The sequence below is a fragment of the Monomorium pharaonis genome, chromosome 3 (assembly GCF_013373865.1).
Source record: "Monomorium pharaonis isolate MP-MQ-018 chromosome 3, ASM1337386v2, whole genome shotgun sequence".
Taxonomy (NCBI): Eukaryota; Metazoa; Arthropoda; class Insecta; order Hymenoptera; family Formicidae; genus Monomorium; species Monomorium pharaonis.
In genome coordinates this window covers 22357979-22934694 of record NC_050469.1, presented here as the reverse complement: position 1 = coordinate 22934694, position 576716 = coordinate 22357979, and the positions used below count along the sequence as shown (strand labels likewise).

The 576716-nt window shown below is 36.6% G+C and overlaps 22 protein-coding genes, 4 long non-coding RNA genes and 2 pseudogenes across 46 annotated transcripts in view; 16 read left to right on the top strand and 12 right to left on the bottom strand.

The window, feature by feature from the left end:
• LOC118644877 overlaps nt 1–13950 on the top strand; it is a 59797-nt gene extending 45847 nt beyond the window's left edge. The window contains exon 2 of the mRNA XM_036284607.1: nt 13692–13950. Coding sequence (XP_036140500.1) covers nt 13692–13754 — 63 coding nt within the window. The 3' untranslated portion in view covers nt 13755–13950. The remainder of the gene's footprint in view (nt 1–13691) is intronic.
• LOC105835086 overlaps nt 1–83704 on the top strand; it is a 138015-nt gene extending 54311 nt beyond the window's left edge. For both annotated transcript variants that reach the window (XM_036284604.1, XM_036284603.1), the window contains exons 5-12: nt 69328–69498; nt 73877–74009; nt 75654–75880; nt 78056–78375; nt 79753–81294; nt 81850–82009; nt 82090–82258; nt 83130–83704. In XM_036284604.1, coding sequence (XP_036140497.1) covers nt 69328–69498; nt 73877–74009; nt 75654–75880; nt 78056–78375; nt 79753–81294; nt 81850–82009; nt 82090–82258; nt 83130–83316 — 2909 coding nt within the window. In that variant the 3' untranslated portion in view covers nt 83317–83704. The remainder of the gene's footprint in view (nt 1–69327; nt 69499–73876; nt 74010–75653; nt 75881–78055; nt 78376–79752; nt 81295–81849; nt 82010–82089; nt 82259–83129) is intronic.
• Nucleotides 83705–116686: 32982 nt separating this feature from the next.
• LOC105830683 (netrin-1) lies at nt 116687–344205 on the top strand. The gene is made up of 7 exons (XM_028189330.2): nt 116687–118846; nt 221876–222064; nt 287820–287969; nt 289414–289506; nt 336321–336389; nt 339571–339781; nt 340459–344205. Exons 1-7 carry the CDS (start codon nt 117412–117414, stop codon nt 340601–340603), a joined length of 2292 nt encoding a protein of 763 aa, XP_028045131.2. The 5' UTR covers nt 116687–117411; the 3' UTR covers nt 340604–344205.
• Nucleotides 344206–344409: 204 nt separating this feature from the next.
• On the top strand, nt 344410–347125 carry LOC118644978. Its single transcript, XR_004962745.1, has 2 exons — nt 344410–345541; nt 345646–347125. It is a non-coding gene; the product is annotated as an uncharacterized LOC118644978 (long non-coding RNA).
• Nucleotides 347126–353548: 6423 nt separating this feature from the next.
• On the top strand, nt 353549–356841 carry LOC105841037 (annotated as a pseudogene).
• Nucleotides 356842–359997: 3156 nt separating this feature from the next.
• On the bottom strand, nt 359998–363834 carry LOC105841036 (TBC1 domain family member 14-like). The gene has a single exon (XM_012688148.3). The coding sequence runs from the start codon at nt 363175–363177 to the stop codon at nt 361243–361245; it is 1935 nt and encodes a 644-aa protein (XP_012543602.1). The 5' UTR covers nt 363178–363834; the 3' UTR covers nt 359998–361242.
• Nucleotides 363835–365656: 1822 nt separating this feature from the next.
• On the bottom strand, nt 365657–373620 carry LOC105835721 (pre-mRNA-processing factor 6). Of its 2 annotated transcripts, none has more exons than XM_036284031.1 (9): nt 373276–373620; nt 373113–373172; nt 372904–373021; nt 369517–370064; nt 367807–368587; nt 367126–367338; nt 366701–367042; nt 366276–366616; nt 365657–366114 (listed from the first exon to the last, which is right to left on the bottom strand). In XM_036284031.1, the coding sequence occupies exons 1-9, from the start codon at nt 373368–373370 to the stop codon at nt 365835–365837; spliced, it is 2778 nt and encodes a 925-aa protein (XP_036139924.1). In that variant the 5' UTR covers nt 373371–373620; the 3' UTR covers nt 365657–365834. The 2 variants fall into 2 exon arrangements, with proteins under 2 accessions (XP_036139924.1, XP_036139923.1); XM_036284030.1 differs by having other exon boundaries at nt 367807–368590; nt 373276–373619.
• Nucleotides 373621–375507: 1887 nt separating this feature from the next.
• Nucleotides 375508–381099, top strand: LOC105828972. The gene is made up of 6 exons (XM_012667580.3): nt 375508–376390; nt 376474–376630; nt 377233–377401; nt 377542–377617; nt 377798–378555; nt 379240–381099. Exons 1-6 carry the CDS (start codon nt 375686–375688, stop codon nt 380558–380560), a joined length of 3186 nt encoding a protein of 1061 aa, XP_012523034.1. The 5' UTR covers nt 375508–375685; the 3' UTR covers nt 380561–381099.
• A 1718-nt stretch (nt 381100–382817) lies between these two features.
• On the top strand, nt 382818–388508 carry LOC105828973 (E3 ubiquitin-protein ligase synoviolin A). The gene is made up of 8 exons (XM_036284256.1): nt 382818–382946; nt 383047–383139; nt 383225–383377; nt 383514–383804; nt 384325–384539; nt 385924–386144; nt 386788–387181; nt 387563–388508. The coding sequence occupies exons 1-8, from the start codon at nt 382818–382820 to the stop codon at nt 387867–387869; spliced, it is 1803 nt and encodes a 600-aa protein (XP_036140149.1). The 3' UTR covers nt 387870–388508.
• Nucleotides 388509–388734: 226 nt separating this feature from the next.
• On the top strand, nt 388735–392536 carry LOC105840674. Its single transcript, XM_012687679.3, has 2 exons — nt 388735–391269; nt 391538–392536. The coding sequence occupies exons 1-2, from the start codon at nt 391038–391040 to the stop codon at nt 392245–392247; spliced, it is 942 nt and encodes a 313-aa protein (XP_012543133.1). The 5' UTR covers nt 388735–391037; the 3' UTR covers nt 392248–392536.
• LOC105840673 (epimerase family protein SDR39U1) lies at nt 392332–394835 on the bottom strand. 2 transcript variants are annotated; one of them, XM_012687678.3, is made up of 6 exons: nt 394392–394835; nt 394190–394296; nt 393844–394114; nt 393052–393317; nt 392714–392827; nt 392332–392645 (listed from the first exon to the last, which is right to left on the bottom strand). In XM_012687678.3, the coding sequence occupies exons 1-6, from the start codon at nt 394414–394416 to the stop codon at nt 392532–392534; spliced, it is 897 nt and encodes a 298-aa protein (XP_012543132.1). In that variant the 5' UTR covers nt 394417–394835; the 3' UTR covers nt 392332–392531. The 2 variants fall into 2 exon arrangements, with proteins under 2 accessions (XP_012543132.1, XP_028050747.1); XM_028194946.2 differs by lacking the exon at nt 394392–394835 and having other exon boundaries at nt 393844–394104.
• A 1222-nt stretch (nt 394836–396057) lies between these two features.
• On the top strand, nt 396058–399535 carry LOC105829662 (N-alpha-acetyltransferase 30). The gene is made up of 3 exons (XM_012668690.3): nt 396058–396731; nt 397128–397306; nt 397509–399535. The coding sequence occupies exons 1-3, from the start codon at nt 396428–396430 to the stop codon at nt 397824–397826; spliced, it is 801 nt and encodes a 266-aa protein (XP_012524144.1). The 5' UTR covers nt 396058–396427; the 3' UTR covers nt 397827–399535.
• On the bottom strand, nt 398845–400830 carry LOC118644674. The gene is made up of 2 exons (XR_004962420.1): nt 400740–400830; nt 398845–400606 (listed from the first exon to the last, which is right to left on the bottom strand). It is a non-coding gene; the product is annotated as an uncharacterized LOC118644674 (long non-coding RNA).
• A 35-nt stretch (nt 400831–400865) lies between these two features.
• LOC105829649 (ATP-dependent RNA helicase WM6) lies at nt 400866–406872 on the top strand. Of its 2 annotated transcripts, none has more exons than XM_012668680.3 (11): nt 400866–400995; nt 401888–402120; nt 402429–402649; nt 402915–403098; nt 403292–403410; nt 405090–405221; nt 405544–405690; nt 405802–405939; nt 406177–406294; nt 406375–406435; nt 406520–406870. In XM_012668680.3, the coding sequence occupies exons 2-10, from the start codon at nt 401919–401921 to the stop codon at nt 406386–406388; spliced, it is 1275 nt and encodes a 424-aa protein (XP_012524134.1). In that variant the 5' UTR covers nt 400866–400995; nt 401888–401918; the 3' UTR covers nt 406389–406435; nt 406520–406870. The 2 variants fall into 2 exon arrangements, with proteins under 2 accessions (XP_012524134.1, XP_012524127.1); XM_012668673.3 differs by lacking the exon at nt 400866–400995 and adding an exon at nt 401015–401428 and having other exon boundaries at nt 406520–406872.
• Nucleotides 406873–406985: 113 nt separating this feature from the next.
• On the bottom strand, nt 406986–409165 carry LOC105829642 (U6 snRNA-associated Sm-like protein LSm4). The gene is made up of 5 exons (XM_012668663.3): nt 409031–409165; nt 408914–408955; nt 408717–408815; nt 407770–407947; nt 406986–407510 (listed from the first exon to the last, which is right to left on the bottom strand). The coding sequence occupies exons 1-5, from the start codon at nt 409031–409033 to the stop codon at nt 407410–407412; spliced, it is 423 nt and encodes a 140-aa protein (XP_012524117.1). The 5' UTR covers nt 409034–409165; the 3' UTR covers nt 406986–407409.
• Nucleotides 409166–409447: 282 nt separating this feature from the next.
• On the bottom strand, nt 409448–420836 carry LOC105830826. Of its 2 annotated transcripts, XR_004962417.1 has the most exons (4): nt 420750–420836; nt 415771–420160; nt 411251–411585; nt 409448–410149 (listed from the first exon to the last, which is right to left on the bottom strand). It is a non-coding gene; the product is annotated as an uncharacterized LOC105830826 (long non-coding RNA). The 2 variants fall into 2 exon arrangements; XR_004962416.1 differs by lacking the exon at nt 409448–410149 and having other exon boundaries at nt 410555–411585.
• Nucleotides 410334–426384, top strand: LOC105830825 (plasmanylethanolamine desaturase). Of its 6 annotated transcripts, none has more exons than XM_012670437.3 (5): nt 410334–411280; nt 423688–424325; nt 424737–424948; nt 425030–425248; nt 425421–426384. In XM_012670437.3, exons 2-5 carry the CDS (start codon nt 424094–424096, stop codon nt 425679–425681), a joined length of 924 nt encoding a protein of 307 aa, XP_012525891.1. In that variant the 5' UTR covers nt 410334–411280; nt 423688–424093; the 3' UTR covers nt 425682–426384. The 6 variants fall into 6 exon arrangements, with proteins under 6 accessions (XP_012525891.1, XP_012525893.1, XP_012525892.1 ...); XM_012670439.3 differs by lacking the exon at nt 410334–411280 and adding an exon at nt 411594–413969; XM_012670438.3 differs by lacking the exon at nt 410334–411280 and adding an exon at nt 418003–418136.
• A 1680-nt stretch (nt 426385–428064) lies between these two features.
• LOC118644673 lies at nt 428065–432778 on the bottom strand. 2 transcript variants are annotated; one of them, XR_004962418.1, is made up of 2 exons: nt 432543–432778; nt 428065–431378 (listed from the first exon to the last, which is right to left on the bottom strand). It is a non-coding gene; the product is annotated as an uncharacterized LOC118644673 (long non-coding RNA). The 2 variants fall into 2 exon arrangements; XR_004962419.1 differs by lacking the exon at nt 432543–432778 and adding an exon at nt 431486–432153.
• Nucleotides 432779–434267: 1489 nt separating this feature from the next.
• On the top strand, nt 434268–438307 carry LOC105830913 (dihydroxyacetone phosphate acyltransferase). Of its 2 annotated transcripts, XM_012670611.3 has the most exons (7): nt 434268–434378; nt 434562–435417; nt 435631–436041; nt 436110–436623; nt 436709–436989; nt 437152–437405; nt 437494–438307. In XM_012670611.3, exons 2-7 carry the CDS (start codon nt 435105–435107, stop codon nt 437827–437829), a joined length of 2109 nt encoding a protein of 702 aa, XP_012526065.1. In that variant the 5' UTR covers nt 434268–434378; nt 434562–435104; the 3' UTR covers nt 437830–438307. The 2 variants fall into 2 exon arrangements, with proteins under 2 accessions (XP_012526065.1, XP_028046571.1); XM_028190770.2 differs by lacking the exon at nt 434268–434378 and having other exon boundaries at nt 434386–435417.
• A 787-nt stretch (nt 438308–439094) lies between these two features.
• Nucleotides 439095–441350, bottom strand: LOC105830917. Of its 2 annotated transcripts, none has more exons than XM_012670627.3 (5): nt 440889–441350; nt 440541–440817; nt 440156–440423; nt 439425–439591; nt 439095–439329 (listed from the first exon to the last, which is right to left on the bottom strand). In XM_012670627.3, exons 1-5 carry the CDS (start codon nt 440996–440998, stop codon nt 439186–439188), a joined length of 966 nt encoding a protein of 321 aa, XP_012526081.1. In that variant the 5' UTR covers nt 440999–441350; the 3' UTR covers nt 439095–439185. The 2 variants fall into 2 exon arrangements, with proteins under 2 accessions (XP_012526081.1, XP_012526092.1); XM_012670638.3 differs by having other exon boundaries at nt 440541–440801.
• Nucleotides 441351–441474: 124 nt separating this feature from the next.
• Nucleotides 441475–450727, bottom strand: LOC105834742 (serine/threonine-protein kinase D3). 4 transcript variants are annotated; one of them, XM_028189728.2, is made up of 13 exons: nt 450595–450727; nt 449168–449453; nt 448957–449088; nt 448540–448742; nt 448119–448398; nt 447884–448038; nt 447745–447806; nt 447359–447488; nt 447119–447251; nt 446780–446959; nt 445825–446580; nt 445603–445688; nt 441475–445523 (listed from the first exon to the last, which is right to left on the bottom strand). In XM_028189728.2, the coding sequence occupies exons 2-13, from the start codon at nt 449430–449432 to the stop codon at nt 445410–445412; spliced, it is 2496 nt and encodes an 831-aa protein (XP_028045529.1). In that variant the 5' UTR covers nt 449433–449453; nt 450595–450727; the 3' UTR covers nt 441475–445409. The 4 variants fall into 4 exon arrangements, with proteins under 4 accessions (XP_028045529.1, XP_012532884.1, XP_012532885.1 ...); XM_012677430.3 differs by lacking the exon at nt 450595–450727 and adding an exon at nt 450388–450528; XM_012677431.3 differs by lacking the exon at nt 450595–450727 and adding an exon at nt 450388–450528 and having other exon boundaries at nt 447884–448026.
• LOC105834741 (bifunctional glutamate/proline--tRNA ligase) lies at nt 450649–458693 on the top strand. The gene is made up of 14 exons (XM_012677429.3): nt 450649–450775; nt 451170–451399; nt 452025–452210; nt 452626–453098; nt 453185–453536; nt 453630–453801; nt 454251–454652; nt 454731–455184; nt 455267–455479; nt 455609–456178; nt 456257–456652; nt 456725–457116; nt 457198–457341; nt 458305–458693. The coding sequence occupies exons 2-14, from the start codon at nt 451357–451359 to the stop codon at nt 458465–458467; spliced, it is 3960 nt and encodes a 1319-aa protein (XP_012532883.1). The 5' UTR covers nt 450649–450775; nt 451170–451356; the 3' UTR covers nt 458468–458693.
• Nucleotides 458694–458860: 167 nt separating this feature from the next.
• On the top strand, nt 458861–463218 carry LOC105834737 (annotated as a pseudogene).
• Nucleotides 462293–522624, bottom strand: LOC105834740 (unc-112-related protein). The gene is made up of 8 exons (XM_036284759.1): nt 522329–522624; nt 468983–469216; nt 467126–467394; nt 466117–466536; nt 464865–465293; nt 464403–464615; nt 464070–464306; nt 462293–463958 (listed from the first exon to the last, which is right to left on the bottom strand). The coding sequence occupies exons 1-8, from the start codon at nt 522465–522467 to the stop codon at nt 463758–463760; spliced, it is 2142 nt and encodes a 713-aa protein (XP_036140652.1). The 5' UTR covers nt 522468–522624; the 3' UTR covers nt 462293–463757.
• Nucleotides 476588–485958, top strand: LOC105834739 (L-threonine dehydratase catabolic TdcB). 2 transcript variants are annotated; one of them, XM_036284760.1, is made up of 7 exons: nt 476588–478378; nt 478850–479236; nt 482543–482671; nt 483777–484147; nt 484545–484737; nt 484886–485163; nt 485336–485958. In XM_036284760.1, the coding sequence occupies exons 3-7, from the start codon at nt 482669–482671 to the stop codon at nt 485415–485417; spliced, it is 927 nt and encodes a 308-aa protein (XP_036140653.1). In that variant the 5' UTR covers nt 476588–478378; nt 478850–479236; nt 482543–482668; the 3' UTR covers nt 485418–485958. The 2 variants fall into 2 exon arrangements, with proteins under 2 accessions (XP_036140653.1, XP_028045113.1); XM_028189312.2 differs by having other exon boundaries at nt 476588–478949.
• A 1635-nt stretch (nt 522625–524259) lies between the features above and the next one.
• LOC105827847 (DENN domain-containing protein Crag) lies at nt 524260–536281 on the bottom strand. Of its 3 annotated transcripts, XM_036284755.1 has the most exons (19): nt 533556–536281; nt 532794–533393; nt 531977–532560; nt 531558–531798; nt 531226–531496; nt 531034–531125; nt 530691–530941; nt 530444–530614; nt 530240–530368; nt 529865–530111; nt 529639–529789; nt 529171–529374; nt 528551–528775; nt 528038–528133; nt 527638–527879; nt 527297–527555; nt 526811–527215; nt 526289–526458; nt 524260–525932 (listed from the first exon to the last, which is right to left on the bottom strand). In XM_036284755.1, the coding sequence occupies exons 1-19, from the start codon at nt 533881–533883 to the stop codon at nt 525796–525798; spliced, it is 4803 nt and encodes a 1600-aa protein (XP_036140648.1). In that variant the 5' UTR covers nt 533884–536281; the 3' UTR covers nt 524260–525795. The 3 variants fall into 3 exon arrangements, with proteins under 3 accessions (XP_036140648.1, XP_036140649.1, XP_036140650.1); XM_036284756.1 differs by lacking the exon at nt 528038–528133 and having other exon boundaries at nt 533556–536280; XM_036284757.1 differs by lacking the exons at nt 528038–528133; nt 528551–528775; nt 529171–529374.
• Nucleotides 536282–536422: 141 nt separating this feature from the next.
• On the top strand, nt 536423–537987 carry LOC105833119 (39S ribosomal protein L41, mitochondrial). Of its 2 annotated transcripts, none has more exons than XM_012674583.3 (3): nt 536423–536525; nt 536765–536934; nt 537529–537987. In XM_012674583.3, exons 2-3 carry the CDS (start codon nt 536775–536777, stop codon nt 537864–537866), a joined length of 498 nt encoding a protein of 165 aa, XP_012530037.1. In that variant the 5' UTR covers nt 536423–536525; nt 536765–536774; the 3' UTR covers nt 537867–537987. The 2 variants fall into 2 exon arrangements, with proteins under 2 accessions (XP_012530037.1, XP_028046384.1); XM_028190583.2 differs by having other exon boundaries at nt 536762–536934.
• Nucleotides 537988–539091: 1104 nt separating this feature from the next.
• LOC105833118 (serine/threonine-protein kinase par-1) lies at nt 539092–546816 on the bottom strand. The gene is made up of 10 exons (XM_012674578.3): nt 546427–546816; nt 544771–544998; nt 544519–544665; nt 544108–544428; nt 543840–543963; nt 543557–543768; nt 543170–543315; nt 541885–542429; nt 541373–541794; nt 539092–540526 (listed from the first exon to the last, which is right to left on the bottom strand). Exons 1-10 carry the CDS (start codon nt 546814–546816, stop codon nt 540407–540409), a joined length of 2655 nt encoding a protein of 884 aa, XP_012530032.3. The 3' UTR covers nt 539092–540406.
• Nucleotides 546817–576716: the final 29900 nt, after the last annotated feature.

Below are 576716 nucleotides of genomic sequence, written 5' to 3'. Positions count from 1 at the left end.
TATCACGCTCAAAAGTATTTGCTCACTCTAAGTTTTGTTATTTGAAAAGAGTTTTATATAATCACGCGAGAAACATCCAGCAATGAATAAGGCTTGTTTTTAATTGTTTTTCATATGTCGGTCTAAATTTTATTATAAAAATTAATGTTAAAAACGTTAAATTTCATCTAGATTAGAGTTTATATGTATACCGATAATATTTTTAATGTTTTAAGAAACATGTATTTATTAAGATAATATTTCTTATGTTTATTATTTCATAAACAATAACATTAAGAACAAATATTTAGAATGATAAAAACAAGCGTTTCGATTGTTCAGATACTGGTTCATTCAGATGCTTTACAACAAGTTCTTACTTTTCGAAATAATTGAAAAATTTTAATAATATCGTTTTACATTTCACAGTTAATTATAATATTAAATCAGTACATTGTGGTTTCGCTGCAAGTTACTCATGAGGGACGTTTACCTCACGTTACCGCTTTATATTACGTTAGCTCCAGATTCATTCTCATTAAGCTAAAATCAACTTCGAATTTACCAAGAAATCTCTATCTGCGGGAAAGAGAGGCTGAGAAAGCTCCGGGAGGTTTCGTGTAAACACGATAACAGGAAGGACAACAGGAAAGTACAAGAAGTGTCGCAAGAAACCGCGGCGGAAACGACGAGAAAGGGTAGAGGAAGAAGGGGGGAAAAGCTATTTTACTCTCGGTTTTCGGGAACATTACTGTACACGGAATTTTCCGTGAGCGAGAGGGAGTGCGTGCGTCATCCACCCTAAAATCGAAATCGTCCGGCTCGACGACGCGCGTTACGTGCTCGACGCCACGGACACCGTGTGGGTCCGCGCTTCCTACCGCGCGGTCACCCAGTTTCGCCGTTCTCCTTAGCGCGCGCGTTGCCTACGCCGTTGGCTTCACGCACGACGAAGAAGACAGACGTGCGCACGGCCGCGCCAGAACGGATGAACGGCGACTGGCGCGGTTGTCGTTGGCACCGTACACGCGCGCGAGACCACGGTGTAGTAGTAAAACGGCGTAGTAGCGCGTTGGGACGACGTGGACCGTCGCCGTCGTTCGTGTCACGACGTAGTAAGTAGCGTGGTGGTGGTGGTGGTGGTGGTGATGGCTGTGGTGGGATACGGCGGCAGATTCGTACGTGACCCGGTGCGGCAAAGCAGACGAGCGAGCAGGCAGGCAGGCAGGACTCAACCGGCGCTACTCGACTTTGCGAACGCACAGATCAGTCGAGTCGCGAACCTCGGAACGAGCTACCGTGTGCTCCTCTCTCGCTCTCTCTTGTTTGGCTCCTCCGTCCTCCGTCGCTCCTATCCGCAATCTCCCCGTGTGATTCCTCCTCTCTTCGTTCTCGTTGCTCCCTTCCGCGTCTCACCTGCCTGATGCCGCCTAGCCCCGTCTCGGTCACGTACACGGGCCGAGCACTTCGTGCTCGTCTTCCTCTCGCCCGCGGCGGCCGCGAGGCACGTACGGCGACCGGGGCAGCCGCGCTACGTTCACAGGACCCACCGCGAATATCACCTGCCAAACGCAGGGTGGACGCGTCGATTAAATGACGTCGATCGCCCCGGCGTGAGAGAAGGGGAGCACCACGAACGACGTTGACGACGTTCCACCCTCCGCGGCGATAACGAGGCCGGAGATTAACGAGGGGAGATCCCGGGGCGGCCTCTGCCTCATTCGTTCGTTCGTTCGTTCGTTCTTTCGCTCGGAAGACTGCGAAAGCCTGATGATCCATACCGTTTCTCCGTGCAGGAGATCGGCTTCTCTCTCTCTCTCTCTCTCCCTCTCTTTCTCCTTTGCTTTCTCTCTTTCTTTCTCTTTGAGCGCGGCATCTTCCAGGAAGCCATCCCAATCGATCTTCGTCGCGTAGACGATCCGTACAGTTGGCGCGGAGGTCGTCGTCGTCGTCGTCGTCGCCGTGGTGCGTTGCGCCGTAGCGTGTTGCACTTTTGCGCGTCACGCTGCTGCAGCGAGGCGTGCGTTTACATCGCGAAACTTTGATGCTAATTTCCCCGACTGTCATTAATATCTTTCGCCCCGATTGTGATAATGTCCCCGCGCGCGTGCTGATGCGCTACGTCTCGCGGTACGTTTCGCTCGAACAATCGACGTAGTTTATTAAAGTTGGCCGGTTTGCGCGACATCGCGCGATCGTTTATCAAAACTTATTTTACGCCCGAATCCGCCAGAATTACGCGGAACGTAAAAGTAATGAGAACCAACACCGCGCTTGTTGTTCTCGAGACACCTGAGCCGCATTCGTCGCGATGCCTGCGCGTAAAACTCACTTGCTTCTTTTTTTCTTCCTCCCTTCTCCTTGGCTCCTATACCATTTACATCAGTGATTAGCAGCACCGATATCTGAAATTCAAATCACGTTTTTTCATTGTAAATGGCCGAACATGTAATTTTTTTTGCGTATTTTTTTTTTATTCGAGCGCGTAGGTCTTATTTTATTTATGCGGACTCTTCCACAATCGTCCAATCACGGACGATTATTTTTTGTTAATGTAGTTAGTAGGAGGTCATCAATACTGGCGTGCTACTTTGTCTTTGGCTTGTAGTTTTTTAAACAAACAAAAGCTAAAAACTTTGAGAAGAAAAATGTAAACTAAAAAGTATCTTCCATCAAATGTTATAGAATTTTTTATAATACTGTTTCATATTTTGGAATGATGTTTTCATAAGATACCTGTACTCAGTATGGCCATGTACACAATTTGATATTTTCACGTTCTATTTCCAAATAGTTATACAACGAATTTTACAGATAACGCTAATGTATCGCCATTTATGCAAGTTAACCGGTCAATATCTGCTTTGTTATCTATGGCTTGTAATCACACTTTATTCAAATTGTGCTCTTCCGAATCTTTATTTAACTTATATACATAATTAAAATTAAAAAATATTTCACATATTTTTTTTATTTCGGGAGTTTTCTATTTTTAATCTGACCCTTATTTTTCAATTGCGTATTCATTAAAAATTTGACAAATTCCCAAAACTTAGGTAGACCATATTGGGTATAGATACCTAAAAATGAATGTCTAAGAAATTGAGTCCTGTTTTAAACAGGCATAGTAAGCTATATTTTTCTTCTCTTTTTCTTTAACACTAGTCATTTGTATAAAATATTCACAAGTTAATATACAGGTGTCCCAAAACATGTGGATCAACGCTCGTAAAAAGGTAGAAGGGATCGAGTCATAAAAGTCCAATATTGTCTTGAGTTAGGTTCACCAATAACTGAGATATTAACGTATAGAATCTGCAAATAATCTAATTAATTTCTATTGTAATTGTAAACAGTAAATAATAAAAGCTCATCATACATTCACGATAGATTTTTTCTTCCGTGTTATGGCTCGAGCGGATCTAGCTCTTCCCTCGGCGCGCTCTCATTCGCACAATTTGAAAAATTAATACCTCGATTATTGGTGAACCTAACCCAAGACAATATTGGATTTTTATGTTTATCTCGATCCCTTCTTTTTACGAGCGTTGACCCACATGTTTTGGGACACCCTGTATATATGAGAATTCCTAGAAGCCTTTCACTTCGATGTAAAACATTTTTTTACATGATTATACAAATATCTTATGCATACTGTTCTGCAAGACGCAACATTATATGTAGTGCGACTATATATAAAGGTCAGATTAAGTTAGATTCGATTTTAGTTGATTTTACACAGAAGAAAACCTCCGCCCCATGAATGTGGTGAAAGCTATGAACTGGGGGTTTTTACTATAAGCAAATTATGTTTTTATTAGTATTAATGCAATGCAATGTTTAGTTTCCAAAAAATAAGGGAGTTATCAAACAATTACTAAATAGCTTATTTTGTAATTCGAAACTGTTTCACCAAACTTAGTTAACCATCATCATCTATGTTTGTCTGATTATTATCATCAAACTTTTTTTCCCTCAGTGTAGAAAATCCCCTAGTCGAGGTTTTAACAAGTTAATCTGGTTTGGAGTTCGTAAGGTTGTTCGACTGATCGAGTCGTTCCTGGGACCATTTCCTCTGAAGAAGCTAAACCGCGCTCGCACGCCACCATCGCATCGCACGTCGGACGGGGGGGGGGGTATGCATTGTAAATTACCGTTCTTGCCGGCAGCCGTACTTAGGCGCACCTGGGCACGGCGGAAGGTGCAAATGGTCTCGAATTGCTTGGCAAGAAGGAGGTAATAATAGCGCCTACCATTTGATACCTCCGCGCCGCTTACCGCTGGTGGCTGAGAATTATAGGCGCGCGCGCGTCGATTCACCCGACAGATAATTTAACGTGTTATCCTTTTCTCGGCGCCGCCGCTTATCCGTTTTTGGTACGAGGTGTAAGGGAGAGGTGTCGTCTTTCGTTCGCCCCGCGACGTTCGCGCGAGAAAAATCCTGGGCGCTCTTGCTTGCATTCTCCGTTTACAAAATCAGCCGAAGGCGCTCGCGCGTTTTCTCTGAGGTCGATTGGATCTATCCGCCGATATTGAATCGGAGCCGCGATCGAGCATGATAGTCTTAGACACGCCGCATCGCAAATGTGATACGCACTATAATTTTGATTTTGTTTCTCCGCGGGCAAGCATTAGTTAACGTGTAGGATATGCGGCAGGGCAATAAGAGTATTTCTTTGAAAAAGCTGTACGCATCTTTGCATAAATCGAATTCATTTAATCATGTTAGTCGTGTTAATTTACATCGAGCTAAAAATGCACGTCATTTTTTTCAATGCAAAGGCTGTTAAATTATACATTTTACTTTTTCCGCAATGAAAGTATAAATTTTCAAACACTTTTTGGAACTTTAAATAAATAAAAAAGCAATCGCACTCGAAATATTTATGTAACAAAATACCGTCTTTTACATTCTATTGTAAAGGTTAAATTTTACAGTTTTATTATCAATTTTCTTAACTTATCTGTTAATTCACTTAAAAATTTTATAATCATCTCTCAATAATTTAGAGCATATCTTGGAGCTTTATGAAGCTTTTATATTGTAATAATAGCTATTGTGTATTTGTATAACTGGGGTTGTGTAACAAATTACTGAAATTTCATTGCCCATGTAGAGGAAGTGTTATGAAACACGTAGAGAATTTCACATCGGAACAATTAACGCGGGGTTGGGTCGTACGTTAGAATACTCGTAGGGTGTTACATTAGGAGGCCACCAATTAGGAACATGTTTGATTGCTAGTTAACTCGTTAGAAGGCACGCTATTCTGCTTGAACTAAGCTTAACCCTTTAACTGAATCATTTTGAAACCTTTGAAGGTGTTTGCACACTTAAAATCTAACGCAACTCTCTCATGTAAATGATACGACTGAGGATGAAGATTGTCGGGCAAATAAAATAATTAAAAAACTGAAAGCACAAAATAATTGTTATAAAACTGCAAGGAAAAATACAGAGGAGAAAATTATTTAAAAATTAAAAAAAGATTTCTTCTTGCACCAAGGACAGTTTTGTAATAATTGCATTATGCACTGAAAAAGGTTTTTGATAACAGAGGAGGGGAGGGTAGAGATTAATTAATATAAATAATTTTATTTTTGAAATATTTAAAAAGTATGAAATTTAATAATACTAAATATATTTAGGAAAATACTATTTTCAGTTATATTATATTAACTGAATATTTAACCGACATTAATTCAACATTTGAGCTGTTACCAAACTCATCAGTGTACAGCTGTATTTAGCAACGGCGATTAAAACCCTTAAGTTACGCCCAAGATCTTTTCCTAATCTATTCTTGTTGCACGGAGGAAGTCCATTCGCCAAATCACATTTCACGAACGCCCTGTATAGTTTTCAGCTCCGTAAGCGCGCGTTTGACGCGTGCGCGCGCGATAACCGGCAAGTTCTTTGTGTCGGAAAATGATGCAACTTGTTGACGCCGGCCTGTCTTTATATAAGTCCCGAGTGTGACGCCGCATTTATCTTTCACTTTAAACTGAGCGAGCTGAGCTCCGAGATATCATCGGGATACGGGGTATTTGCCGCAGGAAGCTGATCTCCGCGACTGAAAGTCGAGAAGAAGGTTCGAAAAACTTTGCGATGGTCAGCGCGCGAGTGGAGAAATTTTGCAAAGCGGCGGGGATCCGCGAGATTTTTTCGCGTTCGCGTGCCGCGTTCGTTTTATCGAACGCTTTCGTCTCGACATCTCATTTTCCAGAACCGCTCCTTGTTAACGCCGTTTAAGGCGTCTTCTGCATCTGAATCACCGCGGAGGATCCGCGTCTCGCCAATCCGGATGAGATCACGCCGCGCGATTTTGCTTTTCTTTCGCGCTGACGGTTTCGCGAGCGCGATCGCCGTCATCATTCAAGGACGACGAACCGTTAGGTGTTCGTTTTCTTAAGAAGGGAAAAAGTATGCGCGAGAGCAGCATGATTTATTAGTGTAGCATCTCCAAAATATCTTGCAATATTGCACTGAAAAAAAGGAGTAATAATAATCAAGTCTAAGAATTACTAACTTGTGAATTTTGATGGCATAATTTCAATTAAATGTTTGATCAATACATATCAAATAGTAATTGTTTAGAAATCAAGTGATTATTGTTATTATGTTTGGCTTTATTAATATATGTATTATCAAATATGTGATCATATTACTAAGTGTTTAGTTAAAATTATTTCATCAAAGCTTGATTATTGTTACTAAACTTTTTTCTTTCAATGATCTATTTGCGCGGTTAAACTTTGTTCAGATATGCGTTTGTACAATGTTGTTTGGCTTACTATATTTTTATTTGCGTAAATGCATTATTGAGAAAGCAAAACATATACACAAATTCGTTAAGGTTGACACAATCGATTTTTTATTGCATTTACTAAACAGCCAGTAGATCACATTTCAACCGAATTATTATCCAATAAATCAAATTTTTGTTTCGACAGCAAAATTCTTTTTTTCAGTGTATATTTGTCAACCGTAAAACAAAACGTTACGTGTGCACGATCAGATTCAGTTAGCCTGATTGCTCCAAAACGTCAAATCAAAGTTTTAAAGTGACGGATTCAATTATCGACGGGTTAAACGTCGAGTCGCACGTGTCTACTGTCGTGACAATAACGAAAGAATTGTGCCACTTATCGAGCAAGTGCTCCGGGTATTCCTTCAATCTTCCATTAGAAATATTGCCCGACAAGGGGGAAACGTATAGCCGCGCGCCGAGGGAGGCGTATCGCGCGCGGTCGCTCCGATAATCGTTTTATGACGAATGTGAAAGAAACACTTTGTCCAAAGGGTTCACCTCCATGCGCGGAACGGAAGCGTGACTCACGAGTGGCTCGGTCTTATCGGCTCCTCGGTACGATAAAAAGCCCCTGGCGCCGCCGCCGCCGTCGCCGCCACCGCCACCACCACCACCACCACCATCACCATCACGTTTGTATAAACCGTTGGGGTAACATGGGGTGGCAAAGTGCCACGGCGTAAGGAGGAAGTGCTTCCGCGAGCGACGCGAGCGTATTTTTATCTCCCGTCCTTCGTAAAGGCATGCCCCGGTGTCTAAAGCAGGAAAGTAAAACCCCGAGACGCGTAGCGTTGCGACGGCGTAGCCGGGTATCGCGTTGACATTTCATTTGCGTGACTATTCGAGGAGACATGATTTACGGTCGAGACGCGAGGTTGATTTGCGACGCGTTACTGAAACGCGCCACGGAAATATCGGAAGAGTTTATTTTGATTTGAATAATGGCCGAGGCTCTCTCCGTTAACTTGCGCGATTCTAACGCCCGTTTGGAAACGTAATTCGTCGGACCCATCGACAGGGAAAATTTATATCTTATATAATTTTTAGTGATATCGTTGCACCGCGAAGAGGACCGTGTCTAAATTAAATTATCTCAATTTATGTACCATGTTTTATTAGAATTTAGATTGATTCTGATTTTTATGCTGCCTCTTGTAACATCTTGCACGACGTCCCCCTTATTTGTACGCAGCTCACTTCACGGCTGAACATAAATCATCTTTTGATGTATATAAAATGTCGAAAAGAAAGAAATGGATAATGAAAGGCTATTATATCGTCAGCGCTCTCGTTAATAAGATATACAGTTTTCCCTATTCATTCCGTTTACAGACGGAGTGACTTATGGCATGGAGAGCCTAACTCGCGATAACGGCGTTAACTCACTTTAAAATTACATGCTTGCATATTATACACGAGGAAAAAGTTACCTACGTCCGCGCGATTCAGGCGTGGTAGAACGAAAGGGGATTTTAATGCACGCGCGCGCGCACGCGAGCGACAAGAGTCCGCCTTCTGCGCCGAGGGCGGCGCGCGAGGACCCATTGTCCTTATCGCCGTTAATAATTCATTTGAATTTTATTTGGTCGGCCGGCCGGCACGTCCGCGACGCGCTTTATTTGGGATTGGATTCGCATGGCGACGCATTCAAACGGATTTCTCGCGAGAGACCGTTGCCCTCCCCGTCACTCCGCGTGCGCGTTAAAAGAGAAAATCTCTCTCTCGTTAGCCTCTCGAAGCCTCTTGCCTCTTCCAATTATACTTTATTGCATAAATAAAGCACGGACTGCTGAGTCCGAGCGATCCTTTACCGGGGAGGACGAGAGAGATGGGGGGAGGGGAGGGGAAGGAAAGAAAGAGGCGGCGGTAAACGCAGTTTTGCGGATTAGCAATGCTAACGTAATCAAAGAGAAGCGAGATGTTTTCCTGTCGTGCGATTAAACAATGTCTTCGAGAGTCGAAAAACGCATTGCGGCTTTCGCTCTCGAAAAACCATTTCGCGCGCGCCGGTTAATTAACCGCCGACGAAAACCCCCAAGAAGTGTGATTTTACCAAGTAATCTGATAATGCCGTAATACAGCGGACTCCCTGCTACGCTTCTACTACTTCGTAGTGTACTTTCGACTTCAGTTTACCCAACTTTACTCAATCTTTAAAATCGTAATGGACGTTATCTTGCTCTCGCAACGCTAATTAACAACGATTTTATCAATTGCATTTGTGCAGATATTTAACCAAAGCGTAACAAGTTTTGTTATCTGTTTTAAGCTTGCGCTATTTCCTCGTTATATAAATGAAATAAATAAATAGGAATATTCTTTGCTTTTGTTTTACCTAACACTGACGCATGTTGATATCTGTTAATTTATCTGAATTAAATGTGTGCTCTGCTCATATTTTGAAACTGAAGAAATTAGATTTTAAACCATTTTAGGTGTACGTGTATTCATAATTGCTTTTTATAATTGACATCATTTTAAGAACAATCTTAAGATATTAAAAGCTAATCACAGAGCCAATATTATAAAAGAGACATTGCTTACATTACTAATTGTAAGACGATTTTGAAGTAAGAATTGACTATGAATACTTGTTTAAGAACTGAATAGCTGAATGCATGTTAATTACGAGTAAAAATTCTACTTTTGAAAATTACTAAAAAATAAACTTCTGTAGTTTTTTATATTTTTCTATGTAACCTTTAAATTTATCGATGTCCAGATAACAAAAATTGAATTATTGATTAAGCGTCACTAAAATAGAGAGGCTCCGAGCAAAGTGGCATTACCTTTAAACATCGCCATTTTTGTTTTACACTTGCTTCAATTTTGTCTACGGAACAACGAGGCTTGGAGTAAGAAGAGAAGGGAAAAGAAGGGAGGGGAAGGTTTTTCAAGAGATGGGAAAAGCGAAGTGAAGTAGATGATATCGCGGAAAGGCGGAATATAAAGGGCAAGGGTTTTATCGCACTTGCTGAGCTAACCGTTTCACGTTTCCATGCTTCGCGTAGAATTTCTTTTTTATTTATTCAAAATTAAACGCAAAAAGGCGCTCGATAGCACGATGTTCATTTTCTAATTGCATCAGCAAAGTGCAGCGTGCAATTAAAATGCATGTTTAGACCGTTAAAATATTTGCACTTCGATATTTTCCATTTTTTTTCCCCTGCATCAATACCTGGCGTAATGCTGACGTAATATCGTGAACCGTGAGTAATTTGACCAAAAGACGTAACTACCATGTAAGCCCAGCAAGAGCGAACGATATACGAGAGGAAAAATACATCAAAGTAGGACTTCAGTAGGCCACGTATATCAGTTTTCGCTATAGTCACTTTGCGAGAAACACAATGGTTGTCTGTGTCACTAATTTGTCTGGAATTAAGTCTGGAATGTGCAGGTGTGCAGCTATGCGCACTTTTCACCTTCTTTTCTGAGTTTACGCGGACAAGTCATTTTTTAAATTTTTTATTTTATTTTATACTTCTACATCTTAATGAGAGCTTTTGTTTGGACACGCTTAATTGTTTCGTAAGAAACAGCAATTACAAAGTATTATTTCAAAGATTCCAACTTGCTCTTTAATTCATTTAACGATGCCAAACGCTGGGGATGTTAGGATGTACTTAATTAGAGTGATATGATGAACAATTTGTCATATGATCGATGAAATATAGACCGACGTTAAATTTGTTGCGGGGTAACTGTCGAAAAACAACATTATTCATTAATTTTTTACCTTTGAAACGTTAAAACTCGATACGTGTAACCAATCATAGTTACTTTCGAACGTATGGTAGATTTATACGATTTGTTACCTTTATCGACATATCGCGGAAATACATTCGACCACGATTTCATGTTACCATTCACCACGATATACTCCAGCCCGTTTTAATTATTGACCGATGAAAACGAATATGTTTCATACTTTCCCGGGATAATTATAACTGACTGTACTCGCCATAAATTTTGATTGCAAATAATCGAGAAATGGGAATTTTTGTATAACCGGAAGAAATTTGTATTTTCACCGGATTGATTTATTTTTAGGACGACGATTTATCTTTAATTATTATGTATTAATACAAAGTATTTTGATGTATTATCGTGTTTGTGGAAATGATAAATTACATTTTACTTGCCAACAAATCCGTTGTTCATAATGAGAGATAGGACTAAGTGATTTAAAGCCAAAACATATTGCATCGGCATAGCTCCGCGAAACGGAATTTCCAATATTCCGTTACGGAACTTGGCCAAGGTTGTTCCTCCCGAGTATGTTTTGCTTCAGAAGAGCGTAGAGACAAAGAATAAAAGTCGCGTCGCTGTGTTTCGCTGTGTAACGCATGGCTTCCAGCTGTGATTTGTCCTAATTCATTTCTCTGTCAATGGTCTTTTTTTTCTCCCCTTCCCTCCCTCCGAAGAGAACGACCATATATCTTTTACGAAAATCGACATAGCGATTAATTACATGATAAATGTATTTCGTTTATCGCATTTTTTTGTTTTGTTTAATCGACATTTTTATATAAATCCGATCCTTTACGCATTAGCGAACAAAGGAACTTTGCTTCGCGAGAACCGATATCAGTGCAGTTGTGTGCGCGCGCGCGCGCCTCTATAGATTGAACGAAACCGCGTTCATGAATACTTTCATAAGCCACTATGCATTATAAAACTTCCCGGTAAATCAAATTGCGTTAAAATAATGAGCCGGAAGTTTCCCGGAGTTTGGTGAAACTCCGAAACTCCTTGACAGATACACTGCCCGCGCGCACTCGTCTCTCATTTAACATGGCTTTTTTACGCTTTGCCGTATGTTTCGGCATTTATTCTTCGAGCACCGAGGGCGTCTTCTTTGTCGTGAAACGTCGCCGAGATCAATTTCAAACCGCGAAGCGAGATGCGGTAACTTTTTCTCGGAGTTAAAAGGTCGGAACGCCTTTTGCTCGGCTTTTATATGAAAGAAACCGGAAAGCGCGTCGGTTTCAACCACTCCGACTTGAAGATTCCTCTGGTATCTACTCTTTCAGAAAGATTTATATAAAATAAACCGAGTACTCTCAGTTCTCGTAATAATTTTAAATTCATTTTATTAAGCAACTTTTAAGATTTTTACACTGACAAATGAAACTATTCTTATACAATAGAGGAATAGAGAATATACCGTCACATCTTGGAAGTCCATCTTTGAACTTGATGTAAAACGCTTTGTTATTACTTTTTTATATAAAACATCTAAATTTTTTACGCTTTTTTAAATTTGAAATTGATTCTGTTTGAAGAAAAAGTGATTGCATATTGTTTCTAATGTTTCTTGACAGTAAATTTAATAATAAATAGCTTTGCAACTAAATCGAGTTACGATTCAAAATCAAAATTGAATCAAATCCAAATAAAAGTTTAAAAAAAAAATCCCATTTTGCGCGACGATTCTTTCGTGCTCAAAAGACTCATTTTTGTTGGACAAAAAATCTATCGGAAGTACAGAACTATGGGATTGAAGAAAATACAAAAGTTCCTATTTTCCCGTATAGGACACGGACGCTTCTCCCGGCGAAAAAAAAAAAATCCGAAATAATTTTCGATTAACAGAAACCGTAACGGTTTGCTCTGTCGTTGACGGTCCGACGCGTTATGTCGATACACCAAGCGAGCAACAGGTACGAGGGCAGTATAAATCGAGAGCTAACAATTGAAGCGCATTAATTCCCGCATCACGGTCGTCGTCGGTGTTCGAAGAAACGAACGGCCAATAGTCGAAGGTCGATTCCGTGCCTCGATTGGTTCAGTATGAAACGCGAGGCTCGGAGACGTCGTCGCGTGTAGCGCTCGGTCAGTAGACAGATATTCCGCTGATAAGTCGTAACGTGATAACGAACGCGGCTGTTCGTGCCGCCGCAGCCGTTTCTGTCGACGCGACAGAAGAACGCGCCTCGCCGCGAATCGCCGCGCGAAAACACTCGGGGGAGCAAATTTGTCCGCCGCTGCTGGAAGTAAGTTTTATTTCTTCGTCGTTATCGTCGCGCCCATTTGAAACGCTCGTTTCAATTAGATCCGCATGACCCGTATCGATTGTCAGAAATATGATTTGCGCAAATACCAGGGGCAATCTCTCATTAGCGAGAATTCACGTTGATACGACGCGATAATTACGCGTGCAGACGCGTAAGAGCGTATGAAATAAATTGTCTCGATGAATGCCAATGGGGCCTGATATCTTTAGAGAAACAGCGCGAGTTTTATTCGGTTACTTGTTTAATCTTTGGAAAAATTTTTTAAACGTCGAACATATGATGCGAAGAAAACTTTCTTTGTATCTACAGTGCATCTAACATTGATTGACGTTAACGTTCAATAATTCACATGTGCTTGCAGTGTATCATTATGGTATGTTACAAACACGCGAATCTAGTAGTTAAACGCAGCTTGAAAGTTATATCGGTTTTAATATCTGATTAACATCGAGGGAAAGTTGATATCTTTACGTGCGTTCTACCAATTAGATTTACTTTAATCTCAGTTTGCATATTTTTTATCTTTTTCTAGTTTTAATATTTAGAAAAAGGTAAGAGTTACATCAAGATTAAAGTACATTGGTAGAGATGTATCTTAGAGGAACGTTGCGATTTTTATTTGCTACTTGTTGTTTGATCTTTTAATTGATGTGTCACAGACTTTTTCTATATTAGTTATATTTAACATTGATTAACATTAACGTGCGCTTGAAGGGTATGATTATAATGATCAACGCGAATCTAGCGTTAAAACTTGACAATTATATCGATTTTAACGTCTGGTTAACATCGAGAGAAAGTTCAGAAGTCTCCCCACCGTACGAGGTCTTGCAACTTTCTGTATCGTATAATGTATGATGTCTTCGTTTCGTTTTATCAGAGGATCGAGGGGGAAGAGCTGTGTGAAGTGCCGTGGCAGAGTGCGTGCAATCGCGCACAGTGATACATAGTCGTGTACAAATATATTTTTCTAATACCTCTCCCTCTCTCTTTCTCGAGAGAGAGAGAGAAAAAGAAAAAACTGTGTTCGGATCCTAACGAATCCCAAGTCGGGCGTGAGCGGTCGATCAAAGTGGCGCCGATTCGGGACAAGTTGGACAAGTGCGCGGTGGACACCGACGTGGGAATTAGTAGTATGACCAAGATTCGATGCAAGATCTGCGAGCTGCTCGGCGAGGATCAGGGCCTGAATCACGGGCTGAGCCATCCCTGCCACCTGACGAATCTGAATCAACTCAGGCCGGGGCTGAACTACAGTTCGCTCCCTAATATGAACTACTTGAACCACGGCTTGCTCAATGGCCTCTATCTTCCGCAGCTCAAGGACATGATGCTCGCCGCCTACTTGCTCAGAGGTAAAGATCAACGTCAAGATATATGCCGTACGCGACAAGAGACGCGCGATTCTTATTAGGCTGCAAGCGGTTTCTAATTTATTCGGCACGATGAGTTTACCTACCATCGACAAATACAGCAGTCGCGTGTATTATAATCGGAATTTGCTCAAAGGAGCCATATTGAAGCTTTAGTTTAATATTCGGGATCGTTTGCTGCAAAATTGAAAATTTGTTACTAAATTAAAACAAGCTTGGAATAATTACGCTACATTTTTATTTTATACTTTTCTATTTTATTTTATACTTTTAAAGATATTTCATTATTAAATTGCGGCAAAGTAATATATCGGACATAAAACATGCGGTTTAATTGGTGGCAAATTAGTAAGGCAGCACATAATTTATCTTATTTACTCGATGCATTACGATTTTGTTTAGTGGATAAATAGCTGATATTCCAATTTTTTGCGGCAATTAAAACTGAAAAGCAAAAACTGCATCACGACAAGATATATGCGGTTTTAACTGACGGCAACCAGCGGTTTAAATTGAGGAGTACGTCAGGCATGTAACTCAGTTAATTTATTAAATGCCTGATGGTTTTGTTCATCAAGAATAAATACACAAATTGACAATATAATCTTTTGCATTCTTTGCATTTTCGAATCGGGTTGATCAGAGCGATTAAAGAGATTTGTTCAGAATTATTTTAATAAAAAATATATCTTAGTCATATTCATAACTCGATTTATTGACGAGAAATATTCATATCCATATCTTACAGTATTATTAATCTGTGATAAATCAAAGAATTTGTATCGGAATGCGTCGATAATATAAGCGCTTTAATCAGTGGAAAAGAATTCTAATTATACGTGAATATATCGATCGCGTATTGTTGGCCTTATTTAATTACGGTTTTATAACTTTAATTAGATAGTTTGTTTCTCGATAATTGTACTTTTCTATAAAAACTGTTTCGGGATGCGACTTAAACAACGAAAAACTTTCGTCAACGATCGTGTTTAACTCTTTCTACGCACAATAATTCTTTCGATCAATTTTTCCTCTTTGTCATTTTATCTTATTGTCGTGGCGCTTTTTTAACAATTGATTTATTACATTATTGCAAATCACGCAACTTGATCAGCTTTAATTGAAAGCCTATGTAATATTATTATCGCAGCCGTCAATTTTATCAGAAAAAGAACCTAATTGTTCATTATTAACGTATCAATACATTACTCCTTTTGTGTTTTTATTATATCGGATTTATTACTGCGCGATATAATTGATACGAGTCTCAATATTTCTATATCGATAAACGCTCTTCTCTCTTTCCTCGCCATTACAGAATGCGTATCGTTATCATATTTCCAACAAGTTGAATTCACGTAAAACGAGCGCGTATCAATGGAGGGTAATCCCTGAGATGCTTTACCGCCAAGACGTTTCGTTTTTATTCTCGCGTGGCTGCCTTCGAGAGATCGGTTTATCCGCAACGTTACATCTGCGCGCTCGCAGGACAAAAGTGATATTTCACCGCGCTCCGTTTCAGCGTAAAAGCGCGGGACAAGAACTCTAAGTCACCGAACGTATGGCTGAATAATAAATGCGCACCATCCACGGTTCAATTTCGGACTCGCAATGATATATTTTTCACGCCGCTCGCGGTAGGACAGAATCGTATTTCAATGGTATTCTGTAACGTTCAGCGATATTATATTTGATACGATTAGAGTTAAAATATTTTTCAACGATGGTATTTATGTAATTCTATTAATATACATATGCAGTCCGAATTTGTGTTACTTGACATAACAGAGTTTACCGTAAAATCTGAATTTTTATTATTAGTCATATAACGGGAGAAATTTCAAATTAAAGTTGCAAAAAGGATTATTTTGTCATATTGTCAGACATTGTAATTATGATATGTAACGCGCTAGAGAAATTTTATTGCAATAAAAATTAAGTATATTATTCGGACTATCAGCCATTGAAAAGAATTAAAACGTTAACGGCAAAATTAACTTAAAATAAATTTAATGTTGGAATCATAACTTAAAAAATGTCCGGATTTTTGCAAAAATTTACGTTGAGAGGTCTTTTATAATATGATACTGAATACGAATCTAATGTTAAAATTAACGAATTTAAAATGATGGAATTTTATCTAATCTATAAAAATTAAATCATATTTGAATTTTAGCAAAAAATCATATATTATAGGGATTTTTCATTAATGTACCTCACATTTAATCATGAATCTCATTAACTATAGCATAAAAAAATTCTTTTTGTGGGCTGAATGTCCTAGTAACATATTTAATTTTAATTGTAATAAAATACGTTTAAAAAGTTATTTTTTGTAGAATTGTGTTGCCGCTAAATAAAAGAAGTTATTATTACGTTAAACAAGAATCTTCCGCGCAATAATAAATCAAAAATGATATTACGTTCCACGCTCTTGAGTGTGGAAGCGCGAAAAGAATGATGTTACAACGATGAAGCATCTAAAAATTTCACAAGATAGATACAGATCTGAAAATAATGTTGTGTTGAGTGATTAAAATAATTATATTGAACGTTTAAACTGATTGGTAGAATGTCAAAACTTCTTGCATCATCGCGCTTGAGTGTATATAACTTGATAGTTTTATATAATTATTTTTAGGTATCTAGCTAAATTTTTAGATATTTCGATAAAATTCTTTCCGTGTACAATATCTAGATATAAAATGCCCCTGATTTTTCTGTACAAACTTTAATATATTTTATGACGTAAAATAAAAAAAAAAATTGTACACGGACAGGTTCTAAAATCCTTTATTAAAAGTAAAAATATATAATATAATATTACAGTCACGTCGATATTTTGTATTCAATTCATTTCTTGATGTTACTTGCGTTCAATAAGCTTAATATTTACTATTTGAAACGATGCGGCCAAGCTAAACATCGAGACACACTATAAGTGATTCTGTGTTTATCTTGTCCGTTTCTTCTAATCGTGCTTAGTATTTGAAACGACTGAATACAATATTCCTCGATTACATCGATACCAAGCTTGTGTTAACACAGAACGGACGTCATTTTGAAGTGCAAACTTGAGTAAAAAAAACTTTTTTTTCTCACATTTCACATTTTTGCCATGATTTTTTAATAAAGCATTTTAGGATCTCTGTTTACGCGCGACATTTTTTTTCTTATTTTAGTTTCATAGAACACACTATTAAAGTTTGCGCGGAAAATCCGAGAACATACTATATTGTTCAACTCTTTTCCTCTTCATTGTTTTCTTAATGACGTAATCGAATAAAAAAACTAGAGAAACTTGGTGCTTTTTAAATGTTTACATCTTCAGACGTTTTGCTTTCACGTCATGGAACATTATACAACACTCGAAATATTGTACAATCAATGAATAATGCACTCAAGAGTTGGCTGTTATCCGTTAGAATTGATTCACGCAGTTTACAAATTAATTAGTTGGGTCGTACCGCTCGAAGGACAGCGCACAATCCGAAACGTGATCTCGCGCCGCGAACCGCATTGAATCCGCACAGGCACACTATCGACCAGCGGCCACGTAACCGTATCATTCAAATATTGACAGCTGCATTCTACGGGTCGCCACCGGTATTCCTCGTATCGCCAATTTTTATCGCGAACCACCGATCGATACCCCGGTCATGTCGGTCGAGGCGGCGGCGGCAACGACGGCTCCATTGCCGAGGATGTGCTCTTTCATTCGTCCGAGAAGTCGCTCATTTCTGCGCGCATGTCGGTCTGATTTTATGATAACGTTGGTCGGCTACCAAATCGCCGAGCAAATATAACATGCACGATACTGTATTCCAGCTCCCCCCTCCCCCCCGCCTCCGCAGCCCCATTTCCCGATTTTCCGCTCTCTCGACCGCATATTTTGTTTGCTCGTTGATCTTCGCGAATTTGTATGTACGCTTTTCCGCACGTTGTCGGGGAAAATGTATCGCGTGCACGCGGCGAAATATGGCGAGCTTGCGCGCACTAAAGCAAGGTCAAAATTTGCATCCATCTCCATTTATGGTCAATTCATCGCTCGACGCGTTACAGGCAGCATTTTAATGGTTAACGGCTCTACTTTACATCCGTATTTTCATGCGATTTTGAAGAGATACAAACCACTTTATCTTATCTCTATTTATGTGACGTATGAATTAATGAGAAAGGAATGGCAATCGACGCATCATTCATTAATTATTATTGTCACTCGGATCAATTAATCGCGATGGTTCGTTATCGCATAACTCTTGCCTTTATGGAGCTGCGAATGTTTCAACGTTTATAGATACAACATTGTACTGCATTTTATCGCACACACATTCCACTTTCCGTTTTCGTATAAATTTTATGAAACAAGTATCGTAAATGTAGGTTTACAACAAAGAGCATTAAAAAAAGATTACCAGGCTCAATAAAAAAAAAAGACAATAGAATTTGTTTCGGTCCTGCGAGCAGTACAAATTGTCGCGCAATATTATCGCGATTCGTATGCATTTGTATAATTCTTTGTTCCACGTTGTTTTTGTTATTAGACGCGTTAAAGTAAGTGGTTTCTTGCTCGCGATAGCACGACAGACATTCTCGCACATTATAGTATGAAATGGACTACGCAACATTAATTTTTTCTGCTTTTTTTTAAAAAAGTCGATCTAGCTCTACTTTGATTAAAGAAATATGTACACTTTGCACATTATAATCTAGATAATAAGCTGTTTTCTCAATTCTGTACGAAAGATGCGTCGATTTCTTATTAGTATCATTTTATGGAGCTGTACGCTGATCGTGAAGAATGAATTGTGTAAAGTTTGTGCGATAACGAAATAATTCGATGAAGTGTATAACTACGGCAATTGTGTGACTAAACGCTCTTGGTATTCGCTGTAGCGGGAAAAAACGTCGGGAAGTTTATGCGAGGCTGGTAAGAATCTTGGACAAAGAAGAAAGGCGAATTACGTGTCGGTCGAGTGGAAGGAAATTTCAATTCCTAAACGAAGAGTACAAAAGACCAGGTGACTTGTCATACTTGGCCAACTGTAACGAGAAATACTTCGGCTATCGAAATATTTTTCTTTTAATAAAACGATGTTACATATTTTTTCTAGGAGTATTTTACCTTCAGAACTAGACGAAGATATTCATTTTCGTTTCCCAATGCGTTAAATTCCTTTTTCGAATTTTGAAACATTAGATATACAATTTGTTTCTATTAATTCTTGTTATTATTACTCGAAATTTAGAATAATATACAGCCTTAACACTTATACATTATATATTTATACCTTTTTCCGGATCTTTATTAATCACTATAGATTGTTTGTGTTCGTTGTTGATTTTCATCATTTTCAGAAATATAAAAAATTATTAATCGACTTTTATATACTTTAACATTCCTAGAAATTATTTGTATGACCGTTTATTTAAAAAAATTATATATAAAACGTATGACTAATCATAATGCCACCAAGGCAGGCACATCTATGCCCAAAATCATAGAAATATAAGATTGCCTCGTATTAAGAAAGGTTCAATTAGTAAGCTTTCGTATCTTTAAACCGGACAATAATCTGTTAATTGGCGCGCCGATCTAAATAGCCGTTAATGAAAACGTGGGGCAATTAATAAGGCCTCTGGAAAGAGTCAACTCGATTGTCCTCGCCGGGGAATGGCGCTCGCGTTAAAATCAGCAGGCTGGGGTTTCCGTGGCGTTTCACAACTTTCGCGAGTCCACGTTAATCGCAAATTACGGCGACGGCGAGGAGGATGGCGCGCGCGCGCGTTCGGGTTTTATCGATAATCGCGTTCCCGTTTTGCCGCGCGTCTCGAGAGCGGTGGCTCGAGAGCGGCGCAATTTGCCGGGGCCGGAGAATCGACGGCAACGACGCCGCCGACGACGACGACGACGACGGTAGAAAATGTCTGCCTCGCGGTCTGCTGCCTCGCGACTATGACCTTGATTTACGATCTTTCGCTGACCCTAACGTCAACCGAGCACGGCCGGCCGCTCTCACGTACTGCTGCCGTCAAAACGATCACGTGTACGTCGGGGGGAAACTGCGGCGCAACGCGAGAATTTCACGTGTCCCGCATTCAAGCCCGATGACGTCGGCGAGGAGGAGGATGACGGTTTCCAACATATTCCCGCATAATTTACGAATACACCGCTTGTTAATGACGCGACGACGACGCAAATCAGCGCCCCCCGAGCACATGCGCCGATTCCAACAAATTAATCCGCACGTGCGTTACACGCCGAATAATACGCGCGATGTTAAGCGCGCGTATATTAAGCGTCGATACGCGAACGCGCGCTTTGTGCGAGAATTTAATTGTAGAGGTTTCTCGTATCGCCAATTACGGATATGACGTCGGAACGTACTGCGTTTAAAATATCCTCATATCGCGGCTTTACAATGGAAAATGGTTACATTTGAAACGGTTAATTTCGACACGGGCGAATGTTAAATTGCTATAACCGCTTATTAACTCGTTAATATACCGTAAAAAGCTGAAAGCTTGATGCTTTTTGACTTTCCGTAATGTTGTGTATCCGATAAGTATCGAATCGAAGGGACATGATTATAATTATATAATTATATGTAACGTTTTACCAACATTCGGAACATCTGAATCTGGTTTTAATTGGAAACGCAGGAAACTTCCTCCCGCGAGAAAATGAAAAATCGTCGCGATTTCTCTTTCGGCCCGAGATTTAATTTTAATGTCGCGAGATGATTATAAATATGTATAATTTATAGACTATAATTTATGAAATTCTCATTTTCCCAGCCACCCCTCCTCCCTCTTTCGAAGTTTCTCCGATTCGAAATATCGTTTTAATACATCAGCGTGTCGTTAATTAAACATCGCGGGTATCGTCGGAGAGATATATAATAATAATCGCCATAAATATTCAGCGCCAATTAATAAGGGGAGGGGATTTTAGTCCACGCGAGCTCGCGTCTCCCTCGTGCGATCACGCGTCGGCCGTGTCGAGGAAAGTCGACGGTGTCTTAACCACCGCGCGATCGTAATCAGCGATTACTCGATTCGCAGTGCTACGTGGCAGGAATCGCGAGCGGAGCGCGAGCCAACGAAGCCAACTAGATTGGACTCGCGGACGATCCGCGCGCGATCGTTGCGAAACGCGCGCACGCGTGTATCCCATGCCTCATGTGTGTACATATATCCGGGATGCGTAACGTCGCCGGGGCGGGGTTGTGCGCGCCGAGCGAATTTTTACTTCGCTTGTCACCGGAGACCGGCCGCGCGTTATACCAGCGCGAGAGCACTAGTTATGCTTCACTTTCTCACGATGGTTAGAGATTGAGATGTACAAACACTTGAGATCTCCGTGATAGGAATGCCGCTGTCCGACGTGCTGTCGTTCGTAGCATGTGAGGGCGCAGTCGGAATTTTTGAGCTCGGAAAATGTGATAAATCATCGGGCTGTCGCGAGCAACGATTTGCGTAAAAAGAATTAATTTATCTTTACATAAAAATGTATGCTTGAGGATAACATCGTTATTTCAATTAATTGCACCGAGAGAAAAAAAATTCATGACAACTGCAAATATTAAATGCAATCGAAATTATAGTAAATGTAACTATTTTTTAAACGTTCGTTTACTATTTACGTAGTAATAGTAACTATAAATTGCATAGTTAAAACACGTATAAATAGTTGGGATAAAAAATGACTGAATTATAATTGAAGAGATTTGAGAAAAATACATCCATATACAAATATTTATTCTGAAATCTCCGTTTTCCGTATTGCGGTCTTTGATTTTACTAACCTGACGGGTAACATATATAAGTATTATATTACCTTGTGCAAGGGATATGGCGGTAAGCCAGGTTCCGTTATGCCGAATCTACACTCGTAATCTCAAAATTGAAACTCGTGTACGAAACCCGACTGCGATTGTATATACGACCATGAAATTCTCCGTCGTCTCACAAATCAAAATTAGAGTAGGAATCTGTACGCATATTTGTTGGCATAAGCTCGAAACGGTGCAGATAAAGAGTGTACATAAAGTGGAAAAATTTGGGAGTTTTGATATATGGAATGTTTATTATCAGTTGATGTGCAATAAGAAAAAATTGGCTGATGATTAAAATTGCTTAGTAAAATAATTATAGTCAGGAATATCACTTTTATAATAATTATTATGTACTATAATTGGTAATAATAACCATGTGCTTATAGTAGATACTTATAATGATTGTTTTATGATACAACTCATTATATTAAAATCTTTATTTTAGTTATGGCAGCCATATTATACATTGCGTAGATCAATATTATGATTATGAGAATTTTATTATAGTTTAAAACTGTAATTTATATTGTTGAATAATCATAAGAATATAGTTGAAAGTCCAAAAAATAATTAGAATTATAGTGATATATAGTGATAATTATAGTTACAGCAACTAATTTTTTCTCTCGGTGAGTAAGACGAAAAATGGGCGGAATAGAAAAACATGCGTTATTTAAATAAAATGCTATTGATATTTAATTATAATATAATTGAATAAGTTTTACAAAATATATTATTAAATTATACTATAATTAAATATCAATGTCTATAATTTAGACCTTTATAAATACGAATAATTTAATTATTAACTTAAAAAGAGAAAGAATAAAAACATTAACAAATTTAATTTACGGGCTTTTTGTCAAATTTACGTATTATGCAATAATAATGACACTAACTTAAAAACAATTTCGTGATAGATAAATAAAATTAGATCAATCTGTGTTTTACAAAGTAAAAAACCAATAAATATAAAAAATGCTTAGAAGATACAAAAATATTTTTAAAAATTTCGAAAAGTGAAACTAATTGACATCATTTTTGTGCTGCCAGTTTGTTTCGTGCAACTGAAGCTCTAGGAATTGCCGCGTGAAAGAAAGTCAGTCGTTCTCAAGACTTTCACGAGTGGAGAATGGAGTAGCGAGAAAGAGTTCATCCGCGCTCGTCATCGATGCGATACACATCACGCGGATCATTTTACAGTAATTCCACGATTCTTTATTCCGTCCATGGTAAATAAAAGGGTCCGAATGGGTTAATCGAAAGACGGCGCGAATACACAAGATATTTGATAACCGATAACACAAATGGAATAGCACCGACGCGACGGTGTGTCACAAAGTGACTCGATTTGCGGGAGTAATCTTTTTTGAAAATAACCGAGAGTCTCCGCGGATTATTTACGGTCGAAGTTGGACGTGTGCGCGATCTATCGCGGTAAACTTTCAAATGTATGAAACTTCCGTGCAACTTGTTACTTGTATCGGTAAACAATGGAAGCACAGCCGACCGCAATACGCTGTTAATCATAGCAGTCTGTTTTCACATCGTTATTCCTTTGTTGAAACAATGTGGCCCGAAAATGATTCAAACTGCGTTTCTGCGTACACATTTTACAGACTTAAAAGATAAACGATTTCGAGAATGGTGGTACTTACACGAGAGGATTATATTCTACTGAATTTATTTTATGTATAAACAAAAAGCGATCTATCTATCTTCCGGTTAATATTACGGTTGTTATTGCATCGCGCAGTTTGCGTTAAATTTCGCTTATCACATGGAAATCTGTTTATATTTGTACGCGCTCGAATACGCGTACTTGTTTCCTGTGTTGTCTACATCCGTTAAAATGAGAGAAGCGGACTGATAATGCGCCGCTTCTAGGAAAACGAGGAAAAATCATGACGCACGTAATCGAGATGGAACAAAAATGGGAGGAAGGAAAAAGTGTTTAGTCTATTGTACCGTGCAAACGTAATGAGAATAACTTTACAACAAAATAGCATGAAGTTGCAGACATACAAAGTTATGTTATGACAGAAAGTCATAAAATAAATTTATAGAAATTAATTATTATTACTTATTATTCTATCTTTACAATCTATAATTCTGAGAGCTTTTAAGAGAAAAAAGTATATTTTTCTTATAGGAATATTATTTATTGGATAAAATAATACATGAGCAAACTGTTGAAAGAGATATTGGAAGTTTTAATAAATTTTATGTTTACGACGACTGCAACGATCACGAGGAAGACGAGGAAGAGGAGCGAAACAAAACGCTCGGAGGCTTCTCGTCTAATGTGCGAACAGCCGCGGCCGGAGAATCCAGTCGTTTTGCAAAAAGCACCTGACAAATTCCGCGCAATTTCCGCGGCCGAGTCGGTCGCGCTGTCGCTGTAATTATCCTTCCTTCATCAATTAGCTGCGATTATGAGTTGACACTTTAATACCGATTCAATGCCGTGGCGAACGCCGATCGGAGAGCAGTCGCGCATTGAATCGAAGGGTTCTTTTTCTTTTAATTCGATAATAGCTTCTTCATTTTTATCGCGAGGTACGATCAACTTTAATATAGGATGTAGAATATTTTTGTTCATCTCGTATAAAATATTTCAGGTATTCTAGTTCTCTCCTCTTTGAAGTTTATGCAAATACTCACCACTTTAATTTAACTGAGAAATGACGTTTTGTCGTTTACATTTTCGAATCTTAAATCGTTAAACATATTAATTTATTAATTAAACGTTGACCTGACGTTTTTCATAAAATCTAAATTGAGACAGAAAATCTAGGGTATCATCTACATTTATATGACTGCACACACAAGAATTGTCTAACATAAAATATTTCAAGAGAGAAATGTGAAATGTCCTGAAGACATATTAAAGTTTCCTTTATTTTAAGTGACTTTCGTAAAGTTATTTATACATAATGTACTATGTAGTTAAAAGTATTTCGTCGAAAATTAATGCTCTATTAATTATATAACATGGATTCAGGTTATTATGCAATGTCGGTTTATCAGATTATGTTCTTTAATACATACGATTTTCGTTGTACGCTTAAACTTACCCTTTTTAATATAGTTTTCATTTCGAAAGCAGTTTCCATTGATTTTTTCATAGTATAACTTTGAAAATATTTAAATGTTTTGAATAAGCTGACATTTTAAATGTTTTGAATAAGCTGACATTTCAAATCAAGATTTAAAAATTTTATAATATATCTTTATTTTATCTCTAAAATAGCACTGTGTTCTTCAAAATTTCGGTAAATCGAACTCGTTTCTTAAAAGAATAGATTTAAGAAATGCATTGAATATTTTAGCTGTGACAACGTTAATGAATTAAAATAAAATTTTTGTGAAACTGTGCGTGTGCATCTCTCATCAAAAGTTATCGTGTGTATTGGAAAAGAACGGATTATGTAACTCCTTCGTCGTACTGCTGATCTCCGATCGATTTGATACATCGCGAGAGCTAACAAGTTTAACAACAATATACTCCGATTGAACACCGCGATCCTCGTGGCTCGCCAAGAACTCGGCGATGTCGCGGTCTATTTTGAGAGCGGCGAGAAGCTGTATTACTGGCGGTGGATTCATAAGCGAGAGAGCAAGGCTCCTCGGAGCATATGCTGCTCAGTTAATCTCTCACGTAGTGCCTAACTCGTTGGTATTTCGCTGGAGAAAGTAACGATCCCGCAGTGGTGCGGCGCACCATCGAGGTTCTCGTGAGTCGTCGCGGCTGCGGATAAATTTCGACCACTCCGCGCTCCGAACTTGCCGGGATTATGACAAGTGCAGTCGCGTTTGGTCTCAATCAAAGCGCCGACAACCGTGAAATCGACCTTTTTAATTAGGTTTCGATTCGGCGATCGACCGATCTCGGTAATTATCGGGGACATTTGAGGCGACCGTTGCCTTTTACACTATGAGGTAATTTTTCTTGCACAAAAATCGAATCATTTTGTTGAAAACAGCGTGGGACAATGAATGGAATATCTGTCGAGGTGTACGGCAGATTATCCTTATCGTTTCAGTGGCCGTGTTCGGGCTGTTTTCCGCTTTAGGAAAGGAGAAATTTCCGTCCTGGAAAGTTAACGCTTTTATGAAACACTTCGCGACTTCAAACCAGGCTGTACCACGAGCGTTGTAGTAACTTCGTAATGCTGCTTTCTTACCGCTCGATGCTTTGTAGGACACTGCAGAGCAAGTGGCGAAATGCGGAGTGCATTCTCTCGCGAAGTATGTATTTAGGGAAAAGGTCGTTTAACATCGCCTACAGAGGACGTTTCGCCTTTTCTAAAGGAATTAGCATTACATTTAATATAAACGTTACAACATTTTCGTGATTCTTTACACGTTTTGACAATTATGTGCTAAGTTTACAACATGTTTGCCAGCAAAAATCTCCTTTGATAAACTTAATGATTTACAGTGTGTAGAACTTTATCCACGGGCTTAGGGAATCTTTCTCTTTTATTTTTAATTATAAAATTAATATAATTTTATTTTTGATTGTGAGTAGATTTTTGTTATAAAATATTAAAGATATATGTTATATTACTTCGGAAAATCATCGCATAGTTCTTTAATTTTGTATTTGTTATTAAATAATTTTCTTTGCATTATTTATCGTTGCATTTATTTTTTTAATTTTAGATTATTATATTTTTAACAACATTTGGCAATGGTTTTTATACAGGAAGTCTTTTCTATATTCTTATCCGAATTTTTTTTTACTTTTCTAAGGAAAATAATTATGGACATCTTGCAATAATAACACATTAGTAAGAATATTAAAGAATTATAATTTTGTTTTTAATTATTATATTTTACCTATATCTACTTTCTTCAGAGAAAAAATAAGAGTTAAGATTTACAAAATTTAATATTTTTCCCATTCAAAGTCGAGAATGAGTCATTCTATAAGCTCTAAAACATTCTAAAATTATTTATTAACGTAAAATTGACTATTTATAACGATAATAAAATTGATGGACCTTTTCTCTGTCCCCGAAAAACAATCTTAATGTACTCGTAGTTTTACGTTTTACGATAAATTAAGAAACACAAATTTTCATTCGAATAAATTTAGCCAGTAATATATAAATTGCCGTAAGTTCCGTGTAATAATCTATCCAACATTTATGTATACGCAACGACACTTTTCAAGGCGTAAAAATCAAATCGATTTACAATCGATGATTTACGATAACGCTCAGTCACGCGCGCTTAAATTCGGGGCGGAATTGATGGACTCCGTGCGCCAGATTAGATTGTAAAAGCGGAGTTACATGCGGAATCGCGCAACTGGATTACGACGTCGAATCATACGCCTGGAATGAGTTACATGTGCAACGTGTATCGGGGTCCGCATATACGAGCGTGCTGCAGATATTCCGATGACAGAGTCGCGCGCCGCATGCTGCTGCTGCTGCTGCTGTTCCTCCAAGGACGCGGTGCACTCGGACACGGAGTGAAACTTAACCGCGCGTGTGCCGCGGGGAGGGGCCGGGTCGCGGCCGACTTAAGGGACATTAATTTGGGGCATAAACGAGTCGTATGCGGAGGAAACGCGAAAATTAATTGGCGGCTGTCGTGTGTGTGTGTGTGTGTGTGTGTGTGCGTGTGTGCGGTCACCGGTTCTCGCACTACTCACGTAAAAACGGACACGTACTCCTGTAATCTACGTCGTCTTATCGATACGCGCGATTTCACGCGACCACTCGTTGAAGGAGAGAGAGACAGAGAGAGAGAAGTAAGAGGAGAGAGGAGGGGGGAGATAATTATTGCAGCATCGCGATCGCGTCGAGAAATATGCACGTTTACACGCCTCCTCTATTGCGACCGGTTGGCGATGTGCGCATGTATTACGACATTTTTAAGCAAATTAATTGAGTGCAATCCCGGTCACTTGTTTATCGTTTATAAGGAGAGTATACAGTGTAAATTTTGAGCATACGGTATTTTGTGTTTGTATTCTTGATGTACTTCCAATGCTGACATTATCGCCGTGTACGTAGGCAAATTTTACACGTACAGATTTCTTAAGTAAAATGTACGTATTTTTAGGATTCCTTTTTTACATTATTAAATATCTATTTCGTATTTATGAATATTTCTTTCTTCATGATGTTTAATATTTGTTTGTCCCCTTTACATTAAAAAAATATCTTTTACGTATTCGCGATCACTTTTTTCACCAGACTCTGTTTTACGTTTTATTTCTGTAATTTGATTTTCATTACGTGAAGTTATACCATTCTGTTAAGCGTTTTGCTTTTGTCACGATAGGCACAGTCTAATCTACAGTTTGTAGTCGCGCAGTGATATTTTTAGAAGATAACACTGAGAGAAAACATGTTTACAATTAGTACAACTTAACTGTAATTAATTATTATTATATTAATAGTACGCCAATGTTACACTAATTATATTCATAATACTATAATTGTGGTTGTATTTACATAGAAATGTTAATTATTTTACCATTTTTTTCAATATTTTTCCATGTTAATATTTGAAATTATCATAATTTATTGTAAACTATTGTTATAGTTAATAGAATTACAAAGATTATTACATCATAGCAGAAATAACAGTAAAAATGAATATTTTAACTATTATTATTTTACTACGCAATTATAGCCGCAAGTACCGAACACTTTTTTCTCGATGAAAGAATCGACATTTCGTCGATGCTAACGATTTTTGCGACCCGTTTAGCGTCGCCATCCAAGGCGACATCGATGCGGCAGCGACGGGGACGATTATTTCCATCCTTTTGAACATGAAAACAGTGTAATGAACCGTAATCGTCGGCCTCGCAAGCCAGCCGCATTTGCAAGTCGCGTTTCGGCACGTGATACTTTTCATTGGAGAGGAATACGAACGCTCCAAAGTCGCTCTCAGGAACGCGCGGGACATAACTGTCGCGTACTCAAAATGGATCGCGATAGATTTACTCATACGCCATTGCGTGTATTCGAGATCGCCGTGCGCTCCGGCGATCGATTATAATTATCTCTCTCGCGAGTGAAAAGCCATAATCGACTTCATCGACGGTATTGATACACGAATTACTTATTGCACGTTGAAACGGCGGTTCTCCATTTCTTTATCGACGCGTCCGAAACATGGGGAACGTAAGCGCGAGCTTGTATATTCCCGCGCGAGACTCCTGCGCTGGAAATCGCGCGATAAGCGAGGCTCGTAATGCGAAGTCGTGAAGTGATTCGGTCATTCTCGAATCGAGAGGTCGAAAACGAGAGGAAAAGAAAGAGAGAGAGAGAGAGAGAGAGAGAGAGAGAGAGAGAGAGAGAGAGAGAGAGAGAGAGAGAGAGAGAGGCAGATTTACCTGCTCCTCGTAATCCACGATACCTTATCGACGCAGTATTTCGCGCGAGGGGAAGGATCATTATCGCCCTTAGCGGTATGCGCTTGCAGCGACGCGTATACGCTTGTTTCTGGCGCCTCCGGAGAGCCCGTATTACCATCGTTTACCCTGCTCGTTGCGACGTGACGAAAACACGAAATGCGGCGTATTGCCTGCTGTTGCCGATAGCATTGGAGCCGTAATATCGGCGCAAAATGAAAGACACACGCGCCGAGAGTTTCTCGAGATGTCTCGTGCACGCTCAGCCGCGGGTTCGAGATAGTCCGCAGAACTCGCGTCTTATTAAATTCAGAAACTGCAGAAAGTAAAATTTCATAGGACTTATGCGCTTTAATTAAAGCGGTAAGTAAGGTATTCTAGTTTATAGCGCGATAAATGGCTTATCTTTGGGATTTTTTTTTTTTTTAAGAAAACTGCACCGCCCAGTTTCTATGCTTTCACATTATTTATATGTATATATACTGAGAAAAAAATGTCTGATATTTGTAACTATAATTGCATAGTGAAATAATTATAGTCAGGAATATTATTTTTATAATAATTATTACTACAATATTGGCAATAATAACTATATGCTTGTGATTGTTTTATGGGACAACTTTATATTACAATCTCTTATTTTGATTATAGCAACCACATCATAAGTTTTGTAAACCAATATTATGATTATGAGAAACTTCAATAAAGTTTAAACAAACTATAATTTATATTGTTGAATAGCTACAAATATGATTGGGTCTAAAAATTACTATAAATTATAGTGATTATGATTATTGCAATTATTTTTCTCTTGGTATACATATTAGTAAATATCTACAAATTGTAGTATGACTAAATGTTTACTAGTTTTTATACTATGTAAATTAAAGATGAGCGGCAGTTTTCTCGTACTTTAAACTGGAATAGCTCCTTTAAAAAAGTGGATAATGTCCGCATAATTTGTGAACTATATTTATATAAATCAGAATTTGCAAGTAAACGAGCGAGAGAGAGAGAGAGAGAGGACATGTATATAAATTTACAAGGAACGCACAAATGCGGTGAAACAAGGTTTCCCGTCGGATATTACATCTATTGCCCCGAAGCATTTCGCATGAACGATGTTTTGATTAACGTATAGCCGAGCGTGATACCGATTTGCCAGCACCTGCAATCGGGAGGGATGCAAAGGGAGAAAGAGAGAGAAGAAAGAGAGAGCCGGTAGCCGCATCTGGCAAACCTTCTCGTGTAAAAGGAGCAACGCGAGAGATCCGACTCCTTCCGACGTCGCCGTGGCTTCTCGCCGTAATCTACGATGTCTTATCGATAGCGGCCGACAGATAGCTCGGCGCTGGCTCGATCGATGGCTCGATACGCGCGACTGCAGCACGGGAAAGGAGAACTCAACTTCGACGACCGCGATACGTTATGCTCGAATTACGCCGCGAATATTGGCGGTGTACATCCATATTGAATCGCGTGTGCGCGCGCGCGCGCGCGCGCTCGATGGATGGATGTTGAGTTTCTTTCACTTTTTTTTTTTACACTTCGACGTTCGACGTATTGTACGTTGCTGTCCATTGTTCGTGAGTTCCCGCCGTGAACCATTATGCATTTTTCTGGAATGAAAAACTGGCGAGGCGTGTCGCGTTCGTCGAATAATTCTGTTTTCATCAAATTTCAGCAGCAAGCTATCATCGCACACATACACAGACACACATACACACACACACAGACACGTCGGCGAAATGAATAAGCTCGCGGTATGCGAGCTGAGAACGGCAGAGAGCTTATTTAATTATTACGGCAGACAAGTTTATCGCGTGTCGATACGAAAAATAGAAAATCCTCAGCTCGTAGTTCATGTCAAGTTATCGAACTTTAAGTCTGAAAAAAAAAAAGAACGCTTTAATGACGGAGTTTAATGAGACTTTGTAATAAAATCCCCTATGCTTCGCCCCTTCGATGTAAAAGAGAATAAACGCATTTTTACGATTAAAGGAAAAAGCGGACGAGATTTAAAGGAACTGTTGAATTGTAAAAAAAAAAAAAGAACTCGAAGAGAGAAAAGACATAATACGGGAGGACAAAGCGAGGCGTGGAAGCTCGGGTGGCATAAAGTTGCATGGGTGGGACAATTCATATGCACAATTACAATGACAATAAGCGCGGTCGCGAGAAGCGACGCGTGATGGGGAGAGTAGAGTTGTTATTGTCTTAGAGTCTTAGAGCTTAGTCGGAGATAGAGTTGGCGACGAAGGAGACACACATTTCCTCGAGCGGACGAGAGCCGTTTCTAGCACGCCTTGACCTTCCGCCCGCGGCCCGAAATAGCGTTTGTATTTTTAGTTGCGGCTTTTGAACACGTATACCACCCTCCTCTTTCGAAACACCAAAACCTCCTTCAGGACCCGCCGTGCGCGTTTCGACGCAGTCTCCTTCCGCTTCCTCGCTGTCTTCCTTCCATTAATTAGCACGCGTCTTTCTTTTTGCGCGTTTCGCCGAGAGCGCGCGAGCTTCCGAAAGGTCGTGTTACTTTTGCTCGCCGTCTCTCCACTTCTCGCGTTCTATTCCACAAGTTTGTAATTAAGTGTGTGTTTAAATATTTACTAATTTAATCCGGTAGATATACGACACTACTTCGTAGTGGTATTCGGAACATTAATTTCTGATTTTCTGTTTTTATCGGATTTTATATTAGTTTTCAAATCTGCTGGAAATCTCGCGTTTACATATTTTCTACTATACTTGTTAAATAAATGGAGCACAGTATCGTTACTTCGTGTCTCAGTCTTTTGTCTGATTAAGGTATTTAAACTCTTTTGATTTTATAAAAATTTTAATAAAATGTTATAAAAAAGGGTGCGAATTACATTCGGAAGAAATTTAATACGATTTCACCTTTTTATTTAATACCGTGAGAAAAAATTATGAGCATAATTTTAGAATTAAGATCTATATTCTTAAAGCAGTGGCAACTGGTGCGTTGAAAAGAATCTTTTTATTATAGTTTTTTTAGGTATTTTTATTGTTGAAGAAAAAATATCAGTTTAACAATCATTGTCTCATTAATAAGCAAAAGTGTTAAATTTTTTAAGAGTTTGATAATCTTAAATTTCAACAAAATAGGTTTTATTATAATAGAGTAAATCAAAAGAGCACAATATGATTGTTTTGATAGCATTAAGGATATTCTAATTCTTCGTTTGAGGCCATTGTCATTTTTTACCCAATATTTTTTCCTCTCAATTCAATGGAAATTATTATTGAATAATACTTTTTTCTCGATGAAATTGTACAAAATTTTTCATTTAAATAAAAGTTTATATATCTGTTCAACATTAACGAATTCTTTAAAGAAGATTTTATATTCTTGCTTATATGTGAGACAACGAGTGTGGATTTGAGACTCATTTCTTTTTCTACGCGGGAATATAACGCGCGATCCGCGCTACGGTCGCAATCGTGAGGCGTATTTTACATACGGCGCTGTTGCGACGCAGTAACGTCAAACGACGACGTATGTGCGCATAATCGTCCGTAAACTTCGCAGGCGCTCGGTCATGATACATAAGCGCTGCACTGACGCGCGTCTCTTGCGGGTGCCCGAGAGTCGCTCGTCCGCGAAATAGCTTCGCGCCGGTGCGCGAGCACATCGTGCCTTCATTATTTTCGGAATTTCCGCGGAGTAACTTCGGTCGCTTTGATCTCTTGACTTTTCCGCGCACTCGCGCCCGATACCGTTTCGTAAGAGGAAAAAAAAAAAAGCACACCGCGCTAACAAATTGTCGATTAACTCGAGCCCCTCGCTCTTTTTCAAACTCGAGAAACTCACGTTCGCGTCCGTCGGGTTTTTATTTATCCCCCTCGCCCTCCCTCAATGCGATTCGCGCCGGTATGAAAAACTGAACAGGAATTTTAGGAAACCTTGAATTCCTAGCCACGCGGTATTTCATCCGTCTCTCACGGCTGCGACGTTCCGTATTGCGTCACTGTCTCCTTTCGTGAAGCATTTTTTGCGTGTTTTGCATTTCTCTAACAATAGCCGCGAGAGATGGAAGAAGGATTGAAAGTCGCGGATTTATTTTGAATGCTTATCAATGAATTACTAAGTAGGTTTATTATTACGAAGAACGTCGCGCATTTTCGTATATGTGTCGTTCGCTCGATTATAATCGGAGATTCGCCTAAATAGGAGCTAAAGATATGAATAAGTCTGCATATAAATACGCGGAGCTTTGTCGTATGAATTTAGATGCCACTCTCTCGCTTTATGCAGCTACAAGAAACGTTCACAATACGCATAAATACTCGACGCTAATTAATGCTTATGTGTGTAAATACATGCGCTCTTTTATTTTTACATACACGTTTATACGAGAATTAACCGCCGAGCGCATTGTTCTCCATTTAAATCGTAATCAATAATGCATTTAATTCTTTCTCGTCGCTATAATTTTTAACTTGGCTCGTAAATTCCGCTACAAGTCTTCCCTGACATCAATCCACATTAAGTTCGACTGCGACCGTTGTTTCTGGTTTACGCATCCGCTTTCTGAACCGACAAACTGATTCTCCACGTGCCTTTCTCCTCCCATTTCGCCGTCCCCTTTATTATCGCCACCTTCTTCGGATAATTATCCTCCTTTCGCTCCGTGAGAATTTCCTTCGCGCGATCCTGTTTTCCTGTAAATTCGGTTCACGACACGAATACACGGTTTAATCAGTGCGTACTAAAGCTGTTATGGCTGTTTATGTGAATTACTGCAACTGTTTGACGAATCAATTATACTACTCCACTTCTCTTTGACGATTAAGACATGTTTACCGATCACGTTACACCTTACGAACGTTATGTCGTTTCCGCGTCGAATCGTTGATTGATGTTAATCCGTTTCTCCGTCGACGCAAAGGCAACTGTTACGATTGCCCGGCTTCAGATATCCGAATATAATTCAATCAAAATAAAATTACATGTGAAATACGTGCGAGGAAATGTCGCGACTTATCAGAAACTCGAATGTTAAAACCTTTTGTTTAATGAAAATTAATATTTGACAAATTTCATTTGGAATTATGACCCAAACCCAAATTGCTCGAAATAGACGTGAATGATAAGAAAGCACAGATCAAGAATTGACTCGACAAAATGTGGGGTACTGACGTCCCTCATAATTTATTAATATCATTATTCGTCATGATATTGATTTTTCCTTAGATCCTGCAATCGGATTCTTTTTCGCGCCGACGACGAATATTTGAATTACGCTACGCGGCGCATAAAATTAATTATATGTATGTTAGAGCCGTTTGAGAGACGACAAACGCGGATCGGGGACAAAATGCCGGGGCGAGCACAGGAGCAACGGCGGATGCGACGCGGCGCGAATCACAAATGCACCGCAGCCGGTAGCGTTTCCCTTCCCCCTTCCGTCGTCGGCGAGCGGCCGGAACGTGCGAGCGTGGAATTTGTCGGGAGGGCTTACAAAACCGAAACACCCGGGCGAAGTTAATTACACGTTGATTTCGCGTAATCGAAAGTACGCCACCACCGCCGCAACAAAGCGTCGCGCGCGCAAAGGTATAATGTAATTCGGCGCAACGAAATGCGCAGCCCGAACGCGAAGCGCGACCCCGACACCGAACTTAATTACTTAAGCTCACGCTTAAACTCCACCGTGAATCCAATTACTTAAAACGGGCGCGAACCTTGCCGCCTGCCTCCCCGAAGGTAATTCGGAATCTAGCGTTATCATCTTGCGTTTTCTCCCTCTTAAATGAGCTGCCGTAATAAAAGGCTGAATCCAATCAGTTATGTTTAAACGAAACATTTTGAATGATAGACGGAATTATAAGTATTACGATTTAATGAGTAGAAATTATGAATTTGTTACGCGCGCTTATGAAACTGATTTAAGGGTACGTGACACAGCTAGGATTTTTTCATTTTAATTGATAGAATATATTGTGCGAATTAAGTTATTCTTAAATTTAGTTATTCTTAAATTCTTTCTCAAGATTAGAATCCAAGAAATATTATATGAGTTTTAGTTAATCCTAATCTTGGATATTGTTTTCCGGCATCTTTTTCCTAAACGTGTGGGTCTATCTCCGATTGCTATTTCCTTTATTTTAAAAAGTATTCTACGTGTATCTATTATTCCATTATTTATTTTATCTATTTTATCTATTTTTTACTTTAAACAGAAGGAAAGAGTATTTTTTTTAATCTGAAGAAATTAATTTTTTTTACATTATACAGTTGAAGATTTCATAATTATTTTGTTAGACATTGTTTTTCAAATATCTTACTTTTAATGAAGCTTTAAAGCACGCGCGAATAATGAAATTTGCCCATTGTTCGGTATTTTTGTTTGGTAAATAGCAATGATACTTTTGTTAAAATCTTTAAAAAGACATTGTTTTGACAAAAAACAAACGTTTTAAATAAAACTGCTTATAAAAAAGTCACATGTTGTGGATCCACAACATCAGTACGAGACTTTACATACTCGGCATTTAGCGTGTATTGGACTTTCGTAATGGGACCTCGAGTCGCTTCCATCACTTCCTTTTTTTAAGGAAAGGAGAACGAGACAGGCAGATTGTCGGCTTTACAATTATGAACAGTTATTACTTTGTGTTGCCATATTCAAAATTAAAGTTAATTACCTAACTTGTAGAACTTATAAAAAACGTCAGGAAAATTTAATTATATTATTGTTTGAAGAGAGAAAGAGAGAGAGAAAGAGAGAGAGAGAGAGAGAGAGATGTACGAAAAAAAATCAGCGCTTCTATAATAGATTCAACAAATGAAAAGCAATATATGGAGTAAGAAAATATTATAAATTTTAATTTTTAGAATGGAAGATGGAGATCATTTAGATTGAAATGGAAACCTTATTTTTGCATTTAATCTATCTATTACGATCTCGTGAAAAAATGCACGTTGGGAAAGAATTTATCAAAGAGGCGTATCGGATTTCGCGGAACGGCTGCGGCACCGATGCGATTAACACTTTCACTACTGTTTGGCGTTTGCACAACGACCGTTTGTATCATCGGTGATACGTTGATGGTGAAAGTGTTAACATCGCCGCGTTTCTATTGCCAGACAATATTATTCAAAACGATCGACAGATAAAACGTGACAGTGAGCCACGCTCTACGAGCGCGTACATAACGCAATCGCCGTTGTGTGTTTTATGTACAATAGATGAAAAGTCATTGTTTACTTATTACATGTAGGAATACGAAAACTAGGGAGAAATCGTAGAATTTTTGATTAATTTACGTTGGAGTAAAAATTTTTAGCAAAAAAAAATAAATTTAAACTTGAATAGTAAATAGTTAATGATCCAAAAATAAAACTTCTAATGATTAGTCTGTTCTTTATAGCTGCACTGCTGAACTAGTGCAATAAATTAGAATGAGACAAATATATTTGTCTTATTTTAACTTGCTTTAGTTATAAAGAGCGAATCAAAGGAGATATTACGCTATCACTAAATTTGGAAGTCTGCTTATACAGTTATCAGAAAATGTTATAAATACCGACATTTCTTTCTTCTTCTTCTTTCAATTGTAAGATAATTTAGTTAGGAAACTCTTGTCGGTTAATATTCAAAGTCGAAAAAACTGTAAAGACTCTAGTCGGTCAGGGACTTATACATAGTAAAAAATTTTGTGTTTTTTTGTTAAAAAATATCTTGGTTAAAATTTTTATGTTAAATTTAACATATTTGCTTATTACTTTAACATATTGCTGTTGTGTTAATTCACGTAAGGTATTAAATTATTAGAATAACTGAAAAAAGTGTAAAAATAATACAATGTACGAGTACTTTTAATTTTACACAATAAATATGCTCATTATTATCAGTAATAGGATTTATCTGTTAAAATTGACAGAAAAAGAAATGTTAAGTTTACTCTATAATCGGGTTTTAACAAGGATTATTTCATTTCTGGGGACTTAACTATCATCTACTCCGAGATGACGCATTTCTCGTAAAAAAGTTTTTTTTACTATACTAGTATAAGCGACCGGAATAGAAATAAGAGCGGAAATTCCGAGTTCAAAGTTACCTTAACTCCTTAAAATTTTTTTGTTGCTTACACAATGATACTGTAAGTCCAAGTCCGGATCCCTTTTTTACATATATTTGAGATGCGCACGTAGTCCAGTGAAATTAACGCTGGTTTTGAATAGTTAAGATAAAGAGATTTTGAAGCATAAAATACTCTTGATGGGTTGCCATTTTATTGAGAGAGTATATATCAAAACGTTTTTAAAACATTATATAATAAAGTTTTTTTTAAGCTAAAGTTTATTAACAATTTTGAGATTTATATTTTGGGATATTTTAAATATTAAGTATAGTATCTTGTACGGAAAATTTACTGCTTAATTAATTGTAATATTTCGTTGAAAGTTTATTTTCTTTTTATGCTTTTATTATGATGAATATTGTATTATATATAATTTGAACTTGTTAAATTTTACATCTAAATATGTATGTATATTTAGGAAAATATGTAACTGTTTGTGTGTATGGATCTGCAATTTCAATATGAATTGTTTTATTAAAAATACAGAAGTTAATTATAGAAGGTATAATTTATTCATGTTATATTTTAACGTTATATTAATAATGGTCAACTTTATTTCTACATACAATTGTGAAACAAATTTATAAATTAATAATAATATTAAAATGCATAAATTTTATTATATTAAAAAATTTCTTAAACGTTGTTTGTAAATCTTGCATATTGAAAAGAGTTAGATTTAAATCTTACATTGTGTATGACAATACATTAAAAATAATAAAAATAATATATTTTATACTTTATATATAAATATCTACTCCGCTTTTGACATTAATTTAAAAAAAGTTTTATTTTTCTGCAATTTTGTTTGTTTCAGGTTATTTCCATTTATGAAAGTGTGAAAAAGAATTTTATTAAAAGCTGTTTTTTATTCTATAATCTGGCTAAATAAAGTCAACATTTTTTTTAGGAAAAGAAATATTTTTGTTTACACAAAATGTTGTTGGTATAACTTTTAATTTTATTGAAAAACACCGAGATAAAGCTGCCGCAAACTTTCGTGCAATGCGACCTTTCTAACAGATACGGCACAAAACTGCCACATCGACGACCTAATCGAAGTTAATTACATATTGATTTTGCATGGGCGGGAGCGCGCGTATATATGCCACGATAGATCGTGAAGCACGTCTCTTTGAAATTGCACACGTAGCGGCACGTTATATTCGGTTTATTTGAAATGAATTCATATGGAAGACCGTTGTAATGTTTCACATTTTATTAAAACTCACGATACATATAAGCGGTAACAATCCTGCAAATAACTGCATAATGATTTTGTCGTTTATTAATATTTTCGCAAAACAGAAATAGAGAGATCTCTGAATGTAATGAGAGCTATCGATGATAAAATATATATTTATAAAACATCTTTATGTAATTAATTTCACAGAATATTAGAGAGAAAGTTTATGTTTACTTTTAATAGGATGCAATTTTTGACAATTATTTTAATAAAGGCTAATAATCAATGAGATTTCTTATTTTTTTAATAGTTATATACTTTAAAATGAACATTTGATCAATGTTCAAATAAAGTGACGAATTATTTCAAAACAAGAATCTCAGCTTTTGCATGAAGCAAGTATTTATGTGAATTAAAAAGTACATTAGGATTGATTCAGATTTCTTTCTTCTATTTTGGATTGCGTGAAACATAATGATACATTTTTTTTAATCTACACGGAAAGAATTGCTAAAATGTATAAAAATTATTTCTGATGCAGAGCTGAAAATAATTATTTTGTTAATTCATAATTATTTCTAGATGTATATATTTCATCAAATTTTTATACAGTTCAGCAAAATAGTTCTTTTTTGAACATTCGTTTATTGTTGAAATTATTAAAAATTCCTATTAATTTTTCAAAAATAACATCCAATTATTAAATCAAAATTATTTATTAATTATTCACAACAATCATATTTTATACCTTTAACGACATTCACGAGAAGCGAAATGATTTAATTATGTTTGTGCACAAAAGAAATGTTTAATACTTTTATGAACGTACAGTTCTACCATCACACTCTTCTGCTAAGCCCAAGTTACAACGATAATTAGAGTTAACTGAGTCAGCTGCAACCCCGTTTTTCTATCGACTTATAGTACCATCTGTGAACTAGATAGAGGAGCAAAATTGAATTAACCAGGGTTAACACTAATCGACCTTGGTATTCCAAAGGGGCTTGAGAGCCAAATTCAATCCAGATCGCCGCGGTAATGTACCATGATGTACGTACGTGAAGGCTCACACACATCATTGACTGCTGTGACCCGCGGTTTCCGACATTGTACGCGCATCGCGGAATTTTCAATCTCGAGAAACGGCACGCGACATTTATGAAAGCTCACAGAAATTACGAGCCATTTGGCGGCTTGGCGAAACGCATCGGCAAGAGAACGCTTTCTGTTTGAGAGCTCCGTAACGAGACAGAACCGCGCGGCGGTTTCTCTCTCTCTTTCTCTCCCCGGCAAACACAGCGCGATGATCTCGGGTAGACCGGGATAAGCGCGGCAAAGCCAATTAGCAGAGCGAGAATACATAGGCGAATCGCTCCGGCTTTCACGGTAGAAGCGTGCGCGACGGCCTTGCGAGGGACGGACGCCGTGACGGATACGCGTAGGAATACTCGGGAGGTTTTTATTAACGTCGCGGCGTTTCAGCTTTACTTCCAATCCCCAATGTCTTCGGTATGGTATGTGTGGATATATTACCTTTTGATTCTCTCTCCTAACTGGATATAACTGGATATACAGAATCTTTACAGAGTTCGATCTGGATATGGGGAGGAATCGCGGGACTGGCATGAAAACTCGAACTGCACGACACGGGAAAATGAATCGGATTGCGTTAATTGGAAATACATATTATAAATAGATTTAACAATACGCATCTGACTTGTATCTTTCTAGTTGAATCTATCAGATTTCCAATTTGTGTAAACCAGATTCCTTTTTCCGTGCTGTTATACGACGAGAGAAATGCTTTGTATTAGTAAACAAAATTTAATTGATGTGCGAGTAATGAAATAATATCGTTGTATTAATTAAAAGGTTTGCTTGTCAAATCAAAATGTTTTGTTAAGATGGCAGAACTTTTTAATTAACACAACAATATTATTTCATTACTCACATATCGCCGTAGTTTGAATTTTCGAGCCAGTTTTGCTCGATCCCGTCCAGATTGAACTGTGAAGACTTTATCCAATTTTGCAAATTCCAGTTATAAAAATCTGAAATTCAATCATAAACTAGAATTCTGATTCGTAAACACCGGAATGCATTTTGTATTTATTTTTTGTTAATAAAAACATTTTTCTTAGTGCAAGTAAAAACGGTCGTGCTTGAAGTATCTAAAAATTTAGCTGTAGATATCGATCTGAAAATAATGTTGTTGGATCAAACTAATTTATGTAGAACATGCTCAAGTGCGATAAGCTGCAAAAAAAAATTTTAACATTCTACACATTTTTATTTTGATTTCTAACAAGAATTATTTCTAGATCTGTAGCCAGTTAAATTTTTAGATACTTCAGTAAAACCGTATACTCGGCACTGTAGGAGAAACGAAAACGGTAATAAATAATATAACACACATTATCAGAAAGAAAAGGTGTCAAATATTTCAAAACGATTACTTTTGCGTTTCAAAATTGTCGCGGGGTGTCTTGATAATTTCGAGACGACGTTTTCCCCCTCCCCCGAGTTAAAAAGTGGACGGAGGAAAGTTAAGGGCCGAGGATTTCGCGGGCTCGCTATGCGAGAGATCTGGCCCGATTAAGGTTACTCGGCTGCTAGCTGACGCCGATGGCGCAAAGCAGGCCGGTGCATTATTCTTACTGCTCGTTTCCTACCGTGTTGCGGCTTCCTAACGGCGCTATACGGTACCTCCCGTCGTTTCCCGGCGCACCGAGTGCACACGTACATACATCTCCCGCCTCCTCTCCCGAATCCCCACTTTCCACCTTCCGTTACAATCGACGCTACCATTTTGCTCGGCGACATTTGGCTCGGCCGTAGGGACACAACCACCGGGCGTTTTGACGGTATCGATGCTTTACACGTGACATTATCATTTTAGTCGAACAGAAATGCTCGCGTTGAGAATAGCGATGCTTCCATTCATTCGATGCTGGATATAAATAGGGTCGGAGCGAACGACACTTCACTCGGAGTATATTTCATCGGTATTTCGCGATTTTCTGGAGTTGGCGATAGAAACGCACTTCTTTGCGATAATTAAACGAGAGCTTGGAATTTGTATCAGTGTATTTTATATTCTTTCCCCATATATACAACTCTAAAAAAGAAAGGGCAAACCTTTACTTAGGGCCATTGTTACAAGATTCCTCAATATAACTGGTTTTTTATACATTTGGATCTCGCAGGGAACCGAGACAGTAAGATCTAATGATATTAAACAATATCTTATATCACATAATTGCAAAGCTGCAGTTTTTTGACTGAGCGCGACCATTGTTTTGCTAACGTCGCGGAAATATGACATTAATAAAATCAACACGTTCCGGAACTGCGATTAACTTGCAAGCACGTTAAGCATATCAACGTCTAACTCGGCAAACGATACCGCGAATATTTGTTGACGTTCGCTCATTCAAGTAATGTGCGAAGTGGGCAGTTGGATGTCATATGATAATTTTTCGCGCATACGCAGGACGCGTACACGTGCCGACTTCTCTTCTTTCATAATTTATTTTTTTTTACAGGTAACGTGATTTATAGCGTTACTTTGTCCCCACTGCTCGCTGCGGGTTTTTTAACATTTAAAATTCAAGATAGAAGAACCAGTCGTCGTTTTTCATCGATGAGAATATACGGTGTCCACGCGTGAAGTCAGAAATATCACGGATTTATTATCAATTATCCCGATCGTTGTCGAGCGAGACGATGCCACTCGATGACGCCGATCAATAACATCCCGGCCGGTTATCATCCGATAGGTCGAAACGCCACTGGCAGTTAGCCTCGACACGTGTTATAGCTGGAGCTCTCAATATCTCGCCGCCGCCGATTAGAATCGGCGGCCGTCATTTAAATGTCACCTGGGCGAATTGGGAATTTACACGTGCCGTTCGCTACGACCGGCCGATCGTCGCGTTATCCATCGCGGTGGCCTTCACGATTCGCCAACGGTGAAAGCTCGCGGCTCGACACGTGTCGGCGTTAACCCCTGGTAACCCCTGGGTATAGGTTCACGCTTATGCGCGCCTCTCTGCGCCTTGCGGCGAAAATTATTTCCTTCCTAGCTGACGGCGGAATTTCGCGCGGAATGCCGTCTTATAACTTTATCTGCTTCCCGTGTCAAATTCAATCGCGCGAATGCTTAAAAACGAAGATTTATCGTACGGAGGATTTGACAGAAGGTGTAATACTTGCTGCATGGAAATATTGCTTGATGTTCAGCATCAATAGGACAGTTTCTTAACTCTTGTATTTTTTTTTTTTTTTTATAATAAAACATGACTCGATGTCCCCTTTGAATGACAGTGATTTTGAAATATCCTTTTATCTACGATATTATAAAAGTTTTTATATGATTTTAGCAAAAATATTCGAGAGTCGCGTGAATTTTGTACTGCAAAAATTTTTATTCTCGACGGTAAGGATATTTGACGAAATTGTTTCTTTGACAATTTTTTTTTTTTTGATAAAGCAAAATGTCAACAATCGATTTGCAATATACATTTTTGTATAGGACTCATGAGTTTAAATTATTAAAAAATTTAATGACAATACATCTCGTTCTAAATTGTGACGTTCTGTGTTTAATTATTTTTTAAATCTTGTACTCTCGACAAATTATATCCGTGTATTTCGGACAGATCGTTATATGTTAGTTAATTCATTTTTTTCAGATTTGATATTTAAAACTCAAGTGGATTTTCTTTTATAATTGTATTACTAACATTAATAAGAGTTATAAATTAAATCTATTTCAAAGCCGCTTTAAAACAAATCTCTAATTTTACCTGGAATTTTGAATAAAAGTCAAACAAAAAAATATGAGAATTAGGGAATTCTGTTACAAAATTCGAGTAGAATGCCCTAATAACTGCTTCGAAATTTGTACGAGACAAAAATTGTCTCGTGCAGATAAAAATCAGCGGGGTCAATTTCAAGGTGTATAGCGCGCACACTCGTCAGATTTTGTTAAGGGAGAAGCTAGAGATGGATGGACGTGCTTTAATGGATTAAAACGACGGCATTGCCTTGTGACGCATGTCCCGGAGCTTCGCGTTTTCCCGTCCTTACGTCGCGCGAAAAGTCTTCGGTGCCGTGCTCCAGTTTCGCGAGACGAACGCCCCGTGATTCATGGTCGCCCACGTTTGCCACGTTCGCGACTTAACACCCATTTCGAATGCACCTTTCATCCGTGGTTTTACTCCGCCGCAAGTGGCGAGGCTTTCGCGGTACGTTAATTAACTCCACGATAACCGGGTTAAGAATATCTCGTGCTCAAACTTTTTCCTCCACAAACTATTTTCCCTACCAGAAACGCAGGCAGTGCAATAACTCCGTGGCGTACTATTAATCTTTCTCTTTCTCTCTCAAAAATGTTCTCATACCTTTTAAAACTTTTTTTCTCGTACGCGACACAATATGTAATGCTTAACATTCGAATACATATAAACTTGGAGAGGGATTTATTAAAATAAAAGTACTTTTAATGTGGTTACATTTTTTTCATTTATGTTCAAAAGATATTTAATTCGTGAAATTTGTATAATTATAGTAACATTTCTTTATTTATTGCGAGAAATTTTAAAAAATTGCAATATTCACATATATAGAAATTTAAAGGCTATTCATTAAATGTACTAGTAGTCTTCCTTTGTGAAAAAAAATCCTTTTTAAATCTTTTAATATATTAACGTTAATTATTAGAAATATTTAGAAACATACGAATTTGTTATTACACTTATACAGGAAAGTTTTTACATAAATCATAAAATAATGTCAAACCTGTACGGATTATTTTTTTTGATAATCAAAAAGCAAAAATATATTACCATACATAGCCAGATTGTGCATAGGCACAAATAAATATCAAATATATACGAATTAAATCATTGCATTATTTTGCAATTCTGACTTTTTTTAATAAAAAATAATAGTTTTTCTTAAATTAATATTTTAAGAGATTTTAGAAACTTGTCAATTAAGATAATGAAGATAATGAAAACAATAAAGATAATGAAACTATATAATGGACATGCAGCGTTTAATTTCTGTATTCATAATTTACAAATTCTGAAGTCTCCCAAAATATTAATAAACTAGAAAGATTAAATTACATTTTGTTAGAAAAGCACAATTGACAAAATAATATATATAACACGGTAATAATTTAAATGTTAAAAATCATGCATATTGAAAAATAAAAATCTACATACAGATCACGTTTTTCGGCAATCAAAAGAGGTTCCTCTGGTGCGAGGAGCCCATCCCTCTCCGCTTCAGAACAGCTCGCTACAGGCAATCAAAAGAGAAATTTATAACATTTAAATATTTGGTTAATAAACCAAAAATTTAATTAGTATTATTTTATTTAGTAGCTATTAGCAAATTCTTTTTTAAATGTATATTTTAATATTTATTTATATCACAAATGTTTGTATCATAAATTTCTCTTTTTGGTTATCGAAAAACGTGATCTGTGTGTAGATTCGACATTATTTTGCAATTTACACTTGGCAATCATCTCTTGTTAGCGCAGGGCTGACAAAATTTGATCCTATTATCTAGCATGTCCAGCTGTGATGCAATGTTAGTTTCACCGTGATTATCTACAAGCGTTACGCTTTATCATATTACGGACAGGAAAGTGCTTAATGCTGCAGATACTTGGCGTTTTCCTCCGAGTTACCGTGTTCATTTTACTGTACATCTCGTTTTACCTTACATTCAACACAACCTTATTTACGTAACTATACGGGGATCATATGAAAAATGGAGCATTGCCGTGATGAAAAATGACCGAGCGATTTACCGAGCTCAAGACGTATCTTAGGAAAACTCGAGGTTCCGCGTATAGTTTCTCAAACACGAACGAAGAGTCATCGTTGAATCAAAATCACAATCTGATTTCATAATCGATCGATTAGCACAGGAATAGTGAGAGATTTAATTATACGTCCGTCTGTGGGTGTATTAATACTTGTCGTAATTAATTAGGATTCATTTCCACTGATATAAATTTGACGAAATATATTAAAAATCCAGTATACAGAATGCATTGCTATATATATTTCACTATTGATTCGCATTACACTTAAAATTAATATATTTTGTTATATTTAACGAGCTGTCGATTTTACTTTTATTACACACTATGCTACGGACCGTCATATAATATTTTTGTAACATCGATTTTCACAGTTTGACAGAGACATGAATAATTTTAAATTGCCGAGATAATATTCGCTTCGGGGGCTGCTTGTGCAATTACGAAGTTGGAGTAAGCGCAGCCCGACGGAATAAAAGTCCGCCGCCGAGTTCCTTAATTGAGAGGGGAGCCTCCTGTGTACGCGGAAAGCGCGCGACCGCAGCCTACCATCTCGACCTGATATATCCGAATGGCGTGTGATGGTCGGTCACGTTATTCCGTTCTCTCGAAAAATCACCGCGGCTCGGCCTGCATTTCGCGCAGATTTATCGTGTCGCGGGAGTAATCTGTACGAGCGGCGGGAGCCATTGTATCGCGCGCGTGTATATTTTGCAGCTATTCGTCACACCGCGGAAAGCCACGTCGACGCTCATCCGTTAAGCCAGGTTTAGACTTGACACTTATCGCCTGATATTGCTATCGTACGTCGCGTGTTGCCGGGTACGCGACAAAAGAATATCCGTTGAGCGCCCGTGGGAGAGGGGGGGGGAGGGGGAGGATTGGAGGGGAACGGGGACGGACGACAGCGCTGTGCTATGCACCGCTGCATGCGGAGAACAGACTTCCGGCTGCGGTGCGGCGCGGTAAAGTGACGAATTTGCGGTCGACGTCGCCTATCGCTCGCTCTTTCGCGCATCCACGCGTGGGAAGTTCCCGCGGGCAAAAATTTCTGCGAGAGACAATCGGTCCTCGCTACGATCAGTTGCAACTGATCAATATTTGTTAAATTATTACACTGAGAAAATTATCGTTTCATTTGGAAACTTAATAAAATATTTGGTATTACTATATGTTTTTACTTGTGCCAAGTACACTGATAGAAAAGTGTGTTGCATTTGTGACTATAATTGCATAATAAAATAATTATAGTCAGAAATTTCAATTTTTATATAGTAATTATTACTATAATATTAGTAGTAATAATAACCATACGCTATATTTTAAAACAACATAATTTATGATACAATTTTTTCATAGTTTGCATCACTATATATAAGTGTATGGTTATTACTAATATTATTATCATATAATTTATTGTCAAATTTTAATATTATTATAATATTATTGTAATAGTTATATAAAAATAATATTCTGGACTAAAATTATTTGATTATCCAATTATAGTCGCAAATATTACTGAAACTAATTCATAGTTATTTTCGATCGATGGAAGATTAAAATCAATTTATAGCTTAATTTCATTTAATCTCTTTAATTATGTGTCCCATGAAGAATGCTTTCTCTACTGAAAATATAATCTTTCGACTAAATGCATAAATTAGGACTCGATGTTTGAAATTTACTACTCGAGAGCGAGATGTTGGAGACGTAAATCCGATCGAGCATTAAATCTTTTTTTGTCTACTTTTAAAAACTGTTTTGATAATAAAATCTTGTAAAGCAGAAAAACGTAGAGGATTTCTGTTCCTTCAGAATTTCTATTTTAGAAATCAATCTACTGTAAAAGTATGCACTATTTGTTGTTTCTAAAAGCAACTTTCGATAATAAAATTTTCAAATGTGCATCGTAGATCTTTCGCGCACACATTCGATATCGACACAATTTGTCTGGAAATCTCCAGTGTATCGTAAAATATGCGAAATCTGTTCTAGCACTGTATTCTGTTAGATTATATGCTCGTAATATTATCCGAGTACAGATCAAATATTTAAGCTTGAAATTATTTTGGATGCAACTAGCAGTTTAAATGCTCGAAAGTTTGGCATAAAATATTTCAATTAATTAATTTTTATATTAAAGTCACGTTGAATTGTACCGCAGATTTCAAGTAGTTCTTTAACTACACTTTTGTTATAATAGATGTGGCTTAAGGTGGAAAAATATTTATGTAAAAAATATTTTTGAACATAACAATTTGAAACAAATCCTGTTCTACACAATGAACGGGGAGGCGTATAAGGAATCTTCCACGAATCGCATCGTGAGTAAAGTGCACCATCAAAATATTTCCGAAGCGCGTATATGAACAGCGCGCTGAGAGAGCTTCGTGTAAAAGAGACTTCACCGAGGATTGGCACGTCCGAGAAGAGCGACGTCGACGGTCTCGAGAGCATCTTGTCTCGCGGAAGAGGATACGCGAGATGGCACGCTTTACTTGATCTAAACGATTTGTACTATCGAAGCGACGGCGCGGCGACGAGAGGGACACGTCTCGAAAGCGACGGCGCGTCTTGAAATTGATGAACGAGCGAGGCGCATTTGTGGCACCAAAAGACGCGCCGCGACGTCGTCGCTCGGGGTATTTACCAATACGAAACATATTCGCGGCGGTCGCACCATCAACCTAGTGGGTGGGTATTAAACGCGCCGAACGCGGTGAAAATAGAGCGCGAACGAGCTGGCCTGGTAACGGTAGACGCAAATCCTGCGGCGGTGTCGAAGACTCCGTATATTCTGACCGCGCATTTAGCACCATAGCCACATCTATATCTCTCGAGTACTTACTGCGGTATCCTTGCTATACATTATTGAGATGGACGTACTTAGTTAGAAAAATAATTAAAATGTCAATTTTCCTTTTTTTTTTTTAGAAAATAGTAAATTGCTTTGCGCACATTTTCGAGCTGCACAAAATGAACTTTGGATATCTCGGTATATCTAAAAAAGGAAAAATTAAACGTATGGAGTAAGTGATTGAAAGAATTAATTAAACAAGAAATAATTTTTTTTTTAACTGTTAAATTTTTACTTGTTTTAATATTACCTGGTAATACTCTCTAATTATAGTCGATTTAAAGTAGACGTAGAAGAAAAGTATAAATTTTTTAAAGAGATGAGAGATTGCGACGATAACATTAAACTTTTGAAGCTCGTCTGTAAAATTATTTTTTGAACAATTATTTTTTAAAGTTATCTTTTGCCTTTTTTTCCCTGGAAAGTATGGAATAAATTAGAATTCAATCGGCTGATTTAAAAAATTATAATTCCTATCAAAAATGTTACGAGTACAAAAGTTAAAGTTGCAAAAAGACTATAATGTTAAATCATATTTAAAAATCAGAAAGTATATTTAGGAGAAAAGTATTAATTATAAAATGTAGCCAATCATGTAAGAAAAAAAAAAAAATAAAAGGAACGCTCAAATATTAATTCAAGAAAGAAGAAAAAAGAACTCAAAAGCGAGTAGTTTTGCCTAATTTCGCAACGGCACGGCGCATTGCTTCTTAATGCTCCTTTATAGCGTATTTACAAAGTAACGGAGAAAGCTAGAAACGTCGGATAAAGTTCCCTTCTCTTTGCGCGTCCTGTTTGAAAGGACATAAATCGATTTATAAAAGTAAAAAAAAAAAAACGAGAAAAGAGTCGCAGAAATGGTGATGTACACGGAACATCCTGAGCATTTTCTGAGTAAGTACTCCGGATCTTAAATTTAGCAACGAAATGCGGAAATTGGTGAGATTTTACAGTGCCTTTCTCTCCGACCGACAGTTGAGGTGATCTTCAAGCGATTGTCTTTGTTTCTACGTAAAACCAAATTTCCTGTCTATTCTACTATCCGCGTCGTTAAGAAAACTGCATCTCCAAATGCACCTCGGCTTATTCTAGTAGTTCATCTCGGCGATGAAATCATCGCCAATTTCAACGTTCTGCTGATTACCTATTGAGACTTGGGCCGTGATAATTAATGGGTCACAAGAGGAATCTTATAACTAGTGATTTCCCCTTGGGAAATATTTTACAAAAGTAATATGTTTTTCAATTTAGTTACGGGACAAATGAAACGCAGTCGACATCATCTCTCGCAAGAAGTTGTAAATCGAGAGCGATTTTTAACTTTATATCGCTGGCGCGGCCGGTGTCGAGTGTTTTTACGAGCGCGAGAGCTTTTATTTTCTAAATGAAACTCACGGAAATGACAAAACAAGTATTCGTCGGATATTTCAGCTCCGCTGAATCGTTATATCGTGTATTGCGTACACGTATGTATCGTACGTACCGTGAAAGAGCTCGGGGAAAGATCGATGGAAATCTTGATAGTCAGGGCTTTTTTGATCACACACGTTACACAGAGAGGGTGCGCGTGGATTTACTGTATAAATCTCTCTCGAATGTGAACTGAATTATTTTACGACTATATATCGTTTACTTTTCGAATGCGATCGCGCGACTTGACACAAATCTGTCTCTTTCACCGAAGTAAAGTTTGTCTTAAATACGTCCACGCTTGAGTGTCGATAGAAACATGTTGACATCGTAGCTATTGTAGCTAGTGTAAAACGATATCTCTATACATACTTTTATGACAGAATGACTTGTGGTCAGATTTATGTAAAAAAAGTGACAAAAAATATTTATGTGTGTAAAATCAATTACTAAATGAAGAATAATATCGTATTTATTTTAAAAACACAATATATATTGATATATCAAGTGATTCGTATAAATTAATGATGAAACAAGTGAAAAATAAAGCACACAAGTAGAGCTCTAGATGTCAAATTGATAAAATTATATTTACTGTTACACTTTTGGTTTTATGTATAATTTATTATGCACATTTATCGACTGATGAAGACAGTATTGTTGAAATATTGTCCTAGATTTATAGTATTAAATAAAATAAATTTTATTAATTTGAAACATCTAGAATTTCCCCGCTTAATTGACTTTTTCACACTTACTTGATTGTTAAAATACTATACGGTAAATGATATATTTAATTACTTTAATATAACAGACGGCGAAATATAATATTATAATATTTATCTGTACATGTAGATTTAAAAATTAACTAAACTTTGCAAACTCTTTTTTTTCTTATTTTTCGTCTCGCGAATTTTTACGCTTTTAAAAATAATTTCAACAATATTATACTTATATATGAAAATGAAACGGGGCACAGCGTTTGACATATTATTTTAAAATGAAGTCATGAGCTCTTTGATTTCGCAATTACATTGATTTTATATATACACTCTTTTCCATTGCTCTTCGATCTACGTTCGTGAGCCAAGAATATGGCACTGTAGAAAATATTGTGGTCAATCGCGAGAAGATACAGGATGAAAGTACCATAACAGCGAGCACCCTCGGGAATACCCTTCACTCAGTGATCGGTTTTTCTTACTTTTCGATAACGCTCGTCGAACATCAAATAGAGATTAACCGCGGGTTAATTATGATCGATCGAACCCGGCGGCGCGCGGCCGTTAGTTTCTTTTCGGCTCTTAAACGCGCTCGAACGAGCTGACCCAGTAACGGCATAAACCGTACGGTAGTGTCCCGGCTTACAATTCTCCGCGGGTCGATAGTTACTTCTCGACGGCTTCTCTCTTGTTAACTGCTCGAACTTACCGGTGGTAATCACGATGATTGCAAGGAGGGGAGTCGCCTTTGAAACACGAAAAAGACTATATCGGGGGCGCGGATTGTTGTTTCGAAGTGTCCCTTTACCCGACGATCATCCCTACCCGAGGGAGGGAGAGAACAAGGTGAAAAAAGTCATCGCCATTGTCTTGCTCGCCGAAACTCGGAAACTTTGCGATTAATCTTTTAATAACGAAGTCGCCCCGAGTGAATCCGGGTCGAGCTACTTTCTGCACTTTGTTCCTTCGTCTCTCAGACACTCGGAAGTGATGCAATAATTAAGCAGGGGAGATGGATCATATCGTTGGAAATTTAAGAGATCGTAGAAAATAAGTCCTGCACACACTGGCAGTTTTATTAATTGTTTTATTTTTATCTGAACGAATATTTATTATTTTAATAAATATTTATTTATTTTAAAGAATCTAATGGCTAATTACGAATAACATGTAGCTGTTATTAATGCCTCTTGAGCTTACAGAATTATTCTTATCGTTTTTTGACAACTTCATACTGTTATTGTAAATTGAATTGAAAACTTTATTTTTAATTAAAGTGACCACGACTCGTAAAGTTTGTGTGACCGTTATAATTATATTGGATGTATTTACTTAACAAGTACTCAAAGTGAGGACCGAAACGTAGTAAAAGATTTTTAATAAAAGATATTTTCCAGCTAAAGTCGACTTACTTATCAATTCGTTCTAATTGGTTATTTATCACTGACGACAAATAAAGAACTTATAATAATTGGTTTAATTAAAGTATTTAATACACACAATTACGCACACAATTTCTTAAAAATTTGTCTTAACATTACATAATTCTTTTATTAGATCACAGGAAATTAATTGGCGCATGATCATTGAAAACTCACAATTTTATACATTTATTTATCTTAAATATCTTAAATATACATTTTAATACTTAAATTTGTCACGACATGCAAAGGTGCCGTACAAATATAAAAATTTAAGTAAAAAAGGAACGTTATAAATATTTTTTAATTATCTGCATATAAAATATCGAGAATACGATTTATCTCTCGCTGTTTTTAATTAAAAAAACGTAACGAGTAACTGTTAAGTAACTACCAAATAAATGTATTTAATTTCATCGAACGATGTATATGTATGCAGATGTGAAGAATCCCTTCGTTTTTATTTATCGGGGATTTGATGTGGGAATCGAGAGATGGAATTTTTATCCGTCATACTCTACCTGCCGTACGATAACATAGGTACGTACGTTTCGCCGAATACCACCGGATAAAATATGACGCGTACGAGACAGGCGATTCTTCCCTCCTTCCGTGTGAAATGAGCGGGCCGTGTCTCATTGCGCGCGAGTAGATTTAGCGAAAACGAAATATGTCCGCGTGAAAACGTGGCGTAGCCTGGCCTGGCGTGGCGTGGCTCGGCCTGGCCTACTAACGGCACAAATCCCTCGCGATGACGACAACCGTGTGTCCTCTTGCCGTGCTCTGTTCATTATACTTATCCGTACGTACCGCGCTCTAAGCCCAGCCTGCTCCCGTTTTATCAATTTTAAATTGCCATTTCATTCTTCGCGATACGCCAAATCTTCCTCCAGGGGTGACTACGAGCTTCTCAAATTGATCGGCTGATAGTGCACAGCGCGTACCGAAAGAGTCGCATTTCCTAATTGACAATTTTTAGATTACCTACGCAAATACGGAATTATGGGTTCTTTCCCCTCTCGCGAGAATCTGTATGTTAAGCTAATTATATTCAATATTAATCTTGTCAAAGCAGATTAAGCTGTTTGACGTCCAATTTGTACTGGATGACTGTTTATCTAACTGTCTTTGTTCGATAATGTTCAACTTGTTTAACATGTATAACTTTGTTCGGCAGTGGTGTTGAGCTTGCTTAAAAAAAGAACTTGATTTCTATAAATAATCGATTCCAGTCGGAACCACACGAATTTTCGCGATTGAACGAATTTGTTTTATTAGTCTAAATTCAAATTTAAAAATATTTTAAAACAGCGAGACAGTCTTTTTTACCTGTTCGAGTAGTGCTCTAATAGTTTTATGCCTTTTTTTGGAAGCTGAAAATTTTCAACAGACAATTTGACATCTCTGCAACATTAACGAATAAAAAATTGCGCTTTTTTTCATCACTCCCGAATAACACATGTTGCGACTGAAGTAAATGTTTTTATCCTTCGATCCGATATTAAAAAACCAATCGTACCCGTGAATTTTTTCATGATATACCGAAACAAGCGCCGAAGAATGGATGAAAAAAAAAAAGGTTCGATTGGTCGATCAATCATTCATGGTTTGCTGCATTGGGCGATCGTACGCTCTCAATTCGCAACTTCATCTCGCCGGTAAGTTTAGCGAGAACAAAATCCGCAGAGCGTGAAAACAGAACGTGGAAGTTGTTGACCTACTAACGGCACAAATCCCTCCCCCCCTCCCTTCCCCACCGGTGTCACGTGCTGCAGTACGCATTTCGATTGTTTGCATTCCGTCTGATTTATCTTCCTTTTGGCTGCTACATTGATCTTTTCGGACGAGTCCGAGATTCGCGTTTACGTCCAGCATTTAACGGATAATCTGATCGAATAAATCGACGTCGAAGTATACGATCTTACTTGAACAGCGTACTCAATGTTTAATTTTACTCAACATCATGAGCTTTTTAAAAAAATACACGATTTTGTATTACTTGAATATGGCGAATTCAAGTAATTAGATTTTACCATTTTATTTCTTTCTTATTTTATTTAGTAAATAAGTCATCTTTTACAGATTTCCTGAATTACTTTTTATTTTATTATGTTTTTTTACAGTTTACACACAGAAAGTCAATTGTGGCACGTAAAGTAGCTTACAATATTTATTTGTTTTAAAGTAAATGTGAGGATACTCTGGTTAATAAATTCTGACCAAGTAAATGTGAAGATATTTTACACGGGGGGAGAATCTTGTCTTAAAATTTATTCTCAAAACTGGAAGAGTCGTGCGATAACACGACAACGTGAAGAAGAGTTCATTTTACTGCAATTTTAGTTAAATTCTAGCAAAATTTATTTAGGTTTAGTAAAGAGAGATTTAGTTTTAACTAAACTGTTTTATATTATATAAATATTAGTTGTATTATAAAATAATTTGCTTAAATTTTACTAAAATTATAGTAAAATTCGAAGTCTGTTGTCCCACGACTGCCATAATTTTGAGGATAAACTCTAAAAGAAAATTCTTTCCGTATAGTTATTACATGGAGAGAATTTTCTCATAAAACATTTACCCTGGTATGAAAATCATGGCCGAGATAGAACAACTTTATTTTAAAGAACTTTATGTGATTTTCTCTGATTTATTAATATACTACATATAATTCATATTTTAACAAAATAAAATATAAAATATACTTGATTCAGTGAACTGTATAGTGAATTTTCAATGATTTTAAACTATTTTGAACAGTTTATGATTCTTTATTATTTTAAATAGAATAATAAATTGCTAAGTAGCGATAAACATAAACAATATCTTTTATAAATTTTACAATAGAGCATGACATTTTTAATCTAACTGATTTAATAGTCAGTCATGATTATTTTATCATACAACACGATAAATTGATTGAGTGTGATGTTTGTATTATAAACATTTAATAACAAACGAAATGGTATAGTACTTAAAGTAAGAGATTGATGACTCGGAAATTTCGGGTTTGAATCTTATTAAGGTAAATGTGTTTTTCAAAAGACTATAACATTAAATATATAAATATAGTTATATAAAAACATTTTTCATAGAAATTTGTCGCAATATAAGAATATTTTTTTCTCGAATTGTAAAAATTTAGAATAGAACAATTTTACACATTTTACATTCGGTATGTGGTTATTTTTATCAAGTAGTTTAGAAATAGCATATTGTGTAACGAGTACGGGAAGTCGGCTTTTCTAACACGAGTGCGGCGAGTGGACTCGCCTTCGGCTCATGCGTTCACCCGCACGAGTGGGAAAAAACTAATCTGCACGTGTTGCACCATATTTTTTGTTACCATATTTTTTGTGTCAAAGTGATGGTCCTTGAGTCTGTTGGGTTCTCGCAAATTGACAGATTAGCCAAGGCTAAGTTCACGAAAGATACGAAGCGTCGATCAATTCTGCGAGAGTTATCATATGCGTGCCGCGACGTGACGCGCATACGAGTGCAGAAATGATTAAACGTGCTGAAAAAGTCATCCTGGAATGTTGTTCGTCGCGATTTACGCTATTTATTAGACAAAAACTTTTCTCCGTGTTTTTACAAAGAACAAATGATAAGAATTATTAATAATTCTTTCTACAAAAACAATCAATATTGTTTTAAATAATAATCGTGAAATTTTTAAGCGTTAAGATAGTGCCAATTATAAAAACTCTGATCTAGCGATATACGCAATTAACAAATTTTCGGAACGCTCATGCCTCTCACGCAATGAGTGAAAGATCTTATCTCCTCTCCACAATTGACGAGATTGATGGGCGGTCCTTAGTTTCTGACAGGATGACTAGCTAATCTGTATCAACGTCAGAAGACCGCGTAAACGCTCCACAATCGACTGTATACATAATCATGGCGATTTATAACGTTTCGCCCGAGGGAGCCGTCGTTTATCACGGATCAACGAGAAATGGAGCGTGGACTATACACATTGGAGCAAGCCGATCACGCATCGAACTTAATCCGCGGCCGTTTTGCGTCACGTCGGGCCGCACCGTTGTTCGCACCTGAACGTCGCCGACGAGTGCCTTCACGAGTACGTCACTGCAGATTGTTATCGCTAAATGAAAGAGATGCGTACGCCTGATAGGAGACAGAAAGTAGTTTTAACAGCTCATAAAGAGAGAGAGAGAGGGAAGAAACTTATGGCGTTGTTTTATTAATCCTGGCCTTCGATCATTCGACTTGAAAATTATTTTGGACCAGTTCCTGTCAGAAGGATTTATCTTGAAATTAATCTACGGATTCGTAGACGAGTGATCTCGCGGAATTATCGCGTATCGAGGAAACGGCGGGCGTTTCGCCTCGCGGATTTTGCGCGAGCGAGCGAGCGAGCGAGCGAGCGAGAGAGTAAATGCCGGAGCGCGTAAATGGAACGCGCGCTGTGACGAGAAGTCACTGGCCTACTAACGGCACAAAATCCTCCGGTAGTGTCAACGTGTCTGCGTGACGAGCGTTTAATCCACCCGTGCAATATCTATCGCTTATGATGATATCCATACCTCGTGTTCGCGCGAGTTTCAATGACGTCCGCGCGGAGGCAAAGAAAAACCATTGCTCTCCACGGCTGAAGGCGGCGCGAATCCTTGATCCGATTTGTTTGCACGGTATACGACATGTGTAGATGGATATTATTACAAATATTATTACAAATAATTATTCTTAATCTCCGCGATCAAATTAATTGGAAGATGAAATCCTTGGCGTCTTCGGCCGATTCTACCGATCGATTTCTTATAATTGGTTTAATCTTCCGAACAAGCTAAAATCTGTAACACAGTTATTAACGCTGAATCTGTGAGACCGCATTTAATTTACGTTTACTAAAAAACAAATTGATTAATCTGAGGCAATCAAAATAACATAACTCGCAATCAAAATGACAAATAAAAAAGAAAATGAATACTAAGTTTATTTTAATAACAAAAATTTTATGATTGATGGATCCAGTAGACTCATCGTCACCTCCAGAGAAAGTTTATTATTAACCAAAGTTTAATTGTTTATAACTACATATAACCGAGTCTGCTTCTTTTCAATTATGTTATGTTTATTAAAGAGAAATTTTATTTGAAATTCTCACGTTAGTTTACATTTTAATTACATTTATCGGGACGATTTGTATAAAATAAAAGCTCTGCGTCGGGAGATGTTATGCTTATTGGTGAGGCGCGAAAAATACTGTGCACACCAAGCGTAGAATTGAAAGAGCGTTCTGCATTATTGGGACAATGGCCGCAACGAGAAAGATCGATCGAAAGGGGAAATTGAATTTAGTAGATCTGAGCGGAACGGAGCGGTGTATCTCCGCGCGGTGAGCGAACAAACATAATTAATTTCTTGAGTGTCTTCATCCTGACGCTGCGCAACTGCATAACGAAGTTTAATTGTGTTGAGCCCGGCGCACAGTGGGCTCAGAATGAAGCTATAATCGTACGGACAGCGCGGCTTAAACTGCACCCGAACTCGTGAATAATGAGAAATGCATTTCGCGGGCGCCCTTTCGCCATACAAAAGCATCACCCGCGTGCATCATGCCGTGCCGAAACCGGTGAGAGATAGTTGACTTCTAAAGTTTCCGCTCCGAGCGAAAACAATGCGATAGCATTTTGTGCCGTAAGAGTAATTTGCAGCGCAATAATCCGTGAGCCGTAATCTGCTGAATTAAATCCACCCTGAAATTTAAGCGGGGGGGCATAAAGCACCGTTATCTATTTACATTTGTAAAGCTTAACTCGCAAAAGCCCCTTTATTTTTTCAATCGTTCATAACTCGAGGGAATCGTTTCGCTATTAAGACGAAACGACGCACTCTCCTTTACCTGTATCTTAATTGATGGATTAAAACGTCGACGCTTGATTAATTTTTTTATTTTCTTCTTTGCTGATCGATAAACAATCGAAAAGATCACGGAACGGGCGTATACATTTACGTGTTTATTTATTCATCTCGTTTGAGCAGAAGAGAGCCGGCGAAAAGAAATATAGTTTGAAGAAAGACTCGGAAGAGATTTCGGTACTAAAAGATTACAATCGAGAGAACCTAATTAACCCCGAATTCTACGCAGTTCGACGAACGGCTGAGAACGCGCCGCGTGTCCGATTATCATGTGGGTATCCGTCCGCATATAGAAAAGAAGAAGGAGGAAAAAAATCGTCTTATCTGATGATACAGACTTCACAGTCAGCTCTCGCGCGCGCGAGAGGACGTAGCGGCGGCGGCGACGAGTTTCGGCACTTCCTGGTCTCGATACGTGGGCCCCGGCTGTTCGTCGCTCGTTCTCGGTGGAATATAATCCTGGCAGATGACTGACGTCATTGCCATCGGTCGAGGTGAACGGACGGCTTTCGTCGGTTCCGCTCGTGCCGGCCGCCAACCTTGTTTTTCCTTCGGCGTCCCACGCGACGATGAGGAGGAGCCATAATTGTCGACGGGCTTTTCAAATCCCTCGTCGCGAATCCTACGCACGTAAGTGCGCGACCATCGCCGTGACGGGACCTCGAAATCGCGCACGAGCTTTCGGCCTGTCTGCCCGGAATACGCGGAATTCTCAACGATCATCGCGGGCGCTCCTTACGCTTACCAGTGACGTGTTAAACGGCTAACGGGAGTACTTTAACAATGCGCCTGGGTGTATTCTTAATCACTATAGATATTGCAATTAGCATGTGGCCGCGATCGCACAATGAGTACACGCTGAAAGTCGGCTGTCTCTGCAGTGTTGTCCCGATTTCGCAGACCTGAAATGGAACCAATCTTGAGGTGAAATTGGAAATAAATCCGATATGAAATCTATAGAAATATCTATAGTTGGTTCAAGTGGTAGAATGTAAAAACGAGCTTTTTGTTTATTTTGTAAATTTAACAATAATATTTGTTGTTTAAAACTTTTATAGAGAGGTTATACAAAGCGATAAATATTGAAGGCAAATACGCAGACGTAAATGCAGAAAGAGAGGAGTGAGATGAAAATGCGCTTGCCAAAGAAAATATGGCGCGCGTTTAGGTGCTGCCGTTGCGATGTACCGGTTGACAGATAAATTACATTTTATAGAGAGTAGTTACATACTCTCGGAAAAATATGGCGGATTGAAGATGATCATAAATAAAGATGAAATATAGGATCAACTATTTTTATTAAGATTTCTTATTACATATTTAATGGAATAGAGAAAATAACGCGTGAGTGAATTTATACATTATAAAAATTGTTTCTATAAATAGTTTTAATAAAAAATAATACATATTTATTATTGTTCATGTATTAAGTCATTTGCGTGTGGTGTTACCGTATTGAAAGATAAAACAGAGATAAATGTCATTTGCCGAGTAAAATATTGCTTCGAGAATAATAACTGACAGCGAGAAAACATAAATTTAAATACAATTTATATTATTATGAGGTCGAAAGTTAAGATATGCGAATAATATTATTTTTAATTATTTGTAACAATATCCAAATTTGTTAGATTATTATTATATAACTGTTATTCGTAGGATTTTAAGTATAAAGCAAATATTAAAAAACAAGTTTCATTAAAGGAAAAACTCGATAGGTTTTTAAGGAAATAATATTTGTTTGCATATTTATATTCGCTTATAATATTTATTTTTTTCTGTAAATATTATGAAAAGAAATTATCTTTTTGCAAAAAGTTTTATAACAAAATATTTGAAATATATAAAGACATAAACAAAAAATATATATCTTTGATTTTATTATATTTAATTTTAATATTTAAGTATGGATTTTTGGCAAGTAAATAATGTATTTTCTTTACAGAATATTTTTAATTATATACTAAATTAATTTTTAATGTTTATTTTTATTAGAAATCTTAAAAATTATACAGCAATAGAAACTTTTTTGTGATTGCAGTCATTGATTACAGAATATTTTTTATATATTTTCAATATTTTTACACAAAAATACAAGTAAATTTGGAAATAATTATTAAGTTTTTATATTAAAACAAAATGTAATATGTAATATGAAATTGTATAAGACATAATTGTACAAGAAAAATGTTAACTTATGTTTATTCTATATTATGTTTTAAGAAACATAATGTTTGTTTGAAAAAAAAAATCATAAGTTTATTAATTCTGTTTATTTGCATTTTATTACTCTGATTGTTTTATTGGAAAATGTGTTTTTCTTACCGCATAACATTTAGATGCCGATAGATTAATAATTAATTGATATTAGTCAAGAGCATACTTAATGAGCCTGGCGAGAGACAACGAATGTCGCGACCGATCTTATCCGAAGCGCCGCGAATGAATTAACGTGCATTGAAAGTAAAGGGTGTCCAAGCGCGCGACGGTAATTGACGACTTGGAGTTCGATCGAAAAATTGATCCTTTCAATGAGCGTTTTATTGACCTTCGCACTTCGTGGGAAACTATATCTCTCGTTAACGACGCTATATTTTACAGCCAATTACAAGCAGTCGTCTTTAACTGCTTCTAGACAAACGCGTACAACTTTTAACTTAAATTGCCTTATTAATAGATTTATTTGGTTGTCATATTTAATCAGAGGAATTAAAAATATATACTTTTAAATATAGTTATTCATTAAAGCTGATATTCGCATTGTCTGGATTTCCTTTTTAACGGTTTATTTAAAGAAATTGAATTTGTACCGCTATTAAAATATCACCGTTGATCTCTTTTACGATCATTTTATTAATTGATAAAGTGCAATTAAATTTGCTGTGCATCAACTTATTGGTACACGAGATTGATAAAAGTGATTGATATCAGAAACCATCAAAAACAAATCTTAGGTAATAAATTTGTTGCGGCAGATTTTAAAAACTAGATTTTTATATACAAAGAGAATTAAAATCGTAATAAATGTTCAATTATAATTTTTAATTATCTTATATTAATTAAGAAAATAGGATATTTTTTTATAACGTTGATTAACAAAATTGAAAAGATTGCAATGAACTTTAATACTTAGGACAGTTTGATAATTTATAACACTTGTAGAAGAGAAGTTCCTACATTTTGGATACAAATGCATGTAAATTAAAACGTTGACGTATCATACGTGTTATTTCATAAGGAGATACGGAAAGATGGCTCTTAATATAACTTTTCTAGTTGCAACAATCATTAACAATTTCCCGAACAAAATTTACACGAGCATTGCTTAAAGTTTCGCCGCGTACAAGTTACGGAACTTTTCAAACGAAGTAAGTTTCCTCGATGTTGAATGTCCTCGTAATACACATACAACGTTCTTTTGCATTTCAAGTCTTCAATTATTGAGCGCAACGTCTCGGCGGCATTATCAGTGCCGCGAGCTTTCCCTCTAATCCAACGGAATCCACTGGATGGTTTTACCGCTCGATTTTTTAAACTCGGTTATAAAAAGAGCCGAGAATTAAATCCATTTTATCCACTTCGCGATCACTACTCCGCTCGCAAAAGGTAAGGAACAATCGCGGAATCTTTGCGCTTTACGATCGCTAACTCAAGTACGTATCGAACATCAATTCGCTCGATTTTTATCACAATCGAGGATACCTTAGTACCTCGTTTTTAAATGTCGGTTATGATTAAATATACAATTTCAATTCCGACTTGATTGCATAGAAATGTAAAATTCTGTAATACTGCACTTACAATCTGCTAATATTCATCTTTCATATTGTTTCACCATCAATTTAAATATCCTTCGTGTAACTTTTTTGCAAGCACAGCCTGCTAATAACTCCGTCATTAATGGTTCGCGTAAAAATATAGAGTATTACGCGCATTACACGCGATAATATTCGCATAATCGGTTAAAGACCGGACAATCAGATATTTGCATATCGCTGATCTATAGTCGGCGGCATAGCGGTCGTAAATTCTTCTCGTTCTCGAGTAAGAGATTTACATGACAATCAGTCGCTCTATATATATTTCATTCCATTAATTCTTCCGTACTTCCATCACTGCCAGTACACAATAATGTGTTACGTATGGTAAATTACAAAATGCAGCAATGTTGAATCGTTAATCGCGATAATTAAATTAGATTTAAATTCAGATGTGAAATCGCTAATTACAGTTGCAATTATAATTCTCCGAAATATTTCTCTCAAATATTTTAAAATGTTAAAATGTAAACCATACAATTTTCTATGATCTGCACAAAATTTGTTTTGCTGTACGTGCAATTCAAATTATAAATGTATAATTATTACATATTTATATTGATATAAAAATTCATAAGTGTTATTTGAATTGTGTAAAAATGTTAGTTAAGAACAGATACCGAAAGCTGTGTCGAGCAAGGTTATCGATAGCTATTAATATCAGAATTTATATAATGCTATCTCTCTTGGACGCATGATAACTTTATCACTCGATCCTTTTTATCATACACCGTCACAGTCCTTATCATCTAGCGCTTTCTCTCACGTATAGAAAAAAAAAGAACATCCTTATTTTTCTTAGTAGCATCGATTCTCTGTCGCGAGTCATTAAAACATTCATCCGAATCTGAATTGCAGTAGACCATCAGCCTCGCCGCGAACTCGTTACTCGATTTGCGTTACCGCAACGCGATCTGGGCTATCGACCCCTCGCGACGCATCGCCAGTCCATTCTGTCACCCTTATTGGGGCCGCTCTCCCCCTCCCCCCTTTGCCCCCCGTATCGTATGACGGCGGTTAAGAGCCGAATATTCGCGAATTATCGATCGCGTGCCGAGAGGTTTCGCGCGCGCGCCACCTCCGCTATTGCTGCCGTAGTCATCGTCATCGTCGAAGATCCCGCCATGGATTTCCGGTTCGAACGGGAATCCGTCGCCTTCGCGTTTCTCGTCGCAAGTTTCGGGGGAACGCGGACGTCGCCGTCCGTTGAGTCTTAGAGGGGGAGGGACCCCTCCTCTCCCCGATATTTCTCTATTCCGAGTCCAACGACACCGCCGTTGCGCCAGCAGCTACGTGCTCCGCGGGTCCTTGACTTCTCTAGGCTATGAACGCGCCGCGTCGGTTCGCCGTTCGAGACTCTCGCCGATACACGAGGATAAAACGAGCGGCAGTAGTGTGGGCCGCGGATCGGAGCGACTTTGTCGGGGCAGCAACGCGCGCCATCGGATCGCTATCGCGGTATTCTCATTCTTATTTACATTCTCACTCCTCGTCCGGAGACGCCGCGCCGGGTCGGAGTAGTCTGGCTACCATATCGCAATTTGTTTCCCCGATATCATGGATTTCGATATAACTTTTAGCAAAATTATTGCTAGACGTTGGGGATTATGTTTTCTGACAAGAGGAGGTCCATAACTATATTCGTAGGATGTAGAATTTTATGTTGTAAAGGTAATACGGAAATTTAGGTGCGAATGGATCAAAGGGTTAGGAGATTTTCAAGTTTTTATAATGACTATATGCACGACAATTTGATTTCGAACAGCAAAGAAGAAAAATTCTGTTAACTCCAACCCTAACTCAATCTGAATGTTGTACACTACTTTTTCACGTATCAAATTATTTATGATCTTAATATCGATTTATGATCTTAATCCTTCAAACTCCGCAATATCTGATTTCTTCCCTTAGAGCGTGATTTATTACACACATTACAATAATGTATGTAACGTTTATTACATATGTTATTCGTTATTTAGCGATTAATTGTTTGTTTATATTTTTGCTGGTTAATGTGCGTTTTATGCTAATTGAACTGCTTATAAGTGGAAGCGGTTCAGAGAACGGCGAATTGGCCAGATATTGGGCCGAGTGTTTACCATATCGCGCAATTAATTTGTGTATCCAAACCCAGCTCGATTGCACTTGCACACGGTGCAACGTCGATTTTGTTAACAAGCTGCACTACAGCTGCGCTACGTCACGATGACTCGCGAATTTATGATTATTTAATGCAGTCACGAGCAAAATGTGCCATCGCTCGCGATCATTTCATTTAGCCGTTAATGACCTGGATAATGTTGGACGATAGTAAATAAATTTCGACACGCTGGACGCATGTAATTGATGTGTTAACGAGAATAGCTTTACTGGCACTATCATAATTATTATTCTCAGTCAGCGAGCAGAAGTCCGAAAGCGTATTATATTTTAACATTAACGGAAAAAATGATAAATTCAAAGAGAAGCTCCGCTGTTTTTCATGGCAAAGAATTGGAAAAATTCAACGAAAGTCTTTACAAGTAAGGTATCTGTACCCAATATGGTTATGTACTCAATTTGGCTCCATCCTCTATTTCCAAATAGTTACACAACGAATTTCATAGATAACGCTCAGGAAGTCGATACGACGTATTTATGCCAGTTAACTGATTATATGTCTACTTTCTACGGCTTGTGATCACACTTTATTCAAATTGTGCTCTTCTGAATATAAAATGTCAGAGGTAAATTTTTGCTTTGTACAATTATCGTAGCAGTTCTAAATATCCGCAGTTTATATTATTGCAGTTCCTTATTTATGCTTTTTAACATTATATTTACTTTATATTTCTATTAAAACGTCTTGTTTATGTTTAAAGAAAGAAAACTTTATATAGTGAAACCATTATGGTCAGAGACACTACTAGAAATACCATATATATCTTATTATTATGTCAAAGTTAAAATTCTGTTTCTTTATTAAGTGTTTAATTTTTGATTAGTATTTCTTGTTTTTCTCTAGTTAGTTGGAGGAGTTTTTTTTGATAGGAAAAAAAGTTAAAGTAACGCCTCGTAATAAATAAATACAGTTTTATATTTAAAAATATTTGTGTGTGTAATTTTTTTTATAAGTATGTTAATAAATGCTTAATTAAATGTATTATTTCACATTTTTTAACAAATATTTATGAAAATGAGAAAAATATATAATTGAGCTATATTGAGTACATACTCTTTAAATTTCCTAGAGTGAAACATTACTCTAAAAGAGTGAAAATCGAACATATCTAAGTTCGAGTGATTTATCACTCTAATTAAAGTGAAAATGCACTCTATAAGAGTGCTAATTAGAATAAAAATCACTCTTATAGAGTGCACTTTCACTCTAATTAGAGTGACAAATCACTCGAACTTAAGATATGTTAAAGACTTCACTGAACTTATATAAATAATTGAAAATGTTTCATAATTTTTTTGGTTTCGGAAATTTTTCCTATTTTAAATCTGACCCTTATTTTTCAATTTTATATTAAAAAATTTTTTAAATCCTAAAGCTTAGGTGAGCCATATTGAGTACGAGTACCTCGCTTATATTCTGGGACGTATTGGAATTAGAAAATCGTGGTAATTGAAGTAAAGAAAAACAAAGTCCACCGAGGTTCCGTGGTTTCGACGATAAGGACGATTCGATCTCTCCGGGATCAATTTCAAAAGAGAGGCTCGCCGACCCCGACGTGGACCGAGAATACAGCACGCCTCGCGCGTTGTATCTGCACGACGTATCTCCGCCGCGCGCTCCCGAACCCGGCGACCTTAATACGCGTGTAGACGACGTCCTCGCGGTATCCTTGAATTGTTCCGATACGACCGCGAAAGAATCTGTCTCTCCCTCCTTCTCTCTTTTTCTTGTTCCGACAATGCTCGCGCCGCGTATGCCGGACCCCACCTTTTTTTCTCGTTATCCTCTTCGTCGACGTCCGAGGGCCGCCACGATGCACAAGTCGGTCGCGCCTCGCCCGCAATCCTCATCCTTGGCCCAGCTTTATCATCGACTTTGACCTCCTCGCCATCGACGCGACGCGCCGCGTCGCGTTGCGTCGAACCCACGGGATTACCCGTTAAATTAATTGGCTTGACGGTTAAAGCCGAATAAGTGCGCGGGAGTGCGTTCCTCGCCGCCGACGATACGGGAGGAAAATTAGTAACCTGTTGTTTGCCGTCTCTCTCCGTGTTTGCCGTGGCTTCACAGGAAACTCGGCTGCCTGCGCTGCAACTTGGAGTACTTAGCGAGCGCGGCGGCGGCGGCGGCGGCGCAAGTGGAGAGACCGAAGGTCGAATTGAATTAAATTTAACGGGGCGATTGTGCAAATGAATGCGCCAGCTAGCGTAGTACCCTCGCAGGCAGATTTACCTCTAACTTGCGTTATCTTTGAAGCAAGAAAACTCGATGCGAGGAGTGCTCTAATTGATAAAAGTGGAGGTTCCGTATCAAGCAGCCAATAAACTACCTATATCTAAAATATTTCCCGAGTGCATTCAAAGATGTTCCTCAACCGACCTAAATCTCAAACTTATTGTTGGAACGTGAATTTTCGCCAGCTTTTTCTCTCGTATTCTGTGATGAGATAACTGTTTAAATACGGAGGCAAAAGTATTACGGTTCATTTAATGCTCATAATAAATGTATCGCGCTTCGGGAAGATATTTACGACGTTACCACGTCCTTTTATTTTGTGCGACGAAATTGCGGCGATCCACAACGATTGCCGAAGAACCGTATTAAATGGTTAATGAATTCGACGGCAGCGGTTCGGCACTTGCCGCGTATCGGTGTGCGCAGCAATCGATTGTCGCGTGACGTCATTCACAGAGAGACCGGCATTCGTCTTCAACTTTGGCCTTTCGACGCCCTGATATTCGATTCATGGCTTGTCTACACGTGTCGGCTGCATAATTGCGTTTTTACGAAGTCAATTAATTTGAACAGCCGCAAAGTGTTACTGAATAAAATAAATTACGCAGTAGCTGGATTTTGTTTTTCAGCTGCATTATACAATTACACGGTTGCAGTTGAACGATCAGTCGCAGATTTATCTCTGAAGAGTTGTGCTTCAAGCGTTTGGTAATACAATTTACATTACTTTCCCATTTTATTTATTTACAATTATTCATTTATTTTCAAAGTTCATGATTGTATTTATTTGTTATAATATTAAAAAATTATTACCGTTATTATTTGTAATTACTTTTGCAATTAAAATTTTATTTGTAATAATTATTTTTCAAATTAATTATTAATAATAAATAACGAATACCGAGTTAATAAAATCCTTAAATGTCATATCAACTTATATAAATTTATTTCGTAAATACCATGTTTTAAAGTCTGTCGTTGTTCACCGTAATGTAAGCTCATCGACAAATTTGATTCTTAACATTGAGAGCAGTGTCTTTCTTTGTCTTAAACTTGCGTGTAAATATCCGGCGGGAATACTTGTGAAAGTTTACTTGGTTTGCGCGTTCGTGAACTTTGGTTTTCTACTTACGTATCTGGGGAAGGCGTTTATAACGTCGTATGATAAAATTATGCAACAAAATCGGCAAGTCGAATATCGACGCGCGTTATCAATGATCGCGTCGCGTGTACGTGCAACATATCGCGTAGATTTGCGTTAACGTAGCGTTAAACAGGCACGCCACAATTATAATTGTAAATGCATACTATTATAATTAGAAATCATAAGAATGCTTTATTTCAGTTTAGCAACGGTATTCTGCTACCACTGTTAAGCCGAAATTTACCCTCGAGCATTTCGTCTGTGATTTAATCGCCAGTTTACCAATTATGTTACGTCTACGTCTTGTTACACATGTTAAAGCGGATGCAGTGCTGTAATGCACATGCTTCTAACGATAATCAATAATCGCAATAATCACAATAATAATAGTAATCACGCTATTGGAATGTAGGTACAAGCTTTATCGCCAGATAATTGAGTATGCTAACAGTTTACATTGCAAACCCATGGAATAGCATAATAGAAAATAGAACAGAATAAGAGAATATAATACAGAAATATAGTATAATAGAAAATTGGAGAATTTTACGAGCTAGTGCAAGCGTCACGTATCAATCCGAAAGGAAAGAGAGGAGGAAGGCGAGAACGTGGGTAGTCAATCGGTCACGCTGAAGTGCGATTCTTTACGTGCAACAAACGCGTATATCGATCACACGGCGGCGTCTCAATAACGATTTCATAATTAAATACAATCGGCCGCGCGCTTACTGTGGAGAGGCAACTCGCGCGCGCTTTGTCCGGGCTCGCGAGGCCCCGTCGTCCGCTCGAAACGCCGGCTCCTCCAATCGGAGCGAACGCGCTCAGGGATGCTGCGCCCATCTCGCCGCGGCATGCGTGAGTACGAGGCGCATTTAACCTACATAAAGTGGAATCGTGATTGGGCGAAGTAAATGGCGAGCGATCTCTTTGGATAATCGATATGCAAAAGCACGGTGCGCTCTTCTCGCGCGGAGAAAGCCGGGTTTCGTTCGTCCATTTTTTTTTTTTTGTGCGGGGAAAAAGAGGAGCAGGTTATTGCGACGTGTATGGGCTCTAGCGCTATAGCGTTTATGGTGCTACGGCGATGCACACGCACGATCCTCTCTGGCTTTGCGCACGCACGTGGCAACCGCCTGTGAAAGTTTGATCATCTTTTTTTATTAATCGGTACCGAATTGATACGGCGCGGCAACGGCTATGTTGAAAAACGCGTAACGCAAAGCCGAGGGATAAATCTGAACGAATGGGAGGATTAGAGGGACTCAACGTGGCTTACTCGCGCGCTCTCCCACGATTATGAACTATTGAAGTATAACGCTTTGGCATTATCCTATCAACGGTGTGATTCATGCTGCTGCTCTCCCATTAACACCGTAACGCCGTAACGTATCTGAAACTCTCAAAATTGTAACGCAATTTCTGCAAATCAATCTGCAAATACTATCCTTGGCAATTATCAACATTGTAATCGGCGCATGTCAGAAGTCATATCGATTGACGGTGTACATATTATGTATAAATTGAACGATTGTTACGTGATTGGAAAAGTACGTACAAAGGATCTGAAAGGTTTCCAGACATTTACTATTATTGCACAATTTATTGATTATCTGGAAGCTATAGTGTTTGTTTTGCATTGCTAAGAGGAATATTGTATAATATTATTGATCGCGCCTAAGGGCCAATTTACTTTACGGTTTGCAATATTTAACGGCTACTAAACATTCAATAATATTTTTGATCTCCCTCAAACAATGCAAAATAAGCTCAACATAACTCTAGAATAATCTTACGTAACATTTAAATGTTATTTAATAATATTGAACGTTTAGAGACCATTTAAGATTTAGACAGATAATTTTTGGACAATAATTCCAGATTTGCTTTCAAATTATTGATTTACTTTCATGTGACTGCAATGAAGATAGTATTACGTACATATGCGAGTCACCTAAATATGCTTTCTGAAATATTTCTCGTTACAAAGACTCTGAAATTCACCGCCCAAAAGTATCTCTTGTAACGAAACGGGTACATACAAGGCTTTACAAGGCAATATTGCAAATTAGGAGTGGAGGTCGATCAGTTTAGGAAAGTGCACACGTTGCTCTTTTGTTCACAGGGTATTATCAGCCGGCTGGTCCACTGATACAGCACCCACCGCCACCACCACCAACCTTACCGCCCATTAAGGGCCCACCTCCGGAACCGACACCCACGCCTCCCCAAAACTCGGAGGGTTCGGACGATCTGGTCGCCACTTCCACGACTTCAGGAGGCACAAGTAGCACGGGTATGTTACTGATAATCAATACGTGATAACGAATTAAAAGATACGTTGCAAAAAGGGAAGATTATTTTCCATTATTATGTCTCCTTTTTCTTCTTTTGCAAAAATTTTATAATATCGAGATTTTACGTGCTATAATTTTTTAAACTTATTAATGTACGAGTTTCTACAAATTGTTTTTCCTTTTGCATCGCATATTTAGTTACAAAATAACATTAGTAATTTTAAGATTGAAAGAAAGGATTTTTTTTATCCTTGGGGTTTTTCAATTACAAAAATTGGAAATCTTAGAATAAAATTTGCAGTATCTTCCTGCACGTTCTGTAATTGCAAAACATTGTTTTAATCTTTTAGTTTCCAACAGTAATTAAATAACTTGATAATGATAAATTAAGATGGCAATTTCTGTTAAGATTAAACAAGTTTTGAATTTCCTTAGAACTTCTTGCAAAAGACTTCCTTCTTTGATATTGACAAATGAAATGCATTAATGATGTTTTCAAGTAAATTTTTGCCAGAAAAACAAGATAATTGTATAGTTGACGTTCAATTGACGTATATCTTTTTTTTTCTAGAGCAATCTCTGTATTTCGTATATATCAGACAGTTTTGCTATCTCGGTTTATCGGATAGATTTGCCGCCCGGGCAAATGTCGTCATACATCTCGCTAGAGCAATGTATCGCTAGATATATATCATATCTCGCATTTACATTAATGATTTTATCGTACAACGCTCAACGTAATGCGGTTATCTGTACTGGAAATGCATTAATGAGTGGCCGTGCAGGTGCATATTAAAACTGCACATAAGTGGTGCATGAAGGAAAACATCGAAAAAAAAAGGTCGTATCTAGCTCGACCTTCCATTCCTCCGTTTTCTTTTATTTCGCGTTCCGTGCTCCGTCAGCAGTTTTTAGCTTCTTTTTTCTTTCGCGAATTTCAGCGAATCGCGTTACCGAAATTTATGAAAATTCGCTGAAACGGTGAAACGGGATATTCGTGTGACGTCGCACGGGGTCTTAATGAAAATTCTTTTTTTTCTGCGCGTGCCAGAAATGGATTATGAATGTGTTATAAAAGCAGCACGCCGCATTAAAATGCAAAAAAGTGGTGTGCATTAGCCGTTTTTAAGTAGGACAAAAACGTCGCGTCGGTTTAAGATTAAACCACGCGAGCGTGTATTCTTCTGCGCTTTTTATGCGTGGAAATGGTACATGTCGCCCTACGATATTAGCGCGTTATAAGCGACTCTAAATCATGCGGCGCATTGACGTGAGCGCGGGGCTAATAGCGCGAGCACTCACGGGGCTTAATTGGACGGAGATATCAGTCTTCTCGATAATATAGTGCTCGCTACCTTCGAACGTTATATCAGGATCCCAAGTGTAACGCGCTGGTACAAAGATTGTCCTTCGGTACCGATAACTCGCGCTATCAACGTCAAATATGTATAGCTTGAGAGTCTATCATCCTTTAGATAGAGCTACTCTTCCGGCGGAGATCGATGCGTATAATAACTAAACCATTGAATAACGTATTGTACAATTTTAGTCACGTAATTTATTATACTTTGCTAAATATTTAAGCAGCTATTTGTCCGAGATTACTATCTTAACATCCTTTTCCATGGATTTAAATCTTTTGCGATATTTAAATGTTGATTAATATATAAAATGTTTTATAAGTGAGTATAATTTTAAGAACGAATACAGCAAGTAGAAATGACACAAAAAGTTGATATATTTATCGAGACATAATTTTATTAACATTGTAACGGTCGAAAAATACCAGACACTCATAGATTTATAACTTTTATCAGTAAATTTTATTATTTTTTAATAGTTTGGTATAATATATTTTTTTACTGAAACTTAAGCATGTAACACTATTGACATTAAAGAGAAAATACTTTATAAAAATTTTATATTATAATAATATTGTAACATAAACATTGGCCACTTTTCACAATGTTTAAGGAAAAGATGGCCATGGTATTATAGGAGAATTGGCCATACATATTTTATGTACATAACATTTAACACGTAAAATAATTAAAAATTTATAATTTTAATATTTAGTTTTATTGTCACATATCACACATTTAATTTTACTATATTTTTAAATAATTGAAAAATTTTAAATAATAACTGTTTGTGTAAGTTTAGTATTTATTTAACTCATTGTTAGTATTAAAAAATATCTATGTTAACTTTAAAATACTAGACACCACAGACGCGAGTTTTGTGCGCGCTAATTAACTTTTTATTATTTACTTTTTAAAAATAAATTGCAACGATAATTGTATAGATAACCATCTTTATACAAATTTGATAGCTGTCAAAATTCAAATGCAATAATAGTTACTCTCGCAACACGAAGTAAGCGCAGCAAGAGAACCAATTGGGGAAAACTGTCAACAATAAAATCGTTTACACGGCTTTTTAAAAGCGGAAATTAGATGCGGTAAATTCTAGTCTTTAATAAAATATATACACAAACACACCGAAAAAAATTATAGGCTATCTTGCCCAACTTTGAGAGAAAGACAGTCATAGTACTTATTTTAAAAAATAGAAAAGAAAATTAAAAAAATATAATTACAATTTACACATTGCAATTTACATACACTTGTTATGTATCTAACGTTAATTGTGACAGCTCGACTGTAATTTATTCGACGGTGTGGTAATTTTTAATGAACATATGAAAAACTCTGCAAGCAGTTAAAAGTAAAAATGTGATGTAATATGTTATTAAAACAATATTGTTATTTCGAATAGTGTACACACAGAATTTACAGTAAATATCGATTATCTTTGAAATAATTACAAAAATAAATTATTTAGCATATAGCTGAAGCTAGCAGCCAAAGGCAGCAGCCAAATACCGAGCAGCCAGGGCCGAACGTCATATAGGCGTTTCCAGGGAACACCATTCAATCAAATGTTAAAAAATTCCCTGGTTATGAGATTTTCATTCCCGATCGTTATTAATTGTTTAGTGGTTTTTTAAATTGTTAATTACGTTTGTCAGATAAATACAAGGAACGCTGTCTTCAAATTTCTACGAAAATATTTTTTGAAGTCTAGAACGACTTAGTTAACCGTATATGAGAAATTTTTATGAAAATGCATTTTTGCAAAACAGTTGATTACCAGAATAATGCAGCGATTTTTTTTGTAAAGTAAATTACAGCTTTTTGCCGCACCCAGAGCCGACGACGAGGACATAGCGGTTTCATAGCTCCAAACGATAAAAATTAATTAAAAAAATATTTATAATAATTAGGAAAATGCACGTCCTCTCGCGAATGATTGATCAGTCGATTGTACGTTACGGAAAGATATTTCCAGCCAAATTTGGAGGAAATCGTACATTACGTTTAGGTGTGAGGCGCAGGAAACAATAAAGTTTAATTTTTTAAATATTTATAACAATTAGGAAAATGCACGTCCTTTCGCGAATGATCGATCAGTCGATTGTGCGTTACAGAATGATATATCCAGCCAAATTTGAAAGAAATCGTATTTTGCGTTTAGACTTGAGGCGCGGAAAACGATAAAAATTAGTTAGAAAAATTTATAACAACTGGTAAATTACAAGGTTTGTCGCATATGATCGATTATATATTATAATGACTAAACTCAATGCAAATTTTTTAAAGTTTGTTAAAAATCTCATAACCAGGAAATTTTTAACGTTTGATTGAATGGTGTTCTCTGGAAACGCCTATATGACGTTCGGCCCTGGCCGCTCGACGTTTGGATGCTGTCTTTGGCTGCTAGCTTCCGCTACATTTATTTAGCAATTATTCGAGAATTTATAGCCATCTTTTCCGTATGGCCGTCATATCCTAATTTATTCTACTATTTGTTCACAATATTCATCTTCTGCTTGTAAACGTTCTTTTTCTATCATAGAGTTTTGTCATATGCCGTCAATTAATTTGCTTAAATTTAATGAAATTTTGAATAAGTAACTTAATTAGAAGAATAATATTACAATAAAAGTTATGAGGTAATAAATTTAAAATGAAAATTATAAAATCTGGTATTTTTTCATCTATTGTGATATTAATAAATTTATCAATATCTCAATAACTGAGCCGAATTACTGTGTATATGATCTTTTTGTGTTATTTTGTATGGCTTGAATTTATTACCGTAGTTATTTCCCCATGTTAACATCCTGTATAATATTCCCTTTTAGCAAGTAAATTATCTAGCGATATTCCTCTCTCTTAATGTCTCATGAAGTGCGGCGCCGTGTCGTTACTGTCAAACGAATATTCGAAGTTTATTCGTCGTCGTTTTGCGAAATCGATCATCGTGCATCCGACGGGGATACGCATGGGATGACTGAACGGTCGTTTGTTACAGGTGGAGGCTTTTATAGGACATATTGCCCGCAGTACTACGGCACCCCGCAGTATCCGGATCTATGTTATCCGCCGACGTATTCTCATCCTCACGCTCATCCGCCACATTACTACAAATACCCGCCTTACAGGAGGTAAGAGATTTATTCCCGTTCGACGCTTTGCATGATGACGCGAGCAAGAAAGGGATGCCACTTTGAAGAACGGCGTACGCGCCGTTTCCCCGCTGTTGTGACATTATCGAGAATTTGTTTGCGTTTAAATGGCACGACAGTTCTAAAGCCTACAATTATTACGTAATGTTGGTCACATATTGTTTCACTGAAGTGTCATTCGTACGAGCCTTTCAGAAACCAAGCTAATCAACTTTATTTTTTGTAAATTTCTTATTTACGAATTACGTAATTTTGCTACTAGAGGATGATTGATTATTTTATCATTTTTTTTGTAGTTTTTATTTTATAAAAATTGATTAGTTTAGTCTCATATATGAAAGGCGGTATTTTATTCTGTTAAAACGTCATCGGTCACCGGCCACGTTCTTCTTGCGTGGTGATAACTCGCTTCTTTGAGTAGATGTTTATAGAATTGATGAATATTCGTCGCAACACGGCTTATAAATATTGAATATCACGGTGTTTAATGTATAATAAATTAAACGCAAATATCCAGTTAGATCAAGCGTATCTTTTATTAAGCATTATTAGTAATCGTTTCACAGTATGAAAATCATGTTTTTTTTTACTCATGCTTATGAATAACCGCGCGCTGTTTTTAAACTAATTTTGATGGAAGAAATAAAGGCACTGTTCGAAATGCAGCGCATCCCATAAAATTCCGGTTTTAGTGTTTTTTTTTTTCAAATCCTCTGTTACAAAACAAATTGGTTACACATACGGTATTGACAAAACTGTTCGATAATACTGCGGACTGCATTATCCAGATTGTCTGAAAACGTATGTAAAAAAAGTATGTAAATTCAGTATTTCCATTTTGTACATACACAAGATATTTACGCATTATTATATTTTTAAATATCGTTATAATATTCAGTAGTTTTACCAACAAACGTATCCGCGAACGTTTTAGCAACAAAACAGAATATTCTATTACGTTGCAATACATTTGGGTCACAGATGCTGCTAACTTCCCGAAACCGTCGTTATCTCGTTTTTAATGAAGAAGTGAAAGCTGCAACTAGAGCGTGGCGGAGTTGCTTTTTGCCGCAAAAGTTGCGGAAATTAAATGGCAAATTTTAACGCATGCGGTTACTCTTTAATTATGTGTTATTGTCGCGAAAAAAATATTTTAATTTTATATATTTTCGTGACTTCTCGACTGCGAAATTTTGTTTATAGATGCGCCAAGTTTCAATTAGAGCTATTTAATTTGTTTGATGGTGATATTTCAAAAATTCACGTGTACATTTACAATCTTTTCCAGCCATTTTCAAATGTAATCATAAATGCCACGGTATTTTCGCTACAGAAAAGTTTGTTCCGAATTGATTGAAGTATCGATCGAGAGAATTCTGTCGGCTACTTGAATATCGCTTTCGATTAGATTTTGGATTCTTGCCCGCGATTGCACATGCAACTCAAATTGTCGAATCTATGTCTCTGGTGTATGTGTGGCATCGTTCTGGTAGTTTTCCTCTTGTTATCTACACACAGTAAAAACCGATAAAGACAGAGACCGGAAATTCGACGCGCCACGTGTATATTCGTATTTGCTCCTCGATTGTCAAGTGCATTTCGTAAGGGAGGGTATCTTTTCAGGCAATACTATGGGTATCAAGAGTCCGGTGGGGGTGGCGGACCACCGCCGGGCAGCGGGGCCGCCGGAGGTGGCCCTGGAGTCGTTGATTACCAGCCACCTCCGCCACCGCCCGGTGAATATCCGCTACCACCCTATTACGGGGGATATCCTCCGCCCCCCCATCCGCCGCCGCCACCTCCTCCGAATCCGGCATATCTGCATTCTCAGGGAAGACCTTTCGTAGACCGTAAGTATCATTTGCTAAAGAGGACTGTGTGACATTACACTGTGGGGAAAATTCAGATATTCTGCCTCATTTTCTTCTTATCCTGTTTCGCCTTCTTCCATTTTCTTTCACCTAGATTTCTTGGAATTTAGATTTATTTATTTGGTTAAGAAATTGCACCGATATGATCGTAGATATTTAATATGATGTGTGGTTTTTCCTTCACGAACTTTCGAACGTTTGAATTTAATAAAATTTAAATACGCCTTTTTAATAATAAGCTTGAGTCCTCTTCTTTTTAAAAATCAAGAGATATGAGAAATATGTTTATTTTTTCTTCATTCTCTAAAGTGCATATCCTACGGTAATTCCAATGCAAATTATTATTTATTAAAAATCATATACATGGAGAATATCGATTTTTCGTATCATAAATTCTACTCTGCCACTGCAAAATTTAAAATCATACATCAAGAGAAACGAATAATATTGCATACATATTTAATCGGAAAATAATTTGTGTGATAAGAAATTATGAATAAAGTTTTTCTACGAAATTCAAAAGTTTTATTATACAGTCAATCATGTATTAATTCTCGGTTTTTCAAAATGTAATCTTATTGTATTTTCGGACATGCATTATTTTAATGCTTTAATAGTTGAAAGTAGTTTGTAATAGTTCTCCATTCTTTCATAGCTATAATTCTAATTTCTATGGAAAGAAAAATTTCTAAGATTTTAAAGATTTGCAGATTCTCTAAGTAGATTTTTTTAATTGGAGATACGTTTGCATGTAAAAGCGCTTTGTTCATATTTCCTTTATTCAACTCTCGCGTGAACGCGTCTTCAATCTGGAAACAGGCCACCCTGCATGTCACCATCCTTTTGAAAGTATATTTTGTTAAGGTTGTAGTTCCGTGACTAATTCCGCATTTTCTTTTACGAAAATAAATCAAGAAAATACTTTGAAAAATCTGACGATTATTATAGATTTCTATATTTTGTTCGATTCTTAAAAGTTTGACGAAGTGTTAGAAAAAAGATGTATTTCGACAAAGGGTTTTGTCTTTCATTCTTCAAATAATAAAAATACCTATGTACAATCATCTCAGCATACGAAACTACTCGGCTATGCAGTAATTTCTCTCCGTGAAGTGTTATATGTGATTATTTCCGTTTTTTTACCGTTTACCATGTTGAAGAAAAGAGTAAAAAGCTTTGTAACTTTCGCTGATGAGCAAAAAATTAATAACATTTCCAGTAAGTCGACTCATTTCTCCATGCAAATATCCTTTACATATCAGTAGCTAACCATATCGATATATCTTTCTCTTTCTACCCTAGCGACAAACTACATGTATTGTGGTCTTTAAATTATTCGCTATATAAATTTTATCTCGATATAGCATGAAAGTAAATTAATTTTTAAATAACTCAATTTATCAATTAATAGTAATTCATTTATATGTATGTAATGTGAAAGAAATTATTGCAAAAGACGTGTTCGTCAAAATTATTTTGAAATAATTAAGATTTAATGTAACCTACATTTTATTTTTTCCTAATTCTTAGACTTAGGAAAAAGATAAAAATATATTAAACCTAGATAAAAAAGTTAGTCTATTAATCACATTAATGAGAAAAGGCAATAATCAGGTTGGTCAGGACGGTTAGAATTCTAAGTTTGATCTTGACCATTCCCACCACACATATATTTCTTAGGATAAGCTTAAGGATCTAAGGATATTTAAATCTAAAAAAAAAAAGATTAAACAATCTCATAAGACCGGTACACAATACTGAACTGCCTGAGGATAATAAACTAGAAGTTACAAGAGAACTCTTTAGATCTAGATGACATTTAAGAATACAGTTTTATTTTTATTACTACTAAATATAAATTTAACAAAGAATTATATATTATTCTATTTATTTCTTTTCCTGAAATAAATGCACAAATTTCGTCTCTAAGTTAAACCGTTGTACAAACCTTCTGTTTCTTATATAATTCCAAAGTAGCGGAAACACCGCTGGAAATATATAGGTACGAACGAGTCTTTGAAAGATGACATTAATTCAAACATACAAGAACTGTATATTTGAATGGAATTAAATTATATAATATATTTAATCGGATATCACGTGCTTCCTCATCCGTATACTTTTGATACTAATCGATCACATTTGATGCCGCAGCCTTTCAGAGTTGTCCATGCCCGATGCAATCGTGTCCAAAAAACGTGGATACTGGGGCCCTTATTGGTAATGGTAAGGGAGCGCCAGTGGTATCGGGGCCCGGTCTGTCATTGCCACCCAGTGCTTTGGTAGGTCCGCCCTCGCCAGCGAGGGGGCTAGCTGGGCTAGCTCCTCCTCATGGTGCCAATGCCTGGGATACGGATCGCGTCCAAATCAACACTCATCGCAACCTAAATCAGAACCAACCCCCCTCGGTCCCGCCGTCGCACAATCTAGTTGGTGGGCATAGTCGCCTTCAGAACCAAGACTGTAGGAGTAAGGTATGTGTGCTGTCGCTCTTACATTTGATTACGACATTTTGATTTGTTCATCGGATTATCTCAATTTTCGGCCGATTTTCAAGATGTAAATAGAAAATAATGCGAGTTTGATCGTCACACATGTAATTTAAATATATATACGTACATTAATATAAATATACTGTTGAATATTAAAGGGTCAAATATCAGTTCTTTGAATTAAATAACGTTTTGATATTTTAACTTTTCTATTTGATCGAAATTTATTATTATGATATTTATATTTTAATATAGCTAAGCTTAAAAAAACCATATATTCAATCGATTTATTTTTGTCTTATTGCTAAATTTTAAAGTAGTATTAATCCATCTGTATAAATAATAAATTGAGCCAAATTTAATAATTTTTTTTAAACTAAATTAAACTATTATTTCAGTTAAGGAGATATTCTCGCTTTTGAGTTTTAAACATCGATTTTTTTAAAGTATTTTGAAAATACTATTAATATTACAAATAGTCTGAATCTTGAGAAAAAGAATAGATTAAAGAGACTTGTAAAAGGTTTTATTAATGAATAAATTATTAATTTTATTATTTATACTATTTTGCAAAGTTATGATTTTCTTCTTGAAACATTTTTCAAAATTTGTCAAGATAACTCTTTTAGTTGTAATTTAATTAATTAAAAATTTTTACAAAATATTTAATATTTTTCCCTCTGATTCAAAGTACAATCAAATTTTAGTTTTTTTTTAATTTTAGATATACAACTCATTATTATTTAACTGTACAGCTGTATTAAGAACTGCAATTGATGACGATTTCCTTGATATTTCCTTGATAAAATGCGTACAATACAAATATTTTATTTGTATATTTATAATTTCTTGCAAATGATTTAAATTGATGTTACATATTTTGATAAAACTACACTGTAATTGGAATATTTATTAAAAATATAATTATGATTAAGCAAGAATATAATTATGATTAAGCACTGAAAATATTTTATATGCTTATAAGACTACAACTTTTTAATATAATAAATAATTTTTTTAGTAATAACTTTAGACAAAAGGATAACTTGAGACAAAGAAACTATCGTCTCTCAAACATTTTCAAGAATAGCATTCTATTATTGGTGCATGGATATTTTATATTTTATTACAACGTGACCTGCCAGTTTGAATAACTTGTAAATTTATCGGATTTTTCATGAATCGAGTAAAAATCAAACGTTTTATTTTCGTGTTGCAATATTGTCGTACTGTAACTAAAAATAATAGAGTAATTGAATCAAAAGATTCGAGAGTCTTTTTTTTTCTATGACTCGCGAACTTATCGCGCGATGACGTCGGAATGTAACCCGACGAATTTCCTTTCTGCCACCTCCGCAGGACGAGCAAAATTGTACGGAGGACACGTTGAGGAAATGTGGTTGTCAGAACGCGTGCACGTCCACTTGCGAGGTCAAAATAGAAACGTTATCGCCCACTGAGAAATTGTCCGTGGCGGCGAGCTGTCCTAGTAACAAGTATCACAATTTCAAGCTGGAGAACAACAATGTCAAATGCGAGTCCTGCAGTATGGAGATCGACGGGCTGCCGTGCGTCGCCAATTGCAATGTCGTCAAGTGCGAATCGGATTACAAGTGCGACATCATGAAGTGCGAGCAATGCATGAAGGAGGGACAGATAGCGATACTGGAGATGGACAAGGATTCCGGTATCGTGCTCGACGACAAGCTTGACGGTGATCCCGACGTGAAGGAGGAACTGGACGTAATTGTGATCGACAGCGACGAGAACTGGAAAAAGCCCGATTATGAGCCGACCGTGCAAGAGACCGTCGACGATAAGGAGGAGGATGAGGAGGAAGACGAAGAGGGGGAAGTGGAGGAGGAAGTCATGCAGAGACCGATTGCGACCAAGGTCGAGGCCGAAGCCGAGACCGAGGAACAGCCCAAGTGCCAAAAGGTGACGAAGAGGAAGCTCTCGCTGGACAGCTTGTCGGACAGTAGGAAGAAGAGAAAACTGAGCAAGAGGGCTCTGTCGGTGGGCTCGTCTCAGGATGCAAATAACGAGGAATCGGTCAATGTCGTCGCACCGATTGAGCCGCTGCCGAATAAAACCGATAACGTAAGAGCCGAAACGACCGCTCCGAAGAAGAAGCAGCAGGCGAAGAAGGAAGCAGGAGTTCGGGGTCCAAAGCGCAAGGCGGAGACGCCGAGCGCGAACGAGAGCGCGAACAAGAAGATGAAGAGCGCCGGCAAGCAGAACGTAGCCAATTGCTTGAAACGGACCGCCAGTGATATTTCGATAATGGAGACCATCGACAATGTGATACAGCAAAGTCTGCAGATGACGCAGAGGAAGGACCGCAAGAGCAAGAACTGCGAGCGCGTGGAAAAGAAGAGAAAGAGCGTCAAAGAGGAATCGTTGCCGGCAGCGAAGAGGCCCGCGAAGAAGATCGATCAGGTGAAGGAGCAAGCTATTGAGAAGGTGTCAAAGGCAGTTTCGAAGAACGGTCAGGCCAAAAGCAAGGCGGACGCCAAGCCGAAGTTAAAGGCCACTCAAGACGGCAAAGTCAAGGTCGGTAAAGGCAAGATAGGCAAAATCGCAGAGGTGAAGGCACAGGATGCAAAGCCTAGGGCGCAAGATGTGAAAGCGCGGGAGGGTTCGATGAAGAAGCGCGATAACGCGTCCAAGACCAAAGTAAGCGACGTCAGCGAAGATCTGAAAAAGAATCCAGCTGTAATTAAGAAGAGACGGAAGAGCGCGAAAAAGGTGGCGAACGTCAAGAAGTCGGGCTGCAAAGTAGAGAATTCCTCGCCTGGAAATGAGAGTCTGACGTTAACGAGAAAAACGTTCCTGAAACCGAAGTGGAACAACGGATGGAGCTGGGAGGGGGAGCCCTTTGAAGCCAAAGTTTATCTAACGGTAAGAATAATTAAACCTTGATATACTTCTGGTCTGGTGATTTTATTCGAACCTATTAATTGAACAATCAGATTTTTCTCATCATAATTAAATAAGATTAAATAAGACGAAAAAATTATTGATCGAATCATAGAGCGATAAATCTAGATTTTTTAAATTGTTTTTGTAGTAATTTCTTTTTGTTATATACCTCGATAAATTTAGGGAAATCTAATTGATAAATTTTTTGCACGATTTATACGACAGTTAGATTTATAAATAGCGAAAAAATATTTCGTTGCTGTATATGTAATCGATCTTATAAAATTAAGATTTGCGAAAAGTTTGCAGAAATAAATTTGTTATTTATTTAAATTAATATAATTAAACACGTGTCATTCGCTTCAAGATAAATTCAAAATAATTTGGTTTACATCTACAAGTGAATCGTGTTTTATGCGGAGTTTTGTATGGTACTTAATTTGATGAGCCACCATTTATTGGCTCGAGACTAGAATATGTTGAACAACGACCCGCTGATAGAACCTGATCGAATTTTGAAATGTATTACCATAGAACGAAGAAACGGCCATACGGCGATGTTACGCGAGTATGAGTCACGAGAGCGGCGACGTATTGCGGCCTCGGGATTGTGTATTGCTGAAGAGTGGTACGCGAAAGGGTGACTTGCCCTATGTAGCGAAGATCGCGGCGCTATGGGAGAATCCGGATGACGGTAGATATCCTTCCGCGAGAAACGCAGAATGCCCTTCTCCAAGTTTGATGAATTAATCCATCATGCCGTTTTGCTTTTAGGTGAGATGATGTTTTCGCTGCTGTGGTATTACAGACCTGAGCACACGGAACAGGGTCGTACGCCGCACGACAGCGAAGACGAGGTATTTGCCTCGCGTCATCGGGATGCAAACAGCGTCGCTTGCATAGAGGACAAGTGTTACATCCTGACGTTTAACGAATACTGTCGGTAAGTAATTCTCTCTGTTGTGGTACAAGGAAATTTAGTTTAATATATGTATATTTGGTATGTATTATTTATCGTTCCTGAAACCGGTCATACATCATATCACACCTATACTGCAAAATATATTACAGAGATATCTTGAAAATCTATATGTTAGGATATCTGTTGCAATACACTGTCAAGATATCTTAAAAATGTTTCTGTTAATATAAACTGTTAATACCGATCATATTATATGCAAATGTTGCAGATATTTTTTTACAGACAATACGTGATATCAAGTAATAATGCCAAATTATTTAAATGGAAGTAATTCTGCAGATATTCTTGAATATCTACCAATTAGATGTCTTAAAATTGATTTAAAATTGTAAGCACAAAGGTATCTGATTACATCTTAGATCTATTTTGCTGTATGGGTATAGTGTATTATACAATCTCTCATACTGTTTTATTCACATTTTTTCACTTCTTAATCGGCCTCTTATAAACAAATACATGGAATAAGGATTATTGAACTCGAATTCTGTCATTTAGTCTGCCGCTTCTGTACGAAGCCACATGTTACCCAAAGTTTAGTTTAATGTATTTCACGAATAGAGATAAAAAAAAACTTTTAATCTACTTTTTGGCGATTTATTTATGTAATCAAACTTAATAATAAATTATATCATTGACTACATGAAATAAAGTAAAAGAGTTTTTCAGCTTTTTAATGCATCTTCTTAATTTTCTACTAATAAAATAAGCTAATATTGAAATTGCTGTATGCAAACTTTTATTGTGCATGAAATTAATATTGAAAAAGTTTATTTTTTTCCTTTAACCAAGAAAAATCGAATTACCTGCATTGCATATCGTTTTTATGTGGCAGATATCGTAAAAACTTACGGAGGATTGAAGAGGGCTTAGAAAATCCTGGCTTGATAGTTCCGCCAGGGGACCAAGTGTATCCAAGGGAGAATCGGCAACCTCCTATACCCGTACCATCAGACATGGTGCTCTTCTGCCGACGTGTTTACGACTATCGTGGGAAAAAGCTCGTGAAGAACCCCGGATGACTCGAATTCCTGTAAGATGTAAACCGCAGGAAGCTTAGGTCACACATTGAAACTGGCCGCAGGTCTCCTTTCAAGCGTAATTGCGTCGCTGTTGATCGATTTGTCTTGATTTCAAGGAATGACAAGATCCAATTGTCTTTATAGCGAGATATTATCCGATTTCGCAAGCACACACAGCCTCTACTTCTTCCATTTTTCGAGACGTTACGTTTTATCTGTTTGTTAGAAGAACAACTTTTGCATGGAGAAATTCTGTGTCCAAAGCTGTTAAGAGAAAGTGAAAAAAATAGAGGTACGCGAGTGTTTCAAGAACAATTGGATCTTCTTCTATTCTTAAACGTAGGAAGATTCTTAGAATATCGCATGAAAGAAGATTCGCAGAAAAAAAGAATGGCACCTTATGTATATCTTTGTGTATATTGTAAGGCTATATTTATCGCGCCGCTTATATTAATCGGTCTTTCTATTCTGCTCATCTGCGATACCACAGAAATCATGATGAATCGTTCATTAATTCTGGTGATAGACGTTGCATGGAGTTCATGTCGGCAGATCGAATGAGACAGAAAGCGCGCCGAACGTTCGGGCTGAAATGATATAAATCAACTACCAGTTCCGGACGATATTTTTCCAAGGATGGCATTATCCGCATGTTCCTCTCTCTCTCGTAGGCGATTGCAAGCTTTCATTCCCGTGCTTTATATACGTCCGCCGGCACGAACGAAATCAATGTACAATCTCGATAATGTGTATAAGATGTTTCTAGGCAAGTTAGTGGAATTTGACAATTTTATAGAGAGAATCATATTTTTTGTGAGATAGCATTTTACACAACACTTAAATCGATATTTTTCACATAGGAGATAACAAATGTACGACGCGTAATATGTCGTGTGTCGGCGCCTTAACTTGAAGGGAACCTACGTACAGTTTCAAAGATAAGGAATCAAAAGCAGGGATGAAATTGCGATTATTTAGCGAGAACAGCGTTATATATATGCATATGTATAAGTGCTCTACCGAACTTTTCCGATTAGAAGGGCGAGGGGGCGAACATCAAGCGTGTGCAACATTACACTTCCATTGTCCCATAGTATGTTTGCATCTGTCTCTCGGGGACACGACTTCTCCCCAAAATTCGATCCGCGCACACATTGTCATCTTCATAAACGTAATCATTGCAATGTAAAATGCATTTTAAAAATGTTTCAGAAGTGGAAATGGCTCGATTCGTGTCAAAAAATTTAATTTACAATTTGTAGATGTGAAATATATCTCTCAATATTTTTCATAGATATTTGATATATTTTGAGATTATACAATTTATAGGTTTTTAAATGTTTTTAGAAATCTCTCTCTCTCTCTCTCTCTCTCCCTTTCTTTCTCTCTCTCCCTTTCTTTCTCTCTCTAGAACATTTTGCATTCCGATTTTTAAATAAAGTAATACAATTTTTCATATTAGTTTAAATCTTTGATTTAATAAACGGATGGATCATTTTGATGAAAATATTCATGGATTGAGCCATTTCTATCTAACAGGCTGCGTCTTTTTAGTAAAGAGATTTTTATTTGTTCGTTTTTTAACACAATGATGACTCCTTCCAAGAATACAGGAGACACAGACATTTAATTATCAGGGACGTTTGTGTTTTGACCTGTCACGCACCGCGAGTCGCGCTTCTACGTGCAGTTTTGATTTATATAAATATATATACGATTATTATTTTCATTTTTATTCGTAACGATCTCTAAGATCTATAATGAGAGAGAATTGTAGTTGTATATTATCGCCTATAACTTAGGTATTATATATATGAATATATATAATTTTGATTTATAAGGAATCTTATATATTAGCGTTTAGTAGTCAGTACTCGCGGTAGAATGCCAAAAACAACCAAAACATATTCACACGAATTATGAGAAACTTTTTTTAATGCAAACCATTAATATTATTGCAACGTACCAAAATTTATCACGAGATCATCGATAAGTAATTTCTATGGGATTTCCTCGAATCATGTTAATTTTATTTACATTTGTTGAGTGTAGCGGGTGGCTTTGTTGGAAATCATATTATTTAAAATTAATATATTGATATGGTTATTATTTAATATCTAATATATTGGATATAGGTATTAAGTTATTTTGCGAAAGAATAATAAGGGATAGAGTAGGAGAAAGCGCGCGCGTGTTTACAGTTGTATGTTGTGTGTAAGGGGGAAGAGAAGAAAAGAGGAGATAGACAATGAGCATTGTTATAAATGAGCGAGTAAATCGAAAACAGTAGAAAAAAGAGTGTGTGAGAATGTGCGAGAGGGGAAGAAGAAGGAAAGAGTGGGACAATGATGACAGATCATGTTTACGAGAAATTTTGCGATACCAAAACATTCTTTCACGTGCAAAATCTTTTCCTTGCGATTCGAAGTGCATCTCATAATATATCCGAATAGTCCTCGATAAGAGTGCGCTCGGCGTGTATTTCATAAGGGATCGATTTAGTCTTACGTAAACACATCGTGAAAACACAAACGCGTGGGTTTCGACGAACGCCGTTCCGAATCGAGTGTTGAAAAATGCTCCAAGTTCTTGCGCATCGCGCAACACTTCCTCTTACCTCCGTGTGCACATATCGGGACCGAGAGGTAGATAGATGTCTCCGTCAATATCTAACACAAAAATTCCAAAAAAGCAGCTCTGTGATAGGGCGCGAATTGCGGCGCTCGTCGACAATCCATGTCGAGTAATTCTTGCGTAATCCTTTTTATAGATAGTTTTATATTCCTTTTTAACGCGCAAAAGAGGAGATAAGAAAGAAACGGTACAAGAGATAGTTTTTCTATCGGGAAGAAAATGATACAGGTAGGAAAACAATGCGGTCCAGAGACGGAACAACAAGACTTGTCAGAGAAATATCAAGGATAGGGAAAAGAGATCAAAGGAAAACGGGGAGAGTTATACATTTGTGCGCGACTGTGTAGTGTCGGCGAAGCAAAGCGTACTCGCGTGAAGATCACTGAAACGAAACAGACGGGCCGTGAGTGCCCGTGTGTAAATATTGTGTATTCGCGTAATGTGTAATACCTAAATAAAAAAGAGAAGAAAGGATAAGGAGGAGAGGAAAAGAGGAGTAGAGGGAAAGAAAGACGCGCGAGAGAGAGAGAGAGAAAGAGAGAGAGAGAGAGAGTGAGGCGCGGCTCTCCGTCGAGCCGCGTGCGCGCACGGTGCGATTGTAATTTTCGGGAAACTTACCTACCTAACGACGGTTAACATGGGAACATTGCACATACACACACAATGCATATCCTCTGTTCATTTTACGTAGCCGACGTAACTTTTTCCATCAAGAGCGGTGAGCGGTGAGTCTCCTTTTAGTCGTTCGTAGGGGCTCGGCATGGTGCGCGAGGCTTGCGTTGCCTTCAACCCCCCGCCCGCCCTCGCGCTCCCTCCTCCTTGCATCCGCTTTAATCAAAATGCAACAAGTGTCGGCCGTGCGCGCTCATCGAGATCGGGTCGACACCGTGTCAGTCGCGCCGTCATATCGCTCGCTCGAAACGCTACGCCGATTAATGAGCGTGACTACTGATGAATTTGACTCATATTGAGTACTCGATCGCGAATGTATTTGTCATGTTAATCTTTAACTGTTAAGGCATTAAAGGGATCATGTACCTATAATACGAGATAAATAATAATTCACACCTCGTTGATAATGAGAGAGGGAAAAAATATTAGAGACACATATTTTTTATTACTTTGTAGTGCGCTTTTATCAAACGCGCGAGATATTGATCTTTTTATATGTAATACATTATCCGTGTAATCGTTTCTCAAAATGAAATATTGACAGAAAAATTGGATTAATTAATTTTTGGACTTAATTTAGTCAGAGACTAATATAATTTTATTTAAACAGATAAAAGTTAACCCAGACAATACAAATGTATCTAAAAAACGTCAATGAAATATTGTAAGACGTTTGGTGGATTCTTGTATTATTTGGGAGAAATAAAAGAAAAACATAAGCTAAACTTCTCCGTGATATATTTAAAATATATATTTGTTAAATCATTGATTATTGACGTTACAACAAAGACGTTACAACAGCGGATATCAATAAAATCCAAGGGATTTTTTGCAATTAGTCGTGTGCGAGATCGTTTACGATTATAATACACCGATAAAAGACTAAAACTGCAACTTTTTTGACGATAGAACATCATTGTGAGAGAAAAAAAGAATATTCCATTTTGGACTCTAACGTGCGAACCGCGATCGTTGCCCGATCTCGAGAACGCGACCATTAATTAAGAAACGATCGACCTGATGAACTTTCATGGCGCGGCGGCGTTACGCGGTTTGCCGTGCGAATGCACGATTTCTTCTAGTTTATTTGATCGGAACTGGAGACGCGCGATTGTACTTGTAGGCGATGCCTCGTTCTCGTAGCTGCTGCGAGACTTGTATATCCTTCTACATCGCATGTTGTCTTCTTTTTTTATTTATGTACTTTTTTAAATATGATATATCGCAGTGTGTTAATAAACCGCATGACATTAATAAATGCACGAATTTTTGAGATCATTGGATGACTTTTATATTCGAAGACGAGTTTAGGAGCTTAATACTAAAATGAATGTTTGGCCCTTTTTGTTCACGCTTTTACACGAAAGAAATAATTTTTTATATAACATTTTTAATAACAATTTTTGTTTGTACGTTATAAAACCGTATACATCTGTATCATTTTCTTATATCGGTATTCCTAATGCATGTTTCTAATTAATATTTTCTAAGAGTATTTGCTATGAATGTTACTTTGAAATGTGAAATAAAATTTTAATGTATTTGTAAATGCGAATGTAAATTATATATAGCATTACATAATTTTATTGCTCGGCTTAGAATATCATGACGTGAAGCCTTAATATGGGATGGAAATATTGCAAAATGTTTAACTCTAGGTATACAGTCTCTCAAACTCCAGTGAAATTTTGAAACTTTCTTATTAGAATTAATCAAGGTATCATGTTTTTTCAGAATTTATTATGATTTTAAACTACTTTTGAGTAAATAGACGTATTTTTTTATTTTTAGTTTATTTATAATTGGTACAAACATTAATTATAATACTGTGTTGTAACGTATAAGAAAAATAAATGTACACTTAGAGTTACATGCAATATATGTTAGCTTAGTTGTTCTCTAAAAAATAAATAAATTAATATTTCACGATCTATTATTATCTATTATTGTATGTGCTAAATAAACACACGCGTTTAAATTAATACAGTTACTCTCTTACTAATTAAATAACAAGCCAAGCAGTAAGGTTAAAATTGAAAATTAATATCTTTTTTTCACGTAAAAAGATTGCCTACAATTCTTAGTTTCTCATTTAAGAAAATGTTATTTACATAAATAATGAATTTGTGTAGACACGCGATCGATTTTTCGACGCAGCCATTGTTGTTTTGATTTGTTTTTAGAATTGTATATTTATCTTGTATCAATTCTTTAAATCAAATTTTGTATCGCGTTTAATGTATCACATTGAAATGTGTCGCGGAAAAGTGCGCAAGACTCGCAGGCGGATCACGTCCTTAAAGAAGCGAGGCACGCCTAGGAATTGCATGCTTATAATTGTATCTCGTTGATTGACAAAGCGTCTTGAGCCGAGAACTGTTGGCAAAAATAAACAAGAAGTCTAATTTACCAAGTGTCTTACTATAAAGTATCTATTTCGATTATACCAATAATTGATGGATACGGGTTTGCAGTACGACGGCAGAAGTGTCAAGTGATTCGACGTTTAATCGCATGAACTCTTGCAAGTCGCGAAATGTTCGAAAATATCAATTTTCGAAAACCTATATCTATTTATATCGTCATTACTATAAGGAAAAGGGAAAATTGTGTCCTATGATTAAACAAATTTACTCTTACTCGTATGCACACAAGTCTCTTATCATTAAAAAAAACCAAAGTATTAATTTATTTTTGTGACTTGGAGAGAAATTTGCGATGTTAATTTTCTGTTTAAGAAATTGCGTAGATTACACGAATGAGATGTTCTATATGTTGTTTAGATGCTTGCCACATCATAATGATTAATGGTTATTAGTCTTTTTTTTTATACACGTAATTTTATGTTGAACTTTTTCTGCATTTAACCTTCGCTGAGAACTTGCAGGCACACGACTCTTGTATGATGCGTGTTAAATATAATGCGAGTTTCTTTCTGTATTCAGGTTTTGAGAAAAAAAATGAATGAATGTTCTTTACATTAAAAAAAAAATCGCTTTCACCTTAAGAGACGCTAAAATTCTGGCGTTAAATATTTTTCCGCTTGAAATTAGTACCGATTAGGGATCGTTTGGGCGAATACGAACGGCAAACTGAGTGGCAACGCCACACAGGAGCATACAAATACAATAAAAAGAAAGAGAGAGAAAAAAAAGAGAGGTATTATTTCTACACGAAAACTGAGATAAAGGTATATATAAATAATATATATATAACACAGTATGTGTGTATATGTATATACATACACATATATATATACATACATATATACATATATATATACATATTTAGATAATTAGAATAAAAAATATATATGTATATGATTGAGAGAAAATGAATAATATAAATATGGCGTACACACACATACACACATGGACTCGTAACACGGCATACACACGTAAGTACACTCAAAACGCATACAAATTACACGGTACAGAGCAATACGTGATACTTCTGTGGAGGACAGGGAACAAGAAGATAATACAAGTGCCAGGGAGCATTTCTAGGAGAAACTCGTTGTTTTGCCGTCTATGGTGTTTTTCTTTCTTTTTATCCTCGGATGCGTATCTCTATTAGCGAGCGAATCGCTTCGCGATCGCGTAGGATCGTTCCTAAGTTATATCTTGTATCTGTAAAATTATGGAAGCGACGAATTACGCGACTCGCGTGGATGTAATTAGCACTTTTCTCGAGTGGAGAATCGCGAAGGTGTCAAGCGCGAAAAGTATCATCGCAATTCAATTACAGTTCGTCCACCCTAGAAAAATCAAACTCAGCAGGCTTTTCCAAAAGTAATCGTAATCAATATTTTACTTGTAAGAAAACAGCGAGTGCTCTGATGTTTTTTATTAAAAAAAGAAACTGGAGTCAAAGAACTCGTGAATTAAGTAAAGTGTAGATATCGCTTGCACTAAAAAATACATATTTAATTTTAAAGTATTAAAATGTTTTTTGAATAAGTATTTAAAATGTGTTTTAATTTTAAACAATGTTTAGATTTAAAACACTAAAAGCAGTTGGGAAATAAAATCTTTAAACATTTTAGCGTTTTAAAACATATTGTTTAAAAGTAAAACATTTCTAAGTATTTAAAAGAAGAAGACAGAAATGAAACATTTTTATATTTTAAAATTAAACCCTTGTTTTTTGAGTACAAATGTTTTTGATCAGAATGACGTAAGAAAGAGTTTGGTTAACATTTTTATATCGATTTGTGAATCAAACGACGTGTTTCTGTCTAATGCGAATGATAAAATGCACAAGTCACGTCTTCTTGTGTCGTTATTCTGAACTCGAATTCAAGTCCTGGTGTTACTTTATCATATGTCTAATGATACTCGAATAATTTGCAGATGGCTACTCACTATAATTTAAGTTTGTTAATATAATTAACTTGTCTCAGTCAGTTTCTTGCGTACGTTAGATAAATGAAGGTAAGACAGGGCAATGACAATTTAGATTCGCTGCAACATCAATAAACTTTAACGCATTTCATTCTTGAGGTAATATATCTCTGAGCGACGAGCAAAGATCGAGTGAACGTCGCATTGAAGCAGCTTGACACTTCGCGCATTTTCGCTCTCGACGAGAATTAAAGCTCGTGTAACTCGTCTCCATCTCGTACGAGAGAACGTTAGCGGTGCCACTTTGGAAGTTTCGGAAGCGATTCCCACTGTTAAAGTCGTCGCGCGACCACAATTCTCTACCACGTAACACGAAAAATACTAATATTATAATAAACGTTTCACCGGCAGTCGAGTGCTTCCTCGAGGTGTCACGCGTTACTTTCAACGGTATATTTCGTACAAATACTATACTACTTTTAGACGTAATTTGTAAGCTTCGTAGAGTGAAAAAAAAAATTGGGAATTAAGCGACGCGAAGGGATCGCGACGCGGACGAGCGCGATTTCGCACGACGAGGGGAAGACGGTGACTTCCGCTTCTCTCTTTCGCAGTGGAAAGAAAAAAACAAAAGGAAAAGTTACCACTGCGACGAACCGCGCGTGTTTGCCGTTTCGGGTTTTCGTTCTCGTCGTCCCGCACGCTCGTCCCGTCGCGGATCCGCGTTTTAGAACCGCAATGTGTTTTTCACAGACAACCGACATAAATATCTCGCGACCAAGCGCAGAAACCGTGGACGACGTGGTAGGCGCACGTCGTTGTCTTGTAACATTGTAAATTACTATAAAATGGCGAACGTTTAATAAATTATTTGATCAAACTCGCCGGACGTCTCTTTACCGTCCTGTATTTTTCTCCTTTTGTTCCATCCACGTTATCGAGGAAAAGAAATAATGCAAGTTCCTCAGTTGCGATATTTAACTCGGTCAATGTGATAGTTTGTCTTCTACAATTTTCTTATCTCTTACGTATAAACATTGCTCTTTGTCAACTTTCAAATTGATTTTTTTTTAACGAAGATACTGAAAATAACTTTTACAAAAAGGAATTATTCAAAGAGTCAAGTATTTCTTATAAAAAATATTACAAGAAAAAGTAGTCAACTAATTATAACATTTTTTTCAATTGTGTTCTACATTTTAACATATAATACTACTAAAATCTGAAGAAAGGGAATATACTGTTGCTTTGTAGAAGGAAATGACATGTTATATTGCAGATGAAGCATAAACAATATAGACGTTGCTCGAGGTTGCTCGTAATAAAATTTAAAAATAAAAATGCGTCAAAAATTCAACTGGAAAACAGTTCCATTTTATTTAAAAGCACATTTGTAATATTAAATATTTCTCTTATGAGTCATTCGAGCAGTCAACAAGTTGATTCAGAATGAGTCGAGTGACCGACCCAATTTAAAAATCAAAATGCCTCTCAAGTTTTTTATAGCATGCCCTACCTTTTTCTATTAAGTTTAAGATAGTCGCGAGTATAAATTAATGTCCCAGTTAGAAGAAAGGGACATTCGATGGGGCCCCCTCGTTCGGGGAATATTTGCATGTAGCCGGTTCGGGCGTCATAAATTCCTCGACTTCACGTGGGGTTAATCCCAGAACCGTGAATGTCGGCACGAACTTTGCTCGTTCCCGAGGATTACGCAAGATGAGCCATCCCGACTATAGGTAGATTCAGGAAAGCCGCCGATCGCCGCCTGGAAAAAAAAAGAGGCAATCATGTACATACACACGTTAATCAACCGAGGAAGATGAATCGTTCGCCTTCTGCGTTCTTTCAGCTACTCCAGAATTTCCGTGGGAACTCATTCAAGGAATTCACGAATTCGTTCTGTTGGTTCTCCCACCAGCGTTCTCGATCTCTCACGAGATTGAGAACTTCCGAGGTATCGATTTTACTTTACCTTTCATTTTGTATTTAATTATTCAAACAACATTTTGACCTCGATATTTTTATTCACGAAGATCCGACTTTTTGTTAATAAAAACTTGATCAAAAAAGCTTGAATTTTAACGTCATTTTATTTTTCATCGTTTACCTTGTATGTAAAATCATATGCATTTTTTATTCATAATTGGTGTGGCGCTTAGATAACTTGAAAATTTTATATAATAAAAATAAGATAAATCACATATAAATCACATCTTAAATAAGATAAAGATAATTTAATTTTAATTTATCTAAAAAGGTAAAATTTTATTGCTTCTTGTTCCTAATTAATACTTGTTAGATTTGCAAAAGTTAATTTTTCAACAATTCTTAATTTATAAAACAAATTTTAAGAAATAAGTAGGGCGATTTGTATCGCGGCAGAAACTGATAACAGTGCGTGTTCAATGGGGACCATCTACGGTCGGCCGGCACATGACTTCCGCGCGGCGGAAGCGGGATGAAAGACTCGATCCGTAGAAACGGAAGACGCACGAAGAAAGGATATCCTGATCTCCTTTCTTTCTCACTCTTTCTATGTCGCAGGCAGGACGAGAGGACATTGCGATCGCGGTCAGTGGCGGCGACCGACGGTGACGGTTCTCAAGTTTTAATCCGCGCGAGAGGGCGAGAGGCCTAAGCCGAAAAGCCCGCAGCCGCGGACGTCATCACGGCCGCTTCGTGCCCGTCCAGCCGCTCCTCCAGATTACATTAATTCGATTAATGGATGCCGTCCATCGTCGGTGGTGGCCGCGTCGCGCGTTCGCTGGATTTCTCCCCGGCTCGCTTCGTTCTCGCCGCTTGTCCGTCCCGAGGAAGATGGAAGATGACTTCGTGATCGAGACGGTAAGTCACCTTAAGTAACGAAAATGGTATCGATTGTGAAATATCCGAGAGAAACGCAAACTCGTTTACATCTGCTAACGGATGCGATATTCGGTAAGGATGTTTTGGCTCTACAACACCAGTTAAAAGTTATTGAAATTTAAAAACTGCAGGCTTCTTAGTATTTTTTTTCCTAACCAGCGATGAAAAATTTGAACTACAGAGCCAAATTTTAGGTCTGGAGTTAACTGCAAGAAAGAAAAGTTTTTGGCTTATAATTTTACTCGTGCACAGCGAAAACGATCATGTTTGTTGCAGTGGTAAATAGTTTTTAAACGAAGGGATCCAAATAAATTTTTATACGAATATTTATTAGAGTTTTATAAATATGTCTAAAAAATTTGATTTAATTTGTAATGCTACTTCGCCAAAATAATAAGCTACAAACGCTATAAAACATGACTTTATATGAGATTCAAGAGTATATAGACAATTCAATAATTTTCAATAAGAGAATTATATTTAAATTTTATTTAAACGTAATAATAGAAACATATTAAGTTTTTTTAATTTTTATACTTTGAGATATATGACATGTACATTTTGAAATTATTAGGTGACTTTACGTTTTCTAATACTAGACCACAACATTGCGCGCGCTTCGCGCGCGCCACTTAGCATTTTTATATTGAACATTGCACTTTTTTTTCTTCTGTAATATTACTCTCACACACTTTATCATATTTAATGCCCTTCTCTATCTCACTTTCTTTCTCCCACTCTCTAAATTATTAATTATAATATTAATGATATTAATTATATTATTTTCATATTGTTCAATATTACTCTTACACTTTACTTTCTTATTTAATCCTCTTCTTTATCTCTCACGCTCTCCCACTTTCCTCCCTCCTCCCCTCTCTCACTCACTAAACACAAATTAGTGATTATATTATATTTTCATGTTTCTTAATATCACTCTTACATACTTTATCTCCATACTTAATCCCCTTTAAATAAATTAAAAATTATAATATATTATATGTAATGTTACCTGTTAATTTTCAATCAATTTTCAAAACATTCACTTTCTGGCGAACTCTTTAGAAAATTATTGTACGCGTCCGGAACTATAGGAAAACTGTGTTAAAATAAATAGAATTCTCGATATTCGATTAGCATTTTCCGTCAACCCTCAAAATTCAAGTTTTCCGGAAAATATAATTGTTTAAAAAATGTTTTAATTAATTATATCACCTGAATTCTATAGCAAATTATTGTACGCGTCCGGAACTATGTGAGAATTTCGTTAAAATAAATAGATCAGTCGATATTTGATTAGCATTTCAGGTCTAGCTTTAAAAATTCAAGTTTTCCGGGCAAAATAATTGTTTAAAAAATGTTTTTATTAATTATAACACCGTAACTTTCCAAAAACTATTGTACGCGGCCAGAACTATATGAAAACTGCGTTAAAATAAATAGAACTGTTGATATTCGATTTGCATTTCACGTCTAGCCCACAAAATTCAAGTTTTTCGGGCAAAATAATTGTTTAAAAAATGTTTTAATTAATTATATTACCAAAACTCTTTAGAAAATTAATGTACGCGTCTGAAACTATATGAGAACTGCGTTAAAATAAATAAAACTGTCGATATTCGATTAGCATTTCACGTCTAGTCCTCAAAAATCAAGTTTTCCGGGAAAAATAACTGTTTAAACAATGTTTTAATTAATTAAAACACCGTATCTTTTTAAAAAACTATTGTACGCGTCCAAAACTATATGAAAAATGCGTTTAAATAAATAGAACTGTTGATATTCGATTAGCATTTCACGTCTAGCTCTCATAATTCAAGTTTTTCGGGTGAAATAATTGTTTAAAAAATGTTTTAATTAATTATATTACCGGAACTCTTTAGAAACTTATTGTACGAGTCCGGAACTATATGAGAATTGCGTTAAAATAAATAGAACTGTCGATATTTGAACAGCATCTCACCTTTAGCCCTTAAAAGTCAAGTTTTTCGGGCAAAATAATTGTTTAAAAAATGTTTTAATTAATTATAACACCGTAACTTTTTAAAAAACTTTTGTAGGCGTCCAGAACTATATGAGAATTACGTTAAAATACATAGATCTGTCGATATTCGATTAGAGTTTCAGGCCTAGCCCTAAAATACAAGTTTTTCGGGCAAAATAATTGTTTAAAAAATGTTCTAATTAATTATTTCACCTGAACTTTATAAAAACATATTGTACGCGTCCCGAACTATACGAGAATTACGTTCAAATAAATAGATCTGTCGATATTCGATTAGCACTTGTCGTGTAGCCTTAGAAATTCAAGTTTTTCGGTCAAAATAATTGTTTAAAAAATGTTTTAATTAATTATATCACCTGAACTTTATAGAAACATATTGTACGCGTCCCGAACTATATGAGAATTACGTTAAAATAATTAGATCTGTCGATATTCGATTAGCACTTGTCGTGTAGCCTTAGAAATTCAAGTTTTTCAAGCATAATAATTGTTTAAAAAATGTTCTAATTAATTATATCACCGGAACTTTATAGAAACATATTGTACGCGTCCCGAACTATATGAGAATTACGTTAAAATAAATAGATCTGTCGATATTCAAATAGCACTTGACGTGTAGCCTTAGAAATTCAAGTTTTTCGGGCAAAATAATTGTTTAAAAAATGTTCTAATTAATTATATCATCTGAACTTTATAGAAACATATTGTACGCGTCCCGAACTATATGAGAATTACGTTAAAATAATTAGATCTGTCGATATTCGATTAGCACTTGTCGTGTAGCCTTAGAAATTCAAGTTTTTCAAGCAAAATAATTGTTTAAAAAATGTTCTAATTAATTATATCACCGGAACTTTACAGAAACATATTGTACGCGTCCCGAACTATATGAGAATTACGTTAAAATAATTAGATCTGTCGATATTCGATTAGCACTTGTCGTGTAGCCTTAGAAATTCAAGTTTTTCAAGCATAATAATTGTTTAAAAAATGTTCTAATTAATTATATCACCGGAACTTTATAGAAACATATTGTACGCGTCCCGAACTATATGAGAATTACGTTAAAATAAATAGATCTGTCGATATTCAAATAGCACTTGACGTGTAGCCTTAGAAATTCAAGTTTTTCGGGCAAAATAATTGTTTAAAAAATGTTCTAATTAATTATATCATCTGAACTTTATAGAAACATATTGTACGCGTCCCGAACTATATAAGAATTACGTTAAAATAATTAGATCTGTCGATATTCGATTAGCACTTGTCGTGTGGCCTTAGAAATTCAAGTTTTTCAAGCAAAATAATTGTTTAAAAAATGTTCTAATTAATTATATCACCGGAACTTTACAGAAACATATTGTACGCGTCCCGAACTATATGAGAATTACGTTAAAATAATTAGATCTGTCGATATTCGATTAGCACTTGTCGTGTAGCCTTAGAAATTCAAGTTTTTCAAGCATAATAATTGTTTAAAAAATGTTCTAATTAATTATATCACCTGAACTTTATAGAAACATATTGTAAGCGTTCCGAACTATATTAGAATTACGTTAAAATAAATAGATCTGTCGATATTCGATTAGCACTTGTCGTGTAGCCTCAAAAATTCAAGTTTTTCGGGCAAAATAATTGTTTAAAAAATGTTCTAATTAATTATATCACCGGAACTTTATAGAAACATATTGTACGCGTCCCGAACTATATGAGAATTACGTTAAAATAAATAGATATGTCGATATTCAAATAGCACTTGACGTGTAGCCTTAGAAATTCAAGTTTTTCGGGCAAAATAATTGTTTAAAAAATGTTTTAATTAATTATATCACCTGAACTTTATAGAAACATATTGTACGCGTCCCGAACTATATGAGAATTACGTTAAAATAATTAGATCTGTCGATATTCGATTAGCACTTGTCGTGTAGCCTTAGAAATTCAAGTTTTTCAAGCAAAATAATTGTTTAAAAAATGTTTTAATTAATTATATCACCTGAACTTTATAGAAACATATTATACGCGTCCCGAACTATATGAGAATTACGTTAAAATACATAGATCTGTCGATATTCGATTAGCACTTATCGTGTAGCCTCAAAAATTCAAGTTTTTTGGGCAAAATAATTGTTTAAAAAATGTTTTAATTAATTATATCACCTGAACTTTATAGAAACATATTGTAAGCGTCCCGAACTATATGAGAATTACGTTAAAATAATTAGATCTGTCGATATTCGATTAGCACTTGTCGTGTAGCCTTAGAAATTCAAGTTTTTCAAGCATAATAATTGTTTAAAAAATGTTCTAATTAATTATATCACCGGAACTTTATAGAAACATATTGTACGCGTCCCGAACTATATGAGAATTACGTTAAAATAAATAGATCTGTCGATATTCAAATAGCACTTGACGTGTAGCCTTAGAAATTCAAGTTTTTCGGGCAAAATAATTGTTTAAAATATGTTTTAATTAATTATATTACCTGAACTTTATAGAAACATATTGTAAGCGTCCCGAACTATATGAGAATTACGTTAAAATAATTAGATCTGTCGATATTCGATTAGCACTTGTCGTGTAGCCTTAGAAATTCAAGTTTTTCAAGCAAAATAATTGTTTAAAAAATGTTCTAATTAATTATATCACCGGAACTTTATAGAAACATATTGTACGCGTCCCGAACTATATGAGAATTACGTTAAAATAAATAGATCTGTCGATATTCAAATAGCACTTGACGTGTAGCCTTAGAAATTCAAGTTTTTCGGGCAAAATAATTGTTTAAAAAATGTTCTAATTAATTATATCATCTGAACTTTATAGAAACATATTGTACGCGTCCCGAACTATATAAGAATTACGTTAAAATAATTAGATCTGTCGATATTCGATTAGCACTTGTCGTGTAGCCTTAGAAATTCAAGTTTTTCAAGCAAAATAATTGTTTAAAAAATGTTCTAATTAATTATATCACCGGAACTTTATAGAAACATATTGTACGCGTCCCGAACTATATGAGAATTACGTTAAAATACATAGATCTGTCGATATTCGATTAGCACTTATCGTGTAGCCTCAAAAATTCAAGTTTTTTGGGCAAAATAATTGTTTAAAAAATGTTTTAATTAATTATATTACCTGAACTTTATAGAAACATATTGTAAGCGTCCCGAACTATATGAGAATTACGTTAAAATAATTAGATCTGTCGATATTCGATTAGCACTTGTCGTGTAGCCTTAGAAATTCAAGTTTTTCAAGCATAATAATTGTTTAAAAAATGTTCTAATTAATTATATCACCGGAACTTTATAGAAACATATTGTACGCGTCCCGAACTATATGAGAATTACGTTAAAATAAATAGATCTGTCGATATTCAAATAGCACTTGACGTGTAGCCTTAGAAATTCAAGTTTTTCGGGCAAAATAATTGTTTAAAAAATGTTTTAATTAATTATATTACCTGAACTTTATAGAAACATATTGTAAGCGTCCCGAACTATATGAGAATTACGTTAAAATAATTAGATCTGTCGATATTCGATTAGCACTTGTCGTGTAGCCTTAGAAATTCAAGTTTTTCAAGCATAATAATTGTTTAAAAAATGTTCTAATTAATTATATCACCGGAACTTTATAGAAACATATTGTACGCGTCCCGAACTATATGAGAATTACGTTAAAATAAATAGATCTGTCGATATTCAAATAGCACTTGACGTGTAGCCTTAGAAATTCAAGTTTTTCGGGCAAAATAATTGTTTAAAAAATGTTCTAATTAATTATATCATCTGAACTTTATAGAAACATATTGTACGCGTCCCGAACTATATGAGAATTACGTTAAAATAATTAGATCTGTCGATATTCGATTAGCACTTGTTGTGTAGCCTTAGAAATTCAAGTTTTTCAAGCAAAATAATTGTTTAAAAAATGTTCTAATTAATTATATCACCGGAACTTTACAGAAACATATTGTACGCGTCCCGAACTATATGAGAATTACGTTAAAATAATTAGATCTGTCGATATTCGATTAGCACTTGTCGTGTAGCCTTAGAAATTCAAGTTTTTCAAGCATAATAATTGTTTAAAAAATGTTCTAATTAATTATATCACCGGAACTTTATAGAAACATATTGTACGCGTCCCGAACTATATGAAAATTACGTTAAAATAAACAGATCTGTCGATATTCAAATAGCACTTGACGTGTAGCCTTAGAAATTCAAGTTTTTCGGGCAAAATAATTGTTTAAAAAATGTTCTAATTAATTATATCATATGAACTTTATAGAAACATATTGTACGCGTCCCGAACTATATAAGAATTACGTTAAAATAATTAGATCTGTCGATATTCGATTAGCACTTGTCGTGTGGCCTTAGAAATTCAAGTTTTTCAAGCAAAATAATTGTTTAAAAAATGTTCTAATTAATTATATCACCGGAACTTTACAGAAACATATTGTACGCGTCCCGAACTATATGAGAATTACGTTAAAATAAATAGATCTGTCGATATTCAAATAGCACTTGACGTGTAGCCTTAGAAATTCAAGTTTTTCGGGCAAAATAATTGTTTAAAAAATGTTCTAATTAATTATATCACCTGAACTTTATAGAAACATATTGTACGCGTCCCGAACTATATAAGAATTACGTTAAAATAATTAGATCTGTCGATATTCGATTAGCACTTGTCGTGTAGCCTTAGAAATTCAAGTTTTTCAAGCAAAATAATTGTTTAAAAAATGTTTTAATTAATTATATCACCTGAACTTTATAGAAACATATTGTACGCGTCCCGAACTATATGAGAATTACGTTAAAATACATAGATCTGTCGATATTCGATTAGCACTTATCGTGTAGCCTCAAAAATTCAAGTTTTTTGGGCAAAATAATTGTTTAAAAAATGTTTTAATTAATTATATCACCTGAACTTTATAGAAACATATTGTAAGCGTCCCGAACTATATGAGAATTACGTTAAAATAATTAGATCTGTCGATATTCGATTAGCACTTGTCGTGTAGCCTTAGAAATTCAAGTTTTTCAAGCATAATAATTGTTTTAAAAATGTTCTAATTAATTATATCACCGGAACTTTATAGAAACATATTGTACGCGTCCCGAACTATATGAGAATTACGTTAAAATAAATAGATCTGTCGATATTCAAATAGCACTTGACGTGTAGCCTTAGAAATTCAAGTTTTTCGGGCAAAATAATTGTTTAAAAAATGTTTTAATTAATTATGTCACCTGAACTTAATAGAAACATATTGTACGCGTCCCGAACTATATGAGAATTACGTTAAAATACATAGATCTGTCGATATTCGATTAGCACTTGTCGTGTAGCCTCAAAAATTCAAGTTTTTTGGGCAAAATAATTGTTTAAAAAATGTTTTAATTAATTATATCACCTGAACTTTATAGAAACATATTGTAAGCGTCCCGAACTATATGAGAATTACGTTAAAATAATTAGATCTGTCGATATTCGATTAGCACTTGTCGTGTAGCCTTAGAAATTCAAGTTTTTCAAGCATAATAATTGTTTAAAAAATGTTCTAATTAATTATATCACCGGAACTTTATAGAAACATATTGTACGCGTCCCGAACTATATGAGAATTACGTTAAAATAAATAGATCTGTCGATATTCAAATAGCACTTGACGTGTAGCCTTAGAAATTCAAGTTTTTCGGGCAAAATAATTGTTTAAAAAATGTTCTAATTAATTATATCATCTGAACTTTATAGAAACATATTGTACGCGTCCCGAACTATATAAGAATTACGTTAAAATAATTAGATCTGTCGATATTCGATTAGCACTTGTCGTGTAGCCTTAGAAATTCAAGTTTTTCAAGCAAAATAATTGTTTAAAAAATGTTCTAATTAATTATATCACCGGAACTTTATAGAAACATATTGTACGCGTCCCGAACTATATGAGAATTACGTTAAAATACATAGATCTGTCGATATTCGATTAGCACTTATCGTGTAGCCTCAAAAATTCAAGTTTTTTGGGCAAAATAATTGTTTAAAAAATGTTTTAATTAATTATATCACCTGAACTTTATAGAAACATATTGTAAGCGTCCCGAACTATATGAGAATTACGTTAAAATAATTAGATCTGTCGATATTCGATTAGCACTTGTCGTGTAGCCTTAGAAATTCAAGTTTTTCAAGCATAATAATTGTTTAAAAAATGTTCTAATTAATTATATCACCGGAACTTTATAGAAACATATTGTACGCGTCCCGAACTATATGAGAATTACGTTAAAATAAATAGATCTGTCGATATTCAAATAGCACTTGACGTGTAGCCTTAGAAATTCAAGTTTTTCGGGCAAAATAATTGTTTAAAAAATGTTTTAATTAATTATATTACCTGAACTTTATAGAAACATATTGTAAGCGTCCCGAACTATATGAGAATTACGTTAAAATAATTAGATCTGTCGATATTCGATTAGCACTTGTCGTGTAGCCTTAGAAATTCAAGTTTTTCAAGCATAATAATTGTTTAAAAAATGTTCTAATTAATTATATCACCGGAACTTTATAGAAACATATTGTACGCGTCCCGAACTATATGAGAATTACGTTAAAATAAATAGATCTGTCGATATTCAAATAGCACTTGACGTGTAGCCTTAGAAATTCAAGTTTTTCGGGCAAAATAATTGTTTAAAAAATGTTCTAATTAATTATATCATCTGAACTTTATAGAAACATATTGTACGCGTCCCGAACTATATGAGAATTACGTTAAAATAATTAGATCTGTCGATATTCGATTAGCACTTGTTGTGTAGCCTTAGAAATTCAAGTTTTTCAAGCAAAATAATTGTTTAAAAAATGTTCTAATTAATTATATCACCGGAACTTTACAGAAACATATTGTACGCGTCCCGAACTATATGAGAATTACGTTAAAATAATTAGATCTGTCGATATTCGATTAGCACTTGTCGTGTAGCCTTAGAAATTCAAGTTTTTCAAGCATAATAATTGTTTAAAAAATGTTCTAATTAATTATATCACCGGAACTTTATAGAAACATATTGTACGCGTCCCGAACTATATGAAAATTACGTTAAAATAAACAGATCTGTCGATATTCAAATAGCACTTGACGTGTAGCCTTAGAAATTCAAGTTTTTCGGGCAAAATAATTGTTTAAAAAATGTTCTAATTAATTATATCATCTGAACTTTATAGAAACATATTGTACGCGTCCCGAACTATATAAGAAATTACGTTAAAATAATTAGATCTGTCGATATTCGATTAGCACTTGTCGTGTAGCCTTAGAAATTCAAGTTTTTCAAGCAAAATAATTGTTTAAAAAATGTTCTAATTAATTATATCACCGGAACTTTACAGAAACATATTGTACGCGTCCCGAACTATATGAGAATTACGTTAAAATAAATAGATCTGTCGATATTCAATAGCACTTGACGTGTAGCCTTAGAAATTCAAGTTTTTCGGGCAAAATAATTGTTTAAAAAATGTTTTAATTAATTATATCACCTGAACTTTATAGAAACATATTGTACGCGTCCCGAACTATATGAGAATTACGTTAAAATAATTAGATCTGTCGATATTCGATTAGCACTTGTCGTGTAGCCTTAGAAATTCAAGTTTTTCAAGGCAAAATAATTGTTTAAAAAATGTTTTAATTAATTATATCACCTGAACTTTATAGAAACATATTGTACGCGTCCCGAACTATATGAGAATTACGTTAAAATACATAGATCTGTCGATATTCGATTAGCACTTGATCGTGTAGCCTCAAAAATTCAAGTTTTTTGGGCAAAATAATTGTTTAAAAAATGTTTTAATTAATTATATCACCTGAACTTTATAGAAACATATTGTAAGCGTCCCGAACTATATGAGAATTACGTTAAAATAATTAGATCTGTCGATATTCGATTAGCACTTGTCGTGTAGCCTTAGAAATTCAAGTTTTTCAAGCATAATAATTGTTTAAAAAATGTTCTAATTAATTATATCATCCGGAACTTTATAGAAACATATTGTACGCGTCCCGAACTATATAAGAATTACGTTAAAATAATTAGATCTGTCGATATTCGATTAGCACTTGTCGTGTAGCCTTAGAAATTCAAGTTTTTCAAGCAAAATAATTGTTTAAAAAATGTTCTAATTAATTATATCACCGGAACTTTATAGAAACATATTGTACGCGTCCCGAACTATATGAGAATTACGTTAAAATACATAGATCTGTCGATATTCGATTAGCACTTGATCGTGTAGCCTTCAAAAATTCAAGTTTTTTGGGCAAAATAATTGTTTTAAAAAATGTTCTAATTAATTATATCACCTGAACTTTATAGAAACATATTGTAAGCGTCCCGAACTATATGAGAATTACGTTAAAATAATTAGATCTGTCGATATTCGATTAGCACTTGTCGTGTAGCCTTAGAAATTCAAGTTTTTCAAGCATAATAATTGTTTAAAAAATGTTCTAATTAATTATATCACCGGAACTTTATAGAAACATATTGTACGCGTCCCGAACTATATGAGAATTACGTTAAAATAAATAGATCTGTCGATATTCAATAGCACTTGACGTGTAGCCTTAGAAATTCAAGTTTTTCGGGCAAAATAATTGTTTAAAAAATGTTTTAATTAATTATATTACCTGAACTTTATAGAAACATATTGTAAGCGTCCCGAACTATATGAGAATTACGTTAAAATAATTAGATCTGTCGATATTCGATTAGCACTTGTCGTGTAGCCTTAGAAATTCAAGTTTTTCAAGCATAATAATTGTTTAAAAAATGTTCTAATTAATTATATCACCGGAACTTTATAGAAACATATTGTACGCGTCCCGAACTATATGAGAATTACGTTAAAATAAATAGATCTGTCGATATTCAAATAGCACTTGACGTGTAGCCTTAGAAATTCAAGTTTTTCGGGCAAAATAATTGTTTAAAAAATGTTCTAATTAATTATATCATCTGAACTTTATAGAAACATATTGTACGCGTCCCGAACTATATGAGAATTACGTTAAAATAATTAGATCTGTCGATATTCGATTAGCACTTGTCGTGTAGCCTTAGAAATTCAAGTTTTTCAAGCAAAATAATTGTTTAAAAAATGTTCTAATTAATTATATCACCGGAACTTTACAGAAACATATTGTACGCGTCCCGAACTATATGAGAATTACGTTAAAATAATTAGATCTGTCGATATTCGATTAGCACTTGTCGTGTAGCCTTAGAAATTCAAGTTTTTCAAGCATAATAATTGTTTAAAAAATGTTCTAATTAATTATATCACCGGAACTTTATAGAAACATATTGTACGCGTCCCGAACTATATGAAAATTACGTTAAAATAAACAGATCTGTCGATATTCAAATAGCACTTGACGTGTAGCCTTAGAAATTCAAGTTTTTCGGGCAAAATAATTGTTTAAAAAATGTTCTAATTAATTATATCATCTGAACTTTATAGAAACATATTGTACGCGTCCCGAACTATATAAAAATTACGTTAAAATAATTAGATCTGTCGATATTCGATTAGCACTTGTCGTGTGGCCTTAGAAATTCAAGTTTTTCAAGCAAAATAATTGTTTAAAAAATGTTCTAATTAATTATATCACCGGAACTTTACAGAAACATATTGTACGCGTCCCGAACTATATGAGAATTACGTTAAAATAAATAGATCTGTCGATATTCAAATAGCACTTGACGTGTAGCCTTAGAAATTCAAGTTTTTCGGGCAAAATAATTGTTTAAAAAATGTTTTAATTAATTATATCACCTGAACTTTATAGAAACATATTGTACGCGTCCCGAACTATATGAGAATTACGTTAAAATAATTAGATCTGTCGATATTCGATTAGCACTTGTCGTGTAGCCTTAGAAATTCAAGTTTTTCAAGCAAAATAATTGTTTAAAAAATGTTTTAATTAATTATATCACCTGAACTTTATAGAAACATATTGTACGCGTCCCGAACTATATGAGAATTACGTTAAAATACATAGATCTGTCGATATTCGATTAGCACTTATCGTGTAGCCTCAAAAATTCAAGTTTTTTGGGCAAAATAATTGTTTAAAAATGTTTTAATTAATTATATCACCTGAACTTTATAGAAACATATTGTAAGCGTCCCGAACTATATGAGAATTACGTTAAAATAATTAGATCTGTCGATATTCGATTAGCACTTGTCGTGTAGCCTTAGAAATTCAAGTTTTTCAAGCATAATAATTGTTTAAAAAATGTTCTAATTAATTATATCACCGGAACTTTATAGAAACATATTGTACGCGTCCCGAACTATATGAGAATTACGTTAAAATAAATAGATCTGTCGATATTCAAATAGCACTTGACGTGTAGCCTTAGAAATTCAAGTTTTTCGGGCAAAATAATTGTTTAAAAAATGTTTTAATTAATTATGTCACCTGAACTTAATAGAAACATATTGTACGCGTCCCGAACTATATGAGAATTACGTTAAAATACATAGATCTGTCGATATTCGATTAGCACTTGTCGTGTAGCCTCAAAAATTCAAGTTTTTTGGGCAAAATAATTGTTTAAAAAATGTTTTAATTAATTATATTACCTGAACTTTATAGAAACATATTGTAAGCGTCCCGAACTATATGAGAATTACGTTAAAATAATTAGATCTGTCGATATTCGATTAGCACTTGTCGTGTAGCCTTAGAAATTCAAGTTTTTCAAGCATAATAATTGTTTAAAAAATGTTCTAATTAATTATATCACCGGAACTTTATAGAAACATATTGTACGCGTCCCGAACTATATGAGAATTACGTTAAAATAAATAGATCTGTCGATATTCAAATAGCACTTGACGTGTAGTTTTAGAAATTCAAGTTTTTCGGGCAAAATAATTGTTTAAAAAATGTTCTAATTAATTATATCATCTGAACTTTATAGAAACATATTGTACGCGTCCCGAACTATATAAGAATTACGTTAAAATAATTAGATCTGTCGATATTCGATTAGCACTTGTCGTGTAGCCTTAGAAATTCAAGTTTTTCAAGCAAAATAATTGTTTAAAAAATGTTCTAATTAATTATATCACCGGAACTTTATAGAAACATATTGTACGCGTCCCGAACTATATGAGAATTACGTTAAAATACATAGATCTGTCGATATTCGATTAGCACTTATCGTGTAGCCTCAAAAATTCAAGTTTTTTGGGCAAAATAATTGTTTAAAAAATGTTTTAATTAATTATATCACCTGAACTTTATAGAAACATATTGTAAGCGTCCCGAACTATATGAGAATTACGTTAAAATAATTAGATCTGTCGATATTCGATTAGCACTTGTCGTGTAGCCTTAGAAATTCAAGTTTTTCAAGCATAATAATTGTTTAAAAAATGTTCTAATTAATTATATCACCGGAACTTTATAGAAACATATTGTACGCGTCCCGAACTATACGAGAATTACGTTCAAATAAATAGATCTGTCGATATTCGATTAGCACTTGTCGTGTAGCCTTAGAAATTCAAGTTTTTCGGTCAAAATAATTGTTTAAAAAATGTTTTAATTAATTATATCACCTGAACTTTATAGAAACATATTGTACGCGTCCCGAACTATATGAGAATTACGTTAAAATAATTAGATCTGTCGATATTCGATTAGCACTTGTCGTGTAGCCTTAGAAATTCAAGTTTTTCAAGCATAATAATTGTTTAAAAAATGTTCTAATTAATTATATCACCGGAACTTTATAGAAACATATTGTACGCGTCCCGAACTATATGAGAATTACGTTAAAATAAATAGATCTGTCGATATTCAAATAGCACTTGACGTGTAGCCTTAGAAATTCAAGTTTTTCGGGCAAAATAATTGTTTAAAAAATGTTCTAATTAATTATATCATCTGAACTTTATAGAAACATATTGTACGCGTCCCGAACTATATGAGAATTACGTTAAAATAATTAGATCTGTCGATATTCGATTAGCACTTGTTGTGTAGCCTTAGAAATTCAAGTTTTTCAAGCAAAATAATTGTTTAAAAAATGTTCTAATTAATTATATCACCGGAACTTTACAGAAACATATTGTACGCGTCCCGAACTATATGAGAATTACGTTAAAATAATTAGATCTGTCGATATTCGATTAGCACTTGTCGTGTAGCCTTAGAAATTCAAGTTTTTCAAGCATAATAATTGTTTAAAAAATGTTCTAATTAATTATATCACCGGAACTTTATAGAAACATATTGTACGCGTCCCGAACTATATGAAAATTACGTTAAAATAAACAGATCTGTCGATATTCAAATAGCACTTGACGTGTAGCCTTAGAAATTCAAGTTTTTCGGGCAAAATAATTGTTTAAAAAATGTTCTAATTAATTATATCATCTGAACTTTATAGAAACATATTGTACGCGTCCCGAACTATATAAGAATTACGTTAAAATAATTAGATCTGTCGATATTCGATTAGCACTTGTCGTGTGGCCTTAGAAATTCAAGTTTTTCAAGCAAAATAATTGTTTAAAAAATGTTCTAATTAATTATATCACCGGAACTTTACAGAAACATATTGTACGCGTCCCGAACTATATGAGAATTACGTTAAAATAAATAGATCTGTCGATATTCAAATAGCACTTGACGTGTAGCCTTAGAAATTCAAGTTTTTCGGGCAAAATAATTGTTTAAAAAATGTTTTAATTAATTATATCACCTGAACTTTATAGAAACATATTGTACGCGTCCCGAACTATATGAGAATTACGTTAAAATAATTAGATCTGTCGATATTCGATTAGCACTTGTCGTGTAGCCTTAGAAATTCAAGTTTTTCAAGCAAAATAATTGTTTAAAAAATGTTTTAATTAATTATATCACCTGAACTTTATAGAAACATATTGTACGCGTCCCGAACTATATGAGAATTACGTTAAAATACATAGATCTGTCGATATTCGATTAGCACTCATCGTGTAGCCTCAAAAATTCAAGTTTTTTGGGCAAAATAATTGTTTAAAAAATGTTTTAATTAATTATATCACCTGAACTTTATAGAAACATATTGTAAGCGTCCCGAACTATATGAGAATTACGTTAAAATAATTAGATCTGTCGATATTCGATTAGCACTTGTCGTGTAGCCTTAGAAATTCAAGTTTTTTGGGCAAAATAATTGTTTAAAAAATGTTTTAATTAATTATATCACCTGAACTTTATAGAAACATATTGTAAGCGTCCCGAACTATATGAGAATTACGTTAAAATAATTAGATCTGTCGATATTCGATTAGCACTTGTCGTGTAGCCATAAAAATTCAAGTTTTTCAAGCAAAATAATTGTTTAAAAAATGTTTTAATTAATTATGTCACCTGAACTTAATAGAAACATATTGTACGCGTCCCGAACTATATGAGAATTACGTTAAAATACATAGATCTGTCGATATTCGATTAGCACTTGTCGTGTAGCCTCAAAAATTCAAGTTTTTTGGGCAAAATAATTGTTTAAAAAATGTTTTAATTAATTATATCACCTGAACTTTATAGAAACATATTGTAAGCGTCCCGAACTATATGAGAATTACGTTAAAATAATTAGATCTGTCGATATTCGATTAGCACTTGTCGTGTAGCCTTAGAAATTCAAGTTTTTCAAGCATAATAATTGTTTAAAAAATGTTCTAATTAATTATATCACCGGAACTTTATAGAAACATATTGTACGCGTCCCGAACTATATGAGAATTACGTTAAAATAAATAGATCTGTCGATATTCAAATAGCACTTGACGTGTAACCTTAGAAATTCAAGTTTTTCGGGCAAAATAATTGTTTAAAAAATGTTCTAATTAATTATATCACCTGAACTTTATAGAAACATATTGTACGCGTCCCGAACTATATGAGAATTACGTTAAAATAATTAGATCTGTCGATATTCGATTAGCACTTGTCGTGTAGCCATAAAAATTCAAGTTTTTCAAGCAAAATAATTGTTTAAACAATGTTCTAATTAATTATATCACCGGAACTTTACAGAAACATATTGTACGCGTCCCGAACTATATGAGAATTACGTTAAAATAATTAGATCTGTCGATATTCGATTAGCACTTGTCGTGTAGCCTTAGAAATTCAAGTTTTTCAAGCATAATAATTGTTTAAAAAATGTTCTAATTAATTATATCACCGGAACTTTATAGAAACATATTGTACGCGTCCCGAAGTATATGAGAATTACGTTAAAATAATTAGATCTGTCGATATTCGATTAGCACTTGTCGTGTAGCCTTAGAAATTCAAGTTTTTCGGGCAAAAGAATTGTTTAAAAAATGTTTTAATTAATTATAACGCCGTAACTCTTTAAAAAACCATTATACGCGTACAGAACTATATGAAAACTGCGTTGAAATAGACATAATTGTCAATATTCGATTTGCATTTCACGTCTAGCCCAAAAATTCAAGTTTTTCGGGCAAAATAATTGTTTAAAAAATGTTCTAATTAATTATATTACCGGAACTTTTTAGAAATTTATTGTACTTGTCCGGAACTATATAAGAATTCCGTTAAAATAAATAGAACTGTCGATATTTGAACAGCATCTCACCTTTAGCCCTCAAAAGTCAAGTTTTTCGGACAAAATAATTGTTTAAAAAATGTTTTAATTAATTATATCACTGGAACTCTTTAGAAAATTATTGTACGCGTCCGGAATTATATGAAAACTGCGTTAAAATAAATAAATCTGTCGATATTCAATTAGCACTTCACGTCCAGCTTTCAAAATTCAAGTTTTCCGGGCAAAATAATTTTTAAAAAAATGTTTTTATTAATTACAACACCATAACTTTTTTAAAAACTATTGACACACGTTTAATCGGCATCGCGGAAAAGCGACAACAATACTTCGAGAGATGCGAGTATTGATGCCATGCCCTTTTTTAGAAAGGATTCTTACTTCTCCCCCCCCCCTTTCTCTCTTTCTCTCTCTCTCTCTTTCTCTTCCTCTCGTATATTTTTTATTTGGCTCTTTTTTCTTTTTCCCTGATTTCTTGTAATTATTTCAATCAGCTATCAAAAGTGACAGTTTGACAGCTGAAAATGACACGAAGTAGTTTGACAGCTGGGAATGACACGAAGTGAAGACAGTCACAACGCACTTAACAACTTTATAGCGAGACAGCCAATCAGCATCTCGGAAAAGCGGCAACAATAAATTCGATTCGATTTAACATCTCCTTTTTTAGATAGGAAAAAACAGAGTAATAATGATTGTAATTTATATTAGCCACGAATTAAAGAAAAATAAACTCTTTTAAACGAAGATAAGTAGTGTTGCGGAAAGTATTCTTTTAACTAAAAAAAATATTAAAAAATTTTATTACCTTAAATCTTTATTCCTTTTATACTTAACCGATTTGACTTATGTTTTACCTCGGAGGTAGGTCTTTGATTTTATTTATTTATTGGCGGAAACAAAGTTTGAAAATGTTAAGTCGTTTCTGAGAAATCTTGTAGGCGAATGGACAAACAGACGGCTAGAGCAACACTGTGAAATTATAAAGTAGTTTTCTACGCTGAACTACTTAATAAAAAACAGATTTCAGAATCTAAAAAAACTTGTTGAAATCAAAGTAGATATTCAGAGCTACCCCACAAAGAATTAAATATTGGCCCTCTCATTCCTTACTCATCGCGAGTGATGAATAATTAATGATAACGGCGGTAATCTCCGACTTTGGCAAAAATCTGTCAGTCCATTAGTCGAGCTAAATGAATAATTGATCGAGAGAGATCGTACCGCGACCTGAAAACAGCATTCAACGTTTTAAGAAGGAATATAACGTCGATATCGCTATTTTCGACAACCTATATTGTAATTTACATATGTTGCTCAACCACACGGGCGATTAGAACAAAAAATATTGCATGGGTGTCTTACGCGCGCATTTATATCTCGTGATTTGTACGGCAAAATTAATCGGTGCAAAATTGATAGTACAAACTGTAATCTATATATGTTTCCTTGTATAACGTCGTCTTTCTTTATGCGCAGCACGTTGCTATAAACATTATCGCGAAGGAACAAACACTAAATAACGTTTCTCTCGTATTTCCTGGTATTCTTCCGCATTTCATAATGTAGCGTAGCAAGAATGTGCGAGTACTCGTAAATGTGCGAGTCGAAACCGGGTTTTCAATTAAAAAATTGTTAATATCTCCACACGAATGTTTGTTACTCGTTTTAGTCCAGTCTCTAAATACACATCTAGTATATATATATCGAAGAAAACGCGTAACTCGCTCTCTTAACTCAGAAATATTGCTTCTGCACTTAAAAATATTAAAGGTCTCAGTAAAAAAACATTAAAGTTATAACGTTTAAAAGTGTTGATTTCATATATATTTTTTTTACGATTTAAAATAATAACTATTTCAAAAAGGTATTTTAATATGATTTTCTCGAAAAATTGTTGAACAGTTTTAAAAACGTTATTTTCAAGTTAAAATCGATCAAAATTTATTCATATTGATACAATAACATAACAGTGATGATTTTATATTTACTTTGGTATTATATGCTTCAATAAATAAGAAATATTAATGTTGGAAGTGTTGATTTCATATGTATTTTGTAAAATGTTTTAAAATAACAAAAGTTTTTTAAAACTATTTGACATATGACATATTTTTTTTTAAACATTGTTGAAATATTTTAAATACATTATCTCTAAGTCAACATTTCATATTGATGTTGTATAATACAATATATGGTAAATACGATATATTTGGGAAAACGTTATATTGAATATTATTGTAATAATAACGAGATAGTAATAGTTTTAAGCTTACTGGGTCATCGCGTTTGCAGAATTGCACGCGATATTTCGATTGCGACATTTCTTCTTCCACGAATGTATTATAAATGACAATGTGTGCGCCTCGAGAGAAAAATTGTCAAGCAATTGTGATCGGAAATGCGAATGAGGCTCTCGCATCCGACGTTACGTTATTAGGCGTCATTATTCCAATCGCGAAGTATTCCCTTGCGTGCGAGGACGCGCTCCCGTGTGCATACATATACGTCCCAAATAACATTCCCCTCCCACTCTGATTTTCGACGTTGAATGCGGAGGCGAAAGGCCGTCGGCCGCGCCGAAAGAAGAGCGCGTTTTAACGCGCGACGAGGTAGCGCCCCGTGTGAAAAGCATTCCAGCCACCACCTGCTTTCGTCCGTACGCCATAATTATGTTTCTTGTACGCGCCTGCTTCTGGTAGAGACGGAGAGCGCGTTTTGGATACTCTGCCTGGAGGACGGTCTTTTGGCGCGTAAGCGCCTTCTGTTAGACTGCAGGGCGCCTTTAAACGGTGGCCCTACGTTTTCACGCGCCTTTCATCTCGCGCGAGAGTGCGTGTCGCGCGCCGACGCGCGCGTTTGTAGTCGGCGCTTGCTTTGGACTTTACGGGTATTTAGCGTAGATTTAGATACACTCGACTACCTTCACGCGTTTAAATTTGACTCGGTATTCCTCGCTCGTCGAGAATACGAGCGACTTTTTTCAAATTAAAAAAAAAAGATCACTGAGTACTATAGAAACAAAAAAGAATTTGATCATAATAAGTCTAGATGATAGTTGCTTCGATAAAAAGGTACAGTTTTAATTACATATTCAATGTGACTAAACATTCAGTTGATAATATTTAGTAACAATTTGGCGACCGTCTAGTAATCGATTGGTCGCTATTACCATGTGTTTGATTACTATTAATATAATTACTGTAAACATTTAATTATATTAATCAAACATTTGATCTAAATTATTTTCCCAGAGCTTGAGCATTATTACTAAACGATTTCTTTCCTTTGTCCGCCGCAGTTTCGCAAATCAAGATTCCATTCGAGTAAAACTCATATTAATAATGAAAAACTTTTCTATAAAACTTTTCTGTGTAATTAGAATGAACTGTTAATTGCCTAGAAACTTAATATTATTTCTCACCGCATGTAAATGACATCAAGGAAAAACCATATTGAGAATTTAAAGTAATGCTTACAACGTAAAATTTCCGAATTGCGTAGATGCGGTGTAATTGACGAGCAGAGGTACACACAGTAATTAACCGGTCGTCTCCTGATTCTAGCTCAAGCGATCTCCTGACACGGAGGCGAGGCTACCACTTCTAAAAGTATACGAGCAGAGAGAGAGAGAGAGAGAGAGAAAGAGAGAGAGGTGCTGAAGACATGGTTATCACTTCTACCGATGCTAGAATCACCGCTAATAAAAAAAAATAGAGGCTGCCCCGAAACTGAGCTGCGTGAGGGAGAAAAAACTACACAGCGGGTACTTTGGAGATCAACCGGATTCACGCTCGCCGCGGAGAGAGATCTGCGGTTCTGACTTAATTCCACAGGACCTATATTTATCGTATCCGATACCAGATTTCGAGCCGTCAAGTCGGACGAGCCAACAAGGCCTTTTCACGTTGTGGTCCAACAGGAGTTTGCGTGACTCTTCTCTCCTTCATTCTCTCTCCACTCTCCATTCACTCTCCGTTCCTTCTCGCCGGCTTCCCCTCTGCCCTTTCTCTCTCCCGCTGATCTTCTCGTCTGCTTCTTTTTTTCCATCTTTCCTCCTCGACCGCCAATTCGACGGCGCCGACCAATCGAGCGGCAGAAAACTCGCTCTATAAGCTCTGCACGCAGGCGGACCGGGCCCTCTCTCGACAAAATCGAACGGAAGAGGTACCCCTCTCGCCCGCGGGGATCGCCGTGAAATAATCCGCTGATAAATTCCTCGAAGATCCCCGTCTCGCGGCGGAAAGGCGGAGAAGCGATACTTTACGATCCTGCTCGTGGCGGTCGATTCCTTGAATGAACATGTCCCATTGACGAGCGATACTCGATTACTTTATCGACTTGCCGTTCGCGTCTACCTTGATTAGTAATAATATTCATAAGAGATGTCCCATAATATTTCTCGGGATCGTACAACCAAGAATTAAAATGCCACTATCACGTTCAAGACGTGTTAAAACGACGTGCCAATAATTAAACGTTACGGGCGATTGCAAGGGAAGAATTTTGAGCGAATGAATCTCAGCATTTAATAAATTTTAAATAGAATTTTTAATCCCCATTTTTATCAATGCAAACTTCAATTTCGGTTTGATTTACTTTTCATTTTTTCTCTAAAAGTTCTAAAAATTAATGCAAGGTAAAGGATAAGTTAAACGAGATTAAAGTTGATTTATATTGATAGAATAAACATACGAAAGGCATAAATTGAGATCTCGACATCAAAATATTTTGTATGTTAAAACCTTAAAGAATTATGAGAGAAAAGAGAGCAATATATCTCCCCTTCAGGAAGATATTCATATCTCTCTAGAGAAAGTCATTTCTGCACATTTCTTCTTTTTGTACGCGAGACGTTTGAAATATACATATTCCCAATTGAATATGTATCTACTTACTTATTATTTAATCGGTTATTTGCATTGATTATCTAGTAGTAATAGTAGTAGCCAGTTGACTTGTTACAGAGCCCATTTGCATCTTTAGGATATTATACGTTATTAACGATATATCCTTATTGCAGCAACGAGGAGAGAGCGTTCTGTGGACGTCAACACCTTATATTTTACAATTTAGATCGTAATTCAGAAGTATAAGGCGAAACGCTAACTATATTCAGTTAATCAAGGTACGTATTACTCGACTATACGAATTAATCAATGGAGACGATATTCAACGGTGAGTTGCAGTGTAAATTGAAACGGATTACATCCAGCAATATTATGCCTGAGTATATAGAGGCGACAGCGGTAGAATGGGCGAAGACAAACTAATGTACGTGCGCTATGCGCTATACAGTAGTAAGTAGACAAACTAACGTGAATATGCATTATGCACTAACGAAGACGACGTGGTGGATTAACGTTATATAATGTTACGCGTCGTATACATATGTAAATCTTAATTGTGGAAAAATACTTGAGGACTTTCTGCATGCAAATGTAAAAGATAAATTATGTGAAACTCGCGTCAAGATGAACGAGGCGTTTTTGATGAAAGAGAACGTATAGGAAATTGTCGTCTTTTGTTATTAACGCATGTACATACAAAAATTTGTAGAATAAAGAAATACGATGTATATTCTTCTCGTAGATGCAACGACCTTCCCGAGCGCAAAATATTTCTGCCTGCAAAAAGAGACTGTCACACAGTTCACGTATCGGAGCAATCATAAATCGCCCGAGGGGATCTTATGACATCGTTATTCATTAGCCACTTCACAGCTGTCTCCGTTCTCAATTAGGAAACGGTACGATACCTCGTGCAATTCGAAAGCAACGAAATCCCAAACCCAAACGAGCCAACAGGTTAACGTTTGAAGCCGCCGAAACGCGGGCGAGGTAAAGGAAACGAGGGAAAAAAAAATCACGCCTGTTCTATCCTTCGAGTGAAGAGCACCCTCGGGGGAAGAGAGACCGGGGGGGGGGGGTCAGTCCACCGTTTCTGGTCCACGATAGCACGCGCAGCATCCCTCCGCGCTGGATCCACGATCCATGGACCAGTCTCGCCTGGGGTGGGGGGAGGGGGGCAATGCCTCGTCCGATTGGCTCGCGCGATCTCTCGCGAGCGTGCGAGCGAGAGTGACGCGTCGTTCGTCGAACGGAGACGGAAGGCCGGAGGGGGAGGGGAGCGGCACGCAACGCGGAGAGGGACTCGTGGCAGTTCGGATGCGCGTCGTGCGAGGACGGAGTTTCAGTTAGCGGCGAGCCGCTGTCGAGGTAGGGTCGTTTTGTCGCCGGTTCTGAATTTTTTTTCCCCGATCACACAACCGCGGCGATTCCCTCCTTCCCGTTCGCCGTTCGGACGGACCTCCGTGTCCCGTCGTTTCCGGGGAGATCGTAGCCAGGGTGAAGTTTGCGGATCCGTCTCCGAGTGTGAAAGTTAAATAGGAAAGAAAGAGGGAAAAAGAACTTTTTTTTCGAAGCGGGCAGTGAGCGACCCAAGAGCGGCGGTCCTCGGACAGCAGAGTCCGGTGATCGGTGTGAACAGTGCTGCGTATCATACGTTCATTTTCGCGAGACTAAAAGCGCGCACGGTTATAAATCCGTTTCGTCCGTTTTCCGTCGTCGTGTCATCTCGCGTGGCGTCTCGGTCGGTACCGATATATAATGTGAGGAGCGGTTGGTGAGTGACAGGGACGAATTTCGGAGTGACAGAAATTAAACGGCTCTCAACATGACAACGCGGTGCGGGGAAGCCTAGGAGTACGATCGCCGCGTCTCAGAGTGTGTTGTTTTTTTCTTGCCACTCAAGTGGCGGAAACAAAGAAGCGGAGAGGCCAACGAAAAAGTCCCTTGGTCAAACGTACGCGTCGCGCTAGATCGCGAAATCGCGGAGCGGCAGAAAAAGGAGGAGTGAGAAAGTGCAAACGGAGTGCAGCAGCATGACGGAGAAACGTAGCCGCTGCTGCTGCTGGCCGCCGTGGCTCGTCGTCCTCGGGACGATCCTGGCGGTGCTGCAGCACGCGGCCCGCGGCGAGATCTACACCGGCAAGATGTTCTCCAGCCAGCAGAACCCGAGCGACCCGTGCTACGACGAGGACCGGCCGCGCCGGTGCATCCCGGACTTCGTGAACGCGGCGTTCGGCGCGAGCGTCGAGGCGTCGTCCACGTGCGGCACCGGCGGGCCCACCCGCTACTGCGACGTAACCGACGAGCCCGGCGGCACCACCGGGATCGGCCACTGTCACGTGTGCGACGACAGCACGCCCCGCCGGCGCTTCCCCGCGAATTACCTGACCGACCTGAACAACCCGAACAACGTCACCTGCTGGCGCAGCGAGCCGCTCGTCAGCTCGCAGAGCTTCTCGGCGCCGCCCGACAACGTCACCCTGACCCTCTCGCTCGGCAAGAAGTACGAGCTAACGTACGTAAGCCTGCAGTTCTGCCCGCGCGCCGCCAAGCCGGACTCGATCGCGATCTACAAGTCCATGGACTACGGGAAGACCTGGCAGCCGTTCCAGTTCTACTCGTCGCAGTGCCGCCGGGTCTACGGCCGGCCGAACCGCGCCACCATCACCAAGGCGAACGAGCAGGAGGCACGGTGCACCGACAGCCACCGTTACACCGGCGGCGACGGCCTCGGCCCGGTCGGCAGGATCGCCTTCAGCACCCTCGAGGGCCGACCGTCCGCCGCCGACTTCGACAACTCCCCGGTACTCCAGGACTGGGTGACCGCCACCGACATCCGGGTGGTGTTCAACCGGCTGCACATGCCGCAACTGTCCGGCGGGGATCCCCAGGTGTCCCCCTCGCTCAACGGCGGCAACGGCGGGCCGTCCGAGACGGAGCATCACGGCGGCGTCGCGGCGATCGGCCTCGAGGAGCTGACCAAGCGGGAGCGGGAGCGCGAGGAGCAGCGGCTCAAGAGCCAGAAGAACGCCGCGATCCTGTTGCACCACGCAGCGGCGCAGGATCCCCTGGTGACCGCTCTGCCCTCGGTCCACCAGGTGATCGCGCCCCACCACCAGGAGATGCAGTCCAACGACGCGCTCGACGTCGCCGGGATGCGGGACATGGGCTTCGTCCCGGTCACCCTCTCCTCGACCACGACCACGCTCGCGAGCGTCAACTCGCTCAACGGCCTGGGCCCGGCCACCACCGCCACCATGGCTCACCACTACGCGGTCTCGGACTTCGCGGTGGGCGGCAGGTGCAAGTGCAACGGACACGCGGCGCGCTGCATCCCCGGCAAGGACGGCGAGGTCGTCTGCGAGTGCAGGCACAACACCGCCGGCAGGGACTGCGAGCGGTGCCGGCCCTTCCACTTCGACCGGCCTTGGGCCAGGGCCACCGCCAGGGACGCCAACGAGTGCAAAGGTTCGTCCGATCCTTGTTGTTATTAATCCAACGCGCCGCGACATGCCAGATTCTCGATTCAGGCCGCATTTTTTTTCATTGAATGAAGCTAAACCAGTTGTAGCATCTGCCAATTGGCTGCGTGTGTTTTGTGACGTCGTATTTGAGATCTGTTACCGTGCTTTGTTATTTCTTGTCCAATCTCTTTCACAAAATGACATTTTTTTAATTTGTGTTACTCAACGATTCAACGTTCGGTTACTATTTTTCGGATGAAAATAAATAAAGAGAACAAGTTTTCATTTCGGCTTCATACAAATTGAAAATAACCACAAATTCAGTACCAAATATCTCCAGGACATAAAACTTTTATAGCAAAGGAACCAACGATATACTTACAATTCATTCCGTTAAAGTTAAATCATTTTATTAAAATTTGTCGGTTTTGTCGAATAATAAGCTGCAATTGAAGTTAGTTATGCTTGAATAATAACGATCATCCAAATTGCGTGATATACAACTGCAATTTGATACCGAAACGGAATGCGGATTTGTGTGCACGAGTTGCGGATACACTTTCGAGAAGTCTGAGTTGAATTACGCGGATTTTGGTAATTACGCGTATTTCGATCGAAGAGAGAGAGAGAGAGAGAAAGGGGGAGGGAGGGTGATCCAAAGCCGAGCAGGAATTATGTGTATCTTCGGTACGTATATGCGAGTTTCGCAATGAAAGTGGACGCTACGAGATCTGCGAATGATTGATAGGTGTACCAATGTCCGTTCTGTGTGATTGCGTGAATGAATTGACCATAGTACCATTGTTATGGAAATTAGGACACACACTGCATTAACACAATATGCATCTAATTATATACCATTTTATTGCGTGAAATATATATAATGATCTTGTTTATTTTAATGGTTTATTCTATAGAATATTCCTTAAAATACTATTTTATCAAAATATATCATGTATCATATCATTCTGCAAAAAGTGTAGATTTTTCGTTCGTTTTTCGGTCCTCGATTTTGGAATCGAATTTTATGTCAATGAGATATTAATCACAGAAAAGTTTTACGTTGAAACATACGATTGGTTTCAAAGATACAGAGGGTCAAAGTAATTCCTACTAATTGTAAGAAGGTATAACACTAACAATGCTTTTATTATAGTATAATTTTTTGTTGAATATTTTCGAAACTCTGTACACAAAAATACTGGAATACATTCACTTCTATGGGAACTGTTATGTTGTGGTTTTTTTCGCGGGAGAGGGGGCATGTTTTTCTTCTCGCGTGCTTCGTTGGTGCGCGCGTGTCCAGATCTGTATTAGAATTACTTTTTTCACGTTATACGGAAACAAAACAACGTTGTAACACTTTCAACTGTTTCAAAGAGTTTTTATTTTTTGTGAGGAGTTAAACATGTGAGTGTGAGTTGTTTGATAAACAATGTAGTGTTTTTCTTTAACTAAAATACTCAATACTTGAAAACCGATAACTTCGGGTACTGAAATTCTTAGCAACTTTCATATTATTGGATGGTATGGAGAGTCACGGAAATTTTAATAAAAAGGCACGTCTTCGATGAAAAGGCTTTTAGAACACAAGTACATATAACAAATAAAACTATCATATTATCCTTTATGCGTTATGTAACGTGTCAGTTTGAATTTGATATTCTTTATAAAAAAGTAATTAAAAGAATGCTTTTTTCACTCAAAAATGGTCGTTGATTACTTTCAAAAATTTGATAGAAAATTTGTAATCAGCTAATTGAAGAAACCACAATGTAACAATTTTTGTAGGAGTAAATTTTTAAAAGATCAGATTCGTAATCAGCAACTCAAAAACTCCATAGGAATTTCGAAAAAATCTAAAAATTTGTGCTATAAAGCAAATTACAAAAATTTGTTAATGTCATATTTTAGTAGGTGATAACCACTTTGACTCTCTATATCTCTGATACCAATCATTTGTTTAACATAAAACTTTCCTGTGATTAATATCTAATCGTGAGCTATCATTTGGCGTAAGATTCAATTGAAAAATCGGAGACAACGGGTATTTTTTTGCGGACGTTCTTTCTCTATCTGACTTAGTTCACATCTTGCTGCATAAGAATTAAATAATGACATTTAAATCAGATTGCATTTATTGAATTACGCGAATATTTAAGCTATCACATTTATATTTACAATTATAACAAATCCAATATGTACAGAGACAATGACTGTCTAAATGTTGCTTTGTGACTGGCTAGGTTTTAAATTTTTTTTTTAACTACTGCTTGAAGTGAAATTTTATTTGCAAATAACTATTCTACTTATATTTTTCGCAAACTTTCTCGCTATAATATTTTGACTTGTGAACTTTGTGACACTGTATAATGCACGATTTAATTAAGATATTACTATACATTGCTCCCTTTTATACATGGTTGAATGCATTTAATTTAATACCAAGGGTGACTCGATATTACGAAATACTGAGCTAGAACAACATTAGCTGATCTAATATCCCTATTGGAATCGCCATGTTTGTAGTAGACTAAATATCTGAGTATCGTGTTTACGACTGCAAAATTAAATGGATGGAGATGGTGCGGCTGGCTCTAAAGCTGGGCTAATCCGCGCGTTGTAACTTCCGGGCAATATATTACTTTTGACCGTACGGCAACGGAGGAGAGATTGCCATGCACATTAAATTGGTATCTATCACTTTACGATTGCAATATCACGGTAACTAATTTTTTGCCCGCCGGCCGCACCCTATTTTTGCTCGTCGTCATTTTTCCGTAATTCTGACCCGTGAAAAGTAATTTCTGCTACACACGTAATACGTCCCGATGTATTGCTTTTCTAATTTTACGATCTTGCCCGGCATAATTAAAATTTTTCAACGTGAGCAGGTGATACTCTCCATAAAACAGACGCATGTTTTACTTAATGTTTAATCGTGCGCGCATGATTTCGAGTTTTTTTTTAAATCTCTAGCTCCGAAATTAGCAATATTCTGTGCAGTCGAGACATAAATCGACTCTTCAGAAATATCGTCGTCCTTCCTCGTTACAAATCCTTTTAATCGAATTCACAGATTTTTTTTTTTCGAGACAAAGTTTAACTGCTACTTTTTCGCAACTTTTGAATGCCCAACTGGATACGAGATCTCTCAAGCGGGATACCAGAGGCAGGCCTTTCAAATGGAGCCAGTGAATCTTTACAATTTCATTATTCGTATGGCGAATTCGATAAATATTCCGTTACGGGGTCTCTCTTTGTGTCGCGAAGCCCGCGTTTCAAAGCTCTCGTTAGCAGAGACGCATCAATTCGCGTTTTGCTTTTTGCTGCGAACATTGCTCCTCTCGCGATTCGTCGCGGATTTCAAGACTACGACAATAATCTCGTATCACGAGCCTCTCTCTTTCTCTCTCCCGAGGAACGCCGGCCGTATCCATCGCCCGTTATTCAACGGGGCCGTATTTATTGAATTTGGGATCGGGGACTCATCCCATGGGGTGCGCATCCGGCGCGCGTACGGCTCTCTCGAGAAGTAAAAAATAAACATCGAGAAGAGACTCTCGCTCGATTCCGCGTCCCTTCTTGTCTATTCGTCCCCTCCGGTCTCCCCTACCTCCCCCGTTCCCCCCTCCGCCCTGTCCCGGAGCGCTCTGTCTCTCTTCAGGAGTGATCCCCGGGTTAGGCCGTACTCTCGAGGCTCACCCCTTAATTCGAAGCGGCGAAGCGTTGCCCCCGGAGTCCCGGGTATCGCGGAGGCCGCCGAAATCAAAAACGTCGGAGGGTAAAACCACCCTCTCTCTAAAATCGTTTCGAATCGATAAGGGACGCCACCGTGCAGTCTGTTCGCGCGACCCGCACGCGCGGCGGCGGCGATCCGAATTCTCGCAGGTCGGAGAGGAAGGAGGAGAGGAGGAGGAGGGCCGCGGCGAAAAAATGTAATCGGATTTAATTGGACCGGCGATCTCGCGAAGAATCACCACCCTTGTTTATTTTTCGAGAGACACGCTGCCGGGCGCGGCGCCGGGCGGGAGAGGGACAGCGATAAATGGAAGACGCTACTCTGGATGCCGGGAGCTACGGGTTTTCGGGTTATCAGCGAGTACCTTTCGATGAATTTCAATCTCACGTTCGAGATTTTAAGGGGATTCTACTCCGGAGCGCGAAAAAGAATTCTTTCTCGGCGATTTTTTTTTTAAAGAGAGAATTTTTACCGCACGTGTTCTTCTACACATCTATTATAGATAAACAGAAACGTGTTGTTTTTATGTTTTGTAAATGTAATGCAAACACATTTTTCCAAGTTGATTCAATTTTTCGTATATGTAAATTATATGTCTGTCTATTGCCTGAAATAAAGATTAATAAAGAAATATTATACATTATAAAATGGCGCGGTTAAATTCGAAGTGCATGAAAAATTAGGCAATTGACAGATATCTTAGGTTTGGGTGATAAACATTATACAAAACTTGAAATAAATATGTTTAATTTTTAAATTTACGTAATATAAAAATTAATAAATTTAACTATATCAAAATTGTGTAAAAGTGTGTAAAAGCGTACGTACTGTCTTTGTGAAAAAAATGTCCAAAAATAGACAAACTTTTTTGCACTTTAGATTAAAATATTTCCTTCCTTTTAGCGCAGTTATTGCTTGCCTAAGTATGATTTTGAATTAATTTCCAAAACGATCTAGCATCAAATATTTAAGTTGCAAATATTTAAATATATTGAAATTTTATTTTATAAACACAAAGAATTAATTCACAATTAGTTAAACAAAAAGTAAACAGATCGTACACAGAAACAAATTTTAAATCGATATTCTACAAAGCACGATTTGATCGATGATATTAAGTTATGTTTTGTAGCATAATTTGCTTTCTTTCAATCGGAAATTAAAAATAATATTGACAGGATGAAACATATTGGCCACGAACGCAGAAACGCAAAACACTCGTATTTCGGAGTCTGGATTTTATAGGGCAAAAAAAAGCTGAGGAAATTAGAGCGCTGAACCAATGTAAACGCCAGAAACGCAAACGTTCGAAATATTTGATCCGTTTCCGATTCGAATTAATTAAATAATTGAACCTGAGCTAAACCGCTCGCTTTCTCTCTATATATTAGCTAACGCCAATGTTATCCGGGGATCCGCGGGGAAAAGGGGGTGAAACGGTGAATTGTGTCGGGTCAACGATAACGGCGATTAGAAACCGCGAATCGAGGTAATTAATTACGCGACAGCTGTCGCGCGTCGCGCGAATGCAAAGCGCGGAGGATTGATCGATGGGCAATAGTCGAATGCAAAACAAACGACCACGCACGCCACTTTCGAGCGATCGAATCGAATCGAGTCGAGTCGGCGAGTCCATCGCGCCGCGATCGGTTCCGGCCGCGGGTTTTCGACGCGATCGGTCATCCGTGAGCAGATTGTCCCGCGCGTGGCACTCGCGCGGATTTGTCGATCTCCTACGTCGTACGTTTCTCTCGCCCCACTTCGACATTGCGCTTTCACGCGTGTAGATAACCGTCGGTTGACTTGCTTCAAAGAGACAAATACGTATACGTATGTAGGAAAATCGTGGCAAACTTTGATTAACGTCCATTTCTATCAATATAGATTTATAACCGATTTATTTCTTCTCTTTCTCTAAATTCGCAGGACTCGAAAAAGGTAAAAATGCGAGTCACAAAAACTGATATTAAAGTTAATTTAGATTGGCAAAAATGGACACACATAAAATACTATTTTATTTTAATAAGCTTGCGAAGAATGTCGCATAACGTGAAACGTGTTCGGCATGTCTATGAAATTTTATCTATAAAATTTTGCGCAAATCATAAATTTTATTGCAAATATGCAGTTAGCGCCTAAATAATTTACTGTTACTAAATAGAACGCTCGTTTGCATACGTGAAAACGCATAATATTTAAATTGAAATCCTTGTATCTTTCTCAGTTCAAGAGTTATCTTGAAACGAGACACCGGAATGCAACATCGACTAACGCACCTTAGTAATTGAATTTCTTTTCGAACACGCGAACAATTTTTAACGAAGGGATTACTTTTCACAATTTCACAGCACAATTCTGCCGGTGTTTGCGATATCATTCTCTTGGGAACGCCAAAATTAATCTATCAGATAAAACAATTATATCGCCGGCCCCTGTTTTTCGAACCCGTAATTTCAGCCGACCCCGCCAGAAACATTTGCATCCCCCCTTTGCAGACGTCTGTCCGGATTATCGCGCGCAAAACGTTTTCCATTCGCCCCCTTCGTTTCGGGCACCGATGTTACACATATCCCGCATAGATGTATACGAGCGTGAGTGCAAAACGTCAACCGCGCGATAATAAATAAAAAAGGACGTCTTCCTCTCTCTAGCGCGTTACGTTCGAAGAAACGTCGTCATTAATTATCGTGGTTAATTAATTTCAGACACGGGAGAAACTGCGCGAGATCAGCCGCCAAATCGGCCTCAGGATCGACGCCCCCCCTCCCCCGAAACTCCCCCTTTCACTTCCCGGATGTCGGCTATCTTTGATTGACTCGTTCCGCGTTGCATCGGGAGAAAGAAAAAAAAAACGGCCCGACCTATCAATTAATACACGCCGCGAACGGGGCAATTTCTCTCCGTGCAAAATTACGCAAAGTGGCGTATACTTGATGAATCCCGTCGTTTCGTACTTTTGATACGAAATATTGATAACCCTCAACGGACATTCGCTTCCCCAATTCACAATGATTCGGACGATATTTGACACGATGCAAGATAGCCATCGTTTTTATGCAATAAAGAAGAAAAGTAAATTAGATAAACTAGGACCAATAAAAATATCAAATATAAAGATGAGTTTGCTTATATTGGATTGCAGCGAATCTTCGTGCCGCACAATAATATTGTGTGAATTATTACTATCTCCAGCTTATGAAAAGGGGAGGGAAAGGAATTAGGGGAGGGAAACGTTTACTTTTATGGTTTTTTTAACGTGTTGGCTCTATATATATTTTTAGATATTAATATAAAAGTGGTTAAGAGAAAATCTTGATACGAATCTCGCTACGTAAAGAAAATTATACTAATAAAGTTAGAAACGAAATTACAATAACGTTTAACGATTCTTTACGATACGGTCAATGGTAAGCGGGTGTAATTTCGCGAGTGGCCGTAATTGGCAATGGAATGAGGATAATTGAAAATGAGACCGCCGCTCGGAAGGGGGCGATCGCGCGCAACAATTATCTTTTAAGCAGCCCAGTTAAGATAATAAGAGGCAGGAGCGATGCTCCGGTTAAAAAGCTATTTGATTTAAGGCGATCTTTTATCGGCCGGTGTTACAAAGACGTTAGGATGATTAATACTCCGTTAGACCGCCGACGGAAGAAAATGGGGCCGCGTCGGGATTACGAAACGTAATTACGTCCCCGTGAGATTGTAACACTTTTACAACGGCTGCGCGAATAGCGTTAATAAAATATATCTTTACGAGCGTATAACGCACTTCGTTACATTGACCGTTTCTCCAGCAAACGATATAGCTTTAGTTTGCGCTCGACGAGCTCACGGGAAAGATCGACAGTCAATTATAACTGTCTTTGTAACGTATTCTGCGACAAGTTCCATTCTCATTAGAGAATTCTTTTCTGGCTTCTTCTAACCAGTTGATTATCAGAAACAGGTTCTACTTAGTTTCTATTTTAAGTTGTATGAGAGAACTGATTGTATTATTGCGTATTATTGATTGTTATAATAGTTTTGATTCAAGCTTTCGATAATGCTAAACTGAATTTATCGAATCCTCTCGTATCTTTCTCAAACGGAATAAAGCAAATCAAAGATTCAAATATAAAAATATCGTATAAGGAAACAGAAAGAACGAGATAGATTTATTTCGTTAGAGAACAAGCTCTAAAAGATCTGTCCGCGATTCATTCTATTGACACTCTACTTACCGCACACTCTGCATCGATTGTTTCGTCCGTTGACTGCACGCGTAAAAGTTTCATATTCAACACACGCGGAAGCTCGATAGTGTCTGGCTTCAAGTTTGTCCGAAGCATAGCAGCATAATTTAACAGCAGACACCTAGCGACTGCAACGGGGCAGCTAATGGAGCGATTAATTAACGTACAAATAGCACTAAATTTCGCGCGATAGCCGTAACTCCCCCTCCCCCCTTTTTTTCCCTCCGCGCGGCGATGTTAACTTAATACAGACGGGGGATGCGAGCGGGTTTAGGCGTACCGGCCGGTTTCTCTCCGGTGTAACGTATAAGGCTCGCTCTCGAGGCGCGGCGTTAATTTGACGCGGCGTGCCGCGGCGCCCGTTTACCGCAATGAGTTATGTTCTCGGGGGCACGTTTATGCGACTCGTGCAGTTGCACACGCGGCACGCAGGGAGCCTGTGCCGCGTGTGCTTTTCTTCCTCCTCCCCTCCCCCCTCCGTCTCTTCGTTTCTCTTTCTCTCTTGTTCTTTTTCGTCTTCCTCTCTCTCTCATTCTACTAATACGCGCGTACGAGAGCCCTCGGACTCCAGCGACATTAAGCCGACCTCGATGGCGATTTTACGGCGTTTTTTGCGATGTCAGGTGCCCCCCCTCGGGTGTGCGTATATTGTACGCGGGGTTTTACAGCGCGTTTTAGGACGTTATTTGCGTCACGGTGCCTTTGCGGTCGGGGAACGATATAGGCGGATATCCCTGTGGAATGTCCGCGTGAAGTCCATGTAAAGGGCGATTATTAGAATTTATTGCTCCTCTCGCCATTTTATTCAGTCGCGAAGGGGTATGTAATACGATGACGTGACGCGTGACAATGAATCGGGGTTTAGGACGAGCGGTACACTTCCGGGTGTGACTCGTTCGTGTTACATGTTCGTAATAAAAACAAATGCAATAAAGTGTATAATGTGAAATAATTACATAGGATAATGCAATGATTTGATTGTAATATAATGTCTAGTAATTGCAATCGAAAATTGATTGTATCAGCCTCAATGTGTGTTCTGTTTTCTCGATTATACATTTGCTTAACATAAATAAAAACCTAGCGATACCAAATACCAACTAAAATATAAATATTTTCTTTAGTTACAAATAAAAAAGGTTTTTTTTAGACGATTTACTTAAGAAATATTTGCGTTACAGCTAATTAATGTGAATTTTGTAAATTTTACTTTTGTGAAATAACAATGTATACAGTAACTGTTCGTATTTGTGTTAAAATTGTCCCGTGTAAAAAATTTTGCGATTCCTAATAACACAGATGATGTGAGTTATCATATCGTCTTATGTTATTCAGATTTTGTATGTTAAATTAATAGTTGTTTTTAAGAGTTCAAATAACAGAATTTATATGTAAATATAACACACAGATTTTTGTTAACATTTTATATATTGAAGTGAATAAACAGATTATGTTATTTTTTTTTTTATAACAGTTTCGTAAATTATATCAATTTAATTCTATCAAATCTGTAAATAGTTACCTCTTCCAAATTTAAATGACATTTTATCTTGACGTATATATGATGTTTCATTTAACATTATGTCAATTTAACATAATAAATGTTGGTGTATATCGATCAATTATTTTACATACAACAATCGACGTTTATTATAAGATATTTACTTTTCAATATTTTTTACTTTTTTAAAAGTACATTTTAATGTTTCACACGATAATCGAATTCGGAAGAGGCAGGGAACGTAGGTGGGCCCGTTGTCTTCGCGCCCTCTCCTGCTGTCACCCCTCCCCCCCCTGATCTCTGGTATTCGTTGCGGGAATTTGTTCCGCGCCGCGACGCGGGGGCACTCGACGATTTTATTACGGGGATCCTTCTCCAATTAAGCGGTCGCTATGGTGATGAGGCCGTCCGCGAGTGCTCGCCGGGACGGAGTGCACGTCGCGTCCGAGGCCGTGGCAAAAAAGAACGAGGGGGAATGGCGGGGACCCTCCGCGTTCTCTCGCTTCTCCTTCGTATCGCGACTCTTGAAGAAAAAAGAGGTGAGCGGCAGCGAAGGGCGAGGAGGACGGTAAAGTGGATACCGCGAGATTACAAAACAGGTCGCTGCCGGTGTTTCACCGGCGGCCCAGCAGTATTGCTGACTACCGGCCTTTGTGCTACTTTGTGCTACCACTAATTGCGAATCGAGGGATCTTCTTGAGCGCATATCCGTCAGTTTCCTGTATCTTTTAGTCACGTCGCGATTAACGCGAAAACGTCGGCGAAAATTTCTTAACGCGTCAGCCTTTTTTTCTTTATTCTTTTAGCAGGTAAGAAAGATAGCGGATTATGTGAACGTATCCTTCTCGCGCGGAAAATATATTCGCGAACACGCTCTCTCTTTCGAGCGAGCGGCAAACGACACTTTTACGCCCGCGTTCGGATCTCTCGACGTTCCAGAGCAAAAAGTCTCTCGAATGGCAAAAGAGGTGGCTTTTTTGCGCCGCAGGAACGATAATCCGCGTTCCAAAATCCACTTACAAGAAAGAGATGGAGAGAAGAAAAAAACTCTCTCTCTCTCTCTCTCTCTCTCTCTCTGAGAGCAAAGCGAGCTCGAGACGAGTACGGATAAAGAGCTCACGAGTGAAGGAAGAAGAGGGAAAGGACGGGACGGATCGTAGGCAGGGCGAAGAGGGAATTAAATTACGTTTTAATTTCGCGGCCATTTCGCAAGCGCGCGTCGCGCGACGCGATACACCAAATATCCGGCGCAATTTACATTTTAAATTGGAGACTTCTTGCGACAGGCTCAGGACTCCGTTGTCGGCGCCGGCATTGACTACAAAAAGCTCCCCCTCCCCCTTTCCTGTGGCCACGAGACTGCGTATTTGTTGCACGAAAAATCACTCGTGCCGGTGTTGCAAATACGAGGGTGTCGTTTGTGGAACCATCGCAAACAATTGTTAGCCGAGGTCGAAACTTTTTCTACATTTTTATGCGAGTCTTTGTATTATAAAGAGAGATCTGGATAAAAGCTTAGCAAATATTTATAAATTTAAAATGATGGAAAATGTCACTATTCTTTTAACAGTAATAATTTTTGTTGCGTGATAAAAGCATAAAAATTATCGGAATGTGAAAATAGGAATTCTTAAATTAAAGCCAGCTATAACTTAATTTAAATAATCTAGATCTTTAAAAAATTTGATATAAAAATTAGATTCATTTATAACGTATATTATAGTGATAGATATATTTTGCTCTCATTTTACTCTTTTTTAATGGATTTATGAAGTTTTATTTTAAATGTTATTACTCTTTATTTATTAACACTTAAGAATGTTTTAGTTTCTAATGATGTTTATATAGATTCAAAACACTACAATGTTTAAATGTGAAGTAACTTTAATCTCGGTTTAATTTACTTTTTATGTTTTTCAAATTCTTAATACTATAATATGATAAAAAGTAAAAGTAAAGATTATAAAGTTAATTTACAGTGGTGAAATGGACGATAGTATTTTGAATCTGAACACCATTTAAAGCCAAAACATTTTTAAGAAGAGATAATTCATTTAGAAAAACGAAGAGATAAGAAATAAACATTTTAATATCTCAAAATAATTTTAATATCTCGAATCATATTAAACACTTTGAGAATGTAAAGATTGTATTTTCTCTAGTCGCGCACAAAAAATTTTTGGTTGAAACCAGAAAATGTTAAAAAGAAATGAAGTAAACATAATTTTTATAACTTCTTCCACGTTTAAACATCAGTAGGAGTGTCCGCTGCGCTTTAATTCCGGTTTTGAGAATTCTCTCGTGTCGACTGTGTCCGAGCTTCACCGAGACTTGTTTCGCTGCACGGTGCTGCGCCGAAGTCGACATGATAGATCGTTTTCGCTCTTCGACGCCTCTTTTTCCCGCCGCGGAACATCGAATTCTCGAAGACGGGCCGAGGCTCGTTTTAATGCCGCGAATAGCCGCCACGTTCGTCCTCCACCTCCTCCCCGGCCGGTCGACCAGCCGTTCCTTGCCCCCTTCGTCGATTATTCTTCCCCGCGGCACGAGGGCGACGTGTTCTGCATGAATGGAAGTCCTCTGTATACCGCGAAATGAATGGCTCCCCTGCACGGAGATGCAGCTGATTCTCCGATACTTACAAGGTATCGAAGCTTGTAGTTCATAAACAAAATCCCGAAGTTTTCATAAGCGTGCCTTTCAAAATGCCCTCCAACAATTCTTAAGAGCTATAATATTAAATCTAAAATTCTGATTATTTATTTTGAGACACAATTTTTAATTATTTAAGAGGATTCTCAAGCAAATTGCCTTGCCTACGCATGTTATTAGAAAATTTTTGAATTGGTTCTGTACACAGTTTCAAATTATTTTATACATTTGAAATATGTGAAATAAAGAGAACAAAAGATGACATGATAGATATGACAAAAAATTTTCTAAAATTTATTAATATCTATTACAAAGTTTTAAAACTTTTTTTATTATTAGCATAAAATTATCTTTTGCTTTCTTTCTTTTTGGGTATACTTTAATAGTTTGTAAAAGAATTTGGAATTCCGTACAGTTAATTCAAAATCGTCTTCTAATAAAAAAAAATGTTGATTTGTTTTAGAGTTATCTTAAACAAAAAGTAGAAATCTTAATCACTTAAAATCCACTTGATTTTCATTTTCTCCAATTTTCCTAAATTAACAAATTCACCGTGGTTTAATGGTCGATTAGTTCTGTTTCTAAAACTGTCCCTTTCCGCGATCCATTTCTAAAATAGAGATGAAAGACGAGAGTATTGAACTGCGGTCGAACTTAATTGACTTCAAACGAGTCAGACCGTAATAGGGTGTCGCCAAGCACACTGGCCGCCGCAGACAACATGTCTGCGAGGTTTTCGACGGAATCCTGACCGACTCCAACTCCGTCCCGTGGTCGCCAGCGACCGCGTAGATACACACGCACACACGAGCACCCACATACGTGCGTGCGTGTACGTTCGCCGGCGGCGGTCAGGAGAAAACGAAGGGCTTGTCGCTTCTGTGGAAGCGCGCGAAAGGCGGCCTCGCGGATGTGCGGATAATTGCCGAAAATATGGACGCCGCGCTTGTGTTGCCAAAGTAATTTGCCGGGTTATTATGGGCGCGGGAAACTCGAGTAGCCCCAATGACGCTGTTCGTGTTTGTTGCATTTCGAGGAATATCCGGTGGAATGATAGAGCAACGTGTGTAATAGCCCGTGAGATCAGAGCACAGAGAGTTACAGCTGTTTTCCAAACTTAGATCCAGTTACACAGGTGTTAATTAGCTTTGCTCCGCGGCGAGTAAATAAATTACAGAGGGAGAACCGAGACTTCACTCCGCTTCATTTCACGGAATTGCGAATTGCAAATAGTTCAAATCACGAATCGGCTTGAAAATTTTTTCTCCATTTCTGTTTATTCTAACTTTCTTTGCACAGGATGTGAATCTCATGGCCCGGATTAAGAAGTAAATTCCTTTGGATCCTTTAGACAAAGATATCAAGGTGAATAAATATATTAGAATAGAATTCTTTTTTAGATCTTCTTCCCTAGAAAATATTTTGGATACATAAAGGAAGATATGCCAAAATTGATTAATTATTTTACAAGCTTTTAAGAAATAATCTATTTGAACTTAATAACGAATAAAATTTACATTTTTATTTTCCTGTAGAACTCAAATGGCATCGAGAATTCGAATGTTCAAGTTATATCACGCGAATTTTTACATCTCGTGCCTTTTAGCTGTCGGAAACTTGAGGACGTTAAAGCGCGAGGGTGACCAGTTGCACCGGGTTGCGGAAATGCGATTGAAGGCGGTCCTCACGCATACTTGCGCGCGTGCAGCATATACGTGAAATACGGCGCGAGATTTACTGGTTCGGACCTCGTTCTCGTTGAAAGCGCATAACCGCGCGACGTGCAGTCGCGATGCGCGCGGCGACCCTTCCGTTTCAGCTTCTGCTCTAAAATCACGACGTTGCAGCGTTGGTTTCATCTCACGAATAGACGCGCGACCTACCGTGAGGAGAGAGATCGGATTTCCTGGAGTGTGCTCTAGATGGAAGACGCGGTCGCTACATGTATACGTACGCGAAGATCGAATTATCTTGCGGTGAGTTGTGTGCGAGCGACTTTGCCGAAAAGTTAACTCCTCTTAAAAAAAAATAATAATGCAAGTGACGCGATACAAAGGCTACAAGCACCTGTCACAACAAGGTTCTCAATTCTAAACGGATTGTTGCTTTATTGAGTGCTGCAAGGAAAAATGTTAACTAATTTGAATGCCGCCGTGTATTTGCCGTAAAATTTGGCAATATGCCTATTCTAAAATTCTAACGACTGATTTTTCAGAAGATTTTCACGAGACGATAAGAAATTATGACAAGCGACAGGTGAAAACTTAGAAGAATGGGATTAACAGTAGTAGTCGCCGTCGAAAGGGTATAAAGTACGGATAAATGCGGTCGTAAATCAAATCCTCGAGAACGGAGAACGGACGATGCGCATTCGCGCATGCCGCACAGACTCCGTCATTATGCTCCAGAACCGCCTGATCGTCCGGGGCTCTAACGTATTCTAACGGTATCGCAAATTAGCCGCGTGTTATAGGCGAGTGCGCGCGCATAATTGCGGTTTCGAGCACAATGTATCGCATTTTTGCGGCTACCCCGGCACAAATCCGCGATTTACTATCCGGGTTACTCGAGGCACTTCCTGAATTCTGCCGAGGATCGAGCGCTTCCATTTGCGGGGAGAAAGCGTCGCTTAAAAGCTCGGAGAAAGAAAGTGTGTCTTCCATATGTATATTACAATGTATAACGACATATATTGCATAGCTTCACATAGATACGTCGTCTTTTATCAATCAGCTTCGCGCGCTCGTAAACGAGCTATCTCGCGTCCCGATGTCGCCCGCTTATTTCAAACGGCGTTATGTTTACTAAAAAGTAGGTGCTTTAGACGGGGTATCTCGGACGGCATTGGGTCACGAGATAACGACTGCTAGAGGGTTAATTAAATCGCAAAGCAAGAGGAGCACTTAAATTTTTATGTACATTACTTTGTAAATATTGTAATGTATAAGTCATCGCAGTACACCTTACAAAATTTAATATCCGTATTAAAAAAATGTTTATACACGAAGATAAGTGTATTTCTGGGGGATTAAAAAGGGGTAACGTATATGTATTACGTAACGGATGTAAAAACGATTGCCCGAACGTTGATTGGTTTTAGAAATATCTTGATGTTTTCCTTCATGTCGAAAACGATATCCTTCGTGATTAAACGGTTGATGGCCGGTATCGGCGGAATACGGGGCAGTGCCCTTGCGTGCGCGTACGCACACGCATGTATAAATAAATTTGTGAGCCGCCACGCGATCTATCCGTGCGGTTCTCGCGCGAGCGCGCTCTCGACATTCCGAATTACCTTATACATTGTCATTGCGTAACCGTTGTTGCGCTATCGCGCGCACAACTGTCGTGAATCTCGAGAATGTAGTAGCGTGCGAAACGTTCGCGTTTACCGCTCGCCAGATATCGGTTTCAAATTAGAAATTGTGCGCTCCGCCTCCGTGTGTTGGTTATCTCCCCAGAATTTTTGCCGGAATACGAATGGTTTAATAAACGGTTCCCGAGCAAAGTGGTAGTTTCTATGGTAGGCTTAAAAATCTTAAATTTAAACGTTACGTAAGATTAGCGTTAAGAGAGTTAATTGTGCGTTAAGATATACGAGTTTTGTGCAGGTATGCACGATGTTGTATCGAATTTGCACGAAATGCTCTTAAAGATCGATAATAACTATGTCGGATAACTCACGTTGTGACGCCAGAAATTAAGAAAGTGGCAAAATACTACCTTTAAATCCGCGAAATCAAAGCAAAATAGTTTTATTGACACGTTAGCAATTATGAGATAAATAATATAACAAGCTATTATATTAATTCTTACGTTAATATTCAAATATTAAGAGAGAATATTCTTTCTTTTTTTACAAAAAATTTTAATGAATCTTATTCGAGTTTCGCCAAACAGTTCCAAATTCTCATTGTTTATACAATTTTATGTGTATTGAAGAAAAATGATATTTTAATTTTAGTTTTTGTGACTATATATTATGAAATAATTATGATTAGGACATCTATTTTTATAATTATTACTGCTATAATAATTGTGAATATTTTTTCTCACAATCAAAGTAGACTTATCGATTTATTTTGAAATATAAAAATATAAAACATAGGTAAGAACTTTGAGTTTGTGAGTATTCAAACCTGATTAGTCTTTTCAATACGCAATTTGTGTTACAATAATAAATTAGCAACTTTCTCCGATTTTTCGATCTCTGACGTTAAGATATCTTAAATTATAACGTTAAGATATCTTAACGTCAGAGATCGAAGAATCGGAGAAAGTCGCTAATTATTATCTGTCAGAATCATAGCTGGAAATGGGATCGAGTTCAACGTGTATTTAAAAATCGTATAAAATCCAATAATCAAGTTTTTTTTTAAGGATTCGATAATAAAAAAATAATATTTCATATGTTGTACTTGCAAAGTAATCGATACCGACTTTCGAATTCTCGAATGAATACCTGCAAGGATTCAAAATATAAGGGTACTTGTGTTTTTTATCGTAAAGAAACAACTCTTTTACGAGTAATAATCGAACTCTAAAACTGAAATTGCTAATGAATAAAAATTGATTCACTAGAAATATTTTCAAGTAAAGTATTTATGAAGAAATTATATTTGAGTTCACTTGGGACTAACACCTTTTTTCAAGGTACTCATACATTCATTCGAACCTATTTTGTTCGAGTTTCCTTGAAAGTACCTGCCTTTATTTTTCGAAATAATCCCAGAGAGAATTTGAAACTGCATATTCAAACTCACTTGTAAAATATACTTATTCCTATCATTACACTCGTAGCCGACGCTTGGAAATTTTAACGATAAACTTCTTCATTGTTCCCCAATCGTTATTTTTTACGCGCCACCTTACTTTATTCTTCATTATCCGCTTCTTGCTGAGCTTGCATTGTTGAGTACATCGTGCGCGCGCTGGGTCGATTCCTCTCGGCGAAGATCCGGCCGCACCTTGCACCGGGATCCCGGACTCATGCACTCGAGAGAGAGAAAGAGAGGAAGAGAGAGACGCGCGGTAGCCGTGAGCGAGCCGCGTGTGCCGTTTACGCGCGCACGAGGGGATACGTATAAATAAATCTGCGAGCTGCCACGCGGTCTGCCGTCTCAGCGAGTGCGCGGGTCGCGCGCATTCGTTGCCGTCGCCGTGCTGTCCATTCGTTCGCGCCGGTAGCCAGCCGTTCTCGTCTCGTCTCGTTTCGTCTCGTTTCATCTTCAGCCACGTAGGACCCGGTGGACGCATTTCCTTCGCCACACAGGTGCTTCCGCGATCTCTCCGGGTATTCTCGTTCGCGCGCGCGCGCGCGTGCGCGTGCTTGAATCTCGCGATGGTTCTTCGAGGGTGGCGACGGGTTGGTTGTGATGTTATTTCACGTGGGAAAATACACCCGTTGATTTCTAAGTAAATTTCTCGGTAATATTTATGCATGAAAGAGGATACGATATTTTTATGTGTATAATACATAGAGCTGGGAAAGTTTTGAAAGCAGCTCGTTAGTAGCTTGATACTCGTTATCAAGTTGAAAAAGTAACCGTTACTTAAAAGGTAACGGTTCGCTACTTTTTCTGTTATTTATTTTTTTTTTTACCTTGACAATTCTAAAACGAAATATCGCGATATGACTAAATTCACCGAAAGAAAGATTTCTTTAAATTTAATAAATTGTTTTATTCGACTATTCCAAAGCATAATTTTTTTTTATTTTGTTTCAAATAAATTTTATTAAATCTAAAGAAATCTGTTTAAAACTTATTAAAACCAAAGAAATATATGCTTTGGAATCTTCAAACAAAACTGTTTATTAAATCTAAAGAAATCTTTCTTTCTGTGTATGAAAAAAAAACATTGTATAAATAGATTGATGCATAATGTTCAATTACACTAATTTATTTAGATTTCTTATGTTGTTACTTTATTATAAACTATATAACCGTAAGGTATATAAAAAGTTAGATTGACTAAATTAAAAAAGCTAAGACTGAAAATCTGAACGTTACAAAAGTAACAAAATTGAAATTAAAAATTGAAAATTGTCAGAATTAAAGATTTGTACGCAAACGAAATTACAAGCAAAATCTCGCCGTATTTAAAGAAATCATAATAAAGAGAATTGCCGTACATTAATCACGTAACGTGTATGAAATATTGAGAATGGGTTTTTAAAACTTTTCAAATTACTTTTCTGCTCCAAACAAGTTCTGAAGATGTCGGTAAACAAACCGTTTCTTCCGCACTCAATGAAAAGACAAGAGAGGAAAGAAACCGTAGAGAGAAAGGGATAATTAAACTTTGCAAAAGTTTTGCCAGTCTCAATGCATCCTTAAATAATTGTATAAATACAAAATTTTGAAATTAAATGTAATAAATAATCCTCTTTCTTATACGTAGAAAGCAACATTTGTATTTAATTTTGTTCTCGCTTTACTGTCGCAAAAAATTTTGATAGAAAGCGATCTACATCTACGTCTATTAAAAAATTGTGTAAAATTACATAAATAATATTAGTAAAATTACACAATTTATAGTGAAAATATATAACATTTTTTAGTATTTTTATTTCTAATTGCGTAAATATAACTTCTTGTTTAATATATGTATAAAGATATATATTTGCACAATTATAAAGATAAAAATATAAAAAATTTTATTTATTTTACTATCAATTATATGTAAGTTTTACACGTATTATTTACGTAATTTTACATACTTTTTAAAAATAATAACGCCAAATTTTGTATGCCATCTTGTCTCATTTTATAGCCAGAACCAATATCAGCAATAACAATAATGCCAACAGCAACAATTTCTGCGGTCAGCAGAAAAGAGGGCAGAGAAAAGAGGGGAGGGGGAGAGGAGGGTTCTTTTCGGTCGTCCCGAAATAAACTGCGACCGCATACTCGCGTCCATTCGCGACCGCGCGTCTGTTCGCTCGCTTGCCAGCTCGATTTATTCTCTCCCTCTTTATCGCGGAATCTTGCCTCCTTCTCCCTTCTTCTTTCCTCCCTTCTACCTCCCTTTGCGGCAGAAATTTTAGCGGCATGCAAACGGGACAGCAAAAGCCTGTGCACCGCTCGGATGTTGTTATTTTATTTATTGTCACGCATATTAATGACTGCCGGTAGGCAAAAGCATCTCGCGAAACAGGAGTTTCTCAGACCGTTCTGTATGTTGAAGTTGAAAAATTTTTAACGATACGATCGATTCGCCGAAAACGATAAACGGCGACAGAGATGGAGAAATTATCCCTTCGTTTGTATCATATGTGACATCGAATGTTTTTCGCGGACCGGAGAGTTTCAGCGAGAGGTCAGAGAGCCGGCAAAACGAGCAGTCAGCTCGAGGAAGTAAAGTGTGACTCGGGGGTTAAAGAGAAAGCGGAAGCCATGTAGTGAAAATTTATTCTTTTCATTTGCTTGTACGAAACTCGACGCGCGACGTCGGCTCCATTGTTTGCCCGCCACAAAATTGCGAGAGAAAGAAAGAGAGAGAAAGAGAGAGAGACTGTCGCGGACGAACGCAGACGACTTCATGAAATCGTAAAATGAATTATTACAGCCCCGGGAGTTATTCCCATGTGAGCCTTACAGACTTGTATAATGGGATAATCGTGCTTCTGGAAAGAGATTTATGACCGCGCACATTGTGTAAGAGAGTTATTTTCTTTTAATTAGTATTAGCGCGCTCCGAGTAAAGAGTATAACAGCCGACTAATAATCACCTATGTTACATGGCACTCTATTCGTTTTCATAAGACAAAGGGGGAGAGGAGTAGGAAACTAGAGTTCGAAATATAAATGAATCATAACTATTCAAATTAAAGACGGGAAAGCAATTTTTTATTTCAGATTAAAAACCAAGTGGAGAACCAGTTTCTCTAGAAAAAATGTACTTTTAATAAAATACTATAAAGAAAAAGATATATTATAAATTTATTTATTTTAATATTTACATTATTTTGATGTTACTTTTTGTATTATAGTTGCAAATCGAGACAGAAACGTTGTTGCCTAGTGAGTTGATGCCTTTTTGTTAATAAGAGAAAGAAAATTTATGTGTTTTTTATTGTATCTATTTATATTAATTTATGAATTTTCCTAGTGACGTATATTAAGTAAACATAAAAGAGATATATATTTGTTCTAACAACATGAGCTTTGAATTCTTACCTCTTTTAGCTATCTTTACACAGAAATATTTTAGATGAATGCGACAGATAGATTCCAGAACAATAATATGACAAAAGAAATATGCTACTCTCCGTTTTCTATTACTTGCTTTCTGCCTATTGTCCTTTGCCTTTTCACATACTATTTTATTATTATTTGTGTTTCGTATTACATGTTTCTCATCTCTTTCGGAATTTTTTCAACTTTTATTTCACCAATAACAAACAAAAAATAATAAACAGAAAGCAAACATTGTAAATTACCTTTCAGGACCGGAGAAAGAAAATGTTTTTTATTAGAAGTTTCTAATTTTTTTCGGTTATTTTTTTTTCTAAATCTAAGGTATTGAGTTAATAAATCAATCCTGAATATTTCTTCGTATACCTGAAGGGGATTTTCTATGTAATCTTAAGATACCGTTTGTTTAATTCAAAATTAAACTTCGGGATAAGACGTAAAATTTCCTTGCGATTTTGAGAAGCAAAAATCAACGTGGATATTTTCGTGGTCAGTGTATTCTATGAAAATGGTAGTTTACTTTCCGCGAGCACGAAAGATCTCACATTAACGGTACGTAGAGAATTTCGTATCGATTGTATCGATGTGGACCATCTCGCGTTACCTGCCAGTTCTATTTCGCAAGGCCGAAAACGAGAGAAAAATATCCGCGACGAGCACGTTCGCGAAACCAGTCGCAGGATCGACGTCGTCATCGGTGCCTTTGGCCAGGATATCCTTAAATGGCCCCGCCGTTGGCATCGCCTTTTAGTTCCATCCGACAGAACTTGTCTCTCTCTCTCTTACCCCCCTCCCTCTCTCTCTCTCTCTCTCTCTCTCTCTCTCTCTCTCTCTCTCTCTCTCTCTCTCTCTCTCTCTCTCTCTCTCTCTCTCTCTCTCTCGTTGTGGCTTTCCTCTTAGGTGCCTTCACCACGTTCCGCGTTTATTGAGTCTTTTTCTAGATCTCTTCTAGCGAAGCGAACTTTTCGCCAAGAACATTCTTCCAATCTAAATGTTTACTAAACTTCACAACGAAGAAACAACTTATCAATTGATAAAATTACTAAATTTTCTTTTATCTTCTGTTCGTCAAAAAAAAAAATAATTTCTTTGTTTTTTAAAATTCTAATTAATGTTATCAATATTATATAATATTATCGCGGGCGCGCGCGCGTTGTTTTGTGATTATGAATTTTAATGTTTAATTATCGTTAGATGAGCAATTCAAGCTACTGAGGCGATTTATAGCCTGGAAAATTAAACAGACAGCAAACGCAGGGGCCAATTAATTAGCCGAGAATTAATAGATCGAGACAGCAATTCTATCAAACGTATACGACCGAGCTACTTACCGAGCGTCCACTCGCATCGATGTCATCCGTCGTGCCAGCATATTAAATTAAAGACGCCCGTAAATATGTCGGCGCGCCGTCGGGCTGTGGTGTTTGTGCCTCGTTGCCGTTTCATTTTCCCTCTTGACACTCCAATCCCGGTGCTTCGTTGCGCGAAATACAAATTCATCTCGAAGTCAGAAGCGCCTCGGAAGGCGATGTCAGAAGGAAGCTTGACGGGATTTACGCACTATCATATTTTCCACGGCGTCCGATCAAATCTCTCCACTGCAGGGTGGGAGTCCCATCTCCTTCTCCCCCTCCTCTCGCAGTAAAAACCCGAGCACTCCGTAAATCCCCGGCGCTTCGTCGTATTGTTTGTCGAGATTCTCTCATCCAATTTTCTTGCTCTCTCTCTCTCTCTCTATCTCTCTTCCCCCTCTCCCCCTTCCCTCGCCTTTTCGGAAATATCGTTTCCTTCCGTATGTCCTTTTTGTGTCCCGTGATCTCATCCTCTTTCTCTCTTCATCCGTCTACCATTCGCGACTGTCCCTCCGGCTGCAATCTCGGACAATCTCGGCGAATAAACTTGCCCCGCTCTGTCTCCCTACCTATCGTCTCTTCTTCTTTCTTACGTACCCGGTGTCCCGTTCCATTCCGCAAAGATTGCGACGTCGAAATTAACTGGCGGGCCAGGTGGCCCGTAATGGAGTCGAGGAATTAGGAGCCGGCCTGGCGGACGCTCACGCTGCTGTGCGTTTGCCACATTATTATCGGGGCATCACCGGGACCGTTTCGTTTGCAATGCACGGGCGATTCCGCCGCGGAAAGACGCGTCGCGGAATGGCACATCGGGGAACGCCCGGCAGGGGCAATTATTATAGATGCGCTTATATTCCGCCTCATCCCGCCGTTGATTGTTCTCCCGCCGGCCGAGATCTGCCTAAGGATAGCCCGCCTAAATGGGTCGTAACCGCCGAATCAAACGGGATCAAATATTGTTGCGCGGCGCCGGTGTATAGTCGGCAGCTGTGGATGTGCGTCCAGTATCTCCGTGTACACAACTCGTTAACCGGTCGTTACTATATTTCCTCTTTTTTTCCCCACTTGTTTTACGGAGTTTCCTTTGGCGCCTTTGTCACAATAAGAAAACGAAGAAACAGCGACGTCTTAGCGAAAAATCTAGTGGAATCTAGAAAAACATTTTTATTTTTATGTTATTTGTTTATTTATTTCTGATTGTGTTTATTCTGTGCTTTTACAATGCATTTCTTTTAAGACAAATAACAAATAATGAATTTTTTAATTAATTACAATAAAAGAGGGAGAGAGAGTCGAATACGTTAATAATATTTTTTAACTATGAAGTTAAATTATTATATAAATGAAAAATTAAACAAAATAAAAATAGTAAAATTATGGATAAATTATTAAATTAATAGTATATAAAGTTAATGTAGTTACGTTAAAAATTGCATGAATAAATAATTCAAATTGAATTAATTAGATTTAAATTTATAAAAGTTAATTTTGTAAAGTATTATTTGTATTAAATAAAATTTATATAAAATTTTTAAAAATTAAATTACTTTAAACAACAAAAATAATAATTACAATATAGATCATCAAATAAATTTAGTATTTTATTTGTGAATGAAGTTTATGTGAAATAACAAAGAAATATTGTTTCTTATATATAGAAATGTATTTTTAATTTTTATAGATACATTTTCTCACAAAGGAAAACAGTTTAAGTTTATATATTTCAATAATAACTAGTTAAGATAAAAAAATTAACTTATTTTAAAAAATTAACCAAGTTATTAATTTTTTAACTTTATTATTTAATTACTCGGTTGATTATAACACGCGTTTCGATAAACTTTTCCATGACTTAAAGATGGCTTTGGCCTTCCGTCGTGCGCTTTTGGTATGCGCTTTGCATTTCACCAGATTTATCGTTTCCTACGTCTAACCGTAATAAATCAACCGCTTTTTTGTACGAGTTCGAGTAGAATTTTGACACCACGCGCGAGACAGACTCTTCGAGCTTTCCCAAACTTGTGGACCATCCGTTTCGTACACCCTTCTCGTCTTTCATCCCGTGAAATGTATCCTTACCTCGCGATTTCGAAAGACGCAATCCCACGGTTTCCTGCAGCTTCGGATTGCAGATACGCGGCAAATAATACACACACACGCGCGCGCGCGCACATGTATAGTGTCGACACGCGCGGCGTGTCATACCATACATTCTTGCGGCCGTATATGACACGGCGCGCACCGATAGATACGGAGATATCAGCCTAATCTTCGGAAATCACGGCTCGTAAACATCCGCCGATCACTGCGTAGGAGTCAACGAATTCGAACGGACGACGCCCCCTACGACGAGGGGCGCAGCTCTCCTTTGGGCGCGCGGCTCGCTTATCTAAATGGACAACGGCGATTATCGGATCTCGGCCCCGTTGTCTTCGTCGCGGCTCACCTGGCACAACACGTAGCGATTCCCGGGAATGTTTTCCGTCGGGACACACACGCGATGCGCTATCGCACGGGTGCGTATAGTCGATTCTCGTGGCGAGAGTCCAACCGAGACCAACGCGGAAACGGTGATGTAGCGCGTGTTGCAGCCTGCAGCTACGTGGACGGGAAACTCGGACCTCACGTCCTCACCGTGGCCGGTGCTAGTCGACGTTAACTTCGTCAAAGAGCTTTAACTTTATCGTGAAAATGCCGATAGGCGTGGGAGCCAAGAGTTCCTTGCACCGTTGCTGATGGGTCTTCGACTCTCTTCGGGTTCTCATCGTGCATCTAGGCGTTACACTCAAACATTATTGTACAAAGTAAATGTATCATTGAGAAATTATAACTTACGAATTCATTTAGATTAATACAATTTTTAGTTACGTTTATTACACATTTCAATCAAATTATTGTTCAGTGTACAAATTTTTGTTCCGATTATAAAATATGTATATATATATTTTTAGTATTTTTTAATTAATCGATTGATAAATCGTATTGCATACACAAAGGTACAGAAGAGAAATAATTTGTTACTAGCAGATTTCATGCTGCTATAGCAAAGATAATTTTGCTACAATAGCAATTTTTTTTTTCTATTTCCTCAACTTTTGTGGTGAGCAAAGTTGCATTTCTGTGTACAATACGATTGATTAATTAAAAGACTCGTGCAGTCGTTTGATTTGTTATTTTGTTTTGGCACCGAACGCGCTAAACAAATAAAACGCGGAACCAGCGCACTTAACAGCAAACGTGGCGTTAGAAATAAAGATGAGAATACGAAATTGCGGCGAGCCTGTATTTGTAGTCGTCAGCTAAAACTCATTCTTCGAGACGTGACACGGGTCAATAGATGAAGCTCGAAAGTCTACTTGACATTCGTGACATATCCGTCACGTTCATTGTTATGAAATGATTTGTGATTCAAATAGAAAACGTTTACACGCAATTTGTACTGCTCGACTCAATAACTTGACTTTTACAAAATGATAACGCGAACAATAACAGTTTTATTTTCTCTTTATCCGTTAATATTCGCTATGTATAATGTATTTTTTTTTCAAATTTTAATGAAGTTAGTAAATTATTATATTTATGATCATTTTAAAATATTGAAAGAGGGAAGATAAATAACAGAATTGTTGGAATTAAAACAGAAATTTTCAGAAATTACTTGCATTTATTATGCGCGGAGGGATAAAATTGTGTTCTTACTTACATTACCATCTCTCTCGGCGAATTTTATGCGCGGTAAAATAACAATGAACTTGCTGTAATTTACTTCAAAACATAATGCTTTGCACGGTACGTAGGAAAATGAGCGCGGCGTGGGTGCAAACTTATTTCGAGAGAAGCTCCTTTCGCTATAAAACATGTTTGTGTTCGAGCACGTGCGACCGCAAAATTATATAACCATTTTGTCAAGTAACGAGTTGTTTTCTATACTCTTCGCGTAACAAGTTATTTTTAAGTACAAACAGTTTGTTATTTGTACAAAATTATCCAGAAAATCTATATGAAGAAATAGCGTTATCTGATCTTTATCTAAATTTTATTAGAATGTATATCATCTCTAACTTTAGTGTAGATTAAAGAAATGTTATCTTTTTTTAAATTTACAAAGTTAATATAAACAACGAGTTTGTAATATTGTTTTAAGTTGTCTTAACAAGAGAATTTTTTGATTACAAATTTTGATACAAATCAGAAAATAATGTATATAGTAGCATAATTTAAAAACTATAAGTGATTTGAAAACTTTTGCAAGAAACTTTATCAAACATTACGTAATGTGAGTTACGTATTTCCTCTATATTTTTCAATTTTTATTTTTGTTTGCGTATTGAATCAAATAATTTTTTTTTATTATTCGAAGAACTCTTGTTTTTATAAAAATTTATAAATAACAATATAAACGTTCTCTGTTTGTGTATTTTAAATTATTTTGCTCAACAATATTATCTTAAAATTAGATAAAACAATAAGTAAATTATCTTTTATGTTTTAAATAAATTTAAAGTAAAAATAATCTAACATTTCATTTACATGTAATAATTGTCTAATATACATAATTTTAAGTTATGTAATCGCAACATTGAGTACAAATATGAACAAACGGGCAAGTACAAATGGCGTTAAGATGAAGCATTATCTGTTTTTTGAAAGCTTTGGACGGTACATTATATCGTAATGGAACTCCTGCAACTTTATGGCATCCAGGCTGCGGGGAAGATTCACTGTCGTTGCTCCGGTATTCTAAGACGCGATGTAACAAATATTCCCTCCCATCGTCGTATCACATTAATATGCCGTTTTTATGTTTGCAATAAAATTGCCAACGTAAGCTCGCGGGTTTCTCTTAGCGGGCCTTTCACCGTGCATAAATCAATCACGCTTGCCGCGTCGTTATCCCGGTAGTTCGAATCTCGTGGCCGGTAAAGTTTGCAGCGTATCTTGATAATCATACGTCATAAAGCGCGCCTGGATTTATCTTCGGTCTGTGCTCTCCGAACGGTCCCCGAGTTATTTAGAAGCCGATTTCAATACCCGCCTAGTTGTCCGAAACGAGTTGTATCGAATCGATCTCGCTGAACCGCCGCGCCGCCGCCGCCGTCGCTATCCAAAAAGGAAGAATGTACCGCTATAAAAGAGCTATCCGATTCGAATTGATTCTAATAAATTATCTTCTATCAATTAAGTGCTAATCGAAGCTTCCTATCTCCGCCTTCGATCGCGTTGCACAACAAGAAGCAAAACAAATTGCTGCCGCCTATAAGAAACGTGTAGACGCTTTTCTGCCTCTGATGTCGGCTTGGCGTTAATTAGCTTTTATCAATTAAATGTTAAATGATTATCTTCTATTCCGGTGCACACAACAATATAAATTTGAAAAATTATACAGCTTTATTATTATTGTACAAATATAATGAAATTTTTACCTTTTTTTTTTCGTTAACGAAATTATTAATACAATTAAAAAATATGATATAATTTTAATGCTGTTAGCTCACAGCTAGATTTACATTTATTTGAGAATCTAGCTATAATATTTAGTTCAAAATCCACAGATGTGTACAACAAGTAGCAGCAAAGAAAGTTACTTCTATTATTATATGCAAAAAAGACAACAATGACAAACCTGCCGTGTGGTTCGCTTAGCACAGAATATACATACGGAAACACGTATGCGGAATTGCACCTTGCACGTAAAGGGTTAACACCTCCTACCCGCTTCCTCGAGACTCGGATCGCCCTGTTCGCGTGGATCGAGCGATCTCGACGGATCCGCGTAATTGGATCTCGGGCCACGTAATGCCTGGAATCGCCTCGAGGAGGTGGGACGAGATGTGCCGGAGGATTTTTTGGTGCCTCTATCTGGACCGTCGCGCGATAATCGCTATTCGGTGCGAAGCGGAGTTCGATCACGGCCGGAGAAGTATTGTCTATCTCCTTGCGGTAGCGATGGAATTAAACGGAGAGCAAATCATATTTCGATATCGATATCAATACCATTTAAAAAAATGGCAGCAATCCAGATATCCTTGGTTTCCCTTTCTGTTTATCTGTCTCTATCGAGGTCTCTTTAAATTCGCCTTTCTTTAATAAAAGTTTGTATGGTTTTTCACATAAATATGCAAAAGTATATTTATTATATTGTGCACGTTTAAATTTATATCTCTTACGAATGCCAACGAATCTAAACAATGGATATAAATATTTCAGGAGTTAATGCACACCTTTTTCTTACATACAGCGAACAACAAAATTCTCGAGGTATTTTGATAAAATCCCAAATTAACATTGGCACCTTTTGTGGAAGCACTGAAGGTACGAGATGAAAACCACGAGTTGTGGGACATCCTGTACGTACTGTCTTGGTCAATAGAAAGCCGGCAGTCGTCGTTTTTCTACGACGACGCCGGGGATCAAGGCGTGCGCCCGTATACGTGAGGTTGTTTCGCGATCGAGTACGTGACGCGGTCGAAGTTTCGTCCGCCGTGCCGGCGCGCCGTGTCTTGCGAATCTCGGGGAAGAAAGTGCCGGTGCATATCGAGTTATTAACACAACGGGTAGCTAGTGGCCGCTATATCACCTTCGCACTTTGCCGTCAAGTAAATGCCCAACTTTTTCTCGCCGGCGACGAATAATCTTCGCGAACGTTCGCGCGGATTAAAAAAAAAAAAAAGATTAAATCTTGGTACGACGATCGTCTCGGCACGAAGCATCGCCTTACAACTTTATCTAGTGTCACTCTTGAGCCTAAAATGCACGAAGTTTATGATAATAAGACGTTTTTTTGTTGAATTCTGAGACGGTCTCTTTCTTTTTCGATTATTTAAGAGATATAAATTTGCGAAAGAATGATACGTAACGTCGGGTATCACGTTTAAGAATACTCTGTTGCTGGTCCCGGACATTACGAAGGAGAATGCTTTCTGACGAGTCGATTGACCGAGGTGAGCGGCGTTTAAAAAGGGACCGCCAAAATCTAGGCGCGAGTCGGCCGTATTAATCACACGTGCTATCTAATTCTTGACGTCGATATCAATCTTCGGTGAAGCAGTTTCTCTCACGTTGTTTCTCTCCTTTTGTTCGCGCGCTGAACCGTAGATTGATGGCTACCGAATTCGGGCTTCGGCCCGTAGGCAGGCTCTATCGTCGTTTCTACACGGTGTCGTAAGCGTCTTTGGCGAGAGAGGCGGAGGAGATGTATGAGGACGAAGATTAGTGCGGTCCACTTAAAAGGGACATTGCTTCCACAAGTCTTTATCGATTTATTTTTCTCCACTCGCTTTAAGCTCGAGATTTTCAGTCTACCGCGCGACAGCAGATAATACACGGGCGCGAGGTGTAATTTGCACATAAATTATTAAAATATAAAATTGTGTATTATAATATATAAGTTGCGTTTCAAAGAGGCTCTTGGGGGAAAGAACCACATTGGTTTTTTGAAGCAATAACGGTTTGGTTCGGCGAACGAAGCTCGTCTGGGATCGAAAGCAAATGGCATAAGAGGAAAATGGTAATAAAAAGAGTCTATGCCGAATAACTGGGAAACTTGGAAAGTCTTCGGTCCAACGAGTTCTTATGCCAAATCATTTACTGCTCTTGACCAAAGAAATGTTACTTTTGCAACTACAGTCCTGTTATAAAACATGAACCCCCATGCAAATTTTCTTGCTGTAATAACTTTTGAGTTTCTGAATATTTAAATCGCCGATCAGGGAAATTTAACTAGTTTCTTTCCGCGAGAATGCGGTGGAAACACATGCACGCTTCCCTTTCGAAAAAAATCAAACAGTTTGGAGACAGGTAGTCGAAATCTCGGCGATCAATAAGCGGCTCAGGGCTCCGAAGCGAATAACCGCTCGCGCGTGGATCCCCTCCCCGAAGTTTGAAGACACGATCAATTGAACTCACGGATTTGAAGAGAAAAAAAATAAGCGATCCTTTTTCATCCGGTAAACCGGGCTCGGGACCTGCAGATGGAGATCACGGAGTGGAAGGAAGGCGGGCGAAAAGAAAGAGAGAAGGTTACTGTCGGGTAACTAGGAAACTTGGAAACTCCACACCCCGGCACAACGAAAGATCTCTTACTTACAGCTGAAGGCTTTACGTTTTCTGGCCGACGAAAAATAACTTTTAGCGTGGAAGGAACGTCGCGGGAGGAAAGACAAACCATCCGGCGGAAACAGAATAGGTATCGGGAAGGGATCCTTCACGGGATAGAGGGGTGGGGAGGGGGGTGAACTCTTCTTCGCTCTCGGGACTTGCGCCAAGGAGTTTCGAGTTTCGCAAAGTCGTAGCTCGTTTCGGCCGCGGAGTTGGGAAGGAAGAAAGGGGACGTGAGAAGTTTCGGCATCGGATCGGCATCGCCGTTCCGCTCCCGCGCCAGCGAAACACGGGACACCTTCTTGTACGACGCAAGAATATAATTGGATAAACAGCGCGCCGAGTTATCGACAGTATGAAGTATATTTCAGGGCTATGCGGGAGAGAAAAGAAATGTACCCCAAGTAAAGTCACAATGCAGTGACATAAATGTTATTTTTTTGGCAGGGAGAGGGAGAGGAGAGTCGCTTACATTCACATTAATATAAAATTTTTTATTATTATTTCTAAACATACATTATACGTACACCGAAAAAATAGTTTTCTGTGGTATTTAAAATTTTAATTAAATACAAATCTAAACGTAATTTTGAATTATTAAAGTAATTACGGACATTCAAGTGTCGTGGGCAGTGTTGCGAAAAATTTTGTCATTCTAAATCAATTTGGGCGTTTTAAAAAGTAATTGTTTTGATGATCGATTTCTAAGGAAAAATTTTAAAGAGGAGAAAGTTTTTTGCTGCAATAAATAAATCTATTGATCTTTAACGCTGCTGAATACACTTTCCTTTTATGGAAATACATATTTATGTGTCTATTAATATAGAAAGAGACAATAAAAAAATCTCGTTCGAGATTCCGCGATTCTAAGCGGTTAATTATCGATTTATTCCGATAATTAACTTATATCTATAGCGGCTATAAATAAGGAGAAAAATGCTCGAGTGCAGAAGTGGAAACCGCAACGCGCGGTTTTGCGGAGTCGCGCGAGGCTGTTAGATTAATGCATTCTACTGTGATAATTTGCAGAAGGTCTTTGCGAAGTCTGGTTAGGCGGCAGCTCATTTCGCAAATAAGTTGTACGTGCCGCGATTAGCCGCGATAATCGGACATTATTGAAGGTTCGGTAGAAAATTAGGTGTCAGAGACGAAGGAGTGCCGTTAAATACGCGCGCGATACGTGTCAGCGATAGAAAAAAATGCACTTTCTCCAGCGCCGACGGTGTCCGTTGGTAATTAGGATATTTTGCAATTCTCTCGGTTTCATTTCATGCGGCGCGTCGCAAAAAAAGGATAAAAGTGATGTAAGTGATACCAGGTGCGGTATTAAAATGAGCCGCCTGGCGCATCGTACTGTAATATAGTGAGATATCACGCGCGCTTTGCATATTACACGATTCCGAAAAGAATTACACCCGCGACGAATGGATATTTCGTTGTTGTGTGCGCATACATTTTGCTTTAAATTCATATCGTCGTCCTGCGTCACATATTGCAGTGCTACGCTTATGTAATTTTATAACTGTAAAACATGAAAAAAGTGTTTATCATTAAGTAAATATTACACATATTTTTTAAGATCATAGCGGATATAAAAATTTAAAAAAATTGTACAAGTACAAAAATTGCGTGTGCAATATTAACTCTTAAGTTTATATCAGTCTGCGCATTGAAAATTGCGAATTGGAGATTAAAACTAATTCTCAATTCTCAATCTTAATCTTCCAAAGTGCTAATTAAATTATACATTTTATTTTTTCTTCATAAAGAAGCACAGATATTTTGTTCTAGAAATTTGAAAGTATATATAATGTTCATAAATATTAAATAAAAATAAATACAAACTTCTTTCCGATAATAAGTTTCGTGTAACGTCGCCACGGACGCGAACAAATTTTATTCAAGGAATTTCGCAATCACCCCAATCGGATATTACGGGACAGACCAATTTGCACGGAGTCGGATTCCTGGAGATCGTAATTCCGCCGATATACAAATTCTCACGAGCGATCGCGTTGCCAAGATATTTCGCCGCTTGAGGGGGCGGGAAGGGGGGGGGGAGGGAGGCGAGCGTTTCCATTACCCGAAAGAACGTGCGAGCGAAGAATTAAACGCCGTTTAATCGTCCGTGAAGCCGAGATTAAGTGCCCTGACAAAGGGCGTCGATTCACGTCATTACGTGGCGGGCGCGGACGGGTGGGGCGAAACCAAATTTGGTCGACTTCTCTCGCGCGGAGACTCGAGATTCGAATATCGGAGTGCCCCTCCTCCTTCGAGAGAAAGAGAGAGAGAGCGACCTACACGAGCTTCGGCCATTTCTTATCTTTACACGTGGACGCACGTGGAAGTTCGCCGTGGGTGTCCAATAAATTGGCCGAGTGGGCGGTGGCGCATTGTCTCGAACAGATTGACCGCTTAATCACGCACCCGCAGAAGAATAATTCAAAGACGGTAGGTAGGTGACTCGATAGATATGTAGCCTACGTAGAGAGTTTTTTCTTATAAAGGGTCGAGGGATCAAGGCAGGATTAATCGACTACATTTCGTCGTCGTTTATCTATGTAAAGGAATCGGCACCCTTTCTTTTTTCTCTTCCCCCCTCGAGTCTCCCAGTATTTTAATGTATCTACATTGAAGAGCGTGCCTGACAAATAAGAGCGAACTAATAACGTCGTACAAGCCAGCGACTGTAAAACTGATCTCAAAGGAAGGAGTACAGGTGCGGTGTTGCATGTCACTCTTTTGTCAAATCCTTAGAATTCCATTAAATGTCACTTGCAATAAGATGAAAGACAAGATCCCGCCATTTATTTGGTATTCTATCCTTGACTCTAGTTTCGGCTTTCTCCGAACGACGAGAGACGGTCTCGCAACGCAATCTAGGATTCGCAATCACGGCTGGTCCAGCTATCGGCCGGATGGTAAACAGTGTCCTGTCCGGTCTTCTTCTCGTTACATTGCCCACCCTAGGACCCCGAAGGGATCCCAGGAGAGAGAGCACGTAGACGAGAAAAAATAAACAGAGCTCGTTCCCGTTTTTCCTCTCCGCGAGCGCTCCGGGAACGGGACCCGAAAACGTTTCAATGTTTATTTTCTCACCTCATGCTGCGGTGCTCCTCGGCAATCGAAATGTTTCTCGTAATATTTCACGGCCCGCTTCTCTCGCCGTGACGCATCGGAAGAGTAATTCCTTCCTGAGTATTACTCATTGAGACATCCGCTCGAGGAGCTGCGAGCCGGAGTGTCTGATGAGAAGCGGCCGGAGTCCTTACAGAGGCGCTCTTAAACATCGACGACATATTCTGTAATCCTAGAGATTTCGAAAGCTTCCCAACCGAGCAAACTGTCTGGAACAGAAGGGCCATTGACAGTTAGAGAAACTGATTTTAAATAGATGATGGTATTTCACCTGAACTTCAACGTATGATCACAAATAATTATTCTTCTAAAAATAATATACTTATAATGAATTAAAAACAAATTAATATAAAGATCAAGGATGAGTAAACATAAATGACAAATTAATATAAAGATCAAGGATGAGTAAACATAAATGAGAAATTATGAAGGTTTAAGTGAAATCAAAACTTGCACTTATTTATACATGTGTCATTTATGTTGTTTTTAATTTGTTATTACAATAAGACGGACTTATAAAAAAATTACGATAAAAAAATTTTTTAATTTTATATAATTAAACAAATTTTAGATAATAATATTGAATTTAATTTAAAAAAGTGTTATCTTAGAAAAATAAAAAGCAATACCTTCAGAGCATAATTCTATAATTCTTTGGAAATTATATAATATAATGTAATTTTTATAATATTTTCAGCATTAAAAAAATTATGTAATTTGTTTCCTCTATATATTAAATCTTAACTTTACAATTATTTTCAACTAAAAAATTGTTTTTAGAATAGAGAGAGAAATTTTCAAACATCGGTATTTTTCAATTATTTTTTTCTATCTTAAAATAAACGTGGATCTTGTGTAGAAAACTTTTACAGATCCGCAAGGATCTATGTAAATCTCAGCGATCTGAGAATAAGATTTAAATGTGATATAGTGTTTAATAGTGTTAATAGCGATAATATGATTGTCGATTATATTATGTATCTCATCAACAATAACGTGCATCAAGAATGCTCGTTTGCGCGGAATTCGACACGTCGATGTCGGTGATACCTGGCGCATACTTCTTCATATGTACATGTGTTTGTGCTTGTGTGTCTACCGGTACGAGAGAACGGTGTGACCGGGTGATATGGCGCGATACGAGAAGCTCGCGAAGCGTAGGTGCCGGTTACGGGCGACGATAAGATCGGGGATCGGCATTCCTGAGCCTATCGGCCATTAATAATCGAAGCACCTTCGAGAGAGATCGAATGCGAAATTGTCTTCCTTCCTCGTCGGAAGAGGAGAGGCAGGGGAAGTCCTCGCGGATGGACAGAAACAGACGGTAATCCGCTTTATCGCCCGATCAAGATCGAGCAGAATAATTTCGGCGATCGAAGAGGAGGGACGGACAGGAAATCTAAATGGACGATATATTATAGAGACCGAGCGAGCGAGAACGTGATTGAAGTTTTTGATTCCTCGCGCGATATAAGCGTTAAAAATGCATAATGATATTTATTTCAGCGTATTTAGGTGCCATAATACATTGTTAGTAGAGAAATTCGTTTAAAGAGATTGCGTGATAAAAAAGCCCAGATATAATTATAATACAAGCATTACTTCGGACAATTTTTCATTTTTTGAGTCTATCATTTTAGAAAAGGTAAGAATACCAAGGAATTGATTTTCTACTCGTTACATATATGCGCGCTCCCGAAGATTTAATTAAATTTGTTTATCGATTTACTAATAATGTTAAGAAAATTATGTTGCAATTAATTAAAACCTGCATTTAACATGTATTTTTTGTTTATTGACTAAAATTAAGTGATTGATTACAATCAGATGGTAAATATGTATACTGAAATTCATTTTTAATCCTGGAATGTTATGCGTATGAATCTTCATTCTAATGCAAATTCAAGTCTTTGTTATTAAAATTCTGATAACATAAGAAAATTATTTAATATTTATAAGATTTTTTACATTAAAATAAAATAGAAAAAATATTAAATTTAAATTTATTTATCGATTTATTAACAACGTTTAAAAGAAAACAAATTATTTTACACTTAATTAAAAGCTGCATTTAACATTAAAAAAAATTTTTAATTACGTAACTTTTCACTTAAAGTAAATACAGAAAAGTATGAGTAGCATTTCAGAATCAACTATACATATTGTTTTAATACTATTTATTATCTAGATAAATTTTTTTCAAACTACTAATTTGTTGTATACTGATATATTTCTTAACATTTCCTTAGTGTTCACGTTAGCACCAAGTCATTTAAGAATTCGATCTTACATCGGACGATTGAGATGAACAGATAACTTCGTAAATTAGAATAACCAGTCGCGAATCGAGCGCAGATCGTCGAAGTCGCGATGACGTGGGCAACGATGACTACAGAATATGTATCTGCAACGGGACACTGGGCTTGGTTACTATTCAATGAGGTCTTGTTGCGCGGGACAAAAATAACGGATGAGAGGAAGCATTCATGGTTCAACGAGGATAGCAAGGACATTATGCCTCCACTAAATACTCCTCTAGTTGTCTATGCGTTTTTGCGGGGCGCGCGTGCGACCGTCTGACGTTTAATTTTTGTTCGGAACGGAATGCCAGAGACTCAGCTAATGTCAGCTTGATATTATCAGAGACCCGAGAGCTGTCGATTTTCCCACAGTGCAAATTTTTTGAATATTTGTCAAATGGAGGAACGTTTATTCTCTCCATTTGCGCTCTTTACTCTCTATACTTATTTTTTTTAAATATCTTGTGTTGCTGTCACGTTAAAGACACAACGTGAGATTTAATAACTGTAACAGTCGCGCACGTGGCCCGAAACGCCATAATTATAGCCATGATTAATGCCATCTATAAGTACGTATTGCGAAATCCCATTCGCCGGAGTAAAATACGCAGCAGCGCCGCGGGTTGACAGAACAATAGCACTCGGGGCGCGATAACAACGATAACGACCGCCCTTACCGCGACGGAACACGAGTCGCACCAACTGTTCCTCGTCATCTATCAAGCTTCCTCGACGTCGTAATTCGCCAAATTGGTCGCCACGCGCGCGCGCGCGCGCCATCCCTGGTAAAATATCTACCGCCGTGTTACACGTCGTACCTCAAGCGTCGCCGATGAAATTCTAAGCCGGTCAACAGTTGCCCTCGGGAGACCTCAAACAATACAAAACGATGGACGACGGTAGAGAAAATCTCTCTGGAAGGAGATCTCAGTGTCAAGTGCCATTGAAATCGGATGCTTTCGCAGTGCACTCGGTGTATAGTAAGCGGATTAATGGTATTAGTCGAGAAGCGTGCTTGTGGGTATAAGAGAAGAAGCCATAAATTAATATTTGCGGAAAGCATTCGTTAAGCGGGGAATATTCATTTCGTCGTACGCAGTGAAAGCCTTAATTAAATGAATATTATCTTGTCTATTCGATTAAGTGCAGTATTGCTTCAGCTGAATTTCGCTGGGGTTGAAGCGCCGATGAATTATCAGATTCCGAGTTCTTCCAGTTCATAGACACGTACATGCAAGAATTTTTAATTAAAAAAATTGTTTGTGCTATTAATTTTTTATAAAATCATCTGTATTACATTTTCCTGCTTTTACCATATTTCTAATATTATCTAAATTAAACGTAAAGGGGTTTTTTAAATCTAGATATAAACATTGCTTTCTGTAATATATAGAAAGTAAATTTAATAAATAAACGTGCGATTCAAGGAGCTTAGGGATTTCGTCTGCAATAAGAATATTTTTCGAACTTAATTAATATCCATAAAAGTCGAGAGAGCTATAAAGAAGTAGGGATACATTGTCTTCCTCTCGGCGACTTTGCAAAAGAACTCCACAACCGTCAGAAGGACCCCTAATTATCTTCTAACATTAAGAAGATAATTGAGCGGATACTTTTTCAAATACATGGGAATACCTTGAGATAAGGCGCCCGATAGCGCGGAGGAGCCTGCTAATGAAATCTGATCGTTCACCCGCGAGGAACAGCGCGTCCATCTCAACCGTAACCGACCGCTTCATCCCGGCGGATTATCATCGGAGAACTGCCCAGGTGCCGCTTGTCATCCGTCAAGCTTCCCTGAGACCGCGAGATTGGCCTTTCGCGAGGAGTTGCGCGCAACACGACGACGCGACGACACCGGAAGAAGCATATGTGCATATTTACGCGCGCGCGTGCGATAGGCCTGCCCCGCGCGAGAGTATAGGCGTGGGCGCATAACATGAACGTCAGGACGGCGGGACCACCCGTGCCTGCGGCCGAGGATGAGTCTCTCCTCTGCCGAGATGCCTCGTGTGCACTCGTATTTGCTTTCGAGAAAATTGAATTCTTTTCACGTCGTTCATACGCGGCAGGCGCAGCAAGGTCTTTCGCAGATCAGAGGGGGAGGAAAAAGAGGGAAAGGATTACGGGTCAAGGCGAGTGAGGGACAAAACGCCTAATACTTTTAATTATGAATTGTGCATTAATTATTAATTGTGATATTCACGTTATTGTTTATTATAACCTGTACATTAATTTATTTTAGTTACTGAAAGCATAAATCTGATGAATTAGTTGAAATACACAAAATGTTTAAGATTACTATACAGATATTACTGTACAGAAATCTAATAGACAATTCAAATAAGCATACACGTTTATTTACTATTTTCTATTTTTAATACGATTTATTAAATAATGAATTTGAAGTGCTAGTTCAAGTTTTAGTTGTATATGTTTCATCATTTTGTGAAAAGTTTTATGAAAGAAAAAAACTTAAACAACGGTGATATCGGCGATATGCATTCGCGATCTCTACTATATTTTTCATTTCTCATTGCAGCGCTTCTGTCGCGTTCAACTTTTTCTCTACATCATTATCATCGCCACAATCGATCCTTTCACAACCGCCCGCGACGAATCGAATTTCTTTACAGAACGGCAATCGTGCAACTATGCGTACGCTTCTCTAACTGCTCCGGCGCGGCGCTCTCGCTCTCGAACGTGATTTATCGAAAAAAGAAAGCTGCGCAGTCAACGCATGGAGCAACAATTTACAGTATGGAGCGCGCCATAACCCATATAAACCAACGTAGTGATTTACGACAACATCCGGGGAAAAATAACCGAGCAATAAACTGTCGAAGAATTTTGCTGTCCAAGTTCGTGCTACTATATAGCAAACGTTAACACTTACACTGAGATATTGTTTAACTACCGGATGTACCACAAAACCAAAAAAACTTTTAAAGCTGAAAAACTCTTGGAATTATACTTTGAAAGTGTTTCCTTTATTTCACTTTTTTTCACAATTACTGCCCTAAAGGATATTATGGCCCTTCACCAAAAAGTCTTGAAACAAAACTCGGTGTAATGAAAGATATAACTTTCTCGGGTAGCAATCCCCCCCCCCCCCCTCTCTCTCTCTCTCTCACTTCGTTCCAATTTTAAGTAACTTGTTTATCACGCCGTGTGGATCACCGATGATATTTTTAGATGTGTTTATTAAGGCCATTCTGCAACGTGTAAACGTAATCATAAGTAGTTGTAAACTGCAATTAATATTTTATTATTCTGCACATAAAAGTGCATTAAGATGTGACTATCAAAGAATTAATAGCTTACAGGATTTTTTAATACTTTATGTTGCAATATATCAGAATAAAATATAAAATATCTCGTAAAATAAAATTTCTTGATCCCTCTGTCTTAACTCTTTTATGCAGATGAATTAAAAGTATTCGCATTCTGTAAAAAATTTCATAACTTTATTAAAAAAGAAAAGATAATTTTTTTTTAGGTCTTCGCAGTTCTTGTTTGCGTTTCTTTTTAATTTGTTCCTTGCGCACTCTCTCTCTTTCTCTATCTCTCTTTTTCGATGCTAATAAGGGGGATCTACATGACAAATACCCGTGCTGCGTCGCAACCGAAAATGTTTCGAGCACGGTGGCCTGCGCGATCGACAACGGTCAATGTCTGTCGCTCCGACACCGCTTCCTGTCGATCTTCTCTGACTGCTTCTCTCGATCACGATCGATTCGATCTGCTCATTCGTTCGGCACAACTCGCCCGTCCCGGGCGCCGCAGAAGTTTCGATTGTCAAAGAGGCAGCTCAAGCTTGGCGAGACTGAATAGATCGGCGACCTGCGATTGACAGTGAATAGCTTTCGATCGTTAAGATATTCGCTCGAAGAGAGAAAGAGAGAGGGAGAGGGAGACTCGTTTTACGAGGAATTGATATTTAGAATCAATTAAAATAAATCTCTTCGTAATGAGAGACGTAATTTGACTAGAAGAAAGTAATCGACCTCTAACACTATGTTTAAACATTTCCGGCGGTGAAGGTTGTATCGATTACGATTGCCAAGAGGAAAATCTTGCCGCTCGGGTCATGGAATTTCAAAGGAAGGTCGGGAAAGTCCGCGCCCTACGGATACCCGGGGTACGATCGTATTTCAAATTCATAGGGCACGCTCGTACACAAAGTATCCGCGACGTCGCTGCCGGGAGTGTCGCAGGATGTTAGGGGGGTTTCCATGTGCGCGAGGGGCGAGGCATGGAATCGAAAACCGGCGGTCGTTTTCCAAGCCGAAGGTGCGAGGGCACCCCGGGAAGTCTTAGCCATTGTCCTCTCCCGCGCGCTCTCACAGAAAAGCCATTCACCACGCCGCCGCCGCCACCACCATAGCGCAATCACACACGTGGAAACCATATGAGGAGAAAAGGGAAAATAAAAATGAGAAAAGGGACACGTCGGGATAAGGCAGGCGGGAGAGTCCTTCGGGAAAATCCGTGTCACTGTTTGTACAGGCGGGAGGAGGAGGAGAAGGAGGAGGAGGAGGAGGAGGAGGAGGAGAGGAGGTCCTCGAGAACGTAAATTCGTTCCGTGGAAATAAACACGGGTGCTAAAGTCCGCGTTTAACGCCTCTTCCCCGCCCCTCCTCGATCACCACGACGATCGCCGGCGGTGTCGGATCCGACCGTCGTGATAGCCGACGATTTGGGATCGCGGTGTAGGAAAATAAATGCGCCCCTCGGAGACGCACGGTACGCGCGGAGAAATAGAGATAGAGAGAATGAAAGAGAACTTGTGTTTGGAGAAACCGCCGTCCACGTGTTTACCCGTGACGCGCGTTCCCGCGGTAACGCGCGGTCGCAGAGTCTGCCACGGGGACGGGGTGTTTTCGATGCGAGCACCTGCGAGAAGCCCGCTATCCGGGAGTGGAAACCGGAGTGGCGAGTATCTTGAGATATGGACGCGCGGCGTGGGTGACAGCGCGTAGTGAGGCAACAACACCGACTCGATTTCAGGAAAGCTATCGCCGCCGGCGTACGGACGATAACAAACATACTATACGCGGCGCGATGTTAGTGAATCATAGCACGGATAGCCGAAGGCCTCAATGGCCGCATTATCTTACGAGAGCAGCGCGTACTAGATATACGGATGATAAGACGGCGATTAACCGTGTTCGAGTGCCACTCGTATTTCTTCTTACATTACACTAACTGGGAAAAAATTTATTGTCACGCTGAGAAAAGCAATTTCTCATTTTTTAATTTTATTCTTTTAATTAGTAACGGTTATCTTTGCAAAGACCATCTGCTTAAGGGGATGCTGTTCTGTTTTACCGATTATTTTAATTTTATTTCCTAATTATTAATCTTTTAACTGTATTTGCAGAATTAAAAGTCCTTCTCCACAATCAAAGTACAGACGGTAACATTTTACGCACATAAGAAAATTAAAAAATGAGAAACTGCTTTTCTCAGCGTGACAATAAATTTTTCCGAATGTAGTGTAATGTAAGAAAAAATACTAGCGGCACTCGAACACGATTAATTAGCATCCCCTTAATAAATAGTCTTAAAACACACTCATCATTTACTTGAAACGAGATTTACTTAAAATAAACTTCTGTGTGCACACAGAAAAATATGTGCTTGAATTAAATAATTATCTTAAATAATTCATAAGTTAATATGTCCGCAAATCTATCATAAGTTCTCGTCATAAGTAACATGTTTATTTAAAATAGATTTTAAATAGTAGTAATTTAATATTTTAATTAGGAATTATTAAGTTAAAATAAAAATTTGAAGTGAAAAGATTCGACTGTAATCGACAATAAAATCGACTTTATTGTTGATTACATTTTTAGAAAGAGCAACTTTTTACTTCTAAATACTAATTGCAAACTAAAAATTTTGATTAAAATCCGAATTACAAGAATTTAAAGTAGTGCGTAAGGATGTATTTTTAAACTTGATAGGTAAAACTATCAAAATTTTAATAACAAAAACTATACTAAACTTGAGTTAGCACTTCGATAAAAATTTACTCGAAGCAGGCCTCCAAAGTAAACTTAAAACTTAAAATTGTACGATGGTTATGAAAGTTTTCCTAACAGACTCTTCTAAGAGGAAAACTTGTTGAAGCTCTTTTCTTACCTTCGAATTTCTACGTGCTACTTTTATCAAAACTCTAGAGTGCTGAATTTATCGTTTGTAGAAAGGAATCGCTTGTGCGTAGAGGCACAATAATTGTAACACACGCGCCGACACTCAGACGCGGCGCGCCGCGTTAAAATTACACTTAATGGGACGATATATCGACGAGTGAGACGTTAACGACGCGGGAAAGAGGTTTACCGAACGCGTGTAAATCACTGGAAGGTCACTGGCGATATCCCCCTCGGCACTCAACGGGGCGCTACTTTGGCTATCGGCATCGATAAATTGGAATTAATTAGCGAAAATAAACGAGAGCGCGCGATACTTGCCCGCGCGAAACGAGTGCGAATCCTGAATATTAATGAGAAGACGGGGGCACCGCGAATAAGAAGAAGAACTGCGATTAAAACGGCGTCGGAGTCGGCGGGCCGCTCCTCCGTCTCGCCTAATTTACACCGGTGGGGGCGCACCGGTTTTAACAGTAATTAATATTATTACGTCGACTCGGGGACGATTAGCGGCGAGCGATGTCGATTAGATTCGCTTAGCCGGAAATTTACGATGTCGTTTGCACAATAAGCCGGAACGCGCTCGTTAAGATCCCCTTGAAAGAATCGCGATGCAATTAGCGCGCGCGGCTTGCGCTGAATGAAGACACGATGTCCGATTAGTTATGTGTGGAAGCACTCGCTAATTGCGTCGCTTCTTTTGTTTATTAAGCGCGCCCGCACTTTTGCGTTGCCCGCGCTTTATACTCTTCGTTATTCTTCGCTAAGGACGTATTATGCAGTACCTGCAATGACATTCGGAATAGCCGGGAGATTATTGTACATTTTTCCAAGCATATTCTTACAAATGTCTTATAAGAATAAAATACCGCTACACCGTGTAAATAAGATTGAAACCAACTGTTGCGCCATTTGCACGACGAAACGAACAAACTTTTATACATCTCTTTGCTTCTCCAGCACGAATGAACGTTCGCGTCCTTCCGAAGATGCATGTCCATTCATGGAGCAACAGCGAAATCTCGTCGATACCCTTTCGATTTCGCCGTTCTCGTAAATCTTAAGTCGCTCGAGAGAGCCGCGCTTCTCGTTCCGCTTCTCTATTTCTTATTGCGAATTTTTAATCCAGGGCGACGACGGGGCCGTCCGCATTGGACACGACCCTAATATTTTTACTTTACTTTGTTTGTAAAGCCGCTTCTTTGATTCTCAGGTAGTTGCGACCATATAAAAATAATATTTGCAATATTCAAATAGAATCATAATTGACCTTAAGAAATCTAAATGTATAACAATGTATTTAGACAGTTGTATTACGTTTAAGGTACTATCCTAAGTTTAAATATAGCTAAACAATACAGCTTTTATTTTCTGTTCTCTAAACATGATGATGCAACAAAGTGCTGAAAAGTAGTTTAATGTTAGTAATATATATATTTAAATAAATTTTTTATGCAAGATAAATTTAACATTTTCGAATTTTGATGATAATACTCCGGAAACATAATTGACATATTTTTAAATGTTTAAATAAATTATTAGAAATTGTACAACATTTGTGTGTACGTGTGTGTCTTGTATAATGAATCGTTATACATTATTATTAATATATCTTTCTGATTGGTTATGGATTAATTAAGCAAGCTAATTTTTTTAAATGCCATCTTTTATCTGAAATTTTAATTGCGTTATTTTTATTGTTATTAAAATACATTTTTGTCACGTGTTTTAACATTGTATGATTACACACACAGAGTGGTATATTTTGTTTAAATGTGCCTCACCAAATCGCAACAAACTAAAGATATAACTTGGTTGTTCTAGATTAGTTTAATTTTAGCTAAAATTGTTTGAGTTTTAATCATAAAAAATATCACATGGTTTATAATAATCATTATAAACAAAAATAATTTGTAAAGCAAATTTTTTATTTATATTAAAAATGTGATGTTAACATATGAGTGGCATATTAGTGAATATGCTGGAATCTGAGCATGTAACTTTATATGCGCGCATTTCCATCGATTCAAATTTTCGAACTATTATGTTTTCGATATTAATGCTCAAAATTTTCAACTTTATTATTAATTATGGAAATATTCGCCTCATAATTAATAATACCTCTCGATACCTTTCTCACGTGAGAAATACAGTGAGATTGCTTTGATTTACGGAAACCACCGGGTTCTCTCGAGCAGCAACCCCGAACTCGCAGGCATCGATGTTCTTTTTATGCCCCCGATTATCCTGAATTGCAGAGTGGTCCGGATAATAACTTCGTGTTCAATTACCGGGCGCGCGTATTGACGATGCTTTAAAACGCTACACTAGCTTCCTTCTCGGAAACGATGCGGACCCGCGTAAAGTGATTTTGAAAACTGAATTAAGTGGAATTTTACGGCGCCTCGGACTCTCGTCGTTTTCGACGATTCTGATCCGCATTGCTTTCCTGTCCGTTCTCTCACTCAGACGCGCACGATGCGTCAGGTTTAATGGAGAAGGACGAATCATTTCCTCGCCTTTTATGCGAAGACCCAAACACCGCACAATCTCCAATTTATAACACTGTTTCTCGATGTCGAAGACGCGCAGGAATGCACGCACGCACAGTTTGTTCTCTTTATTTCGGCATCCAAATCTTTCCATTATTAAAATGAATTGACAAATAACGATGAGGATTTTATGACTGTTTGGTATGTGATTGAGATTGAATTACTGAGTCTTCGTTAAATCTCATGGTTGTTATTATTTTTTAAGGCGATCAGTTAAGTTGTTGCAATTCCCCTTTGGCCCCTTTTATGAGGGTTATCTTATAAGCGAAATTATCCGAATATTTGTCGTAAAATTTATGGCACCAAGTATAAATAGTATTTTTTATTTCGGTGCATAACACACACAAAACACGTACACTTTTATATTGACTCGATAGGCTAAAGGGCGAAAAAAGTTAGCCCTTGGGATTTATTTACGACAAATTACTGCAGAGAAAACCGATTTCATCCTTCCGTTCGATTTAACGCACGGTTGAGCGGCCCTGGGATTATAAATGCTCCTTTGTCGAGTGATTCGGAAAACGAAATTGAAACCTCGCTCTTCGCGCGGTGGAAATCCCTCGATTTTTCAAGTTTGCACGCCGACTTCCTCGACGTTTTCTCGATACCGGGCCAAATCGAGGACGGCGTAAGTGGCCGAATAAAAAAGGCAGTGAACCGTCGAGAAAGCATCGGACGTGCGCAATCTTGAACAATTAATCACCCGTGGCAAAAGGAAGGATTACGAAGTGCGACGTGGGCTCGAAACGATCGCGCTCGCCTCCGGGGGCGGATGGCAGACTCCCGCGATTCCCGAATGCACGTTGGAAATTTAATGAAATTAATATGAAACTTGTTATTACTAAATAGCGTGAAAGGAGGGAGACCAATAATACCAAAATAACAGATAATGTTTACTCTGACGCCAAGAAATTTATGCATCTCTTTCATAAGGTACGTTGAGATTCGAAACGTAACATGATTTTTTTATAAAATAAAGTAGATGCAACTGTATCAAGATTGGGTAGGAATTAATACTTTTTTCAAGTTAAATTATATTGAAGTTACTGGTTTATAAAAACAATTTAGTTACGTGAAAAATTACATGAACAAAAAAATCAACTTAGTTAAAAATTGTATTAAGATTAAATTGACATAAATTAAATTAAAAGTTTATTTTGCGAAGTATTATTTGTATTTAATTAGAGTATTTTTTTTTTTTAATTAAGCTCTTTAAAATAACAAAACGATTACGATGTAACTCATCAAATAAACTTAACATTCTACTGGTGATATAAGTTTATATGAAATAGCAAAGAAAATATAGCTTGAAATATAGTTTTTATATGAAAATGTATTTTTTCTTTTATCTAGATAAATTTTTAACTAAGAAAAAATAGTTAATAAGTGATTTACTTTAAATTAGTTGAAGTTAAAAATTAGCCTATTAAAAATTAACTGTTACGTTAAATGTTATTAATGTTTCAGCTTTATTATTTAATTCTTAACTAGTTCTTATCTTGATAAAGATATTTTACTAATGTATAGTTCTAAAAAATTTTTTCTTTAAAAAATTACCATTTTTATCTCCCAAGTCACTTGATTCAATCATCAAAAAATCAGAGATGAAGGAATCAAATATTATTATCAAAAGTAAGATATCATAAGCATTTCTCCCCATATATTTGGACGGTCTCGGAGCTGCGATGAGGTGTCGTTAATGCGCCGAAACGCTCGATCGCCGTTTGATAGTCCACAGACCCGGTTTCCTTAAAGCCACGGCGGGCGCCTTATTTGCTTTCTCGCGACGAGATTTCTCCGAAGCGAGATCGTCCCTGCTTTGAGGGAAGCCAGGAGGCGCCCGAAAACTTGAGAGGCAACGAGAGAACCTGGCCGGTCGCGAGATCGTAAAATTAATCCCGGACGCCTCTCCTCGCCGTCCTGGTTCCACCATTCTGCCCTCCGGCTGTTAGCGGATGACTGATGATCACCGTGCACGATATTTTCCGATCTTTCGATTAAATTCATGCGAGCCGTACACCCGACTCGTTCTCGCCACGAAATTTCACGGGTTCGCGGCCCACGGCCGCGAACAAATATTTAATTTGCAAAACAGTCTGCTGAACGGAGGCGAGCGCATCCTCCCTTTCCTGACTCGGATACAATCGCGTAAGTGCAATTATTATTGCGCGGCAACCTGAATGCGACGTTACGTGGAAACAAAGTTGAAGGGAGAGAGAGAGAAAGAGAGAATAATTGGTTTTACGTATTGTGTCCTGTTGATGCATCGCGATTTCAATCGAAAACCCTGTCGCATTCTATTTTCGAAATGGAGATTCGACTTGATTCAACTTGCAACTTTTCAATGTAATATCGAAGATGTTTGATACTTTTTAGGTTTTTCATGATTTCAACTTTTTTTGCTTTAAGCAGAACATATATAAATTATTTCTATTTCTATTTAAAATTTATTAAAGTGTATTATTTATTTAAAGTAGGTATAAGATTTATTTATTCAAGATTATTTGTTATAGGATAGAAGATATAAGATAAGATAAAAATATAAGATTATTTATTTAAAGTATAAGATATCTGAGCCTGATCCTGATGAATAAAGCCTACAATTTATTTTGTTATTTAAAAACTTTATTTATGGAAATATTAAAATAAATTAACAAGAAGTGAAAATAACATGTTTACTTCATTCATTTACAAAATTAAAAAAGTATATTTTTCATATAGAATATTTATAAACAAACCAAAAAATTAGTTCTAAATTATGCTTATAAATATTATTAAAAAAGTGAATCAAAAGTAAGTAGAAAACGACAAAAAAAGACATTAACTTTTAAATCGGTTTTAAAATGATTATCGATCGCAAAAACGCAATTCTTTAGTTTACGGTCAAACATGACAATTATCCTTAATTTTGTCTTTAATTAATTTTTTAATCTTTAATTTGAAAATTTTTAATTATTTGAGTGTAATCTTATATAGCTTTTTAAAAATTAGCATTGAAAATTATCTTCTGATTCAAGCTTTATCTATATAAATAAAAATGTAAATGTTTGTTCCTCATTTTTAAGATCTCTGTAAGTTTTTCACCAATTGCTTTGAAATTTTAACACAATGTTGCATTCGAAAATGGGAGTGTTCTTATGGAGTTTGATTTTGGATATACCGAGAAACAAATTAATTGAATACAGTGCCAAAGGCAATAAATAAATAAAGTAAGTTAGAAGTACGTGAATAAATGAATATTAGATTTATTAAAGATAGATAAATGCTTATTCAAAAATAAAATAAAAAGAGCAACAATAAAGCAAGGCTCTTGAAAGTTAAACAACGAAAGCAAAGAAAATTTGAAAAAAACGTAGCATAAGAATAGAGAGCCACAGCAACGCGTGGCAGGGCATAGCTAGTACATAATAAACAGATATGATAATGACTGTAACATATAAATGGATTTTGTTTAATTAGTATGTTGTTTTTAACAAAATATATTTATTTTAAAAATTTTATATAAATATGTCTACTATTTCCTATAGTTAGGAAGTTGAATACAATATCATAATATGGTTATATAAATCATAAAATAATATACCTTTAATAAACTTTGCAGTGAATTTTTATAAAAATATCTCATACTTTCACGTCATTGTTTTTGTTGCATTAAACAAACACGTCGTTAATTTTTTAAACCCTCTTTGTTTAATTCCTCTGATCTTTTACAAGCAATATTGTCGAAGTAAAAAAGCATTTTTAAGTGATAAATTCAAAAATAGACCTCATTTGGCTCAGGCATTCCGTTACCTTAGTATTTATGAACTTAGGAGTAAAAATAAAATAATTGACTCTCTTAATTTTTGAATTAATCCTACGTTATACGCGTGGACGCGTTATGATTATCGTTACGCTTTCGTCACGATTTTGAAGCGTACAGTGCATTCATGCTTGTTTTAATCGATAAATAACCAAAATAATACAGATCATAATATACGATTAACATGCACAGAATTATGATTAATTAGATTTCAATTAATTATTATTACAAATGATAAATACTATTCGCGTTATTATTGAATAATATTCAAAATATTGTGGCAAATGCGCATTAAACTGTTGCTGCAAATTGCTGAAAGATAGGGCTATTAATGGTGAAAAGGTATTCTTGAAAAAGCCGCATTATGTTCTATCACGCGGAATCAATGCGTCATTAATTATTCAACGTTCAGTATTGCAATAAAATCTGAATTAATTCCGCTATTAATTTGCAAATGCGGTAACATCTACGATTGAATGTCCCGGTCAAATGCAGGAGCCGGCTTTCGGTTTAATCCTCTTGTGCATTTGACCCTCACACGCGACACTAAGCCTAAATGGCAGGCCCCAATTTAATCTCTCAACGTTATAACGTTCCTTGTCCGAGGTGCTAAATTTCTTTATATCGATCCGCTCTTGCAGAACATCCTCGTGTAAAAGGGGATCTCTAAATAATCACGCGGGAAGTCTTTTAATTTTTCAAACGGCCGCCGCCGCCGCACCGTAGCTCTTGCTGTCACTTTTTACTTCCCATTGTGAAGAAGCTAACCGGCCAGCCCCTGGTCGCACCCTGTGTACACGGATAATTTTTCTCAATAACTTTTCCCAGCAGCACGTTCCGGCAGCGAGCGAGCGCCTTTCTCGCGCGTAAAGGGATTATCGTTCGCTTCTCTCCTTTGGCCGCGCTCTCTTCCGCGCTTTCCCATCCGCGTCCCTTTCGATTAACCGCGACAGACAAACGAACTTACCGCGAGTCCAAGGCGGAGCATTCGCCGAGACATAACAGTTACGGACAGGTTGGTGCGGATTGACGTATACGCCCGGAGCGCCGTACGTCTACGGGGTTGATTCGGTTTCCCCGCGGGACAGGGAGAGAGGGAGGGAGGGATAAGAGGAAACACCAGCAACTACGCGCGACCCGGGCACCCTCGTCGGGACTGGCCCGATATCGCCCCCCGTTGCACGTCAGGGCCACGTCTTTCCCCCGGGGGTGAAACTGGATTAGCGCTCCTGGCGTGGCAGGGGGCGAGTCTTCCTCGCCTTCCCGAATAAAGCTCTTTGTAGCTCGCCACGTGTGCGCGGCGGGCTACGTGCGCACGTATACACGGTGTACGCTCTCTCTCTCTCTCTCTCTCTCTCTCGGCGAACGAATGTTTTGGGATTGCAGCTCTCGCCCGGGGCGCAACCACTGCTCGCAACCACGGTCACCGACAGTCTAGCTCCGCTGGCCTCAAAGGGGTTTTTAAAACGCAATAGAGACGGAACAGTTAGACTTCTCGCACGTGACTATGTATACTCCTCGCGTCCTCTCTTTTTCCGCCTGAGGTTTTATTGAAAGCCTAATTTCAACTCTATACTTGGCCCGAGACGTTTCTGGAATTGAATGTAACTTTCAAATAACTGTCAAAGCCACTGCAAGATTTATGTATTGTATCGAGAGAAAGAGAGAGAGAGACAAAACACAATTTTGAAATATATACAATGTCCCTTTAATTAGGCATAATAAATGTAGTAGTGATTTAAAAGCCGGAGAAAACAGTGATGTGATTAAAATTGCACGTCCTAAGAATGCTGCGAGAATAAATTACGTCTCTCGTAATCGTTTCGCTCTTCCTCATTCGTCTGCGGATTTGCGCGGTATCCTTTGACGCGCCATTCAGCCTGTTGATAGTCTGCGTTTCCCTATGATAAAATGCCGATAGCACGAAATTTCATTCGCAGACACTCCCCCCGAGAAAATACGCGTCAAAGTAAGGCTCACCATTGGCACGAGTCAGGAAAAACATGCTTTGAAGCATGCGCGAGTCCGAGAGATGAATCTTTGATGTTTGCTGTGCCCTTTCCTCTCTCTCTCTCTCTCTCTCTCTCTCTCTCTCTTTTCTTGCACGACGTGATTGGAAGCGTAACATTGGCGATTTGCATTGCGAAACGCTGTAAAATGCAGCAGGAATAATCTCGAAGCTTGCGTCCCGTACTTGTTAAAATAAAATGCAGCGCGTGTAAAAGGTCGAAAGATGTTCCACTTTGATTATCGCATATAAAAAGTTATTCTTTTTACTGCACCGTTATTTCTTCTGTCGAAAATGTGTGGAATATATGTGTCCCTTTTTTATTTTAAAACACCCAGATATCTTAAGGAAAGCGTGACTGAATGGAGAAAAGATTTCGATAGCGTTTCTCGTTTGACGCGCGCGTTTTTCATCATTATCCTCGTATACTTTTATGAATCTAAACGGGGTTTCGTCAACGCGCACATCGGCTTTCTTTGTGCGCCGCCTGGATTTACGACCACGACGTAGTTTAGCGTGAATATTTCATTCGACATATACGGTTTTAGACGCCGCGCCGGCGTGTACGCAATCGGCCGCCAATCGTATATCTCTCTTACGCGACACTTTACATATAAAAATTTGGAATATCACAGTCGGCCGTTTTGATTACTGACAGGCGCATACAGGTGATAAATTGCACGTGCCAGGTGAGAGTGAACGAGACCGTGCCCAGACTAGGAAACTTGTCGATATCGCGGTGTTTTACTATCGCACGATACAATTTACAAATCTTTTTAGTCACGCACCGCCGACTTGCTGATAATTAATATAACCTGCTGATATTATGCTATAAGTAATGCAAATAATTTGATATATCGTTAACGCGAACAAATGGCAACTTGCAATATTATAACTATTATAAAGTATTAAATAAGCTTATAATAAATTCGAATGTATAATAATATATTTCGGAATACAGAAGATGTATTGTTCAGAATTATGATATTTACATTTATTAGAATAAGTTGTATCAACCGGTAAGCGTTGAGAAAATATGTTAACAATCAGATTTTACGCTTGTATAAATTTTGATTTGATTTTCCGAATTAATAAATCTATTAATTTAAATAAGAAATATTCATCATAAGCTGAAATAAATAATCGAAAAATCATTATCGATTATTTATTTCAGCTTATGATGAATATTTCTTATTTAAATTAATAGATTTATTAATTCGGAAAATCAAATCAAAATTTATACAAGCGTAAAATCTGATTGTTAACATATTTTCTCAACGCTTACCGGTTGATACAACTTATTCTAATAAATGTAAATATCATAATTCTGAACAATACATCTTCTGTATTCCGAAATATATTATTATACATTCGAATAAAAGGCACACCGATAAGTTACGCAACTTATCATTCGCTAGCCGCAAATTAGAATGCTTGCATAATATGATAATGCCTATTGTCTTTGATCCTCCAGATATTTTTTTTATTTAGTGAAAGTTATGTTACATGAAGCATATATCATACTACTATCGCCATTGTTGCGTATATTTGCATACATGCATTATATTGGAACGAAATTAATCGCTGAATACGCAGCGCACTCGAATAATAATAAAATCGCAATTCAAAAAAGAACACTGAACATATATACTAGGTTCTATTATGTAAGTTTAAATATAACCCGTCATTAAAATTCCAAGATGCGAAATAAAAATATAAAAGTGAGGGAATTAAATAAATTGGATAAGTATCCAATTTACTTAATTCCGGTGTCGCGCGAACGTGACATGAAAAAACTGTTGTATTGCAAAATACACAAGATCTGCATAATTTTACGCCTAATGCTTTCCGATTAAGTGAAACGTTATTAATGGAACCGTTTCTCAATGGCTTCGTCACCGGCAACGATCGTTATTACCATTAAGTGCCGTATACGATAGTATTTATGGGTTTCCTCATTTGTAATTTAAAATTGACAAGTGTCGTTGTGCACAAAGTATGCAGACGGGGCGCACCTCTCCTCTCTCGGCTATTTCTTGTAGCACCTAGCCGAGCTAATGCGATTCGCAATGACTCGCGCGAGTCGTCAGACGACTGCGTTCGCGCGCATTCCGCTGTTTCGCACCCAGGACAAGAAACGTATCTTATGCGAAACATTAAAGCCCTGCTTCGTCTGCCTCTCTTTTCGCCTCCGCTTCCGTTGCTTTCTTTTCCCGGTGTCTTTCCGCGCCGCACCATTCGTTCTGCACCACGCGCGGCTCGCGTTCATGGATGAATGAACTTTTAGAATTTGATATTAGGAGAGAGATGTCAAATGTGCATACCACTTAAATTTTTTTTTAAAATTTTTCCCATTTGATACCGATTTATATGCAAATAAACATTGGAAATTACAGCTTGATATTTTAGATATTTATTACAACAATATTTAAGCTTCCTTCAATATTTATTCAACAAATAAATTTATTATAAGCCTTTTAACAATGTGCAACTTATGTTGTAAAAGCTACTGTCAAAAAACCAGTTGTCTAAATCTTTGAAAGTGTTGAATTAATGAATTAAGATAATAAAAAATATAAAGAATCGTTAATTAATATTTATATTATTAACTATTTGTTGAAAAAGGGATCGGATATTTAATAATTAACAAATGACTAATGAAAAGATAAGGAAGTCTAATAAAATTGGCACAAATCAATGTTTGTTTTCAATTATAATATTTTTATTTATATATTATATATTTATTTATTTTTTATTTATCTTACGCTAAATGTGTAACTTCAAAACTTAAATATTTTGTGAATAAAATCATTCTGCGATTATTCTCTCTTTCTAGCTCTCTTAATTTCTTACTCTTACTCCGCAATTAATAATTCACCTAGGTTGTTCATAAATCGCTCAATAGCTGAGAGCGGAAGCTCAAACCTCGTTGGCTTCCCCAGTAGATACCATATCATACATCCTCCATCGACTGCATCCGCGTGCGTACTCGATCACGTGTGCGCGCATAAATATGTATATGCTAGTTTATGTACTTACGGTTCGACCCAGAATCGATCGCATCGATTCGAGAAGCGAGAGAGAGAGAGAGAGAGAAAGGGGACGGGATAAAGAACACGATTACACTCTTCGTGGATAAACAAATCGATAGGGCGAAAATACGATTCCCGTCACGATCCTGTATTTTTAAGGAAGTCACCTGCGAATCGGAATTTACGTGGGTTTCCTTTGACTAAGCGACTACACCGAGAACCGAGCTACTGAATTAATCGGTGCGAATTCACAGAAAACGGTATCGAGTAAAAGAAGATTAAAGGGAGAAAAAGAGAAAAGGCCATAAGATAACAATATAAAATGCAAAATTCAGTTTACAATGTCCTGCAGTGAAAGATGAATGTTCGTCATCGATCTCCGCATTTCATGTCGTTCCGTCAATGAAATATAATACCATTCATAAAAAAAGATTTTATTCATTCGCATTTATATTCATCTTTGATATAATACATCGGATTTTGGTGACAGATTGGTAGTAAAAAGTTGCTCTACGATTGTACACCGCGATGAAAGTGAAGAGCCATTTATCTTACAGAAAAATTACAATAAAATAAAAATTATCTTACATGATTATTATTTTGCGTAATTTAAATGTTATGTTTAATAAATGTACATTTGGCTCTTATTATTGAAGGCTTACTTTTAATATTATAATAAACATAGTTTAACTAATCTGTAACGAGAAATTTGTTTCTTTTTATTAATTCGTAAATTTTTTGTGAATTATGATATTTGATAACATAAAAAAAAGAAAATGTGAATTTAAAATATTTGTACATTTGTGTAAATAGTTTAAATTTACTTTTTTTAAATACTTTTGAATTTTTTCATATATTAACTATTATATAATTTCATATATTAACTATTATATTATTTAATATTTTAAATATTAAAATATTTTACAGAATTCTTTACCATACAAACAAGTTAACATGCGTCAAAAAAACTGCTTTTTTATTTCAAAATTACACATAATTCAAAATGTTTACGGCATATATAAAACGTGATTCAGAATTGCGTTATTGCATAAAAGAATATATTCATATATTACATTCACTGCGATTCTGTTTAAAAAATTCATAATCGCAATCATAATTCTGTATATCGTCGTACATCTCTGACTTGAGAGACATAAGAATTAGATAAAACGCGAACGAATAGCCCGGTAAACCTGGCGATCAAGACAGAGACTAGGAAACTATATAAAAGCTTTTCATATTTGACTTTTCGTATTTGACTTTTAAACGTCTCTTCCCCGAGAAATTTTCTAATTATCGGAGAGATAGTCTCTTCGCCGGTTCGATATCGCACTCTCCACGGGACATTATAACCCGCTTGCATAAGAGCACGTGAACGCGTGGGCGTCGAGGGAAAAACAGAGGCGTCGAATCGTCGTGTAAGGAATTACGGTTGTCCCTCTTTCTTTGTCGCATCCGAGATATGTTCCACGATGGGCCACACACGCGCGTGGACACGTGTGACACGTCCGGGTCTTATCGGTGTGCACGCTCGTAATGGCACGCGAGAGACACGGGGGAGATAATAATACCGGAAAGAAGAGGAGAAAAAAGGCAGGGAGATTTGCCTCCGACGTGGATGAACCGCGCGGATTCTATTTATATCGTGTCGTGAAATTAGTGGCTTTTAGGCATTTTTATTGCCGTCCGTATTCTCGCGTGGGTTATAAGAAGTGACACGTGACGTCGGTCACGAGATACCCGATTGCGTTATATAACTAATTGAAATTCAATTTAGAGCCAACTGTGACAAAAATTTACAAGGACAACATTACAGATGTTGTAAATTTTTTATTTGCTGATAAATTTAAACAAAGGGAAATATTCTAAGAAAATATACATAACTTTAAATATAAGCAACTGAATAGGACACTATTTCAATGAAGTGTGAGAAACTTTATTAATCTATGTAATTTTCTACGATTAAGTTGGGAAAATTGAGACATAAATGAAAAATCAGTTATTTATTCATGATATATCTGTTGAAAATAATCAAAAATTTATTTGTCATTTAGATACATTGCAATGTTACAATTATTTACGTTAATCTTAAATAAAATATTACGTGTGACATACAAATATATAAAGTTTTATTTGAATTTTATTCGAGATGGACAAATAAATTTTTATTCGAATAAATAAATATTTTTTATTTTCATAAATAAAGCCTATTCCTTATTCGAAAAATTGCTCAACTCTGTTCGTGTAATCAGGAATTATCGAAATACATATAATGAGCTATAACCGCAAGTCCACGCCGTAATATATCGCCCAGGTTTTTGAATAAAACCTATAAAATCATCGCGCAGATTGAAACTAATTTAAAAGCGGTAGTTTAACTTCCTCTGTATATTATAAACTCGCGCGCGGTGTAATGAAATTCCTGAAAGCGCCGCGCCGTCGCGTGAGAAAATCCGCGGTGTATCTCGCGGATATATCTATTTAAACGCGGCAAAATCGCGCGACACGTACGCCGCCGGTCCGGCCGGGTCGTTTGTTCCCGGGGCCGCCTTTATCCTCTCGCGCGCCGAACACGGCCAATAAAGTGCCCGACCGCGCTTTTTTTTAGCGCCGCATCGTCGTTATACAAGTCGCGAACGTACATCGGCGCGTTCCACGTTTCCGGCCGGTCGAATCGAAAGGCGCTTAATATCCGCGGCCGTAAAGATCGCCTGTCATCGGCGAAACAATGGCGATACACTACGGACAAAAGCTGGTCAAGCGCGGAGCGCCGCAAACGCACCGTCGCGATATCGCGGTATTTAATGACGTCTCTATAAAACGCGAGTCGCGCATAACTCGCGTGTTCCCGGTCCCGCAAATGGCAAGTCAGAAATGAAAACGAACGGCGCGCGCGCCTTTCAAGCGTGAAGAGGAAATGCCATCGCGGCCTGGAGGATAGGGCCGAAGACACGGCGGCAAATTAGGATCGCTCCTCTCTGGACGAGGTGGAGCCGCGCCTTCGTCTCTTACGGCGATCGCGCCGTTAAGTATGCGCGCTGCCGCATCTAAAGACCGGAACGCACGATTCATTAACTTCGGCTCGGCTCGTCCTACATGTGATTTATATTCGATCTGTCGTGCGTGGAAACGCGCGCGGCTTCCACCTCGGACTCCCGAAGTTATGGCGCAGCCACGCAATACGGTCATACCAGGTAATAACGGTGATGATGATAGTCGCGCTATGATGGAACATCGATCTTTTATATTAGCGCTTTGAAGGAAAATTGAAACGATAATGCTTTGTTACGGTGAAAATCCGAGCGGGATTTGTTGAAAAATCCATTATTCTTCCTTTGGATGTAAATACAAAATTTATCTTCTTCATCGAGCAAGTAGGGTCACTGCACCAGCCAATGAAATAAAAAATTTACGATATATACGTGTATTGTGAACTATAGTGCGTATATAAAAAAGAAAAAAATTACTAAATAGTAATAATTGTATATTTATTCTCTAAAAATATCGTAGTTTTGTTTCATACATTAAAAAAAAATTATTTATTATTAACAGCAAACAATATATAGACCTAATTCTTTTTTTTTGTTATTCTTAAATTAGATTGTATCTTATTTTCACTTGTTTCCTTAAATTTACCATATTATCACTTGTAAAAAACATATGTAAAACAAGAAAAATATATAATGTGTAAATGTGTATGTGGATGTATTGAGTTCGGGTTCCCGTGGGTTTGCTGAACTTAAACGGCCGCGGTCCAAGTCATCGACTGGGTCACGAGGCGACATTGCTAACACCAATTGCCCCAAAATTCGACAATTTTAGAAACCGCGAAGTGAAAATGGTATTCCAATGCCACGGTAGAAATTCATTGGCTGTCGCGCAGGCAGAGGCGCACGCGGTGTGTCGCGAGCGGGAAAAGCGAACGAGAGAGGATCCGGGGCAGACAGGCAGAAGAACGGGGAAACCTTGGACGTACTCTGGATGCTTGCGGTGTCATGAGAGGGAGGATGAAGAGTTTAGTGATTCGTCAGGGGGCCACGCGGAGCGATCCCGTGTCGAAACGCTCGAACGCGGGACGGGCAATGCGGCTCCCCCATCCACGATGATCGAGCGAAAATAAGCTGCAATTTTCTGGACGAGCGCTCTCGCGCCTGCTCTCGTAATTTGAGCATCGGTGCCCGAGATGCATTCTATATATTATTTTATACGAGCAAGCGCACGTGGATACGGTGATGTCGGTGGACGTGTGTGCTGGTAGGGGATACAGTTAGGAGAGAAATATACGAGAGAGAGAGAGAGAGAGAGAGAGAGAGAGAGAGAGAGAGAGAGAGAGAGAGAGAGAGAGTGACTGACGAGAGAGGCGAACGGGACGATTCGAGAAATTGTGGGGAGATTAAGCCTGTTATTCGAGGACAACAATGGGTCGATTCGCAGTCCAGGAAGGGGACACGGCCTGCAGATGGATAGCAGGTAATGCCAGGGCTCTTCCGGACTGTCAGTCAGCCCTAAAACGTTGTTACGTTATTGATAGATTTGATCAACCGAAAAGCAGCGTGTTTACGGTAAAAGCCGTATGTGTCAATTTATTAATGGAGGTATTAGCTGAGGCCTTGATTGTGCGTGTAGAATCTAATAATAGCGATCTAACAAGATCTACATCAGAGCTTTTTTTTAGAAGCTTCTCATCGTTAACCTTCTGCATACATGATTCGACAAATTTTGTCGTGCGAGTTTTTTTTCTTTAAACTGAGAGCATTGTAATTGTAAAAAATAAGTATAAATGATAAAAAATATTTATATATAATTTTTTAAAAACAAATAACCACGTACTTTATAAATGTATAATCATTAAATTTATACGAATTCATGAAAATTATCCCAAAATTAATCTCAATTGACTTATAATTGGGATCGTCACATTATATTTCCACTTTTTATAAAAATAATGGAATACACTGTATTTCAAGAATCCCATAAATAGTTTTTAAAAAATAAAATAGGCTTTATTTAGATGTCTTACATAATTATAATGTTATAATATCTATTTTTATTTTTTGCAATCGCAAGTTTGTAACTCTTCCAAGGCTCTTCGACGCTTTCATCAAACGCTTTAAAATGTTTATATTTAGGGGAACAACGTGGATGATTTAACTGTCGAATTGATCGACTCACAATAACCGTCCCCTTTTGATGTATCTAATCGAAAGAAAAAAAAAGCCTAGGCGAAGAGTCATCTGTCACCCCGTGTATCCCATCTCGTAATCTCTGGCTCTCATGTTCACTCGTATATGATGAAAAAATTCTTAAAGGTCTGAGACGGCGATAAAGGGCCACACGACGCCGAGGCAAAATTTCTCAATCTCGCGCGAGGGAAAAAAGAAACCACGCGAGTAGCGGACATATTTACGATCTTGATTAGAGCCCTTAAGTGTTCTTCGGTTTCGTTCATTGCGCTCGTGTCGCTATCGTGTTAGAAAGAAAAAAAAAAACACTCTTTCTCGCGCCTTTTACATCCGGACTAACAGATCATTACGAGAGACCGTATAAATGAAATGACACTTTATCTATCGCCGTGCGTTACGAAGCTCGGAGCGACGTAGCGCGTGATTCGACGCGGCAAGAGAATCGTGTTCTACATCGCGTGATCGATGCTCAAACAACGGAAGGTAAAATGCCACGTATGTTAATCAGATGTTCAAGGCGTCTACATCATATAACTTTACAAATCATCTCGGAACTACTGGAAATTAGTAGATACCAAACCAAGAAAATACATCTTGTACTTTGGTTTTATTTAATTCTCCTGGAGTATTTTTCAAAACTTTAACGAAACTTTAATGTCAGAAATTTACGTCTTATTTTTCTTAATTGATTCAGTTTAATTAATACTATATAAATATAATGAAAGAAATAAAGATATAAAGTATGAACTTATTACTGTCAGTTTTGCTATGTTAGTCAATGTAATGCTGCACGTATTTCATATTACGTTTATTTATTGCCACGCATTTACTTATGTTCATTACGATAGTCATCATCTTATTTTTAACAGTAAAACATTAAATTTATAACTCATATCTTTTATTCTAATATTTAAGAATTTAGCGATAATTATAATTGAGAGAGCGGGAGTCAATTATTTAGTAAAATATCTCATTATATAAGGATAATAGTACGGAACATCTTGTCTAGAAAAAAGCTTTTTAGTTGAACAAAAAGAAACGGTCGTTCGTGATTGTATTAATATTTCCTTTACTAATGTCAATGAAGCAGAAACGTCTTTCTATTTGAAAAAGAGTGTTAAGCACCGTGAAAATCTCGCGGCTCTCATTGAAAATTAATCGTGAGCCGGTCGTTTCACAAAAGACACAGCGGAAAGCAAAGGAGACCATGCGGATACGCTTTTTAGCAGCGGGTGGACCGAGCTGTCGCCCGGTAAAATCTCTTGGTAAAAAATTCAGGACGCCGTCCGGGCTAATGGCCGCGCGACGGTAATTTTCAAATGATTTTTCGCCTCCTTCTACGTCTCCCCTGCCCCTCTCCTCCCCGCTGCATCACGCTTTTTTTTACGGCTTTTTATTTCTCCCTCCTGCACCACCACCACCACCGACGTGCTAAAAGCTAATGCTGCTTCGGCTTTGCGCTTGTAGCTCCTTTTTCCGCTCACCGGCCTTCTCGCGCTATCGCGGAGCGGAACGGAAAGAACGAAATTAAAAAGAAATGGAAAAAAATAAAATATCGACGCCTCATCCGCTCGCCGTTGTATACAAATAAAAGTGAGCGTAACGAGCAACGTATTTCGCCGACGAGGAATCAGATGCATCGACTGTAGAAAATAGACGAAATGAAACGAGTGGCGATTTCGAGATTACGGATTTTAATGCATTTTCGCGTTCCGCGCGGTTCCGGGGTTATACAGAATGCAGGTTCGAGGTATGTACAATGCATATATTTCAGTCACACGTATATCTTGATTTTGCAATAACCTTCTTTTGTTAGACGGGGGAGAAACTAGTTTTATGCATTAGATTTTAGACGAACGAAAGTAAAGGATGTAAAAATGTTTAAAAAAATGTTATATTTAATAAATTGACTGAAAAATAATTTATTATACTGCTAAGAAAAGCGATTACATAATTTACTTTTTTCCTTCTAATAAGTAACGGTTATCTTTAATAAAGAATATTTTCTTGAATAATCTTAAAATTTATCACAAATTGAAAAAATCTATTATACTATATATTTTTAAAAATTATACTTTTTTGAAGAATATTATAAAATTGAATTGAAGATAAGTAAAAGTAATGAGTAAATTGAATTTGTATTTTAACTTTATATTTTCAATTGAAGTAAATTATTATTAAGATGTAGATATATTTTGAATCAATTTGTTACTTATGATGAACTTATGATAGAGTTGAGGATAATAAATTTATGAATTATTAAAAATAAGAGTGATACTTTTTAAATTTAAGTATATTTTTCTATGTACGTAGAAGTTTATTTCAAGTAAATCTTACTTGTTTCAAGTAAATAATTAGTGTATTTTAAGATTAAGAAAATTTATCAAGAAAATATTCTTTGCAAAGATGACTATTACTTATTAAAAGAAAAAACTAAAAAAATGAAATATTGCTTTTCTTAGCATGAAAATAATTTTTTCTGTGTGTGTATATATATGTATTTTTAAAGAACAACAATATCATATATGGATTATTGAATGATGTTGTGTTATTAATTTTAAATAAACTGGGATATTTTTAAACACAATTAATTTTGAATGTGTAAAATGTAAACGTAAATTTACAGAATAAATTTAATAATTTAAAACACAGTGAAACAATCAAGCCCATACAATTAAGCCATTACGATAATATTTGAGAATTTATTTCAATTTGCGTAAAATCCATTTTAGTTTACAATTTAGCCACGAATAAAATTAAACCTTTAACCTACAATATTTGCATTTCTCTTACAATGAAAAACGTACCCCTTTTCTTCCCCACCTCGAGCCTTCGGACTCAAACAAATCGATGCGCGCAGTTTCCCGTGCTTTTGTTCCTGCAGCAAAAGAAAAAAAAACGACGCGATAAATCGTTGTCACTCACGCATTGTCGTGGACGGTAGATGGGTCAATTAGTTTGCATTTAAAATCGCTGATATCACCGTCCGAATCCGTCCAATTAAAACGCGCTCCTGTTTCGCTCAGCCGACCGAAATCGTTTTCCGAATTTTCCGCATCGCCTACGCGTATGAAATATCCCACCACCGCGCCGCTCCATCGAAAATCAGATTCAAGCGGAAACATCCGATCCCGCGTGGACCCCTCGAATGAGGGACGAGCTTCTGTTCGACGTTATTCGATCGTTTTGCCATAATCTCGGGCGCTATTCCCGGACATTTAGAAGATATGTCTTGAATGTGCGCGTCGTCCGTCTCATCTCGCGCGACGAGAGCGAAAGCATGGAACGAAGGCGCATTCCCCGACGGAGATCTGTTTGTGGGGCCATTAGGGATCAGCGCGCATCGTAAATTCATTGATATATTTACTGTGTAAACGCGGCCAACACATTCGAGCGCCACGGCTACTCGTGACGGCCAAGTCGTTCACGAGGGGCCTCGCAAAACTCGTAACAGCTCGATCGGACCCAGTACCTATCTTCAAGATGATATAATGCAAACAGATTTTACATCTTGCTTCCCCCTCTTGTAGTTTATGCTTCTCTTACGCTAAAAGTTGCCCGTCGAAAGTTTCTCGGCCGCGCTCAAATTAATTCAACGAGGAGAAATGTTTTTTCGCCAACGTGTGATTTACGAATACAATGCGAACAAATAATTTTTCATTATAAATAATACTTTTTATTATGCCCCGAAAGAGAGACAGTGTTGTATATCTTTTATAATTATAAAATATTTGAATCGTGACTAGCATAAAATTGGAATTTAAATTAATTTAACTTTGATAAAAACATGTAAAAGAATATAATAAAAGATACGTTGATTTTTAATAAAAAATGGTTATAGTTGATTTAAGAAATTTTTAGATTTTCAAAAAATAATTATGCCATTGAAATATTGTGTTGTCAGAATTTGAGACAATATATATATATACATATACACTTGAATTTAAAATTACAGATTTCCTTAATTTACTTTATTAATTTATTAATATTTGAAAATATATAAGAATAAATAAGAGATATTATATAAGTTAATTTTGAATAAAAAATATAATTATAATTTATATTTTATTTAATAAATTTATATATTTAAATTTTTTAATTGTTGTACTACTGAAATGTTACATTGTCAGAGTTAAAAATATTCGAATTAAAAATCACAAATTTAATCATTTAAATATAATTTAAATAATGAATTTACCCTTTTAATTAATGTTCTTTTGATTTTCATTCCTGATAGGAAATATATAGGAATAATAACAAAAGATATATTACGTTGATTTGTAGCAAAAATATATTTATAATTGATTCCATAGACCTTTTAGATTTTCAAACAATTATGCCATTGAAATGTTGCGTTGTCAGAGTTTGAGATATTTGAATTTCAAAATTACATATTTAATAATTTAATTAATTTACCTCTAATTTATTTAACTTTGATAGAAAATACGTAACAATAATAGTGAAAGATACTAAGTTGATTTCTAGTAAAAAATATTTAATTTATATTTAATTTAATAACTTTATAAAGCTTTAGATTTTTAAACGATTACGCCATTGAAATGTTGCGTTGTCAGAGTTCGAGATACATGAATGTAAAATATTATAAAGATTATTTAATTTTTAAATAGTCGTAAATTTATGAATTTACATGTATTTATCCTCTACGTGATTAAGTTTTTGAATTCTTAAATAGTCTAATTATAATTTGGTTACTAACAACTGAACATTAAAACGCGTTTTCCTTCCACGCGACGATAATAACAATTCTCGATGTGTCAATTAACATGAAATCAACACGATGATATGGGGAAGCTTAATTACGACATTACAAGGCAGTAAATACATTATTTGACGGCAGGGGCACATACCGAGAAGCTCTTGATTGCAGTCGAGGCAGTTTGTCTCTCGAGTTTCCATCCAATTGCTAGGTGCGAATTGCGACCATAAGCGGCCGCGCGTTTGCGTGCGAGCCAGATCGGGATGATGGACCGCGTTTACTCTGAAAATTTACGACGCAAATGCTTCGATAAATTTACGGGTATCGTACGTTACTCGCGGTTTTGTATTTACCAACACGAATGCGCCTACGCACGGCCGCGATATCCACGCGATTATATTCGTGCGATCATCATGAGTAGATACGTGAAACACGTGTTTCGCGAAAGAATCTGTAGCTTAAATTCAGTAAAAATTTTCCCGCTATCCTCTGAATACAAGCAGTAGGGATTATTGACAGCCGGCATTTTTTTATTCGGCGCCGAACGACAGCGGACCGTGTTAAAGTGTCCTTCTCGATCGCTATATTTGAAAAAATACGGGGGAGAAAAAAATACGCGACGGGAGATGCCCCGCGAGAAGCGGACGGGCGCGCAAAACTATCGATTTATGCAAAATAATTTATGGGAGACAAGCTTATTTAATATGAATGGGACATTGTTATTTATGAGATGCGTATTACGTACTTTAATGCAAACGCCAATTATGGGTAATTCGCAACGTGACGAAGATACTAACAATTACAACGACAATTCTGCGATTAATTAAACTGCTATCTGCATGTAACGAATATTTTCGTTAACAGAGAAATTGTACTTAATCGAATGTTATAGTAATATTTAATAATAACGTGTGTAATATGGATTTAATATCTCTTTTCGGGATAATTTACAGCTTTTACTTTTAATATAAAATGAAAAAGCATTCTGTAATCAAATAAGACATAGAAGATTTATGAATTCTCTATCAAAATTTACCCTCTGCACGTTAGAAAGTTTCTTCGTTTATTCAGAGAATCATGCCGGAGGCGAACGATTAGTCGGTGTGTGCGTAGCATCTAATAAAATTAAAATTGGAGGAAGAGCAGGTAGTTGATCGGCGGGACAATCGAAATTTGATGACGCTCGATCCGGCTGATTTATTACCGGCGATAATGAGGCGCCGCCAGCTAACGAAATGAGATAACAATCTCGCGGAAGCGGAGCCGGGAGATGTCGGAACGGCGACAGATTTGTCGCGATTAGAAACTACCGGACTCCGAGCCGACGATCCGTCGAGATAACATTGCGCTTTAGAATTATTAGCCTGTCCCTACTGCGGTCCTCCATGGTTCTTCAAACGAAAAAAAAAGAAACACAGTTGCGAAGGAATGTTATCCGCCCTGCAGGATTTTTAATTAGCCCCGGGAACGGTCGCCCCATTAATTTTTTTTTTTTTCTACTGAGATTCAGATACATTTTCAAAACATCTATTTGTTTCCTCCTCTCGTTTCGATATAGCGGCGGCGACGTTTGACTTCCTTCCATCACGTACCTTCCGGTCGTGATGTACCTACCTCGGTCGCCGGCTGTGTAACCGGCGAGGCACAGAGCGTCCACGTAATCCGATCACGTAATCGTCCATCGGTCTGCCCGGTCCATCGAAATCACGGCTCGGTTCTCGGACGTGGTGGTGGCACGGGAGAGATTTCGGATCTCGTAACTCGAGCGAATCGAGTAATGGGGAGGGTCAAAATTTGCCGATCTCCCTCTCCCCCCCCCCGTCGTAAGTACCCCTCGGGGACAAATCTGCGCTCTCGTCAGAACGCCCCTTTCCATCCCTCCGGTTTCGTCCTGCGAGCTAGCTTGTGCGCGTCGTTTTCGCTAATTTCCCGACGCGATCGCCCTTACGCACGCATTCTGATTTCACCCCTGCGGCCACTTCTCGTCTGTTCCGACGAGGGAGAACGAACGAGGATCCGGTTTACGTTCGATCCTCGAGGTGATACTGCGAAAGGAAAAACAACCTTCTCGTAAAAAGCAGAAACAATTGATGGGCGAACATGTTTTCTCTGAGACGAGGCTCGTAATATTAATTAATTTCTTGTTACGTGCGCGTCGAAAGTGATTTCTTTTGTGTCACTTTTTTGTGGATAAAGTCACCGATTTCGCTTTAATATTATTGCACGGTTCTTGTTCTTTAATAAAGGGCGTGAATCGTGGCGAAAAACATTCCAGCACGGCTTGTTCAGCACGTTTGATCATTTCAACACTCGCATGTACGTCATCTCACGATATAGATATGGTAACTCGCCGAATTGACCGACGTTTCGTCGCTTTCGACTAATCTTGGCTAACCTGTCAATTTGCGAGAAACCAAGGTACTCAAGGGACAACGCATCATTGCAAGGGTAACAAAAAATACGACATGCAACACGAGCGTAACGGCCTTTTGCACTCGTGCACAAAGATCGACTTTATGCTTTTATTACATAATGTACTATTTTTGTATGAAAACATGTACACAAATTGTGTATTACAATACTCAAAATGTTTAGTTTTTAATGTTAAGTATGTGTCACATCTCAAACTATTATTATAAAATATAAAAATTTTGTAGATTATTCTATTGTTACGTTTGAATATACCTGTGTAAAATTTGGACATTCTTTTATTAATTTAAAAGTTATGTAGCCTTATGTTTGCTCTTAATTGTGTAAAATCGCATAGTGAGCATTTATTAGCAAATTTCACAAGGATTTAGTATTATAAATTAAATTTTTTTTACATATGTATATACTATATGATATGTTTAAAAGTTATTTGTCTAAAATTGCATTAAAATTGCAAAATCATTATAATTTGTTGTTGTTATATTTTTGCAATTAATTTCAAAGTCAATATTTTCAAAATTTGTTGTCACTGATTAGGAAAAGAAAAGAAGTTTTTAAATTTTAATAATTTTTAGTCCGCTTTTTTTAATTTACAAATGCAAATGTAAAAATAATAAGAGTACATACGATAATCTTTAAGAATAATTAATAAAATAAAATTTTGTAATCAACAACGTGTCAAGCTTTGCTGTACTCTCTATCACGCATTTATGATAGGTAATATTATATGACGAAAATGTATCTTGTATGCCTTGGAGAAAGTTATTTAGTGTACTTTTCGTGCTTCTTTTCTACACGGGCAAGTCCTCAAATTGTTTACCTCCGATATATCGTTCACTTCCTACGTATCAATAGCCTTCAATGAGGAGAAGTTAAACGATATTGTTATAACTATAAGCCATCCCCGCAATTTTCCCAAGAGTATTTCTTCGCGCATCGCCGCCCGAACTTCCGAAAGAGTTTCTTTGATTGTCACGATTCTCGAAGGCTCAGAGGAGTCTTCGTATTTCCGATATAGGAAATCTCAGGAAGTTTTAGATTTCTTCTTTTTTTTTTTTAATTTATTGATTGCTTGGTCGATAATTTGATTTTACTTTGATTTGATTTTAATTTTATTCGCTTTTCTGCTATATGTATTCAACGTTTTTGTCTTATAACTATACTTCGGATTATATGCAAATTGTTAATAGAGTATGCAAAAAATAACAAATATGCAATTTGCATATAGTCCGAAGTCTACTTATAACTAATTAAATCAAAATCACTTGCAATTAAATCAAGAATGAATTGACGTTTAATTTATTCCTCTAACACACTTGTTGCGCAAAATTTCTCAAATATTCAATCCGTTTGGCGTATCAAAATCTTTTTGGAAAGTCTGCTCGTTCTCAATCTAGTTAAAAAATTCAGATATTAAAGGGGATTTAACGCTTAGAATATCTAAAATACCATCTATACGCATTATTATAGCATCGTCGCAAATCGGGAAAATGACGCAGAACTCGGCGCAGGCGGAAGGAACAGGAGGAGAATCCTCGGCCGAAAAAAGAGTTTTCGGGGAGGACTCGAAGATATTTCAAATACCCGACAAATTTTACGGCCCACCCCGAGGGGGCTTTACGAGCGGCTATGAAAGATCAAGCGAGCCGATGCTGACTCGGACGAAGGATATTTATTATCCCGAGTATGTGTGCCCGCGCGCGTGTATATAATCCACCACACTGATCAGCCGTGCGTGCGTGCGTGCGTGTGTGTACTGTAAATGCCATGTATGTAGCACCTATGTGCACCTAGTGACGTAGGAAGGGGGACAAACATGGGACGCGTGTACGTATGTCTCGTAACGTATTAGAACCTGCGGTCTAATATACTCACTCATCCTTCGGCTCCTCCCTTTCTCGGTGATTCCCGACTCCTTTCAGACGGTCCTCGCTTTTTTTTTCTACGTCGATTGCATGTCACGAACGACACGCAATCGCGAGCGAGAGAAAGAGAGCGGGGGAAGGAGAATCATCATCAAATTGTTTTTATTTTTTTATGAACAAGTGGTTTTCTGTTGAAGTTAAAAAAGTTCTTTAATATTTACCCTTGGCGTAATTGCTGAATTAATTAGAAAGTTGGTAACAAAAAATATTTTATGAATCAAAATAGTAAAATTTTGTCGACACATGTTTGTATTTATATTTACACGCGAGCGCGTTTCCAGCATTGAATTTTTTTTCGCGGATTCATATTTAACACGGAAAAATATTTCTCTGTGTACCTATGCATATTGCATTTCGTTGTTCTTTATGTAAATGTAATACGGCGCGGTTTTTTTTAAATAAAACTACACCATCATACAATCACGAGAAAAATTATTCTGCCACCACGAAAATTGGAATCTAAAATTGGAATTTATTTTTTACCTTACATTTTTTTTGCCTGCGTCTTTAGCACTGAAGTGCTATCGGTAAAATGTTACAAAGGTAAAAATGAAAAAGATATGATTTTCTTGTTATCGCTAATTAAATTTGTTACTATAATTTTATGAACGATCAATTAAGATAATTTCCGTTGGAAATTTAAGGGGAATTTTTGTACCAATATTTTTTCGTTTAACGTGCACCTATCTTTGTTCACGTATCTAGAGCACTGCGAACGTTGCAACGGTAAGACGGATCCATTTCCCGAATATTACCCCGAGATCAGATTTAATTAATTCCGACCATACGTATATTACACAGACTCGTGTAAACACGCGACCGCATATTCGGCAGTACACACACTCGCCCACGCGTACGTACACACACATTTGCATCCTGCATGTACCGCGGCGGATTCAGCGGTCTAATATCCTCACTCATCCTTTGACTCCTCCCCTTTCGAGGGAGGTGCCTTTATTCCTTTCGGGGGGGTCTCTTTGCTTTGGAAAACCCGCGCACCTTCCGCGCGCGCAAAAATATACCGACGTTTTAGGAAGCCATTATAATTCGAACAAAAATCCTCCCGGCTGATATTCACAATTTCCGCAGGTAACGCCGAGCAACGTCCGGAAGCGGATAGATTTACGAACGTTGCCAGAGTTACAATTCGATCAAGATTCGACCACGACCTCGGGGAACTCCCGCAGGATAACACGCGGCATATAGTGACGTACATGGCGAAGGGGAAAAGGGGGGGGGGGGTGGGCAAGTAAATACATACGGCTTATAACGTATTAGACCCTGCGGTCTAATATACTCACTCATCCTTCGGCAGTCCCCTCCCACGGGGATCTTAGATTGCTTTCGGAGTCCCGCGCGTCGGCACCTGTGCACAACAAGCAGCAACTCGCGAAATAAAAGCTTTATTACTTGCCCGGGCAATAAAGCTCGGCGCGTGAAAGCCCATTACATCGTTCATTACATTTGACGCGACAACATAAGACGCGAGTTCACGGCGGGCCTTCGGCTGCAGAAAACGATCGCGATTTCGTCTTTTGTATCTCTGCGACGTGGGTGAATTCAGGACGATTCAAGCAGCTAGAAGTTATCGAAGTTTAAAAATCGAAGACATCTTAGGTTTGTTCTTTTCTTTTTCTAGACAAAAATATTTTTAACGCAAACACTACTCGAAATTCTCTCCTTGAAACCAGCTACAAAAAAAAGACTAACGACAAATTTTGCTTACATGACCACGAAAGTGGTCCTATTTTACTCAATGAACTTTTGCACAAACATTTATTACACTTTTATTAGTACACGTAAACATTTTGATTTAATTTGTAATGCTAACTTTCTAAATTTACATAAATTTACATTGAATAGAAATCGAAAGCAAATATTATGCTCAAATTTTACAGATATACTCAATCGTAATAATAGAACAATTAATGTATATCCTTCTTGTTACATTTAGCTTTCTACGCGTAGTCAAAAATATTTTATCATTTCTGAGCTTATGAGCGGGGGGGGGGGGGAGATTGTCTCCGATCTCACCACACGATACAAAATTGGAACTTGACTTAAAACTCGACGCGAATCTCATGATACGCCGCGTGTATGCAGCGAGCGTTTCATGTACATACCTACGCTAATAAATATCGTGTTCCCCCCGTAACGTATTAAACCACGCGATCTAATATACTCGCTCATCCTTCGGCTCCACCCCGAGGGGATCCTCGACTACTCTCAGCCGTCCTTCACACCTACACACCGGCACCTGTTTCCTGCGGGAACCGGGCGTACGAGGCATAACTGCACGATCTACCGCAATATGGTCAACAGAGAGACGCGAAATAAAAACTTTATTGCCCGGCCGGGCAATAAACTTCATCGCGAGGTCAGAGATTCACGTTTCGCGCTCCGGTGGATGTGCGCTTCGTTGCCGGGCGATTAGGGTGATTCCTCGTAGCGCTTGCGTGTAATGACGACGATTAATAAATTCCGCGATAATAGCCCGTGCGTTACAAAGGCTGCGTGGATGCTTAATTGTAACCGGGCAGTAACCATCCAGCGTAATCTTGTATTACAAATTGCATTACGAATTTATAATTAGCCGGGAATAATTTTAATAAACTCCAATAATTTTATTCTCCATACTTCCCAATATTTTATTTTTGTAATGGGATGCATACCCCCTTGTATCTCATTTCAGAATTTTAATATATGTCTCTCTAAGAATTTTCGTTGAATATTATTCTGCTATTCTGTTGTATTTGACTCAAAATATATTTTACTTTCTTATGATTAAAAAAAAATTTTTTCGCAGACCTTTTTTGTTATATGAAGCAATATAATTGCATAATTCGAATAGAACAGCAGGGTTAAAACACCTAAGAGATGTGAAATATTAAAAATAGATATATATACACGTGTGTTATGAAGACTATTGTCAATATTTTACAGTTGAAAGTTAATATTGACAATTCGTACGATGTCTTTGTTTGTAAAGTTTTCGAGCAAGTTGAAAAACGGATATAAAAGGTTGAGCGGACGTTTCTGTTTGCCTGGAGTCCGGTTAGAATTGTGAGGACCCGAGAGAGGGATCGAGAGAAGCATGAATGGCATAAACGCATGACTAAATATCGCGGGTTACCTTTGTTGCACTCGTCGCACCATCGATTCCGCATCACCGGCAGGATCGCCATTTTCACGCTCGGACGGGCACACGCAGTCAGTCTCACGTATCCGTCGTAACAAAATCGCATAAAGGATACGCGCGTATCGAGCGTACGGTTTCACGAGACGGATAATTTGCCGTAATTGCAAAACGGAAAATTACAGTTCGAAATGTGCCGAGCTCAGATTACTGCCCACCAGTTCGGGTGCAATTACGGAATAATCAATCGCCGGGCGCGTATCATGTTTCGTATTCATTAGCCAAATGGAATCTCGCTCTCGCAAACGAGGAAACAAACATAATCGCGATCCACCCACGATTTTGGGAAAGCGTAGCAGTAGCCGCGGCGGAAAGAGGATTCGGCCGAGAAGGGACTCGGGGATCCAATACTAACGATTATAGGATTTGCTATTATCTGTGTATAATATCTAGATAATTATCTAAATGAAGAAGTGACTTCATTTTACTTTACCGAAATTATTATAGAATGTATATCACACATCTATCTTAGAAAGAAGTATTTTTTTTACAGAAATTAAAGAGTAGCGCAATGCAAAAATTTCTCTAACACTATATTGGTACAAAAATTTTGATAAGAAACTTTATCAGTTATTATAATGTGAGTTATATATTCCTTTTATATTATTTTTCAATTTTTATTTTTATTTGCACATTGAATCAAATCAAAAGAGGAACATTTTCTGTCAGATTAAAATATTCAAATAATCTTTCGTCCTTTTTTAATAAAGATTCATATTAAAAAAAAATTGTTTTTGTATTCTAAATTGTTTTAAACTTATTTAGATATTTAATTTTATCTTTTATCTATGTAAATTTAAAATAAAATCGTCTTTAAAGTTATCTAGGTGAAATACTGATAATTACATATGTAAAGATCGTACTGGATGAAGAAATATCCGGTGAAAGCGCTTCGAAGACATGAAGAAGTGCGTCTCAGACTATGTAACAAATATATCGCTTATAAAAAATAAATGATATGCGATAACTAAGCAAATATTGAATATTACGGTTCGTAAGTGGTAAGAGGGAAGGGAGAGATATGTAGAGGGGAAGAGATGGTTATCCAACGCGTGCATAACAAGAAGTGCTATTGATATATTGAAACCGTCGAGTCAGCATGAGTCTTGAATTCTATAGGTAGCGATATTGATTTTAAAGCCGATAGTAACGATGGGGGAGAGTAGACGAACGAGTGTAACTAACTGCGATTGTAGCAAATAAGTAGAGCGAGAACGATAAACGTGGATTAATATCTGAAACATTTTGCGGCAAGCAAATGTTTAAAGAGCTGCATAATGCATATGCGGCACTAAAACAATTTATCGATTTAATAAACAGAGGAGCAAACAGATATGTAAATAAATGCGTGTAAAATTAATTACACGAGGTATAAAACATGGCCTGAAAACAAGCAATTCGTTACAGGTCTTTGTTTATAAAATAACTCGCAATTCAATCAGGCTCGGTGGAGAGAGATTCCGTTTAAGATTTGATTTATCAATGTCTACTCGAGCGCACAGAAAATTGATATGACAAACAGTCTCGGAAAGAAGACAAACGGTGGTCTACTACTACACATGCTATACCAACTGCTATATCGATCTCGTTTGAAGAGCAGGCATTCTCGGGACACGTCGGCGCGAGCCAATCACACATGTAGAAAACAAAACGAGACTTTGATTTTTACGTTGTACGCGCACCCTCTTAAATCAAATCTCTCCCGAGCGAAGCTGCTGCACGGGACAGGATCCTCATCCTGATGCATCTCGCGCCGAACAATGAAGGACAGAGACAACCTGTCGTCGACGCGAGGAACGCGTTTCCTGTCGCGATACGAGATAAGACAGAGACAGAGAAAAAGAGAGAGAGAGAAAGAGAGAGAGCGAGAAATGTGAAGAGAGCGAGAGACGAGGAGAGAAAGGAAAGGCGGAACACACACGAGGAGCAGAAAGCAGGAGGGTGATGCAGACCACGTCACAAATTGGTTTCATTGTTCGGCTAATGAAAGCAATAACTCGCGGGCGGGTCGTACCGCGTGCGCGCGGAATTGCGAGGCGGAAGGGGTTGGTTGCATATCGCGCGTCGCGCACCCACGCGTGCACACACAGGGGGAAAGAGGGAGAGGGAGACTGAGGGGGGAGGGGGGGACAGTCGCGCGGCCGAATTACGTTACACATCGATCATCCGCGTTTGCCAATTAACGGGACGACGGCCCGCTACACTGTCTGTCCATCCGTCCGCGCGTTGTTATGACTCGCAGCAGATGCGCCGCGACACGAATGTGCGTCAGCTCGAGACGAGACGGCCGAATTAAAGACGTATTGAGTGCGGAGCACGGTATATAGGGGAAAGAATTCTATGGAGTTTTTATGGATTAGCAGCGCATTCACCCTATGTAGGATGTTCAGGAAATCTTTGTTACGTAAGTAGGGGAAGGTTAACTGAAATCGCATCGTCACCTAAAAATTCAACTGTTGTACTTACAGTTTTTGTAGAAGATTATCTGAAAATTACACAGTGCTGCTGTCATGTTTTATTATATTTGAGATGTTATAGGCACAGTAGGATTTTTGTTACCTATGTTCATAGAAAAATGATCACATTGTAGATATTTTTCGACATTTTGTATGCTGAATTGCAGAATAAATGAGATAAAAATGTACAGATTTTGACAATTTATAATGATCACGATACTGTTAGAATTAAATTAATAGGATTAATATTATTTATTCGTTCTTGTTTGTAGATTAGATACCTAAATAGTTTTCCGAAATCATCTAAGTTTCTCAAATCGCATCATGACATTAGATCACAATTTTGGTCATATAAATGATTGTTTCTTTTTAACGAATAGAAAATAGGTGCAGAGAGAGAATATGGAAAATACTGAAAAATAATTTGAAAAAATAATAGCCAAATAAAACTAAAAAAAAAACATTTAATTAATATATAAATAAAAGTAATAATTCACTAAATAATTAGTGAATATTAAGATATATTTATTAAATATTTATACAAAAGTAAAATAATTATTAGTTATAATAATTAAATATTTTATTAGTATTAATTTCACTGAATTTGGATAGTTATTATCGAGCATTTCTTTCAATGTACTCTCAAAGAGTATAGGGAAGGAAAAAAGTTTGTTGTGAAAAAATTTCTATGACATTATCAATGAAGTTTTATGTCAAATGGAATACGTTAAAATTCCGTGAAAAAAAGAGTATTATTGTATAATTTTGGCAATCTGTGGTACGATTTAAGATTTTGTTTCCTAAATTGTTTTACATGTAAGGCAGCGTATTTTAAAGTTTTTGAAAAAATTATAATGATGTAAAAAATTAAAATTTCTAAATTACATTAAGAAAGGAAAGATGTTGGACTTTATTATTTTATATACCAATATAAAAGTTTTCTTCACAATTTCTATGCCTTTATAAAGTTATAACCCTTCGTATGAAAAATGGCAATTTCGGCAACCTTCTATAAATATAAAAAATTTTTCTGCCGTTATAAAGAGTTCACGATACGAAGCTTCTCGCTTTCCCTTACGATTTCTTTACGATTCCAATTACACCTTTACATAACGTTCCATCGCGCGTATTGAGCAAATTTCGCACGCAAAGTCCCGGGCGGGCATCGCTCGCGGGACTCGTCACTTTCGGCGGGTGAGAGAAGCGCATTTCGAAAATATTCCGACAGGAGCGTAGTCGCGCGGCGAGCATGTTAATTGCCCTCGTTTGAAAATACACGCGGGCGCATAACGAGGGAGACATTCCGGTGCGCGGGTTTTATCATTGCCGAGCGTAATGCACACGTCGCGCGTTATCATGAGCCCCGTCCCACGTCGTTTTTCACGAGTTCGCCGGCACGACGGACGCATATTAATCGCGCGCGATGCACGCGAGCCGCGGGGAAAATAAAAAAAAATCGTTCGGAAAAAAAACATCCGCCCATCTCCTTTCCCATTCGCCGTTTTTCTGTATTTTATTTCGGGGAACGGGAGGGAGCGGGGAGCGGGAAGGGTAGCGATACGCACGCATACTAACGCACCCATCTCTACACATCTGCGCACGTATCGCACAGATAAAGAGGGTCGCCCAACGATGCGCCTCCCCCTCGGGCCGATGGATGCACTTTAGCGCCCCGACGAAATGATTTATTCGACATTTACTCTCGAGCTTTAGCTCTCATTAAAACAACCGCACCGGGCGCGCGGTTCTTCGTCTTCCTCCCTTTTCGCCTCCCCTCCGACGGGCGCCTCCTCCGTTGTATTTCCCCCCTTTCTTTTTGGCCCGCCCCTTCCTCTCTCGCGATTTTCGCTCCTCGCCAAGAAAACGCCGGATTCGCCGCCGTGTTTTACGATGCGAAGAATTTTTAAGAGCACCCACGTAACTTTCCTCCACATTTTTTATCAATGCGACCTGAAAATACGATACGCATAAGGGGACTCTTGCGAAAGCTCAGACGTAATCTGCGAAATTTAGTAACTTTATAAGTGTTTGTGTAGAAATGTAGAAATCATGTGCATGAAAACATATTAATTACATGCAACAGCTTTCCCGAATAAGCGATGTTCAACAACAACAAATTACATGGAACACTCGAAAACAAATTCGAACAATTCGATACCGTTTTATTTTTTCTTTCGTCATTGGATCAACAATTATCGGCGTAGTTAATTTGACATCTCTAATTATCACGAGCCATTAATGTGTCAATATTACACATTACTAATTGATCTATATTAAGTTCCAAGAATATATCTATTGTCAGCTGTCGAATTATTCGAACTGTGCGCACGAGCAATTAGATAAACGATCGTCGCTCACGCACTGACGCGACATAACGCGATGTTACAATTATCAATTATGTCCAGAATTATGACTCGCGCGTGTGCACGTGCTCGCATCTTTTGCGCGCCCTTCGAATCGCATTAACGTCACGTTAATTAGGTGATAATGCAATCGCACGTGGCACAACGCTATTTCACAGAGATTACGTTTACCTGGCGCGTGGCGACGAGTGTAGCTGATGCATGAGGTGTAGATATCTCTTTACCTGACAGAGTTACGTTTCGAAACTTTGAGTCGCAAGTCGAATACCATTTACATTTCACAATGGAGCATTACTTGCAAAACAATAATTTCATTACTTAGAACGAGTTTAGACCTCCACTTAAAGAAGCAAAATTTTTTAAAGATTATAATTCTCAACGTAATATTTGTAATTATAAAATTAATTTTGCTTAAATACAGATTAACTTTAACAAGCACTGATAGAAAAAATGTGTTGTATTGTGACAGATTAGAAGTTGTGAATTTCTAACATTGTCAGTAGAGTTCACTAACAGTTTTTGTTATTTTTCTCTTAAAAGTGAGAAATTAAAAATAATAATTAGTGATTAAAAGACTATAAGAATTTTTCATTATTATTAATGCATGAATTTTCAAATTAACAGCTTTTTTTTAGTCATTCTTGTTTCAAAAATGTAATTTTTTATATAATATTGAATATTATAAAATTAATATTTAATTTAGATAACTTGTAACAGATGTTTAATCAGCTTCAATCTACTAGTTAATTTTTGTCAATGGTATGCGGTGGTAAGTTAATTTTTTTCCTTTTAAAAACAACACCATTAATGGTTGTTTTCCAACCTATCGAGAAATTAAAATGCCCCTCGCATAAGCGAACATACGTAAGGTTTTCTGAAGGATACGACCTGACTGGATCGCATGCTGAGTCTAATCGCGAGCCTCGGAGCCTTTGATCCGTGCTGTCACTCAATTCGCCCGTCACGCGGTTAACGGGCAGTTATCACGGGCAGTAAATTCGCGGGATGGCTCGAATGGACGATTAGCAGTTGTATCTCTCGACGATCGTCGGTCACACCTCGCGCGAGGAGAACTCACGCGCGGACAACGATACCGAGGCCAACGGATAACGCGGCGAGAATCTCGGCGCCGCAGCCGAGAGCTGGCTGGACACGGCGCGTGGGCCTTATTATAAGCGCGAACGATTATATTCGGACACGCGGGTGTAAGCCGAGTTATCAGGCATAAATTAATACGCTCGTTGCCGCTATCGGCCGGCGTATAACACCGTAGTATATCGCGGCCATTCGTTGCCTTAATTGACGTCCTCTTCTCGCGGCGCGAGAACTCGTCGTGCCCACGCCCGGTTCTATCTGCACTTTTGTTTTCTCTGTCAGCTCTCTAGAAATAGTCAAACACGCTTCCACTCCACGAAACCTAAGCACACAACGCGAAAGTACACACACGCGAGAGCGCGGGCGCTCGCTCGTATCGTATCGTAAGGTACTCACCTCCCGTACTCGTTCGTGCGCGCGCGTACGTACATGGTACACACTGTACAAACTCGTCGGACTCGTCCGACGAAGGGCAGTCCGCTGTTGAAATATCTGAAAAGGCGAGTAGTTAGGTATCGCGTCTTAACGTAAGACGTTTAACGTATCGAGATAATTGGACATGTTTTCCGTAACTATGTCGATATCCGTGCGTAAATTTGCCGACGCATTTGTGTACTTTACGTACTAAATTGCGTGCAAATTTATACTTAGCAGGCTAATAAGATTTTTCAGAACATAGACTTTTTTCTGATTCGCGTGCCATTAAATTGCATAATGTATGGAAGTTTGAAATCCAGGCAGATATGACTACAACACGCTAGAAATCTTATCGTATTAATATCGCTTTTTATTATTGTATGAATTAACACAAGTGTTAAAGATGAAATGTCATTTCTCGGTCGAAGTAGATCTTGGTGCTTAATTATACAAGTATTAATTATATTTTTTCAGTTTTAAATTGTGTACCGCTACAAATTGTTGGACTGGAAATCATAAACTGAAGCTAAAAATAGTATCGCAAATTAATTTAATCGCTAATTTTTTTATACCACAAGTATTTTTTAAAAATTGTGAAGAATTTATTGTAAAAATATTACTTCCGTGATGTCATACTTTGACTATCGGCGTGTGCTTACAGTATTGTAATTAATCTAAGCTTATTAATTTGAGATATTATTTCTAGCTTCAGTTTACGATTTAAAATTTGATCGGTACGCAGTACATAAAACAAAAATGTATTTGTAATTTTGTAATTATATAAAATTATTACTAGCGTTAAAATTTGTTTCTTTTATTTTTTTATATTATACATTATTATGTCAATTTTCACCTTCTAGATAGAATTGAACGTAATTTCTCTATTTAAAAGTACACAAACAATTATATACTCGGCGGAGGCAAATATGTGCTCAGGGAAACCGAATACTATTTTTTTTTTTTTTTTTTTTTTTTTTGAAAGTGGGATTTTACACGAGAATGATTTATCCACTCATAAATTGAAGCAAACATAAATTGTTGTTACGTGAAAGTAACTGAACCGATAAACTCTAGTTTTTTACTTTTTGGGTTTTTCTTGGTCAAGCAATTTTATACTATCAAATATAACAAAAGCAGAAATCACACAAACGAAATATCCATTGTCATCTATTAATTTATTGTTTTAATTTATTAGGTATATTAATTTCAACTTATTATCGGTAATACAAAGATTATTAACTTATTCTTTCTCAGACACTCATATTTTTATGATTTATTGTATACTACAAGAGTTTAGAAACTGTGTTTAAAAGCATTTACAACATGTCTCTACGAACATGAGGATTGCACAATCACACCTTGTAATTTCAAGATGTAATTTGCATATGTACATCTCTTTCTCTTTTTCTCTCCTTCGTGCACATGATACACTCTTCATTCCTGAGAGAATGAATGAGAAGTGTTTACCTGATCAGATAGCATGACATACAACTAACAAGATTTACATACATACGTACATATATATATGTATAGTGAATTGTAAAAAGGCTTTGTAAAATTACATGAATTAAATAATATGTATAAAAATTACTCAATTTACAGTTGATTGTATAAAATCTTATCTAATTATGCAAATGTATCTTTATATTATAAGAAAATTAGAGATAAAAATACTACAAAATTATATATATATATTTTTTTTAAATATATTATTTATATAATCTTACTGAATTTTTTAGTGTAGCGTCACGAGTTAACGTACGCGCGTACCGTGTATTCTTGCGAAATCGACTACTAGCCGGTACAAATCCACAGCTGCGCCTTCTGATCGATTTCGCGCGTGTAGAACACATACACGGGCATGTCGAAATGCCTATACACACGCGAGAGGCAGGAGGCAGTAAATACAGAATTATCGGCTGTGACATATTTATAGCGTTATAATTGAAGAAAATGAGCAACAAATTGAGAGTAACTTCTACGTTATAATTATCGTTCAAACCGTCCAATTTTGCCTCGCGCCGTACGTCCTGGCTAACGAGAATTAAACGCCTCGTGAGAAAATCGAGACGAGGCGCGGACGGCACGCCAACAGTTGCGGCGACTTTGCTACGGCGGCAACGCAATGAGAGAGGTAGATTTTCCTCGGGTACGATTACTTGGCTCACGAAATACTCACATAGACGATGTTTACGGGTGCGTGAGAGAATCAAGCGTCGGTGAAAAGCAGAAACCTTCCCCGAGTAGGGCATTTACGGGCGCCCCGGCGCGACGTCTACTTCTACATGTTTTTGCTTGCCAGGAGAAAAGATGTTTTTTGTCGATCCTTATTGAACTGAATTACGGTCCAAATCGAGGGAGAGAGAGAGAGAGAAGAGGGTGTCCGCCCTTCTGCTCGGAGGAGCACGGGCCAATTCCGGATTCCAGGCAATTTAACCGGCCGGCTCGCCGCCGTGTATGCCATACGTGAGAGAGACCAGCGCGATCGTGTGGCGGGGATAAAAGGGCGCGTTTCACCCTTCCCACCGTCCTCGTCTTTGCCGACGTGCTCCTCCGAAAACGAGCTTGTTATTTTTTACGGCGCGGAAGTCCCGGACTTTAACAGTACGCAGCCTGCAGTTTTACACCCAGCTCTTGGGCCGATAAGGGGGAGGAAGGGAATAAGGGATTTACGATCCTGCTGAGGAAAGTGTGTCTTGCGCGCACGGGGGTTATCTCGAATGGCCGTGTCGGGGATTTTCGTACGATTATGCTATTTGTAAGTGGTTTGTACGCCCGGCGCGTCGTGCGCTTCATTGTTAGATACGGTGATATTAAAGTTAAACTCCGGCGAACAAGAATATGTAATTGTAGTTCCACGCTTCTCTTGTTACTTATACGTAAATGCAACTATAGCATCCGATATTAGCATTCTGTCGTCATTCAAATGAAAATTTACGATCTTTTCGCTGTGTTGTAAAACCAGGATTAATATTTAACGCGCACGGTTATTCTGCTTTCAAATCGAATGCGAATGGATACAATCCCTTTCGACTTTGACACGTCAACATAATAATAAATTTTTTATAAATATAATTTTTTCTTTATTACGAGAGTTTATAAAATGCATGCAACAAATTTCTGTTTATTAAGAGTGAGAGAGAAGACTGAATTTTTATTATCAGGAATAACTTTCATCAAAAAGTTCGCTTGTTTACGTGAATTAAATTTTAATAATTGTGTTTAAAAAAATAAATCACGTATGCTTATTATGTTATATGCGTTGACTTCTTAATTTTAAGACAACGTCACATGCCTGAGTGTAATACTTTCGGAAATGACATCCTTGTTGGCTTTCCGACCGGAGAGTGCAATTCAGCGCATTATTTCACGTGTGCCTTTCGTCCGTGAAAATAACAGCGTGCACGAGAGTGTTCTTGTCGCTCGACGACTAAATAACTTCTTAACTCCGCGCGATATACAGAGTGTTCCGGAACAAATGATCATTCTCTTTTTAGATTTCTTATCAGTCTTAAATCTCAGTGAGTATTATAACATTAGATAAATTGCTTACTCTTAATAGGAAATATTTTGCCGATCGATTCTCAAATATTCGTTGGAATAACTGGAACAAATGATTCCACTTAGAATAAGCTTTTCATTCTCTCTCTCTCTCTCCAAATTTTCCTTCATTTAAATATTTCTAATTCGGACATTATCGCTGCTTGCTCAATCGAATGCCTATTACTTACTGGAAACAATCGACTTTTAAACCTTCGATCTCTAAAGTGAAAGGAATAACGGGGCTCCCGCGAGACACCATGTATACCCAAGAAAACACACCGCCGCCGAAGCGGCGAGCGGTAAAGCTGTCCCATTCCGCGTACCTTCGGCTCGGCGCGGTAAGTATATTCCTCTCCGAGCCTCTGGTAGCATCCCGCGTACGATGCGCGTGGAACTGATGGCGACATAAACAAACACGTGTCCGCGGATGAGACCATTTGTAATGAGAATGGCGAACAAGCGACGACGAAGGCGAAGGCGAAGGCACGTTTATAGCTGGCTGCTCGCAGCACAGCCATTATTCTCGGAGCATCGCCGGCTATACGAATGGCAAGGCGTTTCACATCTCTCGTGCTCTCGCTCTCGCGCTACGGCACACGAGACACGTGTTCGGCAGTCACGCACGAAAACTTCGTTCCTTCTCTTCTTATCCCGCGGAACGACCGCGCGACGACGTCTCGGATCGATGAGAGCAGCGACGCGATCCCGCGGCTTGACGATCGAAGGATGCGCCGCTCTTCGTATCCGAGGAAGGATTTTTATCACGCTCGCGGTTAGAACCCCTCTTCCGCGTTTACGGCTGGTCTTCGTACGCTTTATTATTCCACGGAGCTCAAAATAAAATCCAGAGATTGGAGCAACGTTCTCGGCGCGAGCCGAAGACGTCGCGTCGCACAGCCGGGGGGAAAAAAAGCACGATGAAAACTAACACTGCAAGTATTTCACTATTTCATTAATATTTAACAATAAAATAAATTAAAATACACATGTAAATTATGTCAAATGACTCGCATCGACGAATTCTGTAGTATAAATGGTTTTATTATGAGAAGATAAATTTTCGAGATGATGCAGCGTGAAAATTCTACGACTTATATTTCAAAATCTTTGGAATTAGAACCCTCGAACTTTTAAAAACTAGAATTCTACTTTTTATAGGAATTTGATTTTACATTCTGCTAATCACGCGAAGGGCCGCTTCTTCCCTTGAGTCAAGTTCTTCTGTTACATAACTTTTGTAATAGAACTTTTTTGTAGAACGTCCGCCCTATGTATTGCACTAATTTACATACTAATTTATTCTTATGGGACGCTTTGTTCATAAGAATCTTTTAAGTCTCATTAAATAGCTCATTAAATCTCAGATTAAACTTTCCTTAGAGGGGATTTTGTAAAATATTTGAAGAGCCGAGCTCTATTATGTGTGGCATAATTATTTGCTGTAAGAAATATCCGACAAATATGCTGTTTAATTACATCGATATTTTTCCCATCTCATTAAACTGTAGTTGTTCATTATGAAGTTTGCACGCGGTTGCCTTAATTTATCCTTTTCATTAGCCACGTCGAAAGTCTCGTAAAAAAAAAAGGGAAAATCTGCCAGCTTGCAGATAAGAGGTTAAATATTTTACCATCAGCTCTCTCTGTTAAAACGTTGATCAAACTCTAATCCTAGAGTTCATTTAATCTTTCAACCGCGCGCTCCAGTCTCGCGGGAGTTTCGAAAGTTGCGCACATTTCCTGAAAATTGAATGAAAAGCACCGCGAGATTTTCTCGCCTCGTACTGGTGTTTCGAAGTCTTTCGAGCACCGCGCGAACTGTATTATAAACGCTTTACAAGCTCCGGTTTGCGCCACTACGCTCCTCAAATATTTATATTCGCACGTAATGTCTTTTTCGCGACGCACAATACGCGCCTCTGTATAACACAATTGGTCGGCTGCTATACCGAAATGCTTTTTGCGGACGATATTGTATGCGATTCGCAAAATTCTCCAATCAATTTTTAACGAATTTGAGTAAAAATTTAATAAAATAGCTCTCTTTTTGATATCCGTTAAACATTAACATTATTTTGCAAAGAACATGAGATGGGGAATAATACATTTAATACACTCGATTTAAAAGAAATTGGCATACAAACGGTTTTTCTTTATAGACAAAACAATTGTAAATAAAATAAAATATTGTCTTCCAAATTGGAGTAATGTTTGACATACAAAAATACTTACAGTTATTAATCTACACGTATTGTTCTCGTGAGCATTGCAGCGGAAGCGAAAAAACAACGGTAAAAATAAAGCTCTCGACATCATTAATTTTCAGGAAAACGTAATACCTGAGAGCGCGTGCAATTAAACCCCCTTTTAATGCAACTAGTAACTCTCCTTCTTCCCGGATATTCCGCGTTTTTCATTAGAAGAAAAGGGACCCTTTGTAATAAAAATTTGCGCGATTTCCTTTCAAACAATGCCGCTTATACCGCGGAAGGAAAGGATTAAAAAGGAATCCCTGTTACGCGGCGGAACAATTAGTGAGGTAACAATTAAGACAGCTGGTTGCGATCGTTAGCGAACGGACTGGCCATTTTGTTCTAGTGTTAACGACAACATCCCCGGTTTTCGCGCGGCGGCTCTTTTTCTCTCCCCTCCCCCCTCCCTCCTCATTAACGTCGAGCCGCGACCGACCCGACGTGCGCGGCGGCGTTAACGCCTCGTTAGCGTTTCGCGAGCGGGACGTCGCGTTAGATAGGCGCGGCGCGCGCGATAATTTATTGGCTCGTAAATTTGCGCTTTCCCGAATGTACGTGTGGGCGCGAACACGCGCGTGCGCGCGCGACGTGCCGCATCTTTCTCGTGGTCGACGCGGGGCTTCCCAGCGCGTTTCGTCGCGCGGATATCGCGCCGAAGGAGCTCTCGGCGCGAAGTGAGAGAGGGCAGACATCGACCGGTAATACGATAAATCGACCGGTGGTGCACCACTCGGAGGAAATTACGAGACATTAACGGCGATCGTGGCGGATCACATGCTCGTGGTCTCTCGTCCCGGGAGATAATTTCTATCTCGTCCCGAAATCTACGTGACGTTCGTTCCCCGATAGACCAGAGAGAGAGAATTTTTAATTTGAGTATCGCGCGTGATATCGAACAGTCCCGTCCGTGCGTTTATTCGCATATCGTTGAGCTTTCACCGTGCATTCGCGCGCGCGAGGATGATTTGCAGCGGACGCGATGAAAACGGCCGATATAAATTTCACGGAGATACACTCGTGCGTGAGTGTAGGTACGTTGCACACGAATAGGGCGCAACAGTTGGAGGTGATGTGGTTCCGTGTATTGGAATTTTTTTTCAGAATAAAGGCGGCATTATATTCCCGGCGGCTTTCTCATTTTTCCCAAAATGATCGGTGATCGACACCTGTCGGTGCATCAGAATAAAGCTGAAGAGTAATAAAACTGAGAAATTATTATACGATGCGAAAATCACACCTGCACATTGTATACATTCTGTACGCTATACGTGAATACAAGAATGCACAAAATATTAGATAGAATGACTAACAAGGGAACCTCGCGAACTCGAAAATTCAGATTTAACTCGAAAATTCAGTATTGTAAAAATTTCGATATTTTCCGCAATTGTCAGCCTATTGCATAAATTATTTTTTACAATCCTCTGTGTATTGTAAAAATTCGATATTTTCTGCAACACTCTGTGTATTGTAAAAATTCGATATTTTCTGCAATTGTCAGCCTATTGCAGAAAATAATTTTTACAATGCTCTGTGTATTGTAAAAATTCGATATTTTCTGCAATTGTCAGCCTATTGCATAAATTATTTTTTACAATCCTCTGTGTATTGTAAAAATTCGATATTTTCTGCAACACTCTGTGTATTGTAAAAATTCGATATTTTCTGCAATTGTCAGCCTATTGCAGAAATTATTTTTTACAATCCTCTGTGTATTGTAAAAATTCGATATTTTCTGCAACACTCTGTGTATTGTAAAAATGCGATATTTTCTGCAATTGTCAGCCTATTGCATAAATTATTTTTTACAATCCTCTGTGTATTGTAAAAATTCGATATTTTCTGCAACACTCTGTGTATTGTAAAAATTCGAGATTTTCTGCAATTGTCAGCCTATTGCAGAAATTAATTTTTACAACACTTTGTGTATTGTAAAAATTCGATATTTTTTGCAATTGTCAGCCTATTGCAGAAATTATTTGGATGATTAAGGATGCCTTCTATATTTTTATTAAAAATAGTTTATTATTATTAAACTTACAATTATTAAATATCATATAAAGTATTTTTTGTATACTTTTAATATGAGAAATTATTTATATTTCACTCTCTCTGGACTGTAAAAATCGAGTAGCAATATACACTAGCGTGTTTTTTAATTACACACAATTATGTTTCTCTAATTAAATTAACATTTTATTATACTAAAGTTTAATTTTGTGATCATAAAGAAATTATCTGTATTAATACTCTTATATCTGTGTTTCCGTACAGTTAGAATTAAATTTCTAAAAATCCTTCATGTATATACATGCTTTCAAAATCTATTAGAACCTGAATATCTCTGTCAACAAGAAATCAGGTCCAAATGAGTCGAAGAATCCGACGTAAGGTACATGCAGCAATAGGAACGAGACTGTCCTCGCCCGGGGCGGTGCAACGTGGCAGTAGCGGCACAATTCTAATCCCTCTTGTGTATAATCACGCGTGCGCCTCCCCGTAAGGCGATTTCACGCTTTCGGATTTCTAAACGTGTATTCCGTTCGTGTGCCGCACGCGCGATGCTACGTGGAAACGGGTTTGTTACCACGGCATGAAAAAAAAAAAAAACGGAAAAAAAGACGCGAAAGATGAAAAACTCGAATTTATCGGTTCAGTTACTTTCGCCTGACAATAGTTTATGTTTGTTTCAATTTATGAGTGTGTTCTATAACACACTCACTCTAAAATTCCACCTTTTAAAAAATACTCTCTAGCTATATTTGCCATGAGCATATATTTGTATACATCGGGTGTAACTCCATTGTTTGTGTATTTTTAAGTACGAGAAATTTACGCCCGACGCAACTTAGAGTGTAAAAGTTGACATAACAATGTATACTTACGGCGCAAGGCGAAGCCGCGTTCGGGGCTCGATAATGCCTGACATCGCCTGACGTGGTCGGGTATCTCTCCGGGATCTCGGCGAAATCATCGCCGTGGTTTTCTCTCCGTGGCAAACCCGCCTGCTACGCGCAGAAACGTAGCAATCTCGGCAGACGGAAGCGCATGGTTAAGACTCGTGCGGGAAGGGTAGATCGAGGAGAGAGCGTGACTTCGGGTGGTCGCTCTCGGATAATCGGCGAAATGTAGTTACCCAGGGCTCGAGAAACTCGGGAATTGTTGCCAATTGTTGGGAGAGCGTGCTCTACGTGCTGATTCTTGCGCTAATCTACGTACAGTTCTTGCGGGGACAATGCGGTAGACCCATGATTTGCCGAAACTTCCTTTTAAATACACGGAGAAAATTTTATATAAAAAATTACTGTGTACAATAGTAGATACGAACTATGAGAAAAAATTTTAAGGAATTATGTCATGGTATAATACTATGATAATTTGATGAAAAATATAGTTAAAATTTTCATAATTTCTTCCTTGGGTCGCGCTTACTTTGCTATAGTAATTTTTATTATAAAATCTTCGTGTAGGTTAACCATTTTAAAGATCACTTGTCGATTGTATAGAATATGCCGTGAAAATTTATAATATTTATAATATTTGTAATATTTTAATACGCTTAAAAATAACCATGAAAAATTGTGAAATTATTGAATATAAAATTTATATTCAATGGTAACATTATATGTAAAGAATTCAAAGACAATAAGTAATTTGCAATAGATATCTGCATTATTTTTCAATGTCATTTTAGTTAAAAATGAAAAATATTAGTGCTAGATTCCGACTTTAAGAGCAGTCAGCACCACTTATAGTTACCAGCTATAAAATTTCATTCTGTAACACATAGTAATTTCTGAGTTGCCTGAAGATAATCCCGAGATCTTAGAATAGAATCAGTCATACTTTGCAGATCTGCATGATTACCTACATTATTATGATGGAGTTACGAGGTGAAAATTTTATGTTTTGTTTGTAAGTCGTTGCCATTTTCTAATATTATAATTTATAGTTGTATAGTTATCATTAGTACAGCCATCGACGACCATTATACGTATACAAATCATCTTAATCTAACAAATTCAAAATAACGTTTCTGACGTGAAACGTTCTAACGTTTCACCATTTTATAAATGGATATACGATTTGTTAATAATCCGGTTTTTATCGATAAAAAATTATTTAACAAAAATTAAATTTTTATCTCAATTTATAATAAATATTTAATTTAACTTTTCAAACTTTAACATAGAAAATTTAAAAACTACTGTAAATGTTAAAATGGTATATAAAAATTGAAAAAAAAAAGGTTAAAACTTTATCACAAAAATAATACTTTATATCTAATTTTTATATAATTTTTACGATAAAACATACTTCGTGCAACGAATTGAGCTTTCAATACTCGATTATCTCGGTATTTTATGTGTACAGGCAAACGTTTAAAAGACGAGTTGAAAGACTTCTATTTCTGACACATTTCGACTAGTCTAAGGAAGAGCGGTTGGGCGTGCATAAACGAAACAAAATCCTAAGCGGGTAATTCCGACGAGCTGTTGATAGCTGACCCCGAGGGTTAATTGCACCCTCGGCGAGACTTCTCTATCCCTCGGTACCGTTTCGCTGGTATCTCTCGCGCAGCAGACCGCAATCTCTAAAACGCGCACTTAATTCTATATAATCATCGATCATTTTTAGGAACGCCCTATTGGCCATGCAGTGAAAACTCCGTTTCTATTAATTACTCACCCGGAATCGATTGCACATCATTAAGGCGTTGTTATTTAGAGTTAAGTCGATTCAACGTTACACGATAATTGGTTTGTAAAGCAAAGACTTTCATACTCGATACTTTACATAAGAATTTCTCCTTGCGTATCGCACACTCTACGATCGTTATTGCAATTTCGGCTTTAGATGTTCTAAAGGAGAAAATTAATATGCGATAATAAAAGTACGTTAGGATTAACATTGTCGGAAAATTTGAATTAAAAATAAATTTCCGAAAGGTTTTTTCTAAATGTCGATATCAATACCGTACCCTTTTTCATGTTTAACAAAACTTTTTTCAAAGAAAACCTATTTTATAAACGCGTATATTTTTTTAACGCCTGTCGCGATACACCGGTCGAAATCGTAATATAATTCCCAGAGATTTCTATTAGTTTTATAACCAATATTTTGATTGCGATCCATGTTTATACAGCCTCGCGTGAAACATTTTTCGGATCATATCGCCGGACCTCCTCGCGGCGACCGCCCGTGCGACGTACATACATAGATACGTGTAATAAAATAATCTCATCGAATGCAGTTCCCCGTAAACGAGGACAAAAGCCTTTCCGGCGATAAGTCAAGATATTGTAACTTGGAAACCCATACACGCACATTTTTTATCTCTATTAAAAAGAAACCCCGTTATCTCGAATGTCGCGTTTTCGAAGTGCCGCTTCCTCCGCCTCTAATAGAAACTTTACCGCGAGACGAGGCGAGTCGACGTGAGTTCTCCCGATTGGAATTTCACCGTCTCGTCGCCCTCGAACGAAAGGGTCCCTCCCCCTCCTACCCCCCATTAGATTTGAGCTCGTTAGAGAGTCCCCGGACACAGACGACGTGACGTGCGTTTCACGGATCGGCTACCAGACAGTTGAAACGTTGCGCGCGAGGCCTATTCGCTTGAGTTTCAAAGGCGGCTCGCCGAGTCCTGAGTCAGGTATCATCGGTCGCGTTCGAAGGAGTTGATTGCCAGTTGTATCGATAAGATCTGACACGGCCGCTCGAGTTTTCAAAGCCGGCGGATAGGTCACGAACCCGCCGTGGCTAGATCGTGTCCCGGGCTGGCGATCGTCGAGCGTGAGCTACGCGTGCGTGCCGGCTCTCTCGAGACAAAGCCTGCAGTCGCCTGGACATGTGTACACGGGCAACGCGATAGCTACATGCTACTATGATAACGCTTAGTTAGATAACAAGCTACTTTTTACTTTCGGATGAATATACACTCCTGCAAACGCTGCTACGTCGACGGCAGCTTTTACTCTTTTCACGTTGGTCATGATGTATATTGTTGCTGCTGCGAGATTTTTGCTGATTTGTGACGAAGGATGTAAAATATTAAATTACAAACGTAGTAAATATTAATGAATGACTAATAGATGGGGATTGCTCAATAATATAAAAACTGTATTGTAATGAAGTATTCATAATTATTAACATTGTAATAATAGCTATTAATTAAATTAGTTAAGCACGAGGAGAGATCAAACTGATCCAGACGCAAATGTTCCTTTGTTTCGGCTTTATTTGTAATGCTATCGCTTTCAATATCTTCCTTCCATTGTTTATTCTTCCATCTATATAGCGAAGTAGTAATCGATAACGTTCACAAATCTTGGATATAAATAGCAGTTCTTTTGTTTCTTGGCTTACTTTGAGCGTACGTAATTTTCTGTGATTTAATTTCGTGTATTGTTTAACATTTCATTTGGATTGTATAAGTTATTTTTATTATGTAATATTTTTTTATTAAATCACTTAAATATCGTAAAGAAATATATTTCTTAAATATAGATTTCTTTTTATTTTTAAAACATGTCTCAATTATTCATAAGTAAAAATAATTTTTTTTTATATAAAAAATAAATTAAATGTGTAGATAAAAATGATCCTTACGCAAGCATTTACGGATTATTACTTTAACGTTAGATACTAATATTAAAGTAATAATCCGTAAATGCTTGCGTAAATAAAATTGAGAGATAAATAAAATATGAAATCCAACTCGTTTTCTCTAAAATTCGAATTAAATTATAATATTCATCGTTGCGAATTGAACATTTATGATGATTAATAATTTTTTAACACATTTATTTAAAAATTCATAATAATATCTTTGACTGAATATTTCGTAGTTTTTATAGAACTGTAGTAACAAAGTGTCAAATGTTTGTTTTATCGCTTCACAGAAACAGAGATAAAGCATTCGTGATCGTAATCGACTCGGAATACGCAGGCGAGAACAAAGTATGTTTAAGTCGCCACAAATTTGAAATTTCTCGCAGTAAATTAATGGCGAGAGTAACTTGTGTCTCTCGGACATGTTTCGACTATGTCACCGGCAGGATAATAAAGCTGCAGACTTATCCCGACGAGTTTCGCCTCTCGAGCGGAATCCGTCTTACACATAAAACGCGGCGCGATAGAAATCGCACGAACCCGTATCGAAACCGTAAACGATACAAGCTATGCAATAGCGTCGTAATTTATAGGTTGACATTCTCGTTCGAGAGGAAAGAGAGAGAGAAATAGAAAGAAGAGGGAGCGGTGTAGAAAATGTGGCATAATCTGCGCAGGCCGATCGATAATCTCGATCCGGCATCTCGCGAGTAATACGATCGTCTTAAATCAATGGAAACGGCGTCTTCTTTAACAGCTGAGCCAAGATGTAAGTTTTATCTGAGAATAAATAAGGGATTTGTGAAAGTTGGCCTGTCTTGTCGATTTCCTTAAAAGAGGAACACACGTCGCGCTCATCTTATTGTCGCGATTATATGGAAAGTTTCTTTAAAAGTCATATAAATTATTCTAGTGCTATTCCAATGGCTAAATGTTTACAATACAATGTATTTTAATAATACACACACGGAACGCGATTTCCACGAAATTAGCATTACATTTTTTTTCTCGGAACAATAGCTTTTTTATTCTAAAAAAATTCCAACATATTTTTCGCAGAGGAAAGCAGAGCAAATATCTATTGTTAGAAATACCAGAGAGGGATTAAATTAATTTTTGAATCCCAGATAATCCTTTATACCTAAGCAAAATTGTATATTTTTATATTTTCAACTACAGATATTGTTATTCTTTTAAATGAGAAGAAACTGTTTGATGTTTTGACGTTTAACGACGTCGAAGCGAGCTGACTCGGTTAGCGTCGGTCGAGCGTGTCCTCGCTTCGTTCGCTATTCGGTATCATCATTGTCTCCGGCGTGGAGGATGTAACTAGATCAATTAGGTCCTCACAAAGATCCGCGTACGTGCTCCACGTCGCACGTAGGCGCGCGCGTAAGTGCGCCGAAGGTGCGCGACACACGCGGCGGCGCGGCGGTGGCACGCATCCCGCCGGCGAAATCGAATTAGGCTTCGTGGCGCTCTCCTCTCGCGCTATCTCCTCTCGCTCGCCTCTTCCTCGGCACGAAGGCGCGAAGTAATCCGTTTAAGGCCGCCCTAAGTGCACGCGCGCGTGCGCGCGAGCGCGCGCGAGAAACATCTCGCATGTGAAACGTGCGGACGCACGCCTCGGCACAATGGACCTCATTACACGGTATCGGGACCGCGCGAAGATGGGCTGGTAATTGAAGAGGTTGCGTTTAGTCCGCTAAAAGCGAACCTCCCGGCCCCGATCCCTTCGGTGGAGCTGAGTGCGCGGAGCTTGATGTGCCCTTCGGAATTACCTTACACCTCGGAGCGACGGCGGCGCGCCGTCGAGTCCCTTATGTGACACGCGTCAATGAAAATTGCGGCCTTCGACATCCGCCGCGACGAAGCTGAATGCACAAGTCACGCTATTGTTCCGAGAAGATAGGGTAAAGAAGAAGGCAGGGTAAAGCTGAAGAACAACGATCATTTCGATGTTGCCTCTACGGCTACAGAGGATTTAAGAACTTTTGCAAATTATGTATTTGAAGAAAGCATATGGCAAACGAGAGATGTCCATTTCTACGCGCACGTATGAGGAAAATTCTTAACTTTATAAACGAAACTATATTCGAAATATTTGTATGGAGAATAAATTATTGATCGTGAGATTTTTGATAAAGATATTAATCGTAAAACTAATAACGCTCTGGGAAAAATTGTTTTCCCAAACCCACGATTAAAATAATTAAATTATTTCGATTGGTTATAACTACTGTAGGAAAAAGTTTGACTGGTTTTTTTATAGTTAAACAGCTTAATATTTTTATAAAAATTATCTGTTGCGTAACTGGATATTGACTATAATTTTGACTACTATAACTTAAAAATCTTGGAAATACATAGAATAGCTAATTGCAATTTTTAGTTAATACAGGGTTAATTTTAAAAAATGAATGTAGAATTAAGATTACGAGCAATCCAAATAATTTGATTACTTAATCATGGGTCCCAAAATGGGTTGTAACCGTAATTTGGGAAAACCATTTTTCTTAAAGCGCTTTTTAATTAATCTCGCTATTAAATTAAACAAAGCGAGAAGAGAGAAATTTTCTTAAGAAAATATTTATTTCAAATTGCTCAAAGAAGAGGACTCACGGATTAACGTTAAATCTCTCAAGGGGCGCTTTTAAATGTTTGGGTCTAATCAAACTTTTGAAACCATTATTGGTATGTAGAGGTAAAAAGATGAAAAAAGCGAAGATAGAAAAATACCTGTCTTTTTATAGATAAATATTCAACGAATAAATTGTTTTTTTTTTTATCTATTTTTGTGTGTGTTTATAATTTAATATAACTATTATTTTAAAAGGTGAAGAATAGTAGATAGGATAAAAAAATTGGATTTTTAAAAAGAGCAACTCTTTATCTTTAAATACTAATTGCTAAAAATTTTGATTAAGATCATTACAAGGATTTAAAATAGGATAGCGCATATGAGAACTTCTTGGAACTTAATGGGTTAAATTAACAGCTGTAATGACTTTATGAGAAAGAGAAGAAGACAGTTAACTGCAACACGCTCATGCAACTGCACGCTCATGTATCGTACGTCGTAATGTAACTAAACAATGATGTTTAATTTCGATTCAGCAATTTCGCAAGAATTTTATGATCCCGGGGGAACATACGAAAGACCGTGCGAGAGTCACGATCATGCGCGAACCGAGCAATTCTGACGACCACCCGGAAATGATCGTGCGAGGAACATGATTACCGATGATCGCGTCGATGTTATCCCACCGTGGCACGAAAATTAGCTCGTAATTTCAGTACAGGTGTTTCCTACCCGCGTCCCACGCGCGGACCGGCAAAACTTTCGACCGAAAGGCGACTCGCGCGAACGGTGGTGCATTAATAATTGCGGTTCGGTTCTTTCCTTGGACGTTTTATTCGTGAAAGAGAAAGAGAGAAAGAGAGGTACGTGCACGTGAGGAGCCTGGGCCACCAGCGTAAACTGGCGGAGGACCTTTTAAACGGGATATTAATTAGCGACCGCTGTTGCTCGAACGCGCACAATAGCACGAGCAAAAGAATCAACAAAACGGATGATTGAATTATATACCCGTGCGTCCGAGGAGGAACAATCGTTACTCCTCCACATGGACAACAGTGATCTCTTAACGCTTTCGAAGAAAACGTTCTTTATCTTTCACCGTTGCAACATGGTTTACAGTGGACACGAGATTTCTGTAAATACAGATATAAATGGTGTTTCTCTCATATGTATGTCTCAAGCTTCGAGCACAAAAGAAAGCCAAATGATCAAATTCTCATTAGGTAATGATCAAAACGTCAAATTTTCTGAAAAATCTGAGTTTATATATAATCTGTAATATAACTGATTTATACGATTTTTGCATTTTATTTTATTAATGCTGTACATAGTAAATAACATTTTTTATTTATATTAAAACCAACTGTTGTTAAATTTTTTGTGTTGAATTTTTAACATATCCATGTGTTTTAATTTAATAACGATTGTTTTTTTTTTACTTTGTTTGTTTTAATACTTTGTGTTAAATTAATAACTTTTTGTATTAAAATAATTTTTTATGAATAAATAACATAAAAATAATGTAAAAATAATGTAACATAAAAGTAATTCTAAAATATAAATTTTAAATACAATGTTAAATTTAATTCATGTCGCATTTTTTAAACTCAAATTTTTACTTTTCTAATTATTATGATTACTATGATACTAATTATTGTTTACTTAGCGTTTAATTGATTGTGATTATATTACTCGAATACTTGATTAAAATGATTCCACGAACTAGAATAACTATCATCTGATTATGACGTTCCCAGATTTTTTTAAATGTAAAAATTCGCTTTCTCACAGATCATCTGGCATCGCAGAAATAATATTCAAATAATTATTCATGACGTGTCTCGACAAGATAAATCAATCCCCGACGCCGTTTCAGACAGTGAAGAGATAAAACGGTGTGCTAATCTGCATGATCGCGTAGAAAACGAGGGAAATTCAGTGCGCTTTCTCAGCCATCTCAATTTATCTACGAATTTCCCACAGCTGTGACAAAGTCGTCCAGTTCAAGGAAACATTAAGCGTCTTCCTCGCCATCTCTCTCGTTCCTTTTATCTCTCATTTTTTCTTCTCCTTCTCTCGCGTCCTTTTTTTTCTTGCGGGATAGCGAGTGTTGTACGAGTGGGAAAAGGGCCCATGACGAAGGCGGGGACGCTCTTAATTAATTATTCCATGGGCGTCGCGCCGCTCAAAATTAAAATCGGTTCATTAAGCGGCGCTACGTGGAATTTTTTCCTAATCCAACCGGGCGAGGGGAGCAAAGAGGGGTGAGAGGGGAAAGGGCGGTGACGACGGCTACCGGTTTTCTACCTTCGCTGAGGAGGGGACCACGTCGAGGAGGTTGCCCATACCACCGGATGGAGCTGCAGGGGAATTCGACTCGCTTGTTCCGTTCGGATCAGCAAAGCGCCTATCTCCTCCTTATTCACGGTCTTAATGACCCGACGAATGACGGCGAGGCCGCGGACGGTTTTTATCTCCGTCTGCAATAAATGCCTCGTTAACGATCGTGCTCGCGAGTAATAATCGAAATTCCCGCGATTGGCGCGAAACGCGCGCTTTTACGACAACGCCGTCAGCAACCGTGTATCATCGCCAGCGCGTTAAGACGCCGAGATAACGGAGTTGTATACGGTAACTTATTGCACTGACGATGGTGTCGTTATTTAGTAACGACGGTCATACAAAATTGTTACGGAAGAGAAAAAGAGACAGAGAGAGAGAGAGAAAGATGCGCGAGCGAGTGCTAAGTCGCGTCTATGTATATTACGCATGTTTTACGCATATTTTAAAATCGCTTATTTTTATGTAGATTAGTCGTTGTGTTGGACACGTGAGACTTTCAAGACAATGTGCCTTAGAATTCTGCCGCAGTGTGTAAAATAAAAAAGACAGCGTTAAAAAGATTTTCCTTTTTTTGCATTTTCCTCGCATTATAAATGAAAGCTCGAGCTAATGAAACAATTCCTTTGACACATATCGCAGAAGCCGAAATTAAAAGAATGAGTATTTCTGTGTTGAAGAAATTTAGCTATATAAAGTAGAAAATATTTTATGATGTATACTACAATTTTTATTATCGCAGAAACGTTTCGATAATCTCTTAAAGTCAAACATGCTATGCCTTTTCAATCATACTTCCTCTACAAAATTCCGTACAATTTTTATTTAAAACAAATTTTGGCAAAAAGTTTATTTTTTATTTTGTATTTTTCACGTGAATTTTATCCCATACAGGAAAATGTTATTCGTTCAGACTATTTCGTCAAAAATTTTACGCCAGCACAGCTACGTTTTCAGCGACTACGTTAATTAAATGACTTATAAATCGGAATAACGTTGAATACGCGTTGAGAATTATGATATTGTGCGAAAAATGTGAAAGTAGCTCCATTTAGCGTTTTGTAATTGTTACACGGCGGAAACCACTCGGCTGGAATAACGATTGAAATATGTCTATAGACTTAACTCGCGAAACTCACATCTGTTCCGTGCGCGCCAGCGTTGCAATTTTGTAATAAACTTATCGGTCTGATGCGATAATTATCGCGCATCTGGCAAGGCCGATCCGCGTGATTACCGGGAGTAATCCGCGAGCGAGCGAGCGAGTCGAAGCGAATGAAAACCGAGACAGACGCGGGGCACCTGCGGGATAACTTCTTGAACGCCGGCGCGCGGGTAATCGCGCACAGCCTGCGTTATCTATGGTCCGAAGTCGGCGTGGGTTCCGACCGCAAATGACGGGATAAAAGGGTCCTCGGCACGACAGGATGTAATTACGGCTTTACGTAGCATTACGGTGAAGTACCGCGAGAGACTTACGCCCAGGCACCGCCGCCGCGCCGCGCCATGGCGACTCTATTTAAAGTTTGTATAAAGTGGAGACTTAAATTAAAATTCATTGTATAACAATTACTAATGTGACACTTGCAACATAAATTTTATCTCAGGCGATAATGTGCTTTTGCATCATTTCGAAACTCGCTCCTTAGTTTCCGTATGCTCTTTCGTAGAATTTCCTTTCTTTACTGTAAACTGTAATCTTAAAGGGATATTTTAAGCGAGAAAATGTTTGCCATTTTAGGCTTTTTTTTTTAAAGAAAACTGTTACACATATTTTTCTATATGTTTTTTACTTGTACACGTTTAGTAAATATCAACAAATTTTTGTACAGCTGAATGTTTATTAATTTTTATGTTACGTAAATTTAAAGATAAACACATTTTTCAAGTTGGCTAACACAATTTCTCAAAAAATACTAAAGTTATCGAGGTCAATTTTTGAATATATATAATATAAAACAATAATGTCGGTTTTAACTACATTCAAATTTTTTAGATATTTACAAAATATATACAAGTAGTGTGTGAATCTCAAAATTTAAAAAATACGTGCAGCAATTTTCTTTAAAAAAAATTTCCAAAAATGAAATTTTTTCGCACTCTAAATTAGAATATCCTCCCTTGAAAAAATTTTACATTAACGTCAATTTTCGTTATTGCCGATTTGTTTTAACATGTAATACATTTTGCATTTATAAAAAAAGATAAGAAAATTGTATGTGATTGAAATATTCCGTTCCATGAAGACATCAGGAAGAATCATGTCAATTATTCGCAACGATCTAAACGAACACCTTTTGTTACATTTCAAGATTTTAGAGAGGAATTCCGTGCACGTAGATGCCGCGTACTGTACCAATAAAAGGGCCTAGCATTCCTGAACGTGTTAGCGAAACGCTCGAAGTGTATGAATCGACCGCTCGCTTGCGGCACTGGAATTTCTCCTGCTGTGGGATGAGAAAAAGAAGCTGAGCGAAACGCGCGAAGAAGTTTCAACGTTTTGCTACTCGCGATTTCCGCCAGCAAGATGACTTTAATCAAATAATGCTTTAAATCTAATCCTCGTTTATAAATTAAATACGCGTGTTCATAATGTAATTCGTGACAACAATAATTTTAAGCATAAATGAACTGTAATCAAAACGAGAATTACTATTTTCTATTTACGTTATTTTCTAATACATCGAAAAGAGAGATCGCAGGATATATATTTGGAGTTTCTCTTAGAAAAACCTTCTATTAGAAAAAAGATCTAAATGCATTCTCGAGATCCTTAATTTTTTTCTCGTAAATCAATTATGACATGATAAAAAAGGGCAATGATTTCCTCTCTTTTATGTTAGACCCACAGGTGTGTTTGATTAACTGCAAATACTGGTTCGAAACATTTTTCGAAGAAGTCATTCAGCTCGCTTGGTCTCGGGAGAAATGCTCGTCACGAAAGGTTTTTTACTCAAGATTGAATGAGTTATTTCAAGCGATTTAACTTCGTAACCAAACGACAATATTATATTTCGTTTTTTCAATTAGCAGATATCGCAGGAATAATTGAAACTGTGAAAACTCTTTGATTAACTTAATCGTATTAAATCGTATTAAAGACAAAACAAAGATTAAATTCGAAAAACAATAAGCAAATGCGTTTGTGACAAAGTTTTTTCGTTTTTGCGCGTGTCGAATGGTTTTTACATATGCACAAGTAAAAATGCGTTTAACTAAAATATGGAAGTTTTGTTTTAATTTAATTAAATTTAATTGGAAACAAAAATATTATGCGAATTTCTATAAGAAAAAATATATTTTTATATAATAAAAAATTCTACAAAAAAGTTTACTTTAATTATTAGTATGAGATTAGATTCCTTTGGGTTTATCTATACTCTTTCCCTCAAAGTTCAGGTTTTGTTAGGCATCTGCTTAGAAATTAAGATGCGGCAAATTAAAATAGAAAAAGAGTGTTTCCCACGAAAAGCTTATCGAAACTACTCACCTCAGCAAATGTTAAACAGTAGATTAAAGATATCATTTGATGTTTAAAATAAAAGGGGATAACGGACAAATTAAGGTCTTTTTGACAAAAGTCAGATCAGGCATCTCGTACACGTATTTTTCAGTGTTCTGCGATATTCTTTTGTCGGGACGAAAGATAATCGCTTGTTGAGAACAAGCTTGCTGCTTCCTCTCTGAATAAAATTCGGAAGAGGGTGCATCTCTTTTCGTTAAAATGAAACGCTCCAGAACGAGTTTTACACATTCCGAAGTTGAGAAACGGACGATGCATGCACGATAGGAAAAAGGCCAAAAAATACTAAAAGTTGGAACGTATCTGGTAGAATAAAGGAAAATAATATAAAAGTTTATATATACATATATATTCTGATGCTGATATTGTTTCAAAAAGAATTCACAAGTTCTTTTTTTGCAAAAATTGCTCTTTATAAATAATTCCAAAAATAACATATTAAAAAAAAACAAATTTGTTACAAAATGTCTTAATTTTTTAATAATTTTTTTCTATTAATTTAACCATTTAGCACTAATTTAGCATTTGTCTTTACTAAATATTTAGCATTTTCAATAAAAAATGTATCGTTAACTAAAAAAAAAATTTTTGCACAAATATTTATTAAACAAGATATTTACTCAAATTTTGTAAAAAAAAATCCTTAAATATTTTTATTATTTTTTAGAAAAAGGGAAAATTTAAAAAGATGCTTCTAAACATTGAAATCTACCGCCTATATTTCAAGACTGATAAAATTATCAATGCGATGTTTATATGTGTGAGCTAGGAATATAAAAATAATATAAAAATTATATTCAGCAACAAGATCCGCTGCAGACCGAAATAGGTGATCTCAATTTTATTTTTATGTTTAAAACATTGTTCGAAGAATTAACTTATTATTATTGTTTAATAATAAATATTTTTGATATAAATATAATTTTAAGAGATTATATGTAGCATTACTTTTTTCAGAGAAAGAATCTAACATCTCCGGAAAAGTATTATATTACCATTTTATTTAAGTGAGGAATAAAATACTACTAAATTTTACTTAATCACAGGTATTCTGCAAAGAACTAATTTACTTGAGATAGATTTACTGGGGTAGAGTTCCACTGTTTGCTTTAGTAACACTTTATTTTTCCCCGGGGATGTATTGATTTATGAGAGGCGTCATAAAAAGAAGCTGCAACTCGACTATAAATCGTAGGGGATTCAGTCGGAGCTAATTAATATCGACGTAGATCCGAAAAAACATGAATTCGCTGTTAAATGCCGGCGGTAAACGCCGGCAGGACTCACCGATACCACTTCGATTAATCGCTAATTACGGCGATCATCTCCATGAAAACGATTCGAAGTTCTGACATGGCTACGACTTAATAACAGGAACCGATCGTGGAATTTCAGACGGTGGCTGACGGTAGTTATTAACTATCGAGAGGTTATCCGATCGACCCGATACATAGCGACCAACTCGGATTCAACAACATTCTTATCCATCGATCAAATTCTGCGCTTCGCGCAAACCGAGCTCCCATAAATCACCGGCCGGGATTTTCGCCGGCTAACAACGAGAGCATTAAGAAAATACTATCGATCTTGTGTTTAATAAACTGATTTACAGCTTTCGCATATTCGTAAAGCATTATAACAATGTCTCCGTCTCAGTTTGATTAACAAATACGATTGTAGCTTACCAAAAGACGATTGTTTTACGGGAAGCGAGATAATATTTTATATAAAAATGACAATGTCCACGAAAAATGTTATATCCCGCTGATTGGAAAGAAATATAATTACGGAGAAACTGAAAAAAAATCACGTGCGATTGAAATTTAAAAACACATCCGTTTTTTTCTATTAAACCATTGTATTTTATTTTCGGCAAAGAGACGGAGGTTCCAGTAACATACATACAGGAGAGTACACAGGACTATAGGCTGCATCATGATTGAGAGAAACGAGCACTCCTGATGATTTGTCCGGAAGCAATATCCCGCTTGTAACTTGCGTTTCAATCAACGTCCGTTTGTTTAACGCGAAATTGCAACAACAAGATCTTATTTCGAGTGGAGTCTTTAAATCTTTTTCTCTAAGTCTTTCATTTTTTTAATATAATTTTGTGATTGAAGATTTGCCTACAAAAACCAAACGAGTTTACTTTTTTTCAAATCTGTGTTAAATAAGTGAGATTAGTGTCAAATAAGTCTTTAATAGTAGCGTCACACCGTAAATAATTTGGTCTTGGCAAACAGAGAGAGATAATGGAATATAAATAAGGTAATAAGTATAAAATTTTTACAAAAACCACAAATGTGTTCAGAGGTTTTTTTGTATCTTTTTAAAATGAGTTCTCAAAATATTAATCAAAGTATAAAATATTGTTCTTATATTATACATATCTAAAAAAATTACCATTATTTACACAATAAATGATTTGAAAATTTCTTGAGAAGGAAGGTTTCTTGTTTCTTAAAAAATTAACTTTTTGGATTTATTTGACTTTTATAGAAAGTCCTACAATTACTTTACTAGGTATGTATTGTAATATCTTAATATTGACAATAAATCTAAAAGAACGATACTTTTCCCATTCCTCAATCTCGTAAATGTCCTGTGTATTTGATTCATATTTATTACCTCATAAACAAAATTGTTATATAACCGTCTTCGTATGAATAGCATCTGTATGAAAAGCAATCTGTTTTCATCGCTAAGGGTACATCAGTGTTAATTATACGCTTGCTATCTTAAGTCGAAACAGGGCCTATCCTTCGCGCCACCGCAGGTGGATCGATTAAAGCGTGGCGCCAATTTGTAAGGGGGTATAATTGTGACAGCGGGGCTAAAAGCCCTGCATACGACGACGTCAGCATCCGAGCGAGCGAGAGGGGGAAAAGGGAGGACAAAGCGGGCGCGTCGAGACACAGCGAGAGAAAAGAAATCGCGAGCGAGAAATAAGGCACGCTCCTCCCCCGGTTCGACATACACCGGGATTATTGGGTCGAGAGAATCCACGAGAGAGGAACGACGGAGAAGATGGATCAAACCACGTTGAAGCTTCCACCCCCGTTTTGATTCCACCCCTGTGGCATTCACCGTCCCGCATCGTTCCCCCTCGCGCTTTCAATTATTCTGTTATATTTTCAAGCTGTCGCAAAGAACACGGGTAGCGTGCTCGAGTAGAGAAAGTCACGACACGATTCTAGTCGGCTAGGTAGCTCCCCCGAACTTCTCGAGAATTCAATAGGGGCGAGCGATCGATGCACGAGAGAGGAGAGGAGGAGGACAAAAAACATGAAGGCAGCAATATCAATGTTGATAAATTCTTTTCGATAGATTTTTCGAAATGGGTTGATTCTTAAGAGAGCAGCATATAAATGGATGAGAAAAATGGAAGAAGTGAGAATTTATATTGCTTGGTTAAAACTCGAAAATAAGATGTAAAGCTTGATTAAAACCACGGACAATATAAATTATGTTATAGGAGAAAAGCTATCGCTTTTATATCAGTCGATGAAGATCAAAAACTCTTGAAATATCCGCATAATCACGTTATTGCTTTTCTTAAACGTAATTATGTTTCCGAGAGAATAATATAGATCTTCGTACAATTTATTACTCTCTCTTTTTTTTTTATTTATGAAACTAGCTTTAAAAAGAAGTCGGGGAGAAGTTGTGCATTCAAGCATGGAAACATTTAACGGAGAAGCGTCTATGTAAAACTCTGTAAAACTTTTAATTTGGCGAATTATTTTTGTTCACAATACAAAGGTTTTGATATCCTTTATGGACATTAACTTTTATCATATTTACTCAGTACATCTTCATACAAGCGCGCGAGGTTTGACGTTTATTAAATTTTATCAATTGTTATTAATATATCGATTGACTGACGGGATTGGCTAGTTGCAATCGTATTCCGCGCGCCGCGAAATAACACATAAAAGATTTATTCAACTCCTTTTTCTATCTATCGAAATTTTCCGACGGGTCCATCGAACTCCATTCACACAAGGAACATTTGATAAGCCGCGAAAAATGTTTTAAATAAAAACGCAACAGTTTGACCCGAACGTATATCTTTTAATAAAAATAAAAGATTGTTTTAGTGGATAAGCGCATACTTTTTTTAATCATTAAATTGAAACAAAAAAATTGTTACGAACCTGAATTTGTGTTCACTGGTGCGAAAAGTTACGCGCAAACATTTTTACCTTTTCACGTCCGAACTGTCGAGCTCTCCTCGCGAACGCGATTCGACGTAATACTGTCACAAAAATTCAATGTAAAACGACGAGCGGGGAAAGGGGAGGAGAAGTCAAGGACCGTCGTGCGATAACGAAGACGACCCCCTCGAGACACACCCGCCTTCCTTCTTACCCTTCCTTCTTCCTCCGGCCGGATGAACAAACTCGAGACTAATTATTGCGATAAAGTACAGGCACGCTCCGTCGTGCGTTCCACGATGAAGCTACGTATAGCAAATATTAACGAGTGGCGGGCCGCGCGCGCCACAACTCGCTGCTTCAATCGCAGAAATGCCTGAAATATCTGCCCTCGCAGTTACCGGCGAGATGATATGTATTTCGCGGCGTCGCACCCGTGCGTCGGCCCGAACGAGACGCGGGAGCGTTCATTACTCCGCAGCAATGCGTAATTAAAGTAAAATAGGTGGCATTTGAGCAATGCCGACTCCGACGATACCGGCGAGACGAGCATCCATTCTCTGTATTCACCTTCTCCTTCTCCACCCCGACGAGCAGCGTACGCTGCGATGTGGCCGGGCGGCCGTCGCATATTAATCAGTTCGCATGAACGTATATGTTTACCTGTTATAGCCGCTTCGCCGGACGATCATTAATAATTGCGCGAGCGAAATCTGTGTTCAAGTACGTGGAATTAAGTTTCTGTTTGCGCGAGAGAAAATTAACTCAAATCAATCACTCGGAAGGATAAATAAATGGCGATACGTCTCCGCCTTCGTTCGGGAGTTTACAGGGGGATTTGTAGCATCGACTTTTTAATTCGGTTCATCGGAAGACTTTTTTTTTATCGGTGCCTTTTACCGCCGCCCACATGTCTCGCGAATAAAAAAAACAGAATTGTCGCTTTTGGTAAAAGCGAATTTCACGTGTTCCATGTAAGCATGCGTTTTAAATCGAATTGTCTGAAACGTACTCTGTCGCGCAGGGAACCTTGCAAATGCAAATTCAAGACTGGCATTATCTTTGTAATAATATTTTCTCAGTACGCCTGAAAATAATATCACCCGTGAATGACATGAAATACTGACCTTCTTCGTATTCTCGCCTTAAAGGAAAATACGAAAAATGAGTACTTTAAACGTGTATTACATACGCGCACGCAACGCAGATTAAATGATAATGAAGGGTATTTCTCTTTCAGCAAAATAATTGCGGCCGCACGGTTGAACTTCAATTAACGATTATGTGGCGTTTAATGACAATAATGTCGGCACTAACGGCGCGAGACCAAAAGGGGAGGGGAAAAAAAAAGCGAAATCGCGGCGCGCGTGCGAGCGAGAGAATATGGGAAATGTAAAGGAAATAGTGTGTCGTAAAATAATGCGGCGCGCCTCAATTGTCGCTCGCTGACTGAAATTACCGTGTTACCTGTTTCAGTGTGCAACTGCAACCTCCACGCGAGAAAGTGCAGATTCAACATGGAGCTGTACAAGCTGTCGGGCCGTGTCAGCGGAGGCGTTTGTCTGCAGTGCCGGCATTTTACGGCAGGGAGGCACTGTCATTACTGCCGCGAAGGTTACTACAGGGACCCGGCGAGACCGATCACGCATCGTAAGGCCTGCAAACGTAAGTGCTCCCGCTGCCCCGGCAATTACATGTAAATCCACCAAACAAAGACACACGCCACGGCGACGCGCCGGGCAATTACGCCCGCGAGAGTCGAGCCGAGCGTACGGTCACCCCCCGCGCGCGCATTTTACCTGTGGCGCGCGCTTAATTACGGAAGTGCCACGGCGCAGCTTGGTATCGCCTTGCACACGGGAGATTAGTAGCGAGCGACGATAATGGCGTGTAGGATTTCTAATTCTTCACGCGTCTCAATGTACGCGCGAAATGTCGGGCTAATTAGACGAACCCGCGGGTCACAGGGAGAGAGAGCTCTCTCTCTATCTATCTATGTAACGATTCACTTTCGATTTGAAAGCACGATCTCCCCGCGAGAGAAGATAATCGAGGATAGTCGGAAACCTCTCGCGAGGAGAAGAGAACGGGCAAAAATTCTGCGATAGTAACAAATTTAATAATAGGGCGAGCTGCTGAATGCGTGCACCGGTCGCTCTAAGTCATACGTCATCAATATTTTGTATCTTTACTTAATGTAAGCAACGTTCAGAGACAAGATGTGAAGTAAATGAAACAAAAATAAATAATCTAGACAAAAATTTAATAAGTTTTATCTCTTGTTTTGCAACAGTACTTAAAGAAATCGGGAACAAATAATGTAAATTTTTGATGAATTTATTTAGCTGATAATAATATAATCATATAACTTCATGTTAAAATTTTGTATTTTTATAAAAGAATATTTACAAGTTAATACATAAGGATACCTAGAAAACTTTCACTTTAATATGAAAAATTTATTTTTCGGTTATACAAATATCTTATTATGTTATTTCGCAAAACAAAATATGACTATATATAAAGATTAGATTAGATTTTTTAAATTTTATATTTAAAAACTATAAATGTATAATCTACCGGTTTTCACATCTTTAATTATCTAAACACGAATCATGTTTTTATCAGAATTAATACAGTGCAATGTTTAGTACTCGAGAAATAAGAGAGTGCCGTTTTAGGAGGCTTATGTATTAGCAACGTTCCTGCAACATTAAATTACAATTTCTAAATTCTTTGTACACAAATCATTATTAAGTGGGAAATATAATAAAAAATAACTTAAGTGGAACGCATTCAACAACTGCCCCTATTATTTTTAACGAAAAGTAATACACACACATACACAAGTATATTTTTCTATGTGTATGTACATATTATTTACTGCCGCTTTTTCAACCAAGAATTTTTCCGAAAATGATTATTTAGTTTCTTACGCTTTCAATACTCACCGCCGAATTCAAAGATCTATTAGGATTCAAAACCGATTGGATCGCTTATTGTGAATAAGCGACTGATCGAAGCGGTGAAGGAAGAAAACCGAGAGACGACAACACGGCTCCTCCGATCGCGTCAGCGCATCTTCCCAGCCGCGCGCGACCGACGCTGTCGGGAGAGACCTGGACGCCATTACCATTCGTCTCGGTCTCTCCGTGGTACTGTTACAAAGTGGTTACCAGCTGAGCAACCCCCTAATCTCGGTGCATTCAATTTATGTACGTTTGTCTAGGCACATGGACCGCCGCGGGGATAACGATCTCCCGGTGTGAGAAAGCGCGCGCGCGTCGATGCATCGTCGTGAATGCGAGTCTCTCTCCATGAGCGGAACGTCAGCATCTCGCCGTCCGTAACTGTATAAGCGGCGGCGGAGCCCGTTGTCGAGTCGATTTACCGCGACGTAAGGATATCGGGCAGATATAGTTGCGTCACGCCGCGATAAATCAGAAATTCGCCGAAAGTACAAACGCGAAAGCCGAAGTTTGAAAAGGCGCGACAAACGAAGCTTCGTATCTTTCTTTTTTTTTCATCTTCAATTCAATTCAGGGAAAAGGAGGTGGTTGGTGAATAGAGAGTACGTTATTGAATACCACGCTATCTTCTCCGGTATGCACTGCACTTTAGTAGCGGCAGTTAAAAACTAACTCTTTGCAGTGTGCTTAGACATCATAATACGGCGACTAAAAGTTAGTTCTTGTTGCGTTGTCGCAAGAACGAGAAATCGATTTCAGAGGGAGTAGAAAGCTTTACAGATATGTATTCTTTGCTAATTTTTAGAACTGTGTTGAGTATTAATTTTGTCACTTTAGTTTAGCTTGTAACCCTAAAATGTAGCTTTTAAATGATATAATTGAATTTTAAATTATAAAGAGGGAAGAGTTATGAGATACTTCACTACGTATGTGAAGTGGTGTAACGCTAGGCAGCAAATCAATTTTAATTACTGAAAAATAACAACATAAAAGGATTGTCATTTTTAATATATAGATTTTTTACATCTTTTCATAGCCAATAAAGCATAGTAGACTTGTGCCGCCAGATCGAAACGAAGATAAAGATAATTCTTAAGATACATAAGACATTTTTGTAAGAGTTATCATAAATTACAGATTTATTAGAACATCTCGTACAGTGTAGTTAGTGGTATCTAATATCTCATTGTCTGTTTAATAATTTCAATATTGTTTTTTGTTTTTTGTTAGTTCTGTTCAGATCATTTATTTGAAAAACTAATTAACTTTTATGATATAATGAGAGAGAGAGAGAGAGAGAGAGAGAGAGAGAGTATGTGTGTGTGTGTGTGTGTGTGTCAATCCTTTAGAATACATTTCTATTATAAGAAGAGTTAGATATAAGTTAATATTTTAAAAATTAAATTAAGTTGATGATAACAACTTACAAAATTAATTTAGTTACGTTAAAAGTTATATGAACAAGAAATTAACTCAATTGAAAGTTGCGTTATAATTAAATTAACTCGATTTAAATTAAAAGTTAAATTTAAAAAGCATTATTTTTATTAAACTGGAATATTGTAATTTTTCAAACTTAAATTACTCTAAATACAAAACAATTACAGTATCGATTATTAAATAAAATTATTATTTTATTTGTAAATTAATTTATATGAAACACAAAAATATTGATGTTTGTATGAAATTTTTTTTTTCTTTCATAATTTTTCTCTCTTAACACAGATAAATTTTTAACTTAGGAAGAATGTTCAAGTTTATATATATTAAAAATAATTAGTTGAAGTTAGAAATTAAATTAAAACTTACTAACATAAGTTAAAAGTTATTAACTTTTTAACTTTATGTTTTAACTTTCAACTTTTTCACTTACTATTCAATCCTGATTATTATTATAATAGTTATGTCACATAAATATTTTCTTGTCATAATTTTATAATAACTTTCTTCTTATAATTCGTTCGTTATCATTATTTTGCAACATCCTCTCTTAATGCAATCTCCGCGTGGCAGCAGACATTAAGACAAACTGTCACTAATGGACCACCCATCGCGTGTATCGTTCAAAAATTTACGCAACACGTCCCTTTATGACCGCGAGAATTTTCGCGAGATTCCGCCGTGGGTACTCACACCCGACGGATGAGTTTCGCGCGATTAACTATGTATGTCACTGGACAACACACGCGTACATTTTCAAACGAGGACTGCATGTCGCGTTGAGTTGCGAGGTTAATTAACTCTTTACGGTCTGGAACATTTTTAACGTTATCTGGCATTTATACCCGCCGCGAACACCAGTAGTAAAGGAGACATACGCGTGCATAAATGTGCAATAAAAACTTTACTCGAGAGAGGTATGTCATGCAAAGGCGTTAAGTGTAATTCCACTTGTCAGCAAGCGCTGCGAAACGGTTTGATTATTAACAAAAAAATTATATGTTAATATGAAAGCCATTCAATCGATTTCTAGCCACGTTTCACCGCTAGGAATTGAATGTGTTTCAAGATGTCATTATTTGAAACGATCGGTGTATCAAAAAAATGAGAGCGACAGCGCAAATGGAAAATTTGTTGGCTAAATTCACACGACACAGGAGTATATATAATGCCCGTACTTGTAATGCGCATAATGATTGATGGGCAGCTTATAGCTACCGAAATATTAAAACGTGTTTTGAATTAGCGATTCATAGAGACGACGATATAGCGCGCATACGATTAGCCTCGTGCGCCGTTTCTCCAATATATAAAGCACAAGTGCCGAGAGCCTGCGCGTGCTCCCGCCGCCGAGATAACGAACAGTCTGTATTCTCGTTAGCGGTCCTGGCAGCCGTTAAGATAACAACGAGACGCGACACTCGCCGCGAGCGCATACCGAGCGTGAAAAGAAGATTTAAGCTCGTCTTAGGACGGCATAAGTTTCATAAATTAATCCCCGGGACGAAGGGGGGGGAGGGGAGCGGGGGATCCCATCGGCGTTGGATCGCGTGGGACGGCAGGAGAGTATAATTTCATTTTGATACATAATTTAAGTTTGAGCTTTAACCGCGCTCGAAACTTGAGATTGCTCCCGTCCCCTCTCACCGTAACGATGATAAATTTAGGAATTAGTCGGGTGACAGGCTAAGTCCGATTTCGCATCCGCTGGGGTACAGCGACGGGTGAGTGTATGGTATAATGAAGTTGTAGGAGGACTCTCCATTTCTATCGTCCGGAAATATAATCGCATTTTATATGAATTTTTCGATTGTCGTAGAAAATAAAACGTCGGCGTTTACGTGGCGTAAAGTGGCGTAAATTTCCTATTCCAGGAACTAAATTTTTTTTCAGAAGAAAATTAAAAAGGAAATCTATTACAATTCGAGATCTCGTGATAATAAAGCTATGATCTTACAATTTCGAGGTTTTATCTTTGACTGGTATATAATTTAAGATCCCTGGAGTATCGGTGGTCTTTTCAGGAAACTGGCTAAGTCTAATTCCTAGTTTTCAAGATAGGCAATTACGACGATATTATACGATGATTAATGTGGCGCGGTGAAGATAAGATCTTTCTGAGGGAAAAGCGACTCTGATTGAATAATTAACCACGCCCACTGGATTAATTTCAATTTAACATCGTGTTAAGTAGCGCAAGTGGTCGGCATTTACATATCGTACCACCTGCCAACTTATTTAGATAGCAATGGCTCAATATTATCACTCTCAGGGAAAACTATTCTCACAACATTAAGTAATTAAGTCTACAAGTTAATGCTAATTAAAATCACTCGCTTGCAAGAAAATAACACGCACGACCGAGATAATAAATTATAAACTTATACATTATTTGTATAATAGGTCTGTCAGTATACTGTATAATACAATTTTTCCGTATATATTCTTTCATAAAATTTAAAACACATTACATATCAAAAGTTGGTAATAAAATTAATCTAAAAGTTTTTAAAGAAAATACTCTAATAAAGTGTAAGAAAGCTACTATATATTTTTCAACGTTTTTATATATACACTTGTATATATTTGGAAAAATCTACCAATTTTTGTATAGATAAATATTTATTAGTTCTTATATTACGTAAATTTAAAGACATTTTTTATTTTGGCTGACATGATTCCTCAAAAATTACTTGAAGCTATTCACTTTAACTTTTGCGTATTTCTATAAGTCCTTTAATTAAAACAATTTATTAAACAATTTAATTCGAGAAGCGTATTAAATTTGATTGAAATTATACTTTATTTACATTTAGTTAACGCATATATTAATATAAACATTGCTTTAAAATAATACACGTCGATACATATGGAAGTTAAAAATAACAAAGTTATTTCGACTCAAAGAATTTGTTGAAATTTAATTCTATAATACTCAATAGCGCAGAGGTTCACGAATTTTATTCAGTTCAAAAGCCTATTCACGTGAAAATAGACAGCAATAGTGTTCGTTGAGTGCGCTGCACCGAAAAACGTCAGCGATAACAACGACGACCGCGATAACAACGATGACGCTGCTCACTTTGTAAGATATGCCCTATAAGATACCCGTTCGTGCGTTCCTCTCTCGGCCGCTATCCTCTCCGTTATTACAAGCCCGAACGCGCGGCGAAAATGCAGATTTCTGCAATTTCTCATCCCATCACGTCTTGCAACGAACGCACGCTCGGTGCCCTCCCCGTGACATGCAGCAGTAGCATTTCCACGGTTAGTGAACTCCGGATTGGTTCTGTCCCGTCCACCCCTCCCCCCTTCTCCTCTCGTCTCCCCGTCGCGTTTACCCCGTCTGCAAACCATCCCCTCAATCTCGTGCTCGACATTTCCGCGGGAAAATACGGCCCCCGGTGTCGACCGTGACGTACCGTCAGGTCAGAACAGCGCCGCTCGTTTCGAGATTTCCACGGTGACGAATGAGAAGCTCCTTCTCGACCCTCTCCGTATCTCGTTTTCACTCCTTTTCCGCGTTTTACTTGTCTGCAGTGACTACCACTTGCCCCGACTACCACTACCGCGTAAGCTCCTTCGCTTTGACTGGTCCCGAGGGATAAAGTCAGCATTTCGTTAAAAGCTGCTTTACACGTGACGCAAGTGAGAAATTCTACATATTCCTTGCGCTTGTGTTATGCGTTGCGGATGAAAGGACTTTATAAATCTCTGATCTACTTTCATAAATCTACTTTAGGTTTTTCAATATTGATAGATTTTAATATTTAGCTTTGATTTTAGTTGGTTTATTTAATCGTTGCATTTTCTTCGTTAATTTATTTGTTTTCGTCAAATTATTAAACGCGTGCATGTATTCCTAAAAAAAGAAGGACAATATATTAATCTTGCAATAATAATCTTTATAATCGCATTAATTCTTTTTATCACTGTCACTTGAACATTAAATTTTTTGTTTTCTCAAGAGTTGCAATTTCTAACATTTTAAGGTTAATTAAATAATAAATCGCGATTAGATACTTTAATTCTTTAACAGTCTCTATTCAAAACAATATTTGTTTTCTCTGTGCTATAAAGGAAAACGTTCGGGGAATCATAAAATAAATCTAATGTTGTTGTCCAAAGTTTTTTGTAACTCGCTGATGTAGATTTTTAGTGTTTAGAGTTCACAATCACTTTGTGACCTATGCAATAATTTTATTGCTCGATAAGAAAGAATATTGATGAGATCAGATAGTAAAAAAAAAAGAGAATAATGTTCTTAAAAATCTAATCGAATCACAAGATTATCACAGATATATAAATTTTGTTAAGGATATTAACTTTGCCGTTCCCTAATAATTATCTCAACTGCCACGGGGGAGCAAAATTAAAAAAATAAAAATCTCTCGCAGAATATGCACATGGTGACGAAAGGTAACATATTGCATCGGCGGTAGAAACGTCCGATGCGCTGTAATGTCACGACTCACTAATGTCACGATCGTACTATTGCAACAACCCGACATTCGCCTAAACGTGCGAACGCGCGCTGAGAATAGTCACGGACAATTATAATATTTCTCGCGGTGGGTATATATGTCGTGTCACTTTTACGTGCGCGGCCTTTGGCGCAAAAGCGCGTCGTTCTACATGACGCAGAATATCTCGTCTCTATCTTGGGTCTCGCGAAAATAAACGCTCTCAATTACGATATTTGATCGAGCAACCATGACCTTTCGTTCTACATTATTCATCGTTACGATTTCATTTCGTCAACGACCTACCGTCGTACGACACACTTATTTTCGTATACGTTACGTTATAACATTGTTTCGCGTGGATATTTTCAGAGGTTAATTATTTATCCAATTACGCCACAGTTATTTATAATATAACACATTTGTTAGTCGGAACTACGTCATTTCTGACAGAAATGATCGATTTCTCCATTCTGTTAAGCTCGACATAACTGTCAGTTTTTATTCGATGCTTAATGAGAATTGTCCCTACATAATATATCTCACGGCAATAATTTTTATAGCCATACACACATGGCCGGCCAATGTCGCTGCATACGCGGTGGTCGGTATATATTAGAAACTCCCCCCTGTTTGTACAATACGCGTGACCATGCCCGGAACGATACGCGTTTCAACTGTATCTATCCCCGGCGCCCAAAGGCTTACCCCATGTTTATTCTAACCCCGGTGGCACCCTCGGGCAAGGGTTGCTTCTCAAACAGAATCGGTCACCGAGACGCTCTCCACGCTCCCACCCTACCCGGGTGCACCCTTCTGGTTCTTCCACTCTGTCAAGACTTCGATCTGTGCGGCGCGCAAAGCGAAATTTCACGCAGTATTAAATTAACGCGCGGCGCTGCTACGAATTCCTAACGTGACTGGATTTCGGTTCGCTCGGTGTAGGCAGATCGAGGGTGAACTTGGATCGACGAAAGTAATTTGTGCGTTTATTTCGCATGAGCGCATTCGCTTATTTCCCGAGCATTTTAATACAAAAAAACGATGAATATCAAGGTGACAATAAACACGGGTGGATAAAAAGATTAGAATACAATTAACACATTATATATTTTATGAATAAATACAATTAATAATTTTTTTTTTCTCATTAAATACGTTGGTTGAAAAGTACTATGTAATTGAAAAAAATGTTTTATCTATCTTTTACTTTTAAAACTTCATAAGAATTATTTCCCTAATTATATACAATAATATTTAACTCTGAATTTGGGAAGAATATAACACAAGATAAAATATAGATAGATATAAAATAAGATTTTAAAAACTATTTGGAAAAAGACAATCATCGTGAACCATACATAATTGTGCTTTCACTTTTTAGTAAAATTAATTTCTTATTCTTTCTTTATGACTTTTTATCGAGCTTATTCTATTTGAATTATATTTCCTATTATTTTTTTATTTATGGTTGCGAGAGAGTTTATCTTATGAATTTCAACTGATTAGTGCATTCAGTAATTAGTATGAATTATCAAAATATCCCAATTAGATGTTAATAAATTTACTTTGTGGACTATATGTATATACATAAGGTATATTATCATAAGCGTAATAAATCAATATACGTAATTATATATTCCATAGTTAAACATCCAGTTAAATATCTGTTCTAGCCTATTCATTTTAGGATGATAGATCTGCTGTACCTATCCATATACTATTCTTATATTATTAACTTTTACGTAAGAATATGTATCTTATACGCGTTTTCACACAGATCTATTATCTTAGATTAAAATAAAGATCAAATTCCTCATTCATCGATACAATATATATAACGGAATGATGCAAGTTGCACGATAATTTGCAATATGATAATATATTAACGCGTAACTCATTCCGTTAATTAATGGTGCGTATTCATACGTAAGATGTATTCATCTTTAAAGAAATAATTGCCACTCCTCAATATTGCAATGAGATAATAATTCTTTTATTGGTTTCGTTCTTATATGCATTTAACGGATGAAACGTACGAGAGGTGCTTTGGCAGATATTATTAAATTGCTCATGAATTATTAATTATAGCAATTAATTAATCGCGCAGATTGACAAATTAATGTTAATTATTCGCAGAAGCAAGATCACGAGCGCGAAACGATTATTATCATTGAATTGCTTATGAATCGTTAATTATGACAATTATTTTATCGTATCCATTGACAAATTAATGTTAATTGTAAGAGCGTTTGTAAGAGTAAGATTACGCGAAACGTGATGAGCATTTCGAAGGAGAATAATGCGATGGTGCGTAGAGAGATGGCTCTTCGCTCGAGTACCAATGTTCGAATGATAGCACTGCGATCTTGTGTAAACACGACGCACCGTACACCGCAAAACATCAAGGCTGTATGTTAATCGACTTGCTATCGTTGCCTTACAAAATATATATTTTCTCTCAATTCCGTTTCTCATATTTTAACATAATTTGAATTTGTCATTTTATGATTTACTATTAGACTTACTTTTTACTTGCATCTAATATATATATATTCAAAGAATATAACGTACTTCGTTTATAGAAAACAAAATGGAACAAGTGTCTGTGCAAAAATTAATTTACTATTTGTTATTATTTTTTCTTTATTGTTCACTTTTATAAAAATTTATATTGCATTAGAAGTAGAATAAAATTGTGTGATTTTCATAAATTGTAATCTTAATAAATTGAGTGAAAATGAATGAATGAAAGTAAAAATAATTAATTTATCGAAATGATTTACAGAATAGAAAAAAACGATAATAAATTGATTTTCATATTTCTATTGTATAAAGCAAAAATAAAATTTGTTTTTTAGTATTACAGATTTTTCTAATCTGTAAGTGAACAATTAAAACTGTTAATTAAGCTCCAATGAAAAGAGAATAAAATTATTCAGTATAATAATGTTAAAATCATCAATATTAGCTGATTGCTAATTACAATATGTAGCACCCGCACATAAGGAATCAAATGAAATCAGCTGACAGTAAAATATCTATGTCAACAATTAATGAAGCTACGAAGATAATAATCGACACACACACACACACACACACACATTAGTATGCCTGTACACAAGTATTTTTTCGATGTTTCGTAATACACGTAATAATAAAAATTATTAAGCGTAATCAAAACTGGAAAATATTTGCATGAATACCAAATTAATGAATCCACTACACACTTTCTTACGGCGCGCGTATTCCTAAAACTGGCCCTATTACATTATCGATATCTCTCGTTTTTTTTCGCTGTACTTGTCAAGTAACTCGCTCGACTCGCTCGACTTTTTATCTCGATCTAATGAATTTGCAGCGCGCCGTAGAGAAATAATTACCGGTCGCGGGCGATTTATCCAGCGTGGCTGCGTAACGAGATCGATTTACAATCCTAGCGATGAGATATGCATTCGCGGCGTACGTGTTAATCCGGCCATGAAGCGCGGAGTTATCGGCGATACCTATCTTAAAACTTAATCAATATTATTCCGCCGTGATAAACCAGTCTCGCGCTTCGCTTGTCGGGCTCAAAAGCAGCATCGACCTAAGCTAAAGCAGACATTGACGAGTCGTAGTCGTCGTGACTTCGCACTCGAGATATCGTGTCGTCGATCGCAGAAGGGAAGTGTCGCGCTCGTGCTTCGCCAGTTCATTATATCGCATTAATCGAGTGTCAGGGAATTGAATTTCTCGAGATGCCTCCGTATCGTTTCACAAGTACTTCCTTTAATGTGCGCTGACAGCGATATAGAGGCTTTAAATGCATCAGCTTCGCAGGTGAAATTCTCTGACGCGTCTCGCCACTCATCCTTATAATTTTTACTCTAACATCCAGAGGAGCGAAAATAAATTCCCCGTTAGAAATACAAATTGAAAGTGCTGCTTTCTTACAAAACATTTGGGAAAATTATTATCTGGGAGAATAAAAAATATACATCTACAATTTTGTTGAAATAAGAATATTTGAATATTAATCTAGTAAGCTGTTGTCACATTTTGATATTAAAATATAACGATCAGTTAATGATATTAGCTTGCCTTGTTGTGTCTTTAAAGTATATTTAAAATAAAAATACGTCTCAATAATTTTATAAATATTTAAAGTATTTTTTTTAATAAAATAAATAAATAAATTTATTAAGTTTCGATCTCGTAAATGTTATTTGTCTTTGTTATTTATTTAAGTTCCAAAGTATTGCACGCTACCCGTCTGATCGTTCTGAGAACTTGCGGAACGAGCGCATGAATCCGCTCTCGTCCGGACCGTAAAAGGTACTTGAACCCGATACCAAAGTGCAAAGCTTTCCTCGCGTACTCGGCACACGTTAGCATATTCATTACTCGCCACTTAACCGAGACTTAAACCTCCCGGAGCTTGCAGTGGGATCAGCACTATTAGTGTCTCTCCCTTCTCCCTGCCGTTTTCTTTGTGCTCGGCCTTTCTCGCGCTCCGCTCATCGGCTCTTTCGTCGCCTCGGAATACGTGTTCCTCTTAAGGTCTTTGTGGTGTTTGCTTTGTCTAATCACAAGTGGACTTGTAAGCCAGTGTTCGCGAGAAGGCGGAAGTCGGCGGATTTGCTTGGTGAACTTACAGAAACGTGCGCCGCAAGTTTCATCTTTTCAACCTTCTCCACTCGAGGAAAAGTTTTCTCACCTAAGAGAGAAAAAAAAACTATATATATATATAATATATTCTGTCTTATTTCGATTTCTTTTTCCGATCGCCTCGAGTTATTTGAAAAATTGAGATACTGATAATTAAGGGACACCTTTCCTTCCCTTCTATCTTTTTACTTACAGTTTTCAAATTAAAAGGAGTTCACGTCATTCTCTCTCTTATCCACACGCGGACCGCGCTAACTAGTTTCTCGAAGTTAAACACGCAACAGCAGTTGCTGTAGTGGAAGAATGTGGAGCGATGCAATTTAGTTATAATCTAGTTTCGGGCTAAGTCGTAAGTTTGTTAGCAAATTATAACGCGGTTGATGGCTAGCAGCGCTTATCCACGTGAACGCAAGACACTTCTCGGTCGCTTCGCACGGACAACTTCATTTCCACAAATAAAAAAAAGCTTTGCTTCGCTAAGTGTAACGATCTCGCTGAGCTAAAAAAATCTCGCGATAAAGTTTTACAACGTCGCGCGATTATATGAGACAGCTCTCTGAAGAGCTTATAAATAAATAAAAATCTTCCATATCTTGACATTATTTTCCCCCAAACTAAATCTCACATCGAACGACCGTTCAGTAATTCAAGCAAAGAAGGACATTATCCTCTTAATTAAAGAACGAACTGATTTACGGAGATAATGTCGCAAAACGAAAGCGATGACGAGGGAAGCGAAAGGTGTATCTAGTTACCACGTGGGCACACGAACACGCGCAGCACACACCCGCCTGTCTTTCAATTTATTCGCGTGTTCTTTCGCACGAGGCGACGTTGCGTAACAGGGTCTTCGTAGTGACTCGTAATCTTCCTTTTTCCGTCGCCCTTCGGTGCATTTACGCTACACTTAAGACCTGGCACGCCGCGCCGGTCTCTGTAACACCGGATCTACCGGGATTTTAACGAAGCCCCGGCATAAAATCCTATTGAAATTAAGTCCCGCTGCGCGTGGACTTAACGGCCAGGACGAAACAGCGTTGACGCGGCTGCTACCTTCGTCATCGAGAAAGACAATTCGATAATTATTCGGGGCTTTTCCACGGAATTTATTAGCTTTCAAATGCGGTTTCTCTTTGGGTACTGCGTTTCTTCTTTTATTACTGGCAGAGGGAAAGCTTACTAAAAGCTGATTACTAATTTTAAACGTAATTAATTGAAAGAAAATGGTGAAATTTTTAAATTGACATTTCTTTTCGCGTTGACTCTCTTATATTTATATTGTGAGACCGCGATAAAAATGATAAGACGATAAGATAAAAAACGTTCACTGTAACTATAAGTTACTTAATCAACAATAATCGATTTCGATATTATTGGATTTCATTCTTACTCATCTATGTCCCGACTTTTTAATCCTCCGACAAAGTTTAAACCCAAAGTGTACACGAGTACTAATCTGTATGATCTCTGGAAATCGTGAGAAGACATGATTTTGCTAGCAGAAAGGGTTGCCGCTGTATAAGATTTGATAAATCAGATTAGAGCAATTAATGTGCTCGAAAATAGAGTCGGCAATCTCGGAGGTCTCGCAGTGAAGGCACAACCTAACATAATCGCTTAAGGCTTACGAGAGACGCGCGTCCAATTAGAACTCGGATAAGATGCTTAGAGTAAACTTTCCTCGCGGGAGTCGCTCGTCTTGAATTTTCGGAAAAGATCAGCGCGGGAGTGGCTTACTGTGCTGAAACTTCGACTACGTCCCGGTAAACCGTTCCCAGGGGATACTCGATAAACACCCGTGAAAAATGAGGCTGCGAAAAAGCGGGTGGCGCGTAAACGAGACAGGAACTAACTGATTTTGCGCATTATTTGCCGGGCGAACGAAAAAGGGCGGAAGGGGGCGAGTAATGAGAAACGTGTGAGAGGGACGTTCGCGTCGTCGATATCGTGAATTATAAATCACATGTCGCGCGCGAAATATCGTTACTTCGTGTCACGTGATACGTGACACGACACGTCGTTCATCAAATCGTGTTCATTCGGTTGACAGATTCTTAGAGATATATCACGTATTAGACAAAACAAGGGACAAATTTGTTTTTATACTGTTATTAATTTCTTAAGCTCTTATAATATATTCAAGCTTTTATTCTAAACATTTCATATGTTATTGGAAGAGAACAAAATAGTAGACATATTTTTAATTTTATTTTTAATTATACAGAATAAAAAACACTTTTTATTTATGTTAAACGTTTTTATATTGAATTTTTAATATATCCGAGTATTAATTTAATATGTGATTATATTATTTTAATATTTTGCATTAAATTGCTATTCAACTTTTTTTTTTCAGTTTCAGACTAATACATTTTTGTGTTAATTTTGTATTTAATATTTGTATCATTTTTTAACGTACTCATTACATGTTAAATTCACACAAAAATTTGAACCGTTTGGGACATGCAATATATGTTAAATTTTTAAACGCGAACTTTTCAACCGTGTAACGCTAGAATATATTATTTTATTTGCTGATGTTAAATTTAGTAGAACAGGCCATTAATAAATTGCACATAAATCTCATATATCGTCACAGCGCGCGTGTAAACCCGTTACAGAACAATGCGACCGTCCCACTCACCTCTCTTCTCCCGTTCTCTCCGTTTCTTCCGTTTTTATTACCTCACCCCTTAGAATCTTAGCAATTATCGCAAGTATAACCGAATCACCCCGCCCGCCCGCCGCAATTCCTCCACATTTATTACCGTGGGCATTTGCATGCGAATATACTCACTCAATGCGCAAACGAATAAAACCCGAGTTTACTGTTCGATTAGCGGGTAACCGCGACGTGGAGGGCCTTCATGAATCGTCCCGCGTGTCCGGTGACGAGCTTATGGCTTCGTACTCACGATTCTCAGGCGTATCTCGCGTAAAGATGTCCGTTGAAAAGACACATACTTCAGGAATATAAACATTATTGTGGATATTCCTAATCTTTAAACGTCTAAACACGTGTCAGTTTACGACCTCAGGTTTATTGTGTCAATCTAGCCAATTATGATATTGGACATAAATAATTTGATGTGCATAAGTTTTTTTTGTTTTTATCGAAACAAATTAATTTGTCGCATAATGACTTGCATTTTACGTTATACGAAATAAAGTTATGAAACATTTTGCTCTCTTGTCAATGAATTAATAAATAAATATTAATCAATTACGTCCTTTTTTTCACTGAAAATGTATACATATAGATAAGGCTCTTATCAATTTTATGTCATTCGTACATAAAAAATGAAGTTTTTTCTTAAAAAAGTAACAGATTACATCTCTCAATACACTCTGAAAATAATTTTCATCCCTTGTCTTTTTTACCGTGCAACTTGACCTAGTCAATTTAATGGAAAATGCGTTTCAGCTTGCACTGCTACGCGTACGGTGCGTCGTTTGCATTACCATTCATATTGTTCCGACCCGAATGAAAGAGTAAGAGATAATTTCTCATAAAAAGCACGTTGTGGTCGGAAGCAAACCGCTAGTTGTGCAACCGACGGAGGGGGGAGGAAGACATAGACCAACCAGGAGTCCTGGGAGAAAAGGCGGTAGATCTCTCTCTTGGTACACCTGGCAACAAGACATTCCGTTCAGATGTAAACTTCGCGATGTGCAACATCGACAAAACGAATAGAATCAGCGTCGGGAAGAGAGCGGCGATAGAAGGCGGTTACGAGGAGAAGAACGAGGGAAAAAGAGAGAGACAGAGAGAGAGAGAGAGAGAGAGAGAGAGAGAGAGAGAGAGAGAATGAATGAGAGAAAGGTAGCGAGAAGCTAAGAGGCGCATTATGTGCGGCCGAGGTGCAGGTTGCAGACTCACCTTTGTTTGAACACGCAGTCAACCTCCTTCCCTCCCTCTCTTCCTCTCTTCTTCACTTCGTTCCCTTCGTTTTCCATCTCCGTCTCTCTCTTTCTCTCTCTGCGCTCTCTCCGGGGTCCTCCTCCGCGGGCACGCTCGACTCGCGCGCTTATGCTCCGAGACGGATGTGTACGAGCGCGTGTTTATGCGCGGTGCACGCACCCCGAGGGTTACGCGCGCGATTTATGCGTGTGCGTGCGACGGCGACGTTGTTGGTGCGCGCGGTGAAATTTATAAGCATGAAACACACACACACACACACACACACACACACGCCTCTCCGTTGTAGGGGAGATTCTTTTATGTTCGCTTCGCGAGTTGCAGATGAGTATCGGCAGGTATTCGCTTTCTCTCTTTCTCTCTTTCTTTATTTCTTTCTTTCTTTCTTTCTTTCTTTCTTGCCTGATGGAATCTCCACGATTTGTGTTTCGCTGATTCTCTTGGATTCAGTGAGAAGTTTTGCACACTCGATTTGATGAGGCCCGATATAAATCTTTATTCTCCTTCGGCTTGTAGCTCTCGTTAGCACTCGTAAAGTAAACAGAAAGTATGTCAATTATGAGAAACCTCGACTTGTAAAATTGTATGTTTAAGTTAATGTTAAATGGATGATGCTTGTTCAATTAATGTCTTCAATTTTGTATTTCACACGAAGCAAGTTGCGAACGATTAAAGATTTTTATAGCTTCCTAGTTGTTTAACATTTTTTTGGTCTCTTAATTTTTCTCAGAAAATGTTGATTAAATCTGAATAAATTATACAACAATCAATAATTCATAACGTATATTGAATAACTTTTAACTAGAGTGTAAAAATTATTCCAGATGATCGCGGTTACGCAAAAATATAGTTCGACTCGGATGAAATAAGAGATAACATTATATTTACTTAACGGACACTTTAGAAGGAGGATAATTCCTGTAGAAACAAAATTCGAATCATATGTCACTCTCTATGAAATGAGAAAACTCTTACCTCGCATGTCTTCAAATGCCTTGATTGCAACGAAGTAGCAATCTCTTCAGCACGCGATGGTGCAATAAGGTTTATCCGTTGTTGTTGTTATTGTTCAAGTTACGGCTAAGAGGATGAGTTACGGTGCGGTATTCAATCCTACGTGTGAGGGGATAAAGAGATTTAAAGTCCGCGGTAATAGCGCACTCTTTCCTTCTTTATTTTTTTATCGCGCGCGAATTACGTGCTTGCGCAATGCACGTTCTAAAGTTAACCCGCGAACCGTCGGGATTTCTCTCTTAAAAGGGAAACGTCGTCACAATTGGTACCATAATTGGGATCAGCGATCGGCGCAGTTAGTAAATCGGAATTCTCTCTCCTTGAAAAAACAAGCGCTCGCACATTTTCGTCGCATGAGAAGATTCAGAATGCGACCGCGAGAACGTGTTTATTCGCATTACGTAAATATCGCGCGGCAAGTGAGAGATTATTAATTGATATGAAACGACAGCGGGACGGATGTATGCTCGCACGGTGATCGCTCTATCTCGCTCGAAATCGCGAAAGGACCGTTCGTCGCGACGAAGCGATTAATTAAATTAATCGACCAAAACTTGACTATATATATGTATATTTTTGCGGTTCAAAACTGATCGTAATTCCGATTTTATTGTCGCTCGTGTTTATCGTTCCGCTGCATTTATTACACTTTACGACTGGTCTCGACGATTTCAAATTTAATCTCTACCCCGAATCAGACATCGATGTCCGTTGGGTCGTGCTGAATTGTGGCAATAAGACTAATAATGTGGAACCTCTATTTTTTTTACAACGCCCTTATTCGCGCCGCGATACATTTTTTTTTTTAACTATACCATAAGTCGTTTTATAATTGGTTTTTCTGCGTCTGTTTTCATAAATTCAGTTACTTTCATAAAACAGCCGGAGTATAACCAAGTATAACTGGACCACTATATTAACTGAAAGGTCAAATATTTTTAAATTGACCGACATACGTGCGCGTATTGTTGCTAAACGGGAATTCATTCGTCAGCGATCGGCGTTGTAAGCGTGAAACGTCGATGTGGAAAGAAGAAAAAGGAGAAAAAAAAACCGACGTTAGACCGCGCTTTTCTCTCTCTCTCTCTCTCCGCGGATATATCCTCTTATGTGAGAAGGCACTTTGTACCTGATGCCCGCGCGGTTGCGTGGCATCGACATGACAGCCGCAGCGCGTTTCGAAACGCCGCGTTACGTGACACGAGCCAATCTTGCCACGTGATACGCTTCGCGCGAGGCTCAATTCAGCGCCCGAGTCGAGAGCACTTCGACTACTACTGATACCGGCCACTTCGTCTCGTCATTAGCACCTACGACGAGGAGAGAAAGAGAGAGAAAAAGAAGAGGAGAAAGCGAGAGAAGACGAACGCGCCTCCGCATCCGGCGATCTTGGCCTCTTTCTCGCGCCTCCGCCAGCTAATGCTCCTACCACTTACCGGGACGGGTGCACCGTCCGCATCGCCGATGTGCTTACGCGTAATTGCGCGCATAATTTAAGGGTGCGGCGCGCAATGGATATACGAGCCGCCGCGCGGGAAGGTATTTGCAGCGGCCGAAGGACGCGCACGCCTCGCCTTCGGAGGGCAAAAGAAAAGAGGGATACAGAAGGAGAGATAGATACGCGGAAGGATACGTGGAGAAGCACAATAAGCTACTACACCCGATGTGGCGCGAAGAAGAAGGAAAACACGACCGAGCGAAGGTGACGAAGAGAACGGCGGATAACGAAGGAGTTAAAACGTACATCGCGAGATTACCGAAAGGGGACGAAGAGGAAAGGAGGACGCGAGCGCTGCTGAGAAGGACGGGCACACTTTAAGAAAACCGATCCGTCCATTCATTAGCGGACGATTGAATTGATAGCTCGCCACCACGCGAGCGCGGACCGGCTTGTACGTTTCTCAACGCCGTCGGCTACAGGAGCGCCGAGTGAGCGTCCTCGCGCTTTCTCTCTTTTCCCGTGCGCGCCTTTTTTTTCGCGCGTGTAGTGCGCGAGAGAGTTTCCTTTCTTTCCGGAAAAAAGGGAAGAACGGGGGAACCAGCGACCCCGGCTGAGTTACGGGGGCGAGTCGCGCGATAACTCGACATGCGTTGTTTTAATTCAAAAACAATTAAGGCGATGCAAATGCCGCTTTAACTCGTCTTAATGGGTTCTCGTGCCGCTCCCAATTTAGCTTAAACGTCCGATACTTTCAGCGCGAATTATGCGCGTCTCGCCTCGGAAACCCAGTTCCTTTTGTTGAACGTTACGTGAATAAAATCGCGAAGTCGCACGTCGCACGAAATGTCTGAGTCTTGGCGAGAGACTTAACAGAGCTTTATTTCAACCTCTGACAAGAAACATCGCTAAAAATGCGTCCGCGTTACCGGAAACAGTACGAAACTATCGCGGTCTCACCTGGACTTGTCATCACGTACTGATTCTTTGAATTTATGCGTAACGTTTTGTCTCGAAGTTCGTAAAGTTTTTCCAACGCGCTTTGAAATACGTACATTTGTAGTATGTACTCCCGTATGTGGCTCGTCGTTTCTTTCCTCGTTCTTCTCTTCAATTCGAGGGCGGCCAGTCTGAACTAGTTACAACCCTCGAAAGAGCTCCGTGAGTGAGAGAAGGTGGGGGGGCTCACGAAGGTTTGGCTCCAAAAAACTCACTTAGGATCAATTAGCGCGGAAGGGCACAAGTGGGCGAGACGAAAAAAAAAGGAGGGAATTCGAGAAAAAGCGAGGTGAAACCGGGGCCTCGGTCCCCGTGAATGGAGACGTCAGTGCGCTCGTAGCTCTGATTGGCCGTGCGTAGAGTGGCCGGAACATGAGACGTTGACGAGTGAAAAGGGACCCCAGACGAGTTGGGGAGGAGGTAGAGGATGGGGAGAGGGGGGGGACCTGCCGCTGCGGGACGACAGAACGACGGAGAACCCGTAATAAATACATGGGAGGTGTAATGGGGCGAAACCTGATAGCCGAGCCCGCCGCGATGTCTGTGGTGTCGCGTGGCAAAGCGCTATGATGTCCGGAAAGTCAAAGATTACTCGGCCGAGTGTTGAGTTGTCAAGTGGCCGGACTAACAATTCCCGCACGTGCACAGTTCGTTCCGCGCGATTGAATCTTATCTCTACGGTGTGAAATTTTGACAAGTCTATCTTTTAATCCCGCAAAGGATTAATATTCAAAACTCTGTGATTAGACTAATTCTTTAATACTAATGTTTAATTTGGACCACATGTGTTGTATCTATTTCCAATATTAATATTTAAAAAATTATGTTACTATTCTAGGACTAATTTTTTTAATACTAATTTTTATTTTGACTCTATGATTTGTATTTATCTACTTATTATAATTCATACTTTGTTGACCGTACTGAAATGTGATTCTATGCCTTTCCACTCAACTATGGAATCGGATGAGAAACAATTTTCTAACTTTCCTCCAAGATCGCAGTAAACAATTTACGTTGTATCCTCACACAGAATTATTAATTTCAACGGAGAACAGAAATACTTGATTACTGACGATGGCTTAAAGTTAAACCGAAACGTTTGTAATCGAGTGAATATAAATTTATTTAACGAGATAATAGATTACAGAGTTATGTGATGAAGCACTCAAATATTTGTTTTCTCGCGCACAAATTATTACGTCGACATCTCGTAGCCCGTTTATTTTAAATTAAATGTTTTAAATCTCTGTAGTTTTGTACTATAACATCACAAATTCTATTCTTCAATCTTTAACAATGATGACAATTTTCTCGGAATCGAATGAGTTAATATTCTTTTTAACTAAATAAAATTAAAGTTAATGGCTTGTAAATTTAATTTAGTTATGTTAAAAGTAACATGAACAAAAAACTTAGTTCTCAGTTAAAAATTATGTTACAATTAAATTGAATTAAGGCAAATTATAATATAAAAGTCAATAAAAAAATTGAATTAAATTAAATTTTAAAGTTGTATTTTTTAAAGTTTGACTACTTAAAACAGATGTAACATGGATTATTAAATAAATTTAATGTTTTATTTGTATAAATTAAGTTTATCTGAAATAACAAAGAAATATTGTTTTTTATATAAAAAAATGTGTCTTTCTTTTATAATGTTATTCTTTTACTTAACAGATAAAATTTAAGTGCTCTATTAATAACTAGTTGTGAAATTAAAAATTACATTATTTAAATTTAACAGTAAAGCTGAAAATTAGGTTAATTTTTTAACTTTATTATTTTAACTTTTTAACTACTCAATGTCCTACAATTTCTATACACCGAGAAAAGGAAAAATCTCTGAACAACTCTAGACACTTACGGAGGACTAGAATGCTTGGCTGTCACGGCTGATGGTTTCTCGATGCAAATTTACGCTTCTCGATACGAACAATTCGCTTCTGGCGTCGTAATCTCGCGCGTTTACTCGTGTTTGAAGCGCGCTGACGAAGGACCACGAAGAGGGCCTCTTCAGCTGATCCCCGGGTGTCGAAGACGAGCAGCATCGTCTCGAGAGTTAATGACACAGTCGGCTAAAGCCCAAGTACTTTGGTGCGGTATCCATCATTCGACAGTGTATCCATGAGAAAGCGTGGATCGATAGTGGGAAGATCGACCGATTGCAAATAATTGGCGCCGATCGACTTTCTCTCTCCCTCTCCCTCTCCCTCTCTCTCTCTTTCTCTCCTCCGTTTTTCTTTCTTTATGCAACGAAAGAAATCGATCGGCTCTTGATGTAATTGGCGGGTTGGCAACGGCATGAACGTTCGGCGACGTATTTGGCGCGTAACCAAAGCTCCGAAAGGCTCAATTTGTTCAACCCCAAGATGAATGTCTGCCTATATGTCCGCCGCCGTTTAGAACGCGAGATAAGATTTATGATGCGAAGGATACGAAATTGTGTTGTCGAACATAGTGAAATTGTTATGAGCGATAATTATTGCCTGCCTATTGACTACTCGCGACTGAACAAACAAGCTCCCTCTTTTATAATCCAAGATATGCTACTGAGGGAAAACATTTTTTTTGAGGACTGATTTGATCTTGGCAATTCTATTTGTACGAATTTATCGAATTTAATTATTCAACGTTTATTACTTTACCGGCAACAAGACTATTTCTACTGATAGGATTGCTTTGCAAATTCACGGAGGAAACGGCAATCCGTTTCCGGCTCGGGTTCTTTTCGAGAGCTATCTTCTCTTACCGCTTCTTTTTCCTTCCTTCTCTCGCGGCATCGCGCCTTACCGAAAAACGGCTCCTCGTGAAAACAGTCGGCGGTGAATCTAGATTTATAGAGAGGCACTCGAGGAGAGACGAGGTGTTGGGTTTCAATTAAATATGATCGATGAAGAGATCCTTCCGTCGGCCAGGTTCCCTCGGGGATGCCGAAGGATACCGGGAGCGGGACCGGAGCGAACGATATATATATATATGTGTATATTTCTGTCGCTATTTGTTTGCACGGCGCCGCGCCTGCACTTTTCCACTTGGTGCATTCGCGCCAGGCCGCGGTCAGCGTCGAGGCGTGTGTCTCTGCAGGCGTCGCGCCGCGCCGCGGTAACGTGGGATGCGTCAGGGAGATTTAAACGGCGCGTGCAAATCGCCGTCACGGCGGCGTGTTGCGATATTTAGATTTCGACGCTGATTTAATGTCTACACGTTCCCGCGCCGCGCGCGGCGCGCACGCGATGCGTATGCGCGCCTGCATATCCCAGGGCTTCATCTTTCACCCGCTGTAAATTCGCGGCACGAAACCGCCGTTCGGGGAAAATGGAGCAAGCGCCTGATGATATTCTCCTGTTACCCCGCTTGTGTAAACACACATAACTTTTTTTACGCCGTGCTTTTACGCGAAATAACGCGAAGTAACACTAATCGCGTTTTCATCTTTCTGCGAATAAGAGCGTATTTGAATTTGCATTTTACCGGGCTATTAATCTTATTAAATGTATTTTAAATTCTGTACCTTTAATATTTTTAAAAAAAGTTTAATATAAGCTATCGACTTTCGAATTTGGGAAAATTAAAAAATTACAAGTTTCAGAAGTGTTATATTATTTTATAATACAAATTAGAATTTTGTGATAGAAAACTGAAATACGTGTACATCAGGTGATTTTCCGCAGCGAATTAATTTATGACATTTTGCGGAATTGCAGATTATTTTATTGCCGCAGGTACGCTCATAATATAAGCGTAATGAAATAAAAATGCAAAATGCTTCATCTTCCGATTTAACGGATAACGAATTGCACGCGGCAGCGTTTATATGACTACCTCTATTCTTTTTAATTTTTATTCCCGGAAAGTTGATGACGTACCCACAGGAGAAAGCCGACCACATTTTAACGCGATGTTGAAACTGTTATCACAACAGTTATCACATAATTCCCAAAGTATTACAATTTCAGCAGACTGCAAACTAAAACTCGGACTGCTATTGCAACATTTTCAAGCAATAAATTCAATCCGTCAAGAATGTTAACACATGTTACATGATTATAACAGCGAAATTCATTCATTTTTTTGCATATTAGTTAAATAAGTAATACTCAAAATTCATGCAGGAAAATAACTAAATTTTTTATCATGAAATAGTGTTGAAACAATGCTGAATAATTCCGATATTATTACTGCTTTTTAACGAATATTTAGATTTTATGATAATTAATTATTATTTTAAAAATACAAAAAAAGTAAATCATGTAAGAGCTATCTTAGAATATGTTTTGTTTGAACTGAACAAAAAAGAAACTGAAATAACAAATTTACGTAGAAAAATATTATTTTTATGTTGAGATAACTAATTTTTCAGTTTTTAGTCTTCTTCTTTTAATTACGTTCTTGCCGTTTAGCAAGATACATGTAGCGTGATTATATGTAAAGATTAGGTTAGATTTGTTTTTACTAGATTTTATGTATAAAAAACCATAAATGTATGAACTATATAAATTTTCCCTTTTTTTTTTTACTTATTTAAGCAGATCATATTTTTAACACTATTAATACAGTGCAATATTTACTTTCGAAGAAATAAGTACCGCTTTTTAATTACGAAGTCTAGATCAATATTGATTCTTCTACTAAAACTTCTTTTACTATACACATCATCGAAAAAAATTGCGTCGCGAGGACAGTTTAAATCGCGAAACTACGCGTAAATAAATAAAAAATTTCAAGCTTAAACGGAAATGTCAGACACATGTCACTACGTTTAAAATCGCTCGACATATTCCATCCAGGAACGTTTATCTCGTGCGTCTCGTGCCAGTGTTTTGTGTGACTAGGAAGAGGAGAATGCGTGACGATATCCAGATGCTCAACTCATAACTCAACGACAATGAGTTTAACGTGAAACGTTCCAAGGCGTCGCGTCGCATGGCGTCGGGACGATACAATTAATGCATCATCGGTTCGCACCACGGACCGAAGAGAATGAAAAAGAGAAGGAAAGGAAAGGAAAAAGAAAAACGCTCCTGATGAGATTTCGTGTGGGTGCGGCCGTCCCTCGAGGTACCACCTGCTGACCGGCCATTCATAAAACCCGCTATTATACGAGCGAATTCGCTCGTAAACGTGGACAAATGAGAGGCTAATCCGATATATCAATTGGCAGCTTCCAATAAATTCGATTATTAATCGGCCGTCCGGGACGCGCCGGCCGGAGAGGTAATGGGCCACCGCGTTAATTTATGAATCCTTATCGTCGCCGTGAGAACCCATTAAGAGCGCAGTTTGTCGTCGCATTCACGGGTTAATTAGCGACATGGCGCAAAATTGCGCCGGACGCGAGAGATTAGGCGCCGCTTTTTGTCCTTCGCGAAACTAATGGATCCGCCGAAACCTACCGGCTCGAGAGAGAACGATCAAGCCGGCTACGATAATCTACTTTTCGAGAAGTTACGCAGCAAGATTATTTTCAATTTCTCTCACGGGCAAAAAGTTCACTTCGTTATCGAACGTTTGTAAAGAGAAAAACATTTGCAGTTTTTATCAAAGTTAATGCAACTATGAATTGTAGTTGAAAGTTGTAAACTTGATTTACAGTTCTTTTTTTTTTTTTTAATTTTTATTTTAGGAAAGTGCAGAAAGATTGTATAAGCAATATAATTAAGTAAATTTAGAGAAGACATATTTTGATCGAGAAAGAATTGAAGGGTTCTCTATAAAAATAAAACAGGTCTAGAAATTTTTTATTTCTTTTAAATAGATTTTTTAAATAGATATTAGAAATATTAATTTTAAAACTTAAATCTTTGCACATCTATTATATAATATGCCCGAAAAAAATTACGATATTTATACAAGAGAGATAATAAAATGTTTCTAAATTGAAAGGAATTAATAACATTTTGTAAATAAGTAAAAAGTTTGTTTGCTCTATATTTTAACTAATATTTTTTTAATTTTTGTATTATTTATTATTAATGTTATAAAAAATGGTGAATGTGAAATATATTATGGACTAGGTAATAAATGTAAAATTTTCGTAAGTAATCAAATAAGTTGAGACAGTTTTTTCAAGTAGATCTTTAAAATATTAATTGAAGTGTACAAGTTTATTTAAGTATCTTATACATGGAGAAAATTTATAGTAAAAATTACTATGGCAAATGGTAAACGCAGACTAAGAAACAAATTACGAAAATTTTTACTGTTTTTCATCAAATTATCACAGTATTTATATTACTCATAGTATAATATTCTGAAACTTTTTTTTATGCTCCGTGACTATTATCGTACAGTAATTTTTGACATAAAATTTTCTCCGTGTATTAAATCCCGAGAAAAAAATATTTATGCACTGAACGGTTTTAAGATAAGAAATCCTTTCATGAAAATTTAACTTTTAGGTCTTGTTTAATTTTTGTAGAAAACCCAATTCAAGGTTTACACTAAAGTAGAAACAAAAAGAAAATATTTCATAGTAGTACATTGTGAACACAAAAACATACTACTTTAACTTGCAACAATTATTCTGATATATCTGTTGTTCTAATTCAATTATTTTCATGAACAATCTGAATAAGAATATCAGGCGTTGTATCGCAGGCGCTGAACCGGTAGTCATAAATTTCACGGGAGAACGTGACGCGGTGAAAAAAAAAACACACACACAAAGCGACCCCGTTCCGCGTCCCAATTCCTTCGGCACCGACGATCGACGATAATTCATACCGATCGCGCGCGATAATGCTAGTTTGGGACGTTTTCGAGAGGGGTGTTTATGCGATGTCTGTTTTGCGCGGACGCCAACAGCGGCGATCGATCATCGCTTAATGAGTAACGAAGCAAGACGATGAGGAATGAAGTAATTAGCATTCCAAAGGGTAGCCCCATTCCCCTCCTTCTTTTCGCAACGCCATAACCCCTCCCCACCTCCTGGACTCGAGGATCGAGGGTCCCCGTCAAATTAAAAGCGTTCGGACAAAGCGCGACGTCTTCGTCTATACGCGGAAGCGTCGCGGATTATAACGACGTCGCTGCAAGAAATTAAAACGGTCAGCGACACGCGAGATTAATTGATGTACGCGACGGAACAGTCACGGGAGGAAGTGCAGTCGCAGACGAAGCAAACGAGGCGTGACGATATATCGCTTCCCACTCGAGGGCGAGCCGGAAGCGATGCAAATGACACTCGAGCGCGCTCGATTCGTATCGTTCGGAATACTTGACGATTAATCCGTCGAGATGCTGCATTTGTCAAGCCGCGAGTGCAGCGCGAGCGAGCGAGCGAGCGAGCTCTCGAGCCGATGGTGGGATGGTGAAGCCATCTCTATGAAAAACAACGGCGGGCGATGTTACGGGACAACGTCGCGCGCATCTATTTGTCATCCTTGGATGCGCGAGGAGAAAGTCAAGTTTATCCCTTTTTCCAAAACGCATGTGTCATCATCGTAGATCATAATCAGCTCCGAAACGGGTAGTCCGGACACTTTCTAAAATGTGTGCGAAGCTCACTGTGTGTAAAAAGCACTTTAAGTGCCTTTTGCCCAACACATATATCTCTCTCTCCCGCGGCGCTACAAGTGCTTTTAGCAAGTTATAAATGAAGTGTGAATTTGTGGAGCTGAGAGCGAATCGAATACGTTTACGGTGCGCGACCTAGAAACCTTATAAAAAAAATAATAATAATAATGACAATAATAACGCGAATCGACTCTATAAATTGGCGTTTGGTGCAGGCTACGCGCGAGGAGAGGCTCGGGTATCGATTACCTTTCCATTATTCAATGCCTAAAGATTAATCCCCCCCTCCCTCTCCCTTTAACACGCATCGCCAATTATCGTCGACACCGCCGATGCAGCTCTAATTGCCGAACACGTTCGAGAGGCCGTCGCGTTATCCCGTTATCGGAGATTTATCGGGAGCCGCTCGATAAAAAGCGTCACGCGCAAATTGGTTTACCGCGACGCGCAACAATGTGACGACCGACGGCCCGGAATCATTTCCGAAATTGAATATCCGCTGGCCGTCGCGAGCCAGACGAGGTAAGAAACAAGGGATGGGGGGAGGAGAGGGTAAAGGAGAAATGGGAGAGGAAAAGGAAGATCGACCTCGAGCGCGATAATCCCGACGAGAGATTTCCTGGCCTTCGGCGCGACGACGACGACGGCTCTTCTCGTCCTTCCTCCTCTCCAGGGACGAGGAGCGCGCGTCAATCGCCCGCCTGCGGAGGTACTTACGGGGCCGGTGTATCTCGAATCGAATGGAGAATACGTGTTCCGCCTTCGCCCCGGGACCGATACCGAGCGCCTTGCGATCGGAGATCGGAGCGATTCTCAGACACCGGATCCTAACGAAGCTAAATTGTTAGAAAAATTCCGCGCGTATTTCGTGCCTCGCGCTCCGGCTGACTGGAGCTTTTCTCTTATCTAATCTCGTGTTACTTTTTGAAAAACGCGCTCGGCGCTCGTTCATTATCTTAGCTTTCGGAGCGACGGAACGACGGGGTTGCTTGGAAAATCGGGATCTTTCGGGAATATCTTTTGTTCTCTTTCGAGCAAAGTAGATTCTGTCTGAATAAAATGCGCGCGAATCAAAATGAAGCAAAAAGTAAACGGAGACAAATGCTCAACTCGTTACAATTTGATTGAAGTATTGGGAAACTCCATTGATATTTGTGACTTTGTGTTTACTAAAATTAAAATTAGCTCTTCCTCTCGCTTTAATATTAATAAAATTAATTAATAAGAAAAGTGGAATATGTAATGAATAAATAATAATATATGTTACGAATATGATAAGAAACTGTAGGTGAAAAATTTAGAACCGCTTGTGATTTTGTGTTTCAAAAAGTAAAATTTCTCATAGCAAAATTCATAGAGATGTTTTTTCTAAACATGTATTTTTTAACAGCAAAGATAGGGCTTTAAAACTGTGCTTTAATTTTGTCTCTACATTTTTTCTAAATTATATAAAATAGATAATTTAGCATTCTTTCCAATATTTTTGTTTTACATGGAAGCGTTGCGCCTTGATAAAATATTATTGCACAAAATTTAACATACAAGTATTTTAAAGGAGGCTTTCCAAGCTTTAAAATGCTTCTTTAAAAAAATAGTAGGATGATTTTTGTATAATAATATCAAGTTATAGAAAGAACTAAAAAAAGTTTTTTAGTAAATATGATTGACGTTCAAGAAAAAAAGTCTTTAAAATGTCTTTAGTTTTAAAGATAAAAAAATGTTTGATAAAAAAAGTTAAAAAATCTTATATTATTGCGAAATAACATTAACTAATTTAAAAAGGAGACTTTATATCTTTGAAAGCTTTAAAATACTTTTGTGTTAAATTTTGCCCGATTTTATTACATTGTTTTAAAATAAAACGGGAAATTAAAAGAAATAATAATTTTTAATTTTATGAAACTTTAAAATAAAGTGACAAAAAGTTAAAACACCAATTTAAAACTGTACTTCTGCCTCTTGAAATATGCGTTGCAAAACTTTTTAGATTTTTTTATTATCTTCAACTTTGAGTAAGATGTTAGAAAATCAAAAAGAACTTGTAAACTTTTGGCTTCCAATATATTTTATAATTTTTGTTGTAATATAGTGCAAATGAATCACAATATGCGCTATAAATATCTAATTTACAATACTTAATTTAATGATTTTATTACGATAATCTTTCCATGCGTCTTATATACAAGAGGATTCATAAGAAGTGTTAAAAATCTTTTCCTGTTAATTAAAAAGTTAAAACAATTCTCTCCCCGAAGCAAAATTAATTCTATAATACACTAAAATGTATTGCTTGTTTCCAAGACGCCATGTATAGGTGAATTGAGATACCTGTAGACAGTGTAAACTATATATTAAATTTGGTGACTAAACTTTGAGAAAGTGCAATAGCTCTCAACACAAATTACATGGAGCGCCGGCTATTTAGACGCGAAACCATAATCATTAATAATCTCGCTCGTTCCTTCGCTATCGGAATTGCAAAATAGTAATCTAAGACCTAAGTTTCTAAACTGCCGCGGTCAAGATTCTTCTCAGAAAAACACCATGGCGCTTAGTTGGTCGGACAGCAGCTTTTATGCAGATGTGTGCTACGTTCATCAATCTACGGGCAATGCGCATATCTCAGAATACCCACGCGTCTCTTTTTTTTTTATCAATGGGGATTCTCTCTAACACGCGTTTCGACTTTATCTTAACGAAAATGTCGAAAGGCCAATCATTTCTCATACAATTATATGCAGGTTAATTTATTACACATACCTTTTCGCAATTCAAAAGATAACATCTTAGGCCTTAGCCTTAAGTCTAGCGGTACCACGAAGATACATCATGTGTGTATCTTCTGAATATATTAAATAAAATAAAATTCTTCCCATTTATAACTTTAGCGAACAACTCGGTTAATATTGAATCTCCATCACGGTGTTTACTCAAATTTTACAATAGAATCTAGAATTTTTTCCTCGGATTTTTCAATATTTTTATATTCAAAATTTCTATGCAAAATAAGAGAATTTTTAAGGCAGTTTTACGTATTTAGCTCAGAAATAAAAAAGTTGAAAGGAGATTAAACACAATAATAATTTAGAACAATGTATAATAATTTATCAATGATTTTTTAATAAAAATTTGCAAATTGTACGAGAGAATATGTGTGGACGTATATTTATTACTAATCAATTTTGCATTATCAAGAAAAATGATTTTTTTTTAATTTCTTTTTTTTTAGAAAAAGAGAATTTAAATTTAAAAGTAAAATTCCAAAGATTTTTCCGAATACCAATAAAATTCCATGAAAATCTATCAGTTTCCCAGATAAAAAATTAATTCCTCCAAAATTCCAAATCTTTTCGATTTTTCTTGCTTTTCCTAATAATAAACATCCTGTTTAAACAATTGCTACCACCACAAAATTGAAAAATGCAATTACCACGGTTGTATAATTATTGCCCCAGTTTCTGTTCGATATGTCAGATCAGCATACAAAATATCTACTGGAGTTGATTAAATTTTAAACGAAATCGCATTCGTAAATGGCAGGTTGACCTCAACGTCTGGAGTGTCCGTAATGACGTCTCGTCGCGCTCGACGCGGGATAACTTTTCACGCGCGTGAAGCGAGCGAAGAACTAGACGAGAAACCACAGGCACGAGAGCATTCTCGGGACCAATTACCGCGACGTATCGCGCGGCGGGGGTTCACCGGCGTTCACCCACCTTTTATCCGGTCCGCCTCCTTCTCCTACGTGATTTCCCTGCTCGTCTCTAGAATTTCAACCGGCGCACGTAGCTAACCGTACGTCGCGTCGGCGTGGCGCTACCCCCGTCGTGAGAATCAAATTTGCGATTCCGCGCCGCGACGCAACTTTTCCCGCGGTCTTTCCACCCCTTCCCGGCTCCTCGTGTCGGGAGTGTTGAGCCCGTTACGAAAACCCGCAACTCTCGGGGGCCGAGGACGCGTCTCGCAACTCGATTTCGCCGGGAACAGGGTCGGAATAATTTTTCCATACCAACTTGGCCAACGCGCACCATCCCCTCTCTTCCCCCTCCCCCCCCCCCTCCGCAATATCGGCCGTGCGGCAGCGGTCGTGTTATCTGCGAAATATCGGCACGTAACGAGAACACGGCGCATGAGGAACGGAAAGTTACGTCGTGTGATCGACCGTGGTGAATTCGTATATTTCGACGCCGGAGGCATTTCAAGTCGCGCCATTTTCTATCGAGATTCCTCATATTCGATTTTTGCAACGTGGACGTATGCGTGTTGGACAGATCCTCTGTAAATGCACGGAACAAGAAACTGTTTCGTTACTGTGTGAAATTATGATGTATGTATTTGTAAAGTTTACAAAACGCTTTGCACAACTTGAAGTATTTTTGTTAAAAATCTATTTAAATTTTGTTAAACATTACACTGTAAAATAGTATATAATAATATAACATAAATAATATATGCAAAACAAAGACAATTGATAGTGAAGTATATAAAATTTGACAATATTTTTATCTTTAATTATGCAAATATATCTTTATATTAAACGAAAAATTAATATTTGCACAATTAGAAATAAAAATACTAAAGAATTTTATATATTTCCACTATAAATGGTGTAATTTTACAAATATTATTTATGTAATTTTACATAATTTTTTACAGTGTATATCAATGTATATAGATGTAGATTATTATAAATACAGTGTATATAATATATACAATGTATATATTAAAATTAAATAATATATTTTGTTATAAGTTAATTTTTATAACATATATCAAATTATTCTTGACGGTCGACTATATTGTAATATAATACGATCTTTGTTATTTTATCCTGATTTAACAAAACTGATTTTAACAGAAATTATTTTATTATTCCTTTTTGAATCTATAAGGATTGATATGGCGTGACGTATTTGCGTTGACGAAATCCGATCAGAAAATAACGTTCTCCTCGGCGATCGAAGAAAATCGATGCATCGCTCGTACGTAGTCGATTCAATTTACAAAAACATGATGATCCGGGAAACATGTAGGGAAGAAAGAGGTGATACGATGAGGGTCGTTGCACACGAGGGAAATTTAAGGCCATTGAACCAGAGGAACGAAGAACCCGTTGAGCTTGCATTTGTTCGATTACGTCCCGACGCGTTGTTCTCTCGCGAGCGCTGGCCTTAATTTGACGATCGTTCATGATGACTCATTTTCTCGCGCGCGCCAGACGATTATTATTATACTAATCGGCATCCGCAACCTCTCATCCTCGGGCACCCCGTTCAAATGCCCATTCAAGCATTGCCTTTTTCCGACGCGAAGCTCACCGAATGTCGCGTTAAGAGCTAGAAGCTCTCGAAACGATCGGAGTAATCGGATGGTTCACGCTTAGTACCTATGGCTGGTTTTATCGTTGAGGTAAAAACATTATTACTTTTCTCTCCGTATAATTTTATAATGATTATTTTGCTAATTTTATACTTATTTCACACACACAACCATGTAATAAAAATTATATTAAGTGTTAGTCATATACATATATTTGATTAATTAAGAATTAAATAAACAAGTCAATTAAAATATGCCATTTTATTATCTAGGATTCTGATTGGGTCAGTTTTATTATTATTAAACGCATGGACTTTCAAATAGACACAGAAATAATTCTTAAAGAACGCATTTTATCAAATGTTTTAACATAATATTTAGTATCTATTAATATAATATATGCATAGACAAATATTTGTTAACATATTTAAGTATACATAAGTGCATAATTATGTATATATTTTTAATTTTATTAATTATATAAATTAAAAATGTATATAATTATAATAATTAAATATATACATAATTAACCCTAATCTTACACACTATTAGATAATTCGATATTCTACACAAGGAGTGTAATACACCCCAGTCTCTTTAAATGATTATTACTCGTATATTATCAAATATTTTGGCTGAAAAAAATTTTTTTTAATTTTTCAAATTTCTAAATATAATGTCCACTGTTTTAAAATTTATGAAACTAAGCAAAAAACTAAGTCTAAAACTAAAGCTAAAATCAAGCAAAAACTAATGGGGTTTATTCTATTCTAGGTGTAGAATTAGGGTTAAATGCATATTTTAATAGTACATATAATTTGGTATATTTAAAATTATTTTTGTACTAATATTACAAGAAATGTTTTTTCGTAAGGTAAGTAATTTATACAAATTTTAACAATAAACTAATTCCATAATTTTAATATTATAATACCCAAGTTCGGTATGATACTAATTCACCTAATTTACCTAAATTTTTATCGTTTTTATAAGTTTATCATTCTGTAAGTCACATCATCGTGTTGACTTTTTATTTCTTGTAGTAAATCGTTAGGATCTGAATTAATAAATTACATATTCCATTTTTCGAATACTAATATACGCCCAGATAATCAAACTTGCTAAAGTAAATAATGTCCAAATGCTTGCTAGAATGTTTATAAGTAAGTTGAACACAAATTTTGTTATATAAGATGATCTCAACAACGATTCGTTATGATCAGCAGATGTCAGATAATTATCAGTAGAAAGATAACAAAATATGATGACAAACCGTGCAACCAAATAGTTGCTAAATTTTGAACAAAACTTAATGATATCGCCAAATTGTCGTAAAAAAGCGAGCAAAGTCTATGGAACTCAGTCAGAAAGCAACTTGACGTTAAATTGATATGCAAATTTTGCTCACTTTTTGACGACAATTTATTATCAAGTTATAACGCAAACTTTGCCAGTAAAACTCAAGTTGGTCGTGGACACAGATGCTATAGTATTTGGTACTGAATTTTAAATAAATTTCTTGTCAATTTAATAACAAATTGTTTACTGGGCAGATTATTTAAATAATTTAAATATTTTAATTAAGCCTTTTATAATTATTTTAAATTATTTAAATATTGTAAGAAACATGCAAATATAATACAAATGTTAATATACGTAAAAAATGTATATGTCGAAAAATTTCAAATAGTTTCCACTAAAATAATTAATAAGAATAATTACTGTAAAACAGTAAATAAGTCATACGCTTGTAAAATGTTTAATGCATAATTCGTAAAATCTTTATAATTTGTAACAACACAAAGCGAAATATTATGTCACATATTACAGTCCATTTTGAAAATTAGAGTCCTAGAGTTGATTGTCCATCTTATTAATGCTTGGTTAGTGCTTTGAGAGTTTGAAATGTAATCCACATCTTTGTTATGCTTAATTTTTCTTTTACCATATAGAGCCTATACACATACATATAAAATAATATTACTTTAAAATATAGAATGTAGAAGTTTATTTGGATAATGATGCGACTTATAATTTTACAATACTACACATACAATTAATATTTTAAAATTATATAATTGCATTATTATATAGTTGTTGGACTTATTTTTACAATCAAAATATGAAAATATATGAAAAATTAAATGTCCAGATATAAAGATTCTTAGTATCAGAAAATACGTAACCAATATTTCAAGAGAATATATAATTTGTTATAATTATTGAATATTTTAATAACAAATAGGTAAATTGAAATTGTCTGATCTTGACATAAATTTAACTTAATAAAAATGTTATTTAATCCGTTTAATTATATGCTTGTTCAGCGCGTATCAAATGTAAACCATATCTTATAATCCATATAAATTCTTTATAATCTTATTATATATAAATGAATTAGTACTAGATGTAGAGCAAAGTATTGATATGCTTTAAGTAAATGCTGATTTTTGTATTTAATGCACGTAAATTAAAACATATCTATTAATATTCGCAATTAATATTTACCATCCTTCTTACTCTTCTATTATTTTTGCCAACTTGTACCCGGTCTCATTGATTATGAACATGTGTACTTTATTCGTATAATGCGTTGCTTTATTCAGTTATTGATTAATGTCATATTACATTTATTTATATAAATCTTCACGAGGACGATTACAATTTATAATTACAGTTTATGTACATGTGCGTATAATTCATCTATCCTGTGAAAATATTGATGCTAATTGCTTGTTCAATATGTCGTATCTTTTTTTACTTCTAAATATTTATACTTCAGGTAGCTTTCAAAACATGAAATTTGTACCGTTGTATTTTTGATTTCAACGTCTTTGTAGTGCAAACTTTTTTTTTATAAAATCTTATCATGTTGAGTTAAGATAATAGCATAATGATTCGCCTTAATTTTCTGCTTTGCCGATTTGAATCTGATTGTTGCATCGACATTTGTATTTGTATTGCTCAACTGCTGATTGTTGTTCTATTACGTCTATGTTCTTTTTAATTCATTTTAATATCCGTGTCTATGTTATGCATATGTACTTCTATAATATGTTTCCTTAAAAGTTTTGTTCCGTAAAAATAATTAATTTCTGATTTGCATTCTGACTTGAGGCATTTTACCGTAAGATTTTCCTCGTCGAATCTTATGAAATCTAGCATCATAGCACTGTCTATTGCAATTTCTTCTTGAATTTTTTTTAACATGTCTTTAATTTTTTCTGGATGTTTACTTGTCAGATGATCTTCATAAAAATTCACTCTCTTATCGCGGTATATGTGACCACATATATTGCATTTTGCAATAGACGTTTCTATCAACATACCTGGCGTGAAATATCGCCATACCAAGTTCATGCAATTCCATGCGAGTCCTTGATTGTTTGCTTGTTGCCAACTTGTTCGACGTCCCCAAAGATCGTACCGAAAGAATAATTCTTCCAAAGAAGGATGTTCAAATTCTTGTACAGCGTGATGATATTTTAAATGGTCAATTAAGAAATCCCGTCCAAGAAATAAATTAATTACGCAACTATCAATATTACATATTATTTCAGTAACATCTTTGCCTAATCTGAAATAACCTAGCAATCTTGGATCTTCAATATATGTTTCTCCCATCAGTCGTAACGCTAGTCGATGTTTAGTGTCACTTACAAGATGGTGTTCTAAATTTTCCTCATTTGGATAATTTATTTCTAGAGTACACTTGCATATTACTGTGGATCCACAATCTCTTATCTTGAACCATTCCAATAGAACTGGTTTGTTTCTCCAATTGTTCTTTGACATACCGTATCATTAATTATTAATAAAAACCGAATTTTCTTCTTATAATAAATGTTGCTGATTATAATAAATGTTATTATAATTGCACTTTTTCATACGCATTTAATTTATTACAATATTTTTCACAATTAATTATGGTTATATTGCTATATTAATACTTCTATACAGCATTACGAATTGTGTGTCACTGACAATGCTCAACAGCCGCGGAGAAATGCTCGACAAAGGTCGAAGACCTGTTGTTTTCATTCAAATATTGACATACAGAAGATAAATTTATTTGTTAGACAAATAATATCTCTGTACTTCTATATTTTTATTGAAACATTTTATTTAAATACATACTTTGCCGAAGCATGAACTAAAGACAATATAGTTACTTGTTTTATCTCAGATCGGTTCAATCTCAGTTGAAATTGTTTGAGTTTGGTAGAAAATATTACATGGATAATAATTATTATAAGTAAAACTAATTTGTGTTTTAATATAAATAAAAATTTTCTTATTTATAGTAAAAATTTTATATTATTAATACATAAATGATTCATATTAGTGAATGTGGAATCTGAAAACATTAATTTAAAAAGTTACATTTAACTATTCAAATTATCGAATTATTATATTTTGATATTGGTATTCAAAATTTTCGACTTTTATTATTAATAATCATAAAAATATAGTTGTCTTACCATTAAAAATGTTAAAATATTAGATTTTAAATAAAACATCGAGAATATGTTTTTATGTGTTTGTGTTTTTATTTCAACGCGAGTAAAACATATAATATGTCATATATAAGAATATTATTTTACATATCTCTTTTGTATAATCTATTATTTATTTATAAATGTAAAATATATAACCTTATATTTTTCGAGAAATCCCAATGTGTAATTAAAAATAAACCACTGTATTTGTTTGATTTCGCACATGAATGCTGCATATAAAAATTATATAATAATTATTAATACCATATGAAATATAAAGTCAATTTGGATAACACATAAAGATGTGCTCACAGAACAGAAATACACCATAAATCAAAACCGATAATCACATTATAAACTACATCATACATGTGTAATCAATCATTATCACTAGAATCCAATTCTTTTTATAAATAGCCGAGGTTCATTAAAAAAAGTATAATAAGAACTATCCAAAAAAGGAATGAATGTAAAACTATCAAAGAAATTCGATATCGACGAGATCTATGACTTACGTTTACTCTTCAAGGTTTAATCTCGCACGAGGAAATGTTGTAAAAACGTCTAACTGATCCCTCGCAAAATTACCGTTCGCCGATGGGAGAAGGTTAATGATGGCAGCGGGCGAAGGAAAAAGACCCTGTGGAAAAAGAAACGTAGGAAAGGGATGCGCGCGGATCTTCCCGTGTGTTTTCGCGGTTTTTACACATTGTCCACTCCCCGTCGTTACCTATCTACCTGGCGAACGAGCATTTGTGCAATACAGCGGTTAACGACCGCGTTATCTCGGGATCGCCAATTTGTGCATCGCACGGTCTTTGAGTAACAAGGGACCCCGCGTTACTGCGCGACATGAAAGAATATTGGATAGAAATGTCGTTCCCGATAAATGTCAAGCATAAACGACGGCCTTAGGCAAGCCATCTTATCCCACTTGCGTCATTCCGCTCTCCTCACCGTCGTCCGTCTTCGCGCATCGCGAAGTCGCTCAGAAAATCATTCGTACGTGCATAATTGCGATGCCTCCCGCGATTAAGTTAATCCGTGAGAAGGGCCGCGTCGTTTATTAATTCCCGGGACAAATCATCGTTCAAATCTCGACGGACAATCGGACGCGATAACTTAATCACAGCATATTGTATACTGAGGAACTTTCTTATGAAATCTATCCAGGAAATTATGGTAACCGTAGGATAATATTGTGTTTTGAAAAATTTTATGTAATTTTCTCTCATTTATTTATATCTGCTACAAATATTTTATACTTTGACGTAGTAAAATATAAAAAAAACATGTTTGATTATTTTTATTAAACTAAACAATTAAATTTCAATTATTTTAAATATGTTGAACGTTTTATAATTTTTTAAATGCTTTAAATACAGCAAAAGTCAAATAGTGATGTAAACATATGTACAATATATCTTATAAAAATTTTACATTGCAGCATAATATTTTCAATTTAACTTGTAGTCGGTCGTAATCATTTTAATTGCAATTTTATCATGATAAATAAAAAAATTTCGTGTTATGTATTATAGACAATTACACATCATATTTTATACCTTAGATTACGTCCAAAAATTTTATCTTGAATTATAAAAATTTTGCTTTGAAACATTTTACAATGCTGCATGGTAATTTTGATTAAACAGTTATAAAATTTCTCGTTAATTTCGAAAATCGTTACTCATAACATTTGATAGATTATCATACTCAAGCTTATCATCGCACATGGTAAAATTTGCAGCGAATTTTGTGGTAAAATATAACGAAAAGTTTTCGTGCGAAAATAATATTTTTCGCATCATGTAATTCGATCAATGATGAACGCGAGTGCAGCGTGACTTGCGATAAATTATAAGCATTACTTGATTTCTACCTTTCAAATCACACGTAACGAATAGCTCTAAGCAAATCGCGATCGTCGCGGTCGTTTCTTAATCAAGCATGCTAATTGAACGTCTCCGCGCGAAACGGGGTTTACGAGGGTTTTACGAGGGCGGAATAAAACCCGAGCGCTCTCTCTACTCTTTCTCTCGAGAGAAAATCGCGTTCTCCATCAGCGAAAACGCAACGACGCGACGCGTCGCGATCGCTTTCGCGTTACCTCAAATGTGCCTCATCTAGCGATGAGAACTGGTCGAAGGAAGATCTCTCTCCGTTCGATATCCGGCAGGGATTTTCACAAGTAGAGCCTCGCCTCCGGGTAATTTTGCACGAGCCGCGCGTTCTCGTGCTCCAGTGCTCGCTTGCGCTATCAAGTCGGTCGGAAACGCGCGGGTTAAAGCGGCCTCGAATACGCGCAAATCCTAACAGCGAATTCTCGCGCACGTGTTCGCATAATGAGGTGTGTGTACACACATCGTGGGAAATTTATCGTTACTATGGCAATTTGGATACGAGAGTCTTCGAGAGTCCCGCGAACTGCTCGTTTGCCAAAGTTTGCTAATGCAGTTTGCCGGTATATCGGATGAAATCTCGTTGTACCTCGGCGGCGTTAATCGATACCACGTGACACTAATAAGGCTTTGCACACGACACGTTTCAATGTGTATTTGAATTAAAAACGGTAATATTGATAATTGGATATTCTGCGAAAACAATCGCGTCCGGCGTAAACAATTTGAGTTTTTCAATATAGGTATAAAACATTTGTATGCACATACAATATTCAAATATTTACATAAAATTCTGACGCTTAATAACCTATTTTCATATAATGTATTATCTTTTGTCATGAATATTGGAATTGCAAATAAATTTAAATAACATTCGATGTATTATGAAGTACCCAGGGTTAAATATAAGGCTTATTTAATTTATGTATTTTATTTTTTAGAAACTCTTTGTTTATGAAAATAATATACAGTAATAATATATATTTCTGCACATACATATGCATAAATAAAGTTTTTAAAAAATAAAATTAAGGTGATCCTAAAGCTAATTACCAACATTTTTTATTAGAAAATATTTTTGAAATGGCTTTACAAAATTCCGAATTTTTTTACACAATTAAATTATGCACAAAAATATAAAGAGCAAAAGGCAATTTTGTATCAATAACAAAAAAAAATTTATTAATGTTTAAATGTAAAAATTTTGTTATTACTGACATGAAATCGTTCTTTGTTCTCTTCATTTTACGCACTTTGATTGTATATATGAATTTTTAATTTTCTGCAGAGCTATTTCAAAGATATTTTATAATAAAAAATTTGGTTTTTAAAAGAAAATAACTTTTTTTAGACTTTTAACCTTAGTTCCAATTACACGATATTGTTCGTATATGTTATCTCCGAAATGTCTGGTTTTATTTTGTACATACGTAGATTTTGTATATTAGCCAAATAAGTAAAGCGACAATTATTGACCGTAACATATTAACATTGACATATTAACATTTGAACTCGATTATTCACTTCTACATTTTGTGCGTACTTTAAGTACGCACTAAATGAATTTTGCATTTTAGTACGCATCTAAAAGAATTTTGCATTCTATAAAGCCAATTAAAAGTATAGTTAAAATAAAAAGTGTCGATAAAACAAACAGTTTTAGGATTCTCTTAAAGGGGCCTTATTCATCTCAGATACATCCCTTTTTTAATTTATCATTCTGCGAAATCTTTAATGTGAAATTCCTCTCTAGGAAAATTCCTTAATTGTCGCCTTCTTGATATATCTATTTAAGTCGTTCAAGAGCCTGCGTTGCTTCGATACAATACCCACAAATCACAACTACGATTATAATTATAGAAAGAGAAGCAGCGCGTGTGAAATAATGTTGAATAATATATGAAACTGCACCCTTAAAGGTTCCCTTCGTGGAAAAGTCATAAAGTACATCGGAGATATGGCTTCGCCACTTCGCCGCACGTAAAAGACTCATTATACAGTACATATCCTGCATTTAGGACGTAACGAGGAGTGGTATCTTCGCGTCGTGTGCGATGCGCACAATGGTGCGAGATATATATATATATATATATATATAAAAAGAGAGAGAGAGAGAGAGACGCTCGCGCGCGGGCATGTGCGTGTCGAGCGCATAATGTGTCGGTATCGCGGCAGCCAGCGGGACTCTCCTCACGCAAGCCTGTTTACATAAGTCCAACCTGGGCTCCGGGCGTCGTCGTCGTCGTCGTCGTCGTCGTCGTCGTCGTCGTCCTCCTCCTCCTCATCCTCGTCGTCGTTCTCTACACGTCTCGGCGCGGCCACAGGTGGGCATCCCACATGCGCGCGTTTCACGCACAGTATCCCGTGGCTGCGCCGAGGAGCGAACCGGAGAAATACCTGTCCCCCTTCTCCCAGATCCACCCAGGTATGTGTGTATCTCGCGGGGGTCATCTGCGAAGTGCGCGGTATTCTCGGACAGCAGAGGACACTCGAAAAGTCCAGGAGAAACGGGAGTCCGACGACGACGACGATGCGAGAGAGAACGCGATACGAGACGCTGAATTATCTTTGCTCTCTCTCTCTCTCTCTCTCTCTCTCTCTCTCTCTCTCTCTCTCTCTCTCTCTCTCTCTCTCTCTCTCTCTCTCTCTCTCTCTTTCTCTCTTTCTCTGTTTTTCAAATTCGAATACTTTGATGGAACTGATAGTAGGACACTTTGTGCGAGAGCTTGCACAAGGAGAAAGTTTAACGATTTTACGTTCTCGTCGCGAATGGACATTTGTAGCATTTATTCTTCAAATTCGATTTGTCATTTATTTTGCTATTCAAGTTATACAAATTATTATTATTATCATATATGTCGCGACAGTGTTCGTTATAAAAACGAGCACTCGTCGGATGGCGTCGAATTTATGAAAGGGTAAGGTGGATTTCAAAGCCGGAAAGTCTTCAAATCGAGAGCTCAAAAGGAAACGAAATGGCTTTCCAAGTGGTTTGTTCGGATAACAATCTTGTCGCGGTCGTATGAAATATTCACGAATCCCGGATCTCCGCGGAGGAAGGAAAGTGCCGGGGAATGGAGGGAAACACGGCGCCACTTCAATCTTGACGTTTGGGTTTTTTAAAACGCACGTCCAACGGGAAACGAGCCGCCACGAGAGAGCTCGAGGACTCTCCAGTTCGTCTGACCACGACGGACATCCATCAGCCTCTGGTGGGCGACGGCGATGTCTCCAGTAAATCCAAAGTTTTGTGTGAGGTGGAGCAAACAGAAGGACTTACTTTATGTAGCACATGCACCTAACCGCACGACCGCACGCCGCTGTACGGGACGATCGTTGAAGTATTTACATCTTCGTGTAAAGAAAACTCTCGACGAGGATGGATATGAAATTACAAAAAAGAACTTGGTTAGTGAAGTCTGGAAAAATCCCGAAGAATGTTTTTGTCGCCTTCGGAGAAGATAAATTAACGCATTAGTTTGATGTTATCGTTTAACGTTTGACAATTATTAATTAATTCTATTCATTTATAGTTTTCAGTTTATTTTATGACATAGTGTGTCATAAGAGTTTTTTTCTGAAGATAAGATTATTATAAGACTTGAAATTTTTAATAAAATTAGGAGAATTACATGTTTCAAATCACAATTCTTTTGCGCCAAGCCATCGAATTATTATAACTGATTATGACGAATTTATATCATTTTCTTTATGCGTCTTACAAAGACTCGCTCCATTTTGAATCTGCCCTACAAAACTGAAAAAGAAAACGCAAGGTTCAATTTTAAACTACACTGTGCTCTCGAGAATACGCACAAAAACAGAGAATTCGTGGCAAATTCACATGTCTTATACTACAAGTTTTAGATAAGTTTCGTTCAAGGGTGAAAAGTTCGAAATACTTCCCGAACAGTTTATCCCGCCAGACGTTTCGTAAGGATTTGCGAGTTGCTTTTGTTTTACCGAAGATAGCAGACACGAAACTTTCGCGAAATATCTTCTTTCTCGCAGTCAACGGTGATCACGGTGTCGTGATCTTTTTTCACGGGGCATTTACGTATCCCGATTCACAGCGTGTTACGCGAAGCTAAACGTAGCTATTACGATTCTAAATCTTGAACTAAAAGTTAACTGTTAAAATTCAATCATCGAAAACTATTAACAATGTTTATTAATAAAGTCTCTTTCGTAGAATATATTTGTTTGACAATAAAAGTGATTTGAAATAAATTATTTTTAACGTGATATTATTATTTGATAATAGTTGAATATAAATTGTTACTTTTATATATTTGTTTTATATTTTAATTTTATTGTTATTTTTTATGCTTATTTGCTACTATATAATATTATACGTGATTTTTTTTGTTATGTTTATTGAAAAGTTAATTGAAATGTTAATTGAAAAGTTTTTTACAAAATCAACCCAATCCACTTTTTTTAATCTGGATTGTAGCGCCAAAGTCTATCAATAGCGTCACATTATGAACAATTTTGTTCTAACAAGAGAAAATCAAACAAAAATCGAAATTTCATAAATATAAATAGATAGTAAATATAAAATTCTTGTAAGAACTAAACAAAGAACAGAGATCTATATATTTTTTTTCTTTTAAATAGACCCTCAAAATATTAATCGAAGCCAACTTTGTTCTTATATCTATTATATATATTCTGGAGAAAAATTACTATATATAAACCCTTCAGTTATTTTCTGTTGCAACTCTAAACAGTAATCATTAACATAAAAAAGGACAGTTTCAAATTTTACGTTTCCTTTATTAAATAACTTTACTCACCACCAGAACTAATCAGAAATGCTAATTAACGCTTTAAGTTAATCAGTTTAGATTAATTAAGATAAGCAGTAATCGTGTAAATGGTGTCAAGAGAGGCATAATCGCATGAGAGTATTAGAGACGTACACCGAAACTCAAAACAGACGGATTCCGACGATGGAACCAGATAAATCGGCGGGGGTGCAAGCTGCGAACGGATTCTCATTAATGTTACCAGCCCGTAACGCGCGTTTACGGAGCGGCTTTGAGGATGGACCATCCTCTAAGGACGTGCGGCGTTACGGCCCCGGAGTGTGTTATGTACGTACACGTTATACGATATGTATACGCGGCGTTTAAACTAGACCAAAAGACCCCGCTTCGCCCGTCCATCTTTTACGAGCGCTTTATCTCGGCAGGCTCCACGGCCCCGACACCACATTACGCGCGTCGCATCCAGACTTTACGGCACCGTTCATCCCGCCGTCGCCGTCTTGCCGTTTTACGAGATCCTCCGTGCCCGATGATCTGGCTTCGCTTCTATACACCTCGGCGCTGGTGGTCCATCTCGCCACGCTATCGAGAAAATTCCGAGATCCGCGCATTGTTAATTTTCATTGAGTCGCCATTGCTCCTACCTAATATTTGATTAATTTCACTAAATGAAGTAATTAATTTGACTAACATTGAGTCAATATTATATCGGTGATTTTTTTTTATTAACCTTTGTTGATTTGTTAAATTTAATCTTAGGGTAGGAGCAGTGGTGACCTATCGTTAAAAATGATTCAATTGAGTAAAATTTGACACTACGAGTTTAACAGTACCCGTATGGAAAAACGCTTTATTTCTCCGCGAGGTCACCCTCGTTCGCACGTCGTTCAGCGTACGTCACAAGAAGTTTTATTAAGTAAAGTCAAACGAAATAAGGGTGTTAGATTAAATTGGAATTAATTAATTAATTTTATTATAATGGTAGTAATGTAAGTGATTACATTATACATGAGAAAGAAAATTTGTGTTGTCACAAAATCCTTTTTTTATTTCCTCTCCGTTTGCAATGACAATTACGAGTAAATAAAGAAGAAGAATAGATCGATGCGTAAAACTGATTGACAGCTATGTTTTTAGTGTTGATATTGCTTGTGGGACATGAGAAATGGTAGCACCAATTATAAATATCCAGCAATAGTTTATTATTACTCAGCGGGCTATCGAGCTATCGAGAGGAATCGATCATCGAGTTCATCGATCGCACGGCTAACGAGAATGTTTAGGCCGTCATAGATTCCGGCCGCGTCCGCGCAAAGTTTCGAATCGACCGGGGCACGTACGACCGCCGAGAGATCGCGAGAGGATCAGCGGCGGTTCAATCAACCTTGTGTACACGGAGGGATAACAATTTGCTGACGCGCACGTGTCGCCTGAGGAAGGAAGGAGGGAAGGAAGGAAGGAAGGAAGGACGGAAGGAAAACGGGATGGCAGGGAAGGGCCGAGAAAACCGGTTTGAATTATGAATGCGAATTTCTTTCGCGAGCCGCCTGATTACGGGGGTGGAAGCGAAAAAAAAGGGGGAAGAGAAAAACGGGGCGAGTCGTGGGGCACGACGACGCCGCGCCGGGATTTCGTCGTGACGCGAATACATCAGTCGCTCGCTCGTCTCAGGAGCATGTCTCGAACGGGACCAGCGGTCTACGTGTCGCGCGCGTCTGAGACAAGATGGTCGCGAAATAATAGAAAGGTCTAATTATCAATAAAAATATATTTCGTATGTGAAAAAGTTTTATCCTAAAAAAGTTTTATCCTTTTATTGTAAAAAAAATGTTTGTGTGTGTGGAGCTCGTGAAGTTTTGAACACCACATGTTTTCGTGTTTATCTTATAATTTCGGAAAGTGTAGAAAGAATAGAAAATTTTATTTTACCACTTGTGGAAATCTTTGAACCTTTTTTTAAAATGAAAGCTAACTGCCCAAAAAATGTCTATAATTTTTTTACGATTTATTCTCATACAGCAGATAAAAAATGCAACGTTTACCTATGGGCTTACCTGAAGCTTTTGGGATCCTTTTCATTGAAAAATGTTTTATTTTTTAATTAACTTGATCTTGTACTTAAAAATGTTTTAATAGTTTAATAGATATAGTATTAAACATGGCAATTATTTATTCTATTACTGTTTATTTATTGACAGAGAAGAGATTAGATTGTTTAAAGATTTTTTGAACAAATTCATAAACGTGGCCTTGCTCTCAACTCTTATTACATTATTTATAAATAATTATCAAAAATTTAATACTGTATGAGGATATTAGATAACTATTATAAAGCGTTTAAAGTATAATTACTATGAAAATAATATTGATGAAAGTGTTTGCGTATTCGAAAAAATATTTGAAAGTACTTTGATCAATTAATTTATTTTAAAGTTTATTCTAAAATTGATAAAGGACTTAGTTGTGCGCCAAAAGACTAAATTAATTCTTAATAAATTTTTCTAAAGTAAAACGAATATTAAATCCCAAATCCACTTTGATGAAAGTCTCATTACTAAGAAAGCAACAAGATCAGCTTTTCATCACTTTGCTGTTATATTTTCTTCATTTGGTAATTTCATCCAATAAATTTAATTAAAAGTTAAGAGAGGTTTTTGTAAGTCGCACAAGGCTTATTTTCATAAGTTTACATGTAAAGATATAATTGTGCGACACAAGATGCAGGCAATGTAATAATCAAGAAAACTTAAATTGTGCTCGAGTTTATGCAAGTCGTGAGCAGTTTGCGACGCAACTGAGCATCTAGCAACTCTGGAATGCAAGTTTGCAATTATTATTAAAATTAATGAAGATAGAACAATGTGCGACATATTTTTTCTTTATATGGCGCTAACTGTTTGTAACATTAATGACAATAATATTATATATTTATTTTTTTCAACCTGCGTAAGAATTTTTTATTGTGAATCTCAATTTTAAAAAACAAAGTCAATATGAACAATTGTTTTTTTATTTCCATTAGTATAACATTTTTCTGCAATTATAATAGGTTTTTTGAAAAAAAAAAAAAAAAAATGTTTTTGCCAAAAGAAATATTGACTACCACAAAGGATCCATCCCCGGATTATTTTTTGGTAGGTCTAGAACATCCTGTACAGCTCGATAACGCCGTTTAATCCCAACAAATTTGTTCGCGAGCCTGCCCCGCTCCGCATTCCGTGTGTCAAAGGGCGGCAGATTATTTTTCCATCGCCCCTATCTCGCGCGTCGAGCCGCGCGTAGCCGATATCGCTCGATCATTCATTTATGAAGGCGGCCGGCGAATAACGGGGGCGGAATCCATGGGATCTCATGGCGATTGCTTTATTCAATAACCAATCTACGGAGCGCGGGGGCCCGTCACGCCACGGGAAATTTTCTCAAAACTCGGCTGCCAAATGAGCCGTGAATTCTCCAGGATATATTGGGGAGCGGGGCGGGCGCTCCTGCCGAGCCGAGTATTGCCGCGCGGCTTCATCGATCGGAAAAAAGTTTATCCGCGAGAACGGCGACGGAGGATAATTCGATCCGCCTGGAGTGCGATTCCCGAGACGATGAGCGAAATGAGATACCCTCCCGCTTCCTCGATCGCGTCCTCGCCGCGCAAAGTTTAAGCGATTCGTCGGGCGAGTACTTACTTTTTTTTTTTCGCGTCGGCGAAGAGACGAGCCGGAAATCAAATCGACTTCGCGCTATGACGGGAAAGTTGGATTTTATATTGGCAATGTGGCGTAGACACAATCCGTTGCGCTTAAGCCGCGCTTGGAATTACATAACGGAATTAATTCGCCGCGAATCGACTCTCAAGAATAAGTTCTTAATGAAATGAGAGGTAAAAGGATTGCACGTTGTAATTTAAATCACAAGCTCGCCTTTCATGGAAGATTGACATCGAGATATTAATCTAACTTTGCTCGTGATGAATTAACATTATGTTTCTTCGTGATAAATTGCTTTTACTTTCGTTTGTCTTATTTAATCAAGCGTTCGCGCAATACTGTGTGGAACATCTGAATTGCAAAATAGTAACTAATGCGTAAATGATATTAGCTAAGGTATATATGTATTGAGCCTCTCTGAATATTCTATTAATAAAATGTCAATTTCAGATTTGTGATAGTTAATATGTACATATTTAATTCTTTTTCTTTAGTAATCACCTTTATGTCAATACGTAATGAATTTTTTAAAAACTCAATAATTGCTGTTTAGCAAGAGGAGGCGCAAAATCAATGTGACTGAATTTACAAACCATCGAGTGGCCTCCAAGACCAAAGGTAGAAAAACTTACATGCAGCTGTCTCATTGAGGATTCAGACAACGCAAACAAGTCGATCAACGTGAGAGAGAACGTGGCAACATAAAAACTGTATCAATTGACAGTTTTTGTATTACCATATTCGCCGACGGGTCAGTTTACGTCATGTTAGAAGAATCAGACCTTTTGCCTTTTCTCTCTCAAAGCTTATATTAATATCTATAAAATTAATATACTTGTTATAAAAATCTATAATATAGATCGATAATATAGATTAATATTTTGTTTTTTATATAATTTTCTAATTATTCTTTCATTTTTATTTCTAAACTTTTCACTAATTAATATAAAAAGAACAATTTTATGGCTGAGGATGATCATAAGGTCAATCAAAAGTTCTGAAACTTATTTTAATAGAAGAATTCGAATACTGTTTTCAGGAGTCTAACGTAACATTGCACAATTAACATTTATATCATTTTTAGAAGCAATTTGGAATTAACTCTAAATTAATTTACGCTTAATATTACCGTAAATAAATAATTAAAAATATGCAATTTTTTTCTTCTTCCTCTGTACCATTTTTTACGAGGCATATGTAAATTATACAAAAAATACGTATTAAATCGGCTTACAAGCGATCTGTCACAACTATTTGGAATCGTTCGGATTCGATTCTTCTTGAAATAAGTAAACATAAAAATCTGACAGACACATCTTTTATATATGTCCTATTTTTTTATTTGATGTGACATTGATAATTTATCTCGTAAGATAAAAAGCTTCGACCATTTTGATTCACCTCATATATTTTAATATATTAAATGCATATCAAATGTTCGACATATCGTCACGCGCGTGCACATGTACATTTTACATTACCTTCCGTAGGGAGATTAGGATCGCGCTTAAATTCTATGCGTAAATAGCGCGGACGGTAGTTAAATTCCGTCCGACGAAGAAAAAGAAATGGCGCTTGTACGCGCGTTATCGCGAGATCCCGAGGCGATTCGCGGCAAAGAGGGAGAATCCGCAGAAATTTATATCATGGTAAGATGATAAGATCTCTCTCTCTCTCTCCCCCTCTCTACTTCCTCGTCACATCCCCCGTTCCATTCGCGCGAACGGCCTTCCGCTCCTAATTTCATCTCTACTCGCTGGTGGAGAGCACGAAGTTCGCCCCGCTCGCTCTTTTCTTATCCTCGTCGACGATAAATCCGAAACGAGTCACGTCCACAGACACACAGAAAGGTGGGAATAAACGCTTTGTGGCCGCCGCGGCGTCAGGAGCCACCCGTGATGCGGCCAGCTTTGATCTCGGAGGTGAGAGTGGAAAAAAAGCCTCGATTCACTTCCAGTGCTTTGACCCCCGCACGTTCTCGATCCCGTCAATCTATCCAGCTCTCTCGATCAAAGACGCGCCAAGAAACCCTCGATTTTCTCTTCTCTCCCCCCTCCCCCCAATTCTTTATACGAGATAAAAAAAGATGAGGAAGAGAGACGCGACGCGATGGGAAGAACGACACGGAAAGGAGAATGCTCGAGAAACCTGGACGAAACGAGAACGAGCGGTGCAAAAGGGGAACTATTCGGGGCTTCGGTGGATTGACTTTATCGTCGTACAACCCCCGCCAGTCTCCCCGGATTGGGGGAGGTTACTCGAGGGAAATCAGACTGATAATCCGATTAATAAAATGGTCCATACGCCGCGCATATCGCTCTCGTTGTTTCCGATTTAATTGATCGTCATCGTTGCACGGTTCACTGTTTAATGCTCGCTAGTGTTAATTGATCTGCATGTTTCACGATGACTCTTGATTTTAGAAGTGAGCGAGTTGAGTGAATTATACTTCTAATCAATCATTTCAAAGCAAACAAAGCGAGCTAGACATATACAAGAAGCTTGTTTAATTAGCAAAAGGAACAACTTACCCCATTTAGAATGCTCAAGATTATTAAAAAATATAAGGTCCATGAAGTTGACAATGTTGGCATCTTTACAAACAGCATTTGATTGTCTACAATTTGTCCACATCTATAAAAAAAAAATAGTTATACACAATCAAACAGATTATAAATAAACAAAACCTTTTTAATATGAGTATCATTAAGTGTGTGTTGTTTTATTACATACGGAATTTCATTGTCCACAATTTGTTCGCATTTATTAATAAATAATTGTTTTTTATTTATCTTGTTTAAAAAAATTATAAATCAACAAAGAAACAGAGTAAATTTCATCATTTTTATTAAGAGAATTATACATAAATTTATTAAACACATTTAGTAGTCTGTTAAAACTTTTGTTTATAATTTTTTTTTAGAGTGGGCAAAAAATTACTATATTAATTTTGATAAAATTTGTATTTTAAGGTGGCAATCTTATAGACTTAAAAATATAATATTTCGTGACAGAAATAATATATGTGCTTATTAAAAATAAAAAGAATCTCTCCATTATCGCGAAAATTATAGTCCGTTCGTCTAATAAACAACGTACTTTGAATTCTTTAATGTGTTAATTTAACCCGATTACAGAGATTCAAACCTTTCGTTGCTGTGAAACTTGCGCCGTAGCGTTGCATCGTTCTTCATTATCATTTTAATAGCACGTTAGTCATTCCCCGTCTCGGACATAATTGAGCGCTTACGTATTAAAAACTTTTCACCGGGCGGAGGCTGGAGGAGGTCTTTCTTTTCGTTATTTTCGGCACGTTGAGCACATCAGCGGGACACCGTATCCGAGACCGGATGCCCGTGATGTACGGCAGTTTATCGAAACGCGAAGAGAGGGTGGCGGGATCGTGCAAGATCGTGGAAGGACGTGGGCTGAAAGTGACCATCAAAATGGCCCATGAGCTACCCGCTGCGAGAAGAAACAAGTGGGCGAATTTCAACATGCAAATTCCAGCCTCCGGATCCGCCTCGCATGCCCTTCACGATCACCAACATACGCACGATGATCGTCGAGTTTTGATAAAAATCCGCTTATCATCTAGGAATGTTTACACGAACGAAGGAAACCAGAATTCACTTATGTAATAATACAAAAAACCAGTTAGATTGCAAAATGACTGCGAGATTGGCACAACTTCGTCGAAGAAGTAAATTTTATTATTTAAATCTATCTCATGAAAGACACTTAATAAATCAATAATAATTAAATTAAATTTATACGATATTTATATATTATTAAGTATTTAAGTATTCAATTAGTTTTTATCTTTATATTATAACTATTCTGGTATGTCAAATTTACAGAATTATTAGATTAGATTATCATTAGATCGAGCAATGACATCTTGCGATTTTTATAAATTTGATATTGATATAAAATGTGTCATATGTTTCTTTTGAATATTGGAATTCATCATATCGGAATTCAGAGGCATAGTTCTGTCAGCGCAATAATTGCTATCGATTTATAAAATCTATTTCAGCGAAAATTATTATATCTACAATGAATGGTTTTCCGACAAAATGGACAATTTATATAATATAGTATTTATTTTATATTGGCAACTATTAATTTATGCAATGTTTATTTTACTTTATTTCTTCATTTTTTAAAATATATGTTTAATAATATATTTTCTGTATTTTTTTTATTATCAATAATATGACAGTCCAATTAGAATTGGAAATACGCCTTGATGTAAAAATTAGGAAGATTTAAAAATTAAAAAACTTGCAGTATATTACATAGTATACCGAATATATATTAAAAAATATATGCTTTTTAAAAAAATTTGATGCTATTGGGGAATAGCTTTTAACGGATAGCAGTCCGCGAAATTACGTTGCATAATTATATAATGCTCGCACTACGGCTTGGCGACCGGAAACGTATAATAAATCATAACGGTTAAATGGACGTCGCCGGAATAATTGCGTGGAAGCGGAACTCAAATTATCCGCGAGGAAAAAACGAAGAGTCGTTGGCACCAAGTCGAGGGCTCTTGGATCCTCACCGTTTGCATTTGCCTTAATTTCCACGCCGCTCTCAATTTACATCGCCGTAATTTCGCAGTGTCCAGAGATGTTTACTCGCGGGTAAACTTACGTGACACAGAAGTACCACAACTGTCTCCTTGGGTAAGATAGATGTAATAATTTTTATATAGGACACATTTGTGGATAGCACCGTGCATAAATTTGCTTAAATAAAATAAAAAGTATTCTGCTATGAAAAAGACAAATTGTGACGTTTTATCTTAGCAAGAAAATATCAGTGTTAGCTGAAAATTAATTGTGGTAAGATATTTTCATCAAGTTTTATCCTTTAATCAAATCATTATATTGTTTTTGAAGCTATATGGTTTTGTTGATAGATCGTTATTTAATTAAGTTTTTAATTTGTCTCTTTTTTCTTTTTTAAGGTATGTTAGTATATGTAATGTGTCGCCATAGTCTCATCGTGATTTCATCTTGGGCCGAGTATACATAGAATGTAAATTCGACACATACGCGGACATTTTGTAATTATGACCCTCAGACGGTGGTGCGCCGACCGTGTAATCTGATACCCATTTTCGTTCCATTATAAAATTCTAATTAGTCGCGCGGGATTTATGCCACCTGTAAGAGGACGTCCGTTGTCCATAAAGATCCTTATCTGGCCACCCATCTCCGAATCTGCTTTAACTGGCTTCGAGATACTGGCCACGCGAAGTCGAAAGCCATGCGATGACGTGTGGCGGTGGAGCTTTTTGAAATGAGGAAGGAGGTTACACAGGTTATAATCGGATTATGTCTATCGAATTAAATTCAACGGTTATTTATATCGGGATTACTGCCGCGATAACTCTTTGTTTCTTGAATCGGATGTCGAAATTTTCTTTACACTGATCGTTATCTGTTTAAATCTCCAAGTTTATGTTCACGCTCAATCCATTCATCTATTAGTAATAGATAATAAGCCGTGTAAGGCGATTAGTGAATAGTAAGATTGATTATAGTTGTAATTTATAATTGAAAAACTAAATTGTTATAAAAAAATTATTTACATTAAAATAAATCTAATGAGACTTTAATTTATTGGATTAATTTTATTAAATGTTTTATTAATCAATTAGTCAAAAAATATAGAACAGATAAATTACACTTATTTAATATCACTATATTGAGGAAAAAGTTGAAATGTTAGTCACATATGTTTTTTTATATATTTATTGATTATAGAAAATTAATTGTGATGATAAAATACATTTCTACGAAATATAGCTTTTTTCTTAACTAATTTATGTTTGTTAAGAATAAAATTTTGTTTTACCGTATTTAAAACAGAGATTTATTTTGATAAAATCAATTAATATAAACAAATAAATTCTGTAATATCTTTTTCTCAGTATATAACCATGTGGTTTTTTATTTAGTAATAAATAATCAGTACAGATCAAAATAACAAAGATGTTTTGTTCGAAAGTGAAAAACAATTGCAACAAATTCTTACAATTAGGTGAAAAACCCACGCAGAGAGAATAGAGGGGCGAATAAAAAGATGGCGAAGAAACCACTCAAGGTCAGTTTGACCACCTCCCTCTCCCTCGATAATCGGCTTAAGACGCCTTAACAATTTCATGTAAGTATAGAAATATAAATATGTGTATGCTCGTGAGACTGACCCGATAAGTCGAATTTATGACGCACCGAAGAGAGCTTCGCCTTCTTCTCTTTTATTCAATCTCTCTTTCTCTCACCTTCTTCTACCTTGATTCTTTGAATCGTGATAATCTAGATGGACGCAACCGCTCCCTATTCCCCAAAATCCAGTTTCCTTCTCCCACACAGTCGCGTACTTAGAGACGATTATGCGAGTCCGCGCGGCCTTTTTTCTTCGGGAGTGTATCGCCATCAGTAAACTTGTACTTCTTAGCGTGAGAAACACTTTACGAGAAGCGCCAACTTCGTAAATCACGCAGACACTTTATGCGAATTTTATATACAATGATCTTCAGATGGAGGTCAAAATCAAGAGTACGCACAAGTATAAGAAACTGGCTCTTCTTTCTATATTTACAATAAGGGGATTTGTATGGAAAAAATATACCACAAATACGAAAAACACTTAGAATTTTTTTAAATCCTCTACTTGAAAAAAAATCATATAATATTATTATCAGATTATTCTGTGATTAACATTTCATTATGCAAAACAATTATTATATGTGACTAACATTTCAACTTTTTTTCTCAATATATTATTATCATTAATTAAAGTAATACATTGAGAAAAATATTTTAAGTATACAAGACGGTATGATAGAATGTATTTTAGTGAGAACAGAACTGCTGGTTATCATAATTAAACTTAATATTGTAATAACTACTAAAAATTTGATTATATTAGCAGTTGGATTTATAGAACTTCTAGTTACATTCATTAGACAGTTCTCTCACTAAAAACTTATGTTGACCTAATTGAAATTGATGAAGTTGACTATAAATTTAGTTTTATAATTATCAAGATTTTTTTTGTATATTTAACAGGAAGAAATTAATATCATGCTCACGTGCTAATTTTTAAAAGACTTTTATTCTTCAATAAACGTATTGACGGAGTCTAATAGATTTCCAATTTGTCCAGAGATCTTTTTTTTAATGTAGTAAAAAGAATTCATTTATATTACAAAATGGTATCAATTTTGGTTTTCAACGAAAGGTTAAAAATTGAGCTAGACTGCGAAATACATTGTATGCGACGTAAACTTTTCAAAAACCGCGTTTCGTGTGCAACGGCGTAGGATAGACGGCCAATGGAAAATAAACGAATTGTTAGTTGGCTATTGTTTCGACATGCGCTCTCTCGTAAACATTTTTAGAGGGGAATACACCATCCAGAATGCTGCGTTTACCTTTCAATTGCATTTCGCGCTGTACGATTCTTAAAAGGATACAATCGCCAGTCTACGGTTACTACGCGTTTGCAATGGATTAATTAAGTGACTCGTGCCACGACAGAGAGATGGACTTTGTCATGAAACAGTACGCGGCAGATTGGTAGATGCAATTATACGGATGAGAAACGTAAGACAAAGAACACAAGAAAAAGCAGACGATTGAAACGTCTGAACAATTTGAAAAGACAAGATAGATATTAATAAATGCGCGATTGTAAGAATAAATAAAAATTATATTCATTAATCAAAGAAGATTATACGATTTAATTCCTATTAAAATAAATGAATGTAATAAAGATTTCCTGTATTCTTTCATTTTAACGAGTTTTAAATTTCAAAATAATTCCGGAAGCGCGACCAATTCGAATTATTCTTGTATCAAGAGAATCACATTTCATATGATTTGTTTTAAATTCAATGTAAAGTAAGCTCTTTAAACACCCTAAAGGTCAAAAAAGATTTTGAAACGATCCTGAACTGCATACATAATGAGGAGTTTCTCCTCTAGTTTTTTGAGATACGCGCTTGACTCTGAATGCAATCGTAATTAACCACTTTCAACGTTCCCTCGCATGAAAAATACGAGCGTGCATAAGCAAGTGGGCGAGAGGGGACGTATCACGTTTCTTTCGGCGAGCCTTCGTGGTTCTTACGAGCATCGAATCTGTCGACGAGAAGCGAAAAATTGTTAAATACTGTTTTTGAATTTCATTATGCAAAACAATTATTGGGAATGAAACTGACGTCGAATTTGATTAATGAAGTAATCGGGATATTGAGAACGCAATTTCTTTAGTAATTTGCATGCATTTATGAAAATACTATAATTATTTTTTATTGGGAAAATGAATACGATTCTTTTTTGTAACATCTTCTCATTTCTCTATTTACAAAGTATTATATACTCTTAAAGTAAAATTTAGGTGAGTCATTTGAGACATGTAAAAAGTATTAAATTTAATACAAATTTTTTGTATAAGTTGTGCAAGTACCTTTAAACTATTGTAGAAAGAAAAAGAATAAAGAATATGTGTGATATATTAAGCCCGTTTTACATTAATCGTAAGCAGCTGCGACTTGTGACACCCAATGAACGCCTAGTTTCTAATTAAAGCTCGACTGTCATTGGCTGTCGCAAGTCGCAACTGGCTCCTTGCGATTAATGTAGAACGGGCTTTATAAAGGACTTCAGGAATTCAGGTTTTTTAAAATTTGAACATTTATAACATTTTCTGCGGACACTTCACAATTTTAACTTAAGAAATAAATATTATTCAATCTTAAAAAAAAAAAACAGAAAAAACTTTGGTACAGCTTACCGATACAGTCAATCCCAAAGAACGAAGGCTGTCGAAAGCAGGTTTGGAATTTCATTATGTAAAACGAGCTTTGGCAGAGCGCCCGCGATCGTTTATATACCGATTGGATTTTAATCTGGAGACAGGAATATCGATTATTTCTTTTATAGCTTCAACGTCGCGAAAAAAAATCTACTCTGTGCGCACGTAGAAAATAAGGAATTTCATAAATATCTATCTGCAGCATATTAGTCGACGTTGTCGACGACTCAATGCATATTTAATACAACAAATACTTAATCCCTCGTGATAGAAAGAAAAAAGAGAAACAAAATGTGCCTAAGAGTGAGAGAAAAAGAGAGAAAGAGAGAAAAATAAGATGGAATGAGAGAAAAGAAAGGTAAAAGTGGGAATGCCAAGGGTAAACTTTCCAACGTCATTGACCATGGCTGATTACTCAGTCTGGACGTCGCGAGTGCTCTCACCCCAGACACTTCCAGCTGGATTCCAAAGTACGGGACTATCCAGGAATGTGCACCAATGTACGATCGTTCACGCACCAAGGTCGATCGATCGACGCGACGATAACAGTATCACGAGGAGAGACGAAGGACCGTTCAAGGTTCTTGAGGTGTCTCCTCCGTGAAAGCGGTGTGTCTGTCGCGATAAGGAGGAACCCTCTCCAAAAGAGGAACGCGACGACCGTTCGTGCTGCCATCGAAGGATTTAATCTGAAGGAGATTATCGCTAAGCGGCAAGCGATCGCGTCGCTTTTACGATTTAAGCTCGTAATATAAAGCCGAGCTTCTCGCAACTTATCGACTAAATCTCCCGGATGGAAATCTCGAAGGAAGCTGCATAAACCGACGTTAGTAGACGCACCATCTGAGAACGCCGGCAGATAGGATGATGAGAGAGATAATCTTATAAAGGGGAAAAAAATTCTACTATAGCTTTGACTTTAATTTAAGAGAAGTTTATCAAAATTGAATTTACTGCAATAATTGTAACAATTTATCTGTCGTGAAAAATGTTTCGTGTAAACCTATACTTAATTATAATGATAACATAGAGAAGTTGTATACCTGCAATCAAATATTAATTTTTTCTTTAAGTAAACTTTTTAAAAAATTAATATACAGCAATAGATTTTTTATTTTAGACTTGTTTAATTTTAAATTAAAATTTATATCAAAATACGCAACAGTATTTCGCTTGAAATATAATTTTTTTTTGTAAAATATTCTTTTGTATCCGTATCTCTTTATACATCTTCTTTAATTACATTGAAGCTTTAATTATAAAACATTTTTTTAATTATCTTTCATTCTATACGTTTTGTTCGTGTTGCTACTAAACACCATGTTATTAACGTCATATTACTAATGAAAATAAAGAAAAGGAAGCTACACGTGCCGTTTTGGATTCAACGCTGACCTGGGATAACATGAAGGATGATGGTTCCGCAGGACTAAATCCATAGTCTCGATAGTGGAAGCACGACAGGACCATTTGCACTTCCGCGAAACGGATTAATCTTGAAGACGCCGTCGAAGGGACCGGTTCACGCTTTAACGACATCAATAGCGTGAATGAGGGAGACCATGAACCGAGCCGGAAGCGCAAGATGTTATGGCAGATGATGCGAAAGAGTGGTATTATGGCAATTGACGACTTCGTGAAGTGTTGTACGATTTAACGTCATATTTTCATTTTACTTGCATTCTGCATGAGACTGCACTTTCTATTTTGCTTTACGGGAAATAAAACTTTCTGACAGATGTTTTATGCGAAACTTGATACCTAGCGCTCGTTTTGCGCGGCCGTTGTATTTTTACAAATTCATATCCTACAAATTTTTGTTATCTCCCTAGGCAAATATTATTAAATATAAAGTTGTAATGTATTATAAATATATTTATAAAAACAGAACAATTTAAGCACTTTCTAATACAATATTTTATATTTTCGGGAATTAGATAATTTTTCACCGTTAATTTTTATACGATTTTCCATTTGAATACGTATAACAGATGAAATTGAAATTCATATATTCTCATACTCTCTATCATAGAATGAACAAATCACGTGATAGGTGTATTACATGCTAACGGTACAGTTAATTCCTTGGTACTAGGCCTCATCCATTTATCGCGAAGATCGGACGGAGCTTCATACACGCGTTATTGGTGTGTCAACGAAAATTTGATCGATTAAAACATCACTATTATAGATTGCGGATAAGTTGCGAGATAACCTTTTCAACATAGTATTTCCGCGAATGTCGGTATGCTAATCGCGAGAGGGGGGAACGAAGAACCGAGAAGCGGAATGACTTGAAGAGCCGGCGAGCTTGTCTCTCTGAAGCCTCATTTTAGCGGGCACTCGTGATCCGACCTGCAGCCTCGTCTCGCTGGAGGGCGGTGGAAAAATTACATTACGAAAAAGCAGAAGAGATGAAAGAAAATACGATTACGCGTTAGGTTTTCAATGTGAAACGCGCGGAAAGCTGCGTGTTACGTAAAGTTACGCCTTTTGAAGAAAAAAAAAAAGTTCGGTACGTAACTGTACGTTGATTAATGCCAAATGAATATATAAAATATTTGTGAGACTAATGTCGTTACATTAACGGGATAAATGTTACAACCTGTGAAATACAAATTTTAGGATAAATACTCTTTATTTTCTAGACGAAAAAGAGAAGAAACTAAGTCGAATAGTAACTAGTCGAGGATAGAACTATCTAGACAATATTATTATTCAAGAAACATTGCAAAACTAACTCGACACTGTTATAACAGTCCATCATTTGTAAGAGTCCGAGTTGCTCAAAATGCAACAAGCGTGATCTTAGATTCAAACACAGGAAAAGGTATTCGCGTAGATGAACAGAAGGTAACGCGAGCGAATGGGCAGAAACGGTTGACCATGCCGGACATTACCGTATACGCCTCGGCTCGTTACAACAACAAGTGGAGCCATTAGAGATCGCGCATTGCGATTTCTCTGAAGCGGAACGACCGTACATGCGGCCGCGCGCGGCACTGAAGACGGATAATAGTTCAAGTTAATAGTTTCCAAAATCGGGCCGCGCGGCTGCCATTGCGTCGCTGGCGTGAAATGCGCAAGTAAAATGTATAACGACCATGATTTACGGGGCCCCTCTTGCTCTCGCGCGCGCCTTCCTCTACACCTCCATATGGGAAGTCTCGGAGTCATGTTTATATTAGCTGGCGATAAGTGACACGCCGGTATGCCCGCTCATTTCGCAGGCGTAAACGTGAATTACGGCGCTTCACCGTGCTTCCTGAGCGTGCGCCGATCATTCGCGCGCGTACTGACCTTTCGAGAACGTATCTGAATACCGACCACCTTAGATACTTATCGTCGCTGTACACGCACCGAGAACGAGCCCGATTCTGAGTACCGAGCAGACTTGTTGCATGAAAATAAAAAAGACAGAGAAAGAGAGCCGTGCGCGAATGATTAAAGATGACTATTCTTCGTGTTGTTTAAAAAAAAAATGCGTATCTTGTTTTAGTTCTCGTAGACTTTTTTTCATGATTTATTTCTCAAACTTGTTATTTTCATTCAACAAAGCGGTAGATGATGCCAGCAACAAGTCGATGAAGAGATTTAAAATTAGAAAATTTAACAGTAAAAGCTGTTAAATTTTTTATCAAGTGAACATTATATTTCATAAAACATGTTGTCATTTTTATTAGATAAATACAAAATTTGAGAAAAAACAAAGTTTGCAAGAAATAAAATTAGTGTGGCTTGTTTATTTCAATAATTACAATTAAAAATGTAAAAAATCATTTTCCGATCTTTTAATTGTAATTCAATTTCAATGAAACATTAAAAATCGTTGCCTTAGAAATTAAATTACAGGAAATATCGACAGTTCTATAATAGTGAAATGCAGCGTTAAGATAAATGGTATTGAAGATATATCTTTATTCAATGCTCGCGTATTATTCAATGCAGCAATCGAGGAAATTTATTACATGAAATTTCTTTCTACATTTGACTAAGAATAGACTAAGACTATAAATTATTACTCATGACAGATTAACAATAGGAATTCCGGCGGAATCTTATTTCGGCAGTGCAAAATAATCGACAGCAACGAGAACAACAGTACAGTTCAAGTTGACAAGCAATTCTGAATGAGTAGCATGTGCCCCTAATTCTGGATTAGATTCCACGTGAAAACGCGGCGCAACCGGCTCGGATTCTGCGCCGCCGGCGCGATAATCCGACAATTCTCGCTTTCAATTCTGGCGATCGAGTTAACGTGGAATAGCAACGTGCATCTAGAATAGCTGTCTAAAGATAGGAGAAGATCTATTGTACACGGACATCATACGGTTGTTTTCCTCCTTCTCCCTTCGCCTTAATGGATTTAACCGCCGTCTGCGCACGCGGTGTCTTTTTCTTAGCTTAGATCTCACCACTAAGCGAGAGATAGGAGACAAACGAATTAGTTTCTTAGCGTTACAATCTGCAGAAATATGCCAAGAGATGGCGAGTGAGATATGAGACACTTGCGTGCCAGTGAAGGGTCACCGAGGGAAATCGTAGTCATTACCATTGATGCGAGTTCTACACGTCTCGTAACAAGCGTGTCTTCATGTAATTCTTTTCTCCCGCAATTTTAACATTTTTAGATAGTTTGAGTTGTTCCATTCCAAGTTAGAAAGATAGATTAAATTGTTCTCATGAATTATGGAAAATGCGTTTTTAAGAAAGTACTACATGAATACTTTCTATGCAGATGATTCTTACGTAAATACAAAAAATCTAAAGGAGTATTCCTAGACTTATTTTACGAAGAAAAGATCATTTTACCAACATACGTTCTAAAGTGCTTCGCTTTCAAAATACAGAGTGTCAAAGTTGAGAAAAAATATAAAGATTTGCATATTGCTTTCTCATAGTTTTTAAGTATACAATTTAGAAATTTATAGACATTATTTAAAATTGCGTTTTTACGACGTTTAAGAACATTTTGGACACGTTGGCAAAAACTAAAAACAAAATTTTTATACGAAAACAAAGCTTCCTCTATGAAGAAGCAAAAATTTCGAAAGTGTTAGAAAATGTAGGAAACGCTATTTTATTCAAATTTGTTGTGCGCATCTGTAGTATTGAGAATCATTTTCTAGTATCGAAACGTTTCTACTCTGTTAAAATCACCGATGAAATCCATGTAACATTAGCTACTTTTCAGATCGCGTGCAAGAAGTATCGATCTCTCGGAACGTCTCCTGCGTAATTTGTTGCGTAACAAGATAATATGATACTGAAAAAAGTTAGTTGACAACCTCATTTAACGAGTATTACATTTAATCGTCCAACTTTCGAACAGCCTTCATCTGATGTCGCATGTTTATTCTTAGAACTGCGAAGATTGGCTCAAGGCTTTTCTTTTAATATAGACATCGCAAATCATTAAATGTTTTTGCTTTGTCACTATAATCTATCAAAATACGATTGTTAAATTAATACGTATTTATTTTTGTATATGTACATGCGTATGTATTTTATTATTAAAAAATATATATTATTTAAGTATTTAAATCTCAGAAAACAAAAACATTTTAATAATGTAACAATACAATTTCTAATGTAACCGCAGACCTTATTAAAATTTGTAATTCAAGATTCTATTTTCAGCCATGGACTCTTCAATTCACAAACGTTTATTTTGTGCTTAACTATGAAAACGTATGGAATGAGATACTAAAACCCGAGTAATCTCCAAGTCCAAGGCTATCTAATAATATAGCTATGTTAATTCACAATTCGTACGTGTAAATAAGCGATATAAAAGGCGGAAACAGGTGACACGAATTTTGTCACTTACAAAAAAATTAGCGCTTTCCAGCGCGCAATACCGTTGCACTAACGGTGACGATCGATTTTAATGATATCCAAGAATCCTATAGCGCAAATGATTTCCACACGCGGTTGTATTGCCGATGCTTTCATCTCCGACATCCCGTCTCTCGGAGTTGCATAACGAATTTATAGGTAACGAAAGGGCCGGTAACGAGGGAACAAACGGCTCCTTGTCTCCGGAGACAAGTCGCGCGGATACGAAACAACCGTTATGGCGATTTAGGTGTCGAAAGTCGGACGTCGTTTCCAACCGAGACGGCGGCAATCCCCGGCGGCAGCGACGATGGCAGCCGTCGCAACGTAGTAATCCTTGAACCACGCCGCCGTGATGCCTCTAATCACTGTTTATGACATTTCTAATGACAACGCCGCGTGACCAATAAACCGTGTCGCGACCTCACACGTCCACGGAATTGTAATCTGCACCGATCGAAGTAGCTCCGCGCACGTTCGCGGTTGATTAAGCCATTCGTCGCGCAGTCCAAGTTAAATGGAGCTAAATGATAAAACGTGGCAGAGATAACGAGAGAATCAGTCACCGAATACTGGGAAATTTCTTCAAAATTTTTGTAACGCGACACAATGTGGTTTCTTTACGAATTTTATGAGGAAAATGTTTCTTTCTCCAAGTTTTCTATAACCTAGAAAATATATATTCTGATAAAACAGTTTAAATAATTGACAGTAATTTTTTTATTGTTTACATAATTAATAAAAAATAATAATTTTCTTTATTGTCTTAAAACATGATAGGATAAATTAATTGTTAAATTCGTAATATCAAATTGTATCAAATTGTATCTCTTTCACCTAATTAGTTTTCTTTTTAATTATTCCTATTTTTTCATTATTCCTACTCGATATATATTAATTAAATACATTAATTTAAAATGTATTAATTTAGCTCATTTATTTACTAAATGCATTTATTAATTGCTTAATTTGAAAGCAAGCAATACAACCACAGAAATAGACTTAGATGTATTTATTTAATTACACGTTTTGTGATTAAAACAATAAATTTTGAAACACAAAAAGTAAAAAAAATAACGAAACTGTTATTTTACACAGAGAAAAAGATTTCTTTAAATTTAATGAACCGTTTTGCTCGACTATTCCAAAGCGTTATTTCTTTGTTTCTAATAAATTTTATTAAATCTAAAGAAATCTGTTTAAAATTTATTAAAACCAAAGAAATATATGTTTTGGAATAGTCGAACAAAACTGTTTATTAAATCTAAAGAAATCTTTCTCTCTGTGTACTTAATTTAAGAGATTAGTTTAAATTTAATTATTTGAACATTCAAAGTGTTAAATTGATTTCGGTAGCGAATAGCTAAATAAGATCGCGAACGTTGTTGGCATCAGCCTGCACGAAATATCGGCGAGTCCAATTTATGTCAAGCGCTAATCACGAAGATATGTACCCGTAGCAATAAAATTTTTATTGGGCGATTGTATTTTGATTGCGCGCCATGAATCTAAGCCACGGGCTCGCTCGGCTACGTTCGAACGAGCGATTCACGTCAATCGGCGCGAGCCGACGACGATTAAGAATTATGTGAATCGTGTCCCCCGTTAATTTTCGTGGGCCGTCCCGCGGAGCAGATGGTAATTTATACCAGCAGCGGAAATTTAAACGGAACGTTGCCTCGTACACCACGCGCGATACAATTAGCTCTGGTCGACGAGAGCGAATTGCGAAACAGGATAAGGATCAATTTTGTCCCATGGCTACTCTGGAAAACAGTGAAATATATGTGAGTCTTATTTAATTAATATACTCCGACTTAAATTAGGGAATAAAGTAATTAGTATTCGTTAATTGCATCGAGAATTGTTTTTCATAATTTTGATATTTTAAAAACAATGCATCTATCGTAAAAATAATTCAAAATGAAACAAAAATACAATAACGGCACAAAATTTATCATTTGAGTTAAATTGTTCATTTAATAAGCTTTGTGTTTTTTTCTAAAAATGTCTGAAAATAGATTTAATAATTCGTTGATTACTTTTTAATCATCATATATCTCGTAGTTTGAATAATGAGATTCATTTTGCACGTTACTGTTAATTTCAGTGCTTTCTCGTGCGTGACATAAGTTTTTCATTGCTCTGTATTATCAACACGATGCAATTTACGACAAGGATACATGACTACAATTGATTACACACGGTTATCGTAAATCAAGCGGGTGATTATTATACGATGAGCGCAATTTTGTTGCGATTATTGGTTGTAAATCGCAGCCGGCGACGCGCGACTCTCGAGAGACGGAATGCTAATGCACGTATAATTGTGATAACATGTACCGTGATTCTATGTTGCTTCTTTTATTTTCTGCAGGTTATTTGCGTTTTATGATTGACACAGGAAAGAAACACGCACAGAGAAAGTGCCATTCCTGTAGTGTTTAACTAATACCTGTTATCGTTAAAATGTAACTATAAATCAATTTTGTTTATTACTTCCCTTTTGTCTCGCAATTTTCGGGATATTAATTGTTATGCTCAAAGTGTAATAACAGCACCAGTAATGACATCATTTCCAATTTTCGCCTTTAACATAAATTAAAGAGAAATTGACGGCCCTCATTATAGAAAGTGGGCACTCGTAAAGATAATCGTATTGTTGTGTATTCATGCCTATATGCAAAGTATAACTATCCGGTATAACTAAACGTGTGGCCTCGCGAGTATTTATTAGCTTTTCTCCTCAGCTCAAGAGAAAATTATCCTCATCAACTAGTCGTCAGGGGGCTTAAGCTTTCTCTAAAGTGTGTCTTGATGGGCAGTCCATTCGTCGAGGAGGCGCGCCAGATCGATTTTATAAATCCTCCAGAATGACCTATGGAGATTCTTTCCGTCCTACGTGTAGCAATCGCGAAGGGTTTTTTAATATATTGCACGCGCATGCCTTACGCAAGATTAGGCCGCATAAAATTAGGATAAGGCTAGAATGTGTATTCATCGCGATTCCACAGTCCCCCTCTATCGTTTACGATATAGAACGCATCACGTACAGAATGTACGTACTACAGAATGTCTCATTTAAAACACAAATTAACTCTTTTAATGAAATTTTTTAAATATTTTAAAATTAATTTCTCTCACAGAGGAAATTTTAATGCGTACCGTCATCCTTTGCAATTTCTCAATGTGTAATATTTTTTTAATCAGCTCTTTAATTAAAATTCTGTCTACAATTTTGTTAAAATCTGATAAAGGAATAATTTCATTGTCTATTTGCATCTCTGAAATTTAGTTTATGGAAGAATATTTTGTTTTTAATTATTTATAATTAAAAATTTATTAATTTTTCTTTTTTTTAGTATACAAAAATTTTAAGTTAATTAAGAAATTGTAATAAACATTTAAATTTGATTTGATAAAAAATGAGACACACTGTAGATCTAATTTTACTAATCATATTTAATGCAAGATATGTTTAAATTACACATTTATCTACTTTATCTTCTAATATATTAATAAGATTTTTATTTCAATAAGACACAAACTCAAATGCTCTTGAATAGAATTTTGATAATATGTTTCAGTAATATGATCTTAAATACTTAATAAAAATTAAACGCGAATTCGAAAAATCAACTTATTTAACTTCTATAATTAATCTTGCCCAAAAATTTCGCTTACTTTCAATTTGTCGATAATCACGCTTATTTCCGCCACATTAGTATACTCCTCGTGTCTCGCTCGTGGAAATAAATCGTGGGGCTTTTATCCCCCTTAAGATCTTCCGTTTATCCGTTATTCCGAGCTGCAGCCAATGGCCAAGGTCCTTTTGTAGGCGCCATGTAAAGTCCGCGCTTTATCTTAATTTCAGGTAGCGGATCGTCACGCCTGTTTGGCTATCTCCATCATTTTCCGGGTCGCCTATCGGCGTTGTTTCTTAATAGAATGAGCGTATCTCGAAGGTGTGGCATAACGAGATTATGCAGTCAACAGTAAATTTGAACAATATGCATTAATGCGAATGGATTAACGCGAGCGGATCTAATAAGGCCGACTTGATTAAAGCTCTCTTTCGCCCAAATCTCTAATTATCCTTTGAAGTGACAGTTAATTAAATAACGGCCTGCTTGTTACATTTACAGCGTGTGACTGCCATCCGATAGGAGCTTCTGGAAAGACCTGTAACCAGAGCAGCGGCCAGTGTCCCTGCAAAGACGGCGTAACCGGTATTACTTGCAACAGATGCGCCAGGGGCTACCAGCAGAGCAGATCGCATATTGCGCCTTGCATCAGTAAGTACACGCCCACGCGTGCATTCACCATGCTTGATACCCGGTTTCATTGCCGCGATTTATCTTTTATTTCGATTTCGTTTCCGCCGGCGCTCGTCATCCCCCTCCCCCTTTCCCTTTCGAGCCCGTTTTGTACGAACTACACCAGGCACACCGAGTACAACGAGAACGGCGAGGCTTCCGACTGCAGAGAATAAGAGAAAATTCTCTATTTTTCTATAAGATGACGTTTCGATGCATTCCGTTCAATGCATTCAGTTTTGAGAAATGGCAGAAGAATGCGGATTTCTTGCATATTTCCCGCATTTCTGAAGAAGTCCGAATTCTTTCGCAGTTTTTCAGAAATAATGCCTCGAAGCGGAAAGAGATTTCAGATATGAATTACACGAATTCAATAAATAAAGGAGAAAATGTATCACAGGTCATTTGCCGTCAATGCGCGACTTATCGCTACGTATATTCGCGTACACGCCACGCATACAAAAACGCGCGATGTTGTTTGACCGGAAAGATCGAGCGCAAAAAGTCTCGCGCCAAACCGATTTCACGTTCGATCTTTTAACCTGCTGCTACCAGGGTGGCGGGAAGGTTGAGCAAAAAAAAAAGAAAGAAGAAGAAGAAGAAAGGGAGATACCGGAGCCGCTCGACCACACCCGTACTGCCCTCGAGAATGATCGATCGATCGATCGATCGGCAGGAACACGCGACGATCTCGACGCCGGATCTCCTCGCCCGCTTGTCCAATTAGGCGAAATTTGCGAAAACGTGTGTGCGCGCGCGCGCGAGGCCCAACCCCCGCTCCGCTTCCACCGCCACGGAGGCTTTTAGTTTCAAATCGAGTTTCAATCAAGAACGTGTGTTCGTGTCACGAGAGATTACATCGTTACTCGCCTCACTGAGTACCTCGAAGACACGCGGCGCTCGCGAATTTTATCATGCGTGAAAGACTTGCGGGCAGCGCACGCAATTAATGTGAGGCGAATTAAAGTAATATTGTGCCGTGCGGTTGTTTGTGCTTCGAGCAACGCACTCGGATTTCGCGGCGCTGTCTCTAATTAAATATACATCAAATATAAAATAATAAAACGCTTTTTAGTAAAATTTATTAAAAGTATAATAAAATTTACTATACCTTTAGTAAATTTTACTAAAAAATATAGTAAAATTCGTCGAGGTCACACATTATCCTACAATTACCAGATTTTGAGGGAAAAATTTTAAGAGAAAATTTTTTCCATGTTCTTCTAAAAAAGCATTTACGTTCCCCTTGATCTGTTGTTTGTTAATAATTTACATATTTCCGAGAAGCTCGGGGAGTAAATACTTTTCGTAATTTCTGCGTAAAAGAGAAACAATTATCGATCCGAACGCGAAGTTCTTGGCACGAACACCTGCGGGATTAACTCGGTCTACCATTCTTCTCATTTATCCCGTGTTTCTGCAGAGATACCCAGGGTCGTGCAGACGCAGGGCACGGCTGGCGAGGAGAGCGGCGAGCACGAGGACGACGACGAGCGCGGATACGATGGACGAGCTGGTAAGTAAGTGCAAAGTAAACTCAAAGGTGCGTATACACTGAGCAAATGAACAACGAACAGCGAACGCGAATCTTCAGACGCCCGGATTTATTTGGCGCGTTTTCGCTCGAGTTGGCACCGCGCCTTCGACCAGATTTGGTTGCATACCTTTTGCAATTCAATTCAATTACATCTGGTTTCGTACAAGATACAACTATCGGTCGTATCACGTTTCTTAAGCAGTTAATTAAATTATTAACTTAATTATAATTATTTACTTATTAACTGAACCTCACAAAATGTGAAAGCTTTGTAAAGGAAATATTCTTTCAAAAGAAATGCATTTTGTAAAATAATCTTTCTTACAACTTTTTATAAATTATGAATTTTATGGATTTTTCTGAAGGTGGTACTAATTTTTGTTAATTTAGAGGAACATAGAGCCACTGCACCAGTCAATGAACAAATAAAAAATTGAATCAATTAAGAAACAAATAAAAGCATTTAATATCATTATATTTTTTAGTAAAAAAGTGACATTTTTATCAAACTTATATAAAAATTAGATCTAAAAACATTAAATTGCAATTTATTATTTTAAAATTTTATTAGTTAAATATTTTTTTTAATTTTACTGGTGATTATTCAACGATTGACCCTACATGTATTAAATTTCCTAACGTTTACTATTATATATACATTTATCCCAAACTTCAACTACCGTAATAAACTATTTTTGATTCGTTGTATGTTCATTCAGTATATACGTACTTTTACACGCAATTCTATTTTGCTCGCTTACATTTAATTATTTTTCGACCGAACTACTTGACATCTTCTGAGTGTTACATTACGACGCCGCATCGAAGTCTCCACTGATGATGCTGAGACGAAAAAATCACTGGCGAACGATGGAACGTAAGGAGATAAAATGAATGAGTAGGAAAGCAAGAAGGAAGAGAAAGAGGAATAATAACATCTCGTGCCTCTCGAGAGGCAAACGATGTTAGCGTAGGTCGGTATTCTAATGTCACGTATTCAACACTAAATGTTGCTGTCCGATTCTGAGTTACATTTGTCTTGTGCGACGTTTTAATATGAACGTGAGATGAGAATCAAGTAGCTGCATTAAGCGCTTGTAAGTATAAGATAAATACGAGCACAACGATTTGCTAAGTAATTTGTGACGGTGTCACGAGTCTCTTACTGCATTGAAATGATATTAAAGAAATGCTATTCCGAGAAAATAAATTGTCAGAAAAGCACATGTGCTGCGATATCAAAATCTAGTTTCTAAAATATAAGTTCACTTGATTTCTTTTTTTTTTAAGATCGCGAGAAATTTGCGCTTTGCCCGATTGGGAATTATTATAAATAAATTTAAAAATAATACTACAAACAGTGAATGTTTCTTATATTTTAAAATTTTCTATTGCTAACGATACTTTTTAAATGTAATTTACGTTCTCATTGCATTAATATTTCGTATTTATAGCATTTTCTTGACTTTAGGAATTAAACATTTCTAATACTTCATCAAATCTCTTACGAAAACGTGAAAAAAACTAAAAAGCAAATATATTATTACAAAATTCTACGATATTTTATTTCGCTATTGGAAAAAATATCTGCAAAATACAAAAAAATTATTCATGAGAAAATGAAAAAAACTTTTCAAGTTTATAACAGTATTAATACCAAAATTACGTATTAAAGAGAGGAGAGAGATTCTATTTTGTAACTTTACACTAATGTCTTCCTAAGAAATTGTCGGTGAAAAGATTTGAAATTTGTTTTCTTAACTCGAGTTTGTAATGAGAAACTGCTGAACTTTTAAACACGCATTGCGTACACAGCCGAAGAGACTTACGAGTCTGAGCTTGCGCGTGATCGCGTTATTATTTCCGCAAATTTAACAGGGATCGAGATGCAAGGAAGTCGATTTGGATACGGGTTTCGTCGCCACGTGGTAGAACGGAATGCGAGGCGCTATGTTAATTTAAGTAGACAGAGCAGACGGAGCGAGCGAGAACGAGAAAGAGGGTCGGAACGTCTAGGCCGCTCGGTCGCAACCTCTCAGCCACCCCTAATGGCTTAATTAAAACTACCCTCGCTTGCGGCTTGCCCGTTTACTACAGCATTTTCACTCGCGTAGATGATGCACGATTTTCAGCGGCGAGCTTTTAGCCGTTCGAGCAACTGAACGAATTCGAATCTCTGTTTGCGATGTCGATGTATCTCAATAAATCTAGCTTTTAAATACTCATGATTTTAATATTTTCTGAAATATTAAAATCGTTCAGAGGAAGCAAAACTGACGAAATTCTCTTTTATGCAGGTGCATATAAAATATACTTCACTCAAGTTTCAAAACAGTTCTTTACTATAACTATTTTAAAAGTTACTATTAATTAAATTTATATTGCGTTTAAGTTATCAACATAAAGTTATCAATATAATAAAACATATTTATTTGTTGTATAAAATCTGTTTTATGTTATGAGAGGTCTGTGTTGCTTTGAATGAATATTTTAAACGTATGTGTTGGCACGTGCAAAGATACGTTTGAGAAGAAGGAAGAATTAAATAGATTAAACCTTAGATGCCACCGATGTACATTAATGTAGTTATTGTTCTGGAATTTTAATGAAAAAGCTTAATTTCCTAATTTAGTGTCCTTTCCATTTAACACTGTCTTAAAGCATTGCAGAGAGTATCTTCCAATTTTATATAAAAATAAATTTTTTTTTTCTTGTGTTTAAAATTAGTTTAATTTTATATAAATTAGAGATGTTACTTTTGACAACTTTGAATATTCGAAGGCTTGAAAGAATTTAAAATTTCAAAGCTTCAAATCTTTGAAATAAACCTTAAACTTCAAAGCTTCAAACTTTCAAAGTTCAAAGTTAACTTCAAAGCTTCGAAGGTTTTAAGGTTCGAACCTTCGAAGTTTGAAGTTTACTTTAAAGGTTTGAAACTTTGAAACTTAATGCTTTTGAACCTTCGAATAATCGAAATTGTCAAAAAATGACAACCATAATATAAATTAGTTTCTTGTGTTACAGCTCTTGAATAAAAATATAAAATTCAAAATAGTACATTCTATGATCAATGATGAATATGAAAAATTGTTTAGCATAACGTAAATAATTTCTTACTTTCTAACTGTTCTAGATTATTTTTAAATCAAAATTTCAAAAATTACGTGTATTTATAATTTTATAAATATATATATTTATATATTTATAAATATAAATATTTATAATTTGTATGAGAATTGTTTTTATCTTCTTTAAATATCTCTCATAAATTTATTTATATTTTGTAACTGTATTAAATTTGTTGTTCAGAAAAATTATTTCAGTAACGCGTTTGTCTCATGATTACCCGATAATATAAAGTCCATATCGGATACATTGTGACAAAAATCTGAGTAAACGGGCTTTCACTTGGCTGTTACAATAATCAGATAAGATGTTGATTTTAAATTTGTAAAACTCTAGTGACAATGCGTCTCGCGTTCACGGCGAATCGAGCGATTTTTCCCGGTTTGAAAACTGACGGCATGAAAAGCGAGAGGTTCTCGTAGTTGTCGTCCCTCTCGAGTTCTCTCGTTGCATCGAATGCACGCGTTTCTACCCACGCGTGCTCCATATGCAGATTACGCCTCGACGCTCCCTGCATTTCGAACGCGAGTTGAAATATTGACGCGCGAAGAGGAGTATCGCGATCTCGAGTTTTCACCTGCGGCCAAATATACCCTACTGCGAAATAATACTAATTATTTATCAAATATTGCGATCGCCAAGAAAACAATTTCTTGCTTAACCAATCTTGTTTTATGATCTTTGAATTGAACATAATATAATGCTTGATACAATTAAAAATTTATAAGACCACAATTTGTTTCTTCTCTTGTGAAGGCAAACATTTTATAAAACTGATGCTCATGTATGAACTTCTCTTATTTTTAAATTCAAAGATTAAAATGTTAAAAGAGATATTCATCGTGTAAAGTTCTTCATTCACAACGTTTTATCGTTTGCAAGTAGTATTGCGTTTAGACGACTTAAAATTATCTACATACAGTTATGATAAATTACATGTAAATGTATCTTAGATAAGAAAGAAATGATTTAATTTTAAATTTATCTAGATAAACGATAAAATTATATATCGCTCTAGATAATTTAAAATAATATCACTATTGAACAAAACAATTTAAAATGTGTGCGTGTGTGTAATATAACTGCACCGTTTTTCTTTCTCAATGAGTATAACAGCAACATTGTTTACAAGTAAAATAAAATATTTCGAGCGACACTACATGCTTTTTGCTAATCTGGGGACAAACTCTCGTGAGCTAACTAGCTTACATATTGAGACAAGATTGTCACGTTCACTTGTTTTTTACTATCATGCTCGCGGTTTCCTTACGAGACGCATAGAAGTTTCACCGCCTACACGACGCGCATAATTCCGCTTGTGGATTACGCGGCGACGTCACTTACTCCGCTCGCGCAGGAGTGAAATATCGACGCGGGAAGGCAAGTAGTATTGTAATCGAATTTACACCTCGCGAGGTGTCGCGCCGAGTGGCACTGTCGTTGTAAATTCTTACGGGGAAACTGCCGCGGGAACGGCCCGCGTAAATTATCTGCCGTAATAGGCCTCCTGGAAATACTTCTCTCTCTCTCTCTCTCTCTCTCCCTCTGCCGCAGCTTCTCTTTCTGCTCCGCGAAATCACGATCTTATGCCTCTGCATCTCAATAATGTTGCGATAAGTAGCTGGAAATCAACGATCTTGTACAGCAGGTGTCTTGGAAATAGATAACGTAAGGAAAGATGATTAAGAAAATGACAGCCATTTTCAGCGAAGAAACTTTGGTAGACATTCGACATCCAAGATTCACATAATTGACTCGCGTGTCTTGAATCGATTTATTTTTAATTTATTGTTAAAACATTTGAAGATGTGATTTAAATTTTGATAAAAATATAAATTTTTTTACTTCATTACCAAAAGATTGCATGGAGGAAATAAAAAGGATGTAATAGAAACTAGTTCCGAGTCGGGTTTTCATTGAAGAAAAATGAGGCTTTAACAAGTTTGTCTGATGACTAAAGAAATCATCCGGTAGATCTGGAGCATCCTGTGTAACGAGCCAATTTTAGATTAAATCTGGCAGAATGAATTGAAAAACGCCGGGCCGAACCGGTCATCAGCTGATTTGCGCTTACATCGATTTGTATCTCAAAAGGACGAACGATCAAGATTGAGCCGATTCTTGATTTTCACGTCTTCGAAATTTCATTAGGACGCGAAGGACTTCGCCGATCACGCTTCGACCGTGCTCGCAGGTTTCAGACTTCATTACCGGTTTCATTCTCGCGCACTTCTCTGCTCTCGTTACTTACTTTGCCCCGACGGCAAAGCAAGGCCGATCTTTTTTCATCCTTTTCTCCTCCAATTCCTGGCCACTTTAACTTCGCAATTTAGCGCAGTTCGATCTACGGGGAATCTGTATTGCTACATAACTATCTTACATTACATTATCGTACTATCGTAGAAAGTCGGCGAGTGCGGACAGAGAGATAAGAAAATGTCAGGAAACATCATAACTTGCGTTCGACTTGCGAAGTTCTCGCTTGACGTACGGAAAAAAAATTATTAACTACTTTATCGACGTGCAAGACAATAAAAATTGTAATGCATATACGGTTGTACATTTAAATGAACGATTCAAAACATTACAAACATCATATGAGTGTTATTTATATATTTTGATTGCAAAACTTAATTACACGTCGAAGACAAGTTGATTGATGTTTCATACCTACATATTTCACGCGCCAATCAATTGTAAATGTCATAACGTGCTATTGCGTTTATCATATTTATTATCTTTGTACGTACATTTGTATCGCTCACAATGCTTAAAGATTTTTCAGTCAAAATTCTTTTAATTCAAAACTAAATTTTTTTCCAAAAATAAACTGCTCTCTATACGTGTAACTTTTATTAATATTTTAAGCGACTTTCGCTTAATATTAAAAACTGAAAAACAAGCAAGAGTAACGAGCTGCGCTAATGAGCCAACTGTACTTTCGCGCGGAATAGTCAGGGAAAACGATCCTTACGCTATATGCAAGAGAGTTGAGAGAAAAAAATCTTAGATAACACGTTTTGCCAGCGACGTTCGGCGAAACGCACCGTAGGTGTGTTCCCGGCTTAACGTCTACATATTACTACGATATAAGGCGAGTCTCGTATCGCCGCGAAGGTCCACTTGACGCGGTCCACCCACGCGGACCCGCAAATCGCGCGCGGGTCCGGCGCGATCGTCGTCGGCGGACGGACGATACGCGCGGACCGGCTCGTTACCGGGCCTTCCGCCGCCGTGGGGACGAACCCCGCGCGATCTCACGTGTCCGCCCCCGCCGTTATTCATAAGCGGCGCGGTAATTACGACGAACTGGTAGCCCTCGGCTACCTTACCCCCGTGTACCACGGTCGAGGCCCAGCCCACTCCCTCTCCGCTCGGTCCGCGATTATTATTATCGCGCGCGCGGTACGTAACGTACGTAAGCGCGCATATCCGGCGTACGCATTCCGCGTCACGGATCGCATCTATATGTTAATATGTTGCTCCGCCGCGCAACCGCGAGCGCGCGTCGTAATTCTCGCGCAGCGCAACGCAACGCACCCACGCACGCGTGCGTATGCATCGCGCGCCTCGGGTCGTCTCGCGAGAAGCGCGCAGGTCGATCGAGCTTTGACTTACGATACCGATGAGATCAGAGGATCAATTCCCCGGTTTCTACCAGAACTGGCTAGAGATAAAAAATCATTTGGATATGTATTTAATCGTTATACGCATACAGAAAAGATTTCTGGACCTAATGCTATTATTCTTCGATCTATTATAAAATAGGGTATAGCGCCAATCATATTTATTATCAAAGAAAGAATATTTTATTCTTAAATGGAAAGTTCTTAAATCTAGAATAAAATGATTTAATAAATCTGTGACAATCTTATGATATTCTAGATTTAAGAATAGACTGCTCTGAAGATAGAAATTTATGATACAATCTTAATCTTGTTTTATTTTTATACATGAGGTTGTAGTAAGATTAAATATATCAAGAATATTTTTTGTCTTGGTATCAGAAATCCTTTAGATTGTTTAAAGTAAATGTTAATTTTTATATTGAATTATAAACATAGAAATTAATAAGTAAAAAAATTTTTTTTAAGACAAAAAGGAAAGATAAAAAATAAAATCACGTTGAATTTATTTAAGATTGTAGGTGCGTGTAAGATGTGACAAGGAATCACTGTTAAAATTTATCAGATCACGTCTGACAAATTTTTAAAATAGACTTTCTTTTAAAAAGATAATCAAGAAATTAGAATATGATATGACAAGAAATTAAATTTATCTTTAATTACCTATGTTTTTACATATTGGTCATCTCTATACACACACACACACACACTCCCCCCCCCCCCACACATATATATATTTTTTTTCTTTTATTATCTATAATTTTTGAGAAACTCAAATTTATCGATTTAATTACTTTCATTTGATATTTTATGTTTGTTTTAATATATGGGATGGTAAATCACACTCTCGTGTAAAATCCCATCTTCTAAAAATGTAGAAATAAAGGGAATAGTACAGTATAAGTATTAGTTTTTGTCACTTATATAAGTAAATCATGTATTTTTGACTACGAGAAATTATTGTTAAACTCCATCTAGACTGTGATACAGTATTTACAATTTGTGTACAAATACAAGAAGCGATTTTGCGCTACGCGTGCCTTTGGCGCGAAGCACTACTGTGTTTCTTGGGGTACGTTCCGTTTCACGCATGATACGCATGATGCATCGTTCATCCTTGTTGTTTGTCAAACGTTAAACAAGGATGAACAATGCATTATGCGCATCATGCGTTGAAACGGAACGCAGTCTTGATAAAAAGACATTACTCGCATCAAGTCAACACTCAGCACGAAATGTTCCATTCATACACGAGATGCAGTATCGCATCGTGGATAAGAAACGCCTTTGTGCAAAATTATATTTTAACGCCTCTATAAAATAGAATGTAATATTTATTATAATTGAAGGTAAATTAAGAGTAAATGGGTATTAAAGTTTTACTTTATGAATAAAAGCATTATATAAAAGTTTATTATTATTTATTGTAAAATGCGCTTCTTCTGAAGCGCTTGTGTACAGTGCCCAATCTGCATACTTTATTTCTTATGAGACGTAAGTATATATTGTTAACTTTCATACTCTAGATGGAGTCAGGACATAAATAATTTTTTAATTCAAAAGTATCCAAAGAATATTACTTATAATTGAACAAATATGTATTAAGCGGCGTGACACTATCTTTAACAATGGACAGCATACAGCAAAATTTTGAAGGTGGGATTTCATGCCAATGTGATCTGTCCAACAATAAAATGGAGCAAACATAAATTGTTATCAGGCGAAATTGACAGGCAATAAATTTTTGTTTTTCGAAAATCAAAGATAATAAAACAGAATTAATGACTCTTCATGCTAGTACATATTGAAAAGTACAAAGTATTAATTGATAAAATAAAGTCAACGTACTTTTTTTAGAGTTTGTGTGTGTGTGTATGTGTGTGTGCGTGTGCGTGCGCATATATAATGGAATTTTTATATAGATCTATTAATAAAATAAAATATTCACATTTTAATAATTGTTATGCCGGCATCTGATGCTACCCAGTTTGATTTTTCTCCTTTATTTACGGATTCTATTATTGCACTTGTAATACAACGCATTACTTGCGAACGTGATCAATTACCATTATCAAGATAACAATATACAACACTCCCAAACCTAATGGCACGCGACGCGTACTTTACTATTGTCCATTGCAATGGAATTCCATGTGATCGCAAATAATCGGGAAAATATTGTTATTCGATGCTAACAAATATAAACAGTATAAACAGTACAATTAAAGTATAAGTGCAATTAAAAAGTATCTAGTGTTATTATAGCGCATTATAGATCGAGACAAAATCATGTTGAGTGTCGGGAGACATCAAATTTGATTATTTCTTACAATTGGCAACAATTAATCTACATGACTAATTCCAGAGATCAATAATTAATTTAAACATATTAAGGTAAATATTTCGCACGATTAATTTTGTTTTACTTATTGAAGCGATATAAAATAGAAACTATAAATTATTGTTGTATGATATTTATTTATGATAATGGTTTATAATAATAATTTTTTTAATGACTAGATTCAAATTTCGCACTTTAATTTTTTAATTGATTTAAGTTACTTATTATGTACTGAATTTTGATTGTACATCTTTATACGACTATATCTTGTAATTTCTTTTTTAAGCCGTTTTTATTTTAATATTTGTCAATTGCATAACATAAGTTCAACATTTTTATAGCACTTATGATTATGTTAAAATCTTTCGCCGTTTATAATCTCGATTCACGATTGTCGAGCGAATCGCAGAGTTTCATATTTTTTATTCTTTTGTCACAGTGTTAAATGCAGCTAACATCGAGAATGCCGTACGATCGGTGCGATTACTCTATTCCAATGATTAATAAGCGCGCGATGTATTCACAAGTGTTGTATTATATGAGTGCAATGAACGAATCTGAGAGGAGAGAGAAATAGGAAAAGCCCTAGGAGGTGTCAGACAGCGGCGGAGCAATCAACGGAGCAAGTAAATTATTAGTATTATTGATTTATCATTTCAATTGCAGAAACCGATGTGTATCTTTACGTGCTCGAGTTTTAAACAAGCCGCGCGGCTCGCGCAACTTGTCGATGCAAATCACAAGCGCGGGGCTGGGGATAAAAGAGTGATTATCTTGATAAATTATTCAGTCGAGATTACCATAAACACGCGCGGAAAGCTTTACTCTATTTCTACGAAGGGGGGAGGGGCGGACAACAGGTGCGGGATATCTTCCTACGCGTTAGTTGCCCGATAAATTTTGTCTTAATTATTTAGCTTATGTCAAACGGTGACGCCGATCTCTTACGCGGCTCCGGTTTTAATTCGTCGTATTCTTACGCAACTATAAATAGCCGGCCGCGGTGTGGTCGCTCTGGCACGACAAGAAGGTGCTGCGATGCAAATTGCAAGCCAACGATGAGATCGAACGGGGCGATTATGCTGATAAATTATTCAGCCGAATTATCATAAACACGTTCATACATATTTGTAAAACAGACGTCCGCGAATAACTTTGTACAAAACGTAGACAGCAATCAACAACGATCTTACTGTTAATCATCGTCATAGATACGCCAAGATGTACAAATCCGTTAAGCTTTACTACTTGACATAACCCATTGAGTTTTTTATTTGATCTAATCCTACCATAATCGTAAAATGATGCAAATTACATCCGCGTGAGGTTCAAATCGATGAAATTAGATAAACGGTTATCCCTTGATAAATCGTCTTCTGGGCGGTCCATCGTAAATGTTTAAAGCGTTTGCTATATCTGCTACACGAAGAAAATTTTCTCATAAAGTTTATCCGAAAAATTATGATAGTTATAGGACGACATTGTATTTCGTCCTACGACTATCATGATTTTTCGTCGAAAAATTTTATTTGATTTTCTCTATTTTAGTAATATCTAATACAAACATTTTATATTTGAACAATAAAATATAAAATATCTTTGATCATTTTTACTAAATTGTAAATTTCTATAATTTTTAAATATGTTTAAGTTTGACACTTATTGTTAAATAGAATAAATGTCAAGTAACGATAAACATATACAACATCGTTATATAAATTTTACAATACAGTAAACATGTTTTACAAAAGATAATATATATAACATTAAAAATAATGGTTATAAAGACGAATTTTATGTATGATTATATACTATCATGTAAGATATAAATTGTTTTTATTATTAGATTATAAAATAGTAATTTTTATTAAGCAACTTATAAAAATTATTATTATTATTATAAAATGTTCTAAAGCCAAATTTTTACAATTTGAGACAAAATTTCTGTATAAACTAATGATCAAAACAATTTATATCTTATGTAATAGATTGCTATAAAAAGTCTTTATTTTAAAAAAATCTTATTCCCTTTGCTCATAATATTTTATAGAGATTACCAAGAGTTGCATTATATTCGATTATAAGATTACCACCACACACCAAAATTTGTAGCAAATTTAATGACAAATATAGTGGCAAAATTTTCTTCGCGTAAATAATCATGATTTAACGCAATTATATTAGCGAGCTTAATTTAACGTTAAAAAAAAGCATAAAATAAATTAGTAATAAAAAAGGTAACGATTGTGCTTAATACATTGCATACACAATTTACAAATTGATGCTAACTGGCAGTCTGACATTGTTATTTGTCTATTCGTGAAACGTAACTTTATCAAAGTTACGTTTTCTCTGAATCGCGAAAACGCACATCGAAGAAAAGCTGATCGTATCTTGAATAGTATATCATCATCTGCCAAATCGAGGGTGCTCTTCCTTGCCCCGTCATTCATGATCCACCATCGAGCACTCGACTGGTATTCACGGGAACAAAGGCGTGTATGCGGGCAAAGCGGAGCCGAAAAATCTCGTTTCACCGTCGACGAAGTGCCTTCTCGACGTTGTGCGCGCGATTCTACCCTTAACGGAAACCACACTCTCAGGCACTCGCGCATTCGAGTACTCAGAGAATTTTCTTTCTTCGCTCGTGTGCCCAGATTGTATGGGAAGTCACAGAGTCGGATCAACGATCCCGTATCCAAGAAACAGAGGATGATAAATCCAAAATGACTGAATATTATGCAAATACATATTCACAGATCGCGATTTGCGATTTGAAAAACAAATTCCTGTAGTTGCATAGAATATAATGGCGTGACGTTTAACACGATTATTTAAATATTAATATCACAGGAAGTCTGACGGAATAAAAAATTAGTAGATTTTTAAATTTTCTGATTTTTTTTAAATTAAAAAATCGTTAAAGTATGGGTATAAGTATAAATTTCAATTTGATTGAGTTTATCGGCATTTAATTTATTTTAAAAATTCTTCGTGCACACACGAGTGCGAAATTGCGGGGTTTATCTTGAAAATTGATTTTTTTGGCTTCTTGTAAGACTCTTCTGCTATTTAAATAGCTTTCGGACTTCGAGGCGAGTGTCAGGAATGAGATTTCATGACGCGTTTCCTAATTTGATAATATCGGTTATTATACATTGGCGAATTCGAGGGAGAGAGAAACTGGTCTGTTATTAAATTAACCTTCGTCAAGACCTGTTATTAAATTAAGCTGCCGGCGATCGTGTGTATCGCAGTTAATAGTAGATAATTTTACGTTCAATGTAAGCAGAACGTTTTGCAAGCTTTGTTTCCTCGCGTCTCAAAAGAGTGCGTGAGGCTGCGCAACACACTCGCACTGTCACTGCGGAAAGTATTAAATCATACTTTACGTTACTTAATGGCACCGAATGAATTGCGCTCTCGATCCCCGATTTGACGTGTGGTGTACACTTTATGACGGATCTCTCTTTCGTGGCCTTTCCGCTAGAGATAAATTACTTTACCACAGTTTCGCGATAAAACCGACCCTGCGAAGGAAATAAACGTCAGACCATTAAAGCGAGTCTCCACGCGAATGTATATCTGCGGCAAAATAATAATAACTCGAGGGCGAACCCTCCTTTCGGGGCCTCCCTCGTGTAGAGGGAGAGAAAAGCGGGAAGGTGGAGACGTAAGGGGCGTAAAGGACGTGGGAGGCGAAACTTCAAAAAGGGAAAAAGGAAGTGAGGGGCGAGCCGTCGCCAAGTATTATACGCGTGCTCATTTACGTATACACGTATTTACGTGTTTACGTGTTCTGCTTTCTCCGCGTATCGTGTACAGTACAGTTTTATCGGCGACGCCAATGGACCGGGGGGGGGGGGGGAGGGAGAAAAAGGGAGGCGATGTAAACGCCGTAAAGGGTTACGGGCGAATGGGTAATGACGGCAATTAAGATCGTCCGCGAGAAGAAGAACCAGTTTGGATTACTTCTGCGAGTTATCGTGACGGAGAGCGCGGAAAACGTCGACGCGGACAAAGTCGTCTCGCGTCCTCCGCTTTGCTCGTGATGTAAATTCCACGGCCGTGTAATGGCTGTCGAAGTACCTGCGCTTCGTCGATCACCGGCGAAGCGGCATCGTGCGTCGGTCGTAACGTTTTACGTTTTTCCTCTCAGCATCCGTCTGTAATCCCGATCTATCCGGCTGATACATGCACAGCCGTGTTTACGTCCTGTAACTTTATTTGAATGTTTAGTTAAGTAGATCTGCCGCCTCTCGTGAAAAGTATGCGAATGTTTCGTTGCGGCTGATTTCGCTGAATCGTTTCCGCCGACGTTTCTCAACGCGTTTGATTTACCGATTAACGTGATTTGTTGAGGCGAAAGGAGCCTCAACAAATTCACGCAGCTCGTTAATTTCGAATAACGAGTATTTCAATTAATTATAATCACCCGGCGCTTTATAATCGTCGTGTATTTTGATATTTCCTGATGGAGCAACGCGAGTAATAATACACTGCCGCGGCTTGCATTACGGTTGCTCTTTTTTTTTTTTTTAGCTCAGCTTGTCCTTTCACCGGATTAAGGGACTTGTGTTCGACAAAAAAGACGATGTACAAAGATGGTGAACGGTAACGTTGCTCTCCGGTATCGATGCAATAATTTTCGAGCGATATATTACGATAATCGCCACGAATGAAACGCCGGTTTGCAAGGCGCATTTTAAATGCAGCCGACAGAGAGTTATGCGAATTATAACATAATGAAAAATTTGCACAACCGCCATTAATAACGAAATAAGATTTACAGAAGCAATATATAGGCTTAAAGTAAAATTTATTGAACTATTGCCTATTTAAGTATAACAGTGTAAAAATGTATAAAGATTATTTATTAAGAAATCACAATGTAAATACTCACGAAGATCCGAAAAGTTTGCAAACAATTCAATAATTTAAATTTTAAGTTAATTTAAGTTCATTGTTTGTATGTAACTTTTTTTTGTCTAAGCAGTTTATTCATGGATATTTTATCATTGTTTCTAATTTCTAATTTTCAAATTGACATTTTATAGAGAGTATAATAAACATATTCGAGCATTTAATTACTCAAATCACGGAAATGCTCTATTGCCCAAACACATTACATATAATGTTTGTGTTTGAATATACAATTCATATAATAATGTATTGTTGCAGCATTATTACATAAGATATACAAATATTTGTGATAACATTTCAGTTTGATAATAATCTTTGAAAATACACGATAGACGGTAATGCACCAAATTATTCTACGTTTAAAACCACATGTGTATTAATATTACTTAATCATTCTCAATTTGCACTTATTTTATTTTTACTTTACGTATTCTAAATAATATAATTTAGAGAATATTAAAAATAATTCCTTTTAAACGGGAAATAAAAGAGAAAGAAATTTGTACACTCAAAATATCTTGCAAAACAAAATTATTTAAAAAAATTCCCTGACATTAAATATTCTTCTAATTTAATATTGCTAATATAATTTGATGTGATAAGCAATATTTCTTACTAAAATATTTGTTTGCTATTTTTTAATACAACAGATCATTCTACAAATGTACAAAAACTATATTAGGTATATATATATGTAATTATAAAACTTTTTAAGAAAATATTTAAATATGTAGAGTAATTCACTTTGATATTAAAATAACCGTGAGAAAAAAATAGCCCGATAACACTGAGGATAATAGTTTGCCACCCTAGGAGTTGTGAGTAAATTTCCCAAAAATACGTCCGGAGATGAAGTTTTTATAAGCAAAACATTTACGTACAACAGTATTGTGTCACGAAGCATTAAATTCCATCGAGTTTAGGATTTTAATGGCGTGGCACGTCGAACGTTTGAGAATACCTCGGCGACTGTGCCGCCGCGTAAACGTATTGCGTGCGCGTATGCGCTCGGATAAACCGAGCCACCGAGGGTCTTTCCGTTTCGGGAAACATACCCCGAGCACTGTTTGCACACTACATCGGTTCGTTCGTCCTCTTTCCCGGTTCGTTTTTCTTTCTTTTCCATCGCGCGCGGACGCACCTTAAAGCGGCAATGCGCTTTCCTCTCTCTCTCTCTCTCTCTCTCTCTCTCTCTCTCTCTCTCTCTCTCTCTCTCTCTCTCTCGCCACTCGGCACGTATCGCGTGTATTTACGAGCGTATTTGCGAATACGCGGCTCGCGTGTAATTTAGACGTTGCAACGAGAGCTGCTCGAGCGAGTTACAACACCGTCGGACTGCAGCGACGGACGGCCGGACAAGGTGCGAACTCTTTTCTCCTAAAGGGTCGGCTAATCTAGTATCGTAGAATTCCCCATATAAGTTTTTTGCTCGTGCAACGCGACATGCGAGAGTGAGATAAACCCAACGTGCAATAGACGTTTATTTCGATGATTCGGAGGGGAAAAAGAACGGAAAACGTAGGAAGAGAGACGCGGACAGCATTGCGAGGATACGGATCGAGGGAAAACGTTTCTCTCGATTTCCTCTAACAATTTTGCTGTTGTCTCGTCGATCGCGATAGGACGACGGCCCACCTCGCGTTTCTTACGACGCGAACAATGCGATGCACTGTCGACGTATTGTTAGCCACGCCAACGAAAGGATGTAACTTTCGCAGGAAATGACCTTTCCATTCGTTGGGATGACGTGCCGGGAACGAGCGGGCAGGATCGATCTGTTTTTCGCGGACTGTTAAAGCCGAACGAGGCTTTCGTCGTCGCGACGTTTGGCGATAAAAGCAACGCCGCCACCGCAAAGGAATGAACCGATCGGCACTACCGATACCACCTCACGAACGGGGTGGAAGAGATCGCGAAATTTTACGACGGGCAGAGACTCGACGGAGGAATTATGTTAAGCTCGAGAAATTGCCCTCGGCGGGCCATAAAATGTACAGTATTCGATTAACGAGTGTGAGAGATTCGAGAGAAACTGAATGAAGGAAAAACAGTAATATTACTTTTGATTAGAAACTTGCCTGGCAAACTTCTTTTTTTCATTTTCTTTGCTAGAGCGATTATATATGTAAAGGAGAGTTTGAACGTAACGCTCGCCTAAACCATACATTAAAAAAAAAATTATTATTAGTAATCAATTTTATATTAAATCTTTATGTTTTCATTTTAAAACAAGTTTATTTAGAACTACATTTTGCGTTCATTGCACGGGCGCAGTGTAATTCTGAATAACCTCTTTTTTTTTTTTTTTTTTTTTATTACAATTGTACAACTTGTATACTAATGTAAAACTAACAAGTGATAATAGAGATAAGGAAGAGAAAAAAATAATTGATTTAAATAAAAACGTGCCAATTGCAGAAAAATAAATTCAAGTCAGCTCTGTTCCGACGTTCTTATCTTTCATTATTGTTGTTTATTAATTATCAAGCACTAAAATTTTTTTTATAAACACACTAGATAAAGACGGACAATAATTTTTCATATTTAAAAGTACACAAGCAATTAGTTGACGGAGACAAATATATGCAAGGAAGAATCCAGTGAAAGAATACGTGTTAATCGCGTTAATCGCCACTATGCGTAAATATTTTGTTTACAAAAAGTACGTAATTAGGTACTGTGAATATCACGTCACTAAATTAAAGATTTCATCGCGTTACACATGAGCACATGAAACGTTCCGTCGATCAACGCTCGAGACAGTTGACTTCATACAACAACGGGTTTAAGCTCGATCGCAAGCGTCAAAGGATTCTTCGCATATGATGGGTCGTAAAACCGAAGAGTCCGGCGAAAATTTTCGAGCAACGACCTCATCGACGGATACGAGACAATCTTGTACGCGTCGCGGCCAATCACGACCTAATTACGTATACCGGGTACGTCGTGATGCGCGCATACACCATCGCCCGCGGCATGGCGCGATGTAAATTCCCCTGCGCGAAAAAAGAATCTCCCGCAGCTCGCGCGCCTACATGAAAATGGAGAGCTGCCTAGGGCACTTTATTCCGGTCGAGCGAATCGGCTAGTCGACATTATTCAAAAATCCCCGCAGCCTGCGCTTACGCTTCCTTACCCTCAATTAGCAACGCGATACTCGAACGCGGCAGAGCTTTATAGCAGCGATTTGCGCGTAACGAGGAAACTTTGGAGACTTATTGCCGCCGTCGCGCGATTTTTCCCGTGTATTAAATTATCCGCGTCTCGCGGCGAATGTTGCCTTGAATCCGTACCTTTAAGCACAAAACAGAGTTTTGTATTGAAACTCGATGGAAACTCTCTTTTTCAGAAAACGTTGAAAAAGTTCCATAGTAATTTTTGCGGAAACACAATGCAATTTTTTTTTATACGTACGTTTCAATAATAAAATTGATTTTTTAAAAATGAAGAAAAATTGCAAACAAAGTATAAATTCTAGTGTAATGTATTAGAGATTTTAATTACTGAAAAATTAAATTATAAAAATTATAAAAAAACATAGAATACATAATTTTATATGTATATATTTAGCATTGTTATATACAAAATTTTATTAGAAATGATCAAATTGAATGTCCTTTTGTTTACATTCTAGCTGTATATTTTATAAATGTTTGCACACAAAAAAAGAAATTTAGAAAAAATATTATGAGAAAAAAGTGAATACTGTTATTATAATGTAATAACAATTAACATTATTTATAATTTGTATGATTCTCCACCGAAGGTTAAAATAAACTGAATGTTAATACAAATACTATTTATTTGCAAATTTTATGAGAAAGTAGCATTACAAATTGAATCAAATTTTTTACATGTTTTATTAATAAATGTTTGTGCAGAAATTTATTTGGCTCCATTGTTTAAAAATTATTTACCAAAAACTGCAGTAAAATAAGGTGATTTTCAACGCATAAATCATATTGTAAACTATATTGTTTATTGTTTTCTTTTTCGAAGAGCCAAAATTCGAATATTTATGATTAAAAATTTTTTCGCGTTAAATCGAAAGAAAAATAATAATGAAATTTTCAAATTTCAATAACTTTTAGCTAGTATTGTAGAGTCAAAATATCCTTAATCAATTTATCATCAGTCTCCGACTTTTACACGATTAATTTGTTGATATAAGCACGGAACTTTCACGTTCGTAAAACAATTATGTGTTCCATCAGTCTAGCATTAACTCAGAATCACATGTTTATCATTGTATATTAAATTGTTAGTTGTTATTCTGTATGATCCTTTCAGCATCCGCGAGGGATTTAAACTCAGAAAAATCTTTCCGCCTACTCGCTCTAGCCATATGTAGATTTACCCATATTATATACATATATATAAATCCATCTTATAATCTTCACGCTTCTGCATTCAAGAGTTAACTAACACCATTCGATGTGTATTCGAGAGCGGCTTATGGCGTAGCAATTCCCGAAGGCGGCGCGTCTCTCTTGCTTACTCGAGTTATAATAAAAGCTATGCTTCGAGGCGTGCCGGTGTATGTACATAGGAACGAATCGTTGTCGAGCAGTGTATATCAACGGGGGTTCTTTGAGAAAAATTGATATCGTTTCGATAAAGATTTTTGCCGCTCTCCGGCGCTTTTCTCCCCCCCCCCCCCCCCGCATTCGCATCGGCAAACCGTTCTTCCTCTTTTTTCGTCCGTATCTCATAGCCGGTCGTTCAATCTCGCGCCAAGGATCAATCGAGATTTTCCTCAGATAATTGAAATTTTGCGCCCGCATAGCTCTCGCCCGCTGATGCGGGCAGCTGAAAGGGACACAAACGACCGGCGGAATGAAATAGCGGAAAGCGTGAAATAGGACGCGCATCTCTCTTAATCCGCGAAATGCATTCATATTCATCATAAAAATGCGTTTCGTTAACTTTGAAACCCCGAAAGAAATCCTTTCTTGTGATTTTAGCGATCTTTCTTCAATAAAAGGGGGGAAAGCAACAAAACGCCGAAATTCATATCTCGACAACATCTCGTTTAAATAGTAAACTTTTGTAGTAATAGTTCTCTTTATGAAAATACCTTAGATAATGTTTTTAACTTAAAACACTCAAAAGTAATTTATCAGTTCGTCTGCGTTCGCAGAACAAATACAGGCCATTAGGCGCGAATGTATATCAACATCGGCGTTAACGCGCGCGAATATAACGAGTCCCGCCGGTTTCGCGCGTCTAAGCCGTCGCGGCGAATAATCGCCGGTGTCAAAATTAACTGCCGTTTACGTTCGATTTGCTCGCGTTCCCTCGGCCTCGATCTGCCGCGGCGACACTACAAATCGCCTGGGATCGATAACCACCGGGCTCCGTTTGATTAATGTCTCGCTCGGCGAGCGACACGCGGTTTATAACGACACTTACTCGCGACGAAGACGACGACGACGACGACGACGCCGAGATTCTCAATCACTGTAAAAGCCTAATTAGCCCCGCGCCGCTATCACTACTTGCCCGTTCTCAGTTTCGCTCTTTCCAGGTGCAGGTCGTTCCATCATTACTCATTTCCTCTCCACCCAGTGGTTCTTTGACGACGAACAGCGATCCGAGAATGAAGTTACCCGATAATGCAGAAGATACTCTTCAGTCCCCTTCATCCCGGTCTGGTTTAGACTTCTGCGTGAAATATAGCGGATTCGGGGAAATTTTTTCCCCGTAAAGTATCTCGAAGTAGCTTCGAGGATGGCACGTCGGCGAAATCGAGTACGTAACTCACTCTCGCTCATCGAACAAATTCGGTAGGTTCTTCTTCCCGGAAGTTTAAAAGTGTGTCGGCTCTACTTCATCGAAACTTCAATTTTTACCAGGACTTTGGAAAAATTTATGTCCCTGCTCGACGCGGGCGACGCTCTTCCCAAGCCGATTTTCGCGTAAGCGCGAATGTATGAAGGAAATTTTGCTCACCGTGCACCGGGATATCCATCAGCGGCATAATCTAATATGCGTTATCGTTCGCAGCTCTTCGAACTTTATCGCGTCGCGGGCTTCTTCGAAAATTTCTGCAGCGCACAGTGGTCGGCGCGCGCGCGCGAGCACGTGGCGGGCCTACAATAATAATTATCGTCATTATTACCGCGCTGGCTTACCAGTCGAGCGCCCTAAACCAAAGTTAATTACCAGCCGCCGTGGCTAATTTAAATCAAGACTAATTGACCCGTTCCCCGGGCCTCGCCCCGTCGTCATTACTGCGCTCACGCTCTGCTCCCTCGTATTACGAAAGTTTCGCCGGAGTTATATTATATATGGCGAGACCTTTTCGACCAGTCTCTCTCTCTCTCTCTCACTTACTCACTCATTTACTCACTTACTCTCACTTTATCTTGTATATAGGCTTTCGTAAAAGTCACGAGAGATCGACAATGAATTTCGAGTCTGCTCTACTTCTGAACTTGGACATTCCTGTTATTCGGTGTAACGGACTTCACACGCGATGTGCAAATGCGAAGATAGCTTTTGGAAATATTTTGTGTTTCTTTTAGCTGTTATAATATGAAATTTATATTTTTATATGAAACATGTAATGCTTTATGCATGAAATACTTAATGTTGTGAAAATTGCGACTGCACAGATACTGGAGGTGTGCAAGTTCGAATCAAATTTAAAAAGTTCGAATTTGAATAGTTCGAGAAGTTAAAATTATCTATGATTCGATTTCTAATTACTCGTCTATTTTCATTACTTCATTTATATCTTTATTAATATCTTATATTGGCGCGTACCAATTCTCGTGAAATGATTGTCTGTCGGTTTTTAACATTTTTTTATTGTTTCTAAATCTTATATAAACTATTCAGAAATTTGTGTGATGGACAATTGTCTTTGTAAATTTGTTTCAATATTTTATAAATTTGTATTATTTTGTGGAATTTAGAACAAAATTTTCGCAATGTACCGCATTAAAGTACTATCACATCGAAGTAACATTATAATATTTTCTAGTTCACTTATTGTTTAGTATATTATATTTTTTTACTTAAAAAATTACTTTATTTCTTTAAATTATTTTTTTTTTAATTTTTGCAATTAATTTTTTTTATTAAAAAAATCTGTAATGTTATTAAAACTATTACAGTTAAATCAACGTAATGTAAATCACAGGGAAATTTGATTTGAATTCGATTCCATTCGACGTGAAAATGTCAAATTTGATTCAGTTTGAACACATTAGCAAAGATTTGATTTGATTCGACTTCATAAATGCTTGATACGCACATCTTTAATTACGACAGATAAAGATATGTACTGTGTAAAAAATATAACAATATTTTGTTGCGAAAGAAATTGTATCCTCATGCAAAAGGCAGGAAAATTCGCAATTGAGAATCTCTGGGAACCCTCAGGCTTCCAAGAATCCCACGTTAATGATGTTGCTCCAGCGGCTATCAAATCATGTCGAAACACGATAACCGAGAGAAAACACTTTGCGAATTCGAAAGAAATGTCGAATAAACTAGTCAAGAACTATGTAAGTTTGTAATTTTTAAAAGTAAAGTAACCAATAAGTATTTAAATCATTAACTATAATAAAGCTTAATAAAAATATTTAAATAACTTAATAACTGCTTTGTACTAAAATATTTATTCTACTAATATGATATTTGTAAATTGTGTAATTCGTGTCGATTTATTAAATTGAGAATTAGATATGTAATACAATAATTTCAGGAGTTTCAAAGATTGTTACATAAAACAGGCAAAAAGGAACTACGATTTATCAATTTACAATACATCCGTAATTAATCCGTGGAGATCGCTTCGAGGCAAACTAGCATAGTTGCAGAAAGTAAGTCACTCGTGTTCTCGCAGAGTTTAGCTAGCTTGGTATAAGCAAACAGCGAACAGTTTCGTGTAAACGCAATTTGTCCTGGTAGTTAGGTAGGGAACATTTAGGTATGTTTTTGGTAGCCCACGGGACTATTTCTACAGTCCTATACGAACTATCTCACGCGTGAAATTAGGTTGGATAGCGATTTATACAGTATCCCAACTCTTCCATTTCGCTAATGACACTTTCTTGCTAAGATAAATTTTCTGTAGACTCCATATTTATCGAAAAAGAATATATCTTTTTAAATCCAATATTTCAAGTTAAACGATGTTATAGTATTATGTACCAATATATCTCAATTAATATATATATATATATATATATATATATATATATATATATATATATGTATTATATGTGTACACACACATACACATACACACGCGCGCGCACGCAGAGAAAGTTACTTCTTTTTAATAATTCAATAATTTAATAATTCAAAAAACTTATCCATATTATATACTTTATATGCACAACTACTATTTTTATATCTGACAACTTTATATGTATATATCAATTAACGAAATCATCATTATCGTGCGCATGCGCTAACATTAAATTTGCGTTTAAATTATTATGCATTATTATGCATTATCTGTTTTATGTTATTATTATTTCAATTAGCACACTGAAAACAGCTGCATTTAATCATAACGTTTGACTTTATATAACTTTATTTTATCAATTTATATATCTATAATTTCTAATTTTTCAAATATATGTATACTAGAATAGAAGATAAATTAGCTCGAAATAAGTTTTTTTATTATCCCTCATTTTTTATAAAACTCGAGTTTATCGAATCAATTACTTTCACCTGATAATTTATGTTTATTTCAGTTCATGTGAGTGGGTAGATCACGCTCTCTGTAAAATCCCACCTTCCAAAAATTCTGCCTATATGCCACTATATTTATGTTTCCGTCAAGTATATAAATACTTGTATATGTTTGAATATGAAAAATTATTCACGTCCAACTCAACAGAGTGACACAGTAGGATAGTTATGAATCGTGTACAATTACAAGAGACGGTTTCGTGTTGCATATGTTCTTCGCGCGAAACATTACTGTGTCTTGATTATAATATAATACTTTGGTTTATATATATTTGGTTTATATACATATATAAGTACTTGGAGGTAATATAAACGTTATATGCTTTCCGAGTTTACCCTACTTCTAAAGGGAGACAAATAAAAATTTATTATACTGTCAAGGTAGATAATATCAATGTATACGATACATAAAAAAACAAGAGTTTTGCTCGGAAACGAAAAACACGTAAACGTATATCTTACAGGACACATGGTACCAAGTTACGAAGTCGAGAATGTAGGGAATGCGCGAGCTTTTCGGAATGTTTGCAAAATTGCGCCGAGTTGCGGTTCACGCTCGTTCGCGCAACCACGTTAGCACCACCGTAAACGGTTCCGCGTGTGCGTCTCGTTGCCGCCGCGTAAATTCCGGCCTTGAGCCAAACGGGCGCTTAACCGCGGCCCGTTTAATTTCGTGGCGAATGTGTCTCACATTAAGAGAGAGAACGCGCGCGCGCGCTCCCTTTCGAACCCCCGTAGGGGACGGTCTTCTGTGTCTCAAGGGCGACCGCGCGAAAAACCGTAGATTCTTCTCCGCCGCCGCCGTCACGGCCGACAGTCACCCACGCGACTATTAAGGTTTTGCAACGGACTATAAGGTGCTTAAGGTGCCTCGTGAGGCACACACAGCGTGCCGACTCTTTTATAATTAAGACGTTACTTTATCAGCGCGAGTGCACGCGTGTACACCCGAGACGCGCGAGAGTAGAGGGTCAAAAGAGGGCATGTGACAGGTAAATAGGGGCGTGCATTTTGCGCAACGCATAATTAATTAACTCGTTCCGCGCGCGACGCGACGTCGAGACGAGGCTGGAGTAAAATGCAAACGACGTATGTACGAGTAGTATTTTCTGCAGGTATATAGAGCGGAATGAGTTTCGCGTATTTAGACTTTTATGCAGGTCAACAAAGATGTAAGTATAACAACGACTAATTGCATAGATCTAAATATGTAGTAGAACTATTATTAAAAATACGAAAAGAACGATTGTTGAAATTTAAAAATTTAGTTGGATGCAAATCTAAAACTAATTTCATTAAACTATTACTTATTATATAAGACGTTTTTAGTTGCTAAAATGTTTTTAGCTTTGCTCATGGTGCTAACAAAAGTATTTTCAGATCTGCATCCAGCTAAATTTTTAAATACTTTAGCAAAAATGTTCTTTTCGTGTATTATTATATCTCATTTTACGAAAACAGAATAAGCGTGATTATTTTATAAATAGCTTACGTTTCTTTTTCTAATTACCTCGTCGAATTTTTAATACACTTGCCGAATCTAATAGGAATGATTAATACTAGCTAGCTAAAACACATTTAGACCATGATGAACAGGGTTCTAGCCGAGACAAATTTAATGTCGTGTGTACTCATAATCTTCTCAATAAACTACCGGAAGCATTAACCTTCTTGTGATGAGAACAAGACTCTCTCTCTCTCCTGGAGAAAATAAGTCTTAGAAAATGAATCGAACTTCATAAAATACACATAATAAATCTTAATTACGAGTTCATGTATTTTAAGGAAATTTTTCAGCCTAAAGAGGAGTCACGTGACCTTTTATTTGTATATTTTTTAACATAGAAATTTATAGTATATATGCATTATTATCTTTGAAGTAATGAATAGTAAATAATAAGAATAATAATTGTTGTTACTTTAAAATATTTTCTTGATATTATTTACTATATTATTTATTTAAAAATGTTGAAAAAATTGTTTATAATAATGATTTAAATATAATAACAAACGATGTTGTGACATTTTGACTAGTATGACATCATATTAAAGAGAATTGTGTAATTTATGCACATTCCATACTCTTACATGAAAATAATTTTTCAAAATTTTTTTATTTTGTTTGTGGTTAAATTATTTGAAATTCTTATTTTAATCTTAATAAGATTCTTAATAAGACTCTCTTAATAAGATTCTTAATAAGGCTTTCTCTTTTAATGCTATTTAGAAAGTTATTTAAAGAAAAAATTTTACGATTAAAAAATTTCAAGACTTAATTTCTATATAATGTAAACTTATTCTCAAGATTTGACCAAGTTTTTATATTACGTGAAAAGACTGAGATCTTCGTTAAAGAAAGCATTTACGTACGTTGTTATGAGAAAATAAAATAATGTGATACGTAATAAAAAAAACCCTACATTATTAATATCTTTTCATCATATTGATGTCAATACTGTCTGGCAAAATAAAGTACACCGCTATTACAAAAAAATGATAGAGTTACTTTAAAATATATTTCCCCAACACATAACGTGTGGGTAAGATATCACACATTTGTTCGCGTCACAGATCTACGTTCTCCACTCCGACGGTATCAAGCGAATTTTATCCAAGTGCTTCCGAAGAAAAACGAGCGACCTTAGGCGCCGCCGTAGGTCTCCGCCGGAGGATAGTATCGGCGACATTGTACCAAGCCGATAAATCGACCGGTCCTTCGGTTTGCATTCGCATCCTTATTTCGGGCTATTTGTCTCGAGTTCCGGGGGATTCCGGCGCGGCAGCTTAAATCTTCCCAACTGATCCCGCGGGACAATCCTCCCCGAAATGGGAGAAACTCCCGGAGTTTATCAGTCCGTGAGAAGGGAGGAGGGGACGATGTATGTAGCTACGCGATCGTAGGAACTAGATTGCGGAAACGATTATCTGTCGATTCGTGAGACTCGCCCCCCCCCCCCCCCGGCTTTACTCACGATGCCGCGCGGAACGCAATTTACTAATTTGCCGAAGTTGCCCGACAACGCGATACCCAGACCGGATCGTGGAATAATGTATTAGGTATTAGATTGCCGAGAGCACGAGAATCTCGAGCATTTCGTAACGCAAACGTGAAGCAATAAGAAATCTTTTTGACGTGCCTGAGAGGCAAAAGTTTGAAAAAGAATATTTTGTTCATTACTTTAATTTGCAAAAAAAAAATGTTATAAATGACACTATAAGGTTCTGATATGAAGTAAAAAAAAAGATTCGTTTATGGCAACATTTTTTAATTGCAACAAAATATTTATCATTAGAAGTTTATACTGAATATATAATTGTAAAAGAATATAGAGCCGAGATACTTTTGTAATAAAAGCTGTATTAAAGAGCATCATTCTTTTTCACAAATTCTTATTGTAATTATTAAATACCGCAGTTAACTTTCCCATTAGTCTTTTCTTAAGCAAGGTATAAAATATCTTTATTTTATAGCAAAGCGCCTTTGAGATTCTTAGTATTAAATAATAATTTTGCGTGTAATTAGGTCTCTATTTAAATTTTCACTAAGGCAAAATTAACTACAATTTCATTAAAGAGTACATTTCTAAAGTTTTCGCCCGGTGTTTACAAAATAGCTAATTTATCGCGACACGTTTTATTTAAATATTTAAAAGTAAAGAGTATTTGTGTTATCCCACTACAGCTGTAAAAAAGTTTGTCCGTCGAGACGGCGAAAATTAAACGAGGTACCGGTAGATCGTTAATCGTTGACAACGGAGACAGCAATTCCGCTCCGAGGGCTCATTTTCAGGGTAGCCTGTCCGCAGGTTCTCAAGTGGTGGATTTTAATGAGAGGCCCGGGAGGTGCGATGTACAAATAGCGGACAGAGATGCTTCATCTCGATACGCCTGTTTGCACGCTTACACAACAAGGTGTTCCAGAGTCACGAAATGTTATTTCTTTTAAAGCTAAAAAATAATCTCATAAAAATATTAATAATTATAGTAGAATAAAGAAATTATTGATTTTCTACAACTTCTCTTAATAACTTGGAAAATTAATGAAAGTTTAATTCCACGTAAGAGATACGTGTGAAAAGAAAGTTTGATAATAATAGTAAATCAAGTTTTGCTAAAATAATTTTAATTAAATATTTATATAATCAAATATTTAATAATTATTTTAATAATAACCAAACATAATAATAGTGACCAATTTGTTATTAAATATTCACGTGTTTATTAAGAATTAATATTATGAATGTTTGGTTGTATTAATCAAACGTTTAATTGAAATTATCACCAAAGCTTAGTAACTATCATCTTGATTATTATAACAAAATCTGTTTTAGTGTGCGTCAAAATTTAATTGAAAATAAAAACGTGTTTGATTAGTCTACTTGGCTCTTCATAAATGGATTAAATTTATATACACATATATTTACATATTTCGAAACTATTTATAAAACATTTTGTGTATATATTTTCAAATAAAAACTTTTAGATTTTTAAATATTTTGATTACAAAGTATTTTTAATATTTTTTAATATTTACAATATATTTTTGAGAGTATTTGTATATTTTGCAAACGCACGAGAGTCTCAAGGTATCCAATAAAGGTCATTACTAAGATTGCAAAAGATGCTGACACGCGACGGCAGGGCCTGTAACGCCTCTGATAATACCAGTGACAGTAATTCTCAGCGACATCGACAGTGTCTAATAGAAAGCTCCGCGATAAGATTCGTATTTTTTACGAGATGCTTCTCAACCTCTGATTTCATTACCATGCTACAGGATATCTGTGAAAATTTAATCGAATATAAACACGATATCCATAAACTAAATTTGAAATGCGAAATTTTTTTAATAATATTGCATAAGTAAAATAATAAGTTTCTTATAAGAGAATATATAAAAATAATAATAAAATGAAAAAATATAAAAATAAAGTTTTAACCAAACTTTAATTGAACGTCATGTTCTTTGTATTTATAAAGTTCCTAAATTAAACATTGATAACTCTAATGAGAATTCTGATAGAAAAGATTGCTTGAGATTTAAGTAAATACGTTGTTCAAATAACTTATTTATATCGAACAAGTAAACATTACTTATTTGTAGTAAATATTACTGGTTTGATATAAAACAGATATTTGTACAAATAACATATTTATTTGAATCAAGCAATCTTTTCTTTCAGTGTACTGAACCTTATATTAATATAAAATCGTCATATTATATTTTCGATAAAAGTATGCAATACGGCTTCCATATATATTTAATAAATAATATAATGTATCTTATCTATCTATATAATAATTTATATTTATGATTATTATGTAATTATTATTATGTGCTATCATATCAGTTAAAAATAACACTGTGTAAAAAAGATACACTAAAATTCTTTTAGGTCTCAATATCATATATGATTTTATTTAAAAAAACGTACAGCGTTGTAGATCTCACGATTAATCTTCGCCGCAATGTGCGATAAAACAAATTTTTAAGTTAGAAGTCGGGGATCCCTTTCTCCCTCGTCCGACGCGACCACGAGATTGCATTTCGAGACAGCCACGTTGATTAACCTTGGCTAACAACGCCCGCGGGAACACCCGTTATACAATTCCCGCAAACATCGTCAAATATTCATCCTCCGTGCGCCGCGCGCCGCCGCGAGAACGTCGATTCGCGATCGACTCGTCCGCCGTTTACGTTTTTATCTCGGGCTTCGCGATGAACCCGGCGCGATGCGTCCCGGCACTCGTTTCCGGGCACCCCGCGGTGCCGCGGCAATAAACGAGGAACGGTCCTCTCGCCAACTCACCCCCCGACTTTTTACCCCGTTCTGTTCCGACAGCGACAGTTCTCGCCGCGTTTGGCGATTCCGGGCTCCAACGGACGTTCCTGGCGGCTGCCGATAACGCGTTATCGAATATCGAAGAGGTAAATAATTTTAAAAGCCGCGCTATACATTGCAAACCGCAGGCCCCGAATGCGGAACTCGTATTAACTCTGAAAAATTGAAGCATTACGCATTTTTAGTACGTCCTAAATTAAAATAAAAATGGACTACATCACGTGAATTCATATCTTTGCACGTTGCATTAAGTTGTCAAGCATACTTCTCTAATCGTGTCATATGCTTTTGCAATTTATTTACCAGAAATAGTACTGTAAATAAATTTGTGTTATCAATTTATAAAAATTTTAAGTATTTATGCTTCTTTAATAATAGCTTTAAAAATATATATATTACATAGTATTTCAGAAATAAATGGATAAACTGTAAGAATCTATTCTATTCATTGTACACTTTACTGTAAAAAATTTGTATAAAATTAATTTTGAGATCCGCTATATAATAACTATATAAATAACATGTTTATAATTTTTTGGTACACAAGTAAAAACTAATCTAATTTGTAATAAATTTGTTTACAATGTATACACGAGTGTAAAAAAGAAATTAAGGGATTATTGCAAAATTTTAACACGCAAAAACTTACACCTATAGTAGATCGCAAAATTACCTACTCTTAATAAGTGAAACTTTACATTAATTTTTACGGTGCAAGGATGAAAAAAGGTCACGTAAATCTGGATGCAATTGATTCTTATTTGCCATTCTATCAATCGATATAAATTATTAATAAACATTTTTTTTATGAACGGAAAATATTTATAACTTAAAAAGAAAGCGTTTTCTCGAATCACGTTTATATGACTTTTTTTATTCTTACAGCGAGTAGAATATGTTCTCTTTTTGTCCATGCATCTATATCTGAAATCACTCTGTATATTGGAGACTACAGAAATTTTTTAATTGAAATTGAAAATAGGATTCTATATGTTTGTCCAACGTAAATAATAATGTTTTTATTTTTTTGCCATCGAGTGTATATTTTTCTGAAAATCTCTGAAAATTGGTATACAAAAGAATTTATTTTAACAACAGATTTCGGGTGTTGTCAAATAGTCGTTGCCACCTGTAACTCTTCTTCTCCTTTCCCCCCTTTCCTCTTCCTAAAAAATTGATGTTGCGTAACGTTTGCAACGCAGGTCCGATAGTTTTGTTTGCAGACCGGTGAAACATGGTTTGTTGTATCGCGCTTCCGTTTTATCCGCGCGCCCTTTTCGATAGGGCAAAACAGACAACGCTGTGTTTGTAAATGTCGTGTTGTTTTAATGAACCGTATGGTCGATAATAGAATCCGTATATCTCACCCCCAGCCTCGAACCAACCTAGAACCGCACGCGAGCATCGGCGTCGAGAGCATACACACGCGCGGGCTGTCTCGATCAGCTTTTCTCTCTTTTTCTCTCTCCCCTCCCTCCCGTTTCTCTCTGTTTCTCTCGCACGCGCATCCAACGGTAGCTAACCAAATTAAACGTAATTTGAATATCGTTTGAAATTCAATCGAGATGCCCCGCGACGGGCCGCCCCCGACCGCCACGCCGGCGGCGGGCGTTATCGAATAAAAATATCGAAAATTCCACGCGCGCAACGGCACAACGGTCACGTCCGCCAAAGCTACCGAACGGAATTTTCGAAATTCCGGACATGATCGGAGGGAGACGGTATTAATGGAGTGGTACATCGGAGGAAAGAAACAGAGAAATCAAATCGAACAAGCGCGAAGCAGGATAGATTTTGGGTTTTTGTTTGGTGTAGTTCTCCAATCTTCTCCTCTCACTTTTTTAGCTTCACAACCGAGCCACGCAATTTCCGCATACACGGAACTCAATTCGCGAATATTATCTTTTTATTGATTCCTCCCCGATTTTTACCGGTTTCCGTTGCTTTGCGGTAACTGGTTGAATTACTTACTCTAAACGCAGACTAACTTGGTGAGGCTGTGTGTAATGAATATAAATCAATCCGAAAATGTTAATCTTTATGTTATTCTTAATTAAGATTACTTTAATTATTGCTTTCGGGCGTGGCTTGATTATATTTGTCACGCTTCAGTAAACATACGGTGACAATGCCGCCTAAAAGCAATTTGTCATTTGTCGAATCGCTAGCGAACTTCGTGAAACAATCGAGCAAGCATCGGACAATTTGTGAGAAACTTGTACGCTATTGATCGAAGCCATCGAGTTGCTCGACCAAATTACGAAGTCCGGACACGACGTGAAACGTGGAGATAACCGCAAGAGTAACGGCGGCGATAGCTCGATGATGAATATAGAATTGAAATTTAAAAAATTCACTAACTTTGTTGTTAGAATAAAAGCCGACATTATTCTACTTGCTTTGTAATCTAATATTTCTTAATATTATTATTGAACAGATATTCTCTTTACTTACAATTACTTTGGAATTTTTGGATTTACGATAGGTATGCAATTGATTAAAAAATTAGCTAGTAGATTACATGAAGCTGAAAGTACTTGTTAACCAGTGGAATATTAATTAAATATTAATTTTATAATGTTAAATATTATATTGAGAGTTTTAAACTTTTAAGAAAATAATAGTATCGTTTTTATATAACATGTTGAAATTTTTTATCTTTAAGCTCAATATTATAAGAGACAATATTATGTTCAAACTTATATTATAAGCTTTAAAATTTTTTTTTTATTTCCTAAATGGCCTATAATCGTTTTAGTAATAAAATGATTATTTAGCATAAATAAAAATGTTAAGATTGGGAAAATTAATTTAAGAAATTGTTAGATTGATATATTTTTCAGGTCACGTGAAAAAGTACGCGACAATTAGATTGTATAAAATTGAATTAAAGTTTTTTCAGTATACCGGTTAAAAAGAGACGTTCTCGATTGTGTGAAGTCCATACAAGGAGAACGTTAAGTAACATTCGTGATCTAGATCACGATTTTAAGTAAAATTAAAGTTTTCAAACGAGATATGGCAGATTTTCTTTCCATAATTGATAAAGTTCGGATTATGTGGCGTTTATGTAGTGGAAACTTTGAAAACATGTCTTACAGTTATTCAACAAAAACTTAGTCTTACAGCTGCAAATATTAAATTAATTAATAAGATCACACCACACAGAAAGATGTCTTACTAAAAATACAATTAATAATATATCTTTATTTTTTATGGGCAACTGAAACATTTTTCTTCTAAGATAACTTTAGTTCGTGACTGAAAAATTAAAATTTTATTTATGATATCAATTCTTAAATGAACAAATAATAAAACAGAAATTATAAAGAAGAGAAATTTTTCACCTATAAAAAATAAAAAAATATTATTTAATTTAATGCACGAGAGAGATGTGTGAAGAAACCACTGAAATAGCAATTTGCTTATATAATGAAAAAGAAAAGATTTTGATGATTATTTTACTTTCAAAATTTAATGTTACAAAAGACACTTTAAATCCTTGCAATATAGATAAAACTTTAAAATATTTAACATAAATAAAACCGTGAAACTAAATAACAATGCGTTAGTTATAGTTATCCACAACATAGTTATAGTTATCCACTCTTTTTTTTTTTGAAAAAGGAATAATTTCTTCAATAATGTTCTGAAAAAACATGCCGTGATTTCACTCACCGCAGGGACCGAGCTTAAACGCAAAAACTGAACCCACAAACGAGAATTTAGAATTCGATGCACGACATATGTACCTATCTTAACAAGTGACCTGAAATGACGTCACCTGCTTGTAGTTTAGATCTCGAATCACGAATCTTGCTTGAGAACTCGTGAGAACTCGTACGAACAGACGTAGGACTTTCGGAACTTTAGGAACGAATGACGAAAGCCGGATAAAGCCGCTCGCAAGTTCGCGGGAGATCTCTCGATCTTTGCGGTGAAGTTTGCGCACTCGGTCGGACAGTTCGCGGGGATTTCCTCGCCGACGAGGGATCGAGCCATCGAGCCATCGAGTTGCACTACGGAAGCGGGACGAAACGGAAATCGGGCGGGATTGTAACGGGACGGGACAGGACGCGGTACAGCTGACCGCGTTCGCAAATGCGGATCGATCGCAATAGCAGACGATTGAGACCATAATCCGTTTAATTCCCGACTAACGAAACGTCCTTTGTGTCGATTAACTCGCGCCAATCCGCCTGAGCCATTCCGGCTTCACCGGATCGACCGCGACCGTAAGGTCGAGCTTTCCGATTAAGCGGTCTCATCGATCGACTAAAATCCGGAGAAACCGACCACGCGCGATTGTTCCTCGCCGTACATCCCGCAAATATCCCAATTAACAATGAAACAAAATACATCATTTAATGTCACGTTCGGATAACTGCGTCAATGCCATCATCGACATCGACGGAGGGGTTAGCTGAGAGACGTGTCACAAGGGAGAAAGAGGGTGCGATAGTTATGTATAATATAGTTACATAGCTAAAACAATTCACACTTTACTCGTATTAATTACTCGTATTAATTGAGGGATTATATAATTCCAGCAAATTGAAAAATAAGATATTTCTTTAACACCGTGAAAAACATTATTTTAAAGATAAAGATAAAAAGTAATATGTTTTTGCTTTAAAAATATGTGCGTGCATTTATGTAAAGAAAGTAAAAAAAATTAAAATAAATGTAAAAATAAATATTAATAGCGTTTTAAATAAATGCGCGTACTTGCATAGTAGCCAACAGTTTAGCTTCGATAAATTATCTGGCATTGAAAAGTAAGCAATTTATTTCTTCTTTACACGTGTCATTTCTTGATCATGAAAAGAATTTTTTTAAACTTTATTTTTTTGCAAGACTACATATATTTGATTTAAAAAATTGCAATTTTTCGAAAAATTTCTTTCTTTTTTTTTATTAATAGGTCTCCAATATTGGCATATTATTTTATTTTTTAATAATATTTCATAAATAAAAACTAAAAATAAAACTGAAAATATACATTAGACGTTTTCAATATAAACTTATTATATTATTTCAAATTATCGTATACTATATATTCACTAATACGACTCATTTCTCTCTCTCTCTCTCTCTCTCTCTCTCTCTCTCTCTAGCCTCTCTCGATATATCTCTATCTTCTCTCTCCCTCTCTCTCTCTCCTATCTCTCTCTCTCTCTCTCTCTCTCCTCTATCTCTCTCTCTCTCTCTCTCTCTCTTATCTCTCTCTCTCTCTCTCTCTCTCTCTCTCTCTCTCTCTCTCTCTCTCTCCCGTAAAGTTTTTAAATAATTTTGTAATTATAGTTATACATATAAATATATCAAAACAGGAAAATTCTTAAAAAATATTATATTCACTTCATTTTTCATGTTTTTTTGCTGCTCATGTTATGCACATGCATATGTTGCACATATGATGCTCGACCGTATAGCATAGATAATATAAACCATGAGAATTCGTCGTCGTGGGAATCGACGTTTTCATGTCTATTGCTATGTAACGTTGCTCGCGTATTGCAAACGTGATGTGGTTGCATTCAGAGAATTCAGTAGATCTGGTTATAGTTATATGTTTTTGGACGTAGCTTATCAATTGCATGCGGAAAGAGAAAAAAGGGAAAAAGGTAGAGAGGGCGGAGAGAAGAAAAAGAGAATGCGAGGAGAAAGAAAAATAATATCGACTTAATATTACATATGAGAAATTTTTATTAAATTTGACTGATTTTTAAACTGATTTCGTAATCTTTTGCCAAGAAAGAGAAAAATTGATTACAGCAGAAATTATCCCGTTCAAAAGATCGATAGAATCAGATAAGGAAAAATTCTATCTAATTGAATCGTGTTTTTGGTTCGTAAATATTAGATTGTTTATCTAAAGTATATTATAGACTTTCTATATTTCTGATTTCTGTATCGTATTGTATCCTTTAAATATCTCATATAGATTACAACGATAGAAAACGATTACTTTTATATAACATATTTTTGATAGAGACATATAGGGATAATTTTAGATTAATTTATATAGAGTCTTATAGCTTTTGAATCGTAACTTTTAGTAAAATAACTAGATAAGATCACATAGGAAAGCACCTATACTCAGATAAAGTTTTAGTCGCTTGATTCAGATACGATAAAGGACGATAGAATTTTGTAACTTTTCTATCCAGCATGAAATCTAGTGTCCGATAGAAATTATAGATTCAAATAAAATTATATTAAATTCCTATCAAATTTCTATATGTTTCTATCAATTACTGTCGAATTATTTGAGCAGGGTTATTCAATTGCAAAGTTAGTCATGAATTTCTGCCACAATTGTAATACACTGTTATTCATGTTTATCTATACTCTAAAATGATGTAGATAATTATCTCGATGAAGAAATGGCTTTTGTCTTATCTTTATCATGATTATTATAAAGTTATCGAAGCACTGTTTATATTAATTTATTTATATTATTCCTCATCCTCGTAAAGATGAAGAAAGCGGAATTCAACTCGATTAACAAACGCGAATTTATGTGAGAATTATTAATTCACGATTAGTAGTGTCTCAAATGGTAATGAGCTTAAGTACGAGAATGTACCACTGGGGTATGAGCTTTGCGAGATATTATACCTTCCATACCGTGTTACAATTGTCTTATTATACCAGGCGGGAGTGCATGCGGGGCGCGTTAATTCCGCGTTTATATATTGTTACGCCGTTCGTGCCTCCATACCCAATGTAATTATGCAATAATACCGCGAGTGCGGACGCGGGTATAAAGTACGTCAGAAATTTCGCCGCAAATGTCGAAATGGCGAGCCATGGTCGCGCATTTCCACGCGTGACCACGATATTCGATAAAGGTTTATTTCGGTCCATGAAAATTGGATTTTCCAGGGTGGTGCTACGCGCGCCGCGTGTCGCAATATATGCAAGCGCGATCCAGGGTGCGGCAACATATCCGGAAAATATTTGATTTCTCGCGCAACTTGTCTGTTTCGCGGAAAATTCGATGTTGCGATATATATATATATATATATATATATATATATATATATATATATATATATATATATATATATATATATATGTGTGTATAAAATTGCGATGTTATCATTCTTCTCGCGAGTACTTTTGTTCGCGAACATAAATTTTCTCTATTCGCATTCGCATGTACATATTTTACACAATTTTCACGATCCGAATCGTTAATTTGGGTGGTAAATGTATTTGACATATAAAGACAGAGAATTTGCTCACCACTTTGAATCTCCCATTTTCAGCTCCCATTTCAAGCTTTTATCGAAATCGTTAATTTTAATATATTCCTATTTTATTAAGCGTTATTAAGCGCGATAGCTGATGACCAGCTTTTAGTTTTGAGACAAGGGATGGTTCTGACCCTTTCAAACGGACCGCGGAGATGAATTACGTCAAAGTAAATTGGTTTCGAAGCAATCTCCTGTTCTACTTCCTGCGGACGGAAGGCGATGTCGGATTTATGAGAAAAGCTCGAAGATTCTGAACGGTTTTTAAAAGTATTATAGATCCTGTCGACTTCATACATGTGCATATGTCTTAACTTTGCCATAAAAGGTTGGCACATATGGTTTAAAAATTAAAAGAATTCCAATTGATATTACGTATTTCGGTTAAGGACTGCGTTTCTAGATCGAGATATGGCGCACATAAATTTATTACGTAAGTTGGAGATTGTAAAAATTTACAAACAAATTATTATTAAACATCAAAATCCACTGTGGATGCTCTCAATTTTACGTAAAAAGAATATGTTTTGTTTTTTTAATAAATTAATATGCATCCAAATAAGAGTCAAAGGTTGAATTATAAGATATGTTCGCACATGTGAATACGTACATTGCGCGCTCTTTTCTCCAGTTTAATCCTAGGGTTTTCCCGTGGCTATCCTTTTAGCCGTGTCTAGCAGAATAAAGGTATTAAAATATTCCACGAGTGGGTATTGTACGCGCGTTCCAGTTTCGCGCGGCAGCGACTTGCCCGTTTATTTTAGAATGGCTGCCGCAATATAATCTCATTATTCCGCGAATACCCGAATGAAGCCGGCGTGGAGAGAAATACACCGGTTCGCATCTCTCGCGCGAATCTCGCAACGCCTCTCCAACCGCCGTTTCCTTTCCTTATCCCCGTGGCTTCCAGGAAATCTTTCCTCGCGAACTTCTGGATTTAGTTGACGAATATACACATACACACAGACACATTTCGCTCCGCAAATACCTTCAGACGCCTACATGTGCTCGGCCAGATTGAGCGTGAAATGCAGAAGGATCAGCCGCGCACACACGAATATGGCGTATTGCATGCACATATATCCAGTGTAAAATAATGCGGAAATAAACTAACACATGAATGTCTAAGAAGGATTTTGTGAGCGAAACAATCTTTTACTCTATGCTTTGAAGACGACGAGACTACAATATATTGAAAGAAAAAAGGGGAGATTAAGTTAAAATTATTTCTATTTAAAAAAAAAGATATCTTGAATGTAATTATTAACTTGGAAAATCGTTCGAATATCGAAAAGGTAAAAATATTCTAATGATTGGATACGTGTACATATATCCGGACACTTAGATAAAAATTTATTATTATTAATTTCTTATATGCTTTTTTATTATAATATTAAAATTTAATTGCAATCTTTAAATATTTATAAGTATATTTCATTTCCTTAATATTTATTTTTTCTCGTGTTCTTAATTTGTTTTACGATTCTACAAAATAAATATTTAAAAAGATCAAAACGCATTAAATTATTGCTTAAATTATGCATTGCTTAATAAAAACTGCGAGTTTAAAAAAAAGTTCCTCGTTCCTTCAACGTATATCGTATTCTAAGTGTTACAGACAGATTTTTAAAAAATTCAGATTTTATTTGTTTATGGGTACACCGTTGTTGCGGCGAGAAGGCCATAACGTCGCGCCAGTATTGATGCTTTTCTTGGCGGTTGTAAAAGTGCCACGATTACACGCCGGGAATTTGCGAAATTCATCTTTAAACCTCGGACGCGTTTCTGCGCACGGCGTGACCCTTTTGCCAAGGAAAACACCACCGTGTTGCAGAAGATTAATCTACGTCTGCTGCTAGGAACGACGTCACCTGAGAAGAATCCGCACACCATAGACGCCGTAAGGCTAAGTTGGTGAAGAAAACGCACTCTATTGAATTTTCATAGAGACGGACAAGATTAAATTGTTTTTTTTTTTTGCAATAAAGGTTTAGAAAGTAATCTAGTATCGCACACAATTTTCGCGTAATAAGCAATAAAAAGCGCCTATAAAAAGTATGATAAAATGATGAAATTTGAAAGAATTTTTTTACGTAATAGCAAACCTGCATCATTTATAGACATTTTGCTATAATATTTTCTCATCTTGCGAATGAAGAACATTTTGTAACATATTTTTACTATATAAAATTAATTTTTAATATTTAATCTTTTTTCCAATTTAAGCTCCTAGGATATAACTTTTAAAAATAAATTACAAAACTTTTTAACTTTAATAACATAAAAAATTTTTTTATGTGACTGAGTTGCTACACTTTTAAAATATATGATTTTTTAATTATTCAAATAGCAATAATCCCTTCTTATTTTTCCTTTTAACTTTTTTATTTATTTCTTTTTTGAAAATGTTGTAATATATTTGTGTTCTCGTATATATATCTTTTGAAAAGACATAATTGCATGTACTCGGACTAGTTAACATAGTTTATCTTCTCTATTAAATGATTTGGATAAATATCTATTTTTCATTCTTTATGTCGTGTTTAACACGACACGCCGACAGCAATATGGCTCTCGTAAAACGGAAATAGTATTAGGTCAGCTTAATAAAAACAAGTATCATAAAATTCTTCACTTTGCGTAACCATTCCTAGTAACGATTAATGCGCCCGGAATACAGATGACTAAAAATATACGCACAGTCAAGGTTAAAATAACTTCTAAAATTTGTCCTGGTCGAAACCCGGATTCCGAAATGTCAGTTTCTCAAATTAACATTGGATGAATCGCATTGCTACATTACGAAGTTAGATCGCACCTGCAATTGTAAAAATGTAATAAAACAAAAAATATTTTATCGCATGTAATTCATTATTTATACCTTTTATAAAATAATCACGCAAAAAATTATTAATGTATAATAGTCGTTCATACTTAATTAAATCTGCTTTCAAAATTTAATTTTTAAGCCTTATATTAATAATATTGTCTGCCTGCAGTTTGCATTTCTGTTTATATTAATTATTATTTCATATTTCATGACATTCAATTTATCGTGTGTATAATATTATAATCATTCTTAAAATTTTTATTTATTTGTAAACCTCCCTCTAGGATTTATGATATAATTAAATAAATCTGTACCATTTATCTGTACCATTTACGATTTGATTAATATTCTTAAGTCTGTTGGACATTTCTTTTTGGTCATCTGCTTTCTCTTTTCCTTTAATAAAATGTAGTAGAAACCATTTGTAAAAATAATCTCATTATTAATTTATTTCATTAAGATGGTCCAGAGTCTGCCCTAAAATCACATGTAATAATGAAAGCGTTTTACGCGCTAGATTCTAAACCTCGAAAAACCATTCTCCACGTGGTGGTTAACAAAAGCTTTCGCATACGGTTATAAATTGATGGCAATTAAAGCACAAAGGAAGTTCCGATCGGACGCCTCGTATTCGATGCCCAACGATTAGCTCCAAGCGAATTATACACACGCGCGCACGCACGCAAATATCAGCGTTCTAAATCGCGCGACTTCCGACTGCCTCCGTGCCGCATTGCTTGGTCGTCGCATGCTCGGGGACGGTCGGCCGATGAATGGGCCAGGGATGAATGGCGACTCTAAAGGACGCTTGTTGTGAATGACGGCGTATCAGCGGTCGTGCTGCGCGCGAACACGCGATCCCGCCAGGTTGTGTCGAAAACACATGTCTACGCATTAAGATAAAAGCCGCAGAGAAAAAAAGTGGAGGACACGAGAAAGCGCGAAACCTGCACAACCGCTTCTTGTCACAATTAAAATCAGATTTACTTTACGAAGATTGCGAGGCATCACCTGGATAAGTTTTTAATGTAGAAACGACTTCTAAGCAAATTGGATAACGAGATAATTATTGTTCGTTCTTCGAGATCGTACGTTTGCATGTCACTGAATAATCAAGAAAGTTCACTGTTACTTTTCTATGTATATTGAAATCTATCGCGTTCGAAATTCCCTATATTTTAACTTTGTATATTTTAAAAAGCGAACCATTGATAGTCGGAATCAAATTTTAGAAAAAGATTTAGATCAAAGATATGAAACATGTAGATTAAAAAGAAATAAAATTAATGTTCTGGAAAGCAAAAGAGAATAAATTTGTGAACAGGTATATTTCATGACAACGCTAATATCTTCAAATAGATAATCAGTTTTTCCATTTGAAGCTAGCTACGTTTGCGTAATGTAAAAATTTTTAATAATGCAAAATTGTGTTTTGCAAAAAAAGACAGTAATTGATATTATTGGAAAATATCAATATAAAATATGATATATACGCAAAAAATGCTCGGTTTTTTTATTAAAAAAAAAATAAAGAATGACCTGATTGCAAAGATATTTAATATTGAAAATTACGTATAGAATTTTGAGAATTGCACTTCAATAACAGGATATTAAATTACCTGTACAATAGGTTTTATTATTTTATCCTTTAATTTAATTTAACAAAGAGTCTTTATCTCTTGCGAAATTTCTATACATTTCCGATACCTTCACACATATCATAACAATTTTACATAATTGTTTCCACTACGATATTAACATGTAACAACAGATAAATCGAAATTACATTTCCATTTCCTGTTGTTAAATGTCTCGAAAAGACCGAGTTCAAATGGACAGCCGGGAGCGAATTGAATTTGCGTACGTTCGTTTACGCGTTTTTGCTCGTGTAATCGCACTCGCTAATCACCTCTTTTACGTTTCTCTTGTTTTTGTTTTTCGTTTATCGCGGATGCGTTCGAATTTTCACGGGAGAGAGAATCACCACTAATAATTAGAATTAAATTAAGTCGAGCAAGCTCTCCGACAGAGAGACTGGGCTCGACAGAAGTAGAATTATCGAGGTAAAATGAGACAAATAAGACGAGAGCGCGCATCTCGTTGGCTTCGACAGCGCGTAAGACCGCTGAAACCTCTCTAACCGCACTGAGCATTAAAACGAGCACCAGCCACGAGATAAGGATTAGTTTCTCCGAAGCCGTTTTAAACGTGATTACGGGATCGACATGGACCGCTCTTCGCGCACGCGATCGCGATGGTGTGCGACATGCGCGTACGCGACCGCTGCAAATCTGCACCTTCTGAGAAGAGCAGAAAGATGCAAATTTAACATCTCATTTCAATAGAGGATGTGCAAACATTCGGCACACTTCCAGGATAGATTAAACAACGTAACGTTTAATTTTAGTATCCGCGTAAAATACTTTTTGGAAATAAAATAGAATTACACTTGTGATACTCTTTTGCTTTTCAAACATAGAAGTGCATTTCGTTAATACAAAACCCACTCGATTCTATCTTTGAGTCAACCTTTATTTCTTTAGTCCTTGCTATTGTAGGTGAATGTTCTCCTAAGTGTTAATTAAAGTTTAATACAGTCTTGGTATTATTGAAATTTTAATAGCTTGAAGTAACATTTAATAGGACTTTGTTTACATTAAAATAGTGTTGGTTCAGTTAATTTAACACCTTCCAATTTATGAAACAGAAAAAGTGAGATAAGAAAAATTTTTTTAATGCAAAAATCCTTATTAATTATAAATGAATTTTAATTTTTGGATGAAATCGCGGATTTCATAACGTTTTCAATGTAGATTTAATTTGGATTTAATTATTCTTTATCTTTTTCTAGTTCTAAAAATTAGAAAGAAAATAATAAACTCCCAATAAATCGACTTAAGGAAAAGATATTTAAAGAGATATAAATTTATTTTACTAAAATAAATCTTTATTTAAATACGATAAAATAAAATTGTATTTCTAGCACAAATAAATTAATTAATAAGAAAAATACAATTTATTTTATAGAAATGTACAGTTTGATCATAATAATTCATTTTTTTTACAGCAGATAAATGTCGAAGAAAATGTCATAAGTAATATTTGCTTGCTAATATTTTGACTTTTTTTCTCAGTATAAATTAATAGAAATGGCCATAAGAAAATCGAAGCTCATTAAATCAAGTTAGCAATACGAAAAGACATTCTGACATTTAAAATATGTGACCAGAAAAATCTCAGGTCTGCAAATATCTCATCGTTCGTATAACTTCTGTTTCTTATATATCTCTTTCTTGCGTATAGTGGTGCTGCCTCAATCATATCTTTAGCTTAGCCGTTCGATGTACATTACGGGAGTCTATGATAATGTGTCCGGCAAAAAGTCGGACACTCCCAGGGTCAAAGATCTCCCCCCCCCCCCTCTCTTTCTCTCTCTCTCTCTCTCTCTCTCTCTCTCTCTCTCTCATCTCGCTTAACTCGCACGTGAATGCAAAGTGTCTCTCTCGTACCCTTTCGTGTTTTGCGAGCGCGCTTCTTGCAGTCACTTTGATGAACGACACGCAAACGAGAAATAGGATAGATGTATGCGAGTAGTCCTGTCTAGTGAGTAACCAGTTGGGAAATCTTATTAAGTAGCTGAATATCTCACTCGAGTTAAGATATTACCCCCTTTACGCAAGTACATGTACTGATAAGATTTAATATTCCGAATATATCGGCTTTGCGTCGAAAGAGAATTATTTTATATTCGTACTAGCTATGCCCTGCCACGCGTTGCTGTGGCTCTCTATTCTTATGCTACGTTTTTTTCAAATTTTCTTTGCTTTCGTTGTTTAACTTTTAAGAGCCTTGCTTTACTGTTGTTCTTTTTATTTTATTTTTGAATAAGCTATTTTTGAATAAAATTTATCTATCTTTAATAAATCTAATATTCATTTATTCATGTACTTCTAACTTTTTTTTCTAAAAGCTGCCATGGATTTAGAAATCCAAAAGACTGTTTTAAATAAGTTCCTTTTTTTCAATAAAATAAAAGCCATCTTTATTTTTCTGATTACCTTAATTTAAACACAATAGAAACATTCTTCGCCTCTCCCGGTCTCTCCCGTCTCTCCCCGTCACTCCTGGTCTCTCCCCGTCTCTACTCGTCTCTACCCGTCCCTCCCCGTCTCTCCCGGTCTCTCCCCATCTCTCCCGGTCTCTCCCAGTCTCTCCCCGGCTCTCCCGGTCTCTCCCCGTCTCTACTCGTCTCTACTCGTCTCTACCCGTCTCTCCCCGTCTCTCCCGGTCTCTCCCCGTTTCTCTCCGTCTCTCCCGGTCTCTCCCGGTCTCTCCCCGTCTCTCCCTATCTTTACTTGTCTCTCCCGGTCTCTCCCCGTCTCTCCCTATCTCTACTGGTCTCTCCCGGTCTCTCCCCGTCTCTCCCGGTCTCTCCCGGTCTCTCCCGGTCTCTCCCCGTCTCTCCCGTCTCTCCTGGTCTCTTCTCGTCTCTACTCGTCTCTCCCGGTTTCTCCCCGTTTCTCTCCGTCTCTCCCGTCTCTACCCGTCTCTCCCCGTCTCTCCCCGTCTCTCCCTATCTCTACCCGTCATTCCCCGTCTCTCCCGGTCTCTCCCCGTCTCTCCCGGTCTCTTCCCGTCTCTCCCACTCTCTCTCGGGTCAAAATTACAAAAAAAATAACATTAAAAAAATATTGTTTAAAATTAAATTATGGCCATCATTTTTGAAACACACGGTATTTCCATAATCAGACCTCATAAGAACACTCCCGGTTACGAATGCAACGTTGTGTCAAAATTTCAAAGCAATCGGTGAATAACTTACAGAGATCTTAGATGAGTAACAAACATTTTACATTTTTATTTATATAGATAATGTAAATAAAGAACATCAAAATGATGATGAGATTGTTTGATTTAAATGTTTTACTGTAGAAATAATGGAAAGAGCAGCGCAGCGATCACTTCATTGATGCCGTACCCTAAACGGCCTAAACGCAAGCAACGCGCAAAAGACACCGCAGTTATCTCGGCACACGCGCGCATGTTATCCGGCTTATAAAAAATTTTTTTTCTGTTCCTGTAGCACGTTTCTACCCTGTTTTTTTGCTGTACACCGTTCATTCTCGCGGGCCGGATGCGCGACGTTCGAAGTCGTAAAATACCATTACCTCGCGTATAAGAGAACCGGTTGCTCTCCACTCCCCCTCCCTCTCTCTCTCTCTCTCTCTCTCTCTCGCCCGCGTATCAAAAAACAAATATTTTTCGCTACCTATCCAGCAGCTTTAAATATTTCGTCCGACGCATGTTTTCTCACGCGCCAACTTTCTACCCAATGTTGCTGATTCGCTACGTTTACACATTGCGAACCGACACGCTTCGCAATGTGTAAACAAATATATAATAGTAACAAATTTTGCTGGGTGCATTTAGCGCTCGCTGGTACAAACACTCGGGGAAAATTATTATACAGAAAAATTTGTCTAGATATAAAATCATAATTTTATAATTTGTGCTAAGTACATTCCATAATATGTAGACTAATTAGTGCGACTATTTGAATACTAAGCACGTGTATTTCAGAACGTTTTAGCGCTACAATATTAGCTAAAAGTTATTGAAATTAAAAAACCGCAGGTTTCTTAAGTTTATTTTTTTTTTAGCCCGAATTTTGACCCTACACTTCACTTGAATTAACGCAACAATAATATGTTAAAGTAACAAGCAAATGTGTTACATTTTAGTATAAAAATCTTAACAAGGTCCAATTTCAACATAAATTCAAAATGTTTTTTACTGTGTGACATAATAATCTACAATACATATATAATGTAATAATAATATAATAATCTGTAAAATTAAAAAAAATTTTTTTTCAATACTTTCAGATGTATTATAACACATACGTAACCTTGTAAAAATTTTACGACAATCTTTCCGGACAATTAATCGATTTGGTCTCTGACTGTTAAGGATCTCACTCTGTTTAAGAGGCCTCTCAAACGGCTCCATATGATAACCAATAAAATACACTTTATTTTTAATTCATTATTCGAAATTTATTGTTGGCGCATAAATCAAAGATGTCGCTCATGCTTGTGGCTCATTGTAAGACATGCGCAACAAATTCAGTTCCGACACGAGGAAACCCCCGCGTCAGCTACCATCTCCGTCGAGTTATGAAATTCAAGCACGTCGTTGCCGATAAATCAACGCAACAGTCGGGCGGCGATCTCGCGCCCGCAATCCTCGATCGTCGGTCGATCAATCACGCGCTTTCAATCCCCGACATGTGCGCGATCCGGCGAACGTCCCCGCCGTACGAATGAACATCAGTGTGGTGATCGCGAATCAGTACCAGGTGGGCAGCTCACGCTAATTCACCAGTTAGCCCCATGCGGCCGGCAATCGACGTCGATTTGCATCTGCCTACCCACGCTCGCCTTTTGGACAAATCGGACCCCCGCCGTAACGTTAAGAGAACATGAAGTAAAAACTGATAGACAGATACGTCGAACTTGAAGTTATCGTACATCTTTCTTTTTCTGACATCCGAATTTAGAAAATTCACCCAAGTTTACTTTATATTAGCTTTATTTCACTTACATAATTGTATAGTATTTCATTAAATTTCGAAAACTTTAAAATTGAATATAATTTTATATTTATGGTAATTTGTTTAATACTTGAAGACGCGCACAATATGCAAACATTATGCGTAGAGAATAATCAAAACAATACGATATGTTGCATATTTTTATAATATTACATTTAATAATATGTAAGAGAATTCTTTAGTCTCGTTAGTTTTTGACATCGTCTACTTTTCATCTTTAAGTTTCTTTGTATTAAAAGACACGGTTATAATTCGACACGGCTTCTTCCCTCAACTTCTGAGGAAGTGTTCTGAAGTCTATCTCATCCCAGTCAACGCGGCGACTCTCGACCATCTTGGCCTCCAGTCGGGACTGTAACATATTGCCCGTGGAATTAATTGAACGGCTGCGAGACGCGCTGACCGTATGGGATATAATGGATGGATAGTCGCGGCTAGATAATAGATGGATGGATACGCCGGTGAATGATAATGGGTCGTGTCAAGTGCGAGACGAGACCAGACGAGCTGAAGTAACCCAAGTGCCTGCGATATGTACGCGACACGAGGTCGGAGACTTCCCGTCCGTCTGTGACGTCACGATACTCATTCTCTCGCCTGACATCAGATTTATATGTCTATATAGACATAGATTATCCCAAGCTGGCAAATTACTTTTTACCTCGCAGCCTTAATCATCGCTTAATATTTACAATTTTTTAATTTACTTAAAAGGCGGGGAAATTAAGAATATAATTTTGTTAAAATAAAATCTCTCGACAGCGCTGTAAAACTTGATTTCCTAAAAATCGTTTATATTTTTAATTTTATTGTAAACAACGCTCAATATTTAATTGCGGTTGTTTATTTTAAAAATAATAACATAAACCGTATATATATATAATAGATTGAGTTTGCAGGCTATTTTGCCTGAACTATGTGTTGTTGGGAGATCATTGCGACTGGCCGCGAGGAAAACACCCAAGCTAGTCGATTCCTTTGATCCCCCGTTTGCAAAGTATTTCATGGTCTTATGGGCTTCCTCTACATCCATTCCCGAGGGATTATCTCAGGGGAAATGCGAAACAATAAATAGTTATGTTCAAGACCTTTGATAAAGAGATGAGAATATCTCTCACATAAATGCAGACATAAATATCATTTCAATGCAATGTGATTCATATTGTAAGCCGATAATAGTATTAATCTCGATTATTCCTGGACACAATTATTCATTAATAACTATGTGCGTGAGAACTTTAATGTGGTTTTAGCGTAACGTACCACAATTACTGTAATAATAGCCGGTTCGCCATTTCGATAACCTCTGCACCAGAGTTCAATTCCGACAATTGCTCGACCCGACCGAATTCTATTCTGCGCGCAATTTAAAGAACTACTCTGCTAACGATGCGTTTCCTCGTTCGCCAACGTCTGCGCCCAAGGGAATTAACTGGCGCGAGTTGACCCGCGCCGCCATAAATTGATTAAGCCACTGAAAGCGGCTGTAATTTGTCTTTCGCTTCGTTTTGTTGCAGATCAGTGCGGAAAGTGTCGCGCCAGCACGAAGAGGCTAAATCTCAACAAGTACTGCAAAAGAGACTACGGTAAGTGTTTCCGCGCCAAACAATGTTATGTGGACAAAGAACGGTGTATTAATCGCACCCGCGTCCTGCTGATATAATGGAACCCAAACCCAAACAACGTAAATCCCGCCGCCACGAGATTCTATAATTAACTCGCCCTTAAATATACCGGCTATTATAATCATATCAAAAAATAAAAGACTCATAAAGTGAAGCGATATATTACGATTTCTTTGAGATTTATAAAATTGCACACTTGGAACTATCACGTAATTTTTACATTATGAAAAATTATTTAACTCTCAAATATTTTCTTATAATTTCTTTTAATCATTAATGGTAAACGTTTCACAATTGTTTCAAACTATATAGTGGGAGATGATGAGAGAAATATTTTCCAATTCTCATTATAAAAAGTTGAATCATGAGAACTAAAAGTGTCTAAGAAGAATATTATATTCAATACATAAGTACATTATTTTCCTGATCGACAACAGTAAGTAACAAAATATGTGAAACTTCTAATATCATATATTAATTTACATATTATATTGTTTTTACTAATATCACATATCGGCAAATTAAATGACAATGCTCGAAAGCGACGATAAACGTAGCGATGTAGACAATCGCCAGTTCCCGATTGCCCGATGTGAAAAAACATTGCACGGCACAAAGCCACCGGAATTGTTTTGGCTTTTATCGGGGATAGATGTGCGCCCGCTCCAGTAATGTGTGGAGGCCGCATGTGAAACAACGATTTATGCCATTCTCTCTCTTTCTCTTGAAAGTCCTCGAAAAAGTCGAACATAAACGTACGCGTAGAGTGAGGGAGAAGCGAAAAGAGAAAAACAGGGGAGACAGTAAGAGAAGAGATAGTAACGGGTTTTGCTTTAGAAAGCCCTGCACTTGTTACAAAAAAAGGTTCAAGTAATAAAAATGGTAAAGAAACGAAACCAAAATGAATATATTCATTGAATCAAAAATTGTAAAAAATTAACTTTTATAAAGAATTTTTCATGTTCCACTTTTCACATTTTCACGATAGTATTTTGTATTCTGCTGTCACTGTTCTTTGTAAGAAATATAAATAATAAAAGGTTAATGACAAATCTCTTTATTTCTTTATTAAAAAATTCAACTATTCCCTTGTTTACCGGCTTTGTAATATTTGGGGCTCGTGGTTTATTAATCCCATCACTGGGGAGAGCGAGAGAAAAGGGATTGTTTGCGTACGGCCGCGATCGTTCTCTTCCCTCGCGGTGGCGTGTGTTCAACGTGGCTCGTTCAAAAATGAAAGACTCGCGTTTTAACGGTGCCGGGGCTTTCAATAATAGAATGGTATGCCTTTGAGCCAGCGGTCCAGCGCGAGTTTGGCCGAGTGGAGCGCGGCTTTGCCGCTCCCTCTCCTGTCCGCTTGTTTGATTCAGCGCAGATAAATCTTCAACAGGTCTGCACTTAGCTGTCTCCGACTTAGAATAGCGGTCGAAACGACCGCGCATCCCATAGCCGCATCGCGAAAGCAAAACCGATCGGGAACGGTTGGTGCGCGTGCCTCCGCGCTGTTTTCCGCTGAGTGCGATACTCGGTGATACTCGGAGAAAGATAGGAAAACCGTAGGAAAACTTTTGCAACGGTATTAATATTATAATGCACGAGATAAAATCACGATGCAAAATAACTTTGCTTGTTTTTATAAAAAATAAACGATAAAAATAACAAAAGAAAAAAAGAGGTCTTATTTTTAAAGAGGTAAAATTATTTTTCTTTATTAATATCATATATAAAATGTGCATTTAAGAAGATTTCAATTTGAATTTTATCCATTGAAAATGTTTTTCTTAATAAAAGTGAAAATTCTTAGAATAATAGTAGAAACTACTTGTAAAATAAAACAAAATTGTAAATATACAAAATTTTTCATATAAATTTGCGTTTTTGCGTTTTACATTATATTTTCCGTCAATTAATTGTTGTTGCAACAAGAAATCAATTTGAAGTCACAGGATGCAATAATTCATCAGTAACTAACTTTAGAATTCGTGAAATTGCTACGAAACTATCAGAGAAAATACACATTTCCGTTTCAAAGATACATTCTGCTATCCTCTTCTACGAGGAATGTAGTAAAATCTCCGGACTACGATGTCAAGAATAACGCAATGATTCAAACAGTAAACTCTAGGGTCAAGCACGACGGTGTATAAACTCGTAACGCCGACGTCGAGTAATAAATGGTTCGATCGAATGCAACTCAACGCTGAATCGTTTTGCAGGGGCACGACCCCAGTCCTTAGCGAAAGGCTAATAGTATCTCTGTCCTGAGGACGATAGGATGATTGTAAGATATCGTAACAAGAGAGAAAGAAAAGGAAAGCTGAACCCATGATCGCAGCTCCCCATTCGATTCTATGATCTCGACAGGTTGAAAGGATTAAAGCATCCGAACGAAAGGAGTCTACGTATCCATGTTAAAAAAGATTACATTCGATGCATTTTACTTACATGTAAAACATTTATAATTGCATTTTTACTGAATTATGACAGAAAATTTTCTAATAAAAAGATAAATTCTATTTTAAAAAGATGATGTGTGTGTACCAAAAAATTTTAATTAAATTAAATCATTTTTACGTAAAAGATTTTTATAAATGTTTTATATCTTATAAATACCGAGAAGAGAGAGAGAGAAGAGCGATAAAACCAATAACTCCATCTATTTGCAAAATATATACCAATGTAACATACTAATCACAAACTAATTAACTTTTTTATTACATACTCTACTTTAATAATTTTATGTATAAAATTACTACAACCATTTCATGCAAGAAAAGTTATATAATTCCATTTATATTTTAAAAAATGACGATGATTTCCATGTGATCTTAAAAAACAGATTTTTTTCGAAAATTAATGTTACCGTTATTTAATTTCTTTTAACAATTGATTTTGCTATTACTTATCCCTATGCACGCATACAAACCCCTACAATTTATTCGTCTAAAACTACATAATTTCCTGATATTTTTTAAAAATTCCCAAAAGTACCATTGAACATTCTGTGTGTATATTTAACATTCTGTATGTATCTTTGTTTCAGATACTTTCAATTTAATTACTTTAATTACATAATATTATTTGGTAATATTACGTGTATGCGCTTGAAACGCAGTGTTCAATATGTTCTTTTTCATCGCAGCTGTTCTGGGCAGAATAACAGACAGACACAAGAAAAGCGATGGCTCGCAGGCTGGCACGAGCGTATCAGGCACATCCTGGATCCGATTCACTCTAAACGTCGATTTTATCTACAAGAAAAACCCTAACTCGAGGATTCGACGTGGCGACATATCCCTTTACGTTCATTCGGCAGATCTGGCTTGCAGATGCCCCAAAATCAAGCCAAATAAGTGAGTACAATATTTTATCACTTTATTAAAAATTTATATGTTTCCTTTGAAGAATCAAAATTATTTCATCTTTGTGTGAATAATGATTGAGCTGAAAATTTTATAATTAAAATTTCTGCGTCTTCAAAAAGATAAGAAAATGTATTATACTGTGTTCATGTATAAATCAGTATAATAAGAATAAGTTTAAGCGAATTTTAAAAAGTATTTTCCCAAATACAGAAAAATAAAAACAACTTGTAATAAATTTTTTATAAAATTCAATATTCTTGTTATTATAAAATTGCTCTTCATGACTTGCAAATATTGTTATTTCTTATTATCCATCAATCTCGTTATTGCTTGACCAATACAAAGATATTCAAAGTTCAAAAGATATTAATGAAGATTAAATAAAGCTTCTCATTTTTGTTCTTTATTTTTTGTTTCTTAAATTTGTTTTATATATCCTTGGCTCGTAGCCAGTGCTTTGACTTTTTACTTGTCTTTATCTAAAGATCTAAAAAATATAAGTGGCCAATCTGAGTGGTCAAGATTTCCAATAGGGCAACTCTGATAATATGGGCATGGCTGCAACGACTATGAACTGCCTGTCAGAATATTGCGGAGTGGCCGGTAACGCACAGCTGGGCAACGCGATTGCGACTATACTCATATGGCTCTGTTATGTTTCCCAGGTCGTACTTGATCCTTGGCCAAGAGAGTGACGGCAGTGGCCAAGGTGGACTCACAGTGACACAGAGGTCGATCGTCATCGAGTGGCGCGACGAATGGCATCGCCGAATGCGCCGTTTCCAACGAAGGGCGAGATCGTGCCATTGAGATGCTCGTACGTCGCGGAAAGAGAGGAAGAGATAGAAAGCAAGATGGAGAGAAAGATAGTGAATGAAAGAATGAGAGAGAGAGAGAAAGAGAGAGAGAAGAGAGAGAGAGAAAGCGAGAAAGAGTGTGTGTGCGTATATGTATTTGTGTGTATGTAAGAATGAGAGAAAGAGAGAAAGATAGTGTGTGAAAGAGAGAGAGAAAGAGAGAGAGAGAGAGAGGGAGAGAAACAGAGAGGAAAAGAGAGAAGTCAATCCCCTCCCAACCGTATTCGTAGGAACCTGCATATCTTGATTTCCCGACCGCGAATACCGGTATCGGGGGTGCCGATTTTGTTTTGCGTATTCATCGGCGATCCTACGTCGAAAGCAAGACACGAGGAAGGAAGACGAAAGGGGGAGCAGCGATTTTTTTTTTTTTTTTCAAGACGAGCGCGTCCGCCCCGCGAAGCGACGCGAGCAATGCACGTTTATCATATAGAAGGTGCGATCGATCAGACGTATGCTGAGGGAATGAGCAAAAGCTCGGACGATCCGTGTTATCGTATCGATAAATATTTTTTCAATTTCTCCCTATTTTTCAAGTCGATCTGAAAAGTACTCTCGAACTTCACCCTGACTTTCGCGAAGCACGTGTCCCTTGAAGAAGGAAATACAAACTCTGATCCAAGTTTCATTCACTTCAACATGGCAATTTCGCTGTTCGGACGAACGTCTCTCTGTAGAGCAGGCGCATTTCTCGATGTCTCGATTCACTTCTGACATTTGCTGCGCGACATTTCTCCGTGACAAGCGATTCATTGAACGGCATGAATCTTTGATGGCACGATCGCCGTTCGCACCCCGATAAATCGCGCGTCCGTGGGAAATGTCGCGAGATTAAATGCGGGGTCGAATTTACGCGACAGATTCAATTACTCTGGAATACCGCGTACATTCAACGGCGAATAATCGCTTGAATATGTTGTCGTATTTCTGTTACCGTTAAATGACTACACCCAAATCGGGATTTCGCGCGGAAGACATTCACTTCCGCGTGTCATAATGCTCGTAGCGCGGCCACTGACGCGATCAATAGAAATTGATGGTTTTAATTAAGTTGCGTGCAACGATATTCGACGATGCGGATTGCGCATGAAACGTGTTATTAATATCGCGCTATAACACACAAAATAATCGAGCCCTTTCGGAACGATCGCGAAACGCTCCTCCGACGCTTCGATGGTAATTCATATTCATCAACATCAATTTGCTATATACAAAACGCGGACGTGTACAGATTGTGCGCGCGATACGATGCGAGAGCGCGCGGTGATGTGTACGAACAGAGCGCGTTAATGCATCTATATTATTGGAGGCACTATCATTAAAGCCTAATAGATTCGGCAAAGCGAAATTAATTTCGAAAATCGCACGCGTCGCTGATGCACGATGTCTTTAATCTTGTTCGAGCCCTTTTACATTGTGCTCATGAGAACAGAGGGTTGAAGTAATGATTGGAAAAGGGACGCACACCAGCAAAACTCCCGTTTGAAGGAAAAATTTAACCCACGCTTTTGTCTCTTTTTTTATATGCGCTGAGCCCACTTACGTTAGCGAAACTGTAATCTAGAGTATCATTCTATGATGTAGGATTGAGATCAGAATTTTTTTTTTACTTGTACCTTTTTCTAAATCCGTCTCAACTTTACAGTTCAAGTTTTATTTCTCGGGGACAAATTGCTGACGTACTAATTAGCTTTCGTAACTTCTAACTAATTTTGTTTTGTTATGTTATTTTATTCAATCCTCTTTCTCGAAAGTTGTCTCAAGCCCCGCGCGTATATTCAACGTGTATGAAGAACAGTTATGTGTAAAATTACGCGACGTATGACCGCAAATTATGCATCGCGGCGATCTTTCGATGTCGCGGAGTATAGTAACAGCGAGGTGAAGGTACGTGCGATAATATGTACGCCTCGACTTTATTCCTAAGAAAACCGCGGCACACCTGCTACGGAAGCATGATTCAACCGCGTCCAGCACTAGAGGGCTCGTATCGCCGTCGGTTACTAAAAGGCTGGCCTCTCCCGAGTAGAGAGACAAGCGCAAAATGCGTGCGCGCATGTACCACGTCTAGCCATTTCAAATCTGATTTATTCGCGGCCGTCTTGTGTCTTGAGAGCCGGTGCACTTGGAGAAAGTGGGCGTGAGAGATAGAAACAGCGCGAGAATCCAATGAAAGAGAGAGGGGGGGGGGGGCAAAAGAAGAAACGAAAACGGACGCAAAGCAAGTAGATAAGTGGAGATATGTTCGGACATAAAATATATTTAACCGTTATATATTATCATTAAGGGTATATCACACCTCGGAATCTGAGGAGCGTTATCGTTCTCATCGCCTTGCTAGAAAGCTAATGTGACTCTCGCTTATCCGGCGTTAAACATACAGAATAATGAATCAAGTTCTTCATTTCTCTTTGATCATCTTGAAGATTTTATTTTAGCAGAAAGAGATTTTTTATTGTATTGAATTTATGTTGTATTGAATATGTTTAATGTAATGTTATAAGTATCTTAACAATAAATTCTCAAATTATAAATTTAGAGTGCGAAATTTAAAAAAATAATGTTTATTATCTCTTGCGCTCATTTTTCCAAAAATTTTTAATTATCAATTACCTATGATCAAAAAATGATTTGTTTTTCGATAGAAATTAATTATAGAATCTAATCTATTTAAATATTACTTGAACTATTAAAATTTTAATGACAAAAACTGTATCAACGCCTGGATATCAAATTCACCGACAGTTGCACTATGTAGGGTTAAAGAATTTTTGCCTGAAAGATAGAAGTATTTATATTTTTTTTCCGCCATAAAGATAATGACCTACATTTTTAGTATTGTTGAGTAATATTTACTATGACAAAAGATTTTTAAACGCCTAGAATCTTTATTGTTTTATTTGACTTTTTAACAATCTTCCGCATGCAAACGTATTATCTAAGATTTGTACATATCAACGCGAGAGCGTGAAATATCACTCTACTTCTGCAAATTCAATGGCATTTGAAATGCTTAGGTGTGTTGATTTGCTCGAATTGAGTGAATTTGGTGAAATCATGTGGAAGCTCGTATGACGTCGGTTCGTTCGTAAGATAAATCGACCTCGACGCACTCGGTTCTAAGATATTAGGAATTCGAGGCGTATAACGAATTTAAGTCGTCAACGGGCATCCGTTTTGCTCAGCTTAAGCACTGCTTCCAGCGGGAGCAAGATGCGCTCATCTAAAATTGGAACGTATGGCATTCGCGTCGAGAGACGGATACGCATGTCGCGTTTAATCGAAAGTGATGTGCGCAGGACCACGCGTTTCGCAAATCGTTCCCTCGACTGAGCAGGCGTGACAAGAAACCGAACAGCGGGTGTCTTTATTAAATGATTTATTCGACGAGATAGATATAAATGTCTCCTTCAACTCTTAAAGTTCTGTACATAATGTGTTTGCCGTTATTTATATAAACTTATCTGGATAATTAACTAGATGAAGAAATGACTTTACCTTATTTTTATTCAGATATTCAAATGTACATTATTTCCATCTTTATTTTTAATAAAAGAAGTGTTATTTTCTTCAAGTTATTATCTAAGTTAATATAAACAACGAGAGTGAAAGATTAGTCTTAATTTTAATTTCCAAGTTTACCATTTATCCTAATAAATTGTTTGAAATAATAACAACAAATTGCACGGATCATAAAATAATAGCACAATAAAAATTACTCGTAACTATTAACGGTTTAAAAACTTTAACAAGGAATTATATATTAATCATTCTAATATATTTTCCAACTTTGATTTTTATTTGCATTTATTGGTCCAAACTCCAAAAAAAGAACATTTTTTGTTACATTGAATTATTTGAAGAACTCTCGTTCTTAAACAATGAAGATTTATAAATAGAAATGTAAATACATATTGTTTTTATATCCTAAATTATTTTACTCAATAGCAATATTATCTTAAAATTGTATAAAACGATCAAATTTTATCTTAAATCACCTTTATTTTATGTAAGATATGTAATTTATTTTGCTTTTGTCTAGATAATTTTAAATTATCTAAACATACCACACTGCCCGTGCATAAGATGGAAGCGAATCAAGGGCTCAAATGTTGCATTGCGCGTCGTTAGTTTTCGACGCACGGCGGATCGCTCGTTCGTAAATGGCACAAAACTCGTCCCCGGGCTTCCCCTTCCTCTCTCGCGACTTCTGTTTTTAATTTATTTATTCTTCGCTCGCTCTATATCATCGCGCGTCGTACCGTAACTCATATATAGAAATATCACACGCGTTCGTTAAATGTAGATTTTCTTGTACATTTTCTATATAAATTATTAAGATCCTTTTCTAGCTGGTATATTATTATATTACGTAGTAGTGAAGAAAAAGAGGAGAGAAACACAGTAGAGGCTAAGCACACCGACACGTGTCGCGACGCGAGTCGCGGGTTTATCGATCAATGCTGACACTCTCGAATCGCTTGCGTCACGGATTCCAGGCGGCGACGGCGATCGCGAAAAATCACTGATCTTTACAGCATAAAGTATATACATATATATATATATATATATATATATATGTATACTTACTCGATGTAAGTACGGTTTAAGGCAGCACGACATGAAATCTCGATAAAGGCCATTAGCGTACAATAAAGATCAGTGAGGATTGTTTGAGAATTATCATGCGTGTTACTCGACCCAAATCTCGACGGCTCAGCTGCGATTAAGGAGCCCACCTGTTACGTCCCACCTGATCCTTTCCGAACTCCTGACTATCAACATTAGAGAGCGCGCAAGAAGACTATTCTTTTAAGTCTCTCTCGCGACATACTGTACGATAAGAGGATTCGTGAAGATCAAACGCGGCACAAGCGCATTATTTAGAGAGGTAATAAAATAATCTGTAGAAACGTTTATATTATATTATATATATATATATATATATATATATATATTTGTAACCACGTGGTTCAATAAGAGAAATTTTTTCAGGCTGACTTGATCCTCCGAAGGGAATGCGGGCGTAACTTACGTTACTCAATTTTATGATGATGTTACGATAAAATCGTTCGATCGACGAACACTACGAAGTGTATTGAATTATGCTAACCGAAATGCGAAAACTATTATACAATATATGATTGTTGCGCCATAATGTCGTACTTATAATAGCGCTGCGATATCGTGAAAATATGATGCGACACGATGGAGAAATTGCATATGGATATCACTACAAAATCGCACAGTGCGAACAGTGTTATTACACGCGATTGCGATTATATTCAAGCAGGCCATCCTTAAATCCGCATCGCGTTTCGAGTCAAGTTCCTAAATTGCCGAATGCGTTCTTCGTTTTTCGTTAATTACGATCGATGTAAACCTTCTTCCTTTCATTATAGCAAATAAAGGACAATTTCACACGGAAATCAGAGCGAAGGGGAAAAATGTAAAGCGCATGTATATCGTTTTTGTAAGGAAGAACCAATTGTCGACGCTCGTATTGGATTAGCACGACGATAGCATAGCATTCGACGTTCATTCGATTACACGCTAATTGCGATGTGCGTATTATCAACGAATCTCTGTGTGCAATTAACAATAACACCCTAATTTCTTATATTATATTGATATCACGATAAATCTCCAATTATTTGTACATTTGTGTATATTTAAAAAAAAACGTTTTAAGCGATGCACAATAAATTAAAGAAATTTATAATTACGAGGAGAAATGGGTGAAATATCCTACATATTTTATAGAACTATTTTATTTTATTTTATTTGTTGCAATTTGCATTTAAGTGAAAATGCAAAATTATAAGCAAAGAGAAAATGTTTCGTCACATAAAAAAAATAAAAGATTATTTGGACGTTTTTCTTAATGACAAATCTAAGTGCATCATGAATATTAAGTCGTGTTTAAACTAACTGTAGTCGCGCTAATCACATGCGAGCATTTCCTTTCCGGAAGAGAGACAAATCAGATGCGATCGCCCTTGTTCTTGAACGAGGAGAAAACAATTGTACGCTCTTTCATGTGTGCCGTAGTTGACAATGTATGTATGTACTTACGATTTTAACGATGGTTGAACGTGATGTCGGTGGAAACGATTCTGACGGGCGATCGATAACATCACACGACGGACGTTCACGTTGTTGCGACCGCGAGCCAATAATACCACGTACTACGGAGACGATTGATCTCAAGCCTCGATCGATCTTTACATTACAAAACGATGCATCCTGAAATCACAGATTGCGACGATTAAACTTTCGTATTCCGAGTTTTACATCGAGATCCTTATAATCCAGAATTGCAATTATTGTTCCAAGTTGAATTGAGTTATGGTAAAGCTGCTTTCAATTTTAAGACGATTACATAATTTTTATAAAAACTCGAAAATATTACGTTAACTGTTTTATTGAAATATACGTCTACTGTTTTACTGAAATAATAAAAATAATAAAAATCCTTCTTTATATTTTAAATGATATGTAATTTTATAATGTATTGATTAATATTTTCTAATGATTTAAAACTAAAATAATATTTTCAATTCTTAACATAACGTGTTGTGTGTGTATGTGTTTGTATACGTGCGTGCGCGCACGCACACACACACACACACACACATAATTGCACAAAAATGCAGAATTAACAGCTTGTTTTTTTCCGCAAAACAAATTTTTATTTTATTTTAAAAATAAATATCAAGTTTTAATATTCTCACAAATACAATTGCATGTAAAATTTCGTCGTAAACTATACTTGCATTTTCAAGTTTTATATTTATTGAATTTAGATTTGAATTTTTACATAAGCTACAGAAATTTATTTCTGATCTCTTCAAATTAAATTAAAATTTACATACAATTTACATACATTTCTCTAAATTGCGTGTATTTATACTTAATCGATCTAGTGCGTCTATTTAACTCAAAATGAGATCTGTCGTCTCCACTATCTACGCTATAATTACATGTATAAAATGTACCAACTCAAGATAGCTTTAGATTAAGATTAAAAAAGACTATATCATCTATTTGCGAATAATACGTACAGTCGGAGATTAAAGAGGACTTTTCGCGTATAATTGGAACCAATTGATCAAGCATCCAGACCGCATGAATAAAATCATTTATTATTGCATCCGTAAGGAAGAGAATCAATTTTCAGGTTATCGTTGAAGGAATTAAAGGAAAAGCAAAATAAACTGGAGAAGAATTCAGAGTCAATAAACTCGCCACTCAAATTCCATCGCGTATCCGAAGACACTTTCAAGTGCAAAAGCACTTCGATCGAATATTCAATCTGTCGAAGATTGAATATTCAATCTTATTGAATGTTTCTCGACAAGTTAAGCACATATCTCGAATACATTTCTTTTGGCATAATTTAAATTTTTTAATAACTCTGTTTAATGTGACAGATATAGAATGTAGTAAATATCATAATTATATGAAGGGAAATGTACTTGTAAAGTAAAGTCACTGAATAAGTCATTAAAACTTTAATCTAAATTTCGGTAAATTTTGAAGTACTTTTCTAAATTATTTAAATCTATAAAATTAGCATTGTACACAAATCAAATATTAGAATAAATAAGCTTTAATTTTAATATTTAGTTACTTTTAGTTATTTTTATATAATAATATTATATAAAAAAACATATTTAAAACATTTTGACATTATCAAGCCACATGTTCCCAAATTTTTATAAAATACATTTTTTACAAACTGATTCTTTTGTCCAAAATAAAATAATCATATATACTTGATATTCCATTTTAATCAGTATCATCCCTTATATAACATAATTTATTTTTAATTTTAGAGAAATGTTTCAAATAAAAGTTGTATGATTTATGTATGTGTGTGTATGTGTACGTGTGTGTGTGCGTGTGTATATGCGTGTATGGAGAGAGTTAAATAATGGTAAAGTTAACCGAAGAAAATTACTTTTTTAAGATCTCATAAAACATTATTGCCAAATTTACAAAAATGCAATTATGTATTTTTTGTACATAATGATTTTTTTAGTTATTTTGCATAAAAAAGCATTAAAGCAGAGTTATCGAAAAACCAATGACTTACGAGATATTTTACACTGGGGCAAATTTTATATGAAATATAAAATATCTCGTAAACTATTAATTTTTGATAAAATCTACCTTAATTATTTTTATTCAACAAATAATACGATAAATTAACTGGTGTAAAGAAAATACATACTTGCATAATTATGCATTTGCGTACTTTTTTATATAATACAAGAAGTTCCATTTTAGATATAATCTTTACATCTAACTAAAAACTGATAAATACTGTTTAATATAAAACATAAAAGTTAAAATCTTAGAAACATCGTTATTTAGAAAAAAAGTGTGTCTAACATAAGATGTCTCCCTTGAAACAGAATAAGTTTTACTTGTTCATTTGTTCGAATACTAACTAGTTCGGGAGGTAATCACGAAAGCTAATTATAATTCACTTTGTATAGATACGTACCAGGTCTATCCAAAATTTGGTTTGTGAGCTAAAGCGCTTCCACTTCTCCGTCGTCTCAATAGAAGATGACAAAAAATAAACAAAAAATATGCGGACAATACTATTTAAGAGATCTTCTCGATAGTCTCAGAAAACAAACTGCAAATTTTTGGAAGATCAGAATGTGTGAATTATAACTCACATAAATTGAAACAGGCATAAATTATTAAGCAAAGGGCTTAAGTGATCTTTTAGAATTTTTCATGTAATTATTTCCCGAACTCATTGTTCGAAAAAAAAATGTTTCAAGTAAAACATTTTGTCTCGAGGGAGACATTTTATTATCGACACATATTTTTCCTAGCTGCACAGAAAAAAAGAATATTCTTGTTTTTGACAATATCTTTTAGTTTCAAAACGAAAATCTTGAAATGAGATTATATTGCGTTAAATCAAAAAGATTTATTTGAATAAAAATTTATTTTAAAATTTTATATAGTTTAACTAAGAAAATGATATTCTTGTTATTTAAGAATAATTTTCTAGAATAAAAAGAAAATTGGATAGAAAATACTACATGTTTAAATCGAGGATTATTATTTTAGAATAAAATTATCAAAACAGTTATATTATATTCTTGAAATAACACTTATAGTATTGAAATAAGACTATAATATTTTGAAATTCAAGATTTTCAAATTCTTCTAAAAAGATTATATATTGTTGCTTATATATGAAATAATGATCGTTTTAATTTGAATACATAAGTGCACAGTTTCAATTTAAAAGTAATTTTTTTATGTGTGGAAATGTCCAAAAGATTTCAATTTTTAGAAATAAGACACAATCTAAATATTTAAAAAAATTAATTTAAAAATTATTTGATTCTATTAAAATTCGGGAGAAGTTAAAATATTTTTAATAATAATAACTCATTTTCAGAAGCAGCTATTTTAAAAAAAGGCTTTAAAAAAATTAATACAATATAATTTTTCCACGACATTTATTAAAGAGACTTATTGTTAATATAATATTGTTCATATGTGATAGGTCAGGAATTATTTATTATATTGACCGATAACGACTAATAATAGAAAAAGCGAGAGAAAAATCAATACTACAACACATGCTTGATTTTATGTAGATTAATCGATTAGTGACTTTAATCTCTGACTGTCACGTACACATAGAGAAAGATTTCTTTAGATTTAATAAATAGTTTTGTTTGACTATTCCAAACCATATTTCTTTAGTTTTAATAAATTTTAACCACATTTCTTTAATTTTAGTAAAATTTATGATGGAAACAAAGAAATATATGCTTTGAAATAGTCAAACAAAACAGTTTATTAAATTTAAAGAAATCTTTCTTTCTGTGTACGGACATGGTATAATTAACCGGCAATTTATTCACCCCTGTACGTAATTTGATGTAACAAAATAACTCTATCACGACTAAAAGATGTATTACATATGAGTTTCTCCCTCCCGAGAATCATCGTCAAAAGGAGTGCGACTTTTATTCGAAATTCACGAACGGCAAGTACATATATCGTAGAGTTGTACGCGATGTAAGAGTATGCTATTTATACCTTCGCATTAATCGACTGCTACTGTACCGATTATCACTTAGATTAAATTATTAAGTGTACCGTCGTGTATTGTGGTGTAATAAATGTGATTAGTTGTACGATAAATAAACGTAATACGTATAAGAACTGCCTGCCCTCCTAATTGTAATATTAACCGTACAGCATCCAATACCTTTATTATCCAATACAAGTTCGAGAACGAATTTATGAAACTTACAACAATGATAAAATAAGCAGTAATGAAAGAATCTGACACATTCAATACCGCTGGTTAGTTTTTGCATTTTAAAATTATTTATATTTATATAATTATTTACCACTAATTTATTCACTACATATGTATCAATTTTTTAAGACAAATTTTACTATTTTAATTTATTATCGTTAATAATATTATTTTGTAATGTTATTATTTAATCATTTAAAGTCTTACTTTGATTACGGTTTAAATATTTAAAAAATTAAACCGACGAGCTATGACAAGTTTACACGATATTAAAAGTTACTCGCATATTGCCACCATTAAATATCATAAACAAATAAAATTGAAAACAATACAGGTTTCTGTATTGTTTAATTAAAACTATTATTTTTATGTATTAAGTAAGCAACAAAAATTTAAAAATATTGACCTCCTATTGTATAAAACATGAGAATCAAATTATTAATTTCTAATAAAGTAGTAAGTGTAGAGAAATGGTTTGTTTTAGATATATTATGCTATTCGAATTGTTTATTATAATAATATAATAGGATACATTTATATTTACTTTGCAACAAAATTACATAAACAATAATTGAATATGAGATCAGTAAATCATGTGATTTATAATAAAAATAAATAAATTGTCATTTTTTACGGATTTTACTGTAAATAATAATAATTTTTATTTTTATATTTAAATTATTTTTTTCAGTTTCTGTTAATTGTGCGTCGACATGTTTTGTCAGTCTTAAAACACACACAATCGTGAATTAAAAGTAAAAATAAAATCTTAAAGTAAATTATCTCTAACTCCAATAATGATGCTATAAGCATCTCAAGTATTAGTAAAGATATTAGTGCAAAAAATATTAAAAATTATATCCTGACTGAAGTATTATTTTTCGTGTTAAATTCTTTACGGTATTTAAAATATTTATAAATAAAATATTTATAGAATCATTATCAGAACTAAAAATTAATTAATATAATATAATATTTTATTCCTAGCTTCAGTTCACGATTGTGTTTTAAGACTGACAAATCATGTCGGCACGCAATCAATAAAAACTAAAAAAAATTATTTAAATATTAATAAAAAAATTATCATTATTTTCAATAAGATTTGTTATAACCGGAAAATAGCAGAAATAGAAAATAACATACATGTCACTCATACCTAAAATGATATAACAAATACAACAAAAAATATTCAAAATAAAATAGAAAACCAGGAAAAATATTGTAAATTGGCGTAATTTTTTTGAACGACATTTTTCTGTAACAATTGTCACATTATCGCGAAAATGCAATTATCACGTTAATCACTTCAATCGCTCGTGAGACTAATTATCCGAGAAATATCGAAATGTGAAATAAAATGTATCGAAACGTGGAGCACGAGTGCGACTTTTCAAGTATTATAATGTCGAATTAAATGTAAATTTCACTTACCAATCAAACGTCGCCTATACGATATCCGTCCCCAGGGCCAATGCATCTCGGGATAATTGTTACGGATTCTGCAAATAAAAAGGGAACACTGTTAATTAAGATGACGAAGGGAGATACTTTTCCCGCGTAATCAACTTTCGCACGGATGTACGAATATCGGACGATTGTATGCGACCGCTCTACGCATCGCGATCTACGTTCAAATGAGGAATACACTTCGGACAATGCAAGGTTAATACCGATGAAGATTATTAGCGATGCGATGCCACTCGATCAAGACCTGATCCGTCCGTTACGTTTCGGAAAGAAATAGGCGAAATACTTGTTCAGTCGTTTAAATATTGCAATGTGGCATTAATGTAAACATCAATTATTGCCAATTACACGTCGCGGAACCGATGTGCCTCGGGATTGCCACTGATTGCCACGGATTCCGCGAGTGAAGTGAAGAAAGAACGCTGTTAAAATGGCGAAGGGGGTACCGTTCCCGCGCGATCGATTTTTGCACGGAATTATTGTCGAATTACGATCGCGCGACCGCTCCACGCGTCGTGATATATGCTCGAACGAGGAATACGCGTTCAAACAAAACACAATACAAGATAAATATGCGTTATAGTTACCGATTAGATGATTTGCGATGCCACTCGATCGAGAGCTGACCCGTCCCGTGTCCCGTTCCGTTCCGGAAAGAAAGTGAACCCCTATAATAGAGAACTCTATGAAGTTGGCTCGAGCCAGAGATGATCATCTCTAGCGCTAACTTCACGCGTCAAAATGAATGCCTCTGCAATATATACCGTTTTGAATTTTGCGTTTTTTGCACTAATACGGCTAATTATTATAATTAATTCATGTTTAAATCATGTTTCACAAATTCTAATTACTTTTACATAAAAATAGAAAGTACGTGTAAATTAAAATATGAGTCAAATCGATCTCCCACATCGATCGATAATTTTGATTCGATATGAAAACGATAATATCATTAAATATTATATTAATTATTACATAAATTATTTTACCTATACATTAAATTTATATAAAATAACAGAAAAATATTGTTTTTTATAAAAATGTATTTTTTTATTTATAATATATATTTTTTTGCAGTTTTTGGGGAAACATTGAATCCGTCACGACGCCATCTGGTGTCTCAAGAGTTCAGTGATTAAACATTAACCTGTCTGTGTCTGTCGAGGTCTGTTTTGATTTTACTTGGAAGAAGATAGTGGGATATAGCAGGTTTAATTAATAAAAAAAGAATGGGGAGCGACGGCGACGAAGCGTCTAATATCCAGTTTAAAAAGAAGAAGACGAAACGCGAAACTTCTCGGATGACAATAATAGCGAGGGAGAGAAAATGCCCATCAGGTTAGGATTGCACATTATTCTGTCTTTAATTAAATGTGTAGCGTAGAACTTAGATTAAGAGAAGATTTATTTTAGAGAAAAAGTCGAGGAGATGAAGATCATTTAGAAACTCCGCGAGAGAACGGTTGGCATCGATATTGTTGGTTTGGCGCTTGGAGAAAGCGTCGCATCCAATGTGTTGACGGTAAGACACTTTTATATGTATAAAAACGTAATGTTTTTATACATTAATAAAAAAAATGAAATACACGATAGATAGAAAAGGTTACATGTATATTGCATGCAAGTGTACGGAAATAATTCGTCAAAATTAAAGCAACATCATATGATGATTCATCTTTATTTGTAATTGTACAATTTGTAAAACATAAGTTTTATGATCAATTTTTCCTTAAGAGCACAATTAATTTTCAGAGCCAAAATTTATATCATTAAAGCTACAGAGGAAACGAAATTAAAACTTCTTTGGGACAGATACAAAAAAAAAAAGATGAGCCTTCATAGTTTGTTCCTACAAATATGGCTGTAAATTTCGTACAACACAATAGATGTATGAATTTTATTCTCCTTATTATTTTTCACAGATAGAATTAGATCACTATACCAGTCAATGAAGAAGTAGAAAAAACTTAATATATAATTACCATTTACAAGTAAAAAATGTTTTAATTAAATTTATATAAAGTTTAAATTTAAAAATTATTTGCAACTTATTATTTTGAAGTCTTATTATTTTAATATTTTTCTTAAATAGCTATTTACTGATAATTGTTTTGTAATTGCTGCAATGATCCTTCCTACATATACATGAAGTACACATGATACATATAATATTCCTAAATTATCAAAATTTATTAACTGCATTACCATTTACTAACTATGTATTCTTTGTTTTTATACATTTAACTTCTTTATGTTAAATATAAAATTGTGAGTGAAATTTATTGTAATTTTAGTCAACATAAAAGACTCAGATTCCCAAAAGTTGAACAGGAATTCAGCCATCTAGCAACAAGAAAAAATGCATGACCAAAGAAGACATTCGAGGAAAATGAAAAGATTACAGAGAGAAGGCGATGGACAATTACCATTATGAGAGATTTAAAAAGCAATTCAGACGATTTTGAATTAGACTTGTATAATTAATTATATTATTATACTCTTTAAATTCATGTAAGTAAAAGATGATTTCTTACATCATATTTTTATTAATTGCAATTTAAATTTAAGAATCAAAAAAACAAAAAAAGAATCAAGGAACAATACAATATTAACTGCTTGATATTTTTTTTGTATTTTTTAAGCGATTCGAAGAAAGTCATAAAGGTAGCATTGAGTTTTCTAACTGTCCTATTGGTAAGATAATACACGTAAAATCGTTTTTAATCGTTTCAAGTTCGAATTAAATTGTTTCTATTTTAATTATGAAACAATTTTTAGTGGTAATCTTAAAGAAAATTTAGTTGAAGAGAATTTTATTTTGTTACACAAATCCAATAAATAATCAATTTGTATACGTGTACATATACATATATATGTATAAGATACATAACTTTTCACAATAGACGAAATAAAATCAAAATTAAAACATGCAATAAAACGCTTAAAAGTACATTAATTTATTAATTTAAATTCAGCAAAATTATTAAACAATCCAAATTTTTATTTATAATTAAAAATTAAAAAATTAATTAAAAAGTATGACTATATATTATACACCAAATGTAAAATATAAGTTATAATTTGGAAATTAAACATATAACGTATCGTGAAACAAAAATGACCTTCTTATCTCTAATAATAATCTCATCAATAAATGAAGAAAACTTGGAAGTTCGATGTCATAGAGCATAATTTTTATTCATATAGAAAAAAATCATTTACAGAGATATGTTGCTGGCGTCATTTACAACGTTTCTTATATGCGTCTTTAGCACGTTTACAATTTCGTTTACAATCCATTACATGATATAAAAATGGTCGTTATACTATTGCGATAGATATAATCCTTACGTTTCGATTAGGAAGCAAGCGCGTCGTTATGTACATAATAGTCCTCATGTGATGCTGTGAGAACTCTAATAAAAAGCATCATCAAAGACATGGTTGTGCATTACATTTTGTTTCAATCGATCACAAAATCTTGGAGGGGAGGGGTTTATAACGCAAAACTAGCTACTTCATGAGAAAACTTTTCAGAGAAAACTAGTTTCTTCTCAAATTTCGTATTAAAAAATATGAAGATCCTTTTCTTTCTTTTTCTTCTAATTCGCTAACGTCTATGTATACTTTACATTTTACTGATCTAGGTAGTTCTGACAAAATAAATATCATGGGATTGATTCTTTAAAAAATATATATTACAATATTGCACTTAAATATACACACGATAAAATGCGTATAAAATATACAATAAGTTCCTCTATCCGAGGCACTAACGACAAGGAACACAGAAATGTCACATAGTGCATGGCTGTTTGTGCACAGATTTTTACGTTTACATTTTTACACGATTTTATCATGTCATTTAGGCGTCGTATCTCTTCGACCTTAAATGGAGGAAACTTAAAAATTCAAGATACACTTAGGTATATCCATAAGAACAATTTGTATTATTTGCATCACATATTCAAAGTATTTCAAAAGTAAATGTATAATAATTGAATAGATTTATTCATTTAAGAGAGAATATTTTCTGGGAATTTAAAGATAGTAAATCGTAACCCTGCTGTTTTTTTAAAGTTTATGCAAAATTATTTTAAAGTTTACTATACTATTATATCGTTTAGAAGTAGATATAAAAAAAAACTTTCACAAAAATCTTACATTAATAGACATAAGCTAAAATCCACTTAATGCTACAAAACACTCTTTGACTGATCAATTTGTAAAATTTTTTGTTCCGATAGGTCAATAATGCCTCAAAGTATTTGTAACGTCAAATGGACAACAGCCAAAATCATTAAATAAAAAAAATATTTAATAAAACATTAGTAAAAATCTAAAATACATTTCACACAAATACACCCTAATAAAACAGCAGAGTTAATACAATTAGTGTAATCGAAAAAAAAGAATTGTGTATTTAAAATATATTTTTCTTACATAGAATCTCTGAGCAGAACGTAGATATACCTATAAGTATTCGATGGAATCGAGATGTATACAAGCATACGTCATGTGTACATTCAATTACACATACATACACACATATTTCTGGAATTGTAGTTAACTCGCATTCATAATTTAACGCAATCGTTAGATCGATAAGGTGGACAGATTATAAGATCCTCCGCGCTACACTTCCATCACATGACGGATACAGGTATTTTCGGACATACACATCGCATCTGTTGTGTGTATTGCTCGCATATTTCAGCTACATTACCATCCATAACTAGAGAATGAGATATTGCATTGTATTCAATACATTAGCCAATCGCATAACACTGATGATTATAAAACTTGGTAACCGATTTGTGCTTATAACACGTAGACATCTCTTGTATTATAAATGGTCTTTCCATGTATACATTTTACAACTTCGACACGGCATATTATTGGTTGGCACATCATCGTCGATTTCACAAAAGTAATTATGTTATGTCCAAGGTAGAAGATATACACACAAGATACGATTTATAGGTACATAATTATACATACATAATTATTAAAATAATTTAATTAATCGAAACGTGATGTTACATAGCGTAGACATGAAAAAAATTAATGCAACAAGAAAGAAAAAATTGCAGAAAAAAAATTAAAGTTTACTGTATTACAATCATTCAATAAAATTTACAAGGTTTTTTTTATAAAATTGTTCTTGTATACAAAAGTTAAAAAATGAAATAACAGAAGAAAATATAGAACGCTAAAATATATCTTTAAATTGCTACTTGTATTTAAATATTTTGCCATTTAATAATATATAAAAATTTTGATGACACAAACAACTAATATAAAATATAATTTCACGTCAACACATAGTAGACAAGTAAATTAAAAATCTCAATTTCAATGAGCATCAAATTGTTAATATCTTATTATCAATTGCCATACATACAAGATGAGTACAAGTAATTTATTTTAATAAAAAAAGAAAAAATTAATTCATGCAAATAAATGGATGAACACAACTATTAATCAACATACGTAGATACACAATTTTATAAATTAAGTTTCAAAATAAATTAATTTATCGTGTTCTCTAATTACGTCTTATATTCATTTGTGCTCTCTTTATATACATCTATAAACTTATTCATTATGTATTATTCATGAACGCTAAGTAGTTTGGAATTATGGATGGAATGAGAGTATTGTCGATTAAAAACTAGAATATGTACTACACTCGTTAGTTCACTTATACCTCGTACCTCAAAACGTATTTTCGTATCTTGAAACGTGAAAGAGAAAAAAATTACAATTCCTATAAAACATATTATAAATATAATGTCATTGAGAAGCACATTCATTGGTTGCACACGGCCGGATAAATTATCGCATAACATTATGTAAAAACGCACAGGTACACATAGGTACAACCAAAACGTCGCAATATACGTTAAATATGTAAAAATCTCGCCAAAAAATAAATGAAAATTTAACGAATCGCAACAGTTATAACATATCATTTATTTCAGCGATTAGTACATACTTCCGCAAATGCTTCCAGCTTTGCCATTCTGCTCTAAAACTTGCCTATATAATATAAAAGAGATATATATTTGAATATAATTTTACATCGGTAGATATAATATTTTCTATATTTTTTTGTGTAATTTTCAAGCTCTCAAGCTCAGCTCAAGCTATGCTGTACGTGTGAAGCTAATGTAATGTGCTGGTGACTGTCATTTTGAAATATCGTGGTTAGCAACCATAAGATCAGTCGATTGATGGAATCATCAATCTTCGAGATATTATAACAGGGTGTTTAATCAAATTTTGTAAAAGAATTCCCTGAAAATTTTTAGATTTTCAGGAATTTTATTCAAAATTTTAAGTAGAATTTTTCATGCAATTTTGAAATAAATTTATTTCACTATTCTTTTTAATGTTCCCCTATCATATAATTACAAAGAAATCACTTGAATTTTAAATATTGAATTTGAGAAAATACTTAAAAAATCTAAACTATATATAGTATATATAAATATGATGACCTAAGTCCTATATCATATAATCTCACAATATATGGACTTAGCTCAAAATGATTAAACACATACACAATTTGGAACAATGTACTGTCTTCTATTGCCATTATTTGTTTTATAAAAATCACGCGTCACACAAAAATGTATGTGAATGTAAATGTGCATATATATTTATTACTAATCGACATTTTACATTCAAGACGAAATAATCAAAGAATCAATTTTGTCAGAAAGAGATAAAATTTAAATTTAGAAGTAAAATTACAAACATGCAATTTTATTGCTACTTCCCTAGATATCAATAAAATCGCATAAAAATCCATAATTTTCAAAAGTAAAAAATAAATTCTCTGAAAATTTCAGGTTTTTGTCCGGTAATAAACACCCCTGTAAGACGTAAAATTTTTTTACATTCGTATTGAACAGTGCGGTATACGACAAGCACACCCAATAAGCATATAACAATTACGTTGTATGAAAATACATTTGTGAGATTACTTCCCCTTAGAGAATAATGTTCGATAATTGCATAATTTGCACAATCTTAAATCTCGAATTTATCTTATCTTCATTATGAAGGCCACTCAAAAGACGGGACATGATAAGGATTTCATTATTTGAAACTGAATAAATTGTCACATACACCGTGACAATAGTAATTAAAAAATTACCTAATTTAAAAACATATAAATCAGTAAAACTTCTACTGTATATTAACATTTCATCACACGCTTTACTGTAATAATCTCATACTCAATACATCTATGATTTTCAAAGACTGAAAATATCGAAGCAAAATAATGCAAACAGTATGCATTGATTTGTGCTGAAAAAAAATTCCAACTGTATATAGTTTTAACAAGTACGTAAAATATTGAAATTATTGAACATCTCTTTAGAAATTTCTTAATTTAATCTAACACCTAATTTAATCTAACAGAACTAACCGAGCGATTATTGAGTATTTCTATTTTTTAAATAAATATTCTATTTCTTGTTTAAAAAAAATAAAATTCTGAAATTTTCTGAATTCTTATTATTTTCTTTTCTGATGAAATAGTTCTTTATTTATTTTTCTTTACTTTCATAATATATTATTTGCTTAATTTTTTTAATAAGTAAAAAATTTTGATACTTTAAAAGTTGATCATTACATATACGTTTGCATTATTTAACTTCACTTTTCTTTTACAAGCCAATATTAATTAAAATTTTGGACGAAATATATTTCCTGGTGTGTAATCTCAACTGTTCAGTATTTTTTGTTGGATACTTGAATAGTATATCGTCAGCATGTCCAAAATTTATATAGATAGCAATATTATGCTAGTAAGAGTCTTTTCTCTTTTTTTCAATTTCAGCTAATTCTATATTTGTGATGTATATTTATATGAGGATAATATCTGTGTTATAGCTGAATGATACTGTTGCACTGCATACATATATATTTCTCTTCAGTCTTGAAGAGAATGTAAAAATCGAGAAGACACACACAAAGAATCTATGGATCAATATATCTCAAAGCTAAAATACAATATTGCATATACAATAATATACATGTGAAACAAGATTGATATTTCGGATGTTTAAATATTACAAATTATAAGAAATTGTCATAAATATCTATAAAAATTGATAAAATAAGATATATGAATATATATTCGAATAAGTTAAAATTTTTATATTATTAATGTCTCTCTGATTTGCTTTTCAAAAGGTATCAAGATATTAGATAGATGTAAAGTGTATATCACGTTTCAAAAAATAATAAAAATTTAAAATGAGTATAAGTCTATTAACAGAGCATTCATGTTATGTATATTGCAGATCATTTTTCCCAATTTCATTCGTTGTAAAAAAATATTTACAACTGAACAGCACAATCAATTATTTACATGGAAAATATAATTTCCATAACAAATTTAATAATTTATATATAATTTCCAAAAATTCATAACAAAAAAATATTTTTGTCATAAATTCTTGAAAATTACCTCTTTGATCTCTCGTGCAATTAATTTCTACATTATATTTTTGTGTCCATTATAAAACAATAGATTTAAATATCATATTAATTTACTTCTACAAGATCAAAGACATTACATTTCTATGTACCATCTCTGAACACAATTTAACACAAGTTTTCTCACAAACAAATACAAATTATGGTATTCTATTACAAAATTTATTAAAAATTTTTCAAATAATTTCTAATAATATAATAATGTATAAAATTTTTTGCACACAAAGACTCAGATTTTGTTATCACAAGAAGAAAAACTTCTCTTCTCTCAATTTTGCTACAACTTTCAATATACTAAATTACGAAGAATATTGAACCAACATCTGTTGAAACGTTGTCGTCCCGACAGTAGTAGACATCTGACTAATACTGTTGAACAAGGATTCTGCTTGTAGATTCTCCGGCAATCTAGTAAGAAATTGTGCGCCATGTACGAAGTCCATCTTCAACAATTCCTCCTGATACAGATGCAACACCCCCAGAGCGGTTCTGAAGAGGAACTCGTCTCCGTCTCTAAGAAAGACGTCCCAGACTCTACATGCGACGTCAAGGGGCATCGCCTTGGCGTATATCGTGTATAGCCAATCTAATAGATACAAGTCTGGGCTCAATCCAGCTACGGTGAAGTGAGAAAAGACTTTTGGCAGCTTATGCGCAAGAGCACTGGAGTATACTTTGTAGTAGGTATTCATTCTCTTTTGGTCCAATGTGAAGGCGGCTCTGTGGCAGGGATGATTTAGCAGATTCGCGAAGCAGGCGAAGGCGTCTGGCGGGTCCATGTTCAGCGACAAAACTGCCCCCACGAAACTCATACCCTGCACGTAGCCCACGTCTGGTCTGTACACGGCATACGCTGCCAAGATACCCTGAAGGCTGTTGTACAGTGGTCCACCCTCCTGAAAGACACATAGAGTAGGAAAGGTACGGGACACGTCCAGCCTGATCGCAGCCAAAGACTCATTGTTCGGGCAGGACATGGCCCGGTCCAGGCAGAGGTTGTACAAGTGCGGTGTCACGTTCAGACTGTTCGAGATCGCCAGCTTCCACACCCTGCCGCGCACACTTGGTGGCAAGCCACGCCACCACAGCTCTCGCACCCGCCTCGTGTTCCTGACGCTCTCGAACCTGGGCAGCACATGTACGTTCCACGTGTTGGAATCCTCAGCCAGTCTCCTCTCCTCCCGTAGCTGGCACTCTCGTTGTTGCTTGCGCTCTTTCTCCTCGCGAACTTCCCGCTTCCTTGCCGCCTCCAAAATTGCATCGTACTGCTTACGATGCCGTTCCTCTTCCAGGGCGTTCTTCGCTGGCAGATTCGCTGGCCTTGGCTGCTGAATCAGGGCTGTACTACCACCCACCTTGTCGCTATTTCTCGATGGGCTACCGGTAGGTGTCGACTGCTGGGACCCTCTGCTGCCCTTCCATGAGAAAACGTTCCTTGTGAAAAGCGCATTCAGTCCTCCCCAACGTGGTGGCTTGGTCACCTTATCGCCGCTCTTCTCCGACACGACATGCGTGTGCTCGTCGGACCCTAAAAAGCTGCCCGATGGCGAGATCTCGCTGAGAGAAGACACCGTGCTACTGCACGAGCGCGGCAAACTGTTTCTCGGACTGCTATTCACGCTAATACTTTCGAGTTTCGCACCCGACGTCTGTTCCTTACCATTGCACAGAGATTCCAGGTACTGAGGAGTGGTACAGTTATCGATCTGTTGTCTGTCACTATTGTCGATTTGCAACAACCTGGCCTGCTGCTGCTGTTGATGCTCCAGCTCCATGGAGTACAGCTGCTTCGTGGCGGGATTGTAGGCCAGGGACATGCTCTCCAGGGCATGGCTCAAGCTGGTGCCCGCCACCCCAACGGAAACCACGTTACCGGCGTCGTACCACTTGTTCTCCCTGATGTGCACGCAGAGAGCCTTGGTCCTGGCGGCAGCTGAGACAGGCGCCACGTCGCACGCCAGCGCCTCGTCGTCATTGACGCTATTGCAGCGCACCGTCCCTGTGTCCCCGTTCAAAGACACCAGCTGCTGCCGGCCGATCGCGGCCGCCTTCGGCGCGATATTGCTCGCGATGTTGTTGTAGCAGCCGGATCGCTCGCGGCCAGCGATCTTCACCACCTGGAAGCTGCCACCGTGACGGGGCTGCCTCGCGCCGCCGCTTCCCGACTGCGTCGTCTGCGACGACGGGACAGCGGGATGCGCGTTGCTGATTCCGTTCACCGTTGGGCTCTTCATCGCGGCAGCCTCCTAACCTTGCCGGCGCGTCCAGGTCGCCTCCTCCGCGCGCCTTCCTCGACGAATCTCTCGACGAGCGAGGCTCATCACCAAGTGTCCGTGCATACGCATTGCCTTCCTATTGTTTCCTGTTGATTGTGGAGGACTTGGAACGGGCCAAACTTGGACAATCGACCCTCGACGCCTGCGGGCACCACTTCGTCGCGATCCGTCTAGACACGTAGTCAAACGTCAAACGGTGATCTCGAACGACCTCCGCGAGACGGTGCCAGACGGTAACGATCTCCTCATTGTCACGCGCGCGTCATATCGTGCGACGTTGGTCTCCTCGCTGGGCGCCTCGCGTCATAAAATCGTAATCGAGTTGCTTACATCTGCTGGAGACGAGATTGATCGAACACGTCCAAAAATACGTAGACGTGGAGCGCTGAGACGAGAGGCCACGAGCAGCCACGAGAGGCGCAAAGTGGTCAACGTTGGAAGCAAGAAGGTTACATTCTTTGAAATCAGTCGCGAGATCGAAAAATCGCGTGCAATCTCACGTGCACCACCATGCACTGACAGGCTCTGACAGCGCGAACGTCACGAGATTTACGCCACTTGCGCACTAAAGGCCGTTACGCATGTAGAAGCGCGACGTGATTCATCGACGAATTGTATGGGTTAAGGTGCCTTTTCACGTTGACGCTTGACGCTCATTTTTAGCATCAAAAGACATCACGTGACTAAAAATAAAGATATCCATTCGTCATTTTTAGTCACGTGATGTCTTTTGACGCTGAAAATGAGCGTCAAGCGTCAGCGTGAAAAGGCACCTTTAGGGTACCATTACATTTGTCCGATTTTGTCGTACGACGAGTTTGTCAAGACGTAGCGATTGGCTGCCGATAGGTAGCAAGTGGGGAAACTTTTGTCGGTAGCCAATCGCTACGTCTTGACAAACTCGTCGTACGACAAAATCGGACAAATGTAATGGTACCCTTACACGACATTTTCCCGAAAACTAGATGAGAAAATGTTGGTACTAACCAAATTCTCTAGGCAATACCGTTTCAATTTCTGCAGGTTAGTAACACTGTTAAAGTAGTAAATCCAAGGTTTGCAGAGTCGGTTTTGACGTATGCGCGCGTATATGTCAAACAATAAATATTATATAAATGATTTATGACATTTGATTTAATAAATGAATAAAAATTACACAAATAACTAAAAATATAGTGCATAGAGATGAACAAGGTGAACAAATGTTTTATATATTTATATGTAAGAGAAGAAATTTTAATATAATATATTAATATATTAAACTATACTAAATTATATTTTTATTATATTAAATTAATTAGTAATATAATAATTTTTAATTTCTTTGATATGCCTTGACAGACAAGATTTATGATTGAAATCTGGTTTTCCATATTAAAATCATTGTCAGCCGAGAAACAAAATCTGTACAAGATAAAATAGAAACATAAAGAAGGAAGAGGGAAAGAAATAAATGGAGAATAAACAAATATATATCAGATAAGTAGTTAATATCTTTATAAGAAATTATGTATTCTATATGTGCTTTTTGTAGATGAACCGATTCTTTTCTTGAATTAATTTTTTGTTTCAGCTTCTTTGCTAATTCCTTGAATGTTGACAGCTGAACCATCAGAGAACAATTCCTTGCCGAGTATGCTGTCAAATTCTAAGCCTGCTACCTTTCGACAGATCCTCCTCGTTGTTTATTGTCATTTTGTTATACAGTCTGCTGATCGGTATATACTTTTTATCTTTCAGTAGACAGAAAATGTGTTACCTACATTGGCATTTGCAAGAATGAGTTTGAGAGTACAAATGAAATGCTTGTCCAAAAATTAAGGATTATTTCATAAGTAAATTACAGTTTGGAGTAAAATAAATTATTTTAAGTAAAAAAAGCATTGAGAGAGAGAGAAAAAGATGAGAATTTATATTACTATTAATTGCACTAAAGTTCTTTTTTTAATTAAAATGTTCGTTAACTGCACTAAATTATCCACAAAAATATAAAACGTACACATTCCTTGCAATAAAAGTAATAAAAAAATTAAATTATATTTATTTAGAGCATATGCACACGCCGCATAGGTAAATAATTTATACATATTTAACGTATTAAATAAATAATTTAGAAAGAAAAAAATTAATTAGAACATTTATTTAAGATATATAAGAAAATAGTTTAACACATTAGTCTTGTCTCGTCGAGATAGCCCAGTTAAAAAAATCGTCTTTCTAGGACACTTAGTTCCCGAGATATTGACGATTGAAGTAATTTGAACGCGTCAGATCCATTTTTGTACGCGGGCGCCTGGCCACGCGCTAGTAGATGACGCGCGCGTCGTTCTCGAGTTGATGCTGCTTTTGTTAACACGTTTACAGTGGTCAATCTTCATAAATCGCTTTGAATTTTTGGGAAAGGTTACTTTAACTTTTTAATAAGACGCTGTCCAAATTTCAATTTTAAATAAACATTTAAATCGTTAAATTTATTATTTATAGAGATCTTACATATGAATGTTTTAGTTAGAATGAGAATATAAACTCGGATTTTTTTTCAATTCTATTTAACAGTTACACATATTAATTAAGATTATAAATATGTTCTGATTCATTTCATGGTAATTTTTATTTTATATAGGAATAGGTAACTGTTTTGCAACTAATATCAAGATCTGGTCTATGCTCAGACACCAATTTGCTATATTTTTGGAAACTTTGCACCAATTTTCACCGTGATGAGGTACGGCAGCAATACATCTCTTCTTTACATCCTCTTGCTGCTCTTCCATACCATTCAGTAATTCAAATTTGTAAAAATATGCCCAAGCATCTCCTAAATCTGGGTCTATTTTGACTGTTCTAATAAACCAATCCCTGCACTTTGAAATCTTGTGTTGGCACCAAAATAATCTGCAATGAAAAATCCACGATATTTACATCACTTGAAAAAAAAACGAGAAAAAGAGAAAAAAGAAATGAAAGGAAGAAATGTAGAACTAAATACTATTTCGAAATATAAAAAAATATATACTTTTATATTCCAAGTAAACTTAAAAAAAAAAAAAACTTACTTTGATACTGCCAAAAGAACGTGTGAATCGTGTTCGCATTTTTTAGTAGCATCAATACTTTTCGTTTTTCGTTGAAGTCGAGGTTCCATGAAAATTGCCTCTGCCCAAAGTAAACCGGATGTGGGACATTCTTGCAATGCCTTAGCCATCAATGTATTCGCCATATCGCGTGCGCCATTTTTCAATTCATTCTGTATAGCTTCTAACCATAATTCCGCGTTTTTAGGATTTTTAAGCCTTGCTTTCTCTAAAACCGAACGCGCTTTAGTCACTTGATTTCTCCTGTGTTCCAATCGCGCTAGCAGACGCCATAAGGGTATCGAATTTGAACACTTTTTGATCTGTAAAGAAAATGTAATTTTTTAAATATTTGCATTATTAAATTAGAACAATTGTATTATTAAATTAGAAAAAAAATTATTTACCGCTTGATTATATGTTTCTATCGCTTTGTCCAAATGACCTTGCTGTTCTTCAATTTGGCCTTTCATTAGCCACAATTTAGGGAAATCGTCAAAGGCTTCAAGAGCTTCCTTTAATAGATGCAATGCCGCGTCAAGATTATTAAGAGCCCATTCCAATTTGGCACTTTTCATCATCACTCTAGGCGTTGGAGCAGATGCTCTAGCTTTTGCCAATAAACGTCGCGCTCTTTCATATTCCGAATTTTCAGATTCAAGTTTCACTGCTGCCAGCCAAATTTCTTCGGAATTTGGATTAGCTTGTAATGCAAGAGATAAAATACCTCTAGCTGCTGGTACATCATCCTTAAAAAAAAGAAATTAATTAAATAAAATAAAACAAAATAAAGAGTAAAAAAATTAAATTAAATTAAAATGATAAGACTCACAGCTAGCCACTTTGATTTAGCACCCATCAGCCAAAGCACTTCACTCTTCGGACAATGAGCGACTGCTCTTTGTAACAAAGTTTCCAAAGATTCCCGTGTACCATATGTCTTTTCAAAATTAGCGGCGCACAACCAAATTGATTTTTCGCTAGAAAATGTTAATGCATATGCATAAACAGCCCTAGCGCATTCCAACGATCCTTGCTGGGCACACTGCAAGTATTTTTTTAGTATGAATAATCTTCAATTAATATTAGTATTACTTAATTTTCAATATTAGTATTGATTATAATATTATAACCACTGCACCAATTGTGCAACAATCACCAAGAAATCATTATTAAAAAAATTATTAAAATAAGATTTTAAAACAATGAAATATAAATTAATTCATAATTTTTATATCTAATTTGCATACAGATTTGATTAAAATATGTTTTGAAAACATTATTTTTATTTTATTACCAGATTCAATTTTTTATTAACTGCAATAATTCTGGTTGGGTTCGGAGAGCACGCTTTTGGCGCTGTGAGCATGCTCTATCTTTCTTCGATATTGAGTAACAAAGATAGAATGATACTTTTGGCGCTAATAGCGTCTCCCCAAATCCAGCCCCTGTAGTTTCTATTACATACACGCGCACATGCATACATTTTATATAAAACTATAAAGAACCTTACAGTTTCCGCATCTTCCATCCAAATATGCTTTCTGTCTTCCTCCTTTATTCCAAAACCGATAATGGCTTTAACGATCACTTGACAACAGTGTACCGCTCCCGCCTTTTCTGCTTCCATTGCTTCTTTGAACCAGTGTTCCCTATTGATCTCTATCCCGTTCGCACTCAATGAAGATATAGCATGTTCAATGATCTTCTCCACCATGTGTTTATTGCCGTTCGCTTCTTCTAATTTCGCGGCGGTAATCCAAATTTGTCTATCGGTCGGGATATTCTCTCTGGCTTTATTCAACACTTTCCTCGCATTATCATAAGTCTCTAATCTAGCGAGAGCAAGCCATAGGTCCACACTAGTTGGACAGCACTCAACCGCGCGACTAAGCAAGATACGAGCGTCCTCGGGCTCTTCCAGCTCGACAACCGCTTTCCACAATCGTACCGAGTTTGGGATGTGTTCCAGTGCCTTTCGATACACCTGTCGCTTCGCTTTTACTTCCGTCTCCAAGTCTGCGGCCTTTATCCAGATTCTAACGGATGTCGGAATGTAGCGTACTGATTGCGCTATCACTGCTTTTGCTGTGTCCGGCGGCTGTAATCTCGCTGCTTCCAACCATAAGTCCTCAGAGGTAGGATTTACTTTGCATCCTTTTATTGTCAAATTTCTAGCTGCTTGAACCTTTCCAGTCACCTCTTCTAAACGCGCGGACGCGATCCATGCGGGAGGATGATTAGGATTAGTTTCTGTGACAGACTTTAATAATAATCTGGCTTTCTTTATATCGCTACTAAAATAAAGAAATTGTATTAAGTATTAATTTATAAAGATTTAAAAAGGCTCTCTAACTTAAAAAGTGGAAAAAATTCACACAACTTATTACTCATTTGTATATATCTTTTCAATAAAGAAGCTTTTGGTATTGCTAGTTTCAAAATAATGACTAAATGTATTTGAAAATAATTTCTTTATAAGATTGCGAAAAGAAAGAAGAACAGAAGGAGGGAGAGAGGGCAGGAACAAAGAGAGAGAGAGAGAGAGGGGGAGGGGGAGAGAGAGAGAGAGAGAGAGAGAGGAAAAATATTGAAAAATAATTGTTCATAATAATTATTTAAATGTAATATCAAGCTACATTGTCTCATTTTCATTAATATGGTGTCATATTTAAAGAGAATTGTATATAATTCATGAATATTTTATATTTTCACACAAAAACTTTATTTTTATAATTTCAATGTTTTTAAATTTCATTCTTGTGTAGTTTTTAAAATTTTTCTTTTTTGCGATTAAATTACTTAAAATGTTCTTTTCCTCTGAAGATTCCTCCCCCCCCCCTCTCACTCTCTCTCTCTCTCTCTCTCTCTCTCTTCATCTCTCTCTCTCTCTCTCTCTCTCTTCTCTCGTCTCCTTCTCTCCCTCCTCGCTCTCCTCTCTCCTGCCTCTCCTCTCTCATCTCTCTCTCTACTCTCTCATCTCTCTTCATCTCACCATGCATCCAGTCGTCTCCGACCCATCTCTAGCATCTCTCGTCTCTCTCTCTATTTTCTTCACTGCTATTTTAGAAAGGTATTTAAAAAGTTATATAAAAAATTTTTTTTTTAAATAATGTCTATATATCAATCATAAATTCATTCTCAAAATTTAATTAAGTCTTTAGATTAAGTAAAAAAAAACTGGAGAACCTCATTATAGTTAAACATGTATAATAGTCCTTACTTTATGTCACCACCATAGGTAGGTATCATGCTCTGCAAATCTGCGAGATATCTTTTCGGATCAACCATAGTTTGGCCTTCTACAGAGTCAGAAACCTGATTCAGCTTGTTGTTCATCAACGTGTTTCTGGCCTGTCCAATCTTCCTAAGATCGAAATCTCCCTTAGGAGTTAACATTCCGGGTGCCGCCACACTTGGCATCATAGAGGCCAAACCGCTAGATGGATCAATGCTGGTGGACGTCTCGCCCCCTAAATTTCTTGCCAAAACGGAATCCGGCAACGGAGTAAATTTGTCTGTTCTTGGATTACGCTGTTTACGATTTCTAGCATCTCCCACTTCGGGAACATTCTTCCATTCGTCCTCAGTCACATTGACCAACTCCCTTTTCAAGTCTGAGAACTGCTGTTGAATTTTGGGACGTTCTTGACGATAGCGCTCCAATTCTTCTCTACAGTGTTTCTCTCGATATTCCTTACGTTTTTCCATTCTTTTGTCGATATCTTCGTAAATTGCATCCGCTTCCTCATCATCCTTATCATAAGAATCCTAATTGAAATATCAAAATATTATTCTCTATAACATTAATATTATAATTCCTGATAACAAAATGTCAGTAGTCTGCTAACAAATTGCTAACAGATTCAAGCAGATATGACAGTAGCAATCTGCCACACAAATATCAACGTATCTCTTTTGTTGTCAGCATGTTGCTCGCAATTATATCATGTATAGCAGATTAGAATTGTAGCAACTAAATCTGTATTTGTTGACAATTTAATGCTTTCACAATTTGATGTCTTTGGTAGCAACTTGTTGGCAATGTTCTGGTAAAAAATAATTTGATTTTGAATTCATGCTGTTCTCAGAATACTTTATAGAATTATATAATATCATCCTATTACTGACAATGCAGAATAATTTTGATGCTGTTATTTTGTTAAAAACAGCTGATTTTAAACTGCTGGCAATGTATTGTGCATTGTTGTCCACAATGTTGCTTCAATTCAGTATTCAATTCAATTCAGTATAGTTGAAGACAAAATAAAACAAGTTGTCAACATTATAAATACAAATTTAAGCAATTTTATGTAAACTTATTTATCTGGACATCAACTGTTTCTTATCGTCATTTGCTAACATAGTTCTGTTGACATAATTTGAAAGTAGATTGGTCGTAGAAAGCAAGCAGAGTTGCAAATTTTGCTTGTTTTCTGCCACCAATCTATAGATTACTGTATACTGATACAGCAGATTGGCAGGCTTTATGTTTCTGGTAGCACAATTTGTTAATATCGTCAAATATTACATCAATATATAGCACTAATTTTTCAAAACTCTCTCCGAAATATTTCAATTAAAAAGTGAAAAACTTTATTAGTTGCAAAATATGTCTGCAACATTTCTAAAACAGTTCTAGAATAGCACAATGTCCGCAATTAAACTTAAAATTTTGTAGAAAAGTTGTTGAAAGATGATACTAAAAAAATCTGCAATTTTTCAAAAAGTTACCGAAATAGTTGAAATCTTTTTGAAATAGAACATTCTAGTCGTAATTTTTTAAATATAATTTAAATATTCTGAAGTACGTTAACTTTATTTCTTAATAAAACAGTTTAAAAAATACATATATATTATATACTGAGATAGTGGGCCATGCTATGGCTCGAGCGCCTCGAGTCTTTCCCTCGGCGCTCTTTCATTTGCATAATTTGAAAAATTAATATTTCGATTATTAGCAAACCTAACCTAAACTTATTTAACCCATGACAATGGCTACGTTCCGATATTCACTGCCAGTACTGAAAATCTATAGTTTACGTCACATACATTGTAGAATTTCAGTACTGGCAGTGAATATCGGAACGCAGCCAATATTGGACTTTTATGTTCATCTCGATCCCTTTTACCTCTTTATGAATGTTGACCCACATGCCCAGATAGCCACAAATGTATGTATGAGCACAAATTATTCTCATGTTGCTAATAAAGATGTTAGCATCTTGCTATACATTTACGTCGTCCCTTGTGCTGTTATTTGCTAGCATTCGACACTGATCTTAAGTAATGCTAGCATAATGTTTGAAACGTGCAAAGAATTTTATTTCCGACATCGAATGCTAGCAAACAACAGCACAACGGACGACATAAATGCATAGGAAGATGCTAATATCTTTATTATACCAAACGGGCTATCTGGGATGGTTAGAGACATCCTGTATATAAAAGTTGCAATAACAATTTTATATAAACTATACTTAATGTTTTTATGTACATATGTATTTCTGAAACAGCTCTAAAATAGCGAAATATTCATGATTCTTAAATCTTGTAGAAAAGTTGGTGAAAAATTACTGAAAAAAATCTAGCTTTTCTAAAATATGACCAAAAAGATACTGAAATAACTGAAATCTTTTTGAAAATAAGTATAACACTAACTGCAATTCTCTAAATATAATTTTAAATATCATTTTATGAAGTAGTTTAATTTTATTTTTTAATAAAGTATTTCAAAAATATAATAAATTATGTTCTTGTACCTTGTATCTTTTATTATAAAATCAAAATTTTAAGTTTATAATTTAATAACATTCCTCATAACTTTCCTTTAGAAAACACAATTTTTTTCTAAATTATTAAAAACAAAAGTTAAAACATTATGTATAGCAAATGCAATTGCTATTCAACATAATTTAAGTGTGACATCTCCTAACTCACTAGAGTTCAAAAACATTTTTGTTACAATATTTTATAAAAATGTGTTCAGAATTATTGCACATAAAATATGAAATAATAAAAAAGTTAAAAGTTTTAACTTTTTTGAAAATTTTGTACAGTATTGCAGAATAATTGATGCTGCAAATAATCTGATTATAATCAATGGACAGACTCTTCATATGAAAAGAGCATATGCATTTTAGACAATTCAAAGCATTTGCATAAATTGTAGATTCAACCATTTTTTTACTCAGTTACTTCCTAAATTTGAAAATTATAACCAAAACAGTTTTCGTATCCATAAAAAAAAATTTAGTATCCAGAAAAAAAGTATTTTTATCTTTAGACTGCTGAAAAATACAGGTCAGATAACACTATGAAAAAGTTACAAAAAAGTATATCTATATACTAGATGCATCCTATTCAAAGTTTTTGAAAAGTTCCAGGTCACTATATAGTGGTCGTGCTGATGGTCTAAAGATTAAACAGGAAAGAGCAAGTTGATTCTTTCAATTTGTAAATTTTTCTCAATTTTTGTTACATATAAAATGTGTAAACATGACCAATATAAAATTATAAAGTATTGTACCTTCACTCAAAATTGACGACATATTCTGCTTAAAACCTACTGACTTAATCCATAGATTGCAACTAAACAAATTCTATTTACCTTGTTAAAAAGAGAACCACCATATCCTGAAAATTCATCATAATTAGAATCGTTCAAGTCTTCATCTTCTTCCTCTTTTTTTTTTGTACGTTTTGTAGGTAGAGCTTGTCTGTCATCCCTGTATTCAGAACAAGTTGTTACATGTAATTAGTGTAGTCTACATTCTTTTCTTTATTGTACAAAGAATGTAATTCATCTTTTCTACTTACGAAACATCATTGGTATCACGAGCGGGGCCAATATCTGATCGTGTTGTAAATCCAGTCGCTCTAGTGAACAAAAAGTGAGGTTAATAACCCATATTACGTTCGTTATAATTCACTACATAATTAAAAAATATTTGCAAATATTATACATCAGTTTAAAACCTACCCTCTACCAACACCGGCGACATATCCCAGGGGTGCCGGAACGCCTAAAAAATGTTTTTTATTTCGTATATTTAGCGAAACCGAGGAATCCGCCATCCTTGGCTGCGTTCCGTTTTAACCATAGACCTTATAGATATGGACTGGCAATTGCTACAGTTTGTGTATAGAAAACGTTGTCCAGAAGAGACCTCTGTGAAGTTAGCCAGCCAACTTCAGCTTTAACAATTTTCACCAATTGGTATCGTTTGGTGGTCGTTTGGTGGTGTTTGGTGGTCCAGTCCCATCGTTTGGTGGTTAGCCGTTCTCTTGTAATATCAAAAATAAAATTTGAGTGTGAAGTTAGCCCGACATTGTTTATTTTTGCACCAATTTTAATTTCAAGTAGCTCATTCGATTCGGAATCGTTTGGTGGTCACGAATATGCTAATGAAATCGTTTGGTGGTCAACCGTTTTCGTAGAAATTAGAAAAAACCGTTTTTGAGTATTTCTAGTTTTGGTAACACTGGAAATTCCCCAAATAAATATTAATTATGATACAAATTCACTTTTAAAGGCGTCATCAGATGTAAAATCGTTTGGTGGTCACGAATAAACTAACGAAAACGTTTGGTAGTCAACCGTTTTCGTAGAAATTAGAAAAAAGTTTTTGAGTAGCATCATGCAAATTTCCCCAAACGAATATTATTTTTCATACAATTTCACTTTCAAAAGCGTTATTGGATGTAAAATCGTTTGGTGGTCACAAATATATTAATTAAAACGTTTGGTGGTCCACCGTTTTCTTTAATATTACCCAAAAAATGCTTCCCAATGGCTTTGCTGTATAACTCCCTAACCATTTGATTTTTCAAGCAAATTTACTTCGCGAAGGATTATCAACGCGTAATCGTTTGGTGGTCGCTAATTTCGTAATTAAAACGTTTGGTGGTTAATGTCGTCGTCAAAAAATGGTAAATGACGTTGTGTGCGCGTTTCATGCGGATAGGTCACTAGGAGACATTGCGGAATAAATGGAAAAATTTTCATTTTTTTATCAATTTCACTTTATGAGGGGTCATTCGACGCGTAATCGTTTGGTGGTCGCGAATTTCGTAATTAAAATGTTTGGTGGTTCGTCTCGTCGGCAAAAAACCTGAATGACAGCGTGCGCACGTTTCATGCGGATAGGTCACTATGTGACATCGCCGAATTAGCGAAAAAATTTTCATTTTTCTACCAATTTCGCTTTGCGAGGGGTCATTCGACGCGTAATCGTTTGGTGGTCGCGAATTTCATAATTAAAACGTTTGGTGGTTCATCACGTCGTCAAAAGAGCTAAATGATTGCGTGGGACTTTTTGTTAGGGTCAGGTCATGTCACACTTTGGAATTAGCTGAATAAATTTTACTTTTCTCGACCAATTTGACTTTGCGAGAAGTCATTCAAACGTTTTAATTAATATATTCGTGACCACCAAACGATTTTACATCCATTAATGCCTTTGAAAGTGAATTTGTATGAAAAATAATATCTCTCTAGTGAGGTTACAATGATGCCAATCGAAAACGGTTTTTTCAAATTTTTACGAAAACGGATGATCACCAAACGATTTCATTAGTTTATTCGCGACCACCAAACGATTTTACATCCAGTAACGCCTTTGAAAGTGAAATTGGATGAAAAATAATATTCGTTTGGGGAAATTTGCATGATGCCACTCAAAAACGTTTTCTTCTAATTTCTACGAAAACGGTTGACCACCAAACGTTTTTGTTAGTTTATTCGTAACCACCAAACAATTTTACATCTGATGACGCCTTTGAAAATGAATTTGTATGATAAATAATATTCATGTGGGGAATTTCCAGTGTTACCAAAATTAGAGATACTCAAAAACGCTTTTTTATAATTTCTACGAAAACGGTTGACCACCAAACGATTTCATTAGCATATTCGTGACCACCAAACGATTCCGAATCGAATGAGCTACTTGAAATTAAAATTGGTGCAAAAATAAACAATGTCGGACTAACTTCACACCCAAATTTTATTTTTGATATTACAGGAGAACGGCTAACCACCAAACGATGGGACTGGACCACCAAACACCACCAAATGACCACCAAACGATACCAATTGGTGAAAATTGTTAAAGCTGAAGTTGGCTGGCTAACTTCACAGAGGTTGTTCGCGCGATGTTGAGATGGCGCCTTTACGCGACGAGAATTCTCAATCGTGACGTTGGCGACACTGGAGGGGTGTTTTCAATTCAATATGAAAACGGGCGACGACGGAGCGAAGCGAGGGATGTCGTTGAAACGATGAAATCATGAAACGCTCGAGCCGTGCACTTAATTGAAATAAAATCCTCATTGAAGAATCGACTTGTTATTGGAGTCACGCGGTCCGCGGTAACACCGGAATATCGAAGATGTTGATCTACGATGTGTTGAACAAGGAGAAGGTGTATCATGCCGTCGCCAGCGATCTCAGGAGTCTCGGAGTTAAGTATCGCTTCAAGAAGAGCATGCTGAAGAGCGAAAGGGCTGAGACGACGTGCCGGGACATCTCCAACAAGAAGGTCTTCAAGACCCCGCTGTTCTATCAGGCCCTGGATATCGTTAATCTCGCGTCGGGCGCGATAGTCCACGTACCCGTGTTCGTGATTCAGGCCGCGACATTCCTAGAACAGCACGTCACGCAGGAGGGTCTGTTCAGAAAGGCCGGCTCCCAGGCGCGACAGAGAGAACTGATCTCCCGGCTGGACGGCGGCAGCAACTTGGGCGACAAAAATTACGCGGCGATCGACATCGCCAATTGCCTCAAGTCCTTCTTCCGCGGCCTGCCAGAGCCGTTGATTCCGTACGTGTATCACGACCTGTTTGTGCACTGCGCGCTGCTCAAGAGTAACCGAGTAGAAGCGTTGCTGTTGGCGTGTACTCTGCTTCCACCGTATCACCTAAACACCTTGGCGTTCTTTATGGAGTTCCTGAAGAAGGTCTCCACATATGAGAAACAAAACAAAATGAATGTGGAAAACCTAGCCAAGGTCATTGGACCAAATATCATGCCACTGCAAGAGACATCCATGTCAGCTGTGCAGAACAGATTGCAAATGCATTTAACTATTGTCAAGGTAACACAGGTTTTACAGACTATTGCAGACTGTTGATAAATTGTACCAGGAATCTGATAATTATTACAGAATACTTCTTATAGATTTTAATTGAAAATTCAGAAAATATTGGTATTCTACCACCTCATATCGCTCAGAGTGTTTCTACTGAAATAAGTGGCAGCACAGACAATGGACTGGACTCATTTGAACTGCATCTAAAACATAAAAAGAAAAAGCATCGCAGTGGAAGTCTCACACGTAAGTTGTTCTAATGTTATGTTTTCAATTCTTATCTAACAATGAAAAACCAGAAATAGAAGTACCTTTTTGAAATGTAATTTATTCCAAAAATAGCCCTCTATGTCCTTTATGTCTTTTATATTAAAAATCCCAAATCCTAAATTAACACCTCTTAATTTTTTTAATTAACAATAAACACAAGGAAAGGATTTTGAAAGGATTGATTAATTACTTGGTAGAATAATAGATCTCAGGAAAAAGAGGCAAAAAGCATTTTAAAACTGCATTTCTATATTTTTTGTCCTTCACTTCAAAATATATTTGAAAATACATAGTTTATGTCATCACACAAATATGTATTAGTTCATAGACTATATAGATACAAAATTATGTTTACATTTGTACATATATAATGAATATATTTGTACATTCTTATACTCAAAATATTAACAAGATTAAAAGGACACCTAATATTGTTATATTTATTAACTGTAATTTGTTGTCTCTAACACTATTAAGATCATATTTAAACACTTACACTTTTTCTATATTTATACATATAAAATATATCTGTACATATTATGACATGCCTTGCACATGAGGTGTAATGTTTTACGCAGGAATGTTCAACGGTTTGAAGAAGATGGTAGGAAAGAGTGCAGACGATACAGCTAATATTAATCATCCTCAGTGTCTCGTACATCAAACACAGTTAAATATGGCTCCTAACAAGTTTACTAAAAAACGAAAAGTAGCTGAGAGAGAATATCCTCCGAGCATAAAGAAAAAGTAATGATATTTTTTTGTTATTATATTTTTGCTATTTTTTATCTTTTCTCGTATGTATATATTTTTTTATTTTAATAATTTAGAATAATCTTGATACAAGATAATACATGAATTTTTATGTTACATAATGTATATTTTAGGAGAATGGCCGATAAATTAGACAAGTCAAAGAAACTAAGATTAAGTTTAGACAAATTTGTACCTAAGACTAAACAAGTAAGTATATTCGTTTTCATTTTAATATATAGGATAAAATTCAACTTTAATATATAAAATAAAAAATCTATTTAAATCAATATCAATCAATAAACCTTAAAAGGTTACAAAAAATATAATTATTAAGTAGTATTTTGTATAGCTTATTCTATAATTATAATTATTTATTTGAACTTTCAGAAGAACGTTGATGGTAATTTATCAGACTCATATACAGGTAATTACAAAATGTGTAACGAAAGACGTTGGAGTTCTGTAAATTCTTTTGATGCAGATAAAACATGTGAATTCACTGATGGAATATCAGATCTGAGATTAGTGAAATATGATAAACCATCAAATAATGATTTTCGCCAAGAGTACAATGATGTATTCATTAACGCCACTGTGGATTTATCAGACGATGGTGGCGAGCAGGACATGCTTGTAAATGAAAATTGTAAAAGTGATGAGCAATGGCATATAAATGTAAGCACAAGTTCAAGAAAGTTGGATGCCACAGACGAAAGTGATAACATCTGCTTGTTGACTGAGGAAAAGACTGGTTTGGAGGAACTCGATACATTTCTTCCAAACAGTGACATAATATCTTCATCAAGTGATCACTGTGAAGAAGATTATGTCAAAATCCCTAAGAGTGAATACGAAGACATAAAAAATCGAGTTTCTGCTATTGAAACGCGTATTTCTCAAGAATTTGGATGTATATACAACGAAAAAAATGATATAACTACACATTCATTAAATAATATACAGACAGCATATGAGAAAACATTAGAAGAGGCTAGTATCGAGAATACTCTGACAAGCGATTACCTGGCAAAAAGACTGAGTAAAGAACTAAAGATTAGAAGATCAGGAGAACATAAAATAATAAGATCTCCTAGTGCAAGAAAAATTGGATCGTTAAGAAGACGTTCACAAGAGAAAATCGCGAGGTAATTGAATTATTTAAATTATATATTTCTTCATACAATATGTCTCTTAACAATATACAATATACATATTTATATTTTTTTTTTAAGTAAAAATTTTCCTGAATTTTAATATTTTGAGTCAGTAAAAATAGTGTAATATTAAAAATAGTATATTATTTTGAAATTTTAAACGATTTTAGTGTATTAATTTAATGTATTAATTGTAGAGTGGAAATATTGTCAACTTTTTACTTAGTACTTCATTTTTCATCAAAATTTTTTTTTATAGATGACTCAAAGATTACAATTTTTAAGTTACATTGATGTAGTAGCAAATGAGTGATATATAGAATTTTTTAATTATATATAGAATAAATCCCTTGCAACAAATGTAGGTGCAACAAAAACTTGTAACTTGGAAAATTGTATCTAAAAATTTTATTAATCTTGACTTTTAACGCCTTTACAATTAACTGATTTAACTCATTGGAGCTAAGGTCTTTGGATATTTAGCAAAAACAAAGTTTAAAAAAATTAATCCGAGAAATCTTGCAAAGAGACGGACAAACAGACAGATTAACATTGTAAAATCATAAAATAGTTTGCTATGCTGCACTACTAAAATATTCAAGTAGTACATAAAAATATACTTGTAAGATTAATTTAAAACTATTGTTCTACAAATCATTGTTTTAATATTTGCAGCAAACGTGTTAGAAGAGCTGCATCATGGCATATGTCTCCAGAATTTAACTTACAACATCACATTAAATTCGAAAGACAAGTAAACGTTTATCCCGTTGAAAAACCATCAATTTATTCTAATAAATACTTGGAACAATCTCACTTTGCTGAAAAATGTAATGAAAATATTTCTAACAATATGAGGGATGAGATAGCCTGTTTACATAATCAAATTAATACATTGATTTCTCGTTCAAACGAACAACGGAAGATTTCAAACAATAGCGACTTGGATTTTTCTGGATTTAAAGATCTGCACTTAAATAACCATATGACCACATCTGTACGTAGAGCGTCATCTTTTCATGGAAAAGATTTTGTTGATAATTCATCTTATTTCGATAAAAAAATCGAGGAGTTAAAAAAGGTAAACAGTCATCAGAATATAGCTTTAAATAATGATTGTTCACAAAGAGATAAGACTGCATTTGAGGGCTCAAATAAGATATCTTGGAAAGATGCGGATAAGTATTTTAAATCAATGTCTCGAACAAATACACCCGCTCCACAGACTGGCAGGGCATCCGTTGCAAAACTTCGAACGCAAAATGCTGGTATGGTACTGGCCAAAGCGAGATTATTTGATGAGGGCACAACGAAAACATCCGAGTTTATATCGAGTAACGTATCAAACAGAAAACAGGAACACTGTCGTAACAGTGCAACCAAATACTCCTCGAATGTAGCAAAAGAAATAAATGCAAGTAAGGAGAATTTTAAGCAATCGTGTAATAAATCACATGTCTCTCGAAAAAAGTCCAATAAGGATTCCAAAGGTAAAAATCGTCACGCGGCATTATCTCCAAGTGCGTCGCCACAGATTAAAATGCAGACAATAGATACGTCAATAAAATCATTTCCAAGCGGATTGAACGAGCACTACCGTTTGATGAGAAAATTCGAGTCGCAAAATCAGAAACTTTTGAACAAGGATCCAATTATACGTGACATTTTCGCCAAAGATAAAGCAATTAACATCATGCATGACACAAAAATTTATCAGAAAGAAAACATCTGCATTGCGAAAGGATCATTGACAAAGATGCCTGTCAATACAACGCTGGAAAATCCAAATACGTCTCCTTACAAATCGGACGTTAGTAAAACTCCACATATCAAGCGACCTTTAACAATAAAAACGCCAAAAAGTTCCAAATTAGTGCGTAGACCTCCGGTTGACACACGTAGAACACCATTGAAAGCTACGGCACATCTAGGAACTCCAAAACGTCAGAGTCCTAAAAGTATTTTAAAAACACGAGCTCTCAGTATGTATACGTAACGGGAAGTATAATTTATAAGTGCTGAATTAGTCTCATATACTTATATATATATACGTTATTTTAAGAAACTAATTTTTATACTTTTATATATATATAATCTATATTTTGTGGTGTTTTTAATATATTAAATACTATATTAGCAGAATATATGAAAGTTAGTACAAGTAAAAATATAGCAAGTAACTGATAGCCTATGTAAACATTAAAAAACGTTAAATCACTTTTAAAAAGGTGATTTAAAGAACGTTCCTGTGTGAATTACATATATCTCTATAATTTAGCAAATTTAACTTTTTTTAAGGTCTGAAACATGAAATATTTAAAATATATTTTTAAGGCTAGTCATTGCGTATATCTGCGCTCTCATTTAAATATATAATTCTCTTTATATTCGTTGTCATCCAATGACAAATTCAGATTTACATGCAATATTCATATTGCTCGTTAATATGTAATACAAATCGCCATAATTGACTTTTAACTTGTGAATGTATCTATTACAATGAGATTAATTATATCGTTATTATATTTGCGTACACTCTCGCAGTTTTCTTTCAGAAGGTGGTGCACAAAGGAAAAATAATTTTAAAACGTAATCAAAACTTAGGGCCGAAGCACAAAACATGGCGTAATGATTAAGACAGTCGTAGTCGTAGACGTAGACAACGCACAAGCTTGTCGCACTACGACTGTCTTAATTACGTCATGTTTTGTGCTTCGGCCCTTACAATGCACTTCTACTTAATTTCACAACAAAAATTTCACAACAAAGTCAATGTACATATGAATACATATAAATTATGTAAAATCAAAATTACGTATAAATAAATAACAATAAAAATTAAACATTAAAATGAAAAATGTATCAAATATCGCTACAAAAAATCGCAATAAAATTTGACAAATTTATTAAAATAGAAAATTTTTTATTAGCTTTATAGAATTTTATTAATATTTTATATAATTTACATGTATATTTTAATCTATTATTAAATATCAAGATTCAATATAAATTACAAAATTTTTAACTATTTTAGTTAATAGCTTATAAAATTAAATTAATTACATCAAAAGTTGTATTGTAACAACTTTTTAACACTAATTCTGTTAAAAGTAAGTGTAAAATTAAATTAGAAGGTAATTTTGATAAGTACATTATTTATATTGAATTAGAATATCATAATTCTTTAAAAATTATCTTACACTAAATAACAAAACCATTACATTTTAAGTTATTAAATAAATTTAATATTTTATTTCTCAATTAATATGAAACAGCAAAGAATTGTTTTTTTATATATATATAGGGATGTTTTTTTTATTTACATTTCTTACATTTTCTTACATAGGTACATTTTTAACTTTAGAAAAAAAGTTTAGAAAAGAAAGTTAAAAAAGAAAAAACTTTAGAAAAACTAATAAATTAAAGTTTATGTTTTAAAGAATTAATTAAAGTTAACTTAAAATTAACTAAGTTAAATATTATTAACTTTTTAACTACTAATTAGATTAAATATATATATATTAATTAGTAACACAATTCAATATTAGTTTTGATTTTTCCCCTGTGCGTGCGTGCGTGCGTGTGTGTGCGTGCGCGCGCGCGCTACTCTTTTAAATAACCGGCGACGTCACTTGTCTCTCTTTTTTTCTCTTCTCTCTCCTTCCCTCCTTCATTCCCTCTCTACCTCTCTGCGACGAAAGCGAAAAATCATTGAGATCCACGTGGTCAACGGTCACGACGTGATCGTTCGCGCGACCAATCACGTCTGTCTTTCGCATGCTGTCACAACACAACTGATTGACATTTCACATAACCGATGACGATTGCAATTAATAACGAATCGCAGTATCCGTTAGTGTTACGAAACATTATCGTTGAAGAAAAAGGGGAGAAAGATGAACGCGAAGGCATTTCGCTGCCGTTAAAACCCACTGCTGTCCTTCATTTCATATACGCCGTTTCGAAGATTACCGCGATCGCATGATATCAGCGCCATGCATTGATACCGACTCAGCGGGTAGCGTTGTATACATGCGTGCGTGCGCGCGTGCGTGTCCGGAGTACGTGTCCCGCTACGTTTGTGGTGCATCATACAAGTTTCGCCAAGGTGGTGCACCACGGGATCGTCCGGGAACGTGCGATCCGATCAAATTCTCCGTTGTTCTCCGTGCGAATACACAAGTGTCAACGATTTCTCCGCTTGGGAAACGCAGTGGGCGTACTGGCAGTACGAGAAAACGCCCGGCACGAAAATGAGGGAGGCCGGGATCATGCTGATCAGCACCGCACTAACGTGCGTCGTTATCGGCAATGCGTACTATCAGAGAAAACAGTTCTATCCCACCGTCGTTCACATAACCAAATCCAATCCGAGCATGACCGTGAGTCTTTGACCTTTTTTTTAGCGTTTGACCATCCTCGTCAATTTACGAATACTTACATACCTTTCTTATTGTCGTCACATATTGCTTTGTGCTCCAGGTGATCTACACGCAAGGATTCATACTTGCGTTCATGATAAACGCTTTCCTGCGAAAGATTTTTTTCGGCACTCTGCGCGCTGCCGAGCTCGAGGTGAGCGAGTGTTCTCCTTTTTAACTACTTCCTTGTATCAACTCAACAATTTTTGTTCTACAACTTGTAAAACGTCTGTTTGCAGCATTTGGTAGAAAAGGTCTGGTACGCTGTGACGGAAACTTGTCTGGCGTTTACAGTGTTCAGAGATGACTTCAGCCCTAAGTTTATAGCGTTATTTACTCTCCTCTTGTTCCTAAAGTCGTTCCACTGGCTTGCAGAAGACCGTGTTGATTATGTGAGTTATTAACGCTGCTTCTATGATTAAAATATAATATCCATATGTATTGACGTATCAAGTATCTGTCTATTTTCACTATCTGTTGACATTATTTACATCTGCATATATCAATTAATGATTGTTTACCTTTCAGATGGAAAGAAGTCCAGTAATAACATGGTTATTCCATCTCAGAGTCGCTACTTTACTAAGTCTTTTGTTTGCCATCAATCTAACGATGATAAATTATGCCTATAATACAACAGCCACTAAAGGCCCCTCCGTACAACTCGTGTTTGGCTTTGAGTATGCAATTTTGCTGACTGTTGTCTTTAATATCACCGTAAAATATATTTTGCATACCATTGATTTGCAAAGTGAAACTCCATGGGATAACAAACCAGTGTTCCTGCTGTATACAGAATTGATTATTGGCATATTAAAGGTAATTGAGACAAAAGTATTTATATTAACATAACTCGACAATTTTTGTCCTACAAATTTCTTTTTTTTTTTTAAACTAGGCAAAAACTTTTAATTACAGTATGTATAAACAACCATACAAATATTTTCTAGAAATGTTAAAGTATATATAAAAGTTATTACAAAATTTTTTAATATTATTTAAGAGTAATAAAAATTAACTTGTCAGTATTTAATGTGAGTCAATATGTGTAAATGTGATAATTTGTGAGACTGTAACATGCTTGTTTTTTTTCACTGCACTGCTGCACTGGTGTGATAAGTTAGAATGAGAAAAAATATATTTGTCTTTAACTTGTTGCTCCAGTGTAGCAGTGCAGCGAAAAAGAATAAACCAATGCTTATATAATATAGAATATTACAAAATATTGTAGCAACATTTGCAACATTGTTGTATATTGCTACTATGTTCTGTACTATATGAAATGTATGCATGCTTTTATATCTTTTTTGTAAAACTAATGTTTTCTTCCACTTTCCAGGTTTTCCTTTATGTTGCCTTTGTAACTTTAATGATAAAGTTATTTACGTTGCCCTTATTTGCATTGCGCCCTATGTATTATACAATGAGAGACTTCAAGAAAGCGTTCCATGATATTGTAATGTCTCGACGAGCTATCAGAAACATGAACACTCTTTATCCAGATGCAACAGCCGAGGAATTAGCTGCTGCTGATAATGTTTGCATTATATGTCGGTGAGCATTTACAATGAGTAAAATTATTGTTTTGTAATACTGTACCACGATCTCTAATTGATGTAAGATATCTAGCTACATGTATCTAGTTACATTATCTAGATACTTTTGTGTATCTATAACTATAACTAGTTGCATTTTTTAATCCATTAACTATAACTATAATTAGTTTTTTTTTCTTGTAACTTATCTGAAAATGACGTTTTAGATACAAGATACAATTTTTGCTTCTTAAGGTACGATTTCATGAGCCGCTCGAACCGGTCAAAAATCAGATAATTGATAATTTTAGACATTTTAGCACAGATTCAAACCATTGATTTTTCAACTCGGTGATTTTATCGACAATGTCGTAAAATAAAAGTGCTAGATAGTACCACCAACAAAATTCCTCATTTCCTTGTCGATGGTAGTACTAATTTCGGAAATGGATGTAATGACTGTTTAGGAATCGAGTTTTTACAGTCCCACGTGGTCCCACGAAGAAGGCTGAGATGGATTTGGGTTTCTCTCTAACTGATGAACATTTTGAGATATTGCTCATGTTAAATAAAATAAAGCTAAGAAAATTAAATTTAATAAAAAAAAAAAAGAATTATATCCATCACTAAGATCCGTAGACCATTAGGCGATTTAAAAACTCATTGATATATAAAAATAAAGAATATTATATAAAAATATTTTTTAAAAATCACTTATCCGTATTTACTATAACTAAAATAATTTTTTATATAATTTTTATTAATAAAAAAAATATTAATCTAATATTATTATATTAAATACTGATAAAGATGATTTTTAAAATTATTTTTATATAATATATTTTATTTTACATTAATATATGTACATTTATACAACGTTTTTTATATATCTTAATTTTTATTACTTTATTTAGTAACTAAAGATTATGACTAAGATATGTAACTTTAAAATTTATAAAATTAATAATAATTCAGTTAATAACCAATAATAAAATAATATATCTATTTTCTGTTTTTACTATATACTGCTTTCATGTATAATATTATATTCTGTGTATATTATATTATACATTGGGAGCTTTCCAGCAAGAGACACAAATCGACACAGCAGTATTTCTGTCTTTGTTTGATATTCAGTTAGAGACAAAGACAGAATTACTGCTGTGTTGATTTGTGTCTCTTGCTGGAAAGCTCCCATTTTTATTCAACATATGTACAAAAAGTATCTAAAATGTATCTAGATACATTTTGAAATTATTGTAATTGTATCTAGTTACTCATTTAAAATTTATATCTGTATCTATATCTAGTTAATATTTTCTTCAAGTATTTGTAACTGTATCTAGATATTGAAAAAAATGTATCTTACAACACTGTCAGACTAATGCAATACTTGCACACAGAGAGGAGATGGTCACAGCTAGCAAAAAATTGCCTTGTAATCACATCTTCCATACCGCATGTTTGCGTTCTTGGTTTCAACGTCAGCAGACGTGCCCGACGTGTCGATTGAACATTTTGAGGCCTACACCGAATAATACACCACCTAGACAGCAAAATCCTCCCCAGCCTGGACCACAGGTGCCTCCACAACCTCCACAAGCACCTGGTGTCAACCCAATCGGTAAGATTACATGTTTTTTTCTTATAGACAGGGTTGGAAAGTATGCATACTTGTAACGCTGTTACCATTATAATTACTTTTTTAAGTAACAATCATTGCTTTTCTAATTTGATAGGAATATCATTACATTTTTACTTTTTATTTCAATGATAATTAATTCAGCCGATATCTTTTTAGCTGTTACTTGTTAAGAATTATTAGATTTGTTTGATATGGCATAAATGAAAATTTTTTATATAGAAATTAGTTCAAAATTATAACTTTTAATATTTATTGTCATACTTTATTTGATTATTAAACAATGTAATTTTAAAATCTAACATTTTTATTGTCTAGCATTATAAAAAATAATGAAAACAATGACAAATAGTTACTTTTTAAATAATGGTGGCACATTACTTAAAAAAAATAATAACGGCTATAGTAATGTATTATTTTTACAAAGTAATGTTCTAAGCCTACAGACAGGTTTTTTAAAGCTGAATTTCCTGCAGTTTTTCTTTTTTCTTTTTTCTCTCCAATGAGAAAAAAGGAGGAAAGATGAACTGTACAAGAAGTTCAGCACAACAAAACAAGCCTCTTAAGTTTTACATATGGAAGTAAATGTTATCTATTTTTAATTTATTTTTTTTATTTAATGTAGGACCACCCTTTCATTTCCCAGTATTTTGGGCTGGATTACCAGCTCCAGGTATGCCACCACAACAGCAACAACAGCAGCAACAGCAACCGCAACAACAGCAACAACAGCAATCTCAAAATAATGCTGGAAGTAGTTCCCCACCTCAAAATCCAGTTCCACCTACTGGAAATATTCCGCTTTTCCCACCACTGTTTCCTGCAATAGTACCATTGCCACCTATTCCCGTACCGCCACCAAATTTAATCGAATTAAGTGAAGAAGAACTTAGAGCGATGGAAGGTAATTTGCGGCAGGCTGTTGAAGCCAGGATACAAACGTTGCAAAGAATTCAACTTTTGTTAGATGCAGCCAACGCAATGATGAATCAATATCAAACGGCAGCTGCTACCGCTAAGTGAGTAGAATATTCTATATATAATATACAAAATATTTGAAAATAAAACTTATGCAATGTGTTAATGAGGTCGAGTAGATAAAAGTTTATAAACTTATGTTCGAAAATGCTTTATTGAAAAGTTACAAACTTTTAAGGACTTATTTATTATAATAATTATATAATAATAAATATTCGAAAATTATTTTTTCTGTAAGAATACAAATTTCTTTGTCAAACTGACTGTCGAATTCTTTCGAATATTCCTTGAATGTTTATTATACTGCTCCACCTCATTAATACATTAAATATATTGAGCCTCGATTTTTCCGCACATTCTGTTTACGTATTCAGTATATGTATAATATTTGCATGTACAATATATATGAATTAAAATTATAGCATTCCTGTAAACAATAATTCTACAAGCAATAACGACAGTACATCAGATATGTCCCCGATGGAAAAACCAGGGCCAAGCGGTACGACAAGCACAAATGCCGGAGGCAGTAGCGATAGTTCTCAAGGCAAAGTAGAAAATGCTCCTACTCCGACAACGTCGAAAGAAAATACTTCTGCTCCGAGTTTATTGAAGGAGGACGCGTCAACAAGTAACGATACGATCGATTCATCTAGGACTGAATCTTCGAGCGAACAGGAAATGCTGCGCAGACGTAGGTTACAAAAATTTTCACCACCAACAGAATAAATAAAAACAAAAACTGTGTGATAACTTATGTAACATAATAGTTTTTAAACTTGGTTTATTATCGGCCTCAATTAACATGAGTGGTCAATAATTGAGGACTATAAAAGCTAAAGTTTGGATTTCGTGATCGATACGAGAGAGACAGCCTTGTTGAATGATCTCATTCGATCAGTGATTAGTTAATGGAATTTTAAAAGATAGAACTTTTGTAAGGAGATCTCTAGCGATTATCAAATCCAGGATTTAGTAAAAACCGAGACTGAAAGTTTGAGACTCAAATTACAAAACTAAAGGTTACACTACCAACAAATCATAATCACATGAAAGAATGATTTTACAAGAATAACTATTTTTTTTTTGTTTTTTTGTAAATTATTATCAAAGTATGGAGTGCAAGAAATTAATTTTATTGGCGTTATCATTTTCAGATTTATTAACATATTTATCTGTATATAATTACAAATTTTCTTGCTTCTCTACATAATCTTTATAACTGTGCGAGAAATTATATAAGTGTCACTACGTGACACTTTAAAAATTAATTTGATATGCATAAAAATGTATTTGAGTATCTTTATCCATAAGCTTTAATGGAAATTTCTTATGTACATTTATAATTATATTATTATGTAAATATGCTACATGTGTTTTATTCTTTTGTAAAATCAAGATGATATACCGATTGATTTACCATGATAAACAAGTACAAGAATTTCTGATATTAGCAAATGTAATTTATTTATTTATGTTTCTTTTCATTTAGAATACATGATTTAAAGCGTGATATAAAAATATATATGTTTAGGTATTTGTATGCAATCTAAAATTGTATAATAATTATAATATAAATATTATTTTGTATAATATTATAGAAATTGTATAATATAGAATTAAATAAAATGTAGAAGCTATACATGTAAAAAAAATATAGGAACATAAACCTTAACTTAATTTGCAATTTTTTATATTTCTCTTCTATTAATACATTGATACTAATTAAGTGTTTTTCTAAACTTAATTATATTTAACATAAAATTTTACATTTTTTTCAAATAAAATTATTTATAATTTGACTAATCTGTGTTACTTTAATTTTATACAATTTTTAGATTGTGTATGAACATATTTTTTTTCTAAAATTATTAATAGTAACATTACTAGAAAAAATAATTTATTGTTAAGAGAAAGATGTTACTTTTTAGTGATTATTTTATATATCGCATTCTTTCCTTAACAATGACAATCCAAAAAATTAAGTTTCTCATTTGTCATGCAAATTCTACAAATGGATCTACGTTTATAACCTGACAAATCTTCCATATTTTATCACAATCAACTTTTTCTTAAAAACTTATAGATTTACTTGTACATATCCATATTTGCGTTATATTTACATAAATTATATGTAATTTGTATAATATGATAAATATCGATTCTTCTACAATTATAAAAATATTAAATATTTTATAAATAGAAAATAATTCGTAACGTTAAAAAATTCCTTTATTAAATTTCACAGTAATTAAATTAAAGAAATATATTGATTTAGTCACTTAATCTTTTATTGTTATATATAAATGTTATATCTCAATCAGGAACTTAATACAAAATTATCAAGCTACAGTAACATAATATCTAACCAATGCTTATATTTAAAAAAAAGGTCATAAATCTTTGAAGAAAATAAATTCTCTATCGTTTCTTATATATTGTATCAGGATGTATTTTACTCTCAAGGAAGAACCACCACTGTTGGCTGTTATCAAAAGGAAAATCTCTGAATCTACGCAAGAAAAGAAACCATGTTCGAATCCACTATTGCTTTATTCTAATTATGAATATACACATTTATTTTTCTATTTGTAACCATCATATTGTAAAACTAATGCACTTTCTGTATCAACCATTTTAGATACCTTTTAGGTTCAATCTTGATCTTTTTATATAACTGTTCCAAAAAGAGAAAAATTTATTTTTCAACTCAACTTTTAAATTGAGGCATCAAATCACATTATAAGAAAGACATTGAGCTCCTTATTGGGAAATTTTTTGCACAAAAATATTCTTATTTTTGCCATATTCGATTTTTTCTATTTACCCCTTATTAAAAATTACACTTATTTTATGTGCTCAAATAATTATACTTTCTGAAAAATTTGGAGTTTCTATATTCGTTTTTCAAATTTTCGCATATCTATACTCAAAAACACTATAGTCATTTTTTATATGCATTTATTATAAAAGGTTACAAGTTTTTAAATCAAATAATTTACAACTTGTGAATTATCTTCAGGAATTAAGTTAAACTACTTTTTTTCCAAAATAAAGTATAGACATTTATTCTAAAAAATGTTCTTAAATTTTTTTATAGATTTGTTGAACCATTTTAAATAAATGAAAAAGTTAAACATACGTGAATCAATCAAATATCTTTTTTCCTTTGACTACATAAGTACTTATATAGTCAAAGCTTTTTTTCATATTATATGGCAAAAGTTAATATTTTCAAATAAAAGTTGATATTTTATAAAGATTCTAAAAAATATAATATCAGTTATTTTTTCAGCATTTTTGAAAAGTGTATTTAAATAAAAAAATCTATAAACATTTTTTATTTAATTATAAAATTACACAGAGTGTCCCTGAATATATGGATCAATGCTCATAAAGAGATAGAAAGGATCGAAATAAACATAAAAGTCCAATATTGTCTTGGGTTAGGTACATCAATAATCCAGATATTAACATATGGAATCTGCAAATAATCTAATTATAATTTCTATCGTAATTATGAACAGTATATTAATGAAACTTTATCGTACATTCACAATAGATTTTTTCTTCAGTGTTATGGCTCGAGCGGATCGAGCTTTTCCCTCGGCGTGCTCTCATTCGCATAATTTGAGAAATTAATACCTCGATTATTGGTGGACCCTACCCAAAACAATATTGAACTTTTATGTTCCTCTCGATCCCTTCTACCTCTTTATGAGCATTGATCCACATAGTCAAGGATACCCTGTATACAAATTTTGAAAAATGTAAAGAATTAAAAATACTTTTTATTAAATACAATATCATTTTAAATTAAAACTTTATACTATTTATTCAGAATTTTTATTTGGAGGAACGTTTCTGTACAACGAATCACTGTGTGCTCAGTTATTAATGTTCTATGAAAATAACAAATGCGCGATGAAATCTCAACCGATCTTCGATTCGCGCCATGTGTCAAAATTTCTACAATTTGTTTCACGCGACCACAGAATATCCATCAAAATTCTTTCTGCAATGTTAGGTTCCACAATTCTGATTACGAAACCTCAATTCAGAACACTAGATATAAATAAATTACACGTATCACGAAGACCAGGATGCATCGCATGGTTGTTGCTTGGCCGTAAGAGATGATTTATCAAATTATCTTCTCAAGTTTAGCGTGTAAAATATTTTTTACCATCAATTAACAAATCAATTAAAGTGTATTTTTTTTAATTCATAGTACATTTAAAAAATTAGCATACATAAGTATGTAGCCTAATTCATATCTTTCCTGTGTCTTAATCGGCAATCTTAAAGTTTTTGTATTGAAATATATATGAGGATCTATTTTCTAACAATTTTTTTTCTTAATGTTTGTTACGTATGCATAAAGTTACGTTTTTCAGTGTCTGCGATAATCTTCATTGGAATATTTAGCTACTTGACGAGCAATGTGTATCTACTAATTATCTTGCTTCTGGGCGAGATCATGTTTGGACTTGACAGTTTTGGAGAATGGGAGGATCTGATTTTATACAAAAACGAGAACAAAGCCGTCGTTGAGAGATCCGTTTGGAGCGATAAACTGTGTTTGACTAGCTCCGGTGAATTCTCTTACATGCGACTCACCGATATCCGGCATATTGGCGTCTCCACCAAAATGGATCTCTTTATTCTACACAGGAACGGGCAAATAATCACCCTTAGCATGAAAGGTTTAACGAGAAAGGAGATACAAGATTTGAGGAAAGAAATCAGTCATTTCTTGAACATGAGTCGGCTCAAACATCTCGATCATTCTTTGGTGGATCCATCGGATCGATTATTGCTCCCTTCTGATTCCGAAGAATATTTGCCAAAAGCTTGTTTACCTATGTCCAACGAGTTTACTATCTCAGATAATGTCTTGGACAGTTCAATATTCGGCAAGACGTGCCATCAAGTGCAGCAGAATTTAAGTTATCCAAATGTAATGCGTGGAATGCATTTCAACAACCATCAATTGGCGAACTTGAGAAGAGGCCCTTATACGGAAAATTCGTCGCGTTTCAACTACGTCAAGTATACCAGAAATCTTTGCACCATTCCTAATTTCTGTAAGCTTCAAAGCATGTAATTAATCATGTCATTCGTTTATGTTATACGTGCTTCGGAATTACTGATTCTGTAATCGCTAATTTGTAGAGAGAAATTTGTATAGCAAAACAATATTTTATTCGTCTCTAGTGCGTTGTGACAAATAATTTATTACTAAATAACAATAATTTAAAGAGGATACTTTAAAACTTGATTTATCACCAATTAAGAACCTGAATATATTACTATATAATAACTATATGTATATCTATTTTTTTTAACAATTCAATTTTTTTTAACAATTAAATAAATTCTTTTACGAAATCATACAGTTTGTTGGACAAGTTGCTTACAAGCTTTTTCAATATCTGGATATTGATATTGAAATCCTAGTTCCATAACACGCTTTGGTACAACTTTTTGTCCTTCTAACATAATCTAAAACGAAAACGAGTATCAAATTATTAAATTACATATCAAAGTTGTTAAGTATTCGATATATTTACCGTTGCTCGTTCTTTATTGAATAATATTTCCAAAAAGAAACTTGGAAGAGGTATGAACGCGGGTCTTCTTAGTGCTGCTGCAAACGCTTTTGTAAACTCCTTGTTTGTTATAAGCTATAACAAAGAAATATATATATATATATATAACAATATTTTAAAATTGAAGTGCGACAATACATCTGTATTAAACTGTGCATTAAAGTTTCAAGATTGCGAGGTGGAGGTGAGAATTCAACTAATCTGAACGAAATTAATTAAAATTATTTGAGTGATAGAAATCTAATTTTCAATTTTCAATGCATAATCTTATGATATAAGCTTAAGTCTATTTATATTACCTGAGGCGCTACTCCATTTAGTATACCATGCACATTGCTACTTTTAAGTGCAAAGATGAACATGCCAACTAAGTCGGTGATATGTATCCAGGGCATATACTGATTGCCACTTCCTATCGGCCCACCAAGGCCAAAGAAGAATGGTAAATAAATCTGCTTAATCATGCCACCATTTCTTCCCAATACAACTCCAGATCTTATCGTCACCTGTCTAATATTGCTGTCTTTCGGTAATCTCGCCGCTTCCTCCCAATCATGGGACAGTCCTGGTAAAATCGATAATTAATTCACTGATACAAGTACAGAAATTCCTCTACTTATGACAAAGTTATGTTTTTAAGCTTCTGTTGTAAATTAAATAACATTTTATATTTTATAAAAATATAACTTATGCAAAATAATTCTTTTCTTACTAAAATGATTATAGGCCTCTATTAAGAAATAACAATAATTTTTAAGATTATAATTCTTAATATATTTTCTATTGAAAAATCAATATTTAGCTTACATAGATTAATTTTAACAAGTGATTAAAAAGCAATATACTGTTTTTTTTTCTTAATAACAATCCTTAATATTTTTTAGTATTATAAAATTAATATTTAATTTATATATAATATTATATATAATATTTATCACTGATAAACAAGCATTTAATTAGCTTTATTATAATCTATCAGCATACTTTTAATAAAAAGTGTATCAATCTGAAGTTTAAAATTTTATAAGTTAAAATTGTCATAAGTAGAGAAATGTCTGTATTATATTCCATATAAAAAAATAAGATTCTACTCGATAGAAAGTCATAGGCTTCGCATTTGCTCTCTTCTGTGTACACATCGTCGTTGGGTTTGTAGTACGCGACTCCCGATATAGTTGCAAATACTGTGGCCTTAGTGTTTTGTATAGCGTCCGCCAAAGCCTTCGTCGTCTTCACCCTACTGTTTCTGACATTCTGCTTGAAGCCAGGCGACCATCTCTGCCTAGGATCCAACACGTTCTGCCCAGCGACGTTAATAACAGCCGACGTGTTCTCCGGGAGACCATAGCGCTCTAAATCGTTCTACAGATTTTACAACAGCTAAGATCAAATCAATTCTTACCAACAAAACAAGCATATAAAGTCGTGCTCATTTACCCATGACATTCGACTAGGTCCCGGCATTCGAGAGATACACGTACAGGTAACACCTTCAAGGCTCAGTGATTTTATTAACTGCGATCCTATGAAGCCGGTACCACCACCTGAAAGTATTGTAATTTTTATTTTTGTGACATACAACTTGACTGCATAATTTCTTACGATGTATTAATACATATTAATTTGCGAACGTGCTCACCTATCACCACATGCTTCAAAGCCATTTGTAAATATTAAAATTTTTGCTTTTATGTAAAGTTATTTTAAAACTAACTTAATTTTTTAAGTTCTGCCAAGATTGCGACAGGAGTGGACGATAAGAACGTAAATAGTTCGTAAAATTATTGCAACACTGAACTTCTTGGAACAATAAATACATTAGAACATATATGTCATATATTTACATAACAGAGTGAAAATATTGCTTTAAATTATTTTCTCATTTATTATTTAAATATGCTACTAAACACTTATAAATATAACAAATAATTAAAAAAAATATTTTTCCTTGTTATCTTGTGTAATAAAATTTCTCAAATTTTGTTTACATTTCTTCTTTCAAATATAATTTTGACCACAACAATACTCATTGTCAGTGGTGGTTATAATTGTTCACATTCACACATGTACAGACCCTAAACCATAAATTTACATAGATAGATTTGTTTAGTTCTAAAATATATGTATTGCTATCCGATTAGGCCGGATCTACAATAGGTGTAGTAAGCTTTAAGCCCTAATGAATTAACCAATTATATTCGTTTATTCTTCTCACATTCAATTATAATTGGTCAGTTTCTTATGCATAAGGCTTACAAGTGGTCTGTTCTTTCTAGCTGCACTGTTGCACCGGTGCAATAAGTTAAAGTAAGACAAGTATATTTTTTCTCATTCTAACTTATTGCACCAGTGCAACAGTGCAGCTAGAAAGAACAGACCATACATTTATTGTAGATCCGGGCTTAGGCCGGTATTCACAGTTGGATCTTATATTTAAGATCATCTTAAGTACTGTCTTAAGATGCGTCATTTTCAGCGTCAAAAGACATCACGTGACTAAAAATAAAGATACCTATTCGTCATTTTTAAGGTGCCTTTTCACGCTGACGCTTGACGCTCATTTTCAGCGTCAAAAGACATCACGTGACTAAAAATGACGAATGGCTATCTTTATTTTCAGTCACGTGATATCTTTTGACGCTGAAAATGAGCGTCAAGCGTCAGCGTGAAAAGGCACCTTTAGTCATGTGTCTTTTGACGCTGAAAATAAGTGTCAAGCGCAAGTGACGCGCTTGATGAGAACACACCTTAGGACGGGATTCATAGACCAATCTTAAGCTCAAGCATTGTCTTAAGTCTAGCTTCGAGCCGACTTGAGACTTACTTAACCAATGAAATAACAGCATTGACGTCTCAAGATCGTACTTAAGCTGGAACTTGAATAAGGCCGGAATTCATAGTCGAATCTTATTCAAGTTCCAGCTTAAGCACGATCTTGAGACGTCAATGCTGTTATTTCATTGGTTAAGTAAGTCTTAAGTCGGCTCGAAGCTAGACTTAAGACAATGCTTGAGCTTAAGATCGGTCTATGAATCCCGTCCTAAGATTCGACTATGAATTCCGGCCTTAATTGTTACAATAGCCTTGTTTGTTTTGTCTGTTCTGGGTTTGCTTCGAGTAGACTCAGAACAAACAAAACAAACAATATTAATAACTTTGTTTTTTCGGACATTACATCGTTTTTGAAAAAATTTTAGTAAAAATTTGTTGTGCGACACACAATTAATCCTCTGATTGGTCGAACTCCGATTTTCAATCCTCTCGCGATCCGAAGGTACGTTTTTTCCTATTCACATGCGAGTCTCGAGAAGATTCGTGTTCCGTGACTGAATTCAGTAGTCACCGCAGAAAATCCAATATGGTGTCCGTTGTTCAGCGGTTTACCTCGAATGTCCGTATCTCGGGATAGAATCGTCGCACGGCGACCGCGTGGTTAGCGACAATTATGAAAATTCGATTGAAGGCACCACGCCGCACGTGAGAACTCTCATGCCACTGCGTCCCACGCGCGATCGACGGCCGTGAAGGGATCCGGAGGACGCCTCGAGGACGAGTGCGGGGCCGAGAGCCAGCCCCTCCGTTTGTCCTCTTCCTCGGCGCGCGCGGAAAGAAAGACAATTTCGAGGAAGATAAAGGAAGAGTGGCGAAATATCAAAGGGGAAAAGAAAAAAAAAGATGAACACCGATAAGATGGAGGGTGGCACGGGAGTGAATAATCCGGAGGAGCAGTCGGCTAGCAAAATCAAGGCGATGAAACGGGACTCGATAGCAGACGTCACGACTCTAGACATAAAGTCACGTCTCAGTCTGGAGACGGCGACGACTACTATGACGGAGGCTTGCGAAGGCAGCGAGCCGCCGCATGTCAACGGAGTGGTCCAGGTGAACGGTATCTGCGACTCCCCGCAAAGAACTGCCGCCGTCAACGATCTCTCCCTTCAATCTAAAACAATGGAAACTAGTCATTTAAACCAACATGGTATATAACAGCCAACTCTCTCGTGCAATATATATACGATAAATAAACTCTCAGTTCACAGGAGTAACGATAGAATGGAGAAAAAGAAAAAAATCATTCTTCATTCATCACTCTATCTGTTGTTCTCAATCTTGTGGGTGCTGGACCTTTATGTTTTCTTTTATTAATATAAGATATCCAGTTAAACGCTGGTTTAAAAGTATTTTCCTCGTATCTGAAATTTCATCTATCAAGCTTTGAAATTTTATGTGAACTGTAACTTGAATCTGAGATGTTATTTATCATGTTTAGAAAAATATGATTCAGTTGGAGTAATTTTTACATAGTGTACAATGCTGTGTACGCTATACTAGGAAAAATAGGTGAAAAACGTTTGGTCTTCTTGTTATGTTGCAGAACAAGCAACGGGAACGTTATCCATGGAAAGTAAAGACAACGATATCCGATACGTTAGCTATACAAGTGAATTACAAATGCCTGATATTATGAAATTAATACAGAAGGACCTAAGTGAGCCGTATTCTATTTACACGTATAGATATTTTATTCATAACTGGCCGAAATTGTGCTTCCTGGTACGTGCTCTTCCTAGAAACTTCCTAGCTTACATTAATGTTAACTCAAACTAATACGCATGATATTGCGATGTTAACAGAGATGTTGCAGATTCTGGATAATATATATTGATATTTTAAATTACGAATGTACGAAAAAATCACAGAGAACTTAGTTTGATTCTATGTATAGAATTTATAGAAAGTTTTGTTTGTCAATCAGGCGATGCATGGTGAGGAGTGCGTTGGTGCCATCGTCTGCAAGCTGGATATCCATAGAAAGGTGATAAAGCGCGGCTACATCGCAATGCTGGCCGTTGATGTAAAGTACCGAAAGCGGAAGATTGGGTCGAATTTGGTGAGGCAGGCTATTCAAGCGATGGTTGAAGATGACGCGGACGAGGTGGTATTGGAAACGGAGATCACCAACAGGCCGGCGCTACGCCTATACGAGAATCTTGGATTTGTGCGGGATAAACGATTATTTCGATATTACTTAAACGGCGTGGACGCGTTGCGACTGAAATTATGGCTCAGGTGAAATTCATCTGTGTGCTTATGTCAATAGGTATATTTAAATAATTGCAATGTTGAAGAGAGATGTAACATCTATGCTCTACGTACAATCAGGCAAAAACGAACCGACATTAATGTCAAAGAGAGTATGTGTCTTTATGTGCACGAAGCTACGTGTTTTTCTGATTGCAATATGAAATTTCCTTTCTAGAAAGAATTGATTTTAGTTAGGTCATCTGTGACTAAAATATGATGGATAAACTCTATATTGTGACAAGATTTTTTTCTGCTTTTCTTGAAAATCATTTTAACAAATCTATTTTTTCCATACTGTGTGAGATAAATGAAATATCTCTAACAGCCTATTATGATGGTACACCTTTCGAGGGTGAAACGCATATGTACAGAGAGTAATTTGTTAATAGTGCCTAACTGTTGCCTGACTAGTTAGTTATTTTGTTATGAATTTGCTGCAATTCCTTTGATATTAATGTCAGCAGTTGAGATAGATTTCAATTGCAGCTTGAAGATGTAAAAGTAACGAGTGATAAAGAAGAAACAAAATCGAGACTGTGAGAAGTACTGAGGAAAAACAATGTCTATATCTTGCCGGGGCTCACATTGATAAAATGCGCATTTTGTTGAAGTGTGTACAAGCTTCCGAAGATTAATTCGAAAGAAGTTCATAAGTTACAATTACTTACACTGACTTACTGCATGGAGATTTGTTCTAAGACTAAACATATACAAGGATCATATATTTTGCCACAAACGGGTATAATTAATTATATATACAGCGTTAATTTTAATGGCTGTTCCATGGCTTTTACCATGAGAGATGGGATTATCGACTGCAATACAAAGTTTGGACAGCCATTAAAATTCACCCTGTATATACATATATATATATATATATATATAGTATATACGATATATATTTTAATTATACCTTGAATTACAAATTTTTAAGACTTGTGAAAAGCAATCAAAAAAGTTCATACGATTTATTTGGCCTTGTCAAGACTAGTTTCGTAATTTATTTATTTATTTTTTTCAGAAACGGAGTTTGAATACTAATTTTATTACTTGATTTATTAGATGATGAGAGATTCGATTTATAAATATTGAGGTATAATCTTTAATCAAGAGAAAAAAGCGATTTGGCTACAGTAAGTTGTAAAGTAATGTTTGAGATGTAATCAATAAAAGGCCGTGAGATATTTGTATAAATTTTGTTTATTGTCATTTAATGTTTCTAATGGATGCCATTAGTTTATTTTAATTAGTTGTTCAACATAACGATTATAAAGAATTACATTCAATAACGTTCTGTAAAAATTATACATTATATGACAAATTGTTGTATAATATTGCGTCGAGCGTACAATTTTGTCAGTGTGAACGGCAAAAATGAAAAAAATGATGAAGAAAGATGAAAAGAAACAAAGGCCAACGGACGACGGCGAAACATTAGGAAAAGTATTTCCGTTTAAAATTGTAAAGTGATACACGGAAATATATTGATATATATATAAATATATATGAACAAAATACAGATATGGACAAAAAAACAAAAAAATTATTGTTTACGAAATTGAGATGTTGCGCGAGGAAGTGTGCCTCACGCGGTTAACGCAGTTGAGGGATGATGTGCGCATTACTGTCTACCTATAATATCTATCTTTGTATAAAATAAATGCGAAGCACAGATCATAATGTAACTATTAAAAAAAATGTAAAAATGTTAATAAAAATACATAAATGTTTTTACATGCGCCTCGTTTATATTAACCGTTCGTCTGCTTGTTGTAATTACACGTACTTGGATATTATTACTATATTTTTTAATACTTTACTCAAACGGAGTGTCTATATTACCTAGAAAAATTTAGAAAACCTGGAATTCTCAGTGTTTTTTCTTGTTTGGAAAATTAGTGAATTCTCAAGGAACTTTTGTTGAAATGTGATTGGACTTTACTTTTGGATCCAACCAATTACTACTATTGAGTTCTTTATAAGTAATTATTATTTTAAATACATTTCTTAATAAATTTTTTTTTTCATAAATACAAATATTAAAAAAATTAAATTTTTTAATATGCACACACGTATTACTAATGTGAAATATAAATACTCTACATATACACTGCATGTAAAGTGTAGTTTACATATCTATTTAAACAATGATTTGTAGAGCATAAAAAATTCAGAAAATAAAAAATATGTTGTTAAAAAAATTTTTTTTTTTTAACTAAAGTCAGATATGTTAACAAAATTCTATATAATTTAATTTATACTTTTTCTATATTATTTTATATATTATACTTTTTCTACATTTATTAAATTTATGATAATTTGAATGTATATATGAAAAATTTGTGTAAATCTTAACATAAACAACATATAAATAATCCATAGTTGTAATCTTGAAATGTACGGCAACCCTGCTTTATATTTAAAACACTTATAAAAATATTAGCATATTTTTGGTTTTTCTATCCTATTCTATCCTTCAGTGGATAACCATCAGATGCATCATAATCAAAAAAATTACGACAAACACTTATGTATATATGCAATTTACATTTTAAAGAAGAAAATTATATATCAGTAACTAATGCACTTTTTACCATATTTGTTATAATTTTTTATAAACATTGAAACAGCCGAAGTTTGTGCGCTTTCACTTTCATTCGAAGTTTGAACAACTTTACGTACCTCTGCTCTCAGTGGTTTCAGCTTGTTCGCTTAAGGGGGCGTTTCAGTCGTTTAACATGCCGAATGAACTCTCTGGGGGGCTCGATTCTTGAATTCATTCGCAAAAGAAACGTATTTGCAAATTTTGTTCTTACAAAACAGTTGGAAATTTATTGGCTATCGTATGGTTTTTAACCAATAAACTTGCAACTTTTCTGTTAGAGTGGGTATTTGCGCATACGTTTCTCTTGCAAATGAATTGAATCGGGCCTCTGCTGTGAATTCGCCATAATCACAACTCGATACCGCTCTACGTATTTCCTTCGTCATAGGCGTGGGCGCGACGTAGCATCTCGTGATGTCGCCAGTGTCGCTATAAGCGTCGGCGTGGCGTCGGTTTCGGCTCGGTCGGTTGGTTGATTGATCCGGGTTGGTGGAGTCTGTTGGAGTCAGTTGGAGTCATTCACGGACTGTCGGTGTTGCACGTTATATATACGGTAAGTGAAAGAACCGCGCCAATCTCTGTAATCCGAGTCGCGTTGTCAATAAAAAAAACGATCCGCTTTCGAGACCCGCAAAATAACGTTCCGTGTGTCCCCGGTCATCGATAAAATTCCATATTTTCACCGCACGTCGCGTAGCGGGTGCTGCAGCGCCAGATTGTCCTTGAGACGCTGGAGGCGATCTTTCGATGAGTGTCGCGTGGCGTTCTGTGAATTCTCGCTAATTTGTAACTATATCGTCGATAAGCGCATCGCCACTTATCATTGTTCTGCATTGTCCCGTCGACGTCCTACGAACTCCGATCGCGCGCGGTGCATTTTAACGGGCGATCGGTCTGGCTTTCAGTGCGCAACGCGTTAGGTCCGCCATTACGCGACGCTTTTCCGGCAAAATCATTAATCCCGTGCAGAGCGATATGTTCCGGTAGTACGTATGCATTTATGTTTTCGTGGATAACTTGTCGCGGCGTTGCTTACGAAAAACGGATTTTACATTCTCGAGACGCGATATTAATTTAGCAAATTTATACTTTCGTCGTTAATTTTCAATAAGGATTCACGCCATGATCCTTAAACAAGTAAATCGATTCGTCGTTTTTTGTAATTGTTATATAATCGAAATTAATTTGAGCGGTTACAATTTTACACATTTTTGTTTAAATATATAAAAATTGTTTATTAATATATTTGTTACATTTATTAGAATATTTTTTTGCAGTATATCAAAAATATATATGGAAAAACATGAAAAAATTACAAGAAAAAATTAATCTATAAGATTTGGTTTTCTTGTTTCCTTTTCTTTGTGACGAGTGATTTTCTAATTTCCAAATCCATATTTTCTTTAATTTGTGTAATTACATTACAAATTTTATTTTAACTTTAGCAAACCTATTGGAGTGATCAGTCACTATACAATGGCGGATAACGATGATCTTCTGGATTATGAGGACGAAGAGCAGACTGAGCAAGTAGTTGATGGAAGTGGAGATGTTCCTGCTAAGAAGGAAGTCAAGGGCACATATGTCTCTATCCATAGCAGTGGTTTCAGAGATTTCCTTCTCAAGCCAGAAATTCTTCGCGCCATTGTTGACTGTGGCTTTGAGCATCCATCTGAAGGTAAATGATGGTTTCATTAGAACAATGGCTATTTAGAAATATCATCCGAATGCCTTATTTTATCCTTGTTCATTGAATGTGAAACAAGGATAAAATATCTAAAGGTACTCGAGTGATATTTTTGAATGCAACTGATTTTATTGTTATTTAATAAGATATACAATGATGAGTACATTTATAATGCTAGATAGGGACAGCTGAAGTTTCATGATCGAGATAAGCATTTCTGATACAGCTTTTTTCTCTTAACTGCATGTGATATTTTTATACAATGTATTAATGACATATATGAATTTCCTTACTTACAGTACAGCACGAATGTATCCCACAAGCTGTTCTTGGTATGGATATCCTGTGCCAAGCAAAATCAGGTATGGGGAAGACAGCTGTGTTCGTGTTAGCCACTCTCCAACAATTGGAATTGACGGAAAACCAAGTCTATGTCTTAGTAATGTGTCACACTCGAGAACTGGCTTTTCAAATCAGTAAAGAATATGAGAGGTTTAGCAAGTATATGCCGCATGTAAAGGTAAATTCTATTGCAGGTCTTTTATTGCATTAATTATGTATGAATAAGTAAAAAAATAAATATTGCTCATCTTTCAAAACTGTCCCTTTTTATAAAAATTTATACTGATATACATAAATTCTTTAATATCACATATATTTAAAGTTTTTACAGTAGAAATAAACTTGATATTTTTACTTTTTAATTAATCGATATTTTTATACTATTATAAAAATAGGAAGGTCTATATCCTAGTCTTTACAATTAAATTTTTCTTTTATTATAGGTTGGTGTATTCTTTGGAGGTTTACCTATCCAGAAAGACGAAGAGGTCCTGAAAACTGTGTGTCCTCATATCGTTGTTGGCACACCTGGCCGTATCCTTGCTCTTGTGCGCAACAAGAAATTGAATTTGAAGCACCTGAAACACTTTATACTTGACGAATGCGACAAGATGCTTGAGTTACTAGGTGCGTAACAAAATTGACTTGTTAATTTACTTAAAATATTTGAAAAAAATTTTTACATGATGTATGAAACAGTCTTAGCCTCACCATGATGACTACATTTTCCACTACCCACTCTTAACTGAGCGATTTAAAAAAAATCTATGTTTATCATCTCATTTTGAATGATAAATAATTAGTTGCGCTATTGTTGCAGATATGCGCCGGGACGTACAGGAAATATTCAGAAGCACGCCACACAGCAAGCAAGTCATGATGTTCAGTGCCACGCTGTCCAAGGAGATACGTCCTGTCTGCAAAAAGTTCATGCAAGATGTAATTACACAATCTTCCTCCTCACTTCTACGATCTACGATTGCTTCTACCTCGTTGGCATATTTGTGTCAGCCAGGACAAAGCTCAGGCCACACTATAAATATCAATGTCGGCGCATCCGCGGGTTAGGCGATTTGGCCGCTGCTTTGAAGAAACGAGAGTATTGAATTTACAAAAAAAAAAAAAGAATCTCGTTTGATAAACGGTGCAATCATATACTCGACCCTCATATCCAACATAATATCGCTGCTCCTTCCGATTCTGATTTCGAATCTAAACTATCTCTGATGTCATCTGCACATACATATATGGAGGGAAAGAGTATTTGTCTATAAAATCGAGTCTTCAACCGTTTGACACGCGGTATTCGAGAGATTCGCGTTAGAGTTTCAATCGATAAAAAGTCCTTTAATTCGTTAGTTGCTACGCATTTAAGGCAGAGCACATTATAAAGATAAATGACATATTAGGGCATATAATGGGAGGGAGGGGAGGATAGGGATATTAAATATTTCTACTTATGAATTCAGGGGGTTCATTAGAATAGAATTAGAAATCACTTGTGGGTGGGGGGCCAAGAAGATTTCAAGACAACCTGAAGACAGAAGAGCGCAAGAAAGAAGATGCAAGAGGATACTTATTGGGAAATGGTTAGGATTAGTCAGGGAAAGGAAATGTGTAAAATGGAGGGGCGTAGCATAGAGCTCTATCATATTCACGTTTATCCAATTCATCGCAGATTAAAAGTACACATTGTATTAAAGTTTTTTTTATTTCGTGTTTCGTGCAAGTTTCGATTGCAATCACGGTCTTTTATTACGAAGTGCAATCAACGAGGAAGCAAGTGCTGTGCATGAATCGAGCGATTTCGTGTCGCGGTTGTAGAGTCAATCGTGAATGCTAAATAAACGCGTAAGATCTTCGTGTTTCCGCGAATCGCGCTCTTTTATTTCACACGAGTGACGGAAGTCGTTTCGGGTCGCGGCTTAGCGGAGAAATACCGGAAGTGAAAAGCGTCTATACCAACCAGAGAGTAATACGAGAGTCGATTCTGGGCATCTTAATGTGCCAGAAATTTGGGAGAGAAGATATTTTTGGCATCGAGTGGCCAGCGGATGTGACCGAACGTTCTGAGTGCTATCCTCTTAAGTTCACGTTGGAGCAAACTGCTGAGTTTTCATTGTTGGCACTACCCAAAGATGGAAGTCGCCGGACCGTATGTAATCTGTATGACTTAATCTCGATCGACGATTACGCTCCGCAACTGAAAAATGCGGGAGTCTCTCGCCGAGACTTTATACGGATATAATACGGTAACTTTAACGAATCTAACATTGTCTTCGAAGGAAGAAAAAATTATATACTTGGAAGTACATTTACGAGAAAGAAAGAGGAACAAATGGTTTAGCTTTGTCTTTTTTATCTCTTAAAGATTTTGTATTTAAAAATCGTTTTTATTTTTGCAAACGATACGGGAGTTGCATTTAGAAATAGTATCATTTTAGTTCACTGATTTTTGAACGATATCCCTTCACTGTACATTTGATCGCACGATTTTCAGAAACGGTCAAAACTAGATGAGATTACATCGAAACTGTCTGCAGAATCTTGCAGTCTGAAAATCACTTGTTATAGACGCTGTAGTTTATTGGTTTTATGAAATGACTTTCTTTGTGCAGCCCATGGAGGTCTATGTCGATGATGAAGCAAAGCTCACTTTGAATGGTCTCCAGCAGCATTACGTTAAATTGAAGGAGAATGAGAAGAACAAGAAGTTGTTCGAACTACTTGATGTACTTGAGTTTAATCAGGTTTGTTTGCAAACTAGGACAGTCTACAGTGGATAATATGCACTTTTATTATTGTGGAGAATCTTTACGTGATGATACAACTGTTTTCTTATCTTCCTGTGCTGACTATCTTATCACTACTCACCAATTCTGATGAAGATTCTTCCAAGAATTTACTTCAAAGATAATCACTTCAAAGAATGGTTTTAAAATGGAATATTTAATTCACTTAGCAAGTTTTTGATGTTTGATATTAATGTAAAAGATATTAGAAATATTTCTTCTAGAGATACACCAATGACATTGTCAATGTGATTTACCTTTAAATGATTGCTTTGCATAGGTTGTCATATTTGTGAAGTCTGTGCAAAGATGTATGGCTTTAGCGCAACTTCTGACGGAACAGAATTTCCCTGCGATTGGGATTCATCGGGGCATGACACAAGAAGAGAGATTGTCCAGATATCAACAGTTTAAGGATTTCCAGAAAGTAAGCAATTTGTTCATAAAGTTCCACGAGGTTTCAATATTTGTACAATATGAATTTAATCTGGTACAGTCTGTGAAAGATATAATTAAAAAACCAAGTAATATCTTTTAGCGTATTTTGGTAGCAACAAACTTGTTTGGAAGAGGCATGGACATAGAACGGGTAAACATTGTTTTTAACTATGATATGCCAGAAGATTCTGACACATACCTGCACAGAGTGGCGCGTGCTGGGCGTTTTGGCACAAAGGTAATAAATTTTGCTTTTTTTGACTTTCATGATAATCTTTCATTGAATATTCGAACACGATTATATACGTACTTTGAAATCTGTATAAGATTTTTTAAACAAAGCAAATTTTCATAAAATTAAAACAAAAGCGAAGCGTTTAAATATTTGTTGGCAATTTATTCGAGCTACATAATTATTTTAAATCTTTAATATAATCATTGATTCTGCACATTTACTTATTTGGGAATGTTTCAGGGCCTTGCCATTACATTTGTAAGCGACGAGAGTGACGCCAAGATATTGAATGATGTTCAAGAGAGGTTTGACGTAAATATTACAGAATTACCGGACGAAATCGATCTCGCTTCATATAGTAAGTTTAATTTTTTGAAAACTTAATTTATAACTTGTTCAACAAATTAAAAGTACATTGATCGATATTTATATTTTCAGTTGAGGGACGATGAATTAATACACTAAATTACAATACGATATTTTAAAACACATAATTTAAGTGAGTACATTTAATTAATTAGATATAATATTAAATATAAATTCATATTAAATTACATTTTAATTTTTTTTCTTTTTTTTACAGTATCTTATTCCATTTAATCTTAAGAATGGGCACCAAATAACAGTTAACAGATATGTAAGAGAAATGTAATTGCATTCACTGCAAGAAATTGTGTTTTGTAAAAGTTTGTCAGCTATTTTCAAAGAAATTTCAATAGAAATATGATCAAGCAAAGTAACATTATATTATAATTATAGCTACTTTGACAGTAAATACAATAAATTGATACTGATAAAAATGTAAATTACATGTCTTATTCCATTTATTAGAAAATAAGTGTTATGTAGAGTTTGAAGAGTAATAGTCGTTTCATCTTTAATCTTGTAAGAATTGTGGACTATTAAAATAAAAATATCCTTTTATAAATAAATATATTTCCTGTGTTAAATAATAATTTACCATATGCTTCAATTAAAACTAAAGTTTTATTTAGTCTGATTTTAAACTAAAATTAAAACATTCCACGATTGAGATAAAAATATTAATGTATTGGAATTATATTAGTTTTATTTTTTTTCTCGAAATTATACAGAACTGTACAGAATAGTCATGGAAATGTTTGCTATTTATTTAAGATTCTTACGATTATTTATATTAATTTTGTTACAATGAAGATGATTTGCGCGAAAAGAAATTAAATGAGAAAGTTTTAAAATATATTGTCACTAAAACCAAAAAAAGAACCATGCTAATATGTAACTAAAATGTAATGTAAGTAAAATTAAGTACAGCGTGATTCAAATAAGTTCTATATGCCTTTGTAGCTTCGCATAAATCAAGATATCAAGTTTACATGTATCAGAATACATGAAGATATGGAATTAGGTAGCGAAAAATCTTTACTAAAAAAGATTTCCAAGATATTTGAATAGAAAATGATGCAATTGAATTGAAATAAAAATACTATTTATTTATTTTTGTCTTGGTTTATTTTGTGATTTATTGCCAACTTGCGTGCTACCCCCACGACCCAATGGTGCCGGACCTCTTCCTCCTCCTCTGCCGAAAGTACCTGTAAAGCACAACGATCGATAAAGATTTCCAGAGATTGTTTATTATTATCTTCTTTAAGACAGAATATCTTCCATAAGGACACAATTTATTTGTGTCTGTGAAGCATAATTTTCAGAAAATCTTTTATTTAATGAGTGTAATTCGTAAACTATAGAGTATGTTAATAATTTCGTCGAAGGAAACTTTACTAAAAATCAACAATTTACAGAAAAACATTCTCCACATAAAGGTTATAATTTTGAGCAAGATTACATTACCTCTACCACTGCCGCGTCCCCTTTGACTTTGGCCTCGACCTTTCATCTCGCCACGTCCTCTGGATTTCATCTGTATGTCCTCCTTTACCATATCTATTACTTCATCAGGAATTCTTAAATACTTTATTGTGCTGCCTCTTATGTAGCATTCTGGCATCCTCCAGAATTTATCGCCATCCTAATACATAATTATCAGATTTGAATAAGTTAAATATCTGTAGTTTAACTCTTGTAGGACTAATAGATAATCAGATTACAAATTAAAAATACTTCTGATTATTTTTTTTATTAGCAAGAAACATGAAGTTAATGTAAATGCTAGATTATATTAGATACTATATAAATCAAGGTTGTACATTTTAAAATTACATTTACATGGATTACTTACGCATTATTTACATTACGTTAATCTTTTTTATGCAAACTATACAAGAAATGTAAATTAATATAAATTGGATAACAATACAAAAAAGTAATTTTAATATAATTTCAATATAAAATAAAAATATGTATCAAAATTAAAAAAACTATAATTTTTATTACTTTCTAAATCTCCTATAATCCATAAATTATTTATATAAACAACATATAAACTGTAGTTTATGCCACATACATCATGTATTTATATTGTGTTTATGCTTGAACAGCCGACCTTATTACAAGTAACATTAAAACTTGTTTAATGTAACTCAATTTCAAATTTGGTTTAACTTTTGTCTTTTTTTAGTTCTTAGAACTAAAAAATTAAGCAATATTGATACAAAAATACTTTAAGGCCTGAATATTTTAAGTTTATACTAACAAATTTTGCTCGATTTGAGGTTTTATTGTAAAAGAAACAATTCCAATAATTTTTTATACAAATATATTTTTCACAAATCCGTCTAGTTAAATTTAAGATAGGCGAAGTAAACAAAAAGTCTTTCTAGACAACGATATATTCTTACCCTTGAAGTACATATAACCTCTCTCAGGTTGATGTTCATCCAGTTATCGCAGCTGACTAAATGGCCGTTGTACGTCTCCCCATTTTTCAGTTCCACCAGCTGCAATAAAAGACTTAGTTGAATTATTAATATAGTAATATACAGGGAGTCTTTAACATTCTTCTTTAAGAAATATTACGCAAAAGTCCACAACTTACCATAGGGTGATTTTGCGCAGTTTTCAGCAAGGTTAGAGGTAACTGGAAATAGTTAAGTAATAATGTATTAAAAGGGTGAGGCTGACCTCTTAATTAGAATGAGAATAACAAGCTTACCATTATTATAATTGATTGAAACCCACTTCTTGAAGGTTAGGCGTCAACAGTCCATTAATTTGAAAATAATCGTCTGCGAGATCATGAGCGCCAACTACCGGTGAGATTTTATTCCGAATTTCACGACGCTTTCCACTTTACAAAAAAGAATTTAAACATGCATGAATATGAAAACAAATATTGCATAAATTATTTAAATTAAATAGTTGAAAGATTTTATCGCATGTGAGTTGAACTAAACATTCATTTAAACGAATAAATAAATATATATGAAAAAATATACTTTTTTTAAACTTTTCTAAGTTTTATAATTTTTCCAGTAAGCATTAAACATATAATAATAATAATAATAATGATTTCATGCGTATGTGATTTTAGGCTATGAATATGAAATAAATAAATAAATGCATAAATGAATTGTTCGAATTAACAGATAAAAGATATATTTATCTTTTTATTACGCTAGTTGAATTGAATATCCATTTAAACACTGTTGTTGTAAGTTGTACAATCTTATTTTATATGATAAAACTTTTAAAAAAAGTAATAAATGATAAAATTTTATAATTGAAAAAATAATTTTTTTCAGATAATTTGCCGTCTTAGATATCCACGTGCTATTTTTCAAAAGTACAAAAATAGAGAGAAAAAAAGATAGATTATATAGTAAATAGATTATAATACAAACACAGAGACGAATGCAGATAGTAAAATGTATACATTAGCACATCTAAAAACAGATTCATTCACGTTTATCGAAGTCTTATCGAAATCTTGTCTAGTTACGTCGATCTGCGTGACCGCCGATAATAAACTAGCTGCTTCGATTTTAAGCTGCTAAATCGATCGATACACGTATCGCAGCTGCAACGATCTTTCATTCAAGTTTCTTCAAATTAAATAATGTGAGAATTGCATAAATAGAGCAGTTTCGTGAATGAAAACGTTTTACGGCGTCTCACGATATCAGCTGCACTAAATTTGCCACGTTATATTAAAATCTCCATCGCGATCTTGATTGAATAACGCAATTTTTGCCTTGATTTATCGCTCATTGGTGTGAGATATTCGACATCAGCCGTCTGATCGAACACGTTTTATTAGTGTGAAAAGAATACTCTGCAGAAAAAATAATCACGTTCATGAATATTTTCTTTATATTTAGATATATTATAACATATATATATATATATATATATATATATATATATATATATATATAATATATATATGGTTTTCCAAAAATTTGCGAAATATTACAGCAAGAAGATACAAATAGTTATTTGTAAATTTTTATTTCAAGCAGTAATTTTTAAAATATAATCGCTTTATATATAAAGCTATAAATTAAAGATTATGTTTAAACAGTCACCTATCATGCAGTAACTAATATTATTCCATGCAGCTCATGGACATTTAAACGTAGTTCGTGATTAGCCAGATTTAAACTCCTACATCTTAAAAATTACTATTTGGAATAAAAATATTCATAAATAACTTAGTTTTTATAACATTTCTCTATAGCTTTACTTGTTTGCTATATTATTTTGTTTTGCGAATTTCACAACAAATTGTTACAGATTCTTTCCACGTACATAATAACATATAATGTAGCTTCTTAATTAAAAAAAAAATTCTAAATATGAATAAAATCGATGATTTTAGTCCGCAATCAGACAAAAAAATACTGGCCTTCTCATTATACAAACTTTGATTATATCACAATCGCGCGGATTATGTCGCTAACAATAAGCCATTAAGTATAATATGCGTTTTGCGATCGCAAAATACGGGTTAATATTAACGTGACATTAACGAGCGAGATGACCTGGCCAATGGACGACGCATTCTTTGCGTTTCATAAGAACAACGATCAGTCTTGTTTTTTAATCAGAGCCATCACCTTCTCCCCTTCTCTTCGTTATCATTGTCCTCCTGTGTTTATGTCCGACAATGCCGTGTTGTACTTGAAACGGGTGCCGGGCGATTCCTCGCCGTCAGCACGCAAGCTCGCGAGTAAAGTACATACATGCATACCCGGCATACGCGGACTCATCCAGCGAAAAACAACTCGCGTGCGCGCGCGCGACGACGCTCGGCACTTTGTCGCGCACACCGCAGTGTTTTCCCGCTATTCGCGGACTATCGTACGGTTGGATGCGTAACAGACGATCGGTCGCCACGAGAACTGGAGACAGGACACGGATCCTGGATACGCACCTACACGTGTCCGACGGCTGGAGCGTAATCGTGAGTATGAGAAAGCCGTCTTTTATCGTTCCCTGGATTTTCAAATAGAATCAATAGATCGAGTAGACAATAGATCACGATTATGATTCAGATAATAAAGTGAATCGTGATTGATCGAAAAGTGACTTTTAATAATCATTGTGGATTCATTTCAATGTGACTGTTTGTTCTCTCTTCTTACACTTCTTGCGGTCGCGCATAGAGTTGGATTTAGCATGAGCGTCGTGGTAGTATGTTACATAGTTCTCCTCAAGCATTTGAATGCTATAATCGGCAAACCATATTTTTGGGAGAGTCCCTTGTTCCTGCAAGTAATAAACATTTTTTTAATTGCAAATCGATCAGATAAAATGCAGAATAAAACATCTGACTCTCGTTTATTTATGAAAAATAGTTTAGATCACAAAGAATTAACAAATAATTCTTATTAAATAATTAGTAAGAACGTCGGTGGGCCTGATACCCCTAGAATAATCCCGAATAATAAACAGTACAAGTTAAAATTTAATAAATTAAATCGACATTTGTGCAGACATGTATAATACTTCCAGTCATGACATGTAAAATCTTTTCATGGGGTTTTCAAAATAGCTCAACAGTATTTTTCGAGATTTTGCCATAAAAATACTTTGACATTTCTCTCGCTTATTTGCTATGGCACCAAAAAAAGTTTTCCAGTTTGAATGTTTTGAATTAAAATTTTATAATGTTTTTAAACGTGATTTTGATATTTTGTTTGTAAAGGAGTAAAAATATTATTAATTCTTTACTCAATGTTTTAAATTCCTATCAACATTTTTTTCTTTTGGAGACAAATACAAAATAAATTTTTGTCAAAGTTACGTCATTGTTATAGCAAAGGAGTGATATATTAATGTCCATTTCCTCCGATGTAGATTAACTTTGATCTCTGTTTACATAACTTATTTTTTATCTTTAATTTTTAGAAAAAGATAAAGAGCAAGTTAATCGATAATAAAGTTCACTTATGTTGATAAAAATAGATATACGTGCAAATCTTTGATTATGATTATAATATACATGTAATTTTACGAAGTCGAGTTACGAAAATCGTGATTTCTGCAAGCTCTATAAACGATGTATTATTTTTATCGCTAAATTATAAGATCGTTTAATGTTTTGCGATGTATTTTATAACACATTGACTTTCTCACTACATTTAACCGTACATAATAGTAAACTGGTGTTTTAATTTACAAATAAAATTGCAATGTAACGTTAAATGTTAAGATTTTCTTATCTAAAACACAGTATCTCGAAGTCGTAAATTGGCAATAAAAACATGCAGCGCATTGGTTTGAGTGTCTTTGTCGATGCGCTGTAAATTAAACTTGTACCAGTGAAAGAAATAGACAGATCAACATACATGAAATTGATGATGCCATCCATATTATCTATACTAGGAAAGTCGCATAGATAAAATGGCTTTAAGGAGGCAGCTTTAAAAGAGTCTACAACTTTAATGTCCATTTCCACCAATGTAGTTTAACTTTGATGTTAGTTTAACTTACTCTTTCTTTTTCTAATTCTTAATACCAGATAAGGAATAAGTTAAACCGAGATTAAAGTTAATCTACGTCGATGAAAATGGATAAAAGAGATGAGAGAGATTCGCGCTCGTGGGATACTCGCAGTTGTCAATTTTACGAAAAAAAAAAAAAATTATAAAGCGAAAACAACTCGATAACATGCACATTCGCTAGTACTAGACTGCGTTATCTCTGATTAAATAGTACTATCAGTACAATACATGTTATATGAAAGAGATAAGTGTAAATCACTTCTCGCAGATAAGATCTCGTGAAAGAGTTATGCATATCATATTGCTCATTTTCGCTATGATATTCGAAAACAATTTTTGTAGTTTGAATTTTGAATTATTATTTTAAATTATTAAAATTTTGTTATAGTTTTTAAATACAATTTTTGTGTTACGATTTGACTCGACTGATTACAGAGAAATAAAAGTGTCATTAGATATTCATTCAGTGTAATTCTCATCGAAATTCTGTTTTCTTTGCAGACAATTTAAAAGTTACAATTATTGTAACAAATGAGCGATATACGAATTCTATTAAATGAAAAGAATAACGATAGTCTTTTTTTTCGCATCAATGTCTAATGCGAAAATACTTTTAATAGCTAATAATCTATATTTGGAACTAGATAAAAACCCGTTTTCTCTTTTTTATCGAACAATAAAGCCACAAATGCCGCTAATTTAATAATGCTGTAATTTCAAGCTGTTTATAAATTATTCATGAGACCCTCGCAAACTTTGAAGAACAGTTCGTTTGTCGACAAGTTTCCGCGGAGACTCAATCGACATAACATGAGAAACAACTGAAACAGTATTATAATCCGCAGATGTAGATTAAAGTGAAAATATCGTATCGCGTGATACCGATGAAAGATGACGGTCATTGATTCGACGGGTAACACACGAATGTGTGTGGGCATGTGTGCACATTACATTTGACGAAAGCATGAAACGAGCTGATGCGTGCGTGAGCAATAAGTAGACGCTCATTTCGGTCACGACTCGGTCGCTACAACCACGTGGCTGTTCGCCACCTACGTGATTATGAGAGACTGTCACGGAGTTGCGTACGCGCTTCATTTACGTTTCACGTAAAACGGAGACACGGTCGAGGCTTACATTTCTGAGGTATCGACTTTTTCTTGCTTAGAAACACAAACGCGCAGTTTATTATTGTCTTTAAGTCATGCCGTACGCGAGTCTATAGACTTTTCTCACCCTCCTTTAAGTAGGTATTCAAAGTATTATAAGATATGTCTGTATACGTCAAAAGAATATCGCGACAACGTGATAGATAGGTCACGAATATTATCGCGATATCGACATCGTCATTACCGTCATTATCAGTGAACTTTTATACTTTCTTTAGTGAGACAAAAGACTGTATTACTGGCAGTGTTTACACAATACTGTCAATCAATATGGTTAGATGCTTTTTTTAAAGGTAAAACTACATCTTACGTTACTTTATTAAATCTTACAATAGAATTCTAGTTATTGCTGTAACGACTAACTGAAAATAAAAATCAATCTATTAATAAATAAACTTAAGGTTTGAGTTTGAGATACTCATTTTTAATGTCCATTTTTATTCGTAAGATATAGTATTGAAATTGAGCAAAGTAAAAATATTAAATTTTAATTTCATAACATATTCGTTAATTGTGTTATGCCAGTAATATGTCCACTTTCTTATATTGTCGATAATATTATAATCAAAATGAATAATTTGACGAATATAATCATTTTTAAGATTCCTAAATTCTTGAAATCTTTTGAAAATCTTTTTTGCTTTTCATTTATCATTTATCATTTATACTTTTAACATTTTTTCAAACGATTCCGCTAACAAACAAAATGTCTAATACAATACTTTGTTATATCTAATGTTTACCAATGTATCCCCTATGAATTATGCTGCTAAGGCTTTATCTTCGTATAAATCTTACGTGAGTTTTATCCAATCTTATTTACGTAATCGCGATTCAGGTACATTTACGCGACAATTTTCGCATGATCATCATAGAGGAAAATCGGTTGATCGTCATGACATATTCCAGTTAAATCCATCGAAATTTCATCGGTTTGAATCGATCTGCGACAAAAAGAGCCGTCCGTATAATTCCGTTTTTTTTTGCAACTTCTAAACTAGCGTGAACATCTCATCTGGAAAAAAAAACTTACACGCTTTTAATGCGACATCGGAATATTTTCCCGCGCCTAGCATAATTCATAAACGCATTTAGGAATGTTTAATGATAGCAGTTACAATTCTCTCTCTCTCTCTCTCTCTCTCTCTCTCTCTCTCTCTCTCTCTCTATATATATATATATATATATATATATATATATATATATATATATATATATATATATGTGTGCGGAGTCACACGATAGAATTACTCTTAAAAGTGCGACGTGATATGGTGGCGGTCCCGTAAATAATTAACAGCTTAAGGTAGAGACGGGTTTATGCGGGCGAAATCAATCTCCGCGCCCATCGCGGAATGTTGCAACGTACGTTCGGCACATCCCGCGTTCTCGGAATTGCCGCGCCGGCACTCGCAAATATTGACAGATCACCACGGCCAAGTTCCGCCACGGGCGAACTGCTGTAATATAGATTAGAGATCGATCGGCTTTGATAGAAATTGCAGAATTCCTCTGTGAATACTCGGCCGCCGGAGTAGGTCGGTTGGTTGCGCGCGCGCGACTTATCGTGAGCGCACATTTGTCGCGTCGTGGTATGATCTATGTCTTTAATGTGGACGTCGTAAGTCGCGTGAGACTCGCCTTCGGGAAAGGTCGAGCCGAATCTTAAATAAAATATGAACGCGCTGCGAAACTCCCACATGTTATAGTCGCCCCGGAACGATCAAAGATACGCACGATCCGTGGATCACGTCGCGCGAGACCGGAGGGTCCTTTACCTTTTGCCACCGGTGTTTCGGTTCAAGGCTGAGTCTATGTGGACATTGTATCTCTCATTCTATACTCTCATTTGTTGTTGGCCATATTGTCTCCGATTGCGGCCATTCATCAAAGAAAGGAAAGGAAGAAGAACAATATCATTCACCTAAATAACTGACTACGCTAAAATCATAAATTCCGAGAATCATATAAATTCTACCGGAGAAACGCGAGCTTCCCGTTTAAGACATAACGCAACAATATTTATTATTTGAAGAAAGATTTGAATTATAAGCAACGGAGATGAAATAAGAGATTTTATAAAATGGATATATATCACGACATTAACGTCATTTCAAATATAACTTATAATTAAGATTTTATAAAAGTGATTCATTCTTATTGATTATAATTGTCTGAAAAAATTAAACTGTACGTTTTAAATATATTTAGTTTTTAGAGCTAAATTCCATGATTAACAAGTAAATAAAAAAAATTATAATTGTTTTATATAAATTTTTACTGAAAATAATTGTCTTCAAAATTATGAAAACTATTTAAGTTTTAAGTATATTTTTTAGAGATTGATGGCAAAATGAATAAATATAGATCGAGAAGTTACGATAATTAAGATTTCATGAATCACAAATGAATAATTCTTACTAGAAATAATTGTCTTAAAAACTATTCAGTACTTAATTTTTAGAGATAAATCTTGTTGCAAAGTTAATAAATAGGCCGAGAAATGATGATAATTGAGGTGTCACACGAATGATTAATTTTTACGGAAATAAGTGTCTCAAAAATCAAAAACCGTTCAGGTTTCAAGTAAAATTTTTAGGGGTGATTCCGTGACAATTTAACAGGTAGATCAAGACTTGTCTAAATTATAAAATCGATAGATATACATCACGTCATTAACGATTTCCGATATCCGTGAGACAAATTGTCCTTGTAACTACAAAAGGCTTCATTAAATGACCTTACACAGTAGTTTAATCTCATAATTCTCTTAAGCACGTAAACACACAAATGTGCGCAACGTTTCAACGGCTGCTTAAGTAAACTAACAAAAGTTAGATGGAAACAATAACTTCTGACGAAATATTATCTTACAAAAAAACATTCGATATTTCGCTTCCTGCAATTTACCGGTCGATTATACGAATACGTGACATTGAGGTAAATTAGTTTCGCGCAAATAATATTCTCTACCCATTTAGAAATCCGAGTAAAAAAAGAAGAGGAGAGAAGAGCACGCAGGTCGAACGCGAAGGAAAATCACTTTTCGCGAGGGGGGTTAATTCAACGAATGACTGAGAAATTATGGGTCTCACGGAGACCTCGACGCGACGATCGCACGCGACGATCGGCTGGCAGCACGCAGCACGCAGCACGCGTCGCGCCTCGCGCACGCACACGTGGACGGAAGGAGCGCACATGCATACATGTAGGCATTTATACGTCGTCAGCGCGTCGACATGCGCCGGTGCACCTCCAGTCGCGCACAGACGACGCGCATCGACGAGGCGCGCCGACCGCATGACGGCGCCACGGGAAACGGCGTCGCGACGCCGTCGTCAGGCGGCGCCGGTCGCGGAGAAACGTGGCGGGTGCGGTGCGGTGCGGTGCGGTGCGGTGCGAGCGGCGGGCGGGCAAGCACAGGCAGACGGGAAAGCAGCAGCGCCTCCGTCGCCGACGATCGTCGGTGTTCCCTCCTCTCGGGTCAGGTCGGGTCCTCCAGTTGCCGCGCGTTTCGCTCTCGATCGTTCTCGCGGCTCTCTCTCTCTCTCTCTCTCGAAGATCCTCTCGGCCCGCGAGCCCTGAGTGCGAGCGCGAGCGCACACACGCGCTCCTTCCACGACTCTCGCTCTCCTACCCCGTCTTACGCGCCTCCTCTCCTCTTTTTCCTTTCCTCTTCGCCTTCCTCGTCGGCACGCTTTCCCAGAGATCGCCTTCCGCGCGATCTCGCTTATCGTTCGCCGTTTGTCAGACTACATCCTACGGGTCTTCGTCGCTTCGAAGTTGACTAGAAAGAATTTTACGGTGTGCGACAACCCTATAGCCTAAACAACCCGGCCTACCGCGCTGTCAGGAGGCAGCAGCCGGCGAATAAACGAGACGTCTTGCGCGATGTGTCGGTGGTGTCTGGATGCATATGTGCGTGCGTGTCAAAGTGCCGGTGCAAGACGACGACGATCCGCCTTCCTCCTCTCGCGTCATTGTTGTTATTGTCGGCTTACCATTGTCCGGCATCACCCTGTCGCCAGTGACTAATCGAACCTCGCCGATGAGATCGATCCTCGCATGGCTGCCGGCGATCTTGTCAACACTCGTAGCCGTCACTGTCGAAGAAAATCCTTCGAGGAGGCCGACAGTAGCAACGGTAACAAGGAGATACGAACTAGTCGCGCTACCTCGTCGCTAGCGACAACGGTTTCTGTCCGGTAAAAGAAAGCGGGCGATCGAATTTTCGCGCGAGTGCACGTTTGTTCTTCTTCCGCGCTTATTGGTCCGAGGCTCCTTTCTTGACCTGCAAATCAGTCATAATCTTTCAATGTGTGTTCTCGCTTGTTGAGACGTTGAAATAAAATATTTTTAAGGCGCGCTCCCACGCGACCAAATGTACATGTGCTTAATTAGATTCACCCTTGGTTGAATTAACCGCAGCCCTCTTCGTTGAGAATTCATGCTCCCCTCAGTGAAGTACTCCTTGTTAGAAGCATATCCTTTCTTTCATCATCTTCGCTCACGTGTAAAACGACGTATGTACATACATGTCAGCTCGTGGCACAAGTGGTGGTTGATTGCGTGTGCCACGGTCACATCCTTTTGAATCCTGCGCAAGGAAAGGGTGTACGTTAAGATAAATTAACTGTTTATTTTTAGCCTTTCCGTTATCGTTTAGTCACCCGACCAAATGACCGAAACTCGTTTTAATGATAATACCATTCTTCTCATATGAGTAGCGGCTACTAAGAATACAGAATTTTTATGTCCTACTTGAAAAATAAATTGATACATATAGACAACTTTTACATAAGCGAAGACACGTAATACCATTATGTTGATTATGTGATTCAATAGCAATTTACAACATAGTAAAATATTAATTTGCTTAAAAGGATTCAGTTATTACGTTCAAAATTAAACTTTTATAACAGTTGATATTTATTTATTGTAGCTATTTATTATCCTATTTAGGAAAATAGTTTGTGACAGTAATGCAAAATTATTTATATTTCAATTATGCATAACGCAAGTAAATTAATATTATTATATAATTAGATCAATTATTTTTTATGCAATCGGTATTCAAACGGCATTATTATCGCACGAATGCACTAATATCAGTAGATTAAATTATTTCTCAATTTTTTTCTATTGAAATTCCGATCCTGTCATTGAATGCGCGACCAGAATACTCGAGTGTGCATTCCATCTATATATGGTGATGCCCTCAGATCAAACTCAGATCAGATGATTCATATATACAATATGGATCATAAGAATATTTATACGCTGACAATTAGCTTCAAACGATCAATTTCTGAAGTTTTAATTTTTACTAAGAAAAGTATATGCTATATTAATTTTAAATTTTTGAATCATAAATTTTAATATAGTGATTTGACAAAAATAAGAAATGAAGTAAAATACTGGACACAGTCGATATCACAAAAGTATTCATAATTCTTGTAATTAGGTATGCATATCTATTATAATTATAATACTAAAATAATTTTTTTAGATTTGATAATACTTTTTAGAAAATAACCTCATGTACATTCGTCCTTTAGTGATATCATTACTGCTATAAAACTTAATTGGTTCGTTATTAATCCGTAAGTATTCGCGTGACTTTTTGACGTAAATGCTTTTATTTTTATTTAAGTAATCATAAACTGAGACTTTTATTTATGAGTAATCATAAATTAGTTGAAAAAAATTGTTTAAATATTAAAAATTAAAAGACACTAATATTTAAAAGTTTTGTTACATAATATATTTAATTAATAAATTTATAATTTACGTCTTTATCAGTCAGTTTGGGTCAATTTCGTGAATGTTTAAAGTTTATATCAATGGAAATCTTATATTATTAGTATAGAAATCTTAATGATATATTTATAACAATTTTGTTTTCTCGACGAGGATATCAGTCGTTTGAAATCAACCAGCTAGATGAGTGTAAACACTGTTGTGACTCATTGCATATGTGTATATGAATGCATGCACTTACCCATCGCGGGAGAATGCTCGCAAAGGCGTATATGCATGTGTATGCGCGCGCGGTTGCGCTCATATTTCATTTGAATCCTAACGAGATAGTCATGTGCCATTCCTCCTGTATGAGTCCTGTTATGTATACCATCCATCAACAACGTGGCGGTGCTCCAAACGCTACGTCTGGAGAAAGTGGTGTGTGGTAAACGCGTACAAACTTTTACCTCATTGAAACATTTAATACTTTCTTTATATAAAACTGACAATATCATTTCAAAATAAAAGAAAAATGAAAAGCAAGGTTAGAAATCGACAGAATTATATTTGCACTGTTAAAAGTAAGTTAATATTATATATTTTTTATCGTTAAAATGAGAATTTTATTAGTATAATTATAATCTTTAGTTATAACCTTTGTATATAACATTAGTTATAATTTTTGTATAATCCCATCATGTCATGAATCCCATTATAATATTTTTATGATAATTGACAAAAGAGAATGAAAAGAATTAGCTGTTATTTTACTGATTCTATTGATAACACGGCTAATACTTTACTACTCTCACAAGATATAGATTGTAAGTAAATATTAATAAAATCATTTTAAAGAAAAGAAATTATAGAAAGAATTAATTTACTTTTAATGGTACAAATTCAGTTTTATTAATTTTTGCCCTTGTTTTTCTTTCTCTTTTTATTTTAAAGTACTCCTGCCAGTTTTTGCTAATTTAATAGAGGTTGAACTTGTGGACCATAGAAAGATACATACATACATAGTATAACGCACAATGCCAACGGAGATTGCAACTTGTGCGGTCATACGAGATCACTTCAGCCCATCTCTTCTTCGTTCTCTTTGATCTCGCTTTCGCGACCGGGCATGAACGCTGTCGCGGCATTGGATTTGTTACGTCAGCGATGTTTACAGTCTTCCCTGTATTTATTCGTTAAAACGAAACCTCAGATTAGCTGTTATCTGTCGCTAATGATACGAGACTATATATTAACAATTTGCATTAAAAAAGTTACATAAAACTTGAATGCAATAGCCTCTTCGAGGATATTTTGTTCTTTTTTAATATATATAGTTAAATGTAGATTATAAGATCATTTTTTGCAATATCAAGTCAAAGGATCGTTAGTATTCAATATTAAAGAGCGTTGATTAATTATGTTATCGCATATATCAGTTTATTCTTTCTATTTTTAGATAATCTTAATCTTTTAATCTGTTTTGTTCCATTTCATTAAATTCTAATTTCCAATTCGTAATCTTCAAACACCAATGAGTAGCCTGATATAAACTTCACAAACGTGGCATTGAAAGAAAGAGTGTAAAGATTTTTTAATTTAATGTGTTCTGCACAAACCGACTAACGCGCTTCTCGTTCAAGCCGACTGCGATAAGCTGAGCATCAAAAGCGAATCGTGCCGCAGGCCAGGAGCGTCTATACGAAGCGCGAGGATGTGAATTTCGCGTGCGGATGATGACGTACACGATACGCCCGTAGTGGCGTAGAAATTGATCGGTTACGTTGTTGTGCGAGAGCCTTTAACCCTTCGCCTTCGGTTTAATTACCGGCACGCGATCCCTTGTCGCATTAAAAAGCCAGTTCATTTCGAAAATCAATTCGAGCGGTAATTTGCACCTGCGAATGACGTCGCTCATGGTCTTCTATGGACCCGAATCCTTCAAGTGTCACACAAAGATTTATATTAAGAGAGATGTTTTCTTTTTTTTTCTTGCGCCGTGACATTGTTCTCTCTTTCATCATTAGTCGTTTCACCAAACGATTTTGCTCCGATATTTCGGTTACATCGTTGCTGCAAAAATATTTGTACATAAGAATTATGTATTACATTTAATTATTATTGCACTTAATTAATTCCAAATTATCTAAATAAAAATAAATTGAAGCTAAGAATAATACTTTAGATTCGTTATTGCTTAATTTAACAAGGATAACATTTCTAATATTAATATGCAGGTAATATATTCTAATAATCTAAGGTAAAGCCATTTCTTCATTCAGATAATTTTAGATAGATAATGGCAAATAATAATGCTCTTTAAATATACTTTCTATATTCTATATTTTTTTAACAAAAATAATTTTCCAATACGGAAATAAAAAAAATTATAAAACTTTTTTCTTGTAAGTTAGTTTTTGTTTAACAAAAATATCAAAGAGATCATTATTTATTATCACATCATTTTTACGCGTTTCCATGTATTACGTATTTTTGTAGCAAAATTTCAGATTAAAACTTCGTTGAAATAGACTATATTTTTAAATAAATATGATTCTATTTTCAATAGCTAACTCAAAAAAAGTTACGAATATTTCAACACTTTTCTTCTAAAAATTGATACAAAATTAGTTAAAATATTTGTGTGTTGAGGAAAATGTATATTTGATAGTTATTATAAAAGATATATATTTGAAAATTATGAAAATTATATTCAAATTTTTCATGTTACAATTAGAACACTTTGTAAATGAATACGTTCTGCATTGCTTTAAATACACTCTTGTAGTCTTGTGTGCATTAATGTATGTACGATGTAAAAACGCGTTAACACCTACGAATATGTACCTCTTAGTTTCACGCTCGAGAATCGCTAATGTACAAGAATACGCGCCGAGTATTTTAACGTGGCGTAGGAGGCTTGCGAATGTCGTTGTGAATGTCGCGTGAATCCGAGAACACTCACGCGATACTCATGGAGATATGAAGACATAACGTTCTCTTTCCACGATTTCGTGTAAGTGTGGAATTAACCCAATTTATGATCGCGTAACGACTAATTTGAAATTGAGTAGAGTTTCATGTATTTTGGCGTACGTGGCTTGTATCATTCATTACGATATTACTAATAACAATATGTAAATAACCGATACAAAATAGATGTACGAGTGCAACATTTAATGGCAATTGTGTATGAATCATGTATGAATGAACGAGTAATATCAATTTAGATAATATCAGTTGTCAACGTGGATATATGTGTAAAGTGCTCATTGTTAAGCGCGATGTCTTCACGGTGTTTCTTTCGAACTATGGATTCTTCGATCGGAGTGTCGAGTCAATTGCTCCTTTGAGAGAATATTGAGCACAGGCAGAAAGAAAAAGAACGTTCTTCTTTTAAAAGTATTTTTATTTTTGAAATAAGATTATGTAGCATTAAACAGACAATTTGTGTGTGCTTATATAAAGAATTTTGTTTAGTTATATTAAGAAAAATATATTCATTATTTAAAATAATAATTTTCATTGAGTAAAGAGAAAAAATAATGGATAAAAAATATCAATATCTTCAAAAAATTAAAAAATTTGATTTTTCTAATACTATTATTATCAAAACATTCGTATTGTTACTCTTGATTATTATGATATTGAAATAAAAATATAGCATTTTGTTGAAATTTAAAATTTTTGAAAATGATGTTTATATACAGAATATAACAATTGAAACAAGATTAGGTAGTAATTAGTAAACGTGAAAAACAATAATTATTAAATATAATAGTTTTTAATTTTATACTGTTTTTTTCTGTGAGTTTTTACATTCCCTTCAAGAAGCAATTGACTTATCGTTGTATCTTATACGAATCTAAGTAGCACTCAATTGTCGCGATAATATTTAAATGATGTCTCGATCTTAATTGAGATTTTACATCAAAGAATGTTTAATTTAATTGCAGGTGCTTGCTGTAACATCCGATACCTGAAAAATACGGAAGATCTGAATTGGAAACAGATGAACAATTCTAAATTTCTCTCAGGATAATGCATGAACTGACAACTCATGATTTCATTGCATGGATTCAAGTGAATAATTTCCTTCGCGACAGAAAGAGAAAGAGAGAGAGAGAGCATCGAAGAAAGTGCATAATGTGATCATCCCGAAATAATTTAATGTATATATAAGATATATACAAGAAGAAAACCCCATTGCCTTCATTCAGCCTACGAGTGAAATGGTAGCATTCTTTTATGCCGGAGAAGGAAAAATTTCTGCCAAACGCATTTGAGTTCTAAAGAAACATGCTAAAACTTTCACGTTTGCTTACGTAAATTTGCGTAAAAAAATTCTCTTGGCTAGAGAACATGGAGGATATAAAAGTGCCGAACCTAGGGCACGCCGCATCGGCCGCGTGTTCTATGGCGTCCAACTTCTTGGCACCGGTGAAGACCGAGCGCCAAATCTATGAGAATTCGATGCTCGAGGACGATCCTAATGCCAATTCTGTGGTGCCGACCTCGCAGGAAGACAGGACTGTGCCCAGATGGGGTCCAAATCACAAAGGCGCCCAGGAACTTGCGAATTTGTACAGCACCGGTATGTAGAATTTCCTTATCACGATTATTAAAGGCTAGCTAGTTTCGTTTCATATCTCTCGAAAGAATTTACATAATGACAATAGAAAATTATTGTTCTTGTAATTTATGAGTTGCCAATAATCTATTATCTAGAAACCTTGAAATTTTTGCTTCGTCATCAGAAAAGAGAGTAATGTTTATTAACGTATGCAAGAATTTATATGTAAGTGCGTATTTCATTGAATTTAAAAGAAGCGAATGAGAAGCGGTGATAGGCATGCTTTTTACATATTTTAACATAGCATTCGTGACTTTTAAAAACTTTTCAAAAATCTTTTCTTACATATTATTAATGAAAATATTACTTTATATTAGACATACTTGTAATATTAATTAATAATAAGAAATTTCACTAACATTGTACTTTCAGGAAAGAGAACACAAGAAGGAATCTGTGTGGGAATTTGCATCACTCTCATAGCTGTGAATTCTATGTTCGTACTCATCAAATTACGACTGGAAAATTTGAGTTCCATAGCAATAGCTGCTCTGTGTGGTATCATTACGGCTGACTTTGGTTCTGGTTTGGTTCACTGGGCGGCGGACACCTGGGGATCCGTTGAACTTCCGATCCTGGGAAAGGTAAAGAAAATGTGGGAATGATTGCTAATGGATATGTAAACCATGAATTTTAATTATGGAGTGTTTTTCCTCTTTTTCTAGAACTTTTTACGACCATTTCGTGAGCATCATATAGATCCTACCAGTATAACAAGACATGATTTCATAGAAACTAATGGCGATAATTTTATGGTCGCAATACCAGTCCTGTCTAAGCTTACATGGGACTTTTTAACATTACCCGAAGCAGAATTACAACAAAAGTTCGTGTGGACGTGCTATTGGTTCCTGCTTGCCATTTTTGTAGCAATGACTAATCAGGTAAATATCTCATTAGAAAAAATTAAAATAAAATGTAAATATTTTAATTTTAACAAAATTATTTTTTAGAGTATTAATAAATAAATGTTCTCTCGTTTTAATGAAACCTAATATTTACAAAAAATTACATTATTTTATATTGCTATGTGCAATTAAAGGATGTACTTTACAGATACATAAGTGGTCGCATACGTATTTCGGATTACCCACTTGGGTTGTGTGGCTCCAGGAGCATAGAATCATTCTGCCGAGGAAGCATCACCGCGTGCACCACGTCGCGCCCCATGAGACTTATTTTTGCATTACTACGGGATGGCTAAATTGGCCTTTAGAAAAACTTCACTTTTGGTACATCCTGGAGGTGATAATCGAGTGGTCTACTGGCTGCAAACCCAGAGCCGACGATCTGAAATGGGCGCAAAAACGTTCTTGAGAATTAATAATTGTCCTCCTTTCACTACTGTACATTTTACTATATGCTCGAGATATTTAACGTACGGCCAAACGTCGGAAACAACCAAAATACACAGACATCGAACTATGAGGTAGAGACTAAAGTTGAAAAGTTTGATTGGACAATAGTTACAAAAAAGCTTGTATACATGGAGTCTTCAATTGTTCGAAGAGGTATCGAGATATATATACATATTAATACTTCTTTCTTTTAATACTACGAGGCCTTTTGTGAAAACAGTATGAGTAAGGACAAATAACGATTATTCGATATGCTTTTAAAATTTACACGTTTTTAATACATACGCGCAATAATACGTGTATATATATATATATATATATATATATATATATATATGATACGACAAATAAGAAATAAGCATGAGAATTTCAGAATCACGCTTAACAAAATTGCAATCAGATAAATTTGTTACAACACCACTACGTCGATAACTTCTTTATGTACCGCACAATCATCGCGTATCAAATTGCACAAACTTGTAAATCTTATTTCAGCACGATATATAAAACAATTTGAGAAGCAACCGTGATATTGAAGGCCAGGCATGGGGCGTAAATAATAAGCTAAAATACCTCATATTTTTTTTAAACACACGATGCATTTTTCTAATGTGTCATCAAAACAAATAAAAGTGAACATTATAAAGATATACCATGAAAAATATGCGCATATATATTTGTATATATGGTTTTTGCATATACGCGCGCATATGTACATATATATATATATATATATATATATATATATATATATATATATATATATATGAGATCCAATTAATTCTATAAACAGATTTGGAAATTATCGATTTATTTCGTATATAAAGCGCTGTTTACGAAGAATTGTCAAACTATAAAAAAATTCTTTTCTTTTCGAATTAGAAAACAACTGCAACGTTTATTGATATAAGTGTTCCAATATCGTCTCTTACGTAAACAAAATGAATTCCCTGAACCTCCTAAATATGATATTAATCAAAATCTATGTTTGCATATATAGATACATTGATCGAAATCAGCCAATTTTAAGCTTTCACTGCACTAATAGTATAATTAAAATAAAATTTTTTAATTAAAATAAAATTTTTTATCACTATACTTTTTTATATTTTATAAAAAGATAACTTCCTCAGAATAAAAAAATATTTTATCAAATTTTTATTTTAATAATTAAAAAATTTTTTTACGTACTCGTTAATTATTGTAAAAATTGGCAGTTTGGTTTTTGATTTTGCATTTTTATAAGGATATAATAATATTTCATGATTAAAACTTAGAGCTAAGAACTGTACGATATCTGCCTGTGCTATTGTTGGCTTGCTTAGTAATAAAATTCGTAATTATTACGCATGAACGCAAAGTGCATACAGCGTGCATTATAATTTGAGACTAAACTTTTTATTGTAAAAAATGAAATTTTGAGAAATTTATTTGCACAATTGATAAAAAGCAGAGCAGAAATAGGCATACAAATTGTTAAATAAATTAATGAAAAATTAAGATTTTTAAACAAGTATATATCGTTAAGATTTCGTTACACGTACGCCTGTTTCTTTGCACACTGGCTACACTTCTTGGCTCACGATATGTAATCAGAAGATAAAAATCTCTCGAAGTGCTACGCATAAGTACAAATCGTAGGTTCAGGGACCAAAGACTTTATCGTTGTATTTTCTAACGTGATCGTCCGAAACGCTTGATCTAATTTAAGTGAAGTATACCGATGCAATTCACTGTACATACAATTCGTCCAAGTCGTATAAACAATAAGTTTTCGCTTACTTGCAAATGCTTCTTCGCTTATTATCGAAGAATTCTCAACTGCGAATACCTTCATTATTTTATTTATTTATGTAGAATGTTACAGTGATCTATGTTCCTTATAAGAAAATATATCAGTTATAATGTTCTTTAAACGAAATAATATTTATAAGAAGTCGCAATTACTGTAATTATTGTACTCATTGTTATTGTTGTTGTTATCGTTATAAGAGACAGTGTAAAGTTTAAACTTCAAACAAACTTCATCAGATAAGAAACAGTCGAGTCTGAAACTTTTTCATTCTCATTTATAATGTGATTTTATTTAATATCACTGTGAATTATTTTAAATACTCTTGCTATGAAACATTAGATCCAAAGAGATAAATTTATTTATTTATTTTATAAATTATTCTCATACGAGATGTGACACATTTTTTATTTCCTTCTTGATTCCTCTCACACGACATTTTCACAATAAGTTGATATTATAAACTAATTTTATTTATGATTTTATCTGTGTAACATTATAATTTTAATTGTAATGCTAAATATTTCACAAAAGCAAATTTCAAGTTAAATTTTAATTAAAATTAAAGTTTATTATTTGTTATTATATAATAACAGATATTTATTATATAAGAACGTTACAAAAAAGTGAGGAAATGCGAACGAAAGACAGATTTATTAGGCTATACAGAATGCTATTGATCATGTTAGAGAGAGTTCTAACACAAGTAGAAATGTAGAAGTATATTAACGAAACAGCAATGAAAAATTTAGAAAGAGAGAATTATCGGATTAAAACACACTTACATTCCAGAAATTAGTTTGTAAAAGAGAGCATTCGACGATTGTTTAATTTTTAATTCAACAATTGTTTAATAAGCATTGCCTGTAAATAACTGGTACATATTATATCTGTTTTGAAATAGTAATGAAATTGCGCGGTTATAAATTTTCACAAACAAATGACAAATTTTGCTTGCTTGTTCTAACTATAACATTAACAATATTAAGGAATTCGGATCTAACATGGAGACGTCACTATTCAAAGTTAAAATTTATCAAACAAAAAATTATGTTATTTTAAGGATGTATCACCCGTATAGTCTCTGCAAAATAAAGTAAAATTGAAAATGAGTTAATATTTATACTTTAAATTACACACACACACACACACACACACACACACACACACACACACACACACACACACACACACACAATGACTTAATTTTTAAATGTAAATATCTATTTCAACTGTTTAAGATGTATAAGTTTTATTGCGAGATTAGTTATTTTATAAATAATCAAATAGGCAAACTTTATTTATAGAACAACTGATCTTTGTATCGCCATAAAACTTTCATAATCATCTTAAACCTTTAAAATATTTATAAAAAATACAGATTTTTGTCATTATTTCTTAATTTTACATTTCCAGTAGATCACATTTCTATTTCTTATTGAAATAATTAGAAAAAGTAAAATTGTTTTTCTAGGTATAAAGTTATCGCTAAAATTTTTGTATTACTTTGCAACAGAGCAATCTGTAATTTTTACCATATTTTTCTTTCATTACTTTGAAAATATGAGTAATACATCCTTAATTTCTTTCATTCTTTTTTTACCATTTCTAAGAGAGAAGAAATTCTATATGAAAAATAAAAGTTTTGTTTGCTTAAGCATGACTCTCGCAACAATAAGAATGAAAAATAATTAAAATGCGCCGAATGAAAACTGTAACGCAAGGAATTTGTATATTATAAACAATGCGATAATGCTGTGTAATATTCAACAATTAAGATCTTATCTATGACCCGATCTTAAAATTAAATCCACGATGATAAATGGCGTAAATTGCGAGAAAGACAAAGAGATGCAAATTCATGTATATTCTAAATATTACACACACACACACACGCGCGCGCGCGCGAAATATTTATATATGTTACTGCGCGCGATGACGCATACATAGAAAATGATTAAAAAAAAAAATGTCAAGAAAAATGAAATGCTATACCGCTATTTTCATACGATCGCATATTGCGCTGTCTTAATCATTCTCAACGATGCCTTATTCTAAAATCTGTTTTTATTCTAAATTATTTCCCATCAAATGCGTTAATCAATCTTTTGTGACGTCGGAGACACTTTCGTTTGTGTTTATTTTCTTTCTCAGTCATAAGGGGAAAAAAAAAAAAAAAAAAACGAGTTCTCTCGTCCAAGTCTCAGCACAATTATATAAGTACTAAGAGATATTATACGGAGCAATCGACGCATCTGCTGCTGCTGAAAGTACAAAGAGAATAAAAGACAAGCCGTCGCTTCTACGCTCGCATATTGTAACGTACATTATATTCGCATATACATATGCTACTATATGCATATGTTTTTTATGATAAGTATACATACCCGGTGTTGAGCATTAATCAATCAATTTATTTGTTAGAATAATCGATTAAAAATTTAAAATATGCATAATCATGATTAGTGTAATTAAATTGTCAAATAATTTGTATGGAAGATTTAATTTTTGCTTAACTAAAGTAATCAATTAAAAATTATTGATAAGCATAATCACAATTAATTGAATCAATTTGAAATAAATCAAACATTAATTAGAAAAAAATTGTCAGTTATTAATTTTTAATCGTATTTAAAAAATTATTTGTCATTTTTACAAATTTAAAAATGTTTATTATATTAAGAAGATATTCAAATCAATATTAATTGATAAATTATTTCATTTAGATTAATCAATTCCATTCAACTATTGGTGATCAATTGGTGATTAAAATTAATAATTCTTTAATCAATAATAATATTTAATTATTTTAAATCAAATTAGTTATATATTGCAATTAATTTAAATCTCTTACTAGTAAAAATGAAATTTTTATTCATTATTAATTAATAAATTAAATTAAATTTTGCTCAACACTATAATACTGGATCGCAGACAACGATTAAATTCGCGCCTTTATAATGTAACCAGCCTTTCTTTGTTTGAATTATCAATGGATTGTGTATTATTTTCATACGCTTTGTTTTAGCAGTCATCTCACGTAAAACACTAAGATAACAACTGACGAGATCGAATATAAAATCAAACGCGCCACGATTTTATTGCGCTAAGTACTTTTTTATAAGATCAGTCCTTGATAATTGATGTTTAGGGATCATAATCACATTCAGGTAAATACGCGTAAACAGTTTGACATGTAGGAACAGATGTATGTTAAAAAATGGACTAAGGATTATAGACTATATACATAAGTAGCTAACGGAATGCAAAATGTTATTCTCTCCATGCGATTATCTCTGAAATCAGTGCCTGTTTGAAAAAATTATTAATAATCAAAATTACTTTGTTTCACGAAGATTGCACATTATTTCTCATACAGCGAGTTGTTTGCGAGATTTAATAAAAATAAATAAATCTCACACAAAAGAAATAATTCCAGAGAACAAAATTTTTGCCACTTATGAGATGTCCTCCTCAGAGAAAGACGAAAACTTCTCACAATTAATTTTGATTTAATACGATTTTTTTAAACAGTCACTCAAATGTAATCGTCAGAAGAAATTGAACTGGCACGCTCTGTGTATACCTTTCTGTAAAACGATGAAATATGAATTTTTTTAAAGTAATTAAATTCGACATGATCGTCTAAATCTTCTACTGAAATGCCTTTGATATCGTCGAAATGATAATAGGGAGGAAAAAAAGAACTATACCTGTGACACAGAGGAAATCGTGTATGCTGTTGCAGTATAATAAAAAACTTTATTCTAGCTAGTTCATTCCGTTACTCTCTTCAAGTGAGTCGCCAAGTGACAAAGCTTTGAAGGTTCACCATTATCCTTCTTGATATTGCAGATTTTATGCCTGTAATTCATAAATGATATTTTTGAAGCACATTCTGATGAGAATACATTTGTTAACATCTTGTCATATTGCTCATTATTTTTTTAATAAAATTTTTTTTGTCTCACTTGAGACTTGGAAGTCCAATTTGCAGTATTATTGCAAATTAATTCTCATCACAGTTTAGTTTACTTTTTATTTTTTTCTGCTTCTAGTTTTCTAGTTTCACGTTTATTTCTATTATGTTGATTAACTTTCATCTTTTAACTTATTTTTATCTTAATTTATTTTTTCCTAATTCTAAAAATCATAAAAAGATAAAGAGTAAATCAAATCACAAGATTAAAATTAATGAACATTGGTAGATATATGTTGGGCATTAAAACTACAAATAAAAAAAATAAAAGACCATTTACACATAAGATATGAATAATGTACAATCTACATGTATACAATGTAAACTATGTAAATTATGTTTTATTAGGTCATCTATGTAAACAAGTAGTAATCAATGAATCAGAAGATTTAGATTTTATAAAACTAATAAAAATTATAATCTATTCTTTATTTTTAATATTATATGTTAATATTATATATTTTTATTTTATCAAAATACTCTAAAGTCAGATATATTAACAGTCTTATAACTTACTTTTTTGTATTGTATTATCCAATTTATAATTTACATTGTTTATATTGTCTATATAAAAAAGATTTGTACACACATTAATGTTAATAATATTATATAAATAATTTATATAGACATAATCTTGAAATTTATTGTATAAAATAATAAAAGTTAAACCAAGATTAAAATTAATTTTGGTGGCTTAATTACTGTGGCTGAATTTTTAATCTAATTTACATTCAGTATAGTTATTAAAATTTTGATAGCTTAAAATAACATTTTATAAGATTTCGTTACATCGACATTTGTTGTTTGCATTAAAACAGTGCTAGTTTGGTTAGTTACTTCTCGCAATCTAAAAAGTAGAAAGTGTAAAGAATTCTTACTTTTATGATTAAACTTTTTATCCAAAGTATACTTTAGTTTAGTTTAGTTTAGTAACTATAGTTTAATTTAAACAAAAATTATTAGTATTACGGAATCTTAAGCTAACGAAGGTTAAGCCAAAGTTTGCGTCAAAGTCATCTGAATAATCAAACAAAGTGTTTTTCCTATACCTTTTGTTTACTTTTCAACGTTGTTGTTTCAAAAAGAACTTTGCTCCTTTTCGTGAACGTATTCCTCTAGAAGATAATTGTCGATTTATCCATTCGTTAATAGACAAAGCACAAGAGTGAACGCGCGCTTGAGATATTCGAAAAGTAAGCAAAAGTAAGGCAGTGTCGCCAACACTTATGCTAAGACTCCATGTATGCGGTGAGCTCCGGCAAACGCATGCGGTGACCAATCAGAATTCAAGCGCTTGCTGTGACTTGCCGAAACCCAACCTGCGCCTGGTTGCTGATTGGTCACCGCACGCGTTCGCCGGAGCTCACTGCAGACATGGAGTTTTAGCATTAAGGTGCCTTCTCACGCTGACGCTTGACGCTCATTTTCAGCGTCAAAAGACATCACGTGACTAAAAATGACGAATGGCTATTTTTATTTTCAGTCACGTGATGTCTTTTGACGCTGAAAATGAGCGTCAAGCGTCAGAGTGAAAAGGCACCTTTAAAATACAAGTGGTCTATTCTTTTTACCTGTGCTGGTGCACTGGTGCAACAAATTAAAGTGAGACAAATATATTTTTTCTCATTCTAGCTTGTTACACCCATCGACATATAGAATGGACTGAGCATTGCGATAGGTTAGCGCGCGCCTGCTTTAGAGTGAGAGGTACTACACCTGAGGCCTATGTTTGTCTCTTTTGCAAGCTTCTGATTTGTTATTTCGTCCCCCTCCATTCACGGAGGAGGACGAAATAACAAATCAGAAGCTTGCAAGAGAGACAAACATAGGCCTCAGGTGTAGTACCTCTCACTCTAAAGCAGGCGCGCGCTTGCCTATCGCAATGCTCAGTCCATTCTATATGTCGATGGTTACACCAGTGGAGTAGTGCAACAAGTCTGTAGATTGTAGATGAACGACGGGAAGGGAAGAAAGATCTTCGCATGAGCGCCATTTTGGGGCCATAAAGTGTGTACGTGTAGCGTTTGTTTGGTTTGTTGTACGATAAGAGTGAGTGAGTGTAGTAAAAGTGGAATGTGGGGAAGGTGGAATTGATACATCGTATAGTATTGGCCCCGGCCATTTTGGGGCCGAATGACTTAAATATAGGTTTGTTTTTTATTCCTACACTGCTGCACTAGTGCAATAAGTTAGAATGAGAAAAAATATATTTGTCTTATTCTAATTTATTGCACCAGTGCAGCAGTGCAGGAATAAAAAACAAATCTTATGAGTGGGAAGATTTTCCTTCCTCTCCCGTAGTTTATCTACAGACCTTGGAGTAGTGCAGCGAAAAAGAACAGGCCAAAGATAAATTTTATCTCTCCTTTTCGCACTTAAAAATCGGGCGCTTTTTTTCCTTCCAACGTTCAATCCATATCCATCTCGTTTCGTACGTATGTAAACAAATTATTTGGAAAGAAAAAAATTTTTTGAGAATTTTTTAAAGAGGAAAATATAAGCGTTTATAACATTCTTCAAGAACTGCATTGATTTATAATGACATGTTAATTTAATTATTTATATTTATCTGATCATAAATATTTACAATCCGTTAACACTACCAGCAGTATCGGCACAAATCCCAATCGCACCTAACTTCATACGTCGCGCCGGAACGGTGCACGCGATGCCGAGAGGATGGATTCCGGATCGTTTTTTTGTTGGAATATTTGCCATGCGCGAACGTAACGCTGCGACACGCAGGGCTGCGTTCGGAAACATCACCTGAGTGCTCTCGGGTATCATTCTATCCTTGTTGTTCGTTCTATGTGAAACAAAGATAGAATGATACCCGAGAGCACTCGAGTGACATTTCCGAACGCAGCCCAGCGTCGCCGCGCTGTGTGAGGGTTTTTTTTTTATAAATCTGAAGTGTTTTTTTTATTTCGCCACTCGCCGGTTCCTGCAGTGCAGCTAAAAAGAGCAGATATTTGGCTCTTCCGCGCAGGGGAACCCTTCGTACTATTCGTCTTCCCTTCTTTTCTCTCCGATGCCTAATTCGACGTTCTATCTCGTTCTAAGTGCAGATATTAGATGGAAGAAAACAATTGCGGCGCATTCGGAAACTAAGATGGTGACGATCAGCTAATGACAACTCAAGGCGTGATACTTGTCACCCCAGAAATGGGCAGATGTGAAGAAATAAGAAGGAAGAAAAAATAAGAACAGATCGAGGAGGACCTCTCCCACGTTCAACCTGCAACGTCAACTCGCAAATGCGGTTCTTTTCGAATACAGAAATATATCTCATTGTTTGATTTACGCACGTGACTGTTTGAAGATCTGAGTTTATCTTTCACTTTTTTTCACGTGGCATTGTTTACATAAGAGACTCTCGAAGCCTCCCATCATATGAGAGATTAGAATGAGGTCTCGCGTCGTGTGTGAGATATGAGATGAATCGGATGTTTTACTTCAGTGTTTTAAATCTTTGTTTTAAATGCTCGAGAAAGTGACAAAGGTCGACGAGCAGCTAATTGATTTGTAAATCTCTTCGTAAACATTACAGTAGCGAGTGCATAACGAGAGTGAACAATAGAGTCACGTTGAGGTGGTGAGGCGTCACATCGATGACAGACGAGATGGAACGGAACGTCCGGAGCGGGTTATTTGTCGACATGCTGGAGGACAGACGGAAGGACTGCGACTTTCTGTGGGTGACACGCTCCATGGAGCCTTCGTTGCCACACTTGCTGCCACCAGAGTCGGTCTACGACCGGGAGAAGATCATACACTCTGTCCTGCTCGACAAGCAGGTCAGGTTCGCCATTGACACGGTGGCGAGGACTACGGGCGTTGGAGTCAAGGATGTTGAGAGTCGCGCCCGTGCTGTAATAAACGAGATGGCTAGTAAGGCGGATTTGACGACAGTCCGTTGGCTAGGTAAATTTTTAACTCTTAAATATAAATTAATGATGATTGTAAACAATTCTTTAAACAAAACACTCTATGTTATAGGAAAATGAACAAAGTACAATAAATAAATTTACTTTGGTATAAATCTCAACGCGATTAAATGAAATTGTAATTCTAGTTCAATGATTGAACTATTAACAGGTTTGATAAATGTTTCATACTTGTGTTTCAAAATTTCAGGTATCTTCATTACAAAAGCTATGAAGAGGATGTTTTCAAAGATCTATATAAACGAAACCACTCTTCTTGACTTGAAGAAGGAAATGCAAATATCTCAAGTACAGTATATTTACGTGCCATCACACAGAAGCTATCTGGATTTTATTCTGCTGTCGTATATTCTCTTTTCTTACGACATGGCACTTCCAAACATTGCGGCTGGTATGGATTTTTATAATATGAAAATAGTAGGAGAGCTGCTGCGAAAAACAGGAGCATTTTATATACGACGTAGTTTCTCCAACGACTTATTATACAAGCAGATTTTTCGAGCATATATCAGCACTATCGTTAGTCATAGTGATAGGGCGATAGAATTCTTTGTCGAGGGTACGCGGAGCCGCAGTCAGAAGAGCACGATGCCGAAATATGGTGGGCAAGAAAAATATTTTTAAATCTCAAATTACAAATAGATATTAATTTTTATTAATCTTTTACAGGCCTTTTATCTATTATTGTGGAAAGTTTACTTCAAGGCGATGTACCTGACATACATTTTATACCTATGAGTATTAATTACGAACGACCGCCGGAAGAATTATTATTCGTTTATGAGATGCTGGGAGTTCCAAAGCCGAAAGAGAGTACAGCTGGACTCTTTCGCTCGCTCTCCATTCTACAGAAACCCTTCTCTCATGGACGCATTTTCTTTAACATTGGAGAACCGATATCTGCCAGTCGACTCGTAGACAGGGCATATCGTCAGAAGAAAGTTCTACAGCCTTCCTTCAAAGTTCCATCATCCATTGTGGAGAATATAGCCTATCTTATAATAGAATCACACAAGAAGAATACTGTACTTATGCCGATCAATATCATCGCTTTACTGCTCAATGAAAGAATTCAGATGAAACCAAGGGAACCATATACGCTTGATTTGTTGGTCCAAGATTATCAATGGTTAAAAAATTTTGTTACAAAGTCGTTGAAAGCTTTAATGTATGAAATTGAAACGTAAGTTAAAATCTTATAGAATGTTGTTGGAATCATGATAATTAATAATACGCATGTAATAATATGTAATTTTTGTTTGTTGCAGTACCGACAACGACAGGATTAAACAGGAAATATTGGAATCTTTAAAACCACATGATGAATTAATAGCACTTGATTCGTCGAACACGTTAAAAGTCAAACAGAGGCACAAGGGAATGAAACAAATAAATTATTCAAATATCAAAGGGTATCCTCTGTCTGAACAGACTTTGCAAATAGCGGTATCTGCTATTAATATTTCAATTTATATCAATCCGACCTTGGTCTTTCTAGCGGAAACAGCTTTTGTTGCTGTAACAATAGGAGAGAATGGCACCCAAACTGGTAATGACTGTAAATAATAGCAATGATTATTTCAATTTATTTAACGATTGACAATATAATAAAACAGAAAAGTAATTACTATTTCCTTTTCATATAAATATAACAAATTAAATAAAAATATTTTATTTTTCTTAATCTTTTACACGTCTAATTAATTTGCAGAAGTAGCTTTGGAACGATATCAATTATTAAGAAGACTGTTCAGCATAGAGTTCGTAATGCGTCCGATTGAAGATAGAGCTTTAATCAAAACGGAATGGGAAAGATCACTGAATATATTGCTATCACAGGATTGCTTATACACAGAAAATGACTTAATTTTTGTAGGAAATAATACGAAACTATTTTCTATCTTACATAACGTTATATTACCTTTCATAGACATTATATACGTGATGTGTACTTTATTATCTGAGGTAAGAAATTTAAAAACAATTATAAAAAAGCTTCTAAATCTAATGAAAGACAATGCATTAAAAATATTAGTACATTTTCTTTTTCTAGTGGACTAAAAGAACGTCGATCGAACTTACGGATCGGACGATTCTCGTCGAAACGCAAAAAGAAGTGGAAAGATTATTATTTGACACTAAGGACTGGTGTCAACATCCCTATTGTTTATCTCTCGACCTGTGTAACATAACGTGGTCTAATTTATTATCGCAAGGTATTGTCACACACCAAAAAAATACAAATGCATATCAAATAGATAAAGTGAAATTGGCATATCTCATCAATGCATTGCGTGAACTGCCGCTACGACATCCCACCGAAATTTACGTCAATACGTTTCCTTTAATTATTTTAACACCATCGATAGATGTGCAAGCTAAATTGTAACAGTTTATGTGCGAAATAATGAATAGGGTACGCCAATAATAACAGTATTAATAATAGGGCTAATTAATAACATTTAATCAATTTTAAGGGAATGCTGGAGATGGGTCTGTTTTATTGATTAAACGCGATTATTCCACTAAAAAATCTTTTTGTTTATTACACAGAATTAAAAATCCTCCAGAATTAAAATGTAGACACTAACGGAGTGCGCAGTACACAAGTTAATATGAAAAACGAACAAAAATTTAAAAATTACAGTTTTGTGATCGACTCCTGTGGTCGACTCGTGAAAACATTTGTTGCGTATAAAAGTTTTAAACTTTATACGTACAAAACAAGCGTGCCTCGCCCATTGCATTACAAGAAAGAACAATTCCGTGCTTTTAGAAATGAGCCTAGACGCTTCAGTATAATGATTTCTTTCAGTGAAAATCTCGTATGTATGTGTGAGTGCAGATTCGGGAAGTCGATAAGTAGAGTAATATAAAAAAAAAAGTTTGGTTTTCGATATAAAATCCAATTCACAGATTGATATTAATATGTGTACTTTAATTCTGGAAAAGAAGTTCTAAATCTATAAAAGAAATACATACGAAATCTCATTAATGATGTGCACGAATGACTCTACATTATCGACCCCGATCAAGTTTGAGAGGCAGTCCAGCATCTTAATCATGAGATATATATGAGATACATATTGATACATTCTGCTTTGATTCTGGCTATCAACATACAAGGTACATTATTATTGGTGGGCACAATCAAGAGAGGAATTATCTTATATGAAAAAAAAGTTGAATAAGATTTATATGAAGCTTTGTTTTTATAAAATCAAATTAAAAATCGGAAAATTATTATAGTTGGATAATTTTTAACTTCTGTTATGCGTACATGCACGTTATATATGTACATATACATATATATATATATATATATATATATATATGTATATATGTATATATATATATATAATTTTAAATACAACGAGCGTATATTAGTTCTGCTATAAAGAATAGATTTACGATATGAATAGGAGCTCAACAAGACCAATTAATTTATTTTTTTAAAAACTAAAAAAGGTATATTAAAATACAGTGTAGTCTAGTCGAACTTTAGTCTTAAAAAAGAAAATAAAGTGGAAGTTTGCGTATGTGTGTGAGTGTACGCGTTTAACTCCGATACTCTATATATAAAGTTTTCAAATGTTTTAACCATTTTAATTTCAAATTTGATTTTGTCGGAAATAAAGCTTCATATGAAAAAAATTTACCATAAGTTTTCAATATATTTTTTTCATATAGATTTTCTCCAGCTGTTTCTACTACCAACGTATAATACGCTATTTTATATTACAATTTAAAAATCAGGAACGAAACTATTGATGTTATTAAGTATCCTAGAGGTGTCGTAATCAAGATCGGTCGATCTTTTTCTTTTCCCGAGAAACACTGTGGCGGCGGTTGTAGTGGTCGTGGGCATGTTAATATTTCGGAGAAGAAGCTGCAATGATTTTATTTCTAGTAATCTATATGTTAAAGAAAATAGAGTGCAATTTTATAAAGTTAGTAATCCAAATCTCGAGAAGTATTTCTTACCATGACTAGTCGAACGAGATAGACTGCAAACGTGAGGAATGATATGGCCAGGAGCGTGCCTTCTGTCGAAGGAAATCCTATGGAGTGATCCTCGTGATCGTCGTGTCCGTAATATTCGACACCCCTTACTTTTCGACTTGGTGCCATGGCAGTGGTAAGGCGAGATTCTGTGAATTCGATGAATAGGATATACGGGTGTAGTGTAAACCTTCCGCCAATGTTTACAAAGCAGGTAGAGCGCATTAAACTGAACAGAAATATCCTTTACTGTTTTGCAATTTTCGCAATAGTTAATGAGTTGTTGATTACACAGGCACACAAAAAAGTGGTTGGTCCGGCGGACCAGACTAGTCAATCCTTATGTATTTTGACTCGCTGAATTCAAATCCAAGGTCAGAATTACTGAATTGGTTCATTTTTTTCTAATTTCAAAAAGAAACACCACTTTTTTTTTGTACCTGTGTAATCAACTATATTGCAGGCTATCTCGTTCGACTTTTCTGTTCAGTTTAATGCGCTCTATCTGCTTGTAAACGTTGACAGGTTTACACTACATCCTATATATGATAACTTAGCGCCTCAACAGCGTGTCAGAGTAAAAATAATATAACTTTTTTTCTCGGAAACGTGAAAAGTGAATCAATTTATATAGTAAAAAATTTTCATATTTTCACCATAAGAAAAAAAATTACATAAGTGAATGTCCAGAAGTGTGCATGAGCAAACTTTACCTATCTCTGACATCAATGTCTTTTCGAATGTTTTAAGAAAATAAAGCTTTCCCTCGATTGACGACGGCTGTGATTGTAAAGTATGGTGTACACTTTTGAATATGTCTATAGGCAAGTATTGGAATATGCCGTCGTCCCACTTTGACGTGTCGTTGTCATATTTATTTTGCGACGGTTCTTGTTTAATATTCAGTGGTGGTGGTTGAATCGTAAATGTGTTAACCTTTGTTGGCGAGATAGTCACATCGTCTTTGTTATTTAATTTATTCTAAAATATTTAAAATGTGTTTTACAGTGCTTTAATTGAGAAATAAATTGTTTTGTTTGTACACATTTTCTTTTATTAATTTCAGCTCTCTATCCGATTAAGTCTTTCCTTTGTTACCTCAGTCACTGCTTCGGTGATCATTGCGGTGTGATTCGTACTGACGTCTACAAAACTGTCGGCGATCTGATCGGGAAACAAGTTCACCGGCGTTGTCGATACCAATACGGAATCTATGTTTTTGATCTTTATCCTTTTATTATACATCATGTGTGTGCCCTTAGCCGGACGACGATAAGTTTGACTGCTGTTCCGTTGACCACTGGGAAAGTTAATGTGGTCCGTGTCATCTCCGCGTCTGAACTTGTAAAACTGATCATTCTGTACAGAAGGTATCCTTAAAGAGTACACAAGCGACACGTTAATCTAGAGTGATGATCCAGAAAACGCGATGTGCAGCTAACTCACCTGTAAACTTTGGTCTCGTCCGAGAATTGCGGCATGTCTACCCATTCTGCCTTCATGTTCAGGAAAAATATTGCGCTACACAGAACGCAAAACACGCCGCGTACAAACATATTTGGACGCAACGTTATTTATTTTTTTACTTGTACGCTATCCCGTAAGAGTGAAACGCATCTCATTCTCGCACACGAGCAGCGTCTCTTCAATCGAGTAACGCGGATACTTTTTCCCAATCTCTACTCGGGCATCTGTAATTCGGACACTGTCTGACGTTGAGCACGGATGTGCTCTGCCTCAGGGGACACGCGCGAGGGGACTCTATTATTTCCAGCAGACATGTTCTGTTAGGATTAAAGAGGACGAAACGGCTGATGGTGTTCACGCGTCGGGAACGGTTGTTACAGAAAAGGTTGCTTCCGTTTGTATCTCTTTTTCATAATTTATCTTGCATGATTCTTGCATAATCTTGCTAATTCAGTTCGTCATGACTTATTTGTTTTTTTATACCGACGGAAGTGATTTTTTACAAGAGAGACTTTAGAAACGCATTCGATCGCAAAGGAATAAGAACATAACATATTGATTTTTGGATAAGATAAGGCAAATTTTTAGTTTATTGGTACCATTTTCAAGATAAAAGGCTTAGAGCAATATCATACAAATTAATTTAATATCAAAACTCACTCGCGTGGCACTGAAAAGCCATCTTCTCTCGCTCGATTTACGCACTGCGAAGAGAAACGCGCGTACATGAGTCGTGCTGCCGCTTGTTATGATTATAATCCCTCGTTACTACAAAAAACTCCTTACTACTTCTACTACAAAAAGAATTAACATACAAATTGTGAGTTTCACCTGGCACTAAGTACATAAGCCGGCAATCCGTATTGTTCAAGATATTTGTAGTTTGCGGTGATAACGCGACCTTGATGTGATGTCTTCTTATCTTGGATTTTTCGAGCATAACATATGCATTATCTAATTGCGCTTTTCTTTCAGAAAGTACTAATGCCGCTTAAAGTACGAATAAAATGCAAGTCAAATTTTTCTGTGCAATTACATAAGAGTCAATAAAACTCTGTAAGTATCATATGAACATTGCTTATATATGTATATCCTGTCTTCCGACCGCGAACGCGTAAAAGCATACAAGATTAGCGCACGCTGGTAAGTATAAGAGATTACGACAACGTTAGCGTTTGTTCCTATATTGGAGTATCTTCCTTCCTCTTATGCGGGAAGAACATTTAAATGCATTGGCATTAAATGCATGGAGTATTGTAAATGCTGCGTTTTTTTCTCCGTGAGCACGAAATTGATCGCACACGCACGACTTACGAGATTACATTTTTATAGTGTAAATAGTATTCTTAAGGGAGTTCCTCTGCTCAGGCCCGGTACAACAAGTGGCACAAAGGTTCAAGTAAAGAAAAATATTCAAATGACTATTTTGTTGCTTTCTTTTTTTGCTGCATATGGTCTAAATTTAAGTTAATAATGGTGAATATAAGAAAAAAATCGGCTATAAAGTACTACCTTCATTACTGAAATAATTTTTTAAAAAATTGAGAATAAACATTTTTCACTATTATACCACCCCTTAGATAACTAAATACAACAATTTGAAATTCATATTATATTACTAGCACACATTTACCACATTTACGTGCTGTATTACTTCGATTATTGTAAACTTTTTTTACCTTATCAATTATTTCACTCAAACGAGCAAGTGCATCGTTTCAAAAATTTAATAGTTATTTTCTGGACAGCTAAGATGTATTATTGTAAAGTTTCACTAACATCTGTTCATTACTTCTATGTTTAATACAATAAAAACTGAAAAATTCTGAAAATTCATCGATTCCCATAACAGCCCATGTTAATAAAAGATTTAATATCTAAATAACTAGCTAGTTCAGCTTTCTGGAATTTTGACAGTCAATTTATATCACTAATTTGAACTTCTCTAGTTTCATGAAAATTTATTCATTTTGATTTAGCAGCGGATCTCCCTTAAGTGTAGAAAGGTGTGTGTGTGTGTGTGTGTGTGTGTGTGTTATGTGTGTAAAATATGCGCACAAGACATTGATTTATGATATCCTACGAGTAAGATTACGATAAACTTTTAAAAGTTCTTATAAAATATAACAAATATTAACGCCTGTTGTGCGATGCGCGCATGTATATCTCTTATGTTACAAGTGTATATTGGTTAATGTTTATCGTCATTTTTGCATTGTGGTGTCCTCATTGGATATATATTTACTGTTCTTAAAGAACGTAAAAATCGCAGAGTTACGCGATACAAAATAAAACGTACAAGTAGTTTTATATTATTTCTACTTACAAAGATTATACATTTTTAAAGATATAGGCCGTATTTTTAAGGGTATTATGTCAATTTATGATCCAATGTCAATTTACGATGCGGATCCAATTATTCAAAATCGAATATATTCTCTTTATAGAAGTTATTCAATATAGAAATATTTCCTTTCGGGAAAATTGCGCTTATCTTTGTCTTAACTATTTAACTACGCAATATTTCGAATAGATTTATTTGAATAAATCAATTATTAGGTTAGTGCAAAAGATTCGTTGGTTCTTTATTAAATTCTGTTTTAAATAGTTATTTAAATTCTTTAAAAAGGTATTTAAAAATGTTCGCTCTAAATGGCAAACAGTGCATTGAAATCGATGGTAATTACTTGATTTGACAAAAATAGCTGCAAGACTATTCGTTTTTGAGTTTATCTAATAAACGTAACAAATCTTTTTTGCACCATCTTAATAATTTTAATAAGTTCTCTCGCATATAATACTAATTTATAGCTTGCTAATCTAAGTCAACCTCATTTATCTCATATTGACTACTGACACAATCTTCGTTCCATATCATCGGTAAGCAAAATTTAGAAAGAGAATATATAGTCACCGCATTTAAATATCCATTTCAAAGACGGTCTAATTATCTAATATCATGTAATAATCATAAAGAACAATTGAATATTCTTTAAAGCTATAAAGCTTAGATCAATAGTCAAATTAACAGAGATTCACCAATTACTAATAAAATTTAAGATACCACATATCACCATTTTATGCTTACTATACTTTAAATGCTTTAATGAATTAACATATGTTAACATATACATATACTATACTTTAAATTAATAGATATATATTATGATTATATTTTCTTTACATAAAACAGCTATCTCTTAAAAGTAATGCTACAATTTTTAAAATTTATATTTAAAACAGATCTTCAAAAAGTTTTGGAAAAATTTCTTCCTTCTCATTATCTTTCTTTAAATATTTAAAACAGATCAAAATTATAACATAATATATAAACATCAAAGATGTAAAAAGATATAAAAAAATATTTAAATGAACGCAACATAAATTATTTGATCAATATCAACTTATAATGTATATGTTTTGCACATATAGTCCAACATCAGTGATATATATCTATACCCATACATAGAATGAAAAAATTGGAATTAAAATTTAGAAGTATAGGTCATAGTTTTTTATAAATATTTAAATAATTTATAATTGTATTCAATGATTTAGTAATATATTTTATTTACAATAAATAGGAAAATATGTCAATTTACATGCAAAATCAAAGTAATTTAAGTACGTAAAGTAATCTTAATACACAAATAATTTATATGAAGCAGTATTCTATGCATGGGAAATGGACTATATTCACCATTAATTTACTGTGAAAGCAAATAAAGCTTTCAACTGAGATTTCCTTATATATTTTAAATTAAAATTTTTTAAAGTTATATATTAGTATAGAAATAAATTTATCATAAACTATCATTATGCATTAAAAAGCAAATTATATCAATAAAATATAAAGTTACCCCAAGAAGAGCATAATAAAAGTAATAATAAAACATCTAAAATGCTTTATAAAGTAACATGTAGTAACGTTATTCTAAATATACAAGCTTATAGAATTAAAGCAATAAAAATGTCTACATTGTTATAATGTAGATTAAATAGCTTATATAGAGACAACACAATCTCTGCAAATAAAATCTGAAGTTAGGTATTTAAAATGGAGTTTGGTTACCTACCAAATGCGACATTTTGGCCTAAATATTTGTCTGCAAAGCGTTTTTCGCTTATCATTTTTATTTATCACTACTATATATATCATGTTTTGTGCTAGGACCACTTTGTAGGAATGTTAACGTTATGGAAGCTTTTTGAATGTTATGTTATTAAGTATAATAATGTTATTAAGTATTTTGGAGAAAGTAGCAGTATCCCGAAATATCAAATTCAGATCCCGATATTGATTCTGATTTCTAGAAGAACGGAGAGCGACATATTCGGGATATTGCCCGAAAGACAAAGTTGTACTAGTTTTTACGTACTTTTAATGAGTCAGGCACGAATAAATCGCCGTAGAGTAGCTCGAGCGTATCGAGCCCAGCCTTTGTGCAGTGACAAGGAAGTCGGTAATGCCTCGATGTTCAGTACAGGCGTACAGTTCTGTCATGTTTCCTGATTACTGTACGCCAGCCAACGTGCGTCGTCGCTTTCGTGAGTCAAGTAGCGATAGCCGACTTTCTGCTCCAATTTCCTCAAATCGCACCATGTTTGATAATCCTTGACAAAAATTTTTTTAAATAATAATTATTAACGATTAAAGAAAGAGAATTGAATAAAAAATGAAAATAACGCTTACTTGTAACCACGCGTGTTGCAAGCTTCTATCTACAGTGTATCTCTTCCTCTGCTTAACTTGTAGAAGATTATTGATCAAGTCAATAGCTGAAAAAGATAGAGAAAGGACAGAAAATATTATATTGCATAAATAAAAATATTAAATTCATTTACTGTTTAGAAAAAAAACGATATATATGCTTATCAAAAGCAATCTACATGGAAGAATAGAAGTGTTAATTACCATCACTTGAAATTTCTTTCCACGGAGTTGGTGGATACATAAAGGCAGCGTTCTGAATCTGTTCATTAATGTCTTCCTCCTCGTTGAAAGGAAAAGTGCCACTTAACGACACGTATATAATTACGCCAACGCTCCACATGTCCAAAGAACGATTATAGCCTTTATTCCGCAACACCTCCGGTGCGAGGTATGCCGGCGTGCCGACGACGCTTCTTCGGAAGCTCTTCTCGCCAATTATTCGCGCAAATCCAAAATCGCATAACTTCACCTGGGTAAAGTCCGTGTCGCTGCTTAGTAACACGTTCTCCGGCTTTAGATCGCAGTGCACGATGTTCTTACTGTGGAGGTGTTTCAATGCGACCAGAATTTGCGTCACAAGGAACTTGGTTATCCGTTCGCTAAGCCGTCCTTTCTCGGAGCTGAGGATCATCTCCAACATGTCGCCCTTCAGTTTCTCCATCACCACGAATATTCGCTCTGGCGTCTCGAACATACGCTCCAGATTTACTACTCCACTGTGCGACAGATTTTGCAGTATGGCTACCTCGTTTTTCAGTTGGGCTTCTTGCTTAGTGGGAAAACGTAGCTTATCGATGACTTTTATGGCGACCGCGCGGCCACTCTTACGATGAACACCTCCATAAACTATGCCGAATTGTCCAGATCCTAAAACCTCATCTGGGAAGATCTGATACAATTGTGACATATCGGTAATATTCTCCTCGGGTTCGGTAGGCTCGTTAGATTCCTCTTGATCTATAACATAAACATATAATGTCTTTCGTATCATTTCTCCTCTAAAGGAAATAAAATAATATATCTCAATACAAGATACTATTATAATTATAAATAAGGAGAAAAATGTAAAATATAAACTAATAAGAGGTGTGGAAAAAATCTCGTGTTATCATTTTGCATAGAGTGTGTCACGATAGCAAGAACCAAATATACATACTAGTCGACACAGTTACAGGCATAAGTGCTTGTCTAATAGTAGTTTCCCACGATCTAGCTATGTGAGCTCCGATACCACTTTCGGGAGGAGAGACTTGGCCGCAATTATCTCCGTATGATGGATCCTCCCCAACATAGTAATCGGCATGGGCAGTTTTTAGCTCAAAGCAATGCATTATATCTACAATATAAAGTATGCGAAGTGTGTAAGAAATTTTAACTGAGGGAAGCTTGTTGAGTTTGACACATAATTAAAAAAAAAAATAAAATAAAATAAAAAAGGAAAATGTACATCTAAAACTAAAATAATTTCTAAATTTGTTCGCAAACAAGCACGTACATGAACGAGGTGTTTTAGCTGTTTCAATTGCTGAAATTTCGGCCAATGGTATTTCTTTATAATATTTAGAACCATTCTCACTTTGGAATAACGTTATAGACTTTGTATCAAGTCGCCAATAATGTTTTTTTCTCTGAAAAGATTGATAGATTTTATTTAAGATTATATATTTAAATACAGTAACTGATACAATAATTTAAATATAAGAAAATAATTTGCAATTTCTACGAAAATACTCACGACTGGATCGCGATTTGTAAAATGTACCATCCAACCTTCTTTTAATACTTTAGATCCACGTTTCTTGGTATGCTTCACACTTTGTACTATCCGCATTAATGGAATGTTGTTACTTGGTGTAGAATTACAGCTTTTTTTGATGAAAGGGGAAAAAATAGCATTATTAGAAAAATAAAACAGATGTAAGCGTTTCATAAATAAAAATAAGAATGGGAGTACAGACTTTTGTATAACATATGAGATAATTAACAAATCAGAGATCTTTATTTCTCTGTCGTAATAAGAGAAATATAAGATTTTAATTGATTAATTTTCTTATACATTGTACAAAAATCTGTGCTCCAATCTTTACATTTGAAAACAATATTATTATAGCAGAGGCTTACCTTGACGGTCGTGATTTCTGATTTTCATCAAAAATAACTTCATCATTACATCGTGCATGATTCTGTAAGCAAACAATTTCAATATTAAATCCATCTTTTTAATAAATAATCTTAATATTTTTGTAAAAAAACAATTTACTGGGTAATCACTGGGCGCTTTAGTCTCATTGTTTGTAAATGATGCATCTTGAACTAGTGGCGATGATTCTGTATCACTGTCAGCATCAGCTTCTTCATTTCTAATATCACATTTGGTTTCTAATTCACTGCCAACGCCGCTATCTGTGTATTCGCCTAAAAAAGGCAGTTTTAATTTATATTTGTATATTAAAAAAAACTTATAAGTTTAAATTTATGTACAAAAAGTGTTCTACCTATATTATCTCGTGGATTTTCTCCGGTACAGTCTTTTGGTATTTTATCCATACATTTTTTGTGCGTATTGTATTGACAATCTTTACACTGAAGGCCTTGCTTAAATATACCCTTTAGCAACTTTTTACAGTGTCCACATACAGTTGGGCGCGTGTATGTGTGTACTACGAATGTGTGTGGAATTTTTATTCGCGTTGCGAGCTCGCGCTCCACCCAAACAGGCCGTCCTCCCAATATCGGCGAAGAGGACTGTTTTGGTGCCATTATACTTGGTATTGCCTACAAGATAGTACATATTTTACTCAAATACATAGAAGAATCTCGCAAAATAAAAAGAACTAAGCAAAATATCAGTCGTGTTTATTGTTTTTCAAAAGTGTGCATACATTAAATTAAAGTCAAACAATATTATTTCCATACCAAACTATTATTTTGGCTTGTGTTAAGTGTGCTATTTGAACTGTGATTATCATCAGTATTGCTTGTCAGGCTGCTGGTGGAACCCTGACTCGGCGATCTCGGTACATTCAGCACGGCCGAGCTGCGCCGTCTTTGAGTTGTATCTTGCGAACAGTTATTCGGCACTTTGATAACGCATCTTTTATGATAGTTCATACCACAACCTAAAAAGTTATGGACAATATTTTAGTATCAACACATTGTGAAAATCATAACTAAGAAAACATATTAGCTTAAGTTTGTTTGCACCAATATATAGAGTAACTTCAAACTCAATTTAATTTATCTTCTACTTTTTTCTAAATATTAAAAAAAGATAGTAAGTTAAATCAAGCTTTACAATGGTGAGGGTTTTTAAAGTATTTAACATAAATTTACCTTCACACTTGAGACCTTGTCGAACAAGCCCAAATAACATTTCACCGCAAAAATCGCAGAATGTTGGGACTTTGTAGGAATGTACTGCTAAGGCATGAGGTCGAATGGGAATGTATTCACTTGGCACTTGTGCTGAAATAATTTTTAAATAATTATACGTATATCATATGTGTACAAGTAATCGAAATTTGCTACAGGAGCTTTTCCTTACCAGTCAACACGATTTCTACTAGGGTCTCATCCACTATCTCTGTAGCATTTGTAACCAGCTGCAAAATGTTCGTGGAGTTGTAATCGTGCTTGAACAAAATTAATCTCTCAAACAGATGATTTAATCCATGCTCCAGACACTTGGTGTTTATAAAATCACAGGCAAGATCTTTCAGGACCTTAAGAGTAAGTGTGCTGCTATCGACCGTGACTGTGTCACGTATCAGACCAAACTGGAATAAAAATGTAACTTCTGCCCCCTCCATGGTGCTTTGAGTATTGTTTTCCTGTAATGCATACACACAAAACTCACATAGATATGTAATTCAAAATTATAGCACCTAATAAATGACATATCTAAGTTTTTTGAGTTCTCATTTTATCAAATTTTATCAAACAGCAAAAATTATTGATTTATTAATTTTTCTAATATAGAACATATTTTTTATAATTTATATATAAATAATATATTTAGAATTAATAAAAAAAACAATAAATAAAGAAAACATTTATATTCTTGGAAAGAAAGGTAGATTAGAAAAAAATAAGGCAGACGCGTAAAAATAAATAACTGGAATAATCAATAAGGAACATATTAAAAATGTGAAAGAGGATTAGAAAAGTAAACAAATGCATTCGCAGTACATATCATAGTTAAAGCGTACAAATAATTAAATCAATCATTATATATTAATCTCCCTCTCCCTCTCTCTTCTTCTTTCACTTCCCCTTGCCATAATGTCAAAGAATCATTCGCGGAGGTGTCTTTTATTCACGGATTTCCACGCTGACTTTTTTCCCATGTCAGTGAATCATTCATCGCTCCGGTCCGAATTTCCGGTTATAACAGCCAATGAATAACATGCGCGAAGTGTCCGTTTCGACGAGCCGCCGGGCATGGACGTAATAATCTCCTTACGACGGGCCAAAAGCGTCCTCGATAACGCGGCTTATCCGACGCAAAAGGGATTTCGTAATCGAGCCATGCAATAAACGCCCGGTGTGTTGGTCGTCCCGTGCGAATTCTAGCTAGGCAAAAAAAAAAAGTAGATGTGTGTGTGTGTGTGTGTGTGTGTGTGCGCGTGTGTATGTGTGTGTGTGTGTGTGTGAGAGAGAGAGAGAGAGAAGGCGAGAGACAGCGGGAGAAGAGCGTAGAAGCGACACGACAAAGAGTTGCGCGACGATTCCCCGGCTTCGGAGAGATCGAATCCTTTTACATACACTTCCTTGTGTGCCTCGTCGGCTCAGCTCCGACACGGATGTGCGACGCGGCTGCTCTCCTTCACCTCAGGAACGCGTTGGCATAATTGACTGAACGGTTGCGAGCCAGCCAGCGTTGCGGTGTCACCGTCGTACGCGGCGTCAAATCCATGCCTGACACACATTCGCCGATGACATTTTACAGTTATCTCCAGGTGACCGACCCACCTTGACGTAGAACCCTCTCCGGTTGCCAGTGCAGCCAGTTATCCGCCGCGCCAGCAATTCACTACTCTCCACACGCGGGGGGAAAAGAGGGAATCAGGGAACCAGCAGCGCTCCGTGAAGACCATCTCATCTCGATGCGCATCTCTCGAATGATAAATCGAATCGAGTTCAAGTCCGGATGGTAATGCCTGGTCTACACGTTATTATAGCTGTCTCTTTTTAATGCATTAGGTCTACAATTATCAGGAATAATGGAGTAAGGATGAGTAAGAGTATTATAACAATTAACCAATTAACAAAAACCGAGAGTAAACAAAATGAGCAAATCTCATGCAAGGTCTACAATAGGTTTTTAATTGTTTTTTATTCCTGCACTGCTGCACTAGTACAATAAGTTATAGCTGTTTCAATAGTTTATATATTATATAATATATATATATATATATATATATATAATAGTTGTATAATATTATATGTGCTTAATTGTGTGCTTTAACAAATTATTTTATGTATACATTTTATTCTATACACTGCAAACTTGATTTCTAGCGTTGCGCATGCGCACGTTTTTTTAGAACTTTGCGCCATGCCGGCCACGCCGGCCATGCCGGCCACGCGTTGTGCGCGCTGCTCCGAATACTCCAATTTCCGGCGGAATTGAAAGTGGTTACTAACCTCTGTTGCGGACTTGTGTTGCATGGTGCACGGTGCACGTTGACTGACGCTGAATCTATTTAATTGGAGTAAACGTGTGCCAAGATAATGGCATTTAAGCTTGCCATCAATCCAACACCTTCTGCCTTAGGTAAAATCTATACGATCAATTTCAAGTTTGACTTTTATCATTTTCGGTTTATAGAATACTACAGAAGACAAATAATTCTTGACGCAAATGTTCGAAAGTTTTTCTTCTTTTTTTCCAATTCTCTTTCGTTTTAATTGTCAGTTTTTGTAATTTATATTTAGTAGTTTTTTTCTTGTTTGTCCATGCTTTTTAAATTATTACATCAACATTACATGTCACATATCATAAGTGATTTGTTCCAGATGTTTTGTTACAGGTAATGAATAAAAATACTTTTGACAATAATACTATACAATAGCATGTCACATATTAAGTTTAAAAAACAAAAGTTACTGAACAAATGAGACTTGTTCAGTAATTTTGTTATTTGCTCTGTTTGTATCGTGTAACTTTGTCATTGCATGATGCAAACACGGATCACTTTTACATGTCTATTAATTGAATTTAGTAAGGTTTACTTGCATTGATGAAGCTAAATCGAGATTACTTATTTGTTACCTTTTTCAATTCTAAGAATTAAATTGGTGCAAGTGTACATATTAATTATTAAATGATTAAAATATAAAAATGTGATTTTATTTTTGTTTTTATCTTAATTAATATCTTAATGTTAAATCTTATACAGATGTGTTGATAGTGGCTGAAATAATTAGATCATCCTCTGACACTCAGAATAATATAACAGTATCGTGGAACAAGACTCACAGTGACAAGGATGTTTGCTTGTACGATAAAGATGACAAGATATTGGGGCAATTTAATACTGAGATTACTCGATACCTTGCAAGGACGATGATTCCTGAAATTTTTGGTATATAATCTACAAGTATTTTTACATGATTGGTTATATATAAAAAATCTAAAAGTTTAATTACTCATATTAATCTTAAAGTACTGCTGTGTCTCTTACATTAATATTACAGTAAAAATTGATTTACATAACAATTTTTTAACACTTTCTATTTAAGATACAAAGTTAGAGCATCTGAATATATACAGTCTATATTATTAATCTATCTTGATTCGAATTCAGACTCAATTGAAAAGACAAGTTACAGTTACATATTAAAAGAAAGAAACAAAGAGTTCAGTTACAGTACTGAAAAAAGTTATCTAACTGTAACTTTGTTACAAGTAACTAGTTACTATCCAACCTGTTAAATACTATTATATCAAATCCAACTAAGATATATTTTGGTGAATTATACAACTTTTTGTGTTATTAGGTAATGCCAATTCTCGTGAAAGAACAGAAATTGATAACTGGATATCTGGTTCCTTAGTATTGAAAAATACAGAAGAAAATCTGGGATATTTGAAGTTTTTGAATGACGTGCTAATAACACGAACATGGCTAGTCGGGAAGAAATTATCATTGGCTGATATTCACATGTTTTGCTCCATATATCGTCAAGGATATATAAAACTGTGTGAAAAAGATTATTGTAATATCACTAGATGGTACAAGCATATAGAATCTCTTGATGCTGTCAAGAATGCAATTTCTATGATGGTAAAGAATTGTCCTTCTCCATCTTTGAGTCAAAAAGCAGAAAGGTCACAGAACAAAACGAGAAAACAGGAGGGCAAATTTATCGATCTACCTCCATCTTTGAGTCAAAAAGCAGAAAGATCACAGAACAAAACGAGAAAACAGGAGGGCAAATTTATTGATCTACCTGAAGCAGAAATGGGCAAAGTAAAACCATACATACAGTATAATGAGTACAGTTTGATTTGTAAATCTTTATAATTTCTGAAGTTTATGTTATCTGTCTTTTGCAGGTAGTAGTAAGATTTCCACCAGAAGCAAGCGGCTATCTACACATTGGTCATGCTAAAGCAGCTCTCTTAAATCAGTATTACGCCGAAGCTTTCCAAGGACAGTTTATTATGAGATTTGATGACACAAATCCAGCAAAAGAGTCCCTAGAATTTGAGGAAGCTATATTGGAGGATTTAAAATTACTGCAAATTAAGCCTGATCGTTTTACATATACTTCAGATTATTTTGAGCAGATACAAGAGTATTGTACTACACTAATTAAAAAAGGAGACGCATACGTGGATGGTACTCCGGCGAATCTTATGAAAGAGCAACGCGATCAAAGATTGAAATCCAACTATCGAGATAATTGTAAGTAATTATTTTGAGAAGAAGCATATATATATATATATATATATAAATTTTTTCTCGGTCGATTGTAATAATAATGGTTCGCTTTTACAGCTATAGACGAAAATCTGGCATTATGGGAAGAAATGAAACGTGGTACTCAGAAGGGTCAACAGTATTGTGTCAGAGCGAAGATTGATTATCAATCAGTAAACGGATGCTTGCGCGATCCAACAATTTATCGTTGCAAACCAGAACCTCATCCACGCACTGAAAACAAATACAAGTACCTATACTTTTTAATATTTTTAAGTTGTATTTTTTTAGCTTAAGATATCTTTAAACATGAGATGCACCACTCACTGAAAAATCGTCATGACTTCAAAAAAATATCAAAATAATACTTTAATATTAATTGATATTTTTTATATCTAATTTTTATATATGTAATTAAAATGTAATTTTTACTTGAAAGTACAGTTATATTAAATTGTTTTATTTGTTTATTGACTGTTGCAGTAACTTTATTATTTATATATTATTAATCTTTAATATCTTGAAATATTTACTTAATTATAATTTAAAAAATTTTAACGTTAAATTACTTTGTTAATATTGGTAAAAATTAATTATATTAATTGTTTTATGTATTATTGATAATATATGAATTTAATTATTAATGTTATGTCTGAAAATTACCACTGAATTACAATTATTTTTATTTTTGTACATTAGAGTGTATCCTACCTATGATTTTGCGTGTCCGATTGTCGATGCTGTCGAGAACGTTACTCATACTTTGCGCACAACTGAATATCACGATAGAGATGCTCAATTTTATTGGATAATCGAGGCTTTGGGACTGCGTCGCCCATATATTTGGGAATATTCACGATTAAACATGACTCACACAGTTTTATCTAAACGAAAGTTGACTTGGTTTGTGAATGAGGGTCTGGTCGATGGATGGGATGACCCACGCTTTCCAACAGTGAGAGGCATTCTACGACGAGGAATGACAGTCGAAGGTTTGAAGCAATTTATCATTGCTCAAGGTAGTTCTAGATCTGTGGTCTTTATGGAATGGGATAAAATATGGGCTTTCAACAAGAAAGTCATCGATCCAATTGCAGTCAGGTATTAAAATTATAATTAAAATTCGCTAAAATAGAACAGATTGTGGATAAAAATTAGTTACATTATCTAAAATTTTAGGTATACTGCACTGAATGACAATGAAATGGTGAAGGTTAATGTAGTAGACGCTAACGATGAGTGGTTGACTGTGCAAAATCATCCTAAAGATCCATCTAGAGGTACCAAACGAGTGCGAGTGGGTCCTAATATATTGATAGAAAAAGAAGATGCTGAAGGATTAATTGAGGGACAGAATGCAACTTTCATTAATTGGGGTAATTTAATGATAAAAAAGATAAATAAACACGCTGGCAAGATAATGAATGTAGAGGCTCAATTAAATCTAACGGACAAAAATTACAAAAATACCTTGAAGCTGACATGGTTAGCTGAACCATTATCTGAATCTGATCCAAAGGTGAAAAATTCAAATCCAATAAAATGCTATGCTGTTTACTTCAATCACATTATGAGTGTGCCGATTTTGGGTAAAGACGACGATTTTAAAAATTTTATTGCCAAGAATACAAGGGTAAGGAATTTTTCATTTACAAGCAAATTGACAATTGTACTGTGTATATTATTAATTGTAATTGCAAAAATTCTTATTTTAGAAAGAGGTTCAAATGCTAGGTGAAGTAGAATTGAAACACGTGAAAAAGGGAGAGATAATTCAGCTTCAGAGGAAGGGTTTTTTCATTTGTGATGTTCCGTATGCACCCATGAGCCCCTATTCATCACGAGAACAACCTATTATATTGTTCCATATACCTGATGGACATACGACTACACCTTTTACGACGCTTGCAGGATCAAATAATCAACAGGTAAAATTACGAGTAGTGCATGTCTAATATAATCAATTATTTTTATTTATAAATAATATAAATTTGTGTATATAAACGACAAAAGTTATCTTTTTACACATGTAAAATATTGTTTATAATCTTTAAAAGTCAAAGACTGGTCAGGATTTGAAATCTACGAATGCGCCGGTGATGACATCGAAAAAGGAAAAACAAAATGCTTCTAAGCCCGGAAAGACGTCGGAAAAAAAAGCTGCGAAAAATGTAAGTAATAAGGACGCAGAGTCAAGTAAGACGGGAACAAGATTAGGATTGGAGGCGAAGAAGGAGGAGGACTTTAACGATTGGTATTCGCAAGTTATCACAAAGAGCGGAATGATAGAATATTATGACGTGTCGGGATGTTACATTCTTCGTCCGTGGAGTTTCTCGATTTGGAGGGTGATAAAGGAGTATATTGAGGATAATATAAAGAAAATGGGTGTGGAAGAATGTTACTTTCCGATCTTTGTTACTCGCAACGTATTAGAAAAGGAGAAGGCGCACGTAGAGGACTTTGCGCCAGAAGTAGCATGGGTGACGAAATATGGCGAAAACGATTTGGCGGAGCCTATAGCTATACGGCCTACCTCGGAGACTGTCATGTATCCGGCTTATGCCAAATGGTTGAGGTCAGACACCGAGTTACCGCTTAGGCTCAATCAATGGAATAATGTCGTGGTAAATATTACTAAGAATTGTTTTTTTTTCTTTAACTTCTTAACTTCCGTTTAAATTATTTTATTTTTGTGTTTATAGAGATGGGAATTCAAAGATCCCAAACCTTTCCTGCGCACTAGAGAATTTTTGTGGCAGGAGGGCCATACTGTGTTTGCTACTAAGATGGAAGCTGAGCAGGAAGTGCTACAGATTTTAGACATGTACGCTAGAGTTTACGAGGATTTATTGGCGGTGCCCGTTATCAAGGGTCGCAAGACTGAAAAGGAAAAGTTTGCGGGTGGCGATTATACTACTACTGTCGAGGCGTTTATTTCAACTAATGGTCGCGCGATACAGGGAGCAACGAGTCATCATCTAGGACAAAACTTCTCAAAGATGTTTAATATTCAGGTGGAAGGTAAAACGAATGAAAAGACATTTGTTTATCAAAATTCATGGGGTTTAACTACACGAACCATTGGAGTCATGATAATGGTTAGTGCACTGTCATGTATAATGCACGATTATCTGCATAAGCTATTCTATGACAAATGTATATTTATTCAGGTACACGGTGATGATCGAGGTTTAGTGTTACCTCCAAATGTAGCACCTGTACAAATTGTTGTGATTCCCTGCGGCATATCGGCAAGCATGTCTGAATTGAAGAAAAATGAACTTCTAACTGAATGTATGACACTGGTTGAACGATTGGAGAAAGAAGGTAAATTTAGAGTAAAAGGAGATTTTAGAGAGAGTCGAACACCTGGTTGGCGATTCAACCACTGGGAGCTAAAAGGCGTACCAATTAGAATCGAACTTGGTCCAAAAGATTTGGAAAAAAATCAAGTAACATTAGTACGAAGAGATACCTTCCAGCGAACAACTGGCAACAAAGACGACGTAGTTCAGTTGTTAGATTCAGTGTTGAAAAACATGCAAAAAGAAATGTTATTAAGGTTAACATGGCTTCAAAATTTTTTAATTGATTTTCATAACAACGCATACAATTGATAACATACAATTTCATCTGTTTATAGAGCGAGAACGGAACTAAATGAACATATTAAAAAAGTAGAAACGTGGAGTGATTTCTGTACCGAGCTCGATAATAAGAATTTATTACTGTCACCTTTCTGTGGAGAATCGGCTTGTGAAGATAAAATTAAGGAAGGTAGTACAAGGTAAAATTTTTTCTGTATATAAAAAACATTTTTATGCGTTTATGTTATTATTATTTAAGCTAAAGGATGGATTTAAAAATTACTAAAATATTTCGATTTTTGATCAAAACAATTTTTTTTTAAGATTGTTTTTGTTTTTTGAATTTATAGTTAATGTAATAGTGTTATAGTTACAGTATTATAGTTTGCAGCATAATTGTTAGACTTATCTAAAAGAACAGGTTAAACATAGAATTTTTTTATTTTTAAATGCTTAAAAGCGAATAATCAGAAGAAAAAAAATTAACAAAATATTACAAATTTTTATTCAATGTATGTTGTTTAATAACATCTTTTATTTATAGCCTTGATTTAAAATAAATTAAAAAAAGAGCATAAAGTATAGTAAAATATAGGGTTGTTATATCCGATATTACTAATATTTTTGAAGTATACTTTTATAAAAACTTTTATAAAAAGATTTTTTATATTTTATGTGTATTTTTGGAAGAAAGATTTTTAATTGATTTATAAATTTAATTTATTCAGAAATGAATAAACTATGATTTAATCGTTTAATTTTTAAATAATTATGATTTAAAATTTTAGAAAAAAACAAAAACAAAAGTTGATCCAAATTCAGTCAACTATGAAGAAAAAAAAAAGATTAAAATATGTTTTAATCACTGATGAAAGGAAGAAATAAAAATAAAAATAAATTTGCTCTACAATTTTACAACTGCATCTTGCTCTTAGTTATTTGATTATATCACTCATTTATAGTATCTATATCGCAAGTCGTTTTCTTTATATTACTAATTTAAAAACTTAAATATAAATTAAATTTATTAAAAAATTATCTTAAACTTAGTTTTAAAAAACAAATATAAATAAATAAATTTATACATATATACAAGAATATATAATATTGTATAGTTTTTTCTTTATTTAATTTCAATGTTTATTTTAAATGTTTATGATTAGTTCCAGTACGAATGAAGAGACCGGAACATTAATGGGCGCCAAGAGTCTGTGTATACCATTTGAGCAACCAGAATCACCAGAACGCATTAAGAAGTTAAAGTGTATTCACCATTCTTGCTCAAACAAACCGAAGTTTTATACGCTCTTTGGTCGTAGCTACTAATGCATGTGACGTGTAGAAGTAAAGTCTTTATATAATCAATTTTTTATATGTGAATAATGTAGAATTTATAAAATGTATAATATACATTTAAAATTATTAATAACAAATCTAATGTTTTTTTTTAATCTATAAAATTACAATTTTTATAATGTATTTTTATTCAATAATATAAAATGTACAAATATTTAATAATTACAAGTAAGTCCGTTCTTACATTTATTCTCAATTCATTGTCTCTAGCATTATCCATTTTGTCTGTTTAACTTTTATTTATTTAATTATTAACCCTTTTAATATTATACTTCCTCTTTATCCACGGATAAGAAAATATATACATAATGGAGATTATGATCATGAATAATGTATCAACATTTTCAAGACTTAAACCACATTCTTTGAAAAAAAGTTATTAATAAAATAGGTAACACACTTAGACAAAATTAACAACAATATTGTATGTTCGTTTACGACGAAGTAGCCATCGAACATCGTCTGACAATTAACTCGCAGTTCCGCGATGAGAAGCAATGCGAAATCCGCGTGGCGCGTACCACAATCGATCTCGCACGTTAATTGTTTCTCACTTCCAAGTATAATGGCTGCGCTCGAATGAGACGCGGATCCTTACCTTTCTCTCGTCGCACACCAGGCACAAGCTGGTCCCGGGCTTGTCCAAAATTCTAGTGCTCGCAGCCGTCTCAAATGACCGAACGGATCCGCCTTGTGGCCGGTAGTAACGTAAACGCAGCGAGACATCATTCCGTCGCGGTACCCCGGTGATGCTTCGTATTACCGTTGAAATCGCGTCAACGAAACTTGCCACCGCCAGCCGAGGAATAGCGCGCGTGAACACGAAGGGTGTCTGATAGAGAAAATTCCCGGTGAATCCTGTAATCCGTTTCTCCCACGTACGTGTCGGGAGAAGACAAACTTCGAAGTTTCTACTGACTGTCCGTCCTCGGAAGGGGAAGGGTTAGTGATGAGGGGTCGATGAAGAACTATTGGCATGGCCACGCGACTCAGCCCTCGAAGCTCGGAAGTGAATGCTCTTGAGCAACGGGGCTATCTCATAGGCAAGAAGATTGGACAGGTTGTTCATTGTTCCCTTTTGTCTTCCGTTTTTAACACCTCGCGATTTCTTCTTCATTTACTTTTGCGACAGTACTTCTCTTAATTTATGCAATGGTGATTTCAATCGTTGATCAATTTATATCTCTCGTCTATTTTCTAATTCATATTTATTTACAGACTTTACTAGACAGATAATATATTACACTTATATTGCTGTATGAGAAATTATAATATCGATGTAATATCACGGATATGATTTATGTTTACCAGGAAGACATTTTTTAATCAGATTTTTATTTTTTTTTTGGTCTTCAATGTAATTATTTTGATGTGTTTGATTATACTTTTATTAATCGACTATCAGACCACACGAATAAAAATTCTGCGTACTATGAATACGTGAAATTTTCACTTTCAGGGTTCTTACGCGACTGTCCATCTGGCAGAGTATATCGATGGAGCGAGCTCCAAGAAGATGCGCCTGGCCTGTAAGATCTTCGATAAGGAAAAGGCGCCAAACGACTTTTTGGACAAATTTTTTCCCCGCGAGCTTGAGATTCTAACAAAGATAGAAAATCCGCATATCATTCAAGTAAGAGTAACCAGGAAAATGTTCATCTCTTTCTCTCTTTGATGAAGGAAGAACATTTTATGGTGAAAACTTTCACGTTACAGTTCTCTTTCTCTCTTTTCTATCAAAACTGATTTAAAATTGAGAATCTTTGCATCGGTGAATAATTCTTTCTCTCAAATGAGCGAATTTTCTTCAAATGAACTGAATTTTAATTTTTACATCTTTATTTTACAATAACACCAATAAAATTGAACTTAATTATATTTTATATGATAGGATTACAATTGATTACATATAATTTGATCATATTTTGCCTAATTTTGTCGTAAACGCATCAGCAACCCTAATCACATCAATCAATCGAGTGCAGGTGCATAGCATCCTGCAGCGCGGTCCGCGCGTCTTCATCTTCATGCGCTACGCCGACAATGGCGATCTCCTAGAATTCGTAAAAAACAATGGCATGGTGCCGGAGCAGCAATCGCGGTTGTGGTTTCGTCAGATGGCATCAGGCTTGCACTACCTGCACAGCAAGAATATTGCTCACCGAGACCTCAAATGCGAGAACATACTGCTCTCGCGGAAGTTTAACGTGAAACTGGCAGACTTCGGTTTTGCCAGGTTCTGCATAGACCACGAGGGTAGGCGAGTCCTTAGTCAGACGTACTGCGGCTCGGCGGCCTACGCCGCGCCGGAGGTCGTCGCCGGTACCCCATACAATCCGAAATTGGCGGACGTGTGGTCGCTCGGCATCATCCTCTTCATCATGCTGAACGCGACGATGCCGTTCGACGATGAGAATCCGCGGAAGCTCCTCAAGGACCAGGTGTCGCGCAACTGGATGTTCAGGTCCCGCGTCCGCGACACCGTGTCTGCGCTGGCGAAAAACATCGTCCGGCAGATTCTCGAGCCGGACATCACTCTCAGACTCACGCTCGAGAGGGTGCTGGGCCACGAGTGGGTGAGAACGAGAAAGGACAGAACGGGATTCCTCACCGGAAGGCTCGTCCATTCTGCTCCGCCGAGTCATGCTCCGGTTACGACAAATAATATAATTATAATATTATATTCAAGGATCTTGGTCTCCACAGTGGATTATGGCAGAAGCGAAGACTTATGTGAATTTTTTACATGCATCATATAAAATTTGTTTACACAAGCCATCAATCGAAATTGGTAGAATATATGGAGAAATAGTTTTTTTTTTGTTCTTTGATAATAAGTGAATATATAATTTAATTTATATAAATCTGTTACAAAATTTCAACTTGTGACAATTTATTACAATTATCTATTAATTCACGAATTAGAAAAAAAATTTCAAAAAATATTGTAATGTAAATTACAACGTGCAAAAAACTGATTCCTCTTTACGTACAAAGACAAAATTTACAATGTTCTGTCGTAATCCAATATACTTACAGTGAGATATCAAGAGCCTTTGTTCGTGATATATACATTCGCAGTATGATCAAAATTTTTAAACACGTGACAAAGAATTTTACAGAGATTGCTGCATAAAAATTAATTTATTTTTAAGCGCGTAGTTATTCATGTAATTTGTAATAAATCTGAAGAATACTACACAAGGATTATTAAAAAAAAAAAACGTAACACGGTTTGTCGCCTATACAATTAGATGTGTCGAGGCGGTAACTTGGGCGGGTCGGGAAATGAAAACGTATCTGTCGCAACGAGGGCAGTACCGGCATTAAAAAATTCAGAAAATCAGAATCAACCATCCGCGAAGATAGTAAATACTTCAGAAAAAAATCCGCAACTGCCTATCACCGTGGGATAAGAAGATGCGCGAAGAAAATCGACACATCGATAAGCTATATTTTAAAAATACAAGAGATTGTAAGCTACAAATTTTAAATAATTTTTTTCGAAAATGTTTACACTTGTCTTTACTAATACCTTTTTTACTTTGCTATTGAATTACACGATCAGTGTGAACTTACATGAATGTTGATAATATATTGTTGCTTAATAAAGACATTTATTGTAATTTAATTAAAACCACTTTTCGGAGTAATGCGAGAGAAATTCAATCGATTAATATTAAATTAGGTATAAGTTATTTAATAATTAATTTCTTAACAAATTGTCCGATCACTATTGCGTGTTGTCGACTTTGTGACACGATAGACGGAATAGAAATTAAAAAATCTGTCGAATACATTAATAAGTTTATTGTACAGTTACTGTCTATTAATATACAAAACTATAATCTTTTTTTTGTTACACATATAACGGGATATCTTCTGTGGATTTAATATATAACGGTATAAGTGATATATTTTTCTCTACATCTAATTTACATTAAAATAACAAATAATTTACACGATTCGATCTCTTGCGTTGTAAAGTCGAGCTCGGTTAGTATAGCACCTTATGACATTAAAGAGGACACTGACACGCATTATGAGAGGGAGGATTACGAGGCTTTTTACGCGATATAAAAGAAGTCTTATAACTGTAAAAATAATTTTCATATTAATTATTTCGGGAGACGCGATATATAAAACCACATCGAAATCACAGGGTTTCGCGTCTATACTTCCTTAATCCTTTTAGGGGCACAATTAGACGGCTCAATAGATTTTTCTGAAAACATGTATTTCTGGTTGCTGATTACGAATATGAAGATTTGAAAAATTCAATATAGCAGACCCAAGATAGTTGCCGTCAATAAAAAACAATTTTTTAAACTGAAAATTGTTTACGACAATCTTATTATTTATAGATTTTTGAGGTTATTGTTTATAAATTCGATGTCAGACTTTAAAAATTTCCACATTTCTCGTTTTTTTCACAAAAATATATAATTGTTTATTTATTTACAAAAAATTAAGCCTGCGAAAAAAAACATTTGTAAAAATTATATAATATTTCAAAGTTAGAAAAATTAAAACGATTATTATGGCTAAATTGTAAAAGCAACAATAATAAAACTACGGTATGTAAACCATGTAAGTACTGGTCATATATGTATGGGCCCAGTGCCCCTGTAAGGGTTAAAGAATTGAATTAACCGAAATAATTTTCTTTGTATTGTAGAGTGTTACCTAACACACAACGATATGTTTCACAGATTTTTTGTTTGTGCAGATTTGACGTTTTTGGTCCTAAATTCGGCATTATTTATTCAATGACAAGATTCTTTTTTTAAGTAGAAAAGTTTAGTATAAAAGTATAATCTCCATATGTAAAATATATAGTTTGCAGACGTCTATGTATAAAATCATTGTAAATATAGAAAATGAATTGTTTTTTTTTCGTGAAAGAGGCCGCAATTATGGTTAACATTATTAGTTACCTTAAAAAGGTAGACACATCAACATGTGAAGTAGCCTCCTGTCAGATAAAAATAACTGTAACTCCCTAAAACTTTTACGCTCACGCGTAAAAGGGACACAATATTCTATTTACAGCATATAGTGTTAAAACATGATAAATACGACCAGATTTAAGTATTTTTACAAGTGTCAACCAGCATGCAAAAACAGTCGGTCCTTAAATAGGCACGCAAACAAGCGCGACGCATGATAATGCGCGGGGCGCATCTCATTACCGCTTCATCGCTTCTCAGAATATGTTAGAACTCGTTTCGATTCTATGCACTCGCATTGGAGTTCTAGATTACACCCATCCTCCGGTCAATTTATGGAACATCTCTTCGTTCAACGTTTGATTCGCCTCCTTCGAGCGCATTGATAGAAAGATGTAGCCTCCAATGAATTCATGGACGACCTTACAGTCTGCTGATTGACATTCAAAAATGATATTCTCTTCCTCGAATTGTACCATCATATGCTTGACTTCCCAATTAACATTCCACGCCTGTAAAAAAGACAAAATTATGTATTTTTTATTCCTATATTCCGAGATGTATCTTGCATAAAATGCATTTCTTGACATATGATATAGAAAATACACAAATGAAGAACGTACCTTCATGGTATTATACCTCCAAGTCTTTAAGTGATCGCCACTGTGAAGATCCATCCGCATTAGCCTGTTATTGGCGATACCCAGCAGTTCGTCCTTACTCTTACCGGTAAATCGCACGATGAAAAGTGAGATACCGTATTCCGGTAAGGACTGCCAGGCCTTGATATAATTAAGCTTTGCCTCGATGAGAGGCAAATCTTTAACGTTCGCGTGTGCTTCCAAGATCCTTTGAACCAACTATGTAAAAAAAAAGAATTATTGATACAGTTATAGTCAGTTCAATCGTTTATCGTGAGGCCTTCAATTTGAATGCAAACGAAAGCAGTTTCTTACCTTTCCTTTGAATTTCTTCGCAAATCTGGGCGCGACATAATCCTCCGGTACGATGTCCAAGGCAGTCGGATTGATGGCGGGTGCGGGCGCGGGCCTTTGCAGTTGCAGGAAGGCCATGATACTATTGACTTCGCTCTCGTAAGACGCGTCGGCAAGAGTACGGCCCTTGGCTGCTAATCTGCACGCGGCCATCCACTTTGCATATTGTTGTTCCTGGAATAACACAGAACGATGAAGGGGAAAATCTAATTCAAGCGAGTAATCGAATCAATTTTAACATTTGAGTTTTGCTTTATAGAGCTTGAGTACCACACGTGAGAACTTCATTCGTTCGTATAAATGTTGGCACGTAACCAATCGCGAACATGTGGCAAGCTTTATGTACGTCTAAAAATGATTAATTCAATAACGTTTGGCTACTTGGCGATGATACGCCACGTTAATACGAATTAATTCACTCACATTGTCGCATCTTATCCACATCTCGGTCATGCCTTCGGCACTGGGCACCTCCAATCTGATCCCGTAGCGACCCTGCGACAGATGTACGTCCGGCGTGACCTCGCAGCCGCGCAAATTGATCACGTAGACCGGCGACTCCGAGCCGGCCACCTCCTCCCTGTTCTTGTAGAGCCTGAGCTGGAGGTCACGGCACGTGAACCAATAACGTTTGAAGGCCTTCAACGTGAAGCGCTTCGGCTTGAAGAAACGCAGCTCGTCGCAGAGCTCGGGCACCTGCGTGATGTCGCTGGGCCCGTTGCTGATGTTGCTGCCCTCCAGGGTCACCTGCAGATCCGTCAGGGCGGCGTCGATGTCGTCCTCGACGGGCGAAGACGCTCCGTTGCTGTCATACATAGGCTGCGGCACGCTCGCCTGAAGATTCACTTGTACCTGCAATGAAGAGGCGTAGGCTTAACATCGATTTCTTTTTTTTTTCTTTTCTTCCCCTCTCTGTTCGGCGGAGAGAGCAGTAGGTGTGCAAGAAGTACAAAACATATTTTATGGGTCGAGGCGAGATGAACGCGTCTTTCCTCGATCGTTTTATCGCGTGACGGCATTGCGGCTATGGTGGAGCACCGGCTGGTGAGGCAATCGGTTCAAGGACGCGGTTATTTGCATGTATTATGCGTCGCGTGGGGTTCCTCCCTCGCGACGGAGCGGCATAAATATATCGAGAACGAATGGGCGAGAAGATCACAAAGGATAAAGGAAACATCGAAAGCCGAAACACTAATGTATTCTAATGACTTTATCCGCCTGCGCGGATACATTTGCATCTGTCATGTATTTATAAGCGAATCTCCATCTCACGGTGGATGGGATGGTCGAAAAATTCAGATGTGCCAATTTCTACAAAAAGATCTGAACTAAAATCATGAACTTCGGATCTAAAATCATAATTCTATTAAAATAATTCGGCAGGCATTTAACGTTACCTGCCTAATGAATTGTATCTTTCCTCGTGTATACACCATAGTAGAAATTTTAATTATAAGCATACAAAGACAAAATACTTTGTATAATATGATTAATAAAACTCATTGGTACTTTGTTGAACAGCGCATTTTTTCATTTACATTATTATTCAGCCATTTAATATTTTAGACAGCGCTTTACAAGCGTTAAAAAAGTCTTGATTGTACCGGTTACGAATGATCGATATGGCGGTCAACGTGTTAATCTCTGTCGAAAATGCGATGCGATGTTTGAGTACCTGAAGCGCCGCGAACATCAGCATCTCCTCCTCGGTGCAGTCGATCTCCTCCGCGAGCAGCTGCCACTTGGCCTGCTCGTAAATCATGTTGATGCGCACCGCGTCGGTCTTCGGATTCAGGTCGTAGAACGAGTAGAATTTGAACTTCAGCCTGAGGGTGTCGAATTCGCGAATACCCTGCTCCATGATCGACAGGGAGGAGTCCAGCCAGGAGACGTTCATCCTCGCCCTCTCGATCAGGCTCTTTGGCCTGATCAGCTTCACCCGCACCTCCGGCGAGATCGACGTCGGGCTCTGCGCCAGGGACTCTGTCAGCCCGCCATTCAGCGCCTCCAGGCTCATGGTGCTGTTGTTGGCGTTGAAGGAGCCGGTGCTGCCGAAGCCAGAGGAATTGTTGTTTCTCTTCCATGTACCGGTATGCTGGAAATTTCCAACCGTAAATTCGCGAAATGCGCGTTGACGCAATACTGTAGAAATAATGACATAGCCGACAATTATAGATATATTCTACGTTATTTATGACCAGATTTTCTTGTCCAGTCCATTGCAATTATGCCTCATAAAAGTTATCGTTTTACTCCTTTTCCTTCCAAATTATTCAGCTATAAAAAAGTATTTAATTTTGTGCATTACAGGGCAAGTAAGCTATTTATATAAAAAAAAAAATCTATTATTAGTCAATGTATTCATTTAAAATATAGCAAAAAAGTTGCAATTTTGCTTTCATTGTATTTATAATAACTTTTATATATTTATCATAGCGACAATAAATGGAAAATGTTAGTACATGTATTTTACAGAAAAAATTTTATGTATCAAGATATGTAATACATGGTATTTATACAAGTCTGAAATTTTTACATTATTATACTAGGCTAAGATGAATCAATATGTATATATTCATAAACATTCATACAAAGGTATAGATAGTATAATATTTTATTTAAATTTTAAATATGATGAGCATGGGAGCGAAAGGATTAAGAAACGTCTCACTCAGTAAACCTACTGAAACAGGAGAGCTGATCGGCGTGCTGTGATTTCTGTTGTTGGGCGTAACCGGCGCGCACATGAACGGACTTGATTGATCTAAGCTTCCTGTAGATCCCCTGGGACTCTGACTGACCGGGATGAAGGTATTCGTATCGGCCGGTACGTTCCAATGCCCGTTCTTCTGATTCTCGATTTTCTTCTTGGCTGGCAGATCCTTCAGATTGTATTTCAGATGATTCAGCTCGAGCGGCTTGCAGAACGAGAGCTCCTCCGGGTGTCGAATGCCTGCGGCGATAATCGCGGAGGATTTTTAATTAATCTCGCGTTACTCGAGTTTGTTCGATTGAGGATGTATGTGTCTTAAAATATTATTAAACAATATCAACTTGTAAAGATTTCGCAGATTGTTCCATTATGTTTAAGCATCTAAAATTTGAGCACAATTTTCTTACCAGTTAAAAAATATTTAATTCTTTGTTTGCTCTTGATGTTTATGTAAAATTACGTTTTGCAGTACTTATTTACAGATCTGACGAGTAGAAGGAGTATTACGAATTAAATTTCTTTTACATACGCTAATAAAAGTTCATTTGGATTAAAATTTTTATAAGTCAAATTATTCGTTGTTTTATTCTTTGCAGCGTGATTTCACAGTCAAAATTTGCGGCTAAAATTTCTTATCATTGATGAGGAAAAGTAAGAATAAACTTAAGAAGCTTGCAATTTTTTTAATTCTCAAATTTTTAACTGCATATAACAGCAAACATCCGGAGAGGCAGAGTGACGTGTACGTCTCTCCTTCGCTTCAGCGTGTGGTAAAAACAGTCATGACATTCATTCCCTCTAGGTATATTCTCGCAGGGAAATGGAGTAATCGAATAAAGATCGCGTGCAACGCATTCGAGTCTATTTACGAATATGACACATTGATCTCGTATCGCTTATTTAGTAAGAGAATCGCCTCTAGGAACGCGGTAGACGCGCACGTTAAGCTGAATCGAGTAAGCATCAGCAGCCGCGCATTGCTTCAGACAACAACGTTATAATATAACGCGATATTTACGAATCGCGTTTTAGGTCATTTGTATGAAATACGATAAGCTCGTATCTGTGACCGTACGTTACTTCCTCCTAGTCGAGAGAGTCCGCCTTATCCTCGCGGAATTATCGCGTTAACCCACTTCCCTGATTAAAAAGCGAGCTTACAGTGGCGAATCGACAGCCGCGACGGTTTATACGACCTTCGCGTGACAAAAGCGTGAGCTTATCACTTCTGTTTCGTTGCCACGTGCAATATTAATTATCGTTGACACGCTTAGCTCTTTTAATACCGCGCGGAGCCGCGACGCGGCTTGCGGCCGCGGCAGAACCCATTAATCCTTTACCTACTGACAATAAATACACGACTCGTAAATAAAATGAACGTTTGACGTGCGGACAATGCGACATAAAAGATTTCGTAATTCGTGAAGAATTTGATTTCTTGCTCAATTTTGCTCGTCACCAGAAAAATACGAGGTGACGTAAAGTCATTTAGATAATCATAGAAACTGCCAGGCTCCGCTGTTGCAAAACGGATTACATAATACCGTGTCGAAATGTGTACACCGGGAATATCCCTCGTGTTTTTCACGAAGGCGAATATTCTCTCTCCTTGACAAAGGCCGCCGCGCCGTCGCGGCTGTAAAAGAGACAAATGAAAAACTTGTCCGGTTAAATGCATGTCTCGTCTATCATCTGCAATATTAATGGATTGGCATCTCGACTGCACATTCCTTCCTCGTAAGCGTCGTTGACGAAGGCACGCCCGACTGATTCGCGTCGTTTCCATCGCGTTCCTCAATAAACGGTGTCAAATGGGTTCGCGACTCACCGAGTTCCTTGCACAAATTGATGACCGCGTTGAACGTCTTGACGGAAAAGTCGACGCGGCAGTCGAGGCACCGCATGTCCGGCAGCTGCACCCGCAGGGTCTTGTGCATCGGCGTGAAATGCAGCAGCGCATCCGCCGCCACGCCGTACTGATCCAGGGTGCTGCGTGTTCTTGTCAGCCAGTGATTCCGTTCCGGCCACCAAAGCGCGTGGTCCGACCAGTCCATGGCGATGTCTGTAACAATGAAAATGACGGGGGAAATTAATGCGAGGAAAGATCGCTTATCTAAACAAGATCCCTCTCTTTTATTAAAACTAGAAAATATAACAATGTTGACTATATGTAATATAAGAAAAAAGAATACAGGAAAATAATAATATATAAATGTATATGCCTATCTCTATCATTTTTTGTTATTACTTTTAATTTCTTTAATATTTAAATAATTAACCCCCAAAATCGACAGAAATCACCTTAAGTTTTAATTATTGTAATTTAATCTAAAAATCTAAAACTCGTCATTTGGATAATACTATTTAGTAGTTACAATACTGACAAAATAATGTAAATATCCAACATTATATTTGTGTTCACCGTGCACTTTAATATATTATCAAAACTACTTTCTCGTGATTACGTAAAACTAATCGCGGATACTTAAATTTCAGATTCTACTTAAATTATCACATTGTATACAGCTGGGCGGAGAACCCATTTTGTTTTCTCCGAGTGCGGGGAATAACCTGAGTTTATATTTGTCGGTCGAGGACATCCGAAGCCGGGAACACGATGTTTATGTGCGAGTCCATCCCGAGTAAATATACTTAAGGATCCCGGTGGCGGGCAAGACCGGACGCGAAGGCGAGAAGGGTGTCGAGTAAATCAAGGGTTTCGGTCGCAGGGAATCGTTCGCCCACGGCGGGAAACAAGACGTCCGTCGACGGAATTACGGGGCGTTTACGCTTCGCCGAAAAGTCAATTTTCACAGCTGTTCGCGCCGCGTCGAATATTTCCTACGTGCTGCTCCGTTTAACGACTTTCGGGGTACCCAAAGCGGGGGTGGAAGGGGGGGAGGTGAAAGGTCTCGCTTAAAATCACCATTAAGCCATGTGCACGGGGGCTGCAACCGCGCGAGGGGTTGCGCACGGAGTGATACTCCCGAGGGGAGACCCCGGGGAAATCGGATGAGAGGAAATGTATGCATATGCGAGAGATCGCAATTATAATCTAATTACGAATACAGTGGCACGAAGGGAATCCCGTGGGGAAGCGAATTAAGAGCCGACTGGAATCTGATTTCGGGACTTTGTAGGCGCGCCGCGGATATCTATGGTATACGGGAGATCCAAGTGATATTTTTAAAAACTCGGCCACAGGAGAAATACGCGGGTTTTCACCGACCGCTCGGATCGAATACGCCGCGATCGCAGCTGCGCTCTATAAATATTTCGCGGATTTTATAGCCCGCGCGAGAGACAAGCGCCGCTCGATCGCTCGAACTCTGATGCTTGTTTTCGTTCGAGGTAGGTTCGCGTGTTCCCGGATTCGCCCACGCACGAAGAAGACAGAGAGCAGATTTGTCTCTTGTTTCTTACTCCTCTGTTTTCCGTCTACGTTCACCCCTCGTCTCATATTTAATCGGTGACGACACCGCGTGTCGTGATAACGTATCGTCCACGCGACGATCGAGATCATCGCAAATCTCTGCTTTTTTTACATCGTGGGTCACATAAAGTCTTAGATCTGGGAGAGGGGAAGATAGCTTACATCCGGTTTAACAAAATGCACAGCAAGAAATGGATAAATGTTAAAGTGCAATACGTGCATACTTGACTACAAAATGGAGCTTAACAAAGTCTGGATATCCTTTTAACAAAATTTATCTAGATTAGCGATAACATATTCATTTCATTATATTTATTATATTTATTAAATTATTTTCAAAATTTATTATTAAATCAATTATTATTAAAATAAAACTTGCAATTTAAATATCTTTCTGTATCATCGATTTTCGATTAATAAAATACTACAATTTTTAATGCAAGCTTTAATTAATTAACGTAATATTATTTTATTGTATTAGTTGGATTTGAATTTTATTTATTTTGGAATTAAATTTTATTAACTTCATTATTTTATTTTATTAATTGGAGATGAGCGATTGGAGTTGCTGGAGAATGAATTTGTATTATCGTTCTTATGTCAAGCCAGACTAAGGAAGAAAAATTTATCTTCATGTAACGCGTGTTTCCAGTTGTTTACTTAGTTTGACGCACGAGCAGAGACTCTCGGTTCTCAGGTGAAAGAGCACGAGAGAGCAAGCGACGGGTCGATTCGCTCGACGCAAGAAAACGGACGTCGCATAACAATAACTTGCTGATGTACACACATTGTGTACCGCTAGGAGCGGCACCGTGACATACAAACGGCGACCGGGAATCAACGCGGTCTCTTCTGGTCTCTTCTTCCTGACCAACCGGTCGCAACCCGCATTCCCTGCGCCGGAAATGCGTCGTCGAAACGACGACGGAATAAAAAAAAAAGGGGGAAACGGCAACGGAAATAACGAATTGAGATAAAAACGTGCAATCCATTAACTTAAAACTTAAACGATGTGCATAATGAGTCACGAAAGTGTTCGATGTTCCCTTCAGTCGTTGATTTTGAACGATCGATCTTATACATCGAACGATTAGTTCTTAACGCTCGATTTTAATATTTATTTCTATCGCGTCGGATTGTTAATTTTCAATTTCAAGGTTTACGTAAATTGAGATTTTAATCGATACAGTGAATATATTTCTACATTTGAAGAAGAATCTCATATAATCGTATTAAAAAGATTTAATTACTTGACATCAACGATTTAGGTGACACGAATAATTTTAATTATTTTATATATTGACTCGCTGTAAAATTGCCTTCGTTTTAATTGTCGAAGAATAACAAACTTGAGAGAGAGTACGTGATTGATAGACCTGGCATCGTGGTCGACGTGAGCAACAAGTCGTATACGGGGTGTCCCGCCATTCACGTCGTTTCTTTCACCTATGGATTCTTCGACCGATTTGGAATTGATTTTTTTTCTCGACGATTAGCCGCTTATTGAGCGTTGCTTCGAAGTTTCTTTTTAATTCCAAATGTTAATTCCAGAACTTAATAACCATTGAAATAATTAAAATTAAAACCCTGCTAAGCTACTTGTTAATTAACTAAAAGCGTTATCAATCCCTTGGTATCGATAACCTTTTGGTTTCTATTCAACAATTTTTCAAAATGTTTAATTCTTTTACCGGATTTGTCATAAAAAATGTTATATGATTTCATCACACAAAGACTAATTACATTTAATTTACTTTAAATAACAAAAGCGAAACAAAATAAATTTCTAAATGAATAAACGAAAGCAGGCTTTTACTTTTAAAGAATAAAATGTAACAGCATTTTAAGAAATAATTTGTAATAATAAAGGAATTTACAATTTATAGTAAGCTTTTAAACTTTAAGATTATTAACAACTGACAGATTAATAATATAAATTTAAAGAAATACAGTTTACATGTTGCGTGTGTGTGTGTGTGTGTGTGTGTGAATTAAGTTAATATCTTCATATAGATTCACCTTTCGTTCGTTTCGAAGTGTAAACAATAGGCCAAGGAAAATGAAGACGGACGGATTTTACGAGCCGAGCAGTTACGAAAAGACATAAAATCGTCGAACGCGAATTAGACTTGCGTTTGCGAATTGCTTTTCGTGGCACGTCTCGGTAGCAACGACCGCGATATTTGCGCACGGCACCTATTTATACTCCCTCAAGAGTATGAGTGAGGGGACTCATATGCGACACCCCGAGCGACCCGCCACGTGAAATCTCGACCTCTGGTACGCGGCAAGACAGCCCCGTCTGTTCTCGTTACATCAACGTATCCAGGAGCGGAAGAGTCAAGACGGTTGCCTGATACGAGGCATCCCGTTTTAGCATCCTCGCGTCTGGCTCTGAAGGGTCTGACGCGAGATAGTTTCATCAAGGAAATTCATCCAGCGTGCAATTAGCTCCGTTGATCTTCCGTCTCACGGGTAGCGTGACGACGAAATTACCGAAGCGGAGCGTATATCGATGTAATAACTCCGACGCGAAAGAGGAGGAGGAAAAAAAAACAGGTTGGAAACTGAAACTGGCTGTACGACGTAACGTTTAACGGCACTCTGGTTAACACATGGCCACAGAGATCTCGAAAAAGACCTCGTGGTCGCATTGCGAAGCTGTGTCGACGGACATCCGCCGTAAACGACGAAAGGCTTACGCGCGCAGGGGCACGTGCGGCCTGTGTAAACTCCGAAGGAGCGTTTACAAACGCTGCTCGCAGCGTGAAGGGTGAGCTTTAATAAGGGAACAAAGCGGGGCGCGCACGTGGCGGCGCACCAACATCTCCCTTCGCCCCCTTCGACGAGACATTGCGCGGAAGTCGGGATATAAAATTATGACTCGATAACGAGGCACTCCGTAGTAATCCGTGTAATTATGCAGTAGGAACCGGACCCCTCCCCCCTCTCTCGCTTTCTCTTTTTCTCGCGCGGAATTCCAGCTCGAAAAGCAAGAAGCTTCCTCACAAGTTTTCCCTCGCTGACTCTCTTCATATTTTGCGCGAAGAAACGCGAGAGCTATTCAGCGCTGGGAAAGGGGATTGCAGGGACACGTGCTACCGAGCTCGTTGAGATCATCGAGGAAGGGGAGCAAGACTATCTCAGGGATGAATCGAGGGTGAAACACTGCAGAGATTCAAAGCAGCAGTAATTCCGACGCTGAAAAAAAAAAACGACGTTCATTCCAGTAAATATTTTGCATATGACATTATCCTGTAAAAACTCAAAATTTAGCAAAACAAAAAGAATTGAAATGAGACCATCAGTTATCGTCAGATAAACGTGAGATCGAAATCTAAATCCATTGGAGAATATATTTTTATGCGTGAGTCAAATACTGTTGATTAGTCTTAATAAAAAAAGATTAAAAAACAGAATTGGAAGTATATGTAATTTATATCTTTTGTTATCTGAATTATATTTAACGAAGATTTAAATGATATGCTTTTATATCAAAACACGAGATATCGATAATTGACATGTACGATATCAAATGATATCTCGTATCTTATCTTTTTTTTTTACATATTGCGAAAATTCCACGCGTGATTTATAGAGCTGTAAAAGAGGTGCGTATATATGATAATAATTTAAATAATGTAGAATGAAAAAGATACGTATGTTAATAATCGAGACAGATATAAACAGAGTAGGAATGAGAATTAATTGGAGATATATAAATTAACTACTTATAACATAATATCTCTAATGATTCCTAATGTTTACGATTCTCTGCAATATAATCTAACAGTCATTTCGATGTTCAAACATCATCGTTAACTGCCCTGTTCGAAGGAAAAGACGAAGAAGGCCGTAAATCCGAGTCTGAGTCGCACGCAAACGAAGGCGTTGTCCAAGTTGTCCCCTCGCTACTCGTGTTTCTCGTCCCTCTTCACTTCAAAGTCCAAAGCGTACTTCAACATATTGTCGAGCCACCCTCTTACGGTGTACAAAGGCGTGCGTACATACGATAGTAGCCGGAGTATCGGAACATGGTTTCACTTCCTTTGGCTGTTCGCGCGTTTAATCAAGTTTCTCTTTACAATTTTGTAAACGCTGGGGGCCCCAGAAATAGCAGCGAAATCAAAGCTACAAAGCAACGAAATGTTGAGATGAAGGAAAGAAGAGGCATTATAGTTTCGATGCAATTACAATAAATAAATGAAATTGTTTCCGCAGCTTCTTTATTTACATTTTGAATCATCTATGCGCGGATAAATAAATCAGACGGAAAATTGCTGCATCAAAGGCTCCTATTTCTTTAATTTATCTGTAAATGCATCGTGAATTACGTGACTTAAATTGGAAACGTAAGTAGGCAGCAATTAAGGCCTAAGGGGTTACTCAGTCGACGGCAAAGGCGAAAGATATGCAAATTAGTGAACCTGTTGCGCTGGGTTCTATTTAAACCAAATCCCCCTTGTATCGTTGCGTTATAGTATAATCGGATTTTCATGGTACGACCGATTGAATCGTGGGGTGGAGGGAAAAAGGGAGCGCAATCGCTTTGATTGATGTCGTGATTACATTGCTAGTGGCGTAAGGTAGTAGAAATGCGTAACTTTAGAAAAATACTTCGACACTTATCGTTTACCTTATATAACCGTAATACATATCAGTAGTCTACCAGAAGTATTAATCAAATTATATAAGTAAAAAAATTTAAATAAATATATATAAAAATATAAATGAAGATATATTATCCAATATATTGATTAATATATATAAAATTATATGTCGGATATATATGAGTTTAAAAGATCTGCAAAAGAAAGGTTTTAATATAAAAAAATAAAAAGTGATTAATCGAACTTCCGTTAAAAAGGTTGATTATTCAAGCAAAAGCTTCGTTGTAGAATCCATAGACAAAGTTCTGCTGTGAAACACTATGAGAAGATTGTGACATAACAGAGGGGGGAAATTTAAGATAGCAAAAAAATTGCTTTCGTATGCTATGGCTTAATTGCTCTAAAATAAGCGCTTACTCAGACCCGACGCTTTTAACTCAGCTTAATCCGTTTGTAACGCCGCGTAGCTCCATATGTACCACTGTATGTAATTTAATACTGCGCGAGATGGGAGATCAGCCGCGAAACGATCAGTTTCATGAAGAGACTTTAAGAGAAACATCCTACATTACGTTCTGGCATTCTATAATTAGATTTCTAGAGACGGAAATTTTTATTTAATTCATTGCCCAGATAAAATTTCGTATTATTTATCATATATTTTCATTATTCGTTAATTATATAATTTGCATTATCCGTTATTTTTACTGCTTCTTATTTCAGTTATATTATTCATTTATTCGTTGTTAAGAATGCAAAAGTAACCTTTGGTACATCAAATAAACGACCGCAAGGTTGAAACAATTAGCAACAGGGTGATCCCTAACGACATAAACTTGCGTGTTTGCGCTCAAGGATTGAAAACAGAATTTTCTACCCGTGAGAGGTATTATTATGCGTTTCTGGGAGCCGCGTTATTACGTGAGTAACATGCTACGCGGTAATTTTATGACATGAACGGATGTAATTACTGTATAAATAAAACTATACGATAGTATAAAAAATTTTTTTTTGAATTAACTCAATGTAAGATAAAATGTAAGATAAAATGAAATTTGCCTACTTTTCATTTGTTATTCGCACAATTAGATACTAAAATAAATGTAATCACGTGCTGTCAAGAATTTTGAAAAATAATACGAAAAGATTCTGAATTAAAAAAAAAGTCTCAAAAAATTTTAAAAACTTAACAATGGTAATTTATCATAAGCATATTAAACGTGATTTAAATAAATTTATTTTGAATAAAATAGTAATTTGGCAATTAAATATTAATTTTTCTTATTTAGAAAAAATTAAAAATTAATTAATTTCAAGTTCTATAAATTTTAAATTATAATAAAGTAACTTTATCTTTTTGCAACTATTAATAGTATTTATTTTGCTTATTTTATTCTAAAAATAAAGTCAAATTAATCAAAACAGAGTTATCTTTTTTTTTTCAATTTATCATGGCACTAAATTCTACTATTTGTATTTTCAACTAAGTCTTGAAAGTCTTACAGACGTAGGTTAATGGAACTTTATAAGACTGCATGTAGTGGAGTGTCACGTGGTATTGATTGATTGCTCGGACGTGTGCAACAGGTGTCTATTTAATGCAGCTTGCATCATCATGCATTGAAATTACTATTCTATGAAAGTATTTACGAGAATAAAATAAGGGATACTCTGATATTGATAGCATAATTGAAGAAAAAAAGACTACTAAAAAAAAGTACATAGAAACATAAACCAGATCTTGCATACAAAAATATTATAATCATAAATATTATATTATTCTTTGACGATGTTGAACAATTTATTTTATACAAATTACATAAAACGCAAAGATATAATCAATTCGATTTTCGAAACAAGTGTTTTTTTTTTAAATAAAGTCGAAGCACGCGAGAAAAACCCCGTTATATGTTCTTGATTTATCTCTCGATCTACTTAGAAGCTACTACTTTTACGATTAGGCATAAAGGAATACTATTAAGGCGTTTGAAAGTAAGGTTTTGAACGCACGTAGGAGTGCAAAGCGAATCCTTTCCTTTCTTGGTATGCTCGGGAGGTAGATATCACCGTCATCGAGAGATCTTACGCACGCAACAGGTACCCGATTAAAAATGTTTCCCACGTTTTACGTTCCCCATCGTTAAGCTTGAGATAAACTAACGAAATAACGGGCACGTTCGAATTTACCGGAAGGCACGAAAGTCTGAAAAAAAAAATGCACCGCTCTTTTCTTCCGTTTCGTTCACTCGCCACAGCGAGTCTCTCAAATGATCTAATGCAGCTTTTATGCAGCAGCAACGTGATGTTCCTCAAAACATCATAGATCGTTACTGCTTTCATTAGGAAGTTCACGAAAGAATCGGCATTGTAATGCGTGGCGATCGTGATGTCCATTTTAGAATAAAAATGATGAAAAGGAGAAAACAGGTGACGCGACAATAACGCTACCTGTATGGACTTCCTCCGTGTGTGAATGAATATGTATATTGAATTTAATTAGCGAGTCAAGGCCGCGACAATATTGTTTCCATTGCAAACGTACCGTCGGCGTCGTCATCGTCGTTGCTATCGTCATTCTAGAATCTGATGCCGTTCACGCTTTCCAGAGACAGCACACCGATGTGTGTGTTTGATTAGCGATTAAAACTCTCCTCTTACAGCATTAAGACGACACAAATAATAAAATCGTGTAACAAGAAAAAAATAACGGAAAATCGTAATAAATATGTTTACCTATTTATCAACTTATCGTTGATAAACAGTGTGGTTTATTAAATTTTTTTGTAAGGAATTTATTACTTTTAACATTTGTATTTACTTAACGACATTAAACTCTCTTTCTCTAACTTTCAGCAAAGCAGAAAGAGCAAGAGAGAGAGAGAGAAGAGAGTGAAAAGTGAACGTGAGTCTGCAGAACGCGGAAGAATATTTTCCAGTTGTTACTATCTAATCGGCATCTGCGCAACGAGATTAAGATATGTACAGAGTAACGCTTGTCTTGCATTAGATACTAATCGTTAGTCGGGTTTCACGCGAGTTTGTTATTTAAAGTAGGTGCACAATCGCCGTTAGCAATCAACAAATGTGTATAAGCATGTCTATACACATATGTACACATCGTAATTCTCAATGTTTCGAGAGATGAGAGATAATAATTGAATTGTCTTGTCTTACTAAAAATGTGAGCAGTTTTGACAAATAAATTTCTGTTTTAATTTGTAGCATCACTTTAATTCCATATTTTAGATAGAAACGCGACTAATAAAAACAATATTTTCTTTTTACTTCTAAATTTATTATCTAGAAATATTATTTATAATTTTTGTTAATTTTTCGAGGCCGAAATACACAGTCAAAGGATAGATGTTTCGATAAGAGACAATAATTAAATTTTCATTATAAATGTAACCTACAAATAAATTTCGAATTATCTGACATTTGTGGCATCGTTTTAATTTACCATTTTTTAAAACAACGATTTTTTAAAGTTAACATTTCAATTTTTTGTTAATTTTTCGAAGTCAAATCTATATAACCAAAGATAAACAGATGAATATAAACGAATAATTGTCGATCATATTTTCTCGTGATATTTCTGCCAGATGTGTGGAATTAAATTAAAAATGATAACATTTCATTAATGAATAAACAGGAAGGCGAAAATCATGGTCTTCGGTCGCATTAAGAAAGATCGTTCTGGAATTTCTGAAGCGTGGGAGGCTACCGGTAACATGTCGACCATGTGAAATCAGGTCAGGAACACTCCTTGCGTTCGATATTCGGTACGTTCTGTAAAATGATCGATACGACAGTTTTGCGTGAAATTCTTAGGGAGAAAAAAGATATTAAAAAACGGATAGCACGAAGAAGAAAAAAGTATAGCTGGCTTGTACAAGACAAAAGTTTGGCAAAAGATTGCCGCTAAAATCTCGCGTCGAAATGATGGGAATGATGTAACCAGATGTGGCGGACACCGTGTAGACATCGTACACAAGCGTTGTTGAAAACACACAGCGAATAGGTGGAAGATACCGAGAATGTGAGTGTAGCGGTAGATAAGGACGAAAGCAGGGACGTATCGATCTCGTCGACGAAAATGTGGGCCGATATACGCGGGTGTGTCTAACGAATTAGACCAATTGGACGTAGTTATTGCAGAAAGAAACCAAGTTTAAAACGTAATCTTTCGAATGCAATTGTTTTAAGCGAATGTTAAAAATAAAACCTTATAATGATATCGAATTTAGAATAAAATCATTTTAGCTTTTTTTTTTAATAAAAAAATTATAAAAATAGTTATAAAATGTAATATTTATAAAATAACTATTTTTATCATATAACAATTTATTTCTGATAATCGGGTAATCGGATATGAGTAATATTTTATACGATATAGAGTTAAAAGAAACTTATAAAAATTATATAAAAGGATTTTTATAATTGGAATGAAAAGCTTCATTACTATAAATTAATTACTTGATTCCTTCTCGAATAATTACGTCCGATTCACACCAGAGTCTCGGCTTATCGAATGATTGGCGTAATTAATACGTCATTCATTGGCATTAATTGCTTCTAATTAAACTCTAATTTTCGAGAACGTACGTGATCGTCTCTCGATTAACAACAGACTTGATCAAGCTCTTTTTCCATCAAATGTTTCTTTCTGAGATGTTCGAGTAACTCTTGTAATTGTTTGAAGAAGAGACTTATACTTTTCTGTTATACTATATATTTCTATATCGTATAATCTAAATTTCTTAAATAGAGAGGCTAACATCACAAAGTTTCTTGACATTCATCCAAGAGGAAACAAAAGATAATAAAATAGAAATTGTACAAGAAACAACATTTAAATTTAGATGTGTTGGTAATAATTACATGTATTTCCAATGTCGGATTCAGGTACGATGGATACGTACGTGCGTCGCCTACGCGCACTATCACACGAGATGAAAGATTGCAGGAAGTGCTTTTGCATAATCCTACGTGTATTATAGTGACGTGCCTATATTCGTAACGGTCCTTAGAAGTCCGCCTCCACAGTGAACGGAAAACCGCTATACGCAAAAATGTTTTCGGTGTTGCATGACCATACGTAAGACAAGGAATTAAAGTAAAAAAAACTTTGTCGAAATCAACAATAATGCAAATGTCTCTAAAAATTTCCAAAATATAAAAAAAATAATTACAGCAACCAAATAATAAAATTTCTTATTAACAAAGCCATGTTGGATAAAAAAAATTAAAGCTTTCCTGACATTTTTGTCTAAATATTTTTTAGTATTCCATTAATTCCATTAATTTTTTGTTTTTATTATAACATTGTTAATACAGTTTACAATAGAAAAAAAAAATTTTTGTGGTATATAAACAAACAAAAGCTCAATAACAATATATTACATTAATTCTAACCGACCGTAATATGTTAAACATATCAATGAGTTATAAATTGCCTAACGGTCTATATCAGATCTTAGTGATGGATAATTCTTTTATTAAATTTAATTTTCCTAGCTTTATATTAAACTGCGCACCGACAGGATTCGGCTCAATACTTTGCAAAATTTGTGATACTCTTTTAAAATCTATCTACACTTTTAATTTTATTTTTATTATACAATTGATAGAGCGTGTAAAAATTATATATTTTCATGAATGAGACTTTTGATCATCAAAAGGGCAAAAGAAAGAATAGCGTCGAGAAAATTCTTTAACAAGGACTCCGTACAAGCGAATAGCCAACACATGTACAATTATATGGATGACGAGGGACGGCGGGAGCGATTGAGAGTGCCGGTCAGAGGGAGAAAAGGGATGCGAGGAACATGTGGAAAAAAAACGATAGTCCCACAAAGAGAGGGAGGAAGATGAATGAACGGCAAAAGCGAGCGGAGAGCAACATACGAAGGGGAAGGAGGGTGAAACAGAGGACAATAAATGTCAGAACAACGACCTTCTTGGTGGCTGGTCGGACAGAACGTTGACCATCGCAGACAAAATTCTCACCGCAATACCCGAATCCGAAATTGATGAACCTTGCTCATTTTAATAGATAGATAGATTTTTTCTTTTTTCTTTTATTGGAAACACAATATCCAATTACAGACACAATATCCAATCTTCAATTTTTTTTATCAGCTACTTGCTTTTAGAAACTTTATCATTGCATTACTTACATTTAAAAGTTTCCGTACACAATTTCAAAAAAGAGAGAGAGAGAGAGAGAGAGTTTTGTTTCACTATACATTTTTAACAATGTGTATAACTAGATATTTTTAAATTTTAATAATAAAAATTATACTGCCTGAAAAACTTATATAATTCATTCTTTATTAACTACAATTGATATTTAAGAAACATGTATTAATTTTTATTTTAAATAATTATTGTTATTAGATTAAATTAGTTTTAATATATATAAAATGTCAGATACAAATATGTACTTAAGAATCGGACATTGATCGGACCCAAAATAATTGCATTGCAATATTAAAGCTATTCATAAAAGTTTATAATTTTAAATAAATTTAATTAAAAACATAAAATACTCAATATTAATTTTTATAAAATCAACATAAAGAGAAAAAAAATGAAACAAAATATAAAAAACAAAATATAAAAAATCTAAAGATAAAGCCTAAGATAAAAATTAGAATTTAGAACGCAGAAATAAATAAGTTTTCATATGAGACGTTACAGCAAATCAGTTTCTCTATGTTTTCATTATATCGAGTAAAGTTGGTTCGATAGTAAAATAAACATAGTTACAGCAAAAGAAACAAACAGAAATATCGAAAGAGGACGAAAGATAAGTTGTTAATAACGTCTGTTCTCGAGAAGAGATTAGTTTTCGACAGGAACAACGTTGAGTTTGAAGTAATTCTTTTAATATTAACGTGCAACTGCATAATAAAAGTGATTTTTATTGAAACAGTAATTTTTTATTTTATACATCTGTGTTTTATTCTAAGAAAAGAAACAGAAATATGGAAAGAGAACTAAGAGAAAATACTCCCTCGCTCTTATCATATTATTATACACTAATTTTCCCAGTGTATAGACACAGAATAGAAAGACCACGTTATCCAAATCACGATTGGGTATTTAAAAAATTTAACAGATTATACTTTTAAAACTTAATTTTCAATCCGCGTCCACTAATGTGATATTCTATATTTTAAAAATAGCTATTAGAAATCGAGAACAATATTTCTTTGTTCAAATGTTAATCTAATTATGAATATTCGAAGCAACACAGAGAAGTAATATATCGTGGCACGCAGTATATTACTTCTATTCATCGAAAATGTGAAGTGGCTAATTCAATTCTTCTTTTTTGCAGTTAATAATTGAAAAAGGTTATCCGAGTCCACAAAGGGAATTTTTCTGGCATCAATATATTTCGTATGAGAAAATCAGATCGGCGTTGTTTGAAATACGAGAATGGTGTATAAGAACGCCATTGCGCATGGTAAATAATTCTATAAAATATTCTTAATTTAACTGTTTGTACTTTGTAATTTTAGCAAAATTTATTTTAAAAAAGTTTAAAATCTGTAATGTAAATCGTAATTACAGTTCTAATAACACCGTGCCTCTTAATCACAAGATTCTTATAAATCTTACAATACATGAACATGTGCAAAAATAAGAAATAAGTAGTTTAAAATATGTAGTTTCCAATTTTATATATTAATAAGTAAGTTAATTAAAATTAAAATAATTTAATATTTTAAATTACATGCACCTAATTAATGTAAATTCAAAAATTACTTTAAATAATAATTTGTCTCCGTTACTCGCAAAATACAATATACTAGATGCTACTGAAAAGATGTTGCATTCTTTCTAAACTATTCTGCCAAATCGATGTTAAGACATTTTTCGTGGAAGATTTTTTAACATAGTATATAGATAAATCTTTTGCAATTTTAATGTGCGTTAAAATAAATAGTATGAAGAAAGAGCGTGTGTATTAATTTTTGTTACAAACTTGATAAAAGTGCTACATAAATTTTCACAAAACGCTTTAGCAAGCGTTTGGAAAATTCCTTTGGTTTAATGGTAACCTTCAAAAAAATCTTTATAAGTTTCTAGTAAAAGATTTAACGTTTTAAAGATGGTCAATTAAAGATGATAATTGTTTCTAACATTCTTCGATCGGCACAACGTCTAGATAACACTGCAAAAGTATGTCTCTGTAGCACTATACTTTTATCAAGTTTGTAACAAATTTGATGTTGTTTCTTTACATTATTTTTAACGCAGATTGAAAAATCGTAAATGACATTAAACACAATGTCAAATAATTGCGAACAGAAAACGCACAATTTAACTTTCATCGTTTTTTTGTAGCAGACTACTTTAAAATTAAATGTATATGCAGCACTGTTTAGAATGTTATATAATAATTATTAGTAATTAAAACAAGTATTTGGAAAGTTTTCCACGAGGTTTTAGATAAGAATTAATATATAAATCCGTAATCCATGCACGATTAATAAAAATGGTAATGCGCAATTAATGAAAAATTGTTTAAGGGCAACCTTTAACCGAATCTAACATAATTGTTTCAGAGCTCGTTACTACAGAATAAAGGTTTCAATATCTATTTGAAGAGTGCGTATTGCAACGAAAATGATCCAAATCTGAACAGCATTAAAACACGAGGCGTGATTTATTCTCTGCAACAGTTAACGGCCGAGCAGAAAAGCAAGGGAGTGATAGCGATCTCAACGGGTAGCTTCGCTTATCCTCTCTGCTCTTTCGGACGAAGATTTGGTATACCGGTGACGGTGGTGATGCCGCAAGATGCAGCAGAGGAAAGAAAAGTCAGAATGTGTAGAGATCTCGGAGCCAGAGTGATAATTAAGGGTAGAAATATAACAGAAGCACATGTTAGCGCTTTGCGTACGGCCCAAGCGGAAGGCTTGTTTTATCTCGACGGGTATTCTTTTTTTAAAAATAAAATTTCAATTAGATTAAAATACAATTTCATTAAGACATGATACGTACCGGTAATTACGAAAGTGGTCTAAGTAAAAAAAAGTAGTCTAAAAATAGTCTTAGGTAAAAAAGTCACATATTTCTTGAAGAACGAAAAATATAAGACTTCCACTATTTTTACAATCATTGACACATGTATGCATCGATTCAGTTTCTGTATCTAATAAATTTCATTTTATTGTTCAAAAATTAATTAAAATTAAAAACATTAATTATGTATTTATTTACTTTATATTGCATTTTATTATTGTTTCGAAGTAGTTTTCTATTTTTCTTTATTATATTCTTAATTTTATCTAATTCCATGGCCGAATTATTCAACGACATTTTTTGGATAGAAACGATCATCCATACATGATCGTAGGTCAAGCCACTTTTGGCATAGAATTGGATGAAATAAGGGATGAGAAAGGACAAATGAAAAAGTTTCCATTGGATGCAGTGATATTACCGACGAACATTAATGGCTGCAATTTAACAATGGGTCTTGCGTTGGCTATCAAACAGTGGCATCCAAATATAAAAATTATTGTAAGTTTTTTTTATAATCAATATGATGCCAATAGTTTCACATTTTAATCTAATGAGTCACATGATTCATCTCATGAAAATAACTACTTCTACTTTAGATAAATTTTTATGGATTATATATATTATATATATATGTTAATTCCCTTAGGAGATCTGTAGTGAACAAAATAATTCTTTGATCCAAGATGTTAGAAAACAAACGCTTTCGACTACCGAATTAAAAGATAGCCCGAGGACTTTCTGGGGACATAAGAATATAGATTGTTTACCAAATTGTTGGATTAATTTGTTTAGTACAGTATCTGAGAAATTTGTTCAAAAAGCAGCCGATCTTCTACTAGAAAAAGAAAACATTATTGACTCTTATGCAGCAATTGGTTTAGCTGCAATTTTAAATGGTCAACTTGATGATTTAAAAGGAAAAAAGTGAGTGTAAAATTTCTTTTATAAATGCACGTAACATTCAAAAAAATTGTTTACTTATGTAGTGGTGAGTTTAATGACAATAAAACACACCAGCAGATTTCTATTATATTTAATGTAAAGGAATTTATAATATTATCTGGTGATATTTTGTAATCCTCTCTGTTCGTAATAGCGTGCTGATACCTCTATTCGGTAGAATGGACTCGTTCATGGATCTTACGAATAAACCTGGTTCTTCAAGGGAGGTTAATTAGAGATCGTTATACTTCTGAACAGATTACTGATTAAGATAAATTGTAATAAAATTGTGCGTACTTATGGTAAATATTCAGGTAAACATTTGTAAACTTAAGAATGCAGAACCAGTCCGTATAACTTCGTAATCTCTAAATTACAATTAGTGAAAAATCACTAAAATCAGTAAAAATACACTGATTTCAGTGGTATACTTATAACTTGTCAATCAGTGAAATAAATACACTGATCTTTTAATGATTATACTAATTTTGCAGTAAAAATCACTAAAAGTCAGTGGATAATTACTAATTATCACAGTTATGAGTATACCACTGCAAATCAATGAAAATACACTAATTGCAATTTGAAGAGTAGACAAAACTTGATCAAAATTACGAAGGAAACTTCAATATTGAATTTATGTTAAATCAAATAGCTGATGTAAAATTTCTTAAAAATTTTATATTAATATACTGGATATACTTATATTTTTATAAACACAATGTAAATATAAACATTACTCTTGCCACTAATAAACATTAGAGATACCCTATAAAAGTAATTGGTTTAATTTGATATATGTGATACATGATTTATCATACAAATGTTACTTTTGTACTAATGCACTGAAAAACATTTATTATTAAATAAATATATTGCTTTTAGTATCATTTCCATGATTTAAATAAATAAATAAATAATTTTATTCTGCGCCTATTAAGTGCGCCTACTTAAGTTTAAATAAATATAATATTATATAAAGGCGCACTTGTTAAGAAATTTTTTGCATAATATAGAAAGTACGAGAAAAAAAATTCATGGCGTGTCAACGAGAATTCGCAGAACAATTGCAAAAAATTTACGTATGTAGTTGCGGTTCTGGTTTGCATGCGCAATAAAATTGTTCTCAAATTTTCCCGAAACCATTAGGCAACTTGAGGAGAAACATGGCGTCGTATGATAAATTTGGTTTATGGCGTCTGCCACTCTCCTTCTCTTCAGCCCTCCCGAGGGGAACTGGGTCACAGTAAATATATTTATAGAAAAGGAGTTTCTCCCGAAGGTGGGGATGTGACTAGCAAATCATGGAGAGATATTATTGGATCCTTGTGATACTAGTTGCGGATCTCTGTCTTCTTCAAACAAATTGTCAAGTTGGTGCGCCTCAAAAAGGTAACTTATACTGAGAAAAAAATGTGTGACATTTGTGACTACATATAATTGCATATAGAAAAATAATTATAGTCAGCATCAGGCCATAGGAATATCATTTTTATAGTAATTATTACTATAATAACGGTAATAATACTTATGATTATTGTTTTACAGTACGACTTATTATATAAAAATCTCCATTTTGGTTATGACAATAATATTATAAGTTGCATAGATCAATATTATGGATATGAGAACTTTAATATAATTTAAACAAACTATACCTTATATTTAACAATTCTAAGAATATGGTTTAATCCAAAAATGACTATAAATTATAGTGATGTTATGGTTACTGCAACTATTTTTTCTCTTGGTGTAGCAGATAGTAAAAGAAGACTTTAAAAACATCTTCTTCGGAAGTACACGGTCAAAATAGACTTTTACGATTGTTTTCTTTCAGCCGAAACGCGCGATAATGTAAAATCCAACTTAATTAGAACGTAAAGTGACTGACAATACTTAATCCTTAAACTAAAAATACTCAAATTACTATACACACACAATTTTAAAAATAGTAAAGAATAAGAAATTGGAACAGAAATAAGAAGCTCATTTCTCTCGATTAGCGAAAAATTGGATCAAGATTTGTGAAGATTTATATGTTTTTGTAGAAGTCAACAATCACGACAATTGTTATTATTTTTTGTATAATTCTCTTAATTAATTAAATTCGTGACCTATCAATTACGAACATCGCGCGTCTACAATTGATGAAACCTACCGTTGAATGTATTTCTTACTCGCGCCCATCCCATTCCGGCTGGCTTGATCCTCCGACGCACACGTGAAAAGGGTCGCCGCGGGGGTGCGAGGGAATTCAAAGCACGATCGCGAGACAAATCGATTTCACCCTCGGCTGCGGCCGTCGTCACAAAAGCGGCTATCCCGAGCGGATCGCCGGTGTGCCGGGAACCCGGCACCGTTTTCCGCGCGACGCCGCCGTGCGAAAGCGAGCGGAAAAGGCGGGAGAGAACGAGGGGGAAAAATAGCCGGATAGAAGGCAAGTGCAATTAGTCGCTCCACGGGAAATGCACGCGGTAATGAGACACGGCCGAGCCGTGTTGAATTCGCATCCCCACTTCCGGCGATATAATTCCGGCGCGTTGTTCCTCTTTTCATTCTTTTTATCAAGAATTTCTTATAGAAATACATTTTTTTTTAACTTAACGTCTCACAATCATATTATATATTATGAAATATAATATTTTTCTGTTCGATCATCTCAGATATATGATCAATCGCTTTCAAACTTGATTTATACATTTTAAATATAATTAGATCAAACTTCAATTAATAACTTAATTATTAAATTAATGTGATTATTTAATTCATTCGACGGTAACAGATTTCATATATCAAACGAGATTGTTATTGCTGATCATAATCTGACACGCGGTTGCTCTTTTTTGGTAGCGAAAGAAAGTCACCCAAGTCATTTTTCGAGTCGTTTTCGTTGCACGATGAAATCGCAACCGGAACGCCGACAACACGTCATAAATTCGCACGGCTCGTAAAGACTACTCGCGTAAAGGTTTATGTGGAAAATAACCTTTTCTGGTCGCGAGAACCAGCGAGAGAAAGGGGTTTTAACATTGCAAAATATGTTCGTGTCGCGAAAGTTAGCTCGAGGCTAGGGAACGAATAGAATACGATGACTGTCATTCGTTTTGTCTCCTGATCAATCTATCAGTGCTCCTTTCATCCGGCCCTCTTTCCGGTATATTTATGTGGTACAGGACTCTTTCCTTTCCTCCGAAAAGTCACCCCTCTGTCAGGGCGATAAAAAAAGAGGCATAAACTCAGTATCGTAAATCAGCTGCGAAGTTGCTTGAATTGTAGCTATTCCGAAAGAGTAATTCTTGCTAATAAATTCTTACATCCTTTTAAAAGAAAGAATTTTTTTCGTTGTTTAATGAAAAGTATAATTAAAACTAGACTACATCGAAAGAAAGAGTTTGGTAATAATAATCAAGCTTTGAAATAATTATAATTAAATGTTGAATTAATATAATCAAATATCAGTAATATTAAATACTTATACATATTATTAGTAATCAATCGGTTACTAAAGGATTACTAAATATTCATGAGAGAGAAAAATAGTTGCAGCAACCATAATATCACTATAATTTATAGTCCTTTTTGGACTAAATCACATTTTTAGAGTTGTTCAATAATCAAAATTATAATTTGTCTGAGCTATATTAAAGTTTTCATAATCATAATATATAATAATCATAGTCTGTGTTACTTATAATATGATATGTCATAGCCAAAATCAAAATTTTAATATAACTAGAACATTACAAGCGCGCGCTGCGCGCGCGCTATTTGACTTTTTACTTTAAAAATAATAATAATTACAATTTGATTTTCTCTATCTTTTGTTTACATTAATCAAACGTCTTCTGCAATTTTAAATAAAAAAATGTAAAGTTTAATTATACATACATATCTACATACCTACCTACATACATACATACCAACATACATACCTACTTGCATACTTACTGCTATCTAGCTACCTAGCTACCTAGCTACCTAGCTACATATTTATCTAGTTACGCTCGCTCGTTTGGTCCCTCTCTTCCACCTTTTTTCACTTACTCACTCACACACTCAGTCACTCACTGGCTCACTCCTCGCTTACTTCTCGCTCACTCACTTGCTTAGTCCTGGCTCACTCCTGGCTCACTCCTGAATCACTCCCGACACACTCCCGGCTCACTCCCGGCTCACTCCTCGCTCACTCCTCGCTCACTCCTCACTCACTCCTTGCTCACTCCTCGCTCACTCACTCGCTCACTCCTCGCTCACTCCCGGCTTACTCCCGGCTCATTCTTGGCTCACTCCTCGCTCAATCCCGGCTTACTCCCGGCTCACTCCCGGCTCACTCTTGGCTTACTCCTCGCTCACTCCTCGCTCACTCCTCGCTCACTCACTCGCTCACTCCTGGCTCACTCACTCGCTCACTCCTCGCTCACTCACTCGCTCACTCCTGGCTCACTCCCGGCTCACTCCCGGCTCACTCCCGGCTCACTCCCGGCTCACTCCTCGCTCACTCACTCGCTCACTCCTCGCTCACTCCCGGCTCACTCCCGGCTCACTCCCGGCTCACTCCTCGCTCACTCCCGGCTTACTCCCGGCTCACTCCCGGCTCACTCTTGGCTTACTCCTCGCTCACTCCTCGCTCACTCCTCGCTCACTCCTGAATCACTCCCGGCTCACTCCCGGCTCACTCCTCGCTCACTCCCGGCTTACTCCCGGCTCACTCCCGGCTCACTCCTCGCTCACTCCTCGCTCACTCCCGGCTCACTCCCGGCTCACTCCCGGCTCACTCCTCGCTCACTCCCGGCTTACTCCCGGCTCACTCCCGGCTCACTCTTGGCTTACTCCTCGCTCACTCCTCGCTCACTCCTCGCTCACTCCTCGCTCACTCCTCGCTCACTCCTGAATCACTCCCGGCTCACTCCCGGCTCACTCCTCGCTCACTCCCGGCTTACTCCCGGCTCACTCCCGGCTCACTCTTGGCTTACTCCTCGCTCACTCCTGAATCACTCCCGGCTCACTCCTCGCTCACTCACTCGCTCACTTCTCGCTCACTCACTCGCTCACTCCTGAATCACTCCCGGCTCACTCCTCGCTCACTCACTCGCTCACTTCTCGCTCACTCACTCGCTCACTCCTGGCTCACTCCCGGCTCACTCCCGGCTCACTCCCGGCTCACTCCCGGCTCACTCCCGGCTCACTCCCGGCTCACTCTTGGCTTACTCCTCGCTTACTCCTCGCTCACTCCTCGCTCACTCCTCGCTCACTCATCGCTCACTCCTGAATCACTCCCGGCTCACTCCTCGCTCACTCACTCGCTCACTCCTCGCTCACTCCTCGCTCACTCCTCGCTCACTCCTGAATCACTCCCGGCTCACTCCTCGCTCACTCACTCGCTCACTCCTCGCTCACTCACTCGCTCACTCCTCGCTCACTCCCGGCTTACTCCCGGCTCACTCCCGGCTCACTCTTGGCTTACTCCTCGCTCACTCCTCGCTCACTCCTGAATCACTCCCGGCTCACTCCTCGCTCACTCACTCGCTCACTTCTCGCTCACTCACTCGCTCACTCCTGGCTCACTCCCGGCTCACTCCCGGCTCACTCCCGGCTCACTCCCGGCTTACTCCCGGCTTACTCCCGGCTCACTCCCGGCTCACTCTTGGCTTACTCCTCGCTCACTCCTCGCTCACTCCTCGCTCACTCCTCGCTCACTCCTGAATCACTCCCGGCTCACTCCTCGCTCACTCACTCGCTCACTCCTCGCTCACTCACTCGTTCACTCCTCGCTCACTCCCGGCTTACTCCCGGCTCACTCCCGGCTCACTCCCGGCTTACTCCCGGCTCACTCCCGGCTCACTCTTGGCTTACTCCTCGCTTACTCCTCGCTCACTCCTCGCTCACTCCTCGCTCACTCCTCGCTCACTCCTGAATCACTCCCGGCTCACTCCTCGCTCACTCACTCGCTCACTCCTCGCTCACTCACTCGTTCACTCCTCGCTCACTCCCGGCTTACTTCCGGCTCACTCCCGGCTCACTCCTCGCTCACTCACTCGCTCACTCCTCGCTCACTCACTCGCTCATTCCTGGCTCACTCCCGGCTCACTCCCGGCTCACTCCTCGCTCACTCCCGGCTCACTCCCGGCTCACTCCTCGCTCACTCCCGGCTTACTCCCGGCTCACTCCCGGCTCACTCTTGGCTTACTCCTCGCTCACTCCTCGCTCACTCCTCGCTCACTCCTGAATCACTCCCGGCTCACTCCTCGCTCACTCACTTGCTCACTCCTCGCTCACTCACTCGCTCACTCCTCGCTCACTCCCGGCTTACTCCCGGCTCACTCCCGGCTCACTCCTCGCTCACTCACTCGCTCACTCCTCGCTCACTCCCGGCTCACTCCCGGCTCACTCCTCGCTCACTCCCGGCTTACTCCCGGCTCACTCCCGGCTCACTCTTGGCTTACTCCTCGCTCACTCCTCGCTCACTCCTCGCTCACTCCTGAATCACTCCCGGCTCACTCCTCGCTCACTCACTCGCTCACTCATTCGCTCACTCCTCGCTCACTCCCGGCTTACTCCCGGCTCACTCCCGACTCACTCCCGGCTCACTCCTCGCTCACTCCCGGCTCACTCCCGGCTCACTCTTGGCTTACTCCTCGCTCACTCCTCGCTCACTCCTCGCTCACTCCTTGCTCACTCACTGGCTCACTCCTCGCTTACTCCTCGCTCACTCACTCACTCACTTACTTACTCCTCACTCACTCTCATTCACTCACTCACTCACTCCTCACTCACTCCTCACTCACTCACTCACTCACTCACTTATTTATTCACTTACTCCTCACTCACTTCTCACTTACTCTCACTCACTCTCACTCACTCTCACTCACTCACTCCTCACTTACTCTCATTCAGTCACTCACTCACTCCTCACTCATTCCTCACTCACTCCTCACTCACTTTTCACTCACTCCTCACTCACTCACTCACTCTCACTCACTCTCACTCACGCAAGCACCCCATCCAAGTCGCTTACCCATGTGCACACTGCAAACAAAGTAAAGTTCACATATGTTTGCAGGTTTTCAATACAATGTCTGGTAACGGAATTAATAGTTACTCATTTTACAAGTACACCCATAAAAAAAGTAAACAAAGCATTGCTTCGCTGTGGTCACACACAAACACACACACACACATTTAAATTTTTGTCTACAAATTATGGATTTCCTACTTACCGACATTTAAAAAAAATTTTTTTGAGTTGCCAAAAATTTTTGCATATGTTTTTTTTTCACTAAATAAAATTTCCAAAATTTGAACTAAATTGGAGATTGATCCGTTTCGGAAGCTAAATTATTTGTACATATTTTTATGTCTGAGTTTGTCAGGTATTAAAAAAATTATGATAAACATTTATAAAAATATTTAAAATAAATATTTATATCATTATTATCAAAGAATATAAAAAATATTTCAAGTTTATATACTACTAGACACCACAGACGCGTGCTTCGCGCGCGCTACTTAACTTTTTATTTTTTACCTTTTAAAAATAAATTACAACAATAAATGTATAGATAATATTTATACAAATTTGAGAGCTGTCAAAATTCAATTGCAATGACAGCTACTCTTGCAACACAAAGTAAGCGCAGCGAGAGAACCAATTGGCATCGCGGAAAAGCGACAACAATGATCTTCGAGAAATGCGAGCAATCGACTTTACATGCCTTTTTTTAGATAGGATAAGTCGTTATAGTACGATATATTATAAAACAATCGCTATAAGAATTACTATAAAAATGATATTCCTGACTATAATTATTTTATTATGCAATTATAGTTGCAAATATCACACATTTTTTTCAATGTTACTAAATATTTGGTTATATTAACTGAATATTTAATTGAAACTGTTTTATCAAAGCTCAGCAACTACCTAAACTCAATTTTTATTTAACAAAATATTAAAACTAACAGTTCAGCAGCAATAGGCAGCAAGAATTGCGTCACGATGCGGACAAATTAATGCGTTCAGCTTGAAAATTTCAAAAAATCAAAACGTGTAGTGTAGATTTTTTTTAAATACAAACACGACCATTTTATTCCGAGAATTCTAAAGTGCAATCTGTTTACTACAATGATTGAATAAACTCGCGTTCATTTCCCCAAATTAAGATATATATTTGAGATAAGTCTCGGGTATATCGCATCCGACTGTGATAGACAGTTGAATGAATTAAATTTCCATCCTAAAAAGCGCGAAATGAAAAGTATGCGGAAGGAAATAATGTATCCGTGTGCGTACGAGTGCAAGGATATCGGTCGCCTTATCAGTTCACATATCCTTTAATTATACACCGAGTATCGTCGACTTCCGCTGATGTTAAATCTCCTCTTTCCCCGTAACAGTGTTTCCGTTGCAGAAAGTGAGGTTCGCGAAGCTTTCCTACGTTCGACGACGCTTGCATCTTGATCGCGAGCACTGAAAGTTGTTGTTCGCGCGAGAATCGAGCGAATGCGATCGATAGCGCGAGATGCCGGCACCGCTCAGTAATGAGCGCGGAGTGCTCGTTACGCGAATCCGTGAATCCGCTGGAGGACTGGGCGAGTGCACAGAGAAATAATTGACAGATTACTCAGACTTGTACTGACAAGAAAATGTATTTGTTTGATTCACACATCAATTCCACCATATAATTAACGTTGCGCAGACCCGGAGGAGCGACGGAGTAACTAGACGTGCGGAGATCTTCGTGGTGAATACGTTATCGAAATGCTGTTCGTCGGCGCGACGGAGATCTGGCCGAGCGTAAGCCGGTACGCCCCGTCGGATTGGAGATCTTGACCGAGGGCGCCGCACTGAGATCCGCGAAGCGTACGTACTCTCGCGAGCGAATCACCCGTCGATCCTCCTAATCTTTGCGTCACACATTAAACGTCACAAACAAAGCGATTAACCCGCACTAATGATCAGGCGAGTGATCAGTGTTCCTTAACGACACGTCGAACGGCGAGCTGCACGATCGAGAAAAAACGAGAGCGAAAGTTTGAGAGGCGAGAGCGTTTGCAGAAAACATTCTGAACGTCGCTCAGCAAGCGATCGCTCCAAAGACTCTCCCTCATAACAGGAGGGAGTGTAGCATGTAGGAAATACATGCAGCATCCCACGATCACGACTCGATCATGCAGCGCCGACGCGTCCGCGGAGCTCGAGCATCACGGCTCGCAACAATCGAAATATTGGTATACGATCGCACTCCACTGGCACGACGCTTTACCAACGATAAACAAAAGATGATGGAAATCATATGTTGTAGAACTCGAATATTCTCCCCGAATCTCGAATTCCAAACATACCGGCCGCCTTGAAACGCACGTTTCAAAATGATGCTTAATTATTCGCTCCGCAATACAATACAGATTCAAATTCGAGACGAACATAACATATTGAACAGAAGAAAGCGAAGTTGAACAAACGAATCTTAATAGTAATACGAACAGAGAATATACAGTAGCGGCGCAGCTTAAACTAAAACTAAACACTGCCAACGGTGCAATCGTCATTGCTCGGCGTCACATTCTCGATCGGTAGAAGGCATAGCTTCGTAATCGGACGCTTATACTCCGAAGTCGCGGTTCTCACGGTCACGACGCGCACTAAACCGTCGGGGCCAGGGTGAATTTGCGTGACCCGTCCGAGTTCCCATTTACACGGGGGCAACGTCGCATTGCGTAAGAGAATCATTTGTCCGATTTTTATATTTGCTTGGACCTTTCGCCATTTGCCTCGCTGCTGCAGAGTGTTGAGGTAATCGCTTGTCCATACCCTCCAGAAACGCTCGGTTATGTGACGAACGAGCTGCCATCGAGACAATCGATTTTCCCTCAGATGCAACAGCGAAGGTTCAGGCGGGACGGTCAGAGCGGAGCCTATTAGAAAATGCCCCGGAGTGAGGATCTCATAATCGTCGTAGGAATCGGACAATGGAGCGACTGGACGCGAGTTCAGACATGCCTCGATTTTACATAAAAGAGTGGTGAACTCTTCGAAGGAGAGAGTGTGTTCACCTAAAATGCGACGCAGATGGTGCTTCACGCTGCGGACGCCCGCTTCCCACATTCCGCCGAAATGCGGTGCAGACGGAGGAATGAAGTGCCAGGAAACACCATCAGTCGCGATTTTATTTTGAAAATTGGGGTCGCGCATAGCAGATTGATAAGCGGATCGAAGCTCTCTCTCAGCGCCCACGAATGTCGTTCCATTGTCCGAGTACATATCAGACGGGAGACCACGGCGAGAACAGAATCGCAAATATGCATTGAGAAATGCCGGAGTCGAGTAATCCCCGACCAACTCTAAATGGATAGCTCGCGTGGCCAAACAGATAAATAAAGCGATATAAGCTTTTCTCGCCGTTATACCGCGACCGGTTGCCGAACGCACTTTGATCGGCCCGGCATAATCAACGCCACAGTGAGAAAAGGGACGAGAAGGTACCGAGACGCGCATGGGGGGAAGGTCTCCCATTAGCTGCACGGGAATCGCGGCCCGCTCCCGACAGCATACGATACATTTATGGATTACAGCCTTGACCAGACTTCGAGCGCGAATGATCCAGAAATCATGGCGGAGGGTGCTCAGAGTGAGCTGCAAGCCCCCGTGTAAAACCCGCGAATGAGCTTGCAGGACGATGAGATGCACCAGATGGTGAGATGCGAGTAACACGGGATGTTTCACAGTATATGGGAGCGGAGCCTGGCGAAGACGGCCCCCCACGCGGAGCACCCCGTCACGATCGAGGAAAGGCCGCAGAGCGGTTAATTTATTTTTTGGAGAGATTTGATTCCCTTTACTTAACGAGCTAATCTCATCTGAAAAAAGTTCGGCTTGTATGCATTTGAGCCAAAATGTCTTGGCTGAGCGGAATTCGAGGCAGGAAAGAGATTTATTCGGAGAGGAGAGGGGAGGCGGATCGACATTAGAGCGTCGACAAGCCTTTAGAAATCTGAAGAGATATGCCGTAATGCGAACCAATCGTGGCCATGACGAGTATCGAGTAGCAAGATCCCAGCTAGCAGACGTTTCAGAATGTAAAGCAACAATTCCTTCCTCAATACCAGCATCCATGGTCTGGGAGGTAGGCTCGGAAGGCCAGTCCTCTCTTGGAGCTCGTAACCAGGAAGGTCCTTGCCACCACAGGTCATGACGGATCAGTTCGTCACCGGGCAGCCCTCGCGACGCACAGTCCGCGGGGTTATCCGAAGTCGGCACGTGATGCCACTCGGCATCAGGCAGCCGACTTTGAATCGCGTTTACTCGGTTGGCGACAAACGTTTTCCAACGCGATGGATGAGCGCGTACCCACGTCAACACGATCGTTGAGTCCGTCCAACAAACGCATGGAACGGATGGCATCGCGAGAGACTTTAACACGAAGGTCATGAGGCGAGTGAGAAGTAACGCCGCGGACAGCTCAAGGCGAGGGACGGTGAGGGGGGCAAGGGGAGCTACCTTTGATTTGCCGGCAAGCAATGAGATGGTGACGCTCCCATAATCGGAAATAACCCTCAAATACACGGAAGCCGCGTAAGCGAGGGTGGATGCATCGGCAAAACCGTGTAATTCGACATATGAGATGTTCGAATGAACGCCCGTCCACCGGGATAGTTGAAGGTCGTTTAGGAAAGAAAGTTTGGAGTAGATTGATATCCATTTGCTGAGAAGAGGCTCAGGAATGTCCTCATCCCAGGTTATGTGTAGGCGCCATAGCTGTTGCATATATATTTTAGCCGAAATTGTAGCCGGAGTAACCCAGCCTAATGGATCGTAAAGTTTTGCAATGGTTGAAAGAATTGACCGTTTGCTTCGAGGGATGACCGTAAGGAGAGATACCTTTACTTGAAAAATATCGCGAACCGGGTTCCAGACAATGCCAAGAACTTTGACTCTGTCGTCGGCTGCGATCTGTTTGTTACACGCCAAGCCGTGATCCGACGGATCAATGTCGTCAAGCAATTCCTGGGAATTGCTGGCCCATTTGCGCAACTCGAATTTGCCGGAACGCAGTAGACCGACAAGATGATCGCGAGATTGCCGAACGAACTCAATATCGTCACCGCCGAACAGGACGTCGTCGACATAGATTTGACCACGCAGGATCGGGATTGCGAGCGGAAATCGCTGTCCGTCGTCGTCGATTAATTTTTGAAGCACGCGAAGCGCGAGAAAAGGAGCGCACGTCATTCCGTAGGTGACGGTAAGCAGCTGATACTCGACAGGCTCGTTCTGTTCTCCTTTCCAGATAACACGCTGGTAGTCAACATCTCGTTGGTCGACCAAGATTTGTCGATACATTTTTGCGATATCAGCCGTGCAAACAAATTTGAAATGACGCCATTGTAATAATATAGTGGGTAGATCCGCCTGCAGTTTCGGACCAGCGAGTAAGTGATCGTTTAATGACGATCCGTTTGACGTGACACACGACGCGTTGAACACGACGCGCAGGCGCGTTGTAGCGCTATCCTCCCGAATGACTGGATGATGAGGGATGTGAACGTGCTGCTGAAGTGAGTCGAGAGGGGGTAACGCCCGTCGCATATGGCCGAGCTGTTCGTACTCACGCATGAATTTATCGTATTCCTTTTCTAATTCCGGGTGCAAACGAAAACGACGTAGCAATGTATTGTACAGACGTTCGGCAGAGCGCCGTGAACTACCGATTTCAATGGGAGGATCTCTTTTAAAAGGCAACCGAACGATATATCGGCCGTCCTGTTGACGTGAATGCGTGGCGCGAAAATGAGACTCGCAAATATCTTCCTGTGGCGTTAGCGATGGGGATCGAGGAACTTCCTCGATCTCCCAGAATCGTTTAATCTCGCCGGCGAGAGAATCTAAAGAGGAGCAATGATGAACGGTTAGATGAGCGGAATTTCGCGAATTCGCAGAGAAATAGTCGGTATATCGCGACGCGACAGACGTTGTTTCGAGAGGCCCGGAAATAATCCAGCCAAAAATAGAGTTTTGCGCAAACGGCTGGCCAGTTTTCCCCTTGCGAACGCCCGCCCGAATGATATCGCCATAAAGATCGGCGCCGATAATGATTTGAATCGGATCGGAGCTTGTTGGCTTCGAATCAGCCCATGACAGATCAGCGAGGTGCGCCAGACAATACGGTTCAGACACACGTTTCGGAGCGTAAGACGTTAGCGAGGGGAGAATGAGTGCCGTCGTTTCGAGAGCCGGAGTATTAGAGACGCGAGGAGATATAATAACAGAGGCGGCATGTTGAACCGTACCAACGCGAGTTCCGCCGACGGCAGAAATCGAGACCGGCATTCGAATGCGCTTCGCGCGCAACAGTTGCGCTACGTTCTCGGATATGAACGTGGCTTCAGAGCCCTGGTCGAGCAAGGCCCTTACCGTCGCAGATCGACCGGAAGCAACTTTGAGGTTGACCCAAGCGGTAGCTAAAAGCACCTGAGCGGTCATGCCCGGTTTCGCGGAGGTGAGCAAAGAATTAATTTCATCCGCGTGCTCGACGGATGGAGATGCTTGCGCCGTTTGCGACGTAACTGTTGCTGGACCAGAGCTCGTTTCAGATTCGATATGTAACGTCGTATGATGTTTTTTGTCACATAACCGACAACTGTACTTGCTAGGACATTCCGACGCAGAGTGGCGAGTGCTTAGACAATTGAAACAACGCTTAAACCGCTTTACGAGTTCGCGACGCTGACAAGCATTTTTTGCGGTAAACTGTGGACAGGCATTTATGAAATGACGAGACTTGCACAACGGACAAGTCAACGTAGCGCTGTCGGATGCCGTCGCAACATGAACGCGCGCCGACGATGCAGATTTTGTTGTTGCTTTCGAGTTAGGATTTTGTTGACACTCCTCTAAAGCGCGAATGCGAGAGTCGAGGAATCGACTTAATACCTCGAATGTAGATGGTGAAGCTGCTTGATTCGTGTGAAGCGTCCATGCTTTCCGTGTGTTCGAATCCAATTTTTTTGACGTTAAGTACACAAGAAAGTCATCCCACAACTCACTCGGGGTTCGGTCTAATTTTTGTAACGAAGAGATGGCGATGTTGACCTTGTCACATAAGAGCTGTAGTTCTGTTGCGGATTCCCGAGTTACAGGGGGTAAATCGAGTAGCGCGGATAGATGGAACGAAAGGAGTCGTCGCTTACTTTCGTATCGTCCCGACAGCGTTCGCCACGCAATCTTGAAATTGTTCGCAGTTATGGCTAGACTCGCGATAGATTCCCTTGCGCGGCCTTTTAATGCTGACGCGAGAAAATGCATGCGACTAAAATCCGTTAAATCTTTATTTTGAATAATGAGGGAAGTGAAGCGATCGCGAAACGTTTCCCAGTCGGCGTAGTTTCCGTCGAAGGGCGGCATATCAATAGACGGCAGATGCATCAACGAAAGAGAGGATGCGTCATGAATCGAATGGACAGTTTCATTCGACTGATTGTGTTGACTCACGACAGGTTCGAGATCCTCCAAGCAGTCCATCATGTAATCCAGGGTGGCATTGTACACTTCTTCAGTTTTATCAAATTGAGTCTTGGAGAAGTAGTCCAGTGTTGCCTGAGTGGGAACCGGAATCACCTGCGTTAAGGTGACGTGACCATCCTGGTAAGCGCGCCAGAGATCCTTGAGAGAAGCGGCCCGTGACCGAATCTTCGCCGGCGTTAGATTATTGCGGCCAATCTTTTTGAAGTTTTCCAATGCCCGCTCAATTGAATGCTGTCGCATCAGTTGACCTGATAAGGCTTCTGACATGATGAAATTGATGATCAAGTCCCTGAAGTAATGTGTTATCCTCCACCAACACTCGCGATCCGGCTCGAAGGACCAAAACTATGTTCGCGCGAGAATCGAGCGAATGCGATCGATAGCGCGAGATGCCGGCACCGCTCAGTAATGAGCGCGGAGTGCTCGTTACGCGAATCCGTGAATCCGCTGGAGGACTGGGCGAGTGCACAGAGAAATAATTGACAGATTACTCAGACTTGTACTGACAAGAAAATGTATTTGTTTGATTCACACATCAATTCCACCATATAATTAACGTTGCGCAGACCCGGAGGAGCGACGGAGTAACTAGACGTGCGGAGATCTTCGTGGTGAATACGTTATCGAAATGCTGTTCGTCGGCGCGACGGAGATCTGGCCGAGCGTAAGCCGGTACGCCCCGTCGGATTGGAGATCTTGACCGAGGGCGCCGCACTGAGATCCGCGAAGCGTACGTACTCTCGCGAGCGAATCACCCGTCGATCCTCCTAATCTTTGCGTCACACATTAAACGTCACAAACAAAGCGATTAACCCGCACTAATGATCAGGCGAGTGATCAGTGTTCCTTAACGACACGTCGAACGGCGAGCTGCACGATCGAGAAAAAACGAGAGCGAAAGTTTGAGAGGCGAGAGCGTTTGCAGAAAACATTCTGAACGTCGCTCAGCAAGCGATCGCTCCAAAGACTCTCCCTCATAACAGGAGGGAGTGTAGCATGTAGGAAATACATGCAGCATCCCACGATCACGACTCGATCATGCAGCGCCGACGCGTCCGCGGAGCTCGAGCATCACGGCTCGCAACAATCGAAATATTGGTATACGATCGCACTCCACTGGCACGACGCTTTACCAACGATAAACAAAAGATGATGGAAATCATATGTTGTAGAACTCGAATATTCTCCCCGAATCTCGAATTCCAAACAGTTGTCAAATAATTAAAAAGAATATTATTAAACTTAATGCTCATCAAATAAACGAGTAAATTTTTAATTTGATCGGAAAGTATTTGCGAAGAATAATTGGTTTTACTTTCTTCGATTCGTTAAAAAAAAAGTGCGTGGACTTTCAAATAAAAAACAAGTATATAAATAAAATAAAATTGCTTATGTATAGTAATTTAACTTTCTTTCCTGATATTGTCAATTTCTTGATTTACAATAAAATTCGACTTAATATAACTGAAGTTTAATATAATGCAGCACACGATATAACATAATAAATATACCGTTCAAAATGTATAAAAATTTAAAAAACTCGAGCAACGAATCGAGTTCTACGAAAGCTTTTTTCGGCCGAAAGAAAGGTACACAGTTGGAAAATTTATGTTAAACAGTCCACTCAAATTTTTTGTGTTAATTTAACACAAGATAAATATGTTAGAAAGTTAACATAAATATTATGCAAAAAATAGAACATTTTGCACAAATTGCAAAAACATATTTCTTCAGCAAAATTAACATTTGTCGACACGTATATTTTATTCATTAATCTTAAAATTTATTAAAACTATATACATTACTTATTTGTTTACCTACAAATAATGTTTATTTATAGGTATTAAAATTATTTTAACACTACAAAAAAATTGATTATCAATTTAACACAGAACACTTAAGTAACACAATCACACGTCAATTAACACTTGAATATGTTAAAACACAAAAAAATTTAACAAGTACCGATTTTAACATAAATTCAAAATGTTTTCGACTGTGTAAATCGTATATTCTACGAACGAAATCTGCGGGATAACTTCGCAGAAGATAACGTCAGTTCAAGACGAGGAGAGACAAGGTGTGCGCGTGTTCGGCGTGAATCTGTTTGCTCGAAGTGTAAATATTTCGGCACGGATACCCACGGATCGGCTGGTATGCGGCTTTGGGCGTACCGGCGCGGCGCGACGTGTACACGCTCTCGCGTACGCGCGCAAGGTCGCGGCGCCGCGCCGCCGTTCGCCCGGCGACGCCGACGCGACGCTCCAGCGGGGCAGGTAGAGGTGCGTGTCACGTATCACCGTACTGCCATCGAAATGCGCTCGCGCGTTCCCTAACGTGTGAACATTTAGCGATCATTGCACCGCGCACCGACCAACTAACTCGCGCGATTAACAATCGATGGGTGTGACAGCCTGAGGCGACTGTCGCTTATCGGATATATGTTTCACCACCGATATTCTCTCGTTATTACTTATAAGGTAGAACCTTTGTTTGTTTTATACTCTGTGCCCGGTGAACATTTTTTTATTGTATAAGAATATATATAAATATATATAATTATGTATAAAGTATATGTTTCATTTTTAAATTTCCGTTTGATTTTAAAAAATAATAGTCATACTAAAAAAACAAAAACTAATTAAAAGGATAATTTTCGCATTCTTTCTCTTACAAAAAGTTAAGTGTGAAGAAATGAGCAATACGAAAATCCTTTTAATTAGTTTTTGTCCTTTTAGTATGTCAATTTTATGTTTTTAACACCAAACAGAAAATTAAAAAAAGGAAGGAACTAGTATAAACATGCATGGACACATTTTATATATGTATAATTGTACATATTTATATATTATGAAAAATTTGTTACCGGATGGATGAGCGATGGCGTACTTAAGAAGAGACGCCTATTCTCTAAATATTTCGCTCGATCGGTATTTAGTATATTTAGTGAAATGTTCGATAACCACGCGGCCGATTACTTCCGGAAACAATGATAACTCTTACGACTGCGAACATACATCGCCTCTTTGTCTTCCTCCCGCGTTGTTCGATTGAAGACTCCACGAGTACGCCGCCAAGTTGTATGCATTGATACGTATGGGTCGGTCGTCGCAGTAATTACGCGATATCATTCGCATTTTTTTCCATGCGCGGCGGCACTCCGATTAATATGAATGGATCCCTTTCATACGAGAGCCACGCGTTCCTTAGCTGATAAACACTTCAATTCGTGTACGTTAAAAGCCTTCCCCTCTCCTCTCTTTCTCTCTCACCCTCGCTTCATGTTTTAGAACCATAGTGTCGCTGTGTCAATACGATAAATGGCACGCGTGAAATAGAAGAATAAATGTAACGAAACTGCGTAACTCAATCGCAAACGGTCTTATTGAATATATATACATCATACATATATAAATAAATATGCAAAAGTATAAATTTCCGTGTCGTTGTGAAGAATCAAGAGTTTCAACTAAATCTTATTTAAAAAAGAAATTTTTATAGCACTTTCAAATATATGAAAAAAAAAAAAAAAAAAAAAAAGATTTTGATGAGTAAACCCAAATAATGAAAGTTCCAAGAGCATTAGAAGAGTTTCCTCCATTTTCATCCCACAGGCACAATAAACCGAATAAGGAATGTTTTGCATATGTTTTCATATATTTTTCACACATTCAACAACATATTGAACTTCTTTATTTATGTTGCTCGTTTTTTCCGTTTCTGGGCGATGCTAATCCTTCCAGTTCAAAATCACAGAGAGGCTCGGCTTAAGTCGCAACATTTTTCGAGCTATTGGAGACGGCAAAGCTGAACGATATCGAGCGGACGCGCGCGTCCGATCGTGCACGTGGATACACGGGCTCACGTGGGTCGAGAAAATTGCGATTTACGGACGTAAACGACGGAGACGCGTAGGCTTTGATCGGCCGTGTGACTCTCGACTGACTTTTATCGACTATTATTACCGTCCCTCTTTTCACCCGCTTTTTCCTTCCCCCCGATCGCGTACAAATCGTGCATCTCTCTCACTGTCGAGCATCGGTCTTTCACATATACACCATTCAAACTTTTCAAGTGCGCTTAATTATCGTGTCTATAAATAAAACGGCGTAACGCTCCTTTGATAATTCGACATAACGCGCATTGTGCATCGCAGACGCCGGTCGCTTCTCAATGGGCGCTTTAGAGAGTGAGGAGAGGCGCGCACAGCGAGAGGGACAATATTGCGCGCGTCAAAAGGGTGATATCGAAAACGAATGGAAATCCCGAGAGCAATCTGAAAAAGAGAAAATGGAAGAAAGAGAAAAGGGGGAACGAAAAAAAAGAATAACGATGTTGCTACTCGATGAACAACTTTACAGAGGAAATAAACCCTAAAAATCCTAGTAATCGTGGGATTTGAAGAATTTTACCATAATTTTAGTAAAATTTAAACAAACTGTTTTATATTATAGGATAGTTTAATTAAATTTACAATAAAATTTAATTAACTTTTGTTATTTAAATTAAAACTCTTTGAACTCTATTTTGTCCAACGACTTTTAAGGGTAAACGTATACTAATAACATTTTCGGGGGGAAAAACTGAAGAATAAAATAGAGAAGGCTGCTTTTAGAATTTTTGCAAAATTCCCATCAGTGTAGGTCTCATTTACTTTAGAGTTTAAGTGAGTTACTTGAGAATTTATTATGCAACTGAGATTTCTCTAGTGAATAAAACTACTTTAGAGATTCGTCGGATTGTAATATGCCTTCATCTATTACGAGTTTCATCTATTCAAGTATCGGCAAAGTGTCTGCTTTCTCGCGATGGAGATCACGACGATTCGAAAGCGTCTCGTGTTCGATGAAAATCGCGCGAATTCGCGCATACGGACACGAACGATATTGTAAGGTACTAAAGCGCCATGAATGGGCACGAAGACGTCCGTCCGAGTGAATGGAAAGCGCGAGAGACAAGTTCCGCCCACGTATTGGAACCCTATACAGGTAGACACCGATAATGTACACGTCGGTACACTTTAGTTACGTGCTAATAGACGGATGATGGAAGGGATCCTCCGTGTGGCGAACGTAGGCGAGGGTTCACCCGCGTCTGACGCTTCAGAACGGAAATACGCGGAGACGGCCAAAAAAAATCTTGTTACAGAATAAATAAAAAAACAAACAATCTCTAATTTCGCAAACACATTTTTAGTCAATTGATTCATTTTCCTTTCAGTATTGCATACTTTTGATGAATAAATCTTATATGAGAGAAATATACTTCATCTGCCTGTAGCATTCTTCGTTTTTTGTTTATTACGTAACTTTGTTTGCGTCTGTCCACAGCATTAAAAGGAATAATTTTTGATTAAGATAATGTGGGCTTGATCTTAATTCTTTACGAGCGGGAGAGTCCTGGCAAATCGGTGCTAATTAACGCGCGGTCTCGAGTGAACTTTCGCGAATCTCCGAAAAATATAAAACAGTGTCGTGTTTGCGTAACGAGGAGAGTCGGCGTACGAACGAATTACCGTGAGAGAGTGATATAGATAGCACGCTAATTAGTTCCCATGACAAGACAATGCTCGAGGGCGAAACTAACAGGTAGCCGTGTTAGCACGAGAAAAAATACGCGATAAGATAAAGACGAGATGATAATTGCGGGACGTAATATTAGCACAGGCTGATAATAATTCACGTCAGACGCCAGACTATGCTTTCTCCCTCTCAAAACGCGTTGTTTTCCCCTTCGCGATGTCGAGTTAATCGCCCGTCCAAAAATTTCCGGAGCGCCTTGATGTAACGGACGCACTTGATATACCGTCATGAAATTAATTGTAGACGTTATTATTTAATTCATAGATACTGTTATTTCGTCGCAATTTTATCATCTTTTACAGACATTTTCAATCTAAAAAAAATAGGTAATGAAATAAAGCAATATATTTAATTACACTCTTTGTTATTACAATTACAATTTTTTTATTTTGTTAACTAGCTATGCCCTGCCACGCGTTGCTGTGGCTCTCTATTCTTATGCTACGTTTTTTTCAAATTTTCTTTGCTTTTGTTGTTTAATTTTCAAGAGCCTTGCTTTACTGTTGTTCTTTTTATTTTATTTTTGAATAAGCATTTATCTATCTTTAATAAATCTAATATTCACGTATTTCTAACTTTTTTTTTCTGAAAGCTTAATTTGTTCTATAATTAGAACATTTTTTAAACAATTATTTTGCCCGAAAAAATTGAATTTTGAGGACTAGACGTGAGATGCTGTCTCTCCCGGTCTCTCCCCGTCTCTCCCGGTCTCTCCCGGTCTCTCCCCGTCTCTCCCGGTCTCTTCCGGTCTCACCTCGTCTCTCCCGGTCTCTATCCGTCTCTCCCTGTCTCTTCCGGTTTCTCCCCGTCTCTCCCCGTCTCTCCCGGTCTCTCCTCGTCTTTCCCCGTCTCTCCCGGTCTCTCCCTGTCTCTCCCGGTCTCTCACCGTTTCTCTCCGTCTCTCTCCGTCTCTCCCGGTCTCTCCCCGTCTCTTCCTGTCTCTTTCCGTCTCTCCCGTCTCTCCCGATTTCTCCCCGTCTCTCCCAGTCTCTCCCCGTCTCTCCCGGTCTCTCCCCGTCTCTCCCCGTCTCAATGTGTCAAAATTTCAATAATATTAATGAAAAACTATTTTTTACACTTAAATTATGGCCATCATTTTTGAAACACACGGTATTTCCATAATCAGACCCCATAAGAATACTCCCGTTACGAATGCAACGTTGTGTCAAAATTTCAAAGCAATCGGTGAATAACTTACGGAGCTCTTAGATGAGGAACAAACATTTTACATTTTTATTTATATAGATAACGGGTCAATAAATGTTTTTATTTTGAATAATGCGCGATTGGTAAAGTTTTTCTCTAAAGAAATATAATATATTTCATAAATTTACAGAAAATAAACTCTTTCACATTTTGTATCCGGACAATTAGTTCCACGACTGCACAATGTTTCCATGTTATCTTATTCCAGTTTTAAAAATCAGAAAAAGATAAAGAGCAAGTTTAAACCGAGATTAATATTAATCTATATTGGTAGAAATGGGCATCTGTCACATAAATTGCTCATTCAAGTTCAATTTTCTCGCGACAGAAGAGATCAGCGCATATTTCCGTCACGGATTTAACGTCGCAAAATTTAAAAGGTTGTTGGCGACGTTTCACGCAGCATTCCCGCGCAAGAACAGAACAAAAAAAAACAACTTCAAATCACAACGCACGCAACTCGCGGATTAGGTGTGACACGCGAGATTTTTTTTCGCCGTGATGCAATCGCATCGTCTGTCCCTCGCGCGTTTATCCGCTCGAGCGGCGGCAGCTATTTTCGCAAGACCCGATGCATTACGCGCCGGCGGACGCTACTCTTCAACGTCGCCCGTAATGGCACTTCGCGTCCGCGGAGTGCATCCGTCGCGCGAGTGCACTTTAAGCTGCGATTGCTCCACGCGATCCCGTATACGTTTCCTTTCCGAGAGAGAAAGAAAACAAGCCTCGCTCCAGCGGGCAGTTCGCTCGTAGTTCACGCGCTTTGTTTGCAACTTCACGTCTATATCACAAAAAAATGTATAATAAACAGAAAGTTATTAAAAAAAAAGGGGGGAAAAACGGCCAGGTGCGCAGATTTCTCGGGAGTCGGTAGCAAAATCCGCGACAAGCGCGCTCGTTACGAACGTCGGCGGGGAGTTACGAAATTCGCGAGAACGAGCGAGCGGAGTCGGAATAATCGGCGCGAGTTCCAGACTTCATGTATATATCTGGTACCGGCAGCGGCGGCAGTTCGGGAGCAAAAGTACCACTGACGTCACCGAGCTATCTTTAAACCCGGCATCGAGTCCAACGCTCCGCACGCACGCACGCACGCACGCAATCGTGCGTCCCGCGTAAGCGAGCGCGTGAGAGAGATCAGAAACGGATGCGATGTACGCGCCGCACAGCACACCGTGTACTCTCCCGCCCGTGAATCGCCCGGTACAATGTACCATTGTCTCAATTCCTTTCTCCTTTCTCTCTACGTCGCGTCCGTCGTCGTCGCGGCGCGAATCCGCTAACCCCAGCTACAACGAAGCGGATATTGGCCGCGCGAGTTCCCCCGAGTTCAAGGCTCGAGAGGAGCGAAGACGCTCTCTTCATCCTCGACCTTCCAAAATTTTCTCCTGCACGGATGAAACCGAGAGAGAGAGAGAAAAAAATGCAGTACTCATAACATCACTATAATTTCTAGTCATTCTTAGACTCAACCATATATTTTTATATTGTTCAACAATAAATTTTAGTTTGTTTAAGCTATATTAAAGGTCTCATAATTATAATATTGAGCTGTACAACACTTACGGTTGCTATGACCAAAATGGAGATTTTAAGATATAACAATAACTGGAAGTGTTATTACCGATATTATAGTTAATAAATAATATTTCTGTTTATAACTACTTTACTGTGCAATTATAGTCACAGAAATCATATATTTTTTCTCTACGGCAAAATTACGTAAGTTTATGTTTTCGTTTTCTATTTCGTCTTGTAAGCGCAAATTGCGCCTCCTTTTTGAAGGGAACTGTCAGTTATTTGTGAAAATTGAGAGGAAGAGAGAATAATGCAAGAAAATCTGGACTGGTTGCTAGTCTAGTCACCTTGCACACGCAACGATTGGCGTAAATGCCGCGGGAAATCGCGGACGTTGAGTCATCGTGTCGTTTTTACTCGCGAAACTTTGGGTCGCCGCGGGGAATAGTTATTTAACAGCGGAAAACAGTATCGAGTAACAATCGCGACGAGAATGTAACAACATAATTCTCTGATGTCGTAAATACGATATGCTAAATCCATCAATTCACAAGGTAGTCGCTGTTGCTCACAGCACAATGGCCGCCTTTAGCTATACGAAGCGATAAAAGAAATAAAAAATAAACTTGTAGAAATTTACAAAAAAATGATGCATTAACAGCTGAAACGATTGTAAACTTTTTTATAAAGAATCGCCGAAGAAATCGGAATTATAAAAGAAAAAAAAATCGTAAACAATTCAACAATATTTTACGAGAAAAGTTTACTAGAAAAAAATGTTATAAAAAAAGTAAATTATAGGAAACAGTGTAAGTCAGCGAGTCAGCTGGCTTCTCGGTTAAAAAACCCATGATATGCAGAAACGCTTCGAACGGGGGAGAGAAACGACAGCTCGCAGAATGCAGAGTCGCGTCGTCGTCCGCGTGAGTCATCGTTCTTCCTGCCTTTAATGCGATTTCGGTGGTCGCGACACGTAACGATGTCTCATCGACGTCTCTAATCGTTTCCACGTTAATCCGTAAGCGGATACGCGTCGCGAATTAACGCTTACCCCACCGTAATGCTAGAGTATCCCCGTGCAGCTTAGCCGACGTCACATCGAGTTTGCCTTCAGACACTTTGCGGCTGAGCCTTGCAATCGAAATGCGAGCGACTGAGCACGGTTGTTTGCTGTATCACTGCAGTCTCGAGAGACTTTTACTGCGAGAGCCTTAATGGACGGCCGGCGGATAAAACGGGAACAATATAATGCAACAGGATGCCATATGACGCGGAGACTCGAGCCATTCCGTTCTAGCGGGCAGTTTCGAAATAGCGGGAATTGTATTTCACCCTTGTTAACCTCACCCTCTTGCACTACCGTTAAATAAGTTTTAACATATGCACATTTAAGTGCTAATTGAGTGTTTAAGTTTAAAATTAGGTGTTTGATAGAAAATTACGTAATACATAATGGGGGAGCTGACTGGCCCTGATCATATTCTGCACAAAATAATTGTACACAATCAGAATATTTTACACAAATATATTGTACACAAAAAAATTATATGTGGAAAAACTGTGCACAAGAATGATCCTTGAATTAAAAATTGCACACGGATATTGTGGGTAGAAAAACTGTCTACTACCCCGTTTTTTCTACACAGTATATCCGTGTGCAATTTTTAATTCTTGTGCACAGTTTTTCCACATACAATTTTTTTGTGTACAATATATTTGCGTAGAATATTCTGATCGTGTACAATTATTTTGTAGAATATGATCAGTGCCAGCTGACTCAATGTCTGATATGAAAAAAATATGATAAATTGAAGAAAAGAACGCAAGGAATAATCGGGTACTAATTCTATCTAATTGGCACTTAATTCTACAATACTTTATTTGGAATTTATTTAAGTGTGGCTATAACGGTCTAATGGCGGTCATTATATATTTTGATTCGCGCGATGCTCACGCTCGACGGAGGAAAAACGCGCGCCTCTCCGGTAGATTAATCGCGTCTGCCGAGCGTAATCGATTTATGCCGATTCCCGCGGGCAGAACGAGGCGAATTCGCGCGATGTGCGGTCGTGGCCTCGTTCGAACGAATCTCGTGTCGCTCGCAGAAAAAAGAAAAGAAGAGTAACGTTCTGCACGAGCGAGTGCCATCGGCCGGAACGACCGCAAGAGCGTGTCGCAAGAACGATCGACCCCGATCGCGATTCGATCGGCGGTATCAATTCAATAACAATAATAATAACGAGAATAGTAACTATCGGGCGCACTATGAATCCGCCGGCGTGGGACAGAGGTTCGATTATGCTGGGCACGGCGGATCGAGCGCAAAAATAGATGTAGAGGAAGATCGTATACTTTCGACCATTTTAACATTTTCCACTATAAGTTTTATTTCAGTGTTTAAAGATATAAAAATATTTATTTTGATTTTGTATTATTTATGAATTTATGTATTTCGATTTTTACAAATATCCAAGACAGTTCCACGGCACTGAGAAGAAGCTTGACTCAAATAAATAATTATTTGAATAGTATTAATAACATATTTTTTATCAAATCAGTAGTTTGTCAAATCACTTTTAAGAAATAATATTTTTCAGTATAATATATTTTTTCCTTTTCTATTTTTGATATCGTTAATCGCGATATTTGAAATTTTGTCCGAACGATCATACGATTATTCTGATGCGTATTGCTCCTTTGATCAAAACAGAAGATTGCTCGTGGAAGAGTCAGTCGTGCACGCGGGCCAGCTTCCGGACGTGAAGCTTCAGAAAACGTGCAACAGTGAATCCATTCAGACGACGCGATCGTGTACGGCAGTCAATTACCCGCGTCATCTCGCGATAATTTTAGCGATACGTCATAAAACCTCGTTTACTCATGAAACACGTTTAAATTTAATCACAAGCCAAATTATTAATGAACTACATCAACGGTAATAAAATCCTCTCCTTTCATAAATTGACGAATTAAAAAATATCAATTAAGATTTGATATTTAATCTATTTCCTTAAATAAATTATTATTGTACTCAAGCGTTTAATTAACCAATTAATCGCATTTTGCTATTTCGATAAAATTGTGACACACGCATTATTTTTAATAGTACGTTACAATTTTGGTCACTACGATTGCGATACGTCGTGGTTAAATAATGTCATCTATCGCGGGCAGGCAGGCAGGCATGCGGCCTCGGTTCGATATGTTCTGCTGGGTGTCGGGTGCCGATCCCGAAGCACGTGACAGAAAACACATTCGTCACATTATTGAACGGCCAATGAACGCCGGCAGGCATTATAAGCGTGTGTAGAGGCAAGAATCGATCTACATCACGCACGACTTGAGGTAGAGAAGGACGGCGTGAGTCGTCGGTCGGGACCCCTATTAAATCATCATCTGATGCGCGACAGCATTGTTTACTGTCCGAGCAGCGTTTCGTTTTAGAAAATAGATTCGGAGCGTGACGTTACAATGCCTGTCTCGAGTCAAGTGTGAAAAAAAAACCGCGCATCTAGAATAAAAATAAACGCGACGTTTTAATGGATGCCTTGATTTTGTCTCGTAAATGTGATATAAAAATTATTTTCTGCGTAAGACGTGTTTGTACCGTCACTGTACAATAAGTTGTGCTGGATAAAAGAATCCACACAGTTCTTTATCATAAAAAGTTCTGTAAATTTATATAATAATCATATGCATAAAGTTAAATCAAAATAACTAAAGTTATTTTTAAAAATCGCAAAAAATAACTATATGATTACGACAGGTTCTTTTTTGGATCATATATCTAGATATCAGATGACTGGGGTTACTCATCTTGGTTATTGACCGAAGAAGCGATTCAGTTTAGTAAGCGTATCCGTAAATAATCCTATTATTCCATCTCTCAGTTGAATAAGTACCGTACGGACGCTCTAATTGAACGGAATGAATTACGGGGATGTCGGTAGTTATTCTATCGAACCAACTAGCCGCACGGTCGACTTTTCGCACATCGTTCTCCCCATCGCGGTCAACGAAACCGTACACTCCACGTATGTACGCCCTCATTTGCCCGAGATAAACGACGAAGGCCGAATTCACCGCGTCTCAGAGCGTTAGACGTAATATTTTCACACAAAACATATAATAAGGTATTAACTGTTGAATGATACCTACACCGACTAAATAAAACGTAATATTCTTCCAGCAACGTAGTTTAGATTAATCGAATTAGAGTGTTGAGTTAATAAAATCATAGTGCAAGTTATTAGTTTCCATTGTTTCTACTCGCACGATTGCATTCCGTTCGCTCCATTCGCGAGAGAATTAGCTTGCTAGCCGTTACGAGCAGGTGATGATTTAATTTTACTGTGGAATACCGCGATAGACCGGCCGTTAGCGTTTACGCCCCTCGCCGGATAGTTATAACGTTTAATCAGTCGTGACATAATGAGACCTCCATGAAGAATTCCGATGACGCTCGATCGGCATATCGTTCACCACCTGCGTTCTATCTATTTATCTGTGTGTGGGTAGCGTACGTGTCTCGCTATTATTTCATAAAAGCGTTTGCCGACGTCGACCTCGACCCTTATTTTTCCCGGCAAGCCTCCACCGACGCAACCGATACTGAAACTCGAATGTCTACCTCGCAACGCTAATCGAATTCTAGACCGATATGCCTTGTTGCAGCGTCTTTTTAACACTGAAACAATCAAACCCGTTAAAATGACAGGCTTTAGATTTTATAATTAAACTACAATAAGAGGATTAAGAGGATTTTTCCGATTTTTCTGATAAAAGTAATAACAAATAGTTTAAAAAACGATAGAATGAGTACACATTTATGCCAATTGTTCTAGTGTTAAAGTAAAGATTCGTAAAGATACACAGAAAAAAAGTAATATAGCAAATAATATATGTATCTGTAGTTACGCGCTGCCCACTACAGATAATAATCAATAATATTTGCTGTTAATGCAAGTACAATGTTGATACTGCAATAGCATATATTATTGTATTGAGTATATCTGTAGTTGGCAGCCCGCAACTACATATCTTATTGGATATATTACTTTTTATTTCTCGTGTATAATCTGCCAACCGGAAATCGCTAATTATGAGCGTTTACGTAAGGAATTTAACACAAAAAAAATTTTTAATTGCGCACGTAAGAGATGTAAGAGAATCTTACGTGGGCGAACACCAATGTTTTCGCGAACGAAATGTTGTCGTCTTTCAGACGGGTTCCTTATCGAGGAACGCGCGGATTTTAAGAGAAACATCAAATCGAGTATAATAAAACGGGAGAAATACGTGCGTAAGGAAAGGAACACGTGGGTGACTATAAAATGTATGGAATCAACTTAAAAAGAATGAAAGGGACTAAGCAAGCAACTTGATCTTGTTAATATCTCTCTATATTCACGCACTCTCTATATTCTTCATTGTTTATCGTTATTTTTAGTAACGATAAGAGTAAGGGTAAATACCCTTCAACGAGAAGTGGAATTTATTTCGAGTTCTCATATAACTTCCCCTTCAAGAAGAAATTCATAATCGTAGGCTGCGGGCTCAATTGTCCCAAGTATTTCTTGAGACATTAGACGCAAGAAGGAACACATTAACGAGGGTGCGGTCTGTTTGATCTCATCGCCGTCCAGCTCACTCACTTTCCTAGGCTGTCCACGCGGAAAATTTCCGTCTGCGTGCCGTTTACTTACGATCCGAAGACATCGTCCTCGGAACGTTTAATTTTTTTTCCGTAATGAAAGGCGCGACGTACAATATTTTCTGCGTTAAAAAACTCGCCCGTTAAAAAAACAGTGCTATATGTGCCAAGGGCAATATCAAAAACCCGCTGCGCTATTTTTGAGAGCAGTCGTCAGATAAAAGGCGGAGCGTGCGAAGGTTTCCTCGTCGAAACAAAAATATTGAAACGTTTCTGGCTCGTTATGCAAATTAAATTCGTGCTCTATCGTGCAGTTTCACGTAAGATACAAATTGGAGATACGTCTCGCATATTATGACAAACTTAACGATCACGTGTTTTCCTGTTCGTTAGCTATTAATTTGTAAATGAGATTTCGCCCGTGATGAAATATGAATGATGAATATTTAGCGTTCCGTAATAATCTTAAGCTCGACGATGACCGTCGCGTGAATTCGCGTTAATCGTCGTGAATTCGTCGTCGCGGCTCATTGACTTATAAGGCTTATCCTTCGTTGCCTACCGTTAAACCGCAATAATGAAGTCACTCGGTCAAGGTTTTCGGAGCGACGCTGCTAAAGCGCCCGACGCCGCCGCCAACGCGCGCGAGGTTTCCTCGTCGGAGCGCGCGTCCAAGTCCATTCCGGGCTCTCGTCCCGAATGTTTTCGGTCCGACGGAAATTTGTTACCCGGCTCCGGGCACGCACGGACGGATGCCCTCGCGCACGAATTATTCGGAGGAGCAAACCATCCCGCGCCTCTATCGCCCGTGATTCACCCGGTAACGAAACCAGCAGCACGTTCGTCGGACTGTGTGAAGTCACGCGGAATTATTATTCATAACCCGAGGAAAAATTCCCGGTCACATTGCGCGACACGCGCAATTTGAGCTTAGCCCTGAAGTGGATAAAGAGGTCAAACATTTTTCTAAAATTGAAAATTCTCGGAATATAAAAATTCCAATTATTATACATTGAATTGTATAACGAGAGATTTTTTTTTTTATATAAACAGCGAAAAAGACGTTTCGCGTTTAATGCGTCTAACATTGCAATTATTTGAGTCGAAAAATTTTTTTGGCAATTTAGAGAGATATATAATTATATTTATTCAGAACATTCTTTGTTTACTTGGTAATCGTTTACTCACTTCGTCAGGATAGAAGAATTTTATATAAAATTCTTGTGACTCACGATATTAATACGTAAGCAACGTCATCGTTTTACATGCAGTTATGCGCTATTTGTGTTTAACACACAAAATACAGTTTGAAGACAAAATTTGTAATCTTTGCACGTTTCTCGGTTATTTAAGTTCACAAAATTCTCTATCTCTATTTCTGTTCTCTCTTTATCTTTTTCTTTATTCTGTTATATTATTCTATTTATAAACAAATTAAAGTAAAAAATATTTGTATCACATCATTTCAAGATAAATATTGTATCTGTCACAAACAGTGGATGTCCTTTTTTATTTATTACCGATTAATTTTCATTTTTTATTTATCGTTTGTTTTCCTTTTCTCAGCAATATTAGAATTTATAAAAAATTAACATATATATACATGTTAGTGTCTTTGATGAGATTAATTGATAAAATTTATGGAACCGTCTAAAATCAAATAGACTTTATGGTTTTCTTATTGGCAGCCATTCCATGTAATAGTTCACACTATTTCCTTTCAATTGGCAACTAATGTGTATTGAAAGAGACGCGTATGTTCGTGGTCTCGTAATAAAAGTGACACAGTTGATTCTTAACGTCATCTTCAATTAACATGAACGATGCTAACCAATCGAGTCGAGACCTATCAGGCAAACCTTAGTAGCAAGCAACAACGACGAGAGAACTATTAGCATATCTGCATAACGGCAACGAGATTATCGACGGAATTCAATGTCAATTATCATCCGGTACGAACGTCTGAACGAATTGGACTTTGGAAGATCAAGGATCAAGTCGAAGGTTATCGCGTCGAAAAAATTTAGTGGGATATAAATAGAATCTTATTCTAGCCCGTCAAGATAGTCTACGAAAAAATGTGGCCAGAAATGTAAGATGCAAGTCTAATGAATCTTATTAAAAAATTAACAAAAAATAATTTCGTAAGTTGTAAAATATAAGAATACGAATTTTTGTTATGATCAAAAAAGTGACTCATGTATATAAAATTCAGTTATAATTTTAATAATATTCAATCAATAATTTGAAAACATGGAATCAATTTTTTTACGTAAAACTCAAAAGTCGATAAATAAATGGAAAACTGAATACGTCATTCATCCGGATGACATTTTCGAAGAGTGTCCAAAGGACAGTGGAGTAATCCTCTTAAGTTCCTTCCGAGAAGGAATGGGATCCTTCGATCCAATATCACGTGCAAACAGAATTAAATCACTCCCTAATCTACGGCACATCCGTCACACCCCTCCTCCCTCTATTCTCATTTATAATCGAGACGATATGAGTCGTACGTGCGCGAACAATACGTGATTTCATTCATAAAAGTCATCAATCTCAGTAATCGTGACAAATGTTTTCTTCCTCCCAAGTCGTTTCTCGGTTGAAGAAACGTAAGAACTTTGATATCAAATAAAAAAAAAAGAAAAATTATTGTGCGATATAAAATATAGGCAGACGCTTTTCGTCGCGTTAATAAAAATCGATCGAATGTAAATTAGAAAATCTAAGAATGTAGAAAGGTCGTGATGCCTCGCACGCGTAACGTTTTGCACGACTCATACGAAGTACCGTAACAAGCAACGTCGTCTCCAAATGGCAAAACAGTCCAGGTGCCACTACAATGCGCATCTTCTCGAGGAGTGTTTGCCATCTGGACCGGTCGCTCGAGAGTGGTATCTGCCCTGAACAGAGCTAAACTGGCCAAAAGTTGTATTTTCTAAACGCCAAACAGCTTCCGCCGCTTTCTATAAAATATCCTATTTCGAGAGGCATTTAAGTTGCATTCTGCAGCGATGCGCCATAAAAATTGTGCCAGTCGAGGATGCCGTAAGTGTCGCGTTGTTGAAGATTCTTTCATTGAAGTCTCTTCTCTCTTCTAAAGATTCCTTACATATAATATCGGTTAATAAATTACAGATTATTTTGTGATGTGGCCGACAATGTAGTACGGATACTTTTTCCTTTTAAGTTTCGCTCCCGTTGCGAATCGCGTAAGGTAGCTGACGCCATATGAAATTACGGTAATCCGACGCTGTACACGTAATCCGAGCAGATAATTCGACTTAACTAGCTTCGCGGTGAGTCGACCTTCCGATGTAACCTTCCTAGGTGCTGATTGCCACTTCGATGACGAAGGAAATTCACTACGAAAACCCGCGCTCTTTTCTCTCTTTCTCTCCTCTTCACATTCTTTCACTTGATAGCTAATAAAATAAAAGAACCCTTGTCATCCGTAGACAGAACGATCGAAGAAAAATCTGCAAGTTTATCAAAGAATTCGGAGCGAAGGTGATCTAATTCGTTTTATCTTCCATGTTAAAGCGTCTTTTGATTAGAATTCTCCGCGATTGACGCGTTCGCGGCTTCGTCTTTGATTATACGATCGTGTGTACACGAATTCGGAGTCGCGGGCACTCACGGTTGACGAAAAGGTGAGGGCTGCAGCGCAAGGCATTGCCGAGGCTTCGGCTTCGCGGAAGAGCCGTAAGAAGAATGCAGTCTTGTCGTCGAGTTGCTAACGTACGGTACATCGGCTCGGGTATCTCTCGTCGGCTTTTTTCTCCCCCTCGTGACACCGCGAAACCACGTGTCCGGCCGAGCCGAGCGTCAATTACTACGAGGCTGATTTCGATAACAATGCCGAAACAATCCGACTTGGAATTTCAATTATCTTTGACGGCACACGCGAGCTAATCGCGCCGACAAAAAACTGCACGATCGTAAGAGTACAATAATAATTGAATAACAGCTATAATTAAATATGATTCTAAATATATTGAGAGAGAGAGAGAGAAAGAAAGAGAGAGACGAGATAAAATTTCGCGAAATGGGAAATTTCTCGACATTTCGTAACGTGCCAATGAATATTGCGTAACGCGAAATACGATCGAGCCACTCCGAAGGCGTTTACGCAATGTGTTTACGCATTGTAACGCGGGATTTATGGAATGAACAAATTGGAATGATGTAGCGCGGGCAGCTAAAAAAGGACAGACAGCTCGATCCGTAGGCGCGACCCTCGTCGCACGCAGTTATTGTTACCATTAGTCTTATATCTGAGCATTTTTTAAATAAGAAAATAGAACACATAGGTCATAATTTAATTTTATGATTGATAAACGTTCTCGCTGATGAAAGAAAACGCATAGGAGCTATTCTCGGTATATACAATTTATTCAATTTAATTGAATCTATTTTTTTTAATTTCCAAATTGTTTTGCGATTTGTGTCGTCATTATTCAAATATGTATTTGTCATGTAAAATTATTTCGACGTCGGGCGGCCGTATGACATTTTCTTGCTTTTGGTTCTTTTGCTGGCAGAGGCAAAGATCAAGCGTCCTATACCTGAACGTTCTATACTTCCTACGTTCCACTTTCAGGACACCGTCCTTTCCGCCTTAAATCTAGATCATTTCATCTGTTGTATTTGTGATATATAATAAAAGGATATAGGTACAAAAAACCGCACTTTTTCGTCAGAATCTCTGGAAATGGTTCAAAATCGTAGATGCACTTTCAAGATTAAAATTTAATTAATTTTATTGATAATTATGGATTTTATTGTACGCGACTGAAGATGACTGAATAGAGTCGAAATGTTTCGCAATCCTTCTATTTATATATATTTGGATTTGTATATTTTTATTATTTTTTTCTTGCATATGCGTATTAATAAAATAAAGATTAATTATATATAACATCTATATTAGCTCGTTCATTGACCTTGTATTCTAATATTATTGCTTAGCACAATGTCACATTTAATTTTATGTCACATTTAGCAGTGTCACATTTAATTTTATTGAATAAATACAATAAAAGAATGAGTAAACTCATTCAAATTTGCACATCCTCAGCTAAAATGTACATTATCGCTTAAAAGTATTTGCCCACTTTGTTTTTTCTTAATTGAACGTAATGGAAATTTTGAAAAAAAGTGAATTTTAATCTTCCTTCTTAAATGTGTGTCTAATATGTATGTTTTTATTTATTTAGAAAAAAAAGTAGTTGCTTACCTGATAGGTAAGTTTACCAAGAAGTTGGAACAACCGGCCCTTAATTTTTTAAATATTTGGCTTAATAATCTTGATGGTTTAATAATCTCAAAATTTTATATTCTACACATAAAAAAAAATATATATAGTAGTATTATAATAGAATTTAGACGTGTTTATATATATATATATAAATTGAAGTAGGCAAATACTTTTAGCAGTAGTGCATTTTACGTATAGTGTATTTTAAATGTTGCAAAATGCAAATATACCAGTTTATGACGATTTTATTCTTTATAACGAGTTCAACTAGAATTCATTGCATTATTCCGTTAGGTTTCCATGTAATTGCTTGGAAACTTATAGTCTTATACGGTATCTATAAAGAATTTCTTTCTCAAATTACGATATATTGCAATCGATTATTTCGGGTTTTCGCACAATACTAAAAGAAAAGATCATCCTTCTCGAAAAAATCGGACAGCATCTCCAATTTTTCATTTGTGTCGATAAAGTGCACTTATTTTTCTTCTCTCTCTCTCTCCCTCTCACTCTCTCCTCAAATTCCCTTGACCCTCTAAATTCCGAGTATCTCTTTACACAATGCCCCCCATACTACACTGAATAAACCGTTCAAGTACGCGTGACCCATTGCGACACGTCGGTTTGCGGCTACGTGCACTCCGGGACACCCGGTGTATTTACATAAGTCTCAGCCACACGGCCGGTAATACGCGTCGGTCCGGTTCGGAATCGCCGAGAGGCGAGATGCAGCGAGAACCTGCACGGCCACACTAACCTGTTGGCGGGTCCGGCGCGGTGGGGTAAAAAAAAAAGGTAAGAGGACCAGTCAACAAAAGATATGGCTGCCGGATTTTTCTACCTGGCCTCCGCCCCGTATCCGCGACGTTCGATGCCCTTTTCCCTTAAAACCGATTATTTTCCTGATTGACGTTCTTAAACTTGAATAATTAACAAATTCGATTAATAATTGGCTAAACAGGATGAAGAGTCAGTATCAGTCGATGTTGCTCGAGTGAGATATAATTAACTGCGACAAAAATAATCACCAAGTGTAAAATTGTTCGCTTTCGACGTTTCTAAAAAAAAAGAAGGGATCAATTGGAAGTAATGAATATAAATTGATTTATTTGCCGAGTCTTTTTTCATCAACGCCCATCCGCAATTTCATCCCCTGAGGGTCGCGACGATTTCGCGGAAACTCGATTGAATAATGCACCCGCAGTCGTCACTTCACGTCATAACGTATTCATGAGTCACGGCGATTTTCTCATCATGTGAAGGAGAGTTGGGCGTTACTAGGATAAATATTTTACTTAAACCAACCGGATAGGAGTAATTTTCCCTGGGTGAAAGACGGTCGTCTCGCGCGAACGAAAAGAATGGAAAATGAAAAAAAATCACTTTCCCGGTCTAAGCGAGATTTTTTCGAGAGTGAAGAAAATTGCAGTTAAACGAAATAAGTAAATGACAAAAATAAGGCTATTTGATGTGCATCTTTTAACAATTTTTAACACATTTCTTAGAGTCTATGTGCAACTGCAGCCTTCATCGTTGAATTGTTCAGAAGTTCGGAGTTCGATTTTGCCATCGCCGCGCCGCGTGTCGACTTAACGAAAGTATTGTGCGTCCCGTGAATACCCGGTGAACGAGAATGTCGGTACTCGTACGAGATTATCATTATCGCACCCGGGAGGAGAGGTGGGCGTCACACTCGAGATACGACGAGTTATTTCTTATCGCGCGGCACCGTCAGGTAAACAGTGCGCTGAAATTTTTCTCCGGAAGCGTTTCCTCGCCGCGTTTGTTCGGTAATTCCCTACCGCCGTATATTTTTTTTGCTCATCTCTATTCGCAAAAATATATTTCGCGGAAGTGAACAAAAGGGCAGCTGCGAACACGCACGGAGAAATTGCGCCCCTGTCCCTCTCCTCTCTCCGTTTCTTTGAATTGTCTCAGGTGAATACAAAATGGCCTGTTATAAATGACAGTACAGTTGCAAAGTGATTATAGAAGAAAAATAGAATACCAAATATTAATTTAAAGTAATGGAAAGGCGTGTGTATGTTGAGAGATGTAGTAAAATTTTATGTACAAGTTTCATGTCTTGTTCAAGAAATTTTATGTCTTGTAAGTTTGTATCTATTTACGTAAGAGACAATCCTAATCATGCATTCTTGATTTATCTTTCCCACCGGTTTTTCCGGTTGTACCGAAACAATAATGGGCCACCCAGTATACGGGTGGATATGGGGAATCGGCTCGTTCAATCGATCGAAATTGGCTAATTCGACGAGGATAAAACCGTCGGCTTGGCTAATTACCCGCGTTTTGCCGATGCAAGGGCGATCAATGTTTCCAGTCTCGTAAAATTAACCGGTTTACTATATTTAAAAAAATCGTTAATCGGTGGTCGTTATAAAGGTGGCATTTTTTTAATTTACCGTTATTTTTTGCAGAAAATTGAACGCACGCAAGATCCAAGGTCTTTATCAATCATTTGTCTCTTAAAAAATAAAATAATAACATTGAAAATTAATCGCTTCTCTTGTGCAAATATTTTTGCATAATTTTATTTTTTGTATAAATTAAATTTTATATATAAATATAGATATATAAACTATATTATATATTATATTAATTCTTTAAATATACACATTTATTAAATATAAAAAAACCCGTTTTACAAGAGAAATCATTAAAATAAAATTAATTTGCTTTTTTTTAATATATATATATATATATATATATATATTAACTTATTTTTTGTCATATAAATTATATTATATATTAATAATATAATAATGTATTGATATATAATGCGAGTTCTAAATACACTTACACATAAGAGAAATTTTAATTAAGAATTTAAATTAAACTTGATCGTTTTATAACGATTATTTATTCTGTTAACAATAACGATGGATAATTTCGAGATCGTGCGGCAAGAAAATTAATAATTAAACATTTTGTTTCTCTCATTCTATCTCTATACTTCCTCCAAGATACGATATTATCTAGGAGCTCTCGTGAGTTGCCGTCAGATTAGTCTTTTTTTGGCCTCTCGGTCTTAAGACGAGGCTGTTCGGTCTACGAGACTGAACGCCGGAACGACAACACTTCGCTGTTGCCTGAAAATTAACGAGCATGTGCACGATGCATGTGCGCGGCGCCATTTTGGCGCCGGCCACTTCAAAATTGCAGTGGTCCGAGGGAGTCGCGCCCCGCGCTACCAAATTCAAATTCCACCTGTCACGGATCGCGACGTACGTACATACGTTCAATGTGAACACGGGACGAAGACTGCAGTTGAGCAGCCACATTTTAAAGAGAAACAGCCGCCGGGAGACAGCGAACCGGGAGAGTGGGGGGAAAAAAAAGTCAAGAGAGAAAAGAGGAGTGTAAAGGCGGTGTGTAAAGGCGCTCACCGAGATCTTCCACGAGGCGCAGCATGACACCGCCGATGTGCAGCTCTCCCTTGACGCGTAGGCTCCTCTCGACCTGCAAATCCGTCACGAAGACGCGCAGCACCCAGCTGCCGTCCACCTCGTGGCCGTCGGAGTACATGTCGCCCGCGGTATATTTCTCCTCTCCCTTTTTTTCCCTCCTCGTTCTTCCTCTCTTCCTCCTCTTCCTTCGCTTCTTCGCCGAACGGCGAGATGTCAACGCGCGGAGAGAGAAGAGGGAAATCGGTGTCTCGGAGGTCCGGTTTCGCGCACGCACAACTCACGCACGCACGCACGCACGACGCACGCACGTACGCACGCACGCAGACACCGGCGGTGCCGTCACCCGATCGCCGGTGTATATTCCTTCGTATAAATACGATAGTTGTTGTCTCGCGCGAGATCTCGGTTCAACGCCTGGCGAACATGTCACACACGCTCCGAGTATTACCGTCCACCGTTTTTATCACCGGCTCGGTGCGAGCGACCGTCGCACGCAACGCACCACTGTCGCGCGACGACTGGCCTTCCCTTCTCCTTCTGGTACTCGCCGTCTCTGCTCCGGGCGCACACGCAACACACGTACACACGTATACACGCGCGAGTGCACACGCGGTCGCGAAATCGCGTGGAAGGAAACGAGACACGATGGGTACCGGAGCTGCGCGCGCGTAATCCAACCACCACCACCGCCACTTCGTCGCTCACTTGCTCCGACCCGAGTGAAGTCAGGCGCAGGAACGGAGGAGGCGTTCGGAGCATCGGGCACCTTCGGCCGCGCTCGGCTTCGCGCGCCACGCTTCGTTCCCGATGTATGTACACGGTCGTATGCGTGCGTACGAAACGGGTATCGCGTCGTGTTTTCTCTCCGGCGAGAATATAGCGTTTAGCCCGATTTGGGGTGACGACGGGCGCGAGAAAGCGGATATTAACGAATCGACCGAACGTCAGCGACGTTCACGACCAAAAAGGACCGATTCCGTGACGCACCTGGAATAGTATTCCCGTCTCTTCATTTCCATTTGTGTTATATATTTAAATTTATTCGAGTGTATTTCAACGTTCGAGTAACACTTCGGAATTACTATATTTATAGGAATTTCCTAATTTCCTTCTCTTTCCAAGCCGGGAGAGGATGAGAGGAAGGATCAGTTTCGAGAAAAGGTAACGCAAATCAATTTCTATTGAGCAAACTGAAGTGAGTTGTTCTTCCTGTTGCACAAATGTATATCGTCGAGAATTTAATTCGCGAAAAATTCAAATTAGCAATCTCTTCGGTTTTTCTTCTTTTAGGAAGATCTTTTAAGAGTCCCTAATTGTGATGTTGCATTTTTTAGCAAGCTAATTGATATAATTCGACTTATTAAGATTTCGGATAGAATTGATTGGTTGGCTGACAGAATGTGTGGATCTAATTTATATGGAAATTTTTGTTCGTGATTAGAGTCAAGAATCCTGTTCCTCTAACGCATTGCAATTCAAAAATAATTAAAAATTTGTTTCTATTTTTTCATGTACTATCACGAAATAATTATGAAGAGGATAATAAAGATTTTTAGTTTCTTAGATATTCTTGCTTTAAAGAAGAAAAAACTTTCAAAAATATTAAAAGTATTATTACCATAAACTTTTTCTACATATAATAATATTAATATATTACTTTTCTAGTGATTTCGTCAGAATATTTTTATTTATATAAGGAATAAGTTTTTTAAAACTTTGAAACTAAAAGTAAAATTAGTAAAACAAAAAAATACAATTATATAAATTTATTTTTTTTGTTTTTCACATAAAACTTCTAATTAAACTCGTAAAAATAATTATAGCAGATATCTTGAGAAGTGATATCGTCAATTTCTTGGTTTAAATAAAGTAGATATTGCGGAAACTCCTTCTAAAGTAAAACAAACGACTTTTGTAAAATATCTCAACTGACTTTATTTTCATGATCTACATTCATAGCAATGAAATGAATGAATGTACATACATACATTCATCCACGTTGTCCAGAGTGAAAAGTGCACGGCAATGAAAGACCGCGTTCATGTGAGTTTCCTTGCCCGCGACGAATATCTCTTTTCCATTTTGTGGACATAGAATAATTCGTGGGCAGCGTCATCTAATTATTTTCGCTAATCTATTACAAATGCTTCGAATTGTCTAAAATTCATAAAAATATTCACTCTCACGCTAAGCATTTACATTTTCAAGAAAAGTAATTCGAGTTCGACGCGCCACACCCTGTAAAGAACACTTTTCACCTGGGACACAGAGAAACGATTCTTACGCTGTGTGTTTTGTCGTGCAATAAACGATCGTTTCTATCTAAGAGTACAAGGAAAGAATACTGCGTTTCGTCATGTCACACGTTATACTTTACGTTGCACTTTCTCTCTCTCTCTCTCTCTCTCTACTTCTTTCGCGGTAAAAAAAATAGTTGGTATAAGGGAGGTTGCTTCGTTTAATACCGCCCTTTCTTTCCTTTCTTCTTTACATTATGGATATTACGTGTTGGACTGAAACGTATTTAAGGTCACAGCACACCTGGAGGGAATTGAACTTGCAGTCGCTTTACAGTTCGTAAATTCTTTGGTACTTAACATTTTTCGATGTTGTACTCTTAGATACCCTTAATGCGCTGCACAAATTACTGAATCACAAAACAGAGGCGCGACCCGATTTATATTAATTAATTAAAAAAAGTCGATAACTGTTAAAACAATTATATTATAAACATATAAAGATCAGAGATGTACGATTAGTTAAAAATATTATCGTTCAACTTCTATTGCACTGACTGATCTCGCGATTGGTAGCATCGATAATTCCAATGTGGTTAACGATTTCTCCGTTCTTTTCTACATCACAGTCCTCTGTCGTGATAACTTCGTGATAACTGTCGTGATAAAAGTAACTTCAATTAATTAATAATTCAGCGTTAAAATGATATCGATGCAACCGATCCGATGGCTACTTCCGTCAGTTTTCGCGTGCGTGATCGTGATTCGAAAATTCCCAAATGGGTCCTCGAATTTAACGATCTGTTTTTTTTTGCGCAAGCAAAGACAAGTATCACGGATGTCAGCGAGTATAAGCGGAGTCTTATAAAGAAACGAGGATGAGGTAACGTTAGTTCGCACGTCGACGCTGTGACGTCGATCGCATTTCGAGAAACGGTGCTGTAGATCGAACTCGAGCGTAATTCATCGTCGATAACATTAATAGTCCTCCGTGTTAGATAATAATAAACATTCAACATCTAGCAGCCGTCGTCTCGACGTTAGACATCTCGGGATGTAATAGAATTCTTTTTTTAACATTGCGCGTATCTCTCGCGCGAATACCCAACATTCGCACTCGCGAGAATTATTTACGCAATATATCACATCTCCTCCAATGTCTCAAACGAGACAATTTTTCTCAAGTATCTTCGGCTGCTCGTGCAATCCTCATACGTTTAGTTGCTTGAAATAATACCTGCAGTAGACCGACATCATCGTCGGCGGCGCATCAATTTTATGCAATAATTTTTCTTCGTTTTCAGAGAATTTCTCTAACGATAAACTGTATTCCCTATCGAAAACACCTGTAACAATAAGAAGCACTATTAGACGAATTAAAGCAAAGACTATAATCAGATTTGATCTCAATAGTTGGATCAGTAATTTAAATCTGCTATTCTATCCGAATGTTCTATATTGTAAGTTTGGGTATTTAAAAAATAAAAAGATTTACAGAAAAGAATTCTTAAATTAATAAAAAAGGTTGTCAAACAAAAAAGTTTTTAAATAAAATATCAAATACTAAAATAAAGACATTTTGGATGTATAAACTCGAACAAAAGAGCAAAATTAAATACATCGTGTATAAGTAGTCATGCATAAGTAGACATGTCAGAAGACAAGTTATTATATATTTTTTAATTATGTATATATGGCCTACCTTGGTCAATATTCGTTCTCCCTAATATGGTAAACGCCAGGAACAGTATATCCCTGTATATAGAAAACGGAGGATCGTCTATTTGATGTTTACTTCTTTCTAAGGCCACTCTTATTATAGGTTCCGCTAAGTCGTTGCAACGAACATACGTTATCACTGCCTGCATCAATCTAGAGCAAGTAAAAGAATAATAAGAAATAGTTGTAACCATTTATGTTCATTCCGTCCCCCAATATAGATTAATTTAAATCTCGATTTATAACTTACTTTTGATCTTTTTCTAGTATTAAGAATATCGTAGTCAAAGTTAATCTACATTTATGTTATTATTATATTATATATCTACGGAAATGGATCTTAACAAATCTTTTTGTTCAAAAATGAATCCAACATTAATTATTGTTTTCTCTCTAATTCAGTTATCTAATCCATTAATCCTTTTATTTTTCACAATTTCAATTTATAATTAAAATTTAAATACTTCATTATTAATCATTCAGATAATAATATATTAAAACTTACGTTCTGTCTTCTGTAAAATTCGACTTCCATTGGAGATACATAGGTAAGCGATCCATGTGTAATCGTTCGTTGTCCCACATGGTTCTAACTCCCACCGATCCAACAGTTCTTTGAAGTTCTAAGTTCTTATCGTTGTTTAACCAGAGATCAGGTAAATGACTCGTTAAATTAATTCTTTCAAAGTACCATATCAGGTTCCAGTATACTATTGGATGCTCCTGAATAAACCTGTGTTTGGTGAGACACGCGTCCCCCTCTTGACTCAGCACACTCTCCAATTCTTTTCTTAGAACTAATGGATTCAGATATGGTACGGTTATTGGTTCCAACGATTCTTTTGGTTGATCTAGCAATTCTATCAATGCCTCTGTCAAAGGATCGTTACTCTTCTCGTTTGCCTCGCACCTATATGAAACAGATATATTCTTAATGGTAATTTTATATCAAGAACAATTATACCATTTATGATTACGGTCGCTTAGTCACCTGTAATCCAATATCGTGGCTGTGAGAAGGGGTACGGTAGCTTTGTCGCAATATTGACAAACTGTATTTAAGTTGGAATCTTCCGGCTGCCAACCAGCCATTATCTCCTCGTCGTACAGTATAGCGGCACAGTGATGGCATCTACTGGCACTGGAAAGCACAAGCTCAATGGCAAGACGTTCTTCTAATTCTCTAGTATTCTTTGGATAGAGACACTCCGCGAGCTCGTACAAAGAAGCCAAATCTAAATTTCCATCACCTGTGATCAAAGAAAGATATCAATACCATTGTGAAATGTAAGATATATGATATCCATTATTATAGTATTTTATATTTTCTACCTGATGCCCTGGTCTCGTTTCGATCTTGTATGGATCCGTCAGTAAGAGAGTCCAGTGATTCATGTGATATTCCGTAAGCTATTTTTTGTTCACGTTCCTTATTTTTCACCGGCGTACTTGTCGCTGAAATCGCTTCTTTTATCTCGTCAAATTTTTTTACCACAGTCGTCGCAGCGGACTTCAAACTGTTCAGACCACCAAGTATTATTTCGTTCGACTTTTTCCCTGTTAAACTTGATGGGCTAAAAAAAAGAATAAAACAAAATCTGGATCGAGCAAAGGAAATCTAATAAAAATTTTATTAAAAAATGTGTACTTAGTGTCTCGTAATAGGCACGAATAAAAGCAGAACGCGCATGTCTAATGAGCATCTACACAACTAACATCGTCATATACGTACCTGATATAGCTGGAGAGACTAAGAGATTCAATAAGTTGATTTGACGATATTAAATCCTTATTTTTAGCAAATGCCAATCCACCCGTGGAGTATCGTCTACATTCAACGGACAAAATAACAAAAACCAACTCAAATGGGCATGCAAAAAAATAAGTAAAAATAAAATTACATTCCTCTAACAGTGTGTTTATAAACGTATCTAATTACCTCATTTTTTTGTTATGTTTATGTACATATATATAATATGTAAATACATATAACAATTTACTTTTTTATCAATAATACCGTTCATTCATATACCACATTTAAAAGTTGAAGAATAATCTCTAATCACTATAATTCTACATTTTTTTACGTTTACAAACACAATATAAAGTATTTGGGTCTTGCAAATGTGTTATTTCACCAAGTCACACTTTGAAGGAAAAAAACATAATGCATCACGCAAGGTGTTATTTGACTATAGATAATGTGTGTGCACGTTATTAAATTAAACGTACGCAAATATCTTACCCGAAACTAAGTTTAAGACTAGATCCTAAGCTAGAGAGACTGGATGTTACGCTATCCTTATTCCAACCAAGACCGCCTATTTCCAGTCTCTCCTTTTCTCTCTCCTGTTCTCCTTGCTGTGCCACAGAGTGAGGCATTGTTTCACTCCTCTGCAAATGCCCACCCACCGTCATGCCACTTTCATCTACCGCTTGATGAAACGTCGCACTACGTGGGAGGATGTTGCTGTAAACACATATTTTGTATGTAGAATGATTCTCGTATTTAAAATCATCATAGGCGAATAGAATGTGTATTTTTGAAGATCACAAAGCGTGTTTACAATACAGTACAGTTGGTTAATTTAAAAAAAGTTGCAAAAAAGTATTTTTACGATTACTTTAACGTTTAACCAGTAACAGTTTCCCGTTAAGCAGTCAAAATTATGATTTTATATATTCTATTTTTGTTTTACGTTTATCATTATTTTTAACAAATATTTACTCCTTCAATTATATATACATATATTACTTTCAAAAATAATTTTGTAATTTGTGATATGCTATTTTTCTAGATCTCATTGTTTGTTGTCAGATATTTTATGTTTTCTATGCAAAAATACAATACGTGGAGCATCATACCTTCTAAATAAGAGTGGCCCTCCTGGTCTCTCTTCAGTCGTATTATTTAAAACAGTTAAAGTACTTGTTGAGCAATTTGAATCATTTTCCTCGGAAGGCGACACGATTGGTGTTTCGTCATTAATGAGAGCACCCAATGGGTCATTTTCCGTAACTGGTGTGCGTATGGGACTTTTTAAAGGCGATTCGACACTGCGCGTTAGCCTACATGGAAAATATTATATACATCTACATAAGCCTATACATGCAAATTAGCATTGTAAAAATTCAATACGGACAGATTAATTACGCAAAATTTTACAAAATGGCTAAATAGTCTACACAATGAATACTCGCGTTTGCATTTGCTATTGTAATACTAGTGAAATAACAAACTCTAAAGAACAAGCGATCTCAGCGAATGGGGCAAACCTGAGAGCGACACTAAGGCTCAAATCCTAACAGTAAATATATAACAGCAAAAAATACCTTGGATTACTCGGTGTTTGCTCCAATTCATCTGATTGCAACATACTTAACGTTGTTTGATCTTTCACTATGCTATTCTGCCGAAGAAGTTTGGCCTTTAAATCGAACGATCCAAACCCAGGTAGATCTGACACAGAACTGCCTTTAGTGGCTGTCAGAAAAAAAGTATTATTATTTAAAAGTTAATGTATAAATCTATCTATCGTACATAAAAAAGTCAACTTACAATCACTGTGTGCAGCTTCAGTATCCTGAGAATGGGAACTGTCGAGACTAGACCGAGAGAGCGCATGTTCCATGCATTCAGTCTTATCGGTGGTTAAAAAATCCATGTTGGAACTCAATCGTCTTCTAGCGCTCTTTTTCCCAGCTTTTTTAAATAAAGCCGCTCCGACAATAACATTTCGTAATTTATTCCACATTAACTGACTTGAATTCGTCATGTCGGAAGGCCAAGTTGCCTCGAGAACAGCCTGTAAACACGATAGAGAATTAATTAAAATTCTCTAAGATAATTATTTAAAAATTGTATAAACACATCTCTTTTTACTTATTACTTTTTACTATATTACATTTACTAGTTAAAAAATAGACAAATCACCTTGTTGTAAAATCCATACGTTAAAGCGTTAGGTTGAACACCACTGCGTTTCATATGGAATAATAACTTTACAGCTAAAACTGGTTGCCCATATACACCACATAGTTGCATCATAGCTCTGTAACATACCTAAAAAAATAATAAATATTTATTTAAAATAAATAAAATCTATTATTCTTTTAACATCAAACTTGACGTTTGTACCTCTTCCATGGGATCGAGACGTAACTTTTGCATTTTGACTAACATCTCATAAGCCTGATGCAAAACTGCAGCAGGTTGGCTGGAGACTTGTAACATGGCTGGTAAATGCAGAAACCAAAGACTGTGACATGTACCGAGTAAACATCTACCCCATCTATCAGGCATCGCAGCCTGGAAAAAAAACAAATCATGCATATTTACTCGCAAGAATATTTTCAATCGTGAAAATACGATCAATCGTATTTACTTGTTTTCGAGCCATCCTTTGAGCAACTTTGATTTCATGCTTTGTTCTACGAGCCATAGGACTCCCAGGTACCATACCGAAGGCACTTAAAGATGGATTCTTTAAACAGAAATTTTTCTGAGGCCTCATTAGAGCTGGGTTTAACTTGAACGACTTGTATATTATTGGTGTTTGATTTGTCCCTGCTTCAGGCGGAGGTATAAATACTGTACGTTCGCTATGTTGAGATTCATCCAGTTCCAAAAGAGTTACTGAGAATTAAAGAAATATGAAAAACCATTACACAATATCCTTTATATACGTGCTAATAGCATGGAAACGTATATTTCAATTTTATGCATACCATTTTCCTCCTCGACTCGTTCTGTACACTCATCAAAAAACGCTAATCCCGCCATATCCATATCGGACACGAAACTCCTTTCTTCTATGAACCTGTAAAATTTACATTTTTAGATTAGAATAAAATTATAACAATATATATTAACAAAATACTATTACGATAGAACTAACGAGAAGAAATAAACTAATTCACCTAATAAACATTTGCGTTCTGACGAGCATAGTGTAGAATTTAGCGTGGGCTTTATCGCGACTTCTCAAAAACGCTTGGATATTAAATAAACTCGTTGGGTCTGTTGTTCCTACGGTAGGCGCTTTTGTAATCGGTAACAAATAACTTCGGTATCCTTTGAGAATCGTCGCCATAAATCTTAAGAAAGCATCCTGTATTTCGAGCTCTAATGCTTGTTCCCTCCGTTTTTGTTGAAACTCTCTGTCCACGCTGAAGTCTTCATCTCCTCTATCTAACATAAAAGTAATAACGTTATTATAATATTAACAAAAAAAAAGGTAAATAATAGTTACCTTTTTGAGAATAACTACTTTTTCCCCAAGAAATTATCTTGGACGACAAAAGCTCCAACCAATTTCTGAGCTGTCTAGCCGCCTTTTTAGGCAGTAATTTAACATTTAAATACTTTTTGTCGTCGCATATCGCAATGTTATTTGTATCTAAATTTACGCAGTTGACATCGGAAGGAGGATCGTATAAATCAAAGAACCTTGAATCCACGCCGATCAGGAATGGCAACGGTGCATGCAACACCTGTAATTTAAATAACAATAGTTGCCTTTCCACTTTTTGCATTCGTATAGTATAAGAAATGCGCAAGCTTAGTATATATATATATATATATATATATATATATATATATATATATATATATATATATATATATATATATATATATATATATATATATATATATATATATATATATTACCTCCGCTAATCCTAAAGGACATAATGGTATGTAAGGACACTGCCACTTAAAAGGAAATAGAATCATGGCGATGGCCTCGCTCACGGAAGTCAGTACGTCTGGGCGTAAAGAGTGAACCAGTATTTTCTGCTCGGTTAATATTAATAACAATATCAATAAACAGTTGTCAGGTCCCAAGTTTATCAGCAATTGCCTGAAACTTGCGCCCGATCTAGGTAGGGCTAAATCCTCTGGTTGAGTCAAGATCAGTCTATCCTGACTACTGAGCTGTACCAGGATTCGTGGGCGTTGCGGACTCGGAAACGGTATGTCGCATAAAAAATACGAGATGTATTTCTCGATTGGGACACTTTGCGGTTTATTATTCACCATGCGGTGCAGGAAAACCAAGAATTTCTCAAACGTGTCGAAAAACGGCCAGTGAGACAATATACATATGGATTTACTGATATTCAGCGATTGACTCGCAGAATCTGTGTATTGTAATTTTTCCAATTCCAATATACTAAGCCTCTTTAGTATACCGGTTCTCTTGAACATCTTCATTTTTACCTGCGGTTTATCTTTAGTTATCTCCATGTTATCTGTTGAAAATAAAAAAAAAGATATTACCTAACGAAGTATATTATCTATTACTTTGGAATACATTCGTTAAAAGAGTTTCGATTAGATAACTCTACAATTTATTTATTTAGTTTACATTAGGTGAATTATCTGGGCGTTATTCCTGAATGCATCCCTGTATTATTTATAGATTCGAGATTATCTACAGAAAGGTCAAATACTATCAAATTAAGATTATAAAATACATTTGTACCACTGTTTTTATTATTCTCAACTGTGTCCATGATCTCCTGACTATTTTTGCAGTTTGAAGTGTCGGGCTCCATTTCAAGCTCCTCGTAAAACGTTATTGCTGAGCCGTATATTTTTTGAGCAGCGTCGGCGACCGTCAGAACAAACGTTGAGAATACCGGCTTAGGTTTACACGCTACTTTAGGCCAACATTCTATAGTCGCGCCCATCGGTAGACAAAACATGGCGACGGAATTGGGAAAGCCAAAACTGTTGTAATCCGCCATGGGATACTTATAGAGTATCGCTGGCTTAAATGACACCAGATTGGCGCGATTCATAGACTTTTTGTAACACAAGAACACGTCGCTGCCCAGCATCCCCTTGTTCAAATTCTTATTGATGACGCAGAAAGCATGTGGTGGACTCTCTCCCTTATTCGTCAGGATAACGCATATATCTGTGACCACAAGAGAGTTGCAAGGCATCTTCCGACTCGCTCGTCTATATGTTACAAAAATTTTCGAAGTAGAATTATTCACATTGGCCACATGACCCTTAGGGGTCTCTAATATCATCTCAGCGTCTTGCATTATACGTTCCTTTCCATCGTATATTATACCTGTAAAATAAAACAATCTTTAGATAATGTAACACAATTAGTAGTAAAAACAATTAGTAGTAGTTTAGATATTTAGACTAGATATTGTTCCATAATCTAAAAGACAATTAACAATAATTTCAGCAATATATATTGTTTCAATTTGATGCTCCTGTTTCTTACCAATGTCAACCAAGGGAGGTTTGTCCCGGCCTCTTCTATAGCATAGATAGCATTCGTTTGTTCGTAAGCTCCCATGATTCAGGTCTGCCGGAAAACCAGACACAGTGCTATCCAACAATGTATAACCCTCTGGACAAGTTTCTCCCAGCACAGGGAATATTACGGCAAGATCCGTGATGGGAGGCGGCATATGCATGTCCTTGAGATGAGTGCCCTCCTGACACCATATTTCCAACTTGTTGTTGGTCTCGTTGTCCTCGCTGGGATCGTCGTCCTGACCAGGTAGACCGGCGATGACAAAGTAATCCGCCACCCTTCGGTCATCCATATTTCCCAAGTGATGTGGACTATCCAAAGAAACACTTTTGGTCAAGTCTCGCTTCCAGTATTCCTCATATCATAGGCATAGCAGCGTCAATCTCAATGACTAGTCAGGTCGTTTCCGTACATGGCACTGAGCTGGCTGTTTTAAAAAACTTTCCTCGCATAGGTGGCACTCGAAATAGCGTGAGGTTTCCTATGCCCCGCAACAATTCTCCCTTTTATAGGTTTACAATCTTACAAAAATACTCTGATTATAACCATCGATACGTGTCCACCTGCAATGGAGTGGAGTATTCCTCGGCGATCGTTTGTGTTATTGCTCGGAGTCACGAGGATAGAGGCTCCGCCTCAATCGACGTCCTTGAGTCCGCTCTACGAGGTGGATGTCCCACGCGCGTTGCCGTGCATCCTCCCGAGGATCCTCCGCACAAGTAGCTCGGACACGGCGCTCCGTTCCTCGGCGCGGACGCCGCCGCGGATGCTTTCTCTCTCTCTCTCACTCGCGGACGTCGACGCCCGGCGGATCGGTCGTCGGCCGTCGTCGCGACGATCGCATCTCTCCGCGCGCGCGAAAGACGGGAGTCGTGGTTCGCTCGCTCGCTCCCGCGGGGTTCGGAACGGAGTCTGAAATAGGTTAGACGTCACGCACGGCACGCGACACACGAGCGGCGGCGGACGCGTTTATACCAGTTTATACACACGAGCGCGCTCGCGCTCGGGGACGACGTCGAGGCGCTGCGGATGGCCGTCGCCGTCGTCGCGCGAGTCCCGCTGCAGCGATGACGTAGCAGCGTCGACGATGACTGCTAACTGCGTTGTTGTCGCGTCGTCGCGTCGCCGTGACCGGAACGCACCTCCTCGCGATCGGGGAATCGGTGCGGGCGGCGTGGTGGTGCTCAGTCGGAGTTCGGAGTCAGAGAAAGAGAGAGAGAGACGGTCCCACAGTGGCAAGTGGGCAGTGGTTGAGTGGTCCCCACTTGGCCTGGCAAAATGGCCGATGACCGTGGCGCGCGGCGGCGGCCTCTTCGAAAGGGATCCCGGCGCGCGAGATCGAGACTTCTATCTTCGCGAGGACGGACCCCGCGCGCTCTCCTCGCTTCCGCCTCCGTACGCGATCGTGTTATACGGCGGCGCGCCTGGATCCGGGACGATGGGCGCCGCGCGCGCGTCTCTTTCTCAGTCTCTCTATTTCTCTGTTCTCTCTCTCGCAGGTGTCAGTGCAGCGTACGTCGCTGCCGCGCGCGCGTCACGTCGTGCTCCCCTTTTTTTCGTATCTATATATCTCTTTTTCTTTTTATTCTCTCGTCCTTCCCCCCCAAACTCATTTATCGGAAACATACAGAGTTCCCGAAGTTACTCGAACCGCTAGGAATAAACCAATAAACAGACGTAAACGAGAGCCGGAGTCGTCCCCCCCGACCGCTCGAGAATCAATGATGATTACACATCGCGCGGAAATTGCGATAGTCGCGCATGCAACCTCAGTATATTATATGCTGACGAAACGGATAAGAATCCGTTAGATCTGTTATTCTAATGGCGATATCCTTAATTACGATATCCTAATAGGGAGATATAGATCAAACATTCGATATAATCCAGCCTAGCTGTTCCGTGTTCGTATATCCCATTTGTTGTAAATACAAATAATTATTTGACAAGGACATTGCTTAATATTTTTCAAGATTTAATTTAATTTTAACAAATAAATAATTTTAGTCACATAATAAACTTCTTTTTAATCCGCGTCGTACTTTCAGTCTTCGTCTCGGTTAAATCAATAGAAAAGCGAAAGTTAATTAAATATTTGAAAAATTTAGGATTTTTAATGTTATATACATATTATATTTCAATATATGCTATGTAATATTTTTCAAACACGTGAAATACTTTGTTGAATGTAATAACAAGAAAACTTTGTATTTTGTTATATTTAATGATATTTTTTTACAAAACCAAAATAATAATTAATACACTACTGTAATAATTAAAGTAAATAAAAATTTGAATATAAATGCATGGCAGCTAGAAAAGATTGTATACATTATTTTGAAAATGTAAATAATATAATTAAGATTAGTGCGATTGCATTAGACCCAGAGTGTATCAGTTTCTGATTCTCTTTTCTCGGAGGCTGCAATGATTAAAAGACTGTTATAAGAGCAATTAAGATTCTTTCCATTACGCGCCTCCAATGTTTAATCTTTAGTCCTTCTCTGAGACGTTGGCATATAATTATCTTGTTTTAAATGCAAGAAGCGACGCAGAAGAACAGAATTAAATAGCTTCCATTATTGATGTTGGCAAAAATTAAGTTGTTTTTTTATAAGGCTAGCTATCATCTCTCTACGTGTTTGTTTTGCCTTCGTTTTATAGCTGCATCATTCACATTTTTTAATATAAATGTATGTAAATACGTAAATACTACGTAACGTAATATATATAATTGAAAGAAATAAAGTATTTAAATTATTATGTTTATGTCGACAATCGAAATTCCGATATCAGCGATCGATAATTTTAATTTGCTTTGCGGTATACAGACTTAGCAGGATGGCGCTTCTGTCAAATGTAAATAACAAGAGATGTTTCAGTTCAATTAATCTGAAATAACTAATTCAACAACGGCACGATTTACAACAGAAGGTCAGTCTATTTATTTTTATTATAAAATGAATTTGAAGAAAGGTTTAATAAATATGACGTTTTTCAACGTCAATCCGTACTTTCAATACAAATGATTTATCGTAGCGGTTGCAATCACAGATTAGGTTATGTTTAATACAATCCTTGTAAATGTTAACAATCTTTTGTTATAATTCGAATAATAAGTGTTTCAATTTAATATACATTGTAAGCTTATCAATTTATTTTTTAACCAGCAGCTTATCGATAATGGCGTCTACTTGCATGATACTGCGACGCGGTATCGCGACTACCTGCGTTTGTAATGGGAAACGAAATTTTCGGAAATTTCTGCTGTATGGCAAACGCGGCAGTCGCAGTTTCAAAGAGCGGCAAGCAAAGAATCCAGATCCCGAAATACCAGTAGATAGTAAGTTACTTCAAACACATGACATTTTGGAGTAGTTGATTATCTTTACAAGTAAACATTTAAGTTTAATTTGATTATATATAAAATTTATTTCCTAAAAAAATATGTTTCCTAATATACAGTAAAATAAAGAGTAGGAGCATTATCAGGTTTATCTCATAAACTCTAATTGATCTAAATTTTTAAAGAAACGATTAATTAAATTTATGAATTACCCCAGCTGTAGAACTTAAAACTAATCGTTTCTGGATTAATTTTTTAGTTATTTTAATTAAAACTTAATTATTAATTAAAAATATAATATTTTACACATAAAAATAAATTGTACTTTGCAGAAAATAAGAAAAACAAGAAAAACAAAATAATATATTATCAGTTTTAAGTTTCAGTAGTTAGTAATTTATAAATTTAATCGGCGATTTGTTCAGATTAATTGCAGTTGATGAGACCAGTTTTATGAGTGAAGAAAAAAATTAATTACTCTGCAATCAGATAGGTCGATACAATATGCATGATACAAATCAAGGATGTTGTATTAATAAATCTGTATTAATAAATCACTATAGAGTATAATCGATATATAACAAATTACAGAAAGAGGCGTAAGAGATACTGGATACAAGCTTGGCAATAGATTTATTCACATACCAGAGATGATTCCTGAATTAATTGTTCCTTCACTGGAAGGTTTTACATTGAAACCGTACGTCTCGTATAAAGCGGAAGGGATTACGGAACCCGAATTCACTGCTCAAGATTTATTTGACGTAGTATATTCTAAAAAGATAAAGGAAGACTTTGAAAAGGGTCAGTTAGACGTGAACGGGGAGTCGTTGAATCCCAGCGAATACGAAAAGCTTACATCACAGCAGGCGAAGGATGAAGCTGCGAAAGTGGGCTGTGATCTTTTTGACGAGGGAAAACTGTTGTAAGTTGTTAATCTTTTTAATTTATAGCGCTAATGTAAATATGTAAGTTCTTCTGGATATGTACCATGTCAAAATAAAGGAAACTTGTGTGTATGTTTGAAACACATTAATTTGGATCTCTCAATCTGCATATGTTTTATTTAGAACTCGCATGTATACATATGTCGACAATTTTTTGCAATTTACAAAAAGTAACTACTTACTATCGTATGACTGTTGAAGTGATAGTACGTGCGCACCTTGCTAAGAGCATGAAAAACGAAATTTGTTTTATTATTGTATACATGTATAAGCGATCATCTCTCGCAAGTCAGTTTCCTATATTATTTTTCCTTTTTATGGACAAATTGTCTGTAATGGCAGTCAGTGGTTGATAGCAAATAATTACTTCCGCAAAACGGATTGTAGTCTTTATCTTTAAACGGATTATATATTCCTTCTAAAACGATGGCTTATATGTAAAACAAGTAGTATCACATGTAATTGTCGCAGAATCTTCACGTCGGAGTCGTATAGCAGAATTTGCATTTTGACGGACAGGTGAAATTAATTTTATTGCTACCAAACCTCATACTGTGGATATTTAATTTACGCAATTCAAGATCGTGATTCCAGAAAAAGACAGGCGTATAAAGAATTCGCAACAATTCGCCGAAATTGATTCTCAATTCCTGAGATTCATTGATTCCTTGATCTATCGATGTCTGTTTGTAGAGTAATGGATTTCGTTTTGCAATGTTAGGCTAACTTAATAGTTATGTGTCTCTTTCACTTATCAAAAGATTTTTGAGCGAAGTTTGATTGTTTTTCCTGTCGGGTAAAAAATGGCGAAAAATTTGAATAGTAAAGTCGTTGTCAGTTGTGCGCGGCCGGTATTGCTTGCTACTGACTAGATCGCTAGGTTTCTAATAATATATGTATTGTATATATTGTTTTTCTTTTAAAGTGCTGTATTCGTATCAAACGTACAAACGGTTTCGCAATCATTATTGTTTCTCGTCAATGTCTCCTAATTAATTGCAATTACGCAAAAAGCTCGTAAAACAGAGCCGTCGAAATGGAAAGTATTCTGTTCAGAAGAAATCATGTTTAGAGGATATCGATCGGTGAATGAGTCATGAAAGATACTTATATAAAAAAGTACTTATATATAAAAGTAGTGCGCGGCTGTTAATAACGGTTATAAATGTTTCTAGAAAGAGATAACGTATACAAAAATGCATTTAACTTATGTAAGAAATGATCATATTAAACGATTAAACATCTTTACAGAATGCAGCACTTCTGACATATTAGCTACTATTTACTGCTAATATTATTGTTTTTTCGTTATTATTTTCTCTATTCTCTATAGTCACCATCGCGAAGAGTGGAAGAGGAAAACATCTCTAATTTTGTACAATGGAACGTTTATTAAGAAAACGAAAGAGTTCTTTCCAACCCGCGTCGTATTTCCACTCTTCGATTAAATTAATGGAAAAGCGAAAATGGCATAGTACTTGGTGCTCCGCTATCAAAAGAACTTTAATCCTATTTCAGTCGCTGTTATTTCCTTATCGTTGATATTTCACTTTTTATCTTTTTTTTTAATGCCTTATTCTATAATATATTTTTTAGTATCTCGTCAACAATTTGAGCATTCGCATTTCTCTCATTTATTGGCAGTACAGATTATCCTCTGAGGATTTATTTTATATCGATTTACTTTATAGCGATTTAAATTCGTAATATCCTGTTACTCGTTTTTATACACATGAGCAGTTGCGAAAATAAACGAGCTCTAAGCCTTCTATATGTCTACCTGAATCTGTCAATTAAAAACCCCGTTAATAATACTTGAAAATCCGACAGTTTTCTCCTTCCCTCTTCTACCTTCTCGTCATGCTCTTGCCAATAGCGGAGTTTGTGAAGCAAGTCATATGCCACTTGCCCTTCAACTAAATTCGTTTGGTGTTTCAACTTGTTAATTATCAGTCTATGATATAATTGGATATTTGACTGGTAGATTCAGTCATTTTAATAAGGCAGGTACACGTGTTACTGTATGATAAAGATTCCTCTGCATGAGTTTTTTTTTTTTTTTTTTTTTTAGTAACACATATGTGTACTCATGCAAATGTACAGTACAATAGCGACGAGTGTAACTCTATGAAATACGATACAGTGGTGAATTTTTTATTGTAACGATTTATATGGAATATTGTACGTAGTTTTTAGCGTTTCAGTCAAATCCTCGAGTACCGACATTTCAGACCAATACAAAATTGTTAAATCTTTGGCATTCAGTAACATGTACCATACATCTAATCGGAGATCTTGAGTATGTAAAGATATATAATTATTATGATGGGTGAACATTATTAAACCCTTCGTATATATCTTAGCGTTTCTCTATGAGATGCAAAATGATATGCAACTATCTTAATAAAAGTCAACGTGGAAAGACTAGGGAGGGAACACACTCTGCTGAGAGTTGATATAATAATTCAGCTGGCTTTTCATACGCAAGATCTCGAGGCAATTACTAATAATGAACAGAAATTTTATTCCATTGGATCCCCTACATTTTCGAAGATGGTTGAATGTGGATTGCTGGTGGCGGGCCACAAGAAACCACCTACACTGCCAGGTGGTAGATAAGACGCACCTCCACTAAGACCCACCTAATGTTTCATATTGCATCAGTTATTTAACATCCAGTATGAAAAATTCATTTCTTTTTTTATATTTTTGTATCTATATGCATATACACTTGGAAAAAATGATATGGAAGTGCCAAGCAAAATGATATGGAAGCATTGTGAAATTATAGACACTTCAACTTTATGAAATATTTTATATGTACATATATGTAGAAAAGTACGCGTGATTGCTTATATTGCGACACAAAAATGTAGATATAAAAATTTGAAACTTTATTTTAATAATATATAAAAAATGTCTTTTTGCACATAAAAATTGAATCAAATGTACTATTATACAATAATCAATGATTTTTTCATGTTAGAGCATTCCTGCTTAAAGTGCGTATAACTTTTAGTTACTAACGAGATGATCTTATATCAAGGATGGTTCATGCAGTAAGGCAAATTAGATTAAAAGATAACTGCCAAATTAAAGAAAAATAATCATTTATTTGCATTTAACATAAATAATTGTGTGCTAATAAATCGCAGGTACTAAATAACATTATAGGTACTAAATAACATTATGTACATTAGCTCACTATTGCAAATGCGAAAGACATTCACAATAATGCCGAGACACTCTCAATAAAAAAAATCTTATCCTCTACCCACTGAGAACTATGTACAAGGATATTTCAGTTTCATTTTTTTATGGTGTCATTTTTTTCTATGGTGTCCATTAATTTACTTCTTCCAAATAAAGAGTGTCAAAATCACAGTCCAATTGTAAAAAGCGCTTCAACGATCGTACATGTTGCCTCAATCATACATTTTTCCCGATCTATCTATTTTTACTTCAGTAATTTTTTTTTATGAAATTACCTGCTGGCTCCATATTAGCGACCTCTCCGCCAACTGGCAGTCCGCTGCCAAGCGGGACGGTAGACTCTTCCACCTCTCCTCGTCTCGCTTTCTATCTCTGTCGAAGTCTCTATCGACGTGTCCCTGAGAGAGAGGCGGCAAAATCTGTGTACGTTGTGCCAGCTTGTAGCTGTCTTGCCTCGGTACGTGATCGGCACGTCTGCTAGTGCTGCCGGTGGTGGAAACTGGGATCGGGGTTGGACTACCGTCACCCCTGTGCCGGTGATACAAATTACGCTTTTGCTGCAACATACGTTGCTGCACCAGGAGCTGTAGCTGCGTGCCCGAGTCGCCGCGCATCTTAAATTGCTGTTGATTATCGGGCGGTGTGGACGGTGGTCTAAGATGGACTAGATCCAAATGGCCTCGAGCTTTTCCCGAATCTGAATGCGATTAAATTATTACGTGTTACCGCAAACTATTGAATTATGACCATTACCGAATGAACGAACGAACGAACAGACGAGACGCACCTTGAATACTCCTCTGCTTGGATGGTCTATCGTTGACACCTTGTTGACAGAACAGTAATCTAGGTCCACCATCGGACGCTCTTCGTCCTTGAGAGACTCGGGATATTCGGCCAGTGATAGGGGATGGACTTTTGGGTGGTGGTGGTGTGCAAGATGGTAAGCTGCTCGTGAAGCAATTCGTCCCTGTATAATCTGGCGGGCAGCCAGAATCGAAACTGGATTCGAAGAGTTCGGACGACGAGCTACCGCTGCCGCCCGCCATGAACAAAGTCGTACGGCTGGGTGGATCAATAGGATCCATAAGCGGGTTATCAAAATGATGCTGATAATCACTTAATCTTCGATTGACTATTTGACTGTCAATTCGTTGACTGATATCGTGATCTAGGCCTAATCTATGCTCCTCGAGTTTGATCTGCGCCTCGCGCAACTCGTCTCCGCTCGGGCCTTCTTCTAATTCACCTTCTGCACTGCAACAACCTTCATCGGTCGAAGAACTCGTCGAGCTAAATCTTTTTCCCCCTCTGCCGTTATCTTCCCTTGCCCTGAAACAAGAAAAAGATTTGTCTCATTAACAATTGAAATAAATCTTTGTTCTAACATCGTGGTTTTTACGATGACTGCGAACAGATGCAGCGATGAATTCAATGTATTAATCAAGTATTCTCATCATTTCATCTTTTAGCGTTAATTTGTCGTTAAATTATAGAAAATGCTGTTTAAGAGTATCACGTCATAAGTTAAACTTGTGTCCTACTCACATACGAGTTTTCGTATCTGATATAGTTTTACGTATTATCGATAGTGCAAAATAAAGATTTGAAATATAAAATATATTTATGAAAGGATAAATTAAAATGTTGTCAATCAAATATGATTAATGTGAGATTAATGATATATACTTCAAAAAGTAATAAAGTTAAAATAATAATGTGCGTTTTACTCATAATAACTCATAATAAACCAAATTAAAATGATAATTGGAGATGAGGATTTAGGGATAAAGAAAGAAGAAAATGAAATGAGGAGTTACCAAAAATAAAGTGCGACAGCAATGTGTGCTTCCAATCCAACCTGCCCTGACAAAATCTTCAATATGTGCGTCACCCATCAATAAAGTTCAACGTCCCACTAAGCTATCGCTGTAAATAAAAATTGATTACATTAAGGCATCGTTCATGCAATATTTTTCCGACTGGTAGGATTGGAAGTTACTAAAGTGAAATTAGTATTTTACTTAAAAGAAAGTAAATGTGATGGATATTTAATAAGTGCATATCTTTACCTTGATTTAAATTTATCTTCTTTCGTTCTTGCAACTGTGGACCAGCAGGCATTATTAATGGTACTACTGACACGATGTTGCTTCAACCTTTCCAGCAGTAAGAAATAAATAGCAGCGTGATGGTCATAGCTGCTATTTCGTAAAGACTGTTAAAAAATAATATTCAGGTTTATATACAGTGGCAATAGGAAATATATTGAAATAATATGTGTATAGCTCGTAAAACTCTTCTTATGTCTTTTTGATTTCGCTAAATAATCGTTTATTTCCAGATAATTTCAGTATAATTCAAAAATAATGGAGTAATACGATTATTTATTTAAATAAATGCATTAATACTACATATTCTTAAATTTCAAAACAGCAATGAAAAGAATGTTTTCCTACCTCTCTAGTGCGGCTAATGTCTATTCCTAAACTGTGCATGAGTCGAAGTATTTGCTCATTTGGTTCCTGAATGGATGACGATGGTCGCGTTACGATCACCGAACAAATGCTATCTGCCGTCCCCGCCATCCAACGGTGCCTCTTGATTTGTGGAATGGTGTACCGTTTGGAAGGCTCCAGCACTAACATCTTGCGTATTAGGCTTTCGCAATCTGCAATGCAAATTTCGCTATGTATATTCAAATATATAAACGTACAAAATCTACGTTCGTATGACAATTACCTGTGCTCATAAAGTAAGGAATTCTAAATCTGCCGCTCAGCACACGATCTCTTAATGACTGAAGAGTTGATCCATCGAAGGGCAGCGCACCGCACACTAACACGTACAACACAACACCCAGACTCTATAAAAAAAAAAAAAAAAAAAAAAAAAAAAAAAAAAAAAAAAAAAAAAAACATGGAACATTAATTTCAAATGTGCAATCAATGTAAATTCATCTTATCGTCTTTATATCTTACGAGACAACATTGTGTTACGTGAGACTCACCCATACGTCGATTTCCGGTCCGGCGTAATGCTTCCCGCGAAAGACCTCGGGTGCGGCGTATGGTGGGCTGCCGCACCACGTGCTCAATCGTTCCCCCGGGGCGAATCTGTTGCTGAAGCCGAAATCGGCGATCTTCACGTTCATCTGGGCATCGAGGAGCAGGTTCTCCGCTTTCAGATCGCGATGCGCCACACCCGTCACGTGGCAGTACTCGACCGCGGAGAGTATCTGAGCGAATGTCGCGCGTGCCCTGGGCTCTCCCATTCTTCCGTATCTCGCTATGTAGTCGAAAATCTCACCCTTGCTCGCGTATTCACACACCTGCAAGCGACATGTAAACATTACTAAAAAATCTTAATAAAAGGGAGAGACAAAAAAGGGAACGCAACAATTTCGTTCAATATTATTTACCATGTAAATCATGTTCTTCGTCTCCATAACTTGATATAATTTGACGATATGCGGATGCTCCAGCTGTTTCATAATTTCGACCTCTCTATAAACTTTCTCTAGATTGGTAGGATCTAATTGAGTTTTGTCGATTATCTTGATAGCCACCTGAAAGAGAATGCGTCAGCAATATATAACGACGATTTCTTTTTTTTTCCTTTTCAAGATAACATTGTTTCTCATCATCCAATATATCGGGAGAAGCGCGCGTACCTCTGTTTTCGTGATTCGATGTCGAGCCAGTTTCACAACGGCGAAGTTGCCCTTGCCGATCGTTCCCTCGATGTCGTAAAATCCTACGCGGATTTGCTTTTTACCCTGTGTAGATCCAGTATCCATGTTTGCGTCAATTTCTCTCCGTTGACTCTCTTGCACGCTTTCTCGCGAGCTAATTCTTCCCTCCGATCTCCTCGCTAATCTGTAGCATTCGGAACGCGCGGCCTTAAAAGAGAGGCACTTATTCTGATTTCCAGTTTCTCTTTCTAATTTCTAATAGCTACTAATGACAAGCGTATTACAGTTTTAATTAAAGACAAATGTTGACGGATAAAGATAGATAAAAACAAATTCGTTTTTTTGTAGCAAAACAATAATAATAATAAAGACTTGCGTGAGATATAACTTTAATTTTGATCTCTCTCATCGTACACGGAGAAAAATGTTGAAATTTGCAAAATTTGGTTGATATGTGACTAATGAAATAATATCGTTAATTAAAAAGTTGGATTGTCCGATGAAAATATTTTATTAAAATGGCAAAACTTTGTAATTAATGTAACAATATTATTTCATTACTCATGCACATATCAATCAAAGCTTTGCTTGCTAATACACGAGACATTTCTCTAGACGTGGATGAAAATTCTTTTTAATAAGCTCACGTCACTCGCGTGTCATCGTTTGCGCTACCTTCAACGTCCGGTCTTCGACCACGCTTTTTTTTTTCGTTCAAAAACTCCAATATACGCGGCCCTTTGTGACTTTCCGCTCTCGTGCACCGCAGAGCTCTTTTTTTCCCATTTATTCGCGAATAATTATACGCAGGCGCGAGCCCCGATAAAAATTCACAAAGACCAAAAAGTCGACTTCGGGATCGGCCTGTCTTTCACGGACGTAAAATTGCCTTCGTGTGTCGCGCGTGGCCGAGGTCTCCTTCAACGCAAATATCAATATCTTTGCTCGCGAGGTATATCTCGAGCGATATCGGCGAACGTCTAACTCACGATAATGACTTGTCACGCGCGTTCGCGACGTTGACGCGAGCTCGCAAGGCCGATCCGATCGAGTCGCGAAGGCGGCGCGGCGCGGTATCCCGGAAGAGGTAAGGGACGCGTCGCGGACGGGTGAAGCGAGGAGAAATTGTACGAAAGCGCGCGAAAGGAGGAGGGAAAAGAAAACGGGAGCGACGGACGTTTCGAAGGTGAGCGCCCGCGCGGGCCTCAAGGATTCACCATCGCCGTCGCGCGCGAGGAGTACAAAGTCCCGCCCGCAACAAGTACAACAGAAATCCTCGTCGGTTGACGTCACGGCGATCGACAACGACCTCCTACTCGTCGGGAGAGAAAGAGAGAGAGAGAGAGAGAGAGAGACAGAGAGAGAGCGAGAGTCACCCTCGCCGATCGATCGCCGTCGATACTCTTCGACAGGGAGACGTCCACTCGCGCGCGTCGGTCTTCGACGTGGACGCGAAAGATCCCGCTCGTGAAATTGGACGGGATCGCGCGGATCTCTTGGGGGAGGAGGGAGGGATGGAGGAAATGGATGCTCGGCGCCAAAGGGTGAACTCCCTCTTTCTCTCTCTCTCTCTCTCTCTCTCTCTCTCTCTCTCTCTCTCTTTCTCTCCCTCTTTCTCTCGAGTCGCTCACCTACCTTGGCTCGGGAATTACCGGTTGGCCACCTCGAGAATTTCCCGGTGAACGCGCGGGGCGAGACGAGCGGAATTGACAGCGACGGCGATGACGACGACGACGAGGAGGAGGAGGAGGAGACGACGGTGGAACTCCAGGGGACCCATCGATGTACGAAGAGAGGCGCCGGATGTCGTGGCGCGCGCGCCCGCCAGATATCCGGAGAGTGCCCCTGGTAGCGTCGTGTCTCTTCCCACCGGGTGTCTCGACCACCGCGCGCGAGCGAGGTAGCGGACGGAGCGTATAGCGGAGCGGAGCGGAGCGAGTGCCGTCGCCCGTGCCTACGCGCGCGCGACTCAGCGTAGGAGCTCCGCTCGGCGCGGCGGTTCGATACCGACTGACCGGCGGCCATGTTACCACCCCCCCGTGTGTACGCGTTGCGCTCCGGCGGCCGCTGCTCGACGACGACGGTGTCGGCGCCCTCGGCCCTCGCCGCCCCCTCGTACGCCGTCGCCCCGGCCATTCTTAGCGAACCATCCCTCTCTTCGCTTTCTCCTCTCGGTCTCTCCCTCCCCCTCTCACCCCCTCGCCCACCCCGCTGCTTCCACGTAACCTACGTCGGTGCACCCGACGCCCACCACCACTACCACCACCACCACCATCATCACCACTACTATTCTACCGGTTACTACCGCTCGGCGCTCGCGCCCGTTATCTTCGGCAATTGACGTCACGTACGTACGTACGTACGTGCCCGCGCGGTGTCTGTCTCATCGTTAATTGTTTCTCGATGCAATTGCACGAGGTAGCGAGGTAGCGAGGTAGCGACGCCGGCACGTGACCGGCCGGTCCCGATGGCCGTGCTCCGCTCCTCAGGACGGGAACGCGCGTACGGTCACGGCGACGAGGGCGTGTGTCACCCCGTCGATGACCCGAGCCCATTCGGAGGCACATTGCATAGAGTAGGTTGCATAATACGTGCGGCGAATGTCGTCGGGGAAGTCTTTCCGCATTTATTTACCTTGCGACTCGCGAGTTACTCTCGTGCGATCGTAATCGTTTTCGACGCTTATGAGATCGACGCTTTTCCGTCTTTCGGGAACGACGAAAAGACGACGGGGACGAATATACGCGGAACGCGATATATATTATATTATTCCCGCGTGCACTGTTTAATCTCCGCACTCGGCCCCCGCCGTTTTGCTCTCCTCTTATTTATCTCGCCTCTTAAGAGGTCTTCGCACGATCGACGATTACTGTTGCTACTCGGCGGCGTATCGATAGTAAAACCTCGCGCGACGTTGTCGTTAAAAGCGCGAAAGTCAGAGAGAAATTGTGGAACGCTCTCTACATAATCTCTAATGTTACCTCTAATCGATGAATTGGAGGTAAAGACTTATGCACGTATAATTTTTAGCGGCTTTCTAAAGCCTCGCTGCGACTCAAGGCCGCATTTCGAAACGCGGATTAATGAAGGTTCGTCCAATCGCAGCAATTAGTCAAGGATATTTTGGCTAGAGAATATCGGCTGAAAGTTGTTGAAATTTTTTAATATTCTTATTTTATTTTGACTATAAATATCCTAATTTATCCCCAAAATCAACTGAGAAAAAAAATTTTTTTAATTTGATTCGTAATGATTTATGCAGGGAAAATGACCATATTTTATTACAGTTTTGGATAAATAATGAATATGAGAATTTCCAAATAAATTTTTGTGTAAGTATTATTAATATAAAATTGTCCAAAATTTGATTTAACTTGCAATGTTTTTTCTCATCAAATTTGTAAATAAGTGCTACAACGTAATTTTACATAAGAATCAAGAATAAATAAAAAATTATATAACTTAAATCAATAAGAGAATTATGCTTTTACATAGATCCTCAAACATAATAATAGACTCATTTATGAAAATTTTAAAATTTTGATATTTCGAGAAGTCATACATCTCAATACATCCTTAAAAAGACAGTCGTTAAAATGTAAATTGAAGCTTCAGTTTTCTTTTATTTCTGTATTAATCTAATTGACGAATTGCAAGTGCATTAAATTTGTATTTACAATTTTTCTGCAATTAACGGCTGTACTTATTTTCCGCAAAAAGAGCCAATAAAAGATCGCAAGTTGATTAAAGATATGAGTTAAAATATAACTTGGACCTTTCATCTTCTCCTAATTCTATATTGTTCTAATTGAAGAATTGTAAATGAATTTGAACCTATGATTTTAATATTTTTTGCTGCAATTTACGTCGCGCGAAACAGATTAATAAAAGATCGCTCGCAAGTATCTATTGAAGACGGTCGTTAAAATACAAGTTGGAACTTTGGCCTTCTCCTATTTAACATAACGACTACCACGTCATCCATATACATCGATGACAGATATCGATTTCACGAAAACTTTCAAGAAACACGATTAACTTTTTTATATGCTTAAAACACTTTTTATTCTTTCTCTTGTCGAAAAACGTGATAAAAACTTTTTAAATATTTTAATCAAAGTTGAAATTTTTTTATACTTAAAAAAAAAAGAATAAGTGATAAAGAAAAATCGAGTTTGGCCGCTCGGGCGGGGAATTTTTCACGAAATCGAGCGTCATTCGCTCGAATATGAATAACGCGGTATGACGTCGATGTGATAATCATTCCCGACGTTAATATAGCCGACGGACGCCGGCGGGCAGAGCCGCCGGAGAGCTCGCGAATGTGAAGGCAAGTTGTCCCGATCTCCCGAGAGCGAAATCTCTCCGATTAGATCACGGTCACATCTATCTTTGTACAATAAAATTTAGACGTCGAAACAATCGACTCTAGATTGACCGCGGAGCAGCAGCGCCAACGAAAATAAAATCGAAGGTACTGGAGCACGTATTCTTTCCACGTTATAGTCGCGTGGACATACGCTCGCGCGGATTGACAGCGTAATAAATTCATATCGGCCGACGCGCTGAGAATAACAGCGATTTATGTGTGGGAGGAGAGGAAAGGGGACGAGGATTCATTATTCCTTCCGTATCTATCGGAGTAGGACAAGGGTATTTCGGGATGCCGGGATATCGGTCGACGCGGATTCGATCGGCATTACATGATCCTCGTGCGCCGTCGAGAGTCCGGCTCGACCGAAATGGAAGTTGCAATAACGAGCGCATACGAGCTCGTCGGAGCGGCACGGCGCGCGCGGCGCGAGGAAACTTTGCGGATGCATCGCGCGACCGATTTTTTTTTCCCTTTCATAACGCCGATTTCACCGTGCGCGGCGAGGACGCAACCGTTTCGCATAAAAAGGTATAAGCGGACCTGCAGCAGCGCGCGAGTAAAGTTTCTCCCGCGTTCGACCTTCGAACCAGGAGCGGATTAATCAGATTCATTCGGATCGGTTATTCCGCGGGAGGATCAATATTTATAAAGCCCGCGCGACCGGAGGCGCGGACGCGGTTATGGCAGTTTCAGCGCGTTATATATTTACATTACGTTTACATGAATATTTATCGGGCGACGCGAATTCGATTATTACGATTATTTACATTTCCCGCGTGGATACCGAGTACGCTCGGAGAGGAAAGAAAAATAACGATGGCAACTACTATGCGAGATATGTGGAATTAAGCATTCAGTTGAATTAACTGTTTTGCAGTTATTAGTTTTAATTGCAACAACTAAAAAACCTATATATTATATGTGTATATATTCAACTATGTATATTAATTCTCGATATAAAACTTGCACAGTTGCCGTCATTATTTTTTCCTCTGAGGAAAATATATTTAATTTAATTCATCAAACGCAAGTTAAAAAAAAAAGAGAAAATTGCAGACGAAATGTGAAGGTCGAGCAAATTGGCGACAGAGGAGTCAACAGGCGAGGGGCAAGGAGAGAAGGGAGAGGGAGTACGACTTGTACGTAAATTATCAAACAGCTCTGTTCCTCTCGTCGTCGATCTCTGAGTCATTTCGTGGAAGATCGGTAATTCATGACGATCGCGCGCCAGCGAACGAATCTCTCTCTCTCTCTATCTGTTTGAACTAATTGACGTCAACGGAACCGTGTGCGTGCGTATGTCATGCGGATTCACGATTTGTGACCGTAGAATCGTGTCCGCTTTAAACTTATACCTTCGACACGGTGTTTTCTTAGGAAACGCGAGGGCCGTTCTACGTACGTGTTATGTTTCTTCCGAGAAAGATAATTAACGCAAGCTCGGCACACATAAAGGCCTCGCACGTGGTCGTCGTCCCTCGCGCGTCACTAATGCAATACGTCTCTGTCACGCTAAGTAGATGCGGCCGTGAATTAGTCAGACTCACGTCCGACTCAGAAAATCGATGCCTTTTGTATGCGCAATCTGTCCGCTACACTCTTCTCCCGCGCGACAATATAATGTAATTTGTCAGAAAAGTTACCAAATTATTACTATTACCTAAAATACACGTTAAAGTTATTAATCAATAAATTTAAAGTTTTTAAGTTAAATTAAGTAAATTTGTCTCTTTATATTTAATAATAAAAAAACTTTAAATTTAATTAGAAAAAACATTTTCTGATAAAAATGTTTCTATAAGTTTTCTAAATAATTCCACGTCTGTTAACAATACAGTTATTAAATTATTATTATTAAAATATATGTACATTGAGTTGGCTAAGTTATTATCAGGATCCCTGTCTATGTGCATAAAAAAGACAAATACTTTTCAACAAGAACATTCATATAAGTTTTTGAATAACTAAGCACATTTTCTACAAGACCATTTTCCAATAATTCCAAATCTGAAAAAAATACAGGTATTAAATTTTTATTATTAAAACATACATTGAAATTGTGAAATTGTTCTTTGTGCGCAAATAAATCACAAAGGGGCAAATACTTTTTCAAGAAAAATGTTTCCAAGATTTCAAACTTGAGTAAACGTATTTTCTACAGGATTTCTCCAAATAATTCCAAATCTGTCCAGGAAATACTTGGCGCCGAACGTTACCCCGGATAAGTCCGGGTTAACACCGAGTTGTATTAGCTCGGGATTTTCCGCGACGTTTACGGCGCGTTTTCGTGACACGCGGTATTAACGGAGTACGTTTCGCGTCTACGTTTACCGTCGAACTCGCAGGTGTGTTCTCCTCTGTTAGAGAAATCGAATGTAACGCGATCGTGCGGAAGAGTCGTTTCGCCGTTTCAACAGTGAATCGCTGAAATTATATAGCGAGCGCGGAGGCGAAACTTGGTGCGGCGATCACCGATTGTCTATGATATCGAGCAAAATTGCACACGTTCAAGTAACAAACAGGGCATTTATTTTTTTGGCCGTTAAAAACATACGAGCGACGTATCAGAGAAAAATTATGTCGCCTAAAATAATTGTTCGTTTATTAATTACAGTTTTCTTTATTTTATTATTCCTAATGATTTAAAGGCACTTCATTTCCGTTTAGTTGGAAGTCACCTAAGCTCTGGATTACGAGGCAACATTGTGAGGAAATGCAATGAATAAATAATTTTTTTCAACTCATATACAGTTCGTTAACGACAGCTATTTTAAACCCATCTCTCGAGATGTAAATTCTGTCAAGCGTCATCCAATCCGCCAACAGTTAATGAAGTAATTGCGCTAAATAATTGCATGGAACAGACGCGCGCAGTAAGTTGCCCTCTCTCGGACCCTTTTTCTACCGATCGAGCCAGTTCAGTGGAACGGTTCAAAGAAGATTGAGAATAATTGATGACGACCACGTCTGGTTTTAATCGGTGTCCCCTCACAATTTATTCTTCCTTTTTTTTTTTTTTTTTTTAGAAAATTGACGTCAACCACGAACGTTTTCGTCAGTGGATGCTTCGCGTAAATGCGTCGTCGCTGCTGGAAATTACTCCAGTATAGATCTCCTGTATTTTTACTTTCTCGTAAACGAGAGTCGCAGCGATTTTTGCAAACGCGCAATAAAGCCGCTCTATTTCGAGACGACATATCCGTCAGGTGAGTTTCACAGAGGGAGAGATCGGTTATTCCTGAAGTTCCTTCATAGTTGAGCCTCAGCTGCGCCCCAATTCCGCCCCGTTCTCTTGCCGCTTCGCGAAACAACCCCGTAGTTCGAGGTGCACATTTTTTTTTTTCGGAATTTCGAAAATTCTATCTACTTGCAAATGCGCCGCCGCATAATTTTCGGGGATTTCGCACGGAACATCGACCCTCCTTTCTCGGAGAAGGCGATCCGTATACCTTTCAAAGCTTCCTTTTGTACTCGTGGAATTTTTATTGAGTAATACATTCCATTATTTTACAATATATTTTGTATTATTTAAAATTTCTCTTGTATACAAATATTCCAGCTCAAGACCGCAGTTTTTCCTGAAGCTGCACATTATAATCGAGTTTTTGAAATTCATCGCATGTGTTACATGTACATGTATATAACGCGTTCTTTTAAATTTTCCAATATTTTATTCTACGACGAAAAATAACGTCATTATGAACAATTTATTCATGAAAATGTGTTTAAGATCAAAGTTTTATTATCATATACTTATACATCTCAATTCTACCTCAAATAACAAATATTGACAGGTAAATTTATTTTGAGTGAGTCTGACGTCGCGAGGTATGCGAATCGATTATGCAAAAGAAGCACAGCGTCGTGAAAGAAATATAAGAAAAATATATATGTAAAAAAGACACTAACAAAATCTCATTCTTCTGTAAACATATTACATTAAATTTGAAAATGAAACGGCAATTAACATCCGTTGCACTTCGTTTTCAATCGTTTTCATTTTAATCTGAAAGAAGTAACCAGAGGAAGAATTTTTTCACCTCTGGATTTTCTCTCTCTCTCTCTCTCTCTCGACACGTGTCCCGACGTGACTGGCTCTCGCGGAAGTCCGATATGTACTCACATATATCCGGAACAAATTCATAGGACACCTCGAGAATATTAATCGCGCGCTTATTACGCATGGAAACTCATCCTTCATGCACGCACCCACGTTGCCGCGTGCACGTACGACACTCTTGTCGTAGGTCGTGCGATGGTCTTTCCATCCCGGGCAAGGAACATCCTTCGGAAACCTTCATGGTCGGATGGAATCGATAGTAGTATCGAGGCAAGGTCGGGAAGGAGAGGAGTCGGTTTCCTCGACGTTGTCGTTGCTGCCCGTCGTCGTCGTCACTGTCGTCACGAGGGAGGGAACGTAATGGTCGTCGACAATCTCTCTCTCTCTCTCTCGCGATTTTCTCTTCCTCTCTTTTCTTCCTCTTTGACAGGTCCTACACCACCTACGCATCTCTCCGCTTGTCGTAGGTCGGATTCGGTTTGATTTCGCGCTGGCACGCGAGCGACTTCGGGGTAAATCAATAGAACGCCGATGTTGCTGCAGGCGGAATCTGTCGATTTTTGACGCTCCGCGAAGTTTTCACGCGAAAACAGCGTGGGGCAGGCTAGACAGACAGATAGATAGACGGAGAGGGAGAGATTTGTCCTACTTTTACATGTCTATTTCCTCTGAGACTCCCGTTATGGATAGTTCGCCGGACGTTCTAAGAGCATCGACATGAAAAGTTGACACGTAAAACGTACGTAGGTACGCGGACACAATTTTTCATATTTTCAATTGCGGCAACAAAATCAAAAAGTCAGAAGAAAGGAAAATGAAACCGATGAAAATGAAGTATTCACATTTTTAATCGCAACACACTTTTCTCTCGTCAATGCTACGTGAGAGTATTAGAGAATCGAGAAGTTGTTGCAAGTTCTAAAAATGCTTTTTTTTTCCAATAAAGGGAAAATTGACGGGAGTGAGAAAAAGCAGCGGCGGCGGCAGGATGTAAGAACGCCGAGGAATTTCAATAGTATTTCTCAACTGAATCAGCCGGCTGCTCGCTACTCGATTCAATTACATTCGGTGCGCGAATGTAATCCGGGGAAAGAAGGCATCCGCGTACGTATAATACGTTGCCGAACAGAGCGCGTGTTCGACGTCCGTGCAAACAGTTTTGCCTTTCATCGTCGATTACGCAATTGAGAACCGCGGCTATCCGTTTCTTTTTCATCGCGCCAGACGGTAATGAGCTCTTCCGACAAACCACCTTTGTTTTCGCTGCACTGAATTAAACTCTGTGCTCTCGTAGAGCGCCGTCACGGCTGTCACAGCTTCCACCGCACAGCCCGAACGGGAACGCGAGCGCTTTTGATTGGCGACAAATCTTCCGTGTCCCCAAGGAAACAGTTAACGGCGAATAACTGTAATTATACGTATGTATAGGAAGAGAACCGGTAGTTAGTCGAGTCTGTAACAGTAAAAAGGAACGGGGAGATCGCGGGATTTCTTCCCCCTTTTTTTTTTCCTTTCACGATTATGCCACTTGACGTCACGACGAGGCGAAACGGCAATTGCAGGAAGTAGTTACGCCTGTCGTAAAACTGCGATGCGGCGATAAAGTAAACCCGTCGTTGCAGTCAATATTTACGCGATAAGATATTAATTACTGCTGTACCAGCGGGGAGCCTCGTCGCGTGATTCCCGACTTCGCTGACGCGACTGCGAAATTCTCGCAGATGTAAGTGTTCGTATTTCTCCTTTCTCCCCGCGAACGCGCAGCGTTTCGGAAATTTTCGTCGCCCGACATCGTCAGATGTAGATATCGCTGCAGCGACCTCGCTCGCAGCATCACGATGTGATCTCGCCTGCACCGCGACCCCGAGGCACGCTATTATGTCAGCAATGACGCACACATAAAGTACGATATTATCTTCGGTGTTAATGGTTGATATTGAACTCGAGATTACGCGCGGCCGCGCTATTTTCGTTTCGGCGATTTACATTTTCGCCTCATGCAAAACGGGGAACTCGCGCACGCATGTATTTACCGTAGTAGGAATAATTATCGGCTCATTTACGGTCATCTCAAAGTCAATTTGAAGTAGACCTTTGTGTCAAACGAGTTTTCGTATCGATTGGCACGATCGACGTTGCAACACACGCGATTAATTACATGATTTATCGTCCCCAAGTAACACAATCTAACTATATTAGCTGCGAAAAAGTTACAATGTTATAACGTTCGGCCAGCTTTGATTTACAGCTATTTGACAGCAAATGCTATTTTGTTAAATTTTTAGCCGCAAAAGCGCTACAATAGCTAATAAAAAAGTCAAAATAGGTGTGAAGTCATTGGTGACAGACACTATTTTGCTATGAAGAGGTTATTATAACTTGTTTATAGCAAAATAGCTGAACAGCCAAATAGCAGCAACAATATTTTGAAAACCTAAAAATGTTATCCCATTTTTACTGCTACAACATTGTCAAAACGTTATAATGTTGTGGCAGTAGCTGTGCTAGACAAAAATACTGTGATTTAAACTGCAACATTATCGCAGCCGTTTCACAACTTTACGTGCTACTTGAGTTAAATAACGTTCCGGCACACTCTGTACGCGTCTAGTTTTAAATATACATAATATGGGAGGTATAAAAAGATGCGGGGGCCGAAAACATGTGCAAATGTGACTTTTGTACGTCGACGATTTCGAGACGCGAATACGAGCGAGAGGTGTAAAGTATGCAGTTAACTTAAACGGTGTGTGTTTTGTAATTCAAATCGCTGCACATTGCACTGATTTCATCGCCCGTGACGGGCGTCATCGGGCGTCTCGTGTCGCATCTTTTGCGTAAAACGCGTCCCCCGCAATGCGTCACGATGAAAACTACGAAGGTACGCGGAGAGTAGGTAGCATACGCTGAAAACCTATTGACGGAAAACTAGATAGAGAGATCGTGGAAACGACGGCACGTGACGTCCGCGTGACGAGCGCATGAAATTTCTAACATAATTAAATCGTCGAGCTAAGGAGAGAAACTGTGCCGGGAGATAGTATTTATGAGATAGTATATAAATATGTAAGTATGCGTGTGGGTGTAAGCGGCAGTCCGAGGCTCGTATAAGTGTGTGGTTGTGATAAGAATTTCTAATAAGAAGCAGAAGAGCCTGAAGAAGATCGTTGTTAATAAACAGGCGAGTTTTTAAAAGCTTTTTATAAACACAAAGACATTTCTTATGACGTCCGTCATTATAAGATAAATGTGCAAGAAGATATGTTTCTCCTCACACGAAAAAATGATTTTGCATATCTAACAAAAAATGAAATATTATTTCTCGGCCGAGCGAAGCAGATGGTGCTAATAATAATTTTATATCAATTATTAAATAACTTTTTTCAGTTTTACAGAATATGTATGGTTTATCGGGACTTGAAACAATTGTAAAGCTAGAAATAATATCTCAAACTAACTTAATCGTCAGATCTATAACCCTGAAAAGTGTATTTAATATAATTGATGGAAAACTATTATTAGCATCAAGATCTGCTCCGACCGAGAAACGACACTTCCTCTTATTTCTTGTAGTATTCATATATTGGTCTAATATTCAACTTATTATTATTTATCTGAAGATTTAGCTAGATTTTCAGAGGTGAAAATAATTTTGCAGTATCGATATAGTTATTTAAAAAGCATCTTGCATAATTATTTTGAGACAGAGTCTTAAAAAATTACCTACTGTTCTATTGTTCTTACCGAGTAGTTGCTTTCATAAAGCTATTGCGGAATAAAGATGACGTTATTACATTTGCATTCGAGCAACTCTACGTCTCTTTGAAACTATAATTTAATTTTTTTTAATCACACGCGATTCATTGCAATAAGCAAAAATACGGCTACACGAAAAGAACGATTTTGCTAGATAATCATTTTCTTAGACCTTCAAAATAATTATGTAGAATAATTACGTTCAAGCTGGTTGTTAGTCGAAACCTTTTGCGGCATTATTAATTATGAATAATTATTTTGATTTGTCTAACAAAATTATTTGCGAATTTGTCGCGGTCTCTAAATTTTTAGATACTTCAGCAAAACTGTTTTTTTCCGCATAGACTAGTATAGACGTCTTTTCGAATTGCGAGCAACCGCATAAGGTGCTTACTGCATGTTAATTAAATGCGTAACCGTACTTGTCGGGAACGATCGAGTTCTCTCTTAATCTGTAATCCGATTTAATATTATGCACGCCCCCGACTTGCGTAAACAACTTATTATTACATAATAATCGCGACCGTGAATGTGCTCGCTTTCTATTCGTCGCACGTTTTTACGAGGGTAATTTCAACTGAATGTATTTTGCATGCCGAGGTCGCGAGTTATTATACTTTTAATTTAACACGCTCGCACTCTTCAACCTTTAGCTGCACTCGCGCGTAGTATATGACAGATTTCGATGTACATTTCATTATTCCTTTCATTTTCACGTTGTCATTTACTTTTATTTACGTACGACTTATTTTAATGAATTTTTTTCTCCCGGGAACTATATTAAACTATCTAGAACACGAATTTCTAGTACTCATTTGAAAAAAATTTGAATTCTTTGAATTTTATTTACGAATCAAAAGATTATTTCATAATCGCTCGAGACGTAAAAGATATGGAAATAGAAAGAAAAAAAGTTGATAAAATTATATCTTTAAAAAGCAGGATATAAAATATAAATATAAAAATATAAAATGATAATGCCATCGATGATAAATTGGAGTCAGAATAAGAAGGAAGGAAAGTTTGATTTATAATTATCAATTTTAAAAATACGCGAAATACAAATAGACGGAAGAAATACACAAAGAGTTATAAACTTACCAAAAGTAGTAAGATCCCTAAATAGAATTAAAAAAAAAAAAATGTTTTGCCAAATACATAAAAAGAGTATCGTACATATTGTTCAAAAACAAATATTAGTCAAAATGCGAAGAAAGAAAAGTTTAATTGATAATTATCCTTCTCGTTGTAAACATATTTATCGTCACTATCACGCGACGTATGTTGATATCAACCTGGATTTGTTTTCCCGAATCCTCTTCAAATAAATCTTTCGATTTCGATTTAAATTTCAATCTGTAGAAAATAACATTTATAATAAATGACACGACGTCTGCTTTATTGCTGAAATAGCTTATATATATATATATATATATATCTCTTTCTCTCTTCCTCTCTCTCCAACTTTTCAATCCGCGCGTTACGTCATACCTTTAATCATACGATTTTAGAACTGTCCCATTTGCAAAATAACAAATGAAATTCACTCGCGCACATCGCGGTCTATTTCCGCCGTGGGGTAAAACGCGCGGTCGCCGCGCCGGGCCGTAAAGTCACGGCAATAATTTCATATGAATCATCGCCTCGGGACGATAGAGGAGTAGTCCGAGGAGACACCGGCATCGTGCGCGCCGTGCGCCGATGACGGCATTATCGCATTACAAACACACTCGGCGGGCGATTACAATTTTCGTCGCACGTTGCCACCGCGTGGCAACCTGACGCGCGCGGGAGGCGAGTTAAGCATCGCCTCGGCGATAAACATTTGCCCCTCTCTACTCCTCCTCATCTTTTCCATTCCATTCGCGTTGGGCAAATAACCTGCCTCGGGAGCGTGCTGTCCAATTACGCGAGCGGAAAAAGCCTGAGAAATGGAGAAATGGGCTTTTCTCTGAGGAGAGCAAATTGTCCTCGCTTGACGCGGAAACAAAGCGCGGAACGAGCGGGGCGGTTCCGGGCGAAAGCTTCTCTTCCTCGCGGTACGTGAATTAACGGCGGATTCTATTTGTATTTGAAGCACGGAATGCACGTTAATGGTTGATACATCCGCAGACACTAATTTTATCATTAAACGCGACTGCGTTGGATTAATTGGCGCGGCATTGAGCTGTCGTTTTTTTTTTAGTCTACCGACGGACTTGTGTAATTTCCTATTTACGGCGCAGCGACGCATCCTTTAAACCCCGTACAGAGCGCATCTGTGTCGCTTTTGACTTGTCGAAATTATCCTTCAGTATATCGAGAGATAATTACAACGTGGAGAGAAAAAAAACTTTAGCGTTTTTTTTCTCGGAAATGCAACTTTATTTTTGCTTTGATTTTCGCTGAGAGAAACACAAATCCCTTGTGTACACGCACCGGCAGAAATGGTGTCCCGCGACGTTCAGCGCGCGGCGATCACCCACACACGCGAAGCGCCGTACGTGTTACTGGGCGCACGGAGGAGCCGGGGAGATGGGAGAGGAGCGAAAAAAGTGGGGATCGCGCCGGTGTTGCATCCTTCACTAACGTCGCACGTTGAAGAAGGATAGAGCTAAGATGAGTGAGAAGACGTGATACCGACTCGATGGTGTCCCAATATCCGTTTCACTCGCACTCGATACTAATATCGTCTCTCGCTCGCCAATACCGATGCGTCGTGCTTTCCTTTTTCTTTGAGAGACGGCTATCCGAGTGCACGAAGCGTCGACATTTATTCTATTAGCATGTCATTCATTACTTTATATTATGTAAAGTGATAAAATTTAATTTTAAAAAACACAAATTTTTATTGAAATATTAATTATGTTATACATAGAAAGAAAAAAATTAACGTTTATCCCAATTAATTATTGATTCACTTATGATTGCGTAATAATGCTTCTTTTTCATCCCGTAACAAATTTTTGTGTGAAATTATAACCATCGTTACGGATAATTTTCAGACTCACTATAAGAGTTTCTTATCCATTTACAAATTTAGAGTATAAGATTAATTTCTTGTATTGTAAGTAAGTGTGTGCAAAATTGTGTAAATAATAATTTTAAAAGATAATAAAAATTTTATTTTAACATTTAGATTTATTTAATGTTGATAGTTTGTAAGTTAATTGTAGTTTGTAAGATAGATTGTAAGTTAATTTTTTGTTCATCTAACATTTAACATAATTAATATGGTATTGGCGAGCGAGAGACGATATTAGTATCGAGTGCGAGTGAAACGGATATTGGGACACCATCGAGTCGGTATCACGTCTTCTCACTCATCTTAGCTCTATCCTTCTTCAACGTGCGACGTTGGTGAAGGATGCAACACCGGCGCGATCCCCACTTTTTTCGCTCCTCTCCCATCTCCTCGGCTCCTCCGCGCGCCCAGTAACACGTACGGCGCTTCGCGTGTGTGGGTGATCGCCGCGCGCTGAACGTCGCGGGACACCATTTCTGCCGGTGCGTGTACAAGTAGAAAAAAAAAATGAATTTTTCATCATCTCGATGTGCTACTTTGATGTAGGCTCGTACGTCGCATAAGGACATTTCGTTTTACTGCGAAAAACGGATGATTCTTGAGAGAGAAGCGAGAGAAAGAAAGAGAGAGATTTAGTTATTCTTCGAAGCTGCGGCTTGATGTGCCCGCGGCTCCCACGAGTTTCCCGTACGGTCCTGCTTGACGTCATCGAATGACGTCAATCCCGGACCCCACCAGGCCGCCCGGCCACCGCTTTTGAAGCGCGCTTTATCGCGCCGACGTAAGAAGCACCGCTGCCGCCGTCACTTCAGTCCTCGAAAATTCCTACGACACCCAATACGGTCGAACAAGAGAGACGAAGTGAGAGCGAGATGAGAGAGGAGGAGAGATGTCTCCTCGCGTGAAATGCCACCGCGGAAATGCTCTGTCTCTCTCTCTCTCTCTCTCTCTCTCTCTCTCTCTCTCTCTCTCTCTCTTTCTCTTTCCGCCCGCGCCGTGGTTGGGATTTGCGATTTACGGCTGTTTTATCTAAATTTATCATAGCTTTGAAATTAAATCGACCGACGCGATCGGTTAGACGTTAGATAAAAAGCGATCGGCAAGATCGGCAATTGCGTCAATTCGAGAGAGAGAGAGAGAGGGGGGGGGGCGTCAATACTCTTCACGTTTTTATGTTCCATAGCGATATCGAAATGTAATGCCGATATAAAAACTGCGATGTTGATGGTAAAAATCATGTGTAGGAAGACGAGGTAATCGCATGCAGTAATTGATGAGGTACATCAAGCGCACTGCTGTCGCGCTAAGTAATTAACATAGCGCTCTAATGGCGAAATCCGCGGTCGAAGCCCCTCGCTCTCTCGCCTCTGGGGGCGAGTTGACGTCGTGATCTCGCAAACGACGCGAAAATACACCGCGTCAAAAACTTCTCTGAAAAGAGATTTGTTTACACGCGTTTTTTTTTTGTTATCTCGCCCGCTTACAAGAAATGCAAAAATAACACGTGAAAAATTTATCTGGAAAAAAAAATCTTTACGTTCGGTACTTTCGGCAGTACAAAATTTGACTTGTTGTTATAAAAAGATTCTTGTTTATCCGCGTTCTTTGTGATCTCGTATCTTTGCAAAAATACGGTGTGCAAAAAAATTGGTTGAAAACAAAATTTCAACGTCACGTATTTATTTTTTCGTCGACGATACAGGTAGATGTTTCAACGTCCACCCGCGGTTGTCCGGAGGCTCTGAGATTCTGGAACTACCGCGCGCCGTTACAATCGCATGCAGTTTCGTTAATAATGCAAACACCACCGCGAGAGACGCGAACGTTCGTACTCGGCACGCTTGCCGGGGGTGATTTTAATTCGTCGGCTCGCATCAAGCTTAATTGTGTTACGTCGCGATGATTCCGGCTGGTGATTATGCAAATCCGCGACAAAACGTTGTTTTAATCGGCCCAGCGACTAGTCACTAATACGCCGTTAATCGAGCATTCACGTTTGTAATTGTAATGAATTGTTAATAATATTATAATATTCTGCGCGTCGTGAAATAACATTATCACTTGTTGATTTCGAATGTAGACGGCAGTAGAATTTCCTTTTCATTAAATTATTTTAGTTAGTTTTTTAAATCTTTTTTTTAAGATAAATTATCATACATTATCGAAATATAATGGTTAATCTTTAACAATCGTATTTGGCGAGCTATAAGAAGGAAAGGTCCCGCCGTCCATGCAGTTCGTTTCTCTTATCCGATTAGATCTGTAAGTAAATATAATTACGAATGTCTGGCACACGAAAACTTCAGACCACGTGGAAAGTGCGTGTTTGTCGTGGAAACGTTTGCGAGGAAAAAAGGTTCGCGGTTTTTTTTTAATTTTTTTTTTACGCTTCTCGGAATTGTTACAACGTTTTCCTAACGAATTATTACACACTGGCTAACTGATAAAGGAGGTGTACTCGAGCTTTTTATTTCTTCACGCTGTATCGATCTGTCGAGGCGCACGTGATACTAATCGTTATGTCAGTGCGAAAAGGAAAGCCGCGCCACGTGATACGTGCAGCAACAAGGAGATATTTTTTTTAAAGGCAGTTAATAATAGACGTGCATACTTTTAGAAATGTTAGGAGCAAATCGTTTCTAATTTACACAACATGCAACCGTGTGTTCTTTAATCTTAGTACGTGCCTCATTACGTGGCGTAACGAATTTAATTTTATACATTTTTCACAAAGTTAGAGATAGCTGCTGCTGTAACATAATTTCACAAAATCACGCACAAATGAGCATAAAAATGCATGTTAATAAATATATGTTAATAATCAATCATTTTCTTTTTCTATCTTACTAATATATTATATCATTTATAATAACCATCGGGCAACACGACGTATATTAACCAAGTCTTTTTTTTTTTCACTTTTATTTCTGGACGTAGGCTTTATGGCACGTTTACGTAGATTGTCGAATGAAAAATTGAAAGAAACGTAAGACGTTAAATGATTTTTTTTTTAGCTTGGGCTAATTCGCTTGATTATTAATAATGTATATTTAGATAGTGTTGAATATAATTAACGGTCTAGAAACTAGAATATATAAATAACTATTTACGTAAATGCGAGATATATATAGCAGGGCCGTAGTCAGGAATTAATCTTGGGAAATGAGATTTCTTTTCTTTAATAAAGACAACTGTTATAAAAATCAGTCATTAATTTTTTCAAAATTTTTGCAGTTTTGATTTTGTTTTTTCTCAATCGATCGAATGCCATACAATTCCACAAGAGCGGAATTATAGAATTAAGATCTTCCTGAGCAGTCGAGTGTAATTCGAATACACTTACAAGATTGACGAGAAACTGGATCAAGAATAAAGTTTTGTTATCTCTGCTCTGGCGTTTCTCTTTGGAGCTCTTTAAATTTTCCATTGCCCATAATTCGATAGCCATCGGTGGCCTATTTTTGTTAAGAAACAAATCAACTTCAATTTGCTCCAAGAATATAGAAGGAAGTTCGCGGAAACTGGGGTATCCTGTACACCCGCGTACACGTAACTTCGTCTATTTGTCTCACTCCTTATTTACGTGCCAACAATGCAGCGCAGAATTAGAGATCCCTGGGGAAACGAATGCATCTTCGTAACTTTCGCTTTCTTCCTCTTTACTCCCGTGAGAGACGTGTAGAACGCGTCTGCTGAAAAAGATCTATGAGAAATGTCAGTTACCGTACCATCAACGATATGACTCTCACTCTCTTTCTCTCTTTCTCTCTAGATCTATTTAGTATTTAATTTAATAATTCTCACGTTACGTTTACGTGGAACATGTTCTTTGTGTAGTTACGTAAAATAATATCGTACGACATGCGTCGAAAATTTTGGCTCGAGTATATCGGAGTACAAAAAATTCGCAAGTACGTAGAGTTTGCGTCTCTATATTCTATAATAGAATAAGATAATATAATTTCGAACATTTAACATATATTCTTATTTTTTTACCATAAAATATAATGAAATATTAAACTCTAGTGTAAACTAGAAAGTTTGTTATCTAAATATCAATTAATATATAGATATATAGAAAAGAAATTATTGTTGATGTGATTAAATCGTGATCTACTTTATTCCAGAAAAGTATTCAAAAAATGTAACTATAATAAACACAGTTCTGAGCATATTATACTTTGTATTTCCTATAAATAAATTGCTTTTTTAGCGCCTGACATTTCGGGAAATAAATAAATCGAATTGACATCAGAATTGTCAAAACTTGAACTTTGAAAATGTCATCTTATTCAAAATTGTACCACGTTTGTAATTGTACCACCTTACCCTGTACAATATTTCGAAAACGCGAATATTAGATACGTACAATACGATACGTATAATACGGGTCGTACGTCGGGATGTATGACATTACAGCGATATCACGTGAGGGCGCCTTCGTGAACAGATGCGATCTCGAGAACCTCCGACATGCACGACGTTCGATCCGCTCGCGAGCTTCTATTAAGGGGATTGTACGTACGAGAGCCGGGGGTAACTGAGGCGAAACCTTTTTGTTCTTCTTCTCCGGCACACACAGCGCGCAAAGGTTTCTCGACCTCTGTCCCTCGAAACATAACACGCTGTAATGTAATTAAAATTTTGCACACCAAATGCATTTTTTCATCGTTCGCTTCTCTGATTACTGTTACTTCAATCTGCGGTTGGTATTTGTTGCAACATTATTTTTGTTTCCTCGTTTCTCGACAATGGGATAGATCGTGAAGAAAAAACAATATATTTATAATTAAATTACACAGAAAAAAAGCAAGTGCCAAATTAACTCTTACATACTCATATGAACGCGTTTATTGTTTCATATACTTACGCAACAATATATAATCGTCTTAGAATAATTTGAAAATCTTCAACAATATTATAATCTCATTTTAATACTATAATTGTTATTTCAAGAATATAATATAATTATTTTGATAATTTTATTTTAAGAAAATTATAATCTTCGATTTGAATATAAAGTATTTGCTATCCAACATTTTTTCCTTTCTATTTAAGAAAATTATTTTTAAATAACAAGAACATCATTTTCTTGATTAAACTGCAATATATAAAATCTTAAAATAAATACTCATTCAAATAAATTTTTTTGATTTAACGCAATATAATCTTATTTCAAGATTTTCATTTTAAAACTAAAAATATTGTCAAAATAACAATATTCTTTTTTTCTGTGTACGTGGTTATTGTAAATAATAACTCCTTTGTTATCAATGTAATTATACTGCTCCAGTTAAGTTAAAAGAAACTGTAATTAAACTAAATTATTGCACTTGTTCATAATTTATTGTAAACGGCTATTAATAAGCAACCGATTACGAATAACCGATAATTTCAGTTCGATGAATTACTTAAAGCTATTAATGATAACATAATTACAGCAGAATACTTCTCATTTATGTATGTACTCTTACTTAGCATTCACGAGGCTGCGTTTACGCAGGTGATGGCAAAAAAAGAGAAGTCGGAAGAATTCAATGCGGGTTTCGAAGCAGTAGATCGTGACGCACGCGTGTGACAATTAATTTTTTTTCCGATTTGTACGTAAGACACACGTGTAAAATACACCACAGTTGCACAAGCAAATTGTCGTATGCACGCAAGAATGACGTTTTTGCATCTCTAACGTCTCCGTGGAGTAGTGCCAGTTGAAATGAGACAAAGCGAAGAGTAATGACGACGCGACGGACGGTCGTTTTCATCTAGAAATAGACTAAAATGTGAAAAGGAAAATGGACTTACTGATGCGGAAGATAGCCTTCAAAATAAAAAGAATTGTGTCTAATTGTAATTGTCTCTTGTAAGCGAAGCAAAATACTTTAATTGTATCAAAAATTTCATTAAATTATTTACTCAAAATAAAATTACACAATAAATCCTTTTGTTTTTTGCAGTTGTGTGGCTTGCAAGTGCTCGACCTACTTAATTTTGCTTATAAGAGGCTCTAGCGATTGAGATTTGAATTATCTATGCAAATACAAGTCGAAAGGGCTGACAGAGTTTTATTTCATGTGATTTATATATTGTTCGATTTCACTGCCTCTCTCCACGTCAAACAAAGCATCGGGAATATATATGCATAATTATGTCGTGAAGAAAATTTTTTTTTAAATTACACGCCGAGAATTAACGTGCGTAATTTTTCTAGAAGACAGTGGATTCTTATAAATACTTTCGACTCTTTGCTTCTTTTTTTTGTGTCGCGTCATGTAAATGATATCGCGCGCGTCAGCAAGTCGCGGTTATTCACCATCGCGCCTTTGCTGAATTATGACTCGGTTTCAGGATATTTTTGATACATCGCGCCGATTTTTTCACAAGAAACACGTCAGAATAAACTATTTTAAGAACAAATCAGCAAATATTTTATTTAATCTTAAAATTAATTGTAAAGTGCCCTTTTTTAAAAAATAACATGTTTATTTAAAATTAGCTTATCTGTTAATAGTGCAATTTAACAAATATTCAAAGACTTTAAAAAATTCATATTCTCTAAAAATGTATAATCGCCAAATATTGATAAATGGCATTTAATATTAAATTATTAAATTATAAAAAATTTTAATTAATTTTTATCTGGAGAAAAATGGTAATTTATAATAAATTTTCGTTACAGACAGAACGGCAGTGAAAAACTTTAATCGACAATGTCTTTTTTTCAGAAAAAATCTTTTTTACCAATTTTAAGCGTTAATAGCTCATTTGTTCACGAAGAACAAAATTAACAAAGAAATATCGTAGTCTACTATTGTTTTCTCGAAGCTGTTTATTAGGTCTTCAGTGAAATGCAACAATGTTTGTTACATTTTAGTTTCTCGCGAAATCCCACGTATTGAAAGCGTTACAGTAAATAAGAACGTATTCACGTTACCTGAGCTTTTTATTTCGAATATATTGTTTTCCAAATTAAAGTAAATTCACCTCACGTAGCTCTCGGAAGCCTCGTGAGCCGCTGTGCGTCGGTTGCATCTTAATTTTGTTCCTCATTAATGCACCGTGCATGTCACGATGCCCCTCGGAGAGCTGTAACGATTTTTTCACACGGTGAGAAGCGAGCGTTACATCGCGTTAGGCTGACCAGAGGGTGGCATTTCCAATTACGTACAACGTTTTCAATTACTTAAGCTCGTACAATAGACCTTTTCGCTCGCCGTTCTCGCGCTATCGACCGAGAGCTTCGCGCGGCATAAAATTTACGGTGACAACACCATCGTAAACATATATCTTCACGTTCGGAACGTACATAGAATTTGTTACTAGCATGTATGTCAGACCTGAAATTAATGTGAGTTCAACAATAATTTTCGTTTAACAAATGGATGAAATACGCGATGATTCGAATGGTAGTGACATCTTGCAGCACTAAATCTGCTTTTATATACAGCAAGAGATTACTGTAATAAATAAAATAAAAAACTTACTAAATTTAATTTTATATCAATATAGTTGGATTAGGATGCCATAGAATATTTGGCATATCTAATTTTAATTTACGGTTTTAATTACACTAATCCATTATAATACAAAATAACGTGACAAATTGTATTTTATTAATTTTTGTGTAATGAAATTATTCAAAAGTTTACTCTTGTCGTTTCTTGTTACATATTATTTAAAAAAATGAGTTATAAAGATTAAAAAAGGTATTATAGGACAATTACGAATTATTATCAAAGAAGAGTAAAAAATGTCCTGCTATCGGTAAATAATAACAACAGACGGTAGCAAATTTGATTATTGCTTTTATAACTAAGTTTTATTATATCTTTTCAATGTAAATTTATCCGCTAGGAAATATTTCGATACTTTAGACAAACTTAAAATTTAAATATATACTATATTATTTCTTTTATTTATTTTATTACAGCCATCTCTTTTCATTATGGCAGTTCGTGTTGCAAAAATTTATTGCCTGTTAAAGAATGTCGTGATCAAAATAAGAAAATTAAGTAATCCAAATCAATATAAACAATAAAATATGAATGACCATCTGAAATATTAAGTTTAGAAAAAAAAAATCTTATTTAATCGAAGATATATGTATAGGGATAGATAGACAATTGTTTATAAGTATATAAGTTTATGATTATGTTAAATTAAAATGTACGCTCGTAAGTATCAAATTTTTTTTGCCCCATCATATATCATCCTCGTGTTTTACAATATAAAATTTTCTGCGCTTTTTAAATATTATTTTAATATTTTGATACTTTGTTTAATGTAATGCTTTTTCTTTAAGTGAATGGCACGTTTGAACTTTCGCCGGCATCTACCGAGAAGTCAGAGAACGCGATCGAGTGATCGAGGGCGAACCTATTATCAACCGAAAGCGTTCTATCCTACCGTGGATATCTACGTTCTTTCCTCTCGACAGGTATTGTACTCTCGCAAGTACCATGCGTTGCCAGCTTCGAAGATCGATATTATCCAGGACTGCCTCGACAGCTCGCGAGCTCTCGCTGGAACGTTATATTTAGATGGACCCTTCCCTCCGTCATCGAGTGGCAATGTGTAACAACGAAGCTCGCTCAATTGCCGCTGGAAACCCATATTAACGTGGTTAGCGATGCCCCCGCTCGACATGGAGCACCTTCAGAGCAGAAAGCGGATTTATATACAATGCGAAATTAAATCCCGGTCGAGATGATGCACCCCTCGCGACTTTTGTGCGCCCAACTGCGCACTCCACTATATCGCAAAAATCGATCTGATCCATGTATTGTGTTTGAAATTTCAAATACCGAGAATGATTCTCCGAATTAAGTAGCATAAAAATTCCTCTTTTTTTTTTAAGTCACAAAAAATGCACTTCAAAAGTAACAAAAACCAAGTTTTAAATCCCTGTACTTAATGTAGATATTTATTTTCTAGAACTAATTTGCTTTTTTCCGCACTAAGAAAAAAAGTAATTGATTCAACAAAACGTTTAGTTTCGGGCTGCCAACAAAAGATATACTTAATACAATAATATTTGCTGTTAATGCAAGTAAAATAACGTTGATTGGACTATGTATTTATATTGCAATACCATATATTGTTGTATTGAATATATCTTTGTTGGCAGCCCGCAACTAAAAAATTTTGTTGAATCAAGTACTTTTTTTTCTCAGCGCGTATATCGAACATTTTCTAATATTACTTACAATGGTTATGGTATCGCGAAAACGTTTTTCACGTGTAATACAAAATCAATTTGTTAATAGGTACATTTCGAGTAGTTCAGCTTTATTTTATGTTGGAATGTACAACTATATCTTTTCTAAGTAAAATCTGATTACTTTACACTTTAATTTAATTAAAACGTAATGTAACTGGACAAACAGACTTGATAAACATGATTGACTTGATGTTAAATTTCAAATATTTCATTGTTCTGCACTAGCGTTACATCCTCCGGCCTGCAGCGTTTCGTTTGTTTTTCGCCGGCGTTTCGCCGCAAATTCCCGCGCAAATTATAATCGTTGACGAGCCGACAGCACTTCAATATCATTGCATTGCTACCGAATGATAAATTAATTCCAGGACTCTAAGCGCACAAACCGATGCTTCCAATTACCAGATAGAAGTGTGTAACCACGCGCTTATTAATTGCGACGTGCGTGTGCAATATCGTTTGCGAATCGTCGAAAGCTATACTCGTATATATTCGACGTTAAATATCGGAGGTGCACGTTATTGCGTGGATTTTGATGACGACGCCAGGCGTGGAAACGCGAACGACCGTTCCGGGAACGACTCTCGATCGATTCTGCCTGACACGGGATTTTTCACAGACATTTTTTCTCTTGATGCGGACAATTCGTTCGAGTCGATCCCTCGTGTACGGTTCTAGGGTTCTTAGCCCAATTAAAACGTATAGCGCGTTATATTAAAGCGTTCAGCGTTCACGAAAAGCCGTCACATGCGAATTCTGAAAATAGAAAAAAATAAACTGAATTCGGGGCCATTTTCGATTTGGTATCCTGTTGTTTAACAACTATCGAGTATCGCAATAACAAGAGTTATTTTCCGCGCGTTTAAATCAACCAGAAAAATGTGCCCGAAAAAAGTTTACTCAGAGAAAAACACCTCATATTGGGGGTATCACCGAGAATACGTCTCGATATACAATACTGTATTAATTTAGTATATGCGACCGATAGAAGAGAGAGAAAGAGAGAGAGAGAGAGAGAGAGTTCGGCAACAAAATTACGGTACACGCGATCTCTTGGATCCCTTCATCGTTTCTGCTCGATCTGCTCTTTTTCGCGCTTTTATCTCGCATAGGCGAAATATTTTCGTCAGCCATGAAAAAAATGTGTATGTATCGAGTATCGCCGCGTCAGCAAAAATAGCTTTCCGGAGATTTTTGTTTCCGCCTTGCTATACCAACGATCGTTCATTCTGTCACTTTGCTTCGCCAAATCTTTTCCGCTGTTTCCATTATTGCTTACACGTAGTCGAAAATAAAATGCACGTCGAAAAACAAAGAATTAAATAACATGTATATTATATATCAATAACTTTTTGCGCGCTAAATACAAGTGGGAGGTCGCTCTATTTCCATCTACCAGTATTATATAATTTCCTTTTTTTTATACAAATAAAAAAAGTTTCTCTTTATCTATCTATATTTCTCTCGACTTTCGGTGACGCAATGGTCACTTTTTGTTTTATAATAATGGCTCAAGCACGTACTTCAAAAAAAAAATATACAAGAGTTTGCAGCACAAATGAAGCAAAAAGGGTAGTTCAATAATTAAATGGAAACCAAGAGCGTAAAACCTCTCTAGGGATCGTCGAGCGCTCTGACGTATGGCCAGTACTTTAGGTTGATTCTTTCTCTGCTCGATGAGAGTCCACTACGTCGATCACTCATTCTGTCGATCTCATGGCAGGTCGTTTGATATTTCTATTATAGGTCCCGGCGCAAGAGAAGTCGTAAAATGCCGCGATCGAGAGACAGAGACAAGAGAGAGAAATAGCGAATCGAGGGGTAAGTTTTATCCTGATAATTAGAGTTTCATACCCTATGTCATAAGTGATAATGCATGTTCTCTAGATGATTGTACTAAGATTTCCAATTATTTTAAGAATAATTGTGTAATTCTCTCTTTCTCATAACACTTAAAAAATTATGTTCTTTATAGATTTAATTAATAAAACATTAATACGGTTATTATTACTAATATTATTAACTATAGTGTTTAAATTTAAAATCATAAAATACTTAATATGAAATACATCTAATTTCGTATAAAATTATATCAACTTTATTGTACAAAAAAAACTAAATTGAAAAATTACATTTAAGTCATTCTTTACAATACTTTTCTTTAACAATAGTTAAATCTTTACATTATTTTTGTGATACGTATTGCGGAAAAATTTGCCTTTCAAATTCTATAAAATTACAAGCATTTCTCTTACAAGTTTTTGCGTCTTTATCTTTGTAAAGTTTAGTTTGATGATTACACGAAGAGAAATTAACTTTTGCTCTTGCATTATTTTCCTTTATCTTAAAATTCTTTCATATAATAGTTAATCCCTAAAAACGCGATTCGCACGCTGTTTGTAACATATTTTTAAAAAATCATAAACAAAAGAATTTTAGAATTTTAGTTTTCAATTTTATTTAAGTTACTTAAATAATTTCTGTAAATCCTTTTCAATATTTGTGATCAATAAATATTCATAAATGTGCACAAGTAGTATTTTTACTTTTCTTCCTCTCTCTTTTTGTTTTTTTTTCTTGACAGTTCTGATATTGTTCAATGGGATTTCTAGAAATACTATAAATCATATTATTACCGTTTGTCCCATGATAAAGGATTCGCCAAATCTGGTTACCTTGATATTTCACGTTCTCATGAATCTCAAAAGTCTTATTATTTTCTATTTCTTTCATTTCCATATCTTTTGCGATGTTTGATACGGTTACAGTCGTAAAGGGTTTGCTCTTTATATTTGATCGTTTTCATAGCGCAAAATCGTCTTTTAAAGCACTCATTCTTTATGTACGCAGAATTATTTACAGTTTGTTCCGACAGATATTTACGTTTGCATGCATTTGCGTTCAATTTGTCTATCACCGGTTGATCTTGGGCAGACTCGTAATAAATTTAAAAACGCATCGATGAATTTTGTATAAACCTTGATGGCACCGCAAAAATTACGATCGCACGACGCATAGCAGGAGCGGTTGGGAGGGATGAGCGCAATTTGAATGACAAAGTTTCGATCGAGCGCGATTGAGTTGATCGACGCGAGTCATAAAGTTAAATAACGAACCCCGGTTTGTATTTGCGCCCGTAAAGATGTCGGAGTTAAGTCGGCCGCCGTATAAGGAGGGCGATTTTATGTAGTTTCTTTAGAGAACATCGCGGCGGGACGAGGGTCGAAGATCCTCTTACCCCGAGTAACAAGTGGCCTCAACGAAGTGCCTGCAATCGTGCTCGCGGCGCTTAGGTGCAAGAAAAGAGGGCAAGGTTTCGACGCTTTTGCGGCCTATAAAGAAGTTGCGGCGCAAAGAAGCTACCTGCAACGTACGGTGAGGTAAAATTAATTTTCGAGTAAAAAGAAAACCCCCCGGCAATTCCTATATACAATATTATAAAAAAAATAAAATACACATATGACAGTATTGTGAAACATCTGAATGGCGGCGCGATAACTTTTGGAAAAACTGATTGAATAAAGGCAATTTTGCTGATAACAAATATAAATTGTCCCGGAACAATCCGGGATTAATCTGCCACCATCGCTCGTTGGTCATCTCTGCACACGCGGGATGAGAAAAACGTCGCGCTGCGCTGTGCCAGGCCTCCCGACGTGCAAAATTGCGTATTTAACCCAGCGAACTCTCGAATAGTGAAAGTGATATCGATCGTGACCGCGGATACTCGGTGCTCGGTGCTCGAAGCGAGCAATCGTCTGAAATCAGAATGCAATGGTTGGCAGCGGTGGTGTTGCATATAACATGGGCGGCAGAGCAGCAACAGGCGACTTCTGGCCGATGCGGGGTAGAGTAGGTCTCGACTTCCTTCCCCTGTCTCTCTCTCTCTCTCTCTTCCTCTCTCACTTTCTCCCCCTCTTTCTCTGTCCTTCTCGTCTATTCCAATTTCCATTTTGCAGGCAGAGAGGAGATAGGCAGACAAGTAGAGGCAGGCAGGCAGGCAGGCAAGCAGGCAGGTTTTCACGATATTGCCTCTCTTTCCGTGTGTATGTGACGTATTGATTGGAGGCTGGGGCTACAGGTGGCTTTTCGGCGCTTGCGCCGTGCAAGGGATATGAATAAGCTCCCTTATTAAAATACCCCATGAACTTAGCGAACCAATCGTTACCTGAAAGCGACTGTAGCCGTCTTTCCCTATTTGTCTTCTATCTCTCTTTTTTTCTTCTTCTCTCGTTTGCGTTTTTTTTTCCCATCGCCAAATCCTTCGGTGACCCTCGACACCTGCTGCTTACGGGTTGCTAACGCGCTCCCGGAGAAACACGTGTGATTTCTCGTATCTGCAGAGGTGGTAAGATAAATAGACGTGAGCTACACCGAGTGAAAAAGGAACCAAGGCAACCAAGTTCGAAGCTTCGCGCCCCTCGCGGACGATCGATCTCCCTTGCTCCCGTTGCGCTTTCCGCTCGTTTATTCCGCTCACTACCGGACGGACGCAGGGCCGTCTGCAGGCGAGTTGCCAACACATCCCCGGGGAGATATATCAATCGGACACACCGTTTTCCCGAAACATTGCTGTACAAAACAATCATTTTGCATCTTTAGTAGCAATTTTTTCGGACATATGGCGATTCCGTTTCGCATATGGTAAAAAAAGATCACCCAAGACCCCAGGACACATGAGGGTAGTCCCATGTCAATTGAGGGCGACTTTCATTCGTTGCAGTTTTAATAATAAATATAAGTATGAATTAATTGAATCTACACTTAATTTTAGAAAATATTAATAAATTCTCACTTACTCGCGATCTATTTATTACAGTAATTACGTTTCATTCTGTATATCGTCTCAATGCCATAGTAATTTGCATATTTAAAAATTTGCAAAAATTCCATAAATCATATCACTTGCTTATTATACATAAAAGCTAGAAAAGCTATATTTTATATATGGCACATATGTGAGAATCAGTAAAAATTGTAATTTTATGTTCACATTTGTAAAAACGTGAAAAAAATTTTAATTATTCACGTTTCATCTTTTTGACAACTCTTGAACTGATCTGTCACAGTATCCATTAACGTACGATTACAGAGCAACGTTAGCGACGTTCCTGGCTTGAACGGATTGACAGATATGAATATCGCTTCTGAAAAGGGTGACTGCTTCACGGGAATACTGTAAAAATTTTTTTCCCTGGACATTTTACAGTTCATAATTTTATCGCGTGTATTCTAGAATGTAATTAATAAAATTGATTTTATTTGTTATGTATATATTTGATCAAAAACATTTTTCAGACAAACTTAATGTCATCGCTACGTAGCATTTTGATCATCAACGTTATATCTTGATCATTAATGACGTAACTAATGACGAGAAACTTGCTGTAAATTAATATCATCATATTTACTAGGTAATTGCAATAAAAGCATTCGCGCTAACTAATCTCAGATATTAATTTTTATATGATGCACTTTCTAATTGCTAAAAGAAATTTACAACATTTTTCTATTTATTTTTCAATCCTGACTTAGCGCTTCAAGGTGCACAAACGTCCGCAACCGTATCTAAGAAAAAGGCCGTATTTCAATCGCCTTCCTCCTCTCACCTTGCCCACCTGGCTTCAGAGATTCCTCCTTTTCGTTTTTCCGTCTTTCGGGAACAGGTGGAACGTCGCCGGCATTTCTAATGGACGAGCGAGCCCCGCGCGGACATGAAAGATTCACGAGAGGACGCATCTCGCCGTTGCAAGTTTTTAATTAGACGATTTTTCCGAGGTCATAGTCGCGTATAAGGGACGCGACGCATAATTGATGCGTCGCAGCTTAATGAATGCCAGCAAAACGTCGGAAAAACGCGTCGTGGATTTCCCATGACGAAGCGTATGTAATCCGGTTTAGATTTAGCGAAAGTGTTCTAAAGAGGAGAGAAATAAAGATAAAAACCAAAATATACAATACATAAATCGAAATGTGGTAGATTGTTAAAGTGCTGAAATCCATGACTTTACTCTCAGAAAAGTGACACGAAACAGACTACTTTTGACGCATGTATGTAACAAAAAATTGATTTGTCTCCACTTTTCTTTCCTGTACCGAATCCACGTAAATATTTTTCGACAAATCTGACGGCAAAAACTTAATAAAGTTTTTCTTTAGTTGCGTCGCCGGTAATGTTCAGTTGTTATACAATTTTAATTATGCCCGCATGCAATTCAATAATTGTTGTATTAAAATGTGATTAGATAAATAATAGAATTTATCGGAAAAATAAGATTTTTTATTATCTATTTATATTTTTTAAATTCGATTCTATTGTAATTCAAAAGAGATTGATGCTTTGCATAAGAGGTATTCTATTAAAAGAGGAGAGGTTTCGAATCAGGTTTGAAAAGGAAGGTGGTTCTACCTCTTCCACCGTTCAATCTGGACGATCAGTTTTATGGTACACGCAAGTCGCTTTTTCTTTTTGTGTGTGCTTCGGTTCGACCACGAGTCCACCGCATAAATTCGCCTTTAACCTTGTCGTGGTTTTTTTCCTTTATTTAGCGTTTAGATGCGCCGTTAGTATACCACCGGTCTTACCTCATCCATTACAGAGCGTATAGTAGTCTGTCGGCTGTTAACGTTTTAGTGCCTTTTAGTACGATGCTAAAGTTTGATTCATCGCGCAGTCTGTGCAAACGAAATCGCGCCAGAGAGCTACCATTCGCGCCGCTGTATATTTGGCAAATGAGCAAATGTTTACGCCGCGTCTTGGATGAAACAAAGATTTAACGCTCTAGTTACGCGGCGCTGAAGGTAACCCGACCGTATACGCCACTCGGCAACTTAATTTCGTCGCATTTATTCCGAAGGTGCTTAATTATGTATAAGTTATAAAAGTAGCGAGAGACCACTTCATCATATTTCGCAAAACGCACTTTGCCCTTCGGGAAAAGAGAGAAAAGAAGAGAGAGAGAGAGAGAGAGAAAACTTCAGAATTTATTCGCGAAACAATTTATATGAGAGCTGTAGTAAGTACGTGCGAGGTAATTTACGTGTTCACTGAAGCTGAAGTAAGCAGAAAAAAAAATTCTAGTTGCAGAATATGCTGTAGAACAGAATATTATTATATCTCGAAGAAGATTGTAGACATATCTGCCTGGTTTGCAAGTGGAATTAATTAATTAAGATGTTAGAGATGTCACAGTGTCTCGTAAATGGAAACGCGAATATTCTCTTGGGAATATTATCGATAAACGACGACGATTCCCTCGACAGAGTGTCATCAGGAACTTAATCAAGGTCTTTTCTCGACATTGCACTTTACGAAGATGAATATCTCCGGACACGGGAATACGTGCGTTTAGAGGATACGGTGATAATCTGCACTTTTTCCGCCCGATTTCTTACGTCTTGAATAGCTAGGGTTGTTCAGTCGATAAAATTGAAGGGTTTACTGCGAGGGTTTACAGCGGGCTAACGTTTCGTGAAGTTAATAAATTCCAACCTTGAGATTCATTTTCGCCGTCTT

Coding starts and splice junctions, on each gene's coding strand:
- LOC105841036 (XM_012688148.3), bottom strand. CDS start 363,177: ATGAAGAGCCCAACGGTGAACGGAATCAGCAACGCGCATCCCGCTGTC.
- LOC105833119 (XM_012674583.3), top strand. CDS start 536,775: ATGGCGTCTACTTGCATGATACTGCGACGCGGTATCGCGACTACCTGC. Junction 536,935..537,528: donor TCCCGAAATACCAGTAGATA/GTAAGTTACTTC, acceptor AACAAATTACAG/AAAGAGGCGTAAGAGATACT.
- LOC105834742 (XM_028189728.2), bottom strand. CDS start 449,432: ATGGAGGGGGCAGAAGTTACATTTTTATTCCAGTTTGGTCTGATACGT. Junction 449,089..449,167: donor AGTAGAAATCGTGTTGACTG/GTAAGGAAAAGC, acceptor AAATTATTTCAG/CACAAGTGCCAAGTGAATAC. Junction 445,689..445,824: donor GAAAGAAATTTCAAGTGATG/GTAATTAACACT, acceptor TATCTTTTTCAG/CTATTGACTTGATCAATAAT.
- LOC105828973 (XM_036284256.1), top strand. CDS start 382,818: ATGAGGGAGGCCGGGATCATGCTGATCAGCACCGCACTAACGTGCGTC. Junction 383,140..383,224: donor TGCGCGCTGCCGAGCTCGAG/GTGAGCGAGTGT, acceptor GTCTGTTTGCAG/CATTTGGTAGAAAAGGTCTG. Junction 387,182..387,562: donor ACGGCAGCTGCTACCGCTAA/GTGAGTAGAATA, acceptor TTAAAATTATAG/CATTCCTGTAAACAATAATT.
- LOC105830913 (XM_012670611.3), top strand. CDS start 435,105: ATGACAGACGAGATGGAACGGAACGTCCGGAGCGGGTTATTTGTCGAC. Junction 436,042..436,109: donor GAGCACGATGCCGAAATATG/GTGGGCAAGAAA, acceptor AATCTTTTACAG/GCCTTTTATCTATTATTGTG. Junction 436,990..437,151: donor AGAGAATGGCACCCAAACTG/GTAATGACTGTA, acceptor ATTAATTTGCAG/AAGTAGCTTTGGAACGATAT.
- LOC105833118 (XM_012674578.3), bottom strand. CDS start 546,816: ATGGCCGCCGGTCAGTCGGTATCGAACCGCCGCGCCGAGCGGAGCTCC. Junction 544,999..546,426: donor CCGGTAATTCCCGAGCCAAG/GTAGGTGAGCGA, acceptor CTCTCTTTTAAG/GCCGCGCGTTCCGAATGCTA. Junction 543,316..543,556: donor ACATTAGCCGCACTAGAGAG/GTAGGAAAACAT, acceptor ATTTTTTAACAG/TCTTTACGAAATAGCAGCTA.
- LOC105829649 (XM_012668673.3), top strand. Junction 403,099..403,291: donor CAAGATGCTTGAGTTACTAG/GTGCGTAACAAA, acceptor CTATTGTTGCAG/ATATGCGCCGGGACGTACAG. Junction 405,691..405,801: donor AGTTTAAGGATTTCCAGAAA/GTAAGCAATTTG, acceptor AATATCTTTTAG/CGTATTTTGGTAGCAACAAA.
- LOC105840673 (XM_012687678.3), bottom strand. CDS start 394,416: ATGGCTTTGAAGCATGTGGTGATAG. Junction 393,318..393,843: donor AGCCTATGACTTTCTATCGA/GTAGAATCTTAT, acceptor CGATTTTACCAG/GACTGTCCCATGATTGGGAG. Junction 392,646..392,713: donor TCAATAAAGAACGAGCAACG/GTAAATATATCG, acceptor TTTTCGTTTTAG/ATTATGTTAGAAGGACAAAA.
- LOC105834739 (XM_036284760.1), top strand. Junction 484,148..484,544: donor GGCTTGTTTTATCTCGACGG/GTATTCTTTTTT, acceptor TTTTTTGGATAG/AAACGATCATCCATACATGA. Junction 485,164..485,335: donor GATGATTTAAAAGGAAAAAA/GTGAGTGTAAAA, acceptor TGTTCGTAATAG/CGTGCTGATACCTCTATTCG.
- LOC105834740 (XM_036284759.1), bottom strand. CDS start 522,467: ATGTACTCCGACGGCCACGAGGTGGACGGCAGCTGGGTGCTGCGCGTC. Junction 466,537..467,125: donor CGATCAGCTCTCCTGTTTCA/GTAGGTTTACTG, acceptor GGAAATTTCCAG/CATACCGGTACATGGAAGAG. Junction 463,959..464,069: donor GGAGGTATAATACCATGAAG/GTACGTTCTTCA, acceptor TCTTTTTTACAG/GCGTGGAATGTTAATTGGGA.
- LOC105830825 (XM_012670437.3), top strand. CDS start 424,094: ATGGAGGATATAAAAGTGCCGAACCTAGGGCACGCCGCATCGGCCGCG. Junction 424,326..424,736: donor TGCGAATTTGTACAGCACCG/GTATGTAGAATT, acceptor TTGTACTTTCAG/GAAAGAGAACACAAGAAGGA. Junction 424,949..425,029: donor AACTTCCGATCCTGGGAAAG/GTAAAGAAAATG, acceptor CTCTTTTTCTAG/AACTTTTTACGACCATTTCG.
- LOC105830683 (XM_028189330.2), top strand. CDS start 117,412: ATGACGGAGAAACGTAGCCGCTGCTGCTGCTGGCCGCCGTGGCTCGTC. Junction 222,065..287,819: donor GCATCGTAAGGCCTGCAAAC/GTAAGTGCTCCC, acceptor TTACATTTACAG/CGTGTGACTGCCATCCGATA. Junction 336,390..339,570: donor GTACTGCAAAAGAGACTACG/GTAAGTGTTTCC, acceptor TTTTCATCGCAG/CTGTTCTGGGCAGAATAACA.
- LOC105829642 (XM_012668663.3), bottom strand. Junction 407,948..408,716: donor AGGTTATATGTACTTCAAGG/GTAAGAATATAT, acceptor ATTATGTATTAG/GATGGCGATAAATTCTGGAG. Junction 407,511..407,769: donor GGGACGCGGCAGTGGTAGAG/GTAATGTAATCT, acceptor TGTGCTTTACAG/GTACTTTCGGCAGAGGAGGA.
- LOC105835721 (XM_036284030.1), bottom strand. CDS start 373,370: ATGGCGGATTCCTCGGTTTCGCTAAATATACGAAATAAAAAACATTTT. Junction 368,591..369,516: donor ACCTATGGTGGTGACATAAA/GTAAGGACTATT, acceptor TCTTTATTTTAG/TAGCGATATAAAGAAAGCCA. Junction 367,043..367,125: donor CTAAATCAAAGTGGCTAGCT/GTGAGTCTTATC, acceptor CTTTTTTTTAAG/GATGATGTACCAGCAGCTAG.
- LOC105828972 (XM_012667580.3), top strand. CDS start 375,686: ATGTTGATCTACGATGTGTTGAACAAGGAGAAGGTGTATCATGCCGTC. Junction 376,631..377,232: donor TCGCAGTGGAAGTCTCACAC/GTAAGTTGTTCT, acceptor TGTTTTACGCAG/GAATGTTCAACGGTTTGAAG. Junction 378,556..379,239: donor TCACAAGAGAAAATCGCGAG/GTAATTGAATTA, acceptor TAATATTTGCAG/CAAACGTGTTAGAAGAGCTG.
- LOC105829662 (XM_012668690.3), top strand. CDS start 396,428: ATGAACACCGATAAGATGGAGGGTGGCACGGGAGTGAATAATCCGGAG. Junction 396,732..397,127: donor TAGTCATTTAAACCAACATG/GTATATAACAGC, acceptor GTTATGTTGCAG/AACAAGCAACGGGAACGTTA. Junction 397,307..397,508: donor GGCCGAAATTGTGCTTCCTG/GTACGTGCTCTT, acceptor TTTGTCAATCAG/GCGATGCATGGTGAGGAGTG.
- LOC105827847 (XM_036284755.1), bottom strand. CDS start 533,883: ATGGATGACCGAAGGGTGGCGGATTACTTTGTCATCGCCGGTCTACCT. Junction 532,561..532,793: donor TGAGAATAATAAAAACAGTG/GTACAAATGTAT, acceptor TATTTTCAACAG/ATAACATGGAGATAACTAAA. Junction 529,790..529,864: donor TGAAGCTGCACACAGTGATT/GTAAGTTGACTT, acceptor TTTTTCTGACAG/CCACTAAAGGCAGTTCTGTG.
- LOC105830917 (XM_012670627.3), bottom strand. CDS start 440,998: ATGTTTGTACGCGGCGTGTTTTGCGTTCTGTGTAGCGCAATATTTTTC. Junction 439,592..440,155: donor GACATTGATGTCAGAGATAG/GTAAAGTTTGCT, acceptor TCGAATTCACAG/AATCTCGCCTTACCACTGCC. Junction 439,330..439,424: donor ATCTCGTTCGACTAGTCATG/GTAAGAAATACT, acceptor AAATCATTGCAG/CTTCTTCTCCGAAATATTAA.
- LOC105840674 (XM_012687679.3), top strand. CDS start 391,038: ATGTTCTATGAAAATAACAAATGCGCGATGAAATCTCAACCGATCTTC. Junction 391,270..391,537: donor CGCATGGTTGTTGCTTGGCC/GTAAGAGATGAT, acceptor TACGTTTTTCAG/TGTCTGCGATAATCTTCATT.
- LOC105834741 (XM_012677429.3), top strand. CDS start 451,357: ATGGCATTTAAGCTTGCCATCAATCCAACACCTTCTGCCTTAG. Junction 451,400..452,024: donor TCCAACACCTTCTGCCTTAG/GTAAAATCTATA, acceptor AATCTTATACAG/ATGTGTTGATAGTGGCTGAA. Junction 457,342..458,304: donor ATTAAGGAAGGTAGTACAAG/GTAAAATTTTTT, acceptor GTTTATGATTAG/TTCCAGTACGAATGAAGAGA.